The 408147-nt window shown below is 34.2% G+C and overlaps 17 protein-coding genes, 1 long non-coding RNA gene and 2 pseudogenes across 23 annotated transcripts; 12 read left to right on the plus strand and 8 right to left on the minus strand.

The window, feature by feature from the left end:
• Positions 1-8214: 8214 nt before the first annotated feature.
• LOC138189572 (flexible cuticle protein 12-like) lies at positions 8215-9418 on the plus strand. The gene is made up of 2 exons (XM_069131599.1): positions 8215-8223; positions 9107-9418. Exons 1-2 carry the CDS (start codon positions 8215-8217, stop codon positions 9416-9418), a joined length of 321 nt encoding a protein of 106 aa, XP_068987700.1.
• A 4936-nt stretch (positions 9419-14354) lies between these two features.
• On the plus strand, positions 14355-15283 carry CPR13 (cuticular protein 13). The gene is made up of 2 exons (XM_069131816.1): positions 14355-14378; positions 14969-15283. The coding sequence occupies exons 1-2, from the start codon at positions 14355-14357 to the stop codon at positions 15281-15283; spliced, it is 339 nt and encodes a 112-aa protein (XP_068987917.1).
• Positions 15284-22277: 6994 nt separating this feature from the next.
• On the plus strand, positions 22278-24928 carry LOC138189403 (uncharacterized). The gene is made up of 8 exons (XM_069131457.1): positions 22278-22738; positions 22843-23002; positions 23080-23192; positions 23273-23404; positions 23479-23686; positions 23750-23894; positions 23977-24091; positions 24163-24928. The coding sequence occupies exons 1-8, from the start codon at positions 22547-22549 to the stop codon at positions 24316-24318; spliced, it is 1221 nt and encodes a 406-aa protein (XP_068987558.1). The 5' UTR covers positions 22278-22546; the 3' UTR covers positions 24319-24928.
• Positions 24929-25101: 173 nt separating this feature from the next.
• On the minus strand, positions 25102-27433 carry LOC138189700 (uncharacterized). The gene is made up of 4 exons (XM_069131817.1): positions 27407-27433; positions 27083-27245; positions 26419-26640; positions 25102-26141 (listed from the first exon to the last, which is right to left on the minus strand). Exons 1-4 carry the CDS (start codon positions 27431-27433, stop codon positions 25102-25104), a joined length of 1452 nt encoding a protein of 483 aa, XP_068987918.1.
• On the plus strand, positions 25885-39755 carry LOC138189701 (repetitive organellar protein). Its single transcript, XM_069131818.1, has 9 exons — positions 25885-26225; positions 26543-26713; positions 31210-34236; positions 34428-34558; positions 34650-34702; positions 34779-34960; positions 35320-35769; positions 36078-36200; positions 37047-39755. Exons 3-9 carry the CDS (start codon positions 31454-31456, stop codon positions 39712-39714), a joined length of 6390 nt encoding a protein of 2129 aa, XP_068987919.1. The 5' UTR covers positions 25885-26225; positions 26543-26713; positions 31210-31453; the 3' UTR covers positions 39715-39755.
• Positions 39756-40271: 516 nt separating this feature from the next.
• LOC138188706 (hemocyte protein-glutamine gamma-glutamyltransferase) lies at positions 40272-51213 on the minus strand. Its single transcript, XM_069130723.1, has 8 exons — positions 51092-51213; positions 47151-47663; positions 46085-46311; positions 44968-45569; positions 43663-43760; positions 42670-42960; positions 41765-41925; positions 40272-41062 (listed from the first exon to the last, which is right to left on the minus strand). The coding sequence occupies exons 2-8, from the start codon at positions 47623-47625 to the stop codon at positions 40775-40777; spliced, it is 2142 nt and encodes a 713-aa protein (XP_068986824.1). The 5' UTR covers positions 47626-47663; positions 51092-51213; the 3' UTR covers positions 40272-40774.
• A 4525-nt stretch (positions 51214-55738) lies between these two features.
• LOC138187271 (GRAM domain-containing protein 2B) lies at positions 55739-135023 on the minus strand. Of its 3 annotated transcripts, XM_069127878.1 has the most exons (9): positions 134224-135023; positions 128524-128718; positions 126740-127001; positions 123639-123851; positions 66860-67033; positions 59520-59673; positions 58025-58545; positions 57062-57332; positions 55739-56571 (listed from the first exon to the last, which is right to left on the minus strand). In XM_069127878.1, exons 1-9 carry the CDS (start codon positions 134306-134308, stop codon positions 56458-56460), a joined length of 1989 nt encoding a protein of 662 aa, XP_068983979.1. In that variant the 5' UTR covers positions 134309-135023; the 3' UTR covers positions 55739-56457. The 3 variants fall into 3 exon arrangements, with proteins under 3 accessions (XP_068983979.1, XP_068983985.1, XP_068983995.1); XM_069127884.1 differs by lacking the exon at positions 128524-128718; XM_069127894.1 differs by lacking the exons at positions 128524-128718; positions 134224-135023 and adding an exon at positions 128147-128394.
• On the minus strand, positions 92656-144045 carry LOC138187287 (U3 small nucleolar RNA-associated protein 15 homolog). 2 transcript variants are annotated; one of them, XM_069127916.1, is made up of 6 exons: positions 143890-144045; positions 143102-143684; positions 142786-143006; positions 142244-142679; positions 141884-142152; positions 92656-92667 (listed from the first exon to the last, which is right to left on the minus strand). In XM_069127916.1, exons 1-5 carry the CDS (start codon positions 143977-143979, stop codon positions 141917-141919), a joined length of 1566 nt encoding a protein of 521 aa, XP_068984017.1. In that variant the 5' UTR covers positions 143980-144045; the 3' UTR covers positions 92656-92667; positions 141884-141916. The 2 variants fall into 2 exon arrangements, with proteins under 2 accessions (XP_068984017.1, XP_068984009.1); XM_069127908.1 differs by lacking the exon at positions 92656-92667 and having other exon boundaries at positions 141104-142152.
• Positions 135166-138805, minus strand: temp (protein prenyltransferase alpha subunit repeat-containing protein tempura). Its single transcript, XM_069127951.1, has 2 exons — positions 138533-138805; positions 135166-137517 (listed from the first exon to the last, which is right to left on the minus strand). Exons 1-2 carry the CDS (start codon positions 138607-138609, stop codon positions 136293-136295), a joined length of 1302 nt encoding a protein of 433 aa, XP_068984052.1. The 5' UTR covers positions 138610-138805; the 3' UTR covers positions 135166-136292.
• On the plus strand, positions 139276-140317 carry LOC138187324 (tubulin-specific chaperone A-like). Its single transcript, XM_069127990.1, has 2 exons — positions 139276-139588; positions 139862-140317. The coding sequence occupies exons 1-2, from the start codon at positions 139459-139461 to the stop codon at positions 140086-140088; spliced, it is 357 nt and encodes a 118-aa protein (XP_068984091.1). The 5' UTR covers positions 139276-139458; the 3' UTR covers positions 140089-140317.
• Positions 140275-141740, plus strand: LOC138187314 (programmed cell death protein 7). Its single transcript, XM_069127964.1, has 3 exons — positions 140275-141119; positions 141191-141395; positions 141464-141740. The coding sequence occupies exons 1-3, from the start codon at positions 140285-140287 to the stop codon at positions 141585-141587; spliced, it is 1164 nt and encodes a 387-aa protein (XP_068984065.1). The 5' UTR covers positions 140275-140284; the 3' UTR covers positions 141588-141740.
• DCAF12 (DDB1 and CUL4 associated factor 12-like protein) lies at positions 144017-147763 on the plus strand. 2 transcript variants are annotated; one of them, XM_069127929.1, is made up of 7 exons: positions 144017-144453; positions 144584-144801; positions 144909-145364; positions 145466-145696; positions 145768-146052; positions 146141-146306; positions 146774-147763. In XM_069127929.1, exons 2-7 carry the CDS (start codon positions 144716-144718, stop codon positions 146927-146929), a joined length of 1380 nt encoding a protein of 459 aa, XP_068984030.1. In that variant the 5' UTR covers positions 144017-144453; positions 144584-144715; the 3' UTR covers positions 146930-147763. The 2 variants fall into 2 exon arrangements, with proteins under 2 accessions (XP_068984030.1, XP_068984040.1); XM_069127939.1 differs by having other exon boundaries at positions 144017-144223.
• Positions 147764-151019: 3256 nt separating this feature from the next.
• sigmar (Tumor necrosis factor alpha-induced protein 8-like protein sigmar) lies at positions 151020-154371 on the minus strand. Its single transcript, XM_069128016.1, is given in 5 exon segments — positions 151020-151867; positions 151960-152231; positions 153345-153423; positions 154256-154332; positions 154335-154371. Coding segments are annotated over 5 exon segments (804 nt in total). The 5' UTR covers positions 154357-154371; the 3' UTR covers positions 151020-151513.
• An 8264-nt stretch (positions 154372-162635) lies between these two features.
• Positions 162636-164538, minus strand: betaggt-I (geranylgeranyl transferase type-1 subunit beta). The gene is made up of 3 exons (XM_069127978.1): positions 163657-164538; positions 163186-163546; positions 162636-163109 (listed from the first exon to the last, which is right to left on the minus strand). The coding sequence occupies exons 1-3, from the start codon at positions 164191-164193 to the stop codon at positions 162997-162999; spliced, it is 1011 nt and encodes a 336-aa protein (XP_068984079.1). The 5' UTR covers positions 164194-164538; the 3' UTR covers positions 162636-162996.
• Positions 164539-164667: 129 nt separating this feature from the next.
• Positions 164668-172766, plus strand: Zn72D (Zinc-finger protein 72D). 2 transcript variants are annotated; one of them, XM_069127856.1, is made up of 11 exons: positions 164668-164870; positions 165146-165309; positions 165428-165769; positions 166184-166750; positions 166854-167567; positions 167647-167971; positions 168056-168243; positions 169221-169369; positions 170598-170693; positions 170960-171080; positions 171357-172766. In XM_069127856.1, the coding sequence occupies exons 1-11, from the start codon at positions 164821-164823 to the stop codon at positions 171638-171640; spliced, it is 3000 nt and encodes a 999-aa protein (XP_068983957.1). In that variant the 5' UTR covers positions 164668-164820; the 3' UTR covers positions 171641-172766. The 2 variants fall into 2 exon arrangements, with proteins under 2 accessions (XP_068983957.1, XP_068983966.1); XM_069127865.1 differs by having other exon boundaries at positions 164690-164870; positions 166295-166750.
• A 2874-nt stretch (positions 172767-175640) lies between these two features.
• Ubi-p63E (Polyubiquitin-63E) lies at positions 175641-180610 on the plus strand. The gene is made up of 2 exons (XM_069127842.1): positions 175641-175794; positions 176875-180610. Exon 2 carries the CDS (start codon positions 176881-176883, stop codon positions 180076-180078), a length of 3198 nt encoding a protein of 1065 aa, XP_068983943.1. The 5' UTR covers positions 175641-175794; positions 176875-176880; the 3' UTR covers positions 180079-180610.
• A 3926-nt stretch (positions 180611-184536) lies between these two features.
• Positions 184537-406820, plus strand: LOC138187333 (fibrillin-2). The gene is made up of 21 exons (XM_069128003.1): positions 184537-184973; positions 277873-278058; positions 324586-324916; positions 326545-326696; positions 327676-327807; positions 330760-330882; positions 333399-333656; positions 334990-335235; positions 335347-340077; positions 341204-341317; positions 342115-342220; positions 342535-342724; positions 343594-343783; positions 350652-350766; positions 352528-352664; positions 366961-367100; positions 369568-369670; positions 370913-370938; positions 375043-375117; positions 375809-375995; positions 405080-406820. The coding sequence occupies exons 1-21, from the start codon at positions 184931-184933 to the stop codon at positions 405232-405234; spliced, it is 7740 nt and encodes a 2579-aa protein (XP_068984104.1). The 5' UTR covers positions 184537-184930; the 3' UTR covers positions 405235-406820.
• On the minus strand, positions 211773-212864 carry LOC138187190 (uncharacterized). Its single transcript, XR_011175122.1, has 3 exons — positions 212719-212864; positions 212308-212637; positions 211773-212226 (listed from the first exon to the last, which is right to left on the minus strand). It is a non-coding gene; the product is annotated as an uncharacterized LOC138187190 (long non-coding RNA).
• LOC138190082 (uncharacterized) lies at positions 246565-246677 on the plus strand (annotated as a pseudogene).
• Positions 313216-313328, plus strand: LOC138190081 (uncharacterized; annotated as a pseudogene).
• Positions 406821-408147: the final 1327 nt, after the last annotated feature.

Below are 408147 nucleotides of genomic sequence, written 5' to 3' on the forward strand. Positions count from 1 at the left end.
CTATGTATCGGTGGTCGTCTACCGACAGAGTGGTGGCATTTAACCGATCCGTGCCATCGTGTTCGCTAGTTTCGTTACGCAACCAAGCGCCTTTAAGTCGGTGGCGACGAAGACGATGTCGTCGGCGACGACCACGACAACGTCGACCTCGTGTGGTCCAGTCTCGATTCTTACGAAATCCCTCACTCTCGTGCGCCGGTTCCTCTTTGAAAAACAGCTTCGTATGCTCATCTCGTTTCTTACCATTTTATTCCTTTTCAATAGGATCGACACGACGAGCCTTGTTAGATATACTCGACTTGTAGGGTTAATTATTGTTCGATTAACGAGTGTATATATACATATATATATAGTGGTTTGTCATGTACAAGAGTAAGTACACTAATCGACGTCAATGGAACGGGACTACTTAGAAAACGATGAATCGTCTTGTCGTGAGATCGTGTTTTCGAGAGAGAGTGAAATTTTCTGGGAATCGAGAGAATGATTGTGAACACATGATGGATGAAATGGAATTTATAAAGTGACTGTGCGTTTGCTCTTGGTAGGAAGATTTTAAGTGAAAAGTTTGTCTTTGGTTAATTTTTCTTCGATAAAATTGTGTGGGTGGACCTTGGACGTTGTTTCGATAGAATATTTGAAAAGTGATTATTTAAATTATGTAACTCTATATTATCTTTAGACCGCGGGTCTCTCATGCATTTTGTAGCAAATTTAAATGTACGAAAATGTACTGAATGTCTATAGCAGTGGATACTTCAATTGTTTAATTAGGATAATATTTTTACGTTCGTAAAATTTTTTAAGAAAAAAGACATTCTCTATATGAAATATCTTTTATGTATATAAATTCAGGAATAGGCTAAGATATGTATAAAATCAATTTTAGTCAATAAATTAGAGGATGATAACTTTCTAGAATGGACTTTCTATAGAAGCATCAACTTCAACTCAGGAACTGAATTCCTGATTTCAAGGTCCTTTTACCAAGCTTCTTTCGAATTTGTTATGCCTGCTCAAAGATGCTACCTAAGGATATCGATAAAACAATAATATTAATATTTTTGCTTCAATTTGCTTTGTTATAATAGTTTTAATGATTACTTTGTTTTGTTTTATTACATATGTACCAATATCTGCAATCACAAAATGAAATTATTCTAGAACATAGAAGTGTCCTTATTCAGGGATAATTTATTCATTCCATCAGGCGATGACACGAACGAAAGCTTTATTTTACGGTTTCTGGTAGTTTATCCAGGGATTAAGTAAACTGAAAATAGTGAAACGGGAAGACCACATTTCGGTCATCGTCGTCACAGCTCAACTCTGATATGCATCGCGACAATCAAACTCGTTAGATATATTTATATAAGCAATATATTTATATAAGCGTTTGAACGCTTTACATCTGTTGCACGAACCACAAGATTGGTTGAGAAGATATCAGTGATGTATTCAAGTCAGTATCCCCGTGAGAAACATGACGAAATAATTGACCTCGCTTACGGTTTCAACAAGTTCCGGTTTCTCCTCGACAAAATATATAACGTATCAATCAGGTTTAGACTGGCAAGAATTTCACTCAAGATTGTTATTTTAATCGTTATAACAACTGAAATTGTTGCTCGTTGTTCGTCTTCGACAAAAGATTAAGAAAGAGAAGAAATATAAAGTATTGTATAAATCCACAGACGTTTATAATTTTTTTCTGTTCGAAATAAAGTGTTTGAATTCAAAGAGTTTGACTGCGAAAATCTCGGAATACAAATGGTTAATACGTATATTTAATTATAATTCTTGGAATTTTAATATAATAAAGTGATCATCTTTAAAATATTTTCATCAATATACTGTTTCATTTTGAATATAAATCTTTATTTACGTTACGAGACGAAATATGTATCATATTAATAATAACTTGTTATTTATTTTTTATGTATTATCAGCTATGATGTGTCAATTCCTTATACTTCCTTAAAGACTGTATAATTAGGATTTATAACCCTACTTGTTATCTTAATTTCAGAGAACTCAATTGCAACCTGTGAGCTACAAAATTATACTTACAAGGACAATTATGGTAATATTTTATTCTACATGTTGCGATCCTATGATAGAAGACTTATTATCTTTAAACGAAGGAACAAAATTTCCATTTACATCTTCCATTTGGAAATTTAAAAGGAGACACACCGTCACGAATTTTTCAATTATAATACGCTATTATATACATCTTGATTATTTCTGTAATTTTTGCAATTTCTATTAAAAAAGTAGAAGGAATTTGATTACCTCGCGACCTCTTTCAGGGAACATTTGCTGTGTTTCTATGGGGTTGTTGGATCGAAAAGATAAAACTGACTGATGGTTAATGAAAATACGTTTAGTTTGGTCTTAACGGTGATTTATTCGAGTCTCTAAGTAATATTTCTTTGTTCTTTAGAGAGGTATTGACATCAGAATTGCAATAAATTGTATTGCCTGACTGATCTTTGGAAACAATTTTTAGTAAAAAGGGGAAAAGACAATACAATAAAATCATTAGAAGACAAAAGAGTGGTTCCCAATGGCTTTTATCGTACAAGGTACATCAAACAACATTTTAAAGACACTTAAGAGCTATATCAGGAATTTCAAAATTATGGGTAAAAATTTACATCACTGACTGTTTCTAAGTTGAAAAGTTTACACAATCAATTACTATTCAGAGAAAGCATTAGGATCGTTGATTATACATTTCATTATAAATAAAACATCGATTGTGCATTTAAAAGTAGAAATAAATTTATCTTATAACAAGATACGTCTGTATACTAAAAAATATTGCAACAGATTGTACATTAATCATTATTAAACATGTAAGAAGTTGTATATTAAAATTATTGGTACACTAAATTCTCAAAGATCTTAATATTATACAATGTAGGATAGAATACTGATACCATAATAATATAAATATAAAAAATCAAATGACTAAATAAGTTACCACTGAAAAATGTCTTGAACGAATTATTGTTCCATATTTATAGTACATTAAAATATTATTGTAAACGTAAAAACAAAATTTATATCACTAGAATTAATAATTTTTTATAAAATAAAAAATTAAACATGTAATTAAAAAACCTGAGAAGAAGAAGAGTAATCAGTAAACGTAGGCTTTGTCTTCATAGCAGAGAAGACAATGAAGGAAAAGAAGAAACGAATTATAAATTATCAATGACGATTGCTGTTACCGCTTGTTGCTAAGTTAAATCCATTACTAACCGATTAAAATTTATGTCCCCTAATCTGAGGTAGAGGATTCTCCATCGAATCGTATACAATCGATTATACAATATCGTCGCGCTTCACGATGAGCTGCAGCAAAAAGGGGGAAAGTCACGACCCGTGCGCCCATGCACGAGCCCGCAAGAACTCAACCGATTATCTAATGTCGTGCCACCTAAGTAAGTATATTCACTGTGAGCAGAGGATCCCGTGGGTGGGGAAACATCTTAACGAAACCTGATCAACGGAAATTTCACTGAAAGTATGCACGAACGAAAGTAACAGGAATAGGAAAGAACGTGATCGATTTCGGTGCCATTTTTCTTATCTTCTACAGTAGTTGCGATCGCGACGCGTACATCGAGCCGTAATGATACATAAATCATGTGGTTTACGATTGTCACCTGTACACGATGAACACACGGTGTATTACATAAACAAGTTTATTACGATGCATTTTGTACAAAAAGAATAAAACAACAGTATAGGCTATATAAGATCAGAGATATAAAATAAAAAAAGTGGCAATGTTGGTTACTAATTACCAGTAAGGTCGATGAAAATTAACCATGGTCGAAAGTAGTCAAAAACCATTTTCGCTATCGATAATGGTTACAAGAAAGAAGTTTAATCATCTATGACAGTATGATAACATACTTTTAAATGGTTAAAAGCGTAAATGTTATGTAAAGAATTTTTCTAAATTTTGAAAGAAGATAAAAGTAAAATTAGTGTCCTTTTGGAGTTAGAAGTTGTATATACTTCCTGAATATTGAAGAATGAAAAGTGCCATAAAGAAGAACCTGTTTACGAATGTTTGACAAAAATCAATTATGCTATTTTGTTCCAAGATGGGCACAGTTGTTTAATCCCTTGACAAATTTCGTTTTCTCGTTTTCGAGATAGCTTAATAACTTTGAAAGCGACATTTGGTAGACGATAGCCGAGCATCATTATAACCAATATTTCACTCTTCTGTATTTTAATGACATTAGGAACATTATTTATGGCGTAATAAAGTATGTCTTAAATAAGAATCTGCATTTCAATTTTGTACAATTTAGATGGAAATTTATATCGCCTTGGTTATTACAACAATTTCTACTTCGCGACATGATTATTTTTGTTAACAACGAAATTTTTGTATGATAAAAGTTCCTACTAAAGTTTGCGTAGAATTTATCGAAATAGAACATAGAAGATAATAGATAAAAAAGGAACATGAAATTATTATTATTAAAATTCTTCTACAAAATATTTGAATCAAAAATTACAAACGCGAAAATTTTTAAAACAAATGAGTATGTTTCTCAAAAATTATAATACTTTGCTTACTATTGCTACTGAGTCGCCATTATGGGTTGATGTGATTGTAAAAAAGAATATTAATTGTAATTTAAATAAACATAGCGATTCAATTGTTATTTTTGCTTTAGTACTTTAACTATTATTTTAAGTAATTTCACACCTGACATTTATTTTTTGTAAACTCTTCCATTCAAATATAAAGTAGCAAGTTAATTCTTCGCATCAATTCTTGTCTAAACAAATACAGAAGCGATTTTACTCTGCCACAAGAAGAATTTTGAATGTCAGGTTTTCAAATACATGACTCGACGAAATTGTACAAGTGTCATTGCCAACAAAAGAATCGATTATCTCAAATCACTCATTGTCAAAATGAGAACGGAAATATCAATCCTTTCGTATCCCTTCAAAGACTACCTACGCTCTTGTAGAAATCCAGAGCATTAAAGTTCAATCTATACGCATCTAAAGATCTAAATCTATAGCTAACAATCTACTCAGACATGAGCTCTTATAAAGTGGCTTTCATAATAAATATGTAGGTATTTTACCTACAAATTTGTGATTTTGTCAATATAAATATTTAGAATAAATACAATAGTACCTCGTCCTTATTTTTTCCTTAACACTATTTATAAAAGTTATTTCATATTATATATTCCATTTTATTTACAACATATATACATATATTAAAAAAATATCAATACCATATATATAAATATAAATAAAATAAACATCATTCGAGCTTTAAATTAAAAATTTTATTTAACTGTTTTTATTTTGTTTAAATCTGTAATATAGGATTTCACGGAAATCTTTTTGCAAAAGTCTAGACAAGAATACTAGAAGTCTTGCAATCGATAATGGGCAAAGAACGTCGAGTACGCAAACGTAACTACATGGGAATCTCGTGAAACGAGCCTGCCTTCTTTATTACACGCGTCGTTTGCCATTCTACGTAGCTTTCGATCAATTACAAGGATATAAAATCCCAAGGAAGAAAAAGAGGCCTCAAGAATAAGAAAAAAGAAAGAAAGAATCGTGACACAGAGAACATAGATCTTCTCGCGACCAGGACTCATCTTCTTCCCTTTCCACGTCGTCTCGTTCCTCTTCTGCAACGATGCCTTGCTCTTTTGAGCATTAGCATAAACCTTATGCCATAAATGGACTCCGACGCTTACGTAACACCCACTGACTTTCTTTTCGAACTTCCACACGTACCTTCTTTCTTCTCTTTGATCCCCTGTTTCGTTTTTTTAGAGAAATTAGAGAACGAAGGACGTCTTTGTTCTGCTTTTATAATGCTCCACGGGAAAGAATGAGTAACTTAGAGCAACAGCAAGGTCGATTTGACGTAATCCTATACGAGACGCTTCCCCGCGATCTTTATTTTTAATCCTTGTGGGTTTGAATATATTTGCAAGATTTATAAACGAGTATCGTCCGTGAAAACGAGATGTCATCGGTGGTTCCATCAAGCGATTTACGCCACGGTTGCGAAACGCTACTGGAGGAAAGAATGAATCTGAAAAACCGCAAAAAATTCCAACGGTAGTTATCTAATTCCGATCTGTTGTCAGAGAGTTAAAGTTTCGTAAAATATGGATGTATTTTAATGTGGTATTGGATTTACTAGTAACGGCACTAATAACGTTACTAATAACTTTGATAAAGCGAAAGTATAATATCGTTGCGTAATGTATGTCGCTTTTCGCTAAGATTTTTTTTTAATTATTTTAAAATTATAAAACGTTCGACGTTTATAATGTTTACAATTTAATAATCTGAATAATCTTTCGTTGTAATAATTGATAATTAAGCAATACTTTGAATCACGGGTTGGCGATTAATAATGAATATGTATAATATCTGATTAACCGCTAATTTTAAACGATTATGTCAATCGTGATTTCTGAAGAACAATATTAAGTAACGATGAATTATTACGTAATAATAAAAATCGTCAAGATATAACAAAATATGAACACGAGAAAATGTATATGTATGATAAATATAATATTATTGCTTAATTTAAGCTACACCTAAAGCTAAAAAGTAGCTTTCCATTCTTTATTAAGAGATTGTTACGAAAAAATATCGCACGGAAGTGCTGCATAAAGTGAACGTTTTGAACGTAAGCATAATTTGTTCGCCGCAATTAACCCTACCGTGTCATGGTAACGTAAAAATTGCCGATAAAATCAGACATTATGCTTCTGATCGGTCATGTTTGTTAGAGAAGATCGAACGTGACTTTTACTGAATATCGGGATTCACCTTTCGGAGAGATGAATACTAGTTTGCGTGACCTCCGAATATTATAGCTCCGATCGGCGATCAATTTGTGAAAAATGTAAACGACGGTGAATGGTGAAGATCCATGTGTTGTAACGACAGACTAAATCCAATTTGGGATGAATTATGCTGATACAACCAAGCTCTTGATCGTTTTTACTAATACATGCTTTCATTAAGAAGAGGTTCGATCGATTATCTACACTAATATTATAATATTTCAATTTTGCATTTTCTGTAAATCCGTAAAAAGGAATGCGCAGTTAAATTATAAGAATAATCATATATTATTGTAACATACTAATAGTTATTTACTTTACTGTTGGTTATTAATATACTCGTAAATTTGTTTTAATTATTCGTTATTAAATGCAGTTTAATTGAATTCGTATGAGTGTACTGATTGAATCAGTGCATCTTTGTCAATGGATGAAGACAATGAACGAAGAATGAAGATGAAATGATACGAAAATACTTTTAAGACTGAATTTGAAACACTGACTGCATCGAAAAGTTTCGTTTGTGAAGATTATAATAATTTATAATATTTTAATTTTCCCAGCGTGAAAAGATTTCTTTCCTATATAAATATTTCTACAGGATTGTACGTTGTTATATTAATACCATAATCTACTATTTCACTTTTCCCTAAAAGAAACGAGAATAGAATGATGAAAGAGTATTCTGTAAAATTGACTGCAACTAAATAAATTTCTCTGCTATAACAATTTACAGTATTTCAATTCTACCTGCATAAAAAGTTTCTCTCCCTTTGTAAACATTCTCAGAACATTGCATCTTATTGCGATAATACTGAAATGTATTTCTCAACATTTTCTCAAAATAACCATCACTTGCATCTCCATAAATTCATATCCTCTTAAATAATCATCTTCTTTGTTCAGCTAGCCTGAAACGGTAATACCAAGCCCTATACACTTCTGGAAGGATTTTCTGACGCCGATCGCATCCATTGTTCCATCCAAGTTTGGTAAGACGAGGATCCGTACAGGATCCACGGTGAAACCACGTGCGATTTTCGCTGCTGGCTGCTCTTCCTCGAATTCTTGTCTGACATTCACCGCCTCTTCCTTTGTCGGTCATCGTTCTGCCACCGCCAGTCGGCCAATGCCATTCGGTGATTTCGACATCTTCGCCGAAGAATTTTGGGAGTCGGTTACTTGGAAGGGGTAAAATTCATCTCGAAATCCGACTATATAACGGTCCTCTGGATCAAGATTGAATCAGTATCGTAATCTAACTCATCTCAGGTTAACACCTGTGCATCGTCTTTGACAATCTAAAGAAGTTCAATCCAAACGAAAACAACCAATCATGAAGCTGGTGCGTGTTTCCTTCGAGTATTAAGCGAAATTTCTTATCGGATATGAAAAGTGTATCGTCGTGGTTTCATTCGTATTTCATCTTCTTTATTTCATATAAAATTACAATTTATAGAAATGAAAATAAAGAAAATGGAAGCTTCGTTTGCTTCCATTAGTGGAATTTTGTTCTTGAAATGGAAAATGATCATTCGTAAGAGATCGCCGATGATCTAGCGATTACGAGCGTGCAATTAACGCGCACAGGATCGTTATGTACCATTAACGATAGAGCGATACTGCATCCAGCAATTTACGTTTAGTATCGTTTTTCTCTTGCCTATTGTTAACATGCAAATATGTTTGTAGAATTATTTTAAGTAAATCACCGGTAACGGATCTCCTTGCATAACATGTGCGTTCTTGCCACCGGAAGACAGTGACGAATCACGCGGGATAATTAAACAGGCGCTTGAAATAAAACAACGAGATAGTGTTTACAGACGAAAAGCCAGTAATACTTCGTTGCGATTCACGGTTTAATGATTGATTTTAAAACGATCCAAAAGACTTAAAATAATCTTCAGTTTTTGCCAGATCGGCTACTAAATATCTTCTTAAGCTTATTACTTCGATCCACGATTCGATAATTGACGTTAAAACAATTCAAAAGAATCTTTAGATGATTTTTACTCTACTTTGACCATGACATATTCAATAGTCAGTTTCAAAACAATTCTAAAGGAATTCGAAAATAATTTGTATCATCTTTATCTGTACTTTTATTATCAGGCTATTCATCTACACGAATCTTTATGGATTCAACAGAACGTATTCGTTTACGTCTTAAGTGTATCAATATTCAATTTCATATCAAATGTTAGTTGCTTTCTTCTTCGTTGCAGTTCGTCGCTTTCGCCCTCGTCGTTGTCGCCGTTTCCGCTGCTCCTCAAGTTCGTCAAGAAGACGTACTGGTCCTCAAGGAGACACCCTCTGACAATATTGGCCTGGGCAGTTACAACTATGGCTACGAACTTTCCAATGGACAAGCTCATCAGGAATCCGCCGAATTGGTTAACGTAGGAACCGAAAACGAATCTTTGGCAGTTCGTGGAAGCTTCAGCTGGGTAGACCCACAAACCAACGTGAAGTACACCGTCAACTACGTGGCCGATGAGAATGGATTCCAACCACAGGGCGAACATATCCCTGCTTGAGCTGTACATACCCTTAGTTTTAAATAAATTTTTGATTTAAGTATTTCCTTGGTATATTTTCTTCCCTTTTTTCACAGTTTATCCTTTCTTGTTTCTTTCGTCGCTTAACTTTTAGATGATGAAATTTTGATTCACGTATTTAACATGATATTTTTAACATTTATTGCTATATTGCGGATTTTCATGCATTTGTGGGAGATTTAAAAGTGCAAAAATTTATAGAGTACATATAGTATGCAAAAATATAAAAAATGTCCATAGTAAAGTATTCGTTTTAATTTTTAATACGCAAAACGAATCTCTAAATTGTATTTCTTTAATTACAAATGTCCATAGAAATGCAAACTTAAAAATCTACAGTCTATTAGTTTCTAGATTACACCGACGATCATAAGTATTAGAATTTCTAGTATGCGTGAACCAAATGTGACATTTAGTACATATCAAACATTTTTTACTATTTTTATTTTCTGCTTATTTTATCGTAGATCTGTTATTTCAGTTACTCTATATGTCTCATGATATTAGTACTTAATGGTAGAATATTAAATAAAATACACTTTGTTAGAGATTTCCAATAAATCTGTGATTAATAAGTGATTAACTTATGGCTGATATGGTTGTATTATGTATTCTAATCAAGTATTCGTCTTTTTATGCTTAAAAAAACATATTTTCTTTTATTTCTTATGTATCAAAAAGGTTCCTCAAAGAGTTGTATGACTTTGCATTAGCTTTTCCATAGAGCCCCTATATTCTATATTTACTACTTCTTGAAGTATATGAGATTCGAACGTCAATTGTAGAATGTTTTAATTTGAAAATTACATCTTTTAAGAAAGCAATATACACGAGAACCTGCTTCAATATCTAGTCTAATTTGATTGACATTGGGTTAAAAGATTAGATTTTGTTGGAATGAAAGAATTGTAGATATAAGAAGCTTTATAGGCAGAATTAGTAATTATATAATTTCTTTTTATTTCAATTGTTTAACGTCGTATCAACCAATTGTATAAGTTATCAATGACTCAAGAACAATTTATTGTACAATTTGGTATGGGTTATGCATACAATTTATTCATAGCAATATTGTTGAATGTGTTTTTTTTTAAGTATAATATTGTAATGATGTAACAGTAATGTAAATCATATACAGAGGTATGAGTTCTCTTTTATATAGGGTGTTTGTTTAAAAAAATTGTAATTTTTCTCTTTATTATATAATAATTTTATTGTGGGAACAATATTATTATTAACAATAAATAGTTTCATTTTTCAATATACTCTTTTTTTCATTTAATTTATACCATTATAGTATCGTGAAATACAATAAAGTTTCTAATTAGTAATAAAGTTTAATAATTGTATTTAAACATATTTAAAAAACGGAGGACATTAAATAATGTTGTAAACCAAACAATAAATTTATTATTCCTTCGTTTTTTAAATATATTTCATCTACTGTGTCCACACAACAAAGTAGTTTCAAATAAAAAATACAATTAAATAAGTAGAAAGCAGAGGTTCAAATAAAATATAAAATTAAACAAACTAAATCATTCGTTGGAAGAGGGAAAGGAGAATCGAGATGAAAGGTATAGCTTTCAAAGCGATATTTTCACCTATTGACCATTACTACACGGGTTCGTAATGATGAGACACCATGAAACGATTGCGTACATTTGACAAGATGATGTCGTAACGATACGTGTTGTAAAAATAGAATAAATTATACGATATTTAGAATCGATTTAGAAATCGAAAAGCGTTGATTAGAAACCGATCATCCTTGGATTGTACATGTTATCAAGGATTTTCTTAAAGTTGTGCACATAAAAAAAGGCACAAACTAAGTGAAATATAATTTTGGCACAATTAAAAACTATTTAGTATCTAAATACAAGAAATTTAATTTCGTTAAAATAGAAAGAATCAATAAATATGTAGAAACTCATATTGCCTTTTATTTTACATTTTATATCCAGAATCCTCCTATCCTTATAATTATAACAACTTTTTGGACGTCTTCTTTATCTTTATGAATTATAGAAAATGTTATATGTAATATCGGAATGTATTGAAGATGTAGTTTTGTCCGATTTATTATAATTTATTAATAATGGATTGAAATTACAGATATTAATTAGACAGAAAACGATGTTTGATTAACAGGAAAACTAAATACAACGCTCGTATTTGTATCAAATAACTCGACAGCTATTTGGTAATACTCTCTCTCTCTCTCACTAGCAACTCTAACAACTCTACAACACTAACAGCTCAACTCTCACGACTCTACTCTTCGACGACTCGGTTAGCTCTCGACTCTACTCTTCGACGTCTCGATCAACTCTCAACTCTACTCTTCGACGTCTCGATCAACTCTCTCGACTCTACTCTTCGACGTCTTGATCAACTCTCAACTCTACTCTTCGACGTCTCGATCAACTCTCAACTCTACTCTTCGACGTCTCGATCAACTCTCTCGACTCTACTCTTCGACGTCTCGATCAACTCTCTCGACTCTACTCTTCGACGTCTCGATCAACTCTCAACTCTACTCTTCGACGTCTCGATCAACTCTGTTCTTCGCAACACACTCGCTTTTCGACTCGCATACTCTGACCTCTCGGTCATCGCTCCTTGAACCCGAAACCGTCCTTTTTGTTCTAACGCTGTTTATCGTTTTTCCGCATACCTCTGTAAGAGCTAGGTCACTTTAGTCACATAGGCGCTCTTAGATATAAACAAACCACAAAGGACGACGTACACGGTGTTTTTCTAGTTTCAGCCGATTTCCAATCGAAGCTATTTTACGATATTACAATCGGCCTTTCCTGACAATCACATCTGCCCTCAGATGTGCTCGTCGTCGCTGCTCGTATTTTCATCACTATCCTCTTTCATTTTCATTCACATTCCTCTTCTCCATAATGGTAATCGTTTGTTGTTCCACAGACAATTCGTCAGTCAATGATTTACTGATAAATTCACACCACTAACTGTAGTCTGTCATTGGTCGGTCAATTAGGTTGATTCCCAGATGTTCACTCGGCGGCTCAATTATTGTTATTATTTATATGAATTTTACACTCATTCAACAGAATCAGAAGCCTGCTCTTTACAATTCTAGTTTCCTGAGTCTCCCACATCTTCATGTTTCCGCTTCTTACCCCGAGCAGGAGACGACTCTTCTTCTTCGTCCTGTTCGTCATCTTCATTGTCATCATCTTCTTCTTCTTCTTCTTCATCGCAGAGGAAGTCGTCTTCATCACTTTCATCTTCAAGACCGTCCTTGTATACAGCTTCTAATCCTTAGGAGTAGAACGACCAGGCTTGCACGCTCTGTTCAACCTGGCGACCAACACCGATCTCGCACCAGATATAGGCAGATTCATCTGTGCGAGCTTACTCCTCAGCTCCTCCAGCGTCAAATCCTCTTCACCCGACAATCGTTCATCCTCAACGTTTGCCATTTTTCTCTATTCTTTTTCTACTCCCACACAAATAGCTCCGTTAAATCGTGTCGTTCTCTGTCTTATTCAATCCCGGACGAGCCCCCAAGTTGTAATATCGGAATGTATTGAAGATGTAGTTTTGTCCGATTTATTATAATTTATTAATAATGGATTGAAATTACAGATATTAATTAGACAGAAAACGATGTTTGATTAACAGGAAAACTAAATACAACGCTCGTATTTGTATCAAATAACTCGACAGCTATTTGGTAATACTCTCTCTCTCTCTCACTAGCAACTCTAACAACTCTACAACACTAACAGCTCAACTCTCACGACTCTACTCTTCGACGACTCGGTTAGCTCTCGACTCTACTCTTCGACGTCTCGATCAACTCTCAACTCTACTCTTCGACGTCTCGATCAACTCTCTCGACTCTACTCTTCGACGTCTTGATCAACTCTCAACTCTACTCTTCGACGTCTCGATCAACTCTCAACTCTACTCTTCGACGTCTCGATCAACTCTCTCGACTCTACTCTTCGACGTCTCGATCAACTCTCTCGACTCTACTCTTCGACGTCTCGATCAACTCTCAACTCTACTCTTCGACGTCTCGATCAACTCTGTTCTTCGCAACACACTCGCTTTTCGACTCGCATACTCTGACCTCTCGGTCATCGCTCCTTGAACCCGAAACCGTCCTTTTTGTTCTAACGCTGTTTATCGTTTTTCCGCATACCTCTGTAAGAGCTAGGTCACTTTAGTCACATAGGCGCTCTTAGATATAAACAAACCACAAAGGACGACGTACACGGTGTTTTTCTAGTTTCAGCCGATTTCCAATCGAAGCTATTTTACGATATTACATATATTTTCTGATTGTACTTCCTAAATTATGTGAATTCATTAAAATACTTCAAACTTGTCTTAAAATGATATAAAATTGTTCATTACACATTTTTTCTTATGGATAAAAAATTATTCTGTGGAATACGACAGAAAAATAAATTTTTAAATAAATAATATCTTAAAAAATATTTTCATTTTTCACATATTCATGTGACAATCTAAACTAGATATTAGGTTGCCTATTTGATATAATTACATACTACGCGTTCCATTAGTTTATTGAGATTTATTACATATTACAATAAACTAAATTAATTATCAATATATTTAGATAGAATTTTTCTACGTTTTCGGAAATATAAAATTATTCTGAGAACTGTCTTTTTCCTACAACTTCCTCTTAACACTTAGATTACATAGGTAACATATGTAGTTTAATTCAATTGTAGTCATCAAGCATACAAATATATTCATTATTTCTATAATTAGCCGTAACTTATTTTAAATCAGTTTTCCAAGGGAATCTTCTATAAATCTTCTATCTTATAAAAAATGAAGTCGCGATCTTCGATTTCGCCAAACCAACACACTTTTACAACGAAGGTCGAGCAACCATAAGATGCCTTTAACAGAACTAGGAAAGGTGAAAGGTGAATTTATCGTGAAACCATGCAATTTTTGGCAGAAGGAGAGCCACTATAAAATTCGAGACGATTCTCAGTATCGACATCAGTCTTTCAATCGGGACTAACCAAACATACACATCCGTCTTCAAAATGAAAACCGTAGGTATCATAGTAAATGATACAGAGATCAGTTACAAGTTCAAATAGATATAAAATCATTGAAAAAACCTGATTATAAAATAATTAGAAGAACATAAAATACTCAATATTCTATGTATATTGATCTTTGTCTAATTTTAATTTACTATACGCATAGCTTTCTTTTTTACATATTCTAGATACAAATAAATTTGCAATTTTTATTATTTTCATTTTTTTAATCTGTCCTACTGTATTGTCGAGATAAATTTAAAGCTGAAAATATTACAAATTTCTTTTGTATAAATATATTTGATATAGTAACACGCTAACGAAAATAATTAATTATAAATGTGTACATCAAAAATAAATTGATTATATAGGCAGTTTATCAACTGTAAATTTTTATTTCCTAACTTTGTTGGTGTATATGCTATTTAATTAATAAATATACTTTAATTTCTTTTAGATCATTGCTTTTGCCGCCTTTGTCGCTATTGCTGTAGCAGTTCCTCTACAAGGACATCAGGAAACAGTCGTCGTGAAAGAAACTCCTTCTGATAATATCGGTCTTGGCAGTTATAACTACGGTTACCAACTTTCCGACGGACAAGCTAAACAGGAATCTGCAGAATTAGCCGATGGTGGATCTGATGGACAATTCCTGACAGTTCGCGGCAGCTTCTCCTTTGTCGATCCAAATACCAATGTTGCATACACTGTGAACTACGTTGCCGACGAGAATGGTTTCCATCCACAGGGAGAACATCTTCCCCATGTTTAAATGATACAAATATTTGACATATGACATCCACCAATTGCCACACTCCACGTACCATCTACGAATTAAGACGAAAACCGCGATTACATTAGATTGATTTTGTTGTTGTTGAAATCTATATTGTACATATTTTATGTGTATCTCACCATAAAAACAATTGTACAAATGTACAGTAGTACATTTCTGTTTTGTAACATACTTGTGTTAATGTTTAACATATACTATAATTATTAAACAAGCTACTTGTTTTTATATACATCCTTTAATTCATAAGTATTATATTTCCATCCTGTTTTACACATGCACGTATTTCATACATAGTACCTATACATATATATGTGTATGTACTGATGTATAGCCACAAAAGAGATACGAAACAAACGTGACCATTTTTGATAATGTTCTCATTAGTTACTATATATTCTTCTAAATTAAATGATGAATGAATTAAATACAATATGTATATCGTTCTCTTAAGAACCATTAAGCACAGACGTGATATTTGGGGTGCATTAACTATTAACTGGTGGTGATGTGAAACTCAATGCATTTTCACGCATTCCCACCCGCTTACATTCCTTTTTACGCATTTTTTCCATTTATGCGCGTTTTCATACGTCTCTTCCAGTTTCTGCCTGTTTCCACACCTTTTCACTAGCTTGCTTCCGTCTCCACCAACTTCCTGCTGTCGTCGTACAGTGTCGCTCTCTTCGTCTAACACAAGGCATACATCTTTCCTTGTCGCACACTGTCGCCCTTTTTGTGCAATACAGCATATGTATCCGTTTTTGTTGTACACTAATGCGTAAGGGAAATGACTACAACTTGAAGCATAATAGGTGGCAAAACATGGCTTACACGTAGATAAGGAATGCAATATTGCACGATATTGACAAACATATGCTCTCGTTTAGACAGAAGAGCGACAGTGTACGATAAGGTCAGAAGTACAAGCGGTTCTAGATAGAGAGGACAATAGTATGTGACAAGGACAGAATATGAATGGTTCTAAACACAGAAGGCAATACTGTGCTACTAAAACAGATGATACGAATGGTGCTAGACAGAGAGAATGAATAAAGGTCCGCAAATTCTCCTCAATAGAGCAAAGCACTAATTGGTACAAGTAATACTTAATAAATAATTTCAGCAATTTCTACAGCATCAAATAAGTTTATCTTTATTTAATATTATTCAAATATGATTATAATACTTTTAGAATTAGCTTATTATATTATTAGGTCATCCGGAAATTTCTTTTCGCGTTCGCCATTCGGGACCTTATCTCGTTCTGCTTAGGTAAACAAACTACCAGATCACTCTACCGTTAGAGTCTCATTCGGGACGCGTTGGAGAGCGGACGTGTTGACGGGTTGCTTCCGCTAGCCGGGTGTATGTACGAGGATGTAGAAGTGTTTGAGTTTCGATGTGATTCTAATGAGTTGTAATGGGTTAATGTTGCGGGAAGTGTAATAATAATTGCAAGGAAGTAGTGAAATGAAGTTAGGAGTATGAGTGGACTGAGGTGACAGGAGAATGTATGAGAGTGGAATATTGTTGGGTGATGCGGGGGAGAGTGAGTATGTGGCAATGGAAATAGAGTTGGCATGTATGATGATTGAGTGGGTGAGCTGCAAGACGTTTGTGCGTAATTGGGTGGTAATATCCTCACTGAACAAGAATAAGTAAGTGGAAGATATAATAGGAAGCGTGCGAGAAACGAGAAGTATAACGGTTATTAATCGTTTAATTTGAATCTATCCGGTATTAGCGACCTTCGGGTAAAGTCAAACAAACATTCGGATAAGACTCCGTCGACACGTTTTCGTAGTATGTATATAGATTTGGTATACGATTATGATGACCTTGGCTACGGATATTGACATGAGAATGGAAGAACGAACTGATGACGACCTTGGTAAGGGAAATGGAAACGGGAAAGGAGGAATGAATTTATGTCAAACTTGGCTATATCCCCGGACTACTCTATTTTCTTAATTAATTAATATGGGCAGGCCATCTAGAAAAAAAAATTTACCGTGTCTCGGTAGCCATCCAAGCGGAGGTGTGCCAGTCCGCCAAAAGGAAAGGGATATCACCGCCCGAAGAGAGGAGAGGAGCGTATAGGAAAAAGTCGTGGCAGGATGAGCTGTAGTACACGGAGGCATGCAGCCTGAAGGGGAGGAACGTTGATAGCAAGACCGAATAGATGGTTGTGAACAGGCGAAGGAGGATTAGGAGTACAGTAGATAAGGCAAATGTTGAGGTGTATGACAGCAAAGGAGGTAGGGAAGAGAGGAGAGAAAGGCAAACTAGCAAAAGTGAAGCAATCCTGGTTAAGGTTGGTCAGGATGCGAGCTGGATCGAAGCTTATAGAGAAATAGTCAGTGCCAAAGATGTCCTGAAGGAATCAACTGGTGTAAGGAAGACCAGAGCAGGGCACATTTTAATAGAAATCAATAACAAGGTGTCGGCGGATGAGGTCGCGGAAAAGTTAAAAACCGTGATGACGAAGGAGTTGGAGATCCTACCTCTAGCGAAAAGAGGGACGCTAGAGATGAGAAATATAGATCCCATCGTTACTAGGGAAGAATTAACTGAGGACATAGCCACCGAGCTGAATATAAGAGACGTAAGGTGGATTACAATTAAAGCATTGAGAATGGCACCTTGGGGGACTCAGCAGGCGGTGGTGGTTGTTCCAGGAAATAGCGTTTCCCGGGGGAGAACCAGCGTTAGGATTAGGACGGGATTGACGATGGCGATAAGTAGAGTCATTTCAAACATCTTAAGATGTTATAGATGCCACATGCTGGGGCATAACGCAGCGAGATGTACGGCGATAAGTCCAGGGAGGGAGCCATGTCGGAGGTGCGGGGGGAGGGATCACACCATAAATGAGTGTAAAAATGAATCAAGGTGTGTAATATGTGCGAAAGAAAATAGAGCCAACCTTAGACACATAACGGGGTCATTGGCATGCCCGGCGGTAAAAGAGAGGATAAGAGGTATAATTAGACCCACAAGACCCACAAGATAAGAATACTAATAATAAACCTTAATAGGTGCAGGTTGGCGCAAGATTTGATGTATCAATATGCCTGCGAAGCTAAACTGGATATGGTTTTTATTACTGAGCCATACCGACAGCAGGCATATTGATACAATGATGACAAAGGAGATGCATCATTGTTGGTGACATTGTTCACAGGCAGCACCCGGACGAGAGTACTTTAATGATTAGGAACGGACTTGTTGGAATTAGAAATGATGACGTGTGCTGCATTGGGAGGGGGGGCGGAGTACTGTTCCCCCAATATTAGACTAGTAGAGTTTTATAAATACTTAAGCGAAATGGAGACCATGATCCGGATAATCAAGAAGAGCCATCCCACAATTATGATCGCCGGCGATTTTAATTCTAATGCTATCGCGTGGGGGTGGGGGTGGGGGTTATAGAACTGATCGAAGCGGTACGAGCCTTATGGACATGCTAACTAAGAAGGGTATCGTACCAATCAGCATGAGAGGTGGACACACGTTCTGTAGGAACGGTAGGAGGAGTTTTATTGACGTAATAAGTACGGACAAAGGACTGACTAGTAAATACGCCGGGGGTAGAATTCCGAAGGTGTGGACTACCTCGGACCATAGCTATGTTCTGCACGATTTTAGGACGAAGAGGACACGGGATATCCATAATTTTAGATACTCGACGAAAGAAGCGGATATGGAGAAATTTATTTTAACATTTGACTCAAATTATGATAATTTATTTATGGGTAATTCAGATTTGGACGAGGAGGTATATGGGGAGCGCCTACAAGCTGCGGTGGAAACCTCAAATGCCTCCGAATTAAGGAAGGTGTACCCTCCGGCGAGCAAAAGAACTAGGAACTACTGATGGAGTGAGGACTTGACGGCTCTAAGGAGGTAGTAAGGAGGCTAAGGAGGGAGGAGGTGGGCTAGAAGGAAATCTTAGAGGACAATGGCGAGAGGAGCGACGAACGCGTTATAGTGGTCACAGGAGTTCCGTAAAAAGAAAAGAAAGATGAAGAATAATTTTCTCCTCCTCGAGAAAGAAAAAAAAGATCACTCTATCGTCAATCGTGTGGTCACTAGTTATCCTTTGATGGAGTTGATCGTAAACCTCCGAACAGGACGGACCTCACAGCCCAGAAAGGGACACCAGGCTTAGGTCCAAACAGTGCGCGCGTCAAAGCAAAAAAAAACACTCTCAAATAGGTAAAGGAAAAAGTGACTATCAAAAAAACTAGACTTATCAAAAAAACAAACACTAAAAAGAAAAATAAACGCACAGAAAGCAGTTATAGAAATCAACAATTCCGCACAAAAGACGCGGAAACTCAATCCACAACCAAACCTGATTGCCAGGACAAAAAGACTCGTAAACGCAAACGGGGAAATTCTCCGCACACAGGAAGAAAAAGTTGCGGAATTTGCAACCATGAGGCCCATAAGAGCAACCCCACCTCCAGCAATTACAACCAGCAATAGATTCTTAATATTGCAAACCGAACCAGAATCTCATCCCCAACAGGATGCAACAAACTATTCAACGCCGTGCTCAACCTTAGAGCAAATAAAAAAAACGGTCTATAACTGTTCAAACAGTCCGGAATTGGTTTAGGAGAATATTTTATAATTTATCCTTGACTCTGTCTACTTCTTACCCTCCATCCTTATCATTTTCACAAGTTAAAGTGAGGCTTCAAAAATTCAACATAAATTAAATAATAAAATTAAATAAATAAACAAACGAAAAATGTAAATGAACAATGTATGTAAATACTTGAAAATACTAAAAATTTCAGGTCATATCTCAGTAATATGTCATTGTTTCTTAGAATTTTTATGATTTCTGGAATATGACATTGAAGTTGTCACGTAAAATAACAAAATAAAAAAAGAAATTTGAGGTGAAAAATAAAAAAAAAAGAAACTTTATTTTTTCTAACAACAATCCACTTTACAATCCACTTTCGAACTCTAGGCGTGACTTTCCAAGACTGAAGCTCTTACAATTTGACTTTCGATCGAATCCGATTACTTTCTTCTGTCATCCCTCAACATCCCCACTGTCCAAGCATTTGCTAGGCGTCCGCGACTGTTGCCACGTGCTCTTTTTTCTAGAACCTTCGGTGGAAGGACCGTTGGGATGTTGATGGTTCATTAGGCACTTCAGCGATATACATTGTCGCCGAGTGCCGCCACATCTTTATCTCCATCGTCAGTCCATCGGATTTGAAGTATGCCGGTCGTGACAAAGTGGAGGACGTGTTACGTCTACCTAGACCAGGCCACACACCGCGGGCAAGATGGTAGTCAGATGTCTACACATCCTTACTGCTGTTATTAAATAGATTTTGAGGTTCGATATTTAATTGATTCACACAGATTAGTTTTGTATACTCTGTATTTCACCAACATGTACAGCCATTACAACACACCGGATGCTCTCCGATAATTAACACGTGGCGGACGGGAAAACAAAAGAGCGTCGTTAGTAGTCGTACCAACTCTACATGTAGGAACTAGTGATCATACCAACCAAACATTTTTCTCAACAACTACGTACCCTCAATATTCTTAAAGACCCTCCATAAATCTCAGGAATTTCATAGTTAAGATCCTTCAGACCAAACAAGCATCTTTTATTTCGAATGTCCCTTAAGTTTATTGTCTACTACGGGTTGACATGGGAAAGTTGGTTTTTCTCACGTATGATGCTTCCCACTAGCAACTTTTTCTCGGGGGCGATTAGCACCCTTACTCACCCACCAATCTAGAAAATTATCCAATTGACAGCGAAGTCTATTTCCCTCATTCTCCTAACGAAAACTTGTCCTTAACAAATCAGCTCATTTCGTGTCCTTAGACCCACCCATCACAAGTTTTCCTCCGCAACATCATCTTCACAGAAAGTCAGTCGTTATACATTTTTTGACCCGTTACCATCTAAGCTTACGTCATGTACTCTACACTGTAACTTTGTCTACCAATCGAAACCTAATTGTACTCTATCAATTTATATCTCTCTAGTCAATTAGTTGTTTGAATAAACTGTAAATTATACCTGTTAATTCAGTGTATACTCAATTGAACCACCCCTATTATCCTAACAGAAATAAAGGAATCGATCAGTTCGTGGCGTCGATTATCTAATCGTAACGGGAATTTACGACTCTCGTTGACGTGCTACCTCGCGAGCGCGTCTCTCCGCGAACGGTCGAAACAGGACGTGTAGAGTGTTATTAAAGTACTCGGTGTTTAACTTCAATAGCGTTTATTTCGATGACTAGCGCGCGTCGTTTTAGATCAGGCTCTATAATTTCCAGAGAGTAGTGATCTGTAACTGCGAGTGCGTACAACTCGCAAAAAGCTTTCCGTAACTGATTTTTATGACCGGCTCGACGCGTCTCCGGCATTGAGTTGTTATTAAAACTAACGTAACAAAAAAGGGAACTAATGAAAGCCCAGATTCATAGCTAATGAATGGATTTTCACAGCGAGCAGGTGTCCTCATTGCTGCATTATCCAAAATTGCGAGCGGTGGTTTTCTCTGTAACTCAAATTCCCACACACCAAATCTGTAATTTTGGCTTGTTTCTACTTGCTCAATGCTAAAAAGAAATGAATAGAATATTTAATCATTAATAAGCACTTATATTCAAAACCTTATACTATATTAACCTATATATCATATTAACGAAGCAACAGTAGATACAAAAGTTTTCAATAATTGTGCCGGTAAAACAGCAAGACGTCGGTAGATGATATCACAAATGTTATGTATATTCTATACCTCGTCGGTGATATCACGTCTATCCTGTTCTTAATCAATAGTGTCTCGTCTATTCCGTACCTCATCGGTGGTATTAAGTTTCTTTCTATGTTATCTACAGTTACACCTTTTTCCTTTTTGCCACAGCAGATTTGAGCACCATCTATAGATAAGATTTACAAACAATATTGCACACGTCGCATAATCACGATATTTGACACGTCTTGTAACTCTCGAGTGTGGCAATGTGGATACTTTTTACGTGTTGTTTTTATGAGATTTATTAACTGTAGCAAACCGTTTAACTGGGTGCAAATCAAACACGTGATGATGTTCTCTATTAACAATCACACATTATCGAATGATATTACATTATAGTAAATGCTTAAATTAATGTACCATCGAGGTTAGAAATACCGAATTGGTTATGCGATGTAACTGATTTGAAACATCGACCAAACATGCCGAAATTCCGAATGCTTCCACGTACTTCGCGAATCGTGGCATTATGCTCCGCCGCGAATTTCATAAACGCGGCAGATCGAGTTATAATGCCTATAGCAATCGTTCCCATGACCGATGAATTTAAATGGGACTTGTATTGGCAAGGCTGGATACTTTCTGCCTTTGCCTTTGGTTATTTTACTAGTCAGGTATATTCGAATATTTAATATTATAAAACTTGTATGATTTATTCATTTTTAGTTTAAGGTACTATTCACATTCATTGTATTTATTTTATTAATTTTTACATTAGATTATTGGTGCAAATACAGCAAGTCGTTTTGGATGTAAAATGGTATTAATGTTGGCTGTTTTACTGTGGTCTGTTAGCACAGTTATAACTCCAATCTTGGCTCAATCAATTCCATTGCTCATTATTTGTCGAGTTCTTTTGGGACTTGGAGAAGGCCTGGGTAAGATTTTAATAAACAGATATATAAATAGTATCGTAAGGTATAGTGTTTTATTTATCACTGTCTGTTGCTGCTAGGTCTGCCAGTTATTTTTCACCTATTTGCACACAATGTTCCTGTAGAAGAACGATCTAGAGCATTTGGATATCTTGTAGCAGCTGGCTCTGTTGGACAAGTTGTTGCATCCGTTGTATGTTTGAATTTTATATAATGGAATGCTATTTATTTGGGAATATTTATTGACCATTGCTTCATTCAAAATACTTACAGCTGTGTCCTCATCTGTCATGGCAAACAGGATTTTATTTATTTGGAACAATTGGCATCATATGGACGCTTTTGTGGTTAATGTTATACGATGAAACTAATTCCCAGGATGAAATTCCATTATTTGTACCTAAGGTAGACGATTCATTTAAATTGCTGTTTAGTATAATATAATACTTAAAGATGAATTAATATTTCATAATTTGAAGGTAACACAAAATAGAAATCTGCGTTGGACTGAATTCATTTCTCACTGGCCTTTATGGGCATTGTATATAGCACATTTTGCAATGAATTGGAGCAATTATATAATAATGCAATGGTTGCCAACTTATTTAGCTAGAAATCTTTCTGCAAATAAAGAAAGTATTAGTTTCACAGCATTTCCATATATTGTGAATTCTCTTGTTGGTATTGGTATGTATTATTTAACATCTAATAAAAAAATTGCTAAAAATTGATAATTAAATATCTCTACAGTTGCTGGACATAGTGCTGACAATCTAATACAGAAGAGATGGCCAGTGCTATCTGTAAGAAGATTAATGACAAACATAGGTTTGATTGGACCAGGTGCATTTTTATTAGCATTCTGTGCTGTAGACAATCTACTTGCTGCAGTAATGTTAGTATCAAAATTAAATTAGTACGTATACAATAATTTTTATTCTAATTATACAATATAATTAGATTTTGTTTTATTATAGTTTCGTGTCAATATCTATGGGACTCTGTGCATGTAATTCTGCAGGACATCTTAGTAATCACGCGGATATAGCACCAAATCACGCAGGAATCACGTTTGCGGTTTCTAACACTATAGTACGTAGCTATTTTTATTAGCATGATAAATATTTTGCAAATAGATTAGTAATTTAAATGAATATTTTTAGGCAACGATACCGGGTATTTTGTGTGGTCCGTTAACAGCTGAACTAGTGACCGCGTCACATGGTCGTTGGTTGCCTGTTTTCATGTTAGCAGCAGCAATTAATTTTACAGGGGCCATCATATACCAAAGTCATAGTTCAGCGCTTCCAGTATTGTGATATGTGCTGAGTAAAATGAAGTTTACAAGTATTTATTATCGGAGTCAACGAAGAAACATGATTGATAAGAACTTATACAAGCATACCTTCCTGGGTCATGATCGCTGGATACGATTTTTAATGAAAATTTTAAACATTTATATGATACCAGTGGCATGTTTATACGTACATCGTACATTGGTTAGTTGAAGACATATCAAAATACTGGGCATGTATGCTATAAGAGAATTTCATATATTCCTTGCGTTCAGTTTGCAGTTTACGTCAACGTAATGCAGGACATTCATTAGAACAGTGCCATAATTTTATGCACGCAATGGAATTGGTTGAATGACTCTCTTACCAATTTGTAAAATACATTAGCCTAACTAATTATTGTTTTTAATTTGTATATGTTTTAATAATAGCTAACAAAAATACCTTGTGATACGTTTTAACACATACATAAAAATTCTCATTTTTTAATATAGAAGATAAATGTATATTCTGTAAAACATAAGACTGTATATAAAAGAAAAACAAAGAAATTAATTTTCACATATTTCAATTTATACATATTTGAAGCACTTTCGACATAGAAAGATATTATAATTAAGCAATGTACTACATTTAATGAAAAAAAATATGTTTTCTATATGGTTTAAAATATCTTTCAAATATTACTTCCTACATCTTTCTTTTTATACTATTTAATTTTATTATATAATCCTATTTAATCACAAATATGAATTCAGTTTTATGGAATGTATTTTAGTTTCACTAATATTGCTAATATCTAAAGTTCTACATAGGTTTCAGTGTTCTATCCTTTTTTAGATATTCAGACTGAAGAACACGCATCAAAGCATTTTGAGGATAATTATTACTCAATGCGTGCAAACCCATTTCTATAAAAACATTGTCTCGATGTATAGCTTTAATATTCGTTTGAATGGAAGTATCATAATTTAACACATTATTATGTTCTGTTAAATGATTATCTTCCTTTAATGACGAAATTTTTGTAGTTCCTTCCTCTTTTACTTTTTCACTTCCAATCTCTTCATCCATAATTGTTTGTACAGAACTTTGCATTTGTCTACTTCCCATTCTTTCCACACTCTGTAATGGAGAATCTTCTTCAGAGTTATTAGCAATATCAAATATATCAACAGAATTTATATTCAGCTTTTTCAGTATATCTGATACATCTTCCGGATGGAATTCTAATTCTTTAATTTTTGGTTCCCCTTTATTAACAAAAATTTTTTCTGCTTCACTAATATAATTGCTCAAATATTGTTCAGTATCAGAATTAATCTTTTTTAAATTTTTCCGATTATTTGCACTTGTATTTCGCTTAATAAGATTCGATGGCAAGTTGTTACTTAATTTTGTACTGTTTTTAACATTTTGAAATTCCATATTGGAAAGAAGCGATCTCTTTTCCACTTCTTTATTGGGTATATCTTTTGATGAAACTACGCCTGATAAACTACCTTTTAGCGTGTTTGATAGATCATTCAACGTTCCGTCAACTATTTTTTTATTCTCTTTAGGGAACAACATGTTTTTAACTTTCGCCGCCTTTTCTTCGAAAGATAAATCTGGAGGATCTAAGGCTTTCATTGCACCTCGGTGCAAATATTGGTTTGATTTTGGATCCAAATAGGATTTTTGCATTTTATCTATCTCTTTTGTCATTTTTTCTAGTGTATCATACAATTTTCTCGTTCGGTCACTTGCAAAATTTTTACTTTGCGTCCATTCGCTATTCGAACGTAATGCTTGCCAATCTGATTTTACCTTTTCAACTTCTTGATCAATTTTGCTGACAAGCTTTTCTAGAAAATCAGAATTTTAACATTATTATAATTTGAACGTTTTGATTCTGGCAAAAATCAAATTTATGAAAACTTCATTGAAGTGTACGTATGATATAAATAAATAAAAATAAGTTGGAAATGATCTTTTATTTCTAAATTGGAATCACTTTTTAAAATGGATCTAATTTAAAAAGATGCTAAAAATATACAGAATCGTTAATTTTTTAAAATATTTTATATATTAATTTCAATGCAAGCGTATGTTAATTAAAAATAACTTGCATAAAAATCTTACGTCTATCATTACGAGCTTTAGCCAATCGTAGCTCGTCGCCTATTTCCTGCTTTTTTATCGTAGGTAAATTTGCAATTTTCCCATAATTAGTTATATTTTCATGTCTTGCTGAATTTCTTCGCAGAGTATCGCTACGTGAGCGCAATTTTGGTAACTCTGCCGTGGTATGTGGCCGAACATTGGTGGAATTTTGCGTGTTATTTGTATGTCTGAAAAGCGAATCTGGAAACACAATAAGAAAATATACATCTTTAATTAAAAAGAGAGAAAGAAAGAAATTCATATCACTTGCCAGGTTTGGTCAAATTCTATTTAAAATAAAATAGCTTCCTGTTCTTTTGCAAAGTTATATACAGGGTGGTTGGTAACTGGTGGTACAAGCGGAAAGGGGGTGATTCTACGCGAAAAAAGAAGTCGAAGATATAAAATAAAAATTTTTTTTTTTAATTTTTCCATCGAAACAACGATCTACAGTGAGATCCGTTATAACGTACCGCACGCGTACCGAGCGAAAATTCAAAGTCGATTTTCTCGAAAACAAAGCCTCAAACGAAAAATTTTTATTCTATATTTTCGACTTCTTTTTTCGCGTAGAATCACCCCCTTTCCGCTTGTACCACCAGTTACCAACCACTCTGTATATACGTATATATGTATACTATACCTCCTTCTCCAACATTCAACAGATTTCGAATTCCTTTCGCTGTCGTTGAATTATTGGAAGTGGATGTTGGATTTCCAAATGGATTGAACTCATATATAAAATTATGCGTTGCTGTAATTCTTTTTGGAGTCCTTCTTGTCTTCTTTGGCACGGTTTCTACGGACTATGAATATTTTCCGATATGTTAATAATTTTGAATAAACAATTCATATTAAAACAATAGATGTAAATATATATTCAATATACATAAATATGATAATGGTAGCAAACTGAGAATTAAAAAGTAAACATTTTTTTGGGGAATAATTACATACAGTAACGAACAAGAATATTGTCACAGATTTTCTTCATATTTACACAGATCTTCTTATAAAATTCTGTGTATATCGCTGTAATTTACGTTTCTCTATGCGATGTTTTTATAAAACACGATTATCGAGATTAAAGTTCAAATAAATGTAAAGTTCAACTGTACAATCTATATAAGAATTAATTCTAGCACTTCAAGAAAAAGTAAAATAAATAAGTGATATTAGTCTTGATAATAAGATAATGATTGTAACATCGAAACAAATTTTGCTCCCCTATATGTATTTTCTTTCTGAAGATTTTACACAACTGTACTTCTTATATTTTACAAAATAATTTGGATAAAAAATCTTTCTACAAGGTCACATAGAATTTTATAAGATATGCTGATCCGTGATAATACTTATATTAATATTTATTCATTATTGTATATTGGATACTAATCTCAATATAACATATCTAACTTTCTTTAACCTCCATCCAGCTACCTTTTCTTCGACCGTAGCATCGATATTCGTTCGTGTCTTTTCACACTTAGATTTACTTTGACGAGGAATCGCTTCCGTAGAAACTTGTTTTTCACGAATGCACGACGCAGATTTCGGCGATTCTTTCTTGTTAATTTTGACTAGACGCGGCCTGTGAAATTTCAGAAATCAGTGTTTTCGAAAAACCTACCACCGTTTCATGCAACACCTCATTTTTTCAAAACTCCAATTTCCATTGTTCCCGTACTAACATCACAGACCTTTTTTTCGCTTAATGCATTCGCTTGATCGGCATTACAAAGAAAAGCTTAATTAGTCTTACCGTGAAAGAATGTCTTCTCTAATCTTTATTATATTTCATTTAGAAAACTAAATATTACTTGTTGTAAATGTTCACGCGAGTGTATTCCTCGATGATTATCTCCGGTTTCACGAAGTGTTGAAAATTAAATACGACCTTTCCTCCTTTCTTGTGAAAGATCGGCCCTGTACGAACGCGTTTCCTCTTGGTCGAACTCCAAATCGATCTACACCAACTCTTGCAGTCGCTGAAATACGTTAATTTACTTGTAACACTTATTTTCAATTTCTTATATTTATCTGTCTAATAAAATGGCATCTTATTCAGATAAATATTCCATCACACGTTTGGCAAATTTTTTTATTAAAAACAATAATTTAAATGGTCAATATACAGGGTGGTTGATAACTGGTGGTACAAGCGGAAAGGGAGTGATTCTACGCGAAAAAAGAAGTCGAAAATATAAAATAAAAATTTTTCGTTTGAGGCTTTGTTTTCGAGAAAATCGACTTTGAATTTTCGCTCGGTACGCGTGCACTTCATCACGTCTCGTTATAACGGATCTCACTGTAGATCGTTGTCTCGATTGACGTTATTTTTCTAATTTAAAAAATTTTTTAATTTTTAAATTTTTATTCTATATTTTCGACTTCTTTTTTCGCGTAGAATCACCCCCTTTCCGCTTGTACCGCCAGTTATCAACCACCCTGTATATCTCTATTTCTTTTCCTCTAACAAAAGGTTAGATAAATTTGATGCCTTTAATACGATCTTTTTCTCAGTGGAATTAAAGCGCTTTATGACGAAAAAGGAAAACTCTTTATCTAATATTTTATACTTATACTTTGTATACTTGGCTTTATCGGTTTTCTGCGGAATCTCTCTGTGTTCTATACGTTGCTCTGTTTCTTTAACGAATACGGACAATCCATTGATCCGCTTGCTTTCACGATCATGATCCCCCTCGGTTTCAGGATACAATTGCAAAAATGTTGGAGCGCAGTGCAATCTGGAGCAACTTGGAAATCCTTCGAAAATCCTCGCCAGCTCCAGAAATAGTCCTCCTATTCCGTTTACGTTTTAAGATATAGTCGTTTATTTAATTATCGTTCTGTTTTTAACCTGGTAAAAAATATTGCATCAAAAATGACGTTTACGGAAAACAAAATAAAATTTGCTTTTTATCGATATTTTCACTGCTGTGGGGTTACGATCGCAGCTAGTTTCTCGATTATTAGACAGATTTACGAATATCGTTGAAATATTTCCGATATTATATAGAATTTACACATAAATCATTTTGAATTGCTTTTCTACAATTTTTAGATCGCTTTTTCTAAATAAAAATGGGACTAAAGGTAATAGAACTAATCAATTGACCCAGATATGACCAAGTTTTTTTACTGATATTCTCCAGAGTGATATCTATTTTAGAATGAAAAATGCATGATCTATCTAATAACTTTTATATACTGTTGCGTTTTCTCTTATATTGTACACTTACCTACGTATAATGGTAATGCGATATGTTTCCATGTGATATCGGGTGTTTGCGATAATACGTACCTTACTTCCTGAGATTAACATAAAAACTACGCAGTTTTTATTTCTTTTTTTTTTCACTACGCCACAATTAATTATTAGAACGAATTTTATCACATCGTTGTGTTTTATTACATTGAATAAAAGGATCTTTTCAGCAGATTCTCGATATACGTGTATAATGTCAATATTTCAACATTCTCAACCAAAAGAGTCAATATATATTGTCAATACAATACTGTTAATATTTATTGACAAACCTTATTGTTGTTGAAAACCTTGAAATATTTTTTACAATATTATTGATTGTCCGAATACTGATTATTGATTGTAAATATATCATAGCTTGTAGTATATTTTATTTTATTACACTTTATTATATTTTACTTTGCTTCATTATACTTGTCGAAGATGAAAGGACATCGGAGCCTTCCCTTTGGAACTCCGGGAAAATCCCTTAACACCGTAATCTAGATTCTATCATAGGCGTAATTAAACAATTGCCGTCATTCGATCCGATTGTATTTGTTCGAGATTTGTGATAATGAGCTTGGGCTCGAGGCGCCAACCAGTTGCCGAACGGTTACGGGATGAACGCTTTGTCTGGCAGAGGCATGGAGTAATTCTATAGCTCTCCTTAAAAAGGAAATAGTTGTAACACTCGACAGTAAACATTCCAACGGTCTCTGTCCCGTAGCTTGCCACTTGCAGACCCTATTCTTCGAGTAAGATGATTGCCAGATGTCGATGCGTTTCCACAGTACACGTGCAGCTTTCCCTCGAGGGCGGCTAGCATCTTTTTCTAACCACCGATATGGAGATTGACCAATTAGCCTTTACTAATTTCCCTTACTAATTAATTAATTAGCCAATTTCCCTTACTTTCTGAACGAAGGCTGTCCTCGACGAATCCGATGATCTCGTGTCCCTAGACACACCCCATTGTAGTTTTCCTCTGTGGCATCATCGGGACGGGAAAGTCATTCTCTCTGCCGATCTCATCGACTAAAGAATGACGTCTTTACGACTAGTGATTATTTCACATTTTACCAACAAAGAGTCAGACCTAGATTTTGTGAGCACGTTCATCTATCATCCCGTTGTCCGCGGATTCGTTATTGAACCTAGGATCATTGTCATTAGCTTCTCGAGTATCTAATTACCACGGTTACTTGTCAAATTCTGTAATAATCGTATTTGCACTAGTCGATGTCTTCTCTATCGCATAACGACAATGTGTAATCCAAACGAAGATTCGTTTCACGCCCCTAACCCTAATTCTAATGTAAACCCGACATACTTAATCTTTATGTTGCCTTTTATTATGTCACCATACCGTTATATCACTATACATATTATACTTCATTTATTATACTGCATTTTATTTTTCGTACATCACATAGTAGGATATATGATATATTCTATTTGGTATATAACTTTTTATATAATTACAACTTTTCTAATTTATTCTATACTGCTTTTTGCAGTACATTCATCTAATATGGAACGAAAATGAAGCTCACATCCGCTTTGCAAATGTTACCTATTCGAAATTTAATTAACTACAAAGAACATTTGAAAGCATACATGATGTTCACATATCAAATTTCACATTAACCCTAATCCTGAAATTATGTTCGTCTCGATATAAAATATTTTATTTTTCTTCATCATATCGCTGTTTCCTTTCTGCAACGTGGTAACATTATTATTTGACTGGATTCCGTATGAATGACATCGTCCACGATGCCAAATGATAACAATTCCACGCAAAACGAAGCGTTATTCTACGAAGCACACATGCTCCGAGAAATTCTAAGGATAAACGAGTTGATGATGAAACAGGCTTCTTTAAACGAAGAATTCTATGGTAATACTAAAGTTTTGCCTAAGAGTTGCTCCAAGAATTCCACGAACCAAAATAATTGTTCTGTAGAAAAATTTGTCGACGAAACACACGAAATACATTTTCAAATGACATCGAGTGTCTCTTCGCTGCAAGGGGAAGATGTTTCTTCAAGTACCACTGTGTTTAAGATAGACTCAAAAACATCTTTTAAGAAAACAGTATCCGGAAGTAATCAATTTTCTGAACCCGTTAATTCTTCCAGAAAAGTCACATCTCCTAAACATTCTTTGAATAAAGGTAATCAGCCCTTCGAAGCAAACGTGGAAATTAATGTTGGGTTAGGCCTCCTCGATCCAACGACGCAAGAAAACTGCGTTGGTTCTTCTTTGCAGGAAGAAGATAAAGTTTCTTCGAAGAGAATACGAAATGTAGAGGATAGAGCTATTGGAGGTACGCTTTTTCGTTATCCTTTGGAATTAGTGGAAATTTTCTCGAATAAGAAAGGAAGAAGCGGTGAGAATAATTTAGATACAGGACTCGATATAAATCAGCAAACGTGTTGGATGAGAGTTCTTCCAAAGGAAGATGACGAAGAGTTTAGAATCGTACCCGAGAAAAATCAGATTCCATCGAAGATAAAGTTGAATATATCGAAGAAAGAAATGCATACGATCGATAGCAAAAACGTGGGAAGCGTTAAGCGTGGTGATAATGTTGATGAAATTTCTCGGAAAAGATACACACAGGAAAGTGGTCAAGGCAGTGATGATCCGCAGAAGGAAAGTAACAAAACAAATTGTTTGATTAATGGAAGTTTCCAGAAAGGATGTAGACAGGAAGATGTAATTAGTGGAGATTTACAGGAAAGTCATAGACCAAAGAAAGATGAAACTAGTGAAAATTTTCAGGGAAAATATACGCATGAAAATTGTCGAATGAATGAAAATTTCGAGAAAGAATACGCTGCAAATAATGTTCTAGTTAGTGGAGATTTTCGAAAAAAAGACATACATGACAATGGTCTAATTGACGCAGATTTGCGGACAGGATACATACAAGAAAATAATCAAACTATCGAAGGTTTTCAGGAAAGATGTAAGCAAGAAAATAGTATAGCTGGTGGAGTTTCCAAGAAAAATATATCAGAAAATATCGTCTTTAAATCAACTGAAGATCGAGAAAATCGTATTGCTAACACAAGTCGTTCAGGAATTGGAATAATGCAAATGAATGAACAAAATTACTTAGACGAAGATTCTACATCTTCGTCGGAAAAGATTCAAGCTAATCACGATGTAAATTTGATTACAATTTTCGATGCGATTGAAAAATCGTGCGTAGAGGAAAAGATCGAGAAAAGAGACGGAGAGAATGATATCGACAAATTTGAAGTGTCTAACGATACGCAAAAATATAACGCGAGACAGTCTATTCGTTCGAAATCGTTCAGTCCAAATCATTTGTCTACATTCGAAAATGACGTCCAAGTATTAAAATTACAAAAGTCGTTTGTCGAAGGTGGCGATCCTAACACCATCGAAGACGTACATTCTTTGGAATGTAACAAAGATATGCGTAATGTTGTTTCAACGGAAGAGGAGGATTTATCAGCAAGGAACGAAGAAAATAGCGATGATAAATCAAATAATATTCATTCAATTCCTGCTCTGTCAAGAGTGACAAAAAGTCATGATCTCTTTGCTAATGAAAATTGCTGCAAATTCTTGAGTTCCAGTTCTTCAAAATGCACTGAATTAGCAAATGATGCAACAACAGAGACTGGAGAGAAAAACGTTTTAATTGAGGAAGAAACTTCCGAAGAAAAGCATCGAGACGTCGTTGATTCAATTCCTCTGTCACAGAATTTGAATAATACAGGAAAATTCTGTGCGAAGAATGGCAACCTCAACGCCAGTGAAAACTCAGATTTCTCAAAACTTCATAAGTGTATCGTTAACGTTGACTCTGCAAGAACGGATGTTTCATCCACATTTGAAAAGGAAGATCAAAATGTGAAAGGAAAATGTCAAAAGAATAATTCGAAGATCGATTCGCGTAAATTAGATGCATTTGGAGACAATGAGACTAAACAGTTTTCCATGAACTTGAACGAAAGCACAGCTTCGAAAACAACGTTGCAGCATAACGAATCTAAGGATCTGAAAGATTCAAGAAATCTATCATCCTCAGAAAGCGTAAATCATTTAAAAGAAAAATCGAATCTTCAAGGAAAAGATGCGGACGTAGTCTCGTCGAAAGAGAACAAACTCAAGACGATTGCTGAAAAGCAAGAAAATCAGAAAAGTAACGATACTGATAAGGATGTAATTGTCGACGATAAAAATTTGCCGTGTAGCAAGACTGTTCCATCGTCGATAATCAACGATAAAAATATAGAGGAACGAGATTTTGCAGATTTTGATAAGGAAATTACGAGAATCGCGATTAACGATAAAAATAATGAAATAGCAATGCGAGAATCGAAACGAGATAGTATCAATTACGAGAATATGAACGTATGTAAAACGTTGACGAAAATTCACGAGAGTTTGACGAGCAATTGGCAACGAATGGAACGACTTCGGATGAAATTACAAGTCTCAATTTCCATAGAATCTGTCAATCCGACGGCGATGTTACAATTACTGGACAAAACCATCACTAGGTATCAAATAAAAATGAACGAACGTTTCTTTCGAAATATTAAAATTGTTTCCCATCGATTAGATGATTTTTAAAGCTTTTGCTCAATTTTTATTAAACTTCGATCTTTTTGTTAAACAACGCAAGGACATAAAAAATTTCTATTTACGTTGATTCTACTTTTGGAACAGCTTAAAAAATTACGATAAACAGGTGCAAGAGTTACATTCACGGTTCGAACGATAGCCACGAAGCTGAATTGCAAATGAATAACCTACTGGCGAAATATGTTGTCGAGATGATAAAAATTGTAAAAATTGTTAGAACAACTTTAGAAAATCAAGGTTTGTTTATATGTTTCTTGAAAATCTATTTGATGTAATTTAAAAGTTAATTAGTCATTCATTTTTAAATACGATAAAATTTGTATTACAGAACGAAACGTCGACCAATTAGAATTACTTGAAGGGCATCATTTGAATAAAAAAGTAGTATTTAAAATATAAGAATACCATTTTGCTGCTATTCTTACTTCTAAACAATTGTTTTTTCATAAATTTATAGAGGTTTATTTTGAACGAAACGATTTTAGTTTCAAGATATTGGGTGAACGAAATATTTTGTTTCATCAATTATATTTCATGTTTGGTGGAACACGTAATGTCCGAGAATGAAGAGAAAGAAAATGTCGAGAGATGTAAAATGCCACGTCGTATAGTAAACAGCTCTTCTATTAATGATTCCAAGTAATTTTATAACAGATTTATATAAATAAATATAAATATACTAAATAAATACACAGAACTATTATACTCGGATATAAAGTTGAACAAGTCTTGTTCTTGTTCATCTCTTCATGAGCTAATATTTCAAAAACTCTTATATTATTATATAAATAAAATACATGTTCAATAATTATTTGTACGCGAAGATCTTTAAACATATTGTTTATTCTATAAAGGATAGTCTATACAAATATTTCAAGTTATAATCTTGTCCTCGGTATAATCAGGAAAAAATGATGGAGGAAGAAAATAGACGATAATCATTGCTAGGTAGTATTATTTATAAAATGCCACTTAACAAATGTTAACACACATTTCAGACAAAGAACTGGTACCGTTCGGACAAAGAATATAAAATCAGAGCTTGTGAAAAAGGAAAGCACTGTGGAGACTCAAATGTCGGTAATTTCAAGTCTCGTGAATTCTTTGAAACAGTACAAATTTACGAAACGCTTAAACCCTAGAAGATGTATGGAAAAAGAAGAGCATCTGTATGAAGCGCAGACAACTGTTACCGATAAAAAAATGGCCGACAATTATCGCCATCCAGAAAAAGGGAAACTACCAAAAAAGATAGTGTTGAGTACGAATTCAAATCAGTGCAAACAATCGATGTCTTGTCAGAAGCAACGTGCTTCTAGTAATCAACAACCAGCTTGGAGGCCAGGAGGTGCGGCCAAAATTCCTATTTTTAACAGTGCAACCACGTTGAGCCAGAAAACTCGTCCAGCGATGCATGTCAGAGAAAAAACGTATCCGGAAAATGCAAAGTAAATAATACATTTTTTCCTATTTAACAGAAAATGTTGAAGAATTGCATAGCGAGAAAAACACTTCTAGTGGTTTAGGAAAATTCTGAGTCTAATATTGTAACGCGAAATTACTCACATTTATAATTTTGTATTAATAATGATCTTTCATTTCTCCTTGATCCTTGGATGAAAAGTAGGTCAATTTTGACTTACCGATAATTTATGCTTGTTATTTTCTATCCTATATTCGATTTCGTTATTCGAATTAATGTCTTTAAAATAAGATAATTGATTCATTAATTTAAAAAATGTGTTAAACTTAATAGGACGTCTGCGCATAAACGAGGAGTTTCAATGGACCATATACTTGTAAAGACAAATCTTGCGAATGTCGAGAAAACTATAGACGATAACGGGAAACGAATGACAAAGATGTCCAGTTACATCCAGTAAGAATTTATTATACAGGGTGGTTGGTAACTGGTGGTACAAGTAGAAAGGGGGTGATTCTACGCGAAAAAAGAAGTCGAAAATATAGAATAAAAGTTTTTTTTTTTTATTTTTCCATCGAGACAACGATCTACAGTGAGTTACGTTATGACGAGACGTGATAAATATATTGTTGAACACCGCCGAGTATTTCTTTGGCACCTTACACCAAACACTACCACATATAAAAACACTAAAGTGTAAAGACATAAACATATAAAAACATAAATGCTTCATATAAGACGAGCGCAGATAGAACAATATAAGAAGAAATTCCGAATTAGTTTATAAAATTTCATATACAGGGTGGTTGGTAACTGGTGGTACAAGTAGAAAGGGGGTGATTCTACGCGAAAAAAGAAGTCGAAAATATAGAATAAAAGTTTTTTTTTTTTAATTTTTCCATCGAGACAACGATCTACAGTGAGATCCGTTATAACGAGACGTGATAAAGTGCAGGCGTACCGAACGAAAATTCAAAGTCGATTTTCCCGAAAACAAAGCCTCAAACGAAAAATTTGTATTCTATATTTTCGACTTCTTTTTTCGCGTAGAATCACCCCCTTTCCGCTTGTACCACCAGTTACCAACCACCCTGTATATATTTTTTTCTGTTCAACTAACTACATTGTTTACATGAAACTTTTTGTTTCCTTTGAAAAGAATCATAGCGTCGGTTAAAGACAATACTTCTCATTCTTCTTTATTATATCGTGTTTATACAATTTAGATTCCTAGATTTTCACTTACATTTAGTGTGTGATATAATAAAAATACTTTAACGTTAACGAAAATTATTCATCTAGGGAAGAGAAACATGGACGAGCAGGAAATGAATTTAAGAAGAAGCCGTCTACCGAGGTATATCCACACAAAGATATTGTTCCTAAACTGACCATTGATATTTTGAAAACGACAGGCAAAAGAAGTAGCACAAGCTTGAAGGCCAGCCCCAGAGCGAAACCAAAACCGAAAACATTGCGACATCCATCAAAAAATTTCAGTGAATCGGAAAGGACTGTCTGGGGCATAAAAAATTACACTAACGCGTCAGTGTGTGACATTATTAATAAAAGAGTCACAAGAGAATCGGAAATTCTTCGAGCACTCGAAGAAATTATTAAAGCTACGCCAGAGAAGAACAAAGGAAAAAATGTTGAGAAACCAACGTACTGTTATAAAAATCAAGTTCAAGAGGAAACAAACGAAGTTTTCAAACAACCGAATGAACCGATCACAGTTAAAGAAGAAATAAAAATTAACGAGGAGGAGCCTACGAGGGATATCGATTCTGAGCAATATAAAAAAAGTCAGTTAAACGAAGTACAGTTGAAGGAAAAGTTTCAAGAAGATCGTCAGATGGCGAAGAACTTTTCAGAGAATCTTCCTGAAAATCTTTCGATACCAATTATGCCAAAAAATGTTATTCCTGTTCTAAATACGAGCGTCGAAGAAAATACCAAAAATGTTGCAACAAATGAACGTTTCCAACATTTTCAGTCAAAAGCTCAGTTAAGCGTTGCTTTAGGAACTACTACGAGTTGTGTTGTGGATATTAATTCGAGCTCAGTTGATAGTATCAAAGTAGAAGCTACGAAATCTTGTCAAACTTCTTCCAACGCTATTTCTTCGCCAGATGTTTCAGAACTAAAACAAAAAAGTGAAAAATCCAAAGAGAACGACACTTGTCAAGAGAATGACACTTTCTTCCTCGATAATAACAGAAAGCAACAGAAATGTGATAGTACGGGGTCGAAGATCCTGAATAATCCATCGATTATGAAAAAGGAGAAAACGAGAATAAACTCTCATGCAGTATCATTGAGCATGTTAAAGGAATTCCTTTGTGATCAGGGTATTGACGTTGATTTGATAAATAAAGCTGAAAGATATCTAAAGGATAAACAGAAAACTTGCAAAGGTTTAAAAAAGAAATCTATCAGCTTCGCGGATGTACCTTCTTACATAGAACATAATCGACATTTTGAAAAAAAGACGATTTTGAAGGAAGAACATTCTTGGGAGGAGAAATTGGACAAAAATATCGAAGAAGATATTGAGAAGGATTTAAGAAAAAATATCGGAAAATCTGAAACTTTTATTAACGATGAGAAGGATTTAAATGAAGTTCCTTTGCCAAAAACGAAAGATATTGCTACGTGTACAATTATAAACAATAACGACGCCTATTCTCAAACGGTTATCCATTGTAAGATATCCAAATGTTTGCAGTCTACTCCTGAGAAGGACGCTTTAACGTCGATAGAATTGCAAGCTAGGGGAACGCAAACGGAAGTGGAAGGAAGAAACGCGTGTTCAATGACAGAGTCGCTTAACCGCAGTTCCCCAAAAGCGTTAGGAAAGTCGTATCTTTGCAAGTCTGTAACTATCAAACGTGTAACTGAACTTAAGAAAAAAGATTTAGGATCGAAAATGCGTAAAGATTCAAAAAATTCCAAATCGCAAAACGATTTGCACAAAGATTCCAAAAATGTTTCTACAAAATCTATCGATATAGAGTCTACAGACAGTGAAGAGACGAATAGAATTGAGAAACATTCATCGAAAGAGTGTTCTCGAGTGTTTGAAAATTTATTAAATCAGATGCGCGAGGAATACGATGAATCTTTACCGAATTATAAAAAGGATGACGCGGTGGATGAACTACGTTTCAACGAATCGAAAATATCATTAACATCCAACAGTTCGTCTATGACAATTAAGGAGGAAAGTAAAGAGGAAGGTCAGTCTCCTGTTAGAATAGTTTCCAGTGGAATAGTAGCTGCCCTTCAAGTGGCTGTCATCAGAGCTCGGAACGTGTACAAAGCCCTTGACATTTATAAACGAAGATTAAGCAACAATCTGAAGAAACGAAATAAAGAATCGAGAGGAAAAGAGAAGATAAGTAAAGTTTGTAAAACGTGCGAGGAGGAATCGAAAAGCGTGTCGAGAAGCAGCAGCGTCGTCAAGATAATTTTGCAAAAAAGAGACGACGGTAGAAACGCCGTTATCGAAATATTTAAGGATCTCAGACAAGCGGAAGTTACATCAGCGTTAAGCGAAATATGCTTGGATCGTCGTAGTGATGTCAACAGCGAATCTGAAGAAGACAGTTTTGAGTCTGTTGTTAATTTATCAACGAGTACTTCCTTCAGTGAAGTTAGTTTTAAAACAGTCGACCTGGGAATTCCGAAAAGATCGTCCAGCAGCGTTGTTTTGAGAAATGTGGGATCTTTGATGGGGTTTTTGATAAGCAAGATCGATGATGTAACGTTCGGGAGAATTGAGTGTGTTACAAAAATATCAAATACATGCGAGCCAGAATTTTGCGGAGATATGAGGATGGAAGTTGTGAAAGTGGAAAGACGAGTTTCAGTATTCTCAACAGAGAGTTTATTAATTTTAGTTTACGGCATGTTGTGCTCTGTCGTTTTTTGGTGTTTGAATTTTACCATTAGCTGCGAGGTCTTATGATTTATGGGGTCGTTTTGTGTTGTATTGTTCATTTATATCGTTCTTTTCCTGTTCGAGTTTGTGAATGTTGTATCGTTAGTTCTCTTGTCTACACTTTATATACATTTAGTCTATTGTTAATTACAAAATTTAACAAAAAATAATTTTGTTAAGTAAATGATTGAATTAAAAATATTTAATTAATATTAAGTAAACTTTTCATTTAAATAAAATTGAAATAAGATAATTATACCATCATATACGTCATTCTACGGATAAAAAATGCATAAAAGATAAGAGAATATCATTTATTGGTAGACATTATTAAATATACAAAACTATTTCTTGCTTGTAACAGTATATACCATACATATCAAATAACTCACGAATCAGCGACACACGCTTGGAAACACAAATACTTAAATTTATTAAAAAACAAACGTGCATCAAAATAGAAAAAAGTAAGGAATACAAATTACGTAATGTGATATCATAATTAATGATAATTAATAATATAATATTTTTTTAAATATCACAATATATAATCACATTCTAAATATACATAATTATGCCAAAAGGAATTCATATTACTAAATCGCGGGTGTTTATGCATTTATAAAAAATATAAGAGGTAAAATATACAAACTAAAGTGCACGCTATAATATTTGATAGGTGAAATGAACCTCTAATTAGATTCTATTTCTTTAATATATTCATAGAGTAAAATATTTGTATTCTTAAAAATTATATAAAATATGAATTTCTCCAACAAACATCTACAGCCTAGATATTACTACGCATAATTTTCGTTCATTACGCGTTTAGAACGAAAGCATTTAGAATTTTTATATTATATTAATTTTCGTGACTGATAAAATATATCGTATAGTTTTTCCAGAAACACGCATAAGCATCCAGAGTCTAGTAATGATTGGATGGAACGTGTCCACATTGATATTATACAGGTTTTTAGGTATATACATGCGTTTTTTAATTAATACGTGTCGATATGTGTATATTAATATGCGTTATCTAATCGTAATGAGGATAAAATGTAATATTGTTCGAATTCGGACAATCTTATTCATCCTCATCAAGAACATCGATGGCAGCTGATCCTGTGACATCAACTAGCTCTTTCGAAGTAAATGTGGCAATGATCTTCTGCGCGCCAGCCTTTTGAGGAATTAATTGATGTTCCACGTAGACGTCTTCCTCAGGTTCGATGTCTCTGAACGCTAGAGTCTTGTTCCTTGTTAACCCGGGGCCAGCGTAATTGAACGTACACTGCGTTAACACTCTCTTCAGGGGATTCTTGAATCTAAGACTGATAATCGATGGTTTTCCTACTACAGGTTCGCCGTCGATCTAATATTAATGATAACAAACATTAATTCTAAAATATAATTATTCCAATATTAATTGATTGATGGATTAAAAATTATAAATGCAAGTTTATGCGATGTGCATTATTAGAAGGCCTTAAATGACTTGAGGTATAAAAAGAATGTAACTCTACACATTTACTTGCGTTCATAAATTTATATGTAATTGAGCAACCAAAAAGAATTGAATCTTCAATCTTCAGATATTAAGTTAGATATTTAAATATTGAAACGAACTGGCAATTTTTTAGAATGAATGAAATTTAGTATTGGGAAGGTTATATATATGTATATTATATAGTTCCTGAAACTCATACATATACTATCTTATTTTTCCTCACATTTGGCGTCATGCACACGAAGTTCATAACACTAAGTCAAGATAAATAGAGAGGAAAATAAGCTATTAACAATGCAATTCGTTCTTTGAAATATCGAGAATCGAACTGAGAACCTCCGCGCAGTTATGAACTCAAGCCCAGCCGACCAAGCAGTACTGCTCTATGTATCAGAAGGATGATTGTTGTATTATTTGGAAATTCATTGGCACATTTTTGTCCCCTTATTAGTTTGAATATGAAAGTCTTTACTGTACTTTCCCTTTTTCTTTCAAATATTCAATTTCAATTGGACGAGAATTTCACGTGATTATATCTTGCAAATACAGATCAATCGTTTACTTTACCTTGACCGTGATGCTCGGTTTCAAGACCTGAAAATCATCTTCGTCAGCCCACGTCTGTTTGGTTTCCACGACCGTAGCGATGGAATACAATTTCATATTACAATACTCCACAAGCTTGTCCAAATAATCATCCACTGTAACTCTGAGCTTTAATTGTTCGCCTGAGAATAAATTAGATGTGAGTCATCACGAAAAAATAGGACGAGGAATACATACGAATATCTTCGAAATCATATACTAACCTGATTCATAAAAAGAAATATTTTACTTTAAGAACGTTAAAGAATTACTATGATATACGCATAATCATCATAAATACTGATTGCTTCTTTTTTAATTTGTCATATGTTTGAATCACAGTAATTGAAAAACAAGTAAGCAAATAAATAAATACATAATTCTTAGTAGCAATAATAGAGAAGAGAAGGGCAATACAAAGGGGGAAGAACGACAAGAAGGAAGCACAGCAAGGAGGCAAAAGCCCAAAAGTTGCAATAGATTTTTTTAGTCATTAGTTTTTAGTTTTTAGAGATAGAATAATTAAGGGAGTGCAATATAATAGAGTGGATAAGAGAGGAGGTACATATATAAGAAGCGAAATAGGTATAAGAGATGTGAAACCGAAAGTTCGTCCAAAGCCGAAAGGCATGGACTAAGCAATAACAAATAAATAAATAATAATAACATAATTCTTAGCGATAGTAAGATTCTCAGCTGAATAAAAATCTAACATCTAATAAGAAACCAAATAAAAGTTTCCAGTTCAATGAAAGACATGACATAAAAATTAAATAAAGATTCTAACAACTTGATATAAAATAAAATTCAATAAACGACCTAACTGTTTAAAAGGGATCAGTAAATTATAAAAATCTAAATAAAGGAATAAATAATAATAAACTTACTGGCATGTGGTTGCAGAACGAAGTCACCAGACGCTCTCTTTACCAGATGTGCTTTGATTCCAGTATAGTACACGCTACCAGCAGATAGAACAGCTTGAATAGTACGTATCTGGTTCGATTTATTCTTCATGTTCACTATAACTGCAAATGGTTGTCCGATGTTCACTCGTTCGATATCCACGAGATCGAACTCGACATCTTCCTTCGCAGGTGATGGCAAAGAGTAGAATCTCTTCGCCAGTTCTGTGTTGCGTACGGCTCTGTACAGAGTCAGTCGCTCAACTTCCGTTCCTGAATGCAAATAAATTACCAGAGTTAAAATAATCAATTCGTAACTTTTTATAGAAACTTTTATAAATTCGCAAAGGTGCAATTTTGCAGGATTTGTATGATTTTTTAAAATATGGATGTTCTAGAGAATCGTTAAAGAGTACAGATAAACAGAGTTTAAGAGAATTAAGTAACAGTCTTTATCGTGCTTTTGTAACTATTTTTTAATTACGTGTTATGAAGAATGAAAAATTTATTTCAAAACTGTTTGAAAGATATTGGTGGAATTAGAATAAGTTAGTCAATCTTGAAGTTCAAAGTTCCATTGCATCTAAAGTTCAACGAATTCCACCATAAAAGTTAAAGGAGTTCATTGAGTTTAAATGTTTAAATAGATATAACAGCTTGAAAGATTGATGACAGCCACAGGGGTTTAGATCAGGTCCATTTAAAAATATACGTCTATTCCTATTACTCATACTCATTGACTCCTATCACACTATGTATGTCCGTTCCATATTGTCTGTTTCTACTTTCAGCTCGGTGTATCATCTTTTTCTAATTGTAAGAAAAAGAATTGATAAAGGAATTGTATTGTAGAAGATGCAGATATAAAGAGGGGAAGTTTAAAACAAGTGTAGCGTTAAAAACTTTTTAAACATGTACTGTAATATGCAAAATATTTAAATATCGATGAATATCGTTCAATAGATTCTTATTTACCTTCTTTTGCCTTGTAAATAGATGTTATCTCCTCTCTGTCTCTGTCGCCATTGGGATCGAAAATCCAAGGTGCTTTCGTCAAGATCATCCGGCCAATGCTATCAAAAATAGAAATGGTGATTTAAATTTTCTTCAAATAGAAGAGGAGCATATAAGATATGCTTTTCCATACAAATTGATACATAACAAGTACATTAAGTTTCTTACGTGTTCCATGTCCCCAAGGCCATCGATAACTTATGATAATTAGGCTATTTCTATTATAATTAATTCTAATAAAACTTTCATTTTATATTTACGGTATATCTTTTACTATAATACTTTTTAAGACATTATAATTTTTGCCAATCACGAAATGTGTTAGAGAATGCACGATTAAGAAACGTGGAGTGTATGAATATTTTTCATGTTCCTTAAAGTTACTTAATTAAAAAATACGGTAATAGTCCGATCGATAAATTTGTTTTTCAAATGATTTTGTCATTAACATCGTTCAACATTCCACTTTCCAAAACGCCACGGGACTTAAAGTTATGTCACCATCAGTGAAAGTGGTTTAGAAAATGGTTTTATAATATTCATTGTTATTATATTATTTTATTTTGTAATTTCACTTTATTGCCGTGTTATCAACTGATTCATTTAATAGCAGTTATTAATTCGTAAAATTTAAAAATGTAAAATTGTTTGTAAAATTCCTCTTTTAGGATAAAACAGTCGTGGGAAAGATCTAACTATAGGGGATTTAAAACTAGATTATAAACCAAAGTATTCGAAAAATACGATTGTACAATTCTACGTATCAATTCCTTTCGATTAGCTTTTAACAGTGTGTATATAAACTAATAATATATGCATACTAAAGACATCAAGGTCAAAATTACCACTGCAATCACGATTTTTAACAAGCTGATGAGTCAAAAAGAAAATCGATGCTAGCAGAGTTGGATGTTTATTTTACAATTAACGATTCTGACGACAAAGACGATGACTCTATCGACTTGCTAATGTATTCGTTGGTAATCTTCGTGTCTTATGACATCAGCATACATCAAATTCATATATGAAAAAGATTGATATGATATAAAGATTAATATGATATATACATATCTTTTACTTTTGTGTTATCGGTCATAAGTAGACTGAGCATTTTTATCCAAACTCATACTTTACGTTATTGTATTGTAAATCCGCCAATTTTGTATTCTCTTTTTACAAAATCAATTCTTATTCGAATTGCTTATCAATTAAATCAATTCTTAGTTGAATTGCTGCTCCGAATGGTCTTTTAATACATATACTCACTGATATTTATTACAGTCGATTTTCCTGAATCCCAGCTCGCTCTCAGAATCCTCCATCCACCTCATCAAATCGGCATTCACCGAAGCCAACATGAACGTCACGTCGTAATTATAACCAACGACTCCTTGTTTGATAGCTTCGACAGAAGCTGGTCCGCATTGATATATACCTCCTGAAGGTTCTTGTGGCGTCGCATCGATCGCCTGCCAACCACCATATCCTTTAGGCAAATCTGGTCTAGCCATCCATACGTCGTTCCAAACGTGATAATTCCATATGGAATCTTCGCCTTCGAGATTGTTTGGATCGTAATCAAGTTCCTCATTGTTTTTGGTGTAATAACGATCGACGGAAAGCGAGGCGTTCGCATCGTGGGCCGATACCAAATTTGAAACCACTCTGGACGGTATACCAAGAGCACGACAGACGGTGGTCACAACACCAGCGAATACCCAACATTGTCCGTATTTGACGGAATCGCCTGTCTCTAAGAATTCTTCGAGAATCGGCACGCTACCTGTCCAAGCGGCTGGAGCTGTACCATCAGCGTAGTCACCATCCCAGCGACCGGTAACCACACCTTTGTCGTCGTTGGAATTTACCTGCAAGAAGAGTTGGATTTTTAATAAGCTAGTTAGCATAAGTAGATCGATCAATTATTAGGGGATACTATATGAAAACTGTGATTCTGAAAGAAAGAATAAAAATCAATTATTTGATGGTATAATGAAAGGAGAAAGAAGTTCAGGTTAAGGACTTGACGAACAATTAAGTTTCTTGTCTCAAGATCTTTTGGTATCAGATACAAAAAATATATACGTATATGTTTGATTAAAGGTAATAAGTAATATTTAGGAAATTCCTGGATTAATCGTTGCAAAAATTAGGTAAAATAATAAATAGCAGAAGACGAGTTTGTTACACAAATGAACTGCAATGAAAGATTGAGAAAGAATCAACATTTTTGAAAGAATTGAATTTTGTCGAAGAGAAAGTGTTTATGGTTAATAATATAACCTGACATTTGGTCTAGCTAATGTAACGGGATTTATGTAGAACCGATTTACATTTAGAACTTGCTTCGCTCTACACGTGATTGAATAGCAATCGAACTTACGATTCTCGAAATAGCTCTACACATTTGAACTGGATCCCCTCTGGAATTAGCTTTGATGCCGGATCTTTCTAGCAGCAATTCACAAGATTTAAGCACACAAGCATCGAATTGTCCAAACACCCATTCTCTACCACGTGCACTTCCCCATGAGCCAACCCATATTTTTCCAACATCATTTAGAACATACTCGTCCAACAGCTGCTCATCCTCCATGAATACTAAATCCTCTGAAAATAAAACAAGAATATAACATAAGTTCAGAAAATTTAGAGATTCATGGAATTCTCAAAATTCATAAGATAATATTATTTTATATTATATTATTTTATTATATTAATATTATTCTACATATTTATATAAAAATTAAATTATATTAATACTCCTAAGGTAAGAGTAAGTATAACTGACATAATCAAAGTATAGTTGAAGTATATTATAGCTGTGAATTTAAAAGCATATTTATGATCGGTATATTATATAAAAACTGTGACCAAGTTTAGAAATCAGTTCGGTCTATTTTTCTCGAAAATATACCTATGAAGAGTAATTTTCAAATCGAGTTTTATAAATTATATGTTAATTTGGGATATTAACATTCTCTATTCTAATATTAACTCAAGAACACTAATATTATTCAAAAAATGCATATGGATTCTAGATGTAATGTAAACATTTATGTTAGCTTGTAAATCTGTTTTACGATCTCCCGTTTTTAACGTAATATAATTACATCATTTTTATGCGAAAGATTTTTATTTTCGGAGATGAAACCTTGATCTTTAGAAGAATTTGGCTTATTACCAATTCCTTAAATCCTTTATATCTTTGAAATATCTTTATATTCATTTTGCAATTAAAAGCAATTAAAAGATCAAGCGAAAATAGAAATTTAATTTAATTCTATACTAAATTTAGAGTAAACTAAATAAAATAGTAGCGCCTCCATACGATTATAAAAATTTATTAAAATGAAACGTAATAAATGTTATAAAAATATTATAAAAATGTGCCAATACTTTTTGCTCTTTGTACTCGCTATACTTAAATATCAAACACAATGTCATACCTTTCATCCACGGATTAAAAAGCAGATAAATGTCCTTGTCGTAATTATAGGTATTTGGTTGTTTTTTACTTCCTACGATGGTGGTCTCCACATTTAATTGCCATGTACCAACAGGGCTATCGATAGGGCTTCTTACTTCCGCGGTCAAATCAACGCCATTGGCGCCCACTAAACGAACACCCCATGCCTCCAAATCAGTCAAATAATTGTCTCTATTGGTGATGGTGTTTATTCCTCTGGTTCCTCTAAGAACGTTCGGATTTGGTCCGAAACTAAAGAGCAATCTAACGATATCCGTTTCAGCCACGTATTCTCGATTGAATCTTAAGGCTACATAGAAAGATTGGCCTCTTCTAAGAACAGGAGTCGCTGGTTCAAGATGTACCAATTCGTAGCTGATGGTGTGATGGGCCTTTGCGTTTTCTTTTTCGTAAAGGTGCACCATATCGACGACTAATGCCTCTTCCGACGACATTTTGGCGACTTTGGTGGTTTTTCTTTGGTTGCTTCTGACTAAAAGAAATTGTTAAGAGCATTTATAAATGTCTATACTGAAGAAGGAGAGAGATGAGATGGTAATACGAATAATAAGTTTATAGAAATTTGTGTTTGGAACAAAAGATATGATATTATATCGAGAGATGAGATACTATTGAATATTATGCGATAATTACTATAGTTTTATGTGGTAATCTAGGAGAGGAAACATAAAGCAGTGTCATATACATATGTAAATCGTACACGTATTTCAAGGTGTCGCAACTCGAAACCGTCAAAGTGGAGCAGTAAATTGTGTGCACGTGTATGTTTCGAAATATATAATCTTTAAATAGAAAAATCTTATAAATTGAAATAATCATTTGTAAGTAAATAGATAATTATTAAGTAAAATATATTTATTAATAATACATATATTTACATAAAATAATACTATAAAATAATAATAATACATTACATAAAATAATGGGTTTCTCCAATTACATAAAATAAGGTCGGTAGCAGGTTGATTAGTCAAACTGTATGCGTAATAGCTCAGAAATTTAGTAATAATTTGATAATTCAAGTGATTCATTCAATTTCTGGTATAGTACGAGCTGATAAAAACAATACTACTGAAGCTACTCATCATTGCGAAAAACCATGTGTGGATACATTACTACGCTCGCTAGAAATAACTATGTTCTCATTCATGCTATGTAGTATATCGTAAATTTATGATACTACTTTCATTCATGTCAATGTTTAGGTTCAAGTGCACGTGAAAGAACAGGAAGCATTCTTCACGATAAATTCTTCGAAACCTTACGCATTCGTAACTGGAATGCGAGGAAACGAGAAAAATATGACGGCAATGAGGTTTATACTGAAAAAGAATTGATTTCTTATTTAAAAGAAATCAAGCCGTAAATGTCGAACGATAGCTCCGTAACAATTCTCACCTTGTTTAGAAATTCACTTTCGTACGATGCGTTTGCTATTATGAAAATGTCAAGGTTTTTAATCTATTTCCTCTTGCTTATATTAACTGAAAATTTTAATTTTGGAAGAGTAAAATCTGTTTAAACGTTTATCGTTTCAATTTGATGATGCAACGAATATATAGAATTAAACGTTCGATAAAACGAGAGGCGGTCGAATTTTATCGAAATGCGTAACGATTATATGTATTTATTTTAGTATCACGTAATGCAAAATAAATGTGCGGTGTTATCAACATCCAAATATCTATTGGAGATACATTTTCTTAAATTTTGTCTCTTGAAATTCGCAAGACAAGAATTAAGGGTATTCTGGTCTAGAGGCATGAATTTCGGGCGATTTTTGAAGCTCTGTACAAGCGAAACAAAAAATATTTTTGCTATCCTTCTTTTTAGCATTTGTTTATTGATATTTCGAGATTACGTAAAAAATTCACTGGAAAAGAAAACTCAATATTTAAAAAGTTATGAGCTGGCAAAGTGGGTGCTGCCAAAAAAATGGGGTGTCGTGGCGTGCATGATATCAACCCTTCTGGTCATCTGAGACAAAAAATGCGAACGGATTCTTAATTAGTATGGATGCCGCTATCGTTTGAACCTTGGAAAAGTCAATACAACATTTTTTCACAAAATGACGGCCGTTTGAAAAAAAATTTCTTATTTCGCACGTTTTCTTGACAATTCCGAACGTTTAAAAAATAGTAATATTAAAGATTTTGAGCTGAGCGTGATCCGGACGATAGAGGAGTATATAAGGAATATTCAGACCAAATTTAAAATAAATTGGTTCATTAGAACTTGAGATATCGTGCACGCCAACTCGAAAAAAGTAGTTTCGAGAAAAACGCGATTAAAGTTTTGAGACAAGTTTAATCGGACAACGTCTACCGTCTACTATTCATTTGTTCCGGTCAGACCGGAGCAGATGCCGCGTCACAAAAATGGCTGTAACACATAAAATAATTGAAATTTTGAAAAATCCTTTTAAGGACATATTCTTGAATGTCTAAACTTTGGAAATATGAAAAAAAAAAATTTTCGATTTTTTCAAATTTCTAGACCAGAATACCCCCTTAAATTTTGCATTTCTGTTCCGAATAATACATATTGTTTCAAATTATGTATGTATTTTCTTCCTTGTTTTAATATGAATAATTATAGTTTGCATTTACACGAAAAATTTAAAATTATTACAGTCCACGATTATTACACCCATATTTTCTAGATACGTGACAATGATCACATATAGTATCTTTCTTTATCTGTGTTTCTGTATCTGTATTTCAACGTTATGACTAATAAAAAAATTGAAATTTTAATTTCGTTTTCAAAAACAATTCTGTAAAAAAATGATTATACATATTTACAAAGATAAAAGCTTAATGAATTGCCAAACTTTGGTCATATTTTAAATGTCCATCAAATTAAATCGAACTATTGTAATATTTCATATATCGAATAATAAATATATAACTAATTATATTATTGCAATATTAAATTATAAATATTAACTAAATCAAACGAAACATCCTAAAATTAAAATTATTTCCATAATGAAGTATTTCAGTAATATTGACTAACTAGTACGTCAATGAAAATTTAATTTCTCGTGATTTTAAACGTAGGCACATGTCGAAACCTAAATTGCAGTTTGCATTTCCGAGAATGAACAGTAAAGGTAATCACGAGGCTTTGAGCATGGCAAATAAGCCTTGTCCCCAAATACCAGACGCGTTTTCATTTCCAAGACAGCTCGGAATTTACCTTTGATTCATCCAATTGTTGCGTACATATCCGGGATCGAACCTCAAAACGTGAACTGCCTTATAAAACGGGTGTGTTTCACCCCTGAATGGAATCAACGACTCTCGATTTCTCAGATTTCTCATACCAAAGAGAGACAAATGAATAAATTATGTCATTGGTATAAAGCTAATCTTTATATGTACGTTTTTGTCCATGGATTTAATACTGATAACATTTTAAGAGCAAGTATAATCCGCGTAAACATTCTATGAGATTACGGTAATTCCCAGTTTTTTTTAAAAACTTTCCGTTTTTTGATAAATATATTTGATTCGGCATTTGTACAATAAAATTACGTAATAAATTAAGGCCAATATATTTCAACATATTTTAATATATTTTAATAATAAGTCTCAAGCTGTCATTATGAAAAGTAAGTAGAAAATTTGGTAATTTAGTAAAAAAGTAAAAAAGTGAGTAGAAAATTGTGTATAAAAAGTTAACAAATGAAATATTTAACTAAGAATGCAAACAAAGTAATTTTCTCGTGAATAATTGTTACAACTGTCGATTTAATTTTCCTCCGATCTCGTTCTGTCAAATTAAGGTTAGCAAACATTACAAAAATAAAAAAAAGTTATAAAAATAAATGAGATTACTTTCATAACAGTGCCGTAAAAATAAAAAGGTAGGAAAAATACAGTTTGTTAAACTTACAAATTCGGTCGAAAAATTAAAGACGTTTCTTTGATCCTGGATACAAGGAACGGGCCACCATTAACAACCAACTTACACTCTCTAAACTGACACTCATGTTCTGTCTTTTTATACGAACAGCTTCCTTCAAGCTAACTGCAGTCCCCACTACGGCACGTATGAGCTGCACGTGTACCAGCTTCCGATTTTTCAGCCGCTAATTTTACAAGATATCATCAAGTGATTCTTTTCATTTTAGTCAACAGGTATGACATTAATTTTGTTAAGTCCTTTTTTTCTGTAGAACAATCATGTACCGCAGATAAACATCTTTATATTTTCTTGATAAAATAAAAAAACAAACATTATATAATATAAATCTCAATAAAAAAGTAACTCATTTTCCAAATGCATCACTCGTCAAATAATGTTATTTAAGAAAACATAGAGAAAGTAAATAATAACTAAAATAAAAATGTGATTTGAATACAAATTTATACCAATGATGTCTAATCCTTTTTTATGTATAGTGGTATATACAAAATGTAATCCTATGATTATTGTCATCTATAAAAAGCAAAATGATAAAACTTTTTTCTATTGGAAAAAACTTGTTATTTCATATTAATTTCTTTGTAGGTCATTGCGTTTTCAAAATAGCTGTGCAATTTTTACTTTTTTAAATACTATGGTAGACATTAATCCACTCCAGATGAGATAGACATCTAACACTCACAGCTTGATTTAATCCAAACATTATTAATAGAGTTTCCGATAACAAACATTGAAAATAAAAAAAAATGTATGTACTTAATTCTCGTTTTCATGAATGTCAATAGAAAGGAAATATTAAAGGAATATTATCTTATCGTCTTGACATACATCGCTAATTAGCTCATAATGTAAATGTAGAGGGATATTGCGGTTTTCCACACGATTGATATCATTGCACGTAAATGAAGGGGCTGAAAGAAGGAAGAAAATGCATGTTTCAATTTTCCATAAATTTATTTGCGCTCCGTTTTATCGGACTACACAAATTACGTTGTAAATTATTGGTCTGTCTGTAACTTTCCAATTGTACGGTCTTTCATTTGTCTTCTTTTCTTTCGTTCCTAAAACCTTTATTTTTCCTTTTTATATCGTCGCGCGCTAAATATTTTTCACTAGGAACCGGCACGCATTTTTAAATGCATTCTAAACACATCTATGTCAGGTTTGACAAATTTGCTTTTTTCTTATTTACACAGAGGATACAATTTGTTAACGAAAGCTATACATTTTCAAAATCTGATTGACAATTGAGCAGAGAAACATTGAGGTTATTTGAATTGTATATTCGATGAATATATTTGTTCCTTAGTTCTTGGAGATCTTGATCAAATGTATATTGATTTGCATATGTAGATTCCACACAGAACAAACATGATAAATCCACTTTTGACATAGTTGGAAAGAAGAAAACAATTAGATCTAAAGATACAAGTATTTTAAAAATAGGTGGCATATCTACATAAGCGTACATTTAGTCTCGAATTCAAATACAAAGAGAAATCTAAAAGCGTATTTTTGATAAGCGTAATTTTATTTATAGAAATGTAATTTATCACGTTTTTTCTTTAAGATTTTTAGATATTTTGCGGGACAATCATAAAATAGTAATTAGATTAAACATAATTGAAAATAAAATTATTTTACAAGGTAGTGCTGCCCAAGCTTTATCCATATATAAAACTGATTTCCCTCGTTTTTAATTACAATAATTTAGAATTTACAAGAAAGACGCTGATTTCTTACTGAAAATATGAATAATTACAAATAAAATAGTTAATATCACAAAAATATAAATCATGAAATTTAGAAAATATGTAAGAATAAATGGAAAATAATATAAATTAAAAAACCAGAAAAGCTGTTATATTATTCTAGTTAAATACTATTGGGAAACAAAGTTACTTCCCCTATTGATATTACTGTTGTAAAACATTGTGCCTTTGAATATAAAGATACAATTACTTACAGGGTGACAAAGTAAGACATTAACATGAATGTAAAATAGTACAGTATTTACAGCGCAAGTTAATAACTTAAATATTATAATAATATCATAATTATATTAACTACGTTATAAATGCATAACAGCAAGTTTACTAAAAATTGGAAATACATAAAATTTCACCTGGAATTTACAATGAACCATGAGATTAAATAATATCTTGTAACAATTAAACGAATCTTACAGCTTTTTTAACCTTAATGTTATAAAAAGAAGAAACAATGATAGTACAAATATTAACTGATAAAGTTCAATAATAATTCTAATCCTTTTAAATAAAAAAAATCAAATGAAAGTATTTTTTATTCTCTCAAATAAATAATTATTGTTTCATTTCAAAAATTGAAAATATAGAGAAATACGAAACAGACAATCTTGACCTATTATGTTTGAAAGTATTCAATACTGATCAATTCTGTCAATTTGATCAAATTTAATAGCATCAGATTCTGAAAAGTACAGCAAATTCAATTGACGTCGCCACGACAGTTCGCACATATAGAACAAGTACAAATCAAGAGCTGTTATATACGGATACATATTCTAGGAATAATGAGTCGTACGTTGAGCATTGGTCTAACAGTACATAGGATTAAGGCGAACGATATTCGTACGAGAACGGAAAGAGAGAAACCATTCGTCCCTTTACAGACCTGTTTCCGTTTAAAATTTTACGTAACGAGATCCAAAGCTAGATCAAATGGATAATTATCGCCAACTAGTCATTCTAAAAAATATTTTCTCCGTTCAATCGCTCTATAAATTATTCGACTACATCATTTTTAGTGAATTTACAGTAACAGATAAGTTTTTACGAAACAATTTCTTGTTCTTTATACGAGAAGTACAATAGATCCGACATTTGGCATAAATTTTATTAAATAGTTTTTTAATTTTCCCCTAAATTTTTGTTGCTTTCAAATGGCGAGCGTCGTCCAATTTTCATTATTTTTTTATATCATATTAACATCGTTCAATTTCAAAACGTTCAATCTATTAGAAAAAGATAAAATAAAATTCGATGTAAATCGCCTGACGAACGAATTCCAGCATTTTTTGCTTCATATACACGTATGCTCCTGTGTTCCATTTTCTATTTTAGAATGCAGCCGATATTTCTCCATTACGGCACACGCCAGGCACAAGTATATCTCCTCCCCCTTGAATAAGCAATACTTTAAAAAGGCATATACAATTCGCAACTGCAAATTCCAGCGAATTTAATCAACGTAAAGGTAAAGTACACAAAAAGATTCAAACTATAAATTCGTAATTAGAAACTCATAAAGACTAAATTAGAATAAATTAGATAGTCCACTAAATTACCACCAGATAAATACAACCCCCATATTTTTATATCTTTTCATTTTCTCTTTCTCGCAATTTAGAATATACGTTTCGCGAACGTAATGGCAATAAAACGACGAACACTAGCAAAAGTATAATATATGTTCAAGTAATTAAAAATTAACGCCGTTTATCAGTAAATATAATCACAATGATTTAATCGTAATAAATGATAATCGTATAGAAAAACAACGGTTCAATTGAATTTCGCTTCATCGTACGTGCTTTTTTAGTTTTTATAAATATCAGGTAAATAACGTAACAGCATTTCTTTTCAGATCCCACGCGATCTCGCGCAATGACGACCGCGTTTACGACATTCTTTTTTTTTTTTTTTTGGTCCGATCGTAATAACCAGTCTCTCGTTTACTTTAGTTTTACTTATTTATTTCATTTTTGTTTCGATGGGACGAACACGACGAATCTGCTAAACGCGGTCGTGTTTTAACAAAATTCGATCCTCGATCCTACTATCACAGTCAAATCTCCCGTTTCTCGTATCCCATATTTTAACCGCAATTATAACAACACTTTGTTCGAACGTTTCTTCGTATTATTTTACATACACATAGAAGAACATGTGCAACGATATTGAAATATGTTCATAAGTGAATAGAATATTTCGCGAGCACTTTCACATACCAAGAATCGTCTCGAAGGAGCCAAGTAAAAGAAAAGCAAACGAAAAAGATAAAAAAAGACAGAGAAACGAAGAAAACTACCCTTTCGTTATCATCTCGAATAAACGACCGGAAAAATTTTTTTTTCGTAGGAACACCAGTGTGCGTGGGAAATGCAGTATCTCATTTATTTTCTTTTTTTTTTCATTTTAACTGTTTTTGTCTAAAAGGCGCAGTATTCGATGTTCGATGACGAAATAGCGTGTATTGCGAACGATCAGAACACTGCAGCACAAGTTCATCTCTTAAGAAACTTTTTCGTTCTTGGTATTTCTTGTAGCGATACAATACATTATTCTTGCTTTCGGTACGACAGAAATGCATAACCACTTTGTTAATTCTATATTGTAATTCTTTGCCAGTTGTATCGATTAAAAAGGTAGTGCCTCAACTATCTCAGATATACAATATCAACAAGTAATCGCGAAATATGCATTATTCTATGTATGTGTGTGTGCATATATATATATATATATATATATATATATATATATATATATACATATCATATATACATATATATGTATATATACACATATATATGTATATATACATATCATATATACATATATATACATTTATACATATATATATATAGCTTCTTTATAATATTTATATCTATATATATTCCATTTTTTTGTTCATTATACTCTTGTTGTATGTGGGGCATATATAAATACGTGACTAGTTTTCAAAAACAAAAATCCCTTCGCTCGCGTTGCGCGTTCAAATATTTCTTTTTTTCTTCTACTCCATAATCATCAATTCATTTCGCATCATCTTGTCACACATATAATTGTCTAGCGCACACTCGTACACGTATATCGTACATACGACGCTCCTTATATTTTTTCTTTTTTATATTTACTTCGTTTGTTACAGCCTTTAAGCATTTTATTTAAATTCTGCAAGCGTGACTGAAAATTAAAAATCGAGTTACGCATGCTCTCCAATCTAAGTGTAGAAGGATCGTTACTATCGTCGCGATCCCTGCGTTTGAAAAATTTTCAGTGTATAATTTACTTTCTTTTTGTCTGTTTTGTTCTTTTACTTTAAATAACCTATTATCTTTGAAACCTGTCCGGGTAAATCTAGATAGTCTAACGATAATAATTGCCTATTAAGGACCGTCAAAGCGACACCGTTAATTAATTGATCGAATCGAGATCGTTTTCGCACGCCGATAATAAATCGACGCCGATTACGAAGACAGCAACGTATTAATACGAGACGCTTCAAACGCTAGCGAGGCGACGGGGACTCATATTATTTGGTTGCATTAAATTATTTAGCTTCGTCGGGGGCTAACTCGGAGCGTCTTCCGGTTCCAACATGCCACCGGACACGCTCGGCTCGGTTTCTCCATTTTGGCTCATCGACACGAACTGCTGCGACAACATCTGTAGACTCTGTCGTACCTAAAATAATGAATATTTATTACAGTTCTATTTTTTCATTAGATAATTACATTAGATAATTATAATGAATAAGATATAATTTCATTAGATAATTATAATGAATGGGTACTACAGGGGAAGAACACGATAAGTCAAAGTTACAGGGAAGATAGATACATAGACAAATAGCCTTAGTAAATTTAATTTTAAAGCTAAATATGTGTTCTTTCCTACAATTCAGTTTTTAAAAAAAATTTCCCTTTAAAAATATTTTCGCCCGTAATATTAATATTTTATCAAAATAATAGTGACAGACATTATAAAGTTAATGAAATTTCAAGCTATTTTACATAACAAGTATATACATGAAATAAAATTTTCCTGTGGTTGGTGTTCAAATACTTTCGAAAACCACTATAAATTTCAGTATTTTAGTTATATTCATAAAAATATATCGACAATCTGCTTATGGGATAACTTCATCCATTTTTCTATAGTGAAGTAATCGTACCTTTACTATTTGTTCAATGTTTGTATTAAGGTAATGCAAAAGACGATCCTGAGTGAAACGTTCCGGCGAAACAAACGGATGGTTGAGATACGCCGTATGTAACCTGTCGATGCGAATCATCATCAAAGCCGCCGACATATATAGAGCTGCTAGGACTACTATCAGTATGGTGATCACTGTGCTAGTTCTCAATCTATCCGTGAACAAGGATAAAACAGCGTTGGAGTTGTTGGACGTTGCTGGAAGTATCGGCACCGGTGATGGTTCCACCCTAAACAGATACAAAAATTAATTAGCAGGTAATTATTAAAAGACTTATGAGAATAATTAAACAGTTTCTGATAGCTGCATCTTGATTAATAATTGTTTATAAGATAGAATATATTTAACATATGATTCAGGTAGCAGTTTACTTAGAACGATTTATGAAATTTAACAATAAAAAATAAAAGATGAACGTAATAAAAACAATACGGTCATGGTTATATTGGTAAAATTTGAAACCAGGCTAAAAATGTATATGTAAGTTCCAAGTGATTCGTACATACAATATACGTGTATTCAGTCAAAAATTAGTATGTAACTTATACATATAAGTGGTGCTTTTTTTTCAGACATATAAATAGTTCTAAAGATGAGCCGACTAAACATTGTAGTTTATCAATATTATGGATTGATTAATGATTGTTGAAATACTTTGCGTTTGCATTTACGTTTGCAATAAATACCTTGTGAATGCTGTATACATTTTCAGATTCGTTTCAAGCTTTACCAATATAAACATGATCGTGGTATCTTATTACGATGTTAACGCTACTTCAAAATACTTCGTATTACACACATAATATATTCATAAAAAGTTTCCACAAGGATTTGCATACTTTCATGAGCTATTATATAAACGGTATTCTAACTGACTGCAGACAAGAAGATGACGAGAATATTTCTAGAACATTTATTTACTTTGCAGGTGGTGGCAAACTAGGCCTGACAATTTTCAATGGGACAGCATCGGTGTCGGTGCAGATGGTCGGCGGTCTAGAATTCAAGTCTGTCCCACTTTCAGACATGCTAGAATCATCTTCCTCCGGATTCACCTCGGAATCATCGACAACCAACGCGTTTGGGGTGAGGAGCTTCTGCTCTGTGGTCAACGGTAGAATCGTTGGTGACGGTTGTGGTTCCAGCGCAGCGTCCCAAACCTGTTTCATCAACTTGAAGGTCGAGTCTCTGGATAGAAGAGAACAGAAGACGTGCCTCTCCTCTTCGGTGGCGATTGCCACAGCGTTTGGAATGATCCGTGCTGTCTTCTCTTTACTGATTTTTAACACGGAAACTGTAGGTATCAAAAGCTTCGTTACATAGCCGAACACGTTACTATAGAACGCGAAATAATTTGGTGTAATGTACAGGTGTCCTTGCAGCAAGATGTCGCCTACCAGCGCGCAACTGTAGTAGTTTAATACCCGTTCGTCCGCAGCAACCTGAATCAAATAGTAGATCGAGATTAGGTTTTCTATATATACTCTACCCAACGAGAAGAGTCAGGAAAGGTAAACAAAACGCTATTATGGTGATACACGAATGTCACTAGTTGGCACCAAATAGCTATAGTCTCAGCATTTACGTTTTGTTTACCCTCACTGATTCGTCTTGTTGGAGTATAGTTGCTGATAGATGTAGATCGATCGACAGGCGTGGAATTTCGAAATGGATTACCTATCTGGGTCAAGTTTTATATTGAGTGTAAGGCATGAAAATGGCTACGCGTCTTACACTACGTCTCATAACTACGAAACCCTTCAAGACTTTTCAGCTTTTATATCAAATAATATAATAGCATGATTTATATAATAAGCAACGAATATGTTACGTCCGGAATCGTATCGAGAAACAATTTATCAAGTTTTCTTAAAAGAAGACCAGAATATGTCGATTGGAAAAGAAACTAAGTAAAAATGTGATTCTCATCGCCAATTATGAGTTTTGACCCAAATAGTTAATCCCAATCTCGCGTATTCTTCTCACGAGATTATTTCATTAAGATTTATATAAAATAAATCTATTATTATTCGTTATTAATATGAAGTTTATGAAATAGAAATCATTTTATAATGACAATTCAAAGCATGAAACATGAAAAACAAGTGGGATTTATCGCTGTATTTATCATTAGTTTGATAATTAACGCGAAAATTTTTATTTCTTTTACATACTTGAAGAAAATTAAAGTATAAATTTATTATCGATAAAGCGATAAGATCTTAGTTGCGATCCAGAGAGATTATCCTTGTCGATTTATAGCAAACAATAAACCAAAGTAAACAACATCCACGTAAGATCGATAGATAGAAAATAGTATCGTAAATTTCACATCGTTCAACGGTGTTCTAGTTCAAGAAAGTAGCGTCGTGTATGTGAGACATCAATGAGAATGAGCGAAACTCTTATGAATTACCTGAGAGAAATGCCTGTGGAATTTCTTCTGTCTCGCGCTGCTGGTAGTCGTTGGCGACGATGTGGACGAAGATCTACTAACCTTCCCTGGAGTCTGCACAACACCACCAGCTGCCATTGATGGTGTACTTCTACTGAGCGGTTTGGAAAGAGTACTGAAAACAAAGAGATAGAAATTTGTTAATTACAGAATAAATTAATTAATCTAACAAATCAGTGTGGACACCATAAAGTAAATGTTCATAAATAAGAATAAACAGATCGTAATTCTTTTCTGAAAGATATGAATAATCAGTTATCTTCGATCCTAATAAAAAACTGAATTTTCTACATCTTCTAGATCTTAAAATCTTCTAGATAGCGAAAAGTACAGTCTTGATGTAGTATGATAAACAGATCAGTGATTTATGGACGATATATTTGATTAACACGTGAAATGATAAGTACACCTAAAATTTGATACCGAAACGTTAGAGTAGTATTTTATCTACTTTTTGCGTTTACATCAGTAACTCATAATTAAATTGAAGATTTTTATATGTAATTTTATAGTTTTGCATATAGAACTAAAGGAATAATATCTAAGTGGGAACTTAGTACTTGAACGTACACTCTACTTCAGCGGTGTTACCTACATAAGAGCTACATAAGAGCTTAAAGTCTACAGTCTGTTTTTATGATCTTTTTGCGTGCAACACAAAGATCAATGATGTAAAAACATGTGTTTAATTATTGTTAATATATTATATTGATTATTACGCATTTAAGTTCAAAACACTACCGTTGAGCACTACAACTATAATCATAATTTAGCTTTCGAGCAACAATTATCTATGTTTCGGTAATCTTCAATTAAGTTAAGAGTCTTATAATATATAAATTCAAATTTAATATTTTTCATTGTTATCAAAAAGTTAAGAAATTTAAGATTTTTCACGGAAGTTTGTAGGTAAACTCCAATGCGTTCTAATCTTTTTCTTTTACAAAGAAATGGGAACTTTTTGGTATTTTTTGTCGATTAGTTTCTTTGTTTTTTAAATAAAAATATATTATATCGTAGGAAATGTAAATTTTTAAATGTCACGTCAAAAATGTTCGATATTGATCCGATATGAAATATTAAAAGACTTATTTACGTATATAAATATATATATAAAGACTTCTGAAAATGACTGAATGTGAATTCATGAATTTTAAATGTACAAATCTGATGTAATTCACAGAGAAAAACTGAAACTTCAGAGAATTATAAAAATTAATAAAGAATTTCCAAAGTATAAACATTTCGTTGTAACAGAATCCTATTTTTTTAATATTTAGAATATCTCTATTTTGTTCCATAAGCTTCACTTACCACTTACATTCCCGCCTATAATTCTAGACCACCCTATTACGTATTATATACAACATGTCATAACAACATGCCAAAACTCAAATAGAATTAATGGAAATGAAAAATAAATCACGCTCGAATCCACAAACTGAAATCTCTCATCTCGAGAATTAAAGAAACAAACTTTCTCAATGACGTCGATTCCTATGCAATTCGTCATCCATAGCGTCACCATGATCGATCGTTCTTATTTTATATCATTATAATACTGCAGATGTTACAACAGATCCATATTTCTACAAGCTCGACTAGAGAAGTGGAATTCGAATAGAGATTTGTCTTGCGCCTGATATTTTGTGCATTTTCGCATATTACGTGCATTTTGTACATTTTTATACACAGCGTCCTCCTAATTGTAGCACAGCTAACAAGAGGATGACTCGTACGTGAAAAAAGAAACTTTAAACACAGACTAACATTTTTTCACACGACGCTTCATTAGGTAAACGATTAGCAAGAAATTATTCTACATACCAGAATAAGTAAAAAAAAAGCTGGTTTTTCGAGAAAATAAGGTTTGAAACTGTTCTGTAAAGCGTTAGAGCACGCTATACATCTATTTGACGAATTTCCGAATTTTTTTACAAAATGAAACGTCATACGAAAAAACCCTATTCTGCATTTTCGACTTATTGTTATTATTATGTCAATTACTCACTCCTGCCCCGTCTGAAATTAGCCAAGTTCCGGCTAACAAATTTCTCAATTCGATTTCCTCGAATACGAGGCATCAACCAATTTTGTTCTATTCGCACTATTATTACACTAATACCAATACGTTTAACATTGCTTTGTCTAACACTGTTTGAGTCTTGCAGAAAAGAGCCGTGTCCAGAGGAAAAAGAGTTGCCTTCTTTTGCTCTAAGCGTAACAGTATGAATAAGAATAATAATCCAGGCTGTGAAAGCCTTAAGACTCTCAAATTTTGTTCTACATTTCCGAGCTCTTTTTTCACATAGAATCGCCCCTTGCCAATTGTACTATGATTTCTGAGATACCTTGTACCTAAGTTCCCCATAGATGCGTGAACATCCACAACCGATTTGATTATTATATGTGATTATTATATAGTCGCACCTTCTTTTCCGAATCTTCGGGCTCCAAATATCATTGCTCCAGACGTCACATTCGAATATATCAGACTTGGAATCCGATCGAAAAACCATGGTGACAGATCTGACAGATGAACTGTATCTTAGAAAAAGAAAAAACCAAGACTCTGCAAATCTGTTAGCAACCGAAACGATCTTTCTCTTTGAAAGTGTTCCAGTTTATGCGATACACCATACGATTGACAATTCGATGAAACGAACTGTTAGCCACCTTCTACGGAACTGGCATTAATTCGTCAGCGCAACCGCTCCAAGGAATTATTTCGATCGTTAATTGCGTCCCGCTACCAGTTGGCTTAATGTAAATTAAGGTCGAGCGACGATCGAAGACGATCGGGGATGCGATACTGGTAATTGAATTCGCTAGAGAATATTTTATGTCTTTTTAGCCGTTGCTATCCAGGGACGTTCATATCCGGCGATCGGTATTCCGTGTGAATAAGATTCCTTCCTTTATTCCAATACGACGACAAAGAAAAAAATATTTTTGAACAGAGAACGTGATGTAAAAGATCTTTTACAAACAGAGCTTATAACGACTCGAGGAAAGAACCAACGACACTACGACGGCTGTGGATTTTTAAAATACCACTAGAATCACGTGCAAACATTTTCCAACATTTGATTACACTTATGTTTCTTCGCCGTTTATTTTATATTTCTCTTCTAATTGTTTTCCGTATCTTGTTCAATCTTTGTTTGTTTCTTCTTGGCTTCTCGTTAGTTTCTTCTTTGTTCGCGTCATGGTGAACACAGGAAACAGCGTAAGAATTTGACCAACGATCACGGTCGCTGTGTATCGATCGTTTAGCAAACGTGTCGCGTATCGTACGGTATTAGACTTGCGAATGCAGGATATATCGTGGTGTTATCGAGCAGAAGCTTGATATTGATAATACGTGACGAAATATCTCTGGTTTTCTTCTTCGTACATGACTGTAGACTAAGAAAATTTCAGTGAGTTAAAGTTCATTTTTTAATGATAAACCACCGGATGTTTCTGAGGGATACTTCAGCGTAAATACAATTTTTTTATCCTATCCAATGACACGAAATGATACATAATAGTGGTGATAGGAATAGACAGACGTCTCTTAAAATATTTCTAAACGTGAAAATAACTCGTTGCTTATTAATAACTTGATGATCATCCGATGATATGTAACGAATACTCCTCGCTGTTCGTCTTCGTTACCAACAAAATATAAGATACACAGATTGAAAATTAGATAATACGACGGTGAACTTGTAGCTAATAAACGGTAAACTACCGATTTTTATGTAAATTCATACTTTAATGAACATAATTAAATCTGCTACAGTACTTCAATTTTTATCTTTGAAACACATTATTGTTTTAACGAATAATTACGTATGTTAATAACGATTTTTTCAATTATTTTCTTATAAAAAATACGATTGCATTGGAATTTTATTTTATACACTGCTTTAATATTTTACTTCGAATATTTTGTTACAGGCATTTTTGTACTTTTTTTTTTATTTAAATTTCCCGTAACTATATCAACATTCATATCTTAATGAATATTAAAACCTTGTGTCTTTCATTATATTATATTATATTATATTATATTATATTATATTAATAATATAATTATTCGTATATACATATATTGTTCGATAACCATTGTTCAAATTCTTTGTGATTTTATTGTTATAAAATGTACGAGTAGTAAGGTATAAGATGTATGATATGAAATAGTAAAATAAATATTAATATTTAAATAATACGTACGATGATAATTAATGTTGGATCTTGAATATTTCATTGTATATATAATTATTTTTATTTATTTGCCATGCAATAAGATTTTGTAAGATCTACAAGTACGTAAACAAGTGACGAGATAGAATATCATCACTATAACAAACTTCAATGTACAGAGAATCTAAAAACAGAGAAGTAAATAAGTTACGTATAATGTTCTCTCTTTTTTACCTTTTTTGAATATCTTACTTTGACCTTCTTTTATATCGAACAATTTTACACTTAAATGCGCAGAAATATCATTCATTTATTTTTAACAAAGGAATTTGCAAATCTAATATTGCTTGTCTTTTCGTTGTATTAATTTTGTATTATTATATCCATTTAAAACCAAGGGATAAATTAAATTTACGAAAATGAAAGACAAGAAATAACACTTCTATTTCTTTTTGTAGCAAGAAATATTTATACTTACAAATTTTAATACCAACTATGTGAGTCTATATATGAAATACTATAATTATTGAAGATCCTTAATAAATATTTTTAACTGACTAACAAATACAACTGGTTGAATTCTAAGAAAATATTTAATCCATATCAGATTTTTTAATTACATATCTTAATCGTATAAGTATGTATTCCGCTAACACTTACATTACGTTAAGAATCTTCAAGGTAATTAACGTAGTAAGTTGGCAGAAGTATAATCTACATATTCCCTTTTTACAAATAATGTCAGTTCTATGAAGTTTTAGTACACTTAGTGGCCTATGAAAATATTTGCTTCATTAATATTTACTATTTTAACACATCTTGTATTAATATTTATTTTAATACACTTCTTATTTATATGTAATATCAATATAAATTTTCAATATTAATTTTGTATTGTCTTTCATCATAATCATATCTCTATAAAGCATTATTTCCTACAATAAATTGTTGTATATGTATACATATGTATACATATGTGTACATTGTTCACATGCCATTACATATTGTTCATATGCCATTTTGAATTATAGATGAAAAATGGCTATTATAAAAGCGCAGAAAAGTAATAAAAAGTACCATAAAGAATTGCGCTTAAAGGCAGACATTATAGCAGTTCTATCAAACTAGAAACTTTTTTCTTGCGAAAACGTAGAACGATTATAGCACCGATTTCATTCGAAATTGTTATCAAGCAGGTGTGACAGAAGTAACGTATTGCTTTTCACACTTCGTTCTTATGTGAACAGGTGTCTCGATATCTCGTGATACGTTATCTAGAGGAACTAACAATTCCTGGAAATCTACGTTAAGCCTAGACGATCGCGAAAACAATTAGTTTCTCTTCATAGATAGAACTCTTTTTAGCGTTCTACTTCCGGCGTGGTACGAAATGTAGTAAAAGTTGATTGCATTCAATGCATAACTGACAGAAGTATCAGGAACTATCGTTGTTACTTATCTCAACTTCATTCATTTATGTACATGATTATGTACAATTGGCATTTATTGTATGTAAGATGCTTTTATTCTTTTAATCCAAAGAATTTCATTTTTTAAATTTTGACAAAATATATATATATATTATTTTGTAATTTAATTATTACGTTTAATTGTTTTTGGGCAGCTAATTCACTATAGAAATAAAAGATTTTAACGCTCATAAAATAGTTTCAACTATCCAAAATTGACAGAAAATATATGTATACCATGTATCGTTTCCAATATCTGATTTGATCGATTACGAATTAGATAATTCAGTATACATAAAAATTGAATGCCGTTTTTAGATTATATACCGTAAAGATTATCGCACTTTATACACGACAATCAATGTTATTCATAGCGCGATCATATCGCATTAAATAAACATAAAGCACTAATTCATCGTCGATAAATTTTGATTCGCATTTGCGGAAGTAGGATTAACTGTATTTGACGACTTCCAGAAACGTTTCCAATAAACTAACTACACTTGGCCACGTTATGCAATAGCATATTACAAACCACGGTCCACAATTGGTCAGCTGGTATAATTGTCTTAACCCCATTCGTCAAGGCCAACCATTTGCCTTCGCATAAATGTGGGTTAAAAAGATTGAATGGAACACGTAGGAAGAAGAGCGTATAAACTAACTAAAAATTATAGATTCGGATTATGAATTTTTATTTTTTCTTTGTTTGATAATAACAAATCACTTGGATCGTTGGTGTATGTTTTCTGAAAATTTACAAGCGCATGGAATATTTAAGCTTAAGATAAAGGGTTAACAAATTTTATAATTGGAAGATCAAAGGTCAAAGAAAGGAAGGAGTTTAACGACTTTTTCGAAAAAGCATCCTACCAAGTCAAGAATTAATTGAATGGAAACACTCAATTGGCTCAATAGGTTATTCGATGAATGAAGAATCTAGGGTCGAATCCCCATCAATTTTAATCTCAATTAAAATATTCAGGTCGTTGATTTATTTCTCCTCCATTCACGCTCTCGCACAATCGAAAGAAAACCAGTAAAACGCTAGAATGAAAAAAATAATAATTCATAAATATTCTCACAGGTATTTAATTTAGGTGCAGCGTAAGTCGCGTGTGATTATCTCCGTGAGATATTTCTTTTTATCACGAATGATTAGATGAACTTCCAAGATAACAAAATTGGTCTCTTTATGTGCCATTTTTATTATAAGCTTTCAACCGTTCGATTTTTCAAACAGCTGATTCTCTTTATGTCTGATTATTCCATGCAAAGGTCAAGAATGAATTTTAACACTTTCACGGCGGGGTTATTCGTTTCGTTATTGGCTAGTGCACGATTTTTTCCGTATAAAAGTTTCTTATCTTCCCTGCGGCATTCTCTTATGTTTCCTTTTAAATTTACATTTTTTTTATATTTTTGCATAGCTTCCTTCTTCACAACCTTAACAATCCGCGAACACCTGTTTTATTTTGCAATAATTTTTGTACGGTTTGAACACTATCATGATCTCTGACAGTCCAAGTCGTAGCTGTTGTGAAAGTGTTAAGATGTGAAGCTTAGCTACCTACATAACCTTGTCCTACCCTGTCATATGTGATGTGAATAGGAAAAACTGATTGAAGATCAAGGACTTACCTATCGTTACATCTCAAGGCCGCGTGGCTCGGGCTCCTTGGTGGCTGCGAATTATTGGCAGCGGCTACTGTAAGCTGAGAGCCGCTATTCGACTGCTGGGCCGCTTGTTGCGCACCAGGAGCTACTTGAAGAGGCGTGCTGGGCGCGGATCGTGCTCCTATGGACCCCGCAGACCTGGAAAAATACAGATAAACCAATCAATGCTTCGTTCAGTCGAGAATTTTTATAAGCTGTTCCATTCAGCCACTGCGAAAAAGATCAATAGTCAATTGGCAGGGTGTTAATTATTTAATTATTTATTAATATTTCTTCTTGTTTTTATATATCCTTTCTTGACCTGACATATTTTTCGCTAATTTCCTAAGAATGAATTTTTTAAAATTATAATAAAGATATCTTATTACATAACGATTAATTTATTAATTCGACGATTAAACTAATTCTCTTAAATTCAAAATATCTTCTTCCAAATAAAAAATCTAACAATATTACTATTTAATACTGTAACTACCTTTCAAGACAAATGTTATTAAAACTTACAAGCTATATTTCAGATACAACGTTTAATTACTTTCAAAAATATATACTTCAGTTTCTCAGTGTAATAACTAAAGAGGACTACAAACGATAGACTGACGTTCATCGTCAATTGCATGTACTTTATTGTATTTCGCCTGCCACTGAATCTCAGAGTGCAAAGAGTTGAAAGTTCATCGATCATCGACAACCTTCCGCAGTGATTTCATAACGTGTTAATCTAACGTTAACGCCAGCACAGATAACGTTTTTCCTCAATAATGTCATTTTGACCTCTAAACAATGATCGTATAGTAAGTTTTTCTTTTCCCTATTGATCGATTTTATATTTACGCCAAAGGTTGACAAGTTGAAAGCAGCATCCTATTCTTTCAACTGTATCCATAAAAATATGACTTTACATAAATATTTACAATCCAATGACGATAGAAATAAATTTTTTTTAATGGAAAAATTAAAAGAAAGATTTTTTCTTACATTGCAGAAATTCTCTCAACGTACCTAGCTCTAGTGATCGGGCCAGAAGAGAAGCAAAGCTCGATCAATGCGCGTGTTTCGAACTCCATCGTGCAATCCTTCTTTTTCTACCGCTCAGTTACAGCGCAATTATTTCTGTAAGATGAATTCTTCAGGTTCGGGAATCCAGTATCGATATCGATTTTCAACTCTCCCAAAAATCGTAACGAACCGAGGTTCATCTGGATATATATCGAAGAGATTTTCACGAAGCGGCCAGTGATAACCGGAACAGAGAGAGAAAGGAAAGCAAATTCGATGACCACGTTGTATATTTTCCTTCCTCAAATGGTTAACAATAGGTTGCGTGGCAGATTTAAACGCGACAATGATACAACAATTGAGAAAAGACTTTATACCAAATGTATCAATAAAACGACGAATGAACGAGAACCAAGATACTTTAAAGAAAGTATTAATCGATGCACCGACCACGGTAACAAAGTGGAAGTTAAATTTAACGCAACTTTGAAGCAGCTGTTTCTACACCTGCGAATCAAAGAAACACAATAGTTTCTTATTTATTTGCTCAAAGATCCGGGATCAAAACAAGAACCGAAAGATGTTCAAAGTATTAATATTTCCGAAAGAAACTTCTTAATTTCTAAATGCTTCTAGATTCGAAATCAGCTAATAAGGAACGTCGGACAAAATATCATCGACCAGCGACGATAAACTTCTACAGCTACGGAAACGTTACTTTCGATGTATTCAATGTGATCCAATGTAATCCGATTGAAATCAGTAGAAACCACGCGGGTATCGATGTTTCTTAAAAATCACTCGAGCCGTGGATCGTAATCTTGCTCCCCAGGAGCTGAAGGCCAGTCGAGCAATGAAGAAGATACTCATATCTTCTGAGAAACGAATATTGTCCTATTTTTTAAATTCCCGACGAATTTCGTCTGTGAATCGAAAATTAAGCAACGATATGATCGCGGAGATTTGTCGACTCTTAGTTGTGGCCAATGAAGAATTTAATTTGATGATTTTATCGTGGTAAAGTAAGGGAAGCGGAAGTCGAAGACGAAGAGTCTGAAGAGCAACGAGTGCGCGAGTCCACCACGGGCCAGCCGGGAAATCAGACTGACTAGAGGGTTGGGAAAGACCAACGTGTAACTCCGATACGTCCTTTCGACCTTTTTAATAGTTAATAAACGCGTTATAACCTAGAACTTAGTAATCCATGGTGGGAGGAATCTATACCCTTGTAATGGATGTAATATAGCAAACGTGTATCGCGTTGATTGATTCCGCGGTAGGTATGTATGGGAAAAATAACAGAGAACAATGAAACCGGAAGTAAAGGTTTAGACGGAAAGTTCTGGAACTGAACTAACAGCTGTTTAAACGCTGTGTAATTGCGGTGGAAGTTTACGAGTTAGACCGAGTTACGTGGAACATATTTTTCTTCTGGTCTACTGTATCGTACACTGTGTCTAGTAATTATAAAACTACTCGAAAACTTTCGATTTTTGTTCCTTTACATAAAATATTTCCACGTATCTTTATTTCTCAATGGAAAATGTTGCATATTTAACAGCAAAATATTGAGCAAATTCTCGGAATTTGTTTTTACGATCATAATAAGAATCCACTAGATTTTAATGATGTAAATTGACTAAAAAGAAATGACAAATAATACGTTGTGTTAACACAACGTTGCCCCTTAATCTATCGATACAAAAATTTATATTGAACGGTAGTTGCTTCATAGTTTCTTATGAAATTATTTTCGTTTCATTAATAAATACTAAAATTGGATGTACAAAATATTTATAATGTGCATAAATTTTAACGAGTTTCTCATAACCGAAATATAACTGAATTTAACAACTGATCTCATTTGTTTCAGAAGAAACGCTATAGTTGCTCAGCTGTCTCATCGCGGAAGAGGAGAAACATTTTTCTATTAGCCACTTGACCGTTTCGCAGGAAATACATATGTACGAAATGGCTGGCACCGTTCCAAAAGGTCGGTCGTGTCACGCATCAATAAGAGGCGTAACCATGTTTTAAAAGAGAGCGTGAATCGTATACCACTATCATACCTTCCTACAAACTTCACGAGACCACCTAAAAGCGCGTAATGATAAGGTAATCGATTTAGAAATAATACCGCGATTGTCTTGCATTCTGAATCAGGATCAATTCACAATTCTGACGTACATATAAAATAGAAAGTTGTCAATTTTCTTTCTTTTTTTTCTTCCTTTTTTTTTTTTTTTATATTAATCTCGTAAGCGAGACGATCATATATCTGTCAAGCTAAATTGAGCAAATTTTCTGCAATGATAGTAAGCCTTCCGTCAGATCATAATTCACTATCACGAGACCGGTTGTCTTTACTTATTCTGGCTCAACTCATTGGACAGTATAGAGTAGCTCTAGTTTCTAGTAAATTATAGCTTCTATTAATATTATATACGAAACGATATCGCGATCGTACGATTTTTCGACTATATGTATTCTTTTAAAAAGAATTTTCATTTGCCAGTACAGATATTAATTTGAATTTTGATGCAAAAAGTAGCCTTATATGTAACTCATCGTTAATTTACAATTCTTAACTTTTATTTTTTTATTTTTTTTTGGGATACATTTAAGATACGTTTTATATCGATATTATAAATTTTTATTTATAGCGGGAAATTAGAGTGAAATAAATGCGATTACTAAGATATCTTTTTGGATATTGAAGTTTATGAAAGATTGAAATTTACTTAACTTGGAATTAAATCGATCGATACCATAGACATGAATATCATTGAATGAATAGACTTGTAGTATAAAGTTCACCAATAGAAATATGAACGTACGTATACCAAATTGATGATCACTCGGTCATTAATCATTATCTTACGTCACGTGGATGTCACACATACGTAAATGCTTCCTAGAACTTCTATGTTTTTACTATATCTTTGCAATGTCAATAACATAATCTTCTATCGCCATGACGTACTTTGTGCATTATTAAAACACGACAGGTGTACATCATTGTGAATACTTCTCGAAGGACATAAACGCTAAAGTAATAGTAGAGTGACTGATAATTATATGGTAGTCGCCTGAAGTTATCAGAAGATGATGAGAAACACAGCTTATCACGAAATATAACGCGGTCATAATAAATTATAAATTCAAAAATGTATTGCTTTCAACGATAAGATAAATGAATCAATTATTTAATTAATTCACTGCACATAAATGACTTCGTTCAAGATTGGGGAAAAATGACATTTATGCTAATATGCAAAATTCTTTCCAAAGAAACGATATTAAAATCTAGTCTTTTTATACCTATGCAAATGTTTTAAATATTTTATGACGTTCCTTGCTCGATCTTCCACTAACCTTTATAAAAGATTACACGTTGAATTGTATTCCATCGAGCAATTTTCATTGTATTTAAGGAAAATTTAATTAGCGACGAAGTTTGTAACATAAATTTATCGTATTTACTAATTCACACGCTGAGATGTTTTATATGAGAAATATGATACTGATCTTACATCTATTCTAATTGTTTAAATGAAACAAAACAGAATTTTTTATTTAAGCCTGCTACTTTTTTCGTGTTTCTATGATCAGGCATGAATATTATATATATATATTAGGTCATCCCATAAGTTCGTGCCGACTTTTGTGTATACATTTCATGTGTCGATTTATAAACATACGGCGATAAGGGACCAATGCACTTGAGCTTAGCTGATCGAGAATAGGCTAGAGCAGATTTTCGTGGGTATAAGATCGTAATATAGTGAACACAGTGACTTCTAACAGTAAAAAGTCATGAGTGAAATGCGTATCCATTTTCGACATCTCATGTTATATAAATTTCGGAAAGGAAGTTCTGTAACAATTGCCACGAAAAACATATGTGCTGTTTACGGAGAAAATGCGCTTTCATCTCGCACCTGTAGGAAGTGGTTCCAACGTTTTAGAGCTGGGAATTTCTGTTTAGAAGACGAGGAACGCTCCGGGCGTCCTCCTCAGACAGACGAAGATAAAATTCGGGATCTTGTTGAAAAATCACGAAGTTTGACAGCTCAAGAGATGTCAAATGCATTCAGTTAGAAAAATTAAGGGAAGCACTAGCTGAAAAACGACCACGTTTAGTGAATAGGAACAACGTTATCTTCCATCACGACAACGATAGACCGCATGTCGCGAAAAGCGTTACAAAAAAAATTGTCTGAATTTAATTGGGAAATTTTACTACATTCCCCATATTCCCCAGACATTGCCCCATCTGATTACCACCTGTTCAGAGCATTCCAACACTTTTTAGTAGGTAAAAAATTTGAAAATATTGACATTCTCAAAAATAGCTTAGAAAATTATTTTAAAGAAAAACAAGAGAACTTTTATCGAGACGGAATAATGGCCCTACCAGAAAAATGGGAAGAAGTTGTACAACGAGAGGGGGATTACATTTTTTCATGAAACTGAAAGGTATGTAAACAATCTTAACATATATAACCGCTCGAAAAACGGCACGAACTTATGGGATGACCTAATACTACATATTATTAAAATGTAGCTTTTAAATGTCCAGTTTCAACATATCTTTTTAATTTTACTTTTACTTTAGACTTATATCTCTTATTGCAAAGAGAATATTGAGTTCTTATTTCTAATTTCTTACACATTGATTTATTCCTATATTGATCTCTTAGTTACTATACAGGGTGGTTGGTAACTGGTGGTACAAGCGGAAAGGGGGTGATTCTATGCGAAAAAAGAAGTCGAAAATATAGAATGCAAATTTTTCGTTTGAGGCTTTGTTTTCGAGAAAATCGACTTTGAATTCTCGCTCGGTACGCGTGCGGTACGTTATAACGGATCTCACTGTAGATCGTTGTCTCGATGGAAAAATTAAAAAAAAAAAAATTTTTTTTAATTTTTATTCTATATTTTCGACTTCTTTTTTTCGCATAGAATCACCCCCTTTCCACTTGTACCACCAGTTACCAACCACCCTGTATATACAAATTATATTACTATTACTTATTGCGTAATATTATAGAGTATTAATATTCAATATATTTAAATTTGACTTTCTTTTTGTATATTCGAATACAGTGTTCAAAAATTCGCGAAGAAAATATATGAAGAGAAAAGAAGCAAAGTGAACGACGGGGTTGAAAGAAAATGATACTCATTTCAAATATTTTCCCGAGAAGAACAGATTTATACAAGAAAATATCGTCGTACTGTATAAAATACTAAACCTAACACGAATAGCAAAAGGCATAAATTACATGCTACTGTAAAAGGGTTACACGAATACGTGTCCGCTTGAAATAGATTCACTTAATTACAGGTGGAAAGAGAAATATAAATAGAAAAAGAGGGACATAAATGGGGATCTCGGTTTCGAAATTCAACTTTCCAAGTCAATCAGATACAAACCGGTGGCACACACGTGTAATTATGTAAATCTAATTGTGTGCGTTTCCTCCAGCTTGTTCATTTTGCATGTTTTCGCCACAGATGTACATCCGATGGCTCGATTGCACGACTGTTATTCGTGTTCAACGACCGCTACGCGAGGAATATCGCTAAAAACCCAGTATATCGCGTGCTCATCAACTTTTCTTAACCGATCCCAGACAATTTAGTCTAAAATTAAGCGTTTTCAATTTTCAACGATTTTCATTGTTCTACGGTAGTGAGACGTTGCAGTTGCTATGCAAGTGATGAACAACATACGCGGTCTATCTTTAGTTAAAGTAGATAAGAACGAATAGAGTACAAATTCTTGAAAATTGTTAAATCATATTTAAACACGTCAAGTGCATACAGTAGAACCACTAGAGTACAGATATTTATACACAGTCACATTTTCTAAATATTATAACGAGCATTATATTTTAGATATCTCGCATAGTTTTTAATATCTTTTGCATTTTGTTTATTGTTGTACCTACAAATTTCTTATAAATGCACACAAATCACTTAATTAATGTATGTATTTGAATTAAAGAAACTCATAAAATTCGTACTATTTTTAATATTATAACAATGCATAATAAGAAATCTATGCTATTAGGCTTTTGTTAATCTATGTTATAAACGCTCAAAAATTGCGAAAATATCGTTCAATTTAAAAATATTCATAGTTGCATCGTTAACGAAACCTATGACAGATTAAATTAATTAATTTATTTGTATTGCGTGTAAAAAATTTAAAAAAAAGAGTGCTTTTCTATTTCTCTCAACTTTCGAAATTTATTATTTGCGGAAAATAAAGTACTGATTGCTTGAAACACGAATGTCTAGCTTGCTATTTAAATTTCTTACTTCTACTAAGATAAATTGTATAAAACTACATCTCTTTCGAATATATCTACATAGGCACCTGAGTTCATCGATTACCACGGTAACATTCGTTCGATACTGTATGCGAATTCACTGCTGGTTTCAGTGGTAGCTTTCGTTGAATGCTATGTAGTTCATTGACCTCAAACATACTCTACAGGGCTTAGATTAGGTTAACGCAGAATGCGAATTGATAGTTTAGATTTCGTGGACTGCGCCCTAAGTACAATTTGTAGCACAAAAAATATTACTTTGTAGCTTGTAAACAAAGCATGAAATACATTTTAATTAAGACTGTGTTTGAGAGATAAAAAATTATGATTGCACTTGCAATAGTTTTAATATATTCTACAAAATATTTTTTCACTGAAATAGTGCATCATCAAACGCGTCTTGAAAGCTCAACGTACGAATATCATGATAATAAAATGTAATTATTATTTATTAACGCATAATTGTTTAACTGTAGTGTATAGTAGAACAGAAAATAGCGTATAGTGCACAGTAGAAGAATTAGTTTAAAAAATTGTTGAAAAAGATGAAAAATTGTCTAAAGTATGAAGCACGATATTTAAAAAATCGGCAAGAGTCACTAACACGAAAAATGTTTGAATTTACTCAATAATGATATATTTTTCAAATTGCCTTCGGTATCTCGAATTTCCGAAGCAAACCAATGCATCAAGTTGACTGTATGAAACACGGTCGTCTATTTCCATATGTACATACGGATTCGCATGTGCACATTTTCTCGCGACCCTCGCCAAATAATGAACGTACCGTCCGATACAAAATGCAATTCATCGTGCTTTATTCGAACGATGTGTTGTCGTCTCGTAGCGACATCATCTGAAAACAGATCGTGCATAACGTCGCGTCGCGACAAGATGCCAGCGAATGATAGGCAGATCGATCCGGATACGATTCGACTGTCCTCTGGATTAAATACTAAACGACACGTTGCGAAATATTCCTCTTTATCTTTTGTTTCGCGAGCTGCTTTTGACTGATTTTGCTGTCACAGCGTTACATTGTTCCCAAAACAGTTTTGCAAGAATTGTAAGATAACTTTAAGTACTGAGATATTTAAAAGAACTGTTTTAATTATTAAATCAAAATATTCCACTTTCATAATTTTAGGTATTGTACTGTATCGTATTGCATTCGTTTATTGTTAAGTATAGACTTACGCCTATTACAATTTTTATGTGTATATACGCCCTTATTACATTTTGTTTCCGTCTTAATTTATTCCTTAAACCTAAATCCTACTTCCCTATGTATCTAAATATGCCTAATTTATTATACAGATTACTATATATCTTTTGTCTTAGTCTTTGGTGTTTCGATCCTGTTCGTTCTTCTTTCATTTTTCTATTTCTTTACTTCAAGTACAGTAACAATACTAAAACAAGCTTTTTTTAATTACCAAATAATGACTAAATAAAAATTAGGAAGATTTATTTTCTTTAGTTCCAGATACCAAAGTATTACGATTACTTTTACTAACTTTTGCATCGTTATCTCTGCATAAATACAAAATTTCGATGGATTAATCATTTGCTCTTAGTAAATTGGACCAATTATATTATTTATTTAATTATATAATTGAATCAATAATCAGGTTTTTTATATAAAAGCATAACGAGTCATAACATTTATGAACAAAAATATAATTACATTCGTGTAACATATACCTGAGGAGTTCCACTTAACATCGATTGTTAAAAACAATTGAAGGTTACAATCTTTACGAACAACTTGATATAAACGCGTCTCGAATTGATCGCGAACGATCTTATTCAGGGACACGAATCTTCTGCTAATTAATTATTCTCGGTCACGTGCGAGGAAACAGGTTCGTCTAGGTGTACATTGAAACGGTGACAGGACTGAAGAGACGTGCATCATTTGCATTCATCCCCGTTCAATGCGACGCTCACGACTGATTGTGAGCAATGATACTTCACGCTTATCTGAACGATTATTAAACGAGCGTATGTACGAAGGGTGCTGGTCTGGGATCTTCCGACGATCGTAATTTTGACTGACTTTTCAGACACGTGCAGGATCGAGGATCTTGCATATATCACGTGTGAGAGTATTAATTAGATCAATAATGGCATTATTTACAAATGTAGACTAGCTAACTTCTTATGTGAAAGTAAATCGAAATTATGAAATATGTAAATCATTTTTCTACAAAGCTTCTTTCTCGAGACGATCTATTCTGAAACTTCGCGTAAATGTACGTTTGATTTTAATTAGATTTTATTTATGCGATTCTGAATATGAATATGGTTCAGTGTATTACTGGATTATTAGAATCGATAATTAAATTGGAACGTTCCGATACTTTCAGAAATTAGAATTTTAAGAATCGTAATATTTTACTTCGACGTAATTTTGAGAAACTTGTATGAGACAAAGGAAGCAACAGGTTTGAGAAACTTCTTATTTCAGTTCTTAATGTTAAAAAATAAAATCCTTCGCACAGTTTAGTGTAAATTGACCCAGCATTTAGTATTCCACTGTTAAATAATGTAATTTTAATTTAATACAATCTTCGAATTAAGACATTTTCAAGAAATTATACAACTTCTACGCATCTTAACAACGAACGATTTTTAAAAATCGATTATCTCGATACAGAAGCTGCGTACAGAAAAGAAACATATTTTACAATTTCGGTTTATTCTCGGATAGGCAATTAGCGTGTTTCGTTGCGCTATTACGACGAACACGGCCGCATAATTTACACGCGGAAAGAAGAATGAAAACAACTGAATTTGGGCGATGAAACAAGGGGACGAGCTGTTATCGTGAAAACTGACTTACAGGTCGTATTTATTCGTCGGCACGTCGTTTTATACGGCTGACGTCCTCGCTGAGAGATTAAAAAGTCCCGGTGAGTTTTCAACGTAGATGTGCGACGCGTATCTCTTCTGCCTGTTTCTCATTTGCATTCCGAGGTCAGCGAATCGATCGCAAACACTGAAGAAAAAGGAGCGAAAATGTATTCGACACCGATTCGTCGATTGTCTCGGAGAAAGCTGTCGAACGCGTCGATTATGCACGCTTTGTCTTCCCATTGGGTTCGTCTTATCTCGAGCAGCTTATCTGCGAACCCCTGGAACCGACATTTTTTTTTTTCATACTTTTTAACGATCGAGAATTAAAGGTTTTCGGCCAAGTCCTGTAAAATTCCATCGTTTTACGTTATTTTCGTTCACTCTTGCGCCATTATCTTTGTCAAAATCCTAAATTTTTTTCTCGTTATTCGTGAGATATTTCATTCACCTGTTTGCGATACTTTACGCTAAGAATTTTTTGTTCATCTACGGATAGATCTAAACGCATTTGCAATACTTTGTGATGTTAAATGAGAATCAGTTTCTGTTTGTTCATGACTTCGCGCATTTCTTTCTTTTTTTTTTTTTTTTTGCACTATTATAACGTTAAACTTTTGAATAGAGAAATAAATTTCGAAAAAAAGCAACTCATTATCTAAGTAACAAAAATTAGATTAAACTTCACCTTTAAACTCATAAATCCATAGAAATTTGCAATCTGGCAAAGTGGTAGGTATACAGTTATATTTTGTGATCTAAATTTTTATTGCAAAGTTCGATAGGAATAAAAATGAAGTTATTTATTGCTTGTTTATAAATTATTTATCTACTGTTTCGTTTATTCAATGATACTCTTGAATGTGAATTATTATTTTGAAAAAATTGTGTAATTATGTAAATGACCACATGTTAAACCAGCTGTTTATCATATTTTACCATATCATTTTAGAAACAACAATGAATTTTCACGCTGATCTTTGTTCAAACTTTATTATGTATTCTAAATGTTTTATGTATTTTTCAACGTCGAATACATGTGTTCCGCCTTCTTGTTCTTACCTCGACGATGATTTCAAAGATTAAAGGTTTTAGTTATGCTAGGTTAAGAAATATCGCTTGTTTTTCTCTATACCACCATAAAATATCTGATTGAGTAATAAAATTTACGATTATCATTCGTCGATACGTTACATATATCTTACAATTATGCAATTTTGAAAAACTGTTCCAACATTCACAACGCTTTTATCACGCTCGTAAAATGTATTACTTGTCGCGTAAGAGTTAGGTAACACCGAATGAAATTTTTAAACTAATAACATTTACTTTTAGCTAATAAAACATTTACTTTTAATTTTAAATCAGTTGCTACCACTTATGAGAAGTATCAATTTTACATAATTCACTTGAAGTGCTTACCTATATGTACGAATTAAATGCCATTTGACTTACGAAAATAAACATTCTTTTTCATTCGAGTTTTTCAATCTCTGTTACCAAACAAATATTTTGCTAAATCATAAAATAATATTTTATAAATCATGAAACTTCAGACGTTTATTTCGAATAGAAATTAGATAAACCATGATTTCTGTTACTTTAACATTTTTATATTTATCACAAATTCAACAGTAGCGAAATTTTCTTCGCAAGCTAACGTTGTAACTAGCAAACTTGTTCAAATAATAGATTTCAGCTTTTCTGTTTTTACAAATGTGAATCAATTACACAGATCAATACATACACATTATGCACATAAATATAGTTATGATACTTATTATAATATCCAGCTAACAGAACAAGCCTCCGTTTACTAGTTCTCAATTCTTTAATTGTGTTCATAAAAACGAAAATTTGCATGAACATTCGCAGAATTCTAATAATTACGTATAATCTACGTAATATATGTATCTATTTATTATCATTATATTATCATTTTAACTGTATTCGTTTATTTATGGGTATAGATATTCAGAAACACGTGGCACATAGAAGATCAAACATTAACATAGATGATTCATGAGTTAGAATTACAGAAATTATATCAGATTATTTCAACCGATGATCTATCCAAATTAAAAGCTTCCAAAAACATTGTCTGATAATCTGCACGATAAGGATTTTGATGTTCAAAGTTAAAAAGTTAAGCCTTCTTAGCCGACCAGTTTAAAAGGTATTTCCCGGAATGAATCAGCGACAGCCATAGGGATAGATAAACGCATGATGCAAAACAAATATTTGATGTCGACCTTTAGGTGGTCGTTGAATAAGCTCGAATGAATCATTGATCTGCATCTTAAAGTAGGATTACTCATCTTCGATAAATGAAAATAAAAGGAGCACTTCATAAAATAGCTGTAATTTCAATTATAGGTATTTCTGTATATACTATAGCTCATAAGTGCTATAGGTTAAATAACAGATAAACGATTGAAAACAATATCGATTACCTTTTAAAGGAAAGCTAGAAAGATTGAATTTCAATAAGATTTATTCAGGTATCTAATTATTTCGATATTACCTGTAGCACTTGTGTAACGATCTTTCTACAAAAGGATCTCTTTTATTTGATTTATAGCTTAGGGAACTTGAAGATACACAATTTTTTAAATAATCGAGTCCTTTTATAAAGCATGTCAGGTGCGTACAGTAATTCGCAATAAAAATGAAATAATAATTGAAAAATGACTTTTAAAAATCAATTCTATCGCATTACGATATATGCAAAATAATAACAAAGACTGGAATAATTGTAATTAAGGTATATACTAAAAGAATCAAAAATATAGCATCAGAATACGTTTGAGAATAGTCGGTACGCGACAGATGCAAGATATAGTGGCGCAGTTGTTTTAATTATACTATTACGCAATAAATTGTCGGTAATATTAGTGTTAAAAGAAAAAAAGATAGATATGCATAAACACTTTTTGCACTTACTGTACGTGGATCTAGCACGTGCAGACACTCGACCTCTATACACTATACGCGGCTCGATATTTCAAGTTGAAATTCCGACGAGTGCTATTTTCCGTTCCTGTTCCCAAAAGGTTAGACCTCTTCCTAAATTCCCTTTCTCAAAACTCTGACAAACGTATTAGGTTGTCCGAAAAGTTTTTTTTGTTTCATAAGACGATAATAGGTGAACAACAATTTCTGTTTTATATTACTTTATTGAATTAGGTATGATCTATTTCATTATATTTCTATTATTACGTTCGTGCATAATTCAGTAAACTAATATAAATCAAAAAACATTGTGCGTCTATTATTTCTTTATAAGACGAAAGAAAATTTTCGGACAACCTAATACATATTTCCCTCGCCTAACGCGTGGCCATACACCTAACGATTTAATTATCAACACGATTAATTTTTGATTAATTAATGGTCTAGCTGCTAGGTATATACCATTAGGTGGTACGTGTACTTAGGTGAAACTTGTTACGTGTAAAGTTGATGCATATTTCAAGGTGGCTATAAAAACACAATTTCCTTGATTATGTTTGCTTGAGTAGATAATTTCCTAAGGTTTGATATAGGAATATTAAATTAATAATTAAAAGCTAGCTTTCTGCTTTTATGGAAATTGGAAATATCTTAAGTTTGGTCCGAAGGATCGCTCATATAAAATGAAACATTCCTTTTACGATTAATTATTACCTTTTATTATTACTGTGTCATGCCAATTATTAGGCTGTTACATAATAAATGCTAGCCATTTGGGTTTTTGTTTCCGTTATGTTAAGATTATGAAGCGTTCTACGACGTTAACATTAATCTCGCATATAAAATAATGAATTTTTAAAGAAGTTCCAATCATACGGAACAAACTGTCTACAATCGAAGATGGGACTTGAACTACGTTGTTGCTAAACTTTCCACGGGAATTAGAGTGGAACTAAAGTGATAATACGAACACGCCTCCTAGATAATAGTAATTTTTTATTGAATCGATATCGATATCACTAGAAAGTTTCTTGGAAGGTATTCGAGATTAGCAATATCCTGTATGAAAGTAAACAAAAAGACGATTCACATCTCGTTATGAATGAATAAATTCGAATTCTCGTTTTTAACATATTTGTACAAGTAGAATTCTGCATACAGAATTAACCAAGTCTATTTATACTAAATAAGTGTTCGAATTCCATCTTCTCGAAGATGACGTTGTATAAAAACTTTTATTTTACATTGTCGACTTACTTTTAGAAATCATCTTTCCCTGCGTATCATTTTACGATTGCTCTATATACAGGGTGGTTCGTAATTGGAGGTACAAGCGGAAAGGGGGTGATTCTACGTGAAAAAAGAAGTCGAAAATATAGAATAAAAAATTTTTTTTTAATTTTCTTCTTTTTTTTTTTATTTTTCCATCGAGACAACGATCTACAGTGAGATCCGTTATAACGAGACGTGCTAAAGTGCACGCGTACCGAGCGACAATTCAAAGTCGATTTTCTCGAAAACAAAGCCTCAAACGAAAAATTTTTATTTTATATTTTCGACTTCTTTTTTCGCGTAGAATCACCCCCTTTCCGCTTGTACCACCAGTTACCAACCACCCTGTATATATGTGGTGTGATTGTTTATAAACGTTGTCAAGTGTTGTGAGCGTTGCCAAAGTTTGTTAAGGGAAAAATGAGCGTGGTAAATGCAGTCAGAGTAGAATTTATCGTGGTCGAGAGAAGTTGGTCGTGTTGTTGTGACGTAGAATTAGTGAGTAACAAATACGCGAAACGCGATATTGTATTCGATTTTGTGAGAGTGCAACGATATTGTGTTTATCATACTGTTCTTTCTGTTAATTTATAATATAACATTCCTACATATATATGGGTTGGCAACTAAATGATTGCGGATTTTGTCATTAGGTGGTATTGATAAAATCCGCAATCATTTAGTTGCCAACTCAATACTAACGTTACCGTCAGCCCCAGATGTCGCGGTAACAAGTTATCGATATTTGCTATATGTAACATGCAAAACGTTCTCCTGGTTGGTCAATGATCCCCGCATTCAACGTCACGAACGTGTCTGCCGGCTCTGTGCGAGACAGTTAACACGCATCCTGCCGGATTAAAAGATTTAACGCCTTGCATACGCGCTCTCGATCTCGATGATCGTCTAAACAAACCATTTTATCTCGCCTTTTATACAGAACCATCCATCCATACACCGCTCTTATAGCTTTTAACGCTATTTAAATCTGGATGGACCATGGGAAAAGTTTATTGACACGATCATAAGGCTCGTCAGAAAATTACTGAATCGTTGGTACGGTCAGACGATTTCTTAACAATTTCTTTCGATTCTGATTTTTGTTCTTCAGTTGCTCTTACACTATCCATTTATCATTCCTAAATGCTCCATTAATTAACGTTCAAAGCTTTGTCAATCGAGATTCTACCGTGCTTCTACGAAACATTGCTAATTTATCATTCCATACGGATAAATAGGAATCGTATGTTATTTCTCCACTTTACTTCTACACCAATCAAGTTGATCAGTGTAAATAAAGAATCGTGACGTCAATACTGCGTTAAAGAAGTCTGCTTTTTTCACGAGGAGGAATTAAATAATACAACGGATGTTTAACACGCGTGTCGACACCGTGATCGTATAAGATTTCACGTTAATTAACGCAACAGGAAAGAACGAACCGTAAAAGAGTAGTCGTTACAACATCTCTATGGAGACACAGTTTCGTACGCGGTTCATCCGCAGTGTGAAATTTCCGCGTACGCACGAGTATCAAATATCGCGAAACAGGTAATTATCGAGGATTTCCTGTTTGATGATGTGAGATTTGGAAGGAGTAAACGTAATGACAAGATAACGCAGTGGGTGTTCACTGTTCAGCGATAATATCATACTATGATATCAAATGATAACAATATCTATCTTTGTGTATATACGTGTTGACACGTATATGAATAACAGTTTTCGTGACGGTAAATTAAAATGCTTAATAACTGCACAGATTAATGCAGTGATGTCCATTGCATGTAGTAATGTATAATCGTTAAAATTGTTCAAATCAATAAAGAACACTCAATGCATCTCTGATCGAGATTTTGGATTCTTCGATAAATTAACGATAAATTTTCAATTAACTCGGTTACAAAAGAAACTCTATTGTTTGATTAAATACTATCGTGAAGTAGATTTTTAAGTTTCATCGCTTGTATGAAAAATTATTGTATTTTCACTTGAAATTATCTTATCTTTAAGGCAATTATTATGTATTGTTTACTTGAAAAACAACATATTATCTCTCCTCTGGCTCCAATAAATTATGCACATTGCTTTAAAATTAATAGCATGGATACCATTATTAATATTCTTTTACTTTATCAGGTTTCTTTTATGGAAGAATTTTTTGAAGTAGCAGAGTATTTATTCTAATATAATTAATACTAATACTGACTTCTGTTTTAGCTTCTCAGCTTCTATAATACGATGTATCGATACGAAACTTCTAACCGGTATTGTACTCGTACATAAGGTGTAGAGGGTTACTTATCGATCTATCATGTTTTCAATCTGCTGGTCTGTTCGACAAGAAAAATTCAGTGGTCGTGAAATCGTTGACGTCGATCTAGTGGAACGGGAAAGAATAAACAGGACGATCGAGAAAGAGATCTAGCGATATGCACCTACTAGCTAGGAAATCTTTGCGGCTGATTAAGTAAGTAGATCACAAAGCAGGTAAATTTGTCGCGAATGATCTTACACTGTCGAAATGCAAAGTAATAGAGACGTGAAAGCAACTGGAAATAATTTTAATGAACATTGTTAGGTTTTAAACTGAGAAAAGCAACAGTGAACGTTTCGTTTCCGAGAGGAAAAGAGAGTTTCTCTTCCCTTGATATCCAAGCTAGTAAAGTAATTATATAACTTTCCACGTCCCTTTTATTTTTACCATAAATCTGGTTTTCCTCTATCGAAAAAGATTTGAGAATATAATACAAAATATAGAATTATTCTCCTCCTTTGTCATCTGTCATTGCCAGGCTCTTCAAATTATTACAAAAAGAAGAAAAATAAAAATCCCTGAAGTTTCGTAGATCCCGGCTCGAGAATGATTTCTTTGAATTTGTGTTGGATCTATTTAATACCGATGAAAGATGATAAATATATAGACTCTAATAGTAAATAAAACATTAAATAAGATGCTAAATGCGTAAATAGAATTTTGCAATACTGTGTTGCAATACTGATTATGGAAGAAACTGCAAAATTTACTTGAAAATATTAAACAGCGTTTCACGAAGTGCACAGAGCTGAGAGTTTTATTATCGCAATCAATCAGAGTTCAAGATAAGACGAATAAATTGGAAAAATAAACTGCAGTTAGAGAGTCATTCAATTTTATGAGTTCTTAACAACCATGCGCTGGCTCAGCAGTGAAAACAGTCGAGACGAGGTAAAAAGGAGAAATTATTTCGCTCTGCGAAAAGGAACTAATAAACAATTTTCTAGCGGTTCTGGAGGATCAGAATATGAAATTGCAGAAATATTCGCAGTTTGGTAATAATAAATGTGTCTGAGAATAATCGATTGTTAATTACAAGTTTATATTCATATTTGATCAATCAAATTTGATTGAACTGATTTTCTTTTCTTGCATTCTCCGTTACTAGGTTTTTAATACAACTTCTTAGTCACAAATTCATAACATTTTAGATTTTACAATAAAGCAAGTGACAGCCTTGATTATGTCTCGATGACAGGCTTCCGATTTTCTCTGTTTTCTATGTTCCAAGGAAGATTCAGCGTCTCTTTCAGCCCTTTTAGGGTATTAACCATCGACGAGTGTGTTTATGCGTTCGTGCATTACACGCGATAATGCATCGCGGATGGTGCATCGTACGCATAAAACATCCGGACAGTCTAAACAATCCAACGTGTTGTAAACCGCCCCAAATAAATCGCGCCGTGTTTTGCATACGCATATATATTAGTAGGTTTCACGGTAGATGGACAAAAATTTATCCGTTGATTCGAGTTCATTCTGGGAATGGAATTTTGGAATGAAATTCGAGGAATACGATTCTAGACAATTCTCAATTCTTGTATATGAATATAACTGCGGAAGTGGAATTTACACGTGTATCTCATTTTTTAGACAGTTTACATATTTTTCCACTTTACGCGCATTTTCTATATTCTATTTCGTATCTCGTTACAACGCAAATGTGGAAATGTTTCGTACGACGCGCATAACACATTCATAGAAATTTTCTGTGATAAATGTTCGAATACTTTTGTGAATCACTGTAGGGCATAAACGAAGATATTAAGAAATATTCCTTATACTTTTTCTAACACCAGCAACTCTTGTATTCGCCTAGTACAAGAAAAATATAGAAATACAAATATAAATGTACGGACTTTAGAACATTGTCGATTCAATTTATTTTCATTTAATTTAGTTGATTTAAACGTTTTAATTTATTCTTCGTGTCAATCGACAGATATCTGATAGTAAAATTGCGACAAATTTCGGACTAAAATCGGAGTAACGGTAGCCGTGATAGCCATGACGGGAGGAAGTTCGTGAAAGTATTGTCTTTTCCTGCGTTTCATCCACATTTAGATATTAGTTATCTAATTTATCGTGTATTTCAAGAAAAAATAGATCGATCGTTACGAATGTACCAAGGTTGGCCAGAAGATCAGGTGTTACACACCTCTTAAGACAGTCAACTATTGCGTTTCGCCAGAACCATGGAGTATCATCTTGCAACGAGAGAAAACACGTTGAAATACGCGCAATGCTCCGACGATGATTCAACCTTTGGTTCGAGTAAATGTTACCAAAACGAATGGTATGTATAAACATTCGTCGCAGTACTGTTAGCAAAATATACATATATACATAGATAATTCTCGTTGTTTCAAAATATTAAGTAAATTCGCACTAACCTCGCGCCATGTGCAAATCGCCACCACTTCGCTTATTTTATAAATTGTCGTAAAATATATAATTCATTTTCTATCCTTTCGTTTACTTTATACTCTCGTCTATTTCAGCTGTTCAAAGTTCTGATTCACTAAAAAGTTCAGATTCTGCCTCTGTGCTGTAAGATGATATTTAGAGAATTCGAATTTAGTCGAGTATTTCGATTCCTACAAGTATCGTTCTCCTAATATCGTGGCTAATTAAATTGTAACTTTATGCATTACGATGACACGTTTTCGTGACTTGCGAAAATATAATGAATTTCGCAGAGTAACAAACAGAGTGTACGACCTTGTGAAAAATAGTGGTGAATTGACTTACAGCATTCATTCTCGGTGAGTTTTTTGCTATTATTATTGCAATCGTTGCTATTATTATTGTGTTGGTATAATTTTGGAATGAACGAAGGTGGAGAAGAAGACACACACATATTGGAAATTGGAGAAGGTCGAAGGGATTAAAAAATGATGGTGGAGGCGTTACAGAGAATTCAAGGTCATCTCGTTTTCTGACGCTGGACGTTATAATTAATGTTAATATGTAGGGCGGCAGCCATTTTTAAAATCGGATTAACGATTTATCGCGGAAGGTCATTTGTAGTTTCGCTTCTTAACTTGTCGATAAGACGAGCCTTGAGATTACTTCGTTTTAAGATGCGTACGTAATTCTACAGGGTGGTTGGTAACTGCTGGTACAAACGGAAAGGGGGTGATTCTACGCGAAAAAAGAAGTCGAAAATGTAGAATAAAAATTTTTCGTTTGAGGTTTCGTTTTCGAGAAAATCGACTTTGAATTTTCGCTCGGTACGCGTGCACTTTATCACGTCTCGTTATAACGGATCTCACTGTAGATCGTTGTCTCGATGGAAAAATTAAAAAAACAATTTATTCGATATTTTCGACTTCTTTTTTCGCGTAGAATCACCCCCTTTCCGCTTGTTCCACCAGTTACTAACCACCCTGTACATGATTATAGGTCAGTGAAACTTGTAACCATAAAGTATGAACTTACAGATTATAATTACATACAACTTCTTCTCTAAACCTGTTTGCCTCTTTGCATAGAATGTGTGCTCAATTTTCTGACATACAATCTATTCGTCATACGAAGATATATCAAAATTTTATAATTATATGACGGTAAGTACTATTAAATGATACGAAATTTAATATAATTGAATGTAATTAATTAGCATATGAATGCAAAAAATAACTACAGTGTTGTACAAATACTTTTTGTAGCCACTGCATACGTACATTCCTAAGTTAAGAATAATTACGAAAATTTAAGTAAATCTGAAAAGTTAGCTAAAGTATTTACTATATATAGCTGAAATTTCCGATTAAATTTAATCGCCCAAGCAATTCAATTATCGAAAAACATTCTAATCCAAATGCAATATTAAATACAAAACTAACTAAAAATCCAATGCTCTTGTGTCCACGTACGTGCGGACACTTGAACAACCATTGAAATTCATTCGAGATGAAACACTTGAAAATTAGAAATTTTGAAATAGAACGATGAAAATCGGTAAGCACCATGAAATAAGATAAATAGCATCTGATTGATAGTTAAAATCCACAAAGTGCTGTTTACTTTCCTAATTAAGATGGAGAGATAGATATTCATAAACCACTAATTGAGAACGTTCTCCGAATCAGAGTTGTACGGGGGAAATTGCCTCGAGCTATTTCCTTCGAGATCGTTTCAGACTGGCTGAAGAGGTTCCGCCCGAAAGCGCCAAATTAGGACACGCAGCATAGCCTACAGCGACATAGAAGTTACTTACGTAATCGCCTCTGAACGAAATCGATTTGTATCATCATATTTGATTCCACTTGTCGAGAGAGGTTTGGACGAAACGCAGACACTCGTGGTGCGTTACAGATATCGCATCGCGCGTGTAACCTTTCACTTTCGACGAAAATTACGCATCAAAGCGTTGCAGCACGGCAAATGGTGAAGCGCGTGCAGTTAACGGGTGCGTGTTACAACGTAACGAGCCATCGTAGGTAACTTCTAACCCTTTCACTAGGATAAATCGATTTTCAATCGAAAATTTAACGACCGCGCGCTACCTTCTGCTGATTAATTGGAATATTGGCTTAATGTATGTTATTTATCGCTGAATTCAAACTTGAACTTCTGAACGTCGAAAATCCCGAACAGCGCAACAGCATTTGTCTTAATTGATTGCGAAGAGAAACAAGCGGAGCAATAGCGCTCGTCATATTTGGTACTTTGTGAAATACATCTATATTATTATATATACGTACTATTAGTTTATAAATGTTCCAAGTTTTGTTCAATAAAAATTATCGAAAAAATAACAATGAAATAGAAAATACCGTCAGTCGTCCGTAGCGTTCAAATCTACTGGAACTTTTCGGCACAAAAACTAAACAGCACGATCGTGTCACACACTCAAGAAGGTACATGCTCAGAAACAGTAATAGGATAGGCTAGATATTCTGCATACCACAGCCATCGAAACAATAATCAAATAGTAACGGAATAGGCGCCTCTGATATACACCAGACGACAACCCCTCCGGAGGGATTAAAACCTCGGTATAAAAATCCTTCAAAATAAGCGCTCGAATCAGTCTGTTGTAACACTTTGTATAAACGACAAATTTTTATTCTATATTTTCAACTTCTTTTTTCGCGTAGAATCACCCCCTTTCCGCGTGTACCACCAGTTACCAACCACCCTGTATATTATCCTCGAATCACCATTATCATTTCGATCCACATCTTAGTAACTAACATACTAAACACAGAACTTGGAAGTAACATTTAAAATCGCAACACCTAAAAGAAAGCTAACGGAATATATTCCAAAGTTAACAGTTTATTTAAATTTAATCAGACACAAGCATCGTTCACAACCTAACGGAAACTCTGATATGCAAAGAAATCTATTTCTTTTCCTCGGCCACAAATTATTGCGTGGGAATCGAATATCGTTAGATGTTAACTGCTTCTACTTACAATTGCATGAGGCACGATTGTCAGATTCGTTTCCTTTGATATTTACATACATTAAGCGTGGTATTTTAGAAAAGCAGGTAATAATGCCGGCGAAACAATAGAGAGCAGTTACTGTCAGGAATTTTTGATCGATGTGAATCAGTTAACGTGATTAAAGAGACGCCACGTCTGATGAAAAAGCATGGAAGTTGAGAGTATCGATCGTGGATGAACCTGCGAGATATTTTATATTAGTAATGCTAAGGAAAGTGTTGGAAGATACCTGCTAATATTTTACAACTACAACAAAGTTTCGATTATCCGAACAATATTGCACTCTCTCTGTATATCAGCGTCTTATTGTTCAATCGCGTTATCGTATTCGGTTCATCGTTAGACACTGGCGTGTCAACTAAATAGCACGAATCAATTAACTGGTATTGAAAGACAAAAAGAAGGTCATGTTGTTGAATTGAAAAGTTCAACAAAATAGTTGTAACTCGACAAAATAAGAAAATAAGAGAAACAGATTAAAAGACGAAAGAAAGGAATTACAGCGTAAATTGGTATTTAAAAGCTTTTTATCTAACAGCATGTGTTCCATTGAGTTTCAAAAATTTGAAAAAAGTTAGCTTAGAATTCTACTCGAGTAGAAAATTGTTTCGTCAAAAATGTATCAAGATGAAATAAATTACTATTAACAGACGATATTTAGTCTACATAATTACAAAGTAATCGCAAATACGTGTTTATTTTCTAACTAATTGATTCGAATAATAATAATCAAGGTTCTACGTTCTACTATAAAGATAGAAGAAGTTACAAAGGCGTAAAATAGGATGTACTCGTAACGTTTGTGAATCAATTGAATGGACTTCCCAATGAATCAGATGATTCTATCAAAAGTGTCTATTAAGTACATACATTGATTTAGGCTACTGAATGAAATTCAATTGAAATGCAATTCGATCAAACTCACTGGCTAATTTAGCTGTACTGAAAATTCAGTATAAAACAATGGATCTATTCTTCGTATAAAATAAATTTGTATTCTATTATTCAAATAAAGTATATTATAAATTATACACTACAATTATACAATAGAGTTTGTCTCATTGTGTATAACGTTCAATGAATGTATCAATCAATTATGATCCTATTAAAGAATTCAGTTTGACCCAAATAGATTTGCTTTTCATAGAAATTTCTATTACCTTATTCTTCGAATGTACCGATGAGTCTTACAATATTCAATAGATGATTGAATGACATTCATTAAAATTAAATTCAATCGATTTCACTTGTAAATATAGTTGTACCGAAAATTCAATTAGAATCAAATAAGTTTTTCATATTTAGAATATTTTTCATATTAGAAGCAAATCTGTTTTTCATATTTCCTGTTATCCTATTTTTTTTAACTGAGTTAGATTATACATTATAATAATTTATACAGCAGGATTTATTTTACCACATAAAATTCAACAAAAGTTTTAATGTATGGTAATTATGTTAGATCGATTTACATTATGAAATGGAATTCAATTGAAATTCAATTCAATCAATTTGCAAATTACCTCGCAATTTGCTGTTTGTGTGCTTTACATACAGAAATTTCTATTACCCTACTGTTTGAATAAATTATGTTATAGATTTTGCAGTAGCAAAATATGTCCTATCGCACACAATGGCATGAATGCTTCGATAAATGACAATTCTATTAGAAGTAGCTATTAAATTGACATAGATTATTGGTTAAAATTCAATCAGAATTCAAGTTCATTTTAATTTCACTAGAAAATTTACATAGTTTAAATTACAATAATACATGTGAATTAATAGAATGAATACTTTCATATGGAGATTTCTATCATCTTGTTATTCAGATATGTAAATTATCTTCTAAATCACTCATTAACCCCTTAACCTACGATTTACGTTCGAGAATTTTGGGCCGAAAACGTAAACAAGCTATTATACAGGCTGGTTGGTAACTGGTGATACAAGCGGAAAGGGGGTGATTATACGCGAAAGAAGAAGTCGAAAATATAGAATAAAAATTTTTCGTTTGAGGCTTTGTTTTCGAGAAAATCGACTTTGAATTGTCGCTCGGTACGCGTGCGGTACGTTATAACGGATCTCACTGTAGATCGTCGTCTCGATGGAAAAATTAAAAAAAAATTAAAAAAAATTTTTATTCTATATTTTTGACTTTTTTTCGCGTAAAATCTCCCCCTCTCCGCTTGTACAACCAGTTACCAACCATCCTGTATATTATATCTGGCCCGATCATCGTACTACGGGCTATGCCCGTAGTTGTAGGTTAAGGGGTTAAGGGAACCCCTTAGAAGAGTCTGTGTTATTATTTATATATATTTAATTTCATTACTAAGGAAAGAAAAGGTATTTTAGTCACAAACTCGATGTTTTAAAAATATAAACAGTTTTACATTTTTTAAACCCAACTGCAAATTATATCGTTGAATCGGTGCAAATAATTAAAACGATATATAGAAGAATACACTTTTTAAAAGTATTTGGTGTGTCAAAAGCACGTACACACACTATATTTCTGAAGGATACATGTAAAATTAAATAAAATTAATAAAAGGCTAGACATATATGTAAACTTTCTGCGCGAAAATATTTTTTATCATTTTGTTAAAGTTATTATAAAAGTGAGAATCTTCGTATGTAAAATACTACTGTAAGTGTTTCAGTGCGAGATACGAGGATGTGCATTTGCTAAAAATTTCAATTTCAAAATGTATTTATCATCATCTACTTTCGCAGAGAACAAAGATAGTAAATAACAAATAAGAAATTTTCTATAATCTAATAAATGATTAAAAATTCTGTTTATATATTCTACATTTGACGAATAAACTTTTTCTATTGAAAGTATCAGAAACATGTTTATACGAAGTTATTCTAAAAGCGAAAATATTAAGATTAGAAGAAGAAAAGAAATAATACAAATCTTTGTAGTAAATGCAACATCAAAACTTTAACAATTACCAGCGGTACCAATATGGAGAACCTTTCGTGTTCCGCGAGTATCGTCACAACTATCATCAAAGTGCACTTTGATATTGACATCTGTTTCTTGCTTCAAGCGTATTTAACATGTTGCTTATTCGTGTAGCCAACCAGTTCTTAACTCGTCAGCTGATACATTAAAATCTGGAAACTCTCCAGATGTTCCTTATTACAGTATCAACTACTTTTCCAAAGATGTTTATCTCGCCAATAAGACAAGAACTGAAATACCACAGGTCCATGATGATTCGATTGTAATGTAAAATGTAGACAATCATCGTGTGATATGAATCTTAAATAAAATTAAAGACAATTTTTAAAGAAATTTATTCTGCTACTTGTAGAAATTAATTTAATTAATCAAATCTCGATAGGTGCGAATATCTTGTTTAATTTGATTTAAATAGATTCTTAAAGCCTGATTCAAGTTTTACAAGCTTTGATTACTTTGCTTTACAGGCTTTATTTACAAGTTTTAATTACTTTTGCCCAAACTGTATCGTCCACATAAGATATTAAAGGAAGTTTAGAAAGTTCGAATTACCATACACGCAAGATTCAAAGGTTACGAGGACTTTCAAGAGTTTTAAACTTTGAATCATGTTGTGTATGATTCGACAAATTCGAATTATACACAACATGAGTGGCTCGAAGCGTTTCTCATCCCATCGCTAGTTCTGACACTTTCGAAACGTGTATGTGATATGTAAATTAAACACTGGTAGCAGGCAGAACAAAGATATCAAAAGAGTTACGGCGAGGACGGTATACACGGTGCTCAGTAATAATCAGCATGCGTGCGAGCACGCTATGAAAGCGAACCGGCGGCAGTGGCAGCTGCTGACTGGCCACCACACAACGACTCGTTAGCGAGGTCGTCGTTCTTATATCGTTGAGAACTATACTATCCAGTTTAGCGGTACTTCTGCTCGAAGCAGCGCACTCATTAGAGCACGTGTCACGGCAAGTTAATCAGCAGTTTGGATTTCCATCAGCGTGCTGACTGGCACCGAATATCGACATTCCCGAAGGTTAACACGACCGATCAAACACCAGTATTTTGATAATATTACATTCGTACCATCAATAGGATTTGGAATTATTTCATTGTGAAACTCTACGGCAGCTTTGTATTTCGATGAGAAAAATGTATGAACGTGGAATACTATTTTTTTTTTTTTTTATTGAAGCAATTACGACTTCTACGTATAGAAATTATTTTGCAAGGGAGCTTATGTAGCAAGAAGTTATTTATATGTTAGAAATTGAAAATGTGAAAAGATCGCTGAAAATTTAATGACACGTGAAAGTACGTAAAGGCACGTGATTCATAGCAATTTATCAAATATAAGTAATCGACATGAGACAGATTTCGATGAGTAATATTGGCCTGTCAAATGCAAACTTTATATTTGAAAGAAACAATATTTCATAGGCATCAAGCTAATAACATACATTTATGTAAAGAAGGAACTTTAACATTGATTGTCATGGGAAGCCTTTATTGAAAAGTTGATAATTCTTTTAACGCCGTATTGATATGCTAATTATCGAAAAAGTTAGAAATACCGGAGCTAAAATCAGTCTGGAAATTTCCAGTTTCTCGTGAGTTATCCACGTATCAACGTCCGTAGTTACTTCTACTGTATTGGCGGAGGAAACAATTGCACACTAAGTGGGAAAAAATGTCAGTGACAGTACATTCGCTATTGAAACATGCATCGAAGGAGATTCTGGTAAATAGACTGTGAATGTTCATTATTTTCCAGACATTCGTGTCAATTTTAAACATCCAAAAGATTTGGAATATGCTTTTATTCAAGATTATTTTTATTCAAGTCCCACTTTTTCTTAGTAAACTACAGATCGAATAGCACGAATAAAAATATCTTGTACATGTTTATCATTTTAATCATATTTTTATGCAGAAAGATATTAAAATAAGTGCAGAAGACACTACAAAATATTCTTCTGTATCAATGTACAACTTACAAACAACGCGGCCAGTTTGAAATTGGGGGGAGGGGGGGTTGAGGTTAATTCGTACAAAAATAAGGCATGTTTTTGTGAATTATTTGTGACGACACAGTTAAAATTTCTTTATTAAAACCAATAGTACATTAAAGTATGACATTCGAAGAATATTGTATAAAATTTTCACGGAGAAATATTAAAAAATACGGCAATGGCAGCAATTATTCGGACGTGTCTCGGAAAACAGTAGAATTGCTCATAACTTGGTGCTGGATCATCTGAAATAAAAAAATCAAAGTTCATTCGTTAGGTAACAGTTTTGCCCAGGTAACGCTGGCAGGGTTTTTCGAAATTTCAATTTTTCACTTTTTTGGAACACTTTGAAGGGATAAATTAGTCGATTTTGCGAAAATTTACGGCTGATTTTCCCTTCAAAGTGTTCCAAAAAAGTGAAAAATTGAAATTTCGAGAAACCCTGCCAGCGTTACCTGGGGAAAACTGTTACCTAACGAATGAACTTCGATTTTTTTATTTCAGATGATACAGCACCAAGTTATCAGGGGCACCGCAATTCTACCTTTTTTCCGAGACACGTCCGAATAATTGCAGCCATTGCCGTATTTTTTAATACTTCTCCGTGAAAATTTTATACAATATTCTTCGAATGTCATACTTTAATGTACTATTGGTTTTAATAAAGAGATTTTAACTGTGTCGTCACAAATAATTCACAAAAACATGCCTTATTTTATACGAATTAACCTTACCCCCCCCTTAAGGGAATATGTAGAATATAGTTTCGATGTTGTCCATATCTGGAGAGTTAAAAACGATCCAGTTTCTCATTAATACCAAATACTTTCATTGAAATTTTGTTAATACATATTAGACAATATTACACTAATTATTTTTCGAACCTCTAGGCTTGAAAGAATGTAGCAACAAAGATTATTTGCCGGTAAAATAAATACTGAGATTTAATTTAAAGTGTACAAGGGTGGTGGTCAATTTAACCCTTTCGTTGCTACGGGCGACTATAGTCGTTCTGCGTAAGAATTGCCGCGTATTGTACATACGATGAGCGGCCGGAGTTATTGCACATCAAGTATCTTATTCTGGACATGTAGCCTTAGTATTTTGTTTTGCATCATTTGTTTCTCACGGACGAACACCTCAATACTACGTGTGGCGGCACTTGACGACGGAATTTTCCGACAGCTTCGCGACACAAAGCGCTATACCATCAACGCGTAAGGCCGATATGCCTAATGTACCATCGATATCCCTACGGTTCTTCCACCGAATATTCGGAAGAATACATACACGGCAACGGTCGCGGACATCTAACAAACGCGTGCTTAGTGGGGATATCGAGGGGCAACAAAGGATAAGAATTCGTTCGGTTTTGAACAAGAGATTCGTTCCGTTTGGAACAGCGAAGTGCGAAGGGTTTAACGTAATAGCGAAAGCAAACACATTCGAGAAGCGTGATTGTTGATTGTTGATTCTTGACTGTTAATTGTTGAATAAACTTTTGTTGAACATCGAGAGTATTTCTTGGGCACTTACATCCAACTGCACCTCGTATGTATCAGCAAACCAAATGCCAAATCAGTCTCGAGACACTTGTACGAATAAAGTTAGTGCTTACTGAAGCAAAATAATTAAATTTACTTTTTTCCCAACAACAGACAAAAAGGAATGCTTTGTTGTTTTTCAAATTTGTTTACCTTTATTTAGATTAATGACTTCTGGACAGATTTCATGCCGCCCCTAAAATGATGACAAATAACAGAAAAAGACGTATTAATGTAAATCGGAATTATTCGGAGCTGTCAAAAGATGACCAGATAAATTCAAATTTGGCACGAGGAAGATGTAATACAAATAATGAAAGATTTCGAGAAATTATATTCAACGTCCGAATCCGAAGAAGACATTTCAACTGAATCTGAAAAAGATACCAGAGAAATTACATGGACTAACGAATTATTCCGGCCAAATATTCATAAATTTCATTGCAAGCATTCGGAAATAAAAACATCAATTAGTTATTCGGCGGCAGTTTTAGAATTTTTCAATTATTCTGTTGCGAAAACTTTATAAATTTCACTGTTGGCACGACAAACGATTATCGGAGTAGAGTCGATGAGGATGATGATACGATAAATCCCCGAAACACTTCTCTCCCAGAAATTTATCGCTATCTCGCCATCAAATTATCAGTGTCGCAAAATAAAAAATTGTCATATTGCGAATACTGGTCTAACGATAAACTGTTGAAAAACAAATTTTTTGGAGAAGTTATGAGTAGAGATCGATTTTTATATTTGACGAACTTTCTCGCGCAGCGTGCACAATTTTCGCACGGCGGCTCGTTCAGTAGGAGAGCCATAACGAAAAGGTTAATACGATTGGTAATTTTCCTTCTGCAAATGACTACCCCTGCGTTATCGTTATTCGAGGGTACGGTGCGACCTGTGAGGGTCTCCGTAGAAATTCAGTGGGCTTTACCCAACGACCATAGCAAGCAAAGTATCCTTATAACGAGCTCTGTCTCAACAAATATATACTAGGACAGGAAGTTCAAAATAAAGGAAATAGTAAGGGAAATTTGGGCTTATAGACATAAAAACAATAAAGTAAACATAAAGACATAAACATATATGTGGCGGCACTCGAAGACGAAACTTTGCGACGGCTTCGCGACACAAAGCATCACAGAAGCGTAAGGCCGACATGCCTAATGAGCCATCAATATCCCTACGGTCCTTCCGTCGAATATTTGGAAGAAAGCGGACGCCTAACGAACGCGTAGTGGGGATACCGAGGGGCAACAAAAGAAATGAATCGGCTAAAATGAACAGCTAAGTGAGGAGAGTCGTGTTAACAGCGAGATGAACATAGTCGAGAAGCGAGAAAAAGTAGGAATCCGAGAATTATGCGAAACGAGTTGAAGGCGAAGAGTGTTGAATAAATATATTGTTGAACAACGCCGAGTATTTCTTTGGCACTTTACACCAAACACCACCACGTATAAAAACATTAAAGTGTAAAGACATAAACATATAAAAACATAAATGCTTCATATAAGACGAGCGCAGATAGAACAATATAAGAAGAAATTCCGAATTAGTTTATAAAATTTCATATACAGGGTGGTTGGTAACTGCTGGTACAAGCGGAAAGGGGGTGATTCTACGCGAAAAAAGAAACCGAAAATATAGAATAAAATTTCTTTTTTTTAATTTTTCCATCGAGATAACGATCTACAATGAGGTCCGTTATAACGTACCGCACGCGTACCGAGCGAAAATTCAAAGTCGATTTTCTCGAAAACAAAGCCTCAAACGAAAAATTTGCATTCTATATTTTCGACTTCTTTTTTCGCATAGAATCACCCCCTTTCCGCTTATACCACCAGTTACCAACCACCCTGTATAATCGTTTCAGAATAATATTTATAGTAACACAAAATATTTTCAACGATATTTATTTTCTAATAGCGTAAGACAGAGAGCAGAAACAAAGACAAAGAATAATATTTTATGCAAGAGGATTGAATGAATCGACCAGTCGGAAACAATGTTACGCAACCAGGCGAAAAAGAAAAACGGAAATGCTTACTATACCGCGCCAACAACCTTTCGATTACTCTTGATTGAATTGTCGAGCGAAATTCCATAGAAGTACTTACTGAATGACCAACACGGAACGAAAAAGAATTGAATTAATGCCGTCTCCGGACGTTCCAACACTGACGACGCTGTTAATTACTCTCTGGCTCTTGGCAATAAACACAATAGACTGCAGACTCTTTATTATGCATCATTAGTTTGATTAATTCTTCTACACGCATGTACGTGTATATACACAAAATATAATGTCATTGTGCTTACCAAGGAACAATAACAATTCTTATGTTTATTATAATTCTTATTTATTATAATGAATCCTCGTTTTTCGCTTTCTCATTCTGACCAATTAATCCAGGTTGTGCCACAATTCACATTATTTTTCAAAACATTAATAAACAATATTATTTTCCAAAATAATGTTATTTGCGCCCTATATACGATTGAAATTCGACATATTAATTAAATCAAAAGAATACTGTTAAATATGATCAATCCTATCAACAATCACAGAGATATTCAATAAGATATCTTTAAACTTTTCAATAAAAATAACACTGCATCAAGCATATTCTCAATAACAAAAATACTACATCGATCTTACTTTCATTCTTAAATTGTGATACGATTCCCCAGTTTAATATTTTGTCTCGCTTTAAATAACAAAGGAATTAACATAAAATTAAACCTATGCGAATATAACTTCTGCAGGTAAGATCGAATAAAAATATACGGAAACTTTTTAAGAATATATACATACTGTCTCATTAGTGTCTTCCTTCATTTCATTCGCTAAAGAAGACAAAAGAAGAACCGTTGAATCGCACCAGGGAAACCGTATAAAATTTAACCCTTACGCTGCGGAGCGCTCAGAAACAAATTGCTCTCTGGGCAGCCGGCGTGACAGTGGGAGATCGGTCGCGCGGATGGCACGATGCTCGGAGAAAGACACTGCGGCTGAGCGCCTATAGGCGCTGCTCGCAGTAAAAGTCAATTAAGAATAATAGTTGCCATTCGTTAATGAAACACACAGTATCAAATTCCAAGGAAGTTTGTATCGTTAGTAAATTCTCGTTCAAATTTTACAATTCCACAGTCTTCTTGAGTTGATCAAGCGCATAAATGAAAACATAAATAAAGGAACCATATACATGGTTGGAAATTTATACAACAAATAATTTTGTCTTTACTAAGTTGCTAAAAGTGATTCGAAAAGCTTATTCCTAAACAATTAATTTATTAGATGTAAATGTTTATATTTAAAAAGTAGATAACAGAAAATATATATATCACGTTCACTTATTTAATATTATTACTATTATTACTTCTTAAGTTTAAATTAATAGTATATAGCAACAAAAAATTAATTTAATAGAAGGCAATTTTTTAAATCAATTACATTAAATATAATATTTTTCCAAATAAATATTAGATAGTTGACGAATTTATCCTGGCAGTTAAAAGCTTTTAATTAACCATTTCATTTATTTTTATTTTTATTTAATATGGCTTAATACAGTTCTGTAAGTGTATATGACAGTTATATCCAATGAATTCACAACAAACTTACTAGCTTTATAATCATGCGATAAATTTGTTTTGTTTTTTTTTTTCTCTGTGATTAACGAGATCGTTATTTTTCGCTGTTCTTTAATTGTTTAGCGCGATACAATACTATAACGAAAACTAAACGAAGAAAACACATAAAAGTCATTTATAGATAAAAGTTCAACTAGTAATTGCATAATTATGTATTATAAAATTGAACTATGGAGTAAAGAGAAAGAGATAGATAGAAGTTAAATTCATTTCTAACTAACATTAATTTCATCAATTATATCACAATACAATATGTTTAGTGAAGAATTTCTGCCAACCAATTCCTCAATCCAAACCAATCCAAACCAATCCAAACCAACACCAAACAATCTCTCTAAAATTACTGAATATTTCTGCAAGAAAGTAGATCCTTATTGTAAATTATTAAAAATTTGTAATTGCTTTTGTGTGCGACTGCTTCAGAATGATGGACAGGGGATTTTAATCCTACATCCTTTGTGTTATTTGCGACCAAACCATATTTTTCTATCGTTAGAAAATTTCTTAAATTTGTCAAACGTATGAAAGAATCGTTATTAGTAGACTGCGAATATGAATTGCAAATTTATATTTTGTCGAATATAAATAGAAAGGAAAAATCTAGATAGAAAATTGTTTAACCTATTACATATTATAGAAGGTGTTCTTTGGCTATTTTATATATTTTTGCATATGATGTGTAACTTGTGCATTTTTGCACCTTCAAAATTTCCATAAACGCATAAAAAGAATCTAGTTATTAACACATTCTAATAGTCGATTAGTAGATGTGATTTGTCATGTCAATTGTATGCTAAAGATTTTTTCAAAACGTTAACATTTTTTCTACTGTTGAAACTGCAGCGAAATTGAGACAGAAAATCAAAAGACCGTAGCTGGGTTAACTAAGTAGGTCAATAAGTACTGGAGACTGATAAAAAAGTAATATTTATCACTAATTCCGGTCTATCAAAAAAGACAAGAGCGAACGCAAACAAGAAATGCTGGGAACCGATAAGATGGACAAGATGTTTGTATTGGTCAACAGTGACCTCCAGCAGCCACTTGTCTCTATTCGCTGCACATATCGCGTGTGAATATGTGCCCATGTGTGTTCGTACCCTGTATGTAAGTATAATGTATATACATAGCGATACAACTTGGATGACCTAAATAAGAGAAACGTCGGGTGCTAGATAGAACGAAGGTCCGTGAAAGAAAAAAAGACCGCTCGTCGAACTCTATTCAACCGTGTGATAAGCCACGGTTTTCGATCTTCTCTTCTCCTCTAGTCCTTTATCGATGCGCCACATTAAACGACGAATAAGAAGATCGAAACCAGAAGAGGATAAAGCGGAAAAACTGGCCACGCTTCTGTTTACCTTTTTAGCGGTCCGGATGTCGTCCCTCGAGAACTCAATCGAACTGGATATACTGGATGTTACAAAGCACGTGGGATGAATTTCAGGGATGAATTGGTCACGTGGAAATAATAGAGGTTCGCATAAATATGTAGCCTATTTGTTGACCTCATTTCTGAGCTATATTTACTTCGGTAATTCTTGTAGCATTTTCAGTTAGAATTTTATAGGTTTTAGACGAAATTATCAGAATGACAACCATGAGAGATTTGATATATTACTAAGTACTTTTGTACAATATTAAATTTGTTATCCGTGTGGAAATATTAGGTATCGTTATGATTGTTTAAATTTAATTGGCACAGCTTAGTTCCAATAAGAATTAATAATAGTTATATTGTTATGTATAGAGTGTGGATTTATGTATATGCATTTATTGGAAATTTAAAAGTGCAAAAATATACAGAATATGCAAAATAAAATACTTGTAACAAATATACCATAGGTATAATCTCAACGTATTAAATTCCATTTATTTAAAAACATGAAATTGTATAGATATATACTACCTAATTGTATAAAAATTTATTAATATAATAAATTGGACATGATATTTTTCCTAGATTCTGCGAACATAATAATAATGGTATAATGTTTCAAGCATAAAATATTACAAGTACTCCGCTCTGAGTATTTTTCCATACCACACATGTGCAATCTACACATTTAAATTCACTATAAATAACCAAACATTCCTAGTCTAATTATTAAGGTATCTAAATGCTTGAATCTAGATAACTTGAAAACAACATCAAATAAGAGAAATATGTTGATACATAAATTTATATCACCTTTATCTGTTCAACCCTGAAATTAGACCCACATGTTTGATACACCAATTATAAATAGCGTAAAAGCGATAAAAATGTTTAATTGTGAAAGTGAACAGATACATTGAAATCTATAGATTGTGGAATCAAGGCGTGATAAATTCTTTGGTCACGTATGGCTTTAGTATATTCGGGCTCAGAGTTAAGATAAGATTTGAAGCGTTTTGCATGATGAATCGAATGCGTATATGGTTTCCTGTTTTCATTATGTATCAATTTGTTTTAGCAAACTTTTTGATTTTATACGATGATCTGCAAAATTTAAAAACTTCAATTTCTTCACACATACAAATCTTAGTGTAATTAATATTCAACAATGACACTCTAAGTTAAAAATTTTTATTTTTGCGTTAAAGATACGTTATTGCTTCCGCATAATGAATTAATTAAAAAGTTTTTTAATTAATGAATTAATTTTATGAAATTATAAATTAAACGTAATTTATGAACATTATATCATTAAATTATAAGTTATATTATAAATTTATAAATATACGTTTTTTAATAATTTAGAATATTAACATTTTCATCTAATTTTTCAATTCATATTTCGTTTTTTATTATTTTTACTAGATCGTAAAATTCGCCTTGATAAAAGCTAAAAAAATACGTGTCCCCATTCGAAAGCGTAACAGTAATTTTTTAATTTCGAAAACTCTAACCTTGGAAAATTTTCATCTCAATTACAAAATGCATTCCCTGCGAACAGACAACTTTTCTCCCCTCGGACTCTTCTATCATCCAAAACGATCGAGACGTTAAATGGGATAATCGATATACGTATAAATTTTCCTCATAGGAATCTCAAGGATGCGATATCAGGCGTCAAAATACGTACGTGAAAGATCCATTCAAAATATGTATCATTTATAAATTTCGTATTGATCGGAAATCAAATCTCTGTACTGTTTAACGTTTGTATTTTCATTACATAAATAAATCATTGACCTTACACTGCAATAAATTTAATGTAAGAAAAATGGATAGAATTATACAATCAAATGCAGTATTATATTTGATTTTTCAACTAATAATAAAATAGTTAAATTAAGAACATTCAAAAAGAATTTCATTAACTATTATAAAAGTCGATGTTCGTTTATAAAAATTTCTTTTCGAATACTCAATCCTTAATTAGTCAAAAACATCTGGCGCAATTACATAGCTACCTTATGAAGAACGTATCTCATGAAAAAAATGTTCTACTTATTTTTTTAGAAATAGACAGATATTTCATAAAACTCTTAACAAATTAATATTGTTTAGAATTCCTATCATTTATTTGAAATATATATTATGAGTTATTGAGTATTTAATTCAATTACTAAATGTACTAAAGAACTAAATGTACAATAGATCAAGAAAGAAAATGAAAAAATATGTATTGAAAAAAATAAAAAATAAAAAAGTTCCTTTACCTTTTGAAGCGACGGAACTTCGAATCCTCCCGCGAGTAAAATCCTTGTACGAAGCAAAGCATGATCGGTCTCTTAAGAGCAGCTACGAGTTCCCCCATGCACATTTGATCTATTGAATAATATTCTTCGACAAAACTTACTTCTGTGAATTTTCGACGGATTCACAGATAAGGTCACGAGAAAACGTATATTCTTTTCTACGTTTATCACTTAATGTTTTGTATCCATGGCACGTCACTCAAGGCACTAATTAAGTATTCGTCGAGCGTAGGTTCGTATCATCGAGATGTCAATCCAATTTCATTTGATACATTACGCGATATATACCGTCCAATGAAAGATTTCAAGTTCACGAAACGCCTATCGTTTAATCATTATACACCGATCGAAAACCGGAAACGATCGTTCTTCACGTGTTCGAACGACTGCATCGACAGTCGCGTGAAAAACGCAGAAGTCGGCTGGCACCGTCGGTCATTGTCGTCAAGGGTCGTGATACAACCCCTTAAGGGTATCGCCCATACGGTTACCAAGCCAACAAACACGATATAAAGAGAAAACAAGAGTCTCTGTTGTGTTTCCTTGCCGCTGGAAGGAGAGTACGAGACGCGAGACCAGTCGTATATCGATTTTTCAAGTTTCTTCGTTCCTTATCTATAATACCAGTTGCTCATTTGTACTTTTGAAAACACTTCACACTGCACATTTCTTCGGACCGAAACTTTGATTCGTATTAATCGATATATTAATAAAACAATAACGCGATATCGAATGATAGGGACAACACGTTCACACTATAGAAAAACATTAATTCGAAATTTAAAAATTTAATTTCTCAACTCGATAGGGTTTGACATCTCTCAAGTCCGTGTGAATTCATCTTAATGGAAACGTCGATGCAGTAACATTCGATAATCCATGACGAGTAACAACGGACGACTGCGGTTTTCCAGCAAAATCGATCCTCCGCTGATGAAAAGCAATCACACGAAAGCGGCGCGATATCGCTCGACAGCGCTTCCCTCGCTTTTCACTTTATCCCACTTTGTAAACAAAAGAGAGTCGCGTTAGGTTCACACGCGTTTCGCACGACCGTTCGATAGAGGGAAAGGAATGTATCACTAGTCATAGATCATAGTCACATCATAGTTCACACGAATAATGGACCACGATAATAGCGATCACTTACGCGTATCTTATCGAACAACTTTCACAATACTGATTTCTTGTCTCGGAAGCTTGGCACACTGCGTATAGAACACGGCATGATTATGATCCAGGGGAACATTCGAGTCAACGCGCGCCAGGAAAAACGTGGCGGGATCGTTCACCGACGAACACGATATATCGTCGCTGCGTCGATCAATCGAAAACGATCATCTGAGTACTCGAACGGTGCACTGACTCTGGCGATCAAGATGGCGCATGCGAAGTGGCCGCTGACGGCGCCGACACATACAGCGTCGCCTGGCACCGCGCGATCGCGCACGCGATTCTAACCTCTGTATCTCTTGGCAACTATCGCGTTGTCGTTTTCGAGCGACACAGGAGGAGGAGAAAACGCATACGCGACCGACGGCGGACGAAAGTGGAGATGACTGGCACCGTCGATCCGCTGCGTTCCTCTTTCTATGCTACCAGCGCTCGTCTGCTCGTCTGCTCGTCTGCTCGTCTGCTCGTCTACTCGTCTACTCGTCTACTCGTCTGCTCGATCGCTCACGTTACTCTTACTCGATACGTGTCCTACCTTCTCGCCTATACTATCTTCGTCCTAACTCTCCCCTCCCCTCCAACGTCAACGTTCTAGGGGTTGGGGCTAGATTTTAGGACCGCCTTTTAGTTACTCCCTTCATGAAGACAACTTATCTCTTGGTAAGAAATTGAAAATTTCTATGCGAAGCATATTAAATGAAATATGTATTTATAAATAATGAAATATGTTTTATAGTAATATCAATAAAGTGCGGATATTTATAAAAATTCATATATTTATGGATATAATTTGAAAAATAGCACCTAGACAAAAATTTGTTTTACCTATTAAATATTATAAGAAATATACTTTGGATATTTCATAGATTTTAAAATTTCCCATAAATGCATAACAATCAGCAATCTATCAATTTTTTTATCAGATATGTAGTAGGATAAAATGGTAATGAGTAGTATCGTCCTTTTGTTTACATATTCATATTGGATCTTTTAACTTAATATTTATTTAACAGAATTTAAATGTTTGTCAAACGTAACAACTCAAAATAATTCAATCCTACGTTAGAAGAGTATCAACATTGCCAAAGAAAGATTTCAAAAGTTAAGAATGGTAGATTACAAAAATAATTTGTAATATTTCACCATTGTTTCCTAAAATCTATGCTTTCTGTCAACATTGAGTTGTGTCATTTTTTAAATACGTTTAGGATATCTATTTTCAAATTGAACATACATGACTTTATCTGCTGGAAACAATAATTTCCTCTGAATACAGAAATTATGTTTTTGTTATACGTTTGAATACTGGTTTGAATACGAGAGACGGATGGGCGCCTAGAAACCGATGACTGCAAAGCAATGATCCCAACGACGAGAAATAGAGAGTTGCGAGTGGTGGTGGTGAGCCGAAGAAAGAACGGAAAGACAGATAAAATAGTGGGAAGGGAGTAGGGAGGAAATGGCGCTAATAGAAAGAGAGGAAACGGAGATGGAAAGAGAGAAACGAGAAAAGAAGAAACAAAGCCAGTTACGAGAGTAGAGGGGGCAAGATTGGTAGGGCTATTTTAGATATCCTCATCGATCAGTGTCCGAGGAGTAAGCGCAACACTTTCACCCTTATCGTTGCGTTATCGCTATCTTTTTTTGTTCAACGATTCGTAAATGCTTATTAATTTATTGCTAATCGTTTATTGTTCGCAACTATATAATTTACGAAATTCAATTTGCAAGAAACAATGCTAAACGATTTTGAAATGTACATATACAATTCTGGATCTGTTTTTAACTTTAGCAACATGATCACGATATATCTCATTACAATGCTCATGTAATTTCAATAAACTTTTGTATGGTAAATATTCAAATACTTTCGTCGGATATTAACATGGTTAGCTGTGAGAATCATAAATTGGTTCATTGTTAGTTTTCAGAAAATAAAGAGACGTTTTGTATTTAATGTAAAAAGTTAATTATATTAGTTCAAATCACTTGAAAAACTGTAATGAGGATACAGTCATTACTTATAATTTAATTAGTCATACAGCAAAAGAGATGATACTTTGAAAATTTGAGATTCCTCTCTCTGACTAAATTAAAATTTTCAAAATCTTCACTTTCGCTATTACGATTTTTAGCTCATCGTGTATAATCTGTGTTATATAATTTAATGCGCCGGCTATTTCATTTTCATCTAATCTCTAGGTTGTTGCACTTAAAAATCCTTGTATCTTTTTTTTCTTGTTGCCTTCTTATACTCCGCGCCGGGAGAGAACAAATGTGTATTCTTGTCTTTTTTTAGCCGTATTATTATCGTCTTACGAGAGTGATGTATAATTCCTCGCGCAATTTTGCGTCTGTACCCGATTTCCAATAAATCATTATTATAAAGATAAGGAAGTTTTATTGGCGCGAAACGAATTTTACGGGAGCGAAATGAAAACTAGGTGATAAAAGAATTCTTTGACACTTGATCTCCCTCCCTACCAATTATTACACTGTGATAGCGTTAAACAAACATTGACATAAAGTAAATGAATTCCGTCTATTTTCGCAAGTATGCTCTCGATTCGATTTTATCTCTGAATAAATAAGAAACAACTATATTTATGTGCATTTTTACGGTGCACTATCGTTGAGAAACAAAGTAACAAATAGCGTGAAAAATGTTATGACTAATGTCGACGATATATCACTTACAATTAGTTTAATTAATGTCGTATCTCTAAATATCCAAGTAGGAAAGAATTATATTTATGCATTTTCTCATTATGCATTATCATCGAGGAATAAAGCAACAAGTAGTGTGAAAAGTTGCACATTTTGTAAATTTAATATCATCAGTTTATTATTCCATTACTTATATTATTGAAATGATTAATTATTAGATTTCAGATTAAAGTAAAAGATTCTTTTTCTTTCACAAGTGCAAACACGTTTACAGTTCTATGTCTTTAGTAAGTCAAATTTATTTAGTCTGTCGGCTGAAAGCAGGCATTTATGCTTATCGTGAGATATATACTTACATAATACGTTTCTACATAAGACAGAGAAAATCAGTAAAATCCTCGCTAGCGTTTTGTTTCTACCGTAAAATCCGCTGATTCTACAATATATTTAAGTTCTATTTTATTAAATGAACAGTAAATAACGATAACCGGCTCGTTATCGTCAGTTCACGAATTTTATGCCATTTTTCACGATATCTCATTTCCGTTGATACGCTGTCAATAACTCGTTGTTGCTACGACAGTTCGATGATTGTGCAATTTATAATAAACCCGCTGTCGCACATACTACGAAATCTAATAATTTGCACTTCATATCGTACAGTCATATATCATATACGTATTAGATTGCGTTATACATTATTCTTATTTATTATTGTTATTATTATCATAATTGATCTATTACGAACATAAAAAATATTTGATAACGGAAGATATACACTGATCAATAAAACTGAAGTAAAATTTTAATAAGATACACGCACCATTAATTTATCAAAACAAAGCAATCATTTTTAATGCACATTTATTGAGAAATCTTTTTTTTTGTCGAATTTGTAAGATATTTTATTCGTTCTTTTACAGATATAAAAAAACTACTATTTATTTAAATAGATAATCAAATAATTAAATATTATTTACTTAAACATATGTTTTTATACACTTAATTCTCACGAATAAAAATATACTAACAATTTGATCATGATACTTGTAAAAAAGAAAAGTTCACTTTTATACTTCAATTTCTGCAAAATTTTTATTACTTCTTAGAATTTAAATGAAACTATAAATGAAAATGTTTCCTATCACTAATTGCAAAATTTAAATTTGAAGAGAAGATCACTTACTTTTTGATATTTAAGATCGGTAGAAATCTTTACTATTTCTTAGAGTTTAATTTTGAATTTGTTTCATCAACTTACACATCATAAAACGTCTAACCTTTTTCGACTAATTAAAATTTCAACTAATTCAACCTATTAAAATGGTTTCATGAAACAACGAAGTACCCAATATCTCGAGAACTACGACGCAGACTTTTCACTTCTGATATTCGACTCTCGATTATCTAAAAATCATTTAACACGTCTTGACAATTTAATAATATTTCAGATCTGTTGATAAATTTGATCGACGAAAAAACGTTCTTCAACTGTGATATATGCATGCTGAAAATACTATAATTGAGAAACTCTCCGAAAAACGTGTGAAAAATGCCCTTATTTTCCAATGAAACGTTCTTCTATCAGATTCTACATGTCATTTCCATAGTATCAAATTTTTGTAATCGCATAAAAGTATTACTAAATGATACCAAATTTAATATTACTTGCATTACCTAATTATATATGATACCAGTATATGTAAACGCTATACATAATAAGTAAAATAATATGGTCATACTTTTTGTATCCCCTGTATATAATTTTCTCGATGTTTTAAAACGATGAACAGAACATTTTGACTAAACGTGGCAGCGTTTTACAAAGTTCTTAGAACGTGAGCTCATCGAACGATCTTTCCATTCGATGCGTCTCAGACATTTTGCAAAACGAACAATGAGACGAAGAAGAAACATTTAAACGTAATGTTAAAAGAGAAAAACATCTCCATACTGTTGTTCGAGAAAGCGATTTTCAGCTTCATGGGGTGACATTATCTACTTCAAACTGACCATCGAGAGATACGTCTTGCGCAAAAATTCTATAAACATTCACGTTATGTTCACATCGTATCTGCAAGCAGAGAGGAAACCACGCTGACGTACAAACATCATAGGTCAACCACTTCGTAAAGACAAAGATTATAATTTTCTAGAGTCGATTCTCCGAGAATCCATGTAAATAAGGAAGCAAATATCAATAAGGTTATTAGTTTCAAACTCGGAAAATGGGGAGTAATTTGAGCATAGTCATTGTGCATACACATCGAGAGATGAAATTCGTAAAATTTACACAGAAATTGGAAGATCGGAGAATTCTATGACTCAAAATAATACGAAAATTAAGAATAACGAAATTGCGTTGGAAGCTTCGCCTTCGAGAAAATCTAGTTTGGAAACCTGCCAAGTATAGGGGAATTAGTTTGATCTCTTATTCGACACGAGTAGACAATCGACAGAAGGTTGTTCTATAAAGCAAAATAAGTGGAACATGTCGAATAAAATTTCTTCATGGAAGATCCCGACTTACAGAAAATGTAGTTTAAGCTATTGTTTAGACCGGGATATGCGTACTGGAAAAATTCTCAAATCCAATTAAATCTTCAAATTGCATAAAAATCCACAATTACAAATCCTATTAATACATAATACATAAATTAGGTACTACAGAAAGGTACTCAGTACTGTAATAGATAGAAGAAGAGTGTTTCTACCTAATACTTTTCATACCCACCGTATAAAATATGACGGTACAAAGTGTCTCGTTATCCGCTTCGATATTCCACGAATAATGACGCTCTTTGAGGAAATTCCCGTGGAGTAACGTCTCGATTGAGTTCCCGGCGTCGCGCGGTAAATAACGTCTCATAGCGCGCGCGGAAGCGCATGTATGGAAACACGTGTGCGTCCATTAGCACCCAGTGCTCTTACACGCACGTGTTCGACACCGCACCGGTAAACATCATCGCCGAAGTTGCGGAGGATCAGCTGTCGCGTTACGAGAATCCATCGACTAAACAAAATTAGAAAAGGCAAAGAAGTCGAGGTTAACCATCGAAGGACTTGCAATTAATCTGACAGACAACGCGTGCCTACGGTGAAGCCCCGTGTAACAACCGACATGGATTTGCGTCAGATAGAATTGGCTTCCTATCATATTCCCATCGATCGAAATCTAAGAAAAGACGTGCGTTTGATAGAGTATCGGCGGATGGAAAAATTTTTGACGATTTTGTTTGTTCGCTACTTGTTGTATTGTTTGCTAGAAATGTTGGAGTTTTAAATTCTCTAATGAAGTATTAATTTAATGCGACTCAAAGGATCGTGCGTTATATGAAATACTGGAAATTAGCTATTTGGACGTACTTTTTGATAAAGTATTATTATTAAGATATTCGATACTCGTCGACAGAAACTAGTAGTTTCATTGAACAATATGTTAGACATATTTTAATTTAAAAAAAGCTTATGCGAGTAAAATATCCATTTCTTCTATAAATATTACATTAAAATACATTTTATTCGTTAGACAATAAAGCCATACATACATATATATATTATATGTTCCTGACTACATGTTCAATAAAAATAGAATCATAGTCAATATATACTACTTGCCTAGAAATATCTATGACAAGCATATTCTTGGATACTATAATCAACTCTTTGAAGATTTATTTATAAAGCAATAGTTCACATCCTACATACAGCATAAGAGGATATCGATTTAACGAAACCAAAAATATTAAAAAAGCAATAAAAGGATTTGCTTAGAATGTGTTAATAGAAAAAATCACATAACGAAGATATGAAAATGGTAGAAGAAAAAATGAACTGCTTGCGAATGCAACGATAAAAAATAGTCTTATTAATCTATGCGTGCATGCATTCGCGAAGATAAAACTTTTCCTTGGAAATTTTGTCCACGGATAAACCCGAAATAAAACTGGGTAAACATCTGCAAAATCATTTACAATAGATGAATCATTTGACTAATGCTCTGAAACATTTGTCTGTTTGTATAGGTATTACGAATATTTACTAAGCAATGAATAAGTTCCCTGGTGAATCACGAAAGGTTTGTCTTGTCACGAAAGAAGGTTCTAAAGGAACCTCCAAATAATGAAACAACTTCAAAGAAATTGGAAAGCATGACATCCTCTATACAATAGAGTATTTTATGATATTTGTCTTTTTTCTTACGACGAAAGTAAGACAAAGCGATAAATTTATTGCTTGACTATGAATATACCTTTTTTCATTTTTTATCACATTTCAAATCTTAATATATTTTTCTCATTTCCTGTAATAATTTTTCGACTCTACCTGTAAATAAATTTTATGATATAATAGAAAACAAACTATTTTTCAACATTTTTCACTTTTAAAATTCGTCCCCTGAAACGATCGTGGTGGGAAGAGCAACATGGCCAAATGTGATCTTAAATCGCAATAACCAACATGCTGGTTAGAACTGGATCAGGGAGATTAACCTTAATGTCAAAAGCTTACATCTTTCTCTTTCTCTCTCTCTCCTTCTTTCTCTGGAGAAACCTTAGGACATTATTCTGCACGATAAAGACAAACGGATCACTGTCACAAGAGTTAAGACATTTGTCTAATTTCTATTTTATGAATACCTGTCTACGTGTTTTTCTTGACGAAAATCAAAGAACAAATGGAATAAATAAAGAAATAAATAAATCTTTAAAAGATCAAGTTACATTATGTTAGGTTGGATAATAAGATCAACTACTATGATATATTTATCTGCTGCAGCTAACATACATAACATTTTAATAATACTCGACAAAACGTACAAACTAATATTACCATTTCAAATTGGTCAGCAACCCATAAAAATTGCCTTGTTCGCGTCAACAGATTCACATTGAATTTACACCTTGAAACGCACGTGTAGCAAAGTGCACGCGTGCCTCTGCTCGATGAATACGTTTAATAAAGAGCGCAATTTTAGCCAGAGAGTCGGTGCACATATACTCGACAAAGACTGAATATTGCCACGTTCAAGTACAGCCGTACGTTATCCCGAGTGTTATACATACGTTTTAAAAAAAAATTTTCAACATGTAGAACAGCCGAAACGACGATTTCAGTGATGATATATTTTTTACAAGGATAAATGTTTAATACATTTGCTACCAGTGTCACATAGATATGTGTGACGCTTTAAGGCTAATTTAGACTTATTACTGTAAGCTTTGAAGTAGGTAAATATATATACCTATAGCTGACAAAATTGTTAAACAAAAATCAAGACATTAGACTATTGATTGAGGATCGCATGGGAACAACGTCATAGGGCTATATTTGTAAAGAAAGAATATTTTATTATTTCTTAGTCGAAAGGAAAGACAATTTGAGCCAAGATACGACTATATTGCCTCTCATAAATAGATGGTAAATCCAAAAACTTTTATGTAAAATCAACAAAATAATTAATATTATGACAATCGATATTTTAAAAATATTCAAGGATAGATATTTCACAAGAGCACGTATTTAATACCTATCCAAATCAAATAAAAAATCAATTTAATTAATATTGAGCTAGGTAATAGTGTATTGTATTTTAAACTTTCTTATATAAGACAGCTTTTTAAGTGAACGGATAATGAGAAAAAGAGAGAGAGACATAGATAGATAGCCGTATATACAGGGTGGTTGGTAATTGGTGGTACAAGCGGAAAGGGGGTGATTCTACGCGAAGAAAGAAGTCAAAAATATAGAATAAAAATTTAAAAAAAAATTTTTTTTTTAATTTTTCCATCGAGACAACGATCTACAGTGAGATCCGTTATAACGTACCGTACGCGTACCGAGCGAAAATTCAAAGTCGATTTTCTCGAAAACAAAGCCTCAAACGAAAAATTTTTATTCTATATTTTCGACTTCTTTTTTCGCGTATAATCACCCCCTTTCCGCTTGTATCACCAGTTACCAACCACCCTGTATAATAGCTTGTTTACGTTTTCGGCCCAAAATTCTCGAACGTAAATCGTAGGTTAAGGGGTTAATGAGTGATTTAGAAGATAATTTACATATCTGAATAACAAGATGATAGAAATCTCCATATGAAAGTATTCATTCTATTAATTCACATGTATTATTGTAATTTAAACTGTGTAAATTTTCTAGTGAAATTAAAATGAACTTGAATTCTGATTGAATTTTAACCAATAATTTATGTCAATTTAATAGCTACTTCTAATAGAATTGTCATTTATCGAAGCATTCATGCCATTGTGTGCGATAGGACATATTTTGCTACTGCAAAATCTATAACATAATTTACTCAAACAGTAGGGTAATAGAAATTTCTGTATGTAAAGCACACAAACAGCAAATTGCGAGGTTGCGAGGAATAAAAATGAAAAAAAAAATTTTTTTTGAATTCAAAGTCGATTTTCTCGAAAACAAAGCCTCAAACGAAAAATTTTTATTCTACATTTTCGGCTTCTTTTTTCCAACCTTTCGACTTTTTTTTACCAACCATCCTGTATATGTCGGAGATAAAAGGACATCGGGGCCTTCCTTTTGGAATATTGGCAAAAACTCCAATACCCTAATCCAGACTTTTACTATAGCTACACTTAAGTAATAAAACTAAGAAATAATTGTGCTCAGGGTTTATGACGATGGGCTTGGGCTCGAAGTGACATAACGGGTCACTGAACGTAGCCACGGTCACGGAAGGGACGTGTACCTAACAGAGGTATGGAATAGTTATATAGCTCTCCTTAAAAACAAAGATTGACCCGAGAGGTGGGGAGAGGACTATGTAAGGGCAATTCCACTTACACATAGATAAAGTCTATTCAGAGCAGTACTACTTGCACTTTGAGTGACATCAGGATCGTGTATCACATCGCATTTGTCGTCCCGTTGACCGTGGATTTGTTGTCGAACCTGAGGTCACCGTCATTCGTGTCTAATGGCTAATCCTAATTCTAAGTTCGTTAAACGCCCCTAATCCTATTCTTGACATCAACCCGACATATAGATATATATGTCGGAGATGAAAGGACATCGGGGCCTTTCTTTTGTAATTGTAGGAAAACCCCCAATACCTTAGCTTAGACCTTGCATTATAGCGACACTTGAATAACAAAACTGAGAAGTAGTTGTTTATGATTTAATTCGATTATGTGTGCCCGAGAGTTAGGACAATGGGTAGCCACGGTCACGGGATGGACATTTTTACCTAACAAAGATATGGCGTAATTGTATAACTCTGCTCAAAAATATAGCGGACCCGAGGGGTACAGAGAGATACGAAGAGAAGTATATAAAGGCAGTTCGACTTGGACTAAAGAAGTTTGTTAGTTAAGAGTTAGAAAGTTAGAGTCAAGGATTGGAGTTCCACTTGTGGACGAGTTACACGTGAATCGTGGACCAGGGAGAAAGCACATATTTTTATTGTTTATTTTAAATAACGTTTATTAGACCAAGATACATTTTAATACATTTGGGTATTCACAATAAATTATGAATTTTGATAAGATGTGTTAGGCATGGGAGAAAACACATTTGCTACCCTGTTGACGTTCAGCGACCCGTTATGTCACTTTGAGCCCAAGCCCATTGTCCTAACTCTCGGGTACACATAATCGGATAATTCATAAACTACTTCTCAGTTTTACTATTCAAGTACCGCTATAATACAAGGTCTAGGCTAAAGCATTGGGAGTCTTTTCACAATTCCAAGAGAAAGGCCCCGATGTTCTTTCATCTCTGACATATGACATATGTGTTTGTTATTTATATGTTTTATTTCTTGTACTTTTGTACGATATATTTAATAATGCATATACTTTTATTGTAAATAGAGATTACAAGGAATGAATTTGATAAAGCTGTCTTTTATATAGCGAACGTTTTTATGAGCGAACGTTTAAGTTGAGAAAGGTAAATGCTAACGACAAATGAAAAGCTATTTGTAGAATGTAAGCGTAGAGCAACACGAATGAAACAACGTATACATCTTACTAAACGCGATAAGAATGTGTATTGTATGTATCATATCTTTAAGAATGCAGTCTAATTGAAAGACTAGAGAGTTCTGTGCGAATCTATAGTGGGTTTAAAGTCGTGCGGAAATATAGAGATAGCATTTGAAAGAATCAAGTCGCGTTGAATGACCTTTTGTTATCTCATTTTATATGTAATGAGTGAAAATCTACCCGCAGTCCAATATTCCCACAATATTATTGGAATGGGAATACGCTCCTTGTAACGATTAAGGATTTATATAATTGTGGAATCTTTGCCAACTCTCTTGCTCATGAATTCGAAATAATCGATAGACATATCTGAATAGTTTTATACTTTTTGAAAATAATCACGGGCTACGACATTTGTTCGATAAATTTTGATGAGAAGTCTAATAAATTCTTCTCGTCTCTTTAAATAAAAAAAATTTCTAATGAATTTTTCTACAATGATTTCTGCTGTCAGGGAAGAAATGTTCAGAACGATAAGAAGATTGGTTGTGAAAAATTGCCTTGAATGAAGAAAATTTATGGTAAATTTTTTTACATAACGTTATTGTAGGAAAAAATTTTTACCGAAAAGGAACGTTCAAAATAATAAAAGCGTTGATTTTGTAAAGGAAATCAACAATAAATAGTAAGAATAGATGATAAGTGTAGATTAATGCGAAAACATACCTCAAATTATTTAAATTGTGCATTTACCCTATTATACTTATTGCACGGAATGAAATTAACTGCTAACAAATTTCGCTCGAGTCAGACAAATTTGATTTCGTCCCACACGCAATCAGTTTTTCACGACATACACGTCTATCGAACAGTTCTGAGAAAGAGAACGGCGGAACATATCTGATATAACAAAATTTTGTAGTACAATACTTAAATACTTATTTCTTTAGAAGGTACTAAATTAGAATTATGTTCGCAAAAAAATTGCATAATAAATATTACTTTCCGACAAGATCTTGAATCAGTTATCTTAAAATCATAAAAAATTTAACAAGTGTTTTCACTTGTATATTTTCTCTATAAGGCTTCAGTCTAGTTTAATAATACGAGTATTTGCTAAATAACTACGTCCTAAATTCTTTTTAATCTAATATGCAGAAATGTAGTTTTCGGACAATTTACTGTTTATAAATATAAATTGTTCCAAAATTACAAGGATATCAGATTTTCATAAAATTCGTGTAATTACAGATGAAAATACACAACGATAAAATTCCATTTATTCGAAATATCTCCATTTATTGGGAAGTAAACAGTTCAGATAATTGGAGTTCACGCACACGATGGATCCCCTCAACAGCAAACCACGTGTCATAACCCTCGACACCCGATGAGAATTCGACAATAGACCAAAGACGATGTCGCCAACTGGACGATAGGCTATGCCCTCTCGACCACGTGCGGAACGCCAACAACTGTTGGACAGTCACAGGATTGGACAGAAACAGATTCCTATTCCACAGGAAGCTATGACGAAACCACGCCCCCTAAGGTGGATAGTATCAACAATACAACAATTCCTAGCAAGAACTCAGTCAGATACCTGGGCATGACCCTGGACAGGAGACTAACACGGAAAAACCACATCACAGACAAAACGAAGCAATTGAAGGACAAACTAAAAAAATTCTATTGGCTCACGGGCCGACGCTCCAAACTAAACATACAGAATAAAATTACCCTCTACAAGACCTTAATAAAACCTGTCTGAACCTACGGAATCCAACTATGGGGAACAGCAAGTAACTCCAACATTGAAATACTTCAACGCTTCCAATCGAAAACGCTAAGATCCCTAATAGATGCACCTTGGTATGTTACCAACGAAACAATACATCGCGACCTCAAAATACCCACAATCAAAGAGGAAATAGCAAAATATAGCGACAGATATAGCAAAAGAGTCAACAAACACCGAAACCCCCTAATCACTGGACTACTTGATACGTCGGACCAGATCCGCAGGCTGAAGAGACACTACCCGCTAGACCTAAACGCTAGATTCAATTAGTTATTTAAATTAAGTAATATTTACTTATTTATAATACTTACTTAAAAATTATACTTATCTATAATAAGTATTAACTTATTATAAATAATTAGCCATGTCACTGCGCCACGCCAGAAAAAATTACTGAAAATTCTCAATGCGAGAATTGATTGTAAATTTCAATAAATATAAATAAAAAGGTGGACAGTTATAATATAAGCAGCAGACGCTTCAAGAGAAAAAAGACTCTCCCGCCAACGTCTAAACTCTGCTACTCACGTTTCATACTTTTCCGTTTATACCAAACAGTTAAAATAAACATACCAAACCCAAGCTTACTAGAAATCTCTAACCCCTTGCCATACCATTTAACTCGGAAGAATCCGAGCCTAAACGTTGCGCCCGAATGGTTGGCAAAGAAACCGAAGCTGTGGAGACAGACTGTCGGAAATTGAAACATAAAATCGTGCGGCTGAATGAAAGGTAGCCGAGTCCGTGGGATTGACGCGATCGTGCTCTTATGGAGTTCAAACGAATTTGAACCAAAAGCTTTTAACAAATGTTTTAATTAGTACATATGATTACAGCAAATCTTGTAGCAAATAAGTATTAATGCTATAATTAATCAATAGCGGAATACAAATAATTTGAAGCATATCCAGGACAGTAATATCTGAATTGAAATTAATTTTCTGACTATGTCATAATCACCGGACCTAAAAATGCAAAACAAAATATAAATAAACAATTTAGTTATACGAAGCCATAAATAACTATTTTATTGAGAAATACTCACAAATCTAAAAATTAATAATCCTGAATGATATGGTACTTTAGAAAACATTCCAGTAAATGCAAAGCTACCTTACATTTTGCGCACTCCAAGGTCGTTTCGCTTCGTTTTTTCTGTTTGTAACAAACTTTACACATTCCAGTTGGGTGTTTCTTTTTAGGCGTTCTATCAATATGCTTCGCGAAATGGCCCCAATATTGTGCTTGTAATCGTAATGATGTTGTACTTTCTGCGAATTTCCCACGTTTTGTATAATCAGTTAGTTGTATATGTTTTAAAATTGCCTCAGCTATATCTATTTTATACTTCACATACGATTGTTTTCCTTGATTATTTAATTGTTTTTTCATAATATATGTATTGAATAGAGCCATGTCAGACATGTAAAAAAATAGTTCTTTTTTAGCCCTTGTGCAATTTCTTCATAATGGGGAAATACGCCAGCGTTTGGTCATTGAGATCGATCGCTTTTCGGAAGCGATTCTAATAATTCAAAATGGACAGTTTGTGAAGAATCTAGCAAAACACTACCAAGAATGAAATTCATAGTGGGCGAAAAATCTACAGGGCCGCAAGTATCCTCAAATGGTAAACAATTGTCAGATTTTTTGAAGATATTTTTTGCCGATAAGCTAATAAACCAAATAGCAACTGAAAGAAACAATTGCGCTCCAAAACTGATAGGGGCGAGGACACTGCCATCGCATTCAATTTGGCATAAACCAAGGTTGCATTTTGATGAATGCTTTATAAATTATCATACAAAATTACAGAAATTAATACTACAAAATCATATTTTCAAAGATATACCTTAGACACAATGAGAGAAGAGAGCAAGTGAGTGTTTCGTCCAAGATCTGCTAGTGTGGACTCTACAGTAAGGCTCTCACCTAACAGACCTATACCTTAGACACAATGATTTTCAAAGATATAAATATAGATTAATTATTAGAATATACTAATATTTTTATACGTTAACATTTTAACATGAAAATTGGACTACGAACCTGACTCGTGATATTCAGGTTTAGCTCAAAATTAGATCACGAGCCTGACTCGCGATATTCAGGTTTAGCTCAAAATTTTCATCACGAGTCAGACTCGTAAAAGTATGGCAAGGGGTTAATCTACCTCCACCTTGAGCGTCAATATCGTTCAAGGTTCGCCACCTAAAGCGAACAGTTGCAACCAGACTGATCGCCACCTAGTTGATAGGTCGCAATATACATACACACACACACGCACAATAATTTCGTAAATTCAGACAAGCGGATTAGATCGGCCGGAGTTAGTTTAATTCAGCACAAATTGAAAATTCATTTCTATAATTGGTATATCGATCCAGATGATTCTCGCGTTAATAAAAAATTTTCATTTGGAAATAACTTACATCCTACATATTGATTACTATTTAAGACGTTTGTTATTCAGGGTGGTTGGTAACTGGTGGTACAAGCGGAAAGGGGGTGATTCTATGCGGAAAAAGAAGTCGAAAATATAGAATAAAAATTTTTTTTTTTTTTAATTTTTTCATCGAGACAACGATCTACAGTGAGATCCGTTATAACGAGACGTGATAAAGTGCACGCGTACCGAGCGAAAATTCAAAGTCGATTTTCTCGAAAACAAAGCCTCAAACGAAAAATTTTTATTCTATATTTTCGACTTCTTTTTTCGCGTAGAATCACCCCCTTTCCGCTTGTACCATCAGTTACCAACCACCCTGTATAACCTGCTTTTAATGTCTTTTGGTTTAATGACTTTTAACGTGTTTTCGTTCAATGGCTCTTAACGAGTCCTTATCGTATGAAAAGTATTTTTTACTTAAATGCAGGTAGATTATTTCACTGTTATAATACGAAACTCGAAAAAATTTAGAAAACGCAGCCGTATACACAATGTATTGTATCTACTCGGTCTCTCGCTGGTTTTCTCCGCACTCTGTCGCACCATGAAAAACCCGTGCAAGAATCTCAAATAGCCTCCCGTCCCTCGTACTTTGCTCATTTTTTCCCCTTCCACGAAACGCTCATTAGAACACACGACGACAGACAATTCTATTTCTTGCTCCCGTTTCACAAACATGGAGTTCGTAATTATATACAAAAGAAAGACATACAAAAATTTTCGAATACTTGTCACAGATCATTTTTATAGATGTACATATTATATGGAATAAAAAACTTTTTGAAATTTGAAGTTATCGTACATAAAAAGCATTATCCCAATTTCTTTTCTCGAGTTCAGCGATTTTCAGTTATTAACTTTTTTGATATTTACAAACATATTTTCAATAAATATTAAAACTAAAAATTAAAAAATAATTACCTTCTTGTGGCTTTAATAACTTCGTCCCTGAAGACGTCCAGGCTTAAGATTAGTATCTTATACATTGCTTCAAACGAAAATCAGCGGAACGAAAGAATTCGGCAATGCTGAACGTAGAATATGTTACATTTGCAAAAATATCTTTTTTATCTTTTCTTTAACCGAAACCACATCCAATTGGAAATATCGCAAAACAGACGCTCGAGATATTTCGTTTGTAGCGTAAATGAAACTGCGTCACGAGATTTCTCGTCCGTGGATATGAGAGGATTAATTAGATCATAAAAGATACTAAAGACAAACGTTATATCCTTCTCGGAGCAATGTTTACCCTCCCCGTTTTATTTGTTTTACGATAAAGGGGATCAAGGGGATATTTTTGTATTGTGTAGATGACGACGAATACTTACATAAAAGAATGTGAGATTTTTAAGATTTCAACGTGAAGATATTTCAGGGATTCAGAAAGCGTGGTAGAACCTCGAGCGTGTAATCAGCGTTTCATGTACGTTTTCACGATTAGAAGACAAGTGACGTTAAATGATTCATAAGCAATCGTTCGAACTACCTTACGGGCAATCGATAAGTCGAATAAAAAGGAATTTCCAGAAGAGTATATTTTTAGATCGATGGATGCCACAACCTTGGTTGTATAAAAGTTGATCTAAAAATAAGTGACCAATGCTTGCGGCTTATTTACTAATGGAAAATCCGTTCATCGACGTGTAACGGTTTACGCGCAAGTACCGTTTTAAAAAAAGGCCCGCCACCGTATTATTTCTCCTTTTGGCGAGAAGCCGCGGGAATAAGTTTTAATAGAATTTATACATAGTTTTTACAACTTTACGATTTACAAAGTAGTCTTAATAAATCTTTCCTTTCCACATAGTACATTGAATTGCAACTTTGCGTGAGTATAAAATTCCAAATAGCTTCCTCGATACTTTACTGTCGCATTTCGCATGAAACCAGTGTCCTAATTACTTACGAACGGAAGTGTATGTACACGTGTAATAATTGATCGTGTCTAAATCTGGCGGAGAAACGCAAAAGGAAAGTGATTTTCTCCGATTTAAACTGGATTGGATGGAAGAAATCCCGTTTTAGACGCAGCAAGGTCATATTGATTACGAATGATTTTAATCTGTAATAGTAAACTGTGTGTTATACGAAGAATGTAGGAAACAAGTACTACACGGTTTTAATGGTAACGTATAGGATTATTCTGTTTTCAACGTTGCTTAATACATCAAACACCATACAGTGAAATATCTCGTAAAAGTTGCACAAACGCAATATCATTTGAAGATTTAAATAAAGTAACTTATTGTTTTATCGAGATAAAAGAATGTACTGGAATAGTAGACACAGGAGTTTAGAAAACTGCAATTATAGTAATAAATGCTTCAATTTCCTTAAACTTTGTTAGATTGCAGGAAAAGGACGAATGAAGAAATAGTAACTGGAGAAGTACTTATTAACCCTTTGCACTCCTACGTCGAGTGTGACTCGATTTTTATCTCAGGAGCTCCTTTGTCGAGTTTCACTCGACATTCTTTCAGTCCCACTTATTTTTGTGAAATGTGCGAAAGAAAACCAGGATTGCATCCTGGAAATTATTTTAAGATATATCATACACTTAAAAATTCCAAAATACAACAATAGTGTGAATAAACTGGTATTTAAATGAATTTGTTTCTTCCTTTATTTATTTAAATTGTCTTATTTTTTAATTAAAGTAAGTTTCAAATAAAACAATTAAAAGCGTTGGCAGCTGCTGGTAACGAAATTGAAATAAAATTCGTAATGCAAAGGGTTAAGCATTTATCGTTGGCATTCTCTTTACAAGGGACCATCTCTAAGTTTTCCATTAAACAGTATTCCGATAACATCTTTCGTTCTATTAGTTCGTGTTCTGATAACCAAGAGTCTACTCTGTAATTCCCTAAAAATGCCAAAGTTAATCCCATTTCTACTATACCACGTCAAAGCACATCCGGTTCTGGAAAATTTCCATAACGCGCGAGCTATCTTTCTAGAGCAGTCAAATTTTCGTGGAAATTGATGCTATGGCTCGCCGCATGCATATTTTATCGCAATTATTTGCTCGTTTCTTAACTGCTTGGAAATAAATCATTCCACGAGAAACGCAAACACTTCGATGGAACTTGGCAAGTTACGTAACCGGACGAAGCCAGAGAGGAACTCTCGCGTTTTCCTTATCGAAAAAATTATTTATGTCGCGATATCAGGTGGGCTTGCTAAAAATATTATCGCTTTGCAATGCGGAACGAATCGATCCAACGTCAACGAACCACGTGATAGACCATACCGAAACCACGATGCACCTTTTCCTGTCTATATTGGGCGTTATCAACATCATATCGAATTATATACAGATTTAATCAAAACCTGTACAACACGTATGTAGCGACTAATTTGAACGTAGAACACATGTTCTTTTCTCTTACGTGAGTTACTAAACTGGAAGTCAAGTACAGGTATTATCGTGAAAAGCTGTTACGAGCTGGTCTTAAGAACGTTCGGAGAACAGTATTTTTAATGCATCATTGTAAGTTTAAGTTAGTGTCTTTTTTATTTGAAGTGTATCAGTGACTTCATTACTCAAAGTATTTTAAAGACGATTGATCTCAGAATATTGCGAAACATTAAATATATGCGTAAAGCGAAATATTTTTCAAAATATAATATTTACAGACAGAGTGCAAATAAATTCGTTTATAATCCACGATCAGACTTGTGGAGAAGTTTCAAGAAAACGAGTAACATCGAGGACAGACTATGTAGCTTGAAAGCAGTCAGTGTTAATTTCCAACCTGGTGTACTAAATATGATGCACTGACGATCGATATATGTATTAAGAGAATATACTAACAGTCTTATGTAAAACTATACGTGCAAATGCGAGGCCAGAATATTGGGTTCATTTGCAAGGAAAGTCAAATGAGTGATGAACTATGCAGTAGAAAGTTTGAGACAACATACTAGGTTGGCTTTGCAATGCAAATTTTGTATGTTTCTAGAGTAAGTAAACTATAGAGTTGTGTTCCTTTTTCCAACTGCAAAGGGTTATATTTATCTAGATGAATTATGCACTGCATTTTTCTCATCTTTTTTATACAATAAATAAAAATATTTATTTTGAACGTTATTTGTAATATAGCTTCTGGGTCCTCTCGCACAATAATTCATTAGGAAAGGATAATCAAATAACTTGAAATTTGTACAATTTATTTCTGACATTTCATTCGTTTTGTTACCAAACTTATATCTGTTACATAAGAATATATGTATATTAGTACTTTTTGAGACTTGTAAAATTTCGCTAATAATATTAGTTCAATTGTTCAAGAGTCCTCCGAGAGTAAATTCACTTCTAAATTTCTTCACGGATAGAAATATGAATTCATGTTTTTCTAGACACAATTAAGGAAAGGAAATCTGAATAGAACTTTTTTTCTAAATATTATTCTAAATATTTGAATATTTCCCATATCCTTCCATATAATATACATTCTGGCATATTCAAATTTTTCATAAATTCATAAACATCCGCAGCCTTCTAGGAAAATTACGTTATTACAATGCATCAGACTTCCAATATGCTGATGATCGTAAACGTTAAACGATCATCGTCAGAAATAAATGAAAAAGGATAACATCAGACTTACCCATTGACGACGGAAGAGGATTCATCAATGTTCGATGGTCCCGACACCTGGACTTTGGGCAAGTTGTAGATATCCACCTGTCCTTGTCCATACCCATGCCCATGACTATGCTGCTGTTGCTGTTGTTGTTGTTGTTGCTGTTGGGTATGAGCCGTCGAATGTTCATCGCTGTCGCTACTCTGCGGAGGCTCAGATCCTACTCCTCCACGAGGTCTGAAAAAAAACAATATCTTCGAAATATTAAATTGGTCTATGATCATTATCTTAAATATCGTTAATTAATACATTGTCGGTCTCCCTCCGAATTCCTTGTCAAAAATGCTCTTTTTTTATCCAACGACCACTGCATGATATCTGAAATTTATACGACACTGGTCGCAAACAACGGATTTGATTACACAGCGACGCAAATCCAACTCATCGATAAATTAATTTAATTCGGCAGTCGATAATCGTGACTTCTCGCATAGTTATTGCGATTTTCAATATTTATTAAGTTGCTCCGAAGGAATTAGTATAAGATTATTATTGGATTTAGCAAATTTTATCTTTAACGATTTTTAGAAAGTTTTTGTTTGAAATTTGTGGAAGTAACGTATAACAATCTAATGTTTCGTTGCTTTGAGATCGAAAATAGAATAAATATTGCAGTTTAAAATACACCAAAATAGACAGGAAATAGAATAATAAGAGCTTATATTAGATGCAACAACGGGAAATGATCCACATACGTCAACGATGACATGTTTAACCTTACAGAGACGACGCGCACTAAGGCTCGTTTTTTTCTAAGTGACGTAAATTTCAAGTTAATAGGGCACAAGGTAAAAAGAAAGAAAGTTTCTTTCTTATTTGTAACATGAAAAATCGATTCCATTTAATAGAGTCATAATTGGCGAATATAAAAATGAGTCTGTGATTTAGTAACTTTCGTGACGTCTAGAAATACATAGTTGGCCAAAATACCGTTATGGGACACGGGACTTAATGGGTGACACGAGAAACGAGTTTAAAAAAGTCACACCTGCGATGAGTGTTATCGTAGCTAGCAGTCCAGTAGAGGGGCGCCACTGTCCCACGTTACACGGCTACACAGTCACATACAAAAACTGACTTAAAATTAGGTCTTCTCCCACGACTCACGAATAGTCGCTTCAATTACTCCAGACTTCCTATCCACTCCTTCCGGTCTTCATGCTACATAACAACAAAGACCTTGACAACTTTTCGTGGAGACGTTCGAACGTCAATACGGTTGCAGCATCATTTTTCTCTGAGAAGCTGCTCGGCAGATCAATGAAACTTTTATCGGATGACATATAAATACTTTTTCTCTCGCAAGTCCTCTTCCTCCTGTTGTTTTCCTCTTGTATTCGGAAACTAACCACCGACAGATTCGAACCACCTTTCGAAGAATCTTTCTTCTAACACGATGCACCAACTTCCTTTATCTCGACACAATTTGGGTATTTTGAAAATAGGCAAAACTCGTTTAGTTTGTTCTCGATCAAAGTGCAAGGGTATACAACGTGGACTACGTGATTCCAACAAAAGTTTGCGGTGAAAATACAGCAATGCGGTGTGCCGAACGTGCTGCAGTCCGCGCTCGTGCGACTCCTCGCTACTAGACGAGGCTTTCGCGGATGTACGCCAATGGTACAGCACCATTGGATGTACGTGAACGCACACTCAGCTGTTTCGGCGCGTCTGCGCCAGTCCTGCCAGCTATTGACCGAACACCACGCTGCTGGTTGTATAGCTATATAGACGAGTTGATTTGTAAACGTGTGTACACGTGGGAATGTATGCGATCTAACTGAAACGATGGGATCGCATCGCTGCACACACCGCTATCTCGGGAAAACGGCCGATAGAGGGACCGCGGTATCGGTCAGCTGATCGCGAATGTTGTTTCCCGGACTAACCCAATCTATTTCCGTCTCTCTTTATTGCGTGGTGACCGCAATAGCGCGAGTGAAACAGAGCGATACACGTGCACAGTCTTAGGCTGATACGAGTTTACGGTGGACGTTTAATTGCCTCATGGATTGATGAAATAAGAATAATTTCCTCATTAAGCAACTACCGGTGTGCATCGCGATGACTGACAGGAGCGTAGCGGAAGAATCGTGGGTCCAGCGTGAATGAAAATTTTTGATTCTGTCGTAGGGTTGTCTACAAATTGGATCGAAATTTTTTTATGACTGTGATCCTGAATTTTCAATTTGTATAAAATATTTGTATCGTCGATGAGCTAGAAACTTTTCATTCAATAAAACGAAATATATTCGACGATGAAATGCAAGATGCAAATTCGAGATTCTATATGAACGATTTGTAGAATACACAGAACAAAAATGACCATATGTAGAAATAACGCATGATAATTAAAAAGGATATGTAATTTTAAAATTAATCAGCAATTAGTTAACATGTTTGGGTGTCAAAACAAGTAATTTGAGACATTTTGGAAAATGCAAGGATATTGAGCCTGGTTCAGGTCCGTACGACGTCAACTCAGATTCCTTGTGCAAAAAATATTTGTCCTAATCTTTAATATCTTATATTAAGTTTTATTTGCATAACGATTGTTACTGAACAAAAAGCAACGACGTTATAATATCATAATCTTAATCAAACACTGTAACCAATCCAGATTTAATGAAATACTTTGGTAGCCTAAAATTCAGAGGACCTCTACACGATACATACAGCCCTAAATACTAACACATCAACGACTGTCGCTGTTTAATGCCTTAATTTATGATCTCACTATGTTATTTTCACTTATTATACCGCTATCCTAACCATATCCGACTCTATGTTTTTAATCACAATATTCGATTCTCAAAAAAATGTTATCTGCACAAAATTCACTGGACGGGAGGTCCTATATCCTCCTATATCTAAAGTAACACACCCTATGCACCACTCAATGGTCAGCCTCTCGCAACAAAATGCGCAGTATTCCTATCCCAGACGAGAGATAGAGAACGCGGAGACGATTGCGTTTGCGGAAATCGCTATCTCTACCACGAATGTATCCGGAGGGATCCACTGAACCGTTACTAGTCCACACACGATAGATCAGAGAGACTTACGTGGGCATTGACACGGCGGGACAGCCAAGCTGCAGAAGATTTCTGGCGAGGTATTCCGGCGCAGGTGCGTCGATCGCAGGTGCGGAGTGCCTGGCGGGCCGAACTGGTATGGTATCTCCTTTATCTGTGGTCCATGTCATGGACACCGATGATTTTCCATCGTTCGACGACACGTACAATTGATTACTGTTGACGGTACTTGAGTTCGATGATTTTGCCAATCTGAGGGACGTAGTTCGCCGAAACGTTCCTAGTTCGCTGTCTGAAAAAAGTTCCTTGAGATATTTATATAAACACTAAAAAAGAAATCAAATTTGCATTCATAAAAGAACTAAATTATATCTTCTTATATTCTGAGAGTTTGTCTTAAATCAAGTATCACGATTATGTTGATTAAGTGTGAAATAAATGTGAAAATGTAAATAAACAAATGAAAGATAAATGCAAGTGTATAAAGCAAATTAAAAATATAAAGGAAAACACAAAAATATAAATAAAATAAAATGAATATATGTATATAAATAAATTAAAAAGTAAATAAATAAAAAGCTAAAGATATGCTGTTCCATATGTTTATCGATTTAATAAGGCGAATAACAAACTGAGTAGAAGTGTTTAGGTTACTAGGTTAGCTTTATGTTAATTTCACAATTCTCGACATAACTATGGATGATATTCATTTCGATTTCTATGAAGTATGTGAAATTGAATGCACATGATCTGTATAAAGTAATTTAAAGATGATTAATTTGAATGAGTTGTTTCGTACAAAGGAATAAATACTGTGAATAACATATATACTATAATATATACTATATATAATACTATGAATGTTATAATAATTATATATTCTTCTATGAATTCTTATGTTCCTATCGAATATATATTTTTACAATTAAAGATAAGACATTTTGTACATACCATAACCTTATTTGAAAACAAAACATGTGTTCGATAAAAGCATTAACATATAAAGGATTACTTCGGAAAGAAAATTTCTATAGTCATAATATTTGTACACTTGAAAAACAAAGTTTACTTTTGAAACACATTTTCATTTTATTAAAAGTTATTTCGTTAGTGCTATCTAACCAAAATCTTATTATCGAAATTACAGTTATCGGAAACACTTGTTAAAATAACCGATATTATGCGAAAAATACACAGAAACACTCCTCAAAAATAATTATTTATTGCTCGAACAATGGAAGACTCGGAATTGCCCAACTTCAATGTTAAAAACAAATTCAACTACCGTCGAAAGTGGAAACGATAAAGATGCAAAATGTAGTCCATAGTCCAAGCTCCAAGCGACATTCAACTACATGTGATGGACATTTATAAATACAGATGACACATCACAACACTCTTACTTTCATTCCTTTTATGAACAGTAACGTTTTTCACCTGAGAATCCTCGTGTTGACATTGTTATCAGGTACATACGTTCCTTTTCACCGAAAGACTAATAGACGATAAAATCAACTGAATATATCGATGAACGACAAAGTGTAAAATCGCGATCGAGTTATGCGAAACGAAAGGTCCACCGAATGAGCTGAGAAGCAAATGATGTTTAAGAAACAGGTGTTATTAGCAAAGACGCGTTTCTTGCCTATTCTTGGCGGCACTGCTTTAATTCGTTTAAAACCCTATTGCATCACGTCAACCTTAGCATTAGTGTACTATATCTTCGGTTTCTCATAAGTTACGTGAGCGTATTACAGACATGCTTCTGTAATCAAATCAACGCCATCCATCCGTTCGTGCATATTCAGGCTTACCTCGTATCTGATCAATTCCCAGAGCGTTAAAAAATAACCTTGATGGTCGATGCAGTGAAACACGAAATATAATATACAAAGACGCTGCACGAATTTCGTAAAGAAATCGCCCAGAAGTCGAATACGACGAAATGAGAAGATTAACGCTCGTCTGTATTAACATCTTTCGTGGCCGAAGTATTTTGGAAGAAGCATCTAAAGGAGAAAGCTTATGTTAAAGAAACTTTGAGAAATGAAATAAAATAAAATAAAATTTTTTTTAATAAAAATATATATAAATAAACATATACGATTATTTTGACATTTTTTAGGATGTATTCGTATGTAATTGAATATTTCTTTATAAACTAATAGATTCGCCTTTTATCTTAATATTTATGTTAATATCATATATTATTTGCAAAGAAGTATTACACAAAAGTTATCAACTCTAATTTTATGAAACTTATCATATGAAAAACAAAGAAAGATCTAAAACCTATATATATATTTTCATTGTCTTTCATACAATTAATTTTACAAAATAAAATAAGATACCTTTATATCTATAAAATCTTTATCATATCTATAAAATGATAAAATATCTTCAAATCTAATCGTTTCCAGATACAAGTATTTCAATATCTTCCCATAAACAATAAAAAGTGCATCGATTAGTTTATAAAAAAAAATATACAGCCTTATTTAAGAGAAAATCGATGGACTCGAAGATGAAAAAAAATGACTTTGGAGGATAATATCACGAGTCACAACGTATGACAAAATACATTAAAAACAAAAGAAGATGATTAAAGAAATAGGATAGACATATACAAAATTTAGAAAGTACATATTCATTTTTTAAGAGTTCGAAATTATTTTATGGATCTCTAGACAGATGTACATCTCCCTAAATCGAAAAAGATAAGAATCCTTTTGTTGCTAATTTTATACCGATTTTACTTATATCATACATATAGCATGAGTCGTATTAAAAGTCACTAATCTTTTGCTCATGGAAAATACTGAAATTATATAACAACGTATGAAAAACAACTTTGTAAGCCTCTGACTAACAACTAAAAATTCGAATGTCTCACTTAGGTACAAGGACAATCAGGCTTTTTGGCAATAAGCCGCGCATTCTTCCCGGGATTGCCGCATTTCCCTGAACATATTTGCGACACGTATGAGTTCGTGTATCTTCCTTGATTCACAATTATTTCCGGAATTGCACACATCTGGGAATTCCATAGTAATGTAATCACATTAAACTTCCACGATTTGGAATAGGTTAGTAATCGTTCGAGCGGAAACTTTCTTCTCGCTTTCTTAGAAGATTTTAAGGAACTACGTGATAATCGTAGAGAAATACTTTTAAGGGAATTGTTCTTTTCGAAATTACAAAGATATAAATAACCTGTAAAATTTTCTCCATTCGTATATAGCATTTTAGGAAAATTTTAAGCCATTTATATATCTGATTAAAGAATTCAAATAACAAACGATGTAATCGTCAAAAAAATAACAAATAATTTTCTTAATAGAAAATTGAATACAGTATTGGATATTGTAAATAAGAATTTATTTTTAGAGCCAAGTTAGCCGATTTAGCTATTAGAGCCAACATAAAGTAAAGCTAAAATATAGTAACTGTCAACTTGAAGCTAATATATTTCTTATTTATACTGAAAACCTCTTCAAGTTAGAAAAATACGATTGGCTGGAAAACGATCAAAAGAACGCAGCAAGGTTTAGAACACAACAGATCACGAGTTGACGCAGTCCGATAATGAAAAAGTACGTACGCTAAAGAAAACAAGAGTTGGCGGATCGAAGAGTACCATGATAACTACAATATAATATCGTCGGTGCTCGACCGATAGCACGTTCAAGTTCCATTTTATTCGTGTGCTCGTTAATTCGGTCTCAATTAGTATTAAGTGAGCACATATATGCACGTCCGTTCCTCACAGAGAAAGTCGCGAGTTCAGAGCTGCATATTTCACGACAAGCAGAACAGATTCTATACGAAATTATTTTTAATCGAATCGAAACAGAGATAGACGATGCCAGCCATAAGGACTACGGCATTTGTACTGCTCCCTTTAATTAGAGAATTATAATTATAATATTAATATAATATAATATAGATATAATTACAATATTTTAAATTAGAGAAAATTGAAGTTTTATTATATACGCAATTTTTGTTTTTCTTCATTCAATTTAAAATATTCAGTCATCGCATATTTCGTAATAGACTGTACATTTTTATACACTATATATCTTTACTTAACATGTAAAAAAACATAGAAACTTTCAAATATTTCAACGTATTTTGTAAAGTGAAAAAATATTACATATATTTTTACATTAGTATATTTTAACTAAAGGAGGTAGAAATATACCGAATCGAGGAAGCTTCGGGTTCTATAAAACACGTATCGATATCTAATATATAACTAAAATAACAGATTTTTAATAAAACAACTAGGAAATAAAAGTAACGGCAAACAGCAAATTTGTATCAAATAGCACAGCTTTCCTTCGAAAAAATCTATCTAGCATTTTTTTTCACTTTCTATTATAATTGTCGAAGTATTTGAGTTTCTTTGTGTTCTTTAACTCTTACGTAAAGTTATTGTCGCTACAAATTGGCTAAAATGTTTGGATGCTTATGAGCAATGTATGTGTATTTCAAGTGTGTGCCTAATGAATAGACATAATACAATATTCTAGCACTTATGACTGGCAGGATAAATCTATATACAGACTTCATCGTGCGTTTCATAATAATTGACATAACACGCTTTTCTAAACTACGCAAATGAAGTATGTGTTTATCTAAGCGACAGAGCATAATACATACATACATACATATGTACGTCGCGACACTTGTAACGAGACGCATTGCAAGAAGAAATGTGCATTCTGTTTACGGCGAGCATGCCAACGACAGATTAAACCGATCTTAAAATAGAAGGTCAGTCCGCATTGCATTGAAAATTGTCACATTTATATGGAATCAGTCGCTCCGTTGGGGAACGAAACGTTAAAATAGATTTATGCGACTACCGTCAGAGTCAAAATATAACGGGGTCTCTTATAAATATTTGGTTTTGTGAATACTACAGAGGACAAGTGTGATAAGTCACATACAATATCATAATATTTATCTATAAATATATATATTTATATATATTTGTGGGAAAAGGATCCTCTTCAAATATAAAAGACAAACATAATTATTATACTTCCAGCTACAAAGCTGACGTTAAATATAAATCTAGTAAATTATATTGTACACTTTCATATCTTTCTAATTTTAAATACTTGGTATTTAAATTTTGTTTGTTAGAAAAAATGTTTAGTATCTGAGAAAAATTTAAATACATATCGCTGTATGTTTATCGATTTATTTATCGATTATTTATTATAAGTAACTATAACATTTAAAAAAATTATATTAAACGTAATTAAAGGTATCTACATAGGTATTTTCTCTGTGGAAAAATTTATGTCTCGCCCATCAGCAAATCTTAATACGTAAGGTAAACGAATAGTTCCTGTTTGCAATGTGCTAGTTGCATGGATGGTAATCACTGTGGAGTTAAGTTCGTCTGACAATAATGCTAGATATGGTACTATATGTCGAACATCTATCCTCTGGTCATATTATATGCATATATGCACGATGTCAACGATATCTTCGAGGCAATGTCTCTAATTGTAACATGTTTGTAAAACGATAACAAGATAATGTTACGATCGTATACAATAGTTAGGAAATTATTTTTAAACCGTTATGATTTACGGTGTGTAATGTCTGTAGATAATAGAATTTTAATTTTCTAGCAGGAACATTAAAAAGAAGATCGTCTTATGGGATTAATTGAGTTGCTACAAATGCAATTAGAATTTCTAATAGTATTAATACTATTAACGCAAAATATTAATAGTTTCGTATAAATTCTATCATATTTTGTCATATTTTTATATTTTAATTTTACTATCTATTTCTTCAACTCTTCCATTTCTTTCTATTTTATATTAATTATGATATTAAAGGTAAAGATGAACTAACTGAACTATGGATATTTATGCATTTATGGAATATAAAATGAAATTAGAAAATGCAAAAATACATGAGATATTATTGGATGTCTACAAAAGTGTAAGCATCCACATAATAATTACAATTATTTTTTTCAATAAACGAACAAATACCTAAAACCATTGAATTTTTTATCAAGAGGAAAAATTTCTTTTAATTACCTAAGTCGTTGTCTTCGCTTAAAAGAATGTACATGAGAATGCACGTGAGACTCATCGTCTTCATTCATGGTTCTAACTCCTAGATTAAAAATAGGGGTTTATAATCCCAGAAAAAATTATAGAAATCGGTTGAAAAGCTGCTTTATTGTTTTACGTACACGTTTTAAATAGAATACTTTTTACGAACACTACACGGGTGTCTTGCCTAATAATGCGTTAATCCCCTTAAAGGATTTTCGTCGGTTTATCAAAATGAGGCAAACTTCTCCCTCGCGTGAATTGCTGTTTAATAAAATTTACATCCTAACTACTATTACATGCTAAGTGGAGCCGTTCTGAACTCTCTTATGTATGCCGAGTTTACGAATAAAGGATCAAGCGGGAAGGAGCGAACTTATATGTGGTTAATTCGACAATAGGTCAAAGTTTAATAATTCTCTGTCTTTATTGCTGATCTCTACAACGAATACATCGAATTTCAATATTATTTTTGAGTGAGTTTCAGTTTTATGTGACTATGTTATATTAGTCTCTATCTTCATATAATCATTTTCCGTTAAATTTTATTATTGATTTCTGGTGAATGAATTTATGAATATATCAAATTCCAATTATGATATTATTTTATTAACAAATTTCTATGTCATGTAAAAAATTATTTTGTTAGTTTCAATATCATTAATTTATTCTTAGTTTTTCATACGAATGTATCAAATTCTAACTATGATAGTATTTTAGTAATAAAAATTTATTTCGTGCGAATACTTCATTAAGGATGAAGTGCACTTTGTAATAATAAAAAGTATAATTTAACAAAAAGCAGCTTAGTATTTTAGTTAATAAGTATGTTATATTGCATTAAAATGTATACGACATACGTTAAACGTTGTGATAATTTAATAGCTAAAGATTGCGCGTAATCAACAGAAAGATAAGATTCGCCCACTTTTATTGTAACAAAGAGCACTTACTGCCTACTTTCACAGCATTACTAGCCTTTTACGTAAGAGATTTCGTATGGTGTATTGCGACAATGTCCTCGCGAATATATCTAAGATTTCAAAATGCAAAAAACAATAGTTTCAATAAAAATAATCAAACATGATATACTTAAACATCTAAAAAATAACTAAATTCATCTAATTGAAAAATCGAACTTTCCGCCATCGTTCAAATCTTCCAACTAGGTACGCTTGTAACGCAAGCTATAAATACTCGCGCTGTATAGAACATCGATATAAAATAGTAATTACTTATCCATGAATACCAACAAACCAAGAAAATACTACGACGTTTGTAACCTATAACGTCTTAAACAATAAAAGTATTAAAATGAATTATTTTATAAAAGATTTCCAAAAATTAATTATTGGCTAAACGATCGTTGGTTATTATAAAGTTATTGTAGATAATGTAATAAGCAACGAAAAAAGTTCGGCTTACCTTTGTTTTGAGCGATTTCCATCTGGTTCTGTTTGGAGAAATCATTGAGGTTATTTTGAAAAGTGGATCCGTCATCAGACGTCATCGATTCGCCTTCCGATATATATATTCGATTTTGGATAAACAAGCGAAGAGAAAACAACTCGTCCGACCCGCCACTGCACACCTTGTCACGTTGCCTCCTCGAGTGGAATTTCTGAGGATACCTATCGACCGACTCGCCGTACCTCGTGGCACAATCGAACTCATCGACCAATGGACGTAATAGACAATAGTCACGTGCAAGTTTCGACAATATATTAAGAGTAATCCATTGACAATGATATGTGTAATGTAATATACGAATTTCTTTTGATTCCTTGAACGTATATCAATGTATTGCATACAACTCATCAAAACTTACCGACTAATCGTTTGAGTGACGAATGTGTTGTTGATTGCTTACTAACTAGAATCATCACATGTCGGTTAATATCGTATATAAATATGTAGGATGGCATTATTGTACATTGGAAGACACGAAACTGTCTTGAAAGAACTAAAACAGCGATATTTATAGGTATTCTTACTATATCCCACAGCATTTAATAGTGATGTTCTTAATCATTAATTGTAGCATGTTTTCATAAATGCAGTACAATTACATAAAAGGATAAATGCATGGTATCTTTTTGAATCGACTTTACGTGCATCGACGAAAATAACGTTTGTAATCATATTATTGGAGACGTGCAATTTCCCGCGGATTTTGCGTTCTCTGTTCTCTCTTGCACGTGTGAACGTTAATTGCGAGAGCTGAAGGGTATTGAAAGATTAAGGTCAAGACAAATGGAACGTCGCATTAGGGCCAAGTCCGTTTTATGAGAAAACCTATACGAGATACATATGTACATGTACGAAAGGCGGAGCTGCATCGGTGGACAGTGCATGAAAAGATAAGAATTGTTGTCGACAGGGTTCACTGAACTTTATTAACATGTAACAATGAAACGGAAGTTATAGGACTTGGTGGACAAGAAATCTGGCGATCGCACGCGTTTAACGACCGTTCCCGGTAGACTGACGAGAAATTCAGTCAAAAGTCGAAAGGTTTATTTTTGGTTAGGTTGTCGTGCCAAAGGAGGACAACGTGGCCAATGTCGCATATGTACTAGTGGCGTCAAAACAATTGGCCTGACGACGTAAACGGCCTGCGTTACCGGGCCTCTGTTATTCTACAAGGTGACTAAAAACACATGATTACAAAACTAACATTTTTCTTCTTTTTTTCATATCATACTTCATCAACGTTCGACTATACACATTTATCCCGTGATAATACTTCCCTATAGCCTCAAAAGACACTTTTTTTCTTATTTACCACACAACCATAGGGTACATATTCTTTCAAATGTCGGACAACGTTTAGAAAATCAAACATCGCCCAACTTCTGGTTTCTTCTTTTTCTCCGTTAATTCATCACGATACGAAATATCGTGCTCGGTTATTGAAAATATCCTTAAATAATACGCGGTAAATGTCTCAAAAATAAGTATCGATACTCATTCCATTTTCATCTACATTGTACATTAGATCTTGCGTTACCGTAAACGATTCTATATCATTTATTTATGTGACAGTGCTGTTCAATTTCAACTCCAGAGTGTAGAGAAGAATTCTCTCACTCTGTCGCATATGCTACGCATACACGCTACCAATATGAGTTTCTCGCCTATATCCGTTCATTTTCAGAGAGAGTTAGAAAGAGAAAGAAATAATATTTGATCTCTTCCCCTTTTTCTTTTCCTCTTATAATATGATGACACGCAAAGGGGGACAAAGTCACATAAGGGGCCCCTCTCGTGGACAGCACTGATTTACGCGCACAGAATTCGCCGCGCAAACAGATCAGACGAGAGAGCATTATTGAGATACAATTCATGAATAAAGTATACGGCTAGGAATTACGTCTGCGTGGAATACGGAATAAGAGAGTTATTGCGTTATTTTTACAATGGCATATCAATGCATATCGATTATTGCGCATATGTTATCCGCCATGCCAAAGTACAACCTCGACTCAACGAAATCACGATCTGATTTCGAACCCGATACTCTGAAGAAATTTAAAGAACCTCTCAACCAACATCTTCTCGTGTTGATCCCGTTTGGTGGCGAGATCAGCGATCTTGTTGGTGTACGCGCGGAATGCTTGCACGAGAAAATCGTGGCACAACATCACATCGTTGTCCGCTAATAATTTTTGAACATTTTTTCTTTCAACCGATCTGTCATCGGATTGACCGTCGACATTGTGTTCATCTCCGTGACAGAAATGATTCGTCGCCATGAAACGCAGAAGAAGATACGCGAGGAATCTACGATGACACCAGAGAGCCTCGTGATCGTTATACATGCAAATAGCACTGTCATTCGCGCGACATTCTTCCAGCCAATATGACAAAGAACGGAAATACGCTGTTTGATGTTGTTTCGTTCTCGACGAAGGAGTAGTCGCTCTGAATTCCGCGTTCGTTCTACCGAATAACCTCTGCAATTGATGCATGTCCTCTGTATCACTGATGTTCGATTTAACGTAAGCGAACAGTTCCTCTTTCCATTGCTCCCCGACATCCGGGCACTTTATAAACGGTTCCCTCGGCAGTTCCTTCAATTCGAACATGTACTTATTCAACAGGAACTGTCGATAGGAAAGCCCGCTATAATCCGATACGTGTCGTTGACACCATGCCAGCGAATTCTTCCATTCTGTCTCTAGAGTCGGATAAGCGAATCCACACGATTCACGAAGAGTCATTACATGACGCCTGTGACTCCAGGCATGATAGTTGCTCGCGTATCTGTCCGCGCACGTAGTCGCTATATCCAGTTCCCTACAGAAGGGCGATTCCACCGATTCCGGATCGTAATGTCCATCCTTACTGTTCAGTATGTACGACAATAACCACCGCCGATAGGCAAACGCCTCGAAACATTTCGGCTTATGATAAAGCACCAATCGTGAGAAAAAGAATTCCTCAGGTGCTTCCAACTTGTGGCTTCTTACTAACTCCCGACGCATATTCCAAAACGTCGTGACGTCTGGATTCAATAACAACGCGCCCAGTAACCATCTTGCTATTGTGCTTGGCTCCTCCCGTCTGTGTTTATTTTGCCGAAGTTCGAAGAGACGACGATAAGCGTAGCAGTACAGTGGTTGCACGCACCACGACGCCAACCCGAGACAGTCCTCCTGATGGAATACAGGCGATTTGTTCTCATTGTCTTCCGCGGGAATTATTTCGAAACTCTTCCTGAAATTGCAAACGAGTCAAGGCTTTACTCACGCGAATTCTCGCATTCTATCAACTGCTGCTGTAAAAAGTAACTTAAGTAATGAATAACAATTTTCAATGTACAATAAATATGTCCAATTTATATAACTGAATTGAACAATTTTTATTAACTCTTCTATATCCTTCGAATCATTTTCGATTCAATTGCGTTTCTCTATTGTTAAAGAATTTCTTAAGTTTGAGCAAATTATACGAAGAGTAGGTTCTTTCTAGTTTAACTTTTATACTACAATTTTTCTTCAAGCATTACAGCACTATATGCTTATTAAAATAAAAGATATGTTAGAACATAAAAATTCACAGAGCTTATCAGGGTTAAATATTATTCAATATAAATAAATACAGGTATGGCAATATACATTTAAAAAATGTTTAAATTATATCTCAGAAGGAACGTTATGAATTACATAACAACATAAAGAATATTTATAGGATAATGTAGGAATAGTACCACCTTTTAGATGTACATATGTGTACATACTGTTATAAAATTATATTTTTAACATATCTGAATTTAGTTTGATATATATTATCATTATTGGTTATTGGTATGTGGTATACGTGATGCACGCAGTTATAATACTTGCAATATACATACATGTTATAATGTATATATAATGCATTTTTATACAGTAGAAAGAGAGAGAGAGAGAAAGCATATTCAATAGTAAGTATTAAGATTTAATAATCGCGATGGCGCCAGTTTCCTATCGTAAATACCAGATACCAACATTGCTAATACTGTATTTACTATGCAAACCTTTTACAAAGCGTCGTATATGCTTATGTCCGATTAAAATGTACAACGATGATGTTACGATATAATTTTATTAAAATTAAAACACGCTATGTGAAACGTTACACCGTCTATACGATAAACACGTTAAGAGACCAAAATCTAAGGATTTAGTGGTACATTTCATAGATATTTTTAAAGACTCCGCCCTCGTAATGTATCTAAGAAAACACTCACAGTGACGGATTCTTCTTCACCACATTTTCGATGTCGGAAAGGATTTTCTCTGCAGCTGGGAAAATATCGTCTTGCATTGTAACCTTGTCACTGTTATTCGTTACATGTCTCGGGAAATCAGGTATAAACCGATACACAATTAACCCTTCTGTTTCTCTCACTGCACCTTTCAATGCAGGCACGATGTAGCGTTTTTCTGCGGAAGTGTGGGGGATATACTGCGATACTGTTTGAAGTTTACTGCAAGTCTCGAATGTTCGAAATCAAATGGCGCGAAATTATTATCTCTGAATTGTGCTAAGAAAATATTAAATCTACATATATTTCTCTTTCTAAGAAAACAAATTAAATAGATGTAATAATATAAACATGTAGCTTATTATTTCATTTTTAAAACATCAGGCTAATTAATATCTTGTTATATATATTTATAGAACAATGACTTATACTACTATTGATATCTATAGAAATATTAACGGCAGAATGCTCTGTCATGCAATATAACAATAACTGTTAAAATAATGATTTAATCGAAATAAAAACTTTCCCCTTTTAAAACAATAAGTAGATTTTAATACTCATAAAAGATATTTGTTTTAAAATATGAAGAACACACTTTTTTTCATGCAAGTTTTACGCTAATTGATTTTAACTTAATATTTTTATTTTTCAGAATTTGAAAGATATTAAACGTGAATTAGATAATCGATTGAAATAATCGACATTCTCGATAAGTTCATGTCATAAGAACATAACTTAATGGAATACGACGAGGAGTCTCCGGCTATCAATCGGTATAACCTATACGTTACAAAGTTCCTCTTCATTTCATTTATAGCTATTCATCTTACCTTATAAGGAAAAACTCGTTTAATCAGTAAACGCTTCGTTCCCTGCATCTGAGGTAAAATATTTAAATTCAAACAATGTCTGATCCTCGTATAAGAACTCTAAAAATTAAGACTGGAGTTGTGAAACGTCTCGCGAAAGAAAAAGTCACTTACGAGAAAGAAGCAGCACAGCAACGTGAAAGGATACAAAAATTAAAGGAACAGGGTGAGAACACTTGAAAAATGCAGTCAAAAGTTTGTTGTATTTTTTTGTTATTTCGATCCTTTCAATAGCTGTGTTATTTATTCAAACATTTTCATATCCTTCTTTTTTATTTTTCATTTAATACGCTGAAATATTTACTTGATTAAACAACTGATATATTACTCATTATTATGTCTGTAAATGTATTCAGTACATGAAATGATGCAATAAAAAGTTCACTTTATTTCTATTTCTTTGAAGGGTAATAGTTATCTCACTTTAATTTTATTACAGATAAAGATGGTTATGATATAAAAAAGCAAGAAGAAGTACTTCAAGAATCTCTCATGATGATACCAGATTGTCAACGACGTCTTGTTAAAGCTTTCGAAGAACTTAAAAAAATTTTGGACACAGAACAAGATTTAAAAGAGGTTGAAGATTATATAGAAGCAGAAAAGGTATTGCAAGGTGCAGAAGCTCAACTTCCCAAAGAAGGAGAAATTATGGAGATGTGTTAAAAAAGCAAAGTCTATTGAGTTCTTTAAGATATTGTCGAAAATTGAAAGAACTATATTTTCATGTAAGATAATATAAGATTTGTAAACGAGTTAAAATAATCATTTCATACGTAAAGAAAGTGATAGTATTAAGGTATATTATATTTTTTGAAATTAAATAACTTGAAATTAAGAAATTAAGTAACTTTGAACAATTATGTTTAATTATCAAAGTCGTTTAGAGGATGCTGCACAAAGTTGTAGGGATTCATGCTACAATATGTCTTATCCAATAGATCAGTCCATTTATAATGCCAATTATAATATGAATGTATATCAAAATATTGTTTATTCAGTTGCTATATCTGATAATGAGAATGCTACATCAGTAATTAACTTAGGAAGACGGCAAGCTGACGAAAGAGATATTGAAAATTTTCTTCTAGAAACTGAACAATCTAATAATATAAATGACCAGAGAAATACTTACAAAAAATCTAAGATTGCAATAACTAAAAATGCTATAACATCGGCATACAAATTAAATGAGAAGTTAAAAGTAATTTGTGCAGAGCTTAAAAATAGCCGCCATTTAACAGAAGAAGAATGGCAACAGAAGATAAGTATCTGTAATGCAGCAAAAGAAGAAATTGTTAAATTATTAGAGCCTATTAGGGATCAGAATTTTTGTAATCAATTAAAAAAAGATTTAGAAAGACGAAAGAAAAAGAGGTTGAGAGAAAAAATGAAAAGGGAAAAATGGAAAAATGAGAAATTAATGAGAATGGAAAGGAGAGCAAAAATGCATGCACAAATTGACTCATGGATTAGGAAGGAACAAGCTGTAATAGAGAAAGAAAAGCAAGAAGAAAATTTACGTAAAGATGCTGATATGATTTTATTTGATGTTAGAGGGAAAAGAACTGATGCTAGGAAATATCTTGGATTGTTACAAGAATTGCGAAATTTGCGAAATGTTAAGGCCAATATTGCCAGAGCTAGAGGGGAACATTTATCTTCAGCAGCAGATAAAGCATTTAATAATATTATTGGTATTTATTTGTAATAATTATTTTGATAACTGTATTTGACAATCACATTGTAAATATACATATTTTTTTAGCCAAACTAACAGAGCAATGGTCGATGCTTGATCGTGAGTATTCGATAGAGGAACAGGGTTTAAGATTAATGTTGAAAAATGATAATGAAGAAAGAATTGAAAAACAAAAAAGGAGTCTGTTTGATGAATGGGAAAAAGTATTATTTGGAAGAAAAATAGCATCTGATCAATATAATATAGATTTAACCAAACTAATTATTATAAGGTAAACGTAACTATTATCATAATTATATATTATTACTATTTTCATTACTACAACTGCTTTATTTCTAGAACTGCTTGGGATAAGTATATAAGTACAGACAGCAATGCATCAGCAATACCAATTGGATGGGTAATGCCTGATGAGCCATCCTCTGCTGCCTGGCAAAAATGCTTAAAAAAAGAAGTTTCATGAAATAAACTCATAGTATGCAATTGTAGATTTTAGATTGTAAAAATAAGTAAAATTTGATATCGTCTAATAATTTATACTATACAAATATAAACAGTACGCATTATACGCATTTAAATATGATATGATTTAAGAAAAATAAACGCTTCTCTGGTCTACTGTATTTTAAATATTTATACCCGCAGTTAATTAAATATATCATGATTTGAATGTTCTTTTAGAACTGAAAGCGTGTAATGTAATGTTTCAATTTTATTAAAATACGTATTAAAAGTATGTATAGACTTTTTTTATGATACATAAATCATATTATAATATGTATTAAATTATATTCATGCTATACTTAAAATTAAATTTTTTTGAGCTGCACTTGAAGGTTCCAAGGTCTGGACATCTTTCGCTGGTGCAGGAAGTATATTTTCCGCAGCAGACAATATCATATGCAATTTTCCTTGTAATTCTGATAATGCTAGTATTAAATTCTCTTCTTCTTCTAACTTCGCCGCTAAAATACTAAACATTTTTCGCGGTTCTGCAGCAAGTTCGTCCAAATGATCTTCATAAACATCTATTAAGAATTCGATTTGAATAAAATATATACTTTTCGAAATAAGTGCTTTTTAAACAGTAGATATAAAAAGGAAAAATTTATAACATACCCATTAATACATTAGCTACATATAATAAAACTCTTCCAAATCGAATATTTCCTATATGTCTATTCAGAAATTTAAGAATATTCACAAGAGATTTGCCATCTCTACCGCTAAGAGCTTGTTTTAAACCCTGCCTTCTAATAAGTTCCTGCATAAGTGCAACCGTAACATGTGGTACTTTATTTACTACATAACTGGACATGACACAATCCAAAGCTTTTGAATATTCGAACTTTCTTAAACAGGTATCATGTTTGGACATAATTTCTTTCGTTTCTTCATGCACCACAACATCTACTTGAGGTGTATGTAAATTTCTTCCAGAGCGTCTGTATGAAACCTTTTTACATTGCAGTTTTTCACTTTTTACTTCTTCCTCTCTTCTTCTCACAGAAATTAAACCATCAACCATACCAGCTACTATTGTTTCATCATTTGGCTGCAATCATAAATTGCATGCAGACTTTCGATTTGTGATTAAGAATATAAAGTATAATGCTGTTTTATACTATGATTAAAAATATAAAATGTAATTTTTTTCTTACACTAATTCCTATACTAAGAACTGAATTTGGATAATCCAAGGAATGAACAGTTTTGTATGTTCCAGAGTCATAAATTTTTACATGTCGATCCAATGAGCCAGACAAAATCCTGTGTCCATTTGAAGCTATTTTTAAACACGTTACAGTTTTATGATGTTGGGTAATTTTGGCAAGTAATCTGCCACCAGCAAGTGCATCCCAAACTCGAATTTCTGTCCCACCTGTTCACAATCAGGAAAATATAATTAGATGTATATGTGAAACACCTTTTTATTTAAAAAAAATATTATATTTTATCAAAATCAAACTAACATACCTGCAGATAAAAATATTCCACCAGAGGGTAAGAATAATAAACTTTCAACAGGGGCTTCATGGTTTACACTAAGAATTTGTTTGCTTGTTCTTGTATCATACATATATATATGTTTGTCATAACCACCAGACAATAATATGTCTTTAGAAATAGGACTAACGGCACCAGCTCTGATATAATCTGAATGTTCATTAAAGGATATTATTTGCTTTTCACTTGGTATATTCCAAACAGCTACAGTCTTATCATCAGAAAATGAAGCAATATGAAGATTATCTGCAGTAAAGAAAGTTCTATGTATAGCAGCTTTGTGCCCAGAAAAAAGTCGAAGAAGATTTTTTGTGTTGACATCAAAGAGCCTAATTACTGCTTCTTCGCCACCAGCACAGATTAGCTTGCCATCATTACGAAAGGATCCACCATAGGCAGCTTCTTTGAATCTACTGAGATTTTTTGTAACCAATTTTGTAATTGGATTGTATACCTGCACTCTGACTGAACAAGTAACAGCAAAATAATGTGGTTCTACTGGAGAAAAATCGATATAATCGATTGGCCCAAATTCTTTAACTAAAACAGGAGCCTGTAGAGCAAATGACACAATCACATTTTTATAAATTTCAATTTCACAATACCCTTAAATAGTTTACATAATATATAAATAATCGTAAATACTAGTTACTTCTAGGTTAAGTTTTGTATACGTGAGAGCATCATGAATAAACAATACTATGTGATTATAGAAAACTTAATTTCTTCTGTTGCCTTTGTTGTTACAACATACTTACACTATACTTTTTCCAATATATAGTATCCGGAGTAAATTCGGAGTTTGGTCTTGCGAATACTTTAGTATTTATTTTCTTGAAGGACGCCATTTCTTTCAAAATGTCAGCTGTAATAAAATTCAGTAGAGGGGGTAAACTTCTCCTGTTGACAATTGATGGAAGGTGCTTCGTTCGATTTTCCTGACTGTTCAAGAATCTATTTCCCTGTTACAATCATTAAATACAGAAACTTCTAATAATCATTTCAGAAATATTTCGAACGATATGTTTAGAAGATTTCAGTGTGCTTTGTTAAATCTACTATGGTTTTGCTGTTCGTTTCAATATGGCGATGGTTAGTTGCTTAGTGCTTCAACGGTCCCTTTGCTTATAATGAATTTCGTGGCTTTTTTTTCTATTTCCTTCTGTTATTTGAATACGAAACCTTGATGTTCATATCATTAACCGTAAGTACGGGCAACTTATATAATTATGAAGCCGTGCATCTGATAAAAAGAAAGGATTTCATCCGAAAAGTTTTGCTTAGACAGCACGATAGATTCGGCAATTTGCCGTCCTATTAAGGTTTGTTATATCTCATAAATAATCACAAAAGTGTAGATATTTATAAACGTATCCGACAATCCTCGGAGTCGAGAAACTTATAGTATTTTATAAAGTAAGAAAAGAATTTGGAACTCTACTTCTGTTTCAGTCAAGGAAGAATTGCTGCCAAGATAATTTCTTATTATTTCACTGTATACCAGCCAAGTAAATAAATTTTGTATGCAAGAACATTTAAATATTCTAGTATACATTAATAAATAAATTTTAAGATTGTGACATAATGGCTGAAACACAGCGAATGACTGTTTATGGTAGACATCCTCCTTGTGCTAGTGGAACTCGTTTAGAAGAACGTCGTACCAGAAGGTAAAAGAATATTACAATACAAATTAATTATAAAATTTCTATTCTAATTTATATCGTAAATTATTATTCTGAACAATCTATAATGTAAATTAATTTTTTAAATTTAGATTAGCCTTAAGGTTGGAAAGAAATCGAAAATCAGATAAACCAGATGATTTTATATGTTATGAATCAAGTGATGATGAAGCAGAGACTGTAAGTGAAGGAAAACAGTTTTTAAGAACTTCCTTTAATTTTGTGGATTATGTACGTGCAAGAGAGACAAACACTAGAGAAGTGAGAAAAATTAATCAAGAATATGGATTTCGACACATATTGACTCATGATTTATTTAAAGAATATTCGGTTAGCTTAAATAATATGAATAAAGTCTTTTGTTCTCAATGGTTAAGTGATAGGCAAGTAGTATTTGGTACAAAATGCAACAAATTGATGGTTTATGACGTAGCAACTCAGAAATTAGACCAAATACCATCTCTACATGGAAGGCAAATTAGTTCAGGAGGTGGTGCTGTTCCTGAGCAGCAATGTGGTATACATTCTGTTCAAATCAATCCTTCTAGGTATATGAATAAGACATTTTGTATTCAAATTTAAAATTTATAGTTATGTTAGTATAACTTTTATTTATACTAACTTTGTAGTTTGTAATTGTAACTTACAGGACTCTCCTATCAACTGGGGCAAGAAATAGTAATGAAATAGCTATATATAGGCTACCAACATTAGATCCAGTTTGTGTAGGAGAAGGTGGTCATAGAGATTGGATTTTTGACATGTGTTGGCTAGATGATGAATTTTTAGTTTCTGGTTCTAGAGATACCAAAATGGCTTTATGGCGTATAGATAATGATCTTGCCGAAGCTCCTGACAAAGCGGATGTGCCAACACACAGGTTGCATTACATAAAATACAAATAGCAAGTATATGTTGTGTGAACATGTTACATTGTTTTATTGTTATTAGGTTGATTCAACCTGTATGTGTTAAAGAATGTAGATCTGCGCAAAAAGTACGTGCACTTGTCTTTAATAGAACTTACAAAGAAATTGCTGCTATCACTCTGAATAATTTCATACACATCTGGTCTGCTGAGACTTTTAGACAAAAAATATCTAGAAAATTACCAGTTTGTCAAGAAAATGTTTGCCTTGCTGTACAAGATGATGGTGTTTATGCCGTAGGATGCCGTTCTTATACTTTACTTTTAGATGCAAGAACTGTGCAACCTATAAAAAGAATACCATCACGGTACATGAATTAATTCTAATTTCTTTAAATTTGTTAAAATGTATATGATCTCCACAAACTATACTAAATCATAATATCTTTTCTATAGGTATAGCGGTTGTGGAATCCGATCAGTTAGTTTTCAAGGTTCCGTTTTAACAATTGGAACAGGCTTAGGAATGATGTTCTTTTATGATGTGAGGGCTCAAAAGTATCTCGAGTCTTCAATTAATTCTAACAGAATTGTTGTATTAAAAGCATCAAAGGGATACGTGGTATGTTCTGTTTAGGAATATACAGAAAACTCGAAAATATCGGGTTAGGAATTTTTTTACAGGATCAGGAATCCCGAGAGTATCTCGTGACATAAGAACATCAAGAAATTTCCGAAATTTCAAATAGCCGAAGCACGTTTTGAAATAAATATTGTTTAATATAATCGCAAACTGGAGTTTTCGAATTTTATAATGTTTTATAATTTTACATATTATTAAATCTTAATCAAAAGTCTACAACTTTTACTTTTAGACAATAGTCTAATACAAATACTTTTGGTCTATGGTTGTATCGAGTAACATTTATCTTGAAACATATTTCGAGTATACTTATGGGTTCCTCATATGACTGAAACGTCGGGTATTAGAGATTTTAGATTCTCGCTAGGACATCTATTTTGTGTGTATGTATATTTAAGTTGTTTATTTCTGTGTAAATATAATATTTATTTTCATGATAATTTTAGTTTCCCGACGAAGAGTACATAGATGGATTTCAAAATGTGAAATATACACCTGCTATATATACTCATTGCTATGACGGGTCAGGAACTCGATTATTCACAGCTGGTGGACCTCTTCCCGTAAATCTATATGGTAACTATGCAGGATTATGGCAATAAAGTTAATTTTAATTAATTAAAGAACTGCATCGACTTTTACGTAAGTAATAAGTTGTACATTTAACTAAACATTATTAAAATTTTATCTCAGGAGGTATATACACCTAATCTAGACTTAAGAAACCTTTTCTGGTTATTATCATCTTTTATTTTCATGTTTGTATAATTTCACTCCTTTTCGATTTTATTATCTAATGAACTAAACAAAAAATTTTATTTATGTATTAAAATTTTAAGATACCAATACACACTTTTCAAAAATTTTGACACTCTACGAACAAATGAGAAAGTAGGAAAAGATAATAAGAGCATTTTATAATTGAAGGTGTATATATCTCGACTGCCTGAAGAAATAAGTGATAAAAATAAAGATATCCAATTTTTTATCATTTCAATCATATATTTAATCCTGAAAGTGAATTTGATTGAATTGTCTCTTATTAATCAACTATATCAGCATGTTTGTATGCAGTGTGGAAAGAGCCAAATTTAATGTATTATATAAAAAATCATTGTTGTGTAATTTAAAATTGACACATGGTAAATAATAATCCTACGATTGATTTATTTCATGAGTAACTTATTTTACGAGTTTATTACCATCTTATTGTAAAGTTGTTAAGCTAATTTCGTCTTTTAGTATGAAATTTTGCTCTAGTATTATTTACTGTATATGAAATTGAACAAATTATTGCATGAAAATCTTTCATAAAAAAATCATACCAGTGAATATTGAAGAAAAGTACTTTAAAAATTGTGATTACTAATTTAAATCTTTATATCATCTGCATACAGTGTGACTTTTAAAACCACTTTAATATGTGTTGTACATTTCTACATCAGTACAATAGAAATGAAAATTTAAAAAGTAATCAACGAATAACACTGCAATGAACATTAAGTTTCTCAGATGCAATCTATCAAGTTGAAATTTTAATACTGGCCTTAGTAGAACAATATACAATGAATATTTGTTATAAAAAAACTTATTTTAGAAAAACAATATCTATTAAAGCCTTTATAATGTATTTCTGCATTACATAATAGAATGTGAAACATATATAATTTCATCAATGCATGGATTAGAAAGCAATATCTTTTAAGTGTGCATGGCAACTGTTAAATGAAAAGAATCAATTATTTTGTTAAATGAACTTAAAAAAATATATATTTAGTTTATTATCTTCCAAATATTGATTTATTTAAATATTGAAATATTGATTTCTTTGTAACATTTTTTGTTAATAATATTATAAATATAAAATTTTAAATCTATTAATTGTAACAATCTGTATTTTACATATGCAAAGATACAGTGGAAATATTTTAAATTGTAATTGCTCAAATTCAATCAAATTGATTATTCATATATTGTACATTTTATGATACAAAGGTATTAAAAAACATCAGCAGTGCATATTTGCAGTTACAAATAATGGTACACAACCTGTGATTAATGTGTTTCTTGTATACAATTCAAAAAATGTATTTGAACAAACTACAGTCTGTTCCATAAGAGTATGTTAACAATATCTCTGCAAAGATATTTGTCAAAAATCCATCTAAAATGTTAATATGCATTTATTTCATATATAATAGGTTCTATTCCCCTAGTGATTATTCTCTTTGACATCATCTTGGCATGTGAGACAAAAGTGTATATTTTTCAAAAGCGATGAACTAAAGCTGTGAATGTTAAAAGACAATTTCCTTGGAGTGTATACTTTGTAATAGACTTTTTGTTTACGTAAGAAGCTTGTCACTTATGCATTAACAGTGTTGAATTTTTAGAAAAAATTGATAAATCACTATATCTTTCTTGTGTTTTTATAATATTGTATCCATTTTTTAACGAACTATGAAGAGTTATGCAAGTATTTAGTTGTACTTACAAAATTCATTTTCTGTTACTTTGGATGAAAACACAGGATGATTGTATCAAATTTTTTTACATATAAAACACTTCGTCCCGGAAAGCTCTGTTCTTTTCAGTAACACGAACGAATCTGAGAGACTTTAAACTAACATGTAGTGGAGAAAATTATTGTATTGAGTTTATTAAAACCTATTCTTCATCAGATATTAATTTTCATAAATATCGTCTAAGTCTATACACTCTTGTAAGACAGACTGTACTTTTATTGAATGAAGTATTATTATAATGATGTTAATTGTGCGTAACTACTTTACACATTTGATTGTAAACAGACTTATATTTGATTTTTGGTCAAATTTTGGTGTACTTAAGTCTTAAGTGATGAAGTAAGTTCACCATTATGTTTGTCACTGTCAGATATATTTTAAATTTGTTGATAGTATAAAACGATGCAAGTGCATTTTCAATACTTAGGATAGAACTAACAGATCAAGAAATTGTTGACATGTAAACAATAAGTAATTGAATTATTAATATATCACAATGAATATATGTCACCAAACTATATTCTGTGTGTTTTTACATTAACAAATTATAAATTGTTGGCATATAGTCATTCATAAAGTCATTGCATTACATAATAAATAAAAATGTGTGTTGTATTTATACATTCATGATTAGACTGTACGAACATGTATATGATTATGCATAATGAACGAATACATTGAATACATTTTAACACGATTATCAATATGTACTTTTACTACAAATACTACAAACAAAATATTATGAAACAATGCTACAAACTACTAATAATTTTATTCTGTAATAATTTCGTGTATTTCGGGATATACGTTTTAGCAGTGATTATTAAATGTGACTCATAAAGTTCACTGTTTTTCATATAAAAGTTTTAACTATTGTCCATGTTGAAACGTCCTAATTTTCATACTAACGTCACTTAAGCGAAACAAATCTAAGTATCGTGTATTTTAACTAAAATAATGCAATAGAAACAGTATAAATAAATAATTTTTATACTTAAACTATATGTATAAGTTACAAAAAAGTTTTGTACAGGTACAATCACTGCATCACTGTATCACGAAAAAGATTTGAGAAAATATTATAATATATTATAGTAACCTTTACAACTGTTCTTATATTTCTTAATAATTTTTTCCGATTTTCATCGATCTTTTTTCCTGTAAAATGCATCACGTGTATAATGTATTCTTTTTTTGTATTATAAGATCATAAGTTTATCATATACTATTCTGTATGGTTGTGTTTTTATTAGATCTGTAGCAAAACGTCCGTTCAAAAATTATTTATGACTTACGTTAAGTATATACGGGCAATATATAAGTTGCTTATAAGCTCGTTCAAAGTTTTGTTAAAAAAAATTGCGTTCTTTATTGTTAAAAAAATATCCAGTGCAATTAATATATGTATAAAAATTTCTCATAAACTACAACTAGATTATCCTTGTTTTTTGTTGCTAATTAAAATATTGTAACAATTATAAGTAAATATATACATTTTCCTAGAATAAATTATATTATCAAGCTACGTTACTTTTTCTCCGTACTTTTATTTAATATATTAAATACTAAATATTTCGTACAGGCAGTGCTACTTGATTGGTGAACAAATTGCACTAATTTTATATGTGTGCGTGCGCGTGTGTGCATTAAATAATCTATGTAAATAAATATGTCAAATCATTAATCACAATTGCGTTTATCAGTTTTTTCTTCTTTAGTCGCACTAAAGTGAATATTAAGAGAAAGAGAGAGACTTGTCTCATTACAAATAATTTATTAATGTTATATATATATACTATATATATATATATATCAATACAAGATTTTTATTTCGCTTAGAATCATCACAAACAACGTGTAAAGAGTGTATAATGTATACAAAACACGCGACACTGCAACATACTTGTAGTACATGTAATGTAAATGTTCAATTTAATTATCGAGGCTTTGTCATGACTATATTAGATATGTTGTATTTATTTTGTGTGCCGAAAATGTATAGATGCGCATTATGTGAGTAAAAACGGAGGGCAATCCGTCTTTATAGATACACTCGTCGATATGTCAGAGTATCAGAATATAGCTCTTTGACGAGTGAAAGATTATACCTTCAAAAGGATATCTTTGGAGCACGTATCTCTGTCAGTGCGTCCTTAGCGATGACAGATTGCTTCTTTTACGTGCTATTTTGTCGGGATTAACAAAGTAATTTCTACCGTAATTACTATAAACCCATCTTGGGGCATAAATAAGCTCATTTCTTTTTTTTTTTTTTGGTATAGATTGACAATTGATATCCTAACGCACAAGTCTCGTAAATAAATATACACTGATCGTAACAATATACATTCTGAAAATAAATAGAGTATTTCACAATTATTGCATAAATTGGTGAGCACTACTGTGTGAAATCGATCGATTCTCACGACAAACATTATATTTCAAAAGCCTTTCTCGCGTCGAAAACATATTTATCATTATCTTTTCTTACACAGGCGATCGCAAATAACTGGTATCACACGTACACTTCTTTCTTTTCCTTTGCTTTCTTTTTTCGAAAAATAATCAGGGAGAAGAGTTATTATCCTCCCTTAATTATCTTGGTAATTTTCGTTCATGCTCCCCGTTAGTCACGAAAGCGCAGTCATGTTTAAAAAGGAATCAAAGATGCCCAGCATCTAAGGCCTTATTTATATCACTAACTAGCATCCCGAGGATAGATCTGTGTTCCGAATCCTGTCTAAAAACGGAGTCCAAGAAGTCGGAATGCGTTAAGAAATCGAACACTTGATCACATCGATCTTGAGACTTGTCTGTGAGATGTGGCTTTATGAGTGCCTGTATCGCGGTTCTGCATCGTTCTAACGATTTGATTAAGTACGCCCGATCGAAACTGAACTCCAATTCGTAAAATGAGACCACAGACATTGCCACAGCTCTAAGGGCAGTTCTTATTTCCACGAGTTTCGCGTCGTCGGTGGCGTTTAATTGTTGATTACGTTGTAGGAGACCCACCTAAAATGAAAGTATTTAACGAATACGAGAAATAAAATCACGATTACTTTGCATATCTATGTCACAGCAATCATCGAGGGAGAGGCAAGTACCTTAATGGATAATTTAACGATATTCTTTAAAACCTTTTCAGGCTGTTTCTTGTCTAAATTAGAATTGGTTTTCGCGGCTCTTTCCATAAGCTTATACAGATTGTCCAAAAGTGACGTAGTGGCGTCATCTATCAGCAATGATCTTCCGGCCCCTGTAGATACGACTCTGCCGAGGAGTTTTTTTTGTGCACGAAGACCTAAATCACGAGCGCGGCTTCCGGTGCCCCCGGCGGGATAAGATCCGCCGTTCAATGTAGTCGCCGACTGCATCACTGGGGAAAAAATTGCAAACGCTGTACCATCTGCTCGGGGAGATATGGGGTTGAATAATGATCCTTTTGTTGCATGAAAAGATCGACTTGTGAAAATAGTACAAAGGATGCATTAGGAAAGTTAGTCTATAAGTTAACTGTTCTATGTATTGAAGCGGTATGAAAGTATGAATTTATATTAAATACTAAAAAAGTTTCTTACGAGATTTAATACATGTATGTACTTGTAAAAGCTTATGAAACTTATCTAAGAGAATTATGAGGTACTGTTATGCACAAAATGTATACATTTTCATAACACAAAGATAAAGTATTTTGTTTACAAATTATACCCAATTATACAATAAATATTATTAATATATTATTAATTTCAGTTTGATCAGTTCAGTTCAGATTGATATGGCTTAATAAACATCATGTATATACATATAATGTTGGGAACAAAATTTCTTAGAGTGAATTATAATAATAAGATATTCATAATAAATAATGCAATAAAAAATAATATGACAAAAAATTTACAATAATATTCAACAAATTACATCCAAGTGTATATTAAAAAAGTGAAACCTATATCGTTTTCAAATCATATCTATGCAATCTTTTTCCTTCTTTTGTCTCATAGAATTTATGTTAGAAATTTTTCAACTACTTCAATACACACTGTACCAATGTATGTATATGTATGTGTATATACTAGTACACTACTACACTAGTATATATATATACTAGTTAAAATAACATAAAATGTGATATCTTATTGATTTATCCAGACGAAAATAGTAAAAATGATAGTTTGCATTATAATGTGTGTATGATCAGAACTTACCATCAAACATTGGTAGACCGCTGTTTCCTCTAGGCGATAACGGGATTGTGAATGAAATAAAGAAGTGTTCTGTGAGCACGGTCGAAACTCAGGCAAAAGTAACTAAAATAAGCAAGGATGTAAAATGAATCAATATTTAGCAAAACATATACATAAAACGATATTATGTCAAATAAATTAAATATGGCAACACATAATAAAATGATGTTGCGCGCGTTGTGCAAATGCGTGTGTTCTTATTCATGGGAACGAATCAGAGCATCGTACAGTTAACATTTGTATACCTTGATTGCAGTCGGTTACAGCTACAAGATGATAGAGCAGCCAGCTCTGCAATTCCATCACTGCCGTCCCCCACGCCACCTGAAAAAACACATTTTTATGTTTGTAAAGAACATGTGAGTTGTTGAGAAATAGATTCATACGTAAAGCGAGTTATGGGTTTTTTGAAATTGTAATGTATTTTTTTTATGTTTAGAATAACAATATATTTCTATTATAATATTTATATTACATTCTATTATATATATTTATATTTGTTTGTCATTTGATCTTTATAAGCATTACTTTCATTTGGAAATAAGAGGTGCCTAACCGTGTTTTGTTAACAGACGTTAGCAGATTGAGAAGTAGGAACATTATTATTATTTATTATTCAATATACATGCTCTGTCTTTAAAGTAACATCAACACGCATTCCGTGCCACGCGTGTCATCAACCACCCACATGTATGTACATACTTACAATAGAAGCGAAACTGTCTAGCTAAACGAAGATGTTATTTTAAATTCAGTCAGAAACTTATAACTGTTATTTAGTATTTAAAAGTTTCACAAAAATTCTTAAAACTCACGTACTTTCCAATCTACAAAAATTTTAATTGAAACTGCAATGAAATAAACATTGAATTAATTCAAGTACCTATATTGTATTCAATATTGCAGATAAACCGATACAATTCAGTAATTATAAGGATTTCGTGAAAAAAACAAGGTATCCCTGTTTTCCAATTATCTCCATAAAATTTCACCGTTAGGCTCCAATTCTTTATTTCAGGATCAAATTATCATTATAGAATTAAATTACCATTGCAAAATAGTTAAGAATGGAACAGGAGAATAGAAAGGAAAGAAAACAAACGGTCGGTGCAAGTTGGTGGAGGGCAAAGAATTAAATAGGTTGCAGCATACATGCTCCCTCATTCGTGTAATTTATGTCAATAACTGAGGTCAAACCCGATACACTGGAAATGGAACGTAATGTGCGTGTGGTTTGTCGTCGCGAGGTATAATCATATATGTATATACACACACATATAGACGTTTATATCGAAGAGGTATAGTTGTATGGAAGTTGGATCGATTTGTAAGGAGCGTCAAGGCAAGCCAGAGACTCTCATTCTCGTTTATCGACGTAATAGGGGCAAATGGATGCGCGCTACGGGATATTACCTAGTCTCGATACGGCTAGATCGATATGTATTTCGAGAACATGACAAATATCGATATCGATCGAGTATTAGAGTACCTCAAAATTCCCTATCATTTGACCCGAATGCGAATTTTCAAGATCTTCGAGCATTCGACTGATCTTAAGATATTCGAGAACGTCCGAAGCGCTTTTAAACGCACTCGAGTTATCGAAACGCTGGAAATACTCACGCGCGCGATTCGATCTATGATCGCCAGGATGATCGTTCAGTTTAAATGTATTGTCAGGTTGTCCATCTACTAAGTTCATATATGATAAAAAAATCTAAGAAACCACATTATGTCAACATCTTTTCACAAAATGATTTATTAATTAAAAATATTAGTAAATCGTTAAATTGCAAGCTGTACGTTGTAAGTTATAAGCTTCTTTTCTATAACTTTATAGTTTTATGTTAAATAGGTCAATCAAATAATTCGTAATTTATAAAATTTCTTTATTATTTTATTATGAAGATTAGTAATTTAAAATTGATAATTTATCGATAACTTGTAATTTCATCGATAATATTAGTTCAATTGTGCATGAGAACCCAGGTAGATATTTTTTGTATCGATCGAAAATCGTGGATTCATAACAAATCCAACCTTTATTAAATTTTTCAATTTCTTAGACGGCAGCGATAAAACACAAACTATTAGATAAATACTGCAATTATAATTTTACAAAAGTAATGTAATATTATATAATTATATGAACAGTGTTACATAAAAGTAAGCAATTAAGGCAAAAAAGAAAAAGGTCTGGATAATAGAGTGGCTCTTAAAATGGGAACATTAATTACACGGAAGTGTAATAAATAAATTGAGGTTTCACTTTAGGGATGGTACTCAATTACTTTAAAACGTCAAAGGTAACATATCTAAATTTATCGTGACTGATCTATCCAACTAATCCTGATTAATTCTAATAAGAATAATTCATTATCGTATGTTTAGCAGCTAGTATTGTGCGTAAATTCTATTAGAAGCATCTAACCAATGAAATTATTGAATTTCGAAATAAACCAATAAAATTTGTAACTCTTTTGGTGAATATACTTGATTTATGAGGTAGTAGATCATACTGAAACGAGAGTCCTATTCCAGTCGTATCCCAAATCGCTCGTACCACTTAAACACTATCGAACAATATTTGCGATATGCAAGAATTAATACACGGTAGTTTGACGTAAAACAAAATGAAATATTTTCTAAAAGTAAAAGCTTTACACGCAAATAACAGATTTTAAATGATATTTAAGCCCTTCAAGACCGACTTCAACAATATTGTTTCTATCTAAAAGAAATAATTTAATCATAAACTAGTTTTCTTATCTAAAATACTATGTAAGTAATTTTAGATAATTTATAGATAAATTCTTATAGTTATTTTTTAAATAATTTTCAGATAACTCTTAAATGATTTTCTAGGTACATACATATATGTATAGTGTAGATAAAACTACCCAACTAATGTGTATCAGACAATATCTAATCTATTCAATACAATTCTAAAGCAGAAAATTAAATTCCAGTTGAAAGGATTTAATTGATGTATTGTCCTGCTGGGAAACACCGTAAAGTCGTACGACTAAAACAAATGATCGATCGTTCGGAGAACTTTCGCTCTCTGCTTGGTCGTTTCCTAACTACAATAGATCGAGTTACTAGCGCGCCATTAGGCGGTTGTCGAGTATCCATATTAAGCGCATTATTCGCTAGTAACATCGTCAAATTTCAAGGTGTTTTCCTTTTTCCCTGCACGGTCCACAAATTCTTCCATCAGTACAAACTAGCTATGTATTTTGTTTTGACCAGAAGATCTCTATAATTGGAATACATTTTCTAAAGTGATCCACTTTCTTTTATTGAAACAACGACCCGGAAAAAAAAGAAACTACATTTTCCTCGAAACAATTTTCAATCTTTTAAATTTGATAATTAATTACGATATAGGTTTAGGAAAACTTTTCTTATCAATGCGCAATTTAGAAACTATGTATATAATATAGGGATAAATAACTTTTCCGTAACTTGTTTCACACTTGTAGAGATCAATATCTAATTGTATGTCTAATAGTTATCTAAAACCAATTATATCACGTCGTAATAACAAAATAATAATACAGAACGTAGTCCTTATCTATCAATACATCATTTTTATTTGTAATTCTGTAAACGTGTGATGATTACAAACTCCGGCTTTATTATTGTACTTTGGCTTCTGAAAAGCAATTGAATTAAAACATAACGATATTATATTATATGTAGTTATGACGATTATAAATATTAAAGTCTTTGAAATTCGATTTATCCATAATTTATCTATAAGTTAAATTAAAATACACCTTGTCAAAGGTGAGCAAGTGTCTGGGAATATTTTTTAACGGCAGCATATATTTGTACAGTGTTGTGCCATAACTCGCATAGAATGAGACAAGAGATATGATACAGAGTTTATAGTTTCCGGTAGCGCTTTAAAAACAGGTCAAAGATTCTATTCTGATCTTCATCCGTGTCAGATCGGTGGTTCCATGAAATTTTCTGTAATTTCGTTTTCTTGCTTCGCTCGAACATTAAATATCTATACAATAAATCTGGTTTCCGCGATGAATCGTTGGTGACTAATGCATTTCTGAACTGTGTTAGCTTACTGATACAACTAATAATCATGATTACTTGAATAATGAATAAAACTGCATATAAATGCACCAAAATTATTGCTAAAATGAAATTTAACAGAAGATATTAAAATAACTATTTTATAGTATAGTCTTCTTTCGAAAAGTTATACGATTATTTAGATTATTTATTTAAAATATTTAGATGACAGAAGTGAATTCTTCATGTTTTCATGTTTTAAGCTAATGCGAAATAGAGACAATTATTTCGTAAAGAAGTTAAAAAATGTAGATAAACAGGTGAACTGCAGGTATATTTCCGAGTAGGCTGGAGGTTCGTCATTTCTATAATTAGTTATCTGCTTCGTTCTATCGCGATGTGTCGAAGGATAGGACCTAACAGCCCACAATTTTCTAACGTATGCACGAACATTATTTTTAACGTTAAGAACATGTACATGTCGTGTGTGCACGCGACACTCTCGTTTCTTGCCTGCTTGCAAATTGAACTTTGCAGGCAATTTTGTTCGCATTGCGTCGTATTGAATAACTGTATCTGAATCTAGAGAGGCAATTTCACACGTGATCGAATCTATAAAATTAAAGAATTATGACGGTGCGAAAAAACTCAATTGGAAATGTTTCATTATTTCTTTCAAAAGGATGGACTTTTATATTCTTGACGAATGATTATTATTTTGTTAAGCTTATCGCTGTTGTCTTTATTAAATAACAATGATCTGCAATTTCTTCTTCATCTTCAATTTCCTTAACAATTTTCACATGCGATTAAATCGATATTTACCCCATACTTAATTATGGTGAACTTATATTTCTAAATGTTTGAAGCAACGAATCGTTGAAATTCATATATTGCATTATGTGTTTCTTAGATTTGTGAAGTTTAGAAACCTTCTAAATTAAAATAGTCCACGTGGAAATAGTTAATTCGTTTTAATTTGTTTGTTCAGCAATTCGGGTAATGGAATTGTCGGTACCCTCGTCAAACGATTTTGGAACGCAAATGATCTGTCACTCTTTCTTCATGACAGTTTTGATAACAGCGTCACATGCAATTAAGTTTGCGAAACGGAGGGATTTTCCAAATAAGAATAATAATCCAATGAGTCTCCTATGTTGACTTATATTTTCAACAACTCGAGTTATTAAACCGTCGTTATCATCGTCCAACCATCTTTTTCCTTACAAGTGAGACAATAACGTACTTAGTTTGATGGAATTAAAAAATATATTCCATTATCGTTAATTTGATTGCAATTTAGTTTTTTCAATAGTTGGAAGTAATGAATAGTCACAATATGATTTCGAATGGAAAGTCAATCTTCATTTTCTTCCCATTTCGTTATTTCCTTTACGTTTATATGATCTTTCCATACGTTTATATAACGCCACTTATACCAAGCCCATTTATTTGAACGTTAGTTCAATTACCCGATTATATGAATTTCTGTCGGTTAAATCCATTTATCTGAACGTGAACTATTATATGAACGAGAATCATTCTATTACACGAACTCCAATTATATAAACTATTTGACTTCCGATAAATTTATGTAAGCGCAGTTCTACTGCATGTACATATATATATATAACTAATTTGATGAAATTGAAAAGTGTATTTCATCGCAAAACATTATGTAGAGGTATCAAATCAAGCGTTACTCCAATTTATTTATTTATTTTTTTTTTTTTTTTTGTTTTTCCATAATTGAAAGTAACGAATGGTCGAACGATTTCAAATCAAGTGGCAATTTCCTAACCCTCGATTTCTTTAACGTTACTTTCTTATATAGTACGTATACACTCCATTTATTTAAACGAAATTTTAGTCGATTGAATCCACATGTCTGAACGTGAACTATCATTTCATAGAAAATAGGCGGAATCAGCGGATTCTTATTATATAAACTTCAATTATATAAACTGTTTATGCTCCAATAAATTCATGTAAATGATATTCTAATATATGTGTATATGCAGCTAATTCGATGAAACTAAAAAGTATATTTCATCAGGCAAAACATCACATAAAGAGATCAATCAGATCAAGTAATACTGCAATTTATTTTTTTCAACAATTGAAAATAACGAATCATCAAACGATTTCAAATCGAGTGGCAACGTTCGTCTTCTTCCCAACCCTCAATTTCCTTAACGTTTTTCTTTTTATTTCGAAAGATGCAGCTGTCACACCGACAGCTGTGCAACTGGCACGAACCTCCTTGTTAAACTGAGCATCTTGTCTGAGAATATACCCACCACCTGCCCTTCGATCGATGTGTTCAGCTTCATGTGTGTGCACAAACGCACATGTCGTACACAACGCGGTGCGCACGTGCTCACATGGACAAAGTTACGAGAAGGATTATACTCTATCCACAAAGGTCACGCGTTCGTCTGTTAAATACGACTTTCGAGAGGTCCACGTTCCTGCCTGGCTAACTTGTAGCCTGTAGCGGTCGTTTTTGGATATCGATCCCGCCGATTGCACACGCAAGATTCTCTCACGGAATCGTATCCAATTTCAACTTTTTATCCTATCTCCCGAGCGAATCTCAATTGTAATCCTTCGACGATCTTAACGAGCGCGGGACTATGTCCTCGCGATATCGACTTTTCCCGATATTCAAACGTATTTGATTCGACGTGTAGGTATGTGAGAAGAGTATTTTATCTGATCTTTAGATCATATGCGTATTTTGAAATAATTTTAAATAGAATTAAATATACGATTCATAATGTACAGATATGTGAGAAGGATATTTTTATATGTAGAATTGGTAAGTAATTTTTGTGCAGTAATTATTTTAGATATTATATTATATCTATTTTTGAAATATACAAGTTATTTATTTTAGCTCCTTTAAACTGCGCGACTGCTTTTAAGCAATTTTAAATAGAATTAGATAATGAACTCGATTATCAAAAATCTAAAGAAATCGTTTCATTTTTAATTTCATTCATCGTATTCATTTATATATTTGCATATATTTGCAATCGAAAAAGATATATATTATGAAATCTATAAAAATATTCAATGTTAGAAAATATTTTATTGCGTGATAAAACAAATAGGACATGAAATTTTATGATCTCTCTTGGAAGAATGTACAAGATGCATATAATGAAAAAGGAAGAGCAAAATTAATGTTGTGTCCTTCAGAGCTCTAGGAGGGACATATTTTCATCGCTGCCTCTGTTTTAAGCAGATAGCTTATTCAAGGTTGAAGATACAGTTGATCCTATACGTATAGCATCGAAATTTCAAATTACAACCTGTCGCACATCGTGAATAAATCCACTATTCTTAACATTTATAGTTACCTTAATTATTCTTCAATATAAAACATAGTTCAAATTTTAACCGAATAAAAGTGTACGGAACATATGACGCATTAGAACGCATTATAAAATACGTATGGGGTACATAACGTCAACGAAATTAAAAAGTGGGATTCAATCTTAAGAAAAACTAAATAGAGGATTGCAGAATTAAAAAATTAGGAGATAGTAAAAAGAGACGTCATAAAATATTAATTACCTTAATTTAATAAGTATTTCATAAATTACTTAGATTCTTGGATTTTTTAAAAAAATGATAATAAAATGCAAATAACATCAAGTATTTTAGTCTGGTATTTCTACATAAGATGGTCTAAGACTTTTGCACAGTACTGTATATGCACCTAACCCATAATTCAGGCAAATTGATTGATTGATGAAACGCGAATCAGCTGGTTAAGTACCGCAAATGAAGTTGTCGCAGTCATCGAGAGCGCACATATCAGACGGATTTGCGGAGATAAAAATAACTGGCGAAAAACCATACTATTGTGCTGGTATTAATTAGAAACAGAACGGTGAACGCCCGTTGTACAACAGTCTCATTCATTGCACGGTTACTTGTTAAGGTTGCCTATTTACGGGCTCACATTCCGTAGACTAGACGGTTCATTTACGTTAAAGCGCGATTTACATTGAGCCGAAAAAGATGTTTACCCCATATTTCTATCCCCCTTTTCTGTTTGCCTTCGGATATGCACGATTGCGTGGATGAAAATCGTATACTGTGGAAAATTTCACACTATACTGATAATCGATTAATTCGCGATACCTTGGACAGGCTTTGACCGTTATTTTCTAAATATACACAATGTTTTTGTATTACTCTGTTACTCCTCTTGGTACCCGTCACTTACACGGTGATAAATGCACATACGGAATTAAGTTACATGTATCTATTCAGCCACGACTAACTGACGCAATTAAACGGACTCGTCGGTTTTGCGAAATTCAGTTTCCATCGTGTTGTACATACTTTCCTTTTCACGTGACTCAATGTCATGATAAGAGTGATGGTACGAGAACTATTCTCTTTTCCGTTTCCGCGAGTTATACGCCAACTGTGGTTTCGTAAGTTCCCAAGTTTCTATTTATCTTTAAGTACATATATGTATTATTATACTGTGAACTTTTTCCGCTCTTTTTGCCTTGATGGAAGTTAACTTCCAACATGATATCATCACGAAATAACGATGTGAAATATCAAATTTTAACGACCTCACAGAATAAAAAGTAATTCAAATGTAAATGAATAACTTAAAAAGAAATACTATTAAAATTAGGTATTCGTGTAAAATTGTATGCTTTAATAAGTATAGAATTTAAAAATGAATTTTATATCGAACAAACTCTCTTCGATCACGCGCACTACCCGACGGTAAATACGTTTGCCCTGAATTATGTATGTTTGAACGATCGTTTAGCGATTCCATTCTTGACTGTAAAGAAGCAGTCTTGTTCATACCAAATTAATTTAAATTTTAGACGCGCACTAACCTCTGCTGATGTCTGGGCCGCGAATGCGACCCCAACACTTGACAATGAAGTTTCTCTTTTCCAACAACCGTAGGATAGATATTGTTCTATTGTTTTGTTTGCGTTCCACTTTGCTTTCGTGCGCGTTAGAGATTCCACCGGTATGATGAACCTTTAAAAATATTTTATCGAACTAGACGTAATTGAACACAATACACATGTATGCGAAAAAAAAAACGAGAAATCACACCGGCAAAGATAGAACACTCTCTTCTCAAGTCTCACAGTCTATTCGACTGAACGAACGAACGTCGTCTGTTGTGGTCTGCGAACCCACCCCGGTTACCATGGAATCATCGCTCCGCGAGGTGGGGCGCATGTGGCATCTACGCTCGGGCAACTTCGCAGTGTTAAGGAGTTTTCTCCTTTGCAGTACGCGCTCATTCATCGACGGGGTCATTGTGAATATGAAAGAACAGAATCTGACCACGAAACTTCTTCATTTAACGATACAATATAATACAATGCTTTTTTGGATGAAGCATTGTGTTAATGGTTTCTCAAAAAAAAAAAGTGAAAGATACTAGTTGAATAATAATTTTATAAATTTTTATTATGATGTAGGGTATCAATTAGAAATACTTTGTACATATTTTTTTGTTGTTTTTATTAGAATTTTTAAAATTTGTATATACTTAATGACATTTTAAGATGCATTTAAATTATGCTATTGTTTTTCCTCTTATTTCCAATATGTGCTTTGGATACATGTTCAACAAATGTCTTAATTGAAACAGAATAATTGATAACATACCTCAAAATCATAATATTTTTGTTAATTGACGCTTTTGGAATAACAATTCTAGGCACAGAGGATCTGTGGAAACTGTACAAATAGGATCCATGGAAATGCAAAAATGTTACTTTTCCTTCGTACTTTAAGCTCTGTGCGTTGGATATGATATTCAGTTGTTGCAAATACTTTATACGACTGTTAACTGCATTACCATACTTCATGAATTTTTAATAAATGTTTATACGCTCGATCAGAGATGTTAAGCGCAGCGTTCATTACGCATAAACCAGTTTCTCCTAAGAGGCTTAAACCACATAAACCTAAAAAATTAGGTATTCACATTGTGTATTATCTTTATTGTACATTATTTTTATGGATATCCTATCTGCTACATACCTAGGTAAGTATGAAGAGGATCTGGGAGACAGTCAGCAAATTTTCCAAATCCTCCCACGATATTATCTTGAGTTTCAAGCAGGAATGCCCTATTTTCATCAGGATCTGATAATTTGTTAATATCAAGCATTTGTAGAGTTGCTCCCACCCAAAAACTATAACAAGTATCAGAAGGCTTTCCGGGTCGTCCATGAAAGCCACTATCTTGCCTCATAAGACACCATCTTTTTAGTCTATTTAATTGATCATTTGTCAATACATTATGAAGTTCGTTCATGAGAAATAGGCTAGCTACAGCACAAAATGTAGATCCTCCATGTGATTCAAGACCAGGTCCTTGGCCCATTGCTCCATCATATGACTATAATCATTGTTGAGATATTGTGCTATGATAAAATTAAGTAGACAGAGCCAGTTTTTGTTAAATACTCTTTATAAATAAAATAAAAAGAGGAAAGGATAAAAACTTACAATGCTCTTTAAAATGTAGTCAATTGCTTTTGTCTTGTCAATGCCTGACCAATCATTTAAAATTATAGATATACAACAAGCACAGTAAAGAAACCTCATATCACTTTCACATCCTGTTATAATAGCTGTAAATGATCCATCCGGATTTTGACATGCTCGCATTCCTTCAATAATGGATTCTCTGTCGACTCGACTTAAATCATCTCCAAGAATTAAGAGGGTAACTAATCCAATATATGTCATTGCTAAATGACCACATTGATACTTTGGAGCATCCTTTGGTATTGTTGTCGAAGGCTGAAAGCCAGAGCGTGGACCAGCTCCGGTTACTTGAAGCCCATAGATCCAGTCTATTGCCTCTAATTTAGTTTGTTCGCTAAGATCATTCAAGCAATTCAATATGTCTAATCCTGATATAGCAAAAAACGCTACAGCAAGTCTAGAGCAGTCAAATTCTGCTGAACATGAATTGGGCATGATTTGCAATAACCTCTGGAAATATTTAGCATGCTTTTTCTTTGCTAACTGCGGTGGCATGTTGTATCGCGAGTTTGTATGATTAAAAAAAAAAGAGTATTTAAAATATTTACGGTTACGTATCGAACGTAAGTGTTACTTTCAAATTGGTTGTGCGAGTGGAAAAAGATTTCATTAGAATTATGGTAAGACCTACTAGAGAGCGCTTCAATTCTAAACGATAGATGCAGTTACTACTAGGGGGCGTGAAAAATAATTCGTTGAACGCACGCGTCACCGGCAAACTAGCCCTTTCTTGCGCACGCCGGACGTTCACTGCAACACGCACCAGCCGCGAAAATTACACAAACTACATACTACCCCGGATAACGGAGATAACGAGAAAACACGCAGTAAGTTAAGTTTCAATTAACCGTATACATCTGTCCGCTTCGTGAATACTTTCTCGCGGTAGTTTCTCTGGCTAGTACGGTAGCGCGTTGATTTGCGCGGAGGTAGTTTGTCGGAGGACGACGAAGGGTTCTCGTGGAAGCGGCCACTGAGGGCGCCGCATTCTTGCAATTGTTGCGCCCGGCTCCAACAGAATAACCAATAGGAGCCGCGGCAGCGCCGCCATTCTATCGAGTTCGTGGCACGCCCTACAACTTCCTCCATTGTCCTTCTTTCCGGGATTCTCTGCGAGGAAGGATGGCTCAGAACAATTATTTTGGGTTTACTCACGGCGGAACGCAATATGGGTACGAAATCGATTGCATACCATAATTATTAAGTAGCTAGTGTTAAGTTTTTCGAAAATTCGTGACGGTAACTACGTTGGCGGGAGTAATAATTGTTCGTTAAAATCGGTGCACGCGAGAGCCCAGCCGGCTTGGCCGCCATTTCTTGCTGAGAGTAGAGCGTCCATCGAGCGTCTCTCCCGGGCACGGATCCGATAGAGGTCTTTTTCGTTTTGCGTTTCCATTTTTCATTGTATTCCTTGTCTGTAAGAAAATCTATTTATTCTTTCGAACAGAGCGACCAGCGCAGCCGCTTATCAGACTGGTCAAGCGGGATACGCAGTAACTCCAGCGGCAACTGCCGCCACGTACACTCAACGACCCGCTGCTGCCGCGGCTACAGGTTACGAAACGTATCAAGCGGCCGCCGCTGCCGCCGCTACTGGGACCACGTACGCTGGTAAGTTCATTTTAGTCAATTTCATATTTTTCATCTTTCTTTTCTTTCATAAATAGAGTCCAGTATCCAGTATTTTCATGCTTACATTCCAGTTTCATAAGGTCCTTTTTCTTTATAGCTGCTAATCCTGGTACTGTGGCTCAGACATACGATTACGGTTACGGACGTGCTGCACCTGCAGCTACATACGACGCTGCTAAAACTTATTATCAGCAACCTGCTGCAGCTGCAGCGACTTACACTACTACAGAAACACATTATCAAGCTGCGAAACCTGCATATAGCACCACTAGTGCTTATACAGGCACAGCCAGACAAGCTACTACTACTGGACAAGCTAAAACATACCAAGCATCAAGTACAGCTTATCAGCAATCTAATCCTACTCAAAGTGCTACCTATTCTTCAGGATATACAGCTCCTGCAACACCCGCGGCTACACCATCGACAGCTACAAATAGTAAGTTTTCAGTAAATTATATATATATATATATATATGTATGTATATATATATGTTAATATTTTTCGCCAAGATTGAAAATCCTATGTAAATGTCCTGCTAACCGTGATGTAGGCACTAATAACATGAAATTGATCCTCTGGGTATTGGAATTGATACATATGAATGATACAATAAAATTCTGCTAACATTTTAAACCATGACATGGCTTAAAAATTTAGCTGAATTGAATCTTTCTGAAGTTATAAAATTGACTTTATATAAAGATTTGTGATTACTATACATTATACTTGATAAATGTTTCATCAAAAGAATAAAGTATTCATTTTGATGGGTACAAGTTAGTAGAATGGTTCCATGAATATAAAGGATCGACTCCTCCAAAGTTTGAGGTTTCAATTTCATTTCCCTTAGAAACGGCGAGTACAACGTATTCCGGCTACGACGCAGCGCTATATAGCGCTGCGACTATGTATGTAGCCCAACAGAGTGCAAACAGCAATTCAACTAACCAGAAGACTGGAGGTTGGCAGGGCTACGGACGAAAGGGATTTGGCACTGGAGGGGGAGGAATGAAGGCAATGCGGCCCAAGCAGCCCCCTAAGCCACAACAACTACACTATTGCGATGTCTGTAAGATCAGCTGTGCTGGACCTCAAACGTACCGTGAGCATCTGGAGGGCCAAAAACATAAGAAGAAAGAAGCTTCTCTGAAAGTACCGCAGCAACCGCCTGCACGTGGCGCAGGCAACAGTCTACGTTGCGAACTTTGTGATGTAACTTGTACTGGAAATGATGCTTATGCTGCTCATATTAGGGGGGCTAAACATCAAAAAGTTGTTAAGTTACACACTAAACTTGGTAAACCGATACCAAGCGCAGATCCAACAGTTTTGAACCCAAAACCAGCAGCCGCAGCTAAAACTACAGGAGTTAAGAAACCAACTGTAACAGCTACTCCTAAAATTAACTTTGTTGCTTGTAAGTAATCTTTTTTTTTTACAGATACACATTTTATGTTAAATTAAATATACAAATTTGATAGCTATGGAATACATATTAATATCATGTGTAATATTTGCAGCTGGAAATTTGGGGACTGTAAATCAAAATCAAGCCCCGGAAATTAAGACAGAAGAAACTGCAACAGAGGAAACTGTCGAAGAAGCAGCTGTTGATGAAAAAGATATTCAACCAGTTGGTCAAGAGTACATAGAAGAAAACAAATCTGAAGATGGAAAAATCATAAGTTTTAATTGTAAGCTTTGTGAATGCAGATTTAATGACCCCAATGCCAAAGATATGCATATGAAAGGAAGACGACACAGATTTGCTTATAAGAAAAAAGTTAATCCCGACTTGGTTGTTGATATGAAACCGAGTTTGAAGCAAAGAAAGATGTTAGAAGAAAAATTTCGTAGACAACAAATGCGAGACGATTACTTACGACGTAGAGAAGAAATTAATCAATTGGGACCTATGGGTCCAATGATGGATGAGGAAATGATGTATTGGGAAGAAAGACGACGCTATGAAGAAGAATGTGAGTACTATGAGTGGTATCGACGCTATGGACGTGGACCTGGAGCTCCACCAATGCCACGTCCATTCCCAGGACCACCACCAATGATGATGTTCCCTGGTCCTCAAAGAAGGCCAGATTCATCAGATGACAAACATGTATTAGCTCATCATACTACCATATATCCTAAAGAACAGGAACTGTTAGCAGTTCAGAAGATCGTTTCACACACTGAAAAAGCATTGAAATTTGTATCTGATACATTGGCTGAAGCAGGTAATTATTTCTTCTTTTATCTTTTCCTTATTTTATATTTTATATCTATAGCATAGTTAAAATATTTTTATAATTGCAGGCAAGAAAACAGCTCCATCTATTACTAATGCTACTTCAACGACTCCAACTACGACTACACCGCAGCAACCTCAACAACAGCAATCACAACAACAGCAACAAAATGCAGATATAGTCAAAATTAAAGAAGAATCTGACAAAAAGAAAACAACAACGCCGCAGAAAGAAGATGGCAGCGACGGCAATTTGTTTTCATTCCAAAAGGAAAAAGAAGATTCCAGGATATTAAGAGGGGTAATGCGTGTTGGCAATTTAGCGAAGGGACTTCTATTATCTGGTGACAATCACGTTTGTCTTGTAGTCCTGTGTGCAGAAAAACCAACACGGTTAGTTGGAAAAATTTATGTATTTGTGTATAAATATATTAATTTTGTACACAAATTCATATATAAATATTTTCTTATTTACAGATCATTATTAAATAAAGTTGCTGAGATACTTCCGGCACAGTTGAAGATCGTAGCTCCAGAGGATACTTACAATGTTGGGAAACACCCAGAGTCAGCAGCATTAACTGTTTCAGGAGGCAGCGTGACCGTTAGCGTAACACTTACCAGTCCTTTAATGCGCGAAACTCCCAAACCAGCTGCTGCTGCAGGTGATTTGATCGTTTTATATTTTCATAGTGGCCAAGAAAAGGATAACTGATAATTTTAGAGATTTTACAGAAAGCATTTTTTATTTTCATGCTACTTTCTTGAAAACGTGGTTTATGAATTTTGTTTGTTCTTTTCATGGCCCAAAAGCTTCTTTGTAAATTTTTCTAAGCACCAGGATGATGCAGGGGCAGCCAAGGACTTCAACGGTTGCCAGTGTATATACGCTCTAACATGAAAAATTCCTTTTTCTTTTTGATACAGCCGCATTTTAGTGTGTCCACGACTGAGTATAATTTATATTTTTGAAAGGCATTACTATTTAAAAATATGTAAGAGCGTAGATAGAAATATATTAACAGCCATTTTTTAACGGAAAAGAGAGAGCGTAAACTTGGTACGATTAGATGTCGCTTTTCTTCGTTTTAAGTTAATTTGTAGTAGTATACTTTATAAGTTATGTCGATAATAGTTAAGCTGGAGTCTCCATTAAGGAAGATAATATGTTATTATGAACGTGGACACGCTTTTGGTATGAGGAAACAACGCTGAGGCAATCTTAAAACTATGGACTTTTTGATCATGCATTAATAATTTTAATGAAAACCCTCTATCATCGAATGCTGTACGCATAATACACAATGCGCAGTTAACTCCTTATTCTTAACCGACGATTCTTTTGATAGCGTTATTTTAATATTCAATTTTAAGTAACGCTGTCAATTTTAGTAAGAAACGTCGGTCGTTCTTTTGTAACGCGAAGAAAGGACGTCCAGGAATAGGAGTAATGCATCATTGTTATGTACTACATTCGATTAGGTTTATTTTTATTTCAATGAGAATGTTTTAGACTATGCCCTCAAGTTTGATGTACTTGAGTTAAAATATAATTATATATAGAGGGAAAACCCAAGTTGGGCATGATCAAACACTCTAAGTGTTGTCTAAGCGTGTTGTGCTTTCTTTGTTGGAATCTCAGATAATGCTGGACAGCAGCAACAGGGAGCTGCTCAACCGCAAACAACGCCCGCGGCGCCCGCTGTGACGAAACCGGATCCACCGGATGTACTTCCCAAGGCTAAGTGTTTGGAGGCTTTAGCTGCACTCAGGCATGCCAAGTGGTTTCAGGTTTGAATCAATCAACTCTCAGTTCAAGATCTCGAATTGTCAGTGCCATTTTGTTGGCACTAGTGACTGTTTTCTGTTATTTTTTCCTAATACGTGAAACGCGTGCAAGTTGTCCTCTCTCTCTGTCCGCAAAAAAGAGCAGTCTTAGAACTTCCAGCCTTGTGACAATTTTATTTTTATTACTATCTATCTTCTTGTTGATATGATTTTGTCTGAAATGTTTATTTGATCACGTTTGATGTTTCAGTTTTGTAGGTTTGCCAATCCACTTTATCCACTAATATTACATTTTATGGTAGTTAATCCGAAAATCTTTGTCATGTACTATTTGTAATTTATAATCAATGTGTTAGTTATTATAAGTGGATGGTAGTGGCAATATTTTATTATTGGCAGAATTTGACTATAAAGGGAAAAAGGAAGAGAAAGAAGTGTATGTATAGCATAATTTCAGAAACAGAATACATCGAACGTGCAATCAGATAGTCTCAGGCAAGAAGTATAAGCATTATGTAAACGTGAATTGTAGCATTTAAAATATTAATGCACATCAAAAGCATTTACATTTGCTTTACTTCAAATCATCAACATCCAGAATAATAGGAAACTGTTTGCAGAAAGTCGTGTTAAAAGTACGTAATTTTTCTTCAAAAGATGTAGTTTTGTTTGTTTTGTTTATAATGCACTAAATTGCTTTACGATGCTTATGATCAAGCTTATTCATTATTCTGGATTAATCTTAATGCATTGTAGCCTAGACTGAGTCTGTTCTAGGTCTGTCTTAGAAATCCTTGAAGTTAGTGTATTTCTCTTTATACATATGTACTTTATTTCATACTTTCTACATAATGTGCATTGAAAGCACTGTTAAATATTGAAAGACAGACAAGCACAAACACACAGTGGTGTCATAAGTATATCGGGTGTTTTTCAGTTATAAGTTCAATAGTTGTATTTGGCAGTTCGACAAGTGTACAGTTTTTCTGATACGTTGCACTTTTTTTTAAATATTATGTTAGGCATTAATTGTTCAGGAAATACTTAATAAACACCCGATAATTTTGATATGGGCTAATATTTAGGAGCTATAGGCACGAGGCTGGGAGGATAGCTAAAGCCCACACAAAGCAAATTAAAAGTAGTTTAGGGTGTCGCATCTCCAGAAGACTCAGAGACTTTAAAGTGTGTATCAAATTGTATGTACTAAAATACTGATCGTATTTAACAGGCTAGAGCAACTTCACTGCAGAGCTGTGTTATGGTCATTCGCATAATGCGTGATCTTTGTAACCGTGTACCCACGTGGGGACCATTAAACCCATGGGTTAGTATGAAACAACTCTTTTATGGTGCATATATGATATCTGATTTTATTAGAAGTAAAACAAAGTGATTTGTAACTATTCAATGATAATTCAAAAAATTCAAAACTGAATACAGTACTGTCTTGCATAGTGGCTGAGGATTCTATCTATTTCACATTAATGTAGAATTTCTGATATAGACTCTTCTTCATATTTTGGCTGGATTCAGTCCCGGTCAGAATATAAGGATTAGATAGAAACAAACAGGTGTTCAATCTTCTTTCAGGCACTAGAATTGTTAACTGAGAAAGTGATTAGTACCGCTGGAGGACCTCTTAGTCCAGGTGAAGCATTAAGAAGACTTCTAGAATGCGTTGCTGGAGGAATATTGCTTCCAGGAAGCCCAGGTATATCGTAATATCTTCCCGCTAATTAATATAATCAGTAAAAAAAATTCAAATTTTTTAAAATTGTAAAACCAAATGATGATTTTGATGACGAGACTGAGTGTATTGTGAAATCTATTGTAGGTTCTAAGATCGAGTATTTCGATTTTTTTATCTCAATGGAAATTTTGCAGTATTGCATAGATGATTGGCAATCTGATTTTTATATACTTATATAAAATTTTATATAGTTTTGTATTGAATTACACTGGTTATAAATAATGTATTTCTTCACAGGATTGTCTGATCCATGCGAAAAAGAGCCAGTTGATGCAATAGGCAATATGACAGCCCAACAAAGAGAAGATATAACTGCTTCAGCGCAACATGCTTTACGATTAGTTGCATTTCGTCAAATTCATAAAGTTTTGGGCATGGAGCAACTTCCGCCACCTAAATATAAGGGCCGATATGCTAGAAAACGAAGACGTGACAACAGTAACGGAGAAGGAACAGATAGTGAAGCTTCAAAGAAGGATAAAAAAGCAGAGGAGATCAAAATGGAGACTGACTCCAAGTAGATCTACCAAAATATTCGCTTTATCGATTTACTCATAACTTATATAGTATAAGAAATAAAATTTTCTCGTGTCAATTGCTTGTTCAATGAGGTTATTTCTATATTGGAAAGATATCAAAGTTTAAAACAAGACTAATGATCTATTAATACAGTATTGTAATTATTTGGAATGTATCTCCCTTTGGACAACCAATAGCGCATCGTTTTAATTCGCAATCGTGATTTTAATGGCGAAAGAAATTATTAGGTCGGATTATATCATTGCACCTTGACTTTGTTTTTGAATGTATAATAATATCATAGAGTTATCACGTTTCTATTAGTACTAAGTTTAATATTTTAATGACAAAACATTATGCATTGCTTTGTCTGTTATAAGCAACTTAGTTTTCTAGCAAGTTCCAAAATAATGCAATATTTCGGATTTCATTTATTAAATTTATTTTATATAAATTCTAGTTTTTAGAATTATTATAAAAATAAGCATGGTGTTACTTTTAAAATAAATAGTTACACTTTTGCAAATATTTCACTGGATACTTCTAAAAAGACTAAAGATCTTTCCCAAACAGGCAATTGGTACGATTAGTTCCAGCACTAGGATTTTGTCAAAGGAAATGATAAATGCGTTAATTAGTTTTGAATTACTTATTTAGCTATATTTCAAAGTCACAATGTATGACGAAAGAGTTTAATAGAAAGGGTGGTGTAAAAACTGAACATTTATAAGTTTTGAAAAGTTAAAAGTAGGTTAGTTTGTATTGAGAATTCGTGTGTATGTTGTGTGTGTAGTCGTAAAGAAGTGCAGAATGTTTCTTTCCCTGCATAAACAACTCCTAACAGCGTATGTTCACACCGCGTGTACTGGTTCACGCAGAAGATTCCAAGAAAGCAGAGTTGAAAAATCAATCATTAAAATAAACGTTTTGCTGTCTAATGAGGGTTAAGTGCACGTGTCAAGAATTCTTGATATTTTCCTGTAGTTTGTTTACAAATTTCACCGGAAGTCGAATACTATTTCAAAATGTTCACATTTAATAAATTTTTTTGACCTAGTGTATGAATCTTCTGTTGTACACATGCAATTCCTGATTGAATAAATCGAACATGCATGAGATAAGAATAAAGTTTTCTTCACTTCCATATTCCTTTGCATATTACAATATCGTGTAAGAGCTTTTACAAATAAGATGAGTTGATAATAAGCATCCTCTTTAACAAGAAGGCCACACACACAATAGCACTTCGATTGTAAGATTATAATTAGCTAATCTTTTACAGAAAAAAAGAACACTTGACATACAAAGAAAGTTAATTTATTTTTGGATGGCACCGAGTAGAACTGAGACTGATATTGTATTAATTTTTTAATGAAACATGTAGAAGATAGGATATAAAACTAAAGGAAATATAATTTACGTTTAATTTAAGAGAATAATTTATATAAATTACGAACATAATTTCATATAACATTCATTCTGTTTGGTGCAACTAGTCCTTTCAAATAAGTGTATTAATGATATTCAAATTCCATAATTTCGATCTTTCTGCTTCTTATCTTCGTCCTTTAATTAGGCTGGGCTGATACAGGTTTTGAATCATTATAAGACAGAGTATTAAGCCATTTTCGTTTTTTCTGTTTTACAGTATTAATTAAAGTATGTTTGTATATATTTAAATATATGAGACATGTGTAATATCTTTAATTTATTATTATTTGTTAAACCAAATATTAATGTAATGTAATGCGCTACATATCTGCAGATATATTACGAAGGAAATTCACAAATTTTTTTCATTCAGTACCTCAAATCTACAAAAACGTGTGTGTAGAGCCTTTATAAAGTTTCAAATCTAAATAATGCATATTATCTTTTCAGTATTGAGAACTGGATGATGTACTGAAATTAAGGTGGGAATTATGTTATATTTTTTTCATATAGAAAAATCATATCAAACGTTCGCTGTGCCATTCTAATTATACTTTACTTTTAAGAACAATATGTAATTTATTTCATGTGAGAAAAGCTATTACGTGTTTTATTATAAACGTACTTCGATAGTGGAAGGTAAATATATTGTTCTTAGAGTTCAGCTATATTATCTGCGAGATTTTTCGTTTTTTTTCCTTATACTAATTATTTGTTGTAATTATTGATCAATTACGTAATTATCTAGTTACTTAAAACTGGTTACTTCGATGTTAATGATGAAATATTAAATTAACACGTTGAATGCCACGGGGGTCACCGGTAACCGGAGCGCTAAAATTAGTAGAAATACATAATTTAAACAAATGTCAATAGTTATAAATTTTTCATTATTACCATTGTTAGCACAATGGTGTGACGAAATTAATGAAGCATAAAACATATAGGAACAGTTTTATTTATACATGAAATATAGACCTATTATGTGTGCATATTGCGATGTGTCGTGTTGAAATACTCTAAACAAAGTAAGGGCGAACCAGCACAGTCTTCACAATATTTTACGACTTATAAAAAATTAAATAGAAGACATGAAGTGCAAAAATATTTGTAGCATATAAAAGTATAATAGACGCTCTTACCTGATTGTTAAACGCTCTCGACAAGAATAAAGATGTGGAACAATTATTTAACAACGCGAAGAAATAATATGAGATAATTGATAATCGCAACAAAAAGTGATTCGCGTGAAGTCGCACTTTAGTGCCATGGGGGTAGCCGGTGACCTCTGTGAGATAAATTCATTAAACATAATTATACATCATAACTTATCTCTTGTAAGTAATATTTCAAAATAATATGTATCGCATAATACAAAATTCATCACTTTTAATTTAAGAAGATAATTTTTGTAAATTACGAACATAATTTTATATAACATTCATTCTGTTTGGTGCAACTAGGTGCCACGGGCAATCCCTGTAAAAATAGAATGGCATTCAACATGTTAAAATTGTACATAGTATCGTAAGTAAACGCCTGTTTTTTGAAATTGTCATGTATTTCATGTAAAACAATTATATAAACAGAATTTTAATCTATTTTCATAGTCATGATTTGTCTAATTGCATTTTTGTTTATTTTTGTTGAAATATAAAAAAAAAAATGCTGTTTTCATTACGCTTTGCCAAAAATATTTGGTAAGTAATATCAACGAAATGTTATTTTAAAAATAAACAATTACATCGCTTTAATTACATTAAAATATATGTATAATCTTGATTGCAGTGCCTAATTTGAAATATTACTTCAATATCCTAATATTTTTTTGTAAAATAAATTCTTATTATCAAATTAATAAGTTTTCATCAATTCCAAGATTATTACATCAGCCTAGTATCGTATTGTGATGTAGCATGACTTAAATATTGATGTGAAACGTATAAATAGTGAATTGTTTTTGTGCGACAATTTTTATTATTTGAATTTTTAGGATAATTTAATATCAAATCGATCAAATTGCTTAGAAGATCAAAATCGACTTAAATTGATTGTGTTCAATTGATTGTAAAATTCATCCAAATAAAAAATATTTTAACATAACCAACGTACGCTTTATATACAAACGCGCACGTACACATACGTAACTTCTTAAATATTGAGATTTCTGGAAAATGATAAAATTAGTATATTGTGTATAAATGTTGGCTATATGTATAGCGAATTTAGTAGAAAATATATTCTGAAAAACAATGAATCGTCAGTTTTCTTTGTTTAACAGTTTTCCTATACGCCCTCTAGTTGTATAATATTATCATCAACATGTGACAGCTCATAGAAACATATGCATTTGCATATAAATAAAAATTTCGGTTGGTGGAAACGTATCATTTCAAAACTAATAATGTGCCATAAATGATTTTATAAACGGTATCAGTTTAATAAAATTTATTCCACAAAGAATAGCTTTTGTCTCAGAAACCAACCAAACGTAGCAACGTCAGAGACTCGATGACGATAAAAATATAAACCAATAGGCATCTTTCTAGGAATCTTCTGACATGCTTGCGCATGATCAGTAAGACTTATCATTCCTGATATAAAAGGAACGTTCTCCGTGGTTTCGATTCAGTTCAGTATAGGACATTGAGTGTTTTTAGAAGCAGAACGTGAGACTCCTTAAATTTTATTGAAATTTTTGCTGCAACGAGCTACTACAAAGAAGGTGAGACTTTCGTTTGTTTGTTATATACATTATGAATTTGTTGTATTTTAATTTTCGATAATTGTAGATTTTCTTAATTTTACCGATTTTTGCTTCCTTTTTGTCCTAAATTATTTTATTCTCACTGCTGAATATATTTCCTCTAACAAGACGACCAGTGCTGAACAAATTTTGCAATCGATTGGTTATGCGCTATGTGAAATCTACGAATTTAATGGGTTCAGTATGACGGACATGCATTTCAGAGAACGTATTATTACAATTTCAGCAGTGAAAGAGTTAATTATCAGTATTTAAATCCTCAAATGCACTGTTTAGAGAAAGTAATAAAATAATAATGCAACATAATTTAATGTAATGTGATCTTGACGACGTCAACCACAGATGCAAAGTTTAAGATCTATTTTTAACAAAATTCCGAAGGATATATTTTCTATATATTTAAAATACATATATTAATATAATCGAAGAATCTTTAATAATTAATTGTTGAGAAAACTCTAGAATTTTCCATATCATTCGTTACGTTTCTGCTGCGTAGTAACAGAAAACAAAATGGCGATTATTGATTCTCCAGTATGACGCCATTACCTCTGTGTCACTTAGCATTACTCAGATTGAAACTTTTCATACGATTATTCTAAAAAAAGTGCACAAATAAAAGCCATTGACTTTAAGCTACAGTGAATTATACCGCGAGAATAATTATATTTGTGGAATAATATGGAAAATTTTTAATTTATATAATTCTTTTTAATATAATTGAGCACAAAATACTACCATTTTTATTCTATTGAAACGAAAGACAAAGATTATTTTGTTTCAAAACGATACATGAAGTGACTTATGATACTAGGAACATATCTGATGAAAACTATCTGAAGTATTAGGTATGATAGTGAGTTATGTAAAAAGTAATATAAAAATGGTACTAAATGCAGGAAACAAAAAGCTTATGATATGCTAATAGAATACACAAATAATGTACTCAAATTTCAAAGAGAACATCTTTTTTTCGTAAATATGAATACATGTTAGTATCCACTAATTAATTACAAAATTTATTTTATTTTGTAACAGATAATCATGCAGATCTTCGTCAAGACCCTTACAGGGAAAACTATCACACTTGAAGTTGAAGCTTCCGATACTATTGAGAATGTGAAGGCAAAAATTCAAGACAAAGAGGGAATTCCTCCAGACCAACAAAGATTGATCTTTGCTGGAAAGCAACTTGAAGATGGGCGCACACTCTCTGATTACAATATACAAAAGGAATCAACCCTGCATCTTGTACTTCGTCTGAGAGGAGGGATGCAAATTTTTGTAAAAACCCTTACTGGGAAAACTATCACCTTAGAAGTTGAAGCTTCCGATACTATTGAGAACGTGAAAGCAAAAATTCAAGACAAGGAAGGAATTCCGCCAGATCAACAGAGATTGATTTTTGCTGGTAAACAACTGGAAGATGGACGTACGCTGTCCGACTACAATATTCAAAAGGAATCAACTCTTCATCTTGTTCTTCGCCTTCGTGGTGGTATGCAAATTTTCGTCAAGACCCTCACAGGAAAAACTATCACACTTGAAGTTGAAGCTTCCGATACTATTGAGAACGTGAAGGCAAAAATTCAAGACAAAGAAGGAATTCCTCCAGACCAACAAAGATTGATCTTTGCTGGAAAGCAACTCGAAGATGGGCGCACACTCTCTGATTACAATATACAAAAGGAATCAACTCTTCATCTTGTTCTTCGTCTGAGAGGAGGGATGCAAATTTTTGTAAAAACCCTCACTGGGAAAACGATCACTTTAGAAGTTGAGGCTTCAGACACTATTGAAAATGTCAAGGCCAAGATTCAGGATAAAGAAGGAATTCCACCAGACCAACAAAGATTGATTTTTGCTGGTAAACAACTGGAAGATGGACGGACACTATCAGACTACAATATTCAGAAGGAATCAACTCTTCACCTTGTCCTTCGCCTTCGTGGTGGTATGCAAATTTTTGTCAAAACCCTTACAGGGAAAACTATCACACTTGAAGTTGAAGCTTCCGATACTATTGAGAACGTGAAGGCAAAAATTCAAGACAAAGAAGGAATTCCTCCAGACCAACAAAGATTGATCTTTGCTGGAAAGCAACTCGAAGATGGGCGCACACTCTCTGATTACAATATACAAAAGGAATCAACCTTGCATCTTGTACTTCGTCTGAGAGGAGGGATGCAAATTTTTGTAAAAACTCTCACTGGGAAAACGATCACTTTAGAAGTTGAGGCTTCAGACACTATTGAAAATGTCAAGGCCAAGATTCAGGATAAAGAAGGAATTCCACCAGACCAACAAAGATTGATTTTTGCTGGTAAACAACTGGAAGATGGACGGACACTATCAGACTACAATATTCAGAAGGAATCAACTCTTCACCTTGTTCTTCGCCTTCGTGGTGGTATGCAAATTTTCGTCAAGACCCTTACAGGGAAAACTATCACACTTGAAGTTGAAGCTTCCGATACTATTGAGAATGTGAAGGCAAAAATTCAAGACAAAGAAGGAATTCCTCCAGATCAACAAAGATTGATCTTTGCTGGAAAGCAACTCGAAGATGGGCGCACACTCTCTGATTACAATATACAAAAGGAATCAACCTTGCATCTTGTACTTCGTCTGAGAGGAGGGATGCAAATTTTTGTAAAAACCCTCACTGGGAAAACGATCACTTTAGAAGTTGAGGCTTCAGACACTATTGAAAATGTCAAGGCCAAGATTCAGGATAAAGAAGGAATTCCACCAGACCAACAAAGATTGATTTTTGCTGGTAAACAACTGGAAGATGGACGGACACTATCAGATTACAATATACAAAAGGAATCAACCTTGCATCTTGTACTTCGTCTGAGAGGAGGAATGCAAATTTTTGTAAAAACTCTTACAGGAAAAACTATAACTCTTGAAGTTGAAGCTTCCGATACTATTGAGAACGTGAAGGCAAAAATTCAAGACAAAGAAGGAATTCCTCCAGACCAACAAAGATTGATCTTTGCTGGAAAGCAACTTGAAGATGGGCGCACACTCTCTGATTACAATATACAAAAGGAATCAACCCTGCATCTTGTACTTCGTCTGAGAGGAGGAATGCAAATTTTTGTAAAAACCCTTACAGGAAAAACTATAACTCTTGAAGTTGAGGCTTCAGACACTATTGAAAATGTCAAGGCCAAGATTCAGGATAAAGAAGGAATTCCACCAGACCAACAAAGATTGATTTTTGCTGGTAAACAACTGGAAGATGGACGGACACTATCAGATTACAATATTCAGAAGGAATCAACTCTTCACCTTGTCCTTCGCCTTCGTGGTGGTATGCAAATTTTCGTCAAAACCCTTACAGGGAAAACTATCACACTTGAAGTTGAAGCTTCCGATACTATTGAGAACGTGAAGGCAAAAATTCAAGACAAAGAAGGTATTCCTCCAGACCAACAAAGATTGATCTTTGCTGGAAAGCAACTTGAAGACGGACGCACGCTGTCCGATTATAATATTCAAAAGGAATCGACTCTTCATCTTGTTCTTCGTCTGAGAGGAGGAATGCAAATTTTTGTAAAAACCCTCACTGGGAAAACGATCACTTTAGAAGTTGAGGCTTCAGACACTATTGAAAATGTCAAGGCCAAGATTCAGGATAAAGAAGGAATTCCACCAGACCAACAAAGATTGATTTTTGCTGGTAAACAACTGGAAGATGGACGGACACTATCAGACTACAATATTCAGAAGGAATCAACTCTTCACCTTGTCCTTCGCCTTCGTGGTGGTATGCAAATTTTCGTCAAAACCCTTACAGGGAAAACTATCACACTTGAAGTTGAAGCTTCCGATACTATTGAGAACGTGAAGGCAAAAATTCAAGACAAAGAAGGTATTCCTCCAGACCAACAAAGATTGATCTTTGCTGGAAAGCAACTTGAAGACGGACGCACGCTGTCCGATTATAATATTCAAAAGGAATCGACTCTTCATCTTGTTCTTCGTCTGAGAGGAGGAATGCAAATTTTTGTAAAAACCCTCACTGGGAAAACGATCACTTTAGAAGTTGAGGCTTCAGACACTATTGAAAATGTCAAGGCCAAGATTCAGGATAAAGAAGGAATTCCACCAGACCAACAAAGATTGATTTTTGCTGGTAAACAACTGGAAGATGGACGGACACTATCAGACTACAATATTCAGAAGGAATCAACTCTTCATCTTGTTCTTCGCCTTCGTGGTGGCCGATGATTTAATATATTGATCGCACCTTAATTTGAAAAATTATATTAGTAAATAGAAACTAATTTTTTTACTTTTATCCATCATAGCTATTGATTGCGTGATATATAATCTTATCAAGTATTTACTTGAAATAAATGGCATTATAAATAGTCTTTTTCTCATTTATATTATTCCTTCCTAAGGATAATAAATTTACAGCATAGATTTATTTAATTTAAATTAAAAATTATTCATGTTAAGATATTCTCGTGTAAAATTTATTGTATATGATCTGCATTGTATATAATAATCTTGCTTAAGACTTAATTTAGTTTTATAATTGAAAATTTGATGTATTGGTACAAGTATAAAAGTGATATGGTAAGGTATTTGGATGTCAGTGATTTCTGATCGTTTCGTTCAGATGTCGCGTCAGTAGGATTTGAAGTGAATATTTATTAGTTATTATGTAATTGTTATGTCTTTGTATTCAAAAGGGGTAGATATGCCCATGGACCAGTAATGGACTAAAGCTTGAATAAATAAGAAAGAATAATAATCTTCCCTGAGGATTTATTTCCCTATGAACTGTAAGTTATTATCTACAATACGAATTAAATACATTGGAATATTTATTACATTTTTTTTTATATAGATTTTGTATTATTTTCTTTAATTTGCATTACAGTATCGTACAATATAACGTATTACAATAATTTTTAAAATAAATTACGATATTGTTTATCTAACAAAGAAATCTTGTAGTAGAATACGTAATAGTAATACAAAACTAGCTCTCTACAAGAAATATTTTCTCGTTGTACTTTGACCTTAAATCGATTAGGACCATACGAAAATTTATAATGATTATACATCATATTCGTTTCTAATCTAAACAATATATATAGGTGTTCAATGTATTTATTCTTTTCGAGCGTATTAATTTGCAACGTTAATTGTGATAATCCGAATGAGAATAAGCATATTATTTGTACGTCTCGTATTTTATATAAATTGGAAGAAATTGAACGAGGCGATGCGTAATGGTCAGTGGCACTGGTGACGGACGGGCAGCCTACAATTATTTATACTTCAGCTGGTCAGATGCACGTGGGCGGCAATTCGATTAAAATTTTCACGCGCTGACGAAACATGAACGAATTTTCGAGTGTTCCAGCTCCGCCCAGCAGTTTAATATTACCATCGTCGAAATTACGAAAATTACCGTTCAATTCTGTTGTACTTGAAATCTTCATACACAGAAATACACTATGGTACTTTAATACTGTACGGTATATGTCTGTTATTATCATGTTGTTTCAAGAGCTTTGCAGTAGCTCTGTTTCAACGAATCTTCCCTTTCAGAAAGTTGGAATATTTTCTGACGTTTAAAGCGACTTAAATTCTGTAATTTAAGTTTTACCATTTTAACTTACTGAAACGTATCTGTATAATAAATAAATTAATTAATTCTGATTATTAACAATAAATAAATAATGCAATTGTAATGTAAATGCTGTAATAATTACATTTATTATTTATTTTTAAATTATTTTGGACTTTAGACACCATTTTTTTTTGTATAATCATCATATTTTGAACGAAGTATTTTAAGTATATTATTACAATGATATTACTTATTAGTAAATTCAGAAAATTATATTTATATAGTCGTCGTTATTGTTATTATGTAATCCAAAGATCATGTATGTTTTTTAACTAATAAAGCTATAATTCCTTTTACCTTATATAAGTGGCATGAAAAACTTGTATGTTTCATTTTTCTTCTGCGTTATCTATATTAAATATAATATAGTATATTTTTGTCATTTATTATATACATACATATATATATATATATATATATTTATATTTATATATTTATAAACACGTATATACATATACATTACGGATACATATATCCTATTATTTTTATTGTCAAACTCAAACGTGAAGATGATTAATATACAGTATACAGGTAACATACAGGTACGGTACAATGTTCAATTAAAACTTAACCGTAACTCAATTTCGGATAAGCGGCAAAACGAAATGAATTTTTCGTACTCTCCTGGCACTAATTATCATTCGAAACACCGCCTTTCACCGCTTAATCGTGTTAAGTCGTTTCTCAGCTCTCCGTTCTAATTAATTTTCCTCGTTTCGAGTCCGACCACGGGAATAACGCTTTCGGTGGGTCTAAGTAACTATAATTTTCGTTACAAAAGATGCGTTTTCTCTTTCTGGTCATGACGCATATACATTGCAGGATAATCATCGATGAAATTATAGACAAAATTTTCAAGTTTATTAACGTGTTAATTCCTTATTCTTTCTTATCCTCTTCTATCGTTTTCTTCGCTTTGTAGTTGTTTCAAAAATTTTCTGCTAATATTACTGCATTTCCTGATACGTTGCCGTAAGTGTCGAGAAAAAAATGCCTCTCGGTTTCAACATAATTTATATCGCGATAAAACGTGCAATTAACTTTCGCGTGGTCGGATTAAAATTTTGATTAAATCGTATCGTCCGCGTAATTAACGCGAATGTAACTCGCATTTTGCTAGCAAACACGATTAGATAAGTTCATCTGTAAATACGAATCATTTTGCTTGGTAAATCGTGGATCAAAATGAAAATTAGTTTTAGCGAAAATGTTAATTAGCAATTTAACTAAATATTTAATTTATGATACATTTAAATCAAATACATCTGAGAGAGAGAAAGAGAGAGAGAGAGAAATTGGAGTCTGAACTGGACTCTGGATTATTTCAAAAAATAACTCTAATCTTTCTAACTTGTAATGTAAAAATAACTTTTAATCTTTCTAATATTACTCTAATGCACATTATCTGTAATTTACCTAATTAAATGAGCCTCTCAAAAGGCAAATTGCTCAACGTTACTTTTTATCAATTCCTTCTTCTCATTAAATGCACATTTAATTATAAAAGAACAAATTATCAACTTACATAATTTCATTCATCGCAAGATGATGACAATGAACAAAGTACAGTGGCTCACGAAAGTATACCAACACTCCTAGAAACTTTTCATGCATATATTAGAGAAAACATTAAAAAATTTCATTAGCATTGTAACTAGACACGATTATATTGGTAAAATTAACCTGAAAACATATAAGGTATTCACTGAAAGCATACATTTCGTAAAGATCATCAACGTGTTTCAACAGTCGATTATTCGCTATATTAATAAGCCACAACTTGCAGTGGGACCACCTTCAGCACTAATGGTATGTGTAAGACAACTGAATATTAATTTTTCTTATGTTTATGTTTGCAACAAACGTCTTGTAACTTCCACGTACATTCTCGAACTGATTCCAACTTTTGCTGTTACAATCACGATAGTTGTACCTCATTTTCGAAATATTAAAAAGTTTCTTCTAATGCACATAGTACCAATATATTCATAGAAATTATGTAGCAAGTGTTCGAACACTTTTGCGAGTCGCTGTAAATTCAAGAAACAGTGTCTGTAACAATAACATTTATTTGTTCTTTCCTATTTATGCAGTTGTTCAGTATGGCTTCTCAAATAACATTCTTATTTATTTGAATATACTTAAAATTTATTTGAACAACTGATTTATTTCAATTTACATAGAACCTTATCGTTTCGTTGCTAGTGGGTCTGCTGTCTCAGATGAAAGAAAGGGCAAGGAAGAGAAGGAGAGAGGATCCTCCGAAAGATCCGCGATAATCCTGCGATGGTCCCCCCGCGTGAGGACACGGGGAGCACGGCGTGTCTCACGGCGAAGCGTGTATCGCGTGTGTTGCCTAATGGTGGAAGGAAACGTTATCCAGAGGCGGGCAATGGACGGACATTACTGTACGGCGTACCCTGGTAGGGCTGAGAGAAGTCAGCCTCCGGGATATGGACTCGTACTCAGTCTTCGAACTGGTCTCGTACCGCGCTCTATGCAGCGTGTCACACAGCCCCGCGAACAGCGGCAGCTTAGTTAACAACACCGTGTGCCGCTCCGCATCGTCGACTCCGTCGTCTCTGTCGCTTGCTAAATCTTCCTCCTCGTCTACCGGCTACCTTCACCAGTGTGTCGTGCACGACTCTTCTCCGCGACATTTATTCGCCGACCTAGCTCTAACGTATTGCTTGGAATTCGTGCGGAATTCCTATTGGATTCGCGTGGAATTCCTATCGGATTCGCGTGGAATTCCTATCGGATTCGCGTGGAATTCCTATCGGATTCGCGTGGAATTCCTATTGGACTCGCGTAAAATTATCATTGGATAATCGTTAAACTCTTGTGAACTTTTCAATAAATTCTCATTCAATTCTCGGAGTATTCCCTTTCGGAACTCTCGCAAATTCCTGTCGAATTCGCGTGGAACTCTGTTAAAATCCCGATTGAATTCTCGTGGAACTATCGTGAAATCCCTATTTAACTCTCGTTCGATCCTTCAAACTTTCACAACTCTTGTGAATCCATTGAATCTTCGTTGAACTCTCGTGAAATTTCTATTGAATCTTGTTTAATTCTCGAAACTCTCGAAACTCTAGTGAAATTCTTGTCAAATTCCTACAAAACTTTCGTAAAACTTTTGTCAAGTTCTCGTGAAACTCTCGTAGATCTTTCGCAAATTTCTCAGCCTTTTCATGGAACACAATCTTCCAATTCGGCCGAAAGAAATTATTATTTGAAACGAGATCGATAGCAAGGGGGAAATTTGGATTTGTCTGTGATTCGGTGAAGAACAACGACTGAAGCAAAGACTGTGCGATATCGACAAGTGGATTTACCAGAAACGAGTCTATGACACGGAGGATGACACAGAAGTAGCGACGACCTCGTAGTGGATGCAGAATAGAGAAGCGAGATTTTCACGACAGCACGATGGACCTTCTTCTGTTGATCGGATTGCTTTCCCTGATATCAGGTAAGAAATTTATATATCTCTACCGGAAAGTTTCGTTCGCTGACTGGTTCACGTCGGATTATGAATATCGATCGAAGGCATAATACTCGGCAAAGCAACGATGCGATGTAACAGCATGGAATATCGAAATGTGTAGAAGGAAACAAATATTTAAACTTAAATTTTAAACAGTACGAAAGATAAAGTTGTTCTGGAAATATATACCGGTGCACCTCGGATTTCGTAGAATATTCCTTGTCCCGTAGTGAATAATTTATTCACATGTGTGTGAGCTATTCAAGACATTCTATTATAGATCTTTGAAAAAATCTGTTGATTGTACTTTTTAAATATTAGAATCACTTCCAATGTGTACTTTGAAATATATTATCGTATATGTATGAATAATTATAGTTAACAGCAGTTAAAAACATTGGATTGCTTTATTGGAACAATAATAATTCAATAAAATAATTCAATAAAATAATATAAAACGAAAAATGTCGTATATCTATTATTTCTTTATAAAACGAAAGAAACACGTTTCTCACAATAGAACATCCTCTTAAAATTGTTATCTCCTTAAACTTGCTTTCTATTATTTATTTAAAATATTTAAGTTATTTCAAATTCTCCACTTACGAATTACTTAACGAATTATTAACTTTCGTTTCACTGTGAGAAATAAAAATCGGACGCAATAGTCGCTCTTTATTTACACTAATCTGTCGATGAATTTAATTGTTTAATTGTTACCAATCCTGGCTGATTAACCTTGGAAGCATTCAAACATTTATCGCTCACACCATCGAGAAGCATCGATAATATCCCGATACATTATTCGGAGCGGGTTTTGCTCGATCGAAACGAATGATGCGGAATTTGTCGCTTTGCAAAACTCCGGAACACGCTGTTTTTGATGAAATACCGTGGCCTGAATTATCGAGGTGCGATAATTCCATCAGTGCTAATAATCGAAACATCATTCAGTTGCATAGTATTCGTGCCAATTTGCTATTACGTTAAGAAACGATTATTTACTTAAATAAATAAAAGAAGAGAGAAGAAAAATATAGACGTTAAAGTACATATCTTTATATCATAGAAATTGCCATAGAAAATCAATCTCAAACAAACTTTCATGAATAATAACAGAAAGACACAATATAGATGTCACAAATACAAATAACGCAGATTATAAATCGTCGTCAAATAATAGAACGTTAATTTCGGATTCAGAAACTGTCGATAGAAAACATGTCGCCTTTCAAGAAAACGATTTTAGGCTGCAATGTGCCGAACCTTAGCTGGGACATTCTACTTCATTCGTTGCATTGCACCGTACAATGCATCGTCCTGCCATCACTTAATTCGTATGTATTACCGATACACCATATAAAATGCTGATTCGGTAATTGGACACACGTACATTTGAAATACAGTAATTGGAAATGTGACTTAACGTATTCTTTCCTTGTAAGTCTTCATTTATAGCAACAATATAAGTTTCCATTTCTCATGTATCGACTTTTTACCCGCTTCCTTTCTCGTAAATTGAACGTATCCGATTACAGGCAGTTTGCACCTATCCAACGAAGACACAGAGGCATCGCCGGTGAATATTTCACAAAACGGCGCAAACGCATCGGGTCTCTAGCAATTTTGGGAATTTTCGTTGTGCACGCCTGAAATATTTGCCGGCCCGTATTTTCGTGCAAACGCATAATCGGAAAAGGATACGCGATATTTCCCCCTCGGCAGACACAGCTGCCACGAGCACAGCCAGCTTTTATTTTTCTGTCAACAACGCTCGTGCAAGCTTTATTACGCGACGAGGGAGAACACGCGACTGCCTCCAACTTCTCTATCGAGGTTTCCCTGTTTCCCTCGTCCCTATTCACGCCATCTTCTCTTGGTTCGCGGAAATTCCGTCGACACGGAATTCGTTCTGGTTTCACGGTGACTGTGCTTTCTTCTAAAACTGTTATCGTCTACGCTACGGAAAACGGAAAGAGAATGGCCTGTAGCGAACGATTTTCTGCGATGAGAAATCCTCGATATGCAAATTATTATCTATCGGAGAAATTGTCGGAAATTCGGTCGGTCATACGATTTCCAGCGTCGTGAAATACATCTTACGTCTGATTTACGCTGGATGAACGAACGTGAATTAACAAGATCATGAATTATGTATCTATATCATCTCGCTTATAAGTACAGTATTCGAAATATTTAAGAAAATATGAAAAAGTAAATGAAAATACAGCTCAAGTAATCTGGATTGGGTTGGTGAAGTAGCGAATTTCAAAACTACTTTAATAACACAATATCCATAATATTGATAATAATACAATAATTTCATGGTACAATGAATTACTTGTAAACTCCTTCTGTGAATATGTTATGTATGTTACACGGTACATTATAAAGTTTCACTAGCTTCATAATGAGACGCAACTAACTTGATTATATTGGTAAAGTTTGAAACAAGTCTAAGAACATATACGTAGAAATTACAAGATATCCCGTGCAAATATATATTTCACAGAGATCGCATTATTTAGATTATTTAAATAACTAACTATCCAAGCCTAAGAATTAAGTGGAACCATATTTAATACTTATTATACGCTTAAGATGGCTATGTATACTATACAAGGTGGTTAACTGGTGGTACAAGCGGAAAGGGGGTGATTCTATGCGAAAAAAGAAGTCGAAAATATAGAATAAAAATTTTTCGTTTGAGGCTTTGTTTTCGAGAAAATCGACTTTGAATTTTCGCTCGGTACGCGTGCACTTTATCACGTCTCGTTATAACGGATCTCACTGTAGATCGTTGTCTCGATGGAAAAATAAAAAAAAAAAAGAAAAATTAAAAAAAGAAATTTTTATTCTATATTTTCGACTTCTTTTTTCGCGTAGAATCACCCCCTTTCCGCTTGTACCACCAGTCACCAATCACCCTGTATATTTCACAGAGATCGCATTATTTAGATTATTTAAATAACTAACTATCCAAGCCTAAGAATTAAGTGGAATCATATTTAATACTTATTATACGCTTAAGATGGCTATGTATACTAATACTATATATCGTATACTAATTGTTTATTAAATACATATATATGTTTGCCACGAATATCTTGTAATTTCTTTATATTAGGTCGTCCGAAAAGTTTCTTTCGTTTTATAAGAAAATAATGGATGCACGACATTTTCCGTTTTATATTATTTTATCGAATTACGTGTGATCGATTTTGTTCTATCGAAATAAAGATCACAACGTTCGACAGATTAGGTTTTATGTTCGTATACTAATTGTTTATTAAATACATATATATGTTTGCCACGAATATCTTGTAATTTCTTTATATTAGGTCGTCCGAAAAGTTTCTTTCGTTTTATAAGGAAATAATGGATGCACGACATTTTCCGTTTTATATTATTTTATCGAATTACGTGTGATCGATTTTGTTCTATCGAAATAAAGATCACAACGTTCGACAGATTAGGTTTCATGCTTGTATAAAGATGCATCGTTGTAAAAGACGTGTCTGTAAAAGAAAGGCACTTTTCGGACAACTTAATATATAAAAATTGTCTCTGGTAAGTATTCAAACAATTTTGTGAGCCATAGTATGTGTACATAGTAAAAGACTCGTTTCTTTTAAGTGCGGATACGGCTTGAAGCGTAGACTTAGAAGTAACGCGTCTGTAGGAAAAATTCATCGAACACTACGATCGTAGTGTCGTTCTGCGCGAAATTTCCATCGTTCCTAAAACAATTTTCCTATGCTTTTACCACCGTTGATTTAGAACGTAGAAAAGGCGGAGTTCCGCGGTATTGGAAACGTCGACTTGGTATCTCTACTTGCCAACTTCATTACCAGGTTGTGGTGGCGCGGCTTTGCGCTTTCTCATGCCAACTTCTCCGTTTGATAGCCGAATTGCGTTCAACAACGTGGCCAACTTTCTTCCTCTTTCAAGCTTCTGTGCAATACCATTGCGGTGAATCACTTTGTCGAGTTTACTGATCGTCGATAACACCTGCAAGACAACCGCATAAATTTATATTATTACGTTATAACAAAGAATTAGTAGATTAAAAAGGAAGTATCGGGCAAGGCAACAAACACAGTCTACTATAAATTTTATCATACGTAACATAACTGTCGATATTTACTACCTATAAAAAAATTGAAAGTGCATATGTTTTATATTTAATCGTATTACTATTATAGTTATTTTCTAAATCGTTCGTTTAGAATTCTTCGTTATTTTGTTGCAAGAGAGATATCAGGTACTCTATTTAACTCATAGTCGCTTAAAAGCGTCGTGAATGTAGATGTTAGATAAAATCTATTAATTTTTATCGTACAAAAGATTGTCTCAGTACGAAAGCGATAAATGAGCTGGAACATAAAAATAGTATTTTTAAAAGCATTTAGGGAATTCAAATTGCCACGTATCCATTTCTCTGTCTATTATTTTTTCAATCTTTTCGAAAAGTAGATCATAGTATCGTTTTTGACTAAGCTACGATCTGTCATTGTCTCGTTTCCGGTCTCACCGATGTTACGAGCTTCGAAGCAGCACAACGAGAGACCTGTCTCTCCACACTTGCGCAAGAAGCATCCCTTCTTCTCGTCATTTCGTAAAATTCCTTCTTTTTCACTCGCGTTTCCGTGAAGTCCTAGTTTCGACGCCGACTACGAAACGTGCGGTACTTCCTCGAATCGAGTGTTATTACGTCGGAAGCGTGTTTGCTTTTTACTTTTCTTCTTCGAAGGATTAATGAGAGCGCATTTCGTTTTTCATACAGTGGCTTCATAGAAACTTTTTACCCAACATATTACGAGCGATACATGAAACATTTTTCAATGTCATTAGCATTCTAACGAATACATTGCGAATATCCATGCAAATTCGTATCTTGACGAAGACAATTAGAAGAATGAAACCTAATCAGACACTTATTTCATCTATTAAATGTCAGGTAATCGAGAAAGTTCTTGACGTTTTAATCAACAGAGATAAGCCTAAAAAGGGCAAGAAGTTTCTCGGTTACCCGATATTATATCAAATAATATTCAAATCGATATTATTTATGGAAGAAATACCTTGTATTTACCGTAACCATGTAGGTACAGGAAAATCGTGCTCGTTAATACACATTTCTGCCATATAACGTCGCATCAGTCATCACTGCTATATTATGGTAATATGTATATAGTAAGCTCCGGGGCTTGGCTTAGGCAGTTCTGTTGTAGATCGACATCAAATTGCAAGTTATACGTTGTAACATGAACGATATGAGAGCCGTTCTTGGAGCTATTTTTACGGCCTTAAAATTATTCTCGATACACAATATTATTAAAACTTTACCTTCATACTTACGAAAACCTTCTCATGAGTCATATTTAATCTGTTATATGAGATAGATTACTTTAGTTCTTTTAATAAGACATTTATCATGTTTAGACAGGATGAATCTAATAACCGAGCCAGATTACAACTCTGTTTCTACTGCAGATAGAACAAAAATACGGAGGGAAATTTTGCATCCTTTGTCAAGTTCTACCTATCGTGTGGTGCGATTGTTTTCAAAAGTGCATCGGCGCAGTTGCAATGTCCACTTTATTTTTCAAACAAAACCCTACGACTTTTTTTGTATTAATCGATCCCCGTGCCATCATTTCGTTCCATTGCGTCGTTTCAAATCCGATAAACTTGTCCAAAAAATTTCCTTTCCCGTTATTCGAACAAACATTTCGTTCAACTTTTCTCCAGAACAACTGCGCTACGCATTTTTGTGCGTTCATAGGAAATTTGAAAATGCAGATATTGAAAGCTTATAGTATGCGAAAATATATAAAACGTCCATAGTATAGTACCTTTTACGATATTTAGTAGATAAAACACTCTTCCACCTAAGTACCGTGTTTTCTAAATTATATTCATAAAAATATGAATTTGCATAAACATCTTCGCTCTAAGGATAAGTTGCTACGAGTGTTGGAACATTTTCGCGTGCCTGTGTACGTTGCCGAAATCACTATGTGAATTGCGTACGCGACAGGAAGAAATTCGGAGGAATTTATCCAGATCTGGTGGACATCCTCGGACTGACCGTGTCAGCAGGGCGAGGCTGCCATCCTTTCGGCTTGTCTGGCGTATCTATGTACATTGTTTTTACCGCGACATGGTAGCAGCTGCGAGCCAGAAGCCGCAGGCCGGCAGAATCTTCGCGGCGAGATATCACGATGTCCCCTTTGCACTCGTTTCGCCGGCGCTCTCCTCCGCTCGCCAGCTTTCTTTTGTGTTTTCTCGCCGTTCTCTAGTGGTTCGACCCGGGCTAAATATAGAGGCGTCGCAAGGGTCTGTCCCGCTGACGGGTCAGAAGTAACTTGTTGCTATTAGCGGACGAGGGTCGAAAGCGCAGGAGGAGCTCGCCAGAGGCAACCTTAAGTTATCCAAACGTCACGAAATAAGAGGCACCAATGGACGAAGAAAGAGGGGGTGCACACCGGTCATGCGACGCAACTGCTGTCACTTCGTTAAATCATCCTTCGAATTAATAGAGTCATTTTTAACGACGCTCGTCCAGCGAAGAATGAATAACACGGCGTGGATACTGTTTCTTCTTTATCATCTTTCTTAGTTTTGGTTGTTCTTTTCAAGGAATCTTTCTCGGCTGGCGAATTTGTAGTAAGTTGATGGTGGAAGGAAGACAACAACGTAGACCTTGATACATAGTACATACGTTAATCGTCTGTTAGGGTTTCAGGAATTTGGAATGTTCGATTTAGAAAATAATTATACATATATAAATGAAACATATATAAATTTTTCTACCAGGATCTAACTTTGCCTAAAATTCTCCAATTAGAGACTTTGTCATTTATACCACTTGTTCTTTGATAATTGTCTAAAGACGAACGCGTATATCACGGATAAAATATACCATTTATAAAATATATATAATTGTATAGAAAGGAATATTTGTAAAATATATATTCGAACTCGTTCCTAAAAACACGTTAATATTAACGACAGAATAAGTAGTGAAACATAGGGAAATTTGAAGGACATTTTATTAGCTATTATTCTATAATTCATATTAACACGTTTTCAGTATCAAGTAAGAAATGAAAATGAATTATTAATTAATTTGTCGTTTAATCTTCAATACTTACGTACCACTGCGTATCCTCGCACTCGATCATTTTCCTTATTTTCCCGAACGCTAAAGATTTCTGCTTACGATCGAAAGGAATTAAAGCGGTCCTCGATCCTGGAATCTTTTTTTTCTCCGTCCAGAGGCCAGCGGATAAATCGTTGAATAGAAGAGAGACGCGTTATGCGGCTTCCAGCCCGTCAAGCCTCGACGATGATTCGAAATATCGTTTCTCTTTCACCGTTCCTTTCCTTCTCTTTTTACGATCAGACGTAACGTCTTCGTGGTACATTTCTCCCTCCATGGTCGCCGTCAATCGGACTCCATTTTATGGATTCCCTTTTACTATTCGATTCCGTCCCAACGTTTTGCCCGCTTCGCCGTCTGTTTTACCGTTTTCAACACGTTCAAAGATTTCCCGTCGATCGAACCTTCTTATTCCACGGTTTCTTTCCTTCTTTTACTTATCCCTTGTCACGAATCGAGGTGTGAAAAGAAAAGAAAAGGAAGAGAAAAGAAGGAAAAAAAGAGGAGAATAAGGCTGAGAAACGGTTTCCTTTGAGCCGTCGCGAATCTCTCTACTTCAATTTTCTTTCTTTTTCTTCTTTCTTTTTCTTTCTGTACAGACACGCATCCGTGGGTGCGCAAGTGGTTCGCGAACCTTTGCGAGCTTCTTGAGTGGTTGACGGAGACGCGTGCTATGCCCTCGCATAAACGTTCGTTAAAGCAGAATTCACATACATTTATAACATAACGTGGCCATGTAACCTTCCTCGACGAACGAAAAGAACGAGACATGGATGAGATTCTGTAATTATATCGCGAATATGTTTTGGCACGGAGGATGTTGGTAATCATCTTTGATTAGTAGACTGTGAATCTCTGTTCATTTATGGGAAATTTGGAGATGGAAGAAGAACCTTTCATCTCCGTTCAATGCTTAGCAACGACGAATTTTATTTAACTTTTCTATCGTATTCGTAAAAACCGTAATTGTACAATAATTATCATTGCCTATCTCTTTCACAAATCTAATCACTAATTTATTCACGCCTTCTGAAAAAGATATATATAGCAATAAACAAAATTATACAACAAAATTAAATAAATAAAACCAGTAAAGCTCGGTAGAAGAGAGTTATATTAATTTTCATAATTATTCAAAATAATTAACGATCGCATCATATGTATCTGAACATACTACAATAGAGAAGCTAATATGTATCAAAGTTCGATAGAGTTGAATGAAGTGATTTAGAAAGATAACAAAGGAAATGTTGCGTTAAGGCAACGTTGATTTTTAATGGGTTAAAAATCTTTTTGCTTGTTAAGACAAGAGCGAGGCGGAGATATGAAAACTCGAGAACTGTAGCAGAGTCAAGTTCCTTTGTTCGACCTTTCTTTCTCACTTTTCTTGTCACCTCAGTTTGGGCGGTAGGAACCGGCCCTTTTTCTGACGAGCACCTTTATTTACGGCACCGTAGCCGAAGAGAAATGGTAACAGGGTGCACCATAGAGGGGGTACAGCCACTCCAGGGACGCGAAGCAACTTAATGACACCAATAACACGACTAATTTATGCTGCTGGTAAAAGTGTTAAGCTCGAGCCGTATCGTTAGGCGCGACGGCGATTATATTTTGATCATCGTTTCGTGGCAGTATGTTAAGCATCGGTAATATCAGACGCGTACAGCCGGTTGTAGGAACTTGCTTAATTTAATCCTTATGTCTATAATTAGAAGTTAGTCGGACACGTAGACGCTTAATGGAGCCGGGCAAAGGTAATGTGCACGCGTTATTAAACAGTTTACTATTTAAGTTTTGCTGATCTTTTCCCATGAAGTTGTTTAATGGGACAGGCGAACAGGAAACTTTTCATTTTCTTTTATTCTTTTGGATATTAATAATAGGTAGTTTAGAATCGAAGCGCAACTATTAGGCTGCGGGTTTCTGTGCATCTACAAGACAGACGAAGGTGCAAAAATGTGATGGCATTCGAATAAAATGTGCGAATGCGTACGACGGAGAGTTTAAAGAAAGTTGAGAAGAAACGACAGTTTGTAAATAAATGTCAAATTTCAGTGATCTCTCTTATTAATGGCGGTTAATAGCAGTTTAGCATATACAGGGTGGTTGGTAACTGGTGGTACAAGCGAAAAGGGAGTGATTCTACGCGAAAAAAGAAGTCGAAAAAATAGAACAAAAATTTTTTTTAAATTTTTCCATCGAGACAACGATCTACAGTGAGATCCGTTATAATGAGACGTGATAAAGTGTACGCGTACCGAGCGAAAATTCAAAGTCGATTTTCTCGAAAACAAAGCCTCAAACGACAAATTTTTATTCTATATTTTCGACTTCTTTTTTCGCGCAGAATCACCCCCTTTCCGCTTGTACCACCAGTTACCAACCATCCTGTATATGGGTTAAGATTAGCTTTAGATTCATCCTTTAATCAAACAGTCCAATAATCACGAAATCAAAAATCGACAGAAACAAGTCCATCTGAAGTGGGTCGATTTTTATTCTTCCGAACAGGAATGTAATATATCTTCAACAGCAGTGAAAAGTCAAGTTAAGATATAAGGGATCCATAAATAAGGAAGTTATGATATCATAGATATTAAAAATTGAAATGATAAATTAGCTCGTTCTTCCGAGTTAACAGATTCAAAATGTATGAAAGCTAAATATAAATAAGGAACATACGTTATTACAATACGAATTGTTCGGAAGCAATTAAGAGCCGTTTCGTTCAAATGTAAAAGTTCAAATGTAACATTTCACTCTCCTCTCCATTATGGAGCTTTTATACAAATAGTTATTACTTTCGCGATATTTCAAGAATCAATTATTTTAAATTGGATGTACGGTATATCAATTAACTTTCCTCTACAAATAACGCGTAGTAAACATGCATTTTCATTCGTGTATGAAATTAACAATTTTACTCCAGTCCGCAGCTTATCATTGCTGTATTAACTGTAAATTGCACGGTTCGGTAGCTCGTACAAATATAATCAATTATCATCAACGAAAGATTTCAGTATCAACGTACCAGCAACTTTATCGCTGGTTCCATGCCTGGTAGATCCCACATCTGGCAATACTTTGCACGCGCACTGTATGTATACGATATAGATATACAATATACCATAGATCCTGCCTCTATAAAACGCTGTATTATGAGAATCCATGCTACTTTACACAATGTTCCATCGTTATTTTCTTTTTCGAGAATTTACTCTCTTTCTATCTCCAGCTTCTGTTTGTTCTTTTCCATCGTTAATTGATGTTGGTACAAGATTTTAATTAATACATACAGCGACTCGTATTGATATTTGAACATCATGGTGGTCGAGAGATTATCGCTCTTTGCATTACGCGTACAAACGAATGATCCAAATCTTTCAGTGAAACTCAAGGTTTATATAAAGAAAGATACCGCAAGTTGTTCGATCAAAGTATTTGTCGTTGCGTTCTGTAGCTTTGACAGACAAAGTAGAACTTTTTGTGAAATTGCCGCGTGCAAACCAGCTTATTCACTAGACATTACTCCTTTGGATTACTACCAGTTCCGATCGATGCGACATGGTTTATCCGATGTGCATTTCCAATTAACGAATCAGATACAAAGACGAATTCATCACTTGATAGACGGTTTAAAATTATAGAAAGCAACGACGACTGTTTTGATTGAACAACTTGTTGTACCTTTTTTTAAGTAAATTTTGAATCTCACTCACAAAAAGTTTATTCTTTAAGATTATTCATTTGCACAACCAATTGGTCGTTTTTTAGTATACTATATCAAAATACTTATTCTAGTTAGTGAGAAATATAAATTTTGTTTATTTAACTCACATAGTTTTTCAAGTGTCGAGCAGGCAGCGAACAAATTATATTTTTATGTTAATCTTCGACTTGATACGAGGAGCATAAAGAATGACGTCTATATCGTCAGTTTGGCGTTAGTTTTGTAAAATGCTATCATAAAATAGTTGATTCATGAAATTTATTGTAATATCGAATTAAAAAGAAAAGGAATTGTCAAATAAAATTGACGCCCAGTAGCTATATTAGATAATTTTCAAATTTTGAGTTTTAAATCTCACATCGTCTTACGTCTTTCGACGAATCTTGGAAATCTTGAAAGCCTTCAAGGTTTGGATGGATATTCAATATCTCTAATAATTCATGTTTGGAATTTCTTACATGTATTATATCCATTTTAGCTTCGACATATTACAAAATTGTATCTTCAATATATTTTCCATAAACCGTTGGATATTTACTAAGCTTTCGAAATTTCCAGGACTTCTAGTACTTTTAATAGCTTTTAAGATTTCCAGTATTTATAGGAATCGGAAAAGTTCAAGATCTACTAAGACTTTCAATATTTTTAGATATCGAACCATCAGTGACTAGAATTTTTTACGCCATTGAAAAACATGGAAATTTCGATCCAAACGTCCGCCTTAACTCGTATTCCTCGTGATTTCCAATAATCACAGAAACGTACAAATCCCGAGATTTATTAAGACTTTTGATATTTTGAAGTGTCGGAATTTTTCAAATTTGTCGCAATATCGAAAAACATTGAAATTCGGATTCAAACGTCCACCACTGTTCGTATCTTCGTGCAGACAGCTCCCTACCGGTGGACGTCGGATGATCGCGTCAAAACAGCACGGTATCGTATTGAATTTTGTAATTCGTCAAAAGTGATCTCGCGGTTTTTTAGTGGTTCTTTTCTGCCGAAAAGAGTAGACGAAACTCCAGACGGAAATACCAGATGCACGTACCGATAAACCGGAGTAGTCTACAAAACCCACGGGTCACGGCCCACGGAAACGACATTCCTGTGCGGTGTGCGACGCTTTACAACTTTATTGCCGACTGATTATCGACTGCGTGGTCGCACGATCTGCCGGATTCACTCTGATTTCACTTTTATTCTCATGTCAAAGCACGCACGCTCGTAGTAGCTGACGAGCAGAATAAAGTGTCTCCGTGGAGATGCACGTGATCTATAAGGGGAGACGAGTATTTTAGATGACTCCTGGTGCTTGGTGTATGTAAGTACGCGCGCCGACGAGGGAGACTCTCTGTGAAAGTTTGTTTGTATCTTGGATTGAGTTATAGAGGGGAAGATGGTTGTTTGTGTTTTGGAAGATGATGCGTATATAGAGTATGAAGGATTCTTAGCGTTTTTCTTGACTTTGTTTTAATACAGGGTGACTTATAAATACATGTCCGTATTTCAAGTCTGGCGAGTCTAATGGCATTAAAATAAGTAAACGTGTTATACGGTAATTTAACATTTTAATTTGACTAATAATATTCGTAATACTTACTCTTAACGTTTGATTTTTATTACGAAACTTGCCATTGTGACGTGCAAAGATATTTATTATCTGATATTGGTAGAGAAAGTGCTCCTGTTTGGGATACCGAAGTATCTATTTGTTAATAATTTTGTCTAATTTGTAACAAATAACAGGGTTGAGTGGTTTGTTAACTAGTGACATTTATGGACGAATGGTAATTTTCAAATTTCCCATTCAATCTGCAGAGAGAGAGAGAGAGAGAGAGAGAGAGAGAGAGAGAGATTTTGTTTGTAAAAGATTTTCAGCAAGTATTTGACCATTGCAATTATGGTTAAAATATGCCAAAACTTTAGAGTAAATTATTGAATCTACTCATTTGTCTATGAATTCTATGATTTCGTGATAATCTTGCAAATATTTCGAAAATACGAAATTTGACGTGGAATTTTAAGTTTTAACGCGATGATTCGGAATACCAAGGGAAAATCTACTAAGAAGGATGCTGCGTAAATCTTCTGCAATGTGAATTACAGCGAAGACAAAAGAGACGAGTGGCTGCAGTGTTTCATGCGCGAAATATGGTTATACCGTGAATGTATTGATTATGTATGTAAATTTTAAGACCTAGAATTGATATTTACATGAGATAATCGTTCCTATCTAGATCATAAGAGAAAACAATTTTATTATCTACTTGTTTCTTTAATTTTATAAATTGAAGGAAAATTGAAATATATCTTATTTCATTTTTCAATTAGATCGAAGCTTCACATACTTTCCTTTTTTCACGATTACCGATAGTTTGAGATATAAAAGTTTATTAGTTTCCCTATGATATTATGCAGTTTTATTTGTATCCTCCGCCATAATTATTATTCGTCTTAAACAAACTGGTATTCCAAATATGCTGCACTTCCTCTAGTTTGTAAATTCTTAAAAAGACTTGAACTCAGTTGAAAAAATCATCAATTGTCGAAGAGCGTTTTGGATTTTTCTTTTCGTAAAAAAGGAAATATTTCGAATGCATTTACCAAATTTTAAATTGTAAAATAGGTAGAAAATGAAATTCGAAAGGCGAACATTGTATTTTAGAACAAACTCTACATAGGATATAGCTATAGGAATAGGTATCATAATTCTCTTGGAACTAATAAAATATTCCATTGTTTATCAAGTATAAGATACTAGATTTCCTCTTCATTTCGTTATCTGATTGGTTGCCAAATTTGTTTGGCTACGGTGAAAGCACTGATATTCTCCAGTAGCGTAAAGTTTCAATTACTGGGTCACGTATAAAATTCCATGAATATTTAATAGAAATTCCGATCCATTGGGAAGTTAGTTTAAGCGGAACGATATTTGCGTATATACCGTGTGAGTGTACATTAGGCATTTTGTACATACTTGCCATGCGGGTTAATATTTCGATACAACCGACGTTCATCGTTCTCGATGGATTGGAATAATTGCTCGACAAACGTCGTGAAACGCTTTGAGGTACTTCATTTTTTCAAATTTATTCAGCTTTATAATCACGTCATTAGATTTTTAAAAGTTTCGCATGTTGATTTTTCATGAAATTTGTTCCCTGCAGACTTTTCGACACAATTATATTTTCTTGAGAGTCGCTATTTTTAATTCTCTTACAAACATAAATAGCTGGTCACAGTGGCTAGCAATCAGAGGGTGAAAACAAGTTCAACTAGAAATAATTTTCTGATTTATTCGACAAAAATTTAAAACAACTACAGAAACATAATTCGAAATATTATTTTTCATTCTATTACAAGTTGTATGCGTCACTGCGCTTATAATGATATAACAGAGATAAAATATCGAGTGCAAGGGTTAAAGCAAGTTCCGCTAAAAATAATTCTCCGATTTATTCGATTTATTTGCTGATTTATTTAAAATTTGACGTATAGACGTCTAATCTAAAATATCATTTTTCATTTTATTACAAGCTATACATGTCACTAGCATTTATAGCGATAAAAGAAAATAAAATATCACCGAAGCGATTATTATCTAATGTATTAACCACACATTCAGGTTAAAAGAGCCAAAACCAGTCATTGAATGATTAAGAAACCGATCGTAATCACGATGGAATTACATCGGTGATCGATAACAATGTCAAATGGTTAATGCGAAAATCGCCGCTCGTACGTGTCGGGATATCAATTTACGGCGCGTTCATTAATCAAACGCTAGACTATACGTTGCCATTGGTAGCCCCAGCGACTTTCACGCGATACCGCGCCGATTGCTTTGCGAAAGTACATATACAGCGAACCGGTCTATTAAATACGGAGCGAAAAGTCGCGAACAGCAAAGTGACTTCTTCCTGTCGTGACGAGGCGTCGTTTCATAGACTATCGGCGCGTCATAACTTAAACATACTGGCTAACGTGAAAGGAAAATTACCACTAGTTCTCGAACGTGTGTTCTGTCTTCGATCGCCTGTAATCAAGTGGACGATTGGTTTTCTCTATCGTTATCGTATCTGGCCGTGATACAGATGTAATTTCATTTTGAATAACGACGTTGTAATTTGTTAGCGTAGCGGCGATTTGTTGCGAAAATCGGCTAATACCCGACGACTGTACACGCGTATTGCGAAGTTTTGAAAGTCCACTGCGTTTTCTTTGACCGTTCCGGCAGTGGAGAACGAGGGGAAAGAAATGAACGTATGTGGAAGTAATTACACCTTGCAGGGTGAACGAAGGAATTGTAGAATTAAGGACGAAAGAATCGATGCTGGGCCCTCCTGCATAATTGAGTTGATATTATTAGCGAAATTTCGTAAGTTACAAGTTACAAGTTAATAGCGGTAATAAATTTTCTTATAGTTGGTTGCCGCATAAATTCTGTCCGCCTTTATATAAGCAAGTTATCAATGTTATAATTACATTGCGATTTTTATTCGTTTATGTAAAATTCAACGGTGCAAAGATTCACGGCATGCGCGTAATATGCTAAAATATGTACAACTACCAAAGTGTAGTAGCTGTTAGAATATTTGGTAAGCAAAACAAGTCCCTGGTTAGATAATACTCTTTTAGTTGTGTTCATAAAAATATGAATTTGCATAAAAATCTGCGCTCTATTTTTAATAAATGTAGCATTACATCTCTGCAGAAGAGAATAAAAAAAAGGTTGGTATACAATATGTTTGTTTCAAGTGCCTACTATTTTTTAGATGAAAGTTGTATGATATCGGGGACAGCATATTATGATGATAATTGTTTGATCTTTAAATAACATTGGCGCCACATGCGAAGATCGTTGTTGAATTTTTGAACGCGACCTTACATTTTTTATCGTATAATCTTGCAGCTGATATCGAGATCTTTCCAAAACACATGTAATTTACATACGACTTCTGAAAGTTGACGTGCCGCCGATATTTGCGTCACTCGATGTGCACCTTAAAAGGCTATCCGATAATCCGCGTTGCTTTTGTAGGATAAAAACAATTGAACCACGTGGATTCGATTCTGTTTATTCGTCGCCGTGCGATTGCACAACACCATTAGCGCCTACGTATTGTTGCAATCTTGCAATTGGAGTAAAATGAAGAAATTTGTTCTAATACGTTAATTTCACATAAGAAATAAGGATTAATTGAATTTGTATTACTTCGAGGCGATGGATATTTATCTTATCGCAAAGTGTGCAAACAATTTCATAAGCGTGTTCCTAATCAACTAAAATCAGATGTTACATTTTCTTCAAACACATACACACACATATGTAAAAAATCGGTTTTTTCCAGAGCCATGATGCGCAAAGTTCGATCGGGAAACATCCTCGTGGTGTACATTGGGTAACGTTAATGCCGTAGGCACATCAACTTTCAGAGGTCATATTTGTAAAACGACGTATGTGAATCGCACGTATAGTTAGTGTTTTGGAAAGGTCTTGAATCCGCTACAAGAATACCCAATAAGAAATATAAAGATCTATTCGATATTTCGAGTGATCTTCACAGGCTGTTCCAATGTTCTCTGTTTTCAATCTTCTCTCAATGAAATATTTGTTCGTATCTTTGGTAGTTACAGAAATAATCGCACGTACACACATAACGGACATACTGTATATAGTTGTGTCCGTATATACAGGGTTTTTTTTTTTAAATTTTTCCATCGAGACAACGATCTACAGTGAGATCCGTTATAACGTACTGCACGCGTACCGAGCGAAAATTCAAAGTCGATTTTCTCGAAAACAAAGCCTCAAACGAAAAATTTTTATTCTATATTTTCGACTTATTTTTTCGCCTAGAATCACCCCCTTTCCGCTTGTACCACCAGTTACCAACCACCCTGTAGAAGTAGTTGCGTCTTCTAGGATGAATGAAGGAATTGTAGAATAAAGAAGACGGAATCGTTGTTAGACCCCTTTGCATAATTAAGTCGATGTTACTGGTCGAATTTTGCAAATCACGAGTTACAAGTCAATAGCGGCAATAAATTTTCTTATGCTTAATAATTTATGCTACATAAATTCTGTCCGCCCCTTCATTTATATAATCAAACAAGTTATCGGTGTTATAGTGGATATAATGTTACATTGATAATCATCGACGTAAGCTGTGCTTGTATAACTTAGAGGAGACATAGGAATAAAATATTTTCATTAGTTCTTAACACTCCAACTGCCACGATGGTCATCGCTGACTCGGATTACAACAATTTTTTACTGCCGTTAAAACGATCCAGATTTTATGGACTAACAAGTTTTCAACAATACGTATGATTGCGATTAATTGTGAGGGGCGAAACGAGGGGTTGGGAAGCACCGGCTTGCAAATACCATGTCTTCATCGCGATTTAATAGGAAACGACAATTTTAATAGAAATCTGGAAACAACGGATTGGCTGATTAACGGGCGTAATAACGTTTAAACAAATGCCTTGGTCAATAATCAATTTGTGAGGCGTACCAATGAATTCAGGTAATCCCGTGGCTGTCGACAAACGAACACTTTTCCTTCGCGTGTAGAGGGCTATCAGCGACCACAAAATCGCACGCGCATCGCCTCCAATCGGATTTTGCGGTGGCCGCTCGTATTATTTGCATATCGCTGCACAGACAGCGCGAAACAACGAGGCCGCCGTATCGACAAGTTATGCGGAGGAACGGAGAAACGCAAGGAAACAAGAAATAAAATGGATATGTGGAACGAAGAAATAAAGCAGCCTCTAGTAGGTACAGCTTACCAGAGAGAGAGAGAGATTAGAAGGGTAGGTACAGTGGCTCATGAAAGTATTCGAACACTTTTAGAAATTTCCTATGTACGTTAATAATATACAAAATATTTTGAAATTTCATCAGCACTGTAACGAGACACAACTGTCACGATTATAGCGAGAAAACTTGAAACAGATTTTAAAATGTACATAGAAGATACAAGATGTTCGTTAAAAGCATACATTTCGCGAAGATCACCAAAGTATTTGAACAATCAATTATTCGCTGTATCAATAAATCACGATATGTAGAGGAACTACTTTTAGTTCTGTTGTACGTTTAACACCATTATTCACTGTGTATACTAATCTTTCATTAAGTGTATGTTTGCAATAAATGCCTTGTAATTCCTACAAACACTCTTCCGAATCGATTTCAAATTTTACTGCTACGATCACGATAGTCGTGTTCCATTATGACGCTAATTAAGTTTCGAAAGCTTTGGTTAATGTGTACAATATGTATATTTGTAAAAAAATTCTCTCGTGTTCAAATACTTTCGCGAGTCACTGTATACTCGTATCTCGATGAATTTATGAAACGTTGCACGGTGACGTTTCTACGAGCTGACGTTTTGCGCGAGTATCAATTTGCATAATGCGTGCACTTCGGTCGATTAATGCGAGACGTAGCTGAAACATTTTTCACGCTAATTCACGCGAATGTTTGTCGCAAGATATTATCGGAGAGTCGCTGGTCCATCGAGTGGTAATGAATTATTTCAACTCGTTAATGACATTATATTATAAAATTGTGTGATGTTATTGTATATTGTAGGGGAAACGTAAAATAATATCGATACGTAGCTAATACACAGTTAAGTGCAACATGTTAGCAATTTTGGTATTCTGTGAATGATTAAGTATGTTGTTTGAATAGAATTCTAACGAATCGTTGTATCGTATATGCGATATAAGATCATTTAAGAAGAAATCAGATTTGAGAAATTGGAAACGAAAGAAATGAAAAATGTTTTTCAAAAATGCAATAAACATTTTGCAATACGATTGTATTATGTTATTATATCGTCAATATTATTTTCCGAGGATATCACGTTATAATAATAGAAGCAGCGATTAAGTAAAATGACGAACCTCTTACAATGTTATCTGCGCAAATTACTACCAAGCCTTAATTACGTTTCTCAAACGTCATTTCCAACGCAATTACTTTCGTCCCACAACGTAATAAATACACAATAGACTGTAATAACTTTTTTAGAAACAAAGATACATGTTAAGAGAATTAGAAGAAGATTAAAAAATATGAATCGGCGAGCGATTCCGTTTAGAAGAAAATTGCAGTCGCATTGGAATCGGCCTACACGGCGCAAGGATCGCTCACCCACGCGATGGCGACTCAGCCAGTTCCCTTTTCCTGTCGCGTTACTCTTTCACAAGGTGTATCGGTAATAGGCCAAACGATCAAAGATCCTTATCGTCTCCGCGAAAACAGGCCGATCGGTGGAAACGCCTCCGTGTCCTGCGAGAAAGTCGAATCTAAATGCTCACACGTTGGTCGAGTGTCAATTTTTCTTAAGTTTCGAACCACGTGAAACAACCCGTTATCACGTTTGCAACTGGTGCAGGCATTAAACGCTGGGTAATTAACACGCTTTGGTCAGAATTTAGATTCAAACGAAGCGATTAGATCAGAATGTTTAATCTTTTTAGCGTAGATTAAAATGACTGTGTTGCAAAACTTAAAATGGCTCTTTATATGATATATAATGTTTTTATAATAATTGTATAATACTTAATATTTAGTAAGGAACAAACGGACCGTTTATTTTGAAAATGGTGTAACGTGGTGCCTATTGTCCTTTATTTTGACATATTGAAATGTTCGGGACTCCATCGATTGAAAAATATTGATAAAGTCTACTTCGTCTGTCCACGTCTCTGCGTATTTAAATAGATGTAAATTCATTATAAAAATAGCTTTTTTGAAAGTTAACTAGACTAATGTCCTTTTCAAGGATCATGAACGGACCTACATCACTTTCAAAGTTAGTGAGTTGTACGAGTCATTAAATTTTAATTATTTAAAATATATATTTTTGTTTACAAATAAGAGTAGGAAAAGCAGAATGCTGTGGTTTAATTTCATTATCACTTGTTTTTGATTACTGATGCCTCGACTGTTCGGACAAGCTACAAATTACAGGTAATGGGACTTTTGCCATTTTCAAAATAAATGACTATGTATAATAATTTCATTTACTTTACCTTTACATTACATTCAAAATAAATGTTTTAAATATTAAAAATATTAAATATTATATACGCAAATAATTTGTGCATCTTCATTTATGCATATTAAAGTAAGTTTGTTTGGTCAATGAGATCTTTTACGAAAATGCGTGTACCTTTTCTCTGTCAATAATGGCTTATAGGTACCGTAGATAGTTCGAAAGGCGTTAAGTAGAAATAAACGGTCGATGAAAAACAAAAAACCGAGCGAAGAGCGAAATTAACGCTGGAAACAAAAGCGGCCAGCGGTTGAAGGAAGTGGAAGGAGTGGAAGGGCGGTTAAATAGAGTCGAAAAAGGAAAGCGCGAAAAAAACGGTGACGCGAACGCATTTCGCCATGGACAGGATCACAGGACGATACGTTAAAAGGGCCATACAGATTTTTGTCCCTCTTTTTCGACGTTCAAGTTGTGATTTCAAGTTTGTTCGCCCGTTTTGTCGCCACTTGGAAACCATTCGTCGTCCTGCCGTGCTCTTTTCTCCCCCGAGATATTTTCGATGTTTCGTACTCTGTTGTGTTTCCTTCGAGGACCGTCAGGGAAGCTCGTTTCTTTCGGGAGATTTCGAAGAAAAAGAAGAATAGAGAAATAGTGTGAAGAAAAAAGAAAAAAGAAAAAAGGAGAGACTAATATTAACAGTAGAAGAGCTGGAGAAGTTGTTGTACTCGCCGAGGTAAAAACCAAAAAGTTTCCTAACGAGTATCGTCTGGTCGTTAAAAACGGAAAGAAAGAGCAACGCGACGTCCGGGCGAAATTAAATCTCACGGCGGGGCTGGAGAAAGGGGGAAGAGAATGGAAAGAACGATTGTTAGAAGGCAAAGAGGACCAGGCTAGAAGCGGCAACTTTTCGAATCGCAGAAGCTTTCCCTCTGCTGTTGCCTCGGGTACACGTCCGCGGACGTTGAATTATCGAATATCCGGCGATTTAACAGATTTTCTCCACCCTCTTTGATATTTCGCTCGCTAAGAAATCTCAGAGAGGACTTGTATTTTAATAATTGACTCTTGCTAAAGAATTGCAATTAGTTCAGAAATATTCTGCCGCAGTATAGTAGTGTTTGTCGTATTTTGAAAGTTTTCGGTCAGAAAACAGTACAGAACAGTACAGTACGCTTATTTTCATAATAATCCAAAGAAACTGGCGGTCATTTGGTGATTATTTTTTATCGTACGAAAATATCGTTGAATGGAAATGTATTAATTTCGTAATTAGTTGATATGCTACGCAGAGAAGCATATACCAACAGTTTCCATTTATAGAATATTTAGAAAATTGTTGACCTAGATAAAAGTGAAAAATGAACTTGGCTCCTAAGCTGATTGTGTCGTTTTCTGTAGTATTTCTACGAGCTTTGTATCTTCTCGAAGCATATCTATGTGACTACATCATGAATTGAATAGCGTTCGTTGTAAGAGACAACTCATTGTCAATTAAAAAGTTAATAAATCTTTTACTAGGTACTTTAATAACAAGCCAAACTCGTCCAACTTCAGTACGTTCAATTTTATGGTATATTAAACGGATTTATAGCATTATATCGTAAATGTAATAACCATACCGGATACATTAAATTCACCTCTCGACGCTATTAGCCCGCTGCAACTTTTACAGAATACCTTTTCCATAAATTACTCGATCGCGTTTATAACCCGCTTTTGTTACCTATAGCGTGAAGATTCGTTCACCAGAATTTTCAATTTCTCAATATTTCTGGCAAACAGAGAGAAACACCGTGCGCTCGTTCGTTCGATTCATCGATAATGCAATTAATTCGCATGTGTACGAGCGTAGAAAAAAAAAAAAAGAAGAAGAGGAGTGAAATAGAAGGGACGACGAGATGAAGGGAGGAAACACATACACATACATACATAAAAAAAAAGGAAAACTTGGCAAGGGAATTCGTTTTAGATGTGAGCGTTACGAGGCGAACGATCACGGCCGTATAAACGTGATTACGGTTTTAGCTGGGAAAAGAGGTTGCTCGTCTGTTTGCCGAAAGGAATTTAGTCCGCGTTACGGTTTTAATGTTCACTTTGCATGGAATTAAACGGTTAATGGAATTTTCGGAAATTCCTCCTTCGCTGGAGATAAATTGCGCGAGTACGCGACCACGCTACTCGTTTTCCCGCTATTCATCTAATCAACGAGCATTATGTCGTTTAAACAATTTCCTTCCTATTCTGAATACAATTTGTTGCCGTGAATAACGTTAGAACGCGCCTATGCATTTTTAAAGGTATTTTTATTAAACGAATTTTGTTATCGGTAGCGTTATTCTCTCCTGTGAAAAGGGGAAAATAAGATACAATATGTTTGCCGCTCTAACAGCAAAAATTTGCATCCATGAAAGAACCAACTCAACTTCCGATACGCAACACATACATTTGGCATCGTAAAACACGTTGAAGCGATATGCGAACAAAAGTGGAACGTGTTATGGCAAAATTACGATATAAACTTTCTCTATAAATTAATCTCTAGCTTCCATGGTTTGAAGACATAGAAGTTCAACGGTAAAAGACATATCACGATAATTAGGATAAGATCAGGACACATTCAGCTGACACATACGTACATATTGGAAAATGGGTCTCCTGTTAAACGTAACATGTGCAATGTGAGATTATCAATCAGTCACATAATCATAGAGTGTCCAATGCACAACGAAGTAAGACATAATGTCAACAATAATCTTAAATTTTAAATGATAATTAAGTTTTAAATGGTTAAAGCTCATCAACTTTTGTAAAGAAATGAAGGTACTGAAAACAGAATTTAATAAATCATACAAAAATAATCGCTAATGGTCTTGGTAGTAGATGCGATCTTCAATAAAATAAACAATAATAATACTAAGATAGCTTGGGTTGGAAATTTTATATCGATCGCTTCAAGTAATACTCTGCTATATTTTTAGTTTATTTGTGGAAATAAGGGAAGGTGAGATTTACTTCATCTGAAATGATTTATTAGTTTGTATAATATTTCTCTGTTCTATCTCATTCTGTTATAACGTAGTAATTCTACGTTATCTTTTATATATTTTCCATTAACTCCTACAGGGATGATTTATTATTATTATTTTGTTGATTAACGAAGAATTTTATTTTTCAATCGAGGAAAGCGTTCCTTGGTTTTTGTACATACTGTAACTATTTTGATATTTAAAGTATTCAATTATTGGAAAATGCCACATCGAATGCCACTAACTTCGATAGAATTGTATATCGAAAGATTGTTCAGTATCTTCAAGGCAGGATTCTTCTTATCGATTACAAAATGAACTTACCACTTGAATTTGACCAGAGCATTGAAATATGTATGTACTTTCGAGGGTCACGTAACTACGACCATTACGAAGAATAAATTCAATTGCACTTCGAGTGATAGATAATTTTGTAATAAAATTACAGCATTCCAGAAGCAAGCAAGCGAATGCCTTTTAAACAATAACACACGTACAGAAGCATTGTTTCTAGGCTCCGCATTTCATCTTCATGGCGTCAAATTTTTGTGACGAATATCAAAGTACTGCTAAACGACATGAGAGATATACTTGTAGTATCGACGATAAATATAATTAATACGTAGATACTACAATAGACAGGATGCTGCACAAATACTTTTTACATCCATTGTATAACTAAATTATCCAATTTTTTCACAAAACTTCACCCAACTACCCCGTTCCCTTCTACTTCATTTATCTGCTAAATACTTCACAATGCACCCTTATAGTCCATAATAGCCCCTAGAACCTCACACAAAGACTTAAATATTTCGCAAAGTAATCACCTCGGAGTTATTACGAATTAAAATTTGCACGGCAGAAGTGAACTGTTTCTTCCTGGCTGTGACATCTACATCAAAGGGAAAATATGGCGAAATATACGTGAAAATATTGCGCCCAGTTATTACAGGGATGCATGGTAACGGCGTGAACCGTTGCAGGCCGAGGCACAAAGGTTATTCCGTTAAGTTGCGCGGAATTTAGTAGATAATTAGCGAACGCGCGGACTTATTTTACTTTCCATTGCGATTTCAACGTCACTTTCGAGCGCGCTCCGCGTTATTCAGTCGCTGGTCGGTATGTGAAACCGGGGCGGAGAGACCTGGTTTCAGGATAGCTGGTTTCGAGAAATATTTCAAGAATCGAAGAAAACTAATTCTAGAAAGAGGGGGAATGCATTGGCCCCTTGAGGGTGATTCAAAAGAAATTTAATGAAATCGGATGAGAGATGTAAGAATGGTCTTCCGGCATCTTACACCCTTCGATCCTGTAAAATCTCGTGTATAACGAGCGATTGCGAATTCGTGGAAAATTAGGAAATATCCTATAATCTTAGGAAATCGTTGCTTACCTACAGAAATTATACAGGGTGATTCGAGAGAATGGGTAATTTATGAACATGTAGTAATCGTTAAATCAACCGCTTGGTCAGATAATTTCAAGAGTAGTTTGAATATTTATCCCATTAAGAAGATTTTTTTAAGAAGGACATACGATATAATACGAGTTTGAGTTGAAATGGTCGGTTCTATTTTGATGTATGGTTAATAGAATACTTTTTACTTATTTTTACTTATTACTAAGGGATGCTATATACATTCAAATTTGACCCATTTTTAAATCATTTTGTATGTGTTTATTAAATTGAGATCAATATAATTTATTTCTTATTAAAATCACATAACCCTGGATATATTAACAAATGTTTTATATCTGCTAATATTTAGAATTAAGGAATTACAGATGCAATAAAATTTTAAAGATATTTGAAAGATACATATACAAAAAATAAATAAATGATTTGACGTTTTAAGAGAATCCTTTAGCTAAAAAGTCAAATAAATATAAATTATATCTAATAAATTCCCTTCAGGGCAACGTTTAAATGCATTCTGTGAATTTAATTTGTTTCCAACTATAATCTCGACCGAAGGAGATGCGGGCTTAACGAAACGTTAAACGGAACGCAAGATTCTTGATAAAGGACAGGTTGAAGCAAACGATACTCCTTTCAATTTACGATGGAAGGACACTCGTGATCGATTTAAATGCATCGGCAATTTTTATCGGCCGAGTCGATCCAACTTTTCTGGCCGTGTACGGCGAAAAAGTATTAAAACGTTAGCAATTGGACGCGGCGATAAATCGAGGTCGTTGTGGCCGCAGGAGAAAGGAAGACAGAGAGCGAAAAATGGTACAGCAGAGTGGGATAGGGAGCGAGTCATTCGATCAATTAAATTCGGCTGACTAATTCAATGCGATCGAGCTTTTAACTCGGCGATTAAACCAACCTTGCCGTTTTCCTCCCTCTACCTCGTCCCACGGTGCTTGCTCGTTGACGTGCCGGCACAATGGAATCCACTCTGGCCCGGAGATTAGATTTCTGCATCTGACAATGGGATCATTCTCGTAATTTCGGAAAAATTCGATCACCGCAGTCGTATGGAGTTGGGAAAAATTATGATGTAAATAGCACGGTATAATATAGAATCTGTGTGTAGTTACGTATGAAATAAATAATATATCTACAATTAACTCTTTTGCTGTGGATTAAAACGATGGTGTGTTGCCAATAACTATGTTGCAAGAGTTAAAACGAAGTTGTTTTGTTTTGGATATAATTATTTACATACTGGTCAACGTGCACTTCTTAATACGAATGCAAGTTAATTTTGTAGATATTTAAGTTTAAATGTAAGATTTGTAAGAATGTAAGATGGATTTGAAGATCCAGAAAAATGAAGAATTATATAGTAAGTATAGATCAATACAATTAGTTAGTAATTAAAGATAAAGAAAAATGTAATAAATAAATCGATTTGAGGTTTCGATTACTAATTGAGAATTCATAGTCACTTTCAAAATAGGAAATACACGATGATTCGTGTCTCGTTTTGATCAGATTTTGCGCAATAGATTGCCTTGGATGAATCTTCAAGTACAATAAATAGCTGGGCAAATAGGTCGTAAATTTGAAAACAATGCTTATTTTAAGATACATGACAATACTGTCCTACATAAAGCTAGTTTTTGCCCAGTATTGGCTTACCCTTATGATAAACAGTACCTATAATAATATTATGTAAATAATATAAATAAATTATCGATTCAAAGAGTTGATATATGAACAGTGAAAGCAGGATGAATAAAGATTATCAGATACATAGTTTGATTGAATAGGATGTTTCGATTTATATATTATTCAATAACCTTCGAATGGATTAATGCTCACCGGAGTTCGTGGCATAATCACGTTTCGGCGCATTCAATAACTTTTGAACACACGCTGATGATATTATAATTGAATAGCTGGCATAAATCGAGGTTAGATACGGAAACCAACCATTTCCAGAGAAAATTAATAATACAGATATCCTTTTCAATAAGATCCTGATTTAAAATTGAATTCTTCAAAGAAAATAAAACGTAACGAATATCGCTTTACCGTTAAAAAGTACTTTAAATTAAATATCATTCGATAATCCGATAATTAAATCTATTTATTTCGTCGTGCTTTGATAAAAATTTCTACGACTAATATTCTTAACATTTAATCGTTAAATACGCATGGTACATTTGATACAAAGTAACTGGTATTCGCGTTAGCCATAGCAATTTCTAGTTCGATCTAATTTCATTCACAAAACTACTCAGTTCTCTCTTGCCTATCCGAAAGACCCGTTCTTTATTTTTTATTTATAATATACAAAACATTCGTCATTTTATTACATACAAAACATTAACTTTAACCTTTTAATATATAGGTTATTCAAAATAATTAATACCGTACTTTTAGCGTGAAACCAAATTGTTTATAACTTGAAAAATAATCGTTAAACAACGTTTCTGTACGCGAAACTTTCTCACATTGTTTCAATGTTTATAATTACATACGTCATATAAACATCGCTCACTTTTCTCAATACCGCGTATTAATAATTTTTAACAAGCTCGAATTTTCATTTTTAACTGTTTCGTAACAAACCGAGGAAACGAAACATCCGTAAAAGAAATACTTCTACAAAAACCGCCGATTCGCCAAAAAGCTGCTGTAGACTAACAGGAGATAACGCCGGCCGGGCAACCGTTCCTCTATTATTTCATTCCGCAGTTCCGATCGACGAAGGCAACAGATCAATCAGCCAGTTTATCTGAAGATCGATGAAGACGGGGTCAAACGGTGCTGGGATAGCTCGTAATTCTTCCGCTGGCGTTTATCGAAGTGGCCAAAATTAAACGGGAGTCGATCCTGTTACAAAAACGGTCAGAATGGAAGGAAAAGAGCCGAGGGAATGATAGACGTGTGGAAGTGGTGGTCTTCGGATCGTACATTAATTGAATCGGTAATTCGTACAGCCTGCGATCCTGCTTCTTAATTATCCTCGTCTCACCGGATGATAAAGGATCCTGGACGTTACGATGGTTCGTGGACCATCGATCGGTTACCAAGCATCAGAATTTGGTAATTGCTGCCTTTGACACAGCTATCTTGCTTCTTGTTGCTCTTTCACTGTCATCAAGGATGTATATTAATTACTTTAGCCGTGATCGACGCTTGATCGACTTTACGATGCACGCGAGTAACACTGTGACTGAATCTGCAGTTTAGATTTTGGAGTTAGGTGTGCTTTTAACGCGTCCGGTGTTTGATGGAGGATATCTGTGGACAGAATTTAATTTCGCGAGCAGATTAAGTTCGATCGATATACATATAGCGGCTACAAGAAATATCAGTACGTACACTTATCGTCCAATATAGCGTTTTTTTATTATCAGGTTCTATACGTTTAATTTTCATAGTATTCATTTTTGTAGTCTCGTAAAGAGAGTATTATTAGACGATACGAAGTTTAGATGCGCGTCTTCATACTGGCTTGTGACAAGCGATTTTTTTGTCGCGTGTAGCTGGGTGAAGCAGTTTACACAGCCTTTTTAACAGTTCACCGCTTAATTAGATGCCATTAAAATTACATTAACAATGATTAATGATGATTAACGCGTCACGATGATTAATACGCACTGTAATTCGCGTAAATGAACTACGCCGACACTGCAATCATCCTTTCAAGACCCTTTATTGTATCAACGCAAACATATTTGCTCGATAATGTAGGACGTCAAAACTTACATGCACCGCGGCAAGAAGGCAAGAAAATCGTTGATCCCTGAAAATATCCAGAATATCGATTAAATATTAGAGGACTGAGTGATATTTCCGGAATTTTTTATCGAACACGTGTTTTCTGAATTACGTCTCTCTATACGGTACGTTGTAAATAAAATCGTTATTATTGTAAGTTATTAATGCAAATAAATAATAATTATGGAGGGTAACCGGCAACACCCGAGAAACAATATACGTTATAAATAGTTTCATCGTTAACTAGAAACGTCTGAGTTTGAGCTTTTTGTTTTGTCTGTTTTTAATCGATTATTTAGAATCGCAATCCAACTCTGAATGTTATTAGCGACTACAATTGTATACAACAGTATTTCGTAGACTTATACAATGTCACATTAGGCCAACACGTTGTTGTTTGATCGTAAATGTGTACAATATTTACACTGATTAGTGGGCTTACCTACCTATCGATAATACACGTCAGCGTAGTAAATGTCGCGTCTTTTCTGAGGCCAGTTAAGTTGGAAAAGGTTTGTGTTCTTTAGAAACTGTAAAAGCCGTTTTATTCTTTGCTTCTTATTTAGGATCATCTTGAGCTTGCTTGGAATGCTATGCGTTACCTTGAGTTTGGAAATTTTTGTCCTTTTCTACACATAATTCTTCATGGACTTACATAATTTACAAATAAGTGGTCAATTTTTTCTAGCAGTAGTTTCTTTAAACTTGTTTCTTCGTTCAAGTGACAGCGACTCGTACATATTCCAAACACGGCTGTTACGTTTGAAAAACAAGCGTGAGAAGTCCTTTCTCACAGTTCGTAAAAACACGTCGCGTAAATATACAAAGACCGTGAGTGGCGCGGGACGGTTACTAATTCGGCGAAGTTTTCTCATTTGGTGGAAATTAATGCCGGTCTATTTGTCCGGGTGGACGCACGGGACGAGTGAAAAGAGTCCGAACGATATATGTATGAACCGGCAAAAATAAAGCCGCTGCTGCCGCGTACGTACGCTTTCTTTTTTCGGGACGCCACTGTCCGACGACCTCTCGTGCTCGTTTGTTACGCCGACTCCTCGAGTACCGATGTAAAAGGCTTAAAGGTCTTTGCCGCCGGGAATAATAAACTTTGCCTGGCTTCAGGGAATTCGTGCCGGGCCACCGCACCGGGCGAAATTAAGTCGAAGAGCTCCTCTGCAACTCTTTGTTCCTCGTTTTCTCTATGCTTCTGTTCGCGTTTTATGAGTTTAATGAAAGATGATCCGCGTTTGAATCGATGATTATCGGTGATCAAAATATGGCGGATTTTAGGTAAGCGCCGTGATATTCTTTTGCAGGAAGCTCTTTCAGCATTAAAATTACTCGTTCATAAGTAATATTGTGATTACATATGAAATTAAAAAATATTAACGTGAAATGTTTATTACGTTTATTAATGTATATTGGATAGGTTTAAAAGAAAATTCCTTTCTGATTTATTAGTATTAATTGCTTTTATATTAGGACTATTTACAATGTTTTTGCAATGTTTTGAATGTTTGCAATGTTTGTAATTGTTGATTTTGGTAGCATACAGTTCGGTACAGCTTGCTTTTATCTTAAAAATTCAAAGTATAGAATGATAAACATTACTCGTATATAGAATACTCCGATTTAAATTCGGTTTTTCGACGATGAGCTTTATTTCTCTTGTTTACTAATTTATATTTTAAATGAGATTTAATTAATAATTTTCTTTCCATAATAATTATACAGATTATATAATGACAGGTATACGTATATATAATTTCCATTAAAACGCTAAATACACGTATTAATTTACGATTATCGATATTTCTGGGAAATATCAAGGTATATATAAATCAAGTATTATACGATATTTTAATTTTATGTAATTATAAATTACAATTATTAATATCTGATTCGCATAAGTGTAGAACATTTAAGATAATACGTTTAATCAACAATGCAATTATTTCTAATGTACTGCAACAAATATGTTAAATAAACCTTATATTTTCCAATACATTCATCAACTCCTTCGATAAAACATTCAATTTACTTATTATCTTTCGCATTCTCATAGAAATTTTTTTCTTTGCAAACTGTACTTTAAACAAGTAGAATTTTCTTCCTATTCAAAGACAGCAAGAGTTTCACGCGTTTTTGAGCACGTTATCTCGTTACCAGGGATTCCTTTGCGCAACTTCCGGAATCGAATCGCCGTGAAGTCATCGGAGGAAACGGCACAAAGCACGTTGAAACTTTCATCGAACTCGAGCCTCTGTTTGCGTCGTCGAAACTCGTCAAAGATGCGTCGCAATAGCTTGATTCGTCGCCGCTAACAAGCGCGGTAATAACGAGCGAGAACACGCTTCAGTTTCACCACAGGTTCATTTTTGATAAGTGCCGTCTGCGGTTGAAATTCCTCGATACACAAAACTTCGTAAAACTAAATCACGATAACTATGACAGCAAGAAACTTTCCGCGATTCCTCCGCTTCCTGTCTATTTCGCGGCTCTTAACTTTTACTTTAAGAGGATATTCGATTATAATCGAACGTAGTTACACGCCCGCTTTCAACAAGATTCTAGTTTACGATCTACGTTTACGTACCATTAAAATTTATTTCGCTTCACTATGAGGCTCGACTATGATGTAATGCGCTTTAATAAAAGGCATAAATAACGCGAAAATTAGTTGGAAATTTAAGAACCTATTTCGTCTTTCAAAATTGACACTTAAAGAAATTAAATTCAGAAATAGCAGAACTGTAAGTACGTACATTTTACATACGAAAACAACGGAGTAAATATTCCTTTGTTGGAAACATTTTAGCAGAGTTTAGAATTATCCTTTTTAAACGTTGAATAATATATAAAAATAATATTTCGTTGGAGATTCTCAAGACCCGAAGATTACTATCAAAATTATAGAAGAAAGAAAGCTCTTTGATCGTCAATAATTTTCTGCTTCAAACATTCAATTTCTACTCGTTTTTCCCTTTGTTATTCTTCTAACGAATCATTACATACGATTTACATTATTATACGCGTTATGGATATTTATCATTAAAACTATATATCAAGTTGTTCATTGTTCCTGCGACAAAGTAAGGGGTATCTAGTGGCAGTATTTTAAAAACTATGTCAAACTATATGCAAAAGAAACTACAATACAACAAAACGATAGTTAATCTCACATTTTCATAGTCAAAGAACGTGTCTGTTTACTCGATGAAACTTTTATCCTCGGTAGCTTCCGCTGTCCACAATAATTTCTTCGAAAATTGACCGACATTAAAAACTTTCCACCATTCGCTCCACTCTCTTTTACCTCGATCGCTATATTAACACAAAATACAAGGTAACAATCCCATAAATAAAATCTCCTCCATGCAGGAGAAACGAACACATTCCAAACTCGAAAACGAGCAATTCATCATTCTCATCCCATCGATACTGCAAAAACCATTTAATCCCAGCCTCGTGTCTCGCCTATACCAACTAACTAAAACCAAAACCCCGATCGATCTTTCATTTAACGTGTACAACCTCAATTACTCGGAGCAGTTTAATCAAACGTCAATTACTAACCTCTGCAATAACAATCGCTCTTTAATGTTCGACAATTTAACTCTGGTTTGGTTCTGACTAGGAACAATGAAAAGAAGCTGCAGCGGCTCAAAAGGGACGATAATTCGAAGCATACGTTTAGAGGAAGTCCCGTCGTAAATCGCGTTAGGGTTACGACCTCGTCTTCTCTCTCTCTCTCTCTCTCTCTGGATACGGTTGCAACGCTCGAATCGTCCCGTTATCGTTGAAGAAGCGTTTCGAGAGAGAAGCTCGCGTGCTGGATTACAACTTTATCTCGGTTTAGTTGCGGGTGTCAAACGGTTTTCACGTTACGTACAGTTTCAGGTTGTTGCAAAATTGTAAGGGAACCTATTTGCATGGTTTGCGACATTTGGTTGTATATGTAGAAAAATAATTGAATGTAACGAGTAACAAGTAGTTAGTAGTGATTGTTAGTTCATAGTCTACGGATGTTTATGCAAATGCATACTTTTTTCGGAGGTAACTAGATGGATGGAAACTAGGTAAAAATTGTCTTACGTATTAAATACCGTAATGGCTATTATACTTTGGATATTTGATATATGTTTGCATATTACGTGCATTTCGTGCAAGTTTGCAGCTTCATGTTTCCTACAAACGTACATAAAAATTTACAGCATGATTATAACAATGTGAAATGGCGAATGTATCGTTGACCATTATAATAGCTCTTTTCTAACTATTATGACTTGCATTATTCAAAGATAAAAAGAGAGGCGTTCAAGATGTCATTGATGGAAAGACCGAAGAATTAAATAAAGTTTAATAATAGTAACGTTTGATCGAACTAACTTATATTATATTATACTATACCACAGTAACTTAGTACCTAATTCATGACCTAATTCATGACTCGACATAGTACAGGTAAATATATTAAATGTGCGCGTTTGTAACAGGAATTGTACCAGGCTTTAAGCCTCGCTGCAATAAACGAATAATAATAATGATAAAATTAATTTAGTATGAAAATAACAGGGTTATGCAAGAGATTGCATATTAGAATTTCTATTCTAAAGATGTTTTCAATTCGAGCAGTTTGACTATTTCAAATGGTTGTGTTGTTGCTGAAGCGCGAGAGGAGAAGCGTTTCGAGAGTTTCGCGGCTGGTTACAACTTTATCTCAGTTTCGTCGCGGGTGTCAAACGGTTTCCACGTCACGCAGAGCTGCACCGTTTCAGGTTGCTGCAAAGTTTTATACAGCACGCCGTGCCGCGCCGCGAGGAACTTCCCCTTCGCGGCTTTGAACTCGACGACGAGCCTTTTCTGGGTCCATACGGTCGAGGAGGAGCGTACGCTCGCCACCATATAAAATTCGGAGTTAAGTATAAACGAAAATGTCGGCCGTGGTGCGCGTGGAACGAGAGGAATCGCCGACCGTAGCACACTCATGGACCAACAGATCTCTTGCCTCGTTCTTTGAAGTCGTTTTTCTTCTGCTTCTGGGCGGGACGTTTTCGTAAATGGAATTTTACGCTTGCGACTTTGCTCTACCAACGATGATTGGTTTTTGGATTATTGCATTTTCTTTTTCTACCTTTGATTATGCAGATTTTTGCGAAAACATTCATACGCTATTTGTTTTGGAGAAATTTCTTGTAAATGTTTTCTGCACGCTTTATCGTGGGTTTGATACTACGTGTCACGCGAATATAAAATTACCTTTTTCGATTTCTATACGAGAACGAGCTTCAAGATACGGTATGATAACAATTGGTTAGAAATAGATATGCAAAATCGATTAGTCATACTTATTGAAAATAGAGGAGAATCCTATGATTAGTAAGTTGTTGTTACAATTTTGTTTTATTGTATCGAGATCAATGTTTTATGGAATAAAGTATTCTTTTATTATGAACTCGTTCGTTCTAGAAATTCTAAAAATAGTATTATATTTTTGATATAAAATATTTTGTACGATTTATAGAAACGGTATGCGGGAGTTGATCACAAATAAAGCATCTCTTCGTATTACTAAAATCTGTATTTATGTGATCTTCAATGTCGATCGTTAATTTGTATTAAAGTGCAACAAAGTACGGACTTTTCCAGAGTTCCAAGGAAATAATATTTCCCATTTCTCCATTTTTTTTAAACCTATTGATTTTTTTCATAAAGATGCCGAATGGAATCGCTATACTGCATTGTCAACAGAGTGCATTGTGCGCGTTTTGCTTTCAAATAAACCTATTTTCCTCGTCGTAGACTTAACCAACTTTCTGTTCTTTCTGCCGTTTAAAGCAACAGAATCGCTTCGTTATCAACGGCAAATGAGATTATTTTATCCATTCACGACACAGCAAAAAAAAAAAAAAAAAGAAAAAAAAATCGATGCACTGCATGGTTTCGGTAACTTTGTTATTCAAACTAAACTTTTGCAGTTTCCTGTAAAAAAGAATTGCCATTACGTTATGTTGAACGTATGACGAAAGTAAAGGAAACCATAAGACCTTTAATATCAAAAACGGTTTCTTCTTTATCGTCGTGATATTCAATTTTCATTTTTCTCTAGCCCATTTCCTATTTTTCACGTCCACCAACCATTCACTTTCCAATTTTCTCCATCCTCGGACTTTCATTTCTCCCATTTCCACCTGCCATTCTACCACTCTTTCCACTTATTATTTCCCAATCTTCGCTTCTCCATTTTCTCGATAACTTCATCTCCTATTTCTTCATTCTACTTTCCTGCCCTCTGTCTTTTTTCACCGTTTCATTCTTCGATCTTCAATCTAAAAAAAGAACCTCCTTCGACCATAACCGTTAGCGTTCCTCTCGAACGCAGAAAAGTACGTATACACTTAATCCTTTCTAACTTGCTGAGCTTGATTCTCGTTATGCAACCTACATATATACATAGATACCTCTGTTGCTACTTTTATACGAAACGTAACGAATTAACTCGTATTGTAAATTGTAATTAACGGTTACATAAAATCTATTAACAACCATTTTTGTACCCTATACAAGTATTAATATCGTAAAAGAAATAATTCGACAGACTGGATATTCATTTACTCAGCGAACATCTTTATCTCCATTTATATAATTTAATTTAAAAACTCTACGTTTTTATAGCGTCAACAATGAATTTAATACAAATTTTATATAGAGAATTTAATATAGAAAGAATTTAATATAAATTTTCTCACATAACGCGAACAATCTTGCTACTATCTGTATAACTTTGTAACAAACACGAGATGTTAATGATTTTTTGGATTTATCTTATTTCTCTTAAGTGTCCTAATATTTATAAACGGGAGTGTACATGGCGTAGTGTAACTCGAAAGTAACGTTCTTTGGATGTCGATAGACCTTTCGCTTTAAATACTTTAACTGCCCTTTGCCGTCGAGACCCGCGTTCTTTCATAATTCACTGTGCCGAAACGTTTAGCAAAGCTGCAGCTAACTCGTGTTATCGTCGTCGTCGTAAAGAGGAAGGTGGCGTTCGCATCGATTCGCAGGGGCAAACAAAGGACGAAGACTGAGGACACACATCATTCTTCGCCGCAGATATCCGTTATAATAAGCGGTGCAACGTAATACGTAGTCGGTTTTCTAAGCTGGTCGATCCCCGTCGCTGTTCAAACGAGCAACGCGGCCTGAGTGCTCTTTCGTGGTCGCGGTAATACGATAGAACTATGCCAATGGCTGCACTGTACGGCAAAAGTTCGTGCGGCTTGGAAAACCTTCCTTCGTCACGTCGAATACTGGAACGAGTGCCGTTGACGCTTTCAGCCGCGATCCGTGGATTCGTATTACCGAATCGAACCGGGAAAAATCGGTCGCGCAGATGTCACAGCTTCACTGCGTTCTACTATTTAACGAGATTAGTTTGAATTTCCCGCGCTCTCCAAAAGTACGCGCTTCGCGTTCGTTTGTTATTTGTATCCTCATTAATTAAAATGTTTCATTTAACATTTTTTAAAGATATCGCGCGTATATTTCAAAAGTGACACTCGGTAATTAAAATGTTTTATTGATATATTTTATTAGTATAGTATTGGTTTAGTTGTAGTTTATTAATAATTTAGTATGTATTCTTCTTTTAAGATATCGGAAATGTATTTAAAAAATGATACTACTCAAACAAGTTTTTCAGGAGAAGCGAAAAACTACTTGGAATCTTACAAGAGAATTATTCGTCTTGGAAACAATATGTGAAATATCACTATTCTTTTATTATTTTCGTAATTTTCCACTCTTAGCTCTTGACAGTTTTATTCATCTTTTAACACAGCACAGCGATATTTTGAATTGTGACACTTTTGAATTATGCATGTAGAACAACTTTCTTCTGTCAGGTTTCTGCGACTCATTCTGTCATATTCTGTATTTGTATATTACTTCCTGAACCATTTTCGCTTATCTCCATTTTTCATTATTCGCTTCTTTTTTTCATTTCAAGATTTATCTTCTTCTACTATATCGCTTGTTACCTATATTGATTATCAATAGTTCAAATGCCACAACAGATTTATACTCAATTTTTGATACATCGACGTTTTCCAAAGTATTAGGTCGAAACGATTGCAGGATAGGATGGAGCAAGGAGAACGAGCCGGACAGGAAATTCACGGGAAAAAAATTTCAACTAACCGATCAAAACCGATGCCGGATCAAAATGGTTTCTCGCGTGCATCGAACGACCAGGACAGAGAAGAGTGTATCAATCGGCTTGTCTTGTATTACGAGCCGTCCATTTCGTTCTATCATAAAAAGACAACGAGAAAGTAACAGCTCGAGTTGCTTATCCTCTTAGAGGTTCTCACCATCATTGGCCAGTATTCGCAACTCAGGAACATTTCAATTTGGCTGATGTCGAAATTGCACAAATTTCATAGAAAATACATCGAATTTTCAAAATAGAATACCTTATCTTACAATTTCAAGACATTTTTCTCCTGTTTTCGACGATACAACGGATTAAGCGGTGAAATATCATTTGAAAAAGAAAACTACTTTTGCAAATCTTTTCTTAAATGATACAACGGATCAAAAAATGTCGAGATATTTGCCTTTTTCATTCGACGATGCAACGAAATAAAGCGTAAAATATTATAGAAACTACCTTACCTTGGAATTTCAAGGCATTTTCTTTTCCCTTTCGGAGATGCAACGAATTAGACCGTAAAATATTATCAAAAACAGAAAACTATTCTTGTTTTTCTTTTTTTAAACGATGCGATGGATCAAAGAGTGCAATTTTATTGGAAAAAAGGAAGGTGTATATTTCTAATTTTCTTGCTTATTAGATGAATTTGAGGTTGTTGTGGCGCACGACCACTTCATTTGGAAAATTTCATCCGGGAGTTTAATTTCACTGGAAATTGGAATCCGCGGTGCCGTCTAAACAGATTTAATTCTCGGTGACAGACTTGATTCAAACACGCTTCCTAAGGATCTTTCGCTAGCAGTATACGTATTTGTATAGTACACACCGTTCCGCAAACTGGTATGAAAGAAAATTACGAATGCGTGAACACGAAGACTTCCATCTTTGCACGGTATTTTCCGGATTTTGGCCTACTTGAACGTCTATTTCTTTCCACGAATTTAATCCCCTTCTGCAGAATGTTCTATACATGGATTTAGCGACAATCTGGAATTTATCTAAAGCATAATTCGACATAGTATGGAACGGTGTATGAAATTCCACGAGATAAATTTTAATTAGCTTTTCTCCGTTAGTTCTTTTTAATTGTCTGTTTGCAGTGTCATCAGCCATTCGAATAGATTGTTGAAATTATACGTTCAGTTTTATAATTCTCGAAAAAGATTGGTTTATTTTAAAAAGTTTAGCAGCTGTCAATGTCTCATGAGAATTTTCTAAGTTATTTCGCATGCAAAAAATTAGTATCAAAGTATGGTCTAGTCATACAAATAATACATAAAATGATCTAACAATAATTATTACTTCCTAAACGTTAAAATGAAAAACTATTTAAGCAAATATGGGTCGAGATATTATCGCCATTATATCATTTATGAAATTATTAACACGTTCGTTTCTATCCATCAATAGAAGCTTTGTTTTAATGTCAATAAGCTGTTCGATGTATACCAGTTATCGCTCATCGTCACCATTAAAACATTCACATTCTACATATGTATATAATTCAAGTCAATTATTAGAATGCCCTCGATTAATTCACGAATAATTTATGTATTTGACTTATTTCGTTGACAACGAGACAATGAGATTTGACTTTAATTCGTCTCATTTCTTTGTATTTAACTGTTGCTTTTAGTGTTTATTTTTTAATCGAATATTATCTTTGGGATGTCTAAAAAACTATCATACTTTTTCCAAACTATAATTTATTGAAACGCAACGAACAATGGGAATACCAACAATGACCAACGTAGAAAGAGTTTTCAAACCATATATCAGTATATATGACGTATATAACTTACCTTCGATAGATGGTTAAAACATAACCGAAAACAATGGGCGAAGCAATACGATATATATATGCTGGCGACATGTCGTCGCGTCGATAGCGTAAGTTTGACCAATTCAATATCATCGAAACAACCCAGATGCAAGTCCATATTCAAATCTCTATGTAAACCTCCATATAATATTGTAAATCAAATGTTATTTCCAAATAATTGCACGTGCAAGCAATAAAATGCGATTTATAGGATATACAGTGCTTCTCTGACTCTCAAGACTCCATTAATACTCGTAAGATTATCGGATTCGTTCTACTATCTAAGTACTTGTAAGTAGATTTTCGAAACTTGCAAGTACTCGGTCTAGCGCTCGAAAACAGCTTGCGAAGATCGAATACTTCGCAAGTACAATGAATGAACCATTATATGTTACGAGTAGTATTCCAATCCAATCAAGTGCTGACTGGCTGTTGGATTTGATTCAGATTTATAAGTACACACGTTGAACTGGATCTCATCGCCAACTATGTATGCTTGTACTAAATATCTTGTAATCCCTATTTTTCTATTCTAATTTTCTATTTTATTCTAATTTTCTCATTTTCTATTCTAATTTTGCCAACACAATCATGATAATCAACACTCATAACATCAACGAAATGTGAAAATCTTTCGTACAACACACGCGATATATTTCTAAAAGCTGTCTACGATTGTTCGAATAACTTCGCGACCCTGTGTACGTTCGATTCTTCGCGCAAAATGTGTTCGAACAAAATTCAAGCCTTTCCTCGATCGATTTGACGAGGCCCTGACCCTTTGAACGTTAATGTGATTAAACTTTCAATTTGCTAAAAAGCGATAGGTAGGGGTACAACGGACGGCTTCTCTCGTCCCTTTTCCTTTCCTTGCTTCGCATCTTCTTTTTGCCTCGAACGTCATTACTTATTCGTCGTTCTTGCGCGAAACGCGGCGCCAACGGCGGATTTATTGGGTGAAAAATTCAGCAGGGAGAACCGGCAGCCACGCTGGATCAGTTTCACGGTGCCAAATGGGAAACCGTTGTCCGTGTAGCGGAGGATTCAGTCGGCCATCAACTACCTGCTATGGTGGAATACGTGTGCGGCCTGGCATGTGAATAAATAGCGGCAGGAAACGGACTGTACTAGTTGCACCGCACGCTCCGCCTCACAGTGACTAATCTTCCAGAGGTGTCGTTTTACGGTTTCATTAAGCCACGCGCGCTTACTCTGATGGATAATGAAACAGTTCAGGATACTTATCATCATCCTTTTGGATCCTTTCCCAGCTAAAAGTCTCATACCGAGAGCAAAGGAAAAACGATTTCCTCCCTTCAAAGATTCTGCCGAACTTTAACGGGATGCGATTCCTTCAAGAGGAAAAGCTCTTGTCAGGATACGTTTAAAGCATATTTATGACGAACCCGTCTTAGTGGATGCAGAGGGTTATCGTGATTCTCAGAAATTTTTGCAATATTGATAGTAATTGGGAATGTTGGATTTTTGTATAAAGTTATGTACTTTTCTTCTTTGAAGATAATGTAATTTCATCCAGACGATATTTCAATGACAAGGGGCTTTTAGTGGGTGCAAGAGATTTCCTATATACTAAGAGTGTAGTTTTCTTGATTTTAAAGATGTAGCTTAATTCAGAAATTCGATTTAATGAAATCAAGTAAATCGTAGATTTTTAGCTGGTTATTGTTCGCAGTTTATCCGTAGAAATATGAAAAAACTGTCTATAGTTATTGTATCAATACGAGATTGAAACACGAAGGACAGTTGGAAAACGAAAAAAATTGAACGTGTCAAAACAGAATTCTTTTTATAAAAAATGGATGTGCATTTGGTCTTTTTTGTTAGAACAACCAGAAAATAAAAGAAATTTTTAAATCTGTGTAAAAAATCTGGTTTTCACAGAATAGAATGTTACAAATGTCAAAGCAACTATTTGGAGGAATGAATACTGCATCGTACCTTGATAAATAAACAAAGTAACGTTGCGATCGTATGTCTGTTGCGTCATTTTTAATAGGAAAACAAAGAAAGACATATGGTCGTAGCTGAATCGCCCGGTACAACGTCACTCGTGTGCATTTAGGATTAAATCTGCTTGAAGATTACAGGAAAGAACACGATAAGCCAAATTCCCTATTATTTACAAGGAAATTTTTTACAGTTTTACACCTCGATACATTGTCAATCAATCCCGTATCATCGCTAATTTTTATTCATTTATAGGGAAAGTACAAATTTGCACAGAATGTATATATCGAAGATGAAAGGACACCGGAGCCTTCCCTTTGCAACTTCGGGAAAATCCGTAAAATTCTAATTAAAGTCTATAGCCGTAATTAAACAATTGCCGTCATTTTATCCAATTGTATTTATTTGAGATTTGTGACAATGAGCTTGGGCTCAAGGCGATAATCAATCGCCGAACGTAGCCGTGATCGATGAGACCGCTTCGTCTAACAAAGGTATGGAATAATAATATAGCCCTCATTAAAAGAAATATCTGTAGAGGTACTCGACAGTAAACATTCCAACGGTTCCTTCGGGCAAAATGATTACCAGATGTCGATGCACCTACATAGCACAAGTTCAGCTAGCCTGAGGACCCGCTATAAACCTTAATTAATTAATGTTCTTCAAACGGACAAGCAGTCGTTGTTCCAACTATGGGAAGATCGGAGAAATCTATTTTTCTCACGAACAACGCTTCCGCTAGCAACTTTCCCTCAAGGGTGGCTAGCATCCTTTTCTAGTCACCAACGCGGAAATTGACCAATTAACAGCAACGTCAATTTCCCTCACCTTCTGAACGAAGGCTATCCCCGACGAATCCGATGATCTCGTGTCTTTAGACACACCCCATCATAGTTTTCCTCTGGAGCATCATCGCGACGGAAAGTCATTCTCTCTTGCAACCTCATCGACTAAAAGAGTAACGTCTTTACGATCAGTGATTATTTCACGTTTTGCTAACAAAGAGTCAGACTTAGATTTTGTGAGAACGTACATCCATCGTTCCGTTGACCGCGGATTCGTTATCGAATCTGAGGCCATTGTCGTTAGCGTCGCGAGTGCCTAATCGTCGTGATTAATTGTAAAGACTGTAACAAACCCATTATTGTAATAAACTACACCTGTGTTGTACCGCATCAATGGCTAATTCCCGTGAAGATTCATTTAACGTCCACAACCCTACTCCCAGTGTTAACCCGACATATATAGGGTGGTTGGTAACTGGTGGTACATGCGGAAAGGGGGTGGTTCTACGCGAAAAAAGAAGTCGAAAATATAGAATAAAAATTAAAAAAAAATTTTTTTTTTTTAAATATTTCCATCGAGACAACGATCTACAGTGAGGTCCGTTATAACGAGACGTGATAAAGTGCACGCGTACCGAGCGAAAATTCAAAGTGGATTTTCTCGAAAACAAAGCCTCAAACGAAAAATTTTTATTCTATATTTTCGACTTCTTTTTTCGCGTAGAATCACCTCCTTTCCGCTTGTACCAGCAGTTACCAACCACCCTGTATAATATGAAAAAATATATAAAATATCCAGAATATATAGTGCTTTCTATTTGTAATACTCGATACGTAAAATAATTTTCTATCTAAGTTCTATTTTCTTAATTATGTTCTCAAAAGTATGAATTTGAATAAAAATCGCTGGTCTAATAATTTCTCCTGAAATATAAATTGCCATTATTATCATAAAAATATTTTATTTTATTATAGAAATACGTATATCGAATTGCTCAAGTCATTGATCCATCCTAAATTTATCATCCTGTGGTTAATTAAAAATGGGCGGAGTTTATTTGTAAACCCACGACAGTTTATTTGTCGCGATTAATTCGAAGGATCGATCCGTGTGTTAACGAGTAGTCCCTATGGTTGTGCATGGTCAGTCTTGGCTCGCTAATTGCTATCGGTTGGAATTTGGAGAGTTTCTCGTAATTAGGACTGTTTATTTGCCCGTTGCATCGCGTCTGCTTTTTTTCTGCACGAACTAATAGCTCCTCGTTGTCGACGTTTATTGGCGTCCCGTGTTGACGGGCCTGCCTCTTCGTTATCATTCGATTGACATCTTGTTTCGTTGTTACGCGCTATTCAAAATTAAGGATCGTATTAGCAGTTGGTGTATCGGTCTTTTTTTCTTTTGAAACGCTTGAAATATTTGAATCTTTAATTTGACGTGTAAAAATATAAAAGATTTGAATAATGGACAGAAATATATAAAATATCGATAGCAAAGTGTTTGTTATAATATTTAGGGGATGCAAGAAATTTCTATTAGGGGTTGATATATTAATTTCGTTGGATCGCTTTCTTTTTTAATTTCTTGAGTATTTTAAGAGATGTATTGGTCTTTTCTTCTTTTGAAACATTTGAAATACTTGAATCTTTAATTTGATGTGTAACGATGTAAAAAATATGAATAATGCGCAGAAATATATAAAATATCGATGGAAAGGTGTTCGTTATAATATTTAGAGGATGAAAAAGATTTCTATTAAGGGTTGGTATATTAATTTCGTTCGTTTCTTTTAATTTTTGAAGTATTTTAAGCGTTTGTGGAAAATGGAAATGCGTAAAAATATATAGGATGCACACAATAAGCAAAAATATAAAAATATTCGTAGCAATATGAAACTTATACAGGGTGGTTGGTAACCGGTGGTACAAGCGGAAAGGGGGTGATTCTACGCGAAGAAAGAAGTCGAAAATATAGAATAAAAATTTTTTTTTTCTTTTAAATTTTTCCATCGAAACAACGATCTACAGTGAGATCCGTTATAACGTACCGCACGCGTACCGAGCGAAAATTCAAAGTCGATTTTTTAGAAAACAAAGCCTCAAACGAAAAATTTTTATTCCATATTTTCGACTTCTTTTTTCGCGTAGAATCACCCCCTTTCCGCTTGTACCACCAGTTACCAACCACCCTGTATAACATATATTACGACTATATAGGTTACACTTCCTTAAATGCGTTAATAAAAATATGAATTTATATTAATATCTAATATTCTATTTATGAAAGTATTCATTTAAGAGTAAGGAAGGAAACGAAGAATAAATTAAATAAATTGAATAATTTTTCGGTAGGACACAATATATTAATATAACGAATATTAAACACTAGGTACAGCTTCGAACGAACGAAAGTCGGTCGAGATCCTACAGGAAATACTCGTCTCACCTGACTCGTTTTTTATCTCTATCCTTTCCTATTTTTATCTCCGAATTCTTGTTTCAGAAGGTTGTTGAATATGAACTACTCGTTAGTAGAAGCTGGCTGTACTCTTATTTACTTTGTTCTCTGTTTTTTTTTTTAATCACGTAATAAACTTCACGGTAGATATTCGTCTGGTCGTTTTGCCTTCTTACAATCATTCGATTGGCGCCTTGATTGTTCACAGTTACGAACCAATCGAGCTTGACATTCATGCGTGCAAATGATGCGTGTAGATTCTCGAGTTTCTTCATACGACGTTCAAGATGATTTCCTTATAGCAAACCTATTACGGATGTATCGAAAAGGAATTATCCGATATAATTAACGACTCGTTAAAATCGATAAGCCAAACTAATTTGCTCTGTAATTAATTCATCGTTTATATTTTACACATTATGCAGTTTAAATACTTACGAGGAAATTAAATTTTATTTTCTTTATGTTTATTGTATTGGAAATTTTAAACAAGGTTTTCCTATAGATTAACATTCATTCGATGTTAGTATTAGTCCGAGAATCGATCACCATTAATTGACGCTTTTGAGTCATTACGTTTCCAATCAGATTTCGTAATTGCGCGTAATTGAGCTGTTAACAGTTAACAAATGTATGATGAATCAGTGACATCCAACGTTTACATCCAACTCTCTTTGACTGTCTAAGTTTATTAGATACTATTTTATTATCTAATTTTATTAAGCGTATCTACTTTATACAAATCGTATATGTATATACCGGTTTCATATGTATTAAACCGTTCATAATAACACTTACAAAAGAATTATTTCGTTAAGTATTTCTGTAACGAGCTAGATCAATTATCACGTTCTGTACGAATTATTTGAATTTAAAGGGGAAATTAATTGTAGATGAATTATTTTCTCTTGAAGTTTAACGCTTATGTTAAGTTAAAAAATATATTACGATAATAATCAGAGACTACATAGTGTACGTTGAATTAAGTAAAATTAATGTAGTCAATGCAAATAAATAAATGTATTCTGAGATTAACAAAGACAACTTATTTATCTACTAATATATATTATATACAGTGCATCATGTATTCTATTATATTAATTTTATAAATGCTTTTTGTTTTAGACGAACTATTTTAATGAATCTAATGTATCATTCAGAATTCTTATCTGCTGCGTCAATTTACTGTTCTAATGAGGAGCAATATTTTTTTGAGCAAATTTTTCCTCCATCTATTTTACGCTATATAACACGTATCATCACGAAATTTCAGAATCTACAAATTTTTCCACAATTTATGTTAGAGAAGTTCGTCTCTTTTAATGATATTATGGTTTGATAATCATATCTCGTTACATAACTTATAAAATTTCACAAAGTTTTGTACAACACACACAATGCATCGTTATGCATAAAAATACACAGAATAACACAACGGATAATTTATATAAAATATCAAAAACGTGATTATGATATTCGGTGGGCAAAAGAAATTTCTGCGGAAATTACATTTTTTTCGTTATATTCGTAAAAATGTAAATTTGCATAAATATTCACAGTTTATTTATAAAAATCTTCCAGGGGTATTTTAACACTTTTGGACAATGTTTTGACTGAATATATATTACAAAAATTCTCGTTTAAGATTCTTTTTCTAAAATTTTATCGTTTCTCTTATACTAGCATCGTGCAATTCGATATATTATAGGAAATCGCAATCAAATGTAAAATTATCAGATACGTAGTTCCAAAGATAATGAATCACATGAGTTTAGGGTATAATCATTACATTATTATACTATGCTTGTTATAGTTAAGCCGTGGATTTCTATGCATTTATGGAAAATTTGAAGATACAAAAATTCACAGAACGAAGATAATATATAGAAATGTATAAAACATTCGAAATACAATACCCTTTACAATATTTAATAGATAAAACATAATAACAAATTTCTATGCATTTATGGAAAATTTGAAGATACAAAAATTCACAGAACGAAGATAATATGTAGAAATGTATAAAACATTCGAAATTCAATACCCTTTACAATATTTAATAGATAAAACATAATAACAAATATTTTTTATCCAAGTTTCAGTTTATCCCTAAGTTTTTAAATTATAAATTGTATAAATTGTAGATTATATTTATACAGAAATATGAATTTGCATAAATATTCGAGTCTAGTTATAAAACTTACACTTAATACGTACTACATTAATGTAACAAACTACCGTTATAATGTAATACGCGTAATGTGACAAACTGCTACAACCATATAATACGAACATTTATAACGCTTCTTTTAATTTACATAGCTGAGAAGAAGAAAAAGAAGAAGACAGTCAGCCTATTTCTTTAATGAAGAAGCGAATATTTTCATATTTATGACTGGAAATGTTAACGATAAATCCAAAATTCACTCTGACAACACTATCAAACCACATTTAATCCTTTGCGCTCAAGAGGCGACTCTCAATCGTCACGGCGTTGCAACTCCAGTGGCGAGTGACAGGGGACATTCTCTGTTTATACTAAATTTCGATACCTCCAATTGATGAGAGTATTTGGTTCGTAAATAGGTTCCTTAGCGCTTTATGTCTTTGTTAGCAAATGTAAAGTGTTATACTTTAAAATGGAGATAAAATATTTAATCCCAAATGACTCAAAACCATGGTTCTGACAACGTCTCTGTGACATCAATCACATCTCAACCTACATCAGTGATAAGACATCGACCGTTGAACTTCGGACTCCTTTGGACACATCACCACCTTATCGTCATAGCATACACCAAGGCTGTGACGCACCTTAGTCCACATCAGAGATAGCATATTGACCCCCGACCTTCGGACCTTCGGTTCTTGTTGTAGTCGCTGTTTTCGTACAACCCCTTTTCTCCGGTTCAGTGTTATTCTTGTAATTGTTAAAATTTATAATAAAGTTTTATAAAGGAAAATTAGTAATTGGGTTACGACTCAGCCTTCTTACTACAATCCAAGTACCAATTTTACATGACAATAGCAAAAGTATTGCAGTTTAGAAACCCTAAAAAAATGATTTTCGGAAGTGAAATTAGCTCAAATGAAGATGAACTTGATTTTGAACTGTTGAAGAATGAGATCAATTATATTCAAGAATGCATCTTAGTGAATGCTTTATAAATTATCATACAAAAGAAATATAGAAGTTAATATTACAAAATCTTATTTTCAAAGTTGTAAATATAGATAAATTATTAGAATATAATATTTTTGTAAGTTAATTTGTATATAAAATCATTTTACATTACTTGTAAGACACGCGTCATATATACGCTAAAACTCTTGAGTCGCTGCTACGCCCGACCGAAAAAGTTCTCGAGAGCAAAGAGTTAACCCCGACATCAATCGAGATCCACCATCCCAGGCTCACTTTAACGTTTCTGAAATTCCACACTGCCAATTAAGTCGCGTATCGGTGCGTTTACGTGCTTTTTTATTGAAATGTCGGCGATGGTACGGATGGTAGCGGCGTTTTGCTTGCTCGTTATCATTTGATTGGAGCCTTGGTTATCGATCCGTGCGTCCTCGCTGTACGGGCTACAAAGAAGGGGGCCACGTGTGTACACACGCGTGCAAATCGCCGAAAGCGAGTCGGCTGCTCGTTCCGCGAGATCGCGAGTAGAACCGGTCGACGATCACCACCGATTGTAATGAACTCATTAGCACGGGAGGTCGCGACGTGCGATTTCATTTTTGTGCACTTCGAATACAGTGCCTTTTTTTATCACGAATTCAAACCACCCTTACTCCACTTCGTTCGACAATACGGAATAACACACGGAGAGAAACTAGGTTGCCACCATTCAGAGGAAAAGCTTCCATTTCGTCTAGCAATCGGTTCATTACGGATCACGTGCGAGGGTAGGGAAGATTTTCACCAGTTTAACCGGCGACACATATTTCACTTGGTAGACGTGTTCCGAGGATTTTGGTTCCTGTTAACACTTAGCCGACCGAATAGGGAGATATCTCCCCTCTGTGAAGAACATCGCTGCGTGACCGAACGGGGAGATCTCCCTTTTTGGCTTTTGCAATTTTTGCGTTTTCTTTTTTTTGTTGTTATTATCAGTTATTGTTTACCTGGAATTGTTTCCAATTATAATAAAATACGGCAACTTAGTGGTGTTAAAATTAATTAAAAAGTTGCACTATCAGTTATGACTAAATAAAATTATAATCGAACGATATTTTTTTGTAAAAAAATATTAAAATGCATTATGAATTTTTAATTTCACCTTCAAGTTGTATTATTTATCTTCAGACATCTTTCATGTTTTTAATTTATTAATTTATTTAATTTTAATTTATCTATATCTTTTTTATACTTTTAATATATACTTTCAATTCGATGTTTTGTATAAACAATATGTGAAATCGTTAAATAAAATCATTACCGCAAAATATAATTAACCACTTAAATAACTTTTAGACTTCTTTGTTTTTTAAGTAGTGAATGTTAGTCCTCGATACTGGGAAAAATACATAGTGGACAGCATATAGGTTTGTTAAGTGTTAATGATGCTGTAGTGTAGCTATGCATGATCCTGTGTTATACTGGAGAAGTGTATACACTTATCGTAAAAGCATATGGTGGCACACGAAAGTATCGACACATTTCTAAAAACTTTTTACGTATATCATTCGTTTGTTTTTATCCCGTCAAACGATATCAGCATATTTTATGATTAAGAATAAGGAAAAAATGTTATATAGACATATTTTATACTTATCTATAATAAGTATTAACTTATTATAAATAATTAGCCATGTCATTGTGCCACGCCAGAAAAAGTTACTGAAAATTCTCAATGCGAGAATTGATTGTAAATTTTAATAAATAAAAAAAAAAGAATATAGACATATAGTCGTAAATGCTTTATTACAAAGTTATAATAAAGATACTAAAATTATAAATGTTTGGTTTCCTGTTTGATTCTGTATGAAAACGATGTCAATTTTGTATGCAGAAGAATGATATTCTGAACAAGAACTTTGGTAAACACGATCGATCGAGCGAGAATTCAGTCATTTACAATTTTGGTATCTCCCTTATGAATTTGTAATAAAGCATTTACGACACTATGTTTATATAACATCTTTTACTTATTTTTAATCATAGTATACCGTCTACACCGTTTGACGGGGTAAAAATGACACACCCTGTATATATTATACAAAATACTTTACAATTTCGTTAGCAGGACGCAATTATCACGATTATATTGCTTTTGAAATGGTTTGAAAATGAAAATGTTTAAACTGTTCACGAGAGTATTTGAGCAGACAATTATTCACTACATAGAAAGACCACCTCTGGTACTAATTGCGTATTTAAGACTTTTATTCGTGCGGCAAAATATAAATTTCAAATTGCATCCACCTACATCTTCTTTACTATAAGAGTATCCAATTATACAAATGAATCATTACAATAATATAATAAATAATAAGTATAATAATAATAATAATAATAATAATAATAGTAAGTATAATTACATAATTCATCCATAATCTTGTCACCCACAATTTCAGAGCAAATGTAACCATTTTAAAACTTCTGAGTGGGAATGTACCTAGTTTCTCATTAAATATAGCATACTGTCTTCGGTCACATCTTATGTATTATTTCAGCCCTCTCTGTTTTTATGTTTGCCGAATAGTTGGCGAAAGATGATCAAGGATTAGTAACACGATTAAAGTAACAAAAGAGGAAATATAACAACGTGGAGGCGTATCTCCGCAGGTAATCCATTGCGTACGTGGCAAATCCAGGTGGTTTAACCCGAAGAACCCTGGTGCGCGTTAACCGCTTTGACATCGTGCCACATTAGGAAACGGTTAGTCACGCGCGTCCATTAAAGCCTGCTTCACGATCGAAATCGCAGATTTGATGTGTTGTCCCGCTTTAACAATATACACGGGGTATACGTGGATCCCACCCAGTGTCCGGCTCGTCATGCCCCTTGAACACAATCGTCGAGGATGTCGGCGCCGGGGGAAAAAATCCTTTATCGGTGTTCCGGTACGCGAAAGGGCTGATGCACGTGGCTATCGCGGCTATGTGGTATGAATAGAACGTTAACAAGATGTATCGCACGCGGATACGTGCTGGGCTCCAGTGGAGTTCGCCTGTGAATCGCTTTTTGGGATCAACATTCACGACACGGTTCAGTTTCACGCGTCTAGCGTGTAGTTTATACGTTTTGTTCAATTTATCGATTTATGTATATTTGGAATCGTTATGAGTCGTTATGTGTTGTTTCGGGAATATTGCGATGAAAGGGAAATTTTAACGATGATAAGCAGGTTGCCGATATGTTTATGGATTTATGGAATGTTTAAAGATGATAAAATGTACGGAATGTACACGTCCGTGCATAAGTGTTAGGATACTTCTGAAAAACATCGTAAATATACGTAGCATGTTCGTGTATCATCGTTGTAATTCTTAGCTGTTGTAACTCTATTTAAAAAAAAAATGTAATTAACCGATCTACATATGTCTTATTGGAATGTAAATGAATGACAATAGGATGAAAATTCTATTTGGAAAGCAACATATATTCAGTTCTTTATTTATCTTATATTAATCTTCGCGAACTTTAAGCTCGGTTTTCTCAGTTTTCAAACTAGCGGAGGTAGACTAATTAAGAACTAGAGCGACGATATGTAAATATTCGTAGTTTAATGATAAATAATATTTATGTTTGATTCGGGGAACATTTTCCAGATATCGCCGAGAAAATGTAATTATTGATTGTGTAGTAAGTTTGACCTACCCATAATTCCAGTACATAGGATTAATGGAAGTTATCGAAAACAACCAGAATACGATAGAAGCTGAAAACAGCGAAACATCGAGATCCTGAGGATTATAAGTAACTCAAACATTCTAGGGATTTCGGGGCCTCCAGGATTTGCGAATGTTTGGTGTATGAGGCTTGCGAAGTCTGGAAAATGTGGTTTTTAGACTTCTAGGAACTACGACGGTCTTAAGGGTTTCGAAGATCTCTGGAGTTATGGATCTCTTAGATCCAGTAAATGCCAGGGGTTGGAGCGTTTCAAGGGTTTTGGGGATTGCTGAAAAGACCTGTGTGTATCAAAGTTATTGTACTTTATATTTTGGCTTTTACAAATTGCAGGGAATCTGATTGATTCTGAAATCAGGCTAAAAAATCTATGTATAAAGAAGATAGAGAAGATATTTAATATTAGTATACACTTCGCAAAAATCATAGAAATATTTAAACACTGTTCATTATTGTTACCACTATTTTTACTAATCATTCATTCGCTATTCATACTGTATAAGCAGTAACTTTTTATGGTATATTACTTTTACGGTAAAAATCTTTCAACTTTTATATACACTTTCAGATTACTTTCAAATTTTACCAATATTATTATGCACCCGTATATTACACTCGTGTCTCATTACGATGCTAATTAAATCTTAATGTGTTCCACGTAGTAGACAGAATAGATACACGAAAGTTTTACCTATATGATGGAGTGTTCAAATACTTTCGTGAAACACTATATACATGGTGGTTGGTAACTGGTGGTACAAGCGGAAAGGGGGTGATTCTATGCGAAAAAGGAAGTCGAAAATATAGAATAAAAATTTTTCGTTTGAGGCTTTGTTTTCGAGAAAATCAACTTTGAATTTTCGCTCGGTACGCGTGCACTTTATCACGTCTCGTTATAACGGATCTCACTGTAGATCGTTGTCTCGATGGAAATATTTAAAAAAAAAAAAATTAAAAAAAATTTTCATTCTATATTTTCGACTTCTTTTTTCATTTCGTGGTGGTTACTAACCACCATGTATACACAAAATTTTTGCACGATTTATTTTTATGAAAATCACAAATATAATTCGTTTTTACATGTACGCAGAATCTATTTTTTCCGACTATTTTTTCCAATATCAGTTTTGGCACCGATTCGTTGGTTAATGTCACAGTCTCTTAAATTTTGTCTGTGCTAAAGACCCTATTACACTTAATGATGTTATATTGGCGAGACGTTATAAAAGTAGTACCTATATCTTATACATCGTGCGATTGGTATACTTTATTTTGCAGTAGGACGGAAGAAATAAATTACCCGTATTTAAGGATCACATAACATATTCCGGGAGATGTTTCACGAGTCAGAGTATACGAGCCGAAGAAAATTTTGTCTCCTGCTCGACACCGAGAGAAATGTGCCATTACGTTCTGTTTACAAATAAATGATAAAGACCGACAAAAGTGCATTCTTCTTTTCAGGTCTCTTCTCCTACTGAAAGGATGTTCTAGGTTTGTAGCAAAATTATTAATGGTTTGAATTCGGCTCCTTACTGTCTCACTCAACAAAGCTATTTTTCTTAATTTAATTCTTTGAAATATTTATAAATCCCTTAGAATCATAGACGATGCACACTGTTACATTAGATCAGAGTAATTACAATATTGCAGAATAATTTGCAATTATTCCGAACCTAATGAATTGTGAAATAATGCATCGGCGAAAAATGCTCAGTAAGTAATTAAGCTTTTAATATTACAATGTAAAATAAAACGAGAAATAGAATAGGGGAAATACTTGACATGTGAGAAATATTAATGTAAATTGTTCATTTCTTCAAAAGTGTCAAAACAAAACGAGGTGATAGCATCCGCTCTGGCATACTTAGCTCACGTTCTATGCAAGGCTACAGCAGCACGTAAGAGAAATTCAAACAATGGTGATTTGTCGATTTTGCAAGCTCTTTATAAAGGAACTAAAATTTCGTAGTTAAGTCGATTGTTGAACGAATGGATTGATTAAACATAAATTGAATTTTATTTACCAAAAGGAAAAATCATTTTCGTTTTGTACTTTTTCAATATATTGAAAGCCTTCTTATCGGTTTAAGAGAATTTCCTTACTTTATAATAATTTACAACTCAGCAATGAAATAGTCCGAAGATGAAAAGCTCGTCCACTAATGAAAATAGGCTTGCAAGATATATCACTTGCAAACACCGGTTTTGCTACTGATTCTCAAAAATTAATTTAGATAATTTAAATATTCTGTTATAGATTGGTTTGACGATTTATCTGTAATTGCGCAAATAAAATACATTTTTCCTATAACATACATCCCCCTTCCTGTACATGTAGCGTTATATCGCTTCAAATTTCATATAAACATAATTCATCCGTAATTTTATCAAATTTTGAAACAACTGTCTTAAGACTTTTTCTTGTTAAAAATAAGCAAGTACCTATATCTAGTAGTATCTGTACACAGCAAATACATTAACAACATACCCAACCCATCTGTTCATTTTCTATATTTTTCCTATTCGACCCAAGTGGCTAATAACACCGAGACGAACAAAACCCATTTTCTTGTACCACGTCCCGACTTTATTTATTCCATACCGCCTATAGTTTATAGTTTACGCGATCTTGAACATTGTGAAGGCGAAGCGAGCAGTGTACGTGAAACAAGATTTTTCGGAGATGACGATCTTCAAGTTCACGTAGACGAAGCTACGTATCCTCGAGGGAAAAAGAGGAGATGGCCAGAAGGCTGAAACTCTTTTAACGCCCATCCGAGGCGTCCGTAATTAAATCACGATCGCTCGGCTACCATGAGAATCCGGGATCGAGATCGTAATTTCTCCTCTCTTGCGAAAAGGTTATCCAGGCGAACGGGTCCGGCTAGCAGCTCTCTGTGCTTGCCGGAAGCCAGTGTACAACGTTGGAAGCCTCTGATACGGTCAGCTTGCACGCCGAAAATCGAGTTATCCGGAGCTTGTTTCGACGTCTGGTATCGAGGTTCTAACCAAATGGTTCGCAGTTTAATTCGATGTTTTCAGTTTAAGACGCTTCCTGTAATTCGATTCAAGTCGTTTTTCTTCAAGACAAATTAGCGTGGCCTGTGGTTCAGCATGGCCCACAGCCTTGTTGTTTGTTATTACTAAGGGAGGAGAGATTCATTATGCTAAGTTGCCTGTGGTTGCGCTATTTATTCAAAGGTATATTTGGTTTAGACCTCACATTACTTGAGCAAAATATTTGGAAAAATATTATTTAAATAATAATATTATTAATATAGAATTATATATAATTACATAATATTTCGTGTTTGTTATTTTTGTTGAATATTATTTTGAAATAATTATATACCAATTTATCTGAATAAGCAAATGATTTTTTCTCTAAATTATTTCTCCGTTTTCTTTCTTATTCATTTTTATTATTATTTCTTATTCATTATTAATTGGAAAATGAAATAATTCTTTTGTTTTAGATACTCGTCAAGTACTGTGTAAATTAATCTCTGGAATAGGTTCTGATTCTATTATATCGATATTATCAATTTTGTCAAAAATATAGATTATTTTATAATGTCCCATGCGTATAAACATTTATTATTTAGGAGTAGTAAAATTAATATATTTCCAAATGCTGGTACGTTGGACAATAATTCGACTACTTTGTCTATGACTCAAATGTATGCAAAATGCAATATTTAGAACTCCAATAAATATTAAAATCCAAACTATTTATCACTTTATTTGAAAATAAGCTAAAAGTAATTTATATGATTTCAATACAAATCTTAATACAAGTTTAAACAAAAAGTTAAATCAAACTGATATCAAATTTCGTAACAATATTGTTTCCTAAATCTTTTCGTCTAATTAATTGTACTCGATATCTCATTTTGCTAAAACTAAAGCTTTTTACAGAATATTCAAATTTGTTATATCTCCTAATACGAAAGGGTGTTAAATCATGAAATCAAACACCTTTGTCGTTTTACTGACTCAGAACAACATCATAAAGTTCAAGCATCATATCAACCTGAATAATTTGGTTAATCTTATGATTTACTTCCTCGCGAATAAATTGAAACTGTAAGAAAATCGAAACTTTTAATATCGTTATAATGATTACGAATAACTTGAAGCTACAATTCATCGAACGAAATTTCGCACCACGTATAATGATGTTCCATCTGCCTCCCTGTTTCGTTTAATTAAAATTTCAAATACGAGCAGCAAAATATGCATAGAATAATACTTTTAACAAGATTGTTATCGGGTCTCGAGTATTCGCGGGCTTGAGTTATTATTAAAATTCATGCGGCTGAATCTACATGTTACGAACACTTTTTAGTATGTTGATCAGTATACACTGTTCTAATAGGATTTGTATAAATTTTTGATGAATGGAAATGTTGGTCTGGGGAGACGATTGTATTTTGAGCTTTCTAAAACCTTTGTTATATTCTATTTTACAGTATTTCAGTCGTTGGCATTGATCACAACAAATAATATTTTAAGGATTATTAATGTTTGAACCATGCATTTGGTATTTTATTTGAAATAATCACATTGCAATGTATAGATATGAGAACCAGATATCTCAAATAGTTTGTAACACAAATAATGTTAAATAATATAGGAATAATAACTAATATTTCTTTAATATATTTCAAAATTATTGTCGATATTTTTATTAATTTTTAAAAGATACAGTTTGAACGAAATTCGTAATTATGTTGTGTCAAATATTTTATATTGAGAGGATGGCAAACATGTCTGAGTCAGTAGTTCCTCAAATCTGGCATTTATTTGCTCCATATTATTAACAAAATTTCTATAAACCACGAAAATATTACCTTCACGAGTTTTTACCGTTTTCCACTCGGTTCTATCGATTAAATATTAAATTTTTTTAAAACTTCTCTCTCTAAATGAAAGTCTCTAATACGACTCCAACAAAACATAATTCTACATAATTCATAGAACTACTTCCGTTATGCACAAATTGCTCCTTGAATAAATTTATTAAGCCTTCTCTTTAGATAAAAATATTCAGCATCATTCTAGAATAGCACCACTGTGCATATACTGTAAACATATACACTATAGACTGTAAACATGTTTGCCTTGCAATCATGACGCAATTTTTCTCTCAATTAATCAATTAAATCTACCAAAACATCTCTTTGTATATAAGAAAAGATCCAATACCAACCCTGGAAAGCACAATTTTCTATAAACCCTACATCCAATAATCAAAAACTATAACAGCAATTTTTCTTCGATTATCCTGCTACATTCATTGAAATTTCTCCCTTTAGATAAAAATCTTGAATATCAGTGGGAAAAAAAAGCATAACTTTCATTTTATGGCGTTTGCCAGATCAGCATGGCATCGTAATAAAGGTCCGAAAAAAATGGTCCGGCAACTGCAATCGGAAATCCGTACGTTCTTTTCCACGCCTCTCTTCAATCTACCCGAGAATTATCTGCGATTCGAGCTGAACGCCAGGTCACGGGTTAATGCAAACCATTAGTCTCGGAAACGAAAGGGTCGCCACGACGAAAATGTGCACTCACCGCGAACGGGAATACTCGAAGCTTGCAAGCAACGAGGTTGTTGCTTCTAAAAGAACATATACCTATGCTACCGCCATTTCCTCCCATCCTGATGGATGTGCATCTCGTTCGTTCTCAGTGAACCAACGAGTACTTACTGAAACGTATCGACGAGGACTGTCTTCAAATTTATGTAGTTGTTCGAGAGACAAATAAATACTGAAAACACTGTATTTATTCTTCTTCTTTAGCGCGATCAATTGCAAACATAATGTGAAACATTAATAAGTACATACAGATTTATTTCTTCAACATTGTACCAATACCTGTTATTTTAAACATGCTCAAATGCATAAAATGCACATAATATGAGCAATATTTGAAGTATAGTGATATGTAATATTTGCTAGATAAAACAATTTTCTATTATTTCGATTATATCTCCAAACATATAAATTTGTATAAAAGTTCATAATGTACTTATAAATACGCAAGCTACTGTAATTTTGAAATTATGTTATGATATATTGGAATAATGAGTAACTGTATAGAATAACAGAACTGTTTGGAGTAAGTAAATAATTAAAGTGTAGAAATTTTTGAGTGTCTTTAGTATTTATTTTTAAGACGCGCTTCTAAATATTGTTGTTTATTATTTTTATTTATTCTTAATAATAGTTTCCAAATACTTTTGAAGAAATTTTTAATACGACGCAAGATTTAATTGGCGGACATATAAAACAATTTTTGTATATTGAAAAAGAATATGACTTACTAAATATTATGTATCTTCTGTTCTTCTATGGATCTTTAATATTGAGCTGACGTTTCATCAAGATAAAGAAGAAGCGCGATGAAAATTTGTGGAAAACTTTAGAATCACTCAAAGAGAACTTTCCATGCTATATGCAATTTTCATCTTGCAACACACATAAAATCGATATGGTTTCAACTTTTCTCTTTGAAAGAAACATATTGAGGGCAAAAGAGTGGGTATAAAGTTCGTGACAGATTTAGATTGAAGTCAAAAGACAGAATATTTTTCCGAAGCAGCATATAGACTTCCACGACAGTATTATGAATCTGACTAAAGGGTTTACTTCAATGTGAATAGAATAAAATATCTTCTTTCGTACGTATTTACTCTGGTTATATCACAAAATTCAATATAAATGAAGGATTTTGAGTCAAACCTTTATGCTTCCAAGAAACACTTCTTTTATCTCTTATTCTCTTATTTTATCTCCTATTTCGATTAATTATATTTCTATCTACTTTGACTTTATCCTATCACACGTCGAATCATAATCTTATACTCATAAATTCCATATAGCCCACTTTGAACTTGCAAATTACCAAACTGTTACGCCGCAACGGAAGAAATTAAAAAATGAACCATTGCTCGCTTCAAAATGATTCTTTTTGTTCTTTTGCTCTACTGTAGAGTTCGAGAAGCGATTACAGTACAACGTAATACACGACACGAAACGAACGAATAAAATTGATCGGCTGACCTCCTAACAAACTGCGATCTTTCTATAGTGTTCATGAATAGTCTCGTGTACAAAGGAAAATTCAGGTCTTTTAGAAGGATCAAAGAGTGTATGGAACTGGAATTATCGTCGTTTAGCAGGAATGAGCTGTAACAAGCGGGAAGTAGCGATAATATGCGCAAATGGTAAATTAATGGTTGAGAAGTGATGTGTTTGACCTAAAAGGGCCACTATTATTGATTATACGATCAATATATAGATATTGTCAATATTTCAGCATCCTCGATATTATTATACGTTGTATGTATACAGACGACCAACTTACATATATTAATCATACAATATGTAATATTTGAGCGTTTCCTTATATGTACAATAATATTGAGAATCCTGAAATATTGACCATATGATTGAACGTCAGAGAGATCGTCATTTAACTCGTCAACGACTCGCATGTGGATTCGCGATAGTGAATATTTCTACTACAAAGTCACCTACTGTATCAGAAGTGAAACTAAAGGGAGGAACAAACCTTGACTCCCATCCTTGACACGGTTTGTAATTCTCCGAAGGGTCATCGTGATCGGCTGTTCCCTCCTAATCAAGATCGTTGTTGATAGGAAGCAGGCCGAACGCTGGACCAAGGATGAAGAAATTCGTCGTTCTTCTTTACGGGCAATTCGTGAAACGCGATTAACTGGCAAAGTTCGGTTCGTTCGGGCTCGCTAGCAGCGGCCGGCGTAGCGTTAATGAACCATAGTTCGCTGATTCGACGATGAGCATTCGAGAGTTAATCGTCTGCGCTACGAAAGCAATTTTGCCAACTCGACTTGTTTCGCTCGATAAGGTCTCTTCGAGCGATTGTATCTTTGTACGTATACACGCGTACATCGCAGTACAGATTGTTTCACTGGCTTGTTTCGAAGACGAACTTCGCTTTGTTACGCCGGAAAGGAATTTATACGGGTACCGAGACGAAACCGTTGAGAATCGTTGATCTAGAAATTTTGTTACTAACTTCTAGACGTTCATGAGCGCGTACAATAATGTGTTTTAACGTATAAGAGTCATTTAATTCGCTTTGATCGTCTCATATTAAAAATTTTGCTATTTTTCAGTCATGCCATTTTTTCTCTGAATCTTATTAATTTATTTTTGAAGTACTTATTTTTACCATCAAGGAAGTCGAAAAGTCTAAACTATGTAAGCTAGATGAAACACCTTGTACGTATATATATATATATATGCGCTGTGTACATACATAGCTGCTCCGTGACCCTTTTCCGGAATTCGGGCTCGCGTTCTTCTTCTTTCCCTCAACAATGCCAACTTTTACAGTCAATCTCGTTTCATTCGGATGGAGAGTTCGAGTTCCGTACCATCCACGGCCGAAATGTGTGTATACGCGAACAGAGAGGGGGCGAGATGGATTTGCCTTTCCATTCCTCGACTTTCGTAGGAAATCTTGTTTGCCACGTTACGACCTCCCCTTCCTACTACGGCATTTATTTAATCGAAACTAACGTAAATTGTGTAACGAAAGGATCATATTCTTAATCTAGTTTCTTAGTATTTTTAGAGAAATTTTGGTACCACTCTGATCATTTTTTAATATTTTTCTATTATGTATGTGTAATATTTGGAAATTTAATATCGTTACGAATGCTGACTTTTGTAAGGAGCTTGGAACTGTTTGAAAAGAAATTATCAACTTACTGTTGGTCTCTTCTTTAATTTTAAAATATATTATATAGAGAATTTAAAAAGTTGTAGTGTCACTTTGAGCACTTTAGATATTAATAAAAACAAATTATTTTAATTCTAGCAAATATGAATATGACATAATCCATTTTTAGTTTTTTCCAGATAGATTTAGTTTAGATAGATTAAAAAGGGACTTATAAAGGACTCATAAATAAAAAAATTATTATACCCAACAGATCGAGAATTCAATCGACGAATTAACTCGTCTTCTACAGTTAACAGATTAAACGACATACGGTAGAGTCCATTAAAAGATGGTCAAAATTAAAATGTTCGAACTCATCTAAAAAAGGCGCTTTTTTTAATATCATGCAAATGAGATAACATAATTTTCTGTCGTATGACGTATTTTCTTAAAAGTATCTCGCATAAACGAAAGTCAAATCGGATTATCGTGTAAGAACGCACGATAGTGCACCAGGAACACTAATTCAAGCTTAGAAATGGTCAAGGAGAAGGTATCGCCATACTTCCACAGAATGAAACATAACAGAATGAAGCACGCCCTTTTCGTCCTTTCTAAAACAACTGCCACCGTAGTTTCTATGTTGTCGTTCTGTAAATCCACAGAACGCGTCTCAAACGATAATAAGTAACAGCCCGCAGGAGATTTATTACATCTCGTATTTTGTCACGAGTCTCTGAAAGCCAATAAATATCGTATCATTTTATATCAACGCTGTACGTTTCAGCACTTACTTCATAGAACAGATTTATCAGGTGTATGATACTAGGAACTGTTTAGAGACAACTCCTTTAATTTCTCCACGAACAAAACAAACGTTACGTTCGGGACTTAACCTTTTAGGTACGACGCGCCACTATACTCGCTCATTCTACCGACTCACTCACTCACCGTTTGAACTAAATGATGATGTATTTCATTTGTCTTGCTTCACACTTTTTTTTGTCCTCGCAATGTTTTATAACAGTGTTAACGATACACAGGCAGAATATATAGTCTTTGTTTTTGATACGCCAGTGTCAGATATGAATTGTTGCTTTCCGTTAAAATGGATATATCATTATTAGATGCTCTTTTTAACATGCCGGTTCGTATTCTTATAATTTTTTAGAATCTTCAACCTCAAAATGTCGCTACAAAATAGAAAACGAAGAACAATTTGAAAAACACTATCGCGCTCTGAGTGTGAAATTTGTAACGTGGGTCTGTGTGTCGTACCGTGCTTTAAAATATATCACACTCAATTGTATTATTAATTATTAAATTAAATTATTAAAGTTAAAGTATATGCGTCATATCTTTAAGAAAAATTATAATTTAATTATCAAAAATTTTGTTATCTTGGTAATCTTAGTAATCGTGGGTATTAACATTAGTTTGATAGTATGTATATAGGGACTTTTCGTATATAGCGAATTATGATCAGGATCCTCAGATGACGTTGATACCGAGTACAACTTGGAAATCCTCAATTCTAGAACTTGATCTATTCTCTTCGATGTCTCTTGGAGGAATTTGTGCACCGATTCGCGCGTTTGAAATCTGACTGAAATTTCGCTTTAATCTTGTAATTTACATTGCTCGAGATTTTCTACAGGAGCATTCGTATTTTACTATTTTCATCTTATCTTTAATGGTTTATTATTCCGACTTTATCGTATCAAGATTTTAACAAGTCTCTCTGCCTTTTCCCCAAGATATTTTTATCATTTTAAAACAGAGAATTTTCTTTTTCATATACGACTTTAATCTTTTAATTTTCACGCATATAACCGCCTCTGTTTTAGGATTCAATCAGGTATAAAACGCGAAAGATCGCATATAATAATTTCGTATATTACGATATAATAGAATTTCGATGGATTGTTAAATAATTTTCGACATATCCTTGCGCTAAAAGCTTTATTACTTCAACGACATTTTCTGTTGACTTTCATTACAGTAAATCTTAATGGACTCTATTTGAAAAATATAAGAGCTGTGACCTAATTCTTTCTCTGTTACGATCTTATACAAGGTGGTTGGTAACTGGTGGTACAAGTGGAAAGGGGGTGATTCTACGCGCAAAAAGAAGTCGAAAATATAGAATAAAAATTTTTCGTTCGAGGCTTTGTTTTCGAGAAAATCGACTTTGAATTTTCGCTCGGTACGCGTGCACTTTATCACGTCTCGTTATAACGGATCTCACCGTAGATCGTTGTTTCGATAGAAAAATTAAAAAAAAATTAAAGAAAAAAATTTTTATTCTATATTTTCGACTTCTTTTTTCGCGTAGAATCACCCCCTTTTCGCTTGTACCACCAGTTACCAACCACCCTGTATATCACACTACTGTTTAAGAAAAATTATAATTTAATTATCAAAAACTTCGTTCCAATGTGTTTGCGAGAAAACAGTATTATTCGCCACAAATTGCAGTGCTATATCGTTTACGCGTAATTCGCGTCAAACTCTGTAGTACATCGGTGTGCCGTTAGGTGGCCTATAAGATATTTGCTTTCTCACTAGTTTTCGCAAAAGTAGTATGTTGCTTTATATACGGGAAACAAATCGTACCTTACGTACTTCCTTCGGTAGTATATATACTAAAAATGGAACGATACAGAGAAGCGTTAGCGTGGCCCCTGCTCTCAAGGGTTGACATGCTTGCAAACTCGTGATGTTCCAGTGAAATATGTGTGTATACGCATATTACAGTGTGTGCGTGTGGGTGTGAGCTTGTGTTAGTACGTGCGTGGCAGGATCCCTCAACGAAAGAAGAGAAAATGTAACCTTGGCAAGAAGAGGAGAAGTGACACTAGAAGAAATGAGTGAAACACATGTAATTGTTATCTATGAACATCTTGTAAAACACTTGCTAAATAAATAAAAAATTTTTTTTAGTTAGAATGAATTACTACATATTTATTTCGGCAATTACGATCCATAATTCTCAACACGTAATATGCATTCAGTGTAACAAGAATCTCATATGATAAATAGTTAATGTTTTATTTGAGACAACTTAAGTTTGTGATAGAGGAAGTCATATAGGCATTCCGTCTTTTTGCAATTACGAGGTTTCTCAGATTAAAAAGTTTATTATTATATATTATAATGATTCCCTTTTATCCATTTTGATTTTTTTTTCCTTGTTGGAGTTTGCTTCCGTGTTGTTTGTGTATTTATACGACGCTATAACGAAGACTCTGTATCGGTACCATTGACTCCCTGGAATGTTGTTTAACTTGCAGGTTAAGTAATTTATATCTTCACTTTTTGTTTAATTTATTTTGTTCACTTATTGCTATTGTATATTCTCCCCTTTCTCGTTATAATACTATAATAAATAGTATACAAATACTTTTCCAGAATATAAATAAATAATTATGTACATAATTATGAAATAATAATTCTCGTATGTATTTAATGATGAGATTAAAAGTATAGGACGAATAATCCTATAAAAAAATCATTCTAAATGTTTACAGTTAAATGCATATAATTATTATTTTACAATGAATATATATGTAACTTTGAAGTTATATAAACCGTTGCATTTTTAAAAATTAATTAGCTTTTTATAAATTATACAAGGGAGTATGTATAACTTTTAAGTTATACATTTGACAAAACTACCGCACCACGTCGTGCTGTAGTATATACGTATCAACTTATTCTATTCTAGGACTGCACGCCATTTTGCATTTCCCCCTTTGCATCATTTATGCGGAGCCACTTATTTTATTTTTTCCTCCCGAATTATTTCGAGATGGAAAGCGGGTCAACGGAATTTTTGAAGGAATCCGAGAAATTTACATACAAATCGTAATACATAAGCAGGGATAAGCACAATCTGACGTGTTAAGGGAATATTGCCAACTGATCTTGGAAAATATGGAAATTCGATGGGTGGGAAAGAACCGAAGGAACATCCGCCAATGCTGAACGTTCTCGATGTTCTTGGGAACCGAAGAGTCGATTTTATCGGTGCTAAAGTGTTTGACTAGCGCGTTTTCTGATTGGAACTTTTAAGACAAGATGTCATGAATTTGCTTTACGTCCGTTTCGGTTCCGACGTTTTTCTCGATCCTGATGAATGTATTTTCGAAACTTCGAATTCACTTTGTGTCTGGATTTTCAGCCGTGAACAGCGGTCTTGTGTTTTTAATTTAAATAAATTTGAATAAAATGAAACATGGGAAAGGAGTTCAAAAGGTTTTGTTATTTGATTGTTCTTTTATATCGTCATATATGTTGTTTCGCTCTTGCATAGATATTTCTTTTTTAAAAATCTCGCGTTAATTTGTTACACGAGAAACGGTTGAAATGGGAACGAACAATACACTGCTTCAACTTTAAATGCTCCACTTGAATTTCGCGTAGAAATATTTATGTCAACAAGCCGGGTGACATTTTTCAAATATAAGCTAACACGACTGTTTCTTCGTGGAATCTTTATGATAAATATTTTTGAAACAACGTCGGTTCAGATGCTTCTTTCTTCTTCGCTATTCTAACGAATATTTTATTATACTTCAATATATTTTGTTGGACAATTGTAATTTCCATACATAGAGGCAAATAAAATTTGTTTCCTTAGAATCGGCTAATTAATTTTGATAGCTGCGCATTCTGAAAATATATATGAATCAGTTTTACAAAAATTAGTTAATAAACCATAAATAATTTTCCAGTTTTATTCAAAATTTAATCGACGCACGAGTACTTTTCGTACAGTTTCATACTGGTCTTGAATTTAAAAAGCACAAAAAGAGAGATAAAAAGAAGAAAAACAAGTTGTTTCAAACCACATTCGTTTAATTTTTTAAATTTTGAATTAAATTCATTCGAGTCTCTCGCAACATTCGCGATACACGGGATACGAATTCGATCCATGTACAGCACGATATCGTGCGTCGTGTAAATTAGAGCGCTAATTAATCGGAACGACCATTGACCGTGCTCGTATATGCAATCCATAGCTGCGTACGCATGTTACAAAGGAGCATCAGGTTGGTCAGAGCAAGTGGCGTTGTATGCTGTACTTGGTGTAGGGCTTTCAAACAATTTACAGAGCCTTAATTATACAGGATACACCAGTTTTTCCCACAAAATGATGCTTCATACACTTTCCGTGCTTTACAGAGGAAAAATTTTAAAATTCGATATATTATCAATTAATTTTATATAATCAATTTCTTTTTTTTTATTCGATGTTGCCATGTATTACATGTATCTATATCTTCCTCCCTTTTGTTGGAAATTACAAAAATATTGACGGTCATATGTAAATTTATATCTTCATGGACACGACTAAAGAAATAGAAGAATCGAAGATTCGTTCTATTTGTTAAAAATTATTATCAGCAATCTACTTTGAATATTTTATATTCATTCTGTTCCTTTCTGCATATTCCTATATATTCCTGTATATTCCTAACATTGATTTAGTATGATGTTAATTATTCGCAAAGTTATCCATTAGCGTAGCGTCATATCAGAAGACAATTTGCAAATATTACAATACATAATTTCTATGTAATTATGTTCCCTCTACAGAGAATTGAGATTGAAGTCAGAGTCCCAGCTAAACTTTGTTACGAATACGACATAGGTATTGTTATTGAATCGAAACAGTAATTTCGACTATGAGTATGAGTGGATGTTACCAGGACAAAGGGTTAATGTTAACGCCATAGTACAGGTAATGACATTTTCTCAGTGAACTCGTGATTAATCGTAATTTTGATTGCGGCAAGCTAAGTAGAATTATATCAATCAAGTAAAGTCAATAACCAAAATACTATAAATACCAAAAGTTTTGTCTTTTCAAATAAATTATTTAAATTATAGATTGCCTTAGAGATTAGTTTTACGCAGAAACTTAAATAGAAATAGGTTTACAGATGTCCTACTTCAAGAATACACACAATTTAGTTACGTCGTCTTTTAAAGAAACATATGGAACATATTTACAAGGACATATGGAAGTGTTAATTTTTCTTTGAGAATCGAACATTAATCGTATATTCGTGCAATGAAATTAAGAAATTCGTAAAAAGTGGAGTTGATGGATTTGACATTCGAGAGGATCCTTATGAGGAACGATCAGTATTTGAGATAAAGGTGCGAAAGAAGAAAGTATGGTTATCCAAGGTCTAAGTTGGACGTGACCAAAATTCTAAAAATATCTGCATGGTATTTCTGAACTGAATGAAAGAGATTGTAGGATAGGGAAAGAGAGAACGTGCAAGTGTATGTGTATGTATATTGGGTGGAAGATGCGTGCACGGGGTTGGAATTGGGAGCCAAACTCATTTTACGTTGTCGAGTCATATCGTTGCATTCGGTTGCATATCTAAGGATTACTCTGATATATGTATACCAGGTTCATTATTTCATGCATATTTTATCTATAATAAAACAATTTCTACGAATCACGTATTTTTAATAAACATACAAAATGAACATATTATAAATTTATTAACCAACTTGTATATGCATACAAATTTACAAAATAACATCAAAGCACGAATTTTAAACAATAATATAGTGCATACATTTTTCTTATGTTCGCCATTGAAAATAATAAATTTTTTTTATGATGAAAAACAAATACGACAAAAGCAGAGAAATGTACATCTTCTATAAGATATTCTAATATCTTAACATCGTGACTTGAATAATAAATTCAAATAGATTGGTTACAAAAATCACGTATATTCGATCTATATTCGTCTACCTCACAGATACATATATCCGCTAATGGATTAACTTATTAAGTAGCAAGCAGTACTTATAGTTCATCATAATATTGGAAATACTTCAATTACTTCAAATGTTACACAATCGTAGAATCTTTGTTAAAAAAACAACAAAAATATTAAACGAATCTTTGCAATTTCCTTTTACGTTATCTATGCACCTTTAAATTTCCCATAAATACATAAAAAGCTGCAATTTACTCGTAATAGACTAGCCAATCAGTCAAACAAGAGAGTCAATGAAGAAACAGTAGCATTAAATCAGAAAGAATAAAAGGTATGTACCTTGAAGGAGAAAAAGAAGAAGAAGACGAAGAAGAGAGAAAAAGAAACGAAGGAAAAGGTACGAGGTAAGAGAAATAGAGCCTGGATGCTTCGTTATACAAGTTTTGCAACAATTCTAAAAGACTGTACCTACATGTACAATACATAGAGTATAGTAGAGTATACAGGCTGGCGCATTGGCATCCGCGCGCAAAGAGGAAGGCTAACGAGCCATGCCAGCAGTGGCGCACGTTCTAGCCATTGTTGTCGGGTAAATCGACGTCCGAATCAATTCTAATATTTCTCGCGAATCGATTGTTATCGGCATGGGTGCAATGGTTCTGCCGGCGGCGTCGCTCCGCCGCCGCTTCATAATAATAGATCTCCATGATAATGAACCGGAAAAGCGTTTCGCGATGTGGCTGCCACGGTAATTCGTCGATCCTCCACGAACGAACGCCGCTTCTAATGTTGCATCAGTGGAAGACTGGTCGAGAACGTTTCGACTTCGTCGTTTCGCCAATTAAGACTTTCGGTACGGTTCTGTTGCTACTTTTCATTCGGGATCAAAGCTGTCCAAGTTTTAAACGCGAATAGACTTCTCGGAGATTCGAGATTATGCAGCTGCGTAGTTGTGGTTCGGTTCCGGAAGATTTGAAGAAAAGGTGGCTTCGAATCCGCTGTTTTCATTAGAGTGGAACATTTGTAGTAATTCTAAGAATAATATGTTGTGATATTACGGTTTTAGGGAAAATAGAGTTGTCGAAAATTTGGCTGTTTTGAATTTTATTTTATTTCTATTTCATTCTGTTTCATATAAAACCGCGTTTTTGAGAGTAGCTGAGTTAATTTTTACTCTTTCTGATCAGAATTTTTATAAAGCGCTTGGAAACCTATTCACTTCGTCGTATTGATAGTAAAAATTTCGTCGACGTCGACGCATGTCATAGAAAATGGTGCACACAGAAAAAATTAATCAGAGGAATATTTGAAAAAAATGGACCGCTAGATTTTTAATAAACAGCTATTCGTACGACGGACGTGCTATTTACAGTCTCATCATGCGAGGCATGGAGAGCATAAATTCGCATGTATGCACACTATTGCACACGTATACCGGTATACCGGAGGGGTAGGTACCTAGCTATTGGAATTCGCACGGAATCTCCCGAGGAAAGTAGCAGCAAATCGAAAACGCCCGGAAGTATTTGCATACGGTGGAAAATTCGAAAGAAGCTCGAGGAATTTCAGACGTTGCCGTGGAACGGTTTAAAGTTTCGAAATTGGAAATTGGAAACGTACACTGTCGGCCCCCTCGACTATGCTGTACATGTAGGTCAGTTAAGGTGACCGCTTTCATTCGTCACTTCCTACTATTCTATTCGACACGACTCGTTGCCTTCGAGCTTACGCGGGAAACTATTTCCGCACTTCCGTGTCCTTTCGGCTCGATCGTCGAATTATTTCCAATGGACTCTGACAACGTCCGATTTTTCTTTATTTCTTCTTTGTCGTGAACTCTGTCTATCGGATTCGTTCGGAGGAGACAGATTTGCCATTATGTGCGTGTCAATGATTTCGTGAAGTTTTCTTGTTTGAGAAGATATTCTTGGGATTTTGCTGGCTGACGATAGAAACGGACTACAATGATAGCCAGAAGAAAGTTTACAATCGATACTTGTGCATTTATTGTTACATGTGCATTTGTTATTATTATTTATTATACAGGGTGGTTGGTAACTGATGGCACAAGCGGAAAGGGGGTGATTCTACGCGAAAAAGGAAGTCGAAAATATAGAATAAAAATTTTTTTCTTTTTTTAATTTTTCCATCGAGACAACGATCTACAGTGAGATCCGTTATAACGAGACGTGATAAAGTGCACGCGTACCGAGCGAAAATTCAAAGTCGCTTTTCTCGAAAACAAAGCCTCAAACGAAAAATTTTTATTCTATATTTTCGATTTCCTTTTTCGCGTAGAATCACCCCCTTTCCGCCTGTACCACCAGTTACCAACCACCCTGTATATGAGTATGAAGATACCTGTGTTAAACATTTTTCTGTATTAAACACTCGTCGAAATAAATGTATAATATAATTTAACATAATAATTATATTATACATTTGTTTCTCTTGTCAATTATAATCCATCTTTTTTAATTACTGCGATTTTTTTCGGTTTACACTTTAAGCTCCTTTTTGGCCATCGCTGTGTCTTTTGTTAAAATACATTGACTGCCACGCGAATTTTATATAGTTTGCACTGGAAGCCGTAATAGATTGAAATATACTGTGCTATAACATTCGATTTTTGCAAAGTATATTACATTGCATTTGCGCAGCTTTTTCTGACAATGTTATCGAAGTCATTCGCATTCTTGAAAATTTTTTAATTCGTCAAATTTATCTGATTTTGATCATTAAAAAAATATAGTATTGTGGATCTCCTGTATGATATAAGAAGAATTTGAAAATAAAAATAAGAATTGAGAAAATTTGTTACATTTTTAATCATACGTTTTTGTTCCTGTCGAAGGCTAATTTATTGATACTAGGAAGTAAATCGAATGCCATGGGCGAATGTCCAATACCAGAGTGTAATTTCGCTATTCTGCTGGCAACTCGAGGAATCATGCAATCATGCGCTATATCGGCTTGATAAATATTCAAACATCAGGTAAACATACAACAGAAAGAGAGAGTATACTAGAAAAGAAAGGGATGGAAGAGAAGAAAAATGAATTGAAGTTCAAAGTAATAACACAAATGGAATGCAAAATAGTGAAAAGTGATTTGTGCGAGAGAAAGCAGCGGTCAAATTAAACGAACAATGAATGGAAACGAAGTGAACAACGAAGAAAAAATTCTCGAAGTTATTCCAAAGAAGGGAGACCAGACATCTAAAGAGGATTGTAGAGAGGTTAAGCAAATACCGAGGAGAGTAAAGTTCTAGTATTATGGTCTTTGAAAGGAAGAGTTATAAAGAGGAGAAATGATCGAGGAATATGAAGTTCTTAAGTAAAGTTTGTCTACAATTATTTTCTATGCACTCGTAAACATACAAAATTTCGCTCGTGACTTAAAAAGAGAGTGATTCCAACTTCTCGCCTTCTACGTCTCAACATTGTTATTTCAAAAAGCGTCGAATTCACGTGGAATTTTTCATTCTTGCGACAGAACCATAGAAATAATTCACTATACTAATTACACAAGATTATAAACAGAAAGCCCCAAGACGAATTTTATTTTTTACTGAAGCTATTTTACAGATTATAACATGATAAAATTTGTTTCCAAAGTTAACACCTAATAAAAAGGTCAGTTTCTATAAGTGTCAATCATTATAGAACAATTTTGTTAACTACCATCAACTTGTTATTTTCAATCTTAGTAGCTTCTTAATCAAACTTACAACGATATAAAATCATTGCAAAATAATTTCTCGCATAGGTTATACCGTACGTAACGTAACGAGCGAAAAAAGCAGTAAAACGCAAGGAGCCCTCGAAAGGCGTAGCCACAAAGAGAAAGGAAGGTCTATTAAATGTACGTAGCTGAAACAAGAAACGGCAGTGCGGGTAGAATGTAAAATGGTCGAGGTAGAAGATGCAGAATGCATGAGAGGCTATTATGACAAGGCAAGGGAGAAACAAAACTATTTAGAAGAGAGAACAGCGGGAAGAAAAAAAGGAGGCAGTGTGAAGGAGGATACAGAAGTATAAAGCGCGCTGAAGAATATAAAAGGTAATATAAATGGCTGGTGGGAGGCGGCGCGGGACCGGAAGAAGGAAAAGAAAGAGGAAGTCCTGGCGCTGGCCATTCGTATATACGCTATTCCACGTGTTTCCCTTCTTGTGTAAACGTATGCACAGGCACTCAAACTCGCGTATCCAACGCCAAAACTACACGCAGGTTTATCAACGACACGACAGTCCGAGAGACGAAACGAACGAAGCTTTTAAACTTCAACTACCATATCTGGTCTGATACGACAACTTGGATAAGCCGAATCAATCTACGTACAGGAATAACGAACGTTGGAGGAGCAACGTGATTGCTCGTCCTGTATGTATAAGGTGTTCTGAACGCATGAAGCATTGCTTTGATTTTAATATACACGGTGGTAATTGGTGTTTTGTTTAACTATTACTTGAGAATTAAATGAGAACTTCAAGTTCAAGATCTGATCAATGATACATTAATGGTTACGTATCAATTTCACTGTATAAAATATGAATATCACCGTTTATACGTGTCAAAGAAAAAATAAACGAAATTCTAAGCGTTTATTACTTTTCACGTTTGATGTTCGATATATTCGCGGAACTGAAATCAAACGCACAGAGATTGCACTCTGATTTGTCGCAGTTCAGAAACTACGATGTGTAGAATCTATTCTAGGAAGAGATAGAACTGATAAACGGGCTTGCTAGACCGGAATTGAAACTCGGATCTTTGAGATTGCTCTAGTAATTCAACTATTCAGGTTATCTGTATAATACTTCTTGCTAAATCTATTGTTAGAAAAACAGACTTTCTATACACACTGTAGCCGATTATTATATTTCCACTTGTAAATCTTCGAACGCTTGGAACGTTCGAATTTATTAGAATGAATCATGAATTTCTGTCCAGCCTGCATTTTACTTCATTGACAAATTATGTTATTTAAATAGCATTACCCATAAACATTGTATAGTCATGCGCATAGCACACAAATAGATTAACGGTATAAGTCATAATGATTTTTATTTCATGGGCTATAATTCATTAAATGAAGTTTTATAGGAGAAATAAACTTTGCGTATAAAGTCAGGAAAAATGTTTCAACTTATTCTTTTGCAAATTCTTTAGAGGATATGTCAATTATATTTTTATTAACCTTTCATACAAAATCCATCACAATATATACAGTGGTTCGCAAAAGCATTTGAACATTCGTTGCAACTTTGAATATACTATGTATGTGATGCAGAAGATTTTATATAATACAGGATTACGAATGTTATGATAATATTGATAAAGTTTGAAACAAATATGAAAATATACATGGAAGTTACAATATACCTATTTATCGCAATTGTACATTTTAAATACATATATATTTCGCAAACTTAATTAAATAGTCAACTATTTATTATATTAATAAGCTTCGATATTTAATCGAATCACTTTCAATAACTTTCTATAATGATGATGATCGTGTCTTGTTACAATGTTAATGTTTCAGAAATAGTTATATAATACATATAATATATTCATAAAAATTTGTTATAATAAGTATTCAAACAATTTCGTGTGTCACTATGTGTATACCTATATTTTATTTAATGTTAATAAATATTTAAAGTCATGTACGGGTATTGTGTACGACTACCACAGTTAAGTATTCTCCACTTTAAATACAGATTATACTCCACACAGTAGAGCTCCATTTCTACAAACTCTATTCATTGGAACGAAATTCTATCCAATGCTCGATTTACTGTGAATTCCTATTATTTGGGCTATTGTCGAACATCACTTCAATTGCAGCAACGCTTACACAATTTTACTCTTATTAGTAGTCAAAGGACTGCGTAAATGCATGTTTGTGTCTAGCTACTCGAACGTAAACTACGGTTATTTAAATAAAAAATTAGGAATAGTGGAAAAAGTCAATAAACTTCTATTGCATCGTTGATTTAACTGATCAAGATGTTACCAATTTCGAGCAACCATCGACTTCCTCTTAACGTTTAAGTATCAGTAGCGCTCTTCAACAACGACACACCCTGTATACACGGTGAATATCTCTGCCGATTTTATGTCGACGAGTAATCGTGCAGTCGGGCAGTTCTATAAAAATGTGGAAGGAACGATGAAAAGGGAGATCGAGTTTCGGAATATGGCAGAGGACAAATTGCACGAGCCAATCAACTCCTGATTAGCTGGCACAGATCGTAAATAATGTATGGAAATTGTGGCTCGTTGTAGATACATCACAGGCCGAATATTATAATTTTATACCACGAAGCGGTTTTGATCGTTTAAATCAGCAGTCCACCACGTGATGAATTGTGAATCATAGAAAAGGTAAAAATACTATTTCGAAAACGGATACGCAATCGTGGTAAGCCGTGAAAAGCCTGTACAGTGGTTCACAAAAGTATTCGAGCGCTTGTAGTATTCTAGTATTTTAGTATAGTATTCGTAAATATTTTGAAACTATATTAGCACTGCGATGAAACCCGACTGTCATGGCTATATTGATAAATTTTGTAACGAATATGGGAATATATATCGAGATTACAAAATACGAAATACGAGTATACTTTTCGCAGAGATCACAAAAGCATGTGAACGATCGATCATTCGTTATGCTACTAAACCTCAATAGCTAGCGGTATGTGAAAAATTAACACTTATTTTCGTAAGATAACTACTTATGCTTTCATATATAGGGTGGTTGGTAACTGGTGGTACAAGCAGAAAGGGGGTGATTCTACGCGAAAAAAGAAGTCGAAAATATGGAACAAATATTTTTTTTTTTTAATTTTTTCATCGAAACAACGATCTACAGTGAGATCCGTTATAACGAGACGTGATAAAGTGCACGCGTACCGAGCGGAAATTCAAAGTCGATTTTCTCGAAAACAAAGCCTCAAACGAAAAATTTTTATTCTATATTTTCGACTTCTTTTTTCGCATAGAATCACCCCCTTTCCGCTTGTACCGCCAGCTACCAACCACCCTGTATATCTCCAGTAAACATCTTGTAACTTCTACCTATATCTTCCGATCGGCTCTAAATACCAATATGATCTTGACAGTCGTATCTCACTACAATGCCAATGAAATTTTGAAATGTTTAATTTGAATATTCAAAAAAATAGTTTAGCTGATCGTTCCCGCGAGATGTAACAACGTGTTAGAAAATATTTTTCACTACATTCACGTTTTTCCACGGTACGTCGATGTTCTCGTCACGTAGAAGACACAGGAAATCGTGAAATTAACAGATCACCGGTGGTCTCTTCGCGTCGTAGTTCGAACGTCTCGCAAGTAGGGTGAAAAATTCGGACTTTAGAAATGATAGTAAAATTTATTATATGAATCCAACAGAGTAACGGTTTAGAATGTTATAACAAAATTTAGGATTTGGAAAGGTTTATATACTAGGGTTTGGTCTCTCAGAAAGGGTTATCATTGGGTGCCCATCAGACGTGATTATCCTCCTCTATCTGGTTATTGTTTCGATGGTTATGGCATGCAGGATATTTTGTCTATCCTTTTATTGTTTTCTGAGCCTGTGACATTCCCGACGCTTGTTTTGTACGAACAAAAATTGTTGATTAGATCAACGAAAAACACATTCGGTAAATATGCCGATGCACAATTATAAGTATCGTATATTGGTGTATATGTCGATTAATCGTTATACTTTGTAAGGTAGCTCGATCCGAAATTCTCTGATTAATAACTTCGGTTCGTGATGCGAAGGTTTTATTACAGGAAAAATCGTTTTATTTCATTATCTCTATGCAATGTCTGGCGTACATTTGATATCACATTTCATTTTTTACGTTTTGATCAAAAGAGGTCAAAATGCAATTTTTAATGATAATTTCTCGTGATAAACAGGTGAGCCTATTTGTTTTGTTTTGCAAAGAATTGTTCCACATCGGTATTTATTAAAAATGAGAATTGTACGAATGGTGGATGGCTTCTGATCAGTCAGTGGGACGATTAATTTTACAGTTGAAATTTTACTTTTCGTTATTGGACGATCAGATGATACTTTGATAAATACAAAACGTTCAAATATTACTTTCGCAAATAAATTAATCGCGTTTCTCTCGTTCTTTACCTGACTTTAAAAGTTCATAACATTTTATCTGTGTATGCATATCATGTAATATTAGATGAAATATGAATTTAACGATTAAATAATGCCTTAAATTATTTATTTCGAATATATTTTTAATATAAAATATAAAATATCTTTTCTCCGTGCCTTATATTTGTATAAATAATAAATTTCCAAATTTATCAAATGTTTTATATTTATAGTTATACTGCATTTATATAAAATTTATAGAAATATGTTTTACTATTGATACTATTTTTAAGTTAATACATGGAATAACAAAACATCTCACTGTTCATGTACTAATTTAAGGTAATAAATCATATTTTCTTCTCTCAAGAGAATAAGAAGTTTTCATACTCTATTTACTAAAGGATTATATCGTATTTAACTAAAATGAAGTAACTTTATTTAATAATGTACTTAATATTCATTAAGCGATCTCTTCATACAATATGATATTTTATAAAGTATTTTACATTAATAGAGCTTTTAGCCTCGTTACCGCCTAACGAACTAAACACAATGTTGGCCGGCTATTTTGTGCAAAGACTAATACATCCATAATTAAATATGAAGATTCAATCTATCGTAATAAATTATTTGCATATAATTTAACAAATACTATCGAACAAACTAAATAATATTACAATGACTTACAAGTATACACGTTGCTCTAAATTCGTAGTAGAATTGAAGTCAGGGAGATTGTATGGTTCGAAATAAGGTGAAAATCAAGTATAACAAAATCATGTCGAAGACTTCATTTTCGAGAAAATCGAGTTGGAAAATTTATCGGATATATGTCGATCATTTAGACAATCGATAGGGAGCTACTCTACATATTCGACTTATTTTCGCATGTGCAATAATCTCCTGTCGATTGTCTACTCCTATCTAGTTGGGATTATGCAAATTAACGTATACTTGACAAGTTTCAAAATTTGATTCTGTCGAAAATGAAGCCACGATTTTCATCTTACTTTGAGCCACAGAACTTCAACTGATCACGAATTTAGGAACTCGAATTTAAGTACACTGTCACATATAATACTTTGGTGAGTCTACAGTATATGTATCGATAATCTCCTTTGAAAATGTCTTTCTTGCCTTACGATGACATTTCAGTTTCCGATCACTGTCCCTCCCTGGAAAATACGTCAGTCGCTATTCACATTCGCGCTCAACAATGTTAATAGTATAGAAAACTTGATCGTTTATCGAGAAGACGTGTGTCGAATAGTGGTAATTCAGCTGTCCGATAACACTTACAAGGGCATTTCGCGCTCGAAAGTCTACACGAAGGACGTTGCTTTCTTCGTGGTTTCTCGAGAGTTTGCTGATAGCTGTCGTTTCGAGCATCTGTTGTAACCAGGTTACTGGCAGACTAGTTTCACCCTGTCGTATGTTTCAGCAACCAGATTGCATGAATGTGGTCTGACGTTTTCATAGTGGCGCAAAAAATAAGCGCCATTCCTGGCGTGGACATTTTCTGCAATATCGCACAATGGCAATATTTCTCATGTAACCTTGAAACGAGATGCGACACTATGCTTAATCCTGTAGTCGACTTGCATCGTAAATTTCTTTGACTCTGCCAAAGCAAGCTGGTTTATCTTGTTTTAACATATATCATTCTAACTGTTGCTTATTCCAATATATCTGTGTCGATTAAGTAATACTTGCGCAGAAACAATTTACAATTATAATAAATTTGAACTTTCATTGCGATGACCCGTAAATTGTCAGATTGAAAGCATGAGTGGTTGTTTTCATCACTGAAGTTCATAAAAAATTTCACGCTAATCTCAGAATTTTTTAGTCCAAGATTTCATTTCAAGATCATAGTATCATTCACAGATGAATGCACATTAATGTTAGCTTACAAATCTCCCGCGATAATATTTAGACAATAATAATAAAAAATAAGCGTGCTTGTTACCTCTGAAGATAAATTTAATAACAATGCACTTCGCAAAAGCAAGATAATTTTTTTCAGTTGTAATTATTTATTCAGATATCATTTATTAATTACTCTCTCGAATTTAAAATGATTTGTGGCTCTTTTAACTTTGGTTGATATATTATACAATTAAATTGCAGATATTTATGCACTTAAGCATAATGTACAAAAATGTAGAAAATATCCAAAGTAAGATGTTCTTTATAATCTATTTATAGTCCGTAGTCTACTTATAGCTGATATTAACATTACATGGTCCTAAATCCTATGGATGATATCCTATTCTGTACAAGATGCTATGGACTATCATAGCTTGATCCTTTCGGATCCTTCGACCTAGGATGTTCTCTTGGTCGGGTTCTTTGGTCTGTGACATGCTTTACTACAAGTTTCCCGAATTTGGAGTAGTCTATAGCCCGGGTCCTTGATCCTGGTGTTACGTACAACTAATACAATAGCTGAAACCTATTTACTTTGCACTATTCCATTCCTGATACTAAATACTATCTACCTACTATAACATTATGAAATAATCAGACTACAAATTAGTAAATAAAATATCCTTTATATATCATAATCATATATCATCCAATAGAAAATCTATATAAAACCGGAATTACTTTATACTTTATATATATATTATAGAATTGATTCGATTATAGTTTTATAATATAATTATTGTTTTATATATGTCGGGTTATGGTTAGAATTTTGGGCGCGTAACAACTCTTTACGTGAATTAACCATTGTTTTACAAAGCCGAGATTATATTTACACGTATATACAAGACTACCACAAAGTTTAACAAATAATAAGTCTAATGAATAATAAGTTTAACGAATAATAAAGTTAGTGAATAATAAGTTTAACGAATAATAAAGTTAGTGAATAATAAGTCGAACGAATAATAAGTTTAACAAATAGTAAGTTTAATGAATAGTATGTTTTACGAATAATAAGTTTAATGAACGCTATTAACAATGTTCTTGGGTTCAAACGAATCCACGGTCAACGGGATAACTCTTTACTAAGCGTAGACTAATCCTAGGCGCAAAAATACGATTGTTGAAAATGCTCGATGTGTTACTCTCCAAGGCAATCGCACGAATGCCAGCCTCGTGGAGATTTTTCTCGCTGTACGCTTGCATTTGTTTTCTATACTCGTTTGGAAGCATCGAGAAGGTTCCAAACGCCGATGCTAGGCAGTTTCTGCCTGGAGTTTGATTATTAATACAATGTATGTAGGAATGATATATTATAAATAACAGAAAGAACAGTATGATAAACACAATACCGTTGCACTCTCACAAAATCGAATATAATATCGCGTTTCGCGTATTGGTTACTCACTAATTCTACGTCACAACAACACAACGAACTTCTTTCGACCACGATATATTCAACTCTGACAGCATTTACCACGCTCATTTTTCCCTTAACAAGCCTTGGTAACGCTCACAACATTCCTTGACAACATTAACATATCTTGACAACGTTTATAAACAATCACCCCTCACGCCACGTCCTTCCCTGACGTCACACCATCCCACATTTATGTCCCATTGTATCGGTACCTCCGAGGCAACATCACACGTGGCTAGGCCCGAGGCCTGAGGCCGCATGCCGCCACAACCACATTTCTCGGAAAACCCATACAACCATTCCAGACATCCGTTAGGCAAAACGTCCATCCCGTGACCGTGGCTACGTTCGGCGACCAATTGTCACCTCGAACCCAATCTCGCTATCACGAATCTCGAACAATTACAGCTATGATAAAATCTAGGCTAGAGTACTAGAGGATGTTCACAAAATTTCCAAGGAAAGGCTTCGGCTTTCCTTTCATCTCCGACATATGTATATGTCGGGTTTGTCGGGTTGGCGCTGGTTTTAGGGGCGCGTTACGTTTCTTCATTAGGACTAGCCATTGTAGTTGCTCAAAGAGGTTTATATTTACAGTGATATGTGCAAGTGTTGATTTAACAGGGTTTAACAATTAAACGTGATTATTAGACTCTCTTAAAGTAAAGACAATGTTCTTAGGTTCAAACGAATCCACGGTCAACGGGATAACTCTTTGTACAATTGGATATGTTTTTTAGCTGTGACGTACGGTATCTGTCAGACTGACTGACCAGACGTTGTGTGTAAACTCTCCAAGGTGATCATAAGAATAAAAGACTGACACGATCACACTTGTCAATTGCGTATTGATCGGGGTTATCAACAAAATTCCAGGCGTCGTTACTAGGCAGACTCGCGTAGAACCGTCATTGCTCCTGCCCCGGGGCTTGTTTGTTAATACAGCGTGTGTCCGTCAATATTGGTACTACTACTGTTAAGTAAAACGTTCATCCCGTGACCGTGGCTACGTTCGATGACCAGTTGTGTCACCTCGACCCCAAGCCCACTGTTATAATACTATAATGAACAGCTATAACGAACAGTTTAGACCAAAGTATTGGGAATCTTCCCAAAATTCCAAAAGAAAGGCCCGTTATCCCTGCATCTCCGACATATAATATCGATGTTGAGATATGTATAATTTTCTGTGCTGGACTGGGTTAAATGCGTAGGTATGTGTGTGCGCGGCGTCTCGAAAACAGATGAGAGTAAACTAGTCAGTCAGTTAAGAGTCGGGTATGGAAGAAAGTGCTGAGACGCGTGCAAGTATGTATCGATGAATATATAAGGAATTGTCCATGAAATAAATATATTACTATTTTAATATGAACCCTCAGTGTAAATTTAGTGTTCCCATAACATTATTTCGGCTTTAAAGATCCACAATTCTCAACAATCGGTAATAAATAATATCGAGCTTACGTCTATATAAGAAACAGGTACATACCACACATACTGTGTGGTCCATTCTTCAGCGAAATACAACGATTTGTTACAACGAAATCGGAGTAGCGTTTTAGCTACCCATTTTCTCTCCCCAATTTTGTGTATCCCATTTCCTTGTGTGCGACGAAATCGTTAAATATCGTTTGAACATCTTTGAAGAAGCAACGATGTAGTGTCAGGAAAACGTATTGCATGGATAGCAAAGTAGCTGAAATTGGAGCGAGGAGAATGATTTTAGCATGACGGGATGAGAAACGCGATCTTTGCCGATGTCGAGTGAGAGGATAAAATTTTAACAGGCGAAATTTCGGAGACATAAGAGTTAATACACCTAATCTTTGACGATGCAATGAGGTATAATTACCAATCAGAGCATCGCTTTCTTTGGAGCATTGTTTTCATGAGTTTATTCAAATTTTACGTTGCACAGAATTCACAATGATGAGATAAAATATGAGACTGTCTCGCTGAATATGTGCAGCTGCTATCAATGTCGTAATGTTAACACGTTAAGTGGATTGTTTCTTAACCAGGAATTTCCACAACCATGGAATTGAAACTTAGAATTAAGACTGTCTATGAACGCGGATTTTATTGATATTTATAAATTTATTTATAGTTCTTTTAACATTATAAATGCTGCTATAGCAACATTAGTGTATTATAAAATGTTAATGGTAATAAACACCTCGTAATGAAAATGCTATTGTCGCCATCAAATAGTTCTAGCTAAAGCATAGTCCTATTTCAGTTTATACCCTAATAAAATATCTTTTTGCAAAAATTTTTGCAATATTTGACTTTATAAGATATGTACTTACCTGTATCGTTGTACAACACTGAGAATCACCCACAGGATATATGTTGGGTTAGCAAATAAGTGATTGCGGATTTTGTTATTACCACCTAATGACAAAAGCTCTTAGTTGTCAATCACTTAGTTGTCAACCCAATAAATAAAGAACAATGTTGAATGAATTTACCAAATGCCTACCTGGACAGATTTTAGAGATAAATATATTTCCGAAAAAGAGTATACTCTATCGTATTTTTGTATCACCAAAAAATTTCTCAAATTTGAGGAAAAAATGAAGTAATTATTCTTGATATACACAATTTCTTGTTTCAATATTTTCCTATAAATGTTGCCAAAGTATTAAACATTTTCTTATTTGTTAAATAAATTATATAAATACGTAAAACAAAAATATGATTCGAACATAAAAATTCGAGAACTGCGACATACGTGTATGAAACAGCCATCATTTTCACATATATCTATATGTAATTTAGTTTTCCAAGTTAACATGATATCTCCGCAACACACTACAACATGTAAGTCAATAGGTCGGTCACATCTGGTGTAAGTAATCTCGAATTATCGATCTATGTAAATTGCGGCGGTGTCAGTAAACTCGTGGGTTTCCATGTAATCTTTATGTAACACACATCCGAATGCCTTCGGGGAGATGACTCACTTTACCACCAATCGCTTTTGCATGCACATTTCTCGCTTGCATTAGTTCACGCGACCGTGTTAACGTGTTCTCGCGAATTCTAAGCTTCCACGGGGTTTATCTCAACGCTAATCTCGCGAAAAGCTGTATCGTATCATCTTCGTGGGAATCGACCGTGTCAGAAGTGGAACGTAGCAGAAGTTTCAGAGAAATGTTCGTTATCGCACAAGTTTCCTCGACATACATATATACGATCGACCATTTTCATTCGTTCATTGAAAGCAATATGATAAATGGAGTTAACACTAGAACTATCGATTTCGAATCTGTAAATAATATCAGAAATATATCTTAAGTATAAACATGTCATAAATGTTTTTAAATATATCGTACATGCCATAAATACGAGTATACATATATCATATATAGAAGATTATAATTAAGGAGAAGCGACAAAAATAAATAAATATATACAGCGACGAGTGAAAGTAAGGGTAAAGAGTAAAATGGGGGACAAAGCGGAGTAATTTCGTGAAAATAAATTATAATAGCAGAGAAAAAGTGTTTGACACAAATTTGATTCATATTCATATACACAGGTATCTAAGCTTCTTTTCGTCTGCCACTGTAACAACGTTAATTTTGTCGAAAATTCCTACGATTGTAGAAATTGTGAAGATAAAAATGTGGAACTGGTTATTCTAACTGGTTGAATATGATACAGAAACAGGAAGATCAAACAGAATAAGAGCTGCGGAGTTTCTATGAAATTTGTGTACCATCCTCTTAGCATGCTAATTTTTCCGCGGTAATTAATTTAAAATGACAGATTTTTCTCTTAAAAAATTGCTTGTTTATTTGCGATGTTAATTTAATGGTTTCATTAAAATGTACGTCAGGTTTCATAGTTTTAAGGATGACCATGCGTATTCTGAACTTACAAGATTTGTTAACGTTGCACTTTTTTAGACGAAGGTATCGTCCGCTGTATTTAATTATTGGTTTATTCAAACAGGTCGTCTCTTATGAATAAATTCGTGTATAAAGTTTTTAAAGATTATTTAAAGATTATTTAATGACAGATGTTCTGCTAGTTGTAGTTTTGACTTTGGAGAAAGATGCATCGTATAATAACTGAACAATATATCTACAGTTGTGTCGTATGAACAATATATTATTATATCCACATTTGCGCAAAATTAAACAAAATTACGTCATTTCATTCTATTAACGTTTACCTCCATGTCCGCCAAGAGTTTCTCATCGAGCAATGATCCAGTTAACATGTGAATAAAATACAATATTAATAAGCACGATTCGATGCATTTTACTCGTATTGTGTTTTCCATGCGAGATATTTCTGGTACAGCGAAAAAGCCGATAAAAATATACTAAGGAAAAACAATGTAAAAGGAACTAACGAAATTATATAACTCATCACGATATTCCTGTTCGCTCAACCTTACAAAACCGGAACAAACTCCGAACGAACGAATCCTCCGTGGTTCTCTTTAGGCAGTTCGTCTCTTTTAAAAATTGTTCAAAGCGGCGCTGATGGAACATAACCATCGCGTCGAATGAAAGCCACAGTGTCAGAAGTGGATTTCGTCTTTGAGGGCCATGGCAATATTAACGGAGTGCTGCATTATTTTAGAATCTGCACGAACCGCCGACGTTTATCCGATTTGCGTTAATACAAACAGCGGATTGTCTGGCTCGTTGCGTCGATTCCGCTCTGAACGCCCCCTCTCCCTCTTGGAAAAATTTGTTCTCGTAAATCGTCGGCTTTAGTTAGGTTCACTGGTTGCTGCTTTGGTACTTTCATGAAAGGGAATTTCATTAAACAAGCGGAATATTTATTGGTATGACTTTCTAGATGATTACGTTGAAGATGCCGTAGTGTAAACGTAAATTGAGTTTTTACAATTTTCTACTAGAGATGGTGAACAACCTTTTATTTGGGGCGGTTCTGCTAGATCGTGCGATTATGGAATTGGAGCGGAGAATGGCGTCCAGTGAATGATGTTTGCGAAAGTAATGCAAAAAGATATTTTGTCGATGTTATTATACTGTTTCAAATAGTTAAAAGCTAGTATTTATTCTGCACAATATCATACAATATCGTACAATATCGTACCTATAGCACCAGTTACAATATAATGAAATTCAAAATTGTAAACTCAATCCTCTAGCACGTTTTTTGGTTATTTCAGAAACAATTGTGTGGTTTCATTGTTAACAACATATTATACGAAACTTTTTGAAATCTAGCACCGTAACGACACACGGCTATCATTTATATTAGTATTTATATTAGTAAAATTTGAGATCAATTCCAAAATGTACAAAACAATTAATGAAAAATTAGCATACATCATGAACAACAATGGTTCTAAACATGCAATCAGTGTCAAAGATAGTCTCATTACATATTCCGGCTTATTAAATATACAGTTAATAACTGATTTTTGCAAAATTATGTTTCTAATAAATATTTTGTAATTTTCATATATATCTTCAGATCGTTATAGTACTAATGAGATTTCAAAATGTGTTGTATAATACAAAATGTCTATCAAAATACTACATCAAAAATAAAATCAAAATTCTACAAATACTTTAACACTTTCGTAAGCTGGCTAGGTGTATGAAAAAATCGTTATTGATCTAAACCTGAAAACGTCAGACTCTGAATTACTTGATTTCAAAGCAAGAATATAACAGTTACTTATCACGGCGACAGTGAAATTTTATCCCCTGTATCGAAAAGTAAAATTTTAAACTCACGCAATAAAATTTCGTAAAGAACACCGACTGCTGAGTTCGCCAGTTTTCGAGGATAGTTCCTCGGTGAAGCTCGATGGTTTCACTGCGAGTTTTGATCCAACTTACGGATGAAACAGCACTGCGAAACTAGCTGTGTGTAACAATACGTAAATCTTGGGATTGTGACAACGCTTGGCTCGCCGGTTCCTCCCTTCGATCGTAAAATATTCCAGTGGGAGAAATATACGAGTGGAGCGGGTTAGCTGTCGTTAAAAGGGAGGTGGATGCGACGAGGCTTAATAACGAGTACTTAGAGCGACGTGGATGCCGCATCTATCGATCGAGAGAGAACAGATGACTCGAGAAGATTAATACGATATTCAAATGAAAATGCAAAGCAAACGAGATGAAAAGTCATTGTGACGATACGTTTCGTAACGTTTCTAGAATAAATAATACTATAGCAGATCCAGCGAAACGTATAGGTTATTGAAATAAAGTTTAAGATCGCGTATTCCGTGCTGATAACTAAAGTATGTGGAGAATAAAAATGGTAAAACTTTTATTTGGGTATTAGAGAGTAAATTAGATATTTTTTAGTATAAATTTATAATAAGTCGACTGATATATAGCTTATTATAAGGAACTTTAGCATTGTGTAATATATATATATATATATATATATATATATATATATATATATATGTAGCGGTTTATGTGTAGAGGGCGGTTGGTCGGTGAGGTTTATTGGACGAGATTGCTCGTCGTTGAAACCGTCGAATATATTTTGTCACGTCCCGCGCTGCGCACGCGCCGTAACGTAGACTAAAACTACCAATAGCGCGAGTGAGCGTTTCAATTTGAAATTCAAATAAAATTTAACAATTTGTATAGAAACCAAATTCAAGCCTCACAACCCCCACGGAATAACCCGCCACATGACGACCCCTCCACGGTACACCTAATTATAAATAAGCGTAGCGACATAGAAGACACTCAGAGACAGAGAGAGAGAGATAATTCCTTAGTTCAGAGTAGTTAATTCCTCAGTTCTGTGTGATTAGTTCCTCAGTTCTTGGTGATTAATTCCTTGGTTCTTGGCGATCAGTTTCCCAATTCTTGGCAAGTAATTTCTTTGTTCATAGCGATTAGTTCTCAATTCCTTTAGCTCTTAATTTCTCAGTTCCTTTGCCTTTCAATTCTTTAGTTCCTTAGTTTTTCAATTCTTAGTTCCTTTAGCTCTTAATTTTTTGCTCTTAGTTCTTAAGGTCTTTAGTCCTTTAGTTCTTTAGCTTTTAGTTCTTTGTTTCGTTAGTTCCCAGTTCTTGTCAGTTTTGTTAATCGACGCGTTTGTATTTGTCAATTTGCAAATTATTGAAAATCAATTAAATTAAAATCTTGTAATTAATAAGAGCGAAAACGTATCGCGAACGATTGTAACTTCGAGCATTCGAAATCTCAATGACAATTCTGTCAATATCCAATTAGAATTAGAATAAACTTTTGTTGTGGAAGATATTTGTCTAATAATATAATAGGATTAAGCGAACATTTATTTTCACCAACCTTGATCCTCTCCCGTGCCAGTACTCCTGCGCGTAGCAGGTTAGCCGAAATGTGGAGTTTAATTGCCAATCGCATTAAACATCAGACAACGCTACCATTTAATTCAAAAATGAACGGCAACACAACCAAAACAAATGAAACAAAAACGTGACATTTAAAATGATAAATTAGTATATAGATAATGCTCGCAAAGGCGCTCGTACTAACCGATTCGCTAAGACAGTGTATAAGTCGTAAAATAGGGTCGCTAATGACTCGTTAATTACATCGCTGATAATTCATTGATAACTGGTCGAAAACTGATCGACAACTGACTGTGACTCTTTTCTTTGCGATCGCGTCCGTTTATTTATACTGGTCGGGGGAGAACTGGAAAATTCGAATTCGTCTACGTTTGACGGTTGTATGTAGCGGCGACATTGTTTTGCCCGGAGTTTATTTGTTCTTACATTACTTATAACCTAACGGTCTTGATACTCCGAGGCAAAACAACAACAGGATTTGAATTGTTCTCTGACTCGTGTGCCGCTACATACCTATACAGAGTGGGTGGTAACTGGTGGTACAAGCGGAAAGGGGGTGATTCTACGCGAAAAAAGAAGTCGAAAATATAGAATAAAAATTTTTCGTTCAAGGCTTTGTTTTCGAGAAAATCGACTTTGAACTTTCGCTCAGTACGCGTGCACTTTATCACGTCTCGTTATAACGGATCTCACTGTAGATCGTTGTGTCGATGGATATTATCGCAGTTTAAGTTTGTTTTTGCCGTAACGGAAAATTAGGAATACATAATGAAATAATATGAAGTAATCATAAAGTTTATTATTACAAAAATTGCTGAAAATGTTGCCCATTCTGCCGAACACATACTTCTGCTCTTCTAATTAAATTTCCATGAACACCTTCTAACGTACTCGATTGTTTTAAATATAATTAAATATAAATATATTGTGAGCTTATAAATAAAATTTAATTTGAAGAATAACAATTACATTAAGAGAATATAAGTAGAAGAGAAAGTCAAAAAGGGAACGTTCCATCATAAACGTGGTAGATCATTCAACCAGAAACTGTTCCGATAAGTACAATGAATTTTTATAACAATATAATGCTTATTGGCAATATTTGCGTTCCAACGGCAGAAGTTGCATTCCGCGGAATCTGAATATAAAGTCGGGCAACGCGCCTTTTGGAAGAGAGATCGCGGGTGACGTTAATTAGAGAGTCACTACGGGCAGGCTGCATTAAGTAAATGGGGTCCGGGTTCGCGCAGATTGCTTCCATAAAAGACTCGCGATCGTTTGTTTTCCCTGTTGGTAGCTTGTGCACGATGTTTGGCCGCGAGAATTTGCGGGGTGAACAAATTACGCTAAACGCCCAACGGGCACGAGTTTCTTTTTGTTCCTATGCAACGGCACTCTGTTAACCTTTTCTTTCGAACCATGTTGATTTTTTGAACGGGAACAAGCAATTTTTCCGCGGTCTCGCGACAAAACCGAGCTGCTATTCACGTGGAAACGATCAAAGAATCGAATCGGTTTGCTCGCGGTCGCGTTACGTTTGAGTTGCCAGCCTTTTGTAAAAGTGATTCAAAGAACGAATGGGTGATTTTGTTTTTCCGATTACGCAAGTAGTGCGGAAAACTTCGCAGTTTCTGCTACTGTATCACTGTCAACGTTTATTCTACCCTTCTTTTTAATCGTGTATAATGAACGACATAACTTTTCTGAAAAGCAGACTTTCTTTCTACAGAACAAGCGTCGTTGTGTTAGAAATACACTGTCTTAGGAGACTATTTGATCATTTATAGAAACTTTTTAAAAGTATATCCTATGTTTCATACGAAATATTTTGAAATGTCATTCGCTCTGTAGTGAGATACAATTGACTCGATTATATTAGCACAGTTTGAAAGCATATCAAATATACAGAGTGGTTGGTAACTGGTGGCATACGTGGAAAGGGGGTGATTCTACGCGAAAAAAGAAGTCGAAAATATAGAATAAAAATTTTTTTTTAATTGTTTTTTTTTTTAATTTTTCCATCGAGACAACGATCTACAGTGAGATCCGTTATAACGTACCGCACGCGTACCGAGCGAAAATTCAGTCGATTTTTTCGAAAACAATGCCTCAAACGAAAAATTTTTATTCTATATTTTCGACTTCTTACCATGGTTACCAACCATCCTGTATAAGTCACAAAATTATCTATTTCAAATATATACCTTGCAGTGGTTGCAAACATATTTAAACAACCAATTATCTGTCATATTAATAAACCTCAATATTTAGTAGGATCATTTTTAGCAGTAATTATGGGTTTAAGATGACTTACTGCAAACATACACTTAATAAATATTTCATATTTTATCAATACGCGTATAATCGTGATAATCGTGTCTCATAATATTGATGAAGTTGCGATATTTTTCACTTCTTCTTTGATATCACCATTTTATAACAGTTTGGGGAATAATGGAATAACAGGGAGTGGCTAAATCCTGAATCTGCTATTTCTAATTATGTGCAAATAACACAAGGAATTTTGAACTTTGTACTATTTCCGATTACATGGGAACAGTGGTGAGAGGATTAAATTTTGCAGAGTTGGTTATACGTACGATAGAATAGTTAAATAGACAGTAACGTATATGATTGTTCGATAACTAGATAAAAGCGATTATCATTTCGTTTCGATAAAATTGCGGGCAAAAAAGAAAAAGGAAATAAAATTTGAAAAGCAGACTAATTATTAGAAAATTCATATTTTAAACAAAATCAGATAAGTGTAAACGTTACATATACAGACATCAAAATTTAAAAAAATCACGAGGACGTTTTTAAACTTATAACACAGAACGGAGAATGTCGACGCGGTCGCAAACGAATTTATCGTATTTCCATCAATCACATTCATATTTTCTGAAAAAGAATTTCGCGTGATATAATTAGACGACCGATAATCGTTACACTATTGTATTATCTTATTACGGAAAAGTCCTTCTTGAAAGAAAAAGCTCCTCGAACGCTTACAATGAACCGTAACTCCACAATTTATAAGCAGTTTGCAGCATTTAACGTTCTACCGAGATACCGGACAGAGAATATTCTTCCTACGTTTTTCCCTACAATTCGCCTTAAAAACTAACGAAATTACTCCCGTTTTTTCAACGTTCGAACTATCTCGTTAGTACTTTTTGTTAATTAGCATTGACGTGGCTTGTTCCTAATTTTCCTTTGTTACTCGTCGAGATGGGTAACTTTCGTTTACGGTTAGATGATGCTGTTTACAAGTAAAGTGCACTTCAAACATTTTCATAATATTATTAAAATCGCAGTGAAATATAAAACTACGAATCGCATAACGTTGAAATAAAACATTAATGGACATAAAATTAGAAATAATGGAAACGAGAATATTTGAAAATTTCTATAAAATAAATCATTTGATTGTGCACTGGCGAATGCTCGTTAAAAATTCAAAAGGCGCTGCAAATTTCGCTGGCGCACTGTGGTCTGGCTGAAATTCTAACCAGTCGTTATCGACAGGCATAAATTTCGCGGTTAACGCTAACGTGGCTGGCTTTTGGGCCCGCCCAACCACTCATTTGATACAATACCGCTCCGTACGATCGGTTAATTATTTCGATTCGACTATACGTGTCTGGAGGCAGCGCCTCGAAAATTGCTTGCACCCTTGCGTGTCGACGAATTAATTTATCGAGGCATTTTAGACGAGTGTTCGTGACACTAATTAAGGTGTTTCAATTAAAGTGTTACTTCCCGTGATTGAAATCTTCGTTCCCCTATTATACATGTACCAGGTATGTAAATATGAAACCGGATTTTTTGTATAGAAAATACACGTTTATTGTATGAAAATGATTAAAAATATTTTATTCCAAGTATTGCCCATCGCTAGCTATACATTTTTCCCACCTGTCTAACAATTGGTGGATACCACGCCAAAAAAACTGTCGCTCTTTTGAGGCAAACCAGTCATCGAGCCATTTTCGTACATTTTCGTAAGAAGTGAAGTGCTGGTCAGAAAGTGCGTGTCCCATCGATGCAAATGAATAGTAATCGGACGGAGCCAAGTCTGGTGAGTAAGCCGCGTACGAAAATATTTCCCAACTGAACGCTTCGATCGTTTCCTTGACCGGTTTTGTTGTATGCGATGGTGCATTATCACGAAGTAAAATTACTTTGTGTCGCCTTTTTTGATATTCTGGTCGTTTTTCACGCAAAGCTCGATTCAAATCGATCATTTGTTGTCGCTAGCGCTTAGTATTAACGGTTTCGCCAGGTTTTAACAGCTCGGTGGTCTTTTTCGGTGGTCTTCCACGTTCTTCGTTCCTCGCGTCAAGATTGCCACTTCTGAATTTTTTAAACCACTCAAAGCACTGTGATTTACCAAGAGCATGCTCACCGTATGCTTCGGCAAGCATTCGATGCGATTCTGTAGCAGTTTTCTTCAAATGGTAACAGAAAATCAATGCTGTCCGCAAATCGTAGTTTCCAGGCACAAAATTTGACATGTTCAACGCTATTACAAACTGTTGTATGAAACTTGTATTGTTCTGAGTCGAAAATGTTTGTGAGATGCCAACAAAGACTTTTGGCATCAATGACGCAGTTTAGTGATAACTACATTATCAGTTAGGGCCACCTATAGGCAAATTCCGGTTTCATAATTACAGACCTGGTATCATGCGCGACGAATCAATCTTGATGAAAATTCTTAATTTTTATTCCAGTCTCTACTTGAGAAATATTGATAACAATTTTGATTATATTGATATAAATTTATCGAGATAATATCTTTGATTGGCTGTTTATATTTGCGGAGTTACTGTCAAGAAGATGTTATAAAATAACATTTTCGATTACTCGATCCAATCGTTCTTCTATATTTCTGAAATTTTTACGTAATAATTTCTATTACTATATAAACTTGTGAAAGAAATAAAATTTCAATAATACAAAGAACAAATGCAAAGACACGCAGAAATAAAATTTCAGCGGAAAAGTAATCACGGCTATTAAAAAAGGAATTTCAGCAATGAGAGCAGAGAAAAATTTCAATAATAAAGTAGATGAAAATACATGGAGAAAGGAATTTCTATGATAAGAAAAAAGAATGTATCTACATGAAATTCCAGTAATAGTGTAGATCTAGTGTTAATATACTAAAAGAAAAAGGACGAAAAAAAAAGAGCAAGAAAGAAAAGAATGCTAATAAACAACAAAAGATTTCCTAAAATATGGAAATTAATTTTCTAGAATTTCAATAATGTTTGTATCTAGATTTCTCCATTCACCTGTATTCGTTTCTGCATGATATAATACTATACAGAAAGCGATCGAAGCATGTAATGGGCTGATCAGTTCCCGTATCTTTATACATATTGTGTCGTTCTATTCGTTTAATTAACGCCCCTTCGTTTGATTACGTTTCTCTCTTTGCCCTTTGAGGAATATCGAGGCACATGAATAGAGAATTGACCGTGCGCTTCGTGTTCCGACGGCGTCTTCATATTAATTAAGGAACGTAAACGTTCAGGTATTAATTAAATGACAGACCTTCTGTGGATGATGCTTTGGGCTTCAAACGGAAACTTCCTTCATCTCGCTTCGAGCCAGAAGCGTTATCATTTTATATGCGAGACATCGGATTGCTCACCATGGAATTTGTCGTGTTACCGAGTTGTAATGTTTGTAGATTATTGTTCGTTGGACGTTCATGCGAATATTGGAGCAGAGTGTTTCGAAATTGGTTACGGAATTACGGTTGTACTGTTACTGCAGAGTAAAGCGTTGATTCTATCGTTTTCACCGCGGAACTATCCAGTAGATTCAGATTGGTTTTTTTTTTATAATTATTAAAAATATGTAACTACTTTTGGCAAAATTAATTTTCAATTTCATCGAGATACCTGTAAAAAGATACTACAATCACATATAAGAACCACATAAAAGAACCAATAGTTTCCGATTTTTATTATAAAACACAAATTCTTATATTGTATATTTCATTTTTCATTTCGGCCAATCGCTCAAAATGTTTCTATATCGAAAATACTTGTCGACCATTGAAAAATTTGACGGTAGATATTACTTAGTCAACACTGCCATAAAATTTATAGCACGAACGAACAAACTTATTGATCGATCAAACAGTCAAATTTCCATGGAATTCGAATAACGTATAGCCGGAAGAGTGCGTAAACAAAAAGTTTGCACGGGAGGCGGTAGAAATCGAAGTGTCCGCTTATCACGTAGAAATCACTGTCCGCGTACACAACGAAAGTCGTTTCGCTTGGCGACTTACGACTCGGAGACTCGTTTCGTTCTGGTCATCGTTGGCGGTGGCGAACATGACCTCCGGTCCTGTGGCTCGTAACTTTTCGAGATTTTTGTGGCGAAACGATTAGGAGCTTACCCTTCTACTGCGGAAACTACTGGCGATTTTACAACCGCCGAGTTACTCGTGCTTTTCTTCTTTGTTTTCATTTCGTGTTACTATCACTCAGGTCCAGTTCCTTTGGTATGGATATATATTACAATTTATCATAAAATAACACGTAATATTCTAAAAGTGAAACGTACGATGTTCATTAACTTATTAAAAATCAAGCGACGAAATAATGCATGAAAGTTGAATAAACGCAATGTTATTAAGTAATTTAATGTAATTTGTAACTGCGTATTTCGTTAAGGTACAAAAAATATATTAAGAAATTAAATTTAGTAATCACCGTCATTTATTTTACGGTAGATTATATTATACATTAACTTTACAAAACCCCAGTATAGAAATCAGAAACATGGATAAGTTCTCCATTATTTAATAAAACGAATAATTTATTACAGTATCGTAAATATCTCAATTTTTTCAATTTTCATGAAACCGTACGATCAAAAAAGAAATAATGACAGAAAGATATCCCGCAAATATCTTTGAAAATCGTTTGTACAACTACGATGTTAATTTTGAAGAAACTTTCATAATATACTCGATAAACCAAATTTCTTTGAAAAATATGCGCACCAATTCTCGTACCCCAATGCGTAGAAAGAGAACTTCGTAGCTACATTAAATTATAAAAGTTTTGTTACCGAGTTGAAAAAATATTGATTAACTACGTACTAGCTTTTTGCTCTTATAAGCAAAATTGGGTAGTAACCAATCGCAGAGTTAATTGCGAAGCTGGACCAATACCTCTCCGAAATTAAATTTTCAGTGTACTCTATCCTATGTTCCGAGACCATAAAGTACCGCAAAAACTGGTTTTTGTCATTTAAATAATGATTCAGCAAGACCAATTCGGAAATCACAATTTGGACACACACTGGAATCACATCTTTGTATAATAAGTCAAATCGAAGATAATTTTCAATTTGTAGTCCTTTAATTGTTACGGTATATATATACAGTATAATAAAATAAGAAGAATTGTCAACGAAACAGCTTAATTATCTTATTTTGTAAATAAATTTTGTAAATTTGTAATATAAGGGCTTTCTTGTACGATAATTTATCAACTAACAACATTTGTAAATTGATATTATTTCGTTGAGTATAATAAAATTCGAATTTCTCTAGGTCTTTAATCTTTTCTAACGAAAGCAAAAATGTACAATGCATAAAAATTGAGAAAATCAATATTGTATTCGATACAACGAAGTGAAATCGTGGCGAAATTTGATGTGCAATAAATTCAATACTCTGTCGATATCAGACTTGTTCTGATAAAAGTGGATGACATTTCGAAATTCAAATATAGCTTTCATATTTTATATTTTTGTTACAACTGTTTAATACAACATTTATTGATCTTTTCTATTGATTTATTAATATTTTAGTTCTATTCGTGACTGTGAAGTACAATAGAAAAGTTTTTATATTCTGTATAGATGTATATCTTCTTTTGTCCTGAACCGTTAGGTTATAGGTCGATAGCCTGCATCAAATTTGAATTGGGTTACTTAATTTGAACATATTTCATTCTAATTTATATACATATGTGTACATTCTATGTTCTATATTCTATGTGAATATCTCAAAATTGAAATTAAAATTAAGTCAAATGGAATTAAATTATTCGACCTTCCACCGATGCTAGTTACAAGCTTTTAAATCAAAAGAAATGAAATCATTATTATTATTACTAAGTATATAAAACCGAGAAACACTATTTCACGTATAATTTCTCCTATATCTTTTTACTTTTCCGATATTTCATTTTCATATATTTCGATCCACTTAAGAGACCAATTCTACTAGGTTTTCTCAACAGGCATTAAATCTATTAGTTACAAAGTTTTAAAAGATTTATTCAAGCATAGAACCTTTTTATTTTCCCACGCTTCTGCACGATTAAAGCTCTGCAATTCGACTTTCAGGAGTTCTGGGAAATTGTCCCCTGGTGCAAGCACCTCAGTGGGGAAGAGTGAGAGAGCGCGTCCTTAAGGATGGTACTTTACAGACCGTGTACTCGTGTGAACCAGGCCGTAGATTGAAGGGCCATAAAATACTGACTTGCACCGCCGACGGTTGGAATCATCCTATCCCGAAATGTGTGCCTCACGGTAAGTTACTTCTACTTCGTTTTATGTTTTAGCCCTTAACAATCTTAAGTGTATTACACTTGGAGTTCTAACAAACCTAAATGTGTCACAAGAAACTCCTTTATCAAATACCACATTCTTTTCTTCGAAGTTGGCATTTTCAAGATTTTTCTGCTATCTATTTCGGTAGTGACTAATTTTTGAGACACACTATCACAAACCTACAAATCTATTTTTGTGTCTTTATAGAACCACACATTTTCTAGGATAAAAATACCAAACAGGGTTCATTCGTTTAAATATCCCTTTTCATATTATATTTTGGATTTTTCAAAATAATTAATTCCAATTCATTTCATTGATAAAACGGTAGAGAACAAGACGAAAAGTATAAAACTCTAAAAAACAATGTTTATCAAGAATTTGAACAATCCAAGTATGCAAGCAGATAATCTTGTATAGAGGAATTTTTGTGAAAGCATTTGCGATAGGTGGAGTGAAGAGAACGATTCTCTTTGAATACCGTGGAACGTGGAGAAGTTATCGAGTAGAAGACAAGTAATATCGAACGGAGAGTGGAATGAATCTCCGGGTGTTTGTGGACACCACGTGTTTGCGTAGGCGGAGGGTAAACATATGAAATCCGGAATAAGTGTGTTGCTCGCGATTTATCCAGATAGACGTGCCACTCAACAAGCCTATTCATCGTTTCCACGTGTATCGAGACGTTCTCATTTCGTGACAAAGAAGTTCGCGATCGATCGCTGAAATTATCGTCACATTGCTAGGAACGGAGATCTTCGTTAAACAGAAGAACGTAATCTTGCTGACAAGTGGGTTTCGAGAGATGTATTGTGTGTCGATACCTACGCTTACGTGACAAGTAGACCGTGGATATTTATACAAATTCATGTTTTCACAAATATAATTAAAAAAGTAGAATGCAGGTAGAGAATTGTTTTACCTGTTAAATATTATAACGAGTACTATACTTTGGATCTTTTAAATATTTTTGCGTATTATATGCAAACCGTACTTCACAAATATCTTCGATATGCGATATATGAAATTGAATGGACATTCTGTCTTTCTTAACGCTCTATCGTAAATATAATAATGTGAGTGAGCTAAGAAGGTTTCGACGTTACAACACTTGTGAAGTAACAGATATAATACCACGACATGTATCTCGATCCAAAGTATCTTGCAAGTATCTCGCCAGATGTCGACGTAATAATACGGCAAATAGCCCACTTGACTCGTGATGATCTCGTTTCAGAATAAGATAAATTTTTTAAATCCACTTTCCACGACATACTTTCGTTTAAGTGTCTCATTTTTATGTTACATTCCCCTTTTTATTTCAATTCCTTCTTCGGTACTTATATTTTCTTTTAAATTAGCGATTTTAAATAAAATAGTTAAACGAGATGTGAAACTCTTTTTCAAAATTGGATCGAACTTTCCATTTTCTTTTAACAGATTTAGGGGCCGTTGATTTAATATTATCCAAATATGAACAAGGCTTAAATGTAGCTTATGTAAACGTTCCATATTTTTGCATATTTTGACATGTCTTTTCGTGAAATATATTTTTCCCTTGCAACTATCTCAATTATACATTTTTATAAAGTGGAGTATTTTTTTCGATCTCTATTAGTCAATATGCACTAAAAAAAAGCCTTATAGCAAACGTTTGTAATTGAAATTTCTATTTCTTAAACCGTGATTAAATTTTGTTACTGCATCGAGCAATAAGTTAAATAAACATTTACTATAATACGATACGCGCGCGTGCACACACAACAAATTAATATTCATCAGGGTAATGGATTACGCATAAATGCCAGCAGTGGCATGCAACGATGGGATGCACGAAATGTGGATTTTGCTTTTTTAAATGTACAAAATGCACAAATATGTAAAGAGTCCTATCATTTCGTCCGGCACTGTGGATGGTGCTCGGAGAAAAAAGAAGAAGCAATAAAAAAGAAAAAAGGACGGAAGCGGTGGATGGAAAGAGGTGGGTGGTTTTGAAGACGCGGAGGCGCCGGCAAAGAAAAGAAAGGAGGCGATGAGGTTGCGGGTGGGCAACGATGACGAATGGATTTTTCGCAGCGCGACACCTCCCAGGGGCTGTGGTCCTGAAAAGCACCCCTTTCCTTCGAAAGCCGGTCGGGATCGAAAGCAACGGGATTTCGCTTTGATTTATTGCCGCGGTCTCGCGCGTTATATTCGAGAGGCAACGCGACATCTTTCTTTCCGACTGGGCGGACATACCGTGTGCCCAGGACACGTGTACATTTTCTATCTCCCGAAAATATTGGATTCCTGGCTTATAGATATTTTTGTATATATGAGACATGGTCTGTACGTCGTTTGTTATCCTTTGCATATGTTCTCTTAACTTTAGAGAACACTATTGCATGGTAATTGCTTGGATTAAGGTATAGAGGGAGGAATACAGGGTGGTTGGTAACTGGTGGTACAAGCGGAAAGGGGGTGATTCTACGCGAAAAAAGAAGTCGGAAATATAGAATAAAAATTTTTCGTTCGAGGCTTTGTTTTCGAGAAAATCGACTTTGAATTTTCGCTCGGTACGCGTGCACTTTATCACGTCTCGTTATAACGGATCTCACTGTAGATCGTTGTCTCGATGGAAAAATTAAAAAAAAAATTTTTATTCTATATTTTCGACTTCTTTTTTCGCGTAGAATCACCCCTTTTCCGTTTGTACCACCAGTTACCAACCACCCTGTATATTGGGGTAGATTTGACCTGATTGTTTGTAATCTTCATAGGATTTCTGAGGTGTTTTAAGTATGTAATATAGAAAATGAAGAAGCTGATATTGTTTTGTGGTGTATGGTTTGAGTGACTTGATGAAGTTCTTCCTAATTCATAGTTTTGAGAGATATGAATATATGAATACAATTGTATTTCTATCCTGAAATAATAGTGTTTTTAAATAGTGTAGTGTTTTTAAATCATTTTATTGTTATAAAGTGTCTACGATTTAAAAAGGGCCTATGCAATTCCATTGCTCACGTGGGACCGTTTTAATTGTTCCATAGGGATCCCTGAAGTTTGTAACGAACAAATATTCATTTTGTTCCTTTCTTCTTTCACCAACTTATATTAAAAATCACGTATTCTTTTTATCATAAACAGATCTATGTTATCTTATTGTACATTGTATTACGTTCTTTATGTTACCTTAACACTGTTGTTTTAATTGATTATTTACCATCATGTTAATCGCTATGATAGGTTATTAGTGATTCAGTTGAAATGAACTAAATTTTATAATATTTGGAAGAAATTGCTTTGTTTTATTAAATTACAATAGTTGTAGCGGTTGATTAAAATTTTTGTAATTATCTTTTATGGAAGGGGATTAAAACAATTTTCACAATTAGAATTTCCAACAGAAAGTTTGTAGTTTCCTAAATTGTTTGCTTTATAAGTGAACGATAAAAAAATCCACTTTTTTTGTATTAAAACAGTTCTTTCCTAATTCTTTGTAATTGTTACGCGATTCTAATCGTTGCCTTAATTAAGCATTTGATCGGCCGATTCTTTGACACAGTAATAGGTTTACCGGGTCGTGATTTTAATTCTTGTTTGACGCCACGGCTAGAAACAGTCAACTTTTCAGAACGCAAAAATAGTGGACGGGAAATTAATTGAAACGTCGCTCATCAGTTAAACCGGGTCGTTAGGAAAACGTGTACAAGCATAGTAGCGGGTAGGAAATATTAAATCTTATTAGAAGCTGTCACAAACACGACGGCATCTTTTCAACGGGTCGCAACGATTAAAGGAAGATCTTCTTCCGAAGTTGAAAGAATTTCGTCTGGTAAATCCCCAAAAAAGGTTAATGCCAACTTAATTTCCCCATTCTTGATAAAACTTCTTTGTTATTTGTCTTAAACGAGGAAAAACCTAGATGGCAGAGTTAAATGAATCAATTAATCATTAAGATGACGTCTCTGAACGGATTCTGCGAATATTACGGTATGCCAGAATATATCGTATTGCCTTTTCATAAGACCATTAATGCTATTGGTGCACTGATTACGATTATTATTGTCTGCGCTGCCCAGAGAAAGAGTTTTACGAATGACAAAATATTAGGTAATCCGAAAAGTTTCTTTCGTTTTATGAGAAAATAATAGACGCACAACGTTTTTTGTTTTATATTATTTTGTCGAATGATGTACGATCCATTCTGTTCTGCTGAGATAAACATCGCGACATTTCACAGACTTGGTTTTACGTTTGTATGAAGGTGCACTGTTGTAAAAAACACGTTTGCGAAAGAAAGACACTTTTCGGACAGCCTAATATATCGATCTGCTACGCTAAATTGAAATTATTTTACAAGGAAGCCGTTTTTTTAATCAGATCCTATGTTTTATTTTCATAATATGAAATTTCCAATTCTAATAATAATAATAAACACAATGTGGTATGCAAATGATTTTTGTAGCCACTCTGTACATATAATGTTATCTTCCCGTGGGCCCTGCATTTTTACTCGTTAGATTTTATGCGAAATAAGCAATATAATATAATATAAATGTATAAACAAGCACATGAAATAAGTACCTTTTCATATTACATGATTTTACTGTTTTGACGTATGAAACGTATTGCAGTATAAAAATAAGCTACGGTAATTTGAACAGAAAAATTAAAGGACTGTAGATAATGAATTGAATATTGACTTAAAGGGAAGAATATACAGGGTAAGTATTGTCTTTAACCGACGCTATGATTCTTTTCAAAGGAAACAAAAAGTTTCATGTAAACAATGTAGTTGAACAGAAAAAAATACATATAGGGTGGTTGGTAACTGGTGGTACAAGCGGAAAGGGGGTGATTCTACGCGAAAAAAGAAGTCGGAAATATAGAATAAAAATTTTTCGTTCGAGGCTTTGTTTTCGAGAAAATCGACTTTGAATTTTCGCTCGGTACGCGTGCACTTTATCACGTCTCGTTATAACGGATCTCACTGTAGATCGTTGTCTCGATGGAAAAATTTAAAAACAAAAAAATTGAAAGAAGATTTTTATTCTATATTTTCGACTTCTTTTTTTGCGTAGAATCACCCCCTTTCCGCTTGTACCACCAGTTACCAACCACCCTGTATAATTCAAAGAAATTTAAAATTCTACGAATTGGTTAGGTTCTGCTTATAGACTCTGGGAAGGAGTACGGACTGTTTTAGGTCAATATCACGTTTCCACACGTGCAACACGCAGCTTGTATCTCTTCTAATGCTTTCGACAACATGTTCCGGCGTACGTGTGCCTTTTCACATCCTTTTAAGTGCTCCAGCGTGTTTCGCGCCGCATGTTACACGCGTGAGAACACGATTTTGGTTTTCAAACGATTCATCCGCCTTCATCGAATGTTTTGTGTAATACATGCATGGAAATATGACTTAATATAGGTTTATGATACGTCAATCGTTGTGAAAAACGAAGGAAGTTTGTCAGTCTAGGTTTTTAGGTCACACGTAGGATCAGCAGCTTTGTGTTCTTATATACGTTTCGTCATTTATTATGGAGCGTAGGTGTGAGACAACTTTAGGCGGAATAAGTAGAAAAACAATGTGTGCGTTATAGTGTGCAAAGAAATACATAGATTAGTAATTAAACTAAGTTATAATTGATATGATAGTAGTAGTTATTTTATCCTAATATAATATTTGACACTTTTATCGTAATATAATTGATAAAATCTACGTAAGGAAATAAGATATTAAAATTTATACTTGGAATGGAAATATAATAAAGATAAAGTAAATTTGAGGAAAAAATATGAGTAGTAATAAGTAATAAAATATTATTACTACTATTCTGTGGAGATAGATTTAATCCATGCCATCAAAATAGTGATACGATACAAAAAGGGTTGATATTACACGAAGAAATAAAGATTTAAATGATTTTGAATGTTCCAAATTTTCAAAAAGGAGATTTCGAAATTTGAAATTTTATATATTATAAAATATATTTATACATGTATCAAAACTTTGATAAATTAATTAAGGTACATGTTCCTATGTTTCAATTAATCAGATACTATTAAGCACGTCGATTCAAAGGGAAGGCGAATCAATAGAAAGCATCGAACCTTTATCGTATGATAAAGGTTCTGTTTCGGCGAGGATAATAAACCAGTCAAATTCATGAGCTGCGCATCTGCATAAAAGTTGAAGTGCCGCATTCAGTCTCGTACATTTAATGAAAGCGCGACCGCCACAGAATTGGTGTTGAAGTATCAAGTAAGTAAGTGAAAGAGGCCACTTGTACTTTTCCTGTCTATTCTCGTGCACTTTCAAACGTGTCCTGCTTCTTATGGTAATTAATTAATATGTGTAATTTAGCGTGTCTGAATCTGGAAATCCGTTTGCTCGAAAATACAATAATAAAACGAGGAGAAGGCGAAAGTAAAAGCTTGATTTTGACGGGGAGTATTTGTTTTGTAATTTTTGAATTGATTGTTTCGTTTAATGAAAATTAATTATCATATTCAACGCGATCAATGGTCAACATATAAGTAATGAACGAAATACACATGCTATTTTGTGGCATGTTACAATATAAAATTAAGTTATATGTATATTTCATTGTTTATTTTAATTCAAAATAGTATTGTCGACGTGAATGGAAGGTCAGCTGAAGTTGGTTTCGCGATGCACGTGTTAAATTTAGTTTTATTAGATTATCTAGAAATACAATACGTTAAGAAATGATGTTAAAAATGCGGTCCATAAAGGATATAAACATTTCACGATTTGATTCAGTGGAAGTAATGTTGTAGAAAGACAAATGCGGATAAGTGCACGTCGTGTTTACCCAAATAAAATATAAACGTTTCCCATATTTCAATATGTTACTAAATGAAAAAACCTATTACAAATTATAGAGAATCTTCCATCCATTCAAGCCACGTTCTTCGCAATGTAATTTCGACATTTCCATTCCCCCTAACTTCGTCAAAACGGCGACGATACATCTTTATCATCACACCGGTGCAATCGCGAACTCGATTTCATCATAGAGTTGCCGCGGATACGTCGCGGAATAAAAGCTAATTAAGAGGAGGCGTGTTAAGCGAGCTTTCCGCGCGGTTAAATCGAATGAAATCGTAGATTAAATGCGGAAGATCTATTATGCCGTTATCATTGCACGTAGTGGAAGCGTTGTGTCGCAGCGGGAGTCTTCGTCGGCATCCCGTTGAGCCGGAATTTAACATAGGAGTTCAGAGGAATGCCGCGTGTTTCCGTGCACAGTACCAACAACGTAGTCATTAAGTTGTCCCTGACAGTTGCACCTTCGTGCAACTGGAGGGAATAATTCGCTGTGTTCTCGAACCAACACTCGCCATTACTAGGGAAACCCACTTCTCAACACAGTACGTACATCGAATTAATAAGAAATGATTATACACATATTTGTACATAAAAAAGTATTCGGATACTTGTAGATACCTGTTACGAACATAATATGTGTGTTATACGAAACATTTAAAAATTTTATTAATAACGACAATCTCAAATCCCATTATTTACTTCCAACTCAATCTGCTCGTATATGTACTTCTTCTCGCATATCTTGAGACACCTTTTATGAATGTATTACGTGCGTTGTACAGAACATTTTGAAATGTAATTAACGCAGTTATGAAACTCGACTATCATGACAGTATTAATAAAGTTTGAAACCAATCTGAATAAAAATGTAAGATGTATGGTAGACTAATGACAGAAAATATCATATAGGAATAGACAGTAATTGTGAATCAGTGCTAAAACAAACAATATATCGATATATTTATTAGGATTATCATTTCAATACACTTCCTTCAATTTTAAATACGAGTACTGTCGCGAGTTATTATTAACAATCTATCACTAACCAATCGATCGCTGAAAACAATTTCTCATTCTCATCCTCGCGTATCTACATTCACGATACTTTAAAATCTTTAAAAAGACATTCTTGTCGGATGACTGGCAGAGGACTCACGACTCGATATACTTCCGGATCGACTCTTCGCTACGGAGTGGCCACTCATCGAAGCACTCCTTAAAGAAGGTCGAGAGGTCACGGCACTCCACTCGAATCGAATCGAGGAGCACAGACGTGCACACACATACTCACACGAAATCCATGGACGGCGGTTGGCCATCAAAGAAACCGAGATATCACGCATAGTGGTATACCTCTTTCGTTTGTCAACACGACCGACGACGACGAAATCTCCACTGGGACACTGGGATAGCGAAACTCGTACGAAAACAGAATGTGTCCGCCTTATCTTTGGGTTCAGCGAAGGACTCACCCTGTTCGCCCCTTTCGCTTGTAAAACTGTTACGGAGGGAAAGATTGAAGAAATTGTTTTCACGGATGGATGAAAAAGTTTGATTACTTTGGATAGATCGCGTCGCTGCAAACAGTTGTGGTTTTAGTCTTTCAGGAAGATTGAAGAAATTTTGCGAAGAAATAGCTGGTGGAGCAGCTAAAAGAATTTCTAATGGTTAAAGCTTGGATTTGGAAAAATATAGATCAAGGATCCGAATACATGTTCCTTGGTGGCTTTCAATAATTGTTAGAAGTATTGAGCTATTTCCAATTTCTATTGATATTTCTATCAAATAATGAAATGTTCAAACAAATATTAAGAAAAAAAGTTAAGGTGAAGTATCGTATTTCATCTTGCATTTGCACGATGACTTGTGCAGTAATGTATACTTATATAAGAAGGTTTGAGTCAGGGCCAATTATAGGAATCTAGAATCTAGACAGATTGAAGGATAGACTTGATACTTGATACGTACGTGGTTTATGTCAGAACTTGTCATATCACACTAGCCATGCATAAAGTACCTACTGTGTACCTATACATAAGATATGTTAAGAGCTGATTTATTATCCAACGAGGACTTTCTGATTGGCAGATAGTTAGATAGCTTAAATGAAGCTATATATGTACTAATACAAGATCAAAGATGGATTTGTAGAATTTATATTTTTATTTATTATTGCTTAGTCCGTGCCTTTCGGCTTTGGACGAACTTTCGGTTTTACATCTCTTATGTCTATTTCTCTTCTTACATGTCTACCTTCCCTCTTTTCCATTCTATTCTATTGCACTCCCTTAATTATTCTATCTCTAAAAACTAAAACTAGAAACTACAAATTAGCAACTAATGACTAAAAACTATTGCAACTTTGGTCTTTAGCCTCCTTGCTGTGCATCCTTTCTGTCGTTCTTCCCCGTCTTGTATTGCCCTTCTCCTCTCTATTATTGCTTTCAGTTCTGTTAAACCTTCTCCAGTCTCATTCAGACTTTTTCCTATGTCCTTTGGTCCTCCCGTTATTTCACATTCTTCTATTACATGTCTCAGGTCTTTTTCTTTCCTTCTACATAGTCTGCATCTTTTTTCTTTCTCTTCTTTACAGTATTTCCTTGCTTTAGTCTCGTTTCCACATCTGAATCTTGCCAGTTTTCTTCTGTCCTTTCACTTCATCCTCCTTTCTAAGTACTTTGGTAATTTTTCTTTGGCTATATTTCTATAGTGTATATTATATTTGGATTCCCTTATCCTTTTCCCCCTCTCTTCTGCTTCTCTCTTTCTTCTTTCTTCCATAATTTGATCTGCTGTCATCCTTTCTTGCTCCTCTCCTGCTTTGTAGAATTTATAAATTAGAATAATAATTTAGAATTACAATACAGAAATTAGAATAATCTTACAATTCAATTCGGATAATACTGATCATCTTTATTTAACTAGTTTTAGTACAGTAAATGCAAATATAGTATACGTGAATTTTACACTTCTAATCTCAAAGTAGGATGATAAGATAAAAAAGAGAAATCTATAAAATCAACGAATGAATCTGTCCGAAGTGAATAGTCACATTTTTTGTTTTACAAATATGTTTTTATTTTTATATAACGTATTTGATTCGAATATGTGCATATATCCATTTTCATTTTATCTGCACATTATAAATTCGCTTTATATTTATAAATGAAATGTATTTTAAAATATTTTTTTGTGGAATCATAGCTGCCAAAAATATATTTGAAATTGCACAAATTAAAAACTAAGTTTATGTGGCAAAAAAGCAAACGCGTGAGAATATTTATTCAATGATATATACGGTTTAGAGTAGAGTTTAGAGTATTACGAAAAAATTGGAAATTCTTTATTTTGACATAAATGTGAACTTGTTTGAATTTAAAATCGACTGTTAAACACGAATGATTCAAGGAAACTATCTCTTGTAACTGTAAATAAGGATTTGAATAAATTTATATTAAATATGACGAGAAATCAAGATGAATTTTCAATTGAAATAGTATATTTCAAATTATTCAATTTTTATGAATCTAAATTAAGTTTTTAACATATATATGTATATATATATACATAACACAGCGATTTAATATCTTGAAAAACGATTAGGCTCGTTTTTACAGAAAAGTTTTATAGAAACTACCTGAACCGTTTTTCCTCTATTTTTTCAAATTGCTTTCCAATAAATTCAACAAGATAATCTCGATTTCATTCATGTTTCACCTCAATTCGGTAAAAGCGAAATTTCCAAATCAATTCTGATGTTAACGTACCGACAACCTACTACAAATCTTGATCATTCTACTTTATTGACAAACAACGATTTTTCGTGTATGCGAGGCTTGGAAAATCTTTGTAGAGCGTGGATGGGAAAACACTAATCTACATTGGAAATAAAAAGCAAAAATCGACCGAGACTGCGATAGGAAAATTTATTGCTGTGTAAGCTGTACCATTGATAACGTATCGGAATTCCAAAAAAATTTTTGTACACAGTTAATTATCTATGCTAGAAGGAATATAAAAATTTTCGATAATAATTCGCTCGAATAATTTGCATATCTTTTTTGATGAAATTTAGTTAATAATTATTAATTATAATTTAGTTAATGATCATTTTTCATATAATTCTTGTAACAGATTTCTATCTTTTAAACTTAATTTTTTAAGTGTAACAAGATTTAAATATGTTTTATAAATATGTTTTATAAATGTTTATTGATTGAATCCACGAGGATAGTTTCCCGAAATCATTCCGAACGCTCTTCTAAAGTTGATAATTTTAAATAATGTTTCCCCAATATCGTCTTACAACTTTTCAATAGTATTTGATTTACAAGTAATCATTACATTGTTTGCGATAATCCTTCCTTTATTTCCCAATTTGAAGTAACTTCTACAGAATTTTGACAGTAATTTTGAAGCAAGACTATGAATCTGATTAAAAACCTATATATTGTAGCTCTTTAATGTCTAAATTATTTAGCAAGCACAAGTACTCCTTTCTGTTCATTACGTGACAAATAAGCAATTTATGAGTATTTCCTTTTTTAGGAACATGTATCTAAGGATTATACCCCTGAAACATAATAAAACTTTTATAAACACCTAAACAATTCTTTCTTTAAGAACTCAGAACATTTTTCTGTTAAAAACAAAATAATCGAATTTTTTGAACAATTATCAACCTGAAGACATCAATATATATTCCTTTTCAGAAATAGCTTGTAGATTGCAGTGAATGTAAAATGATCATGAATTACAGCAAATGTAAACGTTATGGCGTTATCGGTATTTATGGCCGATCAGGTCGATACATTTATATTGAACTGTGACTATACTTGTAGTCATGGGATACAGTGCAACTCGTATCGCGGTTTACCGACGATTAAAACGTGGAGAACCATACCTCGAAAGAAGCCACAGTCATTCGCGATGGTCCAGAGTTGAAAATTCTGTTTGGTCAGCGCTATCACATCTAAAAGGCCGACGATGACAGGAGGAAAGTTAGACAGCAGGATTCCGAGTGACGGAAAGATAGAGAAGAATTAGAGGGATGCGACAAGGATTTATGGTGAGACGCTTATTTGAAGCTTCCCTCTGGAACATAGAACGTTTTGTACGATAGAATTCTGAAGGACATTGATCCTCCTCTGAAATTTTACCATGTAACGATATTTAACACTCAACAAGGAGAATTGCAGGTATCAAACGGCGAATCACGCGTCAAATACCAACCATGCAAATATGAAATAACGAGATTCGTTGACTTTAATCCGATTTATTTCTTCCGCTTCTTTTCTTCTCGTTCCTTTTTTTTCTCTTTATTGTGGTGCAACGAATCCTGATAAATCAGACTACATGCCTTAATGGAATTTTATTTCCGCATCATAGAGAAGGAACGGTGTAAATATTCTTTTCTTTTTTCTTTTTTTTTTTTTATATCTGTTAGCCTGTGTGACATTGATCTCTCGTGCCTCAATAAAACAACATGGAATACTGCAGGAATTCCAACGATATTTAAAAATACGATTTATAAAAGCCGGTCAAAGCATAGGGAACAGGTTTTTTCGTTCACTCTTGATGCTCGATATTGGGATTTGTACGTGAAAGAACATTGTATACACGTCGCTGATTCTCTTTTCATTTGCCTGGTTTGAATATGTGAAAATTTGGTCGCTTCCTTTTTAAATAAAAAATTTAGTAATTTAATGTAATAGAAATATATCTTTGTCGGTTTAATGGCAAGAAATATTCAATATTTTATAATTTTGATTTTAAATCATCATATTTTACAAAAATACTTATAATGTTTAAAGATCGAATATACATGTTCCGTTCTAGTATTTATGTTCGGATTTTACTTCTGATCATTATTTTTTTCAGCATGAAGATAAAAGCTACTATTTACGGGTATTATGTATACGTCTAGTGAACAGGTTATGGTGAATTTAAAAACAAGTCATGTTCCTTTAATATGTCATGAAACAATTTGTTATGGCGTGTGTTAATTATGAGACGTCTTTCTGCTCCTTTAAAGAATACTTTTCAAGTCTCAATTATAAATTCGAATGTTACATGTACAGAGCGATTCCGAAATCCTGGTACTGGAAAGGATGTGATTCGTTCGAAAGGATAACGTTCACATAAAACAATTTTATGCTATATTTTGGACTTATTTTTATGTAAGGAATCACATGTTTTTCGGTTGCATAATTTAAGAATCACCCTGTATTTATAACTCCTCGAAATACACGAAACGTTTCAACACTGATCCATTTTTCATTAGCCTTATTTCAAAATATATTTTTCAAATCTCAATCCCGAACTGAAATCCCATACACTATATCTTTTCGCGTGAAAACGTGCCAATATTCCAAACCAACCACCGCTTAACTTCCGTCTACAAGATTTATGATTCCCGCCATATCTCTTCCGCCACCAGTACCCTTATTTCATACTTCTAATCTCTTCTCTCTTAAAGACGGTGACAAAATGAAAAAATAAAGAAAATAAAATTCTACACTCACCAAAGCAACCTCCTCATCTTACGAACATAACCTCCGAATCGAAATCAATTCTTTTCTCCTTTATCTTTCCACGCTATTGACGCCAGTAATGCAGCGTTATTCCTTTCAAGACCTACATGTATACGCTTGAAAGGCCTAAAAACATATCTATGTTTAAGATTTTTCTTCTGTGAAAGCAAATACAGTTTAAACAAGAACTTTATATTATTCCAGAAAGTATTTGGTCGCCCAGAAAGTTCGTTCCGATTTACATTTCGATTCAATATACGTTTATTGAATTATATATTATATAGGTGCCATTTTGTTCCACAACCTTTTTCCATCTTTCACGCAACTTGATTATTCAATCCTTCCAGAACCTCCTAGGTTATTCGGCGAAAAATTGTTCAATATGATCTTTCATATCGACTAAATTCTTTAAAAATCGGAACGAACTTTCCGGACGACTCAATGTATTCGAATTTAACCATTATATAAACTCTATTACAAAATATTGAATCAGTATTTTTGTGTTTTTTAGGACGTAATGCGCAAAAAAATTCAATTGATTTTTTAAATAGATAAACAAATCTAGTTTTCGTCCTAGTTGATTGAAAAAATATTAATTTCTCGGCCACTCAAAGTTCTTTAAAGTGCAGAACAAATAGAAAGCAGCACAAAACAGGTATAGAAGCTGTGTACAAAATTATTCTATACATAATATATAATTATGTGTCACTTCAAAATCTGCATCTGATGATGATAAATGACCGATTCTTTAAGTCATTTTGAGGATCATTAAAAAATCAGACATATGTCTGCGTATTATATAAAAGTCATCATTGAAATGATAATTTGACTAAAATGTTACGAAACATCCAGTATTTTGATTGATAGTTTTAAAATAATTGAGAATGATGGTCAAAGCAGTGCGATATTTTTTGATACACGCACATATTACATCACATATTCAGATAACATTAACGTGATATGCCAAACAATCATCTACAGTTTTCTCTCTTAAAGACAACGATAAAACGATAAAATCGGAGAAAAAAGAATTCTGCATGAATCTTACCTTGCGAACATAACCTTCAAATCGACGAAATCAATTTTTCTATTCTTTACTTTCCCATGCAATTAACGCTAGCAATGTAACATTATCCCTTTCTACTTTCCGTTATTCAATTTGTTGATATTCATCTTCATTTCCAAATAGAATTCAGAATCCCGGAGGACGATTCCCTCTTTTCATGGACCGTTTTCACGGCTGCGGGGTCACATTTTTCAGCGAGCATTTAACACGAACGTTTCGGATTTTCAGCAGTCCAAATGCCGCGAACAAGGGACGACGTTAGAATGGTCGTGAAAGAATCTCGTCCAAAAGAGTGGTTTCCTCGTGGAAGCTTCTTCTTCACCGTTTCCTCCTTTTTTCTTTTCCTCACGGTTGTTTTGTTTCATTCTTTCGGGTCAGATGTGCGATGGGATATGAGATTCGCAATTTGTTCTTCGCAGGAACACGGTCAGATGCATGTGATTGGCGAATGTCTGGTTATTACTGGCCCGTGACGGTGCCGGCAGATGAAATTGCATTCATTTCATTGGACGAGATTAGGCTTTCTTTCGGCGCCCTGTTAGACACGTATCGTGATTCGTGAAATTCCACGTCAAGTTTTACTTGTATATCATAAGATTTATTATATTATTTTTATGAGACTTGTGTTATTTATTTATCTACTAGTAGATTTATATCATTTCTGATGGGATTAATTAACCAAGCGTAAAGGTCTAAAAGAAAAAGTATAAATGTATTCAGTAAATTGAAATAACAATTGTACACGTTCTTAGTTTTATGTTGTTCACACACTTTCTTTGAACACACGCTGAGATCAAACTCTCTCCCTATTTCACTTCCCCCTTTTTGCTTTACACATGGCTTATATTACGTTAGTCAGTTCGGGTTCCAACACCTGGCCTCGATTTGAACTCAAATAAAAATTTACGTAGATTACGCTATTTTTCTTTCTTTTCAATCGTTTATTCTAACCCTTCTTACTTACATTAACCTTATGGATTATTAATATTAGTACATTTTCTTAATTCTATGAACCTATCTTTGACTAACGCTTTGGTCATTATATCCGCTATATTTTCTTTGGAATCTATATATTGCACCTCTATAATTTTCTTCCTTGCCATGTCTTTTTATAAAATGTTCTTTGATTTCTATGTGTTTCCTTGTTTCGAGTTTTCATATGAGTTAATCATACTTATTATTCATTGATTGTTCATTTGTAAAATCTTCTTGTCATCTATATCGAAGTCTCGAACTATTCCTTTGAGATTTATTAAATCTTGTGCAGTCAAGGTCGCTGCCACATATTTTGCTTCGGTAGTCGATAGTGCTACACATGTTTGTTTCTTGGAATGCCAAGATACTGGGTTACTCGAGAAGAATATTGCTCAGCCACTTACGTTTTTCTACCAGTCTTATCACCAGCCCAGTCAGCATCTGAAAATCCTTCTATGATCCTGTTCTTAGATTTTTTATATTCTAATCTCATCTTTTTCGTACCATTTAAATACCTTAAGATACGCTTACCGGCTTTTCAAGTTTGTTCAATGGGTCTATCTAATACTCTACTTAAATATGAAACTGCGTACATTAAATGTGGTTTGAGGTTACTGCAGCATACATAATGCTACTACCTATTAGCTCTTTGAATGGTACTTGTATCTCCTCTAAGTCTGTATCTATCTGGAAGTTTGTTTCCATGGGAGTAATAGCTGTTTTATAATTTTCCATATTAAATTTATTTATAATTTTATCTATCATCCTCTCTTGACTTATTGAATGGTTTGTTTCTTGTTTTGTGATTTCCATTCCCAAGAAATTTCTCACTAATGCGTTTACTACCTCTGTGTAATTCCCACTTATTATTATGTCGTCCATATAGATTATTAAATAGCAGTCTTGTTTATAATATGTGCAAAAATCATATTGTGGTCACAGAAATCCCAATTCATTGATAAACTTGTCAAATTTATTTTTCCAGCACATCGGAAATTCTTTTAACCCATACAGGACCTTCTTTAGATTCAAAGTTTTGACCCCGTTATGTTGTAAATATTTTGGCATCTTAATGAAAATATCTGATTCTAAGTCCCCGTCTAGAAATGCTGTCAGGATATCTAATTGTTTAATAGGTGAATTTTCCTGGACCGCCTTTCAGCATTCGTATGGTGGATAAGTTTGCTACAGGGGTATTTTGATATCTGTCTTTTTTCACTTGAAACTCTTTAACAACTAAGCTTGCTTTCTTACGTCCATTTTCCTTTGTTGCGAATACCCATCTTGTTTCTATTGCTGTTTTTTCTTTGAGTAACTTGGCTACTTTCCACGTTCTCTGGTTTTCAAGCGCTATCACCTCCTCTTCTATTGCTTGTTTCCATTCTTTGGTTTGTGTCGCTTCTTCAAAGATGGTTGGATTTTCGCTTTGGATCAAAAGACAATACGTCATATACATCTCATATTCGGACTGCCATTTAGGTTTCTTCACTATCCTTTTAGGCCTTGCCTGTTCACTTTCTAACTCTCCACTTCCCTTTTCGTTATTTTCAACTTCACTTTGTTCTCTTGTTGATTTAATTTTTCCTGTTTCTTCTGTGTCCTCTTTTTCCTTGGTTTCTCTCCGTCCAAACGATTCTTTATTGTTCTGTTCCAAATTTCTTAACCTCTCTTCATTGAATATTCCTTGATACTGTTATTTTCTTTTCTTCCGGATACCATATTTTATACCCACTCCCTTCATATCCATCTAATAGCATGGGTCTTGCTCTGAGATCTAGTTTACTTAATCTCGGTAGAGCAACCTTCCATATATAGCAACCGAATACCTTTAATTTTGATAAATCATTTTTTTTTTGCTGGCGTTACATTCTCGTTGGCATTTGCTGAGCTTCTATTTAGTTCGTAAGGTGAACATCTAATTGCTTCTCCCCATAGGGTCTTTGGTAACTTTGTCTCAATGAACTTAACTTTAGTTCTATCCATCAGAGTCCTATTCATCCTTTCGGATTTGCTATTTTGCTGGGGAGTGTATGAACACGTATACTGAATTCTTATGCCTCGTGATTTATAGTAGTTCTTGAAGGAGCCTGACGTGAATTCTCTATCATTATCTAGTCTTATATTTTTTACTGCTATTCCCCGTTGTGATTTCATTTCTGCTGTGTGATTTTTAAAATTTTCTTCATTCCTTTGTTTTTGTAGATATGTTAAATAAAGTGAGAATAGTCATCTATCACCACTTGAAAGTATCTATGTCCATCTAGAGTACATGAGAGTCTTGATAGATCGGAGCGTATCAAATCCCCTATTTCTCGAGATTGTTTCTTTCTCTTATAAAAAATAGGTCTTCCGGCTTTGCTTTCCACACATGCGGAGCACTTGTCATTGTTCATTGGTAGCCCTAGAATTCTCATTCCTTTTCTATTCAAATGGTCTAGATTTCTATGCCAGATCTCAGCCTTTTGGCTCTGACTTGCTTCGAAACCTACACAAACCTTATCTTTCCTAGGGCTTAATTTCAAGATATACATATACATGTATAGGTCATTTTCCCTTTTGCAGTATAACTTATGGTTTTTGTTCACAACTTCTACGCTTTTCATATCAAACGTCACCTTTTAGTTATTTTGGGCTAGCTTTCTAACTGACAAGAGGTTATATTTTAATCCTTTTACTATTAAACCATTTATTTTTCCCTTTTTCCCTTTGTACATTCCAATAAAGTCACCCTTTTTTGTAGCCTTCATCTTCTCTCCATTCGCCTACGTGAATTGTTACCCCTTCCTGTAACATTTCTATATTGCTCATATATTTTTCCATACTTACCTTCATTAAATGTACAGTCGTGCCTGAATCCAGAATAAACTTGGTAAATTTACTCTCATTGGGACAGACCGCGCTGCTTAAGACCACAAATGAGATTTCATCCTTAGTAGCTTGACCAGCTGTTTCTGGTCTCCTTGGCTCTATCTCTGAAGGAGCTTCTGCCCCTATACTTTTTAGAGTTCCTTTTTAGAAAGGATTTAAGCATTGCCTCGTCATTATTACTTTTCTCGTTCATCGTCTTACTCATCATTTTCAACTCCTCATTAAGCAGCCTAGTTTTGACAAAGTCTAAAGTGACTTCTTATTCATTATTATTCATTGCCTCGGTGGCAGTTATTACGGCGTTATAGTCTTCAGACATCGTCAACAGTAGGTGACAAATATTATCGGATTCATCCATTTTGAATTGCGCATTTTCCATCTCCCTTATGCTCAAATTTTAACAAGAAATCTTCCAGCCTTTCATTCTGTCCACTCTTCAATGAAAGTAGCTTTCTCTTTAAGTGCAATTTTGAAAACTTGCTGTTGCTCTCAAACATATTTTTCAAAATCTTCATCATTACTTCTGCAGTGGATGCATCTTTCAGTAGATCTAGATGCTTGTCCGTAATGCACTGCGTAATGCACTATCGACTTGGCTTTCGTGTCTCTTAACAGAAAACTCTTTCTATCTTCATCCTTTGTGAACGACGCGATTTCGACGCTTAGCGTATCATCTATCTGCCTTTCACCCAACAGGCATTAGCTCGGAATTTCCAGTTATTGAAATTTTCCGCGGACAACGGGAGAGATACTGTGTCGAACTCATGTTTGCTTTTAAAATACTCTTTTTGAAACTATTTACGTTCGAAACTCTGATTTTTTATCTTTTCGCTGCATGTGGTTACCCTCTCGATTGTCTGTTAGAGCTTGTCTCTTTCGTTTTCTATTTCATTTCTACCTCTTTTACACCTACTCTGGGTCCATAACCTAATGGGATTAATTAACCAAGCGTAAAGGTGCAAAAGGAAAAGTATAAATATATTTAGTAAATTGAAATAATAATTGTACACGAGCCAAGTTATCTACACGTTCCTAGTTGCACGTTGTATACACACTTCTTGAACACACTCTGAAATCACGTTCTCTCCCCTAGTTCACTCTCCCCTTTTTGGTTAACACATAGCTTATATTACGTTAGTCAGTACGGGTTCCAACAATTTCTCTTTCTGAATAAGGCGTACTTGTTGTATTTGAGTAAATATGAATGTACGAGTATGTTTACACGACGAGAGTGAATGTGTAAATTTTGCAAAGTGTAATTAACCTGTAATTAACATGGCAGCTATTTTACCGAGATTCGCAGTACTTCTCATAAATGTAAAGAAATTTACAGGTAATTACAGAAATAAAAACGATGATATTGTACGTTATATTTAGTATTTTAATTGGCAGTACTACACAGTGTGTATTTTTTAATATTATCACGAAAGTAAACATTCAAATATTTCACACTAGAACTGCCGATAGTTAACACGAAGCTATTTCTACCAAAATCAGCCAAAATGACTGGTCTTGAAAAAATACGTAATAATAGAATATTTTTATATTTATTGATTTATTACTTTCTTACAGAAGCAATTCCATGTTATGTAGTAGATTTTTGGCATTATCAATCCATCTGGGACTATCATCCCCTAAACGAGGATTGACACATTTATAAAATTGCACAACCAGTCATTTCGACTGGTATTGGTATAAGTAACCCGGATACAAAATTATTTTCAGTTTGAATACATAAAGAAGAAAATAAAATTCATTATATTATCCTTTTAGTTATCATTGCGAAAGTCGTTACATCATTGCGAACAAAAGATATAAGATGAAGTAAGAATTTTAAAATAAAATTGTAAAGTCAGTCAATTTGACTGGTGTGGTAGTTCTAGTGTTAATGACACCATTTTATCAGTTACAATTTGGTATTTGAAATTAGTTTAATTTAAATCGAAAGAACTTTTCGATGTTTCCAATTTCTAAACTAGGATGTCTATATCTATGTTACAATGAAGCATATGAAAGAATGAGATCTAATGTAGTAATAACGCTCTTTGCACAGATGATAGTTGTTATTTTCAAAATATTCATGTCATCATATTGTAAATATTTCGGATATATATTATATCAATTATTGCTCACAGCAATAATGAAACATTGCAATAAAATTGTATTGTATTTTATTCCAATAAAGATAACCTTTCTATAACCTATAAACTGTAGGTTTCTGACAGAAGAATCAAGGAGCGCTTGATTCTACGATGTTCTCATTTCGTTATAAACCTTTTGTTGTTCCTTTCGTCAGTCATAATTCGAATATTGACCGCTGGTCAATTGAATCACGGGTCAATCGATCAACTCTTTATTAGTGTGAATAAAGGGTCGTCTGGTGCAAGAAATGTTCCTAGTAAATTCTCGCAGTGCATGTGATGAATTCCTGGTATTGTTTATTCACGCGAAATATATTTTTCATTATTTCGTCGAAGCCTTTTAATTCCCAAAGTGGACAGACACAGAATATTTAAACTGCGTATAATAATCGTTTGGTCCACACACATATGTATATTTTATCTCTGTTTTATTCTGCACCATTCATGTCGTGTAAAGATTCATAATCCACTACAAAAATGAAAAAGATTTAAAAACCTGTAAAGATTTAGACCCCTATCCTTCTATCAATCATTTTCATTATTCAAGATTAACTCGATTACCATTGCAATTTTGCCGTATGATTTCCTGGAATATTTAATCTCTTGCTGTACACAATCAAATTACAAAGTCGAAAATAAAATGTTCGATGGTATGACTTCACGTAAAATTAATTTCTAGCGAAGTGGATACATTTCGTTAAAATATAAAGCAACAAAGCGCAACAGATCATTTTTTTCAAAAAGCTACTGATTGATTTGGTTAAATCCCATTCAAAGTTTAAATACAAAAAAAGAAAAAAAAATGTTGAGAAGAAGGGGGGGGGGGAAAGAATAGTAATACAACCAGTCGTAAACAGCAGAGTGAATGTAATGTCATGGTTTCTAGCATAAAATTTCTTTGATTTTAGATAAATGTGGCTGTAGATAATTTTAGGGTCTACCTCTCTGGTTGGAATTAAGTTTTCATTGTTCGTTCATTATGCGCACAATCCATCATGATAAAAATGACTTTAATTCTTCTGTCTGTGTTTCGTGCTTATTTGACATTTCCATACAGCGGAGATTGCGATTGATTTTTATTGACATCATTCAGGGAATATTTTGTATTTTGTGCATACCAAATGTTAGTTTATTGATTCGAAGTAAACAGTTGAAATAAACATTTCAATTATTTACATGATTTTAAAACATGCATTTGCTGCAATCATTAAAATCATTTTGAAGGTCATTCCACGATCATATATTATTACGCAACACATGTTAATATTTTACATATTAATATCTTTGACGTTACAACTCTATACCTTATAATTAATACAAATTATTCATCCTATAATTGAGCCGCTTATTTGTTAAATCAATTAACTCCACAAAATCACACATAGAGAAGGTTCATGAAATTACATTGTAGGATTAAACATCACTTGCGAAAGTACTTTGGCACTAAAATTTCAAAAAGTAGAGATAACCATTTTGGCCTGTACACAGCACAATTCAGGATTACAGATAACACATATACAGGGTGGTTGGTAACTGGTGGTACAAGCGGAAAGGGGGTGATTCTACGCGAAAAAAGAAGTCGAAAATATAGAATAAAAATTTTTTTTTTTAATTTTTCCATCGAGACAACGATCTACAGTGAGATCCGTTATAACGAGACGTGATAAAGTGCATGCGTACCGAGCGGAAATTCAAAGTCGATTTTCTCGAAAACAAAGCCTCAAACGAAAAATTTTTATTGTATATTTTCGACTTCTTTTTTCGCGTAGAATCACCCCCTTTCCGCTTGTACCACCAGTTACCAACCACCCTGTATATGAATTTCTTTGTTTATTTCTGTGTTCTTTATCCACTAATAAAATGGTAGTTAATTCGCCATGAAATATTACAAAGCACTCTATACTTTAATTTTAAATTATTAAATAATTGCAAACGCTGGTTTAGGTTTGTGGAACATTCTAATGTTATGCTACATTCAAATGATATCTACGTGACATATTGAATGATTCAAACTATTTTAAACGATTACGTATGGTTCGAAGGTTCGATGTGCTACTGACACCTTATTAGAGAACAACTATATCAGAAGTTTGCTTCTTAGTAGACAAAGATCTCGACGTGTCCGTATATCTTAAATTTAACAGAGGATATAGTTTTTACGTGGCTAGCTTACGTGTCGTCAACTTGGCGTCACATCGTCGTAGTATAATAAACACATATAAAAGTTCAATTTCGGAGTTGACTTTGCAATACATCAAAATCGGTTGAGCAACGACCACATTCGACTCGTATCCATAGATCGAATTGGTGGATAAGGGTTTCAAATGCTGGTACCGTGATGTAATCCAGCGTGTATGAAATTGTTCCTACGATATTATTCCTTTGCTAATGGGTAAGTCGAGATGATACCTGGTATGGTTGAAACGTTCCTGTCAAACAAGATACGAATGATCTAAAATACAAGAGAGAATATGGTTCTTGGTTTGCTTGGTAAAGGGAAAATGCAGAAAAGTAGCAGAACCTATTTGATGTAGAAACTTGACCTCAATACAGCAAAATAGCAAAAACAATTTAGTAAGTGAAGTTGATAGAAACATTTATATCTTTCAATGTTTTAATCGTTTTCCGTGTTCCATTTTTATTATTGTATAAAAATTGTCTCACGAATGGATCAATTAATATTCGCACTTTTTTATTAAATTGGATCAGGTGCCTAAATACCTATGGATGATAGTGTGTGCATAGGAAAATTGTAGATGAGAAACTTGGACGCAAATAGCGAATACATAAATATCGGAAGATCCCTTTTTCTAACTTTTATTTTTTCTAACGTTGACTTTAATCTTCATCCAAAAACAGCTTGTTCGTATCAATTTATGCTTATTTATATATATTAATTCTGATCATCACATGAATTATTGCAGATAGCTTATTCGTTCAATGGACATATATCTTATCACTACTTTATCGACACGCATTAGATTTATTTCTATTCCATATATTATCCTTGTCCTATTGTTCGAATACGTAATATCTAGTTGTGCAGTGCAATATCTGGTGTACAGTCAACGTTCCCGCAACGAAAGGATTAAAGCTTTCCGCATAAGATTTATCGTAGATGTACCAAATATGCCAATATTAATTTTATCGCCACATAAATGTAATAGAAAATTCCGAAGTTTGAAATGAAAAAGATTGGAAAGTTTAATATTCTCAGACTCAAAGAAATAAAACAAAAATTATAATTTACAACACAATCTATGGCAAATCCTTTTATTAAATTTATTTTTTTAATTTTACGGTGGCCCAAAATTTTTTGTTACCAGCCCAGTTTCTACTGTCTGCAAAATTTTTCTAATTTTTCCTACTGCTACTACTTATCTATCTTTCTTCTAGAAAATAAGAAAAAAGTGTCCAAATTCAGTTTTATACGGTCAGCACACGAGAATTCGAGTTACCGCGTCATTCTTCCGGTATTTCAAAATTAAAAAACGTTTTACACCGATAAAAAAGTTCCTTTGCTCTGGAAATTTCACGGTCTGCCGTTCACTTTGAAATTATTTCACTCCCATGGTTTTCTATCTACCTATCAAGTCGCGCTTTTATTTTGACTTTATTTCGTTTATCTGCTGCAATAAATTCTATTAACTATTCGTATCTCGACTGGTTCAGGATTCGGCGATGTCCGAAATACAGTGTGACTCGTTATCTCGTAACAGTCATATATATTTTTATTGCCTTATTGATTACCAATAACTACAAAATATATATAGACATAGTTTCACGCGGTGCTTCAAAAGCACTCGTCTCTTTACTGTCAAATGTACGCAGACACGCTCGTTATTTTTGTTTCAAAACGATGTTCTCATCGTAAATATATTCTCGTTCAACAAAATGGGACTTTTACGTACATACATCTTGTAAGGTTCCCAAGTGGTAATCGTAAACTGTGATAATTGGATACGTCTTGTAAAAAGGAAAGAGCAAGTAGCGTGGAATCGTTATACCGAAAATTGGATTGCCTTGAAAATATAAAGTTTATTAAATCAATAATTTTTATTATTATTTTAAAAGACCACTTGTAAGAATTGCATGTGTCGAACATTAATTAAATTCACTTTGGATTAATGTCATATATGTTTTCAAGAATTGCGAGAATTCGATATTTTTAATTTGAAAAATGTTATTTAGTCGGCGTTAGGTCGTTGACAGATGTGATAATTTCAGAGTGACATGACGCTTCGACCAAGTTTGAAATATTATTATCTTCTTCTTTGTGTGACAGATAGATTTTTTATATTTTCAAAATATGTTTCTATTGTATTGATACATTACGATATGACCATTTATATATTTTTTGTAAATATCTATAAACTGCAGTGAAGATCCTATAGTAATATTAATAATAATATTAATAATACGGATATTAAAAGAATATCAAGGATAATAAAACATAACAATAACAACAACAATGGTAGTAATAGTTGCTTCACGTTCAATGATCGGTTAAGTCTATTTTGTCCAATAACCAAGTTAATCTCTCTCCCAACATTGTTAGCACGCAGTTAATGTCAGCAACAGTTAGTCTCCTGCCTCAAAATCGGCTCATCCATCGATCGTTCCTACGCTTCCAACTATCCCAAGAAACTGTCACGAAAATATGTTTCACTGTTGCGATATAATTCGGTGTTACAATCTTGCTTACGAAATTCCGCCAAAATGTAATAACATTATCACCGATCTCGAGTACAAACCGGAAACTTTCTCTTGTATAGAAATTTCTCATTGGCCAGCAATTTTACACGCTTCGATTGTTTCAATTTGGGATATTTGCTCTCGAATTTTGTTCTCCCACCTGCCTTTGTACCACTTTCATCGTTTCTATCCCGGCAAGAGTAACGTTCCGACGAACTTCACTTAAAACTTGCGTTCAACTTCGCTGCATCCAGCAAGTTGCATCGCCAAGTATTTTCCATTCTTCCCTAGCCCGCGTTTCCGATGAATTACTTGTCGCATTATTTCTAGGGATAGGAGCCGAAAATTCGCAGGAAAACATCGCTCAAAAAGACCGTGCGCGTTCAGGCATAAAGAAGTTTCCTTTGTTAAAAGGACAAAGAGCATTAACCGGCGAGGAGACTTCCGGCGTTTCTTTGCTCGCCGGGGCATTTCTCATGCGCGACGATTGTTCCACGATCGCCCCGCGAAAGATGCCGGCGGGTTCGCATGCTTGCATTAAACTCGAGGATTGCGGACCGTGTCGTTAGATAAATCGATACGCGACAGGAAATGAAGTTTATGGAAATGGAAAGTCCATTGATTTAGTCGTTCGTTGCCGGGCTTTCGTTGCAACGATGAATTTCTTATGTTTGTTTAAAGGTTGTTCCAATGGAAGTTTATGCAAGTAGACTTAAGCAAGATACGAATTATAGAGAAAATTGTTGTGGCTTGAGGAAAAATTAATGTGCTTGGGTAAAAAGATTTTAACAAATCATTGATTAATTAAACGATAAATGTATTTGCTTTCGGTAAAAGTGTCTTCTTATGTCTTCTTTAGAAAATGACCCAAAAAAATTTCTTTCTATTATTTGTAACGAATAAAAGTCATTTATCTCACAGGCTAAGAGATTCGATCCTGAAAGCATTAGTTACGTTCAGATTTGCTTAACCATATTATAGTACACCCTTTTGGAACTGTCATTTATAATATATATGTAAAAAATATCATACTTTAACATACTTTAATATATTCATAAGCCAAATTGATATATTCTATTTTTAAAAATTTTCATAATTTTTATTTAATATGTATTTAATCTTCAAAACTCAAATTATATTAACTACGAGTTGGTGAATCAATTTGGCTTCTGTGTAGTTCCTATCTGTAATTGAATAATTATCTCGAATAAGAACTATAAAATTTGAAATGTAAAAAATCATATTGGTTGGATCCAGTTTTTCTTATATATTTATCTAGGTAGCTACGAATATAGAAAGACATTTACGTCATATTAAATATTCGGCGTTTGACGATATTTTATCTCTTCTTTTCTCCCTTCGCGTCTGCTTTTTAATATTGCATATTCAATGTGGCCCACGATTCATCCTGAAAATCCTATTCGGGCGCATTATTATTTCAATACGCAAGTCTGCGTACGCCTCGTACGAGATTTTATAGCTCTATTCGGTAACAATGGGCAAACTGTTAGCCAAGTTTTAAGCAGAGAGCCATTAAAAGTGCGTCCCGAACGTGACTGTGCTAAAAGTTCGAATTAAAATAAAATCGTACAACTCGGCCTGAATACGTCAGTTGCGAATCTCCGCTTTAATTCTCGCCCCCTAAATCGCTTGATTTAGATTTTCCTTCTCTTTTTTCGTTGGTAGAGCTGATGATTTAACGCGAGCGCTACGTGCTTTAAATCGCTGTTAACGTGGAATCATCGGATTTGTGTAGTCTCTGAAAAGTTGGAATGAATTATACATCTTTTACTTCGTGGAGAACCAATACAAAACTAAATTTCGTTCGCAAATCTTTTTTTTTTTTTGTATATTAAATTGCATGAAAGTCTTGATACAAGAGAAGCACACTCATTTTCTTTGTGGATGTAAATCTGAAACATAAAATTACGCAATCACGATAGCTAGGGTGTCTGAGGAATGACATTTTTCTATCGACCAGATTTCCAGATTTTCCTCTATATCTGCTGTATTTAATTTTCATCTAAAAATTATTATTTGGTTGAATCTAATTTCTTTCAATATCATTTCAGTTTCAATCTTTTTTTATCTCACCAAGTACATAAAAATATACATGTATCTTTATATATTAAAAGTGTCATCAACTTTCAGACTACCCAACGTATCTGTTCTTTGCAATAAACTCGAACAAGAGAAAATGATTTTCATCTCGAGCCTCTTCATCCTATAAATTATTAACGGATTCTGCTGTGCGGAATAAGCTACTTGCGAATTCCTCTTTCTCTAAAATCATAACGAAGAAAATGGAAGCCGGAACGTTTCGCAATTGATAGGGTACGAATAAAAATCCCTGTAATCGCGTTGCTCTTGCTCGCTTCCCACGGAAATTAATATCACCGCTCTGAATACTAATCGATTCCGTTCTTCGCCCATCGTCCATCGTCCATCGTTTACACGCCGAAGGATTTTCATTTCAGCCAAAGGATATTGCCTTTGCTTTTATTCTTCGTGTCTCGCGATGTTGCATCGCTTTGACCAAGAACTTTGCCTCGTTTAGCATAACTAGCCTCACAGGATACTAATGGAAAAGAGAACTGCTCAAGTGGCAGCGCATCAGCAACGTTGTTTGATCGTTTAAAAGCTTTGAAATAGTAAATATAGAGCTGAGAACTTGTAGAAATTTAAGCACTGGACACAGTATGATATCGAAATTATGTTTAGTGTAAATAAATCAAATTCAGTAGTGGTTCGCGACCACAAAAAAATTGTACGATTATATTATGTGTGCTAAATGAAACTTTTTGAAATTTCAATGAGTACTGTAATAAAACTCGACTACCGTTATTTTGTTGGTAAAATTTGAAACCAATCCGAAAATTTATATGGGAGTTACAGGACATTTATTGTAAATATACACTTGGTAAAAAATTAGCACACAACATGCGTAATCTTAGACATACGAGATTACTTCTAATGATGGTCGCATTAAAAATATTGTTACTTATCAATATAATAAATAATTGTTTGTACAGATACTTTCATGAGTTACTGTATATCAGTCTAATAATTCTATAATATTTGTAACTATTCTCTCGAGTGAATAAGTCAGATGATACGAGGTTAGATTCTTCAACCATCCGCATGGAATTGCGGAAGAATTGGGTGATCTCGCCTCAGATCTTGGAAGGAATGTGAAACAGCTTCACGCAAAACATTCTAATTTACACGTTCCATGTAGGATCAGTTCAACATTGACAGACTTTAAATCTCAGGACATTCAGCTCGCAATGTCAGCGATCAATAAATGAAAGCTTAGAAGTTACTTGTTTGACTTCATAAAATGTAGAAATTCAACAGTTTGATTGAATTGACGCAATAATTAGCGTTTCTCCTAGTTTCATTTCTACGCATGACATTTACTCTCCTAACGATAATTAGTTCAATTCTATCGTCGATCATTTCATAGATTCAATCCTCGATCAATTCCATATGGATCAACTTCCAAAGTTTTAGGATCGTGGTACTACATTTAATTAAATTCGAGGTTTCGGAATAGGAATTGGGATTGAGACGTCGTATATTCAGTATTCGTGAGTCATAGGAATTAGTATACTACAAATCTGAGATCCAGAACGTTTAATTTCTGATATATCGGGATCGTGAATCTACTCTCAGTATGCCAAAGGTTTAGGAACCTGTTTCTCCTTAGAATACGAAGCTGATCCCATCATATCAGGATCCCATGAAAGATCTCAGTCTCTGAAATCACGAGTACAAGGCCTGCAGGATGTATCATAGATTACCCAGAGTTTGTAGAACCACAAACTCAGATCTCTCGAGATTGTAAGATCCATTACGATATTTGAGAATAGGGAGATCCATCCTTGACCACCCACGGTTAAGTACACCGTGCCACAGATTGCCTCAAAATCGTAGGACTTCTACCTCAGGCCTCTAGAGCTAAAGACATTAGAAAACATATTAATATTATTTTAGTTCTTTAAATATTATTTTAATATTATTATATAAAATTATTCCAAAAGAGGATATGCCAATATCTTTTGGTCCAAGCGTAGAACGTTGTACTGATAGGATTTAAGTAATTTTAAGATTATTTTTAAGGAATCGTGGTAAAGATATTGTTACGCAACTGGTCTACAAAAGGTTAATGGTGTTAGTGTAGAAGATAGTGGTTACAGCGATAAATCATGATGAACCGTTTCAATGAACTGTATCGAATTGACCGAGGAATGAATCTACGGAATGATTAGTTAAGGAGCTGAACTAAAGTTTATTAGGAGAATAAATGCCATGCGTAGAAATGGAACTAGGAGAAACGCTAATTATCGTGTCAAACTTTCTGCATCTTATGAAATATTTAATTCGTTGAAACACTGCTATTAACCCTTTAAGGGGGTATTCTGGTCTAGAGGCATGAATTTCGGGCGATTTTTGAAGCTCTGTACAAGCGAAACAAAAAATATCTTTGCTATCCTTCTTTTTAGCATTTGTTTATTGATATTTCGAGATTACGTAAAAAATTCACTGAAAAAAACTCAATATTTAAAAAAGTTATGAGCTGACAAAGTGGGTGCTGCCAAAAAAATGGGGTGTCGTGGTGTGCATGATATCAACCCTTCTGGTCATTTGAAACAAAAAATGCGAACGGATTCTTAATTAGTATGGATGCCGCTATCGTCTGAACCTTGGAAAAGTCAATACAACATTTTTTCACAAAATGACAGCCGTTTGAAAAAAAATTTCTTATTTCGCACGTTTTCTTGACAATTCCGAACGTTTAAAAAATAGTAATATTAAAGATTTTGAGCTGAGCGTGATCCGGACGATAGAGGAGTATATAAGGAATATTCAGACCAAATTTAAAATAAATTGGTTCATTAGAACTTGAGATATCGTGCACGCCAACTCGAAAAAAGTAGTTTCGAGAAAAACGCGATTAAAGTTTTGAGACAAGTTTAATCGGACAACGTCTACCGTCTACTATTCATTTGTTCCGGTCAGACCGGAGCAGATGCCGCGTCACAAAAATGGCTGTAACACATAAAATAATTGAAATTTTGAAAAATCCTTTTAAGGGCATATTCTTGAATGTCTAAACTTTGGAAATATAAAAAAAATTTCTCGATTTTTTCAAATTTCTAGACCAGAATACCCCCTTAACCTACAACTACGGGCATAGCCCGTGGTACGATGATCGGGCCAAACGTATATATTACGGGCATTCTCGAACGTAAATCGTAGGTTAAGGGGTTAACAAATATTAGTTCTAAATGGAATAATGGTCAGATAATACAATGGTAGAAGTAAATCGACGAAGGTATATTAATAAATAACCCTTCTTTAAAATGTCATATGTCTAATAAGAAAATTTTAGTTCGATTATTTGCATTCTAGAAAAAGGATACAAATTCATTGTTTTAACATTATTGTTTGTAAAATATAGAATGTCTCCAATTAGATACCTCCATCCTCTCCAACGGCAAATAAAATGTTTCCAAATTTTTCACCTATTTATAACATTTTCACAAAAATCGATACACAATACTGGATGCAATACCTGCTCGAATAATCAAATATTTAACCAATCTGAAATCACGAACTGACCACTGGATCACTCAACCACCCGTACTAAACTAAATCACGTATCCTCCGCTACAAATCCACGAATCCTTCTCATAAAACGTGGACCTATCCACGAATGAAAACGGTGATTCGACGAGTAGCAACAAGCGTTGCGCGAAGAGTAATGCGGATCCTCACGGCTTATCGAGAGGATAAATCGCGAAACTTTCAAAAGAAGTGTACTTCGCTCGATTCCATCGTCGTTTCAATCGTTTCGCGAAGAACTGTCATTTCTCGACTTCATGGCCATCTCGCATTTCCATAAGAGTATCGCTTATTTGATTTACGACCGCCGATACGCGATCGGCAACGAAAATACCTGGCGAAAACGATCAGAGTGTTAGGCTCGCTGCACACAAGAACGATTTACCGATCTTAGAAAGTAATTTTTCAATTTATTTATATTTCTTCATAATTAGATAATTAGATAATTAGATGATACTATATTTGAAGCTTCTCGTTGATCGTAGACAATTTTATAATTTCATTTTATCGTGTAGGTATTGTGTTATCGTTCTTTTACCTAGATATCCTCTTCATATTCCATCAGTGATGAATTTGGAAGCTCTATATTAAAAACGACACTTGATGAATGGAGGGAATGATAAAATTAAATTCATTGTATCGTGCTCCGAATATAAGTATCATTTACCGTCAGAACTAAAGCCTACATTTTAACAATAGAAATATCAGAGTGGTCGGAACGATCGATTCGAAACTCTTCATAGGAATTTTACAGGTTTCCAGATTTGTTAACTGATAATATTTTTTCAAGTAACATTTTATTCTACCTCGAAAACTCAGAATGAAAAATAACAGATGATATTATTTATGGAGCGATCTAATAGTTAAATATCATTTTCGACTTGAGTTATAGTTTTTAATATATAACGTGATTTGACACGATTACTGTGTCTATACTACATTGGCGATAGCCATATATTGGGTAAAAAATAAGATTCTTAGTATGATATTATAACGTCAATCCATGACACTCGTGTGTACCAGACTTTACGACAATCGTTAGTCAAGCTATCTAAAGTACCGCGACACTTTTAGCTTCTCGCCCGAAGACATCGTTCTGTTGAGATATCTTTCTGAAGAAGAGTAGACAGTGAATAAGATGTTGAAATTTTTAATCGCATAACGGTGATGGAAGGATGAAACTGTGACCGGAATTCTAATTGGAACTCATAGTTAGCCGAGGAAATATTAATTAGATTTTCAGGTTAAAAATGTTTTATTGGATTGTAAACGTCAAATTATGGATTGTAATAGCGTTTGATCCTGATTAATGGATGTGATAATTCAAGAAATTTTAAAAAGATATTCGGCGCTAGTTTTATCGGAGCTTTGCAAATTTATATTGTTTATGCAAACTACCTGTCATTTATCTATATATCACTTGTTGAATTTATTACGAAATAAATCTCGGTCGTCAATTTAATTGAATTTTCCTTTTTATCAAAGAAAAAGCGTAAATGGATAACTAAATTTTCTTCGATGCTATCCGTGTCTAGCGTCACTTTTGTCCTACAACGAATCTAAATCACACGGCGAAATAGAATTTTGCAAAGTTTGTTCTACCTTATCATCTCCGTCCTTACTGTGAAAATTGTTAAAAGTCTGAGGAAGTCTGGAAATGAGAACTCTGGTTCGGCGCTCTTCCTCAAGAGAAATGTCTAAAGCACAGAGTGGACCGTGTAACTCTAAAATTTTGCTATTGTGGACTGGAAAGTCTAAGTTTTATAATAGTTCTGCATACACGTACCCTTTATAAAATTGCCGATGATGACTTCGTTCTTTAACTTTAATATGATTTTTACGTTTATATTGTCTTTCATTTGTTTGTTACGTTACATATTAGAATTTTCAGATTTTGTTAGATTATTTTAATATAGACAATGGTACAATACTATTGTGTTATCTGCTTCATAAATTCTATGTGTGTATGTTCGCCAAAGCATATCTATAAATTCGATTTACAATATCCATTTACCCCTTTTTTTATAAAAATCTTCGGTCTTGCCATTAAAAAGAAAGGACTTGCACTTTTACGATTTCAAAATTATTTAATTTCTTTATAAGAGAAAATATGACGTCAGTATTGGTACCAGTCCTATCATTATAGAAATCTTTCTGAACGTCTGATCGTTAAAACGAAATTCTATATAAGTGATAATTTAATGTACACTAAATTCCAAACTCGAAACATTATAATACTAAATCAACTCAACGTTTCAACCAGATTCATAGAGGATTTCCATCTGAATCAACTGGTTGATTACGCAAACCGAAAATAATTCAATGGAATAAGAACGCGTTAGCGGGTGTCCCTTGCTTTAAGCAACCGTTGAAAGGTCGAGGACGCGGAAATTGTTGAAGATGTCGATTCACGATCGATTCGGCGGTCTGCCGCCGGAACGGAATAGCTGAGGGGCCGTAGAGAACTCTGGAACGTTTCTGCAGTGGTTGGGGAATTTGTCGAGTAGCGGTTAAGGAACGTGCCCTCGTGAACGCGTCGCCCCTTGTTCCATTCGGCGTGCTTCAGGGGCACGAAATTCACCGGCATAGCATACCTCGGATTTGCCGCGATCGAGATAAACCTCTGGCTGAATGTATCGTATAACACGTGGAGACCATGTTCCCTCTTAACGATAACGTTCGCGATGCTCATCTCGCACCGTCATCTCTGTTTTTATGTTGGCCAGCGCTCCAGATTATTCGAATATACCAGCGTATTCCAGCGTAGAACTTCAATGAATTGTCCGGAGAATGTTGTTTGAACGAGTTTTTATATGAACGTGATAACTCTTGGATTTTTTAAAGATTTTTTTTTATTCTTTCGAGGATTTAAAATTGTTGTGTAGTTGGATCTTTGAGTTCTTTAAGGTTAGAATCTTTGAACTCTGACATTTGGGATAGCTATCTGTACATTTTTATGTCTTGAAAATTTGGAATTTTTGGAATTTGATTTTTAAATCCTAGAAATGTTGGATTGTTTAATTTTAAATGTAAAATTTCTGTGAATTTTTGTCATCTTTGAAGTTTTAAATTCTAGAAATGTCATTTTTACTGAAAGTAAAATTGTTGAATTGTAAAAGTAATTAAACAAGGTTAAAAAATATCAGTATGATTAATTTTTATAAATATGAATGCTTAGTAATCATGGGTATTAACATTAGTTTGATAGTATATATATAGGAACTTTTCGTATATAGCGAATTATGATCAGGATCCTTAGATGACGTTAATACCGAGTACAACTTGGAAATCCTCAATTCTAGAACTTGATCTATTCTCTTCGATGTCTCTTGGAGGAATTTGTGCACCGATCCGTGCGTTTGAAATCTGACTGAAATTTTGCTTTAATCTTGTAATTTACATTGCTCGAGATTTTCTACAGGAGCATTCGTATTTTACTATTTTCATCTTATCTTTAATGGTTTATTATTCCGACTTTATCGTATCAAGATTTTAACAAGTCTCTCTGCCTTTTCCCCAAGATATTTTTATCATTTTAAAACAGAGAATTTTCTTTTTCATATACGACTTTAATCTTTTAATTTTCACGCATATAACCGCCTCTGTTTTAGGATTCAATCAGGTATAAAACGCAAAAGATCGCATATAATAATTTCGTATATTACGATATAATAGAATTTCGATGGATTGTTAAATAATTTTCGACATATCCTTGCGCTAAAAGCTTCATTACTTCAACGACATTTTTTGTTGACTTTCATTACAGTAAATCTTAATGGACTCTATTTGAAAAATATAAGAGCTATGACCTAATTCTTTCTCTATTACGATCTTATACAGGGTGGTTGGTAACTGGTGATACAAGCGGAAAGGGGCTGATTCTACGCGAAAAAAGAAGTCGAAAATATAGAATAAAAATTTTTCGTTTGAGGCTTTGTTTTCGAGAAAATCGACTTTGAATTTTCGCTCGGTACGCGTGCACTTTATCACGTCTCGTTATAACGGATCTCACCGTAGATCGTTGTCTCGATGGAAAAATTAAAAAAAAATTAAAGAAAAAAATTTTTATTCTATATTTTCGACTTCTTTTTTCGCGTAGAATCACCCCCTTTTCGCTTGTACCACCAGTTACCAACCACTCTGTATATCACACTGCTGTTTAAGAAAAATTATAATTTAATTATCAAAAACTTCGTTCCAATGTGTTTGCGCAGAGAACAGCATTATTCGCCACAAATTGCAGTGCTGTATCGTTTACGCGTAATTCGCGTCAAACTCTGTAGTACATCGGTGCGCCGTTAGGTGGCCTATAAGATGTTTGCTTTCTCACTAGTTGTCGCAAAAGTAGTATGTTGCTTTATATACGGGAAACAAATCATACCTTACGTACTTCCTTCGGTAGTACATATACTAAAAGTGGAACGATACAGAGAAGCGTTAGCGTGGCCCCTGCTCTCAAGGGTTGACATGCTTGCAAACTCGTGATGTTCCATTGAAATATGTGTGTATACGCATATTACAGTGTGTGCGTGTGGGTGTGAGTTGGTGTTAGTACGTGCGTGGCAGGAGGATCCCTCAACGAAAGAAGAGAAAATGTAACCTTGGCAAGAAGAGGAGAAGTGACAACACTAGAAGAATAAGTGAAACACATGTAATTGTTATCTATGAACATCTTGTAAAACACTTGCTAAATAAATAAAAAATTTTTTTTAGTTAGAATGAATTACTACATATTTATTTCGGCAATTACGATCCATAATTCTCAACACGTAATATGCATTCAGTGTAACAAGAATCTCATATGATAAATAGTTAATGTTTTATTTGAGACAACTTAAGTTTGTGATAGAGGAAGTCATATATGCATTCCGTCTTTTTGCAATTACGAGGTTTCTAGGAGTGAAAAGTTTATTTCGCAAGTACATCGTACCTCGGCGACTTATATCGAGGTTCCACGCACTCGTACCGTAGAAATAATGGTCGCAGTAAGCATATCGGCATAGCAAACTACGCGTACGTTGGACAACTTGAGAATAACTTGCAACCTCGAGTTTCAGATCACCAAATTTATTCTGCGGTGATCGAACATCCGGAATACGAGAGATTCCAATAAACGAGTTCCGTTCCCTTAGTTCACCCTTAGAGTGTAAACGTTTTTACTCGAACTATAACTCTCACTCCAACCTTCGTGTCCGATGCTATATTTAGTGGGTAACACTTGTTAGAAAAATTCCAAAAAAATTCGTATGATATCTTCAAATGTTTTGGATTATGTGTTATCATAAAACTTTTATCAAATAATTTTTTTAGGCAGGGGGCTGGGAAGGTTTTCTATCTGCTCCCTTGCGAGAAACTCAACTCGTTCAAAATAAGTTGGACATGAAATATCCACCTCTACAGTTCAAGGGTTAAATTTTCTTCATCTTTTATCTCTTTTTAACATGCCGATCCGTAACCTTAAATTTTTGTAGGATCGTCAACCTCAAAATGTATTTTCAAAATAGAAAACGAAGAGCAATTTGAAAAACACTACTGCGCTCTGAGTGTGAAATTTGTAACGTGGGTCTGTGTGTCGTACCGTGCTTTAAAATACAGGGTGGTTGGTAACTGGTGGTACAAGCGGAAAGGGGGTGATTCTACGCGAAAAAAGAAGTCGAAAGTATAGAATAAAAATTTTTCGTTTGAGGCTTTGTTTTAGAGAAAATCAACTTTGAATTTTCGCTCGGTACGCGTGCACTTTATTATATTATGATTATATATTATGATTTATAGCTTCGAAGCATCGCTAGGTAATTCAGAACGGAAACGTTGGGCTAGAATCGTGATTGTTTCAGTGATCTTTTCAGCTGATCTTTGCCACTTCATGTTCCAATCTATTTACTGGGGAAAATTGAGGAACTGTGACCTAACCCACCCTTTTATTGCGATCTCAGTGTACTTTCTTTCGAAAACTATCTTTGTGCTCCAGAATACGATTGGTGCCAGAGTAGGACTCTATGAGGTTTTGTTTCACGAGACCCATAGCCCTGGCAAGTGTCACATCAGCCTTTGAAACAGACTATAGGAATTTCTTATGCCTTCATCCACGTGACAAATATCAATTGTACAAAGTTGGTAATTAGGATGTACGGATTAAAATTTTTTTGTTTCTTCAGCACAAGACAGTTATTTATTGGAAATAATATATGTGAGGTGGTTAATGTGTAGGCTGGTTTGATAAAGAAACGAGTGGATTAATTTGCAATAATAAGATATATTGAAACAAGTATAGAGATAATGTATGATGATTTTGATCGTCGCTCACTCAATGTTACTGTCACGTCCCGCGCTGCGCACGCGCCGTAACGTAGACTAAAACTACCAATAGCGCGAGTGAGCGTTCCAATTTGAGATTTAAATAAAATTTAATAATTTGTATAGAAACCAAATTCGAGCCTCACAACCCCCACGGAATAACCCGTCACATGACGACCCCTCCACGGTAGACCTAATTATAAGTAAGCGTAGCGACATAGAAGACACTCAGAGACAGAGAGAGATAATTCCTTAGTTCAGAGTAGTTAATTCCTCAGTTCTGTGTGATTAGTTCTTGGTGATTAATTCCTTGGTTCTTGGCGATCAGTATCCCAATTCTTGGCAAGTAATTTTTTTGTTCATAGCGATTAGTTCTCAATTCCTTTAGCTCTTAATTTCTCAGTTCCTTTGCCTTTCAATTCTTTAGTTCCTTAGTTTTTCAATTCTTAGTTCCTTTAGCTCTTAATTTTTTGCTCTTAGTTCTTAAGGTCTTTAGTCCTTTAGTTCTTTAACTTTTAGTTCTTTGTTTCGTTAGTTCCCAGTTCTTGTCAGTTTTGTTAATCGACGTGTTTGTATTTGTCAATTTGCAAATTATTGAAAATCAATTAAATTAAAATCTTGTAATTAATAAGAGCGGAAACGTATCGCGAACGATTGTAACTTCGAGCATTCGAAATCTCAACGACAATTCTGTCAATACCCAATTAGAATTAGAATAAACTTTTGTTGTGGAAGATATTTGTCTAATAATATAATAGGATTAAGCGAACATTTATTTTCACCAACCTTGATCCTCTCCCGCGCCAGTACTCCTGCGCTTAGTAGGTTAGCCGAAACGTGGAGTTTAATTGCCAATCGCATTAAACATCAGACAACGCTACCATTTAATCTAAATTCAAAAATCAACGGCAACACAACCAAAACAAATCAAACAAAAACGTAACACTACAATACCAAAAGAATATCGTAGAGAGCACATTCATACGTTTATATCACCGGATATTACCAGAAAAAGTTAACTTTTTTGTGTAACTCTAGCCGAAGATTACAAGAAACAGCAATAACAATCTAGACCTTGTAACCGAAAACAACGTTAGTATCCAAAGGCACAATAATATGGGTCTCTCTCTCAGTTTTGAATTTCCCCTTTCAACTTGAAACTTTTTCTACGGCTATGGGCCGCTACATATGTAATCAGTTTATATATATATATATAAAAAAAAAGAAGAGAAAATAGCAGTTCCTGAATGATTTGTTAAATTTTACGCATCACATGAGGCGTTAATAAGATGCGCGTGTAAATATGTGGTAGACAGGCGACACTACTATGCGACTAATTCTACTGATTCGAAGTGGGTCGGGCGAAGACCGCGGAGAAACCTTCCGGGTAATCGTGTGCACGCGCGTGCCAGCGTGCAAATCAAGTGCATTGGTCACTGCAGGCCCAACCCTGGACAGGAAGCACGGTTGCATTATGTGCGTGGTTAGGATCCAGTCTCGCGAACTCTGGCTTATACAGGATGTCCCACGCAACTTGGCCAAACCACATCTTTAATCAAACAATCGTATTTTTCTAATGTCAAAACTGTCTGAAATTTGTGTAAAATATGAAAAGTTTCTATTGGTATATATGACTTCTTGGAATATTATGTTAAGCATTTGTTTGCAACGTTAAAAATGTTTTTGCTGAAAATGAAAGCAAAAGTGGGACAAATTCGCAATTGATGACAGTCAATACGTATTCGAGGAGCAGTAATTTTTACGGTAGAGATTTGATTGGTGATGTTGAAATTAATGATTTCGCTGGGAAATTGAAGCTAAAATGAGAGAGGAAAATAGCATTGCGCTTAATTCGTTGTTTATCGACGTACAGAGTAATTATTTCACGTTCAAAGTTAATTCATCGCGCAAAGCTGTTCTCGTGTTTGAAAACGACTCTGCAAATGGTCACTGTTTCACGATCTTGATAAACGTGTTGTGATTGTTGTCTAATAGGATTTTGACAGAAATGCCTATTCATAAGTATGTACTAGTATTTCTTGTCTACAACGTGTTTCATCCTATCTAGGTCGAATCGTTTTTTAAATTAACTTTTCAAAATGCCCTCAAAGGGATTAATTAATAGAAAAATAGAAAAATATGTTACTTAGAAAAACCATTCATTTTTGTCTATATAGTTATATATATCTATTAAAATAATAAGAATCAGAACTTCCATAGCACCTTACTTTAAGATTTAAAAAATATATCTTCGAATAAGATTAATAGACGAAGGTTTTAGACGGGTCAGTTTGAAGTTTATGTCCTTTGTTTCCGATGTTTCTTACAAGTCGCTTGTCCCAATGCTCGAAACACGTGTACGTTTGACGCGTGGTCGAATTTACGGCTCGTCCCGTGTCTCTTCCAAACGAGTACACGTCGTTTTATAAATCTTCGCAGGGTGTGGTCGGTTAGATGGCAACTGTATCTGACAATGATTTAGTAATGACGGGATCCTCTTCGGGGCGAGATCCTTTGTTATGTATAATGTAACAAAGATATATCTATTTTTAAAATATTATTCATTCTCTTTGCTTGAAACGGAATTATTCCAGGCGGATGTTTGAAATCATTCAGAGTGTTGCTATTTCATTTTAAACACAGCAGATCATCACCTATTTCTAATATTTTTCTATAATGCAGAATTTAAGAATACATTCCTTACAGTTTGAAACACTAAAAATGTAGAATAGCTTGCGAATTTTTATTTCGAGAAACAATTACGAAAAAATTCAGTTGAACCTACATTTAATATGGGAAACTTCCCTACTACTTTATTTTTCTTTTTTTGATGTTAAATAGAATCGAATAAATTTTGAAGAGATTTTGTACAATGAAATATTCCGATAATTCCGATCAGAGAAGTCAACGCCAATTTTCGATGCTTCGCTGCGAGATGCTACTTTGTTACGTTTTCATTAATCGATAACGACAAAGGCTTCCCAGAACCCGAACTAGGGTAACAAGGAAGTTACGGTTGCCACGAACTTTCGAAATCATGCGGTTACGAACCGATCAATGATTTTCATCGCATAAGAATGCTATCGATTACCGCGACTGAACTAAGTTGGCATAGTATGGCATTGAATTATTGATAATAATCGAGAGATTTGATGAACGGGATTTAAGGATGGGATAAACTTAGAAGTACAGAAATTATTAATAAATACGTTTTAGCTGTTTAATTTGGGAAACATTGCATACTACACCTCGTAACCATAAAACCACTAAACCATAAAACCTTGTAACAATAAAGAATTTCAATTTTTTAACTACTTTAATATTTTAACGTGATAAAAAAAAGCGAACGAACGATAGTATTCTTCGTAATCAATTCATTTATTCTTATTGGTTGTATTGTTATTTTCAGGAAGTTAGACTTTGACAGTTTTATGAAGAGTTTGATCATTAGCAGCTAATTGTAAAGCATTTTTTACTCGTTTCCTTATTGCGTCTATCGAATCATCTTCGAGAGAATCATCAGAAAGAATTTTTTCGTCGATGCTATTAATGGATGTTCCAAAGTAAGCGATTGAACTCGATCTTTCCTATTTTAGAGAAGTGCGAGGCGAAGCAGTTGATTCGTTTATTAGACCGTTAAATCGTTCCGAGAATAGAACTGTTGCTTGTTCGCTAATTAAACTGTATCTCTATGTTTGAATATGGAATCATTTACTCAATGTGATATTGCTGTCTTACAGTGGAGTTTAAAATCGAGCGAAAACTATGTGTTATGATAATAAATTAAGTTTCAAACATGATTGATTCATCTTAATATTCATTGAGATTGAGATTTAAATATATTTAATATTTTAAACAACTTACAATTTGTATAATATATTTAGTTAGAGTATTAAAAATGATTTATTTCGTCATTTTAATTTGTAGAAGTATTTGTTATTATTCCTTCTTTCATATTATTAGAACTTCTAAATAATTCTAAAAGCTCCTCTTCTCTTTCTCTTTCCTCTAATAACTGTATATCTCTTTTTACACAATTGTATCTCATCTCAGTTGTAATAATTTTTACCCGAATTACCAGAAATTAAATTTCAAAAATAAAAAGAGAGCAGACCAATAAAATTAATAAATAATAAATTAATAAAGTTACTAATATTTTATATTATTAACATATATTTCATATATTTATTTATTTATATATTAACATTATATTCGCGTTATTAACAGAACAATATCGTCCATTTCAAATAAGGTAACATTGAAACATGAAGTTATTGTCCTGCCTTTGTCTTTGTTCCTGAGATAGAATGGGCTATATAATTCATTATGATGAAACGAAACCTCATCCGGAGTTGACTTTGGAAATATGGGCAAAAGTTGTAAAACTTTTAAGTGGATAATGCAAGCTGGAGAAGGATCAACCGACCGAAATTCCTTCGAATCAATTATCTCTTATCCTACACAACTTTAACTAATGTCCACTTATCTGATTTTAATATTTACTAAGCTACTTCAAAGTTACCGATTGATATCGATTTTCTTTTCGGATTCCATTTTTATTTCATGTACCGTAGAACTTCGTTTATCCGAACTTCGTTTATAGGAATCTCTTTTTGTTTATCGTTAGTTATATAAGCACTCGTAATTAAGCCTCTATTATTCGAACTATACTCCAGCGTATTTTCAGTTATACGAACGCGTTTATTTAACACAATTTGTTTCGAAATTGTGGTTCAACTTCAGTTATTCGAATGTCAACCTCTGTTATCGAAATTCATAGCAGCAGCTGATGGGAGTAGCAAGCGAGTCTTTATTATCCGACTTCATATTATTCGAATACCCGAAATATCTTGTCTCTTGACCAGTTCGCATAAATTAAGTTCTATTGTGATAATTTTCTAATAGTCATTATTACCTAATATGTTTATTAATTCAATACTGTTTCCGCTCTTCTTCATTCATTTTACAATATTAAGTTAGAATATCGCAGCAGCCTGTATGATATAACTTCGCTTAAAAGAAACGAAACGCTGGGAACTTCAAATATTGTATCATATTCTGAAAACCGTGAAATGCCAGATAAGACATTTTAATTAAAAGAGAGCAAAATAAGCTTCATTTGAATAAAAATGATTTTCCTAGTTTTTCCAATTATCATCTTTATATGGTATTTTCGTTTCATTAAATTTTGTTTATTTCGTAATTATTCATATACATCGTAATTAATTACTTTTGTTTCCTTTTAATTTCATAAGTAAAACAATTCAGCTACATCAGCAAACGCGTAAAAGTTCCATGATAGTAAAATTCCTGTACTTCGTTATTTTCCGTATTAGATGAAGTATTCTCTCCAAACTGGAAGTCTCTCTTAAACCACGTTCGTCTTCTAAAAATCAACATTTCGAAATCTTTCAAGTCGTAAGATCCTCGATATGTATCGTATATAGCCATCTAGCAAGAAGATGAATCGGACGTATCGGACTCAGTAGTCGTATCGAAATGGATTTCAGTAAACGCACGAGCAAACACGCCACTTACGAAGAAAGTTCTGGTGACGACCGGATATTCCGGGTGTCGAAGTTGAAGTTCTCCGAAAGTTTCGGATAGGAATCACGCGAGCAACGGCACGTTCATCGTTCATTGACGCATTGTCGGTATTTACTGCTTGTCTCTACGCCGCGATAAACAATATTAACGCGGTAATGCGTGCACACACGCGTCCGTTGTGTTGTTGAATTTAAGCAATGACGCTCGTTATCACATTAACGATCGTAATACCATACATGACAAACAGTACACGGTATCGCCATGCCACGATTTAATTAGCGTTCAATCTGAATTCAATTTGCACGCGTTTCATGTTCTATATATTTCTCCGCTGTGTCCTTCTTCTTTGGCTGTTGAAAGGTGAAAGGTAGGGTGTGATGCTACTTTTAGTCGTTCTTTTCTTTATTTTGTTTTCCCAGAGAAAATTGATTACACAAGTCGTCTCAAGATCATGTTGTAAACGCTCAACTAAAGCGACAATACGTGCATAGTTTGTAGCAGCTCGATAAACGAGCTTCATCAAATAAACTACTTTCAATTTTTTCAAGATACCATTACTAACTAGAGAAGGTTTTTGAATATTATTCTGCACCTCGTGTTAAATCTATTTGTTGGGATAAAAACTAAATAAATTAAAACCGGAAAAATAGATAGAAATATTTGTATAAAACCCTATATTATTAACCTAAACTAATCCATAAATACAAAGAAAATATACCTCTTTAGCAAATGATCATGATTGCAGAATTTTAGTGGACATAACTAGGATATGGCATTAGTTCCACTAAGATCAGCTGACACTCTCAATCCGCCAATATCTGTCAGTGTCCTGCCGATGAGTATCAGCCCTATCCAGCCGATTCAGGAATTATAAACTTGCAATAATTACTATCAAGGATAGGCTTGAAACTGTACGTCAAATTTTTATCATAAACTCGTCGAAGAGTGTGATAGATTATAGGAATGTTTCGTTCGTTTTGAATTAAGCCTGGACCATCCAAATAAACAGAAGATTCTGATGGAAATTAATTTGATTCTGCCGCTTCAAAATAACTCGACTGTGGATAAACCATATAGAGTCATTACTAGATATATTCCAGTAATTCCTCATGAACTCAAGAGTGATTAAATCAATTCTTGGAATTTTGGCGGTATTATAGAGCACGCGCTCATTTTCATCGCATTTTTCAACCACTTTTCGTTATACAGGGTGGTTGGTAACTGGTGGTACAAGCGGAAAGGGGTTGATTCTACGCGAAAAAAGAAGTCGAAAATATAGAATAAAAATTTTTCGTTTAAGGCTTTGTTTTCGAGAAAATCGACTTTGAATTTTCGCTCGGTACGCGTGCACTTTATCACGTTTTGATGGAAAAATTAAAAAAAAAAAGAAAAATTAAAAAAAAAATGTTTATTGTATATTTTCGAATTCTTTTTTCGCGTAGAGTCACCCCCTTTCCGCTTGTACCACCAGTTACCAACCACCCTGTATATCTAATGAAAGAGGAAAACTGACTCAAGTGCTAAGGTCTTTAATTTAAAAGAACTGTAGGTAAAATTAAAGGTTCTTTTTTAAAGGAGTATTCTACTGTGAAACATTTCTTTAAGGATGTTCTGGGCATTTTTACATAAAAAAATATTTGACAAAATACCGATAAGAAATCTGTATAATGTTCCATATATTAAAATATCAAATGGCGCGACTAAATGTGGAGAACATCCGTACAATTTTTCCTGTAGAATAAATACAGTTATACTACGCTTTCACTGAGACCTTTAGTTGATAGATGCCCCGCCGTGTATTTAGATCATTTTGGCGGTGGAGATGTGATTTTGATGCATGGTTAGCTGTGTGTTACACAGTCTGTTCGTTATAATTCAAATTTGAATTTATGGAAATTTGGGGAACTCTCTTACGCGACTGCGTCAATTACTAAACTGTGTTATCCATTTTCAACTTAATGGTAGCAGATTTATGGATGACCACGGTTTGAATCAGAGTTTGTTTAATGAGAAATAAATAAACTGTTAAAACTGACCTGACAAAACCGCAGTATATATTTGCGAGTGATGTTTGGTATTACATTCTTCTATCAAGAGAGATTTATTTCTATGAATTTAGGGAGAACGTGCCTTTCTTTGGAACTTTAAGGTTGTTCGATCCTACTATGATGCCTCTACAGCAGCAAACACACGTATAATATTTCCACAAAATTAGTTTTTTTGACATGAAACGTAGATACAGGTAAATAATATCACTATAATAATATTAATAACAATAGAGCACAATGGAACATTCATTACTTGACATCTATTATTCAGATGTTCCGCTATTCAAATATTCTGCTATCTAAACATCATATTGCTCGAACGGTATATTAAAATGGAATTTGTATCGTTTTATGTTACGAATTTAAAAAGGAAAATATGACGCTAACTATTGAAACGAGGAGAAGCTATTTTATAGGGTAAAATGCGGCAAAAGTAGCGTAAAAGTCGCAAAAATGTACATCGTTGAAACCATTCTCACTCTGAAACATTTATACTAATATCAGATGGAAGGACATTCACATGGTTTGAGAGATGGTACTTTCGCGAAATGTAATTCAACGCAACTTAACATATTAAAAAATCTCTGCAATTTAAATTTAGTAGCAGAATATGAATAGGACATCCACGAATAATTTATAAAATTTATATTTACATTATATCTTTTTCATTATTATTATAACAGATATTATTTCATATTTCGATTATAATAAAATGCGTTACAGTATTATAATATATTTTAATATGTAGAAAACTATGTTTTTCATTATGTAATAGCTTTCTTATCCAATTGATCATGTCTTTCTATTCATTGAAATGTTGCATATTCTACAGTATCTTCATTGTCATGCAATAATTACTTATTAAAGTAATATGTAAAATTAAAGTATAGATAAAATAAGGAGAGAGGAGTTAAAAAAGAAAGGAAACATGCAAAAAAGAATATAGGAGGAACAGAAGTGAATATGCCTGTATGCTAAAGGTGAAGCGCAACTATGTGTTGCCATTAACTGAAAATCCTTTACTTTACTAATATTTTCAAGGTTTCTGAAGAAACTAATTTTAAGCATTATATCAACAGGTAATTCTCGTTTCCTGCGCACAGTCTGGTAAGTGGTAGAAGTTTATTATATAGATAATTCTCTGTGTGGAGATAATTGGTTCTGCAATGACCGCGTAACAGTAGAATAGCTAGTGTAATGGTCAGACATTAGGTCTCAATGCTTTTTCAATGAAGTACACCTTCTCTGTTTATCTTTTGCCTAAAAAGGATCATGTTTTCAAAATTCTTGTTAAACAAGGGATGAAATATATCTAAAAAAATTTGATACAGTAGAATAAGTAGAAAAATGATTAGACGTTAAAATTCAATGTTTCTTCATTGCTCGGTCTATCTCGTGTGTGAAAAAATTATAGTTTTTAAATCTTGCTTCAATAAGGAATGGAAATATAATAACTAGTTGACACAGTAGAATAAGTAGGGTGATGGTCAGACACTGTGTTTCAATGATTCTTCAATTAGTAAACTTTCTCTGTTTATTGTTTGCTGAAAAGAGCATTATATTTTCCAAGTTTCAGTTTACATTTTGGATGGCTCACTAGTAACATACACATCCTGGATAACAAATCACATAAAATTTATGTCACACAGAATGTGTACTAAATTAATTTCTACATTAAAATACACAATTCCGTTTGCAACGTGTTCATCATCCTCGTTCCTTCAGTCTTTTCATTTTCTATTATATTCTCCACAAAAATGATAGCCATTCCCTTTAACACGTATCATTATTTAAATTTCCGCGGATTATTCAAAGAATTACCGTTTTCATTACCTCGATCTCTATCGCAATTTTGATCTCCGTTTAGACAACAGATTCCGACACTTTCGCAACGATCTGTATCTCGGTGACGATCCAATTTCAACGACACCGTCGGAGGAAAGGGCGGCGAGGGAGAGGCTGAGGGCGCGCAAAAGGATCGGTGAGCTGAAGAAGCGGAGGAAGGCCAAAGAGAGGAAACAGAGGTTGAAACAAACCGGCGAGAAGTCGGCGCTCGAATCGCCGCCAGCTATGGCGCGCGCCGCGCTCAATGAAACAATAATGTCGAGGTTGGATCTCAGCTGCTTCATGAAAGCTCGCAGAAAAGGATTTGCTAAAGCTCCTCTGCTTGAAAACGCGAATCCTGCCAAGTACGCCAGGTTTGTATCTCATTTTCTTTCTAGCTCTATCGGGAAACAGAGAGATAAAGGAGGCGAATGTTTATTACGTTTGTACCTGTTTCTCAACTATTTTCTAACTTGATTTGCGGTTTGATGTTTCGTGGTATACTCTTTTGTATGTTTTTCTTGATTGTTTGAACGTGACCATAGAGTTGATTTTCGAGGTAATTGAAGGAATTCTTTTCATTGTTTCGATTTATTTGGTACGGCTGTGTTTCACATAATTGCTATTTGCGATATTGCATTGTAAAAAATATGGAGATTGAATAGGATTTCGACAACTGTTTATTAGTGCGATAAAGTGACGAGGAATTCAGAATGAACACTTAAAAGATAATTATCTCTTTATTTTCAAGACGTCTTGCGTTTCTGATATCCGATGCAAGAAATGGCAGTAGTAATTATATTATGCATAATGGCATTTAACATGCGAAAATAGCATTAGATGTATTTAGCGGTTTGCCTGAGCGCTGCCAGGTTCTTCCCAAAGGATCAATGTTCTTTATTATTTATTTTTCGACAATTAGAGGGATCGGGAATCGAAGAAAAGCTAATATCCGAGTTTAAGAAGGTTAATATTGGATGAATTTTTAATAGACAGTAAGCAAAAATTTCCATATAAATATTTCTTCAATTTGACCATGATGTATCAATCATTACGAGTTTGAAGGATCGAGATAGAGGCTGTTACCTAAATTCGAATTGATATTGGAGAATTATTGAAACTTCGGAACTTGCTGTAACGTCAGGAACTAGGTCGGATGAGAAATTAGAGAAAAGCGATACATTTGTTAACGCGTCCCTTGCTACGCAGGTCGCCGGTGATTTATGGTATTTCCGAGAAGTAATACTTTTCAATTTTCATCAGGCAAACAAAAATATTGGTCATTATATCGATTCAGTCATTCAGGTAATAGATATAATACTGTGCGCAGTTTCTAATCATTCAAGCTCTCGCTTATCAGATCATATCCCTATGAGTTGAAATCGCCTATTGAGGATTTCTATACATCCTACGTTTCGAATCTGCTCGATGGAGAGCTCCGGTATCTGATTAAGTGGCATACAGAGAGTTCTAATGTTACTCTCCAGTCCTACAGAATTTTGTCTCGTAGATGTAAGAGCAAATCTTGGTAATTTGATTAAATCTGCACGGTAAATCTTTTTATTGCAAAAGATTCTTCTCTCGTGATATTCTTTGCAGAACTTTTTATCAATTCAACGAATTGTATTTCAATTTTCTCAATAATATAATTGAGAAATGTAAATATGATAAAATCTAGTTGTTAGTTTATTGAATTTTCAATCTCTCGGTCAACTAAATTTCAATCTTTTCGCTATATATCCATTTTTATTTCATTAATATAGACACGAGACTTAACTTTAGGCATGACATGAACTGGAACATATTATCACAATTTTTTCTATTTTCATCGCGCAAAAGATAAAATAGTTTTGAACATGCTGTGTAACGTAACGAACGTTATATTGACTTATGAAGATTAACTGATATCTTATTAACGTAGCGTCTCGTTCGATAAGGATTTATAGTAATTTCGAGTGCGGGCTGCGACCACCAAACATGTTTCTCTGGGTACTTTTTTCAGGAGGAAGAATATACTACCACCGTACAATCGATACCTCGTAGCAGTTTACGAGTGCACCAAGGGATACGTTTTCGAGGACTCCACGGCTGATCGACTTTTCTGCAGCGATGGCACTTGGTTAGGCGTACTTCCGCGTTGCGTAAAAGAGGAAGGTAAGATACCGTGAAAACAAAATCGATACATGGAAAAATATTTGTCCGAGACATTCAAGATAATACTACCTTTTAAAACGTTTTCGGGCAGAAAAATATAGAAAATCGAAGTTTCAAAGTAATTTCTATATCCAAGCTTCAACTTGACTCACGATGGAACCTTCTTTTCTTTTTCCTTCGATTTTGGTGGGAATTAAAACGAAAATGAAATAACTTCCAATGAAAGCTTTCACGTAATTTTATACATTAACAGGGTATTTTAGTTTAAAGCATCGCGTTGATGTTTCCAAAAAAAAAAAAAATCGTGAGGCATTTTTGTATCAGCGTTTTCTTATCTATTTTTGTTATGCTTCAACAATACTCGTCGTTTGTTTTTATACAGGAATAATTAAAATTAACTAAATTAGAAAACATTGATTATCGGCCCTTAAAATAACGTTATCTCATCTCATTCACTGACACGATCCCGATCATTCTGCATATCTGAACCGAAAAGACCCAAAAGAATTTTAATTTTAAAAGTTCATCGCTGGTTCAATTCCTTTTTGCAGAATTTCCAAAGAAATTCTATTGCCATGGGAAAGAGGAGAAAAATAAAGAGAGTTTTTACAGAATAAACACGAAAAAAGGGAGAAAATAATTTCTTATACGTTTTATATAAAATCAGTACAAAGGAATTTTCCATATTACAAAAGTTTATCACTGGTTGATTCTCATTTTTCAGTATTTCCAAAGAAATTCTATCGTGGAAAAAGAATTTTTACAGAATTAACGCGAACATAACGGGAGGGGGTGGGATATTTTCCTACACTACACGTTTTATAAATTTCAAACTTCGTCACCGTAGATAACACCATATACCAGACACAAAGAATCCATAAAAATATCGCGCTCGATCAATTTAAAGTCGCTTCTCGACGGGGGAAAGTCGGTCGGATAAGAGTCCACGTAGGGAAAAATTCATTGGCTTTTGTTCCAGAAGCGACACTGAATAACGTGAAACGTTGCAATCAGGATCGTGGTGGGTGCGAGCATGTGTGCGAAGACACTCAAACGGGCGTGAAGTGCTCGTGTTTCGACGGATTTCGTGTCAAAGGATCTTCCTGCATAGGTGATTTATGTTTCATTTTAAACGTTATAATTGCAACTATTGTTTCACGATGATATACGTGCGAATGGAAAAAGTTGGACGAAAGATATTGTTTATAGTGTTACACAGTTTGATGTATTCATTGTTGGCAACAAATACTACCATAAGATGCATTCATGAGTTAGACAATTTGTTTTAGAATTAACGAAATAGTTTTATCTTAATCGGTAAAAATAAATAAATAAATAAGCAAATAAATATATATATATGAGGTGGTTTATTATACGTGTTGGTTTACTAAAGAGACGAGTGATAAAATTGTAATAGTCAGTGTACATTAAAATCACTTTAAGTACAAGTACAGAGATAGTGTATGCCGGACGTAATTGTTGCTCGGTCAATGCTACTGTTCAATTCCACGCTCGCTATTTCACTGTATGACACGCTATAATGATCGTCCTAGAGAGCACGTTCGTCTATTTGTATCGATCGGTGGTATTGTAAAAAGTTCAAACATAACTCCGGTTGACGATTACAAATAACGACGATAATGTTTTGTCCGGAGTTCGTTTACCTTTGAACCTAGCAAACCAAAACAACGTTGGCATTCCGAGGCACAACAATATGAGTCTCTCTCGATTCGAATCTTTCATTGACTCAAGTGCCGTTACATATACATATATGTATATGTAGGAATATTATATTATTAGTTTGTAGGTAACAGTATGATTTATACAATATCACTACTCGCTACTTCTACGACACAACAACACAACGATCTTCACACGACAACGATAAATTCAACTCTGACTCTCTCAACTCTCGTTACAATGTTTTCCATGCTCACTTTTTTCCTAAACGTACCTTGGTAACGCTCACAACACTCTTTGACAACGCCAACGTATTTTGACAACGCTAATGAACAATTACCCCTCATGCCACGTCCTTCCCTGGTGCCACACTATCCCACATATACAGGGTGGTTGGTAACTGGTGGTACAAGCGGAAAGGGGGTGATTCTACGCGAAAAAAGAAGTGGAAAATATAGAATAAAAATTTTTCGTTTGAGGCTTTGTTTTCGAGAAAATCGACTTTGAATTTTCGCTCGGTACGCGTGCACTTTATCACGTCTCGTTATAACGGATCTCACCGTAGATCGTTGTCTCGATGGAAAAATGAAAAAAAAAAAAATTAAAGAAAGATTTTTATTCTATATTTTCGACTTCTTTTTTCGCGTAGAATCACCCCCTTTCCGCTTGTACCACCAATTACCAACCACCCTGTATATGATGAATAGATTAATTCGTTTCGGAAATGAATTTGATTAATTGCAAATAATTTCGACCCAATTAAGAATGCTATTTTTATGAATTATTATTATCACAATTATATCACTTCAAATCACGAATTACCATTTACTATGAAACTTTGCTATCCACTTGGTTCAGAAATTAATTTAACCAACTGCCAGAAATTGTTATTTAACTTGTGAAATGGTACAATACGGATATTCTACGCAGTAGTGGTAATATCAGAAGAAATTCTTTCTTTCAACTATTCATAGCATCTAATATCTCGTACCGGCAAATCCTTGGATTTGTAAAGCCGGTAGGACCTGAGATTGAGACATAGCGCAGTTGTCACGCGGGCGCAAAAGGTAGAAACCGTGACTTGCAATTTTCTATCCCTAAAACCTACGCTCGGCGCTGCCATCCCCCATGTTTCTTCCGCGCAACTTGCTCGAAATTCGAAAGGGAATAGAATCTAAGGTTAGAGGATCGTGTAGTTCAAGGCGTGAAAAAAGCAGATACGATATCGAATGAGAAACTCGTAAATCGTGAGATCTCGCTTTCCTTAAATAAATTCTACTAAATTCCAATAAATTCCTTAGAACGTATATGGTGGAAAGAAGGGTTGCTGTTAGAAACACGGAAGCGTCTGCAATCTTTAATGTCTTTAAAGAGATATAAAGTGAAGGGTACTTTTTGACACAAATAATTCGCTGTTGAATTTTGGATATTTTCTAATAATTCCTCAGATTCTGAGTAATTTGAGATAAAAAAGAAACCAAGAAGCGAAGATTCTGAAACCGATACCTATCTCGAGAACACAAAATTTTAGGCAAATATCTGAAATTCCAAACAGACCGCAGCTACAACCAATCATCCCGATCATCATCAGAGAACAATCCAGCATCCATCAATCGTTTCGTTCCGTTTGGTCAGAAGCCGATGAATAAATCACTGAGCACTTTCGCGTCGATTAGTCAACTTAACAGGCGACTGTGTGCGATTCGCAGACGACGCGTGGCCTGAACACGGCGGAGGTGCCTATATAATCCCATTGTATGCTAATCGACGTCGGTATCTCCGTGAAAACGAGCTCGCGAACACAAGCTCGAATCGAATCGTGTTTCAAGTGGAACCGCGCTCGCCTCCAGTCTCTACGTGCCGGAATTCGTGTCGTCACGATAATCTCCTGTCTATAAATTCACATTCGCGTGGTCACGCGCGATATCGCGTTGTCGAAAAATTGACGAACGATGTTATGAATGCTCTTTAGGAACTGATTCTTAATAAAATGGCATTTATTTATAGTATTTAGGTAATTTAATGCTATGAAGTAAATACAAGCTACTTTCAATATCGTTTAATTTTTATTTTTTTAGTTAGAGTTAGAATATTTAATTAATCTTTTCGTAATTCTTCTTTACGATCTAACGTAAACCAATGTTTTATGTGATTTTTATAAACTTAGAAAAACGATAAAAATTTTGGATATGTATTTCGAAAGGTCGATAACAGGAATAAAAAAGTGGAATGATAAAAAATTCTGAAATAGTATATTTTTGCAATAAAAAGTACAAAAGTATTGAAATATGAATTCAGTCAAAGACGTGAATATACTGCTGCGATTCGATTTAACATTGTAAATAATTGTTTTGATAGCAGTTTTCTCGTTGACTCTTCACAGACATAGATGAATGTGCCGAAGGTACAGCTGGTTGCGCGCAAATTTGTCACAACAATCCTGGCTCCTTCCATTGTGAGTGCCGTTCTGGTTACCAACTGGGAATTGATGGTAAATCATGTCTGGGTGAGTTATAAGATCAATTTACTCTTTTACACTCCCTAGTCGTCCTTTTTATACAGCGAAACTTATAATTATATTATCTTCGTGCATTGTATACGAGATAAAACATACTATCATTGAAGTTCCATTTCTTTGTCAATAAAAATATGAATCTGTACAGACAACCGCGCTAATAATTAGAATTAATAATATCAACAATTTCATTGGACCTGCCATCCTCGAATACCGGTAAAAGGTAAAAAAAAGAGCAAAAGAGGAGACAATACAAATAAAATGAAATGGAAAATCCGCTACATTTTATTCATCTATTAGCTGGACGCGTCGTTTAACGAGGCAAAAACTCGCAGATTCGTGGAAAGAATTTGTATGGCGGACGTTCAACTCACATAACGAATTAATTTAACCTCACTCCGCCCCCAAGATACCCAGTAAATTCAGCTTTTCCTGGGTAACTAGCTAAGGTGAAGGAAGCGAAGCTTTGGCTTTCCGCGATTCAACAGCAAACCGAAGAATTACAAACAACCCTTCCGTTTATCGAATTACGTGTTGCGGTTCGTACATTTGGACGAGTTTTACCGTCTGTCCCGCTAATTCAAACTGATTAACCCTCGAGAACGAGTGGAAAAAAAACGTGCAGCAGTTGAATGTACAGGGGGAAATTTAAATTTGATACGAGCCATTTCAACGAAAGCACTTTTGAAACGAAATTTCGAGACGGGCATACTATTTCGCGTTCAACTTTGTCGACGTGGATTAAATCAACGAAATTGGATGAATTTTTAGGCAAGTTTTGACGGTTCTTGATTAAACTGGTTAACGTGTTCTTAGTTGGCGAGTAATTAGAAGTTAGGCGTAATGGAATATTTCTTTTATTTCTTTTAATATAATTCGTACAATTATAGTTATCATCAACAGAATTGGATTACATTGTGGAGGAGTGTTAATGGTTCATCGGTACATTGATCATAGTGCTTTTAATTTCTTATGGAATAATTAAAAATAATACTTTCTTCGAGTTTAATTTTTAATTATTCCATAAGAAATTAAAAGCACTATGATCAATGTACTGATGAACCATTAACACTCCTCCACAATGTAATCCAATTCTGTTGATGATAACTATAATTGTACGAGTATAATATATATATAATTGTAAAGAATACTCTCTTCGAGTTTACTTTTGTTTGTATTATTCCTATTGATATCTTGTAATTGTTATAAACAAAATTGATTAAATATTTGGGAGAACATTAACCGTTCTTCGATAAATTGATTATATATAGTGTTTTTCGTCATGCAGTAATTAAAGTAAATATAATAAACATAATTAGATGAATTTTTGGGGCAATTTTAACAGTCTTTAACTACAAAATTACGCTTTCGATCGTAAAGTTACCATTGAAACTTAGATGTGAAATACTTTTTCATATTTTCTTCGTTGTATTAATAGGAAGCTACCGAAAAATATGATGTTTTTTAAAAAGTTTACGTTGTCGAAGCATCGAATTACTGGAATGTGGCATATCCTGTAAAATGCGGTGGGCGTTTGTTGACTTTACGAGATAGTTCGATTGGAATTGAATGGAATCGATGCTCGGATAATTGAAAGCACTATTAACTGGTGCTCAAACAATCAAGAATCTATTATAGCTGTGCATGGTTGTTGTGCCGCACGATTCCGTCTTCTTTATCAGAAATTTGATTATACTAGAAAATAATTTCAAATATAAACAGCACTAATCGATTTGATTAGTGAGATTAATAAATAAGTTTAGATGTATTTAAAAATAACTCTTATTCTGTTTATAATTTCCTTATATACGCTTTTAATTACATTTCTGCTTTTGATGCTTCTAAATTCTTTGTCTTGTTTCCCTTTCGTCACTTTTCTTATTATTCTCCTGTTAATTCTTTTGCTGTCCATTCAAGCATATAAATATTTAACTGAAAAGAATTCTCTTCATAAATTGTTATAAGCGAAACACAAAAAAATAATTCTTCCTGCTGCTACTGCTTTATAAATTATTCACAAACTCTTTCACAAATTTTCCAAATAAATTAACTTACCTTTATTAAACTAGCGTTAAACTTTCGATGAAATTTTTCAATTAAATTCTATCTATTAATTTAATTTATTAATAAATAAATTAAATGAAACTACTTTCATTAAAGTAATGATACTACATAAGACATAAAGTAATACTTATGTCAAATCAATTGAACACATTCCATTAAATAATTGCTTGAACAAACGATATCTCTTTGCATATCTCTATCGTACTCGGTTCATCGAAACTTCAGATACAAAACTTCTTACTTTCCTCGCTCCCAAAATGTGAAACGAATGATCATTGCTTCAAATTGAATTGGGTTTGAATTAAGTCAGTTACGATGCTTTGCGAGAATCGCTGCTCGATGCTGTCTGAAGAGCTAAATGAACAACGAAAGTAGATAGTCGCGAGCTTTGTTCGTTAAATTTCGAAAGCAATTCACAAAATTGCTTGGTTGTTCTCGTTCAGACGTTAACGAGTGCCTGGTGAATAACGGGCATGGCCCATGCCAAGGTACTTGCATCAATCTCGAAGGGAGCTACGAGTGTAGCTGCGCCGATATTCCTGGTCACAAATTGGCTCCGGATAATCACACCTGCGAGGATATCGACGAATGTTCGACGAACAACGGTGGATGTTCTCATGTTTGTTTGAACACACCCGGAAGCGCCTTTTGCCTCTGTCCAGATGGCTTTTATCTGACCAGCGATTGGAAGACTTGTCAAGGTAAACCATCTTTCCTTTAAATTTTAAGAATATCTGAAATGTTCGATAGAAAATTCTGTTAGAAGGTATTACGTTATTGAAAAATTATTTAAAAAATTATTGCGTACTAGTGGAATACACGCACACACAGTGGAATTTTATTTATATACTTAAAGTAATGTTGGAACCAGCTGGATTTGTACTATACAGTAGCTGTAAAAAGTATTTGTGCACCATTTATTATTACATTGATATACTAATTAACTGAATTCTACTATAATAAATTTTGTACCATTTAGATATGTAGAAAAGCTGATAATTTTATATCAATATCAGGTCTGTAGGTATGAAACCGGAATTTGCCTATAGATGACCCTAGCTGATAATGTAGTTATCACTAAACTGAGTCATTGATGCCAAAAGCCTTTGTTGATAACTCACAAACATTTTCGACTCAGAACAATACAAGTTTCATACAACAGTTTGTAATAGCGTTGAACATGTCAAATTTTGTGCCTGGAAACTACGATTTACGGACAGCATTGATTTTCTGTTACCATTTGAAGAAAACTGCTATAGAATCGCATCGAATGCTTGTCGAAGCTTACTGTGAGCATGCTCTTGGTAAATCACGGTGCTTTGAGTGGTTTAAAAAATACAGAAGTGGCAATTTTGACGCGAGGAACGAAGAACGTGGAAGACCACCGAAAAAGACCACCGAGCTGTTAAAACCTAGCGAAACCGTTAATACTGAGCGCTACCGACAACAAATGATCGATTTGAATCGAGCTTTGCGTGAAAAACGACCAGAATATCAAAAAAGGCAACACAAAGTAATTTTGCTTCGTGATAATGCACCATCGCATACAGCAAAACCGATCAAGGAAACGATCGAAGCGTTCAGTTGGGAAATACTTTCACACGCGGCTTACTCACCAGACTTGGCTCCGTCCGATTACTATTTATTTGCATCGATGGGACACGCACTTTCTGACCAGCACTTCACTTCTTACGAAAATGTACGAAAATGGCTCGATGACTGGTTTGCCTCAAAAGAGCGACAGTTCTTTTGGCGTGGTATCCACCAATTGTTAGACAGGTGGGAAAAATGTATAGCTAGCGATGGGCAATACTTCGAATAAAATATTTTTAATCATTTTCATACAATAAACGTGTATTTTCTATACAAAAATTCCGGTTTCATGTTTACATACCTGGTATATAATTTAATATAGGGTGTAGGTTGAAAACAAGTAACCATAATCTTTAAAAAAGTTAATTTAACATAAATACAGTTTAAGTTTGATCTTGGTTGTCTGTCATAATTAGATGATACAATTTATCTTATTACTAGATGTGAATGAATGCGAAAACGCATCCAAGGTTTGTGAGAATAATACTGATTGCGAGAACACTATCGGTTCGTTTAAATGCGTCAGCAAGCCGCAAAAGATGACAAAGATTCTTCAGGATGAGGATTACGACACGGAAGATGACAACGACGACGGTGATTACGACGAGGAAGAGAGTATCACGGAAATTCCAGAATTCGGAAAATGCGAGGATGGTTTTCGAAAGAATAACAACGGCGAATGCATTGGTTCGTATATATTCTATTTTTATGTGACACGAATTAGCAATGTTCGACAATGGTGTTTATATGGTAAATTAAATTTACCAAAGTGATTTTTTAAAATCAATGCTGTTTCAGACATTGACGAGTGCGTGGAGGGTGACGGAGGCGAACCTCACGGTTGCCAAGAGGAGTGCATAAATGAGCCTGGTGGTTATTACTGTACTTGCCACGTGGGTTTCGAGCTCCATGAAGACGGTGTGTCCTGCATCGACATCAACGAGTGCGAAGGAACATCCACTCCATGCTCCCATACTTGTAACAATACCATAGGTTCCTTTGAATGCATCTGCCCTACAGGATTCACCCTGAAAGAAGACAATCTTACCTGCGTTCGTGCAGAAACTTGTGAAAGTCTCACAACACCCTGCTCTCACGAGTGCCAGGAATCAGAAGATGGACCAATTTGCGTCTGTTCTGATGGATATCAGATTCATGAAGATGGAGTGAGCTGCACAGACATCGACGAGTGTACTCTGGACTTGTGTTCCCACTTTTGCGTGAATTTAGAGGGTAATTTCGAGTGTATCTGTCCGGAAGGCCTCGAAACACTGGAACACGATAAATTTAATTGCACCGATATAGACGAGTGCACTAGAAGCATGCATAATTGCGAACATGAATGTATAAACATTCATGGCAGTTATACTTGCAGCTGCCAACCTGGATTCACATTGAACGACGATAAGAAGACCTGTTCAGATGTGAATGAATGTTTAAACGATGAACACAGGTGTGACCAAGATTGTGTAAATTCCTTTGGCAGCTACAGTTGCTCGTGTCGTAAGGGATACAAACTTTCTGAAGATAATTTCAATTGTGAAGATATAAACGAGTGTGTTAATGAGGAACATGGATGTTCCCACGAGTGTGTCAATGAAGAAGGAGGATTTAAATGCAGTTGTCCTTTCGGTTTCCTATTGAGCAACGATACTAAAACTTGTCAAGATGTGAACGAGTGCTTAGAAGGCACTCATCAATGTTCCCACGAGTGTACCAATGTACAGGGATCATACGAATGTAGATGTCCTCTTGGAATGATGGTAGCAGATGATAAAAGATTGTGTATTGCAACTGACGTGTGTAGGTTGGCTAATTGTTCTCATATCTGTGAAAAACATCAAGATACATTCAAGTGTAGTTGCCCTGAGGGATTCATTATGCAAGATGACGGGAAGACGTGCAATGATATCGACGAATGTCTCGAAGATGAACACGATTGTTCTCACGACTGCGTAAATGCAGTGGGAAGTTACAAATGTGTCTGCCCTGAAGGCCTGGTGCTTCTACAAGACGGTTTGACATGCGAGGATCCATCTTGTCCCCGAGGATTGCGTGAGAATGAGAAAGGACAGTGTCAGGATATCGACGAGTGTTTGGAACAGAATCACGAGTGTTCGCATATCTGTATCAACGAACATGGCTCCTATCGTTGTTCCTGTCCTCCAGAATTGATGTTATCCAATGACAGCATTACGTGTGTCTACAGCGATCCTTGTTCTCGCTTATCCTGTTCTCATCTTTGCATACCGGATGGTCCGTCCTATAGATGCGACTGTCTTTCTGGGTATACAATAAGCAAAAACAATATAACTTGTGAAGACATCGACGAGTGTCTAACTTTACAACACAACTGCTCCCACGAATGCATAAACACCATCGGTGGATTCGACTGCGCTTGTCCACCAGGATGGAAGCTCGATCAGGATTTAAGAAGCTGCCGAACATCCACCAATCGGAATTGCTCGCACACGTACGAGGAAGACGGCGAAGAGAATCGTTGCGGTTGTCCCGAAGGATTCGAGCTGCAGGAAGACGAGAGTACTTGCGGCGATGTAAACGAGTGCGACGAAGGACTTCACTCTTGTAGTCACGGTTGCGTGAATACCAAAGGATCTTACTACTGCGAGTGTCCTGCTGGTCTTCGATTACAAGCAGATAGAACAACCTGCCAAGACATCGACGAATGTCTTGAAAATAACGGAGAATGTTCTCACGATTGCGTAAACACCGAAGGCAGCTTCGACTGTACATGTCCGGAGGGGTACGAGTTAACGGATGACCGCAAGATCTGTTTGGACGTGGACGAATGCAAGGAGGATCTCCATGAATGTTCCCATCGATGCGAGAATTTGGACGGTGGCTACGTTTGCTTGTGCCCAGAGGATTTGCTCCTCGGGCAGGACAATAAGACCTGCTCGAGTGAGGGCCCGTGCGAACGTGCACACAATTGCAGCCACACATGCGTGAACGTCCACAGTGGTTACAAATGCGAGTGTCCCACCGGCTGGAAATTAAGCTCGGACGGTTGGACATGCGAGGAAATTGATTTTTGCGCCGGCCAACACGGCTGCTCCCACGAGTGTGTCACCAGCCCGGACGGTTTTCAGTGCCACTGCCCGACCGGTTATATTTTGTCCAAGGACAACAGAACCTGCCTGGACAAAAACGAGTGCGAGGAGGCGAACAACGAGGTAAACAACGGTTGCTCTCATTCCTGCGTCAACACAGCCGGCAGCTTCGAGTGTGGCTGCCCGAACGGCTATCGACTGACCGTCGATCGAAGGACCTGCGAGGACGTGAACGAGTGCATCGAGGACAACGGCGGCTGCTCTCATCTCTGTGCAAACATCGAGGGTGGCGTCGAGTGTGCTTGTCCTGATAATTACAAGTTGCTCGAAGACGATGGGAAAACATGCGTCGAGATCGACGAATGCTTGATCGATAACGGTGGTTGCTCTCATTTGTGCCATTACGAAAATGGCACTGTGTCCTGTTTCTGTCCGCCTGGAATGCTCCTGGAGGATGATAATGCCACTTGTACGGAAGAGAACAAATGTTACGTAGATAACGGTGGATGTTCACATTTTTGCAACAACGAGAATGGACAGATATTCTGCTCCTGTCCATCCGAGATGGCCTTGTCAGAAAATGGAACCATTTGCGTGGAACAAAACAGATGTTTGGTGGAAAACGGTGGCTGCTCCCACGATTGCCATTACGAGGATGGAGAAACGTCTTGCCACTGTCCGGTTGACATGATCCTCTCGGACGATAAACTTCTTTGCATTTACACGAATAAATGTTTCGTCAACAACGGCGGCTGCTCCGACATCTGCGCCTATTCCAACGGATCTATCAGCTGCGAGTGTCCATCCGGATTCAAGCTATCGGAAGAAGATAACGCCACTTGCGTCGATATCGACGAATGTTTAGAATTATCCGACAACTGCACGCACAAGTGCTCGAATACGGATGGAGGATTCGAATGTTCCTGCAACGGAGGATTCAAAGTGAATCCTATCGAACCCGCTTTTTGCGATGACGTGGACGAATGCGAGGACTCGAATGCAGGATGCTCTCATACCTGTCTAAACTTGGTAGGATCGTTTCGTTGCACGTGTCCATCAGGATATACCCTGGAAAACGATAATAAAACATGTAGGTTAATCGATGGTTGCAAACAGAACAATGGAAACTGTTCCCATCATTGTCACCACGAAGAAGGCAACGAAAAGATTCACTGTTCCTGTCCTCTGGGCTTCAGATTGAAACAAGATCAAAGAACTTGCGAAGATATTGACGAATGTGAAGAGTTTGAGAATGACGTAGAACTAGGTTGCTCTCATATCTGCGTGAACACCGAAGGAGGCTATTACTGTGAATGTCCTTCAGGATATATTTTGTTACCAGAGGACAAGAAAAATTGTATCGACGTGAACGAATGCCTGAACAGTCAGCACAATTGTAGCCACGACTGTTTGAATCTTTTAGGAAGCTACGTGTGCACCTGTTACGAAGGACACTATCTGCACTCTGACAAATCCACTTGCCTGGATATCGATGAATGTCTCGAAAAAAATGGCGGCTGCTCCCACCAATGTACCAACACTATAGGTGGTCATTTTTGTTCCTGTCCAACAGGCTACGAACTTTCTCAAGATGAAAAGACCTGTGTAGATGTAGACGAATGTGAAACTGACGTAGCTGACTGTTTCCACGAATGCATTAACACGTTAGGTTCATGGAAATGCGCTTGTCCCGACGGTCACATTCTGGCAAATGACTCCAGAAGCTGCGTAGATATCGACGAGTGCAAGCTGAACAACGGAGGTTGTTCTCACGCGTGTTATAACATTATCGGAGGTGTTAGATGTAGTTGTCCCATTGGGTTGCGTTTAGACGAAACTGGAAAGAGGTGCAGCGACGTGGACGAGTGTTTGACAGAAAATGGTGGCTGTTCGGACATCTGTGTCAATTTAGAAGGAAATTTTTCCTGTCAATGTTTGAGTGGTTTCCATTTGCACACGGATTCCAAGACTTGTTTGGACATTAACGAATGTGAGATGGAAAATGGAGGATGTTCTGATAATTGTATAAACGTGGAAGGCAGCTATCGTTGCGAGTGTCCAAATGGCTTTTTCTTGAAAGACGATTCAAGATCCTGTTCTGATACAAACGAGTGTGAAAATAATAATGGTGGTTGTTCTCATGAATGTATCAACGAACTTGGTTCTTATCGATGCGATTGTCCAGTTGGTCACGAGTTGAAGAATAAATCATGCCACCACATAGATCCTTGTGGCAATAACAATGGTGGCTGCGAGCAGATTTGCAACGCGAAGAATGGCACGGTTATATGCACGTGTAAGGAAGGTTTCCAGTATGACGAGACCGATCGTTCGAGGTGCAGAGACATCGATGAATGCGCTGGTCGGCATGGGTGTGATCAGTTGTGCGTGAATACTATTGGATCGTTCGAATGCACATGTAAGGATGGATTCAAGATGCAGAATTCTACGTGTGTTGGTGAGTATTGTTTCTGTTTATGAACATATCTCTTTAGTTTTACTTGGTAACTCGAGCCCTGTTCCATTTAATTATTTAGCTTCTTAGTTCATTTTAAGTATAGAAATATGTATGTACAATATTTAGAATTAGGACAGATATGTTGAACTATTTAGCTTTTCAAGATTTAAATTTTTTAATTGATGATGGTATCATTATTTTCTGTATTATGTATATTTCTTAAGGCCAGACCTTTCTTCTTCGATCGAATATAACCAAGCATTGCATGAGGTAGAAAATTAAAAATTCAGGTCAAGGAAAATTAAGCGCGTGCAATATGTATTTACAGTCGCTTTTTTTACGCAGGTAACATTATTGTTGAAAAACCGGAAACATAATACTTTACCTCGGCATTTCATTTTTCTTAGAATTCGGTTTCATTCGGTACCACAGTTTCCATGAAAGTTTGGTTTCTTGTTCCTCGTGGTCTCAATTTGCAGACATATTCATAATTACAATATATTGGACAGAATAGCAATACCTATACATATAATATTAAAATTAAAATTTCCTGTTTATAAATGGAAAGCTTGAATATGATTTTACGAACTATGTGCACAATTGAAGTAAATAAAAATACTTCGTAAGTAGAATTAATTAGACTTTATTTATCCAATTGTAATTATTAATCGTAAAAGTGAAAAAAAAACACGAATGTAGTTATTATCTTTCCGATTTATGTCGGTTAGTTTTCTTTCCAGTAACGAAACGGCTAATTTTACCGTCATTTTTATAATTCAAACTCGAGAATCGTACAAATCAATAAATGAAAAGAAATATTACAAAGTTTTTAAACCTCATGACCATCATTTGTTAAAACGTCACAATAATCAATAATATTTAGACTATGGACTTTTATGCATTTATAGGAAATTTGAAGATGTAAAAATGCATAGAATATACACAATATGACACAGATATGATACAAAAGTAAATAAAATATCCAAAGCGGAATACTTACAAGATTTAGCAGATAGAACAATTTTCCATCTAGCTTCCATTTTTTAAATTATATTCGCAAAAATCTGAATGTTCACGAATATCCGAAATCTAATAATAATTTTTTTCTAACACCAATCATTTTCAGACATCGACGAATGTGCAACAATACCCTGCAAAGGAAAGGAGTGTATCAACACTTATGGCAGCTATCGTTGCAACTGCGAGGCAGGTTATCGATTGGACGGCGACGATTGTGTAGGTACGTGGAAAATATTTGCTTGATCGAAATATTCGCTACATTTCTATTAAGCGCAAGATTGGCCTGTACAGATGTCGACGAGTGCGTCGAGAACGCGCCTTGCAAAGAGAACTGCATCAACACGGTTGGCTCATATCGATGTAGTTGCTCGCAGGGATTTAGGCTACGCGTAGATGATTGCATAGGCAAGTATGGTCGACTATGACGGTGTTTCAGAAGTGAAACTGTCGTCGTCAGACGTGGTGCATGCTTCACCTATGTAATTTTGGTCAGATGGAAAGGAGTCGCGACGATTAATCGCTTGTTAACGGCCAAACAGGAATACTTTGGCTCTTGCAATAGCTAAAAGGCTGTTGCGCTCCAGAAATTCGGGGAATGTCGGAAGGAATTTCGAATGATGCTGAAGTTTGATCAGGAAGACAAAGAGTAACCCAGCGCCGATTTTCGGAATAATTGAACGCTTGTGTGTTTGGGAAACTAAGCAAATTTTCAATGAAATATTGCGGCTTGATTTAAAATATTTCTCCCTTTTTTTTTTTTTTTATAAAGAAAAATCCAGAGGAAAGGACCAGACAATGATAAGTCATGGTTACTTTGCATGATTATTTGAATCGTATAAACGCCACTTCCATAATTGTTGTTTAAAAATTCGAAACTATTGAAAGGAAAATATTTAAATTCACATACTTCACACTTTATAATCAACGTTAATCAACGCATGAATACGATCGTTTGAAAACTATGAAAAATCAGAGATACGCATATGTTGACTATAATACCTTCTTGTCTCTAATTAGATATAAATGAATGTGAGTGGAACAACGGCAGATGTGAACAAGATTGCATTAATACAGTCGGCTCCTATGTATGTGCTTGTCGTCCTGGCTATATATCCAGTCAGAGGTGAGAAAACTAATTAAATTTATAGCTGACTATAAAACAAAAATATTCCAAACAATTGTTACGCATAATTAACATGTCAGAAATAATTGAAATTATTCTTGTTGTTAACCACTAACATTAAATTTCATCGCAAACGAAATATATTTTACGAAATTCAGTTCTCCACCTAATTTTTCTTCTGAAAATTGCTTCTATATAAAACAGAAATTATTTAGGCTTCCATGTATGTAAATTCAATGACACTTTATCGAAACGTTCGACGTAGTTCGCGTCATCGAGATTTTCGTAGACGAATTTCTGGCTTTTGTTTCCAGAAATAGAAGCCAGTGCCAAGATATAAACGAGTGCTTGAACCGTAACGGGGGCTGCAGCGGCGAATGTATTAACACAGCCGGAAGTTACTACTGTACGTGCAGCGGCGACCTGGTGTTGGCTTCCGACGAGAGAACTTGCGTTTCAGCGGAATTGAGATGTCATGCCATGGAACCGCCTTTGCACGCCGAAGTGCGTGACAATTCGTTCTGTGAAATATACGTAACTGCTTAAATATATTTGAAATATGTTAATTTCATCTGCATACATTTTCGTCAATTTTATGCACTGAAACTCGCACAAGAAAGAAAAAGACAGTATGGAATTATTTTGTAAAGATTATACACGATGCACTTTTTTCACTAAAAGAGTTTTAATACGTGCTTTTGGAGAGGTTTTTAAAGTATTGATATGCGGGTAGTGGTAAAAAACAAAAAAGAAATAAGTTACCCGAGCTATTCCGCTTTTAAAGGTTTTTTTTTTTCAAAAAATCCACCGGAAAAATTGCAAAGTGTCACTGAAATAAAGGAACATTCTGTTGTTTCGGAGAGGGTGTTTTTCTCCTAGGTAAAATACGTTCCCATATTTAAAACATTAGGATATTTACTAACAAATTCCAGTCAAAATATTTATCTAAATTTAGTTCAATTTTTAGCTTCGACCAACTTTGCTCTAAAATATTTAAAACCGAAATTATATGTACATCGCGTATATAAATTTTATCTCCATTTTACTATCTAACCAAAAAATAATGTAAATATTTCTCCAAATGCGACATTGCAAGGCGAACGAATTTACTACACAACCTAATACATTAAAGTCAATATATCGTATCGCTTTAGAATCTCTATATCTGTCATCCTACTAACCACCAAAAGGAAGTCTGATCATAATAAAAAAAGAATCAAATCTCTGATCGCCAATACCCTCATTTCAATGTCACAGCCACTTTAATACCCAATCCTCTTACGTGTACGAATTCTCTAGCCGGCTCGGAACAATATTCTTAAAATTTCTGCTCCTGCAGACATATTGTATTTTTGACGTCCCTCTTATTCTAGATCAGATGCCCAGGTCATTCTTCCGGGGCAGTGGATTATCCTGTTGGAGCCAGATGTCATATACGATGTGGAAGAGGTTTCAGGCTAGAAGGACCGCACACGAGGTACTGCATGGCCGGAGATCGATGGAACGGGAAAGAGCCGACTTGTATTCAAGAATCGATCGTGACCGATTCCCGTTATCATTCAGGTGAGCTCTTTCTTTGACCTTTCAGCCCATGGTAATCCGTTGCAAATGTAAGTCAATCTTCAAATTTAGATGCTTTTCCTTACATATTCCTTATTTATATTTTAATGTTTGATTAAAACTAGGGTAAAGTAGGTTTATTCGAGTCAAGCTAAGTAATTTGCTTGTAATTACGTGCTTTCAAAGGAAAGTTTGATCCACCCACGATTTCGAGTTACTTCTTCGATCCTTTCTCACGTTCTTCCTTGATATTAATTTGTTGACGTTATTGTTATCTGTTTCTGACCAGATTTGTAACAAGACATCTTTAAATAACGTTTTGTTATTTCGTACGTTCCGCGATATATTTTCATCGAGACCATCACACGTTTGATAGAGTTTTAATCTAATGTCTAGAGCAGGCCACAGTAGTAAAACGATGTTATTTTCCTAAAAAGATTACATTCGCTTTGTAAAAAAATAATAATTCGCAGTGATTCGATTTAATAATATTTCTCTGTTACACGCGAAAGCATCAAATCCCAGTGAAACCATATTTTTTTAAAACAAACGATTTAAAAACTTGAGAAATCTATTTTGTGAAATCTTTATAAAAAGAGTAGTAAATTTTGTAAAATCAGTATGGATTATGTAAAATATATTTCGATTTTAATTACGTACAATGTTAGTTATGTGTAAGAATTCCGTTACCAATTAACAAAAATTGCATGAAGTCAATCATCCAAATTATTTTAACGAAAATGTCCACTACAATAAACAGATTCAATAAAAGATTTGTATCTTTTCCTAATTTGTTTTCAACGGTGAAATTAAGGAAGAAAGTGCAATTAAGAAAATTAGTACAGCAGACGGAGACGATATCTGGTCGGTGTTCTTTAAAATTCAGTGTGCTTCTTGAACGTCAAATTAAGTTACGTTAAATTTGGCGTTGCATTTGAAACTTTTATTATGACGGAGAATGTACACTGTGCACTAGAGATATCTGGTGATTTGAGATCAAAGTGATGGACATTTTAGGTTGAAGCATAAATGTTAAATTTGAAATAATGTAGATTGATGTTAGAGAGATTTTATTTGTAGACATTCTGGATGGAGAAATGTGGAACGATAAAATTGTTGATAAAGAAAGGTTCAGAAACCATACTTACACGTTGGTGTGTTGATATTATTTACTATGAATATTTACGGTGGCTACAGAAAGTGTTTGCACATTTAATTTTCATATTATCAAATTTTTATAATCATATGAAAGTATTATTAAATGGTAAAAAAGTGTAATATACCTGAACCTAATTAATTACTATGTAAATGTTACAAGAAATACAATGTTCTGCAAATATTTTCTGTAGCTACTGTATATTCTCTGGAATATTTAATGTGTAATTTCAATCGTTAGATCGATAACGCGTGTTTACCACATTTGTTTAAAGTTATATGCTCTATCAAGAGATATATAAAAGAAGAAAATGTTGCAAAAAATCTAAGGAAATGCTCTGTCATAAATTCAAATAATTGTAACTCGTAGATTTTCCGAAACATTTAATAATTCTAAACTTCTGATCGATAATGCGACTCTATCGCATTTTCATAAAAATATGTAATATAAGGAATCCTGTATGTGTTTAAAAAATGGGTATTATGTAACAGAAAAATAGAAAATGTTGACACATTTTTTCGAAAGTTTAAGGTAACGTCACCATAAATTAAAATGATCCTTCTGAGGAACCGCGAAACGTGACGTTTCGAGTAATCTGCTAGCTCGCCTGTTGAGGGAACGAAATTACAACCGCGAGATCCGAGAGGGTCGGCTTACGTCTCATTTTCCAAAACGAATGGCAAAACGGTCGCGGAAAGTTGGGGAATTCAGTAGTCGGCTCGCAGGTGGCCTTTGCAAACGATCGGGAAGAAAGATCACCGTCAGCAGCAATTATTTACCAACGAAAATCCTGCCGGCGCATTTAATTAGTCACGCGGCCGGTCTAAACAGCTTTTAATAATAGGAAGTTCTGGCGTAAAGGCCGGTTGCTAACGACGCTATACGTTAACGCCGTAGCTTAACGAGCTTGCAGAGACGCATTTCAGTTTTTTACATTTCATTTCCTACACTCCCTTGTGTTGTTTCCATCGTTTCGCTTTCTCTTCTCCCTGTCTATTCTGAATGTCTATTCTTCTCTTCAGTGATTTCCATGCCGCTTTGTTTCGCGCGACAGCGATGAGATTTCCACGTGTTGGTTGTCATGCTTTATTGGAGCGTGCTGATGAGAGTCTTCTTCTTTTTACCTTGTTCGATGAAGACGAATTTATTGCCTGCTATTAAAATATAGAATATCTGTTAAAAAATTATATAACACTGGCAGTTGCTTTATTGATCCTGGAATGCTATATACAACCTTCTTAATCTGATTTGTAATTCAGAAATCAAGCAATTTGAATATGAAATCTTGTTTAACTAACAGAATAGTTCCACAATGTTTGGTAATTATAAGTAGTTGACTTATAAATAGTTAATTTATTCGTATAGAGATTTAACAGTAAAATCACATTATTGTATTATTACTTTGAAAATACAACAGAGATCGTCCAAACATTTGTAGTATATAGCATTGTAGAATTTGTAATCTATCATTGTACAAGGGTAAAATTAAAAGTTCCACCTTGCCGATTCTAACATTGTATCTCTACAGAAAACCCATGAGACACGAGACCAATAACTTCACTACACTAATCCATGATTCAAAATCCATAGTAAACACCTCAGATACAAGAGTCATAGAATTTCGGAATCTACGTACCCGAGGGCGTACAATTCACCAGAGATTACACAAAAGTCGCAGAACTTGCGTTAGACTAGTAGTTCAAAGTTTGGGAACTATGACAGTTCCATCTCCGAAATGATAGGATTTACCTTGATTCAGATCGGAACCCTTAGCTTTCTGACATTAGGGTTACAGAACCTTCTTCAGGCTAGTTGAAAGTCTAGGAACCATCACATTCCTCACTTGAAGCAATAGAATCTACTACAAATCAGTTCAGAATTCGAAGATCTCGACATTTTGTTTATAGAATGCGTCTTGAATCTGTTCAGGAGCTAGAAATTTTTAGATTTCTAGCTGTTGGAGATTGGAAAACTGATCTTGAATCAATCTACAGACTAGAAACCGTGATATTGATTTTCCAATAGTATTTGTAGTAGTATCTATTTGTATTGAATTGGATCGAAGACTTTTTTATTTTTGACTTGAAGGATGTAAAATCTTTTTCGGGTGAATAATTAAAAGTGTCAAGATCTCGACGTTTCCGGTTTTAAAATGGTAGAATCCGCAGAATCTGCAAGGATTGATCTCAATGATCAAAGACCTCGACCTTTCCATCACTGAAGTCACTAATTCATCATTAATCAATTCAGAAAATCTTGAGATTTTTAATTCCATATATTCTTCAATTAATTCTGAAATTTGAGTTTTACTGATTTTTTAATAAAATTGTACTAGAGTACTTAAAACATTTGTGTGTTTTCACGGAAGTTCTAGTAATATTTCTTCTATATATAAATATCCTGCCTTACCTTTATTCAAAATGAAAAAACTTCTTCAGTTTTTAGTGGAAAGTCTAGAAACTTTAGCGGTATTAAACAAACTGAAAATTGTAGCCGTGTTACACAGAATAATTCGAAAATTTCATTTAATTAATTATTCTTTAGATATGCTTTCGTTTAAATAACAACAATTTCTGTCCAATCTTCAAAAATTTATTCATGTAATATACCTAAATTTATATAAATTTTCAAACTCAATTTTCATATCATATGTATAAAAAATATCATCGTATAGTCTTAACTTACTTCTATGTAAGGAATCACTTTCTCTCCGGATTTACAATTTTAGAATCACGTTGCATATATCACATGGACCGGTTTCCTCTTGCAAAAACTCACGAGAAACGTTCTAGAGATACTATGATACGATATATCCGTGTACGGTATGCAAATCATAAATTCGGCACTATTCTATTTGGCGTCTTAGCGTCGGATGGGTCGAGAGTCACTTCTAAGTTGTGATAGCCATTAGAGACACTACTTCAACTACTTGAGAGGGAAACGCCGAGAACATCCAGCGACGATAAAATTTGCGTCGTGGATGCTAATACGAAAGACTTCGGAAGTGGTAGAGATCCAACGAGGAAGATTTCTGCTCCTAGAATTTAATATCGAGGGGTTGTCAGGTCACAGACTCTGATTACGATGATCCTCCAGTGAAGTGTGTTGATAATGGTTCTCTGCAGGTCAATAGCGACAATTAATTCAGAAGTTGAGCTTTATGTGTTCATAATTGGTCTGGCCTTTCTGACAAATTTCAAGTCGTTATAAATCAGACTTATGGTCTTGTGTTAATCCTGTGTTATTTATCGTTATCAGCTTTCTTGGTACCATTAGTACACAGGTTGTTGGTTCGATGTCGAAGATACGAACTTTGAAAACGGAATTGTTAAAATTATTTAATTATTTATTTTTAATTAATTAATTATTAATTGTTAAAATTTATTTAAATTAGCAGAATATCACAGAACGAACAACAAATTGCACTTTAACAACTTATTGGTTAATTGAACAATAAATATATTTTTATTTTCTTTTATATAATACAAATATATCTATGGTAAAACTGACCCTAATATTAGTACATTATGCTCTGCCTGTGGAAAAATATGTGCGGTGATAAAAAAGAAAATCAGGTAAATCTGTGAATTCATGATAAAAATATGTACTACGAATTCTCCGAACAATCCAATAATTCTTTCGATAAAAATCCGCGCCCTCGTGTTAGTTGAGAAAGATATCAATTTGCAATGAATACCAAATGTCAATTTCATTATGAGAAAAGCAAACCTAGGAAATAGCTGTCAATCAATAGCAATATATATTATCGCTCAAACGAGACGTTTCTGTCGTTTGACGGGAGAGTCAACTCGTGAAAACGTTTGCCTTCCACGCTATTTACTTCGAACCAGACATTCAGCCTAGCGCGCGCATTCTGTATGCATAGAAAAGGGGCTGCCTGCAATTAGAAACGCTTTTTACGGCGGCAAATAATTACGGGATACAGGTGGAACGCCGCCAAACAATTAGACGCGTAAAGTAACTGGTCGATCTCGAAGAGGACAGTTTACCGCGTCTTCGCGATAATTGAGTTCCACGAGTAATTTGGCGAGAAACCCAATCGATAATTCGACTTCTCATGAGTCGTGAGACGATTTCGCGTGACAATTTTAATGCAAAATATAGTCGCAACTTTGAAAAAAAAAAATTATAGTAAAAATTAAAATTATAGTAAAAATTAAAGATTCATGCTCTGAAGTTAAAGATATCAAGGCAGGGGTTCCGCAAGGAAGCGTCCTAGGACCAATGCTATACACATTATACACGGCAAACATACCAACAACCATCAATAGCAAAATATTAACATTTGCGGATGACACAGCTGTACTAGTCCGGTACACTAACCCTGTAACAGCAGTCACATTACTACAAGAACATGTCACAAAAATAGAAAAGTGGCTACAAGTTAAACAAATTAAAGCAACCCCCAGTAAATGCAACCATATTACATTCACACTGCGAAAACAGATACCACCAAGCATTATACTTAACGGCACGCAAATAACACAAACAAGGCAAGTCAAATACCTAGGACTCCACCTAGATACACGATTTACATGGAAGCAACATATTAAATCAATAATATACAAAATACAGACAGCAAGGAGACAAATGCAATGGTTAACAAGTCGAAAATCCAAACTAAGCATAGAAAACAAATTAAAAATATACAAAACAATTATAAAACCAGTCTGGACGTACGGAATACCACTATGGGGAACAGCAGCAATGAGCCATATAAACAAAATAGAGATAATCCAAGCTAAAATCCTTAGAACAATAGTAAACGCATCATGGTACGTCAGAAACGAAGATATACGGAAAGACCTTGGAATACCAACGGTCAAGGAGGAGATTAGCAGATACGCAAGAAGGTACAGAGAAAGAGTAGCAACGCACCCGAATCGGCTGGCAGCGGAAACGATCAACACATCAAACATAGAAAGAAGACTAAAAAGGAAACACCCAACGGATCTCACAAAGGACACAACCTAACAAACACGAAGATGGTACCCCGCTGGGGGTAACCACCCACATGTTATATTATTACAACATCAAGATACAACATTAACTTTGAAAAACAGGATATAAGACATATAGCAATGTTCTTTGTTTTTTTCCACTGAAATTACCTAATTCACCAATCCATTGATTTAATAAAAGAATTTAGGAAAGCACAGGTTGTACCGAATGTACTGAACGCGAACACGATATATCTGGTTTAACTAAATATTCAAATGTGTTGTCATGTATATCGTTTTCTTAAAAAATGTAATTTCCAAATTTAAGCTTTTCACAATTGACATTGCGGTTCCCAATTTTTATACTCTTAAGGGAAGTTTAAAGATACAGAAATGCAGATAAAAATGCACAAGTTTATATAAAATGCAAAAATAGAGGACTCGTTATAATACTTAATACTACATAAAACTTGTTTAGATTTCAGTTTTCTAATAGTGTGCATAAGAATATTAATTTGTATAAATCGCAGTCTAATTTTAATGTAATAACTTCGTGTAACAGCTAATGTGAAACCACATAGCTCTTTATGACGAGCTTTGTTGGAGCTTAATAAAAAATAATATTCGTAGGCATTTCGAAACAATGAATAGTACACGGTTGCATCACATCCTTTCCGGTTCCAATGGTTATTAACTATAATTCCAGACGTTTCATGGAACACCGCATGTTTAATAACAGGCTTTGTTGCTTCAGACATGCCACGACCGTTCGTCAGGTGTCCCCGAGACATGGACGTCGAGCTACCCGCAAGGCAGAACACGATACGCGTCTCGTTTCCTCAACCTAAGTCCAACATGAACTGGTGGAGGTATTTATCAAGACACTTTGTCCATGTTATTATATCTAACGCTATTTCCGTAGGTAACGTAAGTTGAATGTGATGGTGAATTTACGATAAGGTAAGAAATTGGCTTTAATTCTAATGTATGTCGATGGTTATGGTATTAGGCTGTGGAAAATACGATATTTCTAGTTCTCTTTAACACAGGAACTGACAACCCCTCTTGTGTAAATCTAAAAAAAATACACTGTGCCTTATGACTATGAAATCATCATAAAATTTTCTATTTTTAATAACACCATAAAATCCGACTGGAAATATACAATATCGAACAATTAAAACTTTTAAAAGTTATCGTTGCAATCTCATTTTTCTTGTAGCAATTATTCTATAATAAAGTACTCTGTTATACTCGTTATACGTACATGGTAATTCGTAATTCATGGTACAAGCGTAATCAGAGTTAAGAATAATACGAGAGTTAAGAATAACAAAATCCAGTTAGAAGCTTCGTTTCTGAAAAAAATCGAATTTGCACATTTGTAAAATATACGTGAATTTGACCAATCCTCAGTTGGACAGGGTTGGGCAATTGAAAGCAACTGTACATTCGACCAATCGCACATAAATCAATTCCTAATCCAAACGTTTCAAAATTGACACCAACGTAATTTCCACTTCATAATTTCTTTATGTCTGGAATTCTTCGATCCAGATTAATTATTAAATTAAACATGACGGTCAAAGTATCCCCGGCATTCGTAAAGTTTCGCGTGACGAGGTGAAATTAATTTCTTTTCGCGAATCTCTTCGCTGCAATATGTCACCACAATAGACTGGTTTATCTTGTGTCGCAAGCGGGTCTGCTTGCAAGCCTTCCACGGTGCACAATGGGAATTCCAAACGAGCTTAGGGGCTTCCTCCAAGGCCGTATACACGTCTTTGCCCCGGTATTTGTGCTCGCGTTTCTATTTATTCAGCCGAGCGTCGAGTCGGTCGTGCACGCTTTTACGCGGTCCGATAGAGAAATCATCCGCGACGCGGCCCCGTCAATCGCCATGGGGATCGTAAAGGCAACGCGGATTCGTATTTGTATTTTTATGTTAATGGGCTGTCGATCGATATCTGTCTCGCCTGACAGACAGATCATGATCTCTACAAATCTATCTATGTTAATTGGATCAATGCATGACTCAGTATGATATACAAGTCGTATGTAAAAGTGCTTTGATGAGTAAAAGTAGATATCCGATCACAGAGGATTAAATCAACTGACAAGATGAATGTCTACAATTTATTAATTTTTTTCATTAGGTGCTAAAAGTAAATGAAGATCACACTGAGAATTTATGACAAGTGCATTTTTCCTGATTCCATGATTTTTATAGCTATGTAATATGAAATTATTAGGAAAAAGTATAACTTGATGGATTCCAAGATATAAGTCTTTTGAAAATAGCTGATAAATCGTAATAATATTAGGTTAATTTAACTTTACTAGTATTAGCCTGCATTATGACTAATGTTATTAATGTCTGTTAAATATCCAAAAAGTGACAGAAACATATACTTAATCCCACAACCAAATACAAAGATGCTACATGTTACACTGTTACTTAAGGTTTAATTGTTATATATACATATATTCATTTGGTAATCGACCGTCGATTGGTCCTTGATTCGTCTGACAGACATAGAGATCATGATCTCTATAAATCTCTCGCTGCGTGCATGACGAGTCTGAATTCTATGTTAGTTGGGTCAACGGTTGACTTGGTTGTTTTGCAGATACGTGGACGCGTCGCCGTCGTGGGCAAAGCAATTGGAGGCGGATTTACCGGCAGGTACGACGATCGTCACTTTCACGGCATGGTCACCCGTGTCGAATTATACCAGTACGTGCAGAATAGTGATCCGTGTTCGAGGTGAGTGTTCCTAGATAGTCGTACGATTGTTGATTGTGAATATACCGATTTATGACGAGATTTCTGAATATTGGTCATTGTATGTAGATGTAAGTTTCGCATGTATTATAAATGGAAAACACGTAAAAGATAAATTGAAATTGCAGGGGACGTTTTCCTACAGAAAGCTTTCTTTCCAAATAAATCGGTGACGAAAAATAGTCTATGACAAAAATTTATATCTAGCCAGCTAAATATATTTGTATATATTTTCGAAATTTAGTAAAAGACAAGTCTATAATGGATTATCTTATTTGTCAAAGAATTGTTCCAATGTATGTTTCTAAATTATCAAAAAATCTTATTTATTCTCGCAGCACGAAAAAATGATATCCCGAAGAATCTCCGACTAGTAAAGTTTGAGAGTTTAATTACAAAAATTTCAAACCAAGTTTAAATTCCGTTCGGAAATTACCAACGCCGAGTCGGTGATATTTTTATCTCGTGCAAAAGGTAATTTCACCTGTAACGTTGTTTTCGCAACAAGAGGACATTCGTGAGGCAATTTCTCGATTTATCTACGATACTTGAATCACACACAAACGTACAAACTTTAACAACGTGACTATGAATATGGAAATATCGATATCGAGGAATTATAAGGCTCGATCCATCGATCCGATGGAAAATTCGAAAATTACCGTTTACAGGGATAATTTAATGCGGGGATATCGCGATTTAAATCCTATTTCACGTACGAGTGGTCGGAGAATTACCATTGTCGTTTCAATTCGAATTTATGCGACTTTCGTGTCACGCGATACTCCTGTTAGGCGTTGCGATCTTAATTCCATGGAATTAAGAGACACAGTTGTGGCACACGCTTGCAGTGTATGCATTCTTATATACCATTATAGTTTGCTTCTAAAACTGTTAGGCGTGGCATGTATGTGGTCTTTTTCAAAGAATTTCCACGAATTAGTAAAATTCGTTTCTACGAAATAGTTTTTACGATTGGACTAATGTTAAGCTATCCAGATTTTAGATATTAACCGTCTAAGTCCCAGGGGTCATTGGAAAAACAGCGCAATAGCTCTCGTCATATTTGTTACTTTATGAAATAGATCTATATTATTATACATGCGTACTGTTAGTTTATAAATATTTCAAGTTTTGTTCAATAAAAATTATCCGGAAGATAACAATGAAATAAAAAATACCGTCAGTCGCGCTGCTTGGGCTTAAAAGGTTAAATCAAAATTTTACAACTGTCTACCAGAAAATATTTCTATTATTAACAATGGATAAAAAATATTCTTCTTATAAGTCAAAGAAAAGTTCGACCCTGAAAGAGCAAGATTAAAGTTAAATTTTAAAACGATTTATATATCTTTCATAATTTTTCGCTGATATTTTGAGATAGCGACGAGGAAGGTGTATTCGTCATTTCTGTGAACAATCGTCTACAACAATCATGCGGTTTACAGTTTCAGACCAAATTAACCTGGTAACTACACAATTTCCTATATGTATATAACAGTATAACGTATGTAAGCCTTATTACGATACAATACAAACGTTCTTAATTAAATAAATATAGCACATTCCATCTGTATAACACTTTAATCACAATTACAATTAAATTAATTACTAAATTACATTAAGAAATTATACAAAAACCAATTTCAATTACAATTATTAATTTCATCTCTGAAAATTAAAGTTAACGAAAGATCGCCGTAGCACATATCTTGAAATTAAAAGATTAATGAAATTAAACAAATGGGATTAAATGTTTTACTATTGATCAATACCGGATGAGTAGAAAAATTGCTATTTACAGTGATTACAAACAATAACATTGAGATGGTATTACAGGACGATAATATTGAATCAAAATTCGTTTTTCGAATAAAATTTCATCCGTGATAGCTTTTGAAGATTAGAACCGTCAAAATAATTTCTCTCCGTATTTTCTCCCTTTATTACAATTTCTCCAATATTTTTATTGCTCTTTAAAAACTTTAAGTAACTTCGTTACATTTCTCTGGTATTTTCATTACTTTTCACAGACTTTAAGTATCTAACAAATATTCGATTCATCGACGATTTTTGAGACCTAGTTGACCAATTCGTTCCATGGGATACAACGGTCACATTAAATTCATCGAAACGTCATTGTTTCATTGGTTTCCGCGAGTACGAAATAACACTCGACGGAAAGCGTTCTCCAGAGGACCGCGACGGTTTCCGGTACCGACGTCATAAATACACGGTGGTCCACGTTACCTGTAGCTCTATTTCTCCCATTGGCTTTTCCACCGAGGTCATCGAGATATCGATGGGAAAAAAATTTTTCACGCTATGGAAACATTATTTCACTGGTATCTACTGCGCTATCTATTTTTTATCGACTGCACATGGTTTTACCCTTATTTTTTCTACTGTGTCTTTTCATCACATATGGTAACGGTATTACAAAATTATGTGTCCCGTAAGAGCTATAAATTTTATTTTAAAAGGTTATAGATTTAAGTTAATTGACGAGATAAATATTTATAATTTATTAATTTTCTTCAACATATTTGGAAATTAAAGAATTTAGAAAATAATTTTAATGATTCTGTAAAAGAAATAGAATTTAAGAAAAACATTTAGTGATCGTTCCTCGAGACTTTCAAGAAAACCTGAAAATTTAAAAAATTATGAAACCTTGTGCTTGTAGAGTGATCCGTAATAAAACCCTATTTTTAGTTGATGTTAACCTTAGTTAAACAAGTTTAAAGAAAAATAAATATCTGTTTCGATGGGACGTTTCGTTTGCTGTAGAAAAATTCTATTTTTCATTTGATTCTACAGGATATTCACACGTGCGATATCAGATACGAGATTGTATGAGAAAATAAAATTTCGAATGTGATTGTCAGATGGAGTTACAACATATTTGAAAATATTAAAATTGTTTTTCTAAATGGGGTTAGGAAACAATTTTCCTTCGATCTTTCTACTTGTAATGTTGTATTATAACGAAAGAGTCACTATATTGTATTTATCATATATTATACATATACATATATATATATTAAACATATTTCTATATTCGGAATAAATATTTATATGCTCTAAATTATAATTTCTATATTCGGAAGTAAAATATGTTTGTATATATACAAAACATACACGTACATAAAAAAGTATAATTAAAATTAAAATTTGAAAAAATAGTAAAATTCAAAATTCCGTATTTCTTAGACAAATTCGAACGCAGCACAATGACGACTTGAAATCGTTTCTAATTTTATCATTTTCTACGACTTAAAAATATCTTTATCACACTTTATACATATTGTATTTGATCTATAATTCCCTTAATAGCAGTGAGACTAAATCATGATAAAAGAATAGATCAATTTTGTAAATATAATTTTAACGTTTAATATTGGAGATGAAAATTATAATGCTTCTTAATACTGACCTGAAGATAGAATTCTTATGGCTGATTGTTAATGAAATGAATGGCGTTGAGGATCTTGAAAGGAAATAATAAAAGAATGAAAAGGAACGATAATAATGATGGTAATAAGAAAAGGTCGAATATGCTGAAAGTAAAGGAACAATAGTAGAAGAAAAATTAATGAAACGCAGAGCTTAAGATCCCCTTTGAGTTTAAAAGTGAAATTTAAATACCGTAGAACTGTTATGTATACTACTACGGTGTCCTGCGCTGATCCTGAGAAGCATGTTTCCATTTCATGGCAAGCGTGACCAACTTTTGCGATCTATTTAATTCGCAATCTATTTAATGTATGTTAACAACGAACTCTCCATTGTTGTAAAGGGAACGAAATTGTTCACGTATTTCATATCTAATTAATATCATGAGAATGCTATTCTGGTTATTTCCAGTCGGAATTTCGTGTTTATTTTCCAACCACGTATTTCGTAAACTTTACTCTTGTGAAAATTTATAGTCTATAAGATCAAATTCTAGCTAAAAGAGAAACGAGACTAAATAGAGGATCATTTTCTTAAATTCCAAACATTAATACGTTCTCTGTTTTTGAGACGAAAAAATATGAAAAAATATATCGTGGCATCTCAATGACATTTCTAACATGTAGCAATAACTTATTATTACTATTAGTTTAGCTAGTAAATTGTGAAAAAACTTTTAATGTGTGTAAATTTTATATACAATACGATCTATTTTCTCCCCTCTACTATCCAAAATTCCACTTACTGGATCCACCCACTACGAATAATACTTATACATACAACTGAAACACAGAATTTATTAGAAAGTATCACTTATTGAATGTCTAAAACGGTCGAATCGATTAAGATAGTCGTCGAACCAGTGAAAAATCTGTGCTTCAAAAAATTGCTGCACAACGAACTCGAACTTGCAAAACCGATAGTGCGAATCGTTAAGGTTTCGATGGATGTATTCGCATTCCATAGGTCGGCCACAATATCGCGTAACGCAGAAGAGAAATGAATGGCTGTGGCCGCAGACAGTTCGAATAGAAACGTTATTTTGCGGTATTATTTGATCTCGGTGATGCATGATTTACGATCGCGCTGCTTAACCAGCGGATAATGGGACCGTTGCCCAAAGCGTTCGCGCAAAGAAAGAAATCGAAACGGTCGATCACATATCATCCTGGTGAACAGGCTTTCTCACGTGGTCCCTTTGTTTCTCGAATTTTTCCTGACCGCTTGCCTCGCCTGCCAGGGTGCAACCAACGTGTCCCATAATTCTTCATCTTGATCGTTCAATATAACGTCTCTATTATTAATGTCGGGTTTCTAGCGGTGCCCGAGCTCGCGCGAGGCTTAGCTTGCGTTTCGTACTATTTTATCGGGTTTACGTTTACATGACAGCTAGTTTTTTTCAGAGGAAATGCCTTCATGGTAAATGTGAATCCACGTACATACTTTTCTGTTGCTTTTATTTTCCGGTGAACAGAGGGAGTTTAAGTAGATACAGTTGGATTTTTGTACTTTTTATATTATTATTTATATTAATTAATATTCTTATCCTCCGTAAATCCTACGTAAATCGTTCCCTCCGAAAACAAAAATGATATAAGACAGGATATAAATGCCAAAAATAAATAGAATAATTTTTCTCGCAGAGTGAAAAAGAATTCCGTTATGTAAGGATTAATTGATATAATTGCAATTTAGTGATAATTATACTCATAAAATCAAAATAATTACAAGTACTTACGGATTTTTAAAATTTCAAGTGAAGTTGATAAAATTAATAAACCAAGAAATTATAGAGAGATACGGTTCGTGTTATTATGAGATTTCAGAGCTTTCGAAATAATATTCCATAAGATATTATGAAAATAATTTCTAGTAGTTTAATTACATTTTCATAATTTTTCGTCTTACAATTTTTTCCCATAAAATTAAGGCAGCAAAGGAGGCAAAGCCAAAAGCAGTCGGTTTCGTATTTTCGCGCGCACAGCAGGACGTTTAATTCGCAGCAGAGTACCGTCCGTAAATTACGAGCGAGCTTCGTGAAACCACAAAGGCCGATATTGCCATTGTACGAGTCAGGATTTCTGCCCGCTTGCTTCATTTCTTCGCGATATTCGAATAGTCGATGACAGGCGGAATCTTTGCTCGTCCTGTCACTGGCAAACTTCCGTTTCTCCGTTCCTGATTGCTGTTCCTGAAAGGAAGTGTCTCCTACTTCGGGACAAATTACACGGAAAACAATTTAAAGAATGGCGCGTAGACGCTTGGTCGATGCGGAATAAAAAAGCGTAATTATACGGCAGCCTTGTGAACGCGACACAATCAAATTTTCAAAAAAATACAAAAAAATTATCTTCGAATATAGTAACACTTACTGTCTATTAGCATTTTGTCAATGTATTTATCAGAAAGATTTTTTTAATTAAATTTACAAATTAATTTAAAGTTCGCAAGAGGAAAATATGATTAATTTACTAAAAGTTAATGCCGAAATAATATTGCAGTGAGTCAGGAAGAAATTTTATAAAACATTATACATAATACGAAATATAATCTATGTTAGAACAAAATTCAATAAATTCTATATTTTACTGTAAAGTTGTATATAAAAGTTGTATTAGATACAATTAGTTTAATAAAATTCGATATCTAAATATCTAAATACATATTCTAGTGTATTTATTATACACTAGATACAAGAACATTTTTTTTCATTTTCAATAAAGCGGTTTCAATAAATTGGTTTCAACAAATCTTACCTTTTTATTGTTAATTAGGTTTATTGTTAATTAGTTGAAATGATGTTGATGAACGTCAATAAATTTTATAAACAATATTTATAGCTTTATAGACTCAAGCTATCACCGGACATTTTTATCAAAGTAACGATCGAAAGTAAGCTTTAATTCTTCTTTATAGCCCAGAAAATACTAAAATTGAACATACAAAACAACGAGGTACCAAGTTAATTGATCGTGGGTGTAAAAAAAATTCAAACTCTGTAAAACAGGTAACTCGCACCTCTCAGTTTTCTAAACCCAAAGATCCAGAACCTTACCACCGAAAAACATCTCCTTTCCGAGCGCGAAACTTCTAAATTCGTACAATTAATTCTGCCTCCTCCATCCTCTTGCACCTACGTGTTTTCTACGTTACTGTTTCCACGTCTAAGCAAGGTGAATCGTTTCGCGTTTACTCGGAACAAGTTCGCAGACAACAAACTCTCCGGCGCAAAACTACAAGGTGCGCCCTGGTTAAGGATCGGTACGGTCGTTTCTGCTCACGGAGGAACGTTTGTTCGAAGGCAAACAAAAAACGTACGCCAATTCACCGGATAGACCAACGATCGAAGGGCATTAACGAACAAACCGGACGGGTTACAAAGCCGCGGTTCAATCTAGAGTTAGAAGAAAAACAGCAAGAACGAGAAAACCAGCGAACTCGACGCTGGACGACTAGGTAAAGGTTGGCGGAATCGGAGAAACCAAAGAGGAAGAAAAAGCGAAGGGAACGCAGGATGTGGACGAATAGACTAGCTCGATTCTCTAATAAAAGGAAACTTTTTCAAAAGCTTGGGGACATCGAACGAAATCGGCCTCGGTCCCGGTTTCGAATCGGAGCTCCGAGACTGGTAGAAGTTTAGTTTCGTTGGTAGCGAGTGCACTTAGTCCAGTCTCGCTTAATTACTCATTCCTGAAGTTCGCGAAACTCCCTTTAAGCGAGTTGCTTCCGATGGACGCCGGTGCTGGACAAACAGGAGAGAAAAAGAGAGAGAGAGAGAGAGAGAGAGCTGGCTGACACGGTCAGATGGATTCTGGCTCGATATGCAATTACGTGAAACAGAACTGCTGTTGATCCAGCAGTGCGAGCGAATCCGGCACGGTGATTCTTAATTGCTCGACCTACGATTTCATTATACCGTGAAATCTCCCGCTGGATTAATTAATGGACGATTTAAAAAGCGCCAACTTTTTCTAGCTGGTAGACATGGAAACGGTGAAAGCTCGCCGATGTATCGTTGGCCTTGGGAAGAAATGTCAGAGAACCGTCTTTTGATGGTAGACAACTTTGTATGAAATATCGTAAAAGGAGTTATAAGATGTAGTGAAAACTATTCTTGTTCATTGATTAATCTTGTAGAGTAGTGTTTATTAATATCAATGTATTACATAATAACACAAGAGCTTTCGAAATTTTAACTGAACGTGTAAATGACGAGGGTGATGCACTTATGACCTTGGAGAGGAAGGTCAGAGAAATGTTTTTTCATTGTGGAGAATTTTATGAAATAGACAAAGTGATGGGTGTTGTTCGACCGTGTTCGCGGGAAGACGCGTCTGCGATGTGACTCGTCAACGAGAGTCGCAAATTCTCGTCTCGATTAATATCGACATCACGAACCAGTCGATTCCCTACTTCGATTACGACGATAGGAAAATTTTAATAGAATCTAACACAGGGTTTTACAGTTTAAATATAACTTTATATTTCATAAAGAACACCTTCGAAGACTGAATGTGCGGATGAATGTCAAGCGTAAGCGGAACGGTGTCGTTTTTCTGTGTATCTTATGCGGAGAGCTGAGAACAAGTGAAGTATAGATGATGCGTGTAGAAAGGATGAAAACTTGGGACAAACGTCAATTCGTAAATTACAATCTTCGGTGAAGAAGTAACAGCAACGATCGTCGCTCCTAATTGGTTGGAAAAGCAGGTAGAAAATGAGAACTGATCGCCCCCAAACTGAAGGTCACTCGAGGGTACGCTCCATACCGACATCCCGCGTGTCCTAACGCTCAATTGTTGTTATTGCTAATAAAATCAAATAATATGTATAGTAGGAATAAGAGACTCGACGTATGGTAGAAATAAGGGAAACACTAAACCTTATGGCAGGCAGATGAAATCATTGGTAATACAGACTAATTTTCAACACGGCAGTAACGGCTCCTTGGGGATTATTCCTGGTCCGAGTGAATTTGTTAAGGAAAGCGTGGGCGGAGAAATTAAACTGGAAAAAGGTATACGGCATCTTTAGAAAATTGGAAACGGCTATTCTCGAAAGGTTGTTGTGGATGAAGAAATGGACGAGTGTGTAATGACTGGGTTACGATACGGAACAAGTGTCACAGAAATTATTCTTTTCGATCTATATATCGCATCTATTGATGTATATTAGTTTTTATATTTAGAATAGAGTTTAATAATGTTTCTATAGTACATAAATATACTACGTATTTGAATAATGCAAAGATAACTTATTAAGTTTTGGAAAGAGACGATACAATAACTTTATGTTTATTCAATGAAAGTTAATTAGAATTCCACTTGAAACTCAATCAAAAGATTAATTAAGCTCTGTATGAAACAATATTCAAATATTTAAACTGTTCTTAACCGAACTCCCATCTTAACAGACTGGCACGCTAAGTTTTACCCCATTCACCACTTAGTAAAATAGTAATAAAACACCAAATTATATCAAGTACACTGTAAGATAAAGGGATTGAAGCGGTTAAAATTCTTTCCTTAGGACTTAGACAGGAGTTCAAACAAGAAATTTCAAATTGGTCAAGTGTGAAACTTTTAATCGAAAACAAAACCGTGATCAAAGAACTATTCCAGTGCAATTTATCGCGATAAATGTCCTCGTCTGAGTTACCGTTGAGATCGAGGGCATCAAGGATCTTGTCGAACTATTAAATCGGATCTGTGAAACTTTAAATTGTGTCAGACCGTCTTAGCAAAGTGTCTCCTAACACGATTCGTCGCTGCTGCTCGTCAGATCTTGTTTCTGGTTTAATTAAAGGTCATAAAATGATAAGCTGGATAATCTATTGACATGGAGAAGCAACCGATTGGTAATTGCAGTCAAATCGATCGAGCCCTCCAATGAGGATGATTTACTATGAGTGCCGTGAGAAAGAACGTGGGTAGCTCACGCTTGCAATTAGTTACATTTATACGTACACTTTTCTTTGGATCGATTTGGCTGGAGCTTAAGCATCAGTGAGTCTTATAATGAAAAATGAGAAAATAGTTTCGTTACAGCCTCATATACAATAATTCGCAAAGTGTTCTTATATTTATTGTAAAACCCGAGAATATTCGAACACGGCATACAAACATCTTCATGAATTGTTTTATGAATATATGTGTAAATTCTATAGAATTTAGAACATCAACCGATGGTTTGACTTTCCCTGTGTTTACTGGGAGCCGGTCGAACAATATAAATAGAGAAGGACGGAGACTTAGGATAGAGAATAAAACAGGATTTCAAGAAGCGAAGATTGAACAAAGAAGAAGAAAAACAAGTTAAAAGCTATGGTAGAAGGAGAAAGAGAAGAGAAATTAGAAGCGAAGAGTTTTTTGAGGAGATACGGAAGAAGACCTGGAATCGATCGCCTGGTTTCCAAAATATTACACCATTACATATGTATATCTACTTAAACTTCCAAACCAATCTAAAAATGTACGTGTCACGTAAAAATATGATATAGATAAATACTGTAGATTTAAAACATAATGTGATTTTGTACTACGTTTAACTGAGTTGTGCGTCACTTCTGCAACTTTTATGTAATTATTATTAACTCAGAAGGAAGGAATATCGCAATATCTCAAATAATGAGACAAACAAGCTAAAAACAGCCTTCTTTTATCGTATAAATGAGGAATATAGTAGGAAAGAAATATCGATTTCTCTCTTGACGTAAGAGAAAACATGTCTTAGAACCGAATGCACAGTGAGCTTTACCGAGATATTTTATTATTACCTAAGTTTGAGCATAAGACACCACGTATCTGTTGTGGTTTAGAAAATCCCACAAGGAAGGCATATAACGTATACTTGCTGTACTTGCACTTCAGTTCAACACTAAACCTACCACTGCTGATCAAATTGACCGTTTTCAAATTTCTACACAAATTTAACCATATTTAAACGTTATCATATCGCTTCATAATTTACGACTTTTCATAAAACATTCATACAATTATTATATTTTTAATAATTGTAATATAATATTTTTCGGTATTTATTTCTAGTTTGCTTTTTTCTTTTCTAAGAAAAAATTGCATTCTGTCCTACCTACCGCGGGCGGTCAATTTGACCGGTCGATCAAATATTTTATTTACTTTTAAAATAAATGCAATCAGTACAAAGAAAAGGCTATCTCTAGATCAGATTACAAACAAAGTCAGTAATAGCAAATAATAACAACTGTTACGCCCATAGTCTTGTTATAAACCATAATCCATCCCTCGATCAAAATGGCCACCAAGTGTCAAAACATATCAACTCAGGCCCATAATAATCCTAAGGAGCCGCCACAAAATTTAGCATTTTTTACGGTCAATTGTTACAAACATTTTAAAAGTCGAGAAGTTTCTTAGGGTTATTGCTCATTCTGATAAAACACGCGGCTTTCCACGTTCAACGGTCAATTCCACCCTCGAGCAACCGTTGATGGAGAACGACCAGCACCCATAAATATTTTCGTATAAATTTCGCCGTCACAGACCATATTATTACTTGCTATCGTCCTTTCGACCAGAATACATCTCAGTTTGTTAATCAATCAGTCGACATCTAAACTTGTTATTTCTAAAACTCAGACAGAAAGCATCTCAGAGCGTTTTATATAAAGTCGTTTGTTGTTATATCTATATTTAGAGGTAGGATCGCGTTAGCTATTACTTTATTATTCGGATGAAAAACGCCACACTTCTCGGAGCCGAAAAACCTTTATTGCATACACTTGGAAGGGACACGAACGAATGAACGAAAAGGAAGTCTTAAACTATCGATCTGGTCTATCGACCGTGTCTAGTAATATCTTCTAGTTACTCTTCTAGTTTTTGTAACTAGCCGTCAGCATATAGATGGCGAACGAGAACTCACGTTGTCATTTTCAACATTGTTATAAAAGAAAAAGTAAAGGATATATAATTTGACAATAATTTTGTATTCCGTACATGGTATTATTCTGTGATAAATATTTACCTTGGAAATGTCAAGACTTTCCAAAAAATACATTATTAAGGAGAATAACGGACATAGAAGAAGACTGTTCAGTGTGCGATGAACAAGAAACTACAGCAACAGAAAGCAGCATGGAAACACATGAAAAGCTATTTACAACCGAATCAGAGTTGAATATTATAAATAAGCGTTCACGTCCAGGGCAAAAAGGAAAGAAATTATCGTTGACAGCAGAGAGTGGGATTGATGTAGAGTACCAAAGTATCAAAACTAGACCCGATGGGACAGTTTGGAGAGAAATAGATGCAAATCCCGAACCTGGCAGGACATCGGCCCATAATATTTTTAGGGATATGCTAAACGGCATATAATGAAAGCACAAGTAAAGACGGCATTTTATCTTATCATTGATCACCGTATAAGGAATATAATAAAATGTATGGAAGAAGAAGCATTTAGAGTATTGGGGACTAGGTGGGAGGTAGATACAACAAAACTAAATGCATTTATTGATCTGCTATATGTTCGCGGTGCATATCAGGCAAAGAATTTAGATGTTTCATATTTTTGGGATAAAATTTGAGGACCTGCATTTTTTTCAAAAACAATGGCAGGAATGACTTTGCTGAAATTATGAGGGTTATACGATTTGATAAGAAGAGCGAAAGAAGCCAATATTTACGAACCAATAAATTTGCAACGGTATCTACAGTATGAGACTGATTTATAGAGAATTCACAAAATTGTTATAAACCTGGTACACGTATTATTGATGTATAAAGAATCGCGGGGAAAAACCATGCAATAAAACTATCAACAAGCTAAGATTCATTACCACAAAATACTTGTCAAGTAAAATATTATAAAGGTTACAAAACTACGAAAATCTGTCCAAGATGCGGGAAATGCACATTTGATAATAAGATAATTTGTAAAAAGTGCAGCGAAGATGAATAAGCTATATCTCTATGTAAATAAAAGTGTAATTTTATTTAAGTCTATAATTGAAGTTAAACAAAAGTAAATTTGGACGAAATTTTCTGAAAATTCATCATTCTACATACATTCAGTTATATATTGACCATTATCTAAGTTAAATCATAAAAACTATTACTTTTCTAATCACCGATCACTTTGACCGGACACGGTAGAAACAGGTGTACACGAAATATCGGTGGGTTTAGTGTTAGCGATGAAAAGGACTAAAGGGAATTTTGTGAAGTCTATGATAAAGTGGACAATGAATATTGTTGTAATTTTTGGCTTCAAATCGCTTTCCAAACATTGCTCTGGATAACAATTTTTCCAAGGCACAATATAAGTGATAATGACCATGGAATAGTATTGTGTAGCATATATACATAGTAGATACATAAATACAGTAGAAGTATATAGAACTATATATGTATTAGGTTGTCCGAAAAGTTTCTTTCGTTTCATAAGGTGATTTCTATTATTATATTCGTGCATTCAATTTCTGTTATTATATTCGTGCATAATTCGATAAACTAATATAAAACAAAAAACATTGTGCGTCTATTATTATTATATATATACATATATATATGTATATACTTCAATACTTAATTTATTGAATAAAAATATTTTGTATCGAGTAAAGTAGTATTGAAATCAGTGAAAGAGAACATGATTAAGTAATGAAGCTGTTTATATATAATTAGCTGTTTCGCTAAATTACGAGATAATGAAGGGATAGCTTAAATAAGTGATTATGTTTAATGACCTGCTAATGATTATTTTCTTTTTTTTATTCTTAAATAAGTTATATAAGCTAGCGAACTCTTCCTTCACGAATAAATTGCATGTGTACTTCATTCACAAAATACAACTTTTCTCAAAATCGTCATTTTTAGAATAAAAGTCTTGGAGAAAATTCACCGAATAACACACAAAGCCCAATTTTTTAAATCATGCTATCTCGTATAAACTAAACATTATACATTCTCGAATTTTTCTAAACTCAAATATATTTATTATATCAAAGACATTCAACTGCGAATGTTCTTGAAATTAATTACTACAATTCCGACGATGATGCAATTTCTTTCCAAAATATAATTGCAACAGAAAAAACTCTAAAGTAAAAAGAATTAGAACTCTAAACCGAGAAAAACGCTTACATTAACCTACATACAAACTTATCCCAAAATTCCCCACGTACTTACTAATTACCCCAACGCTTCCAAAAGCTAATCTGATGAAACAAAAAAGTAAAATAGAGTGGACAATTTTACGCAACTTATACGAAACATTCTAAATTGCAAAGATATGACCCCAGAGTCTTGAAAATCTTTCTTTCTAAAATTTAAACTTTTGTATCCTGAAAGTTTCGCTGTGTACTTTAAAGCGGCAATTTCATTAGTGTAGTATCATGAATCAAGTACCTACGTAGAATGACATCAAATATTTTTAACGATATCTATAAGAAAATACTGTGTAGAGTTTCATAATGTATTAAAGTAGATAGAAATATAGTAGATATTTCCGTAGAATTTCGTATACATACGTATACATTTATGCTACGATAATGAAAACTATTTATACAGAGTGTCCCAGATATTTTCCGCAAGAAGAAAAATAAAGGAAGCTGTCATATAAACATAAACTTATAAATACTTTATTATTGTAAATGCTTTATGAAAAATGTATAACTTTAGATTGCCGATTCTAGAATAAAGATAATAGTGAAACATAATAATCGAGATAATAATCGAGATAAATTTCTGATGTTGGTATTGACATTCGCCTTGCATTTGGAACTCCTAAAACGGCTCAATTTGTTTACCATACTGACGACTGATTATATTACCATTTACAGACACGGAGAATCCGAAAGTTTCGACGTGCCCGACGTCCTTTGAAGTGCGGCTAAGCCCCAGCGAGCGAAATCGCTTAATATTCTGGCAGGAGCCAACGTTCACCGACAACGTCGCCGTCGAGCGGGTCTACAAAACGAGGGTGAGCAAACGACATCGAATTCGGCCGGGTAATCCCCGCTGTCTCCGTTTCCGACCGCTCCACCCGCCCCCTCTGGACAGTCGGAAATTTCTGCTCGCGTTTGATCTTGAGAAGATGACGCCTCGCGACGACTCCTTCCTTTATATCCGATTTTATTTCTTCCTTTATTTCCGCGTGGAAAACGCCCCTTTTTACCCCCTTTTCGCATTCCTCGCCGCGAGGGGATAAGATTCCCATCCTCCTTCCTCCTTCTTTCTCTCTTCTTCTTCGTCCCTTTTCTTTCTACCAGACACTTCTTCTCCCGCGAACAGTTTATTAAAACTTCTTCCCTTAACGATCAAACTTACCAATCTCGCGGTTATCTGCGGTCTCGTCATTAATTACCTCGCTGTGTCTCGAAGACGCGGACTAGGTAAAAAGAGGAAGAATAGTGGAAATTCTTGGGTGATCAACTTTTTTCTACTCTCCTTTTCGTTCTTTTCCTTTTATCTATCTTTTTTCTTCATTTGTTTACTCGTTTACCTAATTCTTCTTTTTTATTCCATCACAAAGTGTTCCATTCTTTTTTATTTAGCTTATCATTCGAAATCGTTCGTTAGATAAAATTCTTGCTTCTTTATAAAACTTTAATTTTCACTTCTTGTCGATTCTAAGCATGAAGGATAGCGTATTAATCTACTATTTTCGCTACACGTAATCACGCACTGGTACGCTGAAACAGAAATTAATGCCAGCGCTATTTCTTATGGCAAGCTATAAGCTTCGATAATCACCATTTAATTTTACTACAAAAATTTAAAGCGCAAAATAAGAGATAACATTATTTATAGAATGACCTATAAAAAACTATTATTAATGATATTTGTGACTTCCTGTTTCATCCTTATGTGAAAGATTTTTTTGACGCAATAAAACTTGTTTTCTCGGTAGAAACAAAAGCCAGATTAGGACATAAAAGTTTGGAGGATCGAACGGCGCTTAACTTTCCCTTATTTCCTTTTCTTTTTCTTCTTCTCCCCCTTCTTTCCTTTCTCTTTCTCTTCTTTTTTAATTTCTGTTTGTCTATCTGTTTGTCTCTTCTATTTTTCTGTTGAACTTGTACTTTGGCGGGGGTTGTACACTTTACTTTGGTGAATGGAGTGGATAGTAAAGTTAGAACAGAAAGTTTGAGGTCGATGATAATTAGCTACGGTTGGATTTCGAGCACTCGTCAAGCAGGCGAACGACATCGCGACCGTTGCGTTATAACGCGATAACGTGTTCGCGAATTGGCTGGACGGGCGATAATTGACCCAGCCGTAATTGGAGGGCTTCCTCCTACGCGGCTAATAAACGCGACGCGACGTTCCGGTGTGCACCGACAAATTGCTAAGTTGCGTCGATTAAAGTGGGCTCCGAGAGAAAAGCGAGGGTACTAGGATAGGGATTAAAAAAGGGAATATTGGCGAAGAGAGAAAAGTGCGTGTAATGAAAGTAACGAGGAAGACACGCAAAAAGGTAGAAAATAATGGCAAATGAAGATACCTATGGGGTTTTAAGGTGTTAAATTTCAGTCGATTTTATTGATATTAGACTGAAAATGTTTACGTATTTTTGAGAAATTCGACTTCTGCTTTGCAAACGTGGGCGTTTTGTCGTCGGATTAGTTGGAACATAATACTACGCCTTATGTGGTTTGTTATTATACTAATTATTATATGAAGACAACATGAGAAAAATATTCATAATAAACCCATTTTTAATTCACGAACTTTCATGTAATTTGGTGATTACAAGACAGTTTTAATCCTATCAGGAACAATTTGATAGATTTGAAGATATAATCCTTTCGAAAATAGACGATAAATCCATACGATGATAGAAAACGATAGGAAAGAAACAAATAATATTAATATAATCGTCATGTTAATTGATTAATGTTGGCAATATTTTTACGTGTTCAAGAGGGTTACAAAGTCAAATATAAAGATAGGTGAGTTAAGAAATTCTTATTTTCCAAATTCTTAAACTTTTCTAAAAATCCATTCAGCTACCAACAAATTTTTAATATTATAATCTTCAGCATTTTCTAAAATACCAATTCACTACGTAAAGAAATGGAAATAAATAAAAATATCAGTCAAAACAAACATGAGAAACGAAAAGAAGAGAAGAGAGGGATCGAATGAATGGAAGAACCGGGTGGAGGGCACGAGTTAATCGACGCAACGCGATTCAATCGTCGAAAGGGGTGGGTATCGTCTGAGAATTCATCGAGGATTCTATCGAACATTGGCCGTGGTGTCTGGGAATGCGGAGTTATCGAACGATAAACGAAACTCGTCGCACGTCTGCCGCTTTAGATAATAATTCGAAGTGCTCACGGTATCACGGCGGCCGTTCTGTATTTCAATCCCCAAAGCGGGGCGAGTTTCAACACGCGAGGGCGGTTGCCATCGAAAGTTAACTCGCGTATATTCCCACGCAGGAACCCGGACAACTGATGTACCCCGGCATTCACAACGTGCGCTACATCGCTTCCGATGCAGCCGGAAATCGAGCCGAATGCCATTTCTCGATACACGTACGAGGTAAATTTATGTAATGTGAGAGAACGACGCGCCCGGTTGAGCAATCGATGATATCGAACTACGACGACCTCCGCCGAATATTTTCGCCTGGTAAATTGGAGGGTGGACAGAGAACGTCCTGTTAGCTGGACGCGATGATTGCCTGTTATATACGATCACTGCGCTCAGCGGAGGATCCTGGTTTATGGTTTGTTAGGAAGCTGAACGAAGATTCACTCGCATGCGCGTTTGCAGGGGAAGTTGTTCCTACTAGCAGATAACATGTGGGTGTTCATGCATTTAAAGGGATTTTAAAAGTGTAAAAATATTCAAAATTTATATTTACAATGTTCATGCAAATATATGAAATAGGAAATATATGAGAAGTGATATATAATTATATTTGATAATAATATATAAAAAATAATCTGTATAAATTATATATATATATATTGTTATCACATTTATTGGCTGCGATAAATTTCTATTCAGGTTCCATTTCTTTAAATATGTATTTGTACAAATATCCGCAACCTAATTATCTCTTTAAAGCAGTGATCGTTTTAGAATTTTAGATCTGATAAATCCTTTGACAGTTTTTATGAAAAATGGAATTTCTTATTCCAAGACTAACAGAATTTAATGTAAAATAATGATAAGAGAAATTTACGTGAATGACTGGGAAAAAAATATTTCAGTTGAGATAGATTCGAACACCATTTTTAAGAAAAAGATAGTACATTTAGGATTCTTATTTCCCATGAATTATAAATCTATATCATCTTTTAAGACAATAATTACAACAAGTACTAATCAGAGTAATCTTTCCATTGGCTTAAAAAAAAATATGAAGACTGTTGGAACGTAAGTACCAAAGCGTAACTTTAGTAATAAAATAATAATTAGTAGAAAGAAAAAAGTAATCACTAAGGTGTAACTTCAGACATGAAATAGTAATTGTTAGAAACGTAAAAATACCTGTAAAAGTTATACATTTCTTGGGCGAAGCCCTCTTTCCACGCAATTTATCAGATAAGATCTATCTTAATCGACTTCACCTAATTACATCGGTTTAATGGATTCAATGAAGGCGATTCTCATAAAATTTCCGTGTAGACCAATCGCCTAATCGAGGAATCGCCATGATAAGAAAAAGAATTATACTTTCGTCGGAGGCTCGGGGAAATTTCATCGTCGATAACATCGATTGCTCACGATAGAAGACGATTAATCGAACTTATCTGGTGTCCCGTACATTTTCAGAATCCGAGCATCGTCGAGATTCCGAGGTGAGCTAAAAAGGGATCGTTTGCCAAGGTCTCGTACGAGCGGAATAGTTTTCTGATACGATGAAATGGCTAGTCCCTTCTTTCATCAGAAACATAACTTTATTTTTTTCATTTCGTAGCATTTTCAGCAATCCTCATTTTCTTTAGCTTTAGTGCTCCGAAAGTTTCACTGCCGCATGTTGTCGCTCGTTATTTGATAACATTACAATTATAATTCCTTAATTTAATTATTTAATTTTTTTATTGACAGTTATAAAGAATAACTTAGAGAATCGCTTAATTTTATTTATTATTTATTTTTTGAAAATATTTTGTTTATTTTCGTTCTTTAGCAACTGTCAAAAGTGTAAAGTTACAAACGTGTATTTATTGAAAGTTTGATACCGAAAAAGTTGTATATATACGCAAGTATAAACAAATTCAATGAACATAGGTGTGAACATTAATCCCGAAAAAAATAAATTCTAAACAAGTGTTTGTTTTATCTCATTTTGAGTAATAAAGAACTACAGACCAGCAACGTGGCATAGGATGTTGTAACTTACGTACTACCAACTCTAACAAATAAAATGGATTGTCTATATTTATTTCGGGATTAATTTACAAACCTATATTGTTTGAATTTTTCTGGTTTATTTATACAAGTATTACACGCCTATAAATTATTCAGCTTTTTTAAAATCCCTCTGTACATAGTACACGGGTCAAGTTTGAAATCGCTTTCATTAGAAAAATTAGTAAATTTGCAATGCTGTCTAAAATTTTCTAATTTTTAAGCTAAAATTTTTGTTTATTCTTTGTTTAGTCTTTCAAACGCCAAATAAAGCATATTCTGGCCTACATTAACATTGCATGATAATTTTATCTAACCCTCTAAAAAAACAAATTTCTGCTTTAAATTTAAAATGTCCAAAAAATGCACGTAACTACGTGTTCCACTTTCCCGAAAAATCGTAAACTTATTCGTGAAAAAAAATGCTCGAGGTGGATGCACGAATGCACGAATCTTCGCAAGAGAAGACATAAATTCGTTAGCGTTGCATAATTCGACGGTGACGAATACGGGCAAGTCTCGCCGGAAATCCGGTATCCATCGCGTGATCTCGTGCACTCCCTTATCTTTTCCCTTTCGTGGAAGAAAAATTCCAGAAGCCGCGGGATGCTGTTGCATGTTCGAAAGTGTTCTACCCGAGAAAATTTCGAAACGCTTCCTACGTTTACTTAGTTTATCACGCGATTTACGAGAGAGGATTTTCTGGCCGAGCTGACAGACAACTTTATAGTCGTTCCACGAGTTTTTCATGTGAGAAAAGCGATAGCTTCTTATAACGGAAATAGCTGTACGCGATTGTAAACGTAAGGGAAATTCGCTAACCGACAAATTTCGTGTCGTCTTCGTTTTCACGTCCAGTTACTCACGAAAGTATTTGAACACTTACCAGAGAAAACTTATAAAATTATGAGAAAACAGATCACATTATATATGTTACGTAAAACGTTTAAAATTTTCGTTTACATTATAATGAAACAGCACTATCGTGATTAATATTGGTAGGATTTGAAACTAATTTGAAAATGTATATGGAAGTTACAAGCTACACATTGTAAACACATATATATTTAATCAAAATTAGTATATGCTATGAATAATCATCTTTTACATAATGTATAAACATATAATACGTGTTAAATATGGTCCACTAAATATGTATCGAGTGGATAATAATAATTTAATATTGTGGATAATTGATTACGTGCTCTTGTGATCTTTGCAACGTGTATACTTGCATAAAATATCTTGTACAATTTATGTCCATTGTAAAAAATATATTACTAATTAATAGTAGATTGTGGATTTTTATGAATTTATAGGAAATCTGAAAGTGCAACGTTGCACAAAATACACGCAATACAAAAATATACAGGGTGGTTGGTAACTGGTGGTACAAGCGGAAAGGGGGTGATTTTACGCGAAAAAAGAAGTCGGAAATATAGAATAAAAATTTTTCGTTCGAGGCTTTGTTTTCGAGAAAATCGACTTTGAATTTTCGCTCGGTACGCGTGCGCTTTATCACGTCTCGTTATAACGGATCTCACTGTAGATCGTTGTCTCGATGGAAAAATTAAAAAAAAAAATAAAAAAAAGATTTTTATTCTATATTTTCGACTTATTTTTTCGCGTAGAATCACTCCCTTTCCGCTTGTACCACCAGCTACCAACCACCCTGTAAAACATCCCAATGCGTAGTGCTTTCTTGGTAAATCAAACGGTTTTCTTCAGAGTTCCTAGCTTTTTAATTATATTCCTAATAATATTAATTTGTATAAAAATTGGCAGTTCATTAACTAATATACATCTTACGCGATCTGATAAAGGTATTATAAAGGTCTTGTATATTCTGGTATTATCTCAAATTTCTTCAAGTTTTTATTTTAAAACTTTGTATATACAAATTCCTATGTATTTCATCTATTGCAAAATGATAACTTGAAATATTTAAGTGGCTCATTTTTTGTATATATTCCCCTCCTACTTTCTACTTTGTTTTGTCTTTAAAATTCAACAAACAATTGAATATTTTCTATCTAGTATTCGATAGTACCATGCTAAAGAGAAAGCAGATAGCTGATTTGTGATTTAATGGTTCGACATCGGTGAGATGGTTTTATTAATGCAGCAGCATCCCCGTTAATTAGAAATCAATTAACTCACCTGTCGATTATTCGGATACCTATTAATTAAACTCTCGATCATCTGCATGCATAATAACCGTACCGATATTGGCATAATTAGACACTCATCGAATTAGTAAATCATATTAATACGTTGGACGCTGAATAGCGTTAATTAATGTTAAGATCAATCATTGAGTGAATTCTTTCTTATTTAGGTTTACATATTTTTTTCCTTCTTTTAAACTAGTTGGCTTAACAAATCTAGATACGATTAACGTATTATAATGCTTAAATTCTAAATACGTGCTTGCTCCTCAAGCTGCATACATATAATTACTGTTGCACGACCACTTAAAACCAATATTAATGATCACTTGATTATTGAGATCACGTTTCAGTAACACTCGCAACTGGATATTATTCGCGTGATTTAGATCGAATGCTACGTACAAGTTGGGACAAATAACCTGTATTTAATTTAATAACGCGTCTAAATTATATAATTGTTGCTGATTGTCGTAGACTTTGATTAATGTTCCAATAATTGTTGGACATGTATGATGCAATATCGATAATAAATAATTATTGAAATGATTATATTTAATAGTCAAACATTTTTCATTTCTATCAAGATTTTCTAAATATATTTGAAAGTATTCAGAGAACCAGTTCTGACCTTTGATCCAAAAAGTGATTCAATGATCTACTATCACACGAAGAAGCTATCAAATTCTTCTAACTAAAGTGTAGGTCTATTTCAACTAAATTTGTACACAAGAATAACACTTTTGCTTCAAAGATCTTAAACCAAGTCCGATTAATAATTTTATAAATTATGTCGCATTGTTATGTGTTTTCCTTTTCGTTCATACGACGAGTTCTACAAAATCGAAATTAAAATATCTTTTAAACTAATCAGTATTCAATTATTTCACTTTGATAACATTTGCGTAGGCTGAGAAGATAATTCGATCTATGCAAAAAGGAACGTGAGTTTCCATTTTAAAAAAATAACGCAACTGCAAAATGCATATACATCATTGCACTTATAAAACTAGTATGGTCGTGGAAATGTAGTCCTGCTTCGATTATTCATCTTCTTCCTCCAACATTTCCTTTCATCTTAAACGAAGGAAGATATATAACTTGTCCAACTTATATACACCTTGGCCATCAAATTTTGACAGCAATCGCAGCTATAGTTCACAGCAAATCGTTATTCAACCTCGAACTCGATCATCATCATCACCATTAAACGTCGACAATTTGTTCTCGCGTGCTCTTATCTGATGTTCTCGATCTAAATCAAAGTGATGCCCAGCTCCGAGTGTTAAGATAGCGGGCGTTTAAATCAAAGCAGCGGTTGAACGCCGTGCAACCAGCAGAATCCAATCTGAAACCGGTGCTTACACTTGTTTTGCTATTTAGCCACGGTACTACAGAAGAAGGATGCTGATGTGTCCCGGAAGACCACCCCAGCCGATACCATCCACCGCTTATGGGGTGAGTGTACGCGATTTCTTCCTCTAGAATAATTTTCGTTCTAAAGACCCGTTCAGACATGGCCAGCAGTTTAGTCAAATGACAAGTAAGAAATTCAGTACTAAAATTTTAAGATAGCGGTCAGATAAATCGGTAAAAATAAATTGCTGGATATATCTAAATGGTTTTTAGGCATCTATAGCTGAGATGACCAGGTCGCTCGATCAAAACCAGAAGAATGAATTATTTCTAATTGGACGACTACGATGAAGATATGAGATGTTGGCACACTATCCACAAGCTGAAATGACACAGGGGAAAGGGAAATCGCCCGATTCAGCCAATAATAACAATGTGTCTGAATAGGGGCGTCACTGTTTTGTCCGTCGGTTAGTACGAGCGAACGACTCCTCTTTCCCCAGTGCCGTTTCAGCTTGCAGGTAGTATGCCAACATCTCATCTCCCTAGAGTAAAAGTCGTTTCAATTTGGTTGACACTGTGTTTACACGAGTGAATTTGAACAATTTAAAGTCGATCGGTTAAATCGTTCAATCAAAAGTTGCCTAATGTAAACGATGTTTAAAGGCCCTAAATTCTAAACCTTTAGTAGTGAGTTACTTACTTGTCTCGCTTAACTAAGTTACTGGCCATGTCTGAACGAGCCTCAAAGGAGAAAATAGAGGGAGAAGAAAATCACGAGCCGCATTTTCAGTGGCAGATACCGAGCGGATGCTATCTGAGGTATACAAGAATCTTCTCCGGGGCGTACGCTGTTCAGAACTATCGAGGACAGAGACAGGACGCTTATCAGGAAGCGAGGGCGGCTTATCACGAAGTTCATCCCATTCACGAGAACCAAGGTCAAGCCCAACTACCTGCCTCGTATCCCCTCGGAGACTGTAAGTTTCTGCATGTTTCTGCACGTTTCTACACGCTTCTGTCCTTTCTAGTATTACTCTCCCCTTGTTGTTCTATTAGATCTTTGGGTTCCGATTGCACACAGTTTCATGCGATTTCCAAGTTTACAATATTAAAGCTCATATTATTTACGTTCAATGCGGGAAAATCTTTACTATTTTTTTCTTTCACGAAGAATATTGGAAAAAAAAAGATTTTTTCCTACATTTACTTAAAAAAATGTCTAAAATATACTGTTAAAAATGTCTAAAATAAACTGTTGAAAAATATTTAAAAAATATGTATGACATCATCGACATCGAGCTTGCTCTTCCTCGATAGATGTATCGAAGCCGCATTGAGTGCGTTAATTTTACGTGATTTTGATAATTACCGAAATACAGATTCGGATTTCGTACAGACCTCTCGGAGTTTTCCACCTATTTGATCTCAGACTTTTTCAATGGAATCGAACGTGATTATAAGGCCTAATTATATACGTGTTATAAGGCCTAATTATATAATTGGTCATTGTACCATCGTTTTATGAAATAAATATTGCATATTTTTAAATACAAATGCTCTTGACGTGTTTCATTGTCTTAAATAGAAATTAATAATCGTAAGAATCTTACATAAATTCACTATGATATATGTTGGAATACAAATATATTACACACATAAACACAAATAATCTTATACAGACACCTACACAGGCATTTGAACAGGACACTTACACAGGTCATACTCACTACTGTATAGAGAATGAGCTTCAAAATCTTTTAAGGGACCATGGGTCACTACGTACAGTCAGTCTGAGAGTAACTGGCCAACTGTCAACAATCCATAAATTCTTTACCTGCACACTTTATTAATTACACCATATCACTCACTTATACAGGGTGGTTGGTAACTGGTGGTACAAGCGGAAAGGAGGTGATTCTACGCGAAAAAAGAAGTCGAAAATATAGAATAAAAATTTTTCATTTGAGGCTTTGTTTTCGAGAAAATCGACTTTAAATTTTCGCTCGGTACGCGTGCGGTACGTTATAACGGATCTCACTGTAGATCGTTGTCTCGATCGAAAAATTAAAAAAAAAAATTTAAAAAAAAATTTTTATTCTATATTTTCGACTTCTTCTTTCGCGTAGAATCACCCCCTTTTCGCTTGTACCACCAGTTACCAACCACTCTGTATTTTAAATACATTTGGTCCTGTAATTCTGTTTAATAAATATCATCTAATATTATTTCAACATAAACATTGTGTCTTCCACAGATTATTTATCATAACTTTAAGATTAAATTCTAACAATATATAAAGCAATATCGTGATTTAATTCTCAAGAAAATGATTAGAGCTTATACACCTTGTTCTATTTCTAGAAGATATTAAGTTAAATACACACCTACATTAAAACTTCCTTTTATTACTTTAGACAACTTAATGCTATGTAATGAACCTATTTGCAGAGTGGCTTTATCAACATGCCGGGCAAGAATAATTAACTTACAAATGTACGAAGTCACACAAAATTCCAACACCATATAATACTTGATTCTATCATTCTATCTTTTATTCCTATTCATCAACTCGTTCATAAATTTGAAATAAAACAGTATTTATAATACCTGCGAACAATCTTCGTAATCGCGGTCAGAATTTCCATTTTATTCAAGTTGCAGAGAATTCTGTTGAAACTGTATTGCAAACATTAACTTCGTTCCACGTACGAATATTTCGCGGAAAACGAACTAATCCATTGCATCCAGTTAAATGGATGGATGTGTGTAATGTTTTCTCACAAATGTCGTGCTCCACTGGGAAAATGCCAAAAAATCCACTCGATCGACTGATTTAAACATTTCTTTTTTTATTGCATTTTTTACGAGAATTAGACCACGAGGAAAAAACGGGAATTAACTTTTACAGGGACTTTTTCTAACTGTTGTCGCAGAAATATTTCAATGCGCTGGCTAAAACAAAGCAGGGGACGTAACGACCCCATTTGCGGTCGTCCTATGCACGATCGCGGAAAAATTAGTATCATTTGCGACTTGTGCACAACAAAGTGGTAACTGCTACTAACTGGTCCTATGAGACCAATTGTAGTTTACGTAGGAAAAATGTCACGTTTTTTACATCCATCGAAAAGAAACACAGGCTAAGATGTTAAAATAAATGTTCAGAAAATAGAATTGCACAGAGATTAATTTTATCAGAGATTAAGAACAAAATAATAAAACATATAAATAATAAAAAGTTTCCAAAAAATAAATAATACTATAGATAATACAAACAAAAATCAAATGTCAAATCAAATTTGACAATTTATTTTAACAGCGTTCGAATTAGGAAATTCAAAAACTTATTAGGAGATATGTAAATCAGTTAGAATTAAAATAAAGGAATATAATTTGAAACGTATTATATTATGTGAAAGTATGATATGGATTTGAACAACGTAAATAATATTCGAAATTGTATATGTATATACATACTATGTTTGTCTTACTTGTCACATTTGATCTTCTCATAATTATTTTAAAACTTCCAAGTTTCTACGTTTATAACATCTATCCTAGTCTGGTCTTCGAATTTTTATTTTATTCTGGTTTCAACAAACAAAAATATATTTCACGTTTTCATGAAAGTCTTAGCATAAAATTCAAGACAATTAGTTGATTCTATTCAACAAATAATCTCTTACTTTTTAACTTTTCGGTAAATAATTACCTCTTCTCCTATGATTCCAAAAACTTTTGTTATATCGACTTGTTGCTACCATCAAAATTCGTTCATAGCATCGTTATAAAAACTAAACGTTCATAAAAATGTATCTGAATATAAAACAAGCTTTCACACAGTACTTATACAGACACAACGATATAACCCTTTTTTAGCTGAAAACATGTTCCCAGGGGAATACAGGACACAAAGTAATAGTCTCATTAGAATTTTAAATCCAGTATCTCTCACTGTATCCCGAGGATTCGATGCGCCAACAATTTCGACATTTTTTCAGTTCAAATATTTCGCATCCTACGACGAATGATATCAGTTCTTCCTTCTTTTCTTGCCTTTCTTCTTTCCCTCTTCCTTCATTATCACTGCATTTAATACAATTCCAGTTCTGATTTCGTTGAGATTAAAGCAACTTGGGAAGAAATTACTTTCCTCTGTTTTTAAAGAATTTTCAGGGAATCATCGGTTCTGTCCAGCTTCGACCTTTCTCTCATTCCACTTCCTCCACTCACCCCGCCATCTTAGCCTAGTTCGAGGCTGAAAATGCAGATAGTCGCAGCGAGCTCTTGGGACTTCCTTTCGATCCACGATCTTCGAAAAATCATCCATCTCCGGCAAGTGTTTCCCCTGTTTCTATCGATTCCCTCGCTTTCTCGTGTATTCCATGTCACGATATTTCTTTCTCAGCTTCCTGGAATTATTTTTCATAGATATTTTTGAAGCATTCTTTATCTGTTCGTGGATATGTATGTCTTATTTATTAGAATGCTTTTGTTTATTTGTTTTACCTACTTTTAGTTATTTTGGTTATTTTATTTGTCCAAGTCTGTAGTAATTAAGGGAGTATACTTAATTGTAATTTAAAGTCTTAATTCAATTAAATTCCGTAGCTATCAAGCGCAGAATAAAATTAAAGCTGTTTCGATAAATAAAGAAGCTTTTACATCGATCAGTGAAATTAAAAATTAACTAAAAATGTTGGAGTATTATATATATTATTATATACATATTTAATTATTGTGTAATGTATTTCTCAGTTCAGCAAAATAATTTTACAATATTTAGGTGAAATAATAGTACGAATCTGTATGATTCACAAGAACGTGGAACTGTTTCAGTAAAAATTGATTTACGACTGATTTCCATTTCCAGATTACTTTGACTTATCGCTGCGTTATTTCATGGTCTTGATTTTTACTTACGGCACAATTTCCGGGAAAATGTTTCCCGCTCGGCCGCAGACAAGCCGTTCTTTTATTTAGTATCACGATACTCTCAGGCGGAATTAAAAAATAATTCTCCCTCGCGAGATTTCTCTGTTCTAGCTAAAGCGATCTCTTTCTTCTTTTTAGCCTGTGTTTTCAACTTGTTTTCATAATTCTTCTTACCTTGCTCTGAACAATCGTTTCCAAAGGTAAATAATGAGAAGTTTAATTTTAATGGATTTCGTTTGTCGCATTGAAAGCAATATTTAATAAATATTTTATGACAATTTATCTATTGAAGAAGATATGACTGCCGTTGAAATGATACTGTAAATAATAGTTTAATTTATTAGTATTAATAGTGTAATATTTTTATAGTATCTGATATAATGAATACGCTTTTTATAGACAAGTCAGAACTTTGTAATTTTACAACAAGTATTTTTTAATCTTCCACTCATGAACATTTTAAATAAATGCAAGATGTGTTTCCTCAAAAGCAATCAAATCTCTTTTACTCCTCCGTGATGAAAAGATCACAAGAAATAACATTTCACAAGTCACACACATTTCACAACAACATTTCACAAGTAAAATTTTGTTACTATCCGAATGTTTATGGGACTAACTTGCCTTTCACTTTGATTTTCCTGGTACCTTAAACTTTAAACGTCAGTAGTTGTAACGTTAAAGCATTTGGAACTATTCAAAACGCTGTTCCTCGTTTACTATCATACCTAAAATCCACACTGGTATCACGAACATCCATGCAAATGATCTTAACTCTCGACATAAAAGCGCAAGAGAACGTTTGTGTTTCTTCAGAGGCAACAGAAAAAAATGCATCGCAACGACGTCTATTTGGCAATAGAAACGGAGTGCTTTCCGCGAACGATCTACCCCTTTACCCCACCGCGGTAACATTCTATTTTTCGACGCGAAAATCTGACGGAAAACGTTGAACAACACTCGCATGTATACGTGTATATGTATATATACAAAAACATGGGTAGTCGGCTGCGAAATGAAAGAGTGCGAAACCATTGTGCATCGAGTGGTTCGCTGACTGCACTTGGCTGCTACGATACGCGCGAACCCGCGCCGATGGTTTCGCGCGTATCGTGGCCACTTTCGTGGCCCCATTTCCGCTTTGCCGCCCCTTTCAACGCTGATTTTTCGCCGATTCGCACGTTCCACGATCCTCGATCAAAAAACAAAGATTCTCTAAGAGTGAAGAGCCTACGTAAGAAGAACCGAGCTCTGGGTGACGCGACTTTTGGAATTTTGGGTATTGAAGTTGGATCTTGGAATTTATTTAAAAATTCAACCTACACTTTCTTAAAGAATATTAATTAAACATTACAACTGCTAAAATATTTCAAGCAAATCAATCTTTTCCAAACAATTACAAATCCAACACGTCATACGTATACTTCCAACTAAATCATTCGATCACCAATTACCGTGCTTAATGCGACTATAAGTAATTGATTAAAAGAAGAAATAATAGTAACTCTAACGATTACAACGTTCCGTCGTAAAATTTCACTCACAATTCAAAGAAACGTATGCAAGCGTTATTAAAAATAAAAGTCCCCCTTGATATACCCGAGATTTTTCAGTCACGTCAACCGAATACCCCGGCTCCCATAATTTTTCACGGCACATCGCGGTGTGGTCGCGTCGACTTCGCCTCGAAGCGACAGATTACGTCGCGTTTCTCGTTACCGCTGCCCCCGAAGGCATGTTTTTCACCCAACCCTATATGAATATACAATCAGACGCGATCGACCTGGTGTCGTTGCCATCGCGGTATACAGATTAAATTTCGATAAAAAGGCATGGTCGCGAAAATCGACGTTACCTATCTCTTATCTCGCCCTCTTGTCTGCCCTCGCTTCGCAGCTTCCGTCTGGCGTCGCGATGGCGTCCCAAGTGACTGTAATTCGTACGGTAATTACGAATTAACGAGCGCACTCGGGCACACAGGGCGGTGTTAAATTGGTCCCGCGGAGGTTTCGCCGAAATTGCTAGCGGAAACACGACACATCGCAAGTAGCCCACGGGCGAGCAAATACGAAGCGAAATCGGATCGTGTAGTTTCATGGTTGACGAATTAGCAGCAAGCGTTTAGCGGATTCTTCGTTTGAAGGGATATGGGGTAGTTCGTGTCGTTTCAGATGCTTGATATGAGGTTCTCAATGGGTTTGTTAGATAATTAGCAGATACCGTTTTAGGTGAAGCAGAAGAGAATAGCTAGAGTAAAAGTTAAATGGCTTTTGTGTTGCGATTTCGTGCTGTTATACTTCTTATATTTTTCTGTTGTTTTGTGTTTATTGTTTCTCTTTCATGTTTTGTTATTTAATACATACATGTAACTTTTACTGTTATAACATGTATATACAGGGTGGTTGGTAAATGGTGGTACAAGCGGAAAGGGGGTGATTCTACGCGAAAAAAGAAGTCGGAAATATAGAATAAAAATTTTTCGTTTGAGGCTTTGTTTTCGAGAAAATCGACTTTGAATTTTCGCTCGGTACGCGTGCACTTTATCACGTCTCGTTATAACAGATCTCATTGTAGATCGTTGTCTCGATGGAAAAATTAAAAAAAAAATTTTTATTCTATATTTTCGACTTCCTTTTACGCATAGAATCACCCCCTTTCCGCTTGTACCACCAGTTACCAACCACCCTGTATATATTGTATTACTTTGTATTATATTATATTGTATTAATATAAAAGTGAGTAATGATCGTAAATAAAAATAATAAATGTATCATTTTTAAGGAAGTGGCAAAGAATAATGAAAAATGAACCTAAGTAGCTTAAACGGTTCTTAGGTTTTTGTTTTTCTTTTTTCTTGTCCTTCGAAATTATTTAAAGAGCATGTATTGTTGAGTATATCTATTATATTATACTATAGTAGGTAATTAGGAAATACCATCTTAGTTGAACTGGAAGGGAATAGATAGGGACGAAGAATAAATAGCTTCAGTGTTGCGATTTCTCATTTTATGCTTGAGAGTTATTTAAGCCTGCATTTACTTTGTCGGAATATATTATATATAATATGTGCCTGAGGATGGGTAAATTGGATGATTATCGTTATAACTAAAAATTCTACATTCCATTTTATTATCGAAAGAGAATAGAGATGTATGAAATTAAGTGGCTTAAACGTTACCAATCTTATCGATTAGTACCTATTACTTCGAAATAAAAAAGACCATCCTTCCATTGCAATTTAATAATAAGATAAAAAGTAATAAAATCGTGTGATAGAATATATTTGGATAGGAATAACGCTAAACACCAAATGGACTTCGGAAATCCGTAAGAGGACAGACTGTTGAAATAGTATTTCGTAGAAATCCAGCAGCGATACAGCACGTATGGAGAAGGATTGAGAGGACTAGTAGGATGAAATTTTGAAGGTAGCTGAAATGGAATTTCGAAGGACTGTGGAACGGAATTCTGACAGGTTGTATGTTAGAATTTTAGAGAAACGAAGAATGAAATTTTGGAAGAACGAAAGGAAAATTTGCCAGATACACAACACGTTCTCTCCATAAACATTCCATTTTCATAAATAACGAAATAAATAAATTCCAGTAAAAAATATAAAAAAGCATAATATAAAATAATAAATATCGGAATGTTTCTAATTTTTGTGAAATTTTGAAAAAATTTGTATTTCAAATAAGGATAAACGTTTCTTTCTTTGATTTACCTTCGTATATTAGCAATGAAAGCTGAGTTTCTTTTTCAATCCCAGTGGAAATTTTCGATCCAAAAATGACGAACTCGATGGTAGATGAGGTTCTAACGGGAGATTCTGAAAATCAGGCCGTTCGCTTAGAGCCGGGAATTTCCCTGGTGGTACGCGACAGTAAAACTTAATTCCATCCATTATTTAATTTTATTTGAATAATGCCGGCAACTTGAATTATTTAAATTGTTTAAATTGCTCGTGAATGGCAATGAGCAACGAAACGGTAGACGAATTGAAGGAATGCGATTCATTTAAAGCTTCGCTAAACGCAATTGTTCATAGTCCTTGATTCGACCCCCTTGAAAGGATTTATCGAGTTGGGGAACTTCAAGTATCAAGTGTACATTAATAGCCCGAGATATTTGTTCACCGGCGTTGCCTTTAAGTTTCCAGCCGTCAGAATAATATTTTAAATGTGATTATTAGTCTTCGAATTTGTATATGTTCATGCGACGTTTAAAAATGCAAAAATGCGTATAAAAATAAATGTCAGCAGATGAAATAAATCTTTATCTAGATTCTAGTCTTTTACTTGTATTCATTAAAGTATAAATTTGCACAAAAATTGCAGTTTAGTTATTATTCTTCGTATTTCTTAAATTTTTTTCAAAAATGTCAAAAGTGGTCACTTAAACTGTGGACTTTCTTCATTTATCACCTTTAAAAATTTAAAGAGAGAATGAATGATAGATAAAAAATACATCAGATCGGTTAAATTTATTTCTTTGTTCATTATGCTTTCATCTTTTTTAACCATAGAACGATTAACATTTACGATCATATATTTATCTTCCAGTGCATGTAAAAGTTAAAATAAATTTTTCTAAGTTCTATAATTTTTTAACCATATTTGAATAGAATTTCGTTTCTTTGTACGAAATGAGTTCTATCGAACAATATTATTGCGAAAGATAACATTGTACCATTACAAGACGGCACCTACTGATGAATTCCTGTCTTTTCTTTTCAATTACTGCTTCTAATAATGTCGTCAAATTTGGCATTTCATTATCTACATGGCAAAAGTTGATGATTTCTGTCATTTTTAAGTAGATAAATTTATATAATACATTGACAGACTATCAAAAGGAAAAAAGTTCTATACCCAGTGGTAGGTCGTTGTATTCATTTCAACAAATGCTAGCATATCATGAATAAAAAAAAATACAGGGGTATATTTTCAAAAATAACTTGATTTTCATGTTTTCCTCGTTACTACGCTTATGAAAAAGCGTAGTCCTCAAGTGTGTTATAATGTTTAATACTATGCTTAAGCCTCTGAATTCTATGTTTATTATTTTGTGTTTACCATAAAGACATTCGATAAATACAATTTTACAGATTAACAAGTCACAAAAATAAAAAAAACTCACAACCTTCGATATATGGTTTTGTACGGATTTCACATATTCCAACTTGACAATTTCGTTACAAACATTGGCAAGCAGGGGATTAAGTTAGGCAAAGAACATAAAAGCAAGCGAACACGATCTTGGAAGGAGACGTGGCGAGGAGTGGCTGGGTCGACCGGTGATTAAAATCCCCGAAATTTTATTTCCGCTCTCACGGAGGACGCGACCAACGTGTATTCCGCGAAATCGCCGAGGCTGGGCAAGCAAAATGAACGACGAATAAACGAGAAACAGGCGACGTAGCTTGGATAATCCTTAACCTCGTTACGGGACTATTTCGTCCGAGTTTATGCAGAGTCGACGGTCGTTCGGACGGCAGTGTCTCTTTTAATGAAACTGCTAAATTAACGTCGATCCGCGACGTCTTTACCATTTACGCGATACGCGAGAGTCGTACATGATTCGAAAGATTATACGAAGATTTTATTCTGCAAACCGAGTTCAATAAACGTTTCATAGAGCTGTGTCAATCGTTTCGGCAAATCAAACGATACACGTGTCGAGTTGTGGCAACAAGATCGAAAATAAGTTGTGATAAATTGTTCTCTGTTAAGTAGATTTATATTTCATTTAACCCGGACTATCAACCCCACTTACATTTGTTAGTGTTTTGACACCCTAGTAATATGCCAGTTTGATAGATCAATCTTTTGGAATTCAGTGACGCTTGCCATGAAAATTGTGCAAACAAGATATTTCACAATTAACAGGTATTCGTTTCGTTGTATGATGTTATGATATGCATTTGTTAATAATTAAAATAGACAATTATAGTAGCTTTTAACGGGAATCAAGAAAATTATTACCAGATGTATCCTCTAAACGATTTAATTATAAAAACTAGATTATAAGTAAAGAAATAAAATTGAAATTGAATCCTTTACTTTCAATACTTTACATATCTCTGCATATTACATGCTTTCTGTACATTTTGACACCTTTTAATGTCTCACGAATATTTAGCTATAATTGTAATTTACGCACAATCTAATTATAATTATAATTTTCGTTATTATCTAGATAAAAATTGAGACTATATAAAAGCCAATGAAATTCTAAATAAATCCTAACCAATAAATCCTAAAATATATTTACATTTCCTTCGAAAAATTAAAATTCTATAATATAAAACAAATATAAAACCATAAATCAAATCTATCCATTCCATTTATTGTGTAGGCAAGTTACGCGAAATCGAGTTTCATCGTTGTGCAAACATCGATCATGGCACAATCTAAACATTTTACCCGTCTCCACGCATATTACAACAACTTTTTTTCTCCTCTATCCGTTAGACAAATTCGTCACTGTAAATATATCGATTCGCCTCGTCCACGATATATCGATCATAGAGATATATCGTGAGCCAGTACATATTCTCTCAAACCATCGCTAATAATGTCTAGATTGCACATATTTATGCAAATTCATGTTTCTAGGAACAAAATTAAAAGAATAGGATTTTGTTAGAATTTTTTACTTACCTGTTAAATATTATGACGAGTGCTGTACTTTGGCTATTTTACGTATAATCGGGGACAAAAATAAATAGACAACTAGTGGAAACAGATATCAATGAAGTTTCGTTAACAAAATATTATTTGCACAAAGATGTAAATGTCAATTTCGATTGCATATCGATAAATAAAACTTAAATATATGAAAGTAGTATCAGTTCGATTAAACTTCATTGATATTTACTTTGCACATTGCCGGCTCTCTATACATCTTTGCATTTTGAAATTTCCCTTAAGTGCATAAATATCCGCAATCTACTAATAACTTTGTAATTGACACTGCACTCAAGACTAATTAAAATAATAATTAAAACTGGAGCTAAGGGGAAGAAGAAAAGAAACGAAGAGAAAGGGGAAAAACGCAAATAGGGAGAAAATAGAATGAAATAAAGGACGTGTTGCGAGGGATGAAAGGCCGTATCAATCCCCGGCGAGTTTCAGCGTTATCAGGGATTTAAACTTCATTACTTCAATGGCTTGGCAACATCGGAGTAATCAGCCGTGAAAAGTTTACAGATTCTGCGCTTAACTATCCGAGCTCCGGTCGTTTCGTGAACTTCTTCAGAAAGCAATTTCACCGTAGTCCGGTGCCGTCTATCGTAACACAACTACGAACAACGCGTGTATATACATCGTTCCATGATATTTCTCTCTTTTTCATTTTTTGTCTTATTGACTGACTGCTTTATCGTATTATGCCCGAATCGTTTCACTTTTCCGAGGATTCAGAAAAACGGATTGAACTGTACGATCGATCGTGCTGACACAATGGGACCTATAATTCGACCGACTCGGTATTGCAGTTTTATAATTGAAAATATTCGTATCCTATTGGACAAGACTATTTGTACGAACGTGAAACAAATTCGAGAGAAGTTGTAAGAATTTTATATAATTAATTGAAATAATAAATTGGTGTGGTTCAAATAATTTTTTCAACAGGAGGGTTAAAATAATTCTTATACAGGGTGGTTGGTAATTGATGGTACAAGCGAAACGGGGCTGATTCTACGCGAAAAAAGAAGTCGAAAATATAGAATAAAAATTTGTCGTTTGAGGCTTTGTTTTCGAGAAAATCGACTTTGAATTTTCGCTCGGTACGCGTGCACTTTATCACGTCTCGTTATAACGGATCTCACTGTAGATCGTTGTCTCGATGGAAAAATTTGAAAAAAAAAAAATTTTTATTCTGTATTTTCGACTTCTTTTTTCGCGTAGAATCACCCCCTTTCCGCTTGTACCACCAGTTACCAACCACCCTGTATAATTGAAGATCATTTTTCTGAATGTGAATCTATAATATAATGTATTTTCGACGTAATTAATATAATATAATTAGTAAAAGATTCATGGTATACTTCTTCTTTACTTCTTATTACTAATTCTTGAATCTTTGTTACACTTTGAATCGTTGTTATAAAATCTGTTTACTCATCGTCAGCGTTCGTTATTCTTTCGAATTGCAGCGTGAAACGTTGCATATTCCACTTGAAAAATTCGGAGTAACCCTTACATGTGCAAAGTAGTAAAAATCTAATTACTATACTTTACGCATCCCTTGATATTATACAGTTTTTATTTGAAATGTTTTTTCATACAACACACAGTTTACAAGTAATTTAAAGCGGTTGAGGTAGGTAAATCACTCTATTGGGAGTCGTTGGTCGCCAGTTGTAGATTACGTGTTGCACTTCAATATAACAGAGTCTCGTTGAAATCGAGCGAACCTGCACATCATTTATACGAATGTTACTAACAAGAAAATGTGTGTGTTCGTTAATTCATAATGGGAATTCCTTTCATTACTTTTAATTACCTCGTAAAAGATAATTGCAGGTAAAGTTGCATAGATATCCACAGTATAGTAATGACGAGAATGACTACACCAATAACCAAAATCAATAGTATTAATGAAACATCACTTTCTTTCAATAGAAAGCATCTTATCTGAGAATCAAAAAACGTTGAAAATTCGTGTTCATTGACTCCTTTTAAATCTCGTAAATATTTCCTATCGCTAGCTAAGTTTAGAACGTAACACGAAATCGTGCGACGTATATGACACGTTCTGCATACAAAGAGCGTATACCCACGTATAATAAGAAAATTTATGAATATTCCAAAGGAAAAAGGAATATGCGACCGTGCCACGATCACCTGCGCTTACGAAACGATCATCTATGCTTACGAAACGATCATGACGGATTAAACGGATTTTCCATGTGGCCGAGAAAATTTATGAAAGCATCGATAGTACTTCGATCACGGTTGCTGCGCCCGCGCTTGTTCAAACTTAAAACGATTACATTGTAAATGGAGTAACTCAAGCTGGTTGCCATTAAATCAGTTATGGCCGGCCATTTACGCAAAACATTATACCGGTTTTATACAAATTGCGTTTTGTTCATCGAATTTTGTCAAGCGCGAATTTCAATAATTAAACTCGGGCCGTGGTGGATGGCGGCGCATTTTCGTTTAAACACATCGCGTAATGGTAATAATTTAAATTGTTCGGCCAACGAGCGTCTATTATTTTCCATCGGAGGTTGCCTTGGTGATCCACGGAAGTGAATGGTAAATTACCAAGGAGCATTTAGGCCGCTTATCGTATCACAATTGAGCATTTAATCAATACAATAAACAATAACAGACAACTGGTAAAGGGAACGTGTCTCCACTACCTTGTATTGCTTCCACGGTATTCGGCTATTTCGTTGTTCTTCTCTGTTCATTTTATTGCAGTTTCATTATGCCGGACGTTAATTACCATTCGATGTTTATCGAATTATTTTACACTCTAGGAAATTTGCCATTTCGTTGTTTAGACTCGATTTAAATGGGATAATTTTTCAATTACTTTTTAGCATTGAATAGAGCGCTTTTCCATTTATTGTATGATATATCGAAATTTAATCTCTAAATGCAAATTTCTGCTAAACTGGCTGCAGTATGAAAATGATTTCAGACAAGAATTAAATAGTTTCGAGGGGAACATAACCCAGTGCAATTTGTATAGTATTTTGTAGATATGTAGAGATGTATTAGGTCGTCCGAAAAGTTTCTTTCGTTTTATAAGGAAATAATGGATACACAACATTTTCCGTTTTATATTACTTTATCGGATTACGTATGATCGATTTTGTTCTATCAAAATAAAGATCACAACGTTCGACAGATTAGGTTTCATGTTTGTATAAAGATGCATCGTTGTAAAAGACGGGTCTGTAAAAGAAAGACACTTTTCGGACAACCTAATAGAAGGCGATGTAGAGGGTGACATACGTTTTCTTAAACGGAGTTATGTAATTTGTAATAGACTAGTCGATCTATCTCGATATTCTCCACAAAAAGACCTATCGACCTACTTATGTCGGAAGACGGTGGATTTAGAAAATTAATTAATCAATTTGAAATATTCACTTTTATTTTGTACGACCTATCATATGGAAAACAAAGAAAGACGTAACACGCTATTTTAATATTTGTACAAACTGAACAAAAACTATACTTGTTGTAGTGATATTTATATGTACCATATTTCATTATAGAAAAGAGAACATTAAAAGGCTGCAACGTATTCAGGATTTAAATTACTTAAAATAATATTAAACAACCACCACGTAAAACTATCTCAGTAGCTTGTACGACTGAAACAAAGGATCTGGAAGTATTTTCCAATCTTTCCCCGGGGTCCCGCAACATGAATATCGCCGCGACAGTAAACACGAAAGGACGTGAAACGACAAACGTGGCCAATATTAAAATCCGAAGAAAAAGAAACAGCAGTCGAGCCGGTCGATATCGAATCAAACCATCGAGACGAACAGAATCTGCTTCCACGTATCACCCTATTTTTCGAGCAACACGTTCTCAGCGATATATTCCCCCGCGGAAATAAAATTTTCACTTCCTGGAATACGTAACGATTAAGTGATCTTACATTGAAGAATTTAGTATCTAGAAAATTGATATTATATAAATATAACTTTATAGCAGATTATATATGTTCGGATGATTTAAAACGAATCAGTGGAATATGTTAAAAAATTAAGAAAATAAGAATATCTTTAAAGTTTATTTGAGAAATTCGCATCGAGTATCGTTTACATACATTGAAAATATTATTGTTCAATTATTTAAGTATACATGTTCGTCATTTCCATGAGAGAATAAAATTTCCATTTGAAATATATTTCGTGGAAAAATCGCACATATTCCACAGATTATTCCTGGATTTATACGTAGAATAGAGCGTTTTAATGTCCGGTTAGACCAGAAAAGAAATTCTTCCATTAAAACATCAATTTCTATTAGAAACTAGCACTTCTAATTTCCATAGGTTCCATTACCCCATACACGAACAAATTTCTTATTCGGATAAGTTCTTATTCGACTGGGTGTTTATTCACCAAATAAACTTTTATTTCTTATTTTTATCCATTATCTGTTATATGAATCGAATTGCGTCCAATTTTACTCGCCACTAAGCGACGAAAAATTACTTAAAATTTTGTCTATCGTGGAGCGCCACTCACAATCACTCGGATATTCTAGCGGTGAAAGACAAACGAAGAAAAAAAGTGACGAGCGGAATCCGGGGCATCGGCGATCGTTCAATTATGGAAAGCGTTTTCGAGGACAGTGTGCGGGCTGCGAACGACATCGATCGGTCGAGCTTCCATCTGATCGAGATTCTAACATGAGGCACGAGACTCGAGGAAGCACAGCTGCCGGAAATCGAGCAGGCACCGAAGAAAGGCACCGTTATGTTGAACGTCGTGGCGCCCGGAAAGCTTGTTCTAACCTTGCAATCGATACCACCGTTCGTTGTCGAGACTATTTTCGCTTTGACGCTGACCGTGCTCTTGGCTGTACCACTCATCCTTCGCGTTCAACATTCTCTAGTACGTGCACTTTGGTTAGGCTTGCCAGAATTCAATCCAGTACCTGCGTACGTTCGGTGTTTCCTTGGAATTTCATACTGTTTCCATTTGCCATTGAACGTACTTTGCGTGAGTGCATTTGACAAAGTAATTTAATCGCGCGGGTGATCCAATTATAAAGAAAAGTAAGAGAATAATTTCAAATGTAGAGATAAATGTATGATAAAAAATGGAGGTAAAAAATGTAGAGATTGACAAAGTTAAATTATGATGCGAAAGATCGGACTTGTAGTTTTAAAATGTAATCATACATTTAAGAAATATCTCCGTATTTTTCTTTGTAAATGAGGAATTCAAGGGACATCAAAAAGATAGTACAGACGCATTTCTCCAAATTGACTCTTTTATACTCCTTTGCTATGTAACAATTAGAACATGGTGTTCAAAAAGTAAAGGACTTACGTATGAAATAGAACAAAATTAAACAAAGAAAAACTTTTTTTGCCAACTTTTGAAGCATAAAGCCCCTAATTACATCAAAGACGAAAGATTTCCAAGGAACCCACCGTAGGAACGAAGGCATCTCCGAATATTTCCCAAACAGTCCCTAAACGAATTATCCCCAAACACCTTTTCCCTTAACCTTGTCTGTGAAACGATATACCATAGCAATTCCTTATACCAGTATACACCACACAACACGCGACCTAACACGTAACCCAATCAAAAATCCTCTGCTTTCGTTTCTTGCACCCCTGCTTCGTCGTACGTTCGTTTGCGCACACTGTCGGAATATCCAATGCCTACACCGTGTGGCAGCAGGATAGCTCGATGAAACTCACCACGAAGACCTGGCAGACTCGGCAATGTAACGTGCACAAAGTGGAACAAAGTCGAGATCGCGTGGTGACGACGCATTATCCAGTCTCGACGTTCGACTCAGCCTCGAGCTCGAGCGCGGATTTCCATTTGGAATCGGCTCGGAAGACGATCTCGACACCCATTTTGCAGGCGAGTGGTGACAACGTGAGGACGGAATATTGGAACGCTAAAACTCGGGCAAATGTGCAGGAAGCACGAGGAAAAGCGGAATCAACGACGAAACAGAACGACATGGTCCTGAAAGAATCTTCGTCGTTCGTCGCCACAAATTCCGAATTACCAATCGTCGACATATCTGCGTTTGATTACGACGCATATCGATTCCAACTGGTAGAGGCTGCTTTGAGGAAACAGTACGACGATTATCAGCCTCCTGGAGACGTCGTGTTGAATTCTATTCATTTAAATAATAATGATTCGACGGTTGCTATCAGATTGAACGATCGGTACCATCATAGTCTGTTTGACTTTATCGAGGAATATTACGATGCCACGAAGGGGATGAGCAAAAAGGAGACAGAGTACCTCCATCCGTTGGATCACTTTTTGATAAAGGGGACGCAGAAGCCGGAAACTGTTGAGAGGGAAACGGAAACGAAACATGTGGATGTGGTTAATGCTGCTGGTCAAGGTGAAAGATCGGCCAGGATTTCGTTTTATGATGATACTGTTATGGGTTCGATGCAGAGGAGACAAGGTATGTTGTACGAGAAACTACGTTGTGTAACGTTGTTGGGATGGTTTTCGTGAGAATATGAAAAGAGATAAATCGAATGAAAAAGGATGCTGGAGTATTTAGTGACGTTCCGTTTATACTTTTATCGAAATAAAATAGTCGGAGAACTTGTCGTTAATTACAGTTTAGTTTTTCTGCGAAATGAACCGTTTTTCGTTCCTTTTTGTTACCGTTTCTTGCTTTATATTCAGCGGAACTCGTTTAATTCTACAAATTGATTGTATCAATTTAAAAGTTTGTTAGTATCGAAGGTCTTAAATGTTTTGTAACAGTAGTAAGAAAAGCTTTTTTAATAATTAAACTCTCGCAATTTGCATCATATTTCATCTAAATTCAGGTGTACTATTTTCTTCAATAATGCATAACATCAATCTCTAATAACGATTCTAACAAATTCTTTAAGAACCCATAGAAAAAGGCTAAAAGTACTAAAAAGAAAAATAATCATTTACATAAAAATGTGAATGAAGATTAAAAAAAAATATTTTAAGTAACTGCCGCTTTTTCACGTAAATTATAGACTCGATAACGAAAAGAAACTTAAGACCTCTTAAACCAAGACCATCCAGCGCGGGTGCCGATTCAACGACGTCGAGAAGATCCATGTTACAACGATCTTCAGGCAAGAAGAACGCGACGAAATTCTCAAAGAACAATTCGAGCACGGATTCGGTGAACTCGAAACGAGACACGCTCTCAGGCTCGCAGAAATGCGAAGACAAACGACAAGCTCCGTCATCCATCGATGGAGTTGAAAGAGAATCGACGAATTGTATGACGATCAGCTCCATCGACACGGAAAGCATCCGCAGCGAATCCAGCAAAGCTCGCGATGACCATTCCGGACAATCTCGCGACTCTTCCGTTGCCTCCAGGCGGTGTACTTCGGAGAAACCTCAAATTCTGCCTTGGTTGACAGGAAACCCGCGGATATCCTTTAACCAAAAGTACGGAAACTCTGGCAAAACGTCATCGAAGATGTTCGAAGCATCGTGGAGAAGCTCGATGTTAAAGAAATCCAGCTTCCTGAGTAAACAGAAAACCAGCAAACAGTCTGATCGTCAGAGTTTAGACTACGTCGATCAAATGTCCACGGATTTACCTCCGTTGAATAGGAATTTTGATAGATCTGACAAAGACGGATTGAAGCTCGACGACGCTAAGTTGAGTAACCAAATCGGCAAGTTGGAAGTAATCAAAAGCGAAACCGAAGAGTTACCAAGGCCAGATTTTCCCACAAGTTCCACGATTGATTTGTCTCGTAGGAAAAACGATTCTTTGGACCACGTTTCGAATCAGAATTGTCCAGCAACGAACGCCGCTGATAAACAGCGTTCGCCAGCGAAGAATTTGTCCGAGCGGAACTCGCCAAGTGGTCAGGTGATCGAAACGATCGACTCCTTGGCGGAGATCACGCAGCAGCCTCCCGGAGAGCCAAGGTTAGCGCAGACTAGGTCGAAGAAGACGACGAACGACGAGAGCATTAAAGAGTGTTCGAGAAAGTCGTCGGCGAAACACGAACAGCCGGAGAAACTTGGGAAAGTTCTAAGCGACAGGAAACAAGGCTCGCATACTGTCGGCCCTGTATCGGCGAAACAACCACCGAAATTGGAACTTTCTACTGACACGTTTCTCCAGCAAGTGCTTCGTGGAAACATCGACGATTTAAGCAAGTTTAAAAATAACGAGAAACGAAAGGAAGTATCGAACAAAGAAAACGAGAATATTAGAATGTTCAAAAAGGACGTTAAAAAACATCAAGAGAATCAGCAAACGAATGTGGATTTGAGTTCGGCGAAATTGAACGCGTGCGGGAGGAAAAACACGATCGATTCGTTTCGAAGTAAGAACGAGGAGAAGACAAGCGACGTTAATAGAAGAAAAGCTTTCAGCGCGATCAGAAATTTCGGATCAACGAGCACTGCTAAAAGCAACCTTTTGAATGCCGGTAAGCTGTCCTCCATGTCGAAGAGCTCGCAACAAAGAACGACGGGCTCGAGGCTGAACACCGGTTTGCATGATAATGTGATTGGCGCTCGATCGATGCAAATCAGGTCGAGCAAGTCCCCGATGGGCGAGAGGAAGCCTTCGAGGGATGAAAAACCGGGAAGAACCGAGGCGAATCGGCCGGAATTGAAAGAAAGTGGTCCCGATGGCTTAAAACTGCCTCGTCGTGACTCCAAGGCTGGCATAGCGATGCAGGTCGGATTGAAGAAGTATATCAAAAAATTGAAACGAGTGCTATCCGATCGCGACAACACCGATATAGGCGAATTAGCATCTTTGAGCCTTACCGACGCTATTTTGCCGGATCTAGATTCGACTTTGTCGTCTGTCGAGGTGCAGCAAGTACAGGATCTGTTAAACATGGCAGAGAAGAAGTCTGAATTGATGCAAAATAATTTGTCTGGACTTAAAAAGAAGGCTTTATAATGGTTTCTTTCTCTCTTTATGATGTTTCCCTCTGTGTATATTATTATATATTTTGTTAATATTATTGGAATTATTATATATTTGGCTTGAGAACTTTTTGCGAAGAAGATGATTTTATATTTGAGAGCAGTCTGATTCTATAACCTTTGGAAATGTAATATAATTTGGTATAATATAGTTTGATATAACTTAATGCAGTTTTCATTGATTTTGGTGATATGGGGTGATTTTATTGTCTATGTGTTCATCCAATTCGTGTTTTCACTAAAAGTAAGTCTTTAAGGACGGTTTGTTTAGTTACATATTTAGATTTAATGGATTTAATATCTTTTAACAAGCAAGTTTAGTTAATTTGTCTTTTGAATATTCTTCTTCATAATATCATAAACATACAATTTAAATATCTACTTGAGAAGATGAAGTGGAACTAAAATGTAGGAATTGGATGGAGGAAAGGTTCTTGCACCTGTTACCATTTTAATTAAGTCATTCAGATAGTTAGACTGTTATTTATGACAATAATCTCGTCGCATGGTAAATTCGTGGTTGTTCATGAAATATTAATAGATAATATTAAGAATATATGCATATATATATATATGTCGGATATGAAAGGACACCGAAGCCTTCCCTTTGGAATTTTGAGAAAACCCCTTAACACTTTAATCTAGATACTACCATAGCCGTAATTAAGCAATTGTCGTCATTCAATCCGATTGTATTTGTTCGAGATTTGTGATAGTGAGCTTGGGCTCGAGGAGACAACCAGTCGCCGAACGTAGCCGCGGTCAAGGGATGAACGTTTTGTCTAACAAAGGTATGGAGTAATAGTATAGCTCTCCTTAAAAAGAAATAGTTGTAGCAGCGCTCGACAGTAAACATTCCAACGGTTTCTGTCCCGTGGCTCGCCACACGCAGACCCTATTCTTCGGGTAAGATCATTACCAGGTGTCGACGCATCTCCACAGTACATGTTCAGCTAGCCTGAGGACCCGTCACAAATCTTAAGATTTAGTTAACTAAAGTCCTTCAAACGGACAAACATTCTTTGTCCCAACTACGGGAAGATAGGAGAAATCTATTTTTTCACGAGCGACGCTTCCCACTAGCAACCTTCCCTCGAGGGCGGCTAGCATCCTTCTCTAACCACCAACATGGAGATTGACCAATTAACAGCAACGTCAATTTTCCTCACTTTCCGAACGAAGGCTTTTCTCGACGAATTCGATGTTCTCGTGTCTTTAGACACACCCCATCATAGTTTTCCTCTGCAGCATCATCGTGACGGAAAGTCATTGTCTCTCGTGAGGTCTCAATAGCGAGTTACATAGCGTCTTTACGCTCGGTGAATATTTTTACGTTTTAACAAAGCGCTAGTTTAGTAATATTATACTTGTACCGTAGACAAGTAAATCGAGTCTGACTTAGACTTTGGAAGAAAGTACATTTGTTATCCCGTTGACCGCGGATTCGTTATCGAACCTAAGACCATTGTCATTAGTGTCTAATCACCGCGGTTACTTGTCAATTCTGCAATATCCACACTTGTACTAGTAAATATCTTCTCTATTGCATAACAACAATGTTTAATCCAAATGAAGATTCGTTACACGCCCCTAACCCTAATCATAATGTGAACCCAACATATATTTACATGTACTAATTGTAAGACGAAGAATTTCTATCTCTTATGTTAACAAATATATGGGTACGTGTGTATTTTTGGTAAAAAAATTTGTATTTTTCAAAATGCTGTAAAATGAAGTATCTTTTATACATTGTCGTAATATATTTCAAGTTATATTTATTCTAATGTATTTACATAGTACACTATATTAATATAATTTATTAATACATAATGTTAACATAATCGTACTGAATAAAAGATTGATAGAAATGATTATCTTTATAAACAAGATTAAAAAAATTAAGTTTCTAAATATATCAAGAACAGAAACATTTTGTTCAATATTATAGTGAACAGTATAAATTAATTTTGTACATGCAATACAAAAATGTAACGACTCGAAAAATAGTCACCGGAGTACTTTTACAACATTGTACTTTTTGACAGAAAAATAGAACAGATAAATGTATTCTACAACACATAGATACATTTAGTTTATCACAGGCAACCAATCATTTTTCAATTGCAGTACGATCTACATACATAGTACTTTATATCTTTCCTCCGATATTCATGTACACCAGCTTTTTGAAAACCTGTTACGCAGGATTCGCATACTAGCATCAATGGCAACGTTCTAAAAAACATTTAAATCCAGCTAAAAAATTTTGGAATCAAACCCATCGGATATTATACAAAAGTTATGTTACCAACAAACGACGCTAGAAGAGTTCGACTCAATACATATTACTATCTCTAAATACAAATAAAATCGAATTTTAGTAAAATAATTCTTTTTTACCTATATTCTTCTGTAGATTTTATATCTATATACGGATATAATTCCATTCATATTCCATTCGTATTCATACAAACGAAGCTTTCTATTTCATGAAATATCAAATATCTATATCTCCTTATTAAATAGATTTCGAACAATAATATTTTATTGAACTCATGTTTCTAATATCGTATCTCATTAATCTTTGTTCGTTTGCAAAAATTATTAAGTTATTCGCCAGGATCTTCTCGCGCGATAATTTACTAACTAATAATATTAGTGAATTGACAAATTACACGTTGTAGGTTATAAACTTGTCTTACGCAATTTACAAGCTTACGTGAGATAGGATAATCAGATAACTTGTAATTTATAAAATTTAATTTTGCTAATAACGAAACTTGTTGATACTAAGTAAGGGAATTTATTACTGTTGATAATGGCTATGTTTTATATCACATTGTGAAGATTAAAGCATACCGTTAAGGTATAAAGTATCATAAGTGTGCAGCTTGATAATAACTCGCATACATACATATTTCCACACATAATCAAAAATTCTTTTGGTGAGAATTTATCCGTTCGATATTCGTGTGCAAATTCCATTCTTTGCGAATTAACAATACGAGTCTCGTTAAACGATTCTAACTGTTTTAGTGATTTATGTGTCGTTGACAATCATCGTGTTAACGACGAGCCTATTAATAATGCATAGCAAAGAAAGAGAACGATGTCGAGGGAAGATCTGGAGGTCGAGGCATAAACTGCCAAGAAGATGGTCACGATTGCGTGTGCTTACGCGTGCACGTGAGCCAACTTTCCACGATGACACCCACTTGCGGAAGACGATCAGCTCGCGGCTCTTCGTATCTCGATACTGTCTGCAATCTCGTTTAAGCTTTACGACACGGCACTTAACGTTCAGGCTGCCCCTGCGATTTTCTTTCCGTGGCTCCCAAGGGGTTCGTGGCCGCAAGCGAATTTCTTCTTGCCAAGCAAATATTCGGTGCTCCGACGTAAACAGGGAAAGTGAAGATAATCGACGATGAGCTTTTTACTTTCAAGCGATAAAAAATGAACACTTTTAGGTTTCACAGTTGAATCTTTTATCTGTGAATACATATTTCTCTTTAGTTTTTGCAATCCTTTCTTCACCATGGTTTCGTAATTATTTTCTTGAAACTGTGAAACTTGTTCTTTATTCTATAACATATTAAAATTTGTAACATATTATATAACATATTTGTTACATATTACATATTACATCTGTAACATATTATGTAGTATGTTACGTGTACGTACGCAGCATGTGAAAATATGAATCACTATTGATATGTATAAATTTTCGTTTCAATCTTATGCTACAATTTTTCTTACAATGTTGAAACCCTCTTTGTTCGTTGAGTCAAAACGAAGAATGAAACGCACGAGCTCTAGAACCGCAACAGGTCTAACAAATATACATATATATTTTTTTTGTTTTATTTAGTTGTTTACATTCACAATTTGGACATTTGGTAGAATTGTTTGGCTGAAATATATGTACATGATTTCTCCTAGAACATTAAGTATATTTCGCCTAAAACGAGGACGAGAAATTTCAACGGTCGTAAATTTAAAAATTAATGTACCGTTAAAAATCACGGTTGACCGGAAACATGTTCTATATAACAGCGTGTAATATTCAGAGTTAAATTTATACGAAACAATAACTCAGAAGATACGAACTGGTATAGTAACAAGGCCGATGACGATTAAGAAAGCGTGCTTTAAGAGTCGGATGATTTGATTAATATTCGCGCGCGCGAGCGCGTTTACGGAAATCGTGGAACAGCTGATTTATATCCCCGTGTCCGCTTCAGAATTTCGCTTCAGAAGAGCTTACCATCGTGCCATTAACGATATTCGGGTCACGCGACTTCTTGCCGCCGTATCACGTCGGCATTGTCATCGTAATCGTCTCACGGCGATGATCTGGCGAAGTTGTAGTTTTGATTTTCAAACCCAAATCGTACGTTTTTCATTGATTACGATAGGAACAAGAATGATAACAAACAAAGTATTTTGAACAAGTCTGTTTGAAGATGACATGAGAAAAATATAATTTTTGTGGATTAATTGGTAAAAATAATAGCATAGTAATAAAATAATAATAATTAAGTATTTGACAATAATAAATTTTTCTCAAAGTCTAAAAATAGTCGATTCTGAATGGGATAAAATGAGAAAACTAGAAATACATGCCATTGACAAGTTACGAAATAATGGAAAATCCAAAGTAATTAATTTACGAGCTGAAAGTAAAAGTAATTATATGTTCATTAAGTATATGTATAGTATTTAATTGTTGCCCGACGATTTCATTTCCGTAAATACATATTAGGTCGAAAAATAGGTGGAACGATCGATTATTTTCATTGTACGTTGCATAATGCCGTTAATTGCAAATGCACCCGCGAAACGAATCGCTAACATGTGTTCATGAGAGAGCGTGCACCACGTTTTATCGGCCATCTAAAATTCTGTGCAGTAAATAATTCTAACACCAATGAAACCGATGAAATAAAATTTGTAGCGCGATGATAATGTACAATGTACGGAACGCCATTCCAGTAAATATTTTAAATTTCATAAAAAGGATTACGTTACAGCCAAAAATGACTTATTTTCGTTTGAAAACCATTCTTTTATTTATAGCGCGAAGCTACAACTTTTTTTTTTTTAATCCATATCGTGTTGATGTTTGTGTAATATTTTTATATAACCGTAAAAAAATGATAGCGTATATTTTTCCAAATTTTTATTAAATTTGTGTAACACTTTTATATAACCGTGAAAAAATAGATACGTATATTTTTCTAAATTTTTATTAAAATATCAAAATCAAGCATTTTCGTCCATTTTTCTTTTTGCATTATATGATTAGACTTTTGAAACCTGTCTATAATCTTACATTCCCTTGTTGAGTTACGCTATTCTCACGATTTTCAAGAATTCAGTCGCTACAAAATAGAGGAATTTGAAGACCTTTGAGTTTTAACATGCACGGGAAGTTTTTTCGTCCAAACGTAACAAAATTGGAGGGTGTCGAAACAGAAAAAAAATGTAATTTCCAAGTCTCCAAAATAGGAGAAGTATTATGCTCCTGTTGTAAATGTATTTCTCATAAATCTTCAATAATTTTTGCTACTAGTAACTAATTAATTAATTAACTTTATTGTTTTTATGAATATTATATAGCGCTGTGTAAAATAGTATTTAATCTAATTTATTTTGCTTTTTGCATTTTCAGATAAATGTAAAAAAGTAATTAGTAACAGTAAAATTAGTTAATAATAATGATAATACTAAAAATAATGTGTCTAAACTTGCGAGTAATATTGCACATAATTTGACATAACTTTTTTTATACAAAATAGCAAAGAAAAAGCTGGGAAATAAAAGTAAAAAATTTCAAGAAATATCCTCGCTTCCTTTCTTCTCTTTATTTCCCTATATATTTTACGGGACACTCTGGACAAACTAATTTACAATGACAGTACATTCCTCTAAGTGTAATAACAGTAGCAAGAAGTTAATATCCTACGCGTTCATAAGCTGGTACTGATCTCACCTTCGATAACGAAACTGTTATCTGTTTCCAGCATCTGTAGCGAGTAGTACAGAGTTAACTACATCTGGAAATCTTCTAAAGTACTAAAATACACTAAACTAACAAAATACAAACATTAAAAAGAATCCAAATTGCAACTTTTTAACAAACATTAGAATCTATTATATTACACTCCATCAGCATTCGCTCAAAAGTTTGCAGCGTCCTTTGCTTTTTGACTGGTACAAACCTTTTTGTATATTTCTTCGAGAAATGAGAATACATAATCACGATTATAAAAAAATAAATAATGCGATACTATGAATAAAGTTTCGTTTTAAGGACATTATTGAAATTATTGTTTATCTTTCAGCGAATATTTCGCTTCACTTGTTCAATTGTCAAAAGTGAAAATCTTTCTGAAACATTAAAAGCTGAAGTTTCTTTGATATTTCACTTTGTTTTTCGAACTTCGTAAATATAAGTTGTACTCGTATTTCACGATAGAAACAACAAAAAAGAATGAAAGGTAGAGAAACAGTGGAGAAACGAAACATTGATGGCCGTATCTGGCGAGAATAAATCAGTAAAAGAAGGATTTAGGTATCTGCTTGAATTACGGACGCCAGTGGTTAATCGGATATCGATCGACGTTTAATGATTTACAATCAGAAAAAAGCAAGTCATCGAACGACGGAACGTGCTTTTTTCGTTTGTTTATATGTTCGTTTTCGACAAGTTGTTCCGATACGAAATCGATATTTTGACAAATGACGAGCCATTTTACATTTATGACAGAAATCTTAACAAATCGCTGTTGGATTGTTGCAAAGACAGTAATTATTTAACGACGACGATTTATACGAACTATCGAGATTCGTATGTGTAAACTTTATTCAGGTAAAAGCGATTAAATTCTCAGTAAATCTTGGGTATAATGGTAATTGACTCCTTTTTATAAAGTTTTGCTAAGTATATTTCTATTTTTGTACTCTGGAAAATTGAACAACCGTAAGTATTAAAAAATATAGGCAATATCGTTGTATTTACAATAAAATATTTCTATACATTTTCGCTTTATTTTATTTAAGAGTAAACGTTTTCCGTTTTCAGGTTATTGAAGGACATAACAAGTGGAATACTTAGTAAATATTTTATAGAAGCTGTTAATGTTTCGTCAATCTCTGTTAACTGTACTCTGGTAATATTAAGCAATTGCGAAGCTTTAAGAATTTATATGTTATAATTAAATATAATCACTTAAATAATAATAATAATATCGGTATACATATTGCGATATATTGAAATTTGAAATTACATTGAATCTAATTAATGAGGGTTAGATGATAAATTAATAGTAAACCCTATGATAAACTTTCGAAAAATGAACCACTTTTCGAGAAAGGAAGAAATTAGCTTTAATTTAATTCGAGATAATTAGTTGGGTAAAATACACAAAAGTGATTATCAAACTTTGAAGTAATATTAATTTTCCTGAAACTTAAAATCTCATTTGCACTTCTCGAAGTACTTAAAATGATCTGTTGGGATAACTATTCGTCAGTAACGTGAATATCATGATCTGAATATTTCAGATGTGCAATATCTCAAAAAGAGTAAAAATATGCTACATTTTAATCCAGGATATAGCAGTCTTATGTATCATCTTCCAAATATCCAAATAATTTTTTGAAAACTTACAAAACTAAATTTATCGGTTCATAACGATTAAATTCCTTGAAATTTGCAACGAGTTCGAAGCAGATCTTCAACATTGACACTCGTCCACGTTCCAACCCGATTACATCGCGACTCACTGTGACATGGTAATCACCATATGACACGCATTGGGTCATCTAAGAAAGAATTCCAGTAGCTTGATCCCGTGACGATAGACATTCCGTTCTACTTATTCGCAACCACACGGTAAGCAACGCTTGCTTGTATATACACGTATACACAAGACACTTCTAGTTAAGCGAACACTAGAAACTGTCTGAAGCTTGACGAGACAATACAATATCCACTTCCTGCTGCAGCAATTGGCCGTTCAGATCGCTCTACGTTACGGTGACTATCAATGAGTTAGTTTATCACGTTGCTCGTTTGTCGATCAATAGGTTTGCTAATGGTCTGTCCGTAAGTGCTGAGCTGAAAATTTGATCAGCAATTTCCAACGCGTATTTATTCTCTACCTTGTTTTTAGGTACTATTTTAATTTCGTGTGTACGATATAATATAACAACGAAGAGATTTATTAAAATTTATTAAAAGTAAAATAAAATAAAAATCGAATAAATATAATTTAATACAATAACAAAGAAATTTCTTAACATTTCTATTCTATTTTAAAAGAAAAAACGCAAGAGGTATATTGTCTTATAAAGGAAAATTACGTACAATGTGTCAGATACGCTGAAAATTCAGAAGCACCGATTTACATACGTAAATTTCGCTAGAGCCCGTAGTAGCGCCCTAAAAGCGTCGGCGGAGAAGTGTCCTTGACTGGTCAGATTTATTGTCCTGCCTTATGCTTCATTCTTTTTACCTCTTTCTTTTCAACAAATTTAAATACTCACCTTCCTGGTTAAGATTAAGGTTGTCTTCCCGATTCAGATCAAAGTCCAGAGTTGGGTTTAGGAAGGTCATCGAATGTTAAAATCAATTAAATTAATTGTTCGAATGGTCCAATTTGCGAATGTGCTCACTGCAGCAACCTCGTTGAAATTACAGGCCCAATTTAATAAGTGAATTGGTGACATTTCATCGAAGTGCGTCGTTTCACTATTTTTGTGTAACGACTACAGCTACGTAATCACAACAACTTCTTGACACAACCTCCTTTTTGTTAAAAATATATTCTACAATTTTATGGTTAAAAAGAAATTGTTTGTATTTTCAAACTAGAACAAATGATTCATGTTTTTATAAACTAAGCAACACAATATTTTTATTATCATCTCTTATACAAAGCAACAAATACAGAAATAACGAGAAAGATAGAAAAATAGAACGAACCTATCGGCGGACAAGTTGGACCATATAACAAGGTCATTCATATGATAGGAGTCCGTCTGTTTTTCCTCGCCACCTATAACTTTTCGTTAAGATAATAGTTCAGTTCGTGTTCATATAAGAGAATTCCACGATACATTTACATTTAAACAGATAATAAAGTTGCAAACTTGTATCGCCTGCAAATTATGTTCCACTGTTTACATCTTATTGTTAAACATTCATATAAGTAGATTGATGCTCGACGCTAGTTCCAGATAATAGTGGATCAGCCAGGATTCAATTAATCAGACGCTATTAAAATTTCATTCGCATAAACGGAGTTTCATTGCGATACTGTGTTGAAATAGTTCGAATAACTGTATCTTAACGTGGAAATGGTAGTAGAGTGGGGGAAGCTCTGTGAGCCGCGACCTTGACTCGGCTAATACCGACTCAGGCCATAGACCAACTGAGACTAACCCAGATAATTTTGTTCACAGATCGACACGCGAGACAATATCAGCTTCAGCAGTTGCGCGAGCAACAGCAGCGGCATTCTTCGAGGACTGACCACGTAGTATCTTCACCAACGACTCATTATGGCAGAGGCCGTGTCGAGACGAGAATATTGCCGCGGCGTAAATGTTGCGTATAAGAAGATCGATTGTTTGCCAACGAAACACGCAATAACCGAAAGTAATTTAACTGTAAAAGAACGGCCGGTCTGCGGCTCGCACATAAATTATGTCAAGAGTTCCTCTCACCGAAGGAGTAAAGCAGGAAGGCAGAAAAGGTAGAGAAGGCTACTAGTTCGTTCCTCGCTTTAATTAAGTCTAATTTAAAGTCGGTTGATTTCGCGAGGCGCACGACCGGTCCGCCACTTCCATTCTGTGGATCGACAGTGTTCCAATGAGTATTTCCTTTCCTCACCAAACGAATCTTGAGTGAACGGTGATCTTTGGCTTTTAACCCTTCGCGCTGATAGATTGCGTTGTAGCAGGAAGTTAAAAGTGAACGTTCGTGCTTGAAACGGATCAAATTTAAGGAGATTGAAGGATTGAGTGGTATTGATTAGGTAATAGTATTCTCTTGTTCTTTCTCCTTAATTTTCTTTCTTTTTATTTTCCTGAAGTACGGTAGAATTTTATTTAACTGAATCCAGGTACTTTGTATCTTAGTATCTTAAAGATAATATTTATGTTCTATACCATGGATGTAACGTCTTCGTATCATAACATATAACATCAGTTGCCCTGATGCTTCCTTGATTTATCAATGAAATTAAAGTATTATACTTATAATATCTATTTAATGAATTCTCACTTGTTTCTTGCAAATTTGATATTCAGTATTGTAGTTTGAACTAATTTCGTGAAGAATCATTTATTAGCTTTAATTTACAAAGTCTCTTTCAGTAGACTTTTATTCTCATTTTAAACAACTGTGTTTTTAACTGAGGATATTTAAGAAATTCTACATTCAAAAAAAGAGAAGACGAACTTACTTTAATTTCCATTATATTTTTTTAAGGAGATATGCTTCACGAGCTACTTGCAATTAGTCCTGCACCGACTTATACTGTTAACCTACTTCTCAGACAACTCCAAATTTAATTAAAATTTATATCTTATTTGTTGTACTGGAAAAATGTTCTAAAAGATGTTTTCGAACGACTAAAAACGACTAAAAAACTAAAAAAAAATTCTTTCCCAAGTATTTTCAACAAAATTCCCATTCTTCTGTTTTTTAATTACGACATATAATATCCTGCTCATGTATTTTTAATGTCATTGTTATTTTATTCCACTTTTCTTTCTTAATCAATTTAATCTCACGAACCGAAGGGTTAATCCAGAAAGATCACGAATCTCAAAGCATCGTACGAACAATGCATCGGTCTAGATTCTACACTGTATATTCGTAAATCTACACGCTGCACGTAGATTTATTACGACTACATAATTATTTTGAAACAATTACTGCCACCCAGCACTGCCTTTTACAAATTGTAATTAATAATAAGTTCTTAAAGCCAGGAAAAAGAAAGAGAGTGAGCTCAGTAGAGGAATTTCAGAGGTGTTTCTTTTTCACTATGTCTTTTTTTTTTAATCTTTCTTTCTTGTTCTTTGTAATATACATATATATACATACATGTATTCGATACATAAATTTTATACATTTATTTTATCGTAATGTCGTTAGGATTACGTTACTCTTTAACAATGATATGCGAGTGGCGTGGAGGGGTATCAATAAATAATAAACGAAACTTCGCATACATTAAATCGTTTCATTGTGTTCTTTTTCTTTTATCCTTTTTTTTTTTCTCAATTACAATACTTAAATATAACGCAATCTAGTTTTCCCCTTAGTGTGTTGTTAACTTCCGTTCCATCGACGTCGTCGATCACGGAGCAATCGTATCCTCGTTTGGAAAAGAGACAAAAAGTGCGCATATCGAACGCGAACCGCAGTTTCGATTGCCGTGGAGAGGAACATTTGGTGCAGTGCTACTCGATGATTTATTGATTTCGCTGCAGAGAGGTAATAGGCGTATTTTTTTCTGTTTCTCCTCGTTTTGAAGAAAAAGAAGAGAGGTATTTTTTTGCGACTGTAATGACTCAGCGATCAAAAAGCGTTTTTTCTTCCAATGTGTTTTACAACTTTGTTAATTTTGTAATAAAAAAGTGTTTTGTAACTTTGCCGATTTAGTAAATTTCGAGATAAATTTATGAATCAATGCTCGTAACACTGTCACTTCTCTATACTTTCCAATTTTGGAGTTGATCAATATGGCTCGAGAGTGGTTCATTTCTGGCAAATTTACCGAGATATACGTTTAATGGGCGTATAACTCGACAATAGACATGGCCTAATGCGATCAATACCCTTAATGATAGCCAATTATTCCATCAACCATACACAGCGTTGTTCACCACCTTTTATGGACAGTATGTACTTACATTACAATTAGAAAGGGATTGCACCACAGAAGTAGCGTCATCCAGAAACACCGTGATCACGTCATTGGTGAAGTAGCGCGACATGTATGCGAGGTGTGAAATACAATTGAAATACTTGCAGCAAGAAGATAGATGAGGATATCTTTATTAATGGATGTGAAACTGGTAATTGAAACGTAGGTTCTGTAGGAAGATTATTAAAGACTTCTTTATTGGTGGGCTGAAGGTTTTAACGTTTCATTTGGTATACTTGGTTATCGATTATTGACCGAAATAATTATTGTTGTTGCATATATTTCGTTACGGTAGTTGTATGGTAAATTCATATATACAAGGTATTTTGTAAATGACGGTACAATCAAATATGAAATGATTTTACGTAAAATATTTATTCATATGACGTTTCGCTTTTTAGAAAAGCTTTTAAATCTTGATAATATATTTCCAACTCTTTTTTTTTTAGAACTTCCTTTAATTATACCATCAGTTGCAAGATATTTTGTATAATATATATGATGATGAAGAATCGAAAAAATAAGAAAGATAAACGTATAAAGACAAGAACAAACAGCGTAAAATACTGACGAACAATAAGTAGAGCCATC

Source organism: Bombus flavifrons, chromosome 2 (genome assembly GCF_040668555.2).
Source record: "Bombus flavifrons isolate JBK064 chromosome 2, iyBomFlav1_principal, whole genome shotgun sequence".
In the NCBI taxonomy this organism is placed as follows: Eukaryota; Metazoa; Arthropoda; class Insecta; order Hymenoptera; family Apidae; genus Bombus; species Bombus flavifrons.

Coding starts and splice junctions, on each gene's coding strand:
- DCAF12 (XM_069127929.1), top strand. CDS start 144,716: ATGGCTGAAACACAGCGAATGACTGTTTATGGTAGACATCCTCCTTGT. Junction 144,802..144,908: donor GAAGAACGTCGTACCAGAAG/GTAAAAGAATAT, acceptor TTTTAAATTTAG/ATTAGCCTTAAGGTTGGAAA. Junction 146,053..146,140: donor ATAAAAAGAATACCATCACG/GTACATGAATTA, acceptor TCTTTTCTATAG/GTATAGCGGTTGTGGAATCC.
- LOC138187314 (XM_069127964.1), top strand. CDS start 140,285: ATGTTTAATTATCAAAGTCGTTTAGAGGATGCTGCACAAAGTTGTAGG. Junction 141,120..141,190: donor AGCATTTAATAATATTATTG/GTATTTATTTGT, acceptor ATATTTTTTTAG/CCAAACTAACAGAGCAATGG. Junction 141,396..141,463: donor ACCAAACTAATTATTATAAG/GTAAACGTAACT, acceptor CTTTATTTCTAG/AACTGCTTGGGATAAGTATA.
- temp (XM_069127951.1), bottom strand. CDS start 138,609: ATGCAAGACGATATTTTCCCAGCTGCAGAGAAAATCCTTTCCGACATC. Junction 137,518..138,532: donor GTGAAGAAGAATCCGTCACT/GTGAGTGTTTTC, acceptor TTGCAATTTCAG/GAAGAGTTTCGAAATAATTC.
- LOC138188706 (XM_069130723.1), bottom strand. CDS start 47,625: ATGTCGTCGGAAGAGGCATTAGTCGTCGATATGGTGCACCTTTACGAA. Junction 43,761..44,967: donor ATCGACTGTAATAAATATCA/GTGAGTATATGT, acceptor TATTTTTGATAG/CATTGGCCGGATGATCTTGA. Junction 41,063..41,764: donor AACCGAGCATCACGGTCAAG/GTAAAGTAAACG, acceptor CATTAATATTAG/ATCGACGGCGAACCTGTAGT.
- LOC138189403 (XM_069131457.1), top strand. CDS start 22,547: ATGCCGAAATTCCGAATGCTTCCACGTACTTCGCGAATCGTGGCATTA. Junction 22,739..22,842: donor TTGGTTATTTTACTAGTCAG/GTATATTCGAAT, acceptor TTTTTACATTAG/ATTATTGGTGCAAATACAGC. Junction 24,092..24,162: donor TTGCGGTTTCTAACACTATA/GTACGTAGCTAT, acceptor GAATATTTTTAG/GCAACGATACCGGGTATTTT.
- Zn72D (XM_069127856.1), top strand. CDS start 164,821: ATGGCTCAGAACAATTATTTTGGGTTTACTCACGGCGGAACGCAATAT. Junction 165,770..166,183: donor ACCATCGACAGCTACAAATA/GTAAGTTTTCAG, acceptor CATTTCCCTTAG/AAACGGCGAGTACAACGTAT. Junction 168,244..169,220: donor CAAACCAGCTGCTGCTGCAG/GTGATTTGATCG, acceptor TTGGAATCTCAG/ATAATGCTGGACAGCAGCAA.
- LOC138187333 (XM_069128003.1), top strand. CDS start 184,931: ATGGACCTTCTTCTGTTGATCGGATTGCTTTCCCTGATATCAG. Junction 367,101..369,567: donor AGCGGGTCTACAAAACGAGG/GTGAGCAAACGA, acceptor ATTCCCACGCAG/GAACCCGGACAACTGATGTA. Junction 375,996..405,079: donor CTCGTATCCCCTCGGAGACT/GTAAGTTTCTGC, acceptor TTTTGTTCACAG/ATCGACACGCGAGACAATAT.
- Ubi-p63E (XM_069127842.1), top strand. CDS start 176,881: ATGCAGATCTTCGTCAAGACCCTTACAGGGAAAACTATCACACTTGAA.
- LOC138187324 (XM_069127990.1), top strand. CDS start 139,459: ATGTCTGATCCTCGTATAAGAACTCTAAAAATTAAGACTGGAGTTGTG. Junction 139,589..139,861: donor ACAAAAATTAAAGGAACAGG/GTGAGAACACTT, acceptor ATTTTATTACAG/ATAAAGATGGTTATGATATA.
- LOC138189700 (XM_069131817.1), bottom strand. CDS start 27,433: ATGAAGAAAATCTGTGACAATATTCTT. Junction 27,246..27,406: donor AAATCTGTGACAATATTCTT/GTTCGTTACTGT, acceptor AAATATTCATAG/TCCGTAGAAACCGTGCCAAA. Junction 26,142..26,418: donor TAAAGCTCGTAATGATAGAC/GTAAGATTTTTA, acceptor CTGATTTTCTAG/AAAAGCTTGTCAGCAAAATT.
- LOC138189701 (XM_069131818.1), top strand. CDS start 31,454: ATGACATCGTCCACGATGCCAAATGATAACAATTCCACGCAAAACGAA. Junction 34,559..34,649: donor AACAACTTTAGAAAATCAAG/GTTTGTTTATAT, acceptor TTTGTATTACAG/AACGAAACGTCGACCAATTA. Junction 34,961..35,319: donor TCTTCTATTAATGATTCCAA/GTAATTTTATAA, acceptor CACACATTTCAG/ACAAAGAACTGGTACCGTTC.
- betaggt-I (XM_069127978.1), bottom strand. CDS start 164,193: ATGCCACCGCAGTTAGCAAAGAAAAAGCATGCTAAATATTTCCAGAGG. Junction 163,547..163,656: donor ACTACATTTTAAAGAGCATT/GTAAGTTTTTAT, acceptor CAATGATTATAG/TCATATGATGGAGCAATGGG. Junction 163,110..163,185: donor TCCTCTTCATACTTACCTAG/GTATGTAGCAGA, acceptor CTAATTTTTTAG/GTTTATGTGGTTTAAGCCTC.
- LOC138187287 (XM_069127916.1), bottom strand. CDS start 143,979: ATGGCGTCCTTCAAGAAAATAAATACTAAAGTATTCGCAAGACCAAAC. Junction 143,007..143,101: donor TGGAATATTTTTATCTGCAG/GTATGTTAGTTT, acceptor GATTGTGAACAG/GTGGGACAGAAATTCGAGTT. Junction 142,680..142,785: donor TTCTTAGTATAGGAATTAGT/GTAAGAAAAAAA, acceptor TTATGATTGCAG/CCAAATGATGAAACAATAGT.
- CPR13 (XM_069131816.1), top strand. CDS start 14,355: ATGCCTTTAACAGAACTAGGAAAG. Junction 14,379..14,968: donor CTTTAACAGAACTAGGAAAG/GTGAAAGGTGAA, acceptor AATTTCTTTTAG/ATCATTGCTTTTGCCGCCTT.
- LOC138187271 (XM_069127878.1), bottom strand. CDS start 134,308: ATGACGTCTGATGACGGATCCACTTTTCAAAATAACCTCAATGATTTC. Junction 67,034..123,638: donor TCCTCTTCCGTCGTCAATGG/GTAAGTCTGATG, acceptor GTATTTTTCCAG/GTCTGCGGGGTCCATAGGAG. Junction 58,546..59,519: donor TCCACAGGCATTTCTCTCAG/GTAATTCATAAG, acceptor TATTTGATTCAG/GTTGCTGCGGACGAACGGGT.